The sequence below is a fragment of the Grus americana genome, chromosome Z (assembly GCF_028858705.1).
Source record: "Grus americana isolate bGruAme1 chromosome Z, bGruAme1.mat, whole genome shotgun sequence".
In the NCBI taxonomy this organism is placed as follows: domain Eukaryota; kingdom Metazoa; phylum Chordata; class Aves; order Gruiformes; family Gruidae; genus Grus; species Grus americana.
Window position 1 is genome coordinate 10,007,470 of NC_072891.1, and position 444,426 is coordinate 10,451,895.

The 444,426-nt window shown below is 46.3% G+C and overlaps 22 protein-coding genes, 1 long non-coding RNA gene and 1 other non-coding gene across 43 annotated transcripts; 16 read left to right on the plus strand and 8 right to left on the minus strand.

Annotated features, from left to right (window-relative positions):
* Window positions 1–20,790: 20,790 nt before the first annotated feature.
* NOL6 (nucleolar protein 6) lies at window positions 20,791–52,852 on the minus strand. 2 transcript variants are annotated; one of them, XM_054810683.1, is made up of 26 exons: window positions 52,818–52,852; window positions 52,500–52,700; window positions 51,371–51,487; window positions 50,936–51,115; window positions 50,128–50,296; window positions 49,211–49,345; window positions 48,903–49,066; window positions 48,330–48,450; window positions 47,929–47,987; window positions 47,680–47,781; window positions 47,029–47,144; window positions 46,010–46,187; window positions 45,484–45,606; window positions 45,181–45,329; window positions 44,332–44,407; window positions 41,248–41,388; window positions 40,833–40,950; window positions 40,458–40,612; window positions 40,062–40,225; window positions 39,454–39,606; window positions 38,364–38,461; window positions 35,618–35,742; window positions 35,368–35,457; window positions 31,729–31,926; window positions 22,389–22,490; window positions 20,791–21,173 (listed from the first exon to the last, which is right to left on the minus strand). In XM_054810683.1, exons 1-26 carry the CDS (start codon window positions 52,821–52,823, stop codon window positions 21,024–21,026), a joined length of 3,390 nt encoding a protein of 1,129 aa, XP_054666658.1. In that variant the 5' UTR covers window positions 52,824–52,852; the 3' UTR covers window positions 20,791–21,023. The 2 variants fall into 2 exon arrangements, with proteins under 2 accessions (XP_054666658.1, XP_054666657.1); XM_054810682.1 differs by lacking the exon at window positions 52,818–52,852 and having other exon boundaries at window positions 52,500–52,799.
* A 20,198-nt stretch (window positions 52,853–73,050) lies between these two features.
* Window positions 73,051–126,106, plus strand: UBE2R2 (ubiquitin conjugating enzyme E2 R2). The gene is made up of 5 exons (XM_054810111.1): window positions 73,051–73,302; window positions 113,719–113,805; window positions 117,885–117,982; window positions 121,903–122,037; window positions 123,444–126,106. The coding sequence occupies exons 1-5, from the start codon at window positions 73,126–73,128 to the stop codon at window positions 123,661–123,663; spliced, it is 717 nt and encodes a 238-aa protein (XP_054666086.1). The 5' UTR covers window positions 73,051–73,125; the 3' UTR covers window positions 123,664–126,106.
* Window positions 126,107–129,892: 3,786 nt separating this feature from the next.
* Window positions 129,893–257,860, minus strand: UBAP2 (ubiquitin associated protein 2). Of its 11 annotated transcripts, none has more exons than XM_054811184.1 (29): window positions 257,813–257,856; window positions 234,697–234,836; window positions 230,600–230,677; window positions 228,850–228,960; window positions 224,738–224,891; window positions 222,928–223,005; window positions 211,557–211,611; window positions 210,263–210,366; window positions 203,935–203,987; window positions 198,336–198,403; window positions 196,335–196,524; window positions 195,406–195,619; window positions 193,694–193,968; window positions 192,419–192,591; window positions 191,106–191,316; window positions 189,864–189,903; window positions 186,948–187,131; window positions 184,357–184,423; window positions 182,873–183,068; window positions 181,571–181,662; window positions 180,626–180,676; window positions 137,546–137,624; window positions 135,880–136,094; window positions 134,412–134,511; window positions 134,221–134,328; window positions 132,747–132,814; window positions 131,850–132,041; window positions 130,402–130,467; window positions 129,893–130,292 (listed from the first exon to the last, which is right to left on the minus strand). In XM_054811184.1, exons 2-29 carry the CDS (start codon window positions 234,793–234,795, stop codon window positions 130,197–130,199), a joined length of 3,417 nt encoding a protein of 1,138 aa, XP_054667159.1. In that variant the 5' UTR covers window positions 234,796–234,836; window positions 257,813–257,856; the 3' UTR covers window positions 129,893–130,196. The 11 variants fall into 11 exon arrangements, with proteins under 11 accessions (XP_054667159.1, XP_054667152.1, XP_054667151.1 ...); XM_054811177.1 differs by lacking the exon at window positions 257,813–257,856 and adding an exon at window positions 191,473–191,544 and having other exon boundaries at window positions 180,626–180,673; XM_054811176.1 differs by lacking the exon at window positions 257,813–257,856 and adding an exon at window positions 191,473–191,544.
* LOC129199071 (interferon-like) lies at window positions 140,812–141,627 on the plus strand. The gene has a single exon (XM_054808810.1). It carries the CDS (start codon window positions 140,812–140,814, stop codon window positions 141,625–141,627), a length of 816 nt encoding a protein of 271 aa, XP_054664785.1.
* On the plus strand, window positions 144,015–144,590 carry LOC129199961 (interferon-like). Its single transcript, XM_054811202.1, has one exon. It carries the CDS (start codon window positions 144,015–144,017, stop codon window positions 144,588–144,590), a length of 576 nt encoding a protein of 191 aa, XP_054667177.1.
* LOC129199969 (interferon-like) lies at window positions 147,130–147,705 on the plus strand. The gene has a single exon (XM_054811211.1). The coding sequence runs from the start codon at window positions 147,130–147,132 to the stop codon at window positions 147,703–147,705; it is 576 nt and encodes a 191-aa protein (XP_054667186.1).
* LOC129199970 (interferon-like) lies at window positions 150,241–150,816 on the plus strand. Its single transcript, XM_054811212.1, has one exon. It carries the CDS (start codon window positions 150,241–150,243, stop codon window positions 150,814–150,816), a length of 576 nt encoding a protein of 191 aa, XP_054667187.1.
* Window positions 153,352–153,927, plus strand: LOC129199962 (interferon-like). Its single transcript, XM_054811203.1, has one exon. The coding sequence runs from the start codon at window positions 153,352–153,354 to the stop codon at window positions 153,925–153,927; it is 576 nt and encodes a 191-aa protein (XP_054667178.1).
* Window positions 156,463–157,038, plus strand: LOC129199963 (interferon-like). Its single transcript, XM_054811204.1, has one exon. The coding sequence runs from the start codon at window positions 156,463–156,465 to the stop codon at window positions 157,036–157,038; it is 576 nt and encodes a 191-aa protein (XP_054667179.1).
* Window positions 159,575–160,150, plus strand: LOC129199964 (interferon-like). Its single transcript, XM_054811205.1, has one exon. It carries the CDS (start codon window positions 159,575–159,577, stop codon window positions 160,148–160,150), a length of 576 nt encoding a protein of 191 aa, XP_054667180.1.
* On the plus strand, window positions 165,805–166,380 carry LOC129199965 (interferon-like). Its single transcript, XM_054811206.1, has one exon. It carries the CDS (start codon window positions 165,805–165,807, stop codon window positions 166,378–166,380), a length of 576 nt encoding a protein of 191 aa, XP_054667181.1.
* On the plus strand, window positions 168,920–169,495 carry LOC129199967 (interferon-like). Its single transcript, XM_054811209.1, has one exon. The coding sequence runs from the start codon at window positions 168,920–168,922 to the stop codon at window positions 169,493–169,495; it is 576 nt and encodes a 191-aa protein (XP_054667184.1).
* On the plus strand, window positions 172,035–172,610 carry LOC129199966 (interferon-like). The gene has a single exon (XM_054811208.1). The coding sequence runs from the start codon at window positions 172,035–172,037 to the stop codon at window positions 172,608–172,610; it is 576 nt and encodes a 191-aa protein (XP_054667183.1).
* On the plus strand, window positions 175,150–175,725 carry LOC129199968 (interferon-like). The gene has a single exon (XM_054811210.1). The coding sequence runs from the start codon at window positions 175,150–175,152 to the stop codon at window positions 175,723–175,725; it is 576 nt and encodes a 191-aa protein (XP_054667185.1).
* Window positions 192,880–192,965, minus strand: LOC129199996 (small nucleolar RNA SNORD121A). The gene has a single exon (XR_008574788.1). It is a non-coding gene; the product is annotated as a small nucleolar RNA SNORD121A (small nucleolar RNA).
* Window positions 257,861–257,959: 99 nt separating the features above from the next.
* Window positions 257,960–297,885, plus strand: LOC129199974 (uncharacterized). Its single transcript, XR_008574780.1, has 3 exons — window positions 257,960–258,339; window positions 261,565–261,683; window positions 295,089–297,885. It is a non-coding gene; the product is annotated as an uncharacterized LOC129199974 (long non-coding RNA).
* Window positions 274,049–301,887, minus strand: DCAF12 (DDB1 and CUL4 associated factor 12). The gene is made up of 9 exons (XM_054811197.1): window positions 301,633–301,887; window positions 300,535–300,789; window positions 290,280–290,486; window positions 288,952–289,012; window positions 285,407–285,600; window positions 284,258–284,323; window positions 283,391–283,553; window positions 279,372–279,556; window positions 274,049–278,706 (listed from the first exon to the last, which is right to left on the minus strand). Exons 1-9 carry the CDS (start codon window positions 301,711–301,713, stop codon window positions 278,548–278,550), a joined length of 1,371 nt encoding a protein of 456 aa, XP_054667172.1. The 5' UTR covers window positions 301,714–301,887; the 3' UTR covers window positions 274,049–278,547.
* Window positions 301,888–303,388: 1,501 nt separating this feature from the next.
* Window positions 303,389–343,502, plus strand: UBAP1 (ubiquitin associated protein 1). Of its 6 annotated transcripts, none has more exons than XM_054811195.1 (9): window positions 303,389–303,554; window positions 308,944–309,067; window positions 325,917–325,957; window positions 331,519–331,643; window positions 333,967–334,884; window positions 338,735–338,770; window positions 339,221–339,418; window positions 340,889–340,990; window positions 342,278–343,502. In XM_054811195.1, the coding sequence occupies exons 3-9, from the start codon at window positions 325,924–325,926 to the stop codon at window positions 342,416–342,418; spliced, it is 1,554 nt and encodes a 517-aa protein (XP_054667170.1). In that variant the 5' UTR covers window positions 303,389–303,554; window positions 308,944–309,067; window positions 325,917–325,923; the 3' UTR covers window positions 342,419–343,502. The 6 variants fall into 6 exon arrangements, with proteins under 6 accessions (XP_054667170.1, XP_054667166.1, XP_054667167.1 ...); XM_054811194.1 differs by lacking the exons at window positions 303,389–303,554; window positions 308,944–309,067 and adding exons at window positions 304,428–304,500; window positions 305,737–305,862; XM_054811193.1 differs by lacking the exon at window positions 303,389–303,554 and adding an exon at window positions 305,688–305,862.
* A 2,358-nt stretch (window positions 343,503–345,860) lies between these two features.
* On the minus strand, window positions 345,861–373,083 carry KIF24 (kinesin family member 24). The gene is made up of 12 exons (XM_054811218.1): window positions 372,455–373,083; window positions 368,980–369,169; window positions 367,007–367,104; window positions 364,708–364,923; window positions 363,087–363,174; window positions 360,775–360,896; window positions 359,079–359,184; window positions 356,308–356,379; window positions 355,561–355,670; window positions 352,177–354,621; window positions 351,208–351,301; window positions 345,861–348,897 (listed from the first exon to the last, which is right to left on the minus strand). The coding sequence occupies exons 1-12, from the start codon at window positions 373,066–373,068 to the stop codon at window positions 348,757–348,759; spliced, it is 4,296 nt and encodes a 1,431-aa protein (XP_054667193.1). The 5' UTR covers window positions 373,069–373,083; the 3' UTR covers window positions 345,861–348,756.
* Window positions 373,084–380,565: 7,482 nt separating this feature from the next.
* NUDT2 (nudix hydrolase 2) lies at window positions 380,566–388,508 on the plus strand. 2 transcript variants are annotated; one of them, XM_054811217.1, is made up of 3 exons: window positions 380,566–380,673; window positions 382,129–382,286; window positions 387,749–388,508. In XM_054811217.1, the coding sequence occupies exons 2-3, from the start codon at window positions 382,154–382,156 to the stop codon at window positions 388,060–388,062; spliced, it is 447 nt and encodes a 148-aa protein (XP_054667192.1). In that variant the 5' UTR covers window positions 380,566–380,673; window positions 382,129–382,153; the 3' UTR covers window positions 388,063–388,508. The 2 variants fall into 2 exon arrangements, with proteins under 2 accessions (XP_054667192.1, XP_054667191.1); XM_054811216.1 differs by lacking the exon at window positions 380,566–380,673 and adding an exon at window positions 380,696–381,085.
* Window positions 388,509–389,378: 870 nt separating this feature from the next.
* On the minus strand, window positions 389,379–407,879 carry LOC129199959 (uncharacterized). 2 transcript variants are annotated; one of them, XM_054811198.1, is made up of 6 exons: window positions 407,528–407,879; window positions 396,477–396,941; window positions 393,731–393,871; window positions 393,245–393,313; window positions 392,601–392,691; window positions 389,379–392,241 (listed from the first exon to the last, which is right to left on the minus strand). In XM_054811198.1, the coding sequence occupies exons 1-6, from the start codon at window positions 407,580–407,582 to the stop codon at window positions 392,034–392,036; spliced, it is 1,029 nt and encodes a 342-aa protein (XP_054667173.1). In that variant the 5' UTR covers window positions 407,583–407,879; the 3' UTR covers window positions 389,379–392,033. The 2 variants fall into 2 exon arrangements, with proteins under 2 accessions (XP_054667173.1, XP_054667174.1); XM_054811199.1 differs by lacking the exon at window positions 393,245–393,313.
* Window positions 407,880–417,742: 9,863 nt separating this feature from the next.
* LOC129199955 (myogenesis-regulating glycosidase-like) lies at window positions 417,743–420,306 on the plus strand. The gene has a single exon (XM_054811187.1). It carries the CDS (start codon window positions 417,992–417,994, stop codon window positions 420,086–420,088), a length of 2,097 nt encoding a protein of 698 aa, XP_054667162.1. The 5' UTR covers window positions 417,743–417,991; the 3' UTR covers window positions 420,089–420,306.
* Window positions 420,307–424,690: 4,384 nt separating this feature from the next.
* Window positions 424,691–438,133, minus strand: LOC129199956 (myogenesis-regulating glycosidase-like). Of its 2 annotated transcripts, none has more exons than XM_054811188.1 (2): window positions 438,014–438,133; window positions 424,691–430,253 (listed from the first exon to the last, which is right to left on the minus strand). In XM_054811188.1, the coding sequence occupies exon 2, from the start codon at window positions 430,115–430,117 to the stop codon at window positions 428,081–428,083; it is 2,037 nt and encodes a 678-aa protein (XP_054667163.1). In that variant the 5' UTR covers window positions 430,118–430,253; window positions 438,014–438,133; the 3' UTR covers window positions 424,691–428,080. The 2 variants fall into 2 exon arrangements, with proteins under 2 accessions (XP_054667163.1, XP_054667164.1); XM_054811189.1 differs by lacking the exon at window positions 438,014–438,133 and adding an exon at window positions 435,353–436,231.
* An 892-nt stretch (window positions 438,134–439,025) lies between these two features.
* Window positions 439,026–443,235, minus strand: CZH9orf24 (chromosome Z C9orf24 homolog). The gene is made up of 7 exons (XM_054811201.1): window positions 443,000–443,235; window positions 441,687–441,825; window positions 441,062–441,174; window positions 440,869–440,944; window positions 440,562–440,775; window positions 440,345–440,434; window positions 439,026–439,122 (listed from the first exon to the last, which is right to left on the minus strand). The coding sequence occupies exons 1-7, from the start codon at window positions 443,135–443,137 to the stop codon at window positions 439,026–439,028; spliced, it is 867 nt and encodes a 288-aa protein (XP_054667176.1). The 5' UTR covers window positions 443,138–443,235.
* Window positions 443,236–444,426: the final 1,191 nt, after the last annotated feature.

The following is a 444,426-nucleotide window of genomic DNA, read 5'->3' on the forward strand; positions in this document are numbered from 1 at the left end:
TTTTCATCAGTGCTGTGAAGCTAATGTGAGGCAATGAGTTATTGCATGCCAGAGACATAATGACTGCCCCACTTCTACACCATGCCTTGACTTACCAAAGCCTTTTTAGACATGTCAGTCAAGGATGTGAAAGACAAGAAGCTTTTAAAACTGCAGATGAACTGCAGTGAATGTAACTGGAACAGAACCAAACTAGCAAAAAAAAAAAAAAAAAGGAAAAAAAGAAAGCCCCTCCCTTGCCCTGCAGTTACAGAGGACCTGAATCTACCCATGTGGAGTGCAAGTGTTTCACCTCACCTGGCTCATCCTCATTAAATACCCCGTCCTCAAACCACCTTCCAAGTCAATCAGCTCTTCCACTCTTTCTCATACTTCTTAGTGAGGTCCTCTGCAAGAAGCACTGCCTCTCTAAAAAAGCTACATGTACAGGAAGGCTTTGACCTGCTTTCAAACATCTCTCCCCCCTAGCAAATAGAGGTATTGCAGTGAATAACTGCAGCTTTTGCTTTCTTCAAGCCACAGCAAGTGTTTTTAGAGGAATCGGATCCTTGTCAAACAACAGCAGTAGCATCACAGCCAAGGGTTCTGCTTGCAGTTCCTGGAATTATCTTTTGTCTCGCTGCTACCAGGTAAAATTCAAACAGCGCCCATTAGGGGAGAATTGGATGACATTCAGGAGGGTTTGTTCATCAGCACTGTGAAAAGTTAGGATTAAATCAGATGCTGTAAGAAAAGGCTATCTGAGGCCACTGTTTTTACCTCCCAGAATCAACATGCCAGTCTTGTGACACAGAATCATTGAAAAATAGACTTAGGGAGGTCTGCCTAGCAATTCATCGATATCTGGGGCTGAATTGGTGGATTAGCGTTGCTCAATATACTTTTACTAATCCAGAAGAGGAAGTGAGCAGTTAGGTGACAACTGGTTCATTACTCACTCCCTTCTCAACTGTGTTTATGAATGTATTAAATAACAGTGACCATAAATTAGCACTAGTTCGTTACACAGTTGTAGAGAATTGGGATGCAAAGCGACCTTGAGAAAGCCAAGAAGGGGTCAGCCCTATCCTTGTGATTACGGAGAGATGTTTATCTAGCCTGTTCTTTGAGATTCCCTGCCAGGAATTTCAAGCCTGCCCAGATGACACGTTCCAGCACATAGTAATCCTACTATCCCTAAGATTTCACTCCCTCCACCTCCACTGCTATAACGCACTCTCCTAACAATCTGCCCCTCCAACTGAGAGAATAGCTTCTTCCTTCAACAGTATTTTTAATGCACTTGAAAATTGGCACTGGGACCCTTTGAGTCTTCTTTGCATAACAGCAATGGTTTGCTGTCTCTCACTTCAGCGTTGGACCCTAAATAAGCTCTCTTGCAAGTGCAGAGCTTTTTAGAGATATTATATCCATAGACAGCTCTAAAGTATATAGAAACTTGCTTTCCTTACTCACACCTTCCAGACCCTTTAAAAATAGACCAGAAGACAACAGACCATAGTTTGAAAAATCACTCTTCAATATTAAATAAGCCCAGTTTCATCAGTCCTTCTCCATGTGTCATGCTTTCTCACCCTCCAATCACTTCTGTTGCATTCCTCTGGACAATTTCCCACTGGTACGTATCTTTCCTGAAGGGCAGTGCCCAGAGTTGGTATTACTACCGTGTAGGCATGGTCTACACTAACAGATTGTTGGAATTATTTCATGTATCCTGCAAACAATATTGCTGTTTATATGTTCCAGGGATGTTTAACTTTTCCTTTCTTTTTTGGTACACCATGACGGTGTTGACTTACGGTCAGTTGATAATTATTACAACCACCTGCAAAGCCTTTTCTATACAGCTGCAGTCTACCCAACTGTTTGTCCACCTCTCCCCTGTTTGTACAGAGGACTGTTCCTGCACCCACACCGAAACCTGCGCCATCCTCCTCGAGTTGCATTCCTTCTCTCCGGTCAGAGCTAACGAAAATGGTGAGCAAATTGCTGACGGGGCTGGGCCTGGTGACTGTACAGTGGTCTCTAATGCTGACAGATGGAACTCCATAATGCCAACTGCAAGGAAGAAAACATTTGAATTTTTTCAAAATATTGCTTGGCTCAATCTCTCCTCAGAGAGACCCGACCACCACAGTAGACAACTCACTGACATCCCCTATTCCATCTGTGATGAGTGACATCATTTATTTTTTAATTAAACCTCTGCTTCTGAGTGGGAAATTCTCCCAACACCTTTTGATTCCTTGCTGGCAGTCTGGAAGATGCAGCCCAAACAGCACATGTCTCATAACGACCTGTGCAAATGAGCATGTGAATGTGATGCTGGCACTACACAACTCCAGTTATCTCTGAGGAACAAGGAAGTTTGGGCAGGGATTCCCAGAAGCGAAAGCAGAAGGGTGGATCAAGGGGAAGTCTTGGGAAATTTTCTAGCTTTATCTAAAGAATTAAGTCTGGAGACTTTTGACTGAATACCTTTACTCTGAAATGCCCCATGGGTCAGAGTTGTGTGGGATGTCTCATGTAGGGTGTCCTGTACCTACCACACTCACCAGTGAGACCAGGGCACTCCACCTCCTGCAGAGGTGGTTAGGACAAGCCAAGCAGATCCAGGAAGGATCTGGTAATGCCCATCTCATGAAATTTCCCTCTTTTATTTCTCTTCATGCTGAAGAATATTTTAATTGGCATCAAGCTTCTCGGGTAGTTCAGGTCACAGATGAAGATGGAGCAAAGATCCATCAAATTGTCTCTATATCTTCTTTGTTTTGTATCAGGATCTCCTAATCACTAGAATCTCCCTTACAAATTAGAACTGACCTGACTGAGGAGCAAGTGCTTTAGCACCCAAAGCCCTACAGCTTTCTCTGCTGTAGTTTTTCATGCAGGACGTTGTTCACACGTCTGACAATCCCATCAGTCTCCTAGCTCATACATAGCCAGGTGTCAGTTTCTCCTGCCATTGTGAAATACTTCAAATTTAAAGGAATACAAAAGAACATAAAACCCCAAGTTATCCCACATGCCCTGCTTCTCTTGTACAAAAGAGTATTGTGAGGGCCCTGGTGCTCAGTGAGATGGATGGGGCAGTCCCACCTCGCTGGGCTGTGCAAGCCATGCCATGCCATAACCATGCTTGTAGCACATCCCTAGCAATCCAAGCAAGAAGGACCCAACTTCTCCTTTAACAAGAGGGGAGGAAGGCTGAAGAGGGCTAATAGGAGTACCAAGGAGGCTCTGGGATGCTGCTGCACACCATTTGACCACCCCTTGGGACAACTTGTGTGCTGGCCATGCAAGGACCCAGTAGTGCTGCTCAGCCAGAGCCTGTTTCATGAGAGGACCTCATAGCTATTTTGCTTCCATTTGGCATCTGCATTGGCTGTTTCCAGCTCGTTAGCTGTTCCACCACAGCCTGGGTGTGGATGCTTCGACTCCTGGGGCACAGATGAGGCCCCGTTGATGGATTAACCACCTCAGTGGGCAACATGAACGGCAGGCATGATTTGTATGCTCAGGCTGCAGCTGCCAGAAGGAATTGGGTTTTAATCTCATGCCGCAGGGGTCATATCCTCAGCTTACAGCCTGAATCACACCCTCGCCTCACATTCCTGACCCACCTTCTAACACAATCCAGCCCCCTTGGTAAGGAAATGGTGAGTGCTAACTCCAAGCACATCACTGAGACATCACATGGGAAAGCTGTGCCTGAGACTCCCACTATAACGGGTGGCAGAAGTGGGCAGCTGAGCCCCCTTTAGACCAGACCCTCTAGGAGGACAAGCTCAAGCCCTGCCTTCTTTCTTTTTAAGGAGAATGGAGAGACCTTTTTGGAGACGGACGTGGACATGGACCAAGAGCCATCGAACCCACCACAGGTGCATGGATTTGCTTTCCCGGCCCTTTAACACTACATCCTCCTAGGTATCCAGCAGCCCAGAAACAGCAAACCCTCCTGTGCCCCTCCACTTAGCCTTCTCCTATATAACAGGAATCAGATCTGGTCCTTGATGAAGCAAATGACCTGCAAATAAATTACACAATAAACCTCTGATTACATAAAGTGCATTGCACAACACATTATATAAAACTCAGGTCACGGCCCAATCAGCCAGCACTCAGCTCCCTTACATCAAGAAAAATTAATCCGAGGAGCAGCAAGGAAGAGAAAGAAAGAGGAGTATACTCTCCTTCTCTTAAGGAGGCGAGTGGCACGCACGTAGCAAATGTGCCCACCAAGTGCACATCCGTCCCCAAGCCGGCCCAAGAGAAGCACCTCCCAGCCAAAACCTACCTTTTGGCTCCAAGCCCACCTGTAGGATCCCCCAGCTGAAGGGAGGGTTATGTGTCCTGCAAAAAATGGAACTATAATCACTACCAGCTCGCCATTTACCTCGTCTGGCTCGAATTGGGTTGCTCAGAGGCAGGGGCTGTCCATCCGCAGCTGGGGGGAGAAGAAATGAGCAACTTGTCTTGAATGCATTGCTCAAAAAGGCCTGGTTTTCTCTTCTGACACTTTCTGATTTCGAATCAGCAGGAAACAGCCACGGGGAACGATTGATTGCTGATAGTAATAGAGCAAGTTTCACACCAGGAGGTGGAAACCAAAACAAAATGGGAATGCTGTGCTTAGTCTGGTGCCAGAGATGCCCCCAAGATGGCAAAGGTCCCATTTCTGAGCCCAAATATTCAGATTTTTCCAGGAAAAGGATTTGGGATTCATAGATTTTAAAGCCAAAGAACGCCATTAAATTAGACCCAGCATCTCCAATCAATCCACCATAGGGATGGCAGGTGGGACCTGTTCCTTCTCTTGGAAAACCTTGCTCTTGCTACCTGTGGTTTTAGTACAACTCTTTCAATCAGCCTCAACAGGTCTTGGACAGGATTTTGAGCTTGCAAGCACTTCAGGGCAGGGATCTCAGTGAAATTAATTTGTTACTGCTGTTTTTTGTGATAATAGTGTACATTACAAAGGAAAAGCAATAAATCTATTGGGGAGATACACTGAAAATAAACAATGAGGTTTCAGCTGTGCTTTGAAGTACCATGGAAAGGCCCAGAGGCAAAGAAATGCTGGGAACTGCTTGGTCCATTGTGTCAGATCTGCAGAGAAGTTTCTTGTGCCAATGGGGAGACTGAAAGGTGTAAGCAGAGGAGAAATGCCTTCTCTGAGGGTCGGTTTTGCTGCTGGGCTTTTAAATGGAAGGTGGTATTCTGAAAAGCGAGATGGGGATGTAGAAAAGAGCAAGGGCAGTGCAGAGAAGTCCTCATGGGATATTTTTGAGCCTTAGAGGGATATGGCTTCTAGTAGCTCTTCCCAGGAGAAAGACCATAAGAAAATCCAAGAGGAGATGGCATTTTGTGCATTGGCACATTTCCCTTTGGTTACAGCAGCACCAACTGTCAACATGGGAACACAGAGGAGGGACAAATGGATGACAGCCAGATGAGGGGGTCTTATACCTCTCTGGCACATCCCAGCACAGCCAGCAGCAGATTTAGGGTTAAAAAAAACCCAAAACCCAGCTCTGCATCATAAAATCAAAAGGGAAATTGTGAGAGGTGGAAAGGGAGCCAAGCCTTGCCCAAATGGGGAGTTCCCACCATGTCTCCTGCAGAAATGAGTCAAGAAGTTACCACAGGCACGACAGGGCATGTGGGTGTGCATGGGCAGAGGAGGGAGACAGCTTTCCTCCTCAGGTGATGGGAATGAAGAGGATAACTCAGTAGACCTTTTTTACAGTCAAGGTCTCCATGGGAGAGGTCAAACAGGTCCTCAGGAGTGGAGGTACCACAGACAGACTGACGTGCCAAAGCCTGGCTGTGGCACCAGGAGAAATTCATACACTTGGAGCCTGCCTGAGCTCAGTGGCTGCTGCAATAGCAGCTGGGTTTGGGTTGGAGGGCAGAGGCAAGGGGGTTGCTCCTAGCTACTCCTCCCACCCATCCTCCTTTTCTTCCAAAAATGGTGTTATCTAGGGGTTATTCAGTACACAAAGACATTTCTGTGCCAAGGTTAGCTCGCTGAGTCACTAGATGGAAAGCAAACCCATACCACCCTGGAGATAATGTGTGTAATGCAAGAGCAAGAGTGCTCTTGCACAAGGTACTGGGTTCCTGACGATGACTGGTCCCACACCTGGCAGAAAGCTGCAGGCTTTTATACTCCAAATAAAATTCCCTGCGCAGACACGAGATGCCAACCCGTGGGACGCTTGGGTTGGCTTCACCTCCTGCTTGTCCGGTTGGGAAACTGGTTCTGCAGCGTGACCAGGGAAACCTGGCCCCAGCCGTGCCTGCACCAAATCCTCCCTTTATGTGAAACAGCATTAAAGAGGTGCTTCCACTCATGCTTTCCCAAAAAAGATTGATGTGCCACCCACACCTCTGTCTCACACAAACAGTGCGTTCAGGAGATCCCTGCTTATTACCAATGCAAACAGACTTTGCACTGCAACCTGTGCAAGAAGACGTAATCACAGGGTCGTGTTATTCCTATTAAGATCAGGCTTTGAAGCTCATAATAACACAAAGCTCCTATCAAAGTCAAACAAAAGACAACAGAATTTGTGATTCTGGTAATCCAGAGTCACATTTGATATGCAGGCTGATACCTCTCAGGGTGTTTTGTCACTGTGGGTAGCAGCACACGATTGCGCAGATGCATGGGGCGGGGTGAGAACCTCCAGCTGCAGAGCAGCCCGCCATGGGCCATGGCAGAGGTTATGCAGACCAGCACCTGCCTTCCTGCACCAGGGACTTCCTGGGTCAGGGAACCCATGTCCATGAACATACTTTGCAACAAAGAATAAGGCTCAGAGGAGAACACTGAAAACTCTCAGGGGTCAAACCATTCACCAGAGCCAAGCAATGGAAAATACTAATGATACGTACTTGGCCAAGCAACAACTATGTTGATACAACATAGGCAGTGCACCAGAAGGGTTCCTGGCAAGGCACTGGCCCATCAGTCCATCTTCCAAGGCTTTGTCGAGCCTCAGATCGAATGCAGAGGAGTCAATACTGACCTCCTTCACCCAGTTGTCTTCACCTGATGATCAGAGGAATCCATACTGAAGTCCCTTCTCTCCCTGAAGAAATCAGCCAAGACTGAAAAGATCAACGCCTGTGCTAACAGCTAGCCCAAGTGTCAGATGGCCATGGGTGAGATTTCCACATCTCTCTTTTGGAAAGCTTTCCCACTTTTCATGAAATAATCAAAAGATAAAGTGCAAGTCACTTGCATCAGAAAGGGGATGGCAGAGGGCCTTCAGTGGGAGAGCTGGTGAGAGCCCTTCACCTCAGTACTCTCTCAAGTCCACTTGAACGTTCATGAGAGACTTGGGTTCAGGTCTATGCAGGTTCTGAGAGCTGGACCTGACTCTCCTGCAACCACAGGATGGGACAGAGAGGTAAAAGGCTAAAAATAGGAAAGCAGCCAGGGAAGAAAAGGAAAGTAGCTGTAGGAGATGACAGACCAAGTCTACGCACCCTCCCCTGCCTGGAATTAAGGTGGGTGGAAATAATGGGTATTTGGCTTCAACACCTCCATTATCAGACCGGAGCATTTCAGGAATTTGGGGAATTCCCCTGCTGTGCACTGTATAAAGGCCAGGACAGTGAATACCGTGTTTCTGAGATGGGAAAGGCCACTGGGGTTAGAGGTGTCCCTGTCCCACAGCAGTCCCCTTCCCCAGGCGTCCCAGGGAAGCCTTGCACAGGCTCTCCATGCCTCAGTTGAAAATCACCACGATGGAGCTGCTGTGCCTCGGGCTGTGCGGGGAGGGTCACGAGGCAGAAGACCACAAGACGGAGGTGCAGCAACACTGGAGTCACCTACAGCCCAGTGCAGAAAAGATCTGGTTGCTGCTGCGGGGTCACTAAGGCACCCCTGGAGTCAGGGTGATTTACAGGGAGCTCTTAGAGAGCAGAGGCAGATGTGTGTCGCAAGTCCAAAATCACCCTCTGCATGGGACTACCTGCCCCCCTGAAGCCCCATAAAGGTGTCCACCCCTCCACAGGCTCTAGCAGAATAAAGAACATGCTTCTTCTTCCCTTTGTTCCTGGAGTCCAGTGCCCACAACTGAAAGTGATACATGTATATATATTGGGAAACAGGTAGCAGTGACATTCACAGTGATGGTTACCACTTGACTTCATTATACGGACATCATTGTTTACTTCTTGCCACAATAAAACATGTCCCAGCATTATTCTGTCATATTTATTAGTTACCACAAACGTTAAGGCATTTCTGGGGCTCTGATCTACATGCACAAGGTCAGGCACAGTGTTAAGCCATGACAGAAATGGCCCACGCCATGTGAAGGGAGGAAGTCCAAGGGATTTGCACCAGGCAAGAGATTGGCTGCCTGGTCCAACTCAGCCAACAGACCTCTGGACCTAGTGCCACTCCTGCTGCTCAGAAACTGGCAAACACTTTTGCCAAAAAGGTTCCGTACATGGTTTTGATTGGAGTAGAAGCAGCAGCGTTCACCACAGAGCCCAGGCAAGGAGCACTGCTGAGCCAACCTGGTGATGCCCTGCACATGGCATAAGACAGACAGGGAAGGCTTTCCCTGGACCACCACTTTTGCTGCTTTCCTGCTAGGGCAAGGGAGAAACATCAGCACAGCGCCGAGGGCAGGGGGAGGCAGATTGTCAGGCAGCTCAGCCAACAGGTCTCTTCCTTGTCACCTTTTTCAGCCTTTTACCTTTTTTAACCTATTGCTCATCTGCTGCCAGAGCTTTGGGGCACCACTAGCTGCCCAGCCACCTCCTTGTTTTCTCTCTACAGCCTCTTTGGTCAAGGCTAATGAAGTGTTACAAGGCAAGGGAAGCTGACAACTTCTTGGGGGCATCAGGCATGGGCAGCCACAAGCAGAGTAGATAGATCATGGATGCAACATGGGAGAACTCACCTCCCCTTCCTCAGGTCACCCAGGCACTCCTTGCACCTTCAACTGTTGCTGTGTACTCTCCTACCTCTGCATGTGGGGGCTGGCACTTTCTCACATCAAGATCAATGATAAAAGCATAGAATAAATAAATAAAGTAACTTGAGAAAGATCAGCTCATGAGGCCAAGTGCAAACACTACCTCGTCATCCAGGGAGCGTCTTGTAAGATGCAAACAGGGGCTGATAGAGATCCTCTTCTGAGGGCTGAACCTACTCATAACTGGCAGATTCCCTTGGCCAAAACCACCTCCTGCATATCTGGGTGTGAGTACTGCTATCTACCACTGCATCGTGCACAGCCCAGATCTCTCATGGGCTGTGGGCAATTCTCAAATTAGAGAGAATAGAAGCATCAACAGTGGTAGATCTGTTGTCATCATTAGTCCAGCATATCAGGGAGCATTTCAGGATGAAAGTAGGGGGAGGAACATGCATTTTTATCTAGTCACATTCTTGCATATGGAAGGGAAGAGCTAAACCCTGTGATGAGCTCTGCCTAGCAGAGCAAGCTCAACTGCAGGACCAGCCTGTGGATCTCATGCTACAGCCCACCAAAACATCACCTTGGGAACATGTCTTGGGCTTCACACCACTAAAGGGCTCAGTGCCTGGCAATGACAACTACAACGGTGGAAAAATAGCCTCACTAAGGAGTCAGGGCTCTCAAGGCACTGCAACTCTCTTCACAGCTAGTCTCACCTACTCTTTTTTTTTTTTTTTTTTTTTCCCCCTGGGTAAGTTGAGGCATAGGAAGCCACCTGAACTCCCTTGTAGGAAGTGCTGTGATGGGGAGGGTGCCCAACAAAGCAGGCTCACTTCCACTGTATGGGGCATTGCTGAAGGAAGGGACATCTTAGGATCACTCAAGGAGAGGTAATGAGGCAGGATGAAGAAACAACGTGGTCAGCAGGTCAGATTCCTTAGCCCAGGCCAGAACACACAGCTCTGTCCCATTCCTGGCATTATTACCGCTGACCCCTGTGGAGCAAACATTGACATCCAGAGATCTACAAAGCAGGTGGACCATAACCACCAGGGCTGACCACTGGCATCACCCAGGCCAAATAGCCAGCAATTCCCACCTCGAGCCTGTCCATCCTGCTTGGTGGAGGGGGTCTTGCTTTGAGAACCACAATGGATCTTGGTTGAAAGGCTGTGCCACCCAGTGTAGTGCTGGGCAGGGACACCTCATGTAAGCTCTGCTTGATGGAGGATGGTGGTAGGAAGCAGTTATGAAGTAGGACAGGCAGAGCAACCAGCTGACAGCAGAGTACAGCATCCAGTGTCCAGTCCTGCTTGTCCAACACATGCTGGGCTACCTCCTCTCAGCCCACACAGCCTCCCCTAACCCCAGCAGTGTCCCCAGTGTGCACGGGATGCTCAGGGCAGGGAAAGAGTGAAGGAGTGGCAGGATGGCATGACTGCTCAGCTTGCTTACAAGAGGCCTGGATGAATCAAACCTGCTGAGGGTGGAAAACGGGCTGACCTTAAAAGCGTAAAGCAAGTATTTATTGGCCAACACACGCACACAAAAGATAGCTAGGACTTCGTGAGCTCCTTGGTTCAGCATTAGTGTGCTCACCACCTCGAAAAGGTGACCAGAGAGCCTTTGCTGGCCAGAGACTGTCTGTTGGTCCTCACAGCTCCAAGGGATGGCCCCACCGTGGTGCCCAACACACTCCCTGACTCCTGCATTTTTTCCTTTAGAATTTTGCACCTTTCCCTGCTGCGGCCATCTCGACCATCCCACTTCTGTCTGCAGTCTTACCTTTCCCAGGGCGGCAACAGCCCCAGCACACAGCCAGGGCATGGCATGGTCAGAGCTGGGACTTCAGACTCAGCGAGCTGAGCTCTAGGAGCAGAGGATTACCCATAGATGGGGTTACAGGGAGATGGAGTGAGGGTGGAGAGTTTGCTTGAACTGTGCCAACTTGCAAAGCAAAAAAAAAAAAAGAAAAAAAAAGAAAAAAAGAAAAAATAAAAAGAAAAAAGAAAAAGAAAGAAAAAGAAAAGAAAAAAGAAAAAAAAAAGAAAAAAAAAAAAATTAAAAAGAGTCCCTTGAGCCAGAGAGCACATAAAGAGCCAGCGCAGCTCCACCGTGAGTCATGTCTGCTTTAAGACAGGGAAGTAAAGTTGATGTTTCCCACTCCCTGAACGCAGGGGACAGTTTGGCATTCCCACTTCATGCCGGGGGACCATGTCCCGTGCGGTGAGAGAAACACAGCCCTTGGGGACTGCACAAGCCAAAGGTCAGCCAGAGAGGAACAAACACCATGGCACAGCTGATACATGGTCCACAGCTGTGTCTCTTGTGTGACATTCAGCAACACCCTTTGAAGTCCCAGCTTAATGGGATCAGAATAAACCTCCCTGCAGAGCCAGGACCCAACCTGTGCACAGAGAGCACAGGCAGCATCTGACCATCTGCTGGAGACCACTCTTTGGACATGTTACTGCTGAAATCCCAGGTGGATTAAAGATGAATACGGGAACTTCTCACACCATTGCCACACTCCCACTGGAAAGACTAAACCCAAACCTGCCCTTAGAGCAGCCCAGGTCCTTTGTGCTGCTGCAGAGAGAGCAGTATGAGAAGCTTCCACCTGCTCTGTCCTTCCCAGCCTTTTTTCCCATGTCCCAGGAGGTGTGACAGGGTGCAGAAGCAGCATTCAGGATGACTGTTTGCGGGACCCACGGGACTCAGGACCCCAGCTAGGGTCTCTCTGATCCCACCCCAGGACTGGACAATGGTCACCCAGCTCCCCTAGAAGTTCGGTGGGAAGGTGCATGCTACCCTCCAGCCCTCCCAGCTGCTTCACCAGCCAAGCAGACATACGGGTTCAAGGCATGAGCTGGATGGGTACAGCTGGTGCAAGGGGTTCTCCTGTCAGGGCTTTGCAGACCTTTTTGGGTTAACGCAGGTTCAGGCTGTCCTAGCAGGCAGTGCAAGGGTAACCCAAAGCCCTAGGGTTTAACTGGAGATGGGTACGCTACAGCAGGCAGTGTGGAGGCAGCTTGGACAAAGCAGAAGGCAGTGCAAACTCTACACTCCTCTCGGTGCTACATCTATGCCCACCACCCCCACTCCCAGGTTAGGTATTTTTGTTGGCAATGCATATGGCCTGGATCCACATCTTCTTGATAACTCAGTGTGGGTGATCCCCAAACAGACCTCAGCTTCCCTGGCACCAACGTGTTGCAACACTTCTAATGCGCACACTGTGCTCCTCATCACAGCTACTCAAAACCCAGCAATTCAGGGACAAGTAAAACAGTTTTCTCCTCTCAGGAGTCCCAGATGACTGCTCTAATAGTGAACTCACCTTTGCTGTCTCTGGCAGCTCCCAATGGAGGCTGTTAAGGTTTTTTTCCAGGAGAGCAAGACCTTCCTGAGGGCTGCAGCGCATGTGCTGGCAGGGCCAAGATCTGCCCTGGCTCACACCGAGACCGGTTTGCCCCAAGGGTACTGGTTCAAGCTGTAAATCCCAGCCTGAGTGAGGCCTGCCAATTCACATGGCCCAGCCAAAATTCCTGAAGAAAACTTAATGCTAATAAATAAAGGTTTGCTGGAAGTGCTGACATGAGCCAGAAGGAGGTTACTGAGCTTTAAACAGAAACTTACCAACATTGTTGTGGTTTCAGATGAAACTCAGGACACGTGAACCCTTCGGACAAGTTTCGCCACTGGGTTTCAGTGTCACCCTCAGCAGCAGGAGCCAACCACCGCTGCGGGACATGGCTGAGGCAGCACTGGGGGATTGGGCTGATGGCTGGGAGCATGGCCGCCCCCCCGCCCCCCAAGGCTGGAGCAGTTGGGCTGGTTCAGGAGGTAGAAGGGAGCTGATCCACTGCATACCTGCGATAACAGGGTGCCCCGGCAGCCTGCAGGTCCCAGATTTTGGCTCGCTCTCGTAAGGTGGCAGGGAGGCAGCCTATCGCTCCCCAGCTTGCACTGGGGATGCAGCAGAGGCATACGGGGCTGGCACCTGGCTCGTAAGCTGCAAAACCCAGCTGGGATCTGACCTGCTGTGGTGTCTGCTGGCTCCTGGGCACCTCCATGTCAGCTGCCCTCTCTGTTCCTGCTGGCAGCTCTGCCACCAGGAGCTGCAAGCCCAAAGAAGCATCCGGCTGCTCCATCTCCCACCCTGCATACCCAAAACAATGAGGCTTGTGGATTCAGGGCTGCTCATTGCTGAGCGGTCTGTTTTCTCCATCTTCTCCTCCTCTCACATCACCAGGTAAATTTTCCCCCATGCACAACTGCAGCCAGGCCACCCCCTATTTCCAGGGGCCGCCTTTTGAGGAAATCCCCTTGCACAGGCAGGGCTCTTCTGCCCTCGTCGCAGGGGGGACAGCAGCTTCACAGTGTCCCATTTCCACAGAGCTGCCCCACAGCTGCACGCCGGCATGCAGAGGTGCAGGAAGGGCCTTGTAGAAGTGTGTTCTGGGCTGATACTTTATCTTGGATTGGTCCTGAGCACTGGCAATCCCACCCCCCTTGGAACTAAACCATCTTGGCAGCTTTGAACATTATTCTTCAGGCAGGCACATGGAAATATTTTCATGCTCAGGAACAAGCTATTTGTGAGATACTGTGCTGCTCTTCCCAGCCTGCAAAGCCCCGAGGCAGTGTCCGCTCCTCCTTAGAAGAGGGAACCACAGGAGCTGGAGCCATGTCCCCACTCCCAGCCCTACCGGGGACTTGCCCAGTGGCTTTGGCCCCATCATCTCCATAAGCCTCGCAGCAGGCAGCTGAGATGGGAAAATAAATGCAGCTGTGTCCCCGCACCACCAGACCGCGACTATAAGGCATTTTTATAGTGCTGTTCATATACAGGTAGCAAAGAGCACAGCCATGCAGGGAAACTGCCAGCTTTGCCCCCTGCCACCACTTTTCCCCAGCACAGCGGCAGCATCAGTGCTGCAATCCCACCTTGGGATGGACAGCACGTCACTGAAGCAAGCAGGGATGCCAAACACACTTTTGGATGCTTTTGTTGAGGGATGAGACAAGGTCCATGTTCATGGTGGAACATGGGAAGGGGCCCTGCAAGTCCATCTCACTGCAAGCCAGCATGAACAAGAGAGGGAGGTAGGCTGGAACTCTGCAGAGTCCAGACAAATCCTCCTGCCTCAGATGACAGGAACAGGCTCCCTTCATTTTGGGGGTCATTCATAGAATCATAGAATGGTTTGGGTTGGAAAGGACCTCAGAGATCATCCAGTTCCAACCTCCTGCCGTGCACAGGGACACCCTCCACTAGACCAGGTTGCCCAAAGCCCCATCCAACCTGGCCTTGAACACTTCCAGGGGTGGGGCATCCACAGCTTCTCTGGGAAACCTGTGCCAGTGCCTCACCACCCTCACAGTAAAGAATTTCTTTCTAACATCTAATCTAAATCGACCCTCCTTCAGCTTAAACCCATTCCCCCTTGTCCTGTCACTACTCCCTGATGAACAGTCCCTCTCCAAGGGCTTTTCTGCCACACCATGACCCCTATCTGTGATGTACCACCCCATCCCTGTCCCAGACCCTGCTTTCCCCACAATGTTCCCTCCTCAGCTGCCACTCACACCCTTTGTGTCTCATCCCACCTCCCTCCAACCATCAGTGCTTCAGGGCAGGGAAAGTATCTCATTGCCTCTTGGGCTGCGGCAAATTGCTGGCACTAAACAAATCGCAGTTCCTGATGAAAAACATCACTGTCACAAGGCAGGAGCTGTGAGTACTACTCACCCAGGGAATTGCTTTTGGGTGGGTCGAAAGGGGCTGGGGACAGGAGCTGCAGGGATGGAGACCAGGAGCCCCTGCTCATTACTATGGGCCAGTGACGATGTGGCACAGGCCACCAGTCCCCCAGCTACCTGTGCTGGGGAAAGGCATGTGGTTGTCCAACACCTCCCCATTCCCCAACAGGTACCTAGGTGCCCCCAAAAAAGTGAAGGAAAAGTTGCAGGCGTACCTATATAAACATAAGGTATAGGGCAAGCATAAGGCAGGACAATATATTGCCCTGCATCCATGCAAGGGAGGGACATGGCAGTCTATTTTGAAGGGCATAGGGGAAAGGAAAGATCTTGGGATGGGACTGCCAGGGGAGGAAGGGATGAGGTTCTGGTGCCTCCTCCCTGGGAGGTGGGTTACTTTTCCGCAGCCCCAGGTTGACGTGGGAGGAAGACTGGGATTTGGTTGCCCATTATTCCACCTGGCTGAGCTTTTAGCAAAGCTAATCCTGGCTGACAAGACCTAACAGCAAGAGCTGGCTCAGCCCTGCATTGTAGGACACCCCTTGCACCAGCTGGTCCTGCTCTGCGAGCCCTGATCCCACTGGATGGAGGAAAGCCGGCACCACCTGCCCCCTCCGCTCTGTCTTTGGTTTAGGGGGTCCTCACTCCAGGATGGGGTCTGCTGCTCCCTGGTGTGACTACAGAGCTGACTGCACACCAGCAATAAGACACCCTCATCCCTCACCCTGTAACACCACCAGGGTCTCCAAGCGCACAGAGGGATGTGGTTACCGTGTGGCAGCATGTCCAATCCATCTCACCCTGTGTTAACGCAAGGCAAGTCGCCTTCAGCAAAATCATGCTCAGCTACCATGTGACTTAGTGGGGAAGAGCCAGTGAGCTATAAACTCACAGCCCGGTGGAGCCACCGCTGTAGTTGTCCTCCTAAACACTGAAATCCTCGGTGTAGTAATATGCACAGAAACAATAGGCAATTTAGCCAAAAGGGAGAGACTCCAGCTAATAAATCAACACCCTCTTAGGATCCTGTCATGCCCTTTGCTGACATCTCCCTCAGCCTTTTCAGGCACATCCAGAAGCAACATGAACAGGAATGGTCTGTCTGGTACCTTCGACAGCACAGGAGCCACCAGCACAAGGCACGAACATTTCCATGCCATCTCACGGCCTATGCAAGCCCTCAGCACCTTTGTTAGTGAAAACAAACAAAGCCCTGAGGAACATATCCCTCTTCTCTCGCTCTCTGGTGGAAAGAGGCAGCGAGTTTGCTGAACCTGGTCATGATGCTCAGGCAGAAGGTGGAGCAATGGGGAGATGCATCCCCAGTTTGTTCCCCTGCAAGAGCCCACCATGGTACCACCAGCCATGCAGCACCTCCCCAACACGCTCATGGCTGATGCTTATTTTTCTCCCAGGGGCTGCTGAGCCTTTAGCACTTAGGTTTGGTGTAAAGACTTTGTGGCACTGGAGGCTGCATCTTTGCACCAGCTCATATGGTTTGAGCAACTTGTAATTTCGTCCTGCTCCCCCAGCACAGCCCTGGGGTGCCAGCAACCAGCATCGCTTCCCCCACTGCCAAACTGCCCTTTCTTTCCCAGCCCCTTTCCAGACAACATTTCTCCCATTTTTCAATTCCCCCACACAACCTTTTGATTTTCCCTTCCCTGTGGTGCACCCTGCACTTGCTAAGTGCCACCCTCATCCCTGGAGTAGCATGACTCTGCCTTCCCAGGGAGACCACGCACATCAAAAGCTGCTGCCCACCAGAGCCACTTTGCTACTGGTGCTTCCCGAAAGCTGCTGCCTTGGCCAGGAAAAATCACTCCACGTCCACAGCATTTTCCTGATAACAGAAACCCTGGCAAACAAGCTGCAGCCAAGCAGCACAGTCACTATGGGAACAGCAAACTAGGGGAGGATATTCCCTTTCTGTGCCAAAAAACAGGCAACCACTCCTTCCCCAGCCAGCCATGGAACTTTAGCCTAAGGGTTTTCAACAGTGACCAGTGATTGTGGGTGCCCGAGCAAAATGCCCCCTACACGCACCTTTATTTCCAGGAAATACATGTTTCTGGCATTTAGGGAGTCAGCCTGAAGCGAGACAGCCACGGAGACGCCAAACCAACTCAGAAGAGATCTCAGTGACCCTTATAAACAAGGACTAAATGGTTCAGTGGGCAGGAAAACCCCACAGCACTCAACCTGCTCTGATCATCCCGTCATCCCTGTTGTGTTTCATCAACTTGTTTCCCCAGTTTCATAAATCTTGTGATTGCTACTCAAAGCTACCAAGGGCACCTGGGGAGCAGGGGTCTGGTGGCAGGACACAGGCCCCATCCATCACCCCTTCTCCTAAGCCAGCACCAGTGACATCCCAACAACCCCTTTTTCAGAAAACATCCTCACAAAGCACAAGCTGACCCTTTTAGGAGAAACCTGCCCAAAGGGTGGCTCATGTAAAGACCCAGGAGGACACACTAGCTTTTGGGAAGGTCTGCTAGAAAGCAGATATCACTGAGCCCTGTCTGACTCCATCCACCTGCTAGACATATCGTCGCCCCAGCCCAGCCTTGCATTTGGAAACACCTCCCCATTTGTGCTCGACCCCATGCATGGGAGACTCACTGTAAAGAGCTTCAAAGGACTTTCAAAGGTAGCTTTGTAAAATCAACATGGTAGTAGTGGCAACGCATCAAAGCCCATTGCTATCACCTCAGCTCCATCACTTGCTTCTTTCCCTTGCCCTGCCTCTTGCGACACACCAAGGCATGAGCTCTCCAGGGCAGCTCAGTGTTTGTACAGCTCATGTTTATGGCTGGGACCACAGCTCAGCAAACACCTGCAAGCGAGTGCCCACTCACTGCTCTGGAAGTGGAAACCAGCATGGGTTGTCAAACAAGCGTGCTCTGAATAACCCAGGCCCTACCCTAGCTTTCACAATAGAAATTAGTCACGATGCACCAACAAGAGCAGTAAATCAGGCAACAGGAGATAACGTTTGCAATGGAGACTTCATTTGTCCTCTCTTATGTACCCATGACACCCCTTTCCTTTGGATTCTGCCCTTGCAGACCCTTTACAGGCACAGGGACCCTCTGCTCCTGAGGCAGAGGTGCTTTGCAGCTTGCTTTAGGTATCAACTGTTGCTCTAGCAGTCAGAGAGCACCAGTCCCTAAGAGCATCCCCAGGTTTTCCAGCTAAATTTAAAGGTGTTTTTTTCCACCCACGTTGGCCACAGGGGTCTGACTTCAGCAGATAATAAAACATGACTCAGAACATTTGCAATGTTTGACCATAAACAAGGGCTCCAGAATGGCTCAAAGGTGCCTTTAAATATTTGGCTACTGGGGGATTTGGGGCATTGAGGGGTTACTTTTCCTCTGAAAGAGGAGCCTGTGGATCAACCATGGCTTTGGCAACATGAGGAGCATTGTGGGCACAATTGAGATAACGTGTCACTTGGGTAACTTTTGCTGGCACAGATATATCCCCTCAAAGTGATGTAAGCTGGGGTAGCAGTGGTCAGTTTTGCCAGTCTAAGTGCATTTATTTCAAGGCCTTTGCTGAGATACCATTATCTGTCACCAAACCATTTACACCAGCGAACATCTGCAGCACAGGCCTGACCTGGACTCACATCTGGCTGCTGAGCACAGTGGCATTACCTTGTGAAACACGAGCAGGTTGGTACTTGTATGAGGGTTTGGTTATGAGTTCATTTATCATCACTTAACTTGGCATCGTTATTTTTGCAGAAGGCTAGCCTGGACACTTCCTGGCCCTTTGCTGCACGCTGCAAACAGCAATGTTTTACCCAAGGATGGAGGAGCCGAGAGGAAATCCAATGCACAGTAGACTGAAGCTACACAGTTTTACATCTTCTTAAAGGTGAAAAGGAGTAGCAATACAATACCTGACTGTAACAGAAGTAGACAAAGCAGAGGTGCTGCAGGGATGCCCATACAGTGTGTATCCTTCACATATCCCACAAGCTACCCTCCCGTGGGAGCTGGGCTGGGGAAGACAGGACAGGGGGACCACGGCACTGCTCAGCTGCAAAAGCAGAGACTCTCTCCATAAAATATTCCCAGGCAGGGAATATGCCAGTGAGGGGCTGCATCCCTTGACAGCCCCGGGGAAGAGGGGGCAGAACCTTCCAGTCTGCCTGGTGCAGTTAGTGGGGCTGGAGGAGCTCTGCTCCTCTGTGACCTAACATGGGCTTCAGCACACACCTCTGCCCTAGGGAAAAGCAGGGATGTATGCAGCGAGGAGAGCGCCCCAGCTCAAAACCATTTACATCGGCAACATACAGCAAGGGGAAAAGCAAGGGCAAGATGGGGTGTGGAGGGAACATGCAGAGCTCTAGCACAAGCCACTGGTGCAGCAACTCGAGTGTTGTCCAACAGCTGTGTTGGCAAATTTACAGGATCCCAATGTCAAACTGCACATTCGGAGCGAAGGCAGATAGGCACAAAAAGCAGGAACAATCTGACTACCAAGGAAAATTACAGCCATCACTGAAGTCAGATTGGACAATTCCAACATCTAGAGGGTGATAGAACACAGAGAAGTTTAAAAAGTTAATCCTTAATTAACTGTTTCTGAAACCTGTCAAAATCACCACCTGCATCTCATTTGCTACTGGACCTGTCAGCAGCTGCTTAGGCTGCAGGGGTCATGGTAGCAACAGAAAGTGCTGCTTTGTTCTCAGGTTTGATATCTCTTTTGCTCACTAAATGTTTTTTATATTTTCAGTTTAGGTGTACTTAAAAAACTCCTGCAAGCAAAGGATTTCACCTACAACCTCCCTCAGCTACCAGCATAGAAAAAGAGGGAAAAACGTTTCATGTGACTTTAATATAGCAGATATACCCACAGCCCAAAGCCAGGGATGCTGCCCACACGTATCTACCTGAGAGGAAATACGGTGCCTCCAAGCACTGGGTCGACAGATATTAGGTAGGCAGCTTCAGCCCAGTGCCACATCTCTGCCACAGCACACTTTTCAAATGTTTTCCCTGAAGCATTTGAAACCAAGTTGGGAATCTCCTCCACAAAGCCTCGGACCCACTTCCAACAGCTGGAGAGGCTCGTAGGTCTTGACACAACAGATTTAACATCCCATCCAAAATGCTCCTTACCAAGCAACAACCATCTACAATTATCAACTGCCTGAACATCCATTTGCTGTTCCAGGTTTGATCTGTTCGATCTTTCTGCAGTATCTGCTGTCACCAAGTCTCTTTTATTTACTGTGTATGTGATTCGTCTGTGCTTTGCTGCTGGAACACACGTCCTGCCTCCATCAGAAGAGGGGATGGGACTAGTGCATTTGCTCCCTCTTATTTCTCTCTCCTCATCAGAAGTCCCTATGATCAAGAGAAATATTACAGAATAGCTGAGGTTGGAAGGCACCTCCAGAGATCATATAGTCCAAGCCCCTGCTCAGAGTAGGGTCACCTACAGCAGGATGCCCAGGACGACGTACAGTTGGGTTTTGAGCGTCTCTGAGGATGGAGACTCTACCACCTCCCTGGGCAAACTGTGCCAGTGTTCCACCCTCATAAAAAAGTGTTTTAAGTAGAATTTCCTGCATTTCCATTTATGACTCTCATCCCATCATTGGGCACCACTGAGAGAAGTTTTCTCTACCCCCCCCAACAGGTATTTTTACACATTGGTAAGATCCCTCTGAGCCTTCTCTTCTCCAGGCTGAACAATCCCAGCTCTTGCAGTCTCTCCTCATACAGCAGAGGCTTCAACCCCTTTATTATCTTCATTGCCCTTCACTGAGCCTGCTCCAGTGTGTCCATGTCTCTCGCTTACTGGGAAGCCCAGCACTGGAAACAGCACACCAGATGCATCTCACCAAGGCTGAATAGAGAGAAATAACCTGGTCATTTTTGAATGGCTCAGTATTTCTTTGGTTTTGCTAAACACCAGAGTAACAGCAGCTAGTTTCCTTAACTAGGAAACTGCCTTCCCAATGCACACCTCAGCCAGAATTTTCAGGCCTTGACATTTTCACATGAACACAGCTTTGTTTCCTACAATGAACAGGAACACTTTCAAAAACTTTATCCCATCTTTATATTTTCTTCAAAATAAAAAGGCATTTGTATTCTTGAAAACAGTAACAGGTCCCACTACTTTTTTGAAAAACACATATAAAGATAAATAGAGTAAAACACACAGTTCTGGGATTTATAAAGCTGAAAGCTTTTCCTAGGATTGATTTATAAAAAGGAACGGTCCCAGAATGAACAAACCCTGCTTCTGAACAGGCCCCTTTGACAGGTCTCAGTGGCCTCAGATAGTCCATTTCTCTGTACGAGCTTCCACACTTTTGACTAGGCCTTCTCCCAAAACCTCGAAGTCCTCCAGAATTGCCTCCACATTGGGAACACAGACCAGCTCATTTTTCAGACTTGTCACCATCCTTCCTTTCATGCTGGAAACCTGCAAGACACACACAAATAATTACAAATGGGACCCCCTGCTCTGAGCTGCTTTGCAACCTCTGCAAGCTTGAAATAAGTAAATTGCTCTCCTGCCTTGTCACATCTGACCCCTGCCACACCACTACACCCAAGTTTTCTAAGCTTCACTTCTCAACACTATCAGTGCTTATTATTAGAGCTAACAAAGTGCAAGGGTGGCCCTTCCAGCCCCTGAAGCCACAGTCCGAAGACCGCAAGGGACGGAGAGAAGCAATAGCCAGGGGCATGGTGGAGATATGAAAAGAGCGCACAGGGGCATTGCAGAGCCTGTGTCAGCAGAGCAGACAGGGCATGCAAAAGCGACCATACTGTGACCCTGAGTAAGGGCTGCCTGGGCTCTGCTTTCCTCTTTGTTGGGTGTCAAGACGTCGAGTGTGAAGAGATCTTTGCCTCCATCGGAGGGAAAAAAAACCCCACGAAACCCTCTCATGTTTAATCAAGCCACACTCAGCTCAGATGCAAGCATCTCCTCCTCTCATTTCACCACTGTGAATAACTGGGTTTCACAATTGCAGCTAGGCTGAATGGCCAATGCCCTCTGGCCATGAAGAGAGGGGAGATAAATCACCCAGAGACTGTCAGCAGAAGAGCCTGAGCTGCCAACTCTGAGCCATGAGTCACCAGTTTCTTTGCATCTTTGCTTCATAGAAAGCAGCGTGAATCACTCCAGCATGCCTCACATCTAGCTTAACCACCCTCTAGAGTTTGCCAACCCACACAGAGTAGCTGGAAAGTATCTCCATACATCAAGAGGACTTTGGCACTATAAACCTAGGCTTGCCACCCTAGCTTCTTGCAGATCAGGTACTTCTGGGTAAGACCCCCAAAGCCACAAGAATGGGACAGCCTGCTGCACTCACCAAACATCTTTGGCAAATGAGGTATCACCCACCTCCCAGGAGGGAACCAAAGAAGAGCACCTGGGACAGAGCGCTTTGTTCTGACCCATGATTACAGTGCTGGGGCTTGTCCAGGGACACATGTTCCCTTCTCTGCTCTGCTGATGACTGGAGGCACTATGGCCACAGTCCTATCTTGGTTATGAGCTCCATTTCTCAAAGGGTTTTGGGGCTGTTGAGAGTTAGACAAAGCAATTACAATGCAGAAAAAAAGCCCTCCAAGCTTTCAGGGCATAAAGGTAACATGAAGCTTAAAGTAGAGTCAAGAAACTCACCTTAAAAGGCTGAGGCTGAAAGCTCAAAGGTTTCCATAAAACTGCAATCACTTCCCCACCATGCTTGTCGTAGAAGAACAAGGCAAGATCGCTGAAGGCATCCTGGGTAGAAAACAAACAGAGGTTGTGCCAGACATCCCAAAGCCAGAGAGCATCACTAATTCAGTCTCCTTACACAGGTTCACACAGTAGCTCCACACCAGCCAGGACCAAAACTGCAACTCTTCCAGTGGATTCCCAACAACGAAAGCAACCAGCAGCCCACGGAAAAGTCCTGGGTGCCTCCTGCTGCCTCTTTTCCTCCAGCCTTAAGGAAAACTTCCTCCAAGTTTTGCAAGCAGACTTCATTGCTGACTACATCTGGCTGTCCCAGAGAGCAGAGACATGATCCACCACCTCCCACAGGCCTATAAGAGCACCCAGAAATCAGCATGCAGTTTTAGGACACTGGACCCCTTAGGTGACCGCTCACTGAGTGTTCCTCACCATGGACCCCCATCAGCTGGATCAGGCACTACCAAGCTGCCCTACCCCAGTGTCCAACAGCCATGTCGACGATTCCACTGTGCATAAGATGGCAAGAGGCAGGTCCTGCCCAGCAGACAACCCTGCCACAATATGTTTCACCACATGGCAGCACAGACAAACCCCAGTCAAAGGCCTTTCGCTGGAGGCCAGCATCTCGAGCTCTGCAATCTGCCCAGCCAAGGTATCAAAGCTCCCTCTTCCCCCAGGACAAACCCCACGTGTGTGCTGTCAGCACACGGCGTCCCAAAAAGAAATATAACAGCAGAAATTTTAAGTAACACAAAGTCCTGTGAGGTACAAAGAGATGGAATGCTCAATGAAGGCACTGCAGGAATCTGCTCTCCTTACCTCTGTGTCTCCTCAGCTGTGTCAATGAGTAGCTCCTTTGGTGGAACTGTGCAGCAGAGCTCAAAAAGAGATCTTGCATAAAGAAATGACTGAAGTCCACAGTCTGGTTTCCCCTAAGCTAGATTCCCAGCACTGCGAGGAGGCGGGGGATGAGCATTGCAGCAGAAGTAAACAATGCTGTGTGCAAGCAACTTTTCAAACCCAAAAGTTTTGGGTTTGAGCCCTACAGCTCAGCACCCAACATGCTGGTACCTGGAGATATGCATCCCGAGCACAGCTGAGCAAGACAGCCAAGAAGCTGCTCCCTGACACTTGTTCATCTTGGTGGAGATTAACATCAGGCAACAGCAAATGTTTACCAGGCCAAGCAAACAGTTCGCAGCACTGTACAGGACAAGTTTCTGGCCTCACCAGCTTTGGAGCAACCTACTGCAATAAATACAGACACTCTGCTCCCTCTTCAGCCTTCTCCTCCATCCCCTTGTTTTCCCCAGCTGCAATTCTGCCACACTCTTACAAAGAGAGGTCTCTGCTGGCATCATCGTATCATGACATTTTCATGAGGATGTACTTAAAAAAAGATCAACATCAAAGGCAAGCTTAGAAAGGGTCTTATATGGACATACCAGGATTGCAGCAGGAGGAGAAAAAAGTGGATTGGGTTGGTAACACACCAGTGATCCCAAAGGGTGCGGTAGCATTTTAAAGGTAAAGACCTGATAAGCAGGGAAGGGTGGTGTTCTCTGCAACCTTCAGAGCCAGATTTATGAGTTGGGACTTGAAGTATCACAAACAGAGGGCAACACAATTAGACCATCAAGCTGGGAAGATCGTGAGACCTGCCAGCTCATCCCATTTCACGGGATCTTCACAGGGGCAAGGCTGGTCAAGGCATTATCTCGCCAAACTGGCTAGGAAAACCACTGTCTAAAAATACATTGAGAAAGAGGCAACCCACCCTGGCATTTGTCAGCCAAGAGGGACAGGTTATACTCAAAGCCCAGTCAACAGTGAAGACTCCTCCTTTCGCCAAAAGGCAAACAGCAGGAGGGAGGGAAAGCTCAATGAATGGCAAGAAAGCTCAGGGCATGCTGACCACCAATGTGCAGCTTTCCGAACCAAAGGGGAGCAGATCATGTGAGAACCTGAAAAAGCCCCGCTATTCTATAGGGAGAGGTCTTGAGTGCTATGCAATGCTCCCTATGAGAAAGGTAATTTTTACAGGCTTGCCTTGCTGAACAGGAGCCAGGAGGATTTGCAGGAAAGGAACCCTCCCAGGCTCAGCTCATTTCCCAATAAAACCACTGCTTGGCCTGATACCCAGCACCTTTCATCCAGACAACAGGGAGCACAAGGCAGATGTTAAAAGGATGGCATCCAGTTCAAAATCCCAGCAAAGGGCAAGCTTCTGCACTTGTGCAACTCCCAGAATCATCCACATATTGGTGCTTTGGGCCGGCTCCACCAAGCTGTGGAGATGAACATTCAATTCTTGGGAAACTGCAGCATTAAAAGGGTCTGCTCTATTAGTCACCACAGTTCTGTTTGTACAGAGGCTTGGGGAGTAAAAGCAAACAGAGTTCATCTCCCTTTCCACATCCCCTGCTTCATGCCTAGTGCCACTGGGCTTGCCTGAGCCTGCAAATTCCTTCCTCAAAGAAAAGTTTGAGAGAAAAGGCAGCGAGCCCATTTGAACTCCTATTCCCTTCTCAAGCTGCTGTATCTTTGGTTGTAATTCAGTTTTAAAGGCCCAAGGAAAGCTCTCCCTGCTCAGGAGGATCCCTGCCATCAGCAAAACCTTCAGGTGGTTCCCATCTTGCAGAGACACAGGGGACCTGCAAACTCAGGGCTGTGATTCAGAGAAGCCTCATTGTCCGGGGAAAGTGTACAAGGCACCTAGAAGATTAGCTCAAGCTCAGTAACGAGCCATCTGGGCGAATGGAGAAAGGTGGTGAGTAAAACAATACCCTCATCTAAAATGGGATTACTGGATTAAGCAGCTCAGGCTGAAGCATGGATTTTGCAATAGGGTAAGTGCTCATTGCTAGTTAAGCAACTACGCTGTTGTTGTTTAGGGGTATTTTTTTCACCTAGCCATTTATCCACCCATTTTTTCACTGCTCGTACCCAGAGACTGGACTCATTGCATCACAGCTGCCGGAAAAAGGGGAGCTTTTTAGGGAGGTCTTTGCACCCGAAATGCGCCTAACAGCTCTTCCTGGTGCGACAGCAGTTCAAATAGCAAATGCATCAAACAACATTTGCTCAGTGCTTAGAACATTTTAAGTGCTCTCAGCAAGGGATCTACCAGTATAAAACCCTATTAAAGTTACTTTCAACAAATGTCTACATATGCAGTTAAGACTTTAAGGTCCTTGTCATCCTAGTGGACCTGCCCTGATGCTCACAGGTTACATGACACAGAAAGAGCCTTCTCCCATGCCCAAACAGAGCAAGGCACACTGTTGAAAAACTAGGCTGGGGTTACTTCAGTGTCAGAGAGGTTTTAAAGAGACAAGAAACCTGGGTGTTAGGTTTGGGATTCAGCTGGTAAAAGGTATTTCAAACTATCCAAACTTTTCCACCTCTGAGTGCCTCATCAGAACCACATGTGCATCCTTGTCCCAGGGGTTTGGGGCAGCAGCAAAGTATGGCAAGGAAAAGAAACACCCATGTTCTCCTGGCTGCATTAGCAAACACACCTTGTCCACCATCTGAGACTAAAGTCTGCAGTCACTTCCTACAGGACCAATCCTACAGGACCTCCGGGAAGGCATTGCCAACACAGAAGAAATGCAGCCACAAGCACCCTGTCAGCTCACCAAAGCAGCACAAGGGGTTTATCCCTCACTAAGCACATGTGTGCCCATATGTGTACACACATGCACCTGCATCCACCCCAAACCCTGGGCATTACGCTAAGGATCACATAGTTGCTCTGCAGCTCTAAGAACAGGTAATTTCCTGCCACCTTTGCCCCTCCAAGGGCATAGATCCAGACAGGAAGGTGTCCTCCATGCTGCGAGAGCCCACAGAGCTTTTTCAGTTTGTCTCTGCCCCATCTGGAGTTGCCACAGGAGGAGTCAGCCCTGTCAGTCAAAACAGGAAGGGAACAGTCTGACCTGAAAAGATTTCACCACGTCCAGCTACATCCTGTAACCACAGTTTATATATTGTAGGGGACCAAGAATTTTTAGTATTACTAATTCCTTCCTAACATGCAGTAGCAAGATACAGATTCCTACACCATTGGAGGAAAAAAGGAAAAGGCTGTTAAGTCTTCCAGATAAGTCTTGTCTGAAGGTGCAAGAAATGCAAAACATTGCTTTAGAGGGAAGGATGTTTACAGTAAAGCAGGAAACATTTTCCTGCTCATCCACACAGAAAATATCTCCCACGTACAAGATGGGCAGCTCCTCTGCCACAAGCTCTTCCACAGGCATGTGCAGCCAGAGAAAGCTCAGATCAGGGAAACAGAGCACTTCACACCTAGTGACCTAGTGAGGCCAAAGACTCAGTAAGAAATTTAGGTCTTTTAACAACCATTACAGACACACAGATGGACATGGCACAGACAGCTTCATCTGATATATCCCACCACAAGAGAACAGCTCTGGACCCCAAGGAGGTGACCAGAGCTTATGGGCTTTGTGAGCTCCTGAATGCATGCAGATGGGCATGGCAGGCATATTCATAAGTCCTGTGTCCTCTGGATCATGTCTTGAGTCCAGAGGACAGCCAAGCCACCCTGAAGCAAAAGCTGCACTGACCAAGCCTTACCACGCCATGTCCCCAGCAAAAGGATGGGGGTTCTGCAGCTCAACAGCTGCCACAACACAGACCAGCAGTCGTGATGGAGATCCAGTGGGAGCCTCATTTGAGATACTTTATCTTAATGTGACCTTGCTAGAGAAACCCCACCAGGACCCAACCCAGTGTTTGTTCGCCAAGGTGCTCAGGACCATAAGCAGCGGGGACGCAGGTGATGGGCTGAGGCTCCAGGGGAGCCCTCTCTGCAGCATGTCTGGCACCTGGTTTCCCTCAAAAACATCTGTCTGCAAAGCCTTCTTATCTGGACAGACTCCCACAACAGGCCTTTTCTATCAGATCTGTGCTGGAATTGAATTTGCTGTCTGAATCCCATGACCAGCCCTTCATCTCTACCCAGAGCCTCCCAGGCACCAAAGCAACTCAATCAGACCAGCTCCTGCAGCACATCTCCTTGGAGCAGGAAAAATTAAAGCAATCAGGACTCAACACCTCCCCCCCTTTCATTTTCTCCTCTGATTAGGCTCCTTGGGGAAGGCACACAGCAATCCTTTGGCTCCAGAGCACTCCTGCCTTGCTAACCCCTTTGATTTGAGAAGAACAGGGACTTCTCAGGAACAAACAGGTTGGACAGGAGAAAAGTGGGTCTCCTGGTTACTGGGCCAAGGACACTGCGGAAAATGCTACTCCCTGTCCCTCTCAACTCAACCAAATATGCCTAGGCATTTAAATCCCTTTTTCACGTGGCAAGCTCAGACAAGGGCGGATGTTTCTTTTCTGCCCATAAAAAGAACAAAATCCCACAGCATCGCTGCATGGCAGATATTCCCCTTCGTTGCTATAAACTCACCATGGCTGCTCTATCAGCCTCAGCTACAACCCTGTTGCTCAATTCTGTGGTTTGTGCTATTAAGGGAGAGCAAATTACTCTGAGTCAAAGCCAGCCAGTTCTGTGTCCGAGTGCCTTCTCGCCAAAAGGTCTCACAAGCATTCACTGCTGTCACCACACTCTTTTCCAGCACCAACTTGTTGCTGTGTTTGGACCACCCCTGGGGCTCCCGGCCTGCAGGACAAGGAGGAGCTGAACATTGCTTAGAGCAGTGAAAGTCAGGGGAGGAGAAACACAAAGGTGCAGGACAGGCTACCAGCCAAAGCCAGGTCAAAGCACAAAGCCAATGCAAAGGTCTTGCCTTTAAGCAACAACATCAATACACTGAGACACAAAGCTGGATGACTTCTGATGGGGTAGTTTCTACTGACAGCTTGGCATCACCTGCTTGCTGGTGACCCTGCAGTGAAAAGTTGGCTTTTGAGGCCCTCCAACACAGGTGGATATGGCTGAGTTATCTGAGAGCACGTGCAGCATCACCTCTGTGATTTTTCCAGGAGAAGAAACACCTGTTTGCCCAGAAAGAGATATCCATCGGTGCCTTCAGGTCTGCCTGCTACTGATCTGGAAGCTACAAGAGCCGAGTGAACTGGTGCTGCAAGATACCTCCAACACAATGGCTGCAAGGGAACACAGCCATTCCTATGTCAGAGCCTTCAAGAGGAAAAAAAAACCCAGCCAGGGCTGCCGAGGCACATTTCAAGCTCCCTACCCCATAGCTGGCTCTTTGGAGAAACCTGTGACCAGTTCTTGTCCTGTTCCCTCCCAAGCACCCTTGGGCCAAAGAACAAGACACACTAAGCGAATGCAACACTGCTTCCAACGAGGCAACATGACCTTTGCTCATATCCATGTTTCTTCATTGTGATGTCAGTACACTGGATTTAGGACCAGCTGTAATTTATAATCCAGACAAACCATATTCTGAGTCTATTATTACCTGTATTAGAGAAAACAGGCAGTAAAAATTCAGACAGCTTGGATGTCACCATTGACTGGACCAATTAAGTCATAATTGCTTAAAGGATAATGAAAGCTGCTTTCAAGGGAAGCCTCTTCTGCATCATTCACTTCTGGAGCCATGTGCTGACACCAAGTTGACTAGAAGCACAAAAAAGTCCTATAAACTGCAACACACACCAGTGAATTTCCTGATTGAATGCCTTGATATATGGCAAGATTTGCTGAAAGCCTGTTAACAGCCTCTCCTCAAGGAGTCTGCTCTCCCCATAGGCCTGTCCAGCATTTCAGTTCCTCTTGAAGCAAGAGGTCAGCCTCCTGCCAGGTCTCCATGAAAGTCACTTAGCCCCAGCCCCTCCGGAGATGTGGAGACTCCAGCCCTGTGTATGCAGGCACCTCCAATGCCTTGGTAGCTGCTGAAAGGCTCCGTTCAGCTCTAACCCCTCCTTCCAGCATGGGGTGGAGAAGGATTTCAGGCTTAGGAAGCTCCCTTTCCTACCCAGATTTATGCCTACTCATCAAGGTTTCATGATGGCAGGTCAAATCCTCGTCATTTAGGGAACAAAAGCATGGGGCTGGTCTTGATATTCCTCCTCGGATCCAGATGCTGGGTAGAGAGAGTTAGAATTGTTCCAAATCACTGTGCTTCCTGCTTCCTCTTAAATGTCTTGTGCAGGGTGCTTCTCCCTCTCCTTCTTGCATATACTGGACCCCAAGAAATCCCCCACTGCTCTCTACAATACATCTGCAGGACCAGCTTCTCAACCACCTTCCTTCTCAAAGGCAGGAGAACACTGGGCACCTCCTCTCTCCTGTCCTCCACATGCTTCCAGCTAATCAAGCAGTGCTACCTGAAGGGAAACTGTGGGACAGTTTTGAGGTCTTCCTCAATTTAAGAAAGTCTTGCAGCCCTGTTTTCTCATTTGCTTGCCCCTGCCCCAGACTGTCCCAATCTGCTGTGGGTGACAGGAGGACCAAGCTTGCACCTTGCTAGGCCCGGCAGATCTACTGAAGTCAGAAGAGATTCCCATTGGCTGGGCAGAGATCAGCAGGCAATGCAGCTGGCAGGCAGCTTGGAAGGTAATGAGGCTGTGCCCAGGGTGAGGAAACCTTCAAAGAAACCCTTGCAAGTTTTCTATGGCCACCTCCTAAGCTACTCTGGTTAAGGTGAAAGGGGAGCTTGAACCTACAGGGCCTAGTATCTTCCAGCCTGAACTGGAGTTTTAATTCAGGCATCTCTGCAATTCTTTCAATTCTTTCTATGGATCTGGAAGCAAGATCCAGCCCCTTCTGCTGTCTGTCCTTCCATGTAGATGCCACCATGGCCGAACCTGACAGTGGCAGCAGAGAAACACTCAGCAGCTGTATGCAGGATTAGCTAGCTTGGGGGCCAGCAAACGTGAAATCCTACAGAGCCCACAAGAGGCTTGCTTGTAGCCCAGGAGAAGAGATGTAACCAAAAACTATTTTTCTTTTGCAGGCACACCTCCTTTCCCAACACAAGCTTGGAGAGAAGTTTATACCAAATCTTCAGGCAAGAGAAGCATATGGGAAGGCGGACAAAACCCTCCCAGCACGTTGGTCAGGAGAAGGGCAAGAGCAAAGCCCTCTGACCTGCCGTGCTACCCAGGAGGGCTGGCAGGGCCGGCCAGGAGCTGCCAGAACACAGCTAAAGCTCCCCTAGCTCCAGCTCTGCCTTTCAGCAAACTGCCACTAGCACAGCCCAGGCTGCCTCAGGGACCCAAGGAGCCAAAACACACTGCAACAAGGCAAATCCCAATCACGTATTAGGAAACAAATTTTAACAAATGGTGGCCAAACACTGGGACAGGGAGGTGGGAAATCTCCATCTCTGAAGATAGATGGCATTCAGCAGGACTGGGTCTGCACAGCCTACTCTAACATCAAAGCTGGCTCTGCCCTCAGCAGGGTAATGGGGCCAGAGACCTCCACAGCACCCTTTCTGCCAACGCCAGCCTAGAATTCCTGTGGCAGTTCTGACACTGCTTACAGTCCTTCAGTGGGTAAGGGATGATGGTACTTGAAAGTCAAGCCAGGTTTTGAAAAAAAAGGGCATCACAGCCCCTCCTCTCTGCACACTAACATTTGCTCAGCTACCGCACACGAAGCTGGGAAGGGCTAAAGAGGCAGAAGCTGCATGTCTGCTAAGTACTGGATATCCAGATCTGGTGTGGACAGAATCACCACTGCCACACAGCATCTTGCATATCTCCCTAGCTTGCTGAGGCTTTGGCATGGACACAGAGTGGAAAAGCATTGGGTTGATGACTTTGGACACTGATGTTCTTCATATATCCACATTACCAACTTCCGTAACCAGCCCCTGTGAAACCATCCTCTGACCAATACTTGGCCTCTATGGCTCATGCAGCCATTGGCCTAACAGCAGGAGCCCTGCCAGTACCGTGCCATAGATTCTGTACATTCCCCTAGAAAATATGGGTAGCTACTGTCCATCATGGACTCCAGTTGGTGCAAGAAGCCATGAAAAATCAATTATCTGCCTAGAGACAAACAGCTTAAAGATACTTTTGCACTGAAATATCAAATTCTTCAGCAAAAGCTCCAGGTGCTTTGTATCTGTGGTCATTCTCACATCATCAGCACTCTCATTTCCATGGAATGCGTGGTGCATTCACCAGATCTTCTGCTGAAGAAGCAATTTCAGATGCACACAAAGACTGACCATCCCATCCAAAATACACAAAGATGTCACCATGTCACCAACAAGGTCATGCAGTGGCAGGTAACTAAGGACCTGAATGCCAAAAGGCAGCTCCCCCTTAGGCACATAGCCCCTGTGCCTCCCCACTGGGTTGTGCTTACTCTCAGCTCCTGGAGGTAGCACTGTACAGGGTCATAATCCACCACAGGAAAGAGGATCTTCACTGCAGTGCTGTTCTTCACCACGCCCCGCGAAAATGACTTTAGTGGCCGGTCCACACTCTCCAGATGTCGAGGAATCTGATTTGGATTCAGGTGGATTAGGACATCGTAGAAGTCCAAAGGAGGGCGGAACACCATCTGCAGGAAGAAAACACCAGTGCTACTCAATATAGGACACAGGTGAGCAGGAGAGATGACAGAGGTTTCCAAAATCCTTGCTTGCATTTTATTCCATTGTCCTTAGAAAGCAGTAAACCGAAGCCAAAATTATTGTGAGATTAATGTCATAAGTTTGCCATCCACAGGAAAAACATGTCTGTGGTGGAGCCATGAGCAGCTCCGGCCCGTATTGGCCACCTCATTCTCTCTGAGCTGAGACATGTCCCCACTCCAGTATGGGCTCTGCTCACATCAGAAGGATGTGACCCTGACTCCTCTATACCCCATGCAAGTGCTGTGACAAGGACTTTGTCAAGAGCAAGGTGGTTCCCCCATGGCTATCTCCTGGTGGATAGGCCAAATGTTCTTTGGACCACCAAAGTGCACCAGGAAGGACAGACTGATTGCCAAAGCCCAACTGTCCAGCAAGCTCAACCCCTAGAGAAGGGAGCTGCTCTCTAGCCACATCAGACACCTAGCCAGAAGGGCTACACTCTCTACCCTACTGGTTTCCCAGGTTGGCAGAAAAGTCTAACCACTGTCTCCAGGACTCAAGGACAGTCCCTGCAGAAGAGCATTCCACAGGGCCAAGGTGGTCCTCTGCAGCCCTCACCACAGCAAGCCCACCAAAGTGCATGACAGTAGGGTGGGCAATTGAGAGAGGGACAGACAGTGATCTGAGATAGATAACCATGCCAAATGCGGCAGAATCCCAGAATGAAGAGGGAAGGCAAGAAGCTAACAAGAGCCAAATGACACCCAGGGGACACGAAGAGCTGTGTAATAACAACACAGCTGTGTTGTCCAACAGGCGTTGCCGCAGAGGGTAGCAGCATCTTCCATCAAGCAAACAGAGGGTGAGAGCAAGCCCCATTAATGGACAGGAGCAATCCCAGACACATAAATATTTGGATAAGCAGGATCTGGCACTGTGGATACAGCTGTATTAAAATGGAACAAACTAAAAACTATGCATATATTTTATAGAATCATAGAATTGTTTAGGTTGGAAAAGACTTTTAAGATCGTTGAGTCCAACTGTTAACCTAGCACTGCCAAGTCCACCACTAAACCATGTCCCTAAGCACCACATCTACATGTCTTTTAAATACCTCCAGGGATGGTAACTCAACCACTTCCGTGGGCAGCCTGTTCCAATGATTGATAACCCTTTTGGTGATGAAATTTTTCCCAAAACCCAATCTAAACCTCCCCTGGCACAACTTGAGGCCATTTCCTCTTGTCCTATCACTTCTTACTTGGGAGAAGAGACCAACACCCACCTGGCTACAACCTACTTTCAGGTAGATGTAGAGAGCGATCAGGTCTCCCCTCAGCCTCCTCTTCTCCAGGCTAAACAACCCCCGTTCCCTCAGCCGCTCCTCATCAGACTTGTGCTCCAGACCCTTCACCAGCTTTGCTGCCCTTCTCTGGACATGCTCCAGCCCCTCGATGTCTTTCTTGTAGTGAGGGGCCCAAAACTGAACACAGAACTTGAGGTGCAGCCTCACCAGTGCTGAGTACAGGGGGACGATCATTTCCCTGGTCCTGCTGGCCACACTATTTCTGATACAAGCCAGGATGCTGTTGGCCTTCTTGGCCACCTGGGCACCCTACCAGTTCATATTCAGCCGGCTGTTGACGAGCACCCTCAGGTCCTTTTCCACCAGGCAGCTTTCCAGCCACTCCTCCCCAAGTCTGTAGTGTTGCATGGGGTGGTTGTGACCCAAGTGCAGGACCCAGCCCTGAGCCTTGTTGAACCTCATACAGTTGGCCTTGGCCCACTGATCCAGCCTGTCCAGATCCCTCTGTACAGCCTTCCTACCCTGCAGCAGATCAATACTCCCGCACAACCTGGTGTTCAGCTTGTGGAATAAATGATGTGGGGACATGAACAGAGGCGTGGGACACTGCCCAACTTGGTGCTGGTGTGGGACACTGCTTGGAGCTGGTTTATAGCCTGGCTGAGGAGAGCACACATGAAGAACATCAGTGATCAGGACCGAGTTCCAGCTCTGGTCCATGCAGAGCTCCTTTCCCACCCAGCTGACCAAGTCCATGGTTTATCATATCCCCCTGGAAGCAAAGAAACAGAGCTCACAAACCCATGTCTGCATCTGCATGAGAGCAGGCACGTCCCCAAGCAACTGAAATGCAAAGACAAAAAAAAAACTTGAAGCACCCTCTTAAGATACATGTGAAGGGAAGACAACTCCCAAGTTGCACTGGAAAAGTTTTTCCCTCCTCCCAGCCCCATGCTTTGCTTACAAACAGATTAGCAGCCCTGGAAAGAGCATCCCATGTTTATCCCTAAGGAATGTCACAGGCTTGGGAGGACGCTGGTACAGACCATCTCCATACTCTAGGGATGAAAAAGGATCCCCCTGCAATGACCATGGGGAGGGGAAGGGGAAGGGGAAGGAGGACCAAACTGGCACAGTTGAGGGGTTGGGAAGGTGCTATGGACAGGCAACAGCTTGTTCTGGGAGTTAATGACCCCCAGCTCACACTCCACTTCTTGGATTTCAGTCCTGGGTCCACAACGTAACTCCAGCATAGTGGCATGTCTCACACATACAGCATCTCACCCCTTAACAGCCCTGTAACACACAGTGCTCCTGTCTCACCCCTGTAATGCTTCCAGCACAAAATGCACCAGAACTGAAAGCAATGGCAGTAAATCCTTTTTTTCATTGCCTAGGCAGGAAAAAAAACACTCTGTGGTGGGTTTTTCCCAAATGTGAATCTGTCATATCTAACCAACTTGGCTTTTCAAGTCCTCTCAGCTTCAATTGCCTAGGTCACAAATTGGTACACCAACAAAAACGTATCTGCCTTCAAAGGGCAAATAAACATGTCTACACCTCCTAGGTCCATTTGAGTAATGGATGTTTTAACTTAAGAAAAAAAAAAAAATCACTGAAGAAAGAGGATTAAACTATACATGGCCCTGCTCCTCCACTCAAATCAAAATAACATCTTCCTAAAGTGCCTGTTAACTTCATAGCAAAACCTCTCCCACCCTGGGCTTGGTTAGACTCAAGCACACAAGCCACGTTTGCACAGCTACACCAAAAGAGAGTCCTCCAGAGAAGCCATTTGCTCCAGGCACAGACACATGACCGATTTGGCACAGGAACATCACAGGTTTGCTCATGCCCCAAGAAAACCAGAGAATACAAAATAAATTTGCTCTAGTCAGTGATATTTCACACCAAGTTGCTATTCAGAGCTGGGTCCCCCAGAAGCAGGGTAACAGACTGGGGCACCAGCCTCCCAGCTCCCATCCTTGCTGCTCCTTATCCTGGGACAACTACACATGGCCACAGCCTGAATCCTACTCACACATCCCAGTGACCATCACTGAAGACCAGTATGCTTTGCCAGAAAACCCCTTCTGCTGGTGCCCCAAGGGGTTACCTTCACATCCTGGCTGTTGAGTGGGTCCATGAGCTGCTCCTCCAGGGCCCGGAGAGACTCTGAGGCCAGTACGAGAAGGCGATGCAGGATCTGGGGAGGGAAGAAAGTCAGAGGGTGAAACTCAGCAGTCCTGGATGTAGCAGGGACGCTGCTCATCCACGGGCCATTGGAGCTGGCTCCAGCACTGGGGAGCAGGGAACTGCCCCAAGTCAGCAGCCACCGTAGGGCAAGAACAGAAGGCCTGGCTCACCTGTGCGGAAGGTTGTCCTTGGGTCCACATGGAGCTCCACCGGTCTTTGGGGGTGGCAATGAACATGACGGGGAGGTGAGAGCGAGCAGCCAGAAATTTGTTCTTGATCTCTGTACAGTCGGCATCTGGAGAAGGCAGGCAGACAGGTGAGATGCACTGCGCCATCCACAGCCCTCCAGCCTCCTCAACCATGTGCTGCAGCCCAGAAAAGGCCAGTACAGTGGGCTTTTATACTCTCCCACCCTCTAATCCCACATCCACATGCAATCAAAGCTCAATCGCCATGGGCTTGCTCTGCTCACACACTTCCCTCAGCATCCAGCTCTGGGAAGTTCTGGAGACGGGATACAGGGCTAGATGGACCTTTGCTCTCAACCCACCCAGGCAGGTTCAGATGTGGCTCAAAACATGGCAGGCACTGGGACAGATAAGCTGGGAATTCACGTTATAAGCAAACAACACAGTTTGTACTCAAAGAGTTTTCTTTTTTTTTCTTCTTTTTCCTCTCAAGTGAGAGGGAAAAAAATAGCTCTTTGGCCAAAAACGTATCCCATTTTGTTCATTAAAAAAAGCTGCAAGGTAGAAAAACAGCAGTTTCCAACACCCAATTCTCTCAAAAAAAGAAAAGTTTGAGGGAGTGCTGAAACTCACAGAAACAGCTGCTCCCTCCAGCATTGTCTACACCACTCCCAAGCAGCTTTAACTTTTCTTATAAATCACCTTTAAAAGCTAGTGTAGCTATCTCCCCCAGCCCACCACCATGCAAAGCCAAGACAGTCCTGTGGTCTCCTCTGGCTCATGGGGAAAGATGGCATTTATCCAAAAGATGGTCAACAGACAAAACACAAGGAAGAAGCAGGACCACAGATGCACTTGGATATGACAACATGCTCCTTTGGAAACCAGACACCATTACAAGGAAATCTCCAACACTGAGGAGATAACAATGCCTGGAGGACTGCAGCCCTTTTCCCTTGCAGGTTTTGAAATCAGGGACTAGTAGATCATCAGCTATCAGGAGTGGTCAACATGCGTACACCAAGGGGAAATCACGCCTGACCAATCTGATAGCCTTCTATGATGGCATCACTGGCTGGCTGGATGAGGGAAGAGCAGTCGATGTTGTCTATCTCGACTTCAGCAAGACTTTTGACACTGTCTCCCGTAACATCCTCATAGGCAAGCTTAGGAAGTGTGGGTTATATGAGTGGACAATGAGGTGGGTAAAGAACTGGCTGAATGGCAGAACCCAGAGAGTTGTGATGAGCAGCGCAGAATCTAGTTGGAGGCCTGTAGCTACTGGTGTGCCCCAGGGGTCAGTACTGGGTCTGGTCTTATTCAATATATTCATCAATGGCCTGGATGAGGGGACAGAGTGTACCCTCAGCAAGTCGGCTGACTATACAAAACTGGGAGGAGTGGCCAACACACCGGAAGGCTGCGCTGCCATTCAGCAAGATCTGGACAGACTGGAGAGTTGGGCAGAGAGGAGCCATATGAAATTCAACAGGGGCAAGTGTAAGGTCCTGCACCTAGGGAGGAATAACCCCATGCACTAGTACAGGTTAGTGGTTGACCTGCTGGGAAGCAGCTCTGTAGAGAAGGATCTGGGAATCCAAGCTCTCCATGAGCCAGCAGTGAGCCCTCATGGCCAAGAAGAGCAATGGCATCCTGGGATGCATTAATAAGAGCGTGACCAGCAGGTCAAGGGAGGTTCTTCTCCCCCTCTACTCTGCCCTGGTGAGGCCACATCTGGAATATTGTGTCCAGTTCTGGGCTCCCCAGTTCAAGACAGATAGGGAACTACTGGAGAGACTCCAGCAGAGGGCTACAAAGATGATGAGGGGACTGGAGTATCTCTCGTATGAGGAAAGGCTGAGAGGGCTGGGGCTGTTTAGTCTGGAGAAAACAAAAGAGCTGATCTCATCAGTGCTTACAAGTATCTAAAGGATGGATGTCAAAGAGGATGGGGCCAGACTTTTCTCAGTGGTGCCCAGTGACAGGACAAGGGGCAACGGGCACAAAGTGGAACACAGGAAGTTCCATCTGAACATGAGAAAAAACTTCTTCACTTTGAGGGTAACAGAGCACTGGAACAGGCTGCCCAGAGAGGCTGTGGAGTTTCCTTCTCTGGAGAGATTCAAAACCCACCTGGATGTGATCTTGTGCAACCTGCTCTAGGTGATCCTGCTTTAGCAGGGGGTTGGACTAGATGATCTCCAGACCTTCCAACCCTTACCATTCTGGGATTCTGTGATGCTTGCGATCTGAGTGGTGCAGCAATGCTCTCAAAGCAGACACAGCACAGGAAGCTTTGACACTTCCCATTCAAAAGCCTGACTGCTCTCCCAGCACAAATGAAGGTTTGGCCCCAAGGAGCCAGGGCAAAGCCTCAAGCAAAAATGCCAGCTACAAAGGAGCAGAGGGCTTCAAAGACACCACTGCATCCAACACTGCCCAGGCTCATAACAGATTTCAGCAAGACCAGAAGCAGCAGAGCATCATCACCAAGATCCACCTCTTCAATGGCAGGCTGGAGGAAAAAAAAAAAAAATCCCATGCCACAACCAAACCCACCTCGAAGCCAAATTAAGCACGGTAGGACAGGACTAAGGGAGTGGAAAAATCTCCTTGCCCCAGCAGAAGCTGTAACACCTCCATGTATGCAAGACCCCTGGAGCCAGGACCTGACCAAGGAGGGCTCAAGACTCTCAGGCCACAGCTCTCCTGCATGCTCCCTGCTCACCTGTGAGGCCAGCATTCAGGTTGATGATCAGAGGGTTGTTTTTCCAGTCAAAGGTTGCCAGCAGGTCAAGAAAGCGCAGGAATCCCACCTGGGGAGAACTGCATGCAAGACAAAAGAGTTCAACACCAGCATTTGCTCCCTTGGCAGCAAGAGGGGCTATGGGGGTCACTTAACAATGCACACATGCAGTCCAAGAAGAGATGTCCATGGTGGGAGAGGAAAGTCCAGAGCAAGCATGAGGCACTTCCCCTTCTCTGAACCCCCAGTGAAAGTCTTTTCCCCCTTGCTCCTCCTTCCCCAAGTAAAAGAAACCAGCAAAAAGTGAAATATTGCCCCTGGTTGCCCCATCTCCCACCACTCCCCAAGACTCCTGGGGCTGGAGCAAGGGGGAGGTGGAGAAAGGGCTGCTCCCATCTCCAGTGCAGCTCTGAATGCCAGCCAAGCTCCCACTACGCCACTTCCCCTGTGCCACAACACATGCACAAAGCCAGACAGCTGGGATGATAGGGCTCCTGCTAGCAGAGGAAGACAGGAGACAGGAAAGCATTTCAGGCATCAGGCTGTTACTCCTTGCTACTTTGGGGAAGGAAACCAGACCCCTAGTGCAGGGCAGAGTAACCTTTTGGCTCCACATGGAGCAAAAACACTCCCTTTAACTTCATTTCACTCCCTCTGGGCCACATCTCATTCACCTACCGGGGACCAGCAAGCTATTGGCCCCACAGGGTTATTTACAAATACACTTCTCTGTTCAGATTTCAGCAACCCACCTCTCATCCTTCCCTTGGGAGTCCTCTCCAGGAGGAAGGGAGGCTGCAGCTGCCAGCACCACCGTAACATCCCTCTCGGGGAACCCACGAGGCACAGGACACTGGTAGCCACCACACAGCCCTCACCTCTACTTCTCCCAGCTGTCACCCCCAGGACGAGGGGCACTACCAGTTCTCAAGAATGGACAGGACACACACAGCTCACTGCTGTCCACTCTCCCAGAACCTCCTGCCCTAGAAGCATCCCATCCCTCCTCCATCCCAGGCAAAGAAAAAGGCACTAAATCCCCATCGGGCCAGCCTGGGCTCCTCATCCTCACCTGGGCGGTGTGAAGGGGGCTGGGTGGACAAAGAGAAACGCCACGAGGAGATCCACACACTCCTCAGAGATGTTGTTGCTCAGGAGCTGGGCACTGACCCAGCGCTTGGCCAGCCGGCAAGTGCTGCTGAAGACAGGGTGCTGCTGCTGGAGCCTGCAAGGAGGGAGACAAGCCGCTGCTCAACCAACACATCCCAGGACCCAAAATGCCCTTTTGGCATTTACCAGGAGAGAAGAGAGGGGCAAACATCTGCCAGGAACACGCGCACAGCATCACAAGCACTGGGCACTGTCTGTGGGCGTTAAGATTTTGGGGGAACAAAGGGGAAACACTGCCACATGCTCCTCTTGTAACCCTGCAGCTCTTCGGTACCGTCTCCCCATACCAGTAACCTCAGATGCAACAACAGGGACAACCAGTGCCGTCCTCATGCACATTCATCCCTCCATCCTCCCGCAGAGCTTCTGACGAGGTGGTCTGAAGGGCCACTTTCCACAGTGAGGTCCTCTCCTCACCATCACGCTACAACATCCAAGGGCACCTCCACACTGGCTTCCAGCCATGTCCCACATCCTGCCCCCGCCCCAGGCACCCCATGCCTCACCTACCCATGCAGGGAGCTGGTTAGGTAGGGAAGATGCAACGTCTCCAGCTCCAGCTGCCGAGACTCCTCTGTGTCCTGGTACTTCAGCATCCCTTCTGGGGTGACCACTTCCTTCAAGATCAGGGGCTCCCGGTGGTAGGCTACTTGGAGACGGAAAACATAGCCATCCTGAGATGGGAGCAGAAGGTGAAGTCAGGCTTGGTGGTAACACATGCTGGTGTGCTACACTGCACCTCAGGGACACAACCACAGCATCCTGGTATCAGTGCAGTATCACCATGCTCCTTCCTAAGCCGACCATCCAAATCCTGGTTTTGTCCAGTGAGATCACTGCCACAGCCCCCCACCTGCCTCCTTGGTAACACGTCAGGCCTGGAGGAGGTCCCGGTCACCCCCCTACCTTGTACACATCGGTGTGGGTGGCCGCAGGTCTGCAAACCAACTGGTGCTGCTGCTGCAGGAGCTCAGCCAGCTGGAGGTGGAAAGCCGCCTTGATGCGTTTGATGGCTTCTTTGTCCTGCGGCCACTGGCCACTGCCTTCCATGTGGCAGATGACTGGGGACAAAAGGGACAGCAGGAGGCCAGTGAGACTCACGCAGAAATGAGGTGTTGGATGGGGGTGGCTGGGACTAGAGGTTACAGCATGAGAGCAGGAGGAGCTGGGGCTCTGCTCCCACTTGTGGCACACCAATGCAGCAATAATGGAGCCAGCATTGCTGCCTGCCTCCGCTTCCCCACACCAAATCATCTCCCGCTCACATCTCTCCCCACTTACTCTTCAAAGGGGCTATGTAGGCTGGGCAGGGCTTCTCTTCTGAGGGAAGCAGCAAGCGCTTGGTCCTAATTCGGGTATGGAAGGAATAAATCGGCTTCATGGGAATGGGAGGGAAGACCTAGGAAAGAACAGCCACCTGGGAACTGAGAACAAGGAGCAGAAACCCTGCAGCACTGTCCACCCCCTCACCCCAAACCTCTCACCCCAACAAAGCCCCCGGGCACGTAGGGCTTAGCCAACTTGTGCACAGTCAGCCCAATGGATGGGACAGCAAAGAAGAGGCACTGCATCCTGAGGGCTCTCAGGAGCCACAAAAGCAGAGAATGACTAATTCTCTGTCCCCCCTCACCCCAGGGGATCCCCCTGCCCAGCTCCTTGCAGACTCCATGTGCACGCTGTGCCCAGGGACACTCACGTCCGTGTACCGCAGGGCTGGGTGGACACCCTGCACAGCCGTCACCGTCAGCGGCAGCCCCTTCAGGTTCCAAAGCTTGCGGCTCAGGTCATCGTAGGAGCAGACAATGTTGACCATGGCCTCCTCGCCTGTCCCAAATGCCTGCGGACACACAGGGAGTTTCTTCATTCACCTCTTCTGCTCCTGCATGGGCACCCACCTTGGCTCCCTCTTGGGCTGGCATCACAGCCAAGCTCCGAGGAGCCAGGACTGACACCCCTAGGAGCAGCTTCTGGCAAGAGCACCCAGCAAAACAGGGAGGTAAAAGAGAGAAGGAAGCCAAAGGCAAGACTGTCTGTGGCTCCCCAGCAGCCACAGGCATGTTCGAAAAATCACAGAATGGTTTGGGTTGGAAGAGATCTCAAAGATCATCTAGTTCCAATCCCCCTGCCATGCACAGGGACACTCTCCACTAGACCAGGTTGCCCAAAGACCCATCCAGCCTGGCCTTGAACACTTCCAGGGATGGGGCATCCACAGCCTCTCTCGGTACCCTCCTTCAGCTTAAACCCATTACCCCTTGTCCTCTCACTACACTCCCTCATAAACAGTCCCTCACCATCTTTCCTGTAGGCCCCTTCAGGTACTGGAAGGCTGCTATAAGGTCTCCCTGGTGCCTTCTCTTCTCCAGGCTGAACAACCCCAACTCTCTCAGCCTGTCCTCGTAGGAGAGGTGCTCCAGCCCTCTGATCAGCTTCGTGGCCTCCTCTGGACTCACTCCAACAGCTCCATGTCTCTCCTGTACTGGGGCCCCCAGAGCTGGACGCAGTACTCCAGGTGGGGTCTCACCAGAGCAGAGTAGAGGGGCAGGATCACCTCCCTCGACCTGCTGGTCAAGCTGCTTTTGATGCAGCCCAGAACATGGTTGGCTTTCTAGGCTGCAAACATGCATTGCTGGGTCACGTTGAGCTTTTCGTCGATCAACACCCCCAAGTCCTTCTCCTCAGGGCTTCTCTCAATCCATTCCCCACCCAGCCTATAGTCGTGCTTGGGATTGCACCGACCCATGTGCAGGACCTTGCACTTGGCCTTGTTGAACTTCATGTGGTTTGCATGGGCCCACCTCCCCAGCCTGTCAAGGTCCCTCTGGATGGCATCCCTTCCCTCCAGCGTGTTGACCGCACCACACAGCTTAGTGTCGTCAGCAAACTTGCTGAAGGTGCACTTGATCCCACTGTCCATGTCACTGACAAAGATGTTGAACAGTGCCGGTCCCAATACCGACCCCTGAGGAACACCACTCGTCACTGATCTCCACTTGGACATTGAGCCATTGGCCACAACTCTTTGAGTGTGACTGTCCAGCCAATTCCTTATCCACCAAGCAATCCATCCATCGAATCCATGTCTCTCCAATTTAGAGACAAGGATATCATGCAGGACAGTGTCAAATGTTAGAGATTGTGTTTCAAGTGGTAAGTGAAATTATTTCCTGTGCAAGACACTAAGGCAGCACCGAGAGTTGTACCACCATTGTTCTCTCTAGGAAAGGAGAAGCTAAAACTTGGGGATAAAGGGATCACATACTGGCAAGGTGAAAGCTCTGCTACTGCCTTCCTGACAATTATTGCAATGCCACCAGAGGCAGCAGTTAACAGAAAACTACTCCAACTACATCAAAGGCAGAACTGTGAAGCATGGCAAAAGCACAGAGAGAAAATATCCAGAGCATTGCAGGAGCCCTGTGGAGGGCTTATGAGAAGAACCGAAAGACAAATTGCTGCTGCCCTTGCTGCTTCCACCTCCCAGAAGCACAGCAGAGGAGCCTGAACAAGGAGGAGACATCACTGACTCCAAACCACTCAGCTCAGATGCGCCTGAATCAAGCCACATGCATCTGTCCAGCCCCAGCTTCACGGCAGAACAGCAGCACCCTCTGTGGGATGCAGCACAAATGACAAACCCCCGTCCTTCCTGCCTCCAGAGCTGGGTGCATCATCCATCTTCCCTTGGCCCTCAAGTCCCTTGACCACGACAGGCTCCCCGGGCTGCTTGCACAAAAACAGCTGGAGGAGCAGAGACAGACACCTGTACCCACCACCCTACACACAACAGTGAGTTTCTCCTTTGTTCCTCAAGGATTCCTAAATGCCCCTCAGGCTCTAGGAAAGTGCATCCCCTCTGAGTGTGGGGTTTTTAGCTCGAAACAGGCTAGCTTGCAGGGACACGCGCACACAGATTTTGCTACCTCACCACACAACAGGCTGTAAAAACTAGCATCTCATCCCAAATCTGACAGGTAGCTCTGCCCAGACCACAGCTGGTCCTGGAACAGAAGATTCTTTTGATCATATTTGCTCCCCTTTGCTCTTAAAAAGGGGAAAGGAAACAACTTCCTCCTCCATTCAACAGCCAGGTAAAAAGCTGTTTTTACCAAAGACCAGCAACGTGGTGCCAAAGTGCTCATGGCTCATCTCCAGGCTTTAATTACACAAGCTGGAAAGAAGAAGTAAGGAGGGGGAGATTCCCCAGCCTCCAAGACGCAATCTTTCCATCTCAAAGTGACATTTCTTTGTTTCAGCTGCACATTCAGCTGGAGCACTAAGCAGGGCTTGGTGGGCATGATCTAGCACTTTGCACCATGACAGGAAAGATCCTTCTCCTGGGCTTCCCAGTTGGACCTATGGGATGAAAGCACGGAAGTGTCTGGCCCATATCTTGAAGGACACAGGACCTGAAAGGTGCAGCCGGGGGAGCACAGTGGGACAGTGATATATCCTCAGATGACGTGGACATAGCGGACACAAGCAGAGAGAGAAGGCCAGTGGGATGCTTGCAGGGGAAAATGGGGTGTGGGGACTGCTAGCGCAAGAGGACTTGAGCAGCTATGCCTTGGCTGGCATGAAAGGCTTGGCAGATCCAAGGAGCACACCACACTGCCTATTAAAGTTACCTGCGGGCAGCAATATTCCTTACCCTCGCTGCCTTCTCTTGGTAACCACCCAGATGCCTCAGGGCCATAAAGCTAACGTGGCCTCCCTATAGCTCTCCCCATACCTCCCTTTCCTTGAGAAACCCACAGCCCCACTGGGAGAGCAGCCATACCTCCTGCCCAGTCCTGATAACAGACTCCAGCAGGGCTCCCATGTAGCAGATGGAGGATTCAGGAATGTCCGCATGGCTGTGTGGAAGAAGACAACAGAGCATTAGAGCTACGATGCACCAACCCATCCATCCTGACTCTGCCTGCTGCACCCACAGGTAAGGGTCAGTTCCAGGATGAGGAATCCCTCCATACAGGAAGGTCACGGTGAGAAGACCAATCTCTGCGCATTCCTCCTGTTCCCAAGTTATCCACCCAAAGTGGCCCAGCAACTTGTGCAGCTTCACAGGATTCAAAGCCAAAGCCACCAATGTGCAGCCTTTCCTTCGAAAATCCTTCCTCGAGTTGGGATAAAGAGGCCCAGGCAACCCCTTCATTCTGTGCAAGAGGGTTTGGGTTTTGGCAGAAGGTATAAACTGCTACAGAGAGGCCTTCCAATGCCGTAGGGAGACCGAACCTTGTGAACTACTACAGGGTCTCAGAGGATTTCATTAAACATCCTGCAAGATCCAAACAGCTTCTCTTCCATCTCTCCCAACAACGTGTCCCCCAACATCCCATCTGCATGTAAGGGCAGGACCAGGCTGCCTCCTTGCCCTTAACATTACCATTAGCAGAAGCTACAGCACCACATCTTTGCCCTCCCCACCTTCTCTTGCGAAGCAGCTCGCAGCATCAGGACCACGACTGAAATGACTTCCAGATTTCAAAGCCAAAACGACCCAGAATGTCCCCCAAAGCGCAAGGCTAATAACGGGATTACCAGGGACATGGCACAAACCAGGAGAGTGGCAGTGACCCCCACACAGCTGCAGGTCCCCCAGCCTCAGCTGCTGCTCAGTGTGACTTACAGCTTCAGCAGGTGTCTCACGATCTGCTCAGGGATGAGACGTTTCTGGCAGATGGTGTCAGCCTCCCACACCACTGCCTCACAGATGCTGCCATCCTGGAACCGCCGCAACTCTGACTTCTCCCCCCAAAAGGTCCGGAAGTCCAGGGCCTGTCGGGGGGAACATTGGCCAAGCCAGGCCAGGGACACAGGTCACAGCTGGGACCAGCAGAACCACTCCTGTGACTGTCAGCCAACCATCTGCAACCACAGCATGGCACTAGCTCTGCTCCATCCCACTCAGCACAAGCAGGGCTCCCCTCACCTCAGGGTGATCAGCCTGTGGTCCCTTCTCCAGCATACTGGCAGCAAACTCGGGGACAAACAGGAGCCCAAACATCAGGGACCCGACATCCTTGTGTTTTGGGGGCTCAGCATCAATCGACCACTGTAAGAAAACCGGGAACATGAAGCACAAGGAGAGATGAGGTTGCTGGAGCAGCAGCTGCTGGGATACTCGGCTGCTGGAAGAAGCTCCCGCTACGTGCTCGTAGGTGCCCAGATGAACACAGACAGGGAAAACCTCATTTAATAGGTCACCCCAACGAAAAAAAACCAGTTGTCTTCACCCTGCCCCATTACTGAGCCAGGAATTCTGCCCAGACCAAGCCTCCCAGCTGCACCCCTCACCCCAATGCAGGGCCTCAGGTCCTGTATCCCCCACAAAGGGGACAGGTCTGGATCTTTCTCCAATGAGCAAATATCGCCTCCCCATGCCCAGCAGTGCCAGGAGGGACACATAAGACCCCGCGTGCTGCAAAGGATGCACTGTCATTGACAAGCTGCATTACCTCAGGGATCTGGGGCAAGGAGTGAGCCACGAGCAGGGCTCTCCCGGCCAGCCCACGGGTCAGCAGTGAGACAACAAAGGGAAGGGCCGTGGCCACGTAGTTCCCACCCCAATCCATCAGCTCGTTCAGCAGCTGCATCTTCTTGCAGGCACCCTGCAGCTTGGAAACATGCTTCAGGCTACAGAAGAAGGAGAGAAGCTGGTCACTCACCTCTGCCACCAAATCCTTTCTGAGAGAGAGATGCTAGAGGATGGATCAGAGGGCTGGAGCACCTCTCCTCTGAGGACAGGCTGAGAGAGTTGGGATTGTTCAGCATGGAGAAGAGAAGGCACCAGGGAGACCTTATTGCGGCCTTCCAGTACCTGAAGGGGCCTACAGGAAAGCTGGAGAGGGACTGTTTATCAGGGAGTGTAGTGACAGGACAAGGAGGAATGGGTTTAAGCTGAAGGAGGGTCGATTTAGATTACATGTTAGAAAGAAATTCTTCACTATGAGAGTGGTGAGGTACTGGAACGGGTTGCCCAGAGAGGTTGTGGAGGCCCCATCCCTGGAAGTGTTCAAGGCCAGGTCGCATGGGTCTTTGGGCAACCTGGTCTAGTGGAGAGTGCCCCTATGCACGGCAGGGGGTTGGAACTAGATGATCTTTGAGGTCCCTTCCAACCCAAACCATTCTATGATTCTGATTCTATGGATGAAGCGGGGAGTAGATGGTCGTGGCCCAGGATGGGAGCTACAAGAAGCAGCACAGCACTTTGGCATCTCAGGATGCACCACAGGACATGCTGGTCCTTGGGACAGTCATCATTCCCAAAGGCCAAAGCATTGCTCTCCACCTGGGAGGCTATCTAGACAGTAAATGCAGAATAGCCAAATGCAAGAAGCACCAGTGTCTATCTCACAGCTAGCAGGGCTACCTCCCACCACACAGGTCCAAATCCGCCCCAGTCCAAAGCCAGAAGCAGCCCACTCCTCTCTGAACAGGATCCTCAGCACTACCCCACCAGTAGAGCAAGACTCACTGGAAGACATGGTCAAAGGTTCTGAGCATGGGCTTCGCAGTCATGAGCAGCACCTGAAAGCCATCCACCATCCGATCATCCAAAATTTCCATTGAGCGCTTGGCTTCAAACTGGATCTAAGCAAGGAGACAAGACAGAGCAAGAGCATGAATAGGAGGGGAGAAGGAAAGCAAATCCCTCCAGCAGTAGTCACCAATGCTTCACCATCAGCCACGGCCACCCCAGCTCCATTGCCAGCAGCAGACCCTGATTCCAGACAGCCTCTGACCTCAGCGTGAAGCCAAGTCACCAACAGCTGTCACTGCTGGCCAGACAATCCCTCCTTGATATCCCTGCCATCAAGGTGGCTTTTTTCCTGCTCCAAAACAGTTACTTCTGCCAAACACCTCCCTGGGTTCACCCAAAGGTGCCCCAGAAAGAAAACAACTTTCCTCCATCATTCGAGCAAGAGAGCTAAGGCAGCAGTACATCCAAGTCTTAAAATTCACCTCTAAGCTTCAGAGCTGGAGATGGACATTAAAAGCTTAAAAAGAAACAGTGAACCCCCTCCCCATTGCCAACGTGCTCCTCCAAGACATCTAACCACCCTCAGCCTGCTTCAGCTCACTCCTAAGACAGCATTTCAGGATGCCATCACAACCTGCTTGTTACCTGGTGGTATTTGCTGGCAGTCATGTCAGCGCAGAGGTTCACCAGCCCAGAGGGATCCACAAAGACCACTTCAAACGCCTGGTGGAAGTCATCCAGGACAGGCTGGAAGAGCAAACACAGTCCTTAGTGCCACAGTGCAGCACAGACACCAGGGCACCACCACCTCGTTGCCATCCAACGTCCCTAACAGGCACATCCCTGCCCCGGCAGCGCTGGCAGCATAGCCAGACACCCCGGAGGGTTGCTTACCAGGGAGGCATCCACATCCTTCGCCAGGCTGATCCCCATCACGCTCAGGTCCGTGCTGGCTGTGGGCAGACAGGAAGGAACAAGTCACACCACCATCCACATCTCCTCCACTGGTGACAGTGATACAGCTGTGTGCCAATACCACCATGGTCTCACAACATTAACAGTGCTAGAACGCAACGCTGGCCTCCACCTTGTGATGGGAGCTACCCACCTCTCTGCAAGCTGCTCCATCCAGCCCTGCTCTGCTGCCTCATGCCTCCTGTCCATCCCACCCTCAGGGTCTCAGCATCAGAGAGAGAAAAGCCACAATTCCCCCCTCCCCCACCATGTTCAGGCTTCATGCAGAGCCTCTGCTGACACCAGCCTTTCCCTGCCTAGAGAGGCCCTTGGAAACTCACCCAGGAACTGCAGGGTGCTCCTCAGCACCTGGTACCCACTCATCATCTTGACAATCTTGCGTTTCATCAGCAGGTAGGCAACCAGCATGGAGACCAAGAACCCATTGAAGCACCCCAAACCCTAGGAAAACACAGGGCTGAGTCAACAAGGGCTCAATGATGCACCATAAGCCCCGGTGCACACCCCACATGACTGCTTCTGGCCTCTGTCAGAACGAGCAGGGCAGCTCCCAAGCCTGCCAGAAAGACATTGAGGCAGAGCCCTGTACAATGAGCAGAGACATGGATCCCCATGCAGGAAGGCAATACCCTGAAGTTCTTTGGGAAATGGAATGAATTTCATTCCAGGGATCTCAAGGAAGCATGATTGTCCGGTACACACAGACTCGTTGCAACCCACAGGGTAGGATGGAGCTCCTTGAAACCTAATACAGCTCAAATGAGAGTCACAAGCCCACCATACCACACATGAGGACCAAACCACCACCCTTCCACCCCTAGGAAGGGAGAGCAGGCCAAAGGCAGGTTAGCCAAGCAAGCAGAGCCATCCCTGTCCTCTGGCACAAGACATACCTTGCTGAGCTGCCGCTGGTTCAGCCAAACTTTGAGAAGGGCCAGGCCATCCTTCATGCCCGGGAAGTCAGTGGCTGCGCTACACAAGAAGTGCAGGTGGGACAGCAGCACCATGTCACAGAGGATGGAGTTGTTGTAGTGCGGGGTTGGGGGCTCGGGGGCTCCTGTGTAGGGAGACAACAGGACGTTGGACCCAACCACAAACCTCCTGTTCACAGAAAAGGGCTGTAGCAAACCCACATCCGGGCACTGGGTGCAGTCTCTGGCTGAACCGAGCAGCCTTGTGTTCCCCCAGTGCCAGGCCCTACCTTCTTTGGGGGTGCTCTGCTCCGTGAACCAGGCTGTCCGGACATTGTTCTTGCTGGGATAGAAGCGGCTGGGTTTGAAGAGACCCGGGGCAGGACAGGCATGGAGTCGGACGGTGACCATCTTCTCATCCTTGCCTGTAAGCACCAGGGGGGAAAAGTGCAGGAGGAAGAGATTAACTGTTAGAGGTGATTAGTCAGAAATTAGCTTGAGAAAACAGGGTGTCCCCAGCTTGGGGAAAGGAAAAAGCTCCTTCCCAGCAAAGCTCAGCAACAGCGGAAATCATCTCAGAGCAGAGAGTGACCACATCCCAGAGCCAACAATAACCCAGAGGTAATGTTGCACATGTGCAAGTCTCATCTTCATCTCACCAGCCAGTCTGGTATCCCAGCACTCCCTTGCCTGCCCTGGTCTCACCATGCCACTGCCTGTCCCAGACCCAAATCTGCTATCACCTGGGGTCTGCAGAAACAAGGAGCACCCAGCAGCCCATGCATCCCATGTCATCTCAGAGAAAAGCCAGGCTCCCCAGCTGCCCGGGGAAGGCAAGAGGATGGCGGGGAGCAGGGCTGGGGAGAGCAGGGAAGAAGGACAGCACCAGACACAGTGTTTCGTAGGGTCTGCTTTACTCCCTGAAGTACCTACACGGTGGGAGAGCCAGCAAGACCAAGGCCAAGGAGCCCAACCAAGCTGCAGAGGGTGACTGGGAGGGGAAAAGACCTTGAGGACTAGGCTCTGTGTGGAGGGAGAGTACAACTGGGAGCATCGAAGCTCCAAAATTTATTACCAACTGTGATGACAGCCCCACGACTGACTTCTCTCCAAAGGGCTTGTTACATGGTATGAGACCACCACGCCACCGTCCACCTAATGCCAGTACCCACTCACACCCCCAACAAGAGCAAGGCTCAAGTGCCACCTTGAGGCCTCAGGAGCAGGATGGGCTTGAGATGGTTGCTGTTCATGTAGGCAAACTTCATGCTGCCAAAGAGCTTCTCCTTGGAGAAGTGCTGGGCGATGTGGGCCAGGTACAGAGCTCTCTTCCGGTGGTAGCGCTGATTCAGGTTATCTTTGTCTTGGAAGATTTCCTGGGAAGAGAGGGACAGGGCAATCCCACCTCACCTGCCTGCAGAGCCCAGTTCAGTCCAAGGCACTACACCGCCCACCATTCCACCCGGCCCCACAGGCAGCCCTCTCTGAGACACATGGCTACAGCCCCAAGGAGCTCCAAGTCTGTCAGCACTACCTTGCTGCTGGCTCACCAGGCTCTAGGATCACAGGAGACAGAGCAGAGCCACACAGCCAAACACAGCATCGCTTCATCTCAAACCCTGTTAGAGCAAGTCTGGGCAGCAAAAGGAGGGAGCTCTAGTAGGGTAACAGCCTGCAAATATCACCCTCCTCGTAACACCGACTTGGGAGCTGGGGCAGAAGTGCAATGGGGTACAAAGCGGGACAGCATCTATCTCCCCACCAATGTGGAAGAGGTTCAGCCCAGACAGAGAGAAGGAAGATCCTCATGAAGAGCTACAATCAAAGCAGCTGAAAGATCTAATTTGAGTTAGTGGTGAGACTGTACTCCCCAGCTCCTTGTCAGAGTCACCACATTGAACATCCAGATGCCACAACCTTACTCAGGAATGGAGAGGACAGGGCAGGGGCCATGGGGGACCGGAGAGGATGGGGCTCAGCCCAGGCAACCTGAGAGCGAGAATGGCCAGACTCACCCGCGGCATGGTCACCGCCACGTCCACATTGATCTCTGGCTTAATGCAGGTGCCCAGCAGGTAGCTGCCCACCACCTTCAGCTCAGCCGGGGGCAGGAAGCGGAACCTTCCCTTCACACTGAATGGCACCTGCAGGAACGGGACCTTCACGCCCTTGGTGAGCCAGGCCTGGTCAGTGAGCTGGGAACAGACAGGACACATGAAAAGCTCTAAGCATCACTAACAGAGACCAGGATGCCTCTCCCCACACAAGTGCAGGCACCCGCACCCAGGGTGTACAGATGGAGCATCCCCCTCTCCCCTCTAACATGAAATAAAGTAATATTCTTTCAGTCCCTAAGGGAGATGCTCCACAGGGACCTTTGCCTGCACAGCAACAGCAGAGCCTACTCCATACAGGGGCCCTGCCACCTCCTCCATCCCTGGGGGACATACTTCAGTTTCTGGGGTCTCTGGGATGGCACTCAGCAAGCTGTTAATTTCATGGAGGAAGGCATCAATCTTCTTCTTCTTTGCCTCCTTCAATGTCACCTCCTTCAGAAGTTCTTCGATCTGTAGGGGGAAAGGGGACCACAAAAAGTAGGTGCCACACTGGAATTGCTTCTGCCCTTTACCTGGTCCTCCAGCACCAACCACAAGCCTGGTGAAGAGGGCAGCAGGTGAGCTGGGGAACACACTTGAGCCTCTGTACAAACCCTGCCCAGAGCTGGGAGCCCAGTCAGCCCTTGGGCACAAGAATAATGCAGCTCCTGTGATCTCCTGTGAAATGCTGGATGGAAATCGACTCCATCCCACTGGCTTCTGTGTGAGGTCCAGCAACAAAAACCTGATTCACATAGGCATAGCTCTCAGAAAGGTTTTTTTGTACAACAGAATACCATCTGCAGGAAACAACTGTGCAGGTTCATACCATGAACCTGGCCCTACAGATTGTGCCACCAATACCAGCAGATCAAAGCTGCTCCTTATAAAAATTGCCAATGTTACAATCACCAGGAGCCATCTAGTCACCAGCCTGACCTCCTCCTAACACAGGCGGTCTGCTTTCCCAGGACATAAACCAACTCTCCCGTCTCATCCAGAAGCTGGTCAAAGACAGGCGCTGGGTGCACCTGGTGATGTTACTTCCTCACGCCGACAAGCAATAAATCACGGCAGGAAGGGATGCAATGCTTGTGCTTCCACCATACGGCAGGTATGTGCTGGGGGGGGGCGGGGGGGCGGCGGGGCGTGTTCAATTTTAGTGGTGTAAACGAAGCAAAGAGCCTGGTTCGAGATGGTGATAGGAATTACGGTGTAAACATCAGTAATACACTGGGTGCCTTGCAAAGGCTGTGACTTCTGTCCCTGCCCCGTGCCCAGCTCCTGCAGAGGATTTACTGGGTCAGGAGGGCACAGGGGCCTGCCAGCGGCCCGGGGTCTCTTCCCCAGGCAGTTCCTGGAAAGCTCCGGATCCGGCACCCCGCTGCTCCCCGGCCTCCCCCCTGCCCGCCCTAGCTTAGCCCCCCGAGGGGCAGAGCGCGGCCAACGGCGACCCCTCGGGCCGGCGGGCCTCCCGGCTGACCTGCAGGCGGAGCAGGCTGGAGTGGAAGAGGTCCTCTGTCTCCTTCAGCTGGCTGAGCTCCTCGCTGGTCGGCGGCTTGTAGAGCTCGGCCCGGCTCAGCTTCGCCGGCTGCAGGACTCCGGCCCCGGCCGGTGCGGCCCTCTTCGCGCTCCGTGCCGCGCCCCCGGCGGGAGGCTCCTGGCCCGCCGCGTCCGCCGAGCCCTGCGAACGGAAGACAGCACGGCTCGCCCCAGCGTCCCGCGGCCCCGCCACAGGGGCCATCGGGGCGCCGACACCTCGGGACGCCGATCCGATCCGATCCCCGCGCCCCCGCCTCACCGCCATGGCCGCCGCTGCACACGCGCGCGTGGCACTGTCACCACGTGCAGCGCCACTCACCCTGCAAGGTTGCAAGTGCAAGGCTTCTATTGGCCGTGCCAGCTGCGTCCCGCCTTCCCCCCCGCCCACGGAGCCGCCCACGGAGCCGAGCTCTCTTGGGCAAGCGGGCGTGTCTTTGCTTTACGGTAGGTCGTGCTGGGAACGGCGGGGTTTGCGGCGGTTGCGGGTACTTGACGGCAGCACGACGGCCGCCCTCACGGCTGTGGGTAGGGGGTCTCCCCAGGGCGGGGGTTGCTGCCTCTCGGGCCGTGGCGGGGCACGGCCCCGGGGAGCCCCGCTGAGGTGTCCCCTCCAGCCCTGACCACGCAGACCCCTGTGTGGGCTCCCCCGACCCCTTCGGGCTTCCCCCTCCCTTGACTGGAATGGTGCCCAGCGCTGCCCCTGCTGGCTGCCCAGGGCCAGACGGGCTGTAACGCAAATTCTCAACCTTTAACCCCAAAACTGCAGTTCTTGGGGCAAGCCAGTGCAGTTTCACGTCCAGGCTGTGCGTGGGTGGTGGCTTGCCCCACACCATGAACCCAGCCGGGGACCAGCATTACCCCGCTAGCTGTCGCCTGGCTGCTGTGCCTCCTGGGGACCCTGATGTAAGAAGTGCCGCGTTTTTCACATCATGTTCAAAAGGGACCTTAAAATAATTGGGGAGGGGGAGATGTAGTCTATTGGGGTTTAATAAATGTACCAGACTCCATTTTTCAGTCTGGTGTGACTTCATACTCTAGACACAGGGAAAATTTGGAGCTGTTTGGGTGTAGGGGTTACGTGGGTGACCAGGGCATCGTCTGGGCTGGAGCAGCTGACACCGGCTGTATATAAATAAGCTGCAGTGTGTACAATACGCATGATTCTGGCAAATGGCTGAACTGGGTCTAAAAAATCATCCTCTCTGTTTTCGAGCCTTGGGTGGTTCAGCAGTAGAGCTGTGTGTGCCTTCTGACCTAGGGATTTTCAAACAACCCTGAGTTACTTGACGTTTTCAAGACACAGTGAAGACAGACAACCGTTTCCTGCACCCAGAAAAGAGGTTTATTTACCAAATCAGCCAGGCTGCAGGCAGCACAGCTGGGTTGACACTGGGTAGGGTGAGCACAGAGCTGCCTGCGCGCTGCAGAGCCGGGCTCTGGTTCTTTGTGATTAATCAGGGTGGACATCCCCTACGTGACCTGCAGAGAGCACAAGGCAAAGCTGTGGCAGCCTGACCTGGCTTGGCCAGATCCCACAGGAGCTGGAACAGGCGCTGGGAGCAGGGCTGGGCCAGCAGCAGCCTATGAGTGGATTACCGGAACAAGCGAAAATGAGAGAAATATCTCCTTTCTACATGCCGTTACATATATATATGCCCTTACAGAGGCAACTCCAGACCTCAGGTCCAACTGGATTTGGGTTGTTAGGGTATTTCAAAGCCCACTCCATGTGTGTCACTGCATGGGAGGTCACAGATTTGGGGCTCAGATAATTTTAGTTCTGTTTCCAGCTCTTTGACTGGCTTCTGCATAACTGTAGACAGTTTAATTTGCTTCTCTGCACCCTGCCATGCACCACTGTGAAGCAGGGATGTTGTGACTGCAGTGGGACTGACCTTCTTTAGAAGGACTCTGCTCTGGGGTAGCAAACCCAGCCTGGAGTCTGCCATCTCCACACCAGGTCCAAATTCTTCTCCCTGAACCCCAGCCACCCTCAGTTCTGGTTTTTTTATGCACTGTGGTAACCCTATAGGCAGGATCTCTTCAAGAGAAATGTGTAGGCATACTAAGACGGAGGGTAGAAGATCACATATCTGTCCTGAAGGTAAACGTAGGAGTTCAGAGAACTCCCCAGTGAATTGGGCTGAGCTCTATCACCAACACAGGACCCAAAGCCAATCATGGGAAATACAAGCGGGTTTGGGGATAAACAAGCAGGTTTGGAGGGGAAAAAAACAAGCTGGGTGTTCAGACAATATTTGCAGCTAATTTTCTGTCTGCCCTGCAGGTCTTTGCTGCATCTGGCTTGCAACGGAGCGGGGCAGGCCCTCACTCTTACCTCGGCTAGAGAGAGCAGAGCAACGCCATGTCCCTTGATGACCACGGCTGCCCACCTTTCACCTGACAGAGCTCATTTCCACACGCTGCCGCTGCACAGCATCCCTGCCTGGGTAATCCCTGCGTGGGGCCAGGCATCAGTTCCATTCCCAAAACAGGCTGGCATCAGACCCCGTGCAGCCTGACCTGCTGCCTAGCTGGGCACAGTCACCAGCACCATTGCCAAGAACCCCCTCAAGCCTCACATCCCCAGTATTTAACAACTCCCATACAAGAAAACCTGCTGAAAGCCAGGTCTCAGCCTGGTGTCAACCAGGGGACCAGGACCCCTGCAGGGGGGCATTTGGCTCCTGCTTTCCAAGGAAAGCCTCCCCAGAGCCAAGCTGACCTGTTGTTGTATTTGAGGCCCACCTCCTGCACGCAGACGCTTGCGGTGGGGATGTGGGTGATGGCTGTAGGTATGAGAGGAGGTGTCTGGTCCCTGTTACCACTCATTGCAGCTCCTGCCCAGTTGCTGCATCACAGCCACTCTCAATCCCAGCCACCAGCAGCAACATCCCCAACCCTTTCTAGAGCATCCCAGGAAAGGATTTTTGCCAATTGCAAACTCCAAATCACTTCTTCCTCCATCTCAGTATCCTGGGTTCAGTCCTGCAGACTTACCCCTGCCCCTTGAGCTGGGGATATGAACCCTGTTCATTCATCTGCACCCATGCACATGCTTCCACACACTCCTTTGCATCCCAAGGTCACTTCCAAAATTGACTTCCAGTTAGCATAGATGTTTAACTCCCATCCGGTTTTGCAAGTAATTCCTGTGCACAGCCCCAGTGACTGCACTGAGTATGAATTACAACGTCAGCTCCTAACTTAGGAAGAATTTGTCCTCTGTGTTCCCAAAATAAACAGCTCCTTGGCCAGAGGAGCTCCCATTCCTCCCCTTTCCCTCCTGCCCCTGACAGGACTAGGGCCCCTGCATTCCAGTTCTGCTCCTCTCTCCCATTCCCAGTGCTCCATCCCCGCTGTGCCACGCTGCTTCCCAAGACATGATTCACTGCCTGACACCTCCGGGTGCTGTGGGCATACCTGTGGTGTCGGGCTCCCCTCTGATTTTAGGTGAAGGTAATTACAGCCCTGCGCAGGATTTTTAGGAAGGCTGGGAAAACCAGTTTGGTCATTCCTGGCCCCAAGGTCACATCGCCGCGCTGCTTGAGGGCAACGGGGGAGGAGGGACTCAGTTACGTGGGGAGAAAACGGCAGGTCCTGGGTGGGTTGCTGGGGTGCCCATTGTGCAAACCCCTCAGCATCCCCCCTTAGCCCCTGCTGTCCCCAGGACGGGGTGTAACACCCGGCTGGGGTGGCAGAAGGGGCTCAGGGTCTGGCCTTGAGGGGGGCTGGATAACGGTGCAGTGCCTGGAGCCTCCTCAGTCTCCTGCCACCCCACAGCACCCTGCGTCCCCCTGCTTATGGGCGAAAGCCCTCGCCCCATAGCCTCCAGGGCAGGGCAAGTGCACACATGCACACACACGTGTGATATGTGTGCGTACCTGCATATATGCACACACAAACACACGTACACACACAACTGCATGCACACATGTATACACCCCACCACACACAAACATCTCGACACGCATGCCCACACATGTTCACGCATAAACACACACACGTAGATACACACATACATATATATACAAACACATACATAACACACATGCACGCACACCCCCTACATACCCCTACACATACACATATTCATGTGTGCAAGCACACAAACATATATATGCACAGACACACATATGCAAACATACACACATACAAATACACACATACACACTCATGCATGCACATACACACGAACCTACATACACACACACCTGCAGACCCATGCAGTCATGCACACACAGCCACAGCAAGAAGCTGCCAGCTCTGCTGGAGCCAGGGGGGCCTGGGGGGGCAGAGGAAGGTTAGGGGGACCAGGGGGACCAGGGCAAGTTGGCCCCTGGACGTGCCACCCCAGGACAGCCAGGCAGCCTGGCCAGCCCTGCAGCGGGGAGCAGGACCAGTGCCACCTTTCCCAGAACAGGTTATTTAATAAAGTATTTCAGCACCTAGTGAGTCATTAATTACACCCCATCCTACAATGCTAATACTAATAATAAAAAAATATTTTACAGCATTCCACGCCCCATGCCTGCCCTTGCAGGCATCACACACCTCCCACCATCCCACCTTGCCCAAAGAGCCGCTGCTGGGCTCCCACTTCCAGTCATGCTTCTCCCCTGCCACCTGGAAACCCCTGAGGAATCCGAGGAATCCTTCCCCTGACCCCAGCCCAGGAATCTGGGGTTTCCCAGCCCGGATGAAGCCATTCCCAGGTGGTTTCTCACCGAGGGTGAGCATCCCCAAGCTCTGTGTACCAGCATCTTCTTGGTGTGTCATCCCAGAGCTCCTTCTTTCCTAAGAGGTGCAGATGGACAGCAAGCTGACATCAGCACACCCCTGGGGAAATCCAACATCAACACCAGCTATCCAGACACCGCCACCAAAATTCAACAGTGGCATCTTACAAATGGCAAAACTCCCCTAAATATCATGCATACTTCCTTTAAAACATCTACATCGCACTGAAGAAGCCACAAAGCAGCCCCTGACTACTGTCACGTAGACAGCCAAGCCACCCAAATACCTTATGCTGTGTCCTACAGAGTCAACTCCAAGCCCCAGAAGGTCCATGACCACCAAACCCAGAGCAAAACCCACAATCCATCCCTTCGCTCCACACAAATAGAAGTCACTTGTGGGTACACAGCCTGCCGCCCTGCACGGGACGAGCCAGCGTGACAGTCGGTACTCAAAATATCTCCTATGAGATAACAGCACTGGTGGGACCAACAGGCCGGGGGTGAGTTTTTTCCCCTCCCCATTGGGTTATTCCGATTTGCATCTGTTCCTCACTTGGTTCACCCTTGCTGGTGGAGCAGGGCTGTCCTTTCCCCTGGGGCGCAAGGAGGGCCAGAGGCAGTGTTGAACCACTGGTGGTGATCAGTGGTGTCCCAAAAAGGGGGAGCTGAAGAAGAAAAAGGGGGTTGCTGCTCCTCATCATCCCTTTACACTTGGCAAAATGAAAAGCATGGTGGTGACTTGCGGACATGGTTCCTATGGGATTTTTTCCAGGGGATCCAAATCCCTTTGACCTGATGAAGCTGTTTGCAAACAGGGTGCTAGATCCTAGCCTGGCAACCTCCTGCCCGCAGGCTTTGAACCCAGTGAGCTGGCGGAGGGGCCATCAGAAGCATGGGGAGGCATATAGCTGCTCTGCACTGCTTTTCCTGGGAGCATCTCTCAGAAACCTAAGCACCTCCAAACCTCAGCCCGGGTGCTGATGACCTCGACCACGTGGCTTGAACCGCTGTGCACGAGTGCACACCCGCATGCACACCTGCACGCACACACATCCTTGCTCCCTCTGCTCCCGCCCTGGGAATGCCACTGGCATCACGCGCAGCCGGCGGGAAGGGGCTGTGGTCAGACAGGGCTGCCGAGCAGGTTTAACCATCACGTTGACCCCAGCTTGTGCTGTGTCCGCCCTCCCGCCACACTGCCTCATCCCACCCCAGGGCCTTCCTGCAACCGTCACTGCTGCGGAAATGTTCCGGTCCCATGGCAGCAGTGGGGAGCTAAACCTCAAGCTAAAACCTTGGCACATCTCTGGGCTCAGCATCACTCATGGATGTCTCACACTTCCCTGCAGGCAAAGCCAGCTCCTGCCTGTGGCTCTCCCCACCAGATGTTTGCATCCATCCCTAACTGCCTTTGGCCACCCCACCACCACAGATGTTTTTTTTCTAAGCCCCCCAAAACCTGATCTCAGTGACAGTGCCTGAAGTGAGGCAGAAAGCCACAGTCTGGCCATGCAGGGACAGGGAACTTCTCTGCCTGGCCAATCCCTCCCAGCAGCTTTACCCAGATTTGATGGGGTTTCTTGCTTCTCCTGGGGAGAAGGGGTTCTGTCCCACCTCAGCAGAATCTGCATTTAATTGCAGGATTAAGTAGTTCCTCTCTTTGGTTTCTAAAGTACTTTCAAGTGCTTCAAATTCTCAAGTATTAACACATGATAGAGTCATTTGTTACTCCCAGACAAAAATAAGCTGGTACACAGGGTAGTGACACAAGAAAGCACTCCTGTAATGTTTGACTGTCCATCCCAAATATGGCCATATCACAGAAACATGTACCTAATGAGTAATCTTCACAATGGCCAAGAAATGAGGGGATCTCATCAGAACAAAGAAATAGTATAAAGTAGAAATTTGTAGCCATTGAAGCTTTAAACAAAATCCCAAGGGTTTCACCCTGGGCTTCAGGCAGGCACCCAGCATGTTTCTGGCAGCCACCAAAAGAAAAAAGGTCCCAGGAGAGCTGGAGCCCAGCTTCTGACTTGGACACCACCAGCTCCTTGCTGTGGGATGGGGTTAGAGGGATGCCAGAGTCCCTCCTGGCACTTGGGGACCACCCAGGCAACACAGCACCACATTGATTAAAATGAGCCTCAGTCATCACTCCTTGCTTGGATGGATGGTGGTTTGTTAAGTGTCACCTGGTTCATTAAGCCTCACCTGTCTGCATGGGGAGGGAGCAGCCAGTTTGCATCCCCCTGCCAGTAGCAGTAGCATCTCTGGGGCTCCACGAGGCTAAAGCTGAGGTTCACGGGATGGTACGACAGCCAGAGCCCTCCTCAGGGGATCATATGCTGGAAGCATGTGTTATACACTCCTCCTTATAAAAAAAAAAAAAAAAAAAAGCCTAAAAAGTCAAAAATTCAAAGAGGACTAAACCAATCCATACATATAGGTTGGGGGTGGAGAGGGAGAGTCTGATTTTGACTGTCCAAAGTCAGTGGCTCTGGCAGCTTTATCTCAAACTGTGGTGAGCTGAATTACACGAAGAGAACTAATGGGAAGTTGACACATTTTCTAACATGGTAGCAGTAGTTTGCCTCCTTTTAAATCACCAATTTGCTTTTTGCATAGATTGTTTTGTGCCCTTGTTTTTATGTTCCGGTCGCTTTTGTTTGCTTTCTGCAACAGGCAAGAGAGTGAATTTATCTGATTTCCTGGCTGTTGCTGTGGGATTTACACATAGCAACAAGGAGAAAAAAAACCTTTTATTTTTTTTTTCCCTGATAGTAACAAACAACCTGCAGCCTCCAAAAATCACATCGGAGGCACTGAGGGAGGGGAAAACCTCTGCCCCTTTCCTCTTGCAGTTGTGCCATGTTCTATCAGTGATGGTTGGTTTGCCTTGTCTGTCCCACCAAAGCAGCCCACGGCAATCTCCCTGCACTAGAACAGCACTCTGTTCCCCTCAATCCCCCAAAAAATTAAATCTCCAGGGCAGCTCCTGAGACTAGAGGAAGTGGAGAGAGCCAGGAACATGCAAATGTAGCTTTTATTTATTCATGCTTTAAACCTCCATGTGCCAAACTGCCTGGCGATGCAAGTGCCCTCCCTCCTGCCCTTTCAGCCAAACCCCAACCCATGTGGTGCTGGGCAAACATCAGCAGAGGTGGTGATGATGATGATGACTTGATTAATTGAAATCTTCAAGCACACCTGGCTCAGATTTAGCAGCTCTGGCCCCTTATTTTCTTAGCCCAGCCCTCCCATCCTAATGACTCTTGAAGACAGCTATGGTCCATCCTCATTCACCTAATGGGGAAACTGAGGCAAGGCAGTGGTAGGGTTTGCTGGGGTGCAGGAAAGCTGAGTCAGAGCTAACACGGGCATTTGGGAAACTCTCTCACAGTTCTCCATTTTGCTCTTGCTTCCCACAGAAACAGAGATTATGCAACTGTGTTGTCTGTCTCTCTGCCAGATCCCTCCTCATTCGTGGTTTTTAACCCACGCGGGCAGCTTCACCCCCAGGTGTAGGTGTTTCAGAGATGTTTTGTGGAATTAGGCAGCTCAGCTGGGAGGACAAGAAAGACCAAAGTCTTCCTCCACTGGGAGGAAGATAGCGGGGTGCACTGAATTGCATTACTAGCCATCTGAGACTCCACACAAGAGGGTGCTACGAGAAACCAGCTTCAAAGCTCTGCTGCTCCAGCAACATCTTGCAAAAGCCTTACCCTGTGGGTGTTGAGGCTGTTCTCCTGGGCCTCCTCCACAGGGATGAGTCCCAAGTGTGCAGCCTCACCCCACAGGATGCTCTGGGGCTGGAAGGACAGAGAGGAGCACCCTGGCTTTGGGCTGGGATGATTCTCTCTTCCCCAGCACCTACAGGCCCTGCAAGGCTGCTCTGTGAGCTGGAGGTGTCATCTGCTGAGGTCAGAGATGGTTTCCTCATGAGGGAAGACCCCTCTGAGGTCTACATGAGGGTCCTTCCACCAAAACAAGAACTGGGGACTGGCTTTGAGGAATCTGGACAAATCTGCTTTGCTGCCCTTTAGCCTGGTTTGGCCTCAGAAAGTAGGAGTTACCTGCCCTTGCTTAGACACCCAGGAGAGACATGCCTGGAGATGAGTCAGGGGAACACAGGGTGAGGCCAGCTGCCTCCTGAAGGCGCTGAAGGCTGCAGAGGGAGCTGAGGGCTTTGTGCTGTCTAACATCCATGTGGATTCAAAAACCCCAAATGCCCAGACCTGGGGTGACAGGCACGCTTGAAACTCCCAGCTGGATGCTCTCACTTGGATACCTGATCCTGCCCTGCTGTGGGTTACCAAGTCAGGAAACAGGCTGGTTATTGCACCCAAGTTTTATGCTGGAGAGGAACGACTCTGCTGTCATTTGGGGTTTCCTTTGCCTCCCCTGCGCCTGGTGCAGGAGGAAACACAAAGAGACAGATCCCCCAGGCAGCAGGTCTTGCAGCCTGGGTGAGGACAACAGCAGCACCCAGGGGAGAAAATTTGGGCATGGGACAATTTGAAGTCACCTAGGAGATGTTGGACACCTCACTTTGGGGCCTTTTCCTTTGATCTGTCTTTTAAACAATCAGGGGGGAGGGGGGCTGCACTCAAGACTCATGGTGCTTATTATAAGAGAGACAGAGACAAAAGGGAAATAATTTCAGGTGGTCATAACACTATAAAGTCTCTTATAAGAGGAACAGCTGTTCAGACTGGGACTCTTCTGTCCCCAGAAGACATCCACAGGAAAGGTTATGGTAGAGCCTGTAAAATTACAAGGTACAGAGTGTGTCTGGATAAAAAAGGACCACTCATCTTTCCCTCTACCATGAGGATGAGGACATTGAATAACCTAGCAGGCAGCAGGATCAAAACGAACCAAAGGAAATGATTCTGTACTAAAACAGGTCATTAGATCGGGCAGCTGTTTGCCACAGGATGTTGCAAATGCTTAAAATTTACTTGACTTCAAAAATAACTAAACAAATTCATGGGAGAAAAATCTACTGAAGGCTATTAAACACAAGGACACCTCTGACTCAGAGAGTCTGAGTCACACAAAAAAGTAGGAGGTCAAGGAAATATTCTGGGGAAGTATCACTTGTTCTTACACCCTTCTAAGGGTGCATTTCCATGAATGCACAGCTAGTTGGGCCATTGGGGGCCATTTCTATATGTAAGAATATAGAACCACCCAGCACTGAAGCATGGCATCAGTCATAAGTTTGTTACCCACCTGCATGAATCTGTCCCAAGATTTCGCTGCTGTGCCATGCAAAGCATCTCCTGGAGGCATGGGGTCCAGGGGGGACACGTGGCACCCAGCAGGTGGGGAAAGGAGATAGCGCCCAATGGGACCCGTGCAGGCAGGTTCCCGGAGATAGCGTTACGGCGGGGGAAATCACTTGGTGCAGCGCCTTGATAGAGCACCAGCTGCTGGCTCTCGAGCTGAGAAACCAAGCCTGAAAGCCATGAGATAAGGTGAGAGCAGAGGGAAACCAGCCCATGACCTGGCAGTGAGAATTTCCAAATCTTCTTTTTTGTTCCTGTGATGCAGGGAAACAGGATCAAAAAGGAAAATATTCAAAGCAATTAATATGCACTCGGAGCAGGCACAGCCCAGCCATGCTGCCCCAGACCCAGCTGCAGGGTCAGGCTCTGAAGTGGTGAGCAGGGCACAACTTGTACAATATCTTCATAGTTTTCATGACCAAGATGTCCTGAGAGTTGGATGATGAAAGCACCAGTAGGAGCTGAATTCAGAGTTGTTCCAGTGGATGGTAGCACCTTTCCATCTTTTGGGCTGCTCCCATGTCTGCATCTATAAAAGAGACAAGTTAATCGCCCCTAAAACAGCTGCCTAATCTTCAAGTCCTCCATTACCCGCATATTACTGTGCATCCACTGAATGGAAAGAATACCATCTTCGCACCAAGGGCTTTGGAAAGTGTTACCATCCCTCTGTGTGCAAAGTGTCTCCTGTGAAGCCAGTGTCAGTGCCAGCAGAGAGCCTCAAAGTCTTTGGTCTTGCTCTGCAGCCATCTCTAACATCAATAAAATGCTGCCGGCAACATCGCCAATCAGGTGCCCATGAAATACAGTCAGTAAGTGAGAAGCCTGTTGTTTTCTCCTGCTTTGCCAAGCTTTTAAAAGTACCTCCAAGAATGACAGCAGCCATGAGTGCCACAGGTTGTATATATTCCCATGTTCTGTGTTCTGAAAGCCCCGGATAAAATATGACTGAATGTTTTTTGTTATTTATTAATCACCAGAATATTAAGAGTAACAGCAAATCCTTTGACAGATTTGCAGATTTTTAGACAGCAAGTAGATGTGAAAGAAGCATATATGCATATGTATTTGAGATATATATTTGAAAGATGTGATGTTGATGAGTATAAACAAAAAGGAGGGTAGGGCAGCAGAATCAATGGGACAATATTTTCAGATATAGGAAAACAAAACCAGAAGAATGCCCTATGATCAAGTCAAGCTGAACTGGAGATTGCTCTGAAAGGAACAGCTTTATAGTGGTAGAGGACAAGCTAGGCACGGTGTTATTAAACCCACCCTTCTAATTTCTTTTGCTCATAAGTGATCAGGTAAATGAAAATATGTCTCACTCTAGGCAAAACCCCTGCATTTCTAAAGCTGAGCATGTGCTCTGCTGCCGAGGGAAAGATCTGAGTGCCCCCGGCAACGCTCACCAGTGCTGCACTTAAAGAAAAAAAAAAAACCAAAACAAAACCAAAACACCAAAGAGAGAGAAATATATTAAAAATGGATGCTGAGAGAACAACAGGGTTGAGATGGAGAAAAGCTTTTATCCAAGTTGTGCGGCCTTCATGGTATTTTGGCTTCTTGTTTGCAAAGGGAAGGATTTGCTCCTTGTAAGGTGCTTGCTGCTTCCTCCAGTTCCTATTTTGCAGCCCCTACTCCATACGTTTCCCTGTGGAGGGAGATGCTTTCGGGCCTCCAGTCCCTGGGGCTTCCCTGCTTTGCTCCAATCACACACATACACACACCAGAGGGGCAGCAGGAAGAGGGAAATAGCTAAAACTTGCCCTTTTTGGTCCTTTCTGACAGCTGGCAAGTACATTCAGGGGTTTTTTTGTTCCCCAGGGCAAGAGCAAGGAAGGGTCCCTTGATTATCTCAGAGATACGGAGCGCACAAACCAGACAGGACCGGGCTGCAGCCAGCTCACCCAGCTGAACACCTCCCCTGCAGCGCCAGTGAATGCATCAGCCTCTCCCACCCATTTCCCACCACATGCCAGAGACAAGAACAAGAGCATTTTAATTTAAAGCACTGGAAATAAGGCTCCGGATGCAAAGGCTTGGGTTGGCTCTTAAACTCCTTCCCTCCTACTCTTCCAGACCCTCCGGGACGTCCATGCAAAGACAAAACAAACCCATTTGAGATAAAATCCACAGCTGTTAGTTTGGGATCAAAAGCAGCATCAGAGCCTTCTCCACTTTTAAAACGGGGATGCTCCTGCAGAGGGGACTGGCCCACCCAGATGCAGGCGTGCAACCCAGTGCTGGCTCCCTTTGTGCTCTGCCAGCCCTTGTATCAACAGCCAAGGTTCAGAGAAGAGGAGTAACCCATCCTACAGGCCAGGCAGAGGATGCTGAGATGTGCTCAACAGCACAAGGACATGGCACGTCCCAAACCCACCATGCACTGAGAGCTTGAAGTTGGTGTGGCCAAGGGGTTTCCTGCAGGATGGAGAAGCATGTGGTTAATTAATGGAAATCTCCCAGCAGGTAAACAAGTCTGGAGGAGACTTACCTGGCCCTGCAGGCACCTGTAGATGGGGATTGAGATGGTGGCACAGCAAAGCACTGAGGCACAGCACCTACAGGGCACAGCCACCCTCTGCCCTGTCCAAAGCTCCCCCAGGGACCCTCTTGCAGGGCTGCGCCCTCCAGCCACGGTCACGAACACTGGAAATGGACGTATTGAGGTTGCCCCAAGGTCTGCAACAGGGTGCCAGTCAAGCAAGGAGAACCAACGAAGGGTGGCTGGAGGGAACATGCATGCAGGGGAGCTGCTGGGGCCGAGGGGCAGATGTTCAACCTCCAGCTATTGCCTCCTCAGCCCTCACCCTTGCAAGCTGGTGTTGAGGTGCCCATCCCTCCACCGGCCTCCCTTCTCCAGGAGGGTGCGTGAACATTGCTCTCCCACACGGGCAATGCTGGAGGGTTTCAGCCTTATGACATCAGACCAGTGGTTTTCTGGTTGTTTTTCCCCCAGACCCCTTAGAAGCTCTTCCCAAATTTCCACGGTATGGCAAGCCCCAGGATGGAGATGACTGCACTGCTCATTTGGGCCAGGCAGCAAGGCTTCTCCAGACTTGTTCCCCTGTCTGGGAAATTTGCATTATTTACCCTCCTGGTGATTCAGGCTCCTGCAGGAAAGTTCAGCCTCCTCCTCACCACTCTCAGGCACACAGAGCAGTTTGCACGGCCTGTGCAACGGCCTTCCTCCATATCCAGCCCAATGCTGCTGAACAAGGCTTTTGCACCCACCGCAGTGTGGTTTCCAGAGCTCATAGCCTACCCGTGCGTACAGAGGAGTGAGATGTTGCATCTGCCACTTGAGCCCTGCAAGCACTTTTGCAGAGGAGCATCTCATTTTTAAGAAGCTGAAGGTGGAGGCTGTAAGGGAACCTTTCCTGCCCCAACCCCTCTCTGGACCTTCTCGCCCAAGGGAGTCTCTCTGCTGTTCCACCCAAGCCTGTTACTTGTGCCTGGGGCTCAGTGCTTATGCTGCAGTTTGTCTTCCTTCCTCTGAATCTGTTCATGTTTGTTGTGGGAAGGGTCAGGAAAAGGCCAAATTCAACCTTGGCAAAACAAGGTCCAGCTGAACTCACTTGGCCATCCCTCTGATTCCTAATGGAAACTCTTCTTTGTGGTCAGTTTTCAAGGCCCTGGGCAGCACCTGAACTGAGCATCTTCTGCTAAGCCTAGATGGCCGTGCATTTTAATGGAGCTACTGGCAGAAGATGACTTCATCACTGCTGGAGATCAGCCCACAGAGGCCACTGGAGGTACAGCAGCGAGTGAGAGTGCTCATAAGCTCAGCTGATAGCAGCTGATAATGTGCTGGAAGTGAAAGGTCTCAGCCCAGCACTGATCATGGTGTTGATGTGCACCCAGTTCCTGAACCAGGAGTGATGTGAGACCTAGAAGAACTTCCTCTTCCCCCTTGCTCACCTTCTGCAAAATGCTGTCCCTTCTCACTGTGGCTTCTGCCCAAATACAAGGAGCTGGCCGCTCTGGAGGTAAAACCGGGGTCTAATGCACCCACTCAGGAGTTCACCAGGCAGCTGCTGTGTGGGTTCCAGCTCCTTCACTCTGCTGCCAGTGCCTGCCTAGCCCAGATGGCTCATCCCCAGCAATGGGGACAGCTGGGAATCCCTGCTTGGTGGTCACCCCCTCTCAAGGGAACGACAGTCCTGCAGAGCTGACGCTGCAGCAGAGGTGAAGGTGAAGCAATCGGGTTGTTGTGTTAGGCTGGTGCCTCTCCCAAAGTGCACTCAGGGTCCAATGTCAGCTTGTGCCAGTGATGGTGATGCTGACGGCCACGCCACCTCAGCCACACCATAATGCTCAAGACAGGGATGTCTTGTGCAGCAAGAATAACCTAAAATGCCAGTCCCCAACACAGAAACTAATGCTGGGACTTAACCATATGGATATTTCAGTTACCTCCCCATGAATAAAGCTTTATGTCCCCCAGATCACTGCTTTGGAGGGTGACAACGGTCATTTCATGCTTCAACAGAAATCATATTGGGAGCCTCTGAGGACTACAGCATGTACCACTGCTGCTGTGTGCAGCTGGAGGACTGTTCCCATAGCTGGCAGCTTGAACAGCTCAGACATTTCAGCGCACTGAGCCCGGAACAGGAGGTGTAAGATGACCTGAACAGTTGGTTACACAAACTCTTTGGAAATGCAAACCACTGTCTGACAGGCATAAGGTCACAGCCATCACCCTCCCCAAGCCCTGGAATCACAGCTGAAATAGCATTGTAATGCGCTTATAATTTATTCATCAGCTGAATGAGAGCAGCAGCAGGCATTTTGATGGCACCCTTTTATCAAACCCCTGTGATGGACTTCATCCATTTTAAAAGAGCAAACTAGAGTAGAAAGGAAAAAAAAAAAAAAAGACAACTTTATTCCATTCAAATTTAAGCAAGCAAGGAAAAGGACAAATCAAAATAAGGTTAAAAAGACCCACTAAAGATAATTTTTTTCTCTTCATTTTTCTTCTGCTTTGTTCTAAATCTTCCAAACTTTGCATTTCTCTGCTGGTGGCTACTTTGATGCAGGAGACTCCTGTTAACCCAGATGCTGCCAAATGATGCTCAAAAGCATATTTTCATCACTGTGATGAGTTCTGCCTGAGGATTGACTTGCCCCATTTTTAGATGAAAGAGAGCCAAAAGGTGCATTTCAGGCAGACCCTTATCCTCAAAGAGTCACAGTTTCTTCCCTTGAGTAATTGCAGCCCATACAGGTGCCAATTGTGAAGGCGAGGACTCTTGTATGCCCATTCCCTTTTTTGGGAGGTGAGTATCAGTCTGTGCAGTATTGTTGCATTGCTCACTTGAGCAGCAGAGCAGAGAACTGCACTCTGATTTCCCTCATTAAATGCTTGGGGAGTTTTTTGGGGGAAATCTTTCCTTGGAAATAGGCCATTAGTGCCTGGGCTGAGATCCATCACCCTGGTGCTTATCTGCCCTCCGGTCTGGAACCAAGGTATCTAGTGTAAATAAAAGAAGTAACCCCAGATTCCTCTGTTGCTGGCTCCTTCGGGGCTGAAAAACCAGTCTGCAAAGCTCCAAGTGGTCTTTCCCCTCAGCCCATGGGCACTGTGAGCTGCTGCGGTGGGAACTATGCGCTGACAACACCAGTATGGCCTTGGCTGGAGTTTTACATTGAGCCTGGGCAACAGCACTCCAGGAAGAAGATGGAGGAAATAATCCTGGCCCCTCTCTCTGTCTTCCACATCCCCGTAGTGCTCTGGACAAGAAGAAATAGGATGAGATTTGGGTGTTAGGGGGCACCTAACAGCTGTCTAACAGGGAGATGGGCTGAGCCCAGAGACACGTTGACCTAGGAGCAAGAGAATCTCCACTTTGGGCAGTTTGAAGGACAAATACTAAAGAAATGGTTGGGCAAATATGTCTGGGGCTGCTTAGGACAAGCTGATACTGCCTTGGGGCAGGAGGGTGGTGAGGTGGACCTCCAGCTGTCCTGCTTTGCATCAGTACAGCTCAAGGAATAGCTGTCAGTGGTTTGAGTTAGAGCGGCTCTGGGGGGGTAGCTGTAAGCAGTTTGTAGGGAAGCTGAGCAGAGCTCCTACCCTCTGCCTGATCTTCTCCATCAGGGGAGCATCCATCTGACATGCCAGGGGTGAGAGACAGTGTTAAAGCCCAGCCCAGAGTCCCCAGGATCCCTGCCAATGCCTCGCCAGAGCCAAGGAGCAGGGAGAGGCAACAGGAGGGGAGATGGTGTCATCTTTGTGCCCAGGCGAGTCCGGTTTCCTAGAGGAAGAAGCAGATGTCTTATCCTTTGAGACACTCAGGAAAGAATTGGATAAAGCACTGAAGAATATCTTGTGAGATGATCCTGCCAAGAACAGAGTAGCGTAGGTGGGACCTGCCCCATCTTCCCGCCTCTTGTCCCCTCTCTCTGCCAGCTCACGGGGCAGTAACCCTCTAATGTGACACTGAGACGGCGTTTGCATTTTCAAAGCTTCTGCTGTTGCTAAGCAGAGGAGTTAACTCTCAGTTTGTCATATCCTTCATGAATGCAGCTCACAGGAAGGAGGAAAGAGAAAAGGAAGAGAGATATTAAAAATAGATTATGAGAACAAAGCAGAAAGAACTTGAAGAGAAGTTTTCATCTCAGATTTACATAAGGTGCTGGTGGCATCTTGAGGTCCAGTTTACAGCAACAAGTTCCACTGCTGGGGGCTGGATTAATGGCATGTGTAGCCTTCTCCTCCTCTGGTGACACTTCACCCTCCTGGAGACATGTGTTCCTACACCAGACCCCAATTTGTTTTTCTCTGAGCCAAAAAAACCAAACTGATTCCTTCAGGTGGAAAAAAAAAAAAAAAGTAGAGATGAGGAGTGAACAATAAGGTTTATGGCAAGGCATGGCCCATGGAGAGCCCTGCTTTGCAGGCAGGCAGTGACTATCCACAGGAGAGCAGCTAAAGGAAGAGGAGGACAAGGCTTCATTGCGATATATTGGAGCTGATTAGTGGGGAGAAATGCCATATGATAAACCAAAAAGTTATGTCAGCCGCAGGGCAGCCTGGGCTAGGGGAAGGGGACACCAGGCAGAGCAGCTGATCCTCCCCAGAAGTGCAGGCAGAAATGCGGGCAGGAGCCTTGGAGGGTGCTGCCCAGGCTTCAGAGTGCTCTGTTGCTTCAATAGTTTCTATTTTCTCTGAGCAGTGGATGTTTTTGTAGGAGAGGAGGGAAAAAAAAGTTGGGGGGAAAAATACCAATATTCTCTCTAAAAGCAGGCCTGATGGAAAAATTTCAGCCTGCCCTATTGAATACTCCAGGGCTTTCTTTACTTTCTGCCTTGCATGATTACCTCTTTTGTTAACATTCGAGACAGGCAGCAGGCGGAGATAAGTCCTGAATAGCTCCAAACTTTGCTTCTCCCATCTCTCTCAGCATTAGGCTGGTTCAGACAAAGCCTGCGCTGGAGGCTGGCTGCAAGGAAAGGTGTTTTGATTACCATAGAAATAGGGGCAGCACAATCCGGAAAGGGCTCGGCTCCCGCCTGTTGAATCAACCCAACATCATCCTCCAAGCCTGAGCAAAGCTGTGTTTCACCAACGAGCTGGGATGTCACGTTAACAGAGCAGAGCTGGCAGGTCCTTGCTGTCTGGCATCGACGAGGAAGGTCACACCATGGCCCTCCAGGTTGGAGGCATTATTAGCCTTGTTAGCAATGAAAATGGGGCATGTGGAGGGGCAGCTGGAAGTGGGTGCTGGGGCTGGAGCATTTGGGAATGATAGTGGCCGTGACATTAAACCTGGGTGTTTGGGAGGTGGGGATGGAGGTGCCAATGGGGCTGACAGGGTTTGGGCAGCAGGGAGCAGTAGTGAAGCATGGGCAGCTGGGACTGGGCTCTTGGGACTGGGAAGGACTGGGATGAAGCCAAAGACTCTGCTGACCCCCGTCACAGGGCCAGGTGGGACGTGGCGGGCAGAGGTGAAGCGCTTTCCTTCTCACGGAGGAAGCACTGCTGAGAGCATCACATATGGAACACTCCCAGATGTCGCCCAGATGTTGAGGTACTGAGAAGTGTGGCTGAATCCAACAGCGATGGAAGTACCTGCCACCCAGGAAGCCTGGCACCAAAGTCAGAGCTTAGCTTCCGCCCACATGTCCTGCCAGTCAACTTGATCCCGTATTGATGAAACATTACATCCATCAACCCAAGATGTAAATAAGAAGAACACAGGTCTGAGCTGCCACCAGAAAACACACCCAGCACGGTACAGCCTGGCTGCTGAGGAGCTCCTCCAACAAACAGCGTTTTGGCCACACAAGTGTTTGTGATCCATCCCTCCAGCCCCCAGAATTAAGCAGCTTTCTGCAAATCTGAGCTCACTCCAGGGTGGTAAGGAGCAAGTGACAGCGGCTGACCTGTGCCTGCATGTGCAGGAACACATGCTTTTTTGCAGCATAGCTGGGCAAGCCGGGGACGGACAAGGGATGTTGCTCCAGATTACCCCCATGGCAGTGAACGAGACCTCATCCCAGCTCACAGGAAAACCCATGACAGTCTCCACAGGGACAGTTTCCAGGGTGAGGTAGGATTTTGCAAGGGCCTGTGCCCCTGACACGTCAAGCTGAAGTAGTTAGAATCATAGAATCATTTAGTTTGGAAAAGACCTTTAAGATCGCTGATTCCAACTGAGTACAGCCTGGAGGCAGTTGAAAGCCCTGGACCGGGTACCAGTGCGGGCTCTGGAGCACCTTTGGAGGAAGCAATGGGGAGAGCCCAAGAGGCAGGAGGAGGACAAACAGAGCAGTCGCAGGGATGAGCAGGATGCCGTGCTCAATGCTGGGCTGGCAGCAAATTTGTCCTGGAAACAGCTGGTGCTTGGGGAAAACCGTCTGCCTCTTGCTCTCCTCCCGGGGTGAGGGTCTGGAGAAGGAGCCATGGCTGCCAAGTGCCAGGTAGAGACCTCAAGGTTCATCTGCAGCACAGGCTGCTAAGTTGTTGGATGGAGTAACATCCGGCAGCAGTGAGTCCCACAGTTTAATGAAATCAGTATTCCCCGTTATCAGTTCCTACTTTCTGGACAGTCCCTATTGACTCTCCCCTTATTCTTGCTGTCTTTGATTGCTTTGTTCATTTAACTAACCTCTAAAGTAAACACTCCTCAATCCCTCACTATACAGCAGCGTCTCAGGGTCTTTTACCATTTCATCTCTGGACTCCATGTAATCCAATGCCACAGATTTGCATTAAGGCATTATATGATTGTCACTTTTATTCATCCCCAATTTTTATTTGACCGCAAGTCCACAGACAGCAGAGTTTTCCTTCAAATAACTCTGACATTTTGCGGGAGACATTACAATTACTTCAGAGCTCATCACAGCCTATTAGTTATTTAAATTATTCCTATTAGAACCACATTAATTCTTTAATTCAAGGAATACGCATCAGTTTTTCTCTGTCAGGGCTGTCACATCGTTATTATTTCTTCTCTCCTGGCTGAGATAAGAGGTCCACCTTGTACGTACACCCGTGCTGGGTATTGCTCAAGCAGCTGGGTGGTCCTGCGTGCGGGCTGACAGGCAGGTGTGTGTGTTCATGTTTCCAGAAGTGAAACACAGCTTTGCACCATCCAGGGTTGTGCTACGCTGTTTATCTGCCTCCTGGATAATTGCTCTGTTATTTCTATTTATTTTTATAACACATAATATTTATGTTCTTTGTTAAAAACTTGCTAAGGAACAGGCGCTTGCTCATGTTCACAGGTCAATGTGTACCTTGCCACCTCTGCAATTATTTTTCTCCCTTAACCACGTCGGGGAACGGGAGGAAGGCTTGCAACTGCTGTCGCACCTCGCACATCCACGGATCCACGTGAAAACAACACCCGTGAGAGAGGGGGTAACTGCTTGTTCCTCTCCTACTGTTGCTTGGGGGCCACTGCAGGATTTTTAGGGGACACTGGGTCACGCAAGGTCACTCCTCAAAAATCATCCTATGCACAAAACTGGCTCTTTTTGGCCGTGTCTGTCAGCCCATCAGCGTGGGCCGGCCGTGCCCACCCGTGACCCTGCGCAGCACCGCCCACTCCCACTCGCAGCCCAGCACATGTTTTCTCCCCCGTCCTGCGGGGCCCCCACGCCAGACGCCGTGGGGCCGGGGCTGGCCCGGCTGGAGGGGAGATGCGGGCCGGGCCCGCGGGGGCCGATAGAGCCCGGGGGTCGCTCACCCACACACCCCACGTACGGTGCGGCGGGGAGCGCTGCCCCTTTAAACGCGCCGGTAGGGGCGGGGCGCGAGGCGGGGCGTGGCTTACCGTGCGGCGGGGCGTGGCGCGGCGCTGCGCGCTGAGATCAGCGGCGAGCGGGCGCCGTCACAAAAGGAAGTGGCGGCGGCGGCGGCGGCGGCCGTCAGCGCGGGGAGGGGCGGGGGCCCGCGGGGCAGCGCGGCGGCAGCAGCAGGAGCGGCGGCGGCGGAGGGAGCGCGGGGGGGGTGGTGGTGGTGGTGGTGGTGGTGGCGGCGGCGGCGGGGGCCGCGCCGCGCCGCGCCATGGCCCAGCAGCAGATGAGCAGCTCGCAGAAGGCGCTGATGCTGGAGCTGAAGTCGCTGCAGGAGGAGCCGGTGGAGGGCTTCCGCATCACCCTGGTCGACGAGTCCGACCTCTACAACTGGGAGGTGGCGATCTTCGGGCCCCCCAACACCCTCTACGAGGGCGGGTACTTCAAGGTACGGCCTTCTCCCCCCCCTCCCCCCCCCCGCCTCCCGCACCGCCGACGGACCGGGCCTCTCGCTGCCGCGGTGGTCCTGGGGAGCCGCCGCCGGGGCCTGCACCCCCGACTCCGCCTGCCGGGCCTCTTTGTCGGGCTCGGAGGGGCCCTGAGGCGGGGGGAGGGAGGGGGGTGCGGTGGGCCCGCGGCCGCTGTCAGCCCCTCCGCATTCCCCCCGCCGCGGGAAGGGGTCGGGGCCTGCGAAGGAGGGAGGGCGGGGGGCCCGGCGCCCGTCGGTGGTGCCCCGCCAGCTGCCCTTCCCCTCCCGCTGCCTGCGGCGTGGGGACGGTGTGCGGGGCAGGCTGGGGCCTGTGGGACCTCCCCTCTCCCTCGGGATGTGCGCTGGGGAGGGGAGTCCGCGCCACAGCCGTCTCTGTCCTGTTATTTCCCTATTTTAACCCCAACGAAAGGCAGGTACCTCGTGGCAGGGTGCGAATTGTCCCCTTCCACCCCAAGTTGTCCACTTGGCTGTGGTCTGTGTATATTTATTTCAAAGTAAGGGGCTTCCCAACCATCCTTCGATAGCTTCACTCGTTGCGCAGGAGCATCCTGTGTAAGATGACTAATTCAGGGTAAAGGCTATATTTTCCTCAAACTTTATCGTCCTTCAGGACTGTTTTTCTTTTATTTTTTTCCCGGTTGTACTTTTCTTCCCCTCCAAACTTTTAGAGGGCAGCCTTCAAAGGGCTACGGCAACACTTAATTAGTGAAGGTAGATACATGCTTTCAATTCCTCTCTCAACCTTCCTGTTATTCCAACCCACCCCCCCCCCCAAAAAAAAAAAAAAGAAAAAACCACCAAAACAACTTTTGTGACTGTTATTTCCCCTCTTTAAATATAGCAAGAAAGAAACCTGGTACTGCTGTCCCAGAAAGGAACTGAAGGGAGCAGACTTAAATTCTCTAAACAACTGGAGGAGGAGGAATTGCGTGTTTTTCTTAAAAGAAGCAATTAAAATATCTTGGTGCCTACAGAAGATATGTTGCATTGGGCATACCCCTTTGCACTTGATGTCTACTTGGTCTCTGGCAAAATGTTCTCCCGTTTGGCTTGTTTCTCCAGGAGTTAACTGTTTCAGTAGTGGCTCCTGCGTCTCCTATTTTGTGCCCTTTGGCTTCTGTCAAACAGAAAAATTTTGGATGATCTCTTTGCTTGGCTACCATTCGTCTTTGGTACCTCTTGGCCTCTCTAGGTCAAGGTTTAAGAGCTTTGTTCCACAAAACAAAATAACCTGTAGCTTGGGGAATAATAGATTTGAGTCACGTTCAGTTTGGCCTCATTGTTTTGAAGGAAGGGAAGGCTTTGGCACACGGCTTGCCTTTTGTAATGAGTTGGCTGGCTTACTCATGTAGGTGTGATAGGTGTATTCTTAGACTCACCTCCATTATTACTTATTCAGGAAGTCACTCTAGTCTTGGGTTGGTAACTGGGTCATTTTTACATCCAAATGTTTGGTGACCTCTTCCTGCACCTACATTACTCATCTTTTTTTTTATTTCAAAGAAATCACAATGGGTCAAAATAGTTTAGTTTGGTTGGGGAGCTCTCTAGACTGTATGTTTGTAATTGTTCCTGGAAAGAAGCTGAAGCAGCCTGTGAAATAATCCAGGGATGTGTGTTAACAAGTGTAGATTTAGGCAAGGTTGCCAGTTGCCTTACCTCAGTATTATTAATGTGCTGTCTTTTCTGGTATTTGATGTCCTTGAACTGTTGTGCCTTTCTTCTAAATTCTTCTGACTGATTCTCTAATACTTATTTTGAGAGTGGGAGACAGCAGTCTCATGATGCCTTCACCGCTCCACAGCAGAGAGCTTCCCTTCAAGCAGCATGGCTGGAGTCTGTCTTATGTTGTTTCTGTCTCATCTTTCCTCCATGAGGAGCTGTGGATGGTGGTTTATTGTTTTGGTAGTGTTTGATCTTTGGTTATGCATCTTAACTTCTAAGCCACTGAAAAAGTGGTCCTAGACCCTCATTCTGTCCCTAGGGAGATGGAGTCCTGTTGTCCTGAGAAGTGATATTCTTAGCTTGCTTTGTATTGGGCTTCAGGCAAACCTTTAGATGTGTTAGACTAGGCTTACTGAATCATTTAAAGGTAAGATTAATACCCTAAACTTTATTTGATGGAGTGACTTCTATGATAGACTCACAGTATATGCAAGGTGAGCGCTAGTTCAGATCAGCATGCAATTTATTTTTCAGATTTCTTGGCTTGATGAAATATCTAGCTTCATCTTCTCTTGTATTTTTGGTTTCCTAAGATGAGGTAATAAGGATTAGAAGTGCACAATTACACTATAACTTTTTAAGCTTTGTGGTGATAAGAGTTTGGGAATTTTCTTCCACCTGAGGTGTGGTTTGAGGATGGGAACTGGAAGGAAAGTACAAAGGCTTCTAGTTAAGGTAAAGTATAAATATTTTGAGAAAAACCTGTGTTTAATGTGACCTTAATAAAGAAAGTGTTAGTGGTCATTGGTTGGGAATACAAAGGCTTGATTTGTGCTCTTGGAGCTGGTAACATCAGCTTTTGGCACTTTGTTTATTCTTGGAGAAATACGACCTTTCTCTCTGGGCTTTTGAACTAGCTGAATAAACTGAAATGAGGAAAGTGCACTCTGTGCACCTCCTTGACAGGAGCTGCTGCTGTTAAAAGCTGGTTCAACATTTCAGCAGGTTCTGGTTTCAGTTGCTAATCCTGTAACCCTAGCATTTGGTAAATTGAAGCAGAAAACAAATTCCCCTGAATGTTTGTTTAAATGGTAGGTTATCAATACCTTAGTGCTGGCTGTAATAAAGTCAGGGACTTATTAGAAATTCAAGCATGGCATCTAAGCGTATTTTGTCAACTAGTATAGCATGCTCAGATCTGCTGCAGTACTTCATAGTTTAAGATCTCCCAGCTAGATGGAAAAGGCTGCAGCCTTCAGAAGCAATCATTTTCTAAAGAGCAGCTTTTACCAGCGAGGGATAGGAGCAGTCCTGAACTGCAGCCTCCCCTTGTGCAATCACCTAAAGGTGCTCTTCTGCAGAAGAGGTGGTCACAAGTCCATGTGTTTCTGCATGGCTGTCCTCATCCCTGTCAGTCTTTGCCTTATCTACTGACTTTACATAGCTATTCAGTATGACTGGGAATAATGTTTTGGGCAACCCTTTGCTTAAGTTCCAGGTTACCACCCTTAAGGAAGGAGTTGAGCTATTCCATGCACTGGTTACCTCTCATTTGTTGCTGGTGAGGCAAAAGTAGCACAGTGATGTGAAGTCCTCCAAAGAGGTCCAGTGATAAGAGCAAATGTCTGTCCCCCAGCTGCAGTCAGCAAGAAATTGCCAGCTTGAGTACAGTTTCTGGCAGAATAAGTTGTGTTGGGCTGCAGGTATTTGATTGCAATAGGTGAACTTGATTTTTAGTTTCTGGCTGATTGAGAGTTTAACGGTGAGAGGTGGGTAGACCTTGTGTGTCTAAGATTTGTGTGTCTTGCTAACAGCTGATTCAGTTATTGAGGGTTTTTGTGTGATGGAAGACTTTTTTCAGAATGAAATGCTTCATGTCCAGGTCGTAGAAAGTGCCAGTTTCTTCTTTCTTAGGTCAGCTGGGAAGGACGTGGTGTGATAAGACAGGTCTTTAGGTCAGATGCCACTGGGCTATGTGGTAGTTCTGCATTGCTCTGGAAATGATGGGAATGTGTTTTTCTGTTTTTTGCAGTCAGTGCCTGAGCAAGAGAGAACCAGACTCTGCTGTAGTCTATGGAACTATGTGTCAGCAGTTCATCGATGCCACCTTTATGCCATAGGCATCTTCTCTTCAGCTGAGATGGTTCTTTGCTTTTTTACCTTTAGTTCTGACAGTTGATAGTTAAATGGGGACCACCACAACAAAGGTTATTAAGCTGTAATCTGGTGATGATAGGTGCTGGCTGGGATACATTTCAGTGGCTCAGGGTAGTGCATGGTGAAGCTTTCACCATCTCAGTTGATGGTTGATTGGTCTCTCTGCCTTGAAATCCAGTGTCTTGCTTTGATGTTTAGACCTTCAGAGCCTGGAGGCTCATAAACCTCCGCACAATGCTTTGATTAAGCAATGTTTTCAGGACACTTGCAGAACTATTAGAAGGTGCTTCCTGACGACTTGCAGCTCTGCATATTTGGTGCAATTGCACCTTAGTGTCACAGTTTTTAATTGTTTTAAAAAAAAAGAAAATTCTTCTCATTTTTGTAGTTGAGTGGTATTCTTGTGCTGGGAGCCAACCTTTCAGGGAAGGTGCAAGTGAGAAATTATACAAATAGAAACTTCATTATTAAACACATAGCGCTGCCCAGAAGCATGGTTTGACCATGTATGCTGTGTCAAGAAGCATGTTTAATGTAGAGCAAGAGTCAATATTAAAAGCTCCTTCAGAGGTCATTTTGACTGTGTAGGTGAAAATGAACACACCTAACATTAAAGGAAACAAAAATTAACTGCATTGTTAGAGTTGCTATTTGATAGTTAAGGCAATTTATTTCATAAGGTATTTTTGCTGCTTGAAGAACAAGTCTTGACACAGAAGTTGGAGGGGTAAAAACCCCCAAGCGTTCTGTTTAGTTTTCTCAAGTAATTTGGGGGCTAAATACTTGTCAAGGCATTATTTTCCTTGCTTTTTGTAACTCATGAACCATGTGGTGTTTAGAGTTCTGTATTGTTTGATCTCAGCTTCTTCTAAGTGATTTGTTTGGATTTCAAAACAATTTGCAATATGAGGGAATTTTTTTTTCAGAGCAGGAAAGTGATATGGAACTTAGAGATAATGCATGGCAAGCATGAGCACCATGTTTGAAAGTTTGGTATTGTAGGCTACTTCCCAGAAAGCTTAAACTTGGGCAAATAATTCTAAGTGCTTAAGCTTTTATGTAACTGGTAGAACATTTAACTCCACAAAAATATTCATAGAATCATAGAATGGTTTGGGTTGGAAGAGACCTCAAAGATCATCTAGTTCCAACCCCCCTACTGTGGGCAGGGACACCCTCCACTAGACCAGGTTGCCCAAAGCCTCATCCAACCTGGCCTTAAACACTTCTAGGATTTTTCTTCGTACCAAGGAAAAAACGTGTGGTACTCTCAGCACAAAAGTTGCCTTCTGCAGGCCTCTGCATTGCAAGGTGCTACAGAGCTTGTCTCTGTGTACTTAATCTATTTTTGTTGCCTTTAGGTATCATTGATGCTAATAAGCAGAGGTTTGATGCTGCAGGTGAATAGAGCCTGGAGTTGCTTGCTCTGGGTCCGAAGAGCTCCTGTTCGGAGCAGGCTGTCTCCAAAGTGAGAGTTGCTAAGCTGTCTGCAGGCAGGGAGGCAAGAAACTTCTGGTGTTGGTTCACTGATCGTAAGCACGGTGATCTTTCATTCTCTGGTCTGGGGAATACTCTGCTGTTGCATATAATATTTTGGATGGTTAAATCTGTGGGCCCCACAGAACCACCCAGCCAATTCACCCAGCATGTAGCCTGTTAGGGACAGCAGTCTGTCCTCAGGGGGTGATGGGCAAGGTAATGGTGGTAGCCAGCGCTCAGTCCCTTCCCTAGGGCTCCTCTCATCCAGGTAGGGTTATCGTATATGCCAAGAAGCACTGATAGTGATTTCCAGTTCTGATACTGCCTAAAGGTACAAGATCATGTGCAATTAGGTTCTGTATGGCAAGAGGAGAGCTGTAGCGCAGCCTACCTCTGCCATTAGAATAAAAATGGAAAGCTTTCTATTTGAAAAGATTGAGCACTGTTAGTTTGCATATTTTTCCATTCTTTGGCTCTGCTTCCATGAGTTTGTACAGAATGATCCTTGGATAAGGTAAAATACATTATGAATGTCTTTCTTGGATAACAATGCGAAGAACTGTGCCTCTTGAAGTTTCTTACCCGTCTGTTCAAGAGATAGTAACTAAAAGCATATAGATAGCTTTAGATCTGGTTCATATTATAGAAATTAGTGGAAGATTTTGACTCTATAGTGTTAGAAGGGTGTTCTTTTTAACTTTATTGTGTAAATCCTTAAGATCTCCAGTACTGCAGTGATGTTAAGCCAGAGTCTGAGTGTGGGACTGCATCTGTAGCTTCTCAAACGCTCAAACATGTTTTTACCTTGCTATTTCTGAAGTCACGCTTACACTGCCTACTATTTTACATAGTGATATACCCAATGCTGGGTACTTTCTTTTTAATAGCACTTTAGCTCTACTGCATGATGCTCATTTTGCATCTAGAGGGTAGGAAATGGCAGAAAAAAAAATGCTTGCAGAACTTTAATCTTTGACATGCATTTTGGCTGTGTAGTTTATGGCCATCATGTGTTCACAGTAATGAATAGTATGGACTAAACAGTGGAGATTTTCTGTTGAACTTACGTGTAACTGAGTTAGTGTGAAATGTAGCAGAGTTACAGAGGGACTGCAGTGTGGATGAACTAGAGGTTATGTGACTCATAATGTAGCAGGTCCTTTAATAATTTGGGCTACACATGATCAGATGTGTGCATATATGTATGCATGTGCACAAAATTAGCTTGCTATTTCCAGGGTGCTACTTCATTTTTAAAACCTTAGTGTTTTATCCAGCATTATGAGTTAGAGGAATTGCAGTTAATCTTACTAAGCTTTTGTGTTAATGACTTACCGAGAATGTCTCATCTCACCAGGCCAGTTTAATAGTGATGACTTTGGCATTGTGTACCCTCCACTGAAGCATCAGTAGCCAAGATGAGCCAAGTTGATTGATTGCCTGTCTCCACATTTTCTGAAATATTTAAAATACATAAATACTTGCCTAAAGTGGCCTACAAATAGGAGAAAAATTGTAAAGCTACTGAATTGGGGTACACATTGGATATTTTTGAATCTTAATTAACTTGAAGAAATGTGACTTTAAGAGTTCCTGGATGATTGTGGTTTTAATTGAGGCTATCACATGGAAAACAAGGGGAATGTAAAGGGGCTGTCTTAAGTGGGTAATGCTTTCAGATATCATAATATCTGTGATTAATAGAGAAGGCTGCCTCCAGGCAGGCTGTGTCTTACTTGTTAAGGTTTTAGTACTAAAAGCATGACATGTGTTCCCATTGGTCTGTTTTGTTGTCTTAAAATTATACAAGTAATTTAGAAATTCAGGTAAACGGCTTTTGCTTGGGAGGTAAAACTTAAGTTAATAGCAGTAGGGACATGTTTGCAATAGCTATGGGACTCTTCCCCAAGTTAAGATATGTATCCTAGTTAAAATATTTAAAACATTTGCTACAATGAACATTAAAACCTAACGTTTGGAGGGGTTAAGATCCAAAACCCTTTGCCAGAGTATTGGAACAGTGTAAAGACCAGTGTTTAGCCATTTGTGCCACTTGGGTTAATTCTTGTGTGATAGACACTTGTCCATAGTGCAAAAATTCTTGTTTTAAAATTAATCCTTAGACATCTCTGCAGCTAGGAGACTCCTGCTGTGAGACCTAGGCAAAGGCTGAAATAATATTTTCTTTTGCAGCACTGTCTGTGGCCTTCTCAAAACAAAAGCCATGCAGTGGAGCAGCTTTGACTTACAGTACGTTGTGTGAAGACACATTTGTTCTTGCATAAAGCCTGCTTGTATAAGACTCTAATTCATGTATGTAAAGTACACTGGTGTGCAAGTGTTTGCTTATCTTTGCTAGAATAACTATCTCTAAAAGCACTCACCTTTATTAAAAGAATGGGCTTCTTACAATGTAATGAAGAAAACTGAATTTCATCTTGGTGCTCCCGATTACTTCTCTTGCAGAATAGTAACTGTACCCACACTTAGTAGCTGAATGCCTTTCAGTGGTGCATTAAGCAGTATAACTCGAGAGGCTAATGTCTCTTCTGTACCTTTTAAGTGTCTTGTAGCTATTATCTAAATCCCTCTAATTTGTTGTTCATGTGGTAACAAAATGCCCATACCCGAATGTTTCAGATGAAAGTGCGTGGCACTTTTCAGTTAAGGAGGAAAGAAAAAGCCTTTTCTGTTTGTAATGATACTGCCACTACAGTGAGATCTCTGCCTAACTTTTTTTTTTGTGGCCATATTACTCAATGCTGAGCAAAAAAGGCATCGAGGTTCAACTCTTGTTGAAAACTTAATGTTCGAATTCAGTGGGTGATGGTAATGTTTCTTCTCTTGTATAATTCTGTAAGTGTCAAGTGGCTGTTTCTTGAGACAACCACAGTCATGTTTCAACAATTGTCTATAGAGGATCTGTTGTCACTTTTTTGAAAGGACTTCTAAATGAAACTAAGCATTGTATATTGCTGTGTGATCTCCATTGGAGCATATAAAAATGGAAGTTTTGAGACCAACATGTGCAATGATTTCCATTTCTCAGTGTCTGCCAGAAACCTGAAGGCTTATGTGCTTAAAAATTTGACTAATATGCTTTCTGTGAAATGTAACTGATTTTTTTTTTTTCCTTACTCGTAGCAGTCTTTAATTTGTGTGGAAGAAGCTTGGCTGACTTTGGCCTGAAATACAGTAATAGCAGCACTTCTGGGGGAAGATGGATAGGTAGGGTAGAGTTCACTGAGGCTGTGAACATTTGGGCTTTTACATTTTGGAATCGACTGGATTCGTTTTGAAAATTTGCTAATATTGACGTTTTTGACCGTTGGAGGCTCATGAGCAGGCTCATCATGAACTAAAGACCAGCCTCGGCAGGGTCATTGTCTTGTCACTCTGGAGTTCTGTTTCAAATGGCAATAAAAGCAGAGTTCATGGTCTTGAACCCATATCATCCATGGCTATTTTCCAGTTGGAAAGAGATCGTAGTTTTGGCCCCTGCTGAAGAGGGATAGGGAAGAATCTTGCTGGTAAGAGGACTTAGAAGGGATACTGATTTCACTGATTCAAAGTAGCTCGCTTAGTGTTTAACTTGGACAAATTATTGTTAATTTTGATCCAATTTGCAGGCTTATCGCATACCTACTAAATATTTAGTTGTTCACTTTGGTTCATGTCTCTAATGTAAGTGATATGCTCATGCTTGGGCTTATCAACCAGGGACTGTATTTTACCTGCGAGGGACAATTAAGTAACATACTAGCAGTCAAGAAAAGCTGTGAAAAGCCGTGCTGCTTAATGGTAATGTCCATGGAGACCACAGCTAGGCTGGTTGCTGAAGGTATGGGCTGCCTACCCAAGCCAGGGAGCTGCCTGCTGGGAGTTGTAGGCATGTTGTTAAGTGGTGGATCAGGTCAGGTTGGGGTGATGGTTGTAAGTAACCATCCTGAAGCATGGCATTGCCTCTTCCCAAGTCTCATGGGAGTGCAGTGAAATATCACTTGGGGATTTCGTCAGCAGTCTTCAGCACATGCACCATACTTGAGATCTTGCCAGCTGTCAAGGTAGATAATGCCACTGCTGGGTCAGCTCTCTGCAGTGGCAGAGACATGGAGGATGTCTCTGGTATGCTTGGCCACAAAAGACCTATCATTGTGATGCTACTAGGCCTCTTCATCTGTCTTTGGGTCTCTGGGAAACCAAGCCCATCTCAGGTGTCTCTCTTCCGTCATCTCCCTTCCTATACTGAACTGACTGTACTTTGGGGCACAACTGAGGGCTGACATAAGGTCACTGCGTGTGACCTGATTAGAGCTCCTGGTGTCTCAGCCTTGTTCTGTTTCATCACCTTCTCTGCAGCTATCAGCTTTGAGCTTGTGGATGACTTTCACCTATTTCCAAGAGAACAGTGAAGTATTTTTGACCTGCCTGCTCCTAACCAACACTTCTAAGATGGCTAGTTCCTGCTATTAAAACAAAAGTAAGCTTGCTGGTGATGTTAGGGAGAGTCTGTTACATTTCAGCAAATCTAGCAAAGCTCTGGATGGAGGTTAGTGGATAGAAAAAAAACTCTTCAAGTGTTGGAAGGCTGCATCAGTTCTATATCTATAACTCTTGTATGCACCAATTTATTTGATCTCCTAGCTGTTTTGTTCAGTATGCATTAGTTCATAGCTGGAGGTGTAAGTTCTGGAGTTTTTCTTTCCTTGTTAAGTATAGGGCAGTGACTTCTGTACGCCAGAAAGAATAAGTACAGTATATTTCCTGGAATAAACTCTGTATGAAGAGCGGTTTTTTGCGTTGTTGTAATCTAAACTCTGTTCTAAATCTTTTTATAAAAAACCCAAATATTATGAAGGTGGTGTGTTATGGCAGAAGAACATGATGATGACACTGGGAAGGAGAGTTCCTGTGCTCGGATGGGACTTGAATCTTGCTAGACTACTATGTGATTCATAACTTGATGCAACTGTACTAATGCTGAAAAACTGAGGGTGACAAAACTTAGGCTGAGCCTAAAGCCTACCATTAATGCTTGGTTGGTGTGTTGAATTTTGATCTTAATTTGCACATTAATAACTAGTTTGATGTCAACTTGAAATAAGAGGGTTATGGGAAATCAGCTTCTTCCTTCCGAGAAAGGTTTGTGTCTGTTCCTAGATGCTCAAATACTATCTTCTGCTAGGTAGCAGCCAACAAGCTTTCTTTGGTACATGTTTATTGAGCTTTGTTTGCTAAAGCTATTAAATATTGCTGTGTTACATTTTACTCTGAACATGAATTGCTACAATCTGATGTTAGACTGGGTGAAAGGGATGCACAATCCAGAATTCATCATCTGTTAGGCCCTTTGTGTGGGTGAAGCATGGCACTTGTCGAGAATAGTCTGTGGATGCTACACAAACAGGGTGAGAACCAATGCAATACATTGTTCTAGTTCTGTTGGTGACTGTAAGAGGTGCTCATCTGAAGGACATGGGGCTAGGATTGGAAGAGTCATGTAGAAGTGTGGGAGCTCTGAATAGTTTTGAATGTAAGGTCAGGCCAAAATGTTCTTTGACAACAGTAAGAGGCAGTATAATTTAGTGAATAGTATAGGGACTAAAAGTCTTCTATCTGTAATGGGTTTGTATTCATGATCTTGGATAAATTAACATTTTTATGTAAAATGAGTATATCTTATAATAGCATAGTTGACTAAATCTGTAGGTAGAAAATGTTTTGCTTTTTTAAATAGCACATGGGAAAGCTTTCTTCCAAAACAAAATGTTTACAAGTACAGTATTTAAATTTGTAATAGCTGAAGAAATTAAGTGAATAGTTTTCAGGCTGCTTAAGCACAAAAGCAAAAATATTTTTGGAGTAAGAGCTTCTGCTTATTCCTGGGTTTTTTTTAAAAATAAAAACCTGAGCAGTTTCCTGAAGTGCCCCAGCACAAATCCTGATGTACTGACAAGTCACACTCCTCTGCATAGACTTTGTCCATGAGGCAGCTGCAGCAATTCTCTAAGAGTAAAAAATAAAGCTGGGGTTGTGTAACTTAAGCTGGGGGAGGAGGGGGACATTCCTGGTGTTGAAGAGAAAGCCATCAAGTCAAGGCCTGGGTATGTAGGCTTGCTGGGGGAGATGTAAGCTATGCAGGCTTCACAAATAATTCTCAGAGTGTATTGGGGAGAACCTGGGTAAACTTCTTGTTGGAGGAGACAAAGCTATGCCTTGGCTGCCTTGTTTGAAATGTCAGAGGGATCTGCACTGACTTCAGAGCTACCCAGCTTTTTCACCTCCCACCTCTGGAATTTCTTTCTTGTACTGTCTTAATTGCTCCAGGTCCTTGTGCCCTTCTACTACAGTCACCCCAGGTCTTCTCTCCTGTACTTTGAAGATTAGGTTCAAAATAAAGCCTCTCAGCATAGTGAAACCGGCATGCAGGGTTTGATGTCAAGTGAGGAAGTGTGAAATGGCTTGCAGCTCCATAACACAGCGGGGAAAACAGCCTGGCGTGGTGCTTCATGCAGCCAGCACATTCACAAGGCAAGATTTGGTTCTACTAAGTTAAGACAAAGTTTAAAGTATATTACTGACATGCCTCTGAGTTCTGTTGTGCTTGTCACCCGAAGTGCAATTACCCAGGCTATGCCACAACACTGAGCTTAAAACATGTGGGCAGAAAGCCAAATTCTACACTTAGCAAGCACTTTAAATAGATAACTACAGCACAACTGACCTGCAGGTACCTTTCCTTTTATAAGGAAAGCTGGTGTTTCTAACAGCCAGAGGCTTGCTTGCTTTACTTATAAATGCATTGATAAATGTGGTTATGTAATCCTTAAAAGTAATATTTGGTCACACCTTAAAGTGATTGCCATGTAGAGTTTGAGTTTCAGTCAGAATATAAAGTCTTTTCCTGCTCTACTTCTATTAACTTTGTGTTAATAGGCACAGTGAAGGGAATACTCAGGACTTTCTCCAATGACACTGTCAACCATGGCAAACCACCAAGGTTCACAGTACTAAACTGTTGAGATAATTTTATAGTGTTTAAGTATGTCTGCATTGCAGCAATGACACATTCGACCTGTCTCAAGCACAGTAACGGTCTGGTAGCGACAGCTTGATATCTAATACCAGTTGTGAATTGACCCAGCTTATGAGTTGGTTTTGCAGCTCATGCTTAATCCCGTGTTGCCATGGTTAGACCGCTACCAGTATCCACGCTAACGGATGCAAAGCTAGTACAGGTGCAGCTGTAAATCTGTAAGTCATAGCAGTGAGGGCAATAAAGACATAAACTTGAGAAGCTGCTCTCATATGGCTTCAAATGCTGACGTACAAAGACACCTGTAGCTTTCTTGGTGATATAACGTAACCAAACCTGGATTAACTGTTTCTGCTGGTTTATCTCTTATTTCATAAGATGTAAATTCTGATCAAAACTCTTGTGGTTGAAGTTGTGATGCCTTCTTTTTTGAGTCTGACATAGATGGATTGGGGGAAGACAAGTGCTGTGCAGGGTCTTATTTTCCTACTCTTACTGTTCTGAAACTCCTAGAAACTGTATTATATCTTCTCAGGACTTTGCTGCTTGCAGAGCTCAGTTGAATTGGCCCCCAGGTTTCATGGCTGCTGTGGCAGGAGAGTCTGACAGCTTAAGCCTCACTTAGTGAAAACATGCCTATAGCTATGAGGATTATCCACTTACTAATTTCTTTGTGGAAGTTCTGTGTTTTAAGACACCTAGCTCTGTGTGTATTTCAGGGCCTAGCTGAGTTTAGTAAGTATTGCAAGAAATACTGAGTCACTCTGCTTCTCTTGGTAACAGAAAACAAAATAGAAGGAGACTTCATTGACTTATTGAAAGTGACAGCATAGGCATGCATAAACCTGATTTGGATGTATACCTCGGTGATCGCGTCTTCCCCTTCATTGCCTCAGTGCCTTGGAATTTAAACTACCAGACTTCCTCTAGCTTTACAGGTAATGTCACTTCTGAGGGTATAATTAAAACAAAGCTGTTCCTATGAAAGGAACTTGAGATTCTTAGGACAGAAAATCTTAAAGGTTCCTAAAAGTTGTTTTTTTTTAAAAAGCCAGATTTCAAAATGACTGTTCTGGCAGCTGATTTCCTAGAAGTCCTAGTGAATGTAAGGGAAGCCCAAGATAGATGAGCTGAAGTGCTGGTGTTGATGAAGCCGTTGTCTTGGCAACTGCAGTCACTTAAATATCTTTAGGAAAATAGCTAGCAAATGTTAAGATTGACAAATGGTGATGGGTTGACAGAAGAAGCAGGAGCAATGAGCATCTTGAGGTTTATACAGGGAATTGATTTGACTACAATAGGAAGTTGCCGTTTCAAGTGGTGGGATTCTTGAGTGATGCAACCCTGATGGTTCTTCTCTTGTAACAACAGTGCTTCTGGCTGCCCTCTTGCTGCATGAAGCAAAATCCTTGGGGAGAAATGCTGACCTCTCAGGGTATATTAATTCCCAAAATAGTGGCAGAATAATGTAGTGTGAATTCAGGTACTGGAGTGTTTCATTTTGCAACCCCAGTGTTCGATGGGAGTCATACAAATATTGCAGCAAAACCCAGTGCAAAACAAACCCTGCATGCAAGCAGATATACATATGAGACTTGTATTCCATGTCAGAGCTAAATTGTTGTGGTGGGTTGACCCTGGCTGGAGGCCAGGTGCCCGCCAGAGCTGCTCTCTCACTCCCCTCATTCACTAAACAGGGGAGAAAAGGCATAACGAAATGCTTGTAGGTCGAGATAAGGACAGGGAGAGATCACTCACTAATTGTTGTCACGAGCAAAACAGACCGAACTTAGAGAGGGAATTCATCTAATTTATTACTAGGCAAAACAGAGTAGAGGAATGAGAAAATAAAATCAACTCTAAAAACACTTCCCCCACCCCTCCCATCTTCCTGGGCTCAACTTCACTCCCGGCTTCAACCTTCCCCCCACTCAGCGGCACAAGGGGGACGGGGAATGGGGGTTACGGTCAGTTCATCTCACGGTGTTTCTGCCGCTTCTTCATCCTCAGGGGGAGGACTCCTCTCATCGTTCCCCTGCTCCAGCATGGAGTCCCTCTCACGGGGTGCAGACCTTCAGGAGCAAACTGCTCCAGCGTGGGGTCCCCCACGAGGTCACAAGTCCTGCCAGCAAACCTGCCCTGGCGTGGGTTCCCCTCTTCACGGGTCCACCGGTCCGGCCTGGAACTTGCTCCAGCGTGGGCTTCCCACGGGCCGCAGCCTCCTTCAGGTGCCTCCACCTGCTCCGGCGTGGGGTCCTCCACGGGCTGCAGGTGGAATCTCTACACCCCCTCATCCTTCCTCCATGGGCTGCAGGGGGACAGCCTGCTTCACCATGGTCTTCACCATGGGCTACAGGGGGATCTTTGCTCTGGTGTCTGGAGCTCCTCCTCCCCCTCCATCTGCACTGACCTTGGTGTCTGCAGAGTTTCTTAAATCTTCTCACTCCTCTCTGTGGCTGCAAAAGCTCTCTCTCTCTAAGTGTTTTTCTTCTTAAATATGTTATCACAGAGGTGCTGATTGGCTTGGCCTTGGCCAGTGGTGGGTCTGTCTTAGAGCCGGCTGGCATTGGCTCTATCAGACACGGGGGGAGCTTCTAGCAGCTTCTCACAGAAGCCACCCCTGTAGCCCCCCCCCGCTACCAAAACCTTGCCACGCAAACCCAACACAATTGTAGAAACTGCAACTGTATCAGGGATTGTTTTAGACCCTTGTGGTGCTTATTGTGTTGAGAAACTGAGACATCTTACCATGTGTGTTTTGCTAATCGTGATTGCACATGCTGATTTGTGGTTCTGTAGGTAAAACTAGTAAGTTTTTAGTCTTTTCCTTTCCTTATGGAGTACTTAATTCTCCCTCACATTGGCACAAAAAACAAACTCCAGAGAAAGCCTGACTGAATAAAATGAGCAGAGTTTGAGCCAATTGTTTCCTGCTGCCACAAGCATATTTGTAACTGCCAACTATGACAGGTATTTCTACAGGCACTGAATCTAAAGCAGAACACTAGATGCTCGGAAAAGTTAGAGACTAAGTGTCTGCTTTCTGCCTCTCATCTAATAGCTGGTTTCTGAGCTTGTCTTTGTGTAGTAACTTGTGAAAAGTCATGGTCAAAAGCTATGTTCAAATGGAAGTGGAAAAATCATAAGCTGCCACTTGCTGCAAAGGGCAATAAGTGATGAAAACTAGTGGTTCGATCAATGTCTTAGCACTTTTTCCTTTTTTTTCCCCTTAGGAAAAAGTCCTACAGATAGAGGAACAATCACTATACATATATGTTGTTATTATTTTTTTAGCTGCATGTTCAAAAGCTACCTGGTAATGGTCAGGATACTAGGCAGTTTTGACGTTTCTGTGATGTGGATCCAGTTTGGTGCTATGGTTATTATTTCATTCAAAGCTTTGATCATTTGACCAGCTATTTCTGCTTAGCCACATTTTTTAGAAGAGATTTTGCCTGTGCTAACTTTCTCTACTAGCATTGTAAGCCAGTGTTACAATTAATAGTTGATTTGAAGCCTTGCCAAATTAGAGGGAAGTTTTCCTTGGCAAGTGACATCAGCTTCTGCAGTACTGAAATGTTGAAGTAGAAAATTGCAGTCCCTGGTGTAATGCAGATACCGATGGTAGGGGTTTTTTATAAATTCGTGAGTAGCTTTTGCTGAAGGAGCAATGGCAAAAATACCTATTTAGGTTTTCCCACTTTCTGGCTTATAAGCTTTTAACCTGTCTCACATCTCCCTCTGACCCTTCAAGGTGTTCTTGCACTGAAAGAGCTAATCTCAGATACAGGACTTCAGACCTCTTAAGGCTTCTGAAACTTCATCTGACAGTGATCCACAGATTAAAGTTCACAAATCACCTCTGGAAGTAGTGGTACATTTTCCAAATATTTCCTATCATGGGCAAAGAATATTTCATTAAAAAAGTGAGAGAGTATGGGATGAAGCCTGGATCACCTGATGTAAACTCTGAATTCTGTACTTACAGGGGGCTGCTCTGCTGTTTGGATCTGCTACTCTTTATCTGTCTAGTTTCACTATTTTAACAGCTAAAAGTTCCAAAAAGGCCTGGTACAATCAAAACCACCCTCTTGTCAAAATGAAGCTTGATATAGGGAGCTCTATAAACTAGGCACATGTGTAGTCTGGGTTTTCAGAAGAGAGCATATGGTAGCTGACACTTCAGCTGGAGATGACTTGGTAATTATAGCTCCTTTGTCTGAATCCCTCTGCCATTTCATGGGGCTAATGGCAAATTAAGCTGTGGTCTGTAGATGCGAGGAAGGCAGGCTGCTAAAAATATTTGTTTTCTGGACATCTTTATTCTGTCAGACTTGCACTGAGCTACAAGCTTGGAGTCCAAGGTATGAGGTGAAAGCAGTTAAACTCTTCTAAAAGGAGTGAGTAGTCCTACCACTGTTGACAAACCTTCTTCTGAATGGAGAAGGATCTCAATTCTCTGGTTGATCTGTTTTAGGACAGGAGAAGGCAAGCCTGATGGAGACCTGTTTTTCTCTGGCTTCAGGTAGTAGTAGCTGGTTACTGAAATAAGCAGAGAATTGCTGAAGTGTTTTATTGTGATGATCTGGGTGTTTCATTTTGATCTGGCTTTGAGCATGATTCACATCAACTTCTGTGACTTAAATGTCTCAATTCTAATTTAATGTGTTGCAAGCATTTGTGATTATACATCAGTTAAAGTTTGTCCTGAGTTGTTTTTATTCCAAGATAAATGTAATACATACTTGAACAAGCTCATTAGAGAAGCCTGAACCTGAGCAAGTGAAATCTAGTTTGATTTTGGTTTTTGTAGACTGATCCTTGGTGCAATTTAGCTAACAGTTGCTAGAACAATGAGCATGACTTCTGCTGCTCTATGCTAAGCAAAACAATCAGAAAGAACAATTTATCTATGATATAGTGGCTGACTCATGCCACAAGGCTTGGTATTCCTTTAATCCTTTTTATAAACTGTTTTATCCTAGCTAATGTAATTGTGGATGTTCTTATTACCCATATAATACCTAATGCCTTTTGAATTCTGCTAAACTGTTGGCCTTAATGTTGCTTAGCAATAATTAGCAAAATACAGGTGGTTTTCACATTGTTTAACTCTTGATGAAACCTTTGAAATGTTGTTTGTGCTGACCTGTTATACTTTTATGTTGGTAATACTTCCACTTCTGAACAGTGAATGGGAACTCCTTCAGATGGATACTTGCATCAGCCTGATTGCCAGCCCTGAGCTTGGATCTTTTCTTAAGCTTGTCTTCAAAGCTTTTGTGCTGTCATGGCAGGGTTTTAAGAGTGCTTGATAGCATCTTTCCCAAAGTAGAGAGTATTTTGTAGGCAGCTTCACATTCACAAAGAAAACAAGCATGTCCCCCTCTTGATGCAAATTTCTGACTTGCATTGCTGGATCCCATTCTGCTACTTTCAGTTTAACCATGCTCTTACACATGGCTATGATAAGGGAGGAATGGTGGTTGGATGACTGATCTGGAGGTTGTTTAGCTTTACTAGTAGAGGCCTTCACTTCATGATTTTGATTCCTTGTTCTTTTCTCAGATGCATTTGTTCTAGGCAAGTTTGGTGGTTCAAGGTCAAAGTTCTACTTAAGAAATAATACAGGCTTCTTAAATAATCCCTGCTGTGCTTCTGTTGCAATATTTTTATCCCATACAATCTTGCCTTGTAACTCTATCACAGTTTTAGAGCAATCTGGTAAGTAGGGTAAAGAACTAAAATTGTGCAGAGGTGCCTAAGTATCGACAACTTCAGTACTGAAGAGTGGCATTAAGGGCCACCTGACTTAAGTGCCCAGCTCTGTAGTGGGACTTGGAGGGGTTATGCCATCTCTTTTCTGGGGACACCTGTGCCCTCCTCAGGGCTTTGGCTTGTGCAAGAAATTTATTATGAGGCTCTCAGCCAAAAGTATTGGTCAGCCTTGGCTTATTCCTTGAAGATGTGTTCAGTTCCCTCTTTATCTTGAAGAGACTAAGCCCCTATCTTCTGGGTTTTTTTTGGGGGTAGCAGAGTCATCAGCCTGTGAGTTTATACTGAGGAATCCTTCATTCTCCTTGTTGAAACTTTCATCTCCTGGGCTCTTCACTGCGTAGTGGGGTAGGGCCAAAAACCCAGCCAGTGGTGAGGGAATGTGCCTCTCTAGCCTAAGGTGCCCAGCTGGAAGGAGGGATTGCTCCTGTTTATCAGCTCACTTTCCAGTGTGAAATATTTATAATCCTGACAGCTTTTTTCCAAGCTCTGTGCTCTGAGTAGTCAGGCTCCCTTTGTCTTCTGGCTTGGGCTTTTGCATTCCGGTCTGGGCAGTGGCCTGATGCCAAGGGGAAAGCTGGAGAGAGCTGCGCTTAGTGCCCTTTAGGGTAGGGCATCCACCCAGAAGGTGGAGAATGCAAGTTACAGTGCCTTTGGGCCAAATGCCCCAGTACCAGCTGACTGAATAAGGTGTCCCAGTTTAGCTTTTTTGAGGAAAATAGGACAGTCATCTGAACCAAATGCATGGTAAAAGTGGTCATGTACAGGATTCAGGCTCCGAGTTGGCCTCATACACATACCTGCGTGTAACGTTAAGTTCAGTATTAAATTCCCAGAGTTCAGTGTTCAGAACACGTAGAGGCATGTCCTTTCTTGTCACTTTGGTTAGCTAGATCACCAAGCACTACGGAGACAGAACATTGGAGAATCCTGGGTTTAGACCTGGAGTTTCCCAGGGTGGGTCCTGAGTCAGCTCTGGCTCCTGAGATGCACTTTGCAAGTACCAGACTTGTCATCCTCATCCATGCCACACTTAGGATTTCACTTATGTTCTAGCAGTGTCCAGAAAATTACGGGATAAGCTACTTGTAAGTAGCTATTAATTAATTTCTTCTGGAGAGTGCAGGATCCTTTTTTCCTGTTTAAACTTCTGTCCTTATGTTTTTGGAGGGCACTTCTGTTACGTATGGGGTGAGGAGATAGCCTCAACCAGTTCCTGTTCTGTGCTCAGTGCCTGGTCATGTATTTATGTGAGGAAAAATATTTTAGTGTAACAGGAAGATGACTTTAAAATCCATCCTTATAAAGATGTTGTCATTGGCTGACTTTCTTTGTGTATTCTTAGGGTTTTTTCTGGTGAAATTTTTTCATTAGTTTGCTGTAGTCATCTCTTGGATGAAGCTGTGTTTTTAAAGACATCATTTCACATTGGAAACAACTTTTATGTCCTATGATAACATGTACAAGAATGTCAGATCAGTCAGTGTTTAATTTGCAAATTAAAAATCCTGCTGTTGTGGCTTTTTGTGTTAATCTACTGAACTGTAAGGATAATGAACTAGTGATGCAGACTTCTATGATCATTAATCTGATACTGCACTAACTGTTTTTAAAGCTAACTGTTCACAGTAAAAAAGCAAATGAGCTGTGTGTCACCTTAGATATAATTAGATATATACTGCCTTGTATGTTTATTTTGGAGATTAGAGCAGAAGTGTAAAAAACCCCCTATGATACAGGCTGCAATGCCCAGCGTAGAAGTGATTGTACACTGAATGCAAGCTCTGCAGCACATACAGCTTAGTGCATGGTATGGGTTACCCTGCTGTGGATTTGTTGAGAAAAATTATTTTTTTCCCTGCTGATAGGAGAATGACAGCATTTTAATCCTGATGGCTGCAGCCACTAAAATGGCCCTACATGAAATGTGTAATCTGGTGTCCACATAGTACTATGAAAGGTTGGACAACACTGCAGCAAACACAAAGGAGCTTGTGCTACGTATGGCATTGCTTGGATACTCCTGAGGTCACTTCCCAGTATCTAACTCCTCGTTTTTCCCTCTGAGGAAGACAAGGGCTGTTGAGCCTGAAATGCTGTCGCACTTGCTGTTAATACTGGCTGTAAACAGCCACTGTGTTCAGCCTTTGTATGTGCAGGCTTTCTATCTTGAAAAGATGACATGACTTTGCTGAGCAACACTAAACAATAGTTAATTATGTAGATGTCTTCCAGATAATTGTTTTGAAACACTTTGAGCCATATAATATACTGGATCTGCAGCAAAGCTGCCAGCATATTTGCTTCTAGCATGAGAGCCATCTTGCCAGCAGAAAGTACTTTTTCCTGCAAAGCCCAAATTGACTCACAAGTTTTCGGTTGGTTGTTTTTGCTGTTGCTTTTTTAAAAGCACCCAGAACTGACTTTGTAGCTAGTGGTCCAGTGTTAGTTTCAGCATCTGATTTTTCTCTTTCTGCTTTTGTACATTGATACTTTAAATTATGCCATGCCGTGAAGAGGCTGAGTGAAAATATTGTGGAGTAACTTGAGCAGCAAACAATCTGATACCCAAATGAGGCTAATCTTTGCATAACAAGGGTAAAGGAGCATATTATGAAACTTGTCTCCTTTTGCAGGAGGCAGTCAGTGCTGTTGACATTTTTAAGGTCAAGATATGTGTTACTGCTTGTGTAACGTCCAGTACAATGAGGGTGGGACTTGCTAGGTGCTCCCAAACCTGCAAAGTTAACTCATCCCACAGATGCAATAAGGGGTTGTGGCTACTAATGAGCTGCAAAAATGGTGGTCACTCTACAGCTTGTGGTATGCAAATATAAGTAAATTAGAGCTCTCTTAAAAGCCCAGCATACTCTGAAGGATGGCAACAGGTGACTTTTCTGCTGTAACTAGGCTGTGTAAGACCTGGCTTCTGGTGAGTGCTTGTTTCTTCTGCTCTCCCAAAAAGTTAAACATGGGATGTTAATAACATGCTCCATAGAGGTACATGCACTGCTGTAGCCCTAGTTTTAAAATCTGCATTGTAAATCAGGTGATCACTAAGTCTGATCAAAAATCACTGGTATAGCTATCTTTATCACTAAACAAGTAGGTCACTAATGTAACTTGCTTAGATTATTTTTCCCTGTTGCCATCTCCTTGCACTACAGCTGCCAAGACATTGCTTGGATATCAGGATGGAAAAGGAAGAAAAACCCTGGCTATGGTTTTTTTCTTCCCAGAGTAGAAAAGTACTGATAGAGTATGTGTATGCAGCTTTCAGATTATTAAGACTTAAACCCACAACTGACAGTATACAAAATCGTTCTGTTGTGAGTTTTCTGCTAGGAAAGTTAACAGGCACTTGTGCAGGATTTCAGTAGTAGCCAAAGGATCCTGGTTGGGATTTTTTCCTGCATATGCAATCCCACACTTACTGAAAGAGCCAAGTGTCTGCTTGGTCTGTGTCCTGCCTAATCTGTTAACACTTAAATCCAGAATTAAAGATCTAAGTGGTCACTTCCTCCAAAATAAACCATTTAAGTTAAAAATGAGGGACTTTCTAGCTAGTTTATTACCTGGCTGCACAAATGGTGATGGCAGCTACGGTGCCTGGAGGGGTGGGAGGAGGAACCTCTGCTGTGACTTGTGCTGGTCTGTTCTTTACTTCTTGGTTAGCGTTTACAGTGTTTGGATGCTAAGGTATTTCTTAAGCTATAATACTGAGGATTTATCAGACCCATAGTTGAGTGTAAGAAGTAGCAATCAATAGTTTATGCATTTTTAGTTTTAGGGGGGTTCAAATGCCAGTGATAATGCTGCCCACACTGTCATTCATCTGATTCTTAATAGTTTGTTTGACATAGTAATTCTTATTGCTTCTTGTGTCCTAATATGACAATATATTCACTGTGGTCCTCAGCTGAGGACAGCTCAGTGTCTAACTGGTTAGCTCTTCTTACAGTATCTGCTAGTCCTCACTTTTTTTGTAAAGGCTATAAATCTAAACAATCTCTCAGACCATTTTGGCATTGAGTTTCCAGTGGTTTGCCATTTCCCTTAGCAGTTAGTATGCTGCAGCTGTTTGCACAGGCATAACTGTACATGTGAGCATCGTAATAGCTGCTACTTCAAATGTCTGTAGTGGTGGAGAGAAGGCATGTTGGTAGCAAGCAAGCTTGATAGTGAGAAGATACGTGATGTTCTTCAAAGGTAGCTGGGGAAGGAGGGCACCCCCATTAATGGGAAAAATACAGACATGAGGTTTGTAAAGATATTTTGAGCTTAGCTCAACAGAAGTTTCAGATAGTGATGTGGAGGCTTTCTACCATCACTTCTCCTGGACAACTGTAACCACAAAGTTTACAAGGATGCTGCTTCCTCTTCGCAATACCTTCTTGAAATTGAAATCTCTCTCCTCAGCTGAAAAGTCCAAGCCACATCTTTAATCTCCTCTTAAAGACAGTTTCCACCTTTACTCACCATCTAGTACCCCTTGAGCTTCTGCAGTGCTTTAATGAGTTCACTATAACATTTTCTGTTACTTTAAAATGCCTCCTTGCTGTTGACAGGCTTTTCATGCTACAGCACAGTGAAGCTGACTGCATGGAAAATCAGCTTGAAAAAATCTCCAAATCTGGTTTTAGCACTAATACGAGGTTACTTCTAAACAGTTGATGCTTGAATCAAACTGTCACATTTTGATTTGTTGTCCTTCCCAATACTGATTTATGTACTACATGATTGCTTATGTCTGCTTAGTCCATTGTTTTGTCTCTGATACTGTGTGGTGGGTTTTTAATAAAAACTTAAGGCAGCTGAACTTGCATTGTATATTTTGATGGGCAGGAAGAGAGCAACAAAAGAAAGGCTTTAAATACAGTTTGGTCATCCCTCGTAAATGAATATAGGCATTTTTGTGAACAATTAGCAGAACATGCAGTTGAGATGCTGAAAGTAATGTGTAGAGTGGCAGCCTGTCCCCCAGAGATGAACACCGGAGACTCACTTGGGGTCTCTTATAAATCTTAATTTCCCCCACAGTCGTATTTTGTATTATTACTGTGTGGTAAGTACCACTTGAACTGTGTAGCACATTGAAAAATAATATTGGACTAGATACAGCTTTATGAAAGCATCCTCTGAGAAGAATCCAGGAGTTTGAATGCTGACTTCTGGAGTGTGGGTAGTTGGTTTGGTGTCTTCTCTGCATCTTTCCTGTGCAGCCAGATAAATGCCTCAAGGCAGACTGAAATGGCACACATAGTGAAATTTGGATTTTTAGACTATTCTAGGCTATGCAGACTATTCTAGAAGCTAATGATCTAATAGCTTAGTTGGAAGAGACCAGGGCTGCTAGGACATTGAAATTACAAAGTAAATACTACTAGGTAGAAAACCTTCCAGCCAATGCTTTTTGCTTACATTTGAGGAAGGGCTAAATGTGTTTAATGAAGTTATTGAAGTTTTCTAGAGTTAGATGACCAAGGAGTCACTGGGGTTGGTTCCAAGGAAGGGAACTGAGTGACCATCTGACCTAGGATACCCTGGTATCACCTGCTCCCCTACTTAATTAGGCTGCTCTCTGCAAGTGAGCTAGGTTTTATACTGATGTTTCTGCAAATTTAATATAGGCAGTGTCTGATGACCTAGCCAAAACATTTGAGATGGGAGTGCACTGACTCCTTGAACATACCACGTTTTTGCTTGTGCAGTTCATGCTCCAGATTCTATAGATGAGCTGCTGCTCTGCTTTATAAACACTACTTAGCAGTTGTAGAAATGCTGGTTATGAGAGCTGGATTGCAGACATTTTTGCTGTAGTACACAACTTGAACCAAACAGCTGCAGCTGGTTTCCTGGGATACCAAAGCAGAAGCCATGAATGGATTAGATGTTGTTCCCCTTTTGTTCTTGGACTCATTGACTAGGTTGTCAGTGTTGACTAATCAACTTACATTGCCGGCTTGTTTGGAGTATACAGTATTTGGAAAGGATTAGCAAAATAAATTACATCATATTGATTTTGTATGTGTTGAAGACTGGTGATGCAGTCAAAGGCAGGCATCTTCATCAATTGCTCTGGTTCCTATGATAGATGAACCTGCATCTACCTGTGTAGTGCTCAAATATCGTGTTAGGAAGGTTAAGGATTCCTGATAATGCTCTCTGTGTATTACTGTAAATGTTGTCTGTCTTAAAATGAGACACAGGAGAACTTCTCAAGTTCTTCTGATTTTTTTTATACCCAGATGAGTTGTGTGCTGTCTTACTTTAATACTGATGCTAAAATCTAGCAAGCTTTGACCTGAGCTCTTCAAATTTTGGGGAATATCAAAAGGTCCCTTGAAGAAAACGGATCTTTTTAGAGCTTCTCCTCTCACATAGTAAATACTGAACATTAACCTTCAGAACAAAACTTGCATACTTTCTGTAACAGGAATTTGTAGAAAATCTCTTGCCACTTGTGGTGGTAATTGGAGGGTGGAGGGGATGACTTTTCCAAGGTTCAAAGCATAGCATGCTAATTTGGAACCATACTGAATATCTTGAATTGCAAACTGTTTGAGAGACAGATCATTACCCTGCTGCTAAAACCTAGTTTGGGTGGAATGCATATATTTGTTGGTGATATTGATAATGGACTAAAGTTAATATACTTTAAAGTCCTTCAGCAGCAGTGTGGCTGAGAAAAAGACTGAGCATCAAGAAATCTTTAGCTGAAGGTACCATGCCCGGGAGAGGGAAATCTTTGTTGAGATGTGCTCTTTTTCTTCACTTCCTCTAATTCTAAATCTGACTTGAAACAAACCTATATAATTGATGTCATAGATACTATATGTGGATTCTGCTACTTATTGGGATAGTAATGGCTTTGATTTCTTCTCCTAAATTCACTTAGCAGTGGTGAATTGCTCTCCAGCAGGTTTCAGAAAGCACCAACTTCTGCTGACCTAATTGATGCCAAAGGTGATAATTAAGCTTTCTAAAAAGCTCTGAAGGCAGTCCTATTACAGTAGGTATTCATGACTGTACTAATGGGTGGGTGCAAAGTGGGTGTTAAAAGGGTTTCTCTTATCTTTGTGTGATTGCTTAGCTATTGCTATGCAGGGGAGGAAAGCTCCTCTGTTAATGCAAAACATCTTTGTGTTAATGAGATGTTCACATTAAAATATAAGCATTGCATCTGGGTGTGTTCAGGTGCAGTAAAGTGCTTTTAAAAAAGTGGTGGGAATGCAGTTTTATACTTCCAAGAAATTTGTCCACTTACAAGAGCAGTGTGAGGATTTTCTTTAAAATTAACAAGTTCAAGATGGTAGTGATTATGTGAATATTAAAATGAACACTAGTGATGTTAGTTGTCCATGAGTTTGGTGCGTAGGAAAAGATGCTGTGTTAGCATGTGCCATTTTGCTGAACCCCTTTGTCCTGTAACATCTGAGAGTTGTTGACTTTGAGGTGTTTGGCATTTAAAAAAGCAAGCTTGTTGGCCTTAAGCTTTGAGTAGCATGGTATAAACTTCTGCTTCCAGTGGGACAGTTAAAGGCTGAGTAGTTTTGGATATCTGCAGGATATTCTGTATTGCACCAACAGTATTGGATATAAATCAGTACAGTGCTGAGCAGGCAGGAGTAATTTTAGGGGTCTTAGATGTGCAGAGGTCTTTAGAGACAGTTGTGCTGCTTGGTGGAGCTGTTCACGTGCCTGATGCAGAAAATATGCGGTGGCATGGCCAAGGTTACTGGCTGTTGATCCTTCTTCGCAACAGGCATGTAAGTGTATCTTACACCGATAACCCCAAATTCCTGCCTTGGTGTGCTTTATAGGCATTGACGAGGCTGTTCCTAAGAGGTGCATAATCTTTGTTTCACAGCACGAGTTCAAGTTTGGAGGGATGTGGAGGCAAATTGTACTGGTCTGTAATAAGCCTTTTGGTACAGCAAGGGAGGCTCTTAGATCTGATACTCAACTTCCCAGATGGCCTTCAGTGCTGGTGAAAGTTACTGCTGTTGTAGTGTCTAATGGAGACCATTTTGTTCGGCTGAAAAAGCTTTTCCTCAGAGGCTATGAAAACTGGGACAAGGTGGGGTAGGAGGGACCAAGCAATGGTTCTAGTGGATAATGCTGAATGTCCAAGAATGGGAAGAAAGGGAACTCTGTGGGGTTTTTCTGGGAAAGTGCTTGGAATCAGTTCCTGCAGTTGTCCCCCATGCCACCACCCTTGTAGTGCAGGTAATCCCTCCACATGTTGCTTGAAACTCTGCAATATGACAGGGTGCATAACCTGAGATGTTTTTTTGTGAGCTGTTATGTTCCATTATTATCCCTTGTATGGCTAGATAATTTTAAAACTGAAAACATATGTATAGCATAAGGCTTTTCTTAGACTAAAATTTCCAGCATGTAGCTGCTCTGTAGAGAAACAACTGAGAAGTGTGGAGTAGAGCAACTAGAGAAGAATGATTGACTCTGGTTACCTTGCAGTGTTCTTTCAACCTGGCCAATGCTGTGATCTCCTCCTAAATCTGCCAAGACATACAGAGCTCTTAAATGTACATTGTTGCATGCTTGCTCCATGGTAGTATCTAGAGAACTCTGTTTTGTTTTGTTTTTTTCTTCAGGAAATGAATTAATGCAAGAATATAATTGTAACCAGGTAAAAGTATAACTTTGTATGCTGCATAGGGGGGAAAGAAATTGTATTTGACTTCCAGTCAATTTGTGGTATAATTATCATCCAGAGATCTAACACAGCATCATGGTTTATTATATTTATAATTTAAATAAGATATGATGATGATTAGCTTCTTATATTATTTATTAGGTTGAGAAGGCCTTGAGGACTATACTTTTTATTTAATTATATCTGGATCTTCTAAGGCAAGCCCCAGCAAGTGGCAATTACTGTGTACTGATCATGTGTAGATGGCTTGTTAGTTTGCAAACAGCTGTATAACTTTAGGTAGTATTTGAAAAAACTTCGGCATCAATTGTGTTAATAATTTGATTTTGGGGAAACTTTACTCTGCATATCAGATGAAGTCATAAGGAAGATAGACACCTACAGTTGTCAGACAAATCTTTCAGCTGCTAAAAACCAAATCTCTGAAGTACTTTGACAGCGTCTAGTCTGCAGAGTGTAGTTGCAAAGTGCTGAAACAACGTTAAGTTTTTCAGTGTCTGAACCTGTTAACTGCCACCAAAAGTTGGCTGTATTGTTCAGTACCTGATGTCAGATGAGACTTAAATCCACCAGTTCTTTAAGGGCTCTTACTGGAATCTAAATGGTGTATGCAAGTGGATGCAGGCAAATCACCAAATGGGTGTGTTCTTTCTTTAGCCTAGCACAAAAGAAAAGCAAAAAAAGTGTTACATAAGTATTAATACTTACCAAAAAGTGTAATGTTTCAGGGCTTCCTGAAAGAGTGAAACTAGCTTTCCAGTTTTTGTGCCACATCAGTGTGGCTGCAACAGGTTGCAGAATTGGAGAAACTGTGTAGTTAATGATACCTGCTCTCAGGCTTGCCAAACAGAGAGCAAGGAGAACTGTTTCCAGTTGATACTCTCAAAGTTCATGCTCTGGAAAGGTCCTTTCCCAGTCTTGGTACCTCTGGAAGATACTGCTTTAATGTCTGTTGCTCAAAGGAGTGTTTCTGCAGTGCAAATCTTAAACTGAATAAAGAATTCTGAAAGTTTCCTGGAACAGGGAGCAGTGTCCGTACCTGATTTTTGCACCAAGTTACATACTGACACAGGCCACTATTTAAATAAACTGTGTCTATGCACACAGAAGGTAAGGATGTTTGTGCTAAATGTTATCTGCATGCTGAAGTGGACAAGAAGCAAGCTGGCTTGCTCCCTTATTGAATCAAGTCAAGGTAAAACTTTTAAGTAGAACACTAATTAAATCATCCTAATTGATACCAAGTGTGTGTGTGTGTGGCTTTCACATGCTGATCACTGGTAACCTGAGTGGTTACTGCAGGAGTAATGCATCTGTAAGCTAGTGTGAATACCAGCAAGGCTGTTTAGCATGTACTCAAGCATCTGTTAATTTGTAATCACATCTACTTTATCACCACTAGAGGCTCCTCCAAGTCATGCTTTGGATATGTTTCTGTGTCAGGAAATAGCTCATGCTTTAAGTAGCATGCAGATGTCTGAATCTGTCAGTGTAACACCTCTTTACAAGCAAGGAATTCATTTTTAAATCAAAATAATCAGTCATCCTCTTGACGGTATGATTGAACTTGAATCATGAATTTGAAATAGTTACTGATCATTAACTACTGCTGAACTTTAAAGCAATGTTGACTAGAAGCTTGTAGTGTTGCTTGCTAGTAACTGGAAGAAACAAGCATGAAAATATTTGTAATGATGAGTGTGGGTAAATAACTTTCTTAACATCAACATATTTTATCCCAGCATGGGTAAGGCTATAATTACCAGCACAAATTATTTTAGAGTTCAGACACTTCCATGTATGTCTGGGGTAGGTTTCCCATGACAGGGCTGTACTTTTGTATTCTGAAAACACTGTCAACTTTTGCTGCAAACTGATTATTACTGCATTGTAATTTGATAGGGTGTAGGCATCTTACATCAGGTGCAGTATGTCTAAGGTACAGGCTCTGATCAAACAGCCTAACAACATTAAGACTAAGTTTTCAAGAATTAATCTTATAAGACAGGAAAGAATATCATCATGGGATCATGGCTAGCATTTTCTGTTCTCTGCCATTCCTGGGTTTTGGTACCCTCAGCTTATTCTGTAGACAAGCAAGTCCTGTGCTCAGGTCTTAAGTTTTTGCAGATGTGTGGGTATCACTTTTTTCTGAATGGAATAAGAGATAATCCAGTTCCCAAACAGACCATGTGGATGCTACAATTTTTGAGCGTGGCAGCATGTTGGAGCACTGTAGTGGAGCTATTGGAGTCATAGCATGCGTTTTTGTAGATGAAGCATCAGTGATCTCTGTAGTCATAGATACTTACATGTGATTATTCTATTATTTAGAAAGTGGAGGAGCTTTTAGATGAGTCTTGGTAGGAAAGCAGCATGACTTGTTTCTGTGGAGACTTCAAAATAAGGTGCTGTGTGGCTACTGGCATATACACATGATGACCAACTGGAAGGTTATTTGTTATCTGTTTCTCTAGCATTCAGCTAGTGTTCTTAAATTTCAAGACCTTAAAAAGGGTGAAGCTGAAAAAGTTCTTCAAAATTCACCAGAAGATAGATACCAGAAGGGTGTAAGTAGAAAGTGATGTCTCACAGCAGAGAACTTGCTCTGTCTTGAGGTATCACCTGTTTCTACAAATCTCCATAGCCATAGATGCAGTGCCTCTTGCAAGAGCTCTTACTGCCAGTCTGCTACTGCAGTTTGTCTTGTTGCTCAACTTAGACTGCCCTGTGTTTTTCCCCACTGTTGTGTTTGGAGGCTTTCATTCCTCCACACTCCAGTTGTCACTAAAAGCACTGTCAATCTACCACAGGTCTGGTCTTCTCTGATATGCCACTTATGGGTGGTGGCTTGTGTCTCACACAAATTTCTTCTAAAGGTAAGTTATATAGGCCACTTCAAATATTCTTGAATAATATCCATGACATGCTTAAATGCAGGAACAGAAATTGAATGAGGTTTAATTTCTCCTCAGTTCCTTTCTTGGTGCTGATAGGCAATACTGCACAGTTAGAGCTGCTTAAGAGTTGCTTTTAGTCACACAATTGTACAAGTTTCCTCTAACTTTCCTACAAGATCCAGCTTTATCTGTCCAAATGATCAGATTGCATGCCTGTATTCTCATGTTACATCTATGTCATTAAACTTCTGTCTTGACCTTGAAATTCTGACCAGTGGTAGTCTGATGTTGTTCTTCCCAATTGCTACTGTTACCCTGTATACCTTCAAACTTAATGTAAACGGTTACAAGTAATTAGATACAAGCTTGAACTTCAAGTATGTTCGTTCATGTACCAAGCTTAGCTCAATTGCACTGGTTCTGCTTTTAGCAGAAGTATAAAGGGTACCTTAAATATCTGTGCTGCACTGCAGATGAATCAACCTGCTTTGCACCCTTTTGCTGGGTCTTTCAAGAGATATTTCAGCAAACTGAGGATTCTGGCTTTATGTAGATGTCATATTAGTCATTGACATGGTAACTAGTTGGAACATAGGTAGAAATATCAATGCTGTGTATTAACAATCGTCAAGAACAAACATTTTGTAGATGATTCTTGTCTAGCCATGTGTAATTAGGTTTTTAAAGGAGCATGGCTGTTACAGCAGGGAGGTGACTTCCTGGTGATCTGCAGATGAGGACTGTATGTGAAGGGACATGTTCTTCAGTAGCTGTTTCCTTAGGGCTGTGTTGGTCTATATGGTTCCTAACATAAGGCAACTTGAGATGTGGTTCAAACAACAGTAGTGCTTTGGAGCCACTGAAGGCCAAAGCAGTTGAGTGTCTTGTCCTTGCGACTACAGCAGCAGTGCTGTCTGATCTGCTTTTTTAAAGCAGTTCTTCAGTGTAAGAAGTAGTCTTCTGCCTGGTGTACTGCAGCTGTTACACATATATTTGCAGGAGCTGGTACTGCGGCAGATTTGGGCTGGTGGCTGCTGCTTTTGCCCCCCAGCCCAGGCGAGAGTACTTTATAGTGTGAGAAATAGCAGCTTAATATTCTGCAGGCCTCAGTGGTCTACCTCTGTGTTTTGATTTTTGACCTAAGGTGGGTGTCTGTGTTTTGAAGTCGTTAAATGAATTAAACATTTCATTTGAAATGGGCTCCCTTTCCTTAGTAGTCCAAAGCTCAAATTCAGACTTTATCACTTCAATAATATTGTGGAATTGCGGGGGGTGTGTGTCTTGTTTTGAAAAACTATATATGAGATCTGAGCTATGATTCATCTTTCTTTAATTCTTATCCCTTGCAGTGCAGTTTACTGGCAATCAAGTCATTGCTACTCATGAGTAAAGCTACACTGATTGTAATGCTGTGAGCTCCAAATCATCTAAAGCACAAGGCAGGGGTGAAAAGAGGCAGAGAATGATAGAATGCTGAATGCCTCTTGAATTTGACTCTTCACTAGCAAAAACCACCTAAAACCTGTTACCGTAGAAACAATAACCTTAGAAGCAAGGATGGGTATGTAGCAGCTAATGCACTTATTTTAGCTTAAACTTGATCTGTTTGAAGCAACCTATGATAATAGAGCTGAAGGACACATCATTATGCAATAACGTGAAAATTCTTGAGTGTCTTAAATGTGGACTTCTCACTAGCAAATGCCTTCTGACAGGGTGCAGGTTCCTGCATGAACTGGAGGCTGCTGGGCAGGGAGGCAGCTTGCATAGGTGTTGGAACTCACTGGCTCATGCAGGATTAGATACTTGCACACTGGGGCTATGCATAATACAGCTGTATCTGTATAGGATTATAAATCTAGACTAATACAATGCTGATTGTCTCCACACTAGGAGAGGGTGCTGCTGTATTTAGCTCTTTGGTTGCAAGTAGTACAGCCTGGCAGACTTGCTTACTACTGCTGAGTAAGTGTTACCTGTGTTTTGCCTAGATTTACTGCCTGTGACCAGCTCCAAACAGGAGGGTTCATGATCAGTAGTTGCAGTGGCTTAAAAACCAAGTACTAGGGGTGCCTAAGTGCTTAGCTGGCTTCTGTGTGGGAGCCAGCGTAGATAAGATTTTTACTGCAGTTCCTAGGTGCTGCCGTTCAGTTTCTGGAAACCTATATCCCTTGTTTAAATAAAGGCTGGTATGCCAGCTTGAGAAGTCTTGTTAGAAGAACTGCTGCCTGCTGCGCTGAGAAAGGCAAAGTTGTGTAACACTGCAGCACAGTGCTATGGTTTACACTTACAATGCTATAAATATTCCTTTCCCCTTGCTGCTTATGAAAGAGGTGACTGCATCAAGACCTGCCCTGTGTTTTTAGCAGAACATGTGACTGCCTGTCCCTTGAGGAGAGCTTTCCTCTTGGATCTAGCCTGGCTTCCATATGAAGAGAATCAAGGCAACTAGTCATTCACTGACTCATGAATGGTTCTTGTTTAAAGAATTGTCTAAAAAGAGTTAAAACAGGCTGAAGGGTGGTTGTATATTGAGCTAGCTTGGATATCTTTTCACTCCACAGTTGCAAACAGTATGGCTTACTTCACAGAACAATAAAGCAGTCTGCTGTGTTTCAGTGAGTATGCAAACAAGGGAGTGAATAGATGAGTTCATGGAAACTGTCAAGCTTGGCACCAAATGCTGCGAATATGCTTTGGTCATGATCACTTGAATTTGAGCAAACTAAACTAGAAATGATCAGGATAAGTCTGAAGTCTCTCGTGCTCAGTCATTCCATAGACATGCCTGTATGTAAATCTGCTTCAAGAAAGTGAGTTACTTGCCCAGGAGATTGAAGTTCAAAACACGAGATTGAACAGGATGCTGAAGATGTTGCAGGCTAATGCAGCTCTTAATAAAAGAGACAATCTCTGGACCCTGAAGCCTGGGAAGTGGAGAGCGGTGCCTAGAGTGTCAGCCCCTACACAGGCTGGAGGGCTTCCACACATGCTGCCAGAGATGCCTGTAATGTAGCATGATACTTTGAATAAGTAGCTTCAAATATTCCTGCCACTGCTCAGCAAAACTCTGTCATTTTTGCAAATAGAGTTAGAAAATTGCTTCTTCTGAAGTAGTCACAAACTGTTTCTAGAACAGCTGCACTAGTGTTAGAGCTTTACCAGTTCAGGTGCCACTATCTTCAGCTGTACCTGTAGTAGGACTATTTCAAGTGCCAGCTTCTCCTCTAAAGCAGAGATCTAAGAGAAAATACATGATTAGGAGTAAACTTTAGGTCTAGTATCACCAAGTCTCTTTGGCTCCTTCAGCAAGTGTTAGACACTATAGGAAGACTTAAGTTTCACACATTTGGAGTTATTCTTTCTATTTTGTCCAAATGGGGAAGTCAGTGTGTTTGTACAGATATAAATAAGAAATGAGTCATGTGTTTCTGCCCGGAAGATAATCACACAGACTAGCCTCTCTGCATAACACACACCGAGCGAGCCTGACTTCATGCCATACAACACATGTACAGTCTGTGGGCAACCGGAAAGCATCAGACCCAAGAGAATAATCTCCACACAAGGGCTTCAGTAGTATAGAGGTCTCTTCACATCTGGCCTGTCACAATCTCCAATGTATTCATTCCTAGGTTTTTTTATTAAAATCAGTCCTGGAGTGAAGGTTGAGTTGGGGGCAGAATCTAGTAATATTTCAGCATGGGAATTCCTAGGAAAATACAGAAACCTCAGCATGATGTCAGCTTTCTCAAGTGAGAATCTGAAACTGATTTAGTGCTCAGCTCCTGTGGTCAAAGCTCAGCAAAGTTTTTGGGCTGGCAGCTTGCCATACAGAAGAGGACTGAGTAGTTCTGTTTGGTGTTAGGTCTTACACAGCTGCTGGTAGTTGCCTTTTCTGTGATGAGGTGGCAGACAAATGCAAAAATGGAGTGAAAATGGACAGGTTATAGAAGAAATACTTGGATGACTCAGGATGCCACTGTTTCCAATTCAGTGTCTCTTGCTGGATGCTAATCTCCTTCAGCTGTTGCAGTAATGTTTTCTGTAGCATTGTGTAAAGTCAAACGGAATGATAAAAGTAACGGAATTGAACCTGGCAGTTGTTAGCCTAATGTAGGTGAATGTGCCTGTAACCTGCTCCATTGTGTGAGCTCTGGGGGCACTGCCCAGTTTTGGGGGGGGAAAAAAGGTCAAAGCAACAGAGCTATGCCTTAGGGATTTATCCTAAGGAGTTCAGAAGTCTAGCCATGCTGAGAAATGCTCTTGCTTTGACATTATCAGCCTGGGATAGCGAGCTGAGGCAGGAAGAACCTCTCTGTCAAACCACGTGCACTGCAGGACTGACCTGTGCAGAGCTGGAGGTGGGCATCTGGCCCTGTGCTGGTGGGGCTGTGCTCGGTTTTGCAGCCAGGGAGGGCAACAGCTTCAGGAAGTGTGCAGGTGGCCTCTGGCCAAGGGAAACTTCTTATTTGGCTTCCAGCCTGTCCCCAGCTTTCTGTCCCTAGCAAGCTCTGCACATGAGAGCATTGACAGCTGCCCTGTCTGAAGCTGGATGCTCCCTTGCTCAAGAGCACTGACAATGAGTGTTTCTAGCTGGAGCCAAAATGGTTGTCGCCTGGTTCAGACTGAATGGCACAATTAGCTGGGCAATACCACAGACTGTCGCTGCTGTAAAACCCGCTGCAAGAAAGGAGTATCTACCTGCTGAGCTGCTTGAGATCCTAAACACAGCTAACTTGTGCAGGCTAACTCAGTCTTGAGATGAGTAGCACCTACCACGAGCAGTTATCAACATGAAGACTAGAACATCCAGACTAAACTTGTAGGTTATCAAAGGGAGACAATATTTAAAAAAAAATAATTTTGTTTCTTTTGAGTAACGCTAGAAGAAACTCATCTGGTTTCCAGGCACTGTTTGTTCTAATATCATTGTTCAGAGCAGCTTTATTTACTCGAATCCCTTGAGATATGGCCCAGGCAACAGCAATATGAAAGTAGAAGAACAGGAGCTAGGATGCAAACCAGCTTAACAGGGCTGTAATGAATCCTTCCCTTATCATCCAGCTCAGCCCTGGTTTCATGTCTACTGTTAGTCCTGATTTCAGATCTAAGGAGCAAAAAACTAGTATGTGGGTCAAAGCCCTTTCTTTAAAGATGTAATTGTAACTTGGACCATTTTATCTCAGGCTTTTTGCTTTGGCCAGGTTGGGTGACTTAACAGTTCCAGCTTTATGAACATGGCTACATGGACAGAGAAATATTTAATACCAATTTACTATTTGAAGAAGTTTTGGTAAAAGAAAACCTAGTTTATATCAGAGGAATCTTCCATTGTAATGACAGCCAGATAACTAAATTAGGAAGTGATATAATAGGTATGATTTAATATGAAACAAGAATGGGTTCCTGCCTGTCAAACCAGTCTCTGATTTTGTAAGTTAACCTCACTTCTTGACTCATCTTTGGCCTTCTGACTTGTGCTTCTATTTTCTTTCTTGTTTAGAAGCTTCATGTTCTTTCTATGAGATCTAGTTCACTCTTCACATTCAGGTCTCTGTGATCAAAATTACTTCTGAAACAGTGCAAGTAATACATAATATAAGGGGTTTGCTGCTCTTAGTGTTCATATGGCCATTGCAATTGTGAGGGAGTTTTCAGGACTTACACAAATTCACCTGGTCACTCATCTTCTAACTTGGGTCAGAGACATGGTCCTAGTTCTCTACAAGTACAATGAATGTCAATAAGCATTGATGTGGTGCTGCTGGGAAATAAGGCCAGAACTGGAACTAAATTACCAGGCTAGTGCCCAGCTCTGCCACAAGAAGTTACTTATGTCCTAAGTCATAATATCTTGAGCTAAAATAGCAGTGTTGGTCCTACGTTCATTTTTACCTTGTCAAATAGTTGACAATGCAATGTGGCTAGCTTTAATGTTACTTTACAGGTTCTGGAGTTGGATGATATCAAGATGATTTAAACATCATTGAGGTGAGAAACAGACTGCTAATACTTACTGCTGACCTCTACTGAATGTGTTTTCTGGTACATAGTATTTAATACTGCATGTGCTAATCCAGGCTTAATGTGGAAAAGGAGAATCCATTAGAGGAATTCTATAAATGCTTGATGCGCTAGAAGTGGTAAAGTGCATTTTGTGGGATTAGATATTAACATTTAACCCACTAGTGGTTCATAGTTTCTGTTCTTGCTGGCTTTGTTGTATGTTAAATGTGTGGTGTAGTTAGCAGCACACTGGCAGGAGGCATTTATTAGGTGTGCAGCTACAGGAAGTGATGATGTGCACAACAAGGAGCCTGGTTATGCCTGTTACAAAGGAAAATGTAGAGGCCTTGTGCTGTCTCCAAGTGCTGTAACTCTTACTGGGGCTGGGTGGATGACCTGTCGGAGGCCATGGTGGTATCTGCACATGGAGTCAGTATGAGCTTCTCTGTAGCAAATAATTAAAAAAACCCCACAAAATAGTTTTAAAACTCAAATGCTTCCTTTGTATCTGATCTTAAATACAGTTTGCAAAAGATGCTCAATTTCACTAATGCATTTTCACAGGGCTTGCATTATACTTATGTTTTAAAATAAAAATTATCTTTAACTAGCACTTCCTGAAACACCAAGTAGCTGTGGTTTCTGTTGGCCACTACAAAAGCTGCGGGTGTTCCTGATTTCCCCAAATCAGGTCAGTTGTAATGCTGGTGGATTTCCAGGAAATGTGTGCTCTTCCTCCTATGGTCTTTCTGCAGTGGGCAGATAGGATGGATTCATCATTCCTACCCTTGCTGCCTAAAAATCGAGGATTTAAGTTTTGTCAGCTTGAGAGAAGACATCAGTTTCAGACCATGGAAGTGTCATGTGCAGCTAGGCTGGGATAGATACTGAATTTGTAGACAACTGAAGCTAGGAGGGAGTCCTACCTGTGTCAGTCCTCGCCACTGAAAGGCAGATGATATTAATATGTAAGTATCTAGTTAAGTGCATGGCAAGATCTCCAGAAACAAAGTCACTCTAGTAACTATTCATTGTGACTGAATCAATACTTAATTTGGTGTTTGGTAGAAACATTAGGCTTGTATTTTCAGTCAAATAACATAGTATCTAGTAAGACTTTTTATTTTTCTGCCATACATAGATTTTGTTATGGCTTTGCTGTATCCAAACAGAAGAAAAATAAGAAACCTGAAGTGCAGTCACTAATGAGGATGGATGGGAATAAGGCAGTAAAGTAGAAAACAAAGTGACCATGCTGGTAACAATATTCTTAAAATATGTGTTGTGATGTAATTTAAAGATTGAAGTTCTTATGCATTAGCTGTTTATGCCTGTAAATGGCTGAATCATCTGTCAGACTAGTCTATTCAGTGTAATGTCAGAGGAGATTATTTTTTTTTCTAGGGACCACAAATATGACTAGTTATGAATTGGGGAAAGGGGGAATGTGGTGATGGCTGTGGTCTCCACATTCTTGGCTATTGAGTATGCTCAGTGCTATCAAAGAGCCAGGGGTGAGCTGGTGGCTAAAATCAGGACACAAATAAGATTATTTCTGTTCAGTTTAAGCTCAGCTAGAGGAGCCAAACACATGGTGAATGCAGTAATGGTTGGGTACTTGTCAGTGGGGGAGTGAGTTGCATCATCAGTCCTCCTAAATTAGTTTGTATGGTTGTAACTGAGCTAACAACAAGCTGCCCTGAAACTCTGCCTCTCTCTAGTACCTAGCAGTGCCTGGCTGAACGTACCAGAAATAAGCTCAGATAACTGATTTGCCTTACATCAATGAAATTGTAGGGGGGAAGCCTTTCTGTGAGCTACTGATTTATTTAAAAAATAAGTTTATTGTCTAATATGGTCTTTTTGTCTGTTAACATATTTAGAATTGGGCTTTTAGTGAAAAAAAATTTACCTTTAATTGTGGCTGTTAGTGCATCTTTGCAAGCAGTCTTGCAACTTGTCTTAGAAATTCTTGGCTTGTTTAACCCCCTTAGAAACTTGAATAGCATTCAGTGAGAGCAGAGTGGGTTTACATAATTTCTCATTACTTCAGTTGCAGAAGAGATGCAGAGTAATTCTCTGGGACCTGTTTGTAATGCGCTGGAAAAGCGTTTGGTTTCACTTTCCAAATTCTGAACGATGTCAGCATAGGGACCTGAAAGTGATGCTTTTTGTCTGGAAAAAATCCCTGCCAGTAATGTGGAGTTTCCTAGTTTGGTGGCTTTTGGCTTTGAAATCAGGTTTGTAGAGATGCCTCACTTGCTTTATGCTCCAGTACAGCCTTTCAATGTGCTAAACACAAGCTAGTTAGAAATGGCTTATGTAATGTGACTGACTTCTATAAACATGCAACTGGTTACAGGCAAGCTTGGGTCTTAGCTGCTTCTATGTGAGAAGAAAAGGTTTCTCATATTTCTCCCCAGTTGTGTTTTCTGGTGCCAGAGCTCAAGAGGCATCCTTCATGTGGCAAACCCCCAACTTTATTTAAATCCATGATTGCTGTTGCAGATTGATAGCCCTTTTCTATCAGAGTTGTGACTGCAAAACAGGATTTAGAAGCTTGAAATAGTCTTCCAGGATCTACAGCTTCTGCATGAGTCAGCATCACAGGGAGACCATAACTGGTGCTCGAGGCTCAGCCTGTGCAGTGGTCTTTTTGAAACAAAACCCTCAGGGTTAGACAATTTGAGAGTGGAGGGTTTTTACTGAGAGGAATGAAACCTGCTTCCTCAGCTCCTTGACCATGTATACGGGATGTAAACATGATAATGCTGGTATGCTATTGGTGGTATGATTTTTTTGTTGCCTAGAAACTATACTTGTGTAGAAGACATAGGTCCTGCCAAGAAATCTTGTAGCTAGCTCAACCCTGAGTTTTGTTGTCTCTTGCATTTTTAATCTCAGTCCTTGGGCTATTTTATATCTTAAATATCACGAAACTGCACGTAAGCATAGGAATGGGCTTTCTTGGGAAAACCCCAGTGGTCCAGAGGAGTCTGCAGCTACATGATGCAAGCACTTGAGCTGAAGTGAATCTACTCTGCCCTGGGTAAATCTCTGCTCCCAGTGCAAGGTGGCACATTGCAGAGCCAGGCATATCCTCACTGCAACAGCCGCTCTCTTCTGTGGTGGTGTGGTGACAAGAGGCATTCGCTTGCTCATCTTGGAGCAATGCCATTCGTGTAACTGGCAAACCATGGGCTGGGATTGTTTAAGAGTATCATAAATCTTTTGGTTCTGAGCATGCTGTGGCAAATGACTGCAGGGTGAGGACTCAGTGCTGCTGTAACATACCCACATACAGTCAATGTCATGAATGGGCATGCACAGAACGTAAAGCCCTGTGAGCTGCTGAATTTGTTTCATAAAGGTGAACAGAAAACCTTTTCTTGGCTACCTAGTACTCTGGCCCTATAAAACTTGGGTTGCATGGCAAAGGAATATGCTGATCTACAAGTAAAACTGTAGCCAGGTACTTTGTGGCTCAGTAATCCAAATTGTTTGGATGCCTGCTTGTGTTGCTAGGAATAAAATTTCCCATAGTTTGTCCTGTTGAGCAAGGCCCTGTGTCCAAGTGGCACGGATAGATACTTAAGTGGAAGGAGGGTGACCTGAGATTCTGCTCTCACCACATGCATCTTGCTTTTGGGATCTCTTCTTGTGTTCAGTTGCGCGTGAGCCTGGCTGTGGTGCAGGGGCCAGGAGATGCTTCTCTGGAGATACCGTGCTAGACTGGTGCTGGGACTTTTTGGCTGGTTGAGCAGTGCCAAGGGAAGGGTTTGTGCTCCACAGCAAGCAGTGTGTGAGTCCCGTTTTCAGAGCGGAGTGGTTTTGGTACTTAATCTGTCCAGATTGAGCTCTTTGCTACTGTCTTGTTTTTCTGACTGCTGTGAATGGCAGGACAGCACAGAGAAGTTAATATCAAGTGCTGGGATCTCTGCCGTCTTCCCACAACTGACTCAGCTCTGAGACTCTTGCCCCACAGCTGGCTGCTGACCTCAGAGGCACTGGAAGGTAATATTTGCTGTCATTGCCCATCAATATTTTCTTCATCAAGTTGCACTGATTTATTAAACAGACACAGATGGTATTCAGACTTGGGATGTCCTTGTGGTACTCAGAAATGTGTTAGAAACACAGGTAGATGGACTAGTCTAACTCTTGCACAAGAAAGGCAAAAAAACCCCCCAGTTTGGATCTCAGTAGACCAAGTATCTAACAAATTTTTTTCCACACAGAGTGGTTTAAAATATTTGCACTGGCAAATGTAAAAAGTCTATTCAGAAGCAGGCTAAAAAAGTTTGCCTAGGTGAACCCAGAAAGACAGCAGGAGTATCTTGAGTTTCACCTTTTCAAATCTGTTTTACGCTGTTTATCAACAGTTGTTGGATACTGCTTCTTGAATTAGGATGTGGTAGATGCCTTTTGGCTTGTTTTCTGAGCATTACCAGCCCAGGTCAATCCTGATGTTTCAATTTTTCTTCAGTTAGTGTTTTGCTTATAAGAAATAGTGTAGAGTTATACTGTGAGGCCATATGGGCATTGATACATAAAATGAACAATTTATTGGCCTTATGGAAATTGGTGTTTCCAGTTTTTCTGTGTAATGGTTGCTGGTTGATCTCTCTTTTTTTGGTTCTGTTTCATAGCTAAAATATTTTGCTCTTTTCCAGGCTCACATTAAATTTCCTATCGACTATCCATATTCACCACCTACCTTCAGATTCCTGACCAAAATGTGGCACCCCAACATTTATGAGGTAAGGTGTGTTTTAAGTAATTTTTTCTCAGGCATGTGTGAAGGCTTTCTACTTACTTAAACTTACGGAACTATTGAAGATACTAAATGTCGTAACTAAAGTGGTTAGTTGTTGGTGTTAAATGTCCACTTCATGGTTGAACAGTTAAATCTAAATGTTGTAGGAAATGCTGTTCTTGTAGGCAGGGATGGAGCCGTTCTCATACCTGCAAGTGTGGCAGGCAGCCCCGGTTGCAGCGCTGTGCGATAAGCATTGGAAACTTTAGGAGATTCTTAGGTCAAGGCTGGTGTGTGGGTTCTTGCCCTACTGTGATACTTAGCAACTAGTCGTTATTTGTCCACAGTTCACCTGCACTTTAATCTGAGTATATCCAGAGACAAATAACAGAAACAGTCTTCTGCAGCAGTCCTCCTACAAATGAAGGGGTTTAGACTTGGGGTGGTCTGACAGCAGAAGGAACAAGAGCTGGGCTGGAGTCTAGGTTCAGGAGTCATGCACAGCCTGGCCACCCTGGGACCAGAGTGAACAGACACCTCTGGGCTTAATGTCTGCTAGCCAGTTTGAAGTGACCCTTAGTTGAGTGCATGTATGGGTCACATTCAGAAGGTCATGCTGTGGGCTGTCAAGTCCATAACTGGATCATGGTACAACTAGCAGGTCCAGAAGGGGAATGATTTTGTATGGAAGCAATTGGTTCAAAATTACAAAAATTCAGAGAGCTGTATTTGAAAGCTGAAGGCCTGGTTTGGCTCAAAACTTGACTGTGGAGGCCAGTCAAATCCTTACTAAACTGTTGAGTATACTAGACAAGTGTCAGCCTGCTAGGACTGTTAGTTGAATAGTTTGAGGAGGTAAAGGCCTTTCAAAATGTTCCTGTTGGTGCAGCTCTGTCACCTTATCACAGGTCTTCCTATGGGAGGTTCTGCAGGCTTCCCTTAGGCCCACTTCAAAACTGGAATGTCACTTGTCTTCCTTGCTGTATACAAATGATGGCTTCAGTTGATGCCTTGGGCTTGGAAGGCCCTTTTCTATCAAGTTGTTGCTCCTAAATGTCCAGTCTGGAATGAGTGTGCTTTAGATGTCATGGTGAAAACCCGCAGTGATGGCTTAGTAATAAATGGCCAAAAGTCTCTCCAAAGTGCAAAACAGGATAGTAATCACCTTTAATTACTGGATGATCAGGAGGATTGCCCTAAGCCCAGGGACATCCTGAAAACAGTCATCTTGCAGTCTTCTGACTTGAGTTTTGGACTTGGCACTGAATCGTGCATGTAGCCAAGGATGGTGTTTGTCTTTAAGGCTCTATTTCAGTTACATGGGAGTTTGATCTATAAAGAAAGACAACTTTGAGACCTGCAGATTATTGCAGATTGATCTGTAGTGTGGATATTGATTCTGAATCAAGAAATTCTCATGTAGGAGGTGAGTTGGGAAATGGTTACCAAAATGGTATGTACAAAATGAGTCTTGGAAAGGACTTCTTCCAGTCCTGGTGGGAAAGATGAAAAATTGGCTCTAGAAACAACTGAATATAGGAGGAGAAACTAACCCAAAACTTCATGGGTGTATTTTGGGGTTACTCTTCAAATACTCCAGCTCTCAGCTTTGTACTTTTGTTGTAGCAATATTTCTTGGAGCTGAGGGAATCTGAAGCAGCTTGCAAGCTGTTTTGGAAACAACATTTAAGCAATGAAGATGAGGCACTGGGATGACTCCAAATGAAACTGAGAATAAATCAGTAAAGGGCTTGAGGTCTGAGGGTTTGTCAGGAGGAGGGAGAAAATCTTTTAGTGCAAGGAAGATGAAAGAAAGTAGTGGTTTACAGAGTCTGCTTGTGGGACCAGATGGAGAGGTTGGGGCTGATGTTCCAGTTCTGAGCAGTGAGCCTTGAGTAACTTTCCTCTTTTTCCCATCTCCAGTTTACTTGGGTCATCTAGTTGAATTTTGGTAACACTGCATTCACTTGTTTATTTTTGACATAACAGTTCTCAGTCCTAATAGAAGTATAGGCTGTTTCCCACTGGCAGATGAATAGCCTATCCTCCTTCTTTATATCTTTCGAAAATGTATGTAGGGAAAGGCGCTCTCATTGACTCTGTTCCCTAAAACCTCACGCTGATTTCATAAGGCCCCATGACACCTTTACCCTTCCAGACACTAATGCAGTGCTGCCCTGCTTGAATTCCTGAACATGTAACATTGATTGTTGCGAAAAGGAAACCTCACATCCTTGCTTCCCTCTTGTTTTCATATACCTGCTTGTCCATGTGCTGCTGACCTGATCGGTCAAGGAACTTTCCCCAAGTGCTGCAATGTTTTTCTCCTGCCCACCAACACTGCATTCTCCCAGGACATGGTTAAATGGGTAAACTCATGGAAATTATGAATAAAACCAAAATAGGCTGTGAACATAATCTAACATTAGTAAGGTTAACTTCACCTTAAAATGATATTAAAAAATATTTCTAGATTGCATAAGCCTGTTGGAGTCCTAAAAAGGAAACTTCCATGTTATGGCAAACTGTTCCAGCAACATAAGTGCATGCTTGGGTATTCAGTAGCTCCAGGTGCTACATTGCTGTGCGTAGTTGTGTTCTTGACAAAAACCTGCTTCAAAATGATGAGGGCTTGCTAGATTAGCATACCTGGCAGGGTTAGTGAGCCACTGAAATCTGGATACTGATTACAAGCTTCCAATGTTGAAGCAAGATCTCATTTGGCTATAAAGCAAATGTCACTGTTAATCAGGGTGAGTTGAAATGTTTGGGAGGCCCTTCAGGTGAGCTGTTGCTATCTGTAGCTGTGATCACTGGCTGGGGCTCAAAGCCATGGATGCTATTGCTGTGAGCAGCACTGCTTTCTGCTGACTCCTGTGTGTCGAGCAGTGTTGGAGGGTCCTCAGGATGTAATTGAGACCAGGTGTGTGGGGAGCTGCCAGCCTGCAGTCTCAAAGAGAACTGATCTGCAGCTTCTCTCTTGTTCCTGTCATCAACCTGTGCCTTGGGTCAGGGTGACAAGGGACAGCATGAGTGCTGCCTGTCAGCTGAAGCTGTGCTACCTGAAGATGCAGGGCTGCCTCTAGGAGCTTGTAGGAGCTCTAGGAACTCCCAGGAGCCAGCTGCAAGAGGCACCAAGCCAGCAGGGCCTGGAGAAGCCAATGTCTGCTGGCTGGTCTTGGGCCCCCTCTGTACCTTGACCCCATCCTGCAGTAAGGCCTTGGGACCCTATGAGTCCCTGGAGTCAACTTCAGTGGAGAATATCAGCCATAGTGAATACTGCTACAGCACTCCTACAAAGTAATCGTGTCAGACTGCTGTTGCTGATGGGGAATTGGCTTTACAGGCTTCTTGAGGTGTTTATAAATGGTAGGCATTATGGAGCTTTAAATCTATATTCAGGCTGTAATATTGGTGAGTAAAACACGATTGAGTATTATGTGGCTGTATGGCTTCCATATGCTGCCAAAATATTCTTCCTCTTGCATGCTGGAAGGTATTTTCAGTGAAACCTTCAGAGAGCATCTCCTGCTTTTTTCACCTGGTATTTCAAACAGCTGTGTCCTAGGGGAGCAGTGTAAGCCTGCCCCACACCATCTGTTCAACCTCCTTGTGTCCCAGGAGAAGCATGATTTTGATACCTGAGCTAGTAGAGAGTGCTAAACCCTTAAATTCAAAAATTTCTGTAGCTAATTCAGCTACCACTGGGACCAAAAAAAATTTTTAACCCTACTTTGGGCCTCCTGTGACTAAAGCTCATTTCTGTCACTGTGACAGTACTTGCTATGTGGAGACCAATTTACTTTTCTATGACTTTATTTTTGCTTGCTTTGCTACATTCTTTAAACCTCTTGACTTGAGATTGTTTTGTACCAATTTACAGACTAACCCTGTTTAGGAAGGGAAACTTCTGAGCATATGAATAAAATAGACTCAGGAGGAATTGAGAACTGTTTCCAGTTCTTGTGGTTTTTTGCCATATCAACAAAGTTTAAACTGCTCAGAACATTGCCAGAGCGTTGGAGTTGTCATCAGACCTCTGCCTCAAGGCAGGCTATTCTCAACTTTTTGTTTGTCTTGCAGAATGGAGATGTATGTATTTCAATTCTTCACCCACCTGTAGATGACCCACAAAGTGGAGAGCTGCCGTCTGAGAGGTGGAACCCTACCCAAAATGTCAGGTAACTGTGAATTTGATGTACAGTGGTGACCTCAAAGATCTCTCTTCTCTCTCCAGGACTAAGGCCTGTGTTGGGAGATATTTGGAAGGGCATTTAAGACTTTGGGGGCTTTAGGGCTTGAATCAAGCAGGAACCAGGCTTACCAAGCTGTCTGAAGACACTGGAGTGCTGTGTGTCCTGATACTGTGCTTACAATGTGGAGCCTTCTGTCCCGTTCACAGGGTTTCATGCTCTTAAAGCAAATTATCTCAAATGCTCTAGCCTTTCCCAGTCAATGTTATCCTACACTGAGGTTTTTCAAACTACTCCAAGATACCACTGGAAAAGAACACTTTTGAATATTCAGGCCCAGTAGGAGTGAAATTGTGCATAATCCTGCCTGCTGTATGCCTTCCAGTATTTGTCTCCTGTCTTGCAGTGTGGTATCTTGAGCAGGTAGCCAGGTAGTTTTCTTCCTGCCAAAAAACTGAAGGATCACAAAGTACTGAAGGCATTCAAGGCTAAGCTGTCCGTTTTCTTGAAACACCAGCTGAACATCATTCTCATTACAACACATTGCCAATAAAGAGCTGACTGGGTGACAAGCCTCAACTCATAGTTAGGAACCAGCTTTGGGGATTAATTACTTCTATTACATACACATTTTGAGTATTTCATTATATACAACCCTAAAGATTGACATGAAACTTTTCATGGTGCTAGTTCTCTGATTTCTGCTCTGCCTTTTTAGTACCTAGTCCTGGAACATGTTATGCTTAAGGGTGACATTTGGGAGAAAACATTCCTCAGCTGTATCAGCAAACAGAAATAAAACTTGTCCTTAACTCCTAGCCTGCTACCAGCATCACCTGTTGGGCTAAGTGCTGATAGAAATGTGTCTTGCTGGGGTCTCATCTGGCTTTGCAAGGCTCTAGAATGTCAGACAGGAGGCAGCAGGGCTGAAGGTGTGGGAGGGGAGTGTGCTGGTAATGAGCTGAATGTGTAATTTAGGGCTTCTCTTCAGCTGCTGAATTCTGTATTTTGAATTTAAGTATTGAGTATTTACTACAGATGACTGTTGGTGAAGTGTCTGAAGGGGAGAATGTCATTTTTCAACTTCAAGAGCACTTGTGCTTTCACCTCTAATGGAGTCAAGCATGCTCATTGTTTTTTTTAAACACAATCAGTATGGACTTTCTCATCACTCAGGGCTAGATGAGGTAGGTGTAAGAAAATATGGCAAACATCCAGCAAGATGTGAAGGAATGCAGCTGTGATCAATGTTGCAAAGAATACTGCTTTTCTTGTGTCCCAAGCCCCATAAAGCTAAGGAAGTGGCACGGTTTGCAGTTGAGGCTCTTTGATCATTTTAGTTGCCAGTCTCCATACGTTCCCTGTCTCCCCTCTGTCCTTTGAGGTGCACAGGCCAGAACTGAGCACAGTATTCAAGATGGTGGTACATCTGTATTTTGTGAGGACGGGTGATGCCTTGTCTCACTGTTGCTTTGTTTCCCAAGGATGGCCATTTTTGTTAGTTCTTTTGGCTGCCTAAGATCTGGACAGTTTCTGCAGCCAGCCCAATGCACTAACGTGCCTGTCAGTACAGCCTAAGCCAAAACTTTTTACTTTATACTGGAGAGAAAAAATGTGCTAGGAAAAATCAATACCTCTAAAGGTGACTCTGAGAGGCTACAATGTAGATAGCAGCTGGAACAACAAAAAAATACCCTTTTTCAGCAAGGTATATAACAGGATGTGCTGGTTGAGAGCCCTAGCTGGCCTACATAATGTCTGTTTTGGATAAAATTCATCTGTGTCTGAGCCTTGTGTTGATACATGGAGAGATAAAGGCACTTAACAGGTCCATTTCCTTAACCCTCTGCTGGCTGCTCTCCCCTGCTGGTAAAGGGATGTAAAGGGACTTGCTCTGCAGACAACAGTGCTGTAAACACTTAAAATGGCTCATTGTTCCCCAGAATGGGGTATGGATGTAAGAAATCAAAAGGCAGGCTTGAAATCCCCACTCTTCATGCAATCAACTTGCATGAAACAACATGCGAGAACAACTTTACTCAAGAGATAAACAAATCCCTGACAACATTGCAGAGGGTCAGTCTTTATCCAGTCCAGTACAGTTCATATCTGATGCTGAGCATGTTTTCAGTCCCCCATGGTTAAACTTTTTTGTGGCTTTGGTCCTATCAGATCCCTTCCTGTTGCTGTACCTTGTTCACCTTGTCTACTCACAGTAGCAGGGTTTGAGTCAGAGCAGACTGTCCAGCTCTTAGGGTATCAGCAGTGATGGAGCTGATGTAATGCATTGGTCAGGAATGAAGAGTGCAGAGAGCCTCACCTCTGTTAGACAGTGGCCTTAGTGTATTTAAGTAGCTTTGCAGTGACTTTAGAGTTTGGGGCACTGCAGTGGAAATAAGCTTCTCATCACTTTGTTGATGGAAGTGTGGTAGAGCAGATGCTAAATCCAGACATGAATTGCTGTCCTCAACCTTCCCTACACTTTGCTCTACAGTAAAGCCGCTGCCACGATGCTGGAGCTGACATGCTAGCTTTAGAGCCTGTTTGCTGGGAGTCAAAGGCTTTTGAATGAATTCTTGAGATGAAGTAGAAGATGGTCTCTCTTTTGCCCATCATTCTGGTCTGACAAGACATTTTTTTCCAGAGCTGCTGTTCTTCCTTTCCTACTGAATTATATAATTTGGAAAATAAATTGTGTAAGACTCTCCTGATAGCTGTGCTGAACAGTCTGACCAGACATGAGTGTTTAGTTTCAAAACCTTTCATGAAGCTTAGCATCCAAATAACCAAGCACTTCCTGGAATTGTATCCCAGATATACGATCTGGTAGATGTGCTCAGCATGTACTGCTCTGAATGTGCCCCTAAATCAATGTAAGTACAGCTGGAGCTGTACTCTCCTTTAATCAAGTTCTGCAAAGCAGTTGCTACATACTGCTGTATTTCAAGACTTATTCCTTGTCCCTTGTTCTTCCCTTCCATTTCAATCAAAAGCTATTGCCAGCAGGACCACCTCAGACATGTGAAGCTATTGCAGTGGTAGCTACAGCCAGGTGGCTGGGTGTGTACAGCTGCCTGATGTGACTCACTGTTGAGTTTTGTGCTGGTTGTGGCACTGTGTGAGGAGCAAAGGGTTGAATCTCTGAAGCGCAGAGTCTGGGCAAGGGAGGTGGTGTTTGCCACTGGTAAATGCCCACAGAGCAAGGCAGCTAGCTAGCTCTGTGCTGCTGCTAGAAATCCAGGGAGGCTGTCTGTCTGCTGGGGGTTGTGTGACTGGCTCATGCTGGCTTTGCTGAGTTCCAGCAGCTGGATCCTGCTGGGCCCTTGGCAACCTGCCTAGGTATCAAAAAATACCTGCATTGTCGTCTTCCCCTTGCTGTGCTTGAGCGCTGCTACAGCAGTCTTTGTGATGCATGAGCTGAGGAGAGGCAAGACCTGCCCACAGCTCTAGCCTCCAACACTGGGTGGGGCAGGGAAAGCAGTGCAGCCTTATCTGATGGGTGGTAGTGGTCCTTCTCCCTACACAGGACAAGCAAAGAGTCTGGCATTCTGCTGGGAGGCTGAATGCCAGCCGGAACAGGCTCATCAAGCAGGCTTCCAGTCCTGCACTGTCCACAGGTGGTGTGGACAAGCTGAATTCTGGTCTGATCCTAGCTTTGCCTGCTGCCCCGTCACACTTACGCACATACACGGGCATGATCTGTAGTCAGATGAGATCCTTGAGGTTTGTATTGTGATACCTTCTGAAGTTCATAAATACCTGCTCTTACTTCAGATATTATCCTTAATTATCCTTAGCTTAAGTTTTGACTTTAAACAAGTTTCTGATGCATCACCTAGAGAAGTTGTCGCCATCCAGAATCCATGAATGCATTAGCTCTGACTCTCTGCTGTTGTTACCTTTTTCAGGACTATCTTACTGAGTGTAATCTCTCTGCTTAATGAGCCCAACACGTTCTCTCCTGCCAACGTGGATGCATCAGTCATGTTCAGGAAATGGAGGGACAGTAAAGGAAAAGACAAGGAGTATGCTGAAATCATAAGGTAAGCTTTGCCATGTGTGATGCTGTGCTACCAGCCCCTGCTCTGAATCCTGTAAAACAGGCTGTTTGCAGAATTTGCTGAAACTAGCTTCTCACTGTGGCTGCTGCTTTGGAAATGAATCTTACTGTCTTATTCCAAGTCCACACTTCTGGTCCCTCTATTTTTTTCAGCACACAGAAGCAGTGGAAACTTTTGGAGCAGGAGGACTGGGCTGATCTGTCGTTGAATTGTTCTTTTTTCAGACTAATCTGGCATGATGCTCTGCAAAATCTATTGGCTGCTAGTAAATCCCAGTTGAAGTCCCCACTTGCTTTTGAGTGCTGCCTGTGTTGCTTGGGATGTAATTCACAGTGACTGCATCCTACTAATTCTGTGCTTAATACACTCATGAATCATAATCTTGTCCCTCCAGTTTGAAGGAATATCAACAGGATTTGGCAAGCATTTTCAAACCTGAGTTTGATTAGCTGGAAGCACTGTTCCATCTTGACTGTCCTTTGAGAAGTTCATGGTTCACCAGGTGCTATAGGGACATGATGTAAACTTGAGCCAGGGTTGCTGTAGAGCAGCGGATGGGCAGCCTGTACCACAGCAGGGACCACTTGTGCTTGCCTGGGGCAAGACCATGTCTGCATTGACTCTGCTAGCTGGGCGTGTGGGATATACCCCTGGTTGGAGCTACGCAGGGCAGTCAGTCTGTGCGAAGAGGCTCACTGGGAGGGTATCTTAGTCCCCTCCAGCGCCCTTGGCTTCAGTGGAGCTGGACATACTCCACAAACAGAGTGTGGCAGACTGATGAGCAGGTGGGTGGGCATGAAGACACAGGCTGCCATCTGTTCCTCTCCCTGCTGGGAGGTGGCATGGGCTAGCAGCAGTTCACAGAGTCTGTCCTGCGGTGGTGGGAAACACTTGTCTCCTGGCAGCCCCAGGCAGCGTTGGTGTTATGGCTGCATCTTGGGGTGCAGCCACATGCTCCAACTGCTCTTGTCTTCCAGTGGGAGCTCAGAGGTGCTGAATGCTTGTGGGAGTTGCAGTTTTGAGGACACTGGGGTAGAGTCATCAGTAGTGGAGTCATTAAGTCATCTTGGGACATCCCTGACCATCCCTTCTGTAGCAAATGTAATGAAATTTGCTCTGAGCTCTGGCAGGTCTCTAACGCAGACTTCTGTAGAATAACTGATTTCCTATGTTGCTGGGAGCATGTGTGCTGCAAAACCCCTTGGAGTGCTCCCAAGCCTGGGGCTGTGGGAACTTAATCTGTTTCTGGTGCTGCTCGTGGTGCTTCAGCCAAACATCAGCTGTCCCAACCCTGAGCTGCCAGGAGGGCTGGGCTGGGGCTGGCGGGGAGTGGAGCCATGCTGCTGCTGGCACATGGCCCTGCTTACATTGCTGTGTTCTCCCTGCAGGAAACAGGTTTTGGCTACCAAAGCTGAGGCAGAGAAGGATGGCGTGAAGGTCCCCACTACGCTGGCAGAGTATTGCATCAAAACTAAAGTGCCTTCCAATGACAACAGTTCAGATTTGCTTTATGACGACTTGTATGATGACGACATTGATGACGAAGATGAGGAGGAGGAGGATGCCGACTGTTACGATGATGATGACTCTGGCAATGAGGAGTCGTGACCTGCTCCCTCTATGCCCCTGTACTGCCCTGCCGACTCAGGCCAGAAGGGAGCAGCGGTAACCTAGCAGCAGTCCAGCAAAAAAGTGTGTGGGGGGGGGGATCAAAAAAAAAACTGTCTCCTGCTGTCTCCTGTTGTATGGATCTGTTTGCTCCTTTTTTATGGACCTCTTAGAGACCCTCCACAGAATGTCTGAATTCTTGCATTCTTAACCCTTTCATCACTGTATTATGATTTCTTTTTAAAAAAGAAACTCCCCTTTTCACTTCTCTACAAAACGCTCACAGCGAAACAGGTTTGCTCGCGTTTAGATTCTTGAATTAAATACAGTCTTGCATTGAGATGTTTAATGTATTTAAAGCTGGAACAAACCCATTGGAAGCTGGGTTTTCAGGAGCTCAAGTGCTGCATTTACTGGAAAGAAAAAAAATCCACACAAAGCAAATTGCCAAGGTTTAGCTGCTCCATTTACAATAATAGCGTGTGTACATTCGTTTAGCCTTGTGGTGGTGGCTTTTCCTTTATAAGGTGTGGGGTGGAGAGTGTAAAGCTACTGTGTGTTGAGCTTGATGGGATGTTACTGAAAGGTACAGTATTCCTTTTCAGCCTGCTCAAGTTAGGAAATAGCTGGCCCCTGGAGCCCCAGAGGGCACAGTCAGCTTTGTCTCTGAAAAAGGCTTGTGATATGAACCCTAAAATAAACACTTACACTTCACATCTGTACAACTGAGCCCTGGGTTGCTATTTATTTTTTATTTTCAGACTAAGTTGAGGTTGAAAAAGTTCAGTGTAGCCATGCTGCTGAGATCTGCTGCCAGCTGCCCTTCTCTGGAGGGAGGAGAACAGACATGCATCCTGCTGCCCAGCAGGCCAGCGTTCATCCTGAACTTGTTTTTGGCAGTGGGAGACACCGATAGCCTCCTGCCCCAGTGCTCACTAGCAGCCCTTGCTTCTGGCAGCCCATGTCCAGTGCTGGCCTGAGGCTTGTTTCTGTTGCTTATGTAGGTCATACATTGGTAAATGCAGCTCTGCGGGGTCGGCAGAAGTCATTGCTCCCTTTGGTGCCTGTCTGGGGTGGCCAGGCTGTCCCTGTGCCTGTAGTGGTGGCTGGGGCAGAGGGGATGCATGTGTGCTGGGCTCCCCCCTGCCTGGGGCATGGGTGAGTGGGTGCAGCCCCAAAGGAGAGGGGTACATGGTGCTTTCAGGCTGGAAGAGGCAGCCTGGGGCAAGGTTTGACAGGCTATTTAGCATCACACTTCAGCTGGTGCACTGAGCTCAGCCTCCTGCATGTTTTTGGGAGCTCTTGGCAGAGCTTAGGGCCCTCTCTTGTGGGCAGGGGGGGATCCTGCATGCTTGTCTCTGCAGCACCCTCTTCCTTGGTCCCTCAGCACCCTCACCCCATTGCAGTGTGCTCTTGTTCAGCTGTGGTGCAGTGGCCTGAATTCACCTTTTGCATAATCCCTTGATCAGCAGCCACCCTGCCCTCCTGTGCTGAGCCCTGGCACCTCCAGGAGCAGATGTGAGGCACTGGCCTGGCTTGGGTGAGACCCTCCATTCCCATAGGCACAGAGGCAGTTACCCTGATAAGAGCTGCAGGCTTGGGCATTCGCTTATGCCTCCCCTTTGTGCATCTCAGGGTTTTCAATGGTACATCATCAGCTGTGGTCCCTGGGAGGTGCTTTGGTGCGGTAAACTTTGTTCTGTGATCAGCTTGGGATCTGTGTCCAGAGGCAAGGAGCAGGATCAGAGTGAGCAAGCTCAAAGTGTACTGCCTGGAGGGAGAGGAGGGGAAGGCAGCCCTTGGGGAGGGGAGGGTGGCTGGTGGGGGTTCCATTTGGAGGGAGCAAGGCAGATATGTTTTCAAAATGTTGCTGGTTGGGATTTTCAGCAGCAAGGACAGTCCCTGCTCCTCTGCCCCAGGCTGTGCGGGTGGTGCAGCTCCCTGCAGAGCAAAGGCAGCCCAAGTGGCGATACATTGCCCCGGTGTTCCCCATGACGGTCAGCCCTCCTGCTTGCATGTTACCTCCCAAACTGTCCCACATGGACTGCTTCCACTTGTCCTTCCAGCAGACTGACTCAGCCCCTGGTGTTTTTTGGAGCCAGTGGTGGGGCTCCCCTGCATCTAGTGATGGTGTAGGGCAACCCTAGCTTCACTCTAGCCCTGTGAGGGGCAGCAGTGGTGCTGGCAAATGGGATGGGGACACCAGCCCCCAGCTTTTGGGGGGCTACTGGAGGGTGAAGGACTGGAGTATGGCAATGCTTGCTGTGCAGATGACTTGGTTTGAAATGAGGATACTGCATCTTTCAGGATTCCCCTTGTACTTTTGACCGTCTTCACTGTATACTCTCCAGTGACTTGTATTTTCAAGCTTGGTGTTGTAAGATGCATTATCATGACTCTTCTGTTACCCTTTTTTTAAAGACCAAAAAAAAAAAAAACCAAACCCACCTATTTTGACAGCACCTACATTAACCAGACTAATCTCTCTTCCCCACTGTCCTGTGCAGTGTCATTGCTTGTTGACTTGCTGGTTTCCTTTTTTGAGATACAAACTGAAGTATGAGGTTTGTTTTGGGGTGGTTTTTTTTTTTTTTTTTGAAACTATTTAAGAAATTGCAGGAAAAAATGTTTACCTGATCTATGTATTCTGGTTTTTTCTTAATCCTTTTCTCCTGTCTCAGTCAATATTAGCGTTTACATTTGCAACTGCAAACCCCTTCAAATGCAGTTTTCAACCATTCTGAAACCAGCAGGGTACACTAGATTTCTTAGTAGTTTTTCTTAGCTGAAATCCCAGATGTTTTCCTTTTTTTTCTTCAGTATAATTTACCAGAAAAAATTAACTGATGCATTTTTGTGTTGTCTTCCCCTTCAGTAGTTATATTTTGTCTTTTCTGCACATCTGTCTACTAATAAAAATGTGAAATGAAAATATTACTGTACTGTTACATCCCTGTTAATTGAGCTGGTTTATTTGCATGGATTACTTAAAGCTTTGAGTAACAGGTATTCACAAATTCAGTGTTGCTCCACTATCACTGCCTATAAATAAATATCTGTAAGGTTATGGGAAAATAAAGCTGCTGTTTGACAGCTGCCTGCCTGAACCCTAGCCTAAAGAATGAACTTGGAGAAGTACTTTGGCAAAAGGCTGGGGCTTTTGCTGTTACATTTACCCTTCCTAAGTCAAGAAGGGGGAGACCAAGGGGAAGATGATTCAAGGTCTTGTACATCTGCAGCCAGGCTGCAGGATGTGGTGCAAAGCTGCTGCAGGACTGGGGTGCTGCTGGTGGCTGGTTCCCTGGCTGGGCAGGAGCACAGCACTCCTGAAATGGTCAGACAAGGCAGCAGTGGAGCTTGCTTGCTGAGCCTGGGCCTTTGACCTCATGCAGAAGGCAACTGCCAACCCTTCAGGGTGCTTCCCTTGCCTGGCCCATTCCCTGCAAGCTCAAGAGTGAAACTTGTTTTTCTGCAGTGCCTCCCCTCTAGGCAAGCTAAAATTAGCAGGACAAGTGTATAGAAGTTGCACTTGCTACACTTGGCATTGTTTTCAGCACAGCAACTGTTGAGTCAAATGTTTTCATGGCCTGAGTGCTTCTGTTTCCCAGCCATGTGGAAGGAAGGTGATGGTATTTCAAAGCTTTAGTCCCAGAGCAGGCTCCATATGGGGGAATGGGATTGAGAAGGATGGTGCTGCCTGAGCTTTCTGACTTAGATCAGGCTTCCTGGTATTTCCTGTACAGCTCCTAAAGCATGTGGCTGACTAGCGCTACCAGTAGCATCCTCATCCAGCAGAAAGTGGTGACAAAGGCTCCAGCACAGCCTGCACTGGGTAAATCCAACTGCCACTTGTTCAGAGTGGTTTTTGTTAGTTCCCTGCCCACTCCCCCTGCCCCCGTCCATGTGCACCCTTGGCTCTACCATCAGCCTGGGGAACAGCAGCTTAGAGAGGAAATTGCTCTAGAACAGCTCTGCTTCAACTGACAGCCTAAGGAAACAGTAAAACATCCCATGTAGTCTTGCTTGGAGAAGAGGGGAGGCTGCATGTGGCTGCATGGTATTGCCTGCAGGACCCTGGAGCAGTTTGGAAGGTGCTGGAGTTGCTGTCACTGCTTGTGGTGGGGGAGAGGAGGGTGGTGGAAGGCAACACAGCCCATTGCTACCAGGCCTGCAAGTGCTGCCCTTCCATGCCCACAGCCACTGCTAAGGATGGAAGTTGTGCAGCTCGGGACAGCACCGAAGCACTGGCTGAGTATTCCCTTGCAGCTGCTGTGCAACAAACCCAAGGCTCAGGTGTTGCTGTGTGCTGGCACCAATTCTCATGTGTTGCCTTTTCCCACTTCCAACCAGACACTGACAGACAAGCAAGGACTCACCCCTGGGGGGGGGGGGCAAGCAGCTGTGGATGTCTATAAACAAAAAAAAAAAAAAACCAAACCAAACTGTCTGTGAAGATGGCTTTGGGGGGAGTTTGTTTTTCAAAGCATTAACTACTTGGGAGGCAGCAGCTCTGACCACAGGTAAATGAGGTGCCATTGCTGTAAGCCCTGCAGGCTCAAAGGCTGGTGCAGCCCCTGTACAGGCTGGCACTGAGTCCCCAGAAATATTTTTGCCTTCCTTGACATTCAGGCCCCAAAGCTGTGGCAGTGGGACAGCAGCTGCAAAGAACTTGCAGCAGCTGCTGAAGTTTGACCAGTATCAAAACCTGAGCCAGGGGTAAGGAAGGCCAGTGCAGTTCATGATGGCGCTAAGTGCCACGCTGACTTCTTCCAAGCCTACTGTGTCTCACAGGACCTGAGAGCTGGTGAAAGTATGACTTTTAAGAAAGAAAAGTGGTTCTCATGGTAGAAACATTTTTTTTTCCTTCTTCTTGTGGGTCTTGAAACAGAATTGGGAAGTGCAAAAAAAAAGCCCCTTACCTGCCGCACATATGGGCACCTATGGCTTCACATTTACTCACCTCCTCTGCTGCATGGGGTCTGGATGGTCAGGAGAATGAGCCTGGCGCAGGAGCCATCCCTCAGGAGCCCTCACCACTGCCCTTCCTTCAGGTGGAGGCGAAGCAAGGGAGGGCAGTGCTGCAGTGCTCCCTCCTTACCGATCACAGCTGCTCCGCAGGGACTCACAGCACAATACCAGAGGACACCAAAGGCCGAGACATGATCCTTACGGCAGGAGTCGGGGTGCTGCCCAGGATCCCATCCCCACTGCAGGTGTCTGTGAGTTCTCAGCACTGAGGTGTACTCGTCTTTCTTATAGCAGACCCACAGTAGACCCTGCAGATCCACCTCCCAGCTCAGCTTTTGTTGCAGGAGCAGGTGGAAAGGGACAGTCTGTAAAATCAAAACTGCTCCTGGAGCCTTTGAAAATGCAGACAAACACCAGTGATACGCTGAGATCTTTATTAGGTGGAGGAAGGGCTAAATAGAAATTAAACTTCTAAAACATTCACCGCAGTGGTGGAGGGCAAGACAGACCAAGAGTTGCCTCCAGGGTCTTTGTTTTAGAAAAAGTGGGGAGGGACAGGTAGAGTTTCCATCCAGTCACTCTGGCTTTCCTGGGCAGGGTGGCTCAGGGCAAAAAAGAGGTACAAGACACAGCTTATACTTTTATTTAAGAAACCGCTACATAGTTTTTGCCTCTAATGATGCAAAGGAGGTTCCAGGACACACTGAGCCATCCAAAGTCTCTTGCTAGGAAAAAAAAAACCACAAACAAAACAAAACAAAAAAAACCACCTAACCCCCCTAAAAACCCCATGAAGAAAAAAGAAAACCCTGTCTTTTTTTTATTATTTAAAAATTGAAAAATAAAAAGGTGAGGCTGCAGCTCAGGGCCACAGTGACCAAACTGTCCATGACAGTTTGTCTTCCACAGCAAGAGGGAGGGAAGGAGGAGAAAAAAGAAAGGGGAAGGCCCACAAAACATTTTTTTCTCTCCCCCCCCTTAGAATAACAGCTATAGTGGGGGCTGGGGGCAGAAATCAAAACAACAGGACACATTCTTGATTCTTTCTCTCTGGGGGAGTGGGGGCAGGCCACCTTATTTGCCTGAATTTAGAACTGCATTAAATAAATGGGCTCCAGCTCCAAAAAAAAAAAAATGGCGCAGTTTGTCTTTGACAGAGTTATAAAGCCCATAGAGCTTAAAAAACAAGGAAGGATGCCCTGGTGCAGATGGGAAATGAATAATTAGTTTTCCTACAAAGAAAATAAAACAGGCTGCAAGATGCAGAAAACCACATTTAGGCTCTATTACATTTACAAATACATACATAAATATATTACATACAACAGCAACTCAAAGAGGAAGCGGGCGAGTCACACAGAGGATGGCTGGCTGCAGTTCTCCCCGCACAAACATTTGGCTGAGTAGTTTCTTCTTCTCCTAATAATTCCAGGAATGGGCTTCAGCTTTTTTTCTTTTTCTCTTTTCTTTTGTTTGCTTGGTTTTTGCTTCTTTTTTTTTTTTGCCCTTTTTTTTTTTTTCTTCTCCTCTCCTTTCATTTTCTCCCCCCCTCCCCGGTTTTGGATTTAGTTTGTCCAGTATGGAGAAGTGCCATAGGCGGTTTTGGTAGCCTGAGATTTTTGCTGCATGGTGCTGGGTTGGTTGCGTTGGCCAGATCCACCCTAAAAATCAGAAAGGAAGGAGACACAGGAATCAGTGCTCCCAGGAAGATGAGCTCATCTGAACATCACCAGAAGAGCTGCCACCCCTGGGAACAGCCCTGACACCCACCAACACAGCGATGCTCCCCCCTGAACGGATCCATTTCTGCTCTGCAACATCTCCACGTCTTGTAATCTAGGATGAACAGCCACAGAGACACCAAGCAGGAGCGTGGGGACGCACCATCCCACTGCCCCCCACTCAACACATGTTCAAGCACAAGGAAGGAGAGGAGCAGGACTGGGGACAGCAAAGGAGCTCTCATGGTGAACAGAGGCAGTGCACCAGCCAAGGATGTCACACATTCAGAGAGAGATGTCATTTCCTATTTCTGGACTCTTAAAAGCAGAACACTCTCTTTTTTCAGGGAACATTTACAGTGAGGAAAGGAAAAGCATGGGCTGGTGAAACCAAGTCAGAAATCAGAACCAACATGCAACCTGCATGGGGGGATGCTCAATTTCCCCCCCAGAGTTACAGTACAAGAGCTCATGTCCTGCTCTCCTGCTGCAGCCAGGGGACAGCAGCGCCTGCCTCAGCTTCACACCTCACAGCCCATCTCTCCACACCCCACATCAGGATGGCCTCTTCACAGAATCACAGGCTGGTCGAGCCTGGCAGGGACCTCTCTGTTCAAGCAGGGCCGCCTAGAGCCAGATGCCCAAGACCATGTCCAGACAGCTTTTGAGTATCTCCAACGATGGAGACTCTACAACTTCCCCAGGCAACCTGTTCCAGTGCTTGGTCACCCTCACAGTAAAAAAAAATGTTTCCTGATGTTCACAGGGAACCTCCTATGTTCCAGTTTGTGCCCATAGCCTCTGCTCCTGTCACTGGGCACCACTGGAAAGAGCCTGGCTCCCTCCTCTTTACACCCTCTCTTCAGGTATTTACATACATTGATAAGATCCCCCTTGGGTCTTCTCCAGGCTGAACAGTCCAAACTCTCTCCCTTTCCTCACAGGACAGATGATCCAGTCCCCCTAATCATCCCTGTGGTCCTTCATTGAAGACTCTCCAGTATGTCCATGTCTCTCTCATACTGGGGAGCCCAGAACTGGACACAGCACTCCAGATGTGGTCTCACCAGTGCTGAGCAGAGAGGAAGGATCAGCTCCCTCAACCTGCTGGCAATGATCTCCTTAATGCAGCCCAGGAAGCTGTTGGCTGTCTTTGTGGCAAGGACACATTGCTGGCTCATGGTGAATTTGGTGTCCGCCAGGACCCCCAAGGCCTTTTCCACCAAGCTGCTTTGGCCCCCAGCAAATACTGGTGCATGGGCTTATTCCTCTCCAGGAGCAGGACTTTGCATTTCCCCTTGCTGAACTTCATGAGGTTCCCTCCCCAAGCTAGTAAACAGCACTGAGTCTGTCAGTCAGCAATCATTGTCAAGGCCCTTTCCTAACAAGAAAAGCAAAAGCCAGAAGGAAGCAAACCCCCCTCCAAGACCCTGTTGGGATGCGGGTGGGAGCAACGTGCCCCCAGGCACACTGTAGAGGCAGAAGGGGCCAACTCACCTGCCCATCTTGTTGAAGATGATGATGCAGCATCTGGGAATGAGGCTGCTGATGCGCAGGCAGGATATGGAGAAATGGGGCTGGAGCATAACCCGGGGCAGCACCAGGGTTCAGTGGCCCAGTCGATCCAAGAGCAGAGGGCAGGCTGAAAGGAGGCGGTGTGCCAGCATGGAATCCCTGCTTGTCAAACGTCTGCACGGGAGGCGAGGGGGACAGCATTAGAGACTGGTTTGAACAGCCCCACAGTGACCAGACAAGGACAACAGTTGCCCAAACACACATCCCCTCAACCTTTCACCAACCCCGTGGGCAAGCCAAGTCACAGCAAATACCTGTGAGCACTTCAGCAGATGAGTTTCAGCTCCTGTTCTCACTCATATTTCTGCACTAATGCCTCCAACATTTTATTTTATTTTAGTTTCCACAACTACTGTGTTCCTTTTTTCCCAGATCTCTTTTTACTCAGTGGGACATGGGATGGCAGCAGCTGCCTGAAATCAGCAGGACAGAGACCCTCATGTGTTACACTACTGACTGGTGTCTCCAGTGAAAAGCAAACTGCCTCTCGACTCACCTGCTTTGAGGGCTATTTTGACTAAAAATACTGATGCCATCACACTTCTTTTGTACCCAGGACACAGCATGCATGGGGAACATGCAGCAGCGTAGAGCGCTGTGTCCACACCAGCAGCTGCCGTCAGGAGGTGACATGGCAGAAGCGGTGGAACAGAGGGCGAGACTCCTCTCCAACAGCAAACAGAGCCAGCATCAGAAATGCCATGGCCTGCTGACCCTGCGACCAACCAGCCTGGGAACAGCCCCAGCCACTAGTGCTCTGCAGGGCCAGCCATCGGCCTGGCCTCGGGCCATAAGGGAGGAGGGTCCAGCCTTACTCACCTGAGTCTTGTTATAGACTGAGCCACTGATATCAGGCACACCTGTGTTACTTGAGGTCACAGAAACACCTGGAAAACAAAGAAAAAACCACCACTGACAATGAGAAAGTCAGCTACCACAGGCCCTGCTGCTGCTGGGCAGCCCAGTGGCATTCTCTGTGCTCTCAGACCCACGGCACCCCACAGAGAAACAGAAGAAAGGGCTCGATTCCTGGCTCCCGCTGCAAAGCAGGAAAACAGCCCACTGGGATAAATCACCCATGTCCACAACTCAGCAGTTACCATTTGGATTCAAATGCACTTCAACAGGGAGCAGCTGGCTGAACCTAACACACTCATTTAAGCTCACAAAAATCCAGCTTTCCCCTAGGATTAGAGATGCATTTGGCTCTACTGCAGCATTCAAGAGCTTTCCAGTAGTGAGCTGAGCAATGAGAGTCAGCATCTGCTACACATTTGACCCCTTGTCCTTTCACATGCTGCAGAAGGGCAAGGTCTGCAATGCTCCTCTGCCCCAAAAGAATCAGTATCACTGATTCACACTGGCTTCCACCTGGACTGGATGGTGCTACAACAGGCTCAGAAACACACCAGTGAGGCAACTCTCAAATCAGTCACTTATTCACAGTCTTATAAAGACTGGCTCTAATAATTTCATTTGGATCAGAATAAAGCCTGCGGTTCCTTTGGCCAGTGAATCAGAGAAGTGGACTCAGAGGATGTGTACTGCTCTAAGGTTGTACCCTTCCTAGGACATCGCTCTTTTTTGGATTGTTCCTCCACAGAGGAGAGCGTGATTGGCTCTTCGCTTAAGACAGTCCAGTTGGTGTTTCAAATGCACAGCAAATGCTTGGTATTTGCTTAAGCTCAGGGATGAACTAGTTAGTGCTAAGCAGTTCAGTATACATTTTTCAGGTCTAACCAGCATGTGCAGAATAAAGCTTTCATATAAGCTGTACAGCCTTTACAGTCACAAAGGAAACATTTCCAGGCATAAAACAATGCGATGAGTTACAGGATGTACAGCAGCTGAAACAACAAAGTGTGTTAACTGCCCTGCTATCTCCTAACACGCAGCTATCTCAGATGCCTACCAAGAAACTCAAAATCATCATTTGGCAGAGGACCATTTCAGCAGCAGCATCCAACTGCTTAGACTTCAAAACCAGCACTGCTGCAGAACCACTATTCTTCAGCATAGAAAACTTTGGCAAACAGCTCACCGTTTCTCTTCTGTATATTTGTGGACAAAGCTGCGCATCAGCCACACAAATCCTTATGCAAAGTTCAGCCATGAGGTTTAGAAGGAACATTTGGGCCATTAAAAAAGCATTTTGTATACGGGAGATGGAGAAACAGCTTGGATCATGATCCTCTTTAGAGCTGGCTGCTGTGTTGACTGCACAGCACTGGCAATACTGGGAGTTTGCCCTACTAAATGTCACTCAAGATCAACGTCCAGTCTTGTGTGTTACCTTTCCCAGGTCCAGTGCCAGCAGATTTGTTTTGTGCTTGAGATGACCCACTGTAGCCTCCTTTGCTGTAATCTCCAGCTGCCGTTCCCTGCGTTAAGTCATCATAGCCTGCCGGTGTGTACAAGACAAGGTGTTACAGTGTGCAAGCGGCTCTGCAGACACTCACATGAAAAGCGTGTTGGTAAGCATACCTGCTCCATAGCCGTGCTGCCCATAGCCACTCGCTTGCTGGAAAGGAGTCGAGGCGGTGTTGAGGCTGACTCCATGCTGTTTAGCAGATGCTGGAGGTACCTGGACAAAGGAAGGGAACAAAAGGTGCTGTTAACTGGGGAACAGCATGCAAAACACAAGCTCCCTCTGCCATCTAGTGGGGAAGGCACCTCCACCTCACATGGGAAATTGATCTGGAGTTGGGAGCACTGGGATGGCACTCATGCTTCCAGCAGTAACCTGCTGTAGTGGATTTGTGCAAGCCCCAAGTTTTCTGCTAGAGCTGCCCCTCTGATTGCAGTGCAACCCTGTCTCAGAACAGGCTGCATCTTTCTTTCATACACTGAATGTGAGCAGCAAATTCTTACCCACAAACCCAAGAAGGGGCAACCACAGTGCTCTCCCTCCAGAACAAAAACATCAATTCCTGCCTGAGGCTGTTATATAAAACACTGTCCTACGGGGCCCTAAAATAAACTCATCTACCCTTCTACCTCAGGCATCACCTCTTCCCAAAAAACCTGCTTCCTCCTGAGACTACCATCACTGCTCTCTGAATTAATGGGGTCTCCTCCATCCTTGAAAGGATTTCCTAGGCACTCTCAGCTCGCTGACTCAGCTTTGGGTGTCCCCTTGACTTTCCAGAGACAGGTAAGGACTTTCAGGAACACTGAGTCCATGAGCTGCAGCTGTCTGCTATTTACAGTAAGCTGTGCAAGAGTCCATAAGTTCTGGCCTTTTGAATTTCCTGTTTTGTTGGGAAGGGACTGTAGCTATTTTCTTATGCTTGCATGTTTTTTGGAGATCCCTTGCAGACTGAGAAAATGACTCTACTCTGTTCTCATGAGACCACACCTGAGTACTGAATCCAGGTCCCCAGCCCTCAGTACCAGGGAGACACAGGCCTGTTGGAGCGGGTCCAGAGCAGGGCCACAAACACCGTCAGAGGGGTGGAACACCTCTCCGACGAGGACCGGCTGAGAGACTTGGCCTTCTTCAGCCTGCACAAGAGAAGGCGCCGGGGACACCTTCTGGCGGCCTTTCCCTACTTACGGGGGGCTCGCAAGAAAGATGGGGACAGACTTTTTAGCAGGGCCTCTAGCGATAGGACAAAGGACAACAGTTTTAACCTGAAAGAGGGTAGGTTTAGATTGGACATAAGGACGAAATTTTTTACAGCGAGGGTGGTGAGGCACTGGCACAGGTTGCCCAGAGAAGCTGTGGATGCCCCATCCCTGGAAGTGTAGGCCAGGTTGGATGGGTCTTTGGGCAACCTGGTCTAGTTGAAGATGTCCATGGCCATGGTAGGGGGGGTTGGACTAGGTGATCTTTGGAGGTCCATTCCAATCCAGACCATTCTATGATTCCAAGATGTAGAAAGTTTGGGCTGGAGAGAGCAAAACCAGAGAGGCATGAAAGCAGGGTTACCATTTAGGCTGTCACACTTACAAACATGGTTGGCCCATACTGGAATGCACTGGGTACGCCAGGCACACCAGCGTAATAAGGTAACCCAGTGTAGCTGTACCCCGGGGGCAGGGTCGGGTTGAGGAAGGGCTGCTGAGTTGTATGGTGAGTCTGCGTCTGGCTCTGCTGTGGCTGGGCGAGCGTGGTAGCAGGAGCAGGGGAGGCAGAATCCCCACGGCCAAATTTTGTTACATCACCTGAGAAAGAAAGAACTGATCAGAAAAGCTATTGAAGCTGCTCCAAAAGTGGAGGACTCAAAGGATTCAAATCCTCTGAATACAAGTAGACTACAGAAGAGAGCGCATCCTACACTTGAAAGCCTGCAGTTGTTCATGGGAAGCACTCTCCTGGCCTCTATTCCTGACAGCCACAGGGACATTGCCCGTTCATGGCACGGAACTCCATGCCATGGCTAATCCATTGATAAAATGGAGATACCAATACTTACCTAACTCACATGGTCTAAGCAGATTCATCACTGCAATATAACATGCTGAAAGCAGAAGTATGGTAAATAGCCAAAGAGCAAATGGTTGTTGGGTTAAAGTGTGACTCTCCTGGAAGTTAAACTGATTAGCTAAGCCTCATGGGCTGAAAGCAAGTTAGGATTTACAGGCAGTGATGGGAATATTTTTGTCAATGTCTGTTTATTTCTCAAGCATGACTAGTTAGATGTCTGGTTCCTCACACCACCAAAGTTCTGGAGACAGTAGCTGAAGGCCAGGAAAGCAAGGCTTGCATCGTGGGCCACCTTATTGAAGAAGTAGGAAGGGAAATTTGGTTATTAACCCAAAAGCAGCCTCCCCAGAGAAGTGATTACGAAGCAGAAAACTCCCTAACGCTTGCATTTTCTGGCAGCCTACAAAGCAGCATGTTCATGTGTTTTTTAGGGAGGTAACATACATCAGTCACATCTACCTCATTCCCAACCAGTATTCCTTTTTGTTGGTTACCAAGAAGTATGACAACACTTAATACCATCATTACAGGAATTATAACACCTATGGCTACAGTTTTAAGCTGTTATCAGACAGTGGTGGATGAAAACCACTGACTGAAAATCCTGGATGGAATTAATGTCATCTTTGCATGCTGATAACTCAAGAGCAAGCACAGGAGTGAGGAAGGGCTTAGATCATGTGCTTTTGGGAATGAAGTCCATTAGATCTGGGGAGGGTGAGGGAGAGCCTGCTACATGCAGCTCCTGCTGGGAACACACACCTGCTAAAATGGCAGTAACAAAGTATGGGGAGCTGCTATGGGAGGGGGTTCTATTCCAGTGCCAAAAAAGGAAAGAAAGCCAGTTGAATTTCAAGAAGAATGATTAAGCTATGGGATATTTTTCAAGCACCTGTATGTGCTCAGGGAGGGCACTAGATGACACTACCATTTACATTCATAACAACTTTGCACTTATTCTCAAAAGCTATCCAACTTAGTCCCAGAAGTCATGTATGAATTACTGACCAAAACCAAGAACATCAGTGTCAGGGTTGAGAGGGAGATGCTCTCTTTTGTATGACTAGTTTGGACTAATGGATTTAACTGCTTACAGAAGAGGAGAACGACTGCTCTTTCAGCAATGGCAGGATAACCTGCATTTAGAAACCAACACATCTCACCATCCTTGTCTTTAAATAGCACTCACCTGAGTACGGGTTGTTAGCAAGGCTCCCATCTCTGCCTGTCAAGGTTGCAGGAGCAGGGAATGTAATTCCGTAGTAATCCTTGGAAAGAGACAACATCATTTATTAATAGTTGAAACTGTAACAGAGCTGGACAGCTCTTATGAACCTCGTATTATAAGCATAAGAAAATTTAAAAAGGAAGAACACTAAAGGAAGTCTAGACAGACCTTATCATTTGCAGCAGAGATGAAGATTTACTTGAATCCTCAACTTCAAAATAAACCTACTCTATAGATATTTTTAATATTATATACTAATACTTCATCTGCTAATGGTAAGTTAAAGGCAACAACTAAATGCTTTCCCCTCCCAACCCTCAGGTCTGAGCTGTCATCTTCCAGTGAGACAGCGCCTGGGAGAGCAACGGACCACTGGGGGCCAAAGATTTGGGGTCAGGCTAGGACCATAATCACAATGTGGATGTAGTCTAAAGGTTTTATCCTAGTACTATGCCCCGTTTTCTAAAAGCAGAAATGTCAGTTAGGAAAACAGCACAAACATTTTTAAAAAAAAAAAAAAAAAAAGAGAAAAAGAGTTACTACCTGATAATGGGAAAATTTTTTTAAACTATGTTACAGGAGACCTCAGATCAGTAGTCTCCAAAGTGGAGTGCGCAAAACAATCCAATGGGGTGCATGAAGAAAATGTTTTTGGAACTATTAATAATAAAAAAAGCGTTTGTTTAACCCTTATCTCATCCTTTTTAAATTTTTATTTTTGTGTATGTTTTACAACACACACATTAGTACAGTAATATATGTATATAATTTAGAAATAAAAATATATTGGGGGCGAGTGCTCACAAATTTTTTACTGTTGGGGTGTGTGATCAAATAAGGTGGAGACCACTGCCACAGGTCATTCTACTAGGTCCTCCACAGGAAGGTAAGGCAGTCCTCACCCTAGAAAGCTCACACTCTGAGATGACTGGACAAGCCAGGAAAACCAAAGCATCATTTTGTCTTCAGTTTGGGAGAATAAGAGAAAAGTTTGCCTTTCCCTCTCTGGGTGAGCTCCACATGTGGGGCTGGTACTCTTCTAAACATTTCTCCTTCTAATTGTCGTGGTTTACTCATCACCACCTCTGATCCATCAAGAGTTAATGCTTTAACCACTAACACATCCATTTCCACACATTCTCCAACACTGGAAAAACATTCTCCTTCCTCATATCCCTCTCTGCAAATTCCCCAGCACCTCAAATGCTTTCTGACAGCACTTTCCACCTTGTTGCATTTCTGTGCATCATCCCTCTGTTTCCTACACCCAATCCTCCATCACTGAACATGAAATAATACAACAAAGATTTAGTATTGCAGGTGCTTTCTGTAACTTGAAAAGGTGCCATATTTCATCATCCTTTCCTTTCCTTCCCAGGGAATTCCACCTTAACTCTGGCATGAATCACTTAACAAAACACAGCTAAATTCGCATTTAGAGTCCCAGCAGTATATTCAAAAGCAGTGCTCCTATCTCCTTCCAAAGAAAATGTCACAAAAAGCAGATTTGGAGAAGAGATCTGAACAGCATTCGGTGGACATGAACTGGAATTGACACACTAGCATTTTCCCCTATATAAACTGGCCATAACATAACCAAATCCACATGAGAACAGGGTCTAAGGATTGCAATTATTCCCACTGCCCCTCAGGTGGGGGAAAACTACATCAGCATTGCATATCCCTATCCCGCACACCTGTGCATATATATATTCAAAACAAAAAATCATTAGAAAATATGAGTGCAAGTCAGTTATTTTTGCACTTCAAGCCCACCCACAGGAAAACATCGGAAGAGATACTCTGCTCTTCAAACACCCTGGGTATTTCCTAACCTACAGAAAGCATGCAGGAGAAGGTGCCTGAAGTCAAAACTGAAATATCAGCAATAGACTCAAAAAGTGAGACAGAAAAGGACTGAAAAACGATAAGTGATCTGACGTAACAGATTTAAGTTCTGTCAAGCAGCTTGCTAGGTACCGCACACACCAGCTAAGGCATTTATAAGATCTCTGCTACACAGGCAGCCTGCAACAGACTAACAGAAAAGATAGCTTATCCCAATGTAATACACGCAAAAACTAAAAAAAAAAAAAAAGAAAAAAGAAAAAAAGAAAAAAATGAGAATTTACAGCATTAACATACACATGAAGAAGTTGAGTTAAATTAAAGAACACACACAGACACACCCCCCAGGAGAAACCCCTATTCTCTCTGTATCAGCAGCCACCGCAACCTCTCGCTGCTTGAAGCTTCCCAGGAAGCAGTGACGACATGCACTTGGGGCTCTGCCCACTTTCACTTTCTAGATGCAAGCGGACCGGCAAATCAAAGGCAAATATTCCCACCAGTTCCTGCCTCTCAAACACCTAATGTTGCCTAATTTCTACAACATTTAATGTTGCCCAGTATCTACAACAAATTGAAAACACAATAAAAACTCTAAAATCTAGAAATAACAATCATTGCATGAATCTATGACAAAAAATCCTTTGTGATATTTATACATTTATTTATAAATATCAACACATTGAGGACAAATAACTTCGGGGGGTGGTGGTGAGGTGACAGACAACCCCAAAAACACTCTGCAAGATATTTGCAGAGAGAGTAAAAGCTCTTCCACCTGCAAAGCTGCAGATGCTATTTAGAAAGGAAAAGACGACTGACAAACTAGAAGTATTTATCAATAAGAAATAAAGGAAAACATGCACTAACTCATTTATACAAATAATATCAGAGCATGAAATAAGAAAAATAGATGTTGGTAGGCAGAGAAGCTTGAAAATAAAACCCAAAGGAAAACAAGTCACAAAATAAATGAAAAGGAAACTCGGAAATGCATCCCCAGCACAGCTGCCCCAAAAGCTTCTGCCGCCACGCTTTCATATCCCCCCACTGAACCATAACAGCACAGGAGCTGGGCTCCCCCCACGTCATGACAGCAGCCCTGGGAAAGAACCAGCTCCCCTTTCCCTACGGCAGCGCCACTTTCTGCTCACACTTCGGCAAGTACAACAAAAGCCCACAGGAGAAAGTAAACAGAAAGCAAAACAGAAAATGGAAACAGAAAAATTCAGTCTGGACGATGATGATGAAAGGAAAGCCGCGGCACCGCATAAAGCCGGCCACCTAGCAGCACCCCAAGCACAGCGCCCACCCGCACCGCCACCAAGCCCGACCAGGCTCCCGCCCAGCACCACCCACGCAGCGCATACAGCCCCACCATGGCTGCGCACGCAACCCCACAGCCCTGCCCGCGGCACGGCGCCCCGGCGCTCCTGCTCCTCCTGACGGCTCTCGCCACCGCCCTCGCCTGCCACCACCTGCGGCCACGCCACGCCACCCTCACCTGGGACAGCCTCAACCTCCTCCAGGCCATGGCTCCCAGCCCGCCACAGCCCTGCCACCACCAGCAGCCGCCATCCTTCCCCGACACCCTCCTCCACGACAACCACACGAACCAAGGCGCCGCCACCGCCCTCCACATCCTCCAGCACCTCTTCGACACCCTCAGCAGCCACAGCACCCCCCGCCACTGGGACGCCCAGGCACGCCACCAACTCCTCAACAGCCTCCACCACCACATCCAGCAGCTCCAGCAATGCCTGCCAGCCAACGGGACGCGCTTCAAAAGGCAAGGGCCCCGCAACCGGCTGCTCAGCATCAACAAGTACTTCAGCCGCATCCATGACTTCCTCCGTGCCCACAACCACAGCGCCTGCGCCTGGGACCACGTCCGCCTTGAAGCTCGCGCCTGCTTCCAGTACATGGACACACTTATACGGCGGATAAAAAGCCAAGCCACTCCTGCCCTCTACCAAAGCCACCCGCATGCACCCCCACCACCGCTTCAGGACCGCCACCCAATCCCTCCCCACCTCTGTCCTCCAGCTCCTCCGATCGCCCAGGGACAGGAGCCCCTGGCAGAACGGCCCTGCACCCACAGCCCCCCTGCTGGAAAGGAAGGATTATGGAACTCGTGCTATTATTTAGACAAGGAGTGGATGTATTTATTCACCTATTTATTCGACAGAAAATAAAGGCCTCTGGGAAAAAGCTCAACAGCGCCTCTCGTCTCAGAAGCACGCCAACCAGCCTTTGGGGTGGGGGGAAGCGACCTCCACTCAACCCCTACTCGCTCCAAACAGGGGCTCCCATGGCCATCCCGCTCTCTCTCGGACGGGTCCTCCCCAAGGAGGCACTGTCCTCCACCGCTCTGGAAAACCTCTCCCACGGTTTAACCACCGTCCTCAGAAGCACCACGTCGGCCCTGTCTCCTCAGCATCTCCACTGCCAGGACCCCGCTTGCAGACCAACCGATGATCAGCAGCTCCCCAGCCCTCCCTACCAAGACCTGCCCTGTTGGAAGGCTCCACAGCACGCCACAAACACCTCAAGGGGTGCAACACCTCTCCGACGAGGACCCTGCAGACACTTGGCCTTCTTGACTGCACAAGAAAGGCGCCGGGGACACCTCTCTGGCAACCCTTTCCCTGCTTACGACAACTCCAAGAAAGATGGCAACAACCATTCAGCAAGGGCACTCTAGCGATAGGACAAGGGCTCAGGTTTAAACTCAAACAGGGGGGGATTCGCAACAGAGAGAAGGACACGTTTTACCATGAGAGCTGGCGAAGCCCGGCACAGGAAACACCCCCCACCACCCCAACCACAGTAGGTGCTCGATGCTACAGCCCCAAACACCACAACCCGGGTTGGGCTCTGACCAACCCCATAGAGTTGAGCATACATGCTCATTGCTGGCAGGGTGGACCAGGCAACCTTTAAAGGTCGCTCCCAACCCAAAAAACCGCTCGGTGCTTCTACGAAGGAGAGCACGCCAGAGATCGCTTGGATTGGGCCGAGGTCCGCTGCTCTTGACGCTTCGGGCGTTCGTCACGACAACTCTCCCGTTGCGCTGCTCGAAAACACCTTGCCGCACCACCTATTCTAGTCCAGGGCAACGCACGCAAGCTCCAGCCACGCACCTCCGACATCAGCCTACCTCCTGCAGCGACGGCACCTCGGTACGCCGAATCACCGCGCGCTCTGCCACCATCCCAAGCACAGCATCCACCGACACAGCCTTGCCTGGCAAGACCGTGGCTCCCAGCTTGCCACCGCCTTGCCGCCGCCGCCCCAGCAACCACCAGCGCACACGCGTTTCCCCTGCTCCAAAAGCTTACCGAGCACGTGGGCCAGCGCCTCTCAGGCAAGCAGAACGCCATTATTATTGTTACCATGGAAGTGATAAAACACCAGAACAGGGATCAGAGAGGTCCTAGGATGTCCATTTCTGGAGATATATCCAAAAGCATCACTAGACCAGGCCATCAGCCACCTCCTCTGACATGATCTAACCTCAGCACCAAATTGTAATTTATGCCTCCAAAGCAAAGTAGACCATTGAATAAGAATTTAAAACATAGAAAGAAAAGAGGCATGAACAATGATTTTTTTTAAAAAAAAGAAAGAGAAAGTGAGAACTTGCAGTAGTAAGAGGGCATAATAAAAGACACAGGCATTTCAACAGGCAAACACTGGAAATTGGGAAAATGGAGCTATTCACAGAAGACCGTTTCATCTGCAAAGCACAATGAGATACTGGAAATGAAAAATACCTCAACTGGCAAAAAAAGCAAAAATAATCCTATATAAAAATATTTCTGGCTGCGTCTCCTTCATTGTTCAATGAGAAGCAGATTACAAAAGACTTCTTGTCCCCAATAAAAATGAGGTTCAAACTAAGGAAAGGGAAGAAATGGAACTATGGCAAATTCATAAATACACATTAAGTACTCAAGTGCTTAGACCCAGAACCACCTCCTCAAAGGAGATTTAGAGAAATCCTAAGACTGCTGAGAAGTACATAATTTAAAAAATATAACAAATTTTAAAAATAAAATAAATAATATATTCGTATGAAAATGTTGACGAAATACATATCGAAAGTGAAAAACCCACAACCAATACTGAACTATTACATAAGGAAAAAAGATGCAGCCAGGAAGTGAAATTCAGCCGAAAAAAAAAACCCATGAGAGATGGCGGAAAAGGAAAGAAAAAACCACAAAAAATCCCATGTTACCAGCAACGCTGGAAGAGCACATTGGCATCCCCTACTCAACCATTACAGCCAACCCAACCCCAACACACCACCAGCAAAGCACCGCCACCGACCGCCATCCCTCCCTCCCCAAGCACGGCCGCCCCACCAACACACTTCCCCAAGAATACCACAGCCGCCAGCCAAAACTGAGAACGCAACCAGAAACTCGCTGCAATCGGAAAGCGAGGAAGGGAAAGCCGCGGCACCGCATAAAGCCGGCCACCTAGCAGCACCCCAAGCACAGCGCCCACCCGCACCGCCACCAAGCCCGACCAGGCTCCCGCCCAGCACCACCCACGCAGCGCACACAGCCCCACCATGGCTGCGCACGCAACCCCACAGCCCTGCCCGCGGCACGGCGCCCCGGCGCTCCTGCTCCTCCTGACGGCTCTCGCCACCGCCCTCGCCTGCCACCACCTGCGGCCACGCCACGCCACCCTCACCTGGGACAGCCTCAACCTCCTCCAGGCCATGGCTCCCAGCCCGCCACAGCCCTGCCACCACCAGCAGCCGCCATCCTTCCCCGACACCCTCCTCCACGACAACCACACGAACCAAGGCGCCGCCACCGCCCTCCACATCCTCCAGCACCTCTTCGACACCCTCAGCAGCCACAGCACCCCCCGCCACTGGGACGCCCAGGCACGCCACCTACTCCTCAACAACCTCCACCACCACATCCAGCAGCTCCAGCAATGCCTGCCAGCCAACGGGACGCGCTTCAAAAGGCAAGGGCCCCGCAACCGGCTGCTCAGCATCGACAAGTACTTCAGCCGCATCCACGACCTCCTCCACGCCCACAACCACAGCGCCTGCGCCTGGGACCACGTCCGCCTTGAAGCTCGCGCCTGCTTACAACACCTCCACCGCCTCACCCGCGACACGCGCAGTTAGCCCAACGGCCCCACGCACCCCCACCACCGCTTCTGGACCGCCACCCAATCCCTCCCCACCTCTGTCCTCCCGCCTCCTCCCCTCGCCCAGGGGCAGGAGCCCCTGACAGAACGGCCCTGCACCCTGAGCCTCCCCTGACTGCTCCCCTATTTATTATGGAACTCGGCCTATTTAATTTGACAATGGCGTCGATCTATTTATTCACCTATTTATTCGACAGAAAATAAAGGCCTCTGGCAAAAAGCTCAACAGCGCCTCTCGTCTCAGAAGCACGCCAACCAGCCTTTGGGGTGGGGGGAAGCGACCTCCACTCAACCCCTACTCGCTCCAAACAGGGGCTCGCCACGGCCCGTGCCCGCTCTTCTCTCGGGCGCCTCCTCCCCAAGGAGGCACTGTCCTCCACCGCTCTGGAAAACCTCTCCCAGGGTTTAACCACCGTCCTCAGAAGCACCTCGTCGGCCCTTGTCTCCTCAGCATCTTCCACCTCCCATCCCCGCTTCAGACCGACCGATGATCAGCAGCTCCCCAGCCCTCAGTACCAGGGAGACACGGGCCTGTTGGAGCGGGTCCAGAGCAGGGCCACAAACACCGTCAGAGGGGTGGAACACCTCTCCGACGAGGACCGGCTGAGAGACTTGGCCTTCTTCAGCCTGCACAAGAGAAGGCGCCGGGGACACCTTCTGGCGGCCTTTCCCTACTTACGGGGGGCTCGCAAGAAAGATGGGGACAGACTTTTTAGCAGGGCCTCTAGCGATAGGACAAGGGCTCAGGGGTTTAAACTAAAACGGGGGGAGATTCGCAACAGAGAGAAGGAAGACACGTTTTACCATGAGGCTGGCGAAGCGCCGGCACAGGTTGCCCACCCCCCCCCCCCCAACCACGAGGTGGTCGATGCCCCAGCCCCAGAAACATTCAAGGTCGGGTGGGACGGGGCTCTGAGCAACCCCATCGAGTTGAAGATATCCATGCTCATTGCTGGCAGGGTGGACCAGGCGACCTTTAAAGGTCGCTCCCAACCCAAAAACCGCTCGATGCTTCTACGAAGGAGAGGCACGCCAGAGATCGCTTGGATTGGGCCGAGGTCCGCTGCTCTTGACGCTTCGGGCGTTCGTCACGACAACTCTCCCGTTGCGCTGCTCGAAAACACCTTGCCGCACCACCTATTCTAGTCCAGGGCAACGCACGCAAGCTCCAGCCACGCACCTCCGACATCAGCCTACCTCCTGCAGCGACGGCACCTCGGTACGCCGAATCACCGCGCGCTCTGCCACCATCCCAAGCACAGCATCCACCGACACAGCCTTGCCTGGCAAGACCGTGGCTCCCAGCTTGCCACCGCCTTGCCGCCGCCGCCGCCACCACCACCACCAGCGCACACGCGTTTCCCCTGCTCCAAAAGCTTACCGAGCACGTGGGCCAGCGCCTCTCAGGCAAGCAGAACGCCATGCTTGCTCTGGCAAGGGGCCTGAAAACCTCAGCCACTGACACCTCCACCTCCTCCTCCCCCTGGCCTTCGACAACTCCATCAGCTGGCTCAGATCCACCTCCAGAGGACTCCTGGACACCCCTCCCTCTAGGGGCGCAGGGGCTCAGGCCGTCCCAAACGCTAGACCCTTCGCTTACGGGCCACGTTGTCTTCTGTGCTCTCCAGACACCTCGGCGGGCAAGGAGGCAGAGAAAACACAACGAGACCCCTGCTACGGGGGCACACGACTGGCACCGCAGCCAGGGACCCAACGCGGCGTTGCCGGCAACAGCCCCGGCAGCAGGAGGAGCAGAACTCTCCCCTCTTCCCTCCTCCTTTTCCTGAAGCCTTTCCTCCTGCCTTTCTTCCCCAACCTCACCGCCTCCAAACACCGGAGCCGGGGCAGCTCCACCCAGCAACACATCCAATGCTCACGTGCCCACACCCAGAGCCACCTCCTCGCAAGCCGCCGCCGCCACCCCCAGGCCCTCGCTCCAGGATAAGGGCTCCCCGGGCTCTGCCAAGTGACATCACAACCCTTCCCAGCACCAACAGAAAAGACCAGCTAAGATGAAAGCAAAGGCGAGCCACAAGCAAAAGGAAAACAGACCACAACCAACACCAGGGCACGACAGACGGAAAGAGACACTTGGCCAGGAAGGGAAACTTCAGCCCCACAACAGAGGCAGCAACAGGGAAACCCTGACACCCCTCCCCGGCACAGCTGCCCCCGAGGGCTCTGCCCCAGCCAGCGCTTTCGCATCCCCTACTCAACCACTACAGCCAACCCAACCCCAACACACCACCAGCAAAGCACCGCCACCGACCGCCATCCCTCCCTCCCCAAGCACGGCCGCCCCACCAACACACTTCCCCAAGAATACCACAGCCGCCAGCCAAAACTGAGAACGCAACCAGAAACTCGCTGCAATCGGAAAGCGAGGAAGGGAAAGCCGCGGCACCGCATAAAGCCGGCCACCTAGCAGCACCCCAAGCACAGCGCCCACCCGCACCGCCACCAAGCCCGACCAGGCTCCCGCCCAGCACCACCCACGCAGCGCACACAGCCCCACCATGGCTGCGCACGCAACCCCACAGCCCTGCCCGCGGCACGGCGCCCCGGCGCTCCTGCTCCTCCTGACGGCTCTCGCCACCGCCCTCGCCTGCCACCACCTGCGGCCACGCCACGCCACCCTCACCTGGGACAGCCTCAACCTCCTCCAGGCCATGGCTCCCAGCCTGCCACAGCCCTGCCACCACCAGCAGCCGCCATCCTTCCCCGACACCCTCCTCCACGACAACCACACGAACCAAGGCGCCGCCACCGCCCTCCACATCCTCCAGCACCTCTTCGACACCCTCAGCAGCCACAGCACCCCCCGCCACTGGGACGCCCAGGCACGCCACCTACTCCTCAACAACCTCCACCACCACATCCAGCAGCTCCAGCAATGCCTGCCAGCCAACGGGACGCGCTTCAAAAGGCAAGGGCCCCGCAACCGGCTGCTCAGCATCGACAAGTACTTCAGCCGCATCCACGACCTCCTCCACGCCCACAACCACAGCGCCTGCGCCTGGGACCACGTCCGCCTTGAAGCTCGCGCCTGCTTACAACACCTCCACCGCCTCACCCGCGACACGCGCAGTTAGCCCAACGGCCCCACGCACCCCCACCACCGCTTCTGGACCGCCACCCAATCCCTCCCCACCTCTGTCCTCCCGCCTCCTCCCCTCGCCCAGGGGCAGGAGCCCCTGACAGAACGGCCCTGCACCCTGAGCCTCCCCTGACTGCTCCCCTATTTATTATGGAACTCGGCCTATTTAATTTGACAATGGCGTCGATCTATTTATTCACCTATTTATTCGACAGAAAATAAAGGCCTCTGGCAAAAAGCTCAACAGCGCCTCTCGTCTCAGAAGCACGCCAACCAGCCTTTGGGGTGGGGGGAAGCGACCTCCACTCAACCCCTACTCGCTCCAAACAGGGGCTCGCCACGGCCCGTGCCCGCTCTTCTCTCGGGCGCCTCCTCCCCAAGGAGGCACTGTCCTCCACCGCTCTGGAAAACCTCTCCCAGGGTTTAACCACCGTCCTCAGAAGCACCTCGTCGGCCCTTGTCTCCTCAGCATCTTCCACCTCCCATCCCCGCTTCAGACCGACCGATGATCAGCAGCTCCCCAGCCCTCAGTACCAGGGAGACACGGGCCTGTTGGAGCGGGTCCAGAGCAGGGCCACAAACACCGTCAGAGGGGTGGAACACCTCTCCGACGAGGACCGGCTGAGAGACTTGGCCTTCTTCAGCCTGCACAAGAGAAGGCGCCGGGGACACCTTCTGGCGGCCTTTCCCTACTTACAGGGGGCTCGCAAGAAAGATGGGGACAGACTTTTTAGCAGGGCCTCTAGCGATAGGACAAGGGCTCAGGGGTTTAAACTAAAACGGGGGGAGATTCGCAACAGAGAGAAGGAAGACACGTTTTACCATGAGGCTGGCGAAGCGCCGGCACAGGTTGCCCACCCCCCACCCCCCAACCACGAGGTGGTCGATGCCCCAGCCCCAGAAACATTCAAGGTCGGGTGGGACGGGGCTCTGAGCAACCCCATCGAGTTGAAGATATCCATGCTCATTGCTGGCAGGGTGGACCAGGCGACCTTTAAAGGTCGCTCCCAACCCTAAAACCGCTCGATGCTTCTACGAAGGAGAGGCACGCCAGAGATCGCTTGGATTGGGCCGAGGTCCGCTGCTCTTGACGCTTCGGGCGTTCGTCACGACAACTCTCCCGTTGCGCTGCTCGAAAACACCTTGCCGCACCACCTATTCTAGTCCAGGGCAACGCACGCAAGCTCCAGCCACGCACCTCCGACATCAGCCTACCTCCTGCAGCGACGGCACCTCGGTACGCCGAATCACCGCGCGCTCTGCCACCATCCCAAGCACAGCATCCACCGACACAGCCTTGCCTGGCAAGACCGTGGCTCCCAGCTTGCCACCGCCTTGCCGCCGCCGCCACCACCACCACCAGCGCACACGCGTTTCCCCTGCTCCAAAAGCTTACCGAGCACGTGGGCCAGCACCTCTCAGGCAAGCAGAACGCCATGCTTGCTCTGGCAAGGGGCCTGAAAACCTCAGCCACTGACACCTCCACCTCCTCCTCCCCCTGGCCTTCGACAACTCCATCAGCTGGCTCAGATCCACCTCCAGAGGACTCCTGGACACCCCTCCCTCTAGGGGCGCAGGGGCTCAGGCCGTCCCAAACGCTAGACCCTTCGCTTACGGGCCACGTTGTCTTCTGTGCTCTCCAGACACCTCGGCGGGCAAGGAGGCAGAGAAAACACAACGAGACCCCTGCTACGGGGCACACGACTGGCACCGCAGCCAGGGACCCAACGCGGCGCTGCCGGCAACAGCCCCGGCAGCAGGAGGAGCAGAACTCTCCCCTCTTCCCTCCTCCTTTTCCTGAAGCCTTTCCTCCTGCCTTTCTTCCCCAACCTCACCGCCTCCAAACACCGGAGCCGGGGCAGCTCCACCCAGCAACACATCCAATGCTCACGTGCCCACACCCAGAGCCACCTCCTCGCAAGCCGCCGCCGCCACCCCCAGGCCCTCGCTCCAGGATAAGGGCTCCCCGGGCTCTGCCAAGTGACATCACAACCCTTCCCAGCACCAACAGAAAAGACCAGCTAAGATGAAAGCAAAGGCGAGCCACAAGCAAAAGGAAAACAGACCACAACCAACACCAGGGCACGACAGACGGAAAGAGACACTTGGCCAGGAAGGGAAACTTCAGCCCCACAACAGAGGCAGCAACAGGGAAACCCTGACACCCCTCCCCGGCACAGCTGCCCCCGAGGGCTCTGCCCCAGCCAGCGCTTTCGCATCCCCTACTCAACCACTACAGCCAACCCAACCCCAACACACCACCAGCAAAGCACCGCCACCGACCGCCATCCCTCCCTCCCCAAGCACGGCCGCCCCACCAACACACTTCCCCAAGAATACCACAGCCGCCAGCCAAAACTGAGAACGCAACCAGAAACTCGCTGCAATCGGAAAGCGAGGAAGGGAAAGCCGCGGCACCGCATAAAGCCGGCCACCTAGCAGCACCCCAAGCACAGCGCCCACCCGCACCGCCACCAAGCCCGACCAGGCTCCCGCCCAGCACCACCCACGCAGCGCACACAGCCCCACCATGGCTGCGCACGCAACCCCACAGCCCTGCCCGCGGCACGGCGCCCCGGCGCTCCTGCTCCTCCTGACGGCTCTCGCCACCGCCCTCGCCTGCCACCACCTGCGGCCACGCCACGCCACCCTCACCTGGGACAGCCTCAACCTCCTCCAGGCCATGGCTCCCAGCCTGCCACAGCCCTGCCACCACCAGCAGCCGCCATCCTTCCCCGACACCCTCCTCCACGACAACCACACGAACCAAGGCGCCGCCACCGCCCTCCACATCCTCCAGCACCTCTTCGACACCCTCAGCAGCCACAGCACCCCCCGCCACTGGGACGCCCAGGCACGCCACCTACTCCTCAACAACCTCCACCACCACATCCAGCAGCTCCAGCAATGCCTGCCAGCCAACGGGACGCGCTTCAAAAGGCAAGGGCCCCGCAACCGGCTGCTCAGCATCGACAAGTACTTCAGCCGCATCCACGACCTCCTCCACGCCCACAACCACAGCGCCTGCGCCTGGGACCACGTCCGCCTTGAAGCTCGCGCCTGCTTACAACACCTCCACCGCCTCACCCGCGACACGCGCAGTTAGCCCAACGGCCCCACGCACCCCCACCACCGCTTCTGGACCGCCACCCAATCCCTCCCCACCTCTGTCCTCCCGCCTCCTCCCCTCGCCCAGGGGCAGGAGCCCCTGACAGAACGGCCCTGCACCCTGAGCCTCCCCTGACTGCTCCCCTATTTATTATGGAACTCGGCCTATTTAATTTGACAATGGCGTCGATCTATTTATTCACCTATTTATTCGACAGAAAATAAAGGCCTCTGGCAAAAAGCTCAACAGCGCCTCTCGTCTCAGAAGCACGCCAACCAGCCTTTGGGGTGGGGGGAAGCGACCTCCACTCAACCCCTACTCGCTCCAAACAGGGGCTCGCCACGGCCCGTGCCCGCTCTTCTCTCGGGCGCCTCCTCCCCAAGGAGGCACTGTCCTCCACCGCTCTGGAAAACCTCTCCCAGGGTTTAACCACCGTCCTCAGAAGCACCTCGTCGGCCCTTGTCTCCTCAGCATCTTCCACCTCCCATCCCCGCTTCAGACCGACCGATGATCAGCAGCTCCCCAGCCCTCAGTACCAGGGAGACACGGGCCTGTTGGAGCGGGTCCAGAGCAGGGCCACAAACACCGTCAGAGGGGTGGAACACCTCTCCGACGAGGACCGGCTGAGAGACTTGGCCTTCTTCAGCCTGCACAAGAGAAGGCGCCGGGGACACCTTCTGGCGGCCTTTCCCTACTTACAGGGGGCTCGCAAGAAAGATGGGGACAGACTTTTTAGCAGGGCCTCTAGCGATAGGACAAGGGCTCAGGGGTTTAAACTAAAACGGGGGGAGATTCGCAACAGAGAGAAGGAAGACACGTTTTACCATGAGGCTGGCGAAGCGCCGGCACAGGTTGCCCACCCCCCACCCCCCAACCACGAGGTGGTCGATGCCCCAGCCCCAGAAACATTCAAGGTCGGGTGGGACGGGGCTCTGAGCAACCCCATCGAGTTGAAGATATCCATGCTCATTGCTGGCAGGGTGGACCAGGCGACCTTTAAAGGTCGCTCCCAACCCTAAAACCGCTCGATGCTTCTACGAAGGAGAGGCACGCCAGAGATCGCTTGGATTGGGCCGAGGTCCGCTGCTCTTGACGCTTCGGGCGTTCGTCACGACAACTCTCCCGTTGCGCTGCTCGAAAACACCTTGCCGCACCACCTATTCTAGTCCAGGGCAACGCACGCAAGCTCCAGCCACGCACCTCCGACATCAGCCTACCTCCTGCAGCGACGGCACCTCGGTACGCCGAATCACCGCGCGCTCTGCCACCATCCCAAGCACAGCATCCACCGACACAGCCTTGCCTGGCAAGACCGTGGCTCCCAGCTTGCCACCGCCTTGCCGCCGCCGCCACCACCACCACCAGCGCACACGCGTTTCCCCTGCTCCAAAAGCTTACCGAGCACGTGGGCCAGCACCTCTCAGGCAAGCAGAACGCCATGCTTGCTCTGGCAAGGGGCCTGAAAACCTCAGCCACTGACACCTCCACCTCCTCCTCCCCCTGGCCTTCGACAACTCCATCAGCTGGCTCAGATCCACCTCCAGAGGACTCCTGGACACCCCTCCCTCTAGGGGCGCAGGGGCTCAGGCCGTCCCAAACGCTAGACCCTTCGCTTACGGGCCACGTTGTCTTCTGTGCTCTCCAGACACCTCGGCGGGCAAGGAGGCAGAGAAAACACAACGAGACCCCTGCTACGGGGCACACGACTGGCACCGCAGCCAGGGACCCAACGCGGCGCTGCCGGCAACAGCCCCGGCAGCAGGAGGAGCAGAACTCTCCCCTCTTCCCTCCTCCTTTTCCTGAAGCCTTTCCTCCTGCCTTTCTTCCCCAACCTCACCGCCTCCAAACACCGGAGCCGGGGCAGCTCCACCCAGCAACACATCCAATGCTCACGTGCCCACACCCAGAGCCACCTCCTCGCAAGCCGCCGCCGCCACCCCCAGGCCCTCGCTCCAGGATAAGGGCTCCCCGGGCTCTGCCAAGTGACATCACAACCCTTCCCAGCACCAACAGAAAAGACCAGCTAAGATGAAAGCAAAGGCGAGCCACAAGCAAAAGGAAAACAGACCACAACCAACACCAGGGCACGACAGACGGAAAGAGACACTTGGCCAGGAAGGGAAACTTCAGCCCCACAACAGAGGCAGCAACAGGGAAACCCTGACACCCCTCCCCGGCACAGCTGCCCCCGAGGGCTCTGCCCCAGCCAGCGCTTTCGCATCCCCTACTCAACCACTACAGCCAACCCAACCCCAACACACCACCAGCAAAGCACCGCCACCGACCGCCATCCCTCCCTCCCCAAGCACGGCCGCCCCACCAACACACTTCCCCAAGAATACCACAGCCGCCAGCCAAAACTGAGAACGCAACCAGAAACTCGCTGCAATCGGAAAGCGAGGAAGGGAAAGCCGCGGCACCGCATAAAGCCGGCCACCTAGCAGCACCCCAAGCACAGCGCCCACCCGCACCGCCACCAAGCCCGACCAGGCTCCCGCCCAGCACCACCCACGCAGCGCACACAGCCCCACCATGGCTGCGCACGCAACCCCACAGCCCTGCCCGCGGCACGGCGCCCCGGCGCTCCTGCTCCTCCTGACGGCTCTCGCCACCGCCCTCGCCTGCCACCACCTGCGGCCACGCCACGCCACCCTCACCTGGGACAGCCTCAACCTCCTCCAGGCCATGGCTCCCAGCCCGCCACAGCCCTGCCACCACCAGCAGCCGCCATCCTTCCCCGACACCCTCCTCCACGACAACCACACGAACCAAGGCGCCGCCACCGCCCTCCACATCCTCCAGCACCTCTTCGACACCCTCAGCAGCCACAGCACCCCCCGCCACTGGGACGCCCAGGCACGCCACCTACTCCTCAACAACCTCCACCACCACATCCAGCAGCTCCAGCAATGCCTGCCAGCCAACGGGACGCGCTTCAAAAGGCAAGGGCCCCGCAACCGGCTGCTCAGCATCGACAAGTACTTCAGCCGCATCCACGACCTCCTCCACGCCCACAACCACAGCGCCTGCGCCTGGGACCACGTCCGCCTTGAAGCTCGCGCCTGCTTACAACACCTCCACCGCCTCACCCGCGACACGCGCAGTTAGCCCAACGGCCCCACGCACCCCCACCACCGCTTCTGGACCGCCACCCCATCCCTCCCCACCTCTGTCCTCCCGCCTCCTCCCCTCGCCCAGGGGCAGGAGCCCCTGACAGAACGGCCCTGCACCCTGAGCCTCCCCTGACTGCTCCCCTATTTATTACGGAACTCGGCCTATTTATTTTGACAATGGCGTCGATCTATTTATTCACCTATTTATTCGACAGAAAATAAAGGCCTCTGGCAAAAAGCTCAACAGCGCCTCTCGTCTCAGAAGCACGCCAACCAGCCTTTGGGGTGGGGGGAAGCGACCTCCACTCAACCCCTACTCGCTCCAAACAGGGGCTCGCCACGGCCCGTGCCCGCTCTTCTCTCGGGCGCCTCCTCCCCAAGGAGGCACTGTCCTCCACCGCTCTGGAAAACCTCTCCCAGGGTTTAACCACCGTCCTCAGAAGCACCTCGTCGGCCCTTGTCTCCTCAGCATCTTCCACCTCCCATCCCCGCTTCAGACCGACCGATGATCAGCAGCTCCCCAGCCCTCAGTACCAGGGAGACACGGGCCTGTTGGAGCGGGTCCAGAGCAGGGCCACAAACACCGTCAGAGGGGTGGAACACCTCTCCGACGAGGACCGGCTGAGAGACTTGGCCTTCTTCAGCCTGCACAAGAGAAGGCGCCGGGGACACCTTCTGGCGGCCTTTCCCTACTTACGGGGGGCTCGCAAGAAAGATGGGGACAGACTTTTTAGCAGGGCCTCTAGCGATAGGACAAGGGCTCAGGGGTTTAAACTAAAACGGGGGGAGATTCGCAACAGAGAGAAGGAAGACACGTTTTACCATGAGGCTGGCGAAGCGCCGGCACAGGTTGCCCACCCCCCACCCCCCAACCACGAGGTGGTCGATGCCCCAGCCCCAGAAACATTCAAGGTCGGGTGGGACGGGGCTCTGAGCAACCCCATCGAGTTGAAGATATCCATGCTCATTGCTGGCAGGGTGGACCAGGCGACCTTTAAAGGTCGCTCCCAACCCAAAAACCGCTCGATGCTTCTACGAAGGAGAGGCACGCCAGAGATCGCTTGGATTGGGCCGAGGTCCGCTGCTCTTGACGCTTCGGGCGTTCGTCACGACAACTCTCCCGTTGCGCTGCTCGAAAACACCTTGCCGCACCACCTATTCTAGTCCAGGGCAACGCACGCAAGCTCCAGCCACGCACCTCCGACATCAGCCTACCTCCTGCAGCGACGGCACCTCGGTACGCCGAATCACCGCGCGCTCTGCCACCATCCCAAGCACAGCATCCACCGACACAGCCTTGCCTGGCAAGACCGTGGCTCCCAGCTTGCCACCGCCTTGCCGCCGCCGCCACCACCACCACCAGCGCACACGCGTTTCCCCTGCTCCAAAAGCTTACCGAGCACGTGGGCCAGCACCTCTCAGGCAAGCAGAACGCCATGCTTGCTCTGGCAAGGGGCCTGAAAACCTCAGCCACTGACACCTCCACCTCCTCCTCCCCCTGGCCTTCGACAACTCCATCAGCTGGCTCAGATCCACCTCCAGAGGACTCCTGGACACCCCTCCCTCTAGGGGCGCAGGGGCTCAGGCCGTCCCAAACGCTAGACCCTTCGCTTACGGGCCACGTTGTCTTCTGTGCTCTCCAGACACCTCGGCGGGCAAGGAGGCAGAGAAAACACAACGAGACCCCTGCTACGGGGCACACGACTGGCACCGCAGCCAGGGACCCAACGCGGCGCTGCCGGCAACAGCCCCGGCAGCAGGAGGAGCAGAACTCTCCCCTCTTCCCTCCTCCTTTTCCTGAAGCCTTTCCTCCTGCCTTTCTTCCCCAACCTCACCGCCTCCAAACACCGGAGCCGGGGCAGCTCCACCCAGCAACACATCCAATGCTCACGTGCCCACACCCAGAGCCACCTCCTCGCAAGCCGCCGCCGCCACCCCCAGGCCCTCGCTCCAGGATAAGGGCTCCCCGGGCTCTGCCAAGTGACATCACAACCCTTCCCAGCACCAACAGAAAAGACCAGCTAAGATGAAAGCAAAGGCGAGCCACAAGCAAAAGGAAAACAGACCACAACCAACACCAGGGCACGACAGACGGAAAGAGACACTTGGCCAGGAAGGGAAACTTCAGCCCCACAACAGAGGCAGCAACAGGGAAACCCTGACACCCCTCCCCGGCACAGCTGCCCCCGAGGGCTCTGCCCCAGCCAGCGCTTTCGCATCCCCTACTCAACCACTACAGCCAACCCAACCCCAACACACCACCAGCAAAGCACCGCCACCGACCGCCATCCCTCCCTCCCCAAGCACGGCCGCCCCACCAACACACTTCCCCAAGAATACCACAGCCGCCAGCCAAAACTGAGAACGCAACCAGAAACTCGCTGCAATCGGAAAGCGAGGAAGGGAAAGCCGCGGCACCGCATAAAGCCGGCCACCTAGCAGCACCCCAAGCACAGCGCCCACCCGCACCGCCACCAAGCCCGACCAGGCTCCCGCCCAGCACCACCCACGCAGCGCACACAGCCCCACCATGGCTGCGCACGCAACCCCACAGCCCTGCCCGCGGCACGGCGCCCCGGCGCTCCTGCTCCTCCTGACGGCTCTCGCCACCGCCCTCGCCTGCCACCACCTGCGGCCACGCCACGCCACCCTCACCTGGGACAGCCTCAACCTCCTCCAGGCCATGGCTCCCAGCCCGCCACAGCCCTGCCACCACCAGCAGCCGCCATCCTTCCCCGACACCCTCCTCCACGACAACCACACGAACCAAGGCGCCGCCACCGCCCTCCACATCCTCCAGCACCTCTTCGACACCCTCAGCAGCCACAGCACCCCCCGCCACTGGGACGCCCAGGCACGCCACCTACTCCTCAACAACCTCCACCACCACATCCAGCAGCTCCAGCAATGCCTGCCAGCCAACGGGACGCGCTTCAAAAGGCAAGGGCCCCGCAACCGGCTGCTCAGCATCGACAAGTACTTCAGCCGCATCCACGACCTCCTCCACGCCCACAACCACAGCGCCTGCGCCTGGGACCACGTCCGCCTTGAAGCTCGCGCCTGCTTACAACACCTCCACCGCCTCACCCGCGACACGCGCAGTTAGCCCAACGGCCCCACGCACCCCCACCACCGCTTCTGGACCGCCACCCAATCCCTCCCCACCTCTGTCCTCCCGCCTCCTCCCCTCGCCCAGGGGCAGGAGCCCCTGACAGAACGGCCCTGCACCCTGAGCCTCCCCTGACTGCTCCCCTATTTATTATGGAACTCGGCCTATTTAATTTGACAATGGCGTCGATCTATTTATTCACCTATTTATTCGACAGAAAATAAAGGCCTCTGGCAAAAAGCTCAACAGCGCCTCTCGTCTCAGAAGCACGCCAACCAGCCTTTGGGGTGGGGGGAAGCGACCTCCACTCAACCCCTACTCGCTCCAAACAGGGGCTCGCCACGGCCCGTGCCCGCTCTTCTCTCGGGCGCCTCCTCCCCAAGGAGGCACTGTCCTCCACCGCTCTGGAAAACCTCTCCCAGGGTTTAACCACCGTCCTCAGAAGCACCTCGTCGGCCCTTGTCTCCTCAGCATCTTCCACCTCCCATCCCCGCTTCAGACCGACCGATGATCAGCAGCTCCCCAGCCCTCAGTACCAGGGAGACACGGGCCTGTTGGAGCGGGTCCAGAGCAGGGCCACAAACACCGTCAGAGGGGTGGAACACCTCTCCGACGAGGACCGGCTGAGAGACTTGGCCTTCTTCAGCCTGCACAAGAGAAGGCGCCGGGGACACCTTCTGGCGGCCTTTCCCTACTTACGGGGGGCTCGCAAGAAAGATGGGGACAGACTTTTTAGCAGGGCCTCTAGCGATAGGACAAGGGCTCAGGGGTTTAAACTAAAACGGGGGGAGATTCGCAACAGAGAGAAGGAAGACACGTTTTACCATGAGGCTGGCGAAGCGCCGGCACAGGTTGCCCACCCCCCACCCCCCAACCACGAGGTGGTCGATGCCCCAGCCCCAGAAACATTCAAGGTCGGGTGGGACGGGGCTCTGAGCAACCCCATCGAGTTGAAGATATCCATGCTCATTGCTGGCAGGGTGGACCAGGCGACCTTTAAAGGTCGCTCCCAACCCAAAAACCGCTCGATGCTTCTACGAAGGAGAGGCACGCCAGAGATCGCTTGGATTGGGCCGAGGTCCGCTGCTCTTGACGCTTCGGGCGTTCGTCACGACAACTCTCCCGTTGCGCTGCTCGAAAACACCTTGCCGCACCACCTATTCTAGTCCAGGGCAACGCACGCAAGCTCCAGCCACGCACCTCCGACATCAGCCTACCTCCTGCAGCGACGGCACCTCGGTACGCCGAATCACCGCGCACTCTGCCACCATCCCAAGCACAGCATCCACCGACACAGCCTTGCCTGGCAAGACCGTGGCTCCCAGCTTGCCACCGCCTTGCCGCCGCCGCCACCACCACCACCAGCGCACACGCGTTTCCCCTGCTCCAAAAGCTTACCGAGCACGTGGGCCAGCGCCTCTCAGGCAAGCAGAACGCCATGCTTGCTCTGGCAAGGGGCCTGAAAACCTCAGCCACTGACACCTCCACCTCCTCCTCCCCCTGGCCTTCGACAACTCCATCAGCTGGCTCAGATCCACCTCCAGAGGACTCCTGGACACCCCTCCCTCTAGGGGCGCAGGGGCTCAGGCCGTCCCAAACGCTAGACCCTTCGCTTACGGGCCACGTTGTCTTCTGTGCTCTCCAGACACCTCGGCGGGCAAGGAGGCAGAGAAAACACAACGAGACCCCTGCTACGGGGGCACACGACTGGCACCGCAGCCAGGGACCCAACGCGGCGCTGCCGGCAACAGCCCCGGCAGCAGGAGGAGCAGAACTCTCCCCTCTTCCCTCCTCCTTTTCCTGAAGCCTTTCCTCCTGCCTTTCTTCCCCAACCTCACCGCCTCCAAACACCGGAGCCGGGGCAGCTCCACCCAGCAACACATCCAATGCTCACGTGCCCACACCCAGAGCCACCTCCTCGCAAGCCGCCGCCGCCACCCCCAGGCCCTCGCTCCAGGATAAGGGCTCCCCGGGCTCTGCCAAGTGACATCACAACCCTTCCCAGCACCAACAGAAAAGACCAGCTAAGATGAAAGCAAAGGCGAGCCACAAGCAAAAGGAAAACAGACCACAACCAACACCAGGGCACGACAGACGGAAAGAGACACTTGGCCAGGAAGGGAAACTTCAGCCCCACAACAGAGGCAGCAACAGGGAAACCCTGACACCCCTCCCCGGCACAGCTGCCCCCGAGGGCTCTGCCCCAGCCAGCGCTTTCGCATCCCCTACTCAACCACTACAGCCAACCCAACCCCAACACACCACCAGCAAAGCACCGCCACCGACCGCCATCCCTCCCTCCCCAAGCACGGCCGCCCCACCAACACACTTCCCCAAGAATACCACAGCCGCCAGCCAAAACTGAGAACGCAACCAGAAACTCGCTGCAATCGGAAAGCGAGGAAGGGAAAGCCGCGGCACCGCATAAAGCCGGCCACCTAGCAGCACCCCAAGCACAGCGCCCACCCGCACCGCCACCAAGCCCGACCAGGCTCCCGCCCAGCACCACCCACGCAGCGCACACAGCCCCACCATGGCTGCGCACGCAACCCCACAGCCCTGCCCGCGGCACGGCGCCCCGGCGCTCCTGCTCCTCCTGACGGCTCTCGCCACCGCCCTCGCCTGCCACCACCTGCGGCCACGCCACGCCACCCTCACCTGGGACAGCCTCAACCTCCTCCAGGCCATGGCTCCCAGCCCGCCACAGCCCTGCCACCACCAGCAGCCGCCATCCTTCCCCGACACCCTCCTCCACGACAACCACACGAACCAAGGCGCCGCCACCGCCCTCCACATCCTCCAGCACCTCTTCGACACCCTCAGCAGCCACAGCACCCCCCGCCACTGGGACGCCCAGGCACGCCACCTACTCCTCAACAACCTCCACCACCACATCCAGCAGCTCCAGCAATGCCTGCCAGCCAACGGGACGCGCTTCAAAAGGCAAGGGCCCCGCAACCGGCTGCTCAGCATCGACAAGTACTTCAGCCGCATCCACGACCTCCTCCACGCCCACAACCACAGCGCCTGCGCCTGGGACCACGTCCGCCTTGAAGCTCGCGCCTGCTTACAACACCTCCACCGCCTCACCCGCGACACGCGCAGTTAGCCCAACGGCCCCACGCACCCCCACCACCGCTTCTGGACCGCCACCCAATCCCTCCCCACCTCTGTCCTCCCGCCTCCTCCCCTCGCCCAGGGGCAGGAGCCCCTGACAGAACGGCCCTGCACCCTGAGCCTCCCCTGACTGCTCCCCTATTTATTATGGAACTCGGCCTATTTATTTTGACAATGGCGTCGATCTATTTATTCACCTATTTATTCGACAGAAAATAAAGGCCTCTGGCAAAAAGCTCAACAGCGCCTCTCGTCTCAGAAGCACGCCAACCAGCCTTTGGGGTGGGGGGAAGCGACCTCCACTCAACCCCTACTCGCTCCAAACAGGGGCTCGCCACGGCCCGTGCCCGCTCTTCTCTCGGGCGCCTCCTCCCCAAGGAGGCACTGTCCTCCACCGCTCTGGAAAACCTCTCCCAGGGTTTAACCACCGTCCTCAGAAGCACCTCGTCGGCCCTTGTCTCCTCAGCATCTTCCACCTCCCATCCCCGCTTCAGACCGACCGATGATCAGCAGCTCCCCAGCCCTCAGTACCAGGGAGACACGGGCCTGTTGGAGCGGGTCCAGAGCAGGGCCACAAACACCGTCAGAGGGGTGGAACACCTCTCCGACGAGGACCGGCTGAGAGACTTGGCCTTCTTCAGCCTGCACAAGAGAAGGCGCCAGGGACACCTTCTGGCGGCCTTTCCCTACTTACGGGGGGCTCGCAAGAAAGATGGGGACAGACTTTTTAGCAGGGCCTCTAGCGATAGGACAAGGGCTCAGGGGTTTAAACTAAAACGGGGGGAGATTCGCAACAGAGAGAAGGAAGACACGTTTTACCATGAGGCTGGCGAAGCGCCGGCACAGGTTGCCCACCCCCCACCCCCCAACCACGAGGTGGTCGATGCCCCAGCCCCAGAAACATTCAAGGTCGGGTGGGACGGGGCTCTGAGCAACCCCATCGAGTTGAAGATATCCATGCTCATTGCTGGCAGGGTGGACCAGGCGACCTTTAAAGGTCGCTCCCAACCCAAAAACCGCTCGATGCTTCTACGAAGGAGAGGCACGCCAGAGATCGCTTGGATTGGGCCGAGGTCCGCTGCTCTTGACGCTTCGGGCGTTCGTCACGACAACTCTCCCGTTGCGCTGCTCGAAAACACCTTGCCGCACCACCTATTCTAGTCCAGGGCAACGCACGCAAGCTCCAGCCACGCACCTCCGACATCAGCCTACCTCCTGCAGCGACGGCACCTCGGTACGCCGAATCACCGCGCGCTCTGCCACCATCCCAAGCACAGCATCCACCAACACAGCCTTGCCTGGCAAGACCGTGGCTCCCAGCTTGCCACCGCCTTGCCGCCGCCGCCGCCACCACCACCACCAGCGCACACGCATTTCCCCTGCTCCAAAAGCTTACCGAGCACGTGGGCCAGCGCCTCTCAGGCAAGCAGAACGCCATGCTTGCTCTGGCAAGGGGCCTGAAAACCTCAGCCACTGACACCTCCACCTCCTCCTCCCCCTGGCCTTCGACAACTCCATCAGCTGGCTCAGATCCACCTCCAGAGGACTCCTGGACACCCCTCCCTCTAGGGGCGCAGGGGCTCAGGCCGTCCCAAACGCTAGACCCTTCGCTTACGGGCCACGTTGTCTTCTGTGCTCTCCAGACACCTCGGCGGGCAAGGAGGCAGAGAAAACACAACGAGACCCCTGCTACGGGGGCACACGACTGGCACCGCAGCCAGGGACCCAACGCGGCGCTGCCGGCAACAGCCCCGGCAGCAGGAGGAGCAGAACTCTCCCCTCTTCCCTCCTCCTTTTCCTGAAGCCTTTCCTCCTGCCTTTCTTCCCCAACCTCACCGCCTCCAAACACCGGAGCCGGGGCAGCTCCACCCAGCAACACATCCAATGCTCACGTGCCCACACCCAGAGCCACCTCCTCGCAAGCCGCCGCCGCCACCCCCAGGCCCTCGCTCCAGGATAAGGGCTCCCCGGGCTCTGCCAAGTGACATCACAACCCTTCCCAGCACCAACAGAAAAGACCAGCTAAGATGAAAGCAAAGGCGAGCCACAAGCAAAAGGAAAACAGACCACAACCAACACCAGGGCACGACAGACGGAAAGAGACACTTGGCCAGGAAGGGAAACTTCAGCCCCACAACAGAGGCAGCAACAGGGAAACCCTGACACCCCTCCCCGGCACAGCTGCCCCCGAGGGCTCTGCCCCAGCCAGCGCTTTCGCATCCCCTACTCAACCACTACAGCCAACCCAACCCCAACACACCACCAGCAAAGCACCGCCACCGACTGCCATCCCTCCCTCCCCAAGCACGGCCGCCCCACCAACACACTTCCCCAAGAATACCACAGCCGCCAGCCAAAACTGAGAACGCAACCAGAAACTCGCTGCAATCGGAAAGCGAGGAAGGGAAAGCCGCGGCACCGCATAAAGCCGGCCACCTAGCAGCACCCCAAGCACAGCGCCCACCCGCACCGCCACCAAGCCCGACCAGGCTCCCGCCCAGCACCACCCACGCAGCGCACACAGCCCCACCATGGCTGCGCACGCAACCCCACAGCCCTGCCCGCAGCACGGCGCCCCGGCGCTCCTGCTCCTCCTGACGGCTCTCGCCACCGCCCTCGCCTGCCACCACCTGCGGCCACGCCACGCCACCCTCACCTGGGACAGCCTCAACCTCCTCCAGGCCATGGCTCCCAGCCCGCCACAGCCCTGCCACCACCAGCAGCCGCCATCCTTCCCCGACACCCTCCTCCACGACAACCACACGAACCAAGGCGCCGCCACCGCCCTCCACATCCTCCAGCACCTCTTCGACACCCTCAGCAGCCACAGCACCCCCCGCCACTGGGACGCCCAGGCACGCCACCTACTCCTCAACAACCTCCACCACCACATCCAGCAGCTCCAGCAATGCCTGCCAGCCAACGGGACGTGCTTCAAAAGGCAAGGGCCCCGCAACCGGCTGCTCAGCATCGACAAGTACTTCAGCCGCATCCACGACCTCCTCCACGCCCACAACCACAGCGCCTGCGCCTGGGACCACGTCCGCCTTGAAGCTCGCGCCTGCTTACAACACCTCCACCGCCTCACCCACGACACGCGCAGTTAGCCCAACGGCCCCACGCACCCCCACCACCGCTTCTGGACCGCCACCCAATCCCTCCCCACCTCTGTCCTCCCGCCTCCTCCCCTCGCCCAGGGGCAGGAGCCCCTGACAGAACGGCCCTGCACCCTGAGCCTCCCCTGACTGCTCCCCTATTTATTATGGAACTCGGCCTATTTATTTTGACAATGGCGTCGATCTATTTATTCACCTATTTATTCGACAGAAAATAAAGGCCTCTGGCAAAAAGCTCAACAGCGCCTCTCGTCTCAGAAGCACGCCAACCAGCCTTTGGGGTGGGGGGAAGCGACCTCCACTCAACCCCTACTCGCTCCAAACAGGGGCTCGCCACGGCCCGTGCCCGCTCTTCTCTCGGGCGCCTCCTCCCCAAGGAGGCACTGTCCTCCACCGCTCTGGAAAACCTCTCCCAGGGTTTAACCACCGTCCTCAGAAGCACCTCGTCGGCCCTTGTCTCCTCAGCATCTTCCACCTCCCATCCCCGCTTCAGACCGACCGATGATCAGCAGCTCCCCAGCCCTCAGTACCAGGGAGACACGGGCCTGTTGGAGCGGGTCCAGAGCAGGGCCACAAACACCGTCAGAGGGGTGGAACACCTCTCCGACGAGGACCGGCTGAGAGACTTGGCCTTCTTCAGCCTGCACAAGAGAAGGCGCCGGGGACACCTTCTGGCGGCCTTTCCCTACTTACGGGGGGCTCGCAAGAAAGATGGGGACAGACTTTTTAGCAGGGCCTCTAGCGATAGGACAAGGGCTCAGGGGTTTAAACTAAAACGGGGGGAGATTCGCAACAGAGAGAAGGAAGACACGTTTTACCATGAGGCTGGCGAAGCGCCGGCACAGGTTGCCCACCCCCCACCCCCCAACCACGAGGTGGTCGATGCCCCAGCCCCAGAAACATTCAAGGTCGGGTGGGACGGGGCTCTGAGCAACCCCATCGAGTTGAAGATATCCATGCTCATTGCTGGCAGGGTGGACCAGGCGACCTTTAAAGGTCGCTCCCAACCCAAAAACCGCTCGATGCTTCTACGAAGGAGAGGCACGCCAGAGATCGCTTGGATTGGGCCGAGGTCCGCTGCTCTTGACGCTTCGGGCGTTCGTCACGACAACTCTCCCGTTGCGCTGCTCGAAAACACCTTGCCGCACCACCTATTCTAGTCCAGGGCAACGCACGCAAGCTCCAGCCACGCACCTCCGACATCAGCCTACCTCCTGCAGCGACGGCACCTCGGTACGCCGAATCACCGCGCGCTCTGCCACCATCCCAAGCACAGCATCCACCAACACAGCCTTGCCTGGCAAGACCGTGGCTCCCAGCTTGCCACCGCCTTGCCGCCGCCGCCGCCACCACCACCACCAGCGCACACGCGTTTCCCCTGCTCCAAAAGCTTACCGAGCACGTGGGCCAGCGCCTCTCAGGCAAGCAGAACGCCATGCTTGCTCTGGCAAGGGGCCTGAAAACCTCAGCCACTGACACCTCCACCTCCTCCTCCCCCTGGCCTTCGACAACTCCATCAGCTGGCTCAGATCCACCTCCAGAGGACTCCTGGACACCCCTCCCTCTAGGGGCGCAGGGGCTCAGGCCGTCCCAAACGCTAGACCCTTCGCTTACGGGCCACGTTGTCTTCTGTGCTCTCCAGACACCTCGGCGGGCAAGGAGGCAGAGAAAACACAACGAGACCCCTGCTACGGGGGCACACGACTGGCACCGCAGCCAGGGACCCAACGCGGCGCTGCCGGCAACAGCCCCGGCAGCAGGAGGAGCAGAACTCTCCCCTCTTCCCTCCTCCTTTTCCTGAAGCCTTTCCTCCTGCCTTTCTTCCCCAACCTCACCGCCTCCAAACACCAGAGCCGGGGCAGCTCCACCCAGCAACACATCCAATGCTCACGTGCCCACACCCAGAGCCACCTCCTCGCAAGCCGCCGCCGCCACCCCCAGGCCCTCGCTCCAGGATAAGGGCTCCCCGGGCTCTGCCAAGTGACATCACAACCCTTCCCAGCACCAACAGAAAAGACCAGCTAAGATGAAAGCAAAGGCGAGCCACAAGCAAAAGGAAAACAGACCACAACCAACACCAGGGCACGACAGACGGAAAGAGACACTTGGCCAGGAAGGGAAACTTCAGCCCCACAACAGAGGCAGCAACAGGGAAACCCTGACACCCCTCCCCGGCACAGCTGCCCCCGAGGGCTCTGCCCCAGCCAGCGCTTTCGCATCCCCTACTCAACCACTACAGCCAACCCAACCCCAACACACCACCAGCAAAGCACCGCCACCGACCGCCATCCCTCCCTCCCCAAGCACGGCCGCCCCACCAACACACTTCCCCAAGAATACCACAGCCGCCAGCCAAAACTGAGAACGCAACCAGAAACTCGCTGCAATCGGAAAGCGAGGAAGGGAAAGCCGCGGCACCGCATAAAGCCGGCCACCTAGCAGCACCCCAAGCACAGCGCCCACCCGCACCGCCACCAAGCCCGACCAGGCTCCCGCCCAGCACCACCCACGCAGCGCACACAGCCCCACCATGGCTGCGCACGCAACCCCACAGCCCTGCCCGCGGCACGGCGCCCCGGCGCTCCTGCTCCTCCTGACGGCTCTCGCCACCGCCCTCGCCTGCCACCACCTGCGGCCACGCCACGCCACCCTCACCTGGGACAGCCTCAACCTCCTCCAGGCCATGGCTCCCAGCCCGCCACAGCCCTGCCACCACCAGCAGCCGCCATCCTTCCCCGACACCCTCCTCCACGACAACCACACGAACCAAGGCGCCGCCACCGCCCTCCACATCCTCCAGCACCTCTTCGACACCCTCAGCAGCCACAGCACCCCCCGCCACTGGGACGCCCAGGCACGCCACCTACTCCTCAACAACCTCCACCACCACATCCAGCAGCTCCAGCAATGCCTGCCAGCCAACGGGACGCGCTTCAAAAGGCAAGGGCCCCGCAACCGGCTGCTCAGCATCGACAAGTACTTCAGCCGCATCCACGACCTCCTCCACGCCCACAACCACAGCGCCTGCGCCTGGGACCACGTCCGCCTTGAAGCTCGCGCCTGCTTACAACACCTCCACCGCCTCACCCGCGACACGCGCAGTTAGCCCAACGGCCCCACGCACCCCCACCACCGCTTCTGGACCGCCACCCCATCCCTCCCCACCTCTGTCCTCCCGCCTCCTCCCCTCGCCCAGGGGCAGGAGCCCCTGACAGAACGGCCCTGCACCCTGAGCCTCCCCTGACTGCTCCCCTATTTATTATGGAACTCGGCCTATTTATTTTGACAATGGCGTCGATCTATTTATTCACCTATTTATTCGACAGAAAATAAAGGCCTCTGGCAAAAAGCTCAACAGCGCCTCTCGTCTCAGAAGCACGCCAACCAGCCTTTGGGGTGGGGGGAAGCGACCTCCACTCAACCCCTACTCGCTCCAAACAGGGGCTCGCCACGGCCCGTGCCCGCTCTTCTCTCGGGCGCCTCCTCCCCAAGGAGGCACTGTCCTCCACCGCTCTGGAAAACCTCTCCCAGGGTTTAACCACCGTCCTCAGAAGCACCTCGTCGGCCCTTGTCTCCTCAGCATCTTCCACCTCCCATCCCCGCTTCAGACCGACCGATGATCAGCAGCTCCCCAGCCCTCAGTACCAGGGAGACACGGGCCTGTTGGAGCGGGTCCAGAGCAGGGCCACAAACACCGTCAGAGGGGTGGAACACCTCTCCGACGAGGACCGGCTGAGAGACTTGGCCTTCTTCAGCCTGCACAAGAGAAGGCGCCGGGGACACCTTCTGGCGGCCTTTCCCTACTTACGGGGGGCTCGCAAGAAAGATGGGGACAGACTTTTTAGCAGGGCCTCTAGCGATAGGACAAGGGCTCAGGGGTTTAAACTAAAACGGGGGGAGATTCGCAACAGAGAGAAGGAAGACACGTTTTACCATGAGGCTGGCGAAGCGCCGGCACAGGTTGCCCACCCCCCACCCCCCAACCACGAGGTGGTCGATGCCCCAGCCCCAGAAACATTCAAGGTCGGGTGGGACGGGGCTCTGAGCAACCCCATCGAGTTGAAGATATCCATGCTCATTGCTGGCAGGGTGGACCAGGCGACCTTTAAAGGTCGCTCCCAACCCAAAAACCGCTCGATGCTTCTACGAAGGAGAGGCACGCCAGAGATCGCTTGGATTGGGCCGAGGTCCGCTGCTCTTGACGCTTCGGGCGTTCGTCACGACAACTCTCCCGTTGCGCTGCTCGAAAACACCTTGCCGCACCACCTATTCTAGTCCAGGGCAACGCACGCAAGCTCCAGCCACGCACCTCCGACATCAGCCTACCTCCTGCAGCGACGGCACCTCGGTACGCCGAATCACCGCGCGCTCTGCCACCATCCCAAGCACAGCATCCACCAACACAGCCTTGCCTGGCAAGACCGTGGCTCCCAGCTTGCCACCGCCTTGCCGCCGCCGCCGCCACCACCACCACCAGCGCACACGCGTTTCCCCTGCTCCAAAAGCTTACCGAGCACGTGGGCCAGCGCCTCTCAGGCAAGCAGAACGCCATGCTTGCTCTGGCAAGGGGCCTGAAAACCTCAGCCACTGACACCTCCACCTCCTCCTCCCCCTGGCCTTCGACAACTCCATCAGCTGGCTCAGATCCACCTCCAGAGGACTCCTGGACACCCCTCCCTCTAGGGGCGCAGGGGCTCAGGCCGTCCCAAACGCTAGACCCTTCGCTTACGGGCCACGTTGTCTTCTGTGCTCTCCAGACACCTCGGCGGGCAAGGAGGCAGAGAAAACACAACGAGACCCCTGCTACGGGGGCACACGACTGGCACCGCAGCCAGGGACCCAACGCGGCGCTGCCGGCAACAGCCCCGGCAGCAGGAGGAGCAGAACTCTCCCCTCTTCCCTCCTCCTTTTCCTGAAGCCTTTCCTCCTGCCTTTCTTCCCCAACCTCACCGCCTCCAAACACCAGAGCCGGGGCAGCTCCACCCAGCAACACATCCAATGCTCACGTGCCCACACCCAGAGCCACCTCCTCGCAAGCCGCCGCCGCCACCCCCAGGCCCTCGCTCCAGGATAAGGGCTCCCCGGGCTCTGCCAAGTGACATCACAACCCTTCCCAGCACCAACAGAAAAGACCAGCTAAGATGAAAGCAAAGGCGAGCCACAAGCAAAAGGAAAACAGACCACAACCAACACCAGGGCACGACAGACGGAAAGAGACACTTGGCCAGGAAGGGAAACTTCAGCCCCACAACAGAGGCAGCAACAGGGAAACCCTGACACCCCTCCCCGGCACAGCTGCCCCCGAGGGCTCTGCCCCAGCCAGCGCTTTCGCATCCCCTACTCAACCACTACAGCCAACCCAACCCCAACACACCACCAGCAAAGCACCGCCACCGACCGCCATCCCTCCCTCCCCAAGCACGGCCGCCCCACCAACACACTTCCCCAAGAATACCACAGCCGCCAGCCAAAACTGAGAACGCAACCAGAAACTCGCTGCAATCGGAAAGCGAGGAAGGGAAAGCCGCGGCACCGCATAAAGCCGGCCACCTAGCAGCACCCCAAGCACAGCGCCCACCCGCACCGCCACCAAGCCCGACCAGGCTCCCGCCCAGCACCACCCACGCAGCGCACACAGCCCCACCATGGCTGCGCACGCAACCCCACAGCCCTGCCCGCGGCACGGCGCCCCGGCGCTCCTGCTCCTCCTGACGGCTCTCGCCACCGCCCTCGCCTGCCACCACCTGCGGCCACGCCACGCCACCCTCACCTGGGACAGCCTCAACCTCCTCCAGGCCATGGCTCCCAGCCCGCCACAGCCCTGCCACCACCAGCAGCCGCCATCCTTCCCCGACACCCTCCTCCACGACAACCACACGAACCAAGGCGCCGCCACCGCCCTCCACATCCTCCAGCACCTCTTCGACACCCTCAGCAGCCACAGCACCCCCCGCCACTGGGACGCCCAGGCACGCCACCTACTCCTCAACAACCTCCACCACCACATCCAGCAGCTCCAGCAATGCCTGCCAGCCAACGGGACGCGCTTCAAAAGGCAAGGGCCCCGCAACCGGCTGCTCAGCATCGACAAGTACTTCAGCCGCATCCACGACCTCCTCCACGCCCACAACCACAGCGCCTGTGCCTGGGACCACGTCCGCCTTGAAGCTCGCGCCTGCTTACAACACCTCCACCGCCTCACCCGCGACACGCGCAGTTAGCCCAACGGCCCCACGCACCCCCACCACCGCTTCTGGACCGCCACCCAATCCCTCCCCACCTCTGTCCTCCCGCCTCCTCCCCTCGCCCAGGGGCAGGAGCCCCTGACAGAACGGCCCTGCACCCTGAGCCTCCCCTGACTGCTCCCCTATTTATTATGGAACTCGGCCTATTTATTTTGACAATGGCGTCGATCTATTTATTCACCTATTTATTCGACAGAAAATAAAGGCCTCTGGCAAAAAGCTCAACAGCGCCTCTCGTCTCAGAAGCACGCCAACCAGCCTTTGGGGTGGGGGGAAGCGACCTCCACTCAACCCCTACTCGCTCCAAACAGGGGCTCGCCACGGCCCGTGCCCGCTCTTCTCTCGGGCGCCTCCTCCCCAAGGAGGCACTGTCCTCCACCGCTCTGGAAAACCTCTCCCAGGGTTTAACCACCGTCCTCAGAAGCACCTCGTCGGCCCTTGTCTCCTCAGCATCTTCCACCTCCCATCCCCGCTTCAGACCGACCGATGATCAGCAGCTCCCCAGCCCTCAGTACCAGGGAGACACGGGCCTGTTGGAGCGGGTCCAGAGCAGGGCCACAAACACCGTCAGAGGGGTGGAACACCTCTCCGACGAGGACCGGCTGAGAGACTTGGCCTTCTTCAGCCTGCACAAGAGAAGGCGCCGGGGACACCTTCTGGCGGCCTTTCCCTACTTACGGGGGGCTCGCAAGAAAGATGGGGACAGACTTTTTAGCAGGGCCTCTAGCGATAGGACAAGGGCTCAGGGGTTTAAACTAAAACGGGGGGAGATTCGCAACAGAGAGAAGGAAGACACGTTTTACCATGAGGCTGGCGAAGCGCCGGCACAGGTTGCCCACCCCCCACCCCCCAACCACGAGGTGGTCGATGCCCCAGCCCCAGAAACATTCAAGGTCGGGTGGGACGGGGCTCTGAGCAACCCCATCGAGTTGAAGATATCCATGCTCATTGCTGGCAGGGTGGACCAGGCGACCTTTAAAGGTCGCTCCCAACCCAAAAACCGCTCGATGCTTCTACGAAGGAGAGGCACGCCAGAGATCGCTTGGATTGGGCCGAGGTCCGCTGCTCTTGACGCTTCGGGCGTTCGTCACGACAACTCTCCCGTTGCGCTGCTCGAAAACACCTTGCCGCACCACCTATTCTAGTCCAGGGCAACGCACGCAAGCTCCAGCCACGCACCTCCGACATCAGCCTACCTCCTGCAGCGACGGCACCTCGGTACGCCGAATCACCGCGCGCTCTGCCACCATCCCAAGCACAGCATCCACCGACACAGCCTTGCCTGGCAAGACCGTGGCTCCCAGCTTGCCACCGCCTTGCCGCCGCCGCCGCCACCACCACCACCAGCGCACACGCGTTTCCCCTGCTCCAAAAGCTTACCGAGCACGTGGGCCAGCGCCTCTCAGGCAAGCAGAACGCCATGCTTGCTCTGGCAAGGGGCCTGAAAACCTCAGCCACTGACACCTCCACCTCCTCCTCCCCCTGGCCTTCGACAACTCCATCAGCTGGCTCAGATCCACCTCCAGAGGACTCCTGGACACCCCTCCCTCTAGGGGCGCAGGGGCTCAGGCCGTCCCAAACGCTAGACCCTTCGCTTACGGGCCACGTTGTCTTCTGTGCTCTCCAGACACCTCGGCGGGCAAGGAGGCAGAGAAAACACAACGAGACCCCTGCTACGGGGGCACACGACTGGCACCGCAGCCAGGGACCCAACGCGGCGCTGCCGGCAACAGCCCCGGCAGCAGGAGGAGCAGAACTCTCCCCTCTTCCCTCCTCCTTTTCCTGAAGCCTTTCCTCCTGCCTTTCTTCCCCAACCTCACCGCCTCCAAACACCGGAGCCGGGGCAGCTCCACCCAGCAACACATCCAATGCTCACGTGCCCACACCCAGAGCCACCTCCTCGCAAGCCGCCGCCGCCACCCCCAGGCCCTCGCTCCAGGATAAGGGCTCCCCGGGCTCTGCCAAGTGACATCACAACCCTTCCCAGCACCAACAGAAAAGACCAGCTAAGATGAAAGCAAAGGCGAGCCACAAGCAAAAGGAAAACAGACCACAACCAACACCAGGGCACGACAGACGGAAAGAGACACTTGGCCAGGAAGGGAAACTTCAGCCCCACAACAGAGGCAGCAACAGGGAAACCCTGACACCCCTCCCCGGCACAGCTGCCCCCGAGGGCTCTGCCCCAGCCAGCGCTTTCGCATCCCCTACTCAACCACTACAGCCAACCCAACCCCAACACACCACCAGCAAAGCACCGCCACCGACCGCCATCCCTCCCTCCCCAAGCACGGCCGCCCCACCAACACACTTCCCCAAGAATACCACAGCCGCCAGCCAAAACTGAGAACGCAACCAGAAACTCGCTGCAATCGGAAAGCGAGGAAGGGAAAGCCGCGGCACCGCATAAAGCCGGCCACCTAGCAGCACCCCAAGCACAGCGCCCACCCGCACCGCCACCAAGCCCGACCAGGCTCCCGCCCAGCACCACCCACGCAGCGCACACAGCCCCACCATGGCTGCGCACGCAACCCCACAGCCCTGCCCGCGGCACGGCGCCCCGGCGCTCCTGCTCCTCCTGACGGCTCTCGCCACCGCCCTCGCCTGCCACCACCTGCGGCCACGCCACGCCACCCTCACCTGGGACAGCCTCAACCTCCTCCAGGCCATGGCTCCCAGCCCGCCACAGCCCTGCCACCACCAGCAGCCGCCATCCTTCCCCGACACCCTCCTCCACGACAACCACACGAACCAAGGCGCCGCCACCGCCCTCCACATCCTCCAGCACCTCTTCGACACCCTCAGCAGCCACAGCACCCCCCGCCACTGGGACGCCCAGGCACGCCACCTACTCCTCAACAACCTCCACCACCACATCCAGCAGCTCCAGCAATGCCTGCCAGCCAACGGGACGCGCTTCAAAAGGCAAGGGCCCCGCAACCGGCTGCTCAGCATCGACAAGTACTTCAGCCGCATCCACGACCTCCTCCACGCCCACAACCACAGCGCCTGCGCCTGGGACCACGTCCGCCTTGAAGCTCGCGCCTGCTTACAACACCTCCACCGCCTCACCCGCGACACGCGCAGTTAGCCCAACGGCCCCACGCACCCCCACCACCGCTTCTGGACCGCCACCCCATCCCTCCCCACCTCTGTCCTCCCGCCTCCTCCCCTCGCCCAGGGGCAGGAGCCCCTGACAGAACGGCCCTGCACCCTGAGCCTCCCCTGACTGCTCCCCTATTTATTATGGAACTCGGCCTATTTATTTTGACAATGGCGTCGATCTATTTATTCACCTATTTATTCGACAGAAAATAAAGGCCTCTGGCAAAAAGCTCAACAGCGCCTCTCGTCTCAGAAGCACGCCAACCAGCCTTTGGGGTGGGGGGAAGCGACCTCCACTCAACCCCTACTCGCTCCAAACAGGGGCTCGCCACGGCCCGTGCCCGCTCTTCTCTCGGGCGCCTCCTCCCCAAGGAGGCACTGTCCTCCACCGCTCTGGAAAACCTCTCCCAGGGTTTAACCACCGTCCTCAGAAGCACCTCGTCGGCCCTTGTCTCCTCAGCATCTTCCACCTCCCATCCCCGCTTCAGACCGACCGATGATCAGCAGCTCCCCAGCCCTCAGTACCAGGGAGACACGGGCCTGTTGGAGCGGGTCCAGAGCAGGGCCACAAACACCGTCAGAGGGGTGGAACACCTCTCCGACGAGGACCGGCTGAGAGACTTGGCCTTCTTCAGCCTGCACAAGAGAAGGCGCCGGGGACACCTTCTGGCGGCCTTTCCCTACTTACGGGGGGCTCGCAAGAAAGATGGGGACAGACTTTTTAGCAGGGCCTCTAGCGATAGGACAAGGGCTCAGGGGTTTAAACTAAAACGGGGGGAGATTCGCAACAGAGAGAAGGAAGACACGTTTTACCATGAGGCTGGCGAAGCGCCGGCACAGGTTGCCCACCCCCCACCCCCCAACCACGAGGTGGTCGATGCCCCAGCCCCAGAAACATTCAAGGTCGGGTGGGACGGGGCTCTGAGCAACCCCATCGAGTTGAAGATATCCATGCTCATTGCTGGCAGGGTGGACCAGGCGACCTTTAAAGGTCGCTCCCAACCCAAAAACCGCTCGATGCTTCTACGAAGGAGAGGCACGCCAGAGATCGCTTGGATTGGGCCGAGGTCCGCTGCTCTTGACGCTTCGGGCGTTCGTCACGACAACTCTCCCGTTGCGCTGCTCGAAAACACCTTGCCGCACCACCTATTCTAGTCCAGGGCAACGCACGCAAGCTCCAGCCACGCACCTCCGACATCAGCCTACCTCCTGCAGCGACGGCACCTCGGTACGCCGAATCACCGCGCGCTCTGCCACCATCCCAAGCACAGCATCCACCAACACAGCCTTGCCTGGCAAGACCGTGGCTCCCAGCTTGCCACCGCCTTGCCGCCGCCGCCGCCACCACCACCACCAGCGCACACGCGTTTCCCCTGCTCCAAAAGCTTACCGAGCACGTGGGCCAGCGCCTCTCAGGCAAGCAGAACGCCATGCTTGCTCTGGCAAGGGGCCTGAAAACCTCAGCCACTGACACCTCCACCTCCTCCTCCCCCTGGCCTTCGACAACTCCATCAGCTGGCTCAGATCCACCTCCAGAGGACTCCTGGACACCCCTCCCTCTAGGGGCGCAGGGGCTCAGGCCGTCCCAAACGCTAGACCCTTCGCTTACGGGCCACGTTGTCTTCTGTGCTCTCCAGACACCTCGGCGGGCAAGGAGGCAGAGAAAACACAACGAGACCCCTGCTACGGGGGCACACGACTGGCACCGCAGCCAGGGACCCAACGCGGCGCTGCCGGCAACAGCCCCGGCAGCAGGAGGAGCAGAACTCTCCCCTCTTCCCTCCTCCTTTTCCTGAAGCCTTTCCTCCTGCCTTTCTTCCCCAACCTCACCGCCTCCAAACACCGGAGCCGGGGCAGCTCCACCCAGCAACACATCCAATGCTCACGTGCCCACACCCAGAGCCACCTCCTCGCAAGCCGCCGCCGCCACCCCCAGGCCCTCGCTCCAGGATAAGGGCTCCCCGGGCTCTGCCAAGTGACATCACAACCCTTCCCAGCACCAACAGAAAAGACCAGCTAAGATGAAAGCAAAGGCGAGCCACAAGCAAAAGGAAAACAGACCACAACCAACACCAGGGCACGACAGACGGAAAGAGACACTTGGCCAGGAAGGGAAACTTCAGCCCCACAACAGAGGCAGCAACAGGGAAACCCTGACACCCCTCCCCGGCACAGCTGCCCCCGAGGGCTCTGCCCCAGCCAGCGCTTTCGCATCCCCTACTCAACCACTACAGCCAACCCAACCCCAACACACCACCAGCAAAGCACCGCCACCGACCGCCATCCCTCCCTCCCCAAGCACGGCCGCCCCACCAACACACTTCCCCAAGAATACCACAGCCGCCAGCCAAAACTGAGAACGCAACCAGAAACTCGCTGCAATCGGAAAGCGAGGAAGGGAAAGCCGCGGCACCGCATAAAGCCGGCCACCTAGCAGCACCCCAAGCACAGCGCCCACCCGCACCGCCACCAAGCCCGACCAGGCTCCCGCCCAGCACCACCCACGCAGCGCACACAGCCCCACCATGGCTGCGCACGCAACCCCACAGCCCTGCCCGCGGCACGGCGCCCCGGCGCTCCTGCTCCTCCTGACGGCTCTCGCCACCGCCCTCGCCTGCCACCACCTGCGGCCACGCCATGCCACCCTCACCTGGGACAGCCTCAACCTCCTCCAGGCCATGGCTCCCAGCCCGCCACAGCCCTGCCACCACCAGCAGCCGCCATCCTTCCCCGACACCCTCCTCCACGACAACCACACGAACCAAGGCGCCGCCACCGCCCTCCACATCCTCCAGCACCTCTTCGACACCCTCAGCAGCCACAGCACCCCCCGCCACTGGGACGCCCAGGCACGCCACCTACTCCTCAACAACCTCCACCACCACATCCAGCAGCTCCAGCAATGCCTGCCAGCCAACGGGACGCGCTTCAAAAGGCAAGGGCCCCGCAACCGGCTGCTCAGCATCGACAAGTACTTCAGCCGCATCCACGACCTCCTCCACGCCCACAACCACAGCGCCTGCGCCTGGGACCACGTCCGCCTTGAAGCTCGCGCCTGCTTACAACACCTCCACCGCCTCACCCGCGACACGCGCAGTTAGCCCAACGGCCCCACGCACCCCCACCACCGCTTCTGGACCGCCACCCAATCCCTCCCCACCTCTGTCCTCCCGCCTCCTCCCCTCGCCCAGGGGCAGGAGCCCCTGACAGAACGGCCCTGCACCCTGAGCCTCCCCTGACTGCTCCCCTATTTATTATGGAACTCGGCCTATTTATTTTGACAATGGCGTCGATCTATTTATTCACCTATTTATTCGACAGAAAATAAAGGCCTCTGGCAAAAAGCTCAACAGCGCCTCTCGTCTCAGAAGCACGCCAACCAGCCTTTGGGGTGGGGGGAAGCGACCTCCACTCAACCCCTACTCGCTCCAAACAGGGGCTCGCCACGGCCCGTGCCCGCTCTTCTCTCGGGCGCCTCCTCCCCAAGGAGGCACTGTCCTCCACCGCTCTGGAAAACCTCTCCCAGGGTTTAACCACCGTCCTCAGAAGCACCTCGTCGGCCCTTGTCTCCTCAGCATCTTCCACCTCCCATCCCCGCTTCAGACCGACCGATGATCAGCAGCTCCCCAGCCCTCAGTACCAGGGAGACACGGGCCTGTTGGAGCGGGTCCAGAGCAGGGCCACAAACACCGTCAGAGGGGTGGAACACCTCTCCGACGAGGACCGGCTGAGAGACTTGGCCTTCTTCAGCCTGCACAAGAGAAGGCGCCGGGGACACCTTCTGGCGGCCTTTCCCTACTTACGGGGGGCTCGCAAGAAAGATGGGGACAGACTTTTTAGCAGGGCCTCTAGCGATAGGACAAGGGCTCAGGGGTTTAAACTAAAACGGGGGGAGATTCGCAACAGAGAGAAGGAAGACACGTTTTACCATGAGGCTGGCGAAGCGCCGGCACAGGTTGGCCCCCCCCCCCCCCCCAACCACGAGGTGGTCGATGCCCCAGCCCCAGAAACATTCAAGGTCGGGTGGGACGGGGCTCTGAGCAACCCCATCGAGTTGAAGATATCCATGCTCATTGCTGGCAGGGTGGACCAGGCGACCTTTAAAGGTCGCTCCCAACCCAAAAACCGCTCGATGCTTCTACGAAGGAGAGGCACGCCAGAGATCGCTTGGATTGGGCCGAGGTCCGCTGCTCTTGACGCTTCGGGCGTTCGTCACGACAACTCTCCCGTTGCGCTGCTCGAAAACACCTTGCCGCACCACCTATTCTACTCTAGGACAACACTCTACGTGGTATGAATCCTTACAATTTTCTCCTGTTCAGCCTTACTCTTGTACTTAAGGGACAGGTTAAGTAATTTTTTTCTCCGTGTGCTTTAATCTATTGATTTTAGAGCAGTTATTACCCATTGATTTATTTTGTCTCCACTTTTTTTACTCCCTGGAAATAACGTCAATAATTTTAAGTTCCTGGCTCTTCAGAACCAAACCTTCCCATGAAGAGGCATGCTCTTCTGTAGTCCCTGCATGGCCCTCTGATATCGCGATATTGAAAAAAGCACTTCTGCCCAGAGAGTAAGATAAAACTGAATCAACAGACAGGAAGTACAGTGTGACAGAATTTGTACAGCACTGCTCAAAAACATTTTGTCTGCTACCAACATAGTCATGTGTATTGGATTCGCATGGCAAGATTTTGGTAGCAGGGGGGCTACAGAGAAGCTGCTAGAATTTTTCCCTATGTCTGACAGAACTAATGCTTGTTGGCTTTAAGACTGATCTGCCACTGGTCAAGGCCGTGCCCATCACGAACAGTGGTAGCACCTCTGGGATAACATAGCTAAGAAGAGGAAAAAAAAAAAAACCAGCAGCATTCTGCAACCAGAGGGAGGAGTAAGAACGTGTGAGAGGAACAACTCTGCAGACACCCAGGTCAATGAAGGAGGATGGGAAGGAGGTGCTCCAGGCAACAGAGTAGAGATTCCCCTGTAGCCTGTGGTGAAGACCATGGAGGTGCAGGCTGTCCCCCTGCAGCCCAAGGAGGATGATGGTGGAGCAGATACCCACCGGCAGCCCAGCAAGGACCCCACACCGAAGCAAGTGGAGGCACCTGAAGGAGGCTGTGACCTCGTGGGAAGCCCATGCTGGAACTGTCTCCTGGCAGGACCTGTGGACTTGTGGAGAGAGCAGCCCAGGCTGGAGCTGTGCACATATTAGTTGCACAGACCTGAAATATTATAAATTATCTCTTTCTGTAGGTTAAGACAACCCAGTGCAACCTCATTCTTCTGTATTTCTTATCTCTTGGTCTTTATCTAGACCAAGAGTTAACAATCTCCATACAGCAGCAAGCACGAAGTGATTCTGAGGAGTGACTACAGCCCTGAGTACCGTAGTGACAATTATCATAAATAAATTTGAAAAATACAGTTTTCTATTACTTTACAGTGTGTGTTGGGTTTGCATGGCAAAGTTTTGGTAGCGGGGGGGCGGGGGGGTGCAGCTACAGGGGTGGCTTCGGTGAGAAGCTGCTAGAAGCTTCCCCTGTGTCTGACAGAGCCAATGTCAGCCAGCTCCAAGACGGACCCGCCGCTGGCCAAGGCCAAACCAATCAGCACCTCTGTGATAACATATTTAAGAAGGGAAAAAAAACAGAGAGCACTTTTGCAGCCATAGAGAGGAGTGAGAAGATGTGAGAAACTCTGCAGACACCAAGGTCAGTGCAGAAGGAGGGGCAGGAGGTGCTCCAGGTGCCGGAGCAGAGATCCCCCTGCAGCCCGTGGTGAAGACCATGGTGAAGCAGGCTGTCCCCCTGCAGCCCATGGAGGAGGGATGTGGGGGTGTAGAAATTCCACCTGCAGCCCATGGAGTACCCCATGCTGGAGCAGGTGGAGGCACCTGAAGGAGGCTGTGGCCCGTGGGAAGCCCACACTGGAGCAAGTTCCTGGCCGGACCGGTGGACCCGTGGAGAGGGGAGCCCACGCCAGGGCAGGTTGGCTGGCAGGACTTGTGACCCCATGGGGGACCCACGCTGGAGCAGCCTGTTCCTGAAGAACTGCATCCCGTGGAAGGGAGCCATGCTGGAGCAGTTCATGAAGAACTGAAGCCCACAGGAAGGACTCGGGAAAAGTTTGTGGAGGACTGTCTCCTGTGAGAGGGACTCCACGCTGGAGCAGGAGAAGAGTGTGAGGGGTCCTCCCCTGAGGAGGAAGAAGCAGCAGAGACAATGTGAAGTGACCACAACCCCCATCCCCCTGCACCTCTTCGGGGGAAGAGGTAGAGAAATTGGGAGTGAAGTTAAGCGTGGGAAGCAGGGCGGGGGGGGGCGGGGGGTGGGGAGGGAAGAGAGCTTTTTGTCTTTTCTGATTATCCTGGTCTTATTTGATTGGAAATAAATTCATTTCCCCAAGTCGAGTCTGTTTTGCCTGTGACAGTAATTGGTGAATGATCTCTCCCTGTTCTTATCTTGACCCACAAGCCTTTCGTTATATTTTTTCTCTCCCTTATCCAACTGAGGAAGGAGAATGACAGAGTGGCTTGGTGGGCACCTGGCATCCAGCCAGGGTCAACCCACCACATCATGTCTCTCTCCCAGAACTGCAAATAATTTGTCATTGTGCTGCTCTGAAAATAATCCCAATTCATTTCAGTTGACAATTCTTCCAAGAATCATGCCTTCATCAGTGTTCTGGGTTTTGGCTGGGATAGAGTTAATTTTCACAAGAAGCTGGGAGGGGACACAGCCAGGACACCTGACCCAAACTAGCCAAAGGGATATTCCATACCATATGATGTCATGCTCAGTATATAAGGGGGGAGCTGACCAAGGACTATGGGTCACTGCTCTGGGACAGGCTGGGCATCAGGTTCCAGGCGGTGAGCAAATTGCATTATGCATCACCTGCTTTGTATATTCCTTTGTTAGTACTGTTGTTGTTGTTTTCCTCTCCCTTTGCTGTCCTAGTAAACTGTCATTATCCCAACGTACAAGTTTTACCTTTTTCCTTCCCATTCTCCTCCCCATCACACCACAGGCAGTGGGGTGGGAAGGAGTGACCAAGCGGCTGTTAGCTGCTGGCTGGTGCTAAACCACGGCAACTGGGTAGTTAAAATCTTCATTAATACACTCAACTTTTTTTTTTTAATTCAGGACATGCAGCTGGACAGGGTTTTGTCTGGGACACCCCTATACTCACCTTTGACTACCTGACTCTGGCTGTCCCCAAACACCACATGGAAGACCTGGTACTGACTTGGACCTTTAACTATGGCATTTGTTCAGTGATATTTTTCCAGATCACTGCTTGTTGTTCCATTTCTGCCTCTAGGGATAGATTTCATCACTTAATCCTGTGACTTCTCTCAGTTACATACTACCAAACTTCCTCTCCAAGTTCCTTATCCTAGTTTTCTGAAAACAAAATTCTTTACCTCTCCACAATTTAGGCTGAGGCTCTTTGTGAATCTGTCTGGGAGCTCAGTTTCTCTCATGCCATTTACATTCCAGATCCAGGTAAGGAAGAAAACTTCATATACTCTCCCTCCTGCAGCTCACTTGCATTTGTTGCCATGATGCATACACAAAGATATCTACCTACAAGCACCTTCAAAACCTGTCTGATGCACCTACTGGCTGGCAAATTGTGTACTTGTTGTTTACCCCTATCTCTTGGTAAAAGAAAACATTCACACTCAAATTTCAACTAGATTTGACAAGATGTCACACTGTTGCTACAACAATTAAAAATTTCTCCACTCAAAAGCACAGAGCACACTTGCTTCTATGTATGGAATTTGCAGATGGACAAATGCATGATGCAACAGTTGTTCTATGTCAATTTACACCACCTAGAGAAACTGTTTGTGGATATTTAAAAAACCCCATAATATAGAGCATAAGGATAAGCTCTTAATCATCATCAAATGAACCAATTTGTGTTGCACGAATGATCGACACTGAAGCTAACTTGTTTAAAATTAAATAAACCAAGCCATTTACTTACCATTGGCAGCCTGGATTGAAGCATCTGGAGATCATCATAACCATAAATCTGCTTGAAAACAGATAAAAATACAACATCATTATAACACTTCTCTCTGATGCTGACCAATTTGGGTCTTTAAAGACAGTCTGACCCAGGCCGAGTCTATTTTAAAGGTGTACAGCTCTATGTCATATTGTGCTATAATGGTGCACTGTATCATTTTAAGGCTAGTACAGCTAAGCTTAAAATGGCTTGTCACTCTGATGTTGTTTCTTGGTGACAGCAGTCCTCTGAGGAGAGTTTGACTTCCCACCTTCAACACTGTTTTCACAAATGCATCATTCATCAACTTGTGAAAAATCTACAGGGCATTCAGATTTGGGAGTAAGAGCAACAGCTGCCTTTGCTGCAATCGTTACTTCTGAGAATACCAGGATTTAAGATTTAGTGACTAGACCACAAAGCAACCTATGGTATCCCCTTGCATTCAGTGTGATACAGAAAGATGATTAGAATAAAGTTGCTCATTCAAAAAACAGATAACCAAAAATATGTTGATCCTGGTCAGATATCAAAAAGCTACATGCAATCTTTCAAAGCATCATGGACAGGACACATGGCACATTTCAACCATTACTATAGTAAATCTATTCCAGTAACGCAAACCTGAATGAGCCTAATTTTACTCAAAGGGCCTAAAACCTGGTATCACTGAAAATCACAGCATCATGCATGTTTAGCTTCAACAGCAGCCAGATCAGGTCTGTACCAACAGTTCTGCAGTCTACTATCAACAATAAACCGTCACTGAATATATTTCACATATTCTTCAGCATTTGGAACAATGATTCCAGGTTCAACACGTGGCAACAGAAATGCCTTGGCATAGATAGCAGTAGCTCCGGAGGGTCCACTTGCACCAAGGGTTTAGCGATCAAGGACAGGAATAATTAAACTGCTTACTGGGTAGGCAGGTAGAAGTCCTCCAGGTCCCACAATATACTGGTTATGCAACAAGGGCGGCACACCTTGGGGCAGGTTTGGGGGAGTTTTGCCTGTAGAATCAAAATACAGACACTTTAACAAGCCTTTAGAAAAGAAAAGGCTTCAGCATTGAGACAAGATAGCTCACAAGCCCTGGCAAGAATTTTGTGCTGGTTGATGAAAATGCTCAAAATAGCCTGAAGAGTTTAACCATGCCTCAATAAAGGGAAAGCACAGGCTACTTAAGACTGAAAATTGTCCCATCAGAGCACAGTACGATTATGTCATTTACTTTGCCCAAGATAGTTACAAGAATTACAGAAACTTCTCTTTTCCTCAGTCCTCTCCTGAAGGCAAAGTTTAGGCATTGTTCTCAATCTAAGAGGAAATTCTCTCCTTTCATTTTCTGCTCTGTCAAACACATTCTCCCTTATCGCCAGCAACAGACTGGAAAGCACTAAATGTTGCCAGTGTACTTTTTGGAGCTGAGAATACCAAAGAGAAAACTGAAACAGCTTCAGTTGCCTCCATGAAGCAATTCTAGGAAGCAGAAGAGTAAAAAAAATGCACTTTGGCCAGCCATCAGACACTTCCTTTACAAGGTATGGGAATGAGAAGTAAGAAATCCTTCTCTAAGTTTGATCTTAATAGTTAAATCATTCACCTCCCTCCACAGGATTTCCTTTTAGCAGTTCAGGTCAATCACAGAAGCAAGAGAGAATTTAGCATTGCTTCCACTTCAGTGGAAGAAGCCTTCCCACCTTCTCCCTCTGTGGCCCCTTTTTCTGAAGTGCTATTTGCTGTGGAATGACCCAGACATCAGACACTTTACTTCCTTTCCGTAGATGTGGCAGTAGGGATGTGGCATATGATAATGAGGACACTGCAGTATATTTTGATACTGCTAAATGAATTCAAGTCACAGAGAAGACTGGAATTAAAACTAATGTGAACTCACAGTCAAGAGCTGATCACAACCTGGCATACAAACTGGGTGATCTCCTAGCTCAAAATTTCCAAAGTCAGAACTTCTCTGGTGCCTATTTATAAAGCTCTCTGAGGATGGAATGTGCTATATAAATGCCATGTAACATCCTAACAAATATTTCAAATACACAAATCCAGGCAATGTTATTTTATACACCAGCAGATAAAGCATGCTGAAAATAATAGTCAAGAGCGTGGATTTCTTAGCGTAGTTATGGCTGGTGAGATGCTCAACTGACAGCCCTGCTGACTGAAGTCCTCTGCCTATCCATAAGATCGGTTAATATTGCGAACCTGAAGACACTAAGGGAGCTGCCCGTGTGGTAGCAGCTGGTATAGACACACTGGTAACGCTCAGGCCAAGACTGTTTGTAGTGTTCATACTGCTTGCCATGCTGACAACCGAAGAGGTGGTGCTAGTGGCTGAGGTTGAAGCAGTTGAAAAGGCTGTTGAAGGCTGCAGCGAAGTTGTGTTCTCAACACTAGTGTGCTAGAAAGGAGACAAAAAGAATGAGGATAACAGAGCAAATAAACCATGGTGGAAAATGCTGGGGGGGGGGGGGGGGGGGGGGGGGCGGGACCACAACAAAACCAACAATTTTTTAAGTAACAGCAGTGCATGCAAAAGAAAAGGATACGCATTAACTACATACCAAGCAAGTAATTAGGTTGCATGCTTGTGGTTTTTAAATATTCAAAGAAAATTATTACATGAGAGTTAAATTCAAACTGCTATATCATCACGAAATTATACCACAATTCAAGTGTCACTCCATTGCATTATTTCTTGCCCTTTCCTTATATACTCCTTTAAGCTAGTACTTGTGATGTTAAATAAACTCCTGTGTTCTTCCAAAAGACAGTGTTTGTTTTCAAAATACAGGACACTTAACATCATTTCCTCAATGCACTTCTGGAATTGAAAAGATTAAGTGGTAAACTGAAACGCAGATCAGATGTATTAGCAGACCATGTGAGCATAAAGGAGTTCCTGGTTTGCATCTAGCACAACAGTGCCTTAGCTGTAAGCTGATCACACTTGCAAAACAGTGTTATCCACACACAGAAAACAAAACAACTCTGACAACAAAAAAGGACATTTGTGTAAGTGTGAATATTTAAGTTACATATTCAGTAGGGATGGAACATTACAAACCAAAATACAGGATAAAGAAAAGCAGTAGTCTATCTGCACACCCCAACTGGGATTGTACAAAAGTACCCCAACACAGTACAAGGCAGTGTCTCTCCGACTTTGGTTTGTGCAACCTCATCCAGAGCACTGTGTTCAATACCATTTGTCTTATCTCAAATGCGTTAAATACACAGGTGACAACAATGCCACATGGTAAACTCTAAAATCATCTGGCCTTTGTAATGACATGTATCATTCTATCATCTGCTTTTTGCCAGCTAACTTCTCCAGTGGAGACTGCTAACAGTTTCAGACAGCCACTTCTAAAGATTTTTGGTTTGTTTTTAATATATTTGTTACAAGAAATTATTTCTTTATTCCATTCTCCCTTGCTGGCACAAAAATTTCCTCTGTAGTTGTGTAACTGGCAAGTCTCTGTAATAGCTATTCCTGATCTAGTACAATTCACAAGTGGTAAAAGCTTTTTTTTTTACCACTAGAGGGCTGGTAGTCCTTCTTCCCCGAGATAAGGCTCTTGTTTCAGTTCTTAGGGTACTGAGACACAATGAACTTTAAGAGGGTCTTAATCATCAGATAAACTGACTATATGCCAAACATCTGTTGAAATGCAAATAGCACTTACTGCATGTGATGTGCTTGAAGACAACACTGAGGCAGGGGAGAGGCTGCTCTGATGACTGGAAAGGGAGCTAGAAACAAATTGCAAAAAATTAGTAAAATTAATTTTTCCTGGAACTATTTTAATATATATATATGTATGTATATATGCACACACAAACACAGTGTAGGTACTAGGATATTAAAGAATAAAAATTGTAGCTGCGTGTATACACGTATGTAATAGGATATCAGTTAAAATAGAAATTGTTTGTAAGGGTGTGTGTATGCGTATATATACGCAGACCTCCAGCCACGCATATATAAGTATATATATACACACCCCTACAGGCATTTTAACTAATATCCTACTATCTTTTAATGAAGAAAAAAAAAGCACAGAGACAACTATTACTAACATGAAACATCTAAACCACCATTTGTCTGTATTTATCAATGTACTATATTTTTAGAAAAACAATAGTTGCTTCAGGAATTATGTAGCAATGACTCCAAGACACAAGTCCAAAACCAGAAGGTTCCCACAACACACAGTTTGTTTCTCATTCCTTCCCTGAGCAACTGCTGCTGCCTGCCATGAGGCACAGGTATTAATTAGGTGAGACAGTGCTTTGGTTTTGACTCACTATGGTATTTCTCACATTTTAACCTGCATAACATTAGTTCAACCAATTAGAACTGCGGGCATAAGTCTGCCAAAAGCCCCAACACACCCTCAAAAGACAGGGCTCAAAAAACCCAGCAAATGAAGAACATCTGTGAAAGCCCAAAAATTACCCATACAACTACAGAATCTGGGAATTTAATCAAGGCCAGTTTGTACCACTGCACCCCAAAAAAAGCCATTTCCTCCTTGAAAAGACAAATCAGAACTATCACCTCCGTTTTACACATACCCTGTAAAATATGAAAATAAAGAATCTCTTGCTGAAAAACATCTGCAGATAACTTCAATTTAGGAAGCAATTCTGCTTTAGCACCACCTTTTTTCCCTAGCTGACTAGGCCTGTGAACTTCTGGCAATAACTGCAGTACCAACATTAATCTGTAATCCAAAGATCTTTAAATGTCTCCCTGAAAGGTGACAAATTGGTTCTTAAACATTTACACTGACAAAAGTTATACCTTACACTCAAGGTCAAGAACATAACTTACAGTACAGTGTAGAATAAACAGAATGAACACTGAACAAAGGCAAACAAAACAAAGCCAGAAAAAAATGTATGGTTTGGTGCTCAAAAAGCCCCTCCATGTGTGAAATCAGAAGCAAGAGAGATCCTAACCATAACAAGTATTTCAGTAATCTCTATGGAAATAGCCACAAGAAAAATACAGCAGTTTTCATAACAAAGCTGCAGGCTAAATTATATGCCCTAATTTAAGGGCAAAGACTTCTGGCAGCTCTTCGAGGTGTGGGACCAGAATAAATCTTTGCAGTTTCATAGATGAATTTTACCTTGATTATTTAAAAGGGTTCCCCATCTGCAGGAATTACAATGACACCACTTCAGGCAGCAAGGAAAGAAATAGTTCAGTCCAACATACAGTTTTATACCACTCCCTTGCTCACTCTCCCCAACTCTTCTAATAAGCTTTAATTCACCATCTGACCTATGATAGCAATGAAGACAAGAGCCACCAGCACAACCAAGTCAGACATGCTTGGAATTCAGGAATCATCTTTTCATGGTGCTTGGTATCTGCCCAACATCATCAATCCTCCAACTAGAATTTCTACCAACGTACACAGCTCTTCAACAAACAAATGTGGGGAAATGATGTTTCTAATGTGAATGGAGTAATTCTTGTTATTTGACACACTTAGCATTTTATTCAACAGAACATGCTAGTGTATTAAAAGAGAATCGACCATGTCCTAGCTGTCAAACAGCAAAAATCCTGATATCCCATCAAGTAAGTTTCTTACATTAACAAATACAGTGCAAAGGTGAGTATTAAAAATATAATTCAACCAGTATAGCCTCAGGATGTCACCTGCTTGAGGATGAAGCTCAAGTAACAAGCACTGAGAAAATCAGACCAATAGTGCAAATGCACTAAGCTGCGCCGAATGCACTTCCAGGAACACCACTCTGGTATTTCATAGTGTCTTAAGAAAATGTCTTAGAAAAAGAAAAAACACACGCTTTCCTTGTGGAACTATTTCTGGTCTTTTAATTTTAAGAAATACAAATATAGAGGAAACAACAATTTCTCAAAATTAGCCAGGAAGTAAACTGTTAAGGAATGATTTCAGACATGTGATGCTAAACAAACAGCAGGCACTGTGGACAAAGTAGGAAAAACAAACAGAGGAAATCAATTTAGCTGATTTAGCTGGCATAATTGAGCCCCTTGAATCACAAAGTTGTTTATACACCACGAAAACTTGAGGGCAGCAGCCGCTCTATTATTAAGAGGCAGCCCAGAGCTCATACTTTGCAAGCAGAAACATCCTGTTCTCTTCTGAGTCTTTCTCCTAATTGTAGTTAATGTCAGAAAACAGGACCCTGGTGTCCGACAGCCCCCATACACAATCACCCTCATGTTTGCCTTGTCCCAACCCCTTTTACTTTATCACAACTCCTACTGTACCTGCTTAACTGGGAAAGTGAGCTGCTGGCCAAATCACTGGACTGAGGCAGGCTGGGCAATGTTGCTGCATGCTGCGATGCTGAAGACAGAAGCGAAGCAGTGGTGGATACCACACTAGGCAGAGCACCAGCAGAAGGTAGTGAGGGAGAAGGCTCTGTCTTAGGCGTTGGAACTGATGAAGTAGCTGCAACAAGTTAAAAAGAGACATTCAAAGACAAATTCCAGCATACATGACATTCCAGCCTGGATTCAGGAACACAGTAGTATTCTCCCCTTGGTTTACAAAAACCTGACCGTTAAGAACAAGTAACAGTATTAAGCCATCTGGCTATTAAGGAAAATTCAAACAGCAACAGAATTGTTATATTTTCCCTTTAAGTTTTCAGCCTACAAAAGATTTATCATTTTCACTGCTATACTTGTAGTAACTACAGTCTTCTGCCTTTCATGTCCCACTATCTGCCCTTCACCTCCACCGTCTGGATTATTAACTTTTGCTTACAAATCAATCCTCATTTTAAAATTCCTTGCATTTGGTTCCACAAAAGTAATTTGTGCTTTTCCAGGCACTGTACAAATCTACTTTTACCTACAGCTCTGCTTCTTCATTCCAACCTACACAGCACCTTTGATGATTGAGACTTAAATTGCTGGAGTACAAGGGTCCATAGAAATTATGAGTTTGGAGTACTCAGTCAAATGTCTAATGCAGCAGAATAAAAGAAGCTACAATAAAAGGCCACAACTGAGCACAGCATTAAGCACTTTTAATGGTTAAAGAGTTGACAAGTATTGACTTACTTTATTTGACCTAGATAACAAAAAACCATTTAGGATTAATATACTTTTTAGGCTACACAGAGTAAAACTTGTTTACCACAGATGTGCCTTTCCAAATGATCGCTATACTGTAATAAGACACTAAACAGCTCTATTTCCCAATATAACTCCCAGCTGTTTCTACATTTCTCTTGTCCTGTGAAGATAATATAAAGAATTAGTGGCACTCACTCACAAATAAAACTCAGAAACAGAGTTGAGCCCTGCCTTCTACCGCGCCATGCTTCCACACCACACGAGAGACCACTAGCCAGTGGATCATCACTAACTTGCAATGCATGTGAAGACAGTCTTAGAATGGTCACCCAACAAAAGTCAGATACACACTTGGAAGTCATGCATCACAGTTTATTCACATTATTGGTTTGGTTTCCTCACTAAATGACCCAAGTCAGGTTGCTATTGGGTGCTATGCAAACAGAAATCAAGAGGTCTTGGCCTTGGCAATAAGCATGAGGGCAACTGACAACAGAGAAGGAAATTCAAGTGACAAACAGAAACATAGTTATAAAGGCAGTAACTATATCACTTGATACCTCCTGGCAAGATTCATATAAAATTAAGAAAATAACATTTACAACTCCTAATACATTTAGAGCAGGGTTCCCTTCTTGAAGCAAAAGTAGACGTCCTCAATACAAGGGACAGAATCACCACCTTCATTATGACCCCTTATAACATTGTCTGAACACGATGTGCAAGATAAATAAAACCAGGAGACAAGGAGGATGGTCAGAATTATAACACACCAGTCACGCTCTGAACTAATGGTTTAGGAAGCATGAGATCTGGATGTTAAAGGACAACAACAGCAAAGATGAGAGATGAACAGCTAAGAATATTATTAGCACAGACAAAAGGAAAAAGGAATTTTAAGAGTTTGGATGCAAGAAAAAGATACGTGGAAGATGATTCATTCCAGTTCATGTGCTTGGGAAACAGGAAAAAAAAAAACTCCAACTCAGAAGTGTTCTCAAAAGAGAATTGTCATAGGAAAACGGACTGATAAAGCTGTTATAGAATAATTACAGAAATATTAGGAATTCTCAGGTCTTGGTTTTCCATAGCAAAAAGACAAAATCCTGTGATGAATTTCATAAATTAATATTTCTGTACACAAGAGTAAAAAAAGTTTTCCACTGAAAATGTTGTCTTTATATACAACAATCTTTTCAGAGGTAACTCTTTGGGCATACACACTCCTCCTGCTTATTCAAATTGAACTTGGAACTAACAAAACGCTGTTTACAGGTCTGAATACTGAATTTCTTTCTACTTAGAAGTATAAAAAAAGCTGCCTCACTAATGACATACCTGAAGAGATGTTTAAGAGGAGGATAGACCTAAAATTGAAGTGTTGGAATTACAAGAGATGTTAATTCACGCTGCTGCCCTTGAAAACTTCCAGAGCAGCATAAAGGTCAGAAGAGAAAATACTACACTTTAATCAGTTTAACTCCAGGAAGAGAGCTATAGGGGTGCTACAGGTAAAACACCACATTAGAAACAGGCCAAGATGAAGATAACGGTAGCACCTGTATCAGAGCCAGTACTGTGGTGTTGTTACTCCACTGCAAGGCAGCACGCTACCCGGCAGAGGGAGCATGTTAGTCACTCTTATTCCCCATGGGCTTGTAACCAGGCACAAGTAGCACTACAGCCAGTGAGAGGTAACAGTCAAAGAAAGTGACTGTTTCGCTGAGGCTAAAAGCTACTCGCAGCTTCCTAACTGAGAATTGGAAGAATTGGTAAGAAATGTTATATTAAATTTTAATTTCATATTTTATTTTACATGAAATTATTTTTGGTAGAGTAATTAAAAAGTAAAAGCAGCAGCAAAGCAACTTCTCTAAGACTGCTTAGAGTTGTAGATTTAATAGGGCTGCTTTCATACTTCAGTTTTAGTCGAGAAGCAAGCAATATATCCTAAGTAAGTACAAGATAAACTCAAATGGGTCAGCCAAAAATTAGTCAGAGAGAACAACATAAAACCTTAAACCAGATGTCACTGCTACAGTTGTGCACACAGCAAGTAATAAGGAAACTCCTGTATACAACCAAGCTTTGTAAACTTACTGTCAAGAGTTGCCTGTGTTCTAACACTGCTGTGCCCATTCTGTAAACGAAGGAGAAATGAATGAATGAATAAATCACCTTAGAGGTATATTAAATTTTCAGACAGAATCACACATTGAACATGCTTCATGCAAAATTCTATATTCATTCTAAATTGAAAGACAAAAAAAGGCAGAAAATTAACTTTTTGCTGCCTTTAACAAAACCACATAATAGTTGTCTCAAGTGCCAGGTATCTTGAACATACAGAATCCCATACACTGCCCATACTACACCCATAAGGAGGAGACCTTCCCATGTACTCTATATAACATAAACTTCAGGTTCACACCGATATAAAAGAAAGAATTGCATTAACATATAGGAAATGGTTGTGCTTTTGATCTAATGCAACTCACAATTTTAACTATCCAAGTTACACAGAGACGCCAATTTTTTTCCATTGAAAGATAAGACTTGAGAAGCACCAGTTGTTTTTTGGATAACGCTGGAGTACAGAAGTGGATAGTCTACGCTTGATCCTCACCAGTACATACGAGCTAGTGCAGAAGACAAGTGTGACTGAGCCATTACATAACAAAGGCCAGAAGTAAATAAACTTACAAACTCTCACAAGTTCCTTAAACATTTAATAAATTAAATTCTCTTAAAACAAACCTACATTCCGTATACAAAGAGAGTAGGTGCTTTTGAATCTCCCAAGAGAGATCCTCTCTGTCCTAGATTAGGCCTCTCCCTATGCTTTTTAAAATAAAACATGAAATTAATTCCCACTGGTGTTTAAATCCAACAAAAGAGTAATGTTGGAGGGGCCACAAACAGTTTGGGATCCATTCTCTAGGTGCCATGTAAATTTAATAAATAAAATACTTTTGGATAAAAACTGTCAAGCTATGGCAAAATACCATGACTAATATTTACATACAGAGATGGTTCCTTTTTTAAAAGCTAAGCTTCAGGGAAGGAAACTCAAGTAGAACGTTAAGTGTTACTAAGAAAAAATGGTCAAACAGCAATTTAAGATGTCAAAGCCCATAAAATCAGAGGCTCTTATATGCCAAACACAGTATGGCCAAAAATGGCTACACAATAGGAAAACCAAAAATAAATAACAAGGTGGACTTGAGAATCAAAAATACCACTTGGCTTGGTTAAAAGTATTAACATAGCAGGGTAATACAAGTCTAACACAAATGAGAATGTTTCACCTTTTTCAAGGTCTTATTTCAGAAATTCACTCACCGTAACTACAACAGGGGTTGATTCAGATGGAGCTATGGAGCTTTGGTACGCTATCCTACTATGCACAGAAGTCTGGTCATAGGAGGAAGTTGTTGTTACTGGGCTAGTGCTCTGGGATGAGCAGGTCAGACTGGAAGAGGTGATGGCAGAGGTTGTGTAGGTGGACTCCGGTACTGTATTGGATATTGGCAAAGAGGTATTCAAAGGATCACTGGAAAAAGTAAAAGTTATTTATCATCTTGGTAAACGATGTCTCAAACACTTTCAAGAAAATATCAGCTCCTATACAGTTATCTAGAACTGCCTTAAACATGCAGTCAAATCTACATTATTTACGGTAGAAAATCTAATTATGAAAAAAACGTACATAATTTTGCTTTGTTCCCCAGTAATCACCGCTTTAAAACCACAGCTGCACCAAGCACCATTTACCTTCCTCCTGTGAGTCCAAAACAAAAGTTTACATGCAAGCACTTTTCAGTCATGTTATTTCCACCTTCTCAAAGGTTAAATTAATGATCATAATCTCCGCTTTTTAAACAATTAGTTCCATGAAGTCTGGTATATGATGAAAAACACACAGTCTCTTTTTACAATAGAATTCTAATATTACAGTAGCAGTCTAACAGAATAAACTATGCAAAGAGGAAAAAATACTTTAACACATGCAGGAGTGTTCTACTTTCTACACAGGTTAAATCACTTATTGAACTAGAAATGAATATGAAAGTTCATTTTCACTAGTATTTTTTAATTAACTTCAGGAAGCTTTTTACTGAAACCAATTTTTGAATGAATAAGGAAGAAAAAAAATGGGTTACTGGTACATTGCCATTTATCATTGCCTATTTTAGCATTTCATTAACAGCTTGTGCATACTGAAAGCCCGGCTTCTTTTCTCATCGTATAGGAGCATCAGATCCGTAATCTGGTGCCAATATACTGATGCACTTATATGGTACAAGGGTCATCTCTCCTGGATCAAAAGCAGAAAAATTTGGGTTGTGAGGAACAAACCCTCTAACAAATTTGAAGATCAGGACAATTGAATGTGAGAAAGCAATTCTATAAAGGGTAGCTTATTATTAGTTTATTTATATTCATGTCATCTCTAGCTTTGCATTGACCCATCCAGAAAGAGTTTGATTATTATTAGAAATTTCTCCTTTAAGAAGCCATCCACAGAGAACAGCCTTACAAATCCTCCTATTTCCCCCTCCCATTACATGGTAACCCGTGCCTTGATGTTTTTGGCACAAACTTGACCCTCTAAAAAAGACACGTAAGAATGGACAAGGGGAACTCACACATACTTCACAGATTTTGAGTACAAGCTATTGTTGGTCGCCTGGCTGGTATTCTCACTGCCTGAAGTTGATCCAAACTCTGGGAGTGCAGGCTCTGATCCAAACTCCAGAGCTCCAAACTGAACATTTAACCCTGTCACATCCGCCGATCCAGGCATCTCCACTGCTGAGGCAGGAATCTTAAAAAGAGCAATAAAACCTCATAATTCCTTTGCATGCACTGTCTGCATTAAAGATATCAGTAACCAACACCCTCTCCTCCCTTAACTATAGGCTTCCTCAATAACTGCCTCAGCCTTCACTGCTAACTAGATTTGCGACAATCCCCCCAGTTTACATCACAAATTAACTACATTATTGTAATCTGAAATTAATTCGTTGTTTCTGTGCCCGGATCTGGAGCTGATCAAAGTGTCATCCACATCCATCCTCCTTCAGCCAACATTCACCTCGTGGCCACTAAGTCAATCCAAACACTTCTCAGCAACAGTCATTTTCCACACAGAGCAATCACATGTGTGCTTGGAAAAGACAACATCACTGTATTGTGGACCTAAAAACTATCCAGCTTAAAATTTCCTGCTTACATAAACAAGAAATATACCATGGTCTTTGATCTCCTCCCTAGCAACTTACATATAGAATAGAATCACAGAATCATTTAGGTTGGAAAAGACCATTAAGATCATCAAGTCCAACCATTAACCTAGCACTGCCAGGTCCACCACTAAACCATGTCCCTAAGCACCACATCTACATGTCTCTCAAATACCTCCAGGGATGGTGACTCAATCACTTCCCTGGGCAGCCTGTTCCAATGATTAATAACCCTTTCAGCAAAGCATTTTTTCCTAATAGCCAATCTAAACCTCACCTGGCACAACTTGAGGCCATTTCCCCTTGCCCTGTCGCTTGTTCCTTGGGAGAAGAGACCAACCCCCACCTGGCTACAACCTCCTTTCAGGTAGTTGTAGAGAGCGAGAAGGTCTCCCCTCAGCCTCCTCTTCTCCAGGCTACACAACCCCAGTTCCCTCAGCCGCTCCTCATCAGACTTGTGCTCCAGACCCTTCACCACTTCGTGGCCATTCTCTGGACACGCTCCAGCACCCCAATGTCTGTCTTGTAGCGAGGGGCCCAAAACTGAACGCAGCACTCGAGGTCTGACCTCACCAATGCAGGGTACAGGGGGACGACCACTTCCCTGGTCCTGCTGGCCACACTACTTCCAATACAAGCTTTTGTATGTTTTTACAAAGGACAAGCCACCACTCAATTACCTACCTTGGATGCTGGAGTTATCCTCCGTTTTGGTGGTTTTATCTGTTTCTGCTGAGTCTGATGGGCAGTCACTGCCTGGTTACCCATAGATATAGTGGGGAGCTGTAATATTTTGCTAACAGCTGTAGAGGTGTCTACTGGTGATGGCTCTCGGAGTTTTACCTGGGAGGAGAAGGACTCCAGCCCAGGAGGAGGAACAGGAACTACATGCGTTTGCTGTTGCTGTCGCTGGGTCAGCTGGCTCAGAACTGGGGATGGTTCAGGCTGGGATTTAAAGTCTGGTCAGCATTGGGAAAAAGGAATTATCAAAATTAAAGCATTAAACTCTGCTCTTCATGCTTCTACACTTTATGAAAGAATCTGGGTGACCTGACATACTCGACGGCTATGATTTTATAGCGTGTGCAAGTCTCTTTCAGACATCACACTAGTTTCACATTGAACACAACCACTGCAATAATAAGGCCAACATTTTATATTCTCTACTTTAAACAAGCAGCTGTGGGCAACCATTATTTAGCTTTCTTCAAAAAGATGAAAATAAACCCATATATACAGTCATATCATATTATCACACATTGGGCCTCAAAAACTGTCATGGACTATTGTAATCAAACACTGCAAGTTTCAATGCAGTTAACTGTGCTGATAAAATGTGATTACTTCCAAGGGGTCTGGAGTAGTAATTTAGAGGTATTATGAATTAGGATTTCCTGCCCCTACAAAGAGGAAGATTTTCAACACAAATAGGAAGTCATCTACCATGTCAATCTGGCTGAAAGTCAAGAGGTGTTGGACACAGACTTTTTTTTTTTTGAAGTCTTCATCATTCATATTTTTCAGACGCTACAAGTCAGGCAGTGGCTTAGACCACTGGTCAACCACCGTAAGAGATCCACAGCATTTGCAAGGTGAAGATTTTTTAATTCAGTGGGTAAAGTGCATCAGAAAGCAACTTAAGATGCAGTAAACATTTTTTTCAGAATTGCTGCATGTAAAAGATTATAACTGCTACCAAACTGGCTGCTTATCTATCTGGAAACATATACACATACATACAAGATAGACTCTTCACAGTGAGAATACTGCTTGGAACTACACTGTAAAAAAACAAGTTTGTGTCATTTTCACTGTTTCTACTAATTTTACTCAATTAAATGAAAAATCCATACAATTATGAATAGACAAAACTGGTAACCAGCATCATTCTCAGCACACTAGGGAAAGAACACTGAGGTGTGATGCACATTATGAAGAAATTATATAGTACTCATTCAAAATTCATGTAATGGTTAGAAAAGAAAAATTTTTTGGGAAAAAAATATGGTACTACTTTATACTCAGCTAGAAGCACCACAGACACAATATGTTTTTTACAGAATTTGTTGAGAAACAAAGTCACATCAAAGTTCCACTTAAATATTCAAACACATTAAATCAAAGATGTCATTACATGAAGGCTCAACAACTTCTAAAGATGCAATGACATTTATGGATAGGCTTAAGCCTATCAAAACTTAAGTTTGTGATAGACTCATAATGTTTATTACCAGCGAGTAAGTGTAACTTACAATGTTGTAACTAATTGTATTATTTGGATTACATTTTTTAGAAAAAGTCTTTCATTAAGGCCACTTTAAACTGTCATTGGCATTAAGAAATCTTAAGGGCTAACAGAGAAAGAAAGAGAGAGAAAGCTATGTCAAAGCACTTACCAAACTGATTCAGGACTGACGACTGAGTAATGGGTGGTTTTAGATCCCAGGATGATGCGGTAGTTGTGGTAGTGGTGGTAGAGCTACTACTGTTTTGTTGAGAGGTAAACTGACCCAACCCTGGCGATTTCAACTGGTCCAAGATTTGGGATCCAGTAGAGTTTGCCAATTTAGAGGATCCCAGTTCTCCAAAGCCAGAACAGAGAACTGCAGACTACCAGAAGACAAAAAAGAAGAGGGGAAGGAGTGAACTATTTAATAAATAATTTGAACATAACCATAGGGTCAATGCCTACAGCTGCTATTTGGCATCAGCCTCTTCAGTCCTAGATTACTAGCAAATGACCAATAAAAAAAATTCAGCAGTTGCAGCATGTGGTCAGATCCTCTCTGATTATTACCAACAAAACTTTCACCATTGATTGCAACAATACTAATTTACTTGCATCTGTACATCTCAAAATAGTAAGTATTTACTGATAGTTGAACTGATTCTCAGAGAAGAAATGCAAGTGCTTAATTTCAAGCCATCACAATTGACTTGGAAATAGGCAGGCTTCCACAAAAAAAAACAGTCAGATATGTGGTTGGAAATAACACATCATAGTTTTCTGGCACAGAACTCTTCACTACAAACACATTATTTCATCCTAAATCACAGCATGCAGTAAATGCATCTGCTATCTACTAAAAATTTAATACAAGTACTTCATGTAAACCAAGAAACAACTACTTAGCAAAACCAGAATAAAAGAAATCTTTTTTTGTATGTGTGTAAACAGAAATTAAGAATTTGATTCCTTCAATATCTGCAACCTAAATTTTACAAATACTGAAACACTGCATGAAACGAGCAGTAATGGAAATGTTGTTTAACCTGAAATATATTTACTCATTAAGAATATTCAGAAAGCATAAGATAATTTTACCAGACTTTGAGGAGAATACGAATTTACAGCACTGGAGCTGCCAGTTCCTGATGCCATCTGGGTGCTGTGCTGAGAATTTGTGAAGACTAGGGCTTGGCCAAAGGTCTGCTGCTGAGGAGCCTCAAATGAGTTGCCTTCTGTCTCTTGGGAAGAAGTCACAGGCTTTTGAAGCAATGTTACCAAATCAATGCTGCAAGAAAAAGTAAAGTTTGGCTGCAATAAACAAGATGATCAGGCTGCCCTGAAATTGAAGAAAGCACTAACAATACTAAAGCTGCCGTACCAGCAACAGAATTGTTACCGATTTAACAGTCTTTTCCAATATTGTTTGTCTGCCATACAAAAAGAGATAGAGGTTTTTTTCCCAGAAAGTAATATTATGCTAGCTGTAACCTTCCACTACAGTTAGAATATAAATTATCTTTGCACTCTTTTCAAACATTATCAAATTTATAACATCTTGTATCACATAAATAACCTATATGATTAATATAACCAAGTAACCGGAGACAAGTCATAAAAGATACATTATGTTTAAGTGGATCCTGCCTGCAAGACCATTATATGTATTGATAATCCACATTCTCTGTATATCACACTATACCTCTGTACAGGGTGAACATGAGGACGGTAAAGTCACACATGCAGTGACGACATGGAAGTCACAAGAACAGTGGAAATAAAAACTAAGTTTCTCAGACAGTAAGCACATATCCAAAATTATCACACATACCTAAGCAGAATAAGAAACATGAACTTCCTTATATTAAGCATGGCTAACTAACCCTGACCACATGTTTAGCACAGGTTTATCCAAGGAAAAGCAAAGGATTCAGACAATAAAAGAAATCACTCCAAAAATTCTGACTTAAGTTTATCCTAAATATACTGCAGGCTTGGGCTGAAGAGCTGCTTCCAGCACTTTCATTAGCATAGATTTCTTAAGGCCTAAACCTTTCTTATGGCAAGTAAAAAACAAAAACAAAACCAAACAAAAAACCCACAAAACCAAAACCCACGAAAACCAAAGAAAAAGCCTCCCTCCCTGCAGGGGAAAAAAACCCAAAACAACCAAACAAAAAACATGCAACAAAAAAAGACACCAGAATTTGAGTTGATGAGCTAAAGTATTTTCTAACATAATTTGAGGGACATCCACTGGAAGAATGTTTGCATTACAACAATGAACATGTGAGCATATCACCTTTAAGAAGGAAAGGAATATAAACTGTAAACCAGCTGACACCATGCCTCCTCCAGATCACATCCATGCTATAAGGAAAATTTTGTGACAGTCCAGAGTACAGCAGTACAGCTGTATCAGGATGTTTGGGACCATTACACCATCTAGTTTTCAGATCACATGCTATCCAATTACCAAACTTTAACCCAGTCTCCTGGATCTTGAGGCTAATGCAGGCAACTGACTCCACAACATCATCAGCCAGGCATTTGGTGAAGACAGGCAAAAGGAGGCAGCAACTGTCATATTTTTGGTTCTCTATTTGAACTCTATATCATCAGTTAAGGCAAGTAATTGTGATGCTTACCAGGAAATTCACCTTCTTGCCAGTGCAAGCTTTTCTGTTAACACATTTGTCAAAGCACTATGTTCTGAACACTTTCTGCATCTACAGGGGCAGGCTTTCTATTTTCTGGACAGCAAAGTCAGAGCTTCCTTTTCAACAGCAGAAAACTTTTCTTCCCAGATACTTTTGTTACTGCCTGTAAGTAGTCCTTGTGCAGAAGATAGGGTCTTCTCAGTATTATGCTTGTGGATTTGTTAAGTTTGGCTCCACTTCTGTAGTCAATAATAGGTAACACAGGAATCCACAAAAACAACAATTTGCAAACAAGGCTTTTACAATTTTGAAATAAGCCTAACCAATCTCTGACCCAGGGCTGCCCTGGTTTTATTCAGCATTTTGTATGTGCAAGTAACATCGCTTCACCAAGCAGAAGGTTTTTAAGGCATAACAAAAATGTGGAAGAAGAGCTTACCTTTGTCCAGAAGTCGCATGATTCTCAGCTGGAACAGAGGAAGCAGTAAAAACTTTTGTTTCAGAAAGCTGAAAAAGAGGGGGGAGGTATTTTAGTCATACACTTACTCACACTTCAGTGCTACAACATCTGCAGAAATTACATCTTGGTCTTTCAAGATAAAAGTAAAGACAAACTATCATTACAGTTATGCTGCAGCTCTGCTTAAAAAGACAAAAACGCACAGTCAAACTTCAGCAAAGTCCTCTCCACAGAATCAAGTATCAATTTAATTGAAGTGTTAGGAAATTTGATCTACTGAACACACACAATGGTATACTAATATAACTACATCAGTTTGAGCAGTAGTTTAACTGAAAAATATACCATTAGAAAGTAACTTGACAACTGGTATATCATCAGTGTAAAGATATCTTGTGAAGACATAATTTAGGACTCCATGAGGAGCTCTGATAAATCTTGTTGCAGAAATCTAACATGCTGCACTGTTCCCACTCATTTCATATATTCCTGTGTTTTACATTTCAGCTCATACCACCAGCGGAGGCAGTTTGCACTCAGGTATGCACAGCAAACTAGCATTAGTGGTTCCTTCTTGGCATTTCTGCTGAGGTTGGCAGTAACATCTTAAACCAACTGTTCTGCGAGTATGAGTTTGGAAACAATAATAGAGGGAGAATCATCTAATTGCTTATACTGGTATAACCAGTCAGACCATCCATAACAGAAAACTGTACTGCTTTCACCATGCTGTTACAATAAAGATAGATACCTGCACAGGTAGCTGGGGAGGGGAAGCTGGTTGGTTGGGGTTTTGGGGGGAAAGGGAGTGATTTTGTGTTGGGGAGGGTGGGGTGGGTGTGTTTGCTGGGTTTTGGTTTTTTTTTTTTTTTAATAGCTTTTCTTTTTTAAAAAGCAGCAGTTAAACAGCTACAACTTCCTAGGGCTAATCCTTTTCTTTGACAGGAATACTTGCAAACCAGAATATGTCTTAAGCCAGTACAGGTTAGATTTCATGAGATAAAGATACACGCGTATAATGGTTGTGTTTTAAATTAAATTTGCACAAAATCACTGTTAACTGCTTTGGTGTAGCTTTGTATTTAGACTAAAGAATAACTGACCTATTCAAACACTCACAAAGAATCCCTTTAGAATGTGACATTTGAATACAGCTGTTCCAGGAAAATACGCATTTTTAATTGCACACATTGCTAGCAGCCCAGTTTAAAGGACATCATAGACATGAGCCAATTTCATCTGCCATCCCACAGGCAGCTCAACTGAAAGCACATACATACCTGACTACGGTCATCTGATTGGGATTCTCCTATTAAACATTGTTAATTTAAGCGGGACGCAGAAGGGCTGACTGGGAGCAATGACTTACCACTCAGAGGCAAAGTTCAGATGTTTCATTTACTCTCCTAATACCCACTTATGTGGGATGCAGTGTGTCATGAAAAAATGAATACCACCACAGTTCCTCCCTCCATTTCCCTCCCTTCCTACCAATACAACATATTTTAATCCCATCTTTCTGGAACACAACTCTGTCCTCTGCATAATGCTGCCAGCCCGCAACTCTATGTACTGACCTAAACGAAGAAAGAAGAATAAGCCAATTACAAAGGCTGTTTCTCTACTGTTCAGCCCTTTCCCCACTGTACATGTTATTTTAGAACAACATGTACTGTACTTTTATGAGACTCCTGCATTACATGGCACAAGGAGGTCAGCTAATGGCACGAGCAGCAGCCTATGGTTTGCAATCCCTTGGTTAAATATTCTTTACAATGTCAACAGTTTCTTATGCTCACATCACCAAGGATAAGGCCAGGATAACCCAGGATAACTGTGGCCAAAGCACTGATGAATCCTGAAAACTAAGCAAATCGAGGTGCCTGAGGATGTTTCTGACAATGCAAAAGCATACTTGACATACGAGAGAGGAAATGTTCTTTTCAAGTGAACCAGCATGCAAACCGAAAGTATTCAGCTACCAGCTCAGCTACAGTGAAGTTTACACCACACCTTGTGGCAAACTCACTGCTACAAGCTCCAATCAAGCACCTAATTCAAAAGTCTGCTGGGATTATGACATTTGTCAAAACACACACCTCGTGCAGCAGCAGCTGAAAAGTTTTATTACACAGATGTATTTGGTATTTCTTAGAAGTAATATTATTGGCTCCTAACAAAGTTATTTACGGTCACTGTATGCTACAAATCTTTCCCCGAGGCTTTGGCATTTTCCCAGAACTGAAAGAACGGTTGTGAACCCTTTGCAAGCAGCCTCTCAAGGGTATTTCCTCCATCTGCAGTGAAATGCCTGTGCTTTTCAGCTCCCGTTCCTATGATAAAAACCATTCTCTGATCACCGAACAGACAATATACTTAACAACTAGCTACCAGCTCCTATGGCCAGTTGATAGATGTGGAGAACAGGAAAATATACTTCAGCATCCTCATAAAAAACTCAACATCAGTAAATCAGAAATAACAAAATCATATTACTGTTTTGATATGCTGTACTGAAGTTAAAGAAAATAAAAGAAGTTCTCATGCTGCTTCCTGGTAAAGGAAACATTCCCACTAAAATACTTTTTTTTTTCTCTTTTTTTTTTTTTTTGTTTCAAATATAAACTACGAGTACCAATATCGCACAGAAAATGTTTGCCTTCATTCACTTTAAAGCAATTTGTATGTATTTTCTTTCTCCCCTTCTGGTAGTTTCTGTAGTTAAACTTTATTTTCTTTAGCCAGGAGAATATGATCACCATTTTAACAGGAAAATCCAAAGCCATCTATGGTACCTTAACATTCATCTGGTCATTCATGTTCATGCTCTGAATATCCCTTTAACAAAATACAACCTCCTGTTTTCACTGCAAGTAGTTTCCACTTATTTAAGAGCATGCTCACAACCTACTATACTTGCTCAATAGTTACTACTAAAGATAAATACCAGACAGGACTATTAGATCACAAAAATCTAATCCTCCTCAGGTCAAACCACGTTAAATTTCACTCACCTGCTGCTAACTTGTATCTAGGTAGAGAACACCACATTCAAACAAAAATATTCTTCACAAAAACACCTCCTCTTTATCTGCAGACAGCAAATACATCAGCTTCCTTGGTTGTTATTCATTAGTCATGTTGCTAGAATTGCTTATTACACATTTAAATGTGCAGCTCCATTTTCCAGCCACAGGTTTATATTATGCCCTTGTCTGCTAGACTAAAACCAGAGCACATTATATGCTAATAATATGCTTTTCAGATTCAGTAAAATAAAAATCTCACTCTCAAGGACCTCTTCTATCAGCAAATAATTTTCAGCTATTTCCCACAATTTTTGTTTTGTAAAAGCAATGAATAATTGGATGCAGTACTTTAGATTCAAGTTCAGGAGAGTCTGCATACAGAAGGATAAATCAAGAATGATTAAGAGACAGGGAAGAGTGTCTACAGGCAAAAAGACTTATTTTTGCAACTGCATCAGCCCTTTAGGAGATCATGCTGAGCTGTTCATCTATCATCCACTCTGATCCTGACAATTTTTCAGTTGCTGCTTTCCAGAAAACAGCCCCTTGTTCTGGAGGTGTGCCTTTATTCCTATAAAACAAATGGGCACTTGGCTATATTAGAGCATTTTTCATTTGAACAAGTTAAGTCTAGCAGAGGTCCAGATTTCTCTACATGAGTGGCTTACTTTTAATTGCCATTCCAATAATTTTTGGATTTCCCACACATTTTATTCAGCAATGATTTTATTTTTACTTCTAAATCACTGATAAAGATGCTAGATGGCATCTGGCCTGGGACTGGATTCCTTTATAGCCCTCCTAGAAATGCCCACATTAAGTTAGGGTCTTCCTGTAAAAGATTTATTTGCCAAAATTTGCAAGGCAGATTTTAATCCACTTAATGTGTTTTGTGATAGCATGTAATTGTTTTTAGAACAAAAGATGCAGAACAAATCTCTTACAAGGATATACTCTACCTTCACAGTTAACTCATCATTTACTTAAAGGCCAAGGTCAGGTTCATCTGAGGTGGACCTATCTTCCATAAAACTACACTGAATGGCACAAGCTGTATTCTTGCACTTCTATGGGTTTTTGGGGTTGGTGGGGTTTTTTTGTTTTGGGTTAGGGGTTTTTTTGGTTGTTTTTTTTTTTTTTTTAAATCAGATTAATCAATTTTTCCTTTACTTTTTCCCCAAGCATGTTTTGGGCTAATGTGTCTGCAGCTCAGCATTTCATTCACTTTTTCTGAACATCAGCACATGAACAACTTTCTCCTAGGTTACAGGGTTTTTTCCGGAACTCTGAAATTAATAAAAATTAACAACAGGCTAGAGATTTCATCTGCTGCTCTTCCAAGGTTCATGTGCAAATTATTCAGGTTTAATAATTAATCAAAAAAAATTATATCCCTAGTCAGCATTGCCCAACGCCCCTCCCACAATACTAATACTGTATTGTGAGGGATGAGAAACAAGGCCAAAAATTTTCACCATCCTTAGCCCTTACTCCACCTTTAGCATATACTGCAGAAATAAGAGGACAGGTTTAAAAAAATGCCAGGTTTTGATGTCTGTAACTGATACAGAAAACCTAGGAATTTTAGAGTTTCTTTTAATTTTCTCAAAAGACACAGCCGTCATATGGTAAAGATAGAGTTTTCACATCTATTCTAAGACACATTCACACATTTTTAGGGATAACACTGGCACACCACTCTACAAGAGAAGACAAAAGGGACAACTTCTGAGACAATCCCTTACTCTTCTGAAAATAAACTTGAAATAATGAATATTCCTAGAAAAGATGAAAGACTTCTTGAAAACTAAGTTTTCCTTTCCATATTTCTTGCTACCTCATTTGTTTTCTGAACTGCTTAGGCTTTAATACTATAACTGAAAAACTTCAAATCACAAATGTGATTTTCACACACAATGATCACAAATGCCATGCATTTTGCAGACATGAAGACACCTCTTGCCTGACAAAGAATGAGAACCAAAATTGTTGTAGTACTTTAGACAACACATCATGATGAAATAACAGGAATGAAGCAATTAAGTACTAACATTAGCATACTAGTAGCTCCTTTTTTAATATTATGAACATGAAGTGGACTAAGTGGAACAATTATGCAGATTTCAAACAAAAAGCACAAAGAGTCTACAGCTGATAAGCTTCAGGACTTAATTACATAAAAGTCTTGTGATAATATGGCTTTAAATCCCTACACAATAGTAGGGAGAAGTATGCAGTTAACACCCATCAGCATTGAGCCGTGGGGAACTGTAATTCACAAATACTTAATTTGGGATAAAACTTAATTTTCTTATCTATAGATTGTCCACTCAGCAAAATAAATTAATATTTCTTGATTAAATTTTATTTTAAAATAAGCTTATCTAAATATATATATATTTTAAACAGGAATTATGAGCAAGAAACACAGTAAGAAATACTGCATGCATACAGCAAAGCATTACTTCGAACATTCAGTTTTTGAAGACAACACAGGAACTCTGAAAAGGGTAAATAATCAATCAGTCAATCCAACAAGGTACACTTACATCTTCATTCCAGTCTTCTGCTGTCCATTCTTCTATTGAGTTTTTCCATGCTCCTATTGCAATTTGGGGAAGGAAAGAAGAGTTACAAGCTAAAAGCACAATGCCATATTTCAACGCCTCTGCTTTATAAGTAATCCTGTTTTCATTATTAGTGGAACACAAAGCGAGGAGATGGTGGTTGGAAACATGGGAAGAAAATTGGTCTGCAGATTTAAAATTTTGGGAGGGTATTTTTTTCCCCTTTAATTTCTGATTTCAAGAGTTTCTTAGCCACTATGGTACCAGAATGCATGTCTGCAACCAGTGATTAATCCCAAACATTGGAAGAACTTCCTCCTATGTCCCCAATGACAGTGAATTACTCAAGCCTCCCACAAGATCTCCCAGTTTCATACACAAATTCATACAGAGCCTGAAAAACACACAACCACAACACCTGCTACAACATCCATAACCCTACTTTCAAAATATTCAAATTCCAGACCCAAACTACGCATCTGGAGGCTCCTTTCCAACCTGCTAAATCTCTCCTCAGGGCAGAACAATCCCAATGCCTTCCCCAATAGTGCAATTTTATTTTAAAACATATATAATTCATATAATGGCAACAGAAGAGTCAATAAGCTTCCACTGTAGCTGCAAAACATTTCTTCCCCTAGCTTGTGGCAGAGTGTATTTGGTGAACACTGGAGCATAGTGCACAGTCCACAGCATGCAGCAATGGGAAAACTACAGGAAATGATCCTACAGATGCAAAAACTTGATCCTTTCCATAGGAAACAGCAGGCACAGACATACAAGAGCAATAAATGGACTGAAGGCCTTGTCCACCAGCATAAACATAGGGAAGGTTATCCCAGCAACAACTAGAGCTTTCATTTAAACTACATAACCATAGGTGAAGAAAACATCAGCAGTAAAGTTCCTGCTACTATCACCTTTGATCAAGTACAAAACCAAAAGAACTATGCTGCTTTAATCATCTCCTTTTACTTAACCAGGAACCTTCTGAGACACATTCATCCAGAAAGAAGCCCCCTGGAAAGGGCATCAAATCCAGCTCGTACTAATGCCATCACTAAATGAGTGCATTCTTTTGTACACCTTTACAGAGCAGCATCTTGGACAGAGGAGAGTCGAATGGCACTGATCCAGTGAGGCGAACAGGCCTACCATGAAGATATACACACAATGGGGAGAAGAGGGGGGGTCTACACCTTGGAATCCAAAATTATTTGGCAGGTCCTGAGCAAGGTAATATCTGCTCTGTGGAGCAATACAGAGTTGCCTGAAACATCTCGTGCTCACGTTTTACCAAACAGCCCCTAACCAGGAGGTTCTACATGCTGCAAAATATCAAGGCACTTGAAAAATAACTAATAATCATATCTGAGCACAGCAAAATTACTACAATGCCTCAAATTTCAAGACTAATCCACACATTTCCACAGGAATTTTGGAAAGAAAGAGGAGCCCAATGAGAAACAGTTGATTTTCTTTCCTTTCTCCTGGCTAACAGAGGATCCCTTCCTCTGATATTTCTTTTTTAAAGAAATACATTCTGATATTTGTCCTGCTTATATATATCTCCTATCAGTCAGAGAAAGGCCTGCCTCTGTAGAAGATAAACCTTGTGTTGGTGCCAGAACTCAAACAATGGAGCTTGGAGTCTGCTAAAACAAACACCAAAAGATCTCAGACAAATCAAGCCCAACTCTTGAGTATCCCTTGCTACTTTTGGGAGATGGAACCTGTTCAAATAATACTTGGGATGTTTTCCTGAAATTCAGTTTAAACATTTATCTGTTGCTCCTAGTTATGACTATGGTTCTGTGCATTTACTCTTTTTACATACTGAACCACATTTCACCTTTTTATTAGCTTACCCAAGCTGCTAAGTTGTTTATTGTCACTTATTAACACCCTGCCTTCCCAAATCAATCCTTCCAGCCTCAGTTATTTCACTGCTCTTCTTTGCATTAAATTCAGTTTGCTAACGCTTTTCTCCTATTGATGGGATTCTAAGCCTGATCTTGCCACAAGTGTATCGGTCTCCTTTTAGTCCACCATCCACCTTGGTATTATTGCAACTCTGTATCTTCTTTCTAACATTTACCCCCATGCCTTGCAATGCATCAAAGTTTCAGAGTTCTCTGTTTTCCACCAAAAATATGCTCTGTGTTTTCAAGGATGCTTGTCATGGCAACTTCAACCTAGATAGCTATCTGTAAGTGTTTCCTGTTTCCCTTTGTAACACATTTAGTTTTAGAAAGTTGTAAAGCCAATAAAAAGTATGCTATATATTTTTTGGTATTTTCCTCCAATTCCTCACTTCCTGTCACATTGATTTTTGTTTTCCCTTCTTTGAATAGACATAGATATTAGTCCTCAAATAATTTTATTTTGGTCTACTCCAAACTTACATACTAATCCTTTCCTTCTGGATTACATTCACGATCTAGAAGGCCTTGGTATTTTCCTTAAAATATTCTGCTGACTTTTACAGCAGTCCTAAAATAAATAAATAAAACCCCACTTCCTTCTAACTTCTAAGCTATAGTGTAACTGTCAAGTGGGAACAAAGTATAATTTATTTTTTCTTTGTTGTTGTTCTTCAGTTTGAGAGTCACTTAAGGCTGTTTACAACCAAGATAATACTGAATGACGTTTTTCTGTGAAAATTATGAAACACTATCAAAGTAGAGGTATCAGTAAATTACCATTTTTATAACCTACTTTGAGAAGTGACCACCTCCAACATGATTTATTTATAAGAACTGCTGTGATTTGTCGTTCAGGATCTCCCACTGCCTTGTACATTACAGAAAACGGTAAGAGACTGAACACTCAGCATGCCTGTAAGAAAATACCAACCATGCCGTTTAAATTTATTCCCTTTTGATAAGGACTGTTCATTGTTTCCTCCCACCCGTCCCTTCTCTTTGCCTTTCAGTTGTATATTACTTCTATAAAAATTAGGATGCAGGAAAACCAATGCTTAATTATTTGGAATACAGTTACACTTAAATGTTAGGAACTGTCAAAGATTTGCCCTTTACTCTTTTTATTTCAACCAGCAATGTTAATTTTTACCTCCACAGAACCAGCTAGCTTTTCTATAGGATTACACAATGGTGCACCTAGAAAAAACTTGCAGCCAGTCAGGCTACTGCGATTCCTCTGACATCTGCAACAACTCAGGACAAGACGTTCTAGAGTGCTTTCAGAGGGGGCAACTACATTTTGGAAACAAATAGTGCATTTATTTTTAACAAAAAATGTTGACGTTGATCCTTTCCCAGCACTGGCTTAAAGAGAGTTTCTATTTGCATGATGTCTTCAGAAGACATTTTGGTACACAAAACTGGTTTTGTTTCTCCGGGTAGTTACCCAGTTATCTCCTTTTTAATGTAACTGTAGACGAAAGACACTAATTTTCCAAGTCGCTAGTATGAGCTAATTTTGTTTTCTTTCTTTTTAGATGAAAGAAGATATGGAACTGGGTAATGAGGAATAGAGAGAGGGATTTCCATCCTGTCCTCCTTCTGTGCATGCTCTTATCTGCCATCCTTCACTAGCCCACTGCAAGCTTTATGGATTTCCACAGATATACATCACCCTCATTCACATTTTCAGTAACGCCACACTGGTAACTTATTTATTACTGGGACTGTTGATGTGTAACTAACGTAACAGCACTGTAAATTGAGGGGGGAAAAATATTTAAAAACTAATATTTGTAATTAACAAGCCAAATCAACAGGTCAACTTTGTACAACGTGCTTCCATCCCCACACTTTGTCTGCCACTCCTTCCACAGCCCCTGCTTCCTTCTTCCTTCCCAGCACTCTGTCTTCTGCTTTAAAACTACTACCCTCACTGCAGCCTCCTCTAATAACTCTCAAGATACTTTCCATCACAAGGTTGAAAGTGCTTCCCACTTGGGCAAAACAAAATGATTCCATCTTTTTAAAGAGATCATGGGGACTTATTTTTGACATCCCTACGGCTTGTCTAAAGAAGAAACACTGTAAAATTAAACACTCTTCCAATAGTCATATATAGAGAGACATTTTTGGTTTGTCAGTTATGGAGCCTTTTCCATTTGCACTGGAAGTAAATTAAGATTAGCAGCAAAAAGGTACTTTGCACTCAAAAAGAACATTCACACTTAACTAGTTTACTTTAAATCTCCACCAACCAAATTATTTTGCAGGAACTCCCCACACTGACATTCACTCATTCATACCCTTAAGAACCATTAATCTGATGAGGCCAGGGTAAATTCCCAAATTCCTTCTCTCACCTTCTTCTCCATACAATGCTCCCCAACTTTCCATATATGCCTTAAGTTGCATTCCTGAAGTTCAGTGCAATTCTCAATGACGTGCACAGTCTAACCTGCAAAAATGCACTTGGCATCCACAAAGAAGCTCCACATGTCAACTGGTATGCTTTGGCTTTCCAACAATATGTTTGCTCAGAAGTAAACCCTCATGTAGACAGACAGGTTCGTACTCTTATGGGGATCTGTTTAGCCACGCCTTACTAAGCTACTCTTATTCCTAGGCAGAACTCTTCCATTATGGAAGACGGAGGAGATGCCTCCAAGAAGGAACAATGGTTGCCATACGAGAGGCACATGAAGGCTACCCTGAGTTAGCAGGGAGGGTCACAAAAATGTTTGAGCTCACCTGGGAAGTGGAACACAAGTCAAAGTCATCCATAAGCCACAGCCTTACAGTTGCGTTCATTAACTAAATAGTGAATTTTCTACCTCTGGTACATTTTCCTCATGCCTTTCTTGCATGTCTTCTTTCTTTAGTAAGTTAGCCTTACTGCTACTGCAATAGCTGTGACAACATACCCTGCCTTTTGCTACCGTATAGCAAACATCAGTATTCCTAGGGGAATTTTCAATTAGGTGTCCTTCTAATTCATTATCTGATAAACTTCTTAGAAAAATTAACATAAGTGAAAGTAAAAGATGCATTTCTGTTAGCACCATAGCACCAAGTAATTTCAAAAGTAATTCCTTGGAAAGATGCCGTATTTGGCAAAAGAGCTCCCTTTCAACAACCATTAACATACTCAGTGCCACTCTCCCACACTAGACTAAAAGGCACTCAGAGTGACAAAACGGCTGCCTGATAAGCCCTCCTATACCCTGAGCCTGTTATTGTCTTCTCTGGTTAAGTACAAAATGGCTTGTATGAAGTTTAGAAACCTGCATCTCAAGAGGCTCGCAGCAGAGCTCAACAGAGCACACTCTGGTCTCCAGTATCAGTCTCTTCCTTCCACCCTTGACACAGGGTTTGATGAAAAATCATCTGAATAGGCTTCAGCAATGAAGACATCAGAAGAGTTACCCTTTGCTGAGGTTAAAAAAAAAAAAATATCTCCTATCACTCTATGATTTCCACATGTGGACAATAACATACATTAATTTCTCCATCCTGATACAGGGTTTCCCTTTGTCTTCATCTCCTGTCACGGAATATGGGAAGCAGCAAGGTATCCTGTTTTCCCAATCACAGACAAGCAAGTTGCATTCTTCATTTCTGAATCACCACGACACTGCTGTCAAGTGGTTCCTTTCCAAACTATGTCTGTCTCTCGCCTTTAGCCAGGAGTGCATACTTCACACTTGAAACTTCATACAGAAACAAACAGCTGCCTCTACCTTCAGACAGGCAGACCGCTCTTTTGGCTTCCATTCAAGCGTCTACTCGTGCTTCAGTTAATAAATCTTCTTTTCAAACGTGGTAGATCTTGGAACTCTCCTCCATCCCAGAGACTCACATCTTTACATTCCTGCATTGTACAGGTGTGGCTCCCAAAGCCATCCCAGTGACACTGAGTGGATTCATATTTGTAAACAGTTTTTCTTTTATTTTTCTCCTTGTACTTAGATATTCACACCCTACTGCCCAATGCCTGTGGACCAATCACTTTAAGTATGACTTACGCTCCTTAACGACATGAGGTGAGCTCTTAAGCAGTACTTAAGATATCTCAACAGTTCTTCACAAGGTTCTTCCAATAACTCTTCAAATCCCTTTGTCTCTCAAAGGATTGTCAGTAATAAAACAAAAAAAAAAAAAAATTGCAAACTGCCTTCCTTTCATTCCAACCAGATAGACACTCAGGCTACAGTATGTGCTCTGCACATTAGTAGCAGTTAAGCTATAGAAACGAACTAATAACTGTGTCATGTGAGATGCATTCACATTTTCAGAAGTTAACCGAACACTAACAGAATGGTTATTTTAACTGTAATTTGCTACAGGTCTTCATTTGAATCCTTCTACTTCTTGAAGCATCTTACCAGTTCCATCATCTGCATCATTCTGACCAGTCTCCCAAATCTCTGATTTTGTCCCAAAGCCATCAGTGGCAGAAGACTCCGTATAGTCTGCAGGGTTAAATGTCCTAGAGTTTTAAAAGTTAAGAAATGGAAGAGAACACATTGGTCATTCAATGAACACAAGTGTCATCATTTATAGCTGAAGTTGTATTAGATTTAACATCTCAATTTCCACATAATTTATCTTGATAGTTTGGTTTCAGAAGCTTTTCCTCTATGAACAGACACAGGTGAAAAAGGGAGAAGAGCGAAAAGAGAAAAGAGTGAGTAGACTGGGAAAAAAAAAATTACTGTAGAGAAATTGAAGCAAAACAATTCCTGAAAAAGCAGTTAACAGCCTACCAACTCCTCCCAGCCTTATACAGCATTAGTTTATCTGCACAATGATAAGCCTCTCTCAGCTGACAGTTTCTCAGCATGTGGCTGACTGATGAGAAACCAGTATCATATCCTTTCAGAGTACCAGACCTGTGCAGGACAGGAGTTGGAACATCAGTAAGATTACTTCAGAATGCGTTCCTGACCAATGCCAAAACACACAGATGCAGCTAAAAGGTGAAAAAGGATTACTGAAGAAGAACCTCTTTTCAGTTTATCAACTACAAGTACGAACAAGAAGGCTTGTTAGAGAAGTAGGAGCCTTCTGTTCATTGTGACATCACTGGTATTACATGAAGTGTCATTAAAGGCAAACACCAAGTGAAAGCAGTGGAGGCTACATTTCTCTGAAGCAAGTTATTCCAACAAAACTAAGAACAAACTTTAAAGCTGCTGAGTAACTTCTTTTGATTCTGTTTTAGGGTCCATGTATGTCCAAACAGCTAAAGCATGAAACTTCAAAAAGAGGAGAAAGTTTATAATCACTAGTCTTTCTGGTTTTATATAGAACTTGCACATTCTACATCACACTGAAACAGATCTATTTTTAAATTGACCTAGGACTATACACACCCACACAGAACTTTTAGGCTCCTAGGCACTATGTGGCTGCTACTGATAGGTACAAACGGGTTCTCCAGGTTTGAGATATTAACATTGAGTGAACATACATTAGGTTTCTATAGGTGTGTCTAGTTGGAAAAACTGGCTTAAGACAAAAATAATCCATTAATCATCTAACAGATTTGTGAATTTTTGTATCCATATTGGTTTATCAAGCATACAGCAATATTAATACATATACTGACAATATTGTTAATTAATATTGTCACTGAGTTTGATCCTTGCCAAAATCTGTGCTCTACATGTTTCTTACCCCATGCCTTGGGCTGAAAACCTCCCCGCTCCTCTCCCTCTGCCACGTCCAAACCCTAGGAGAGAAAACACCATTTAAAAGCAACAGCAGAGGAGCCGCCAATCACTACGCTGTCACATTAGAAAATACTACGGTTGAAGAAGAAAACTATTGTAGTTAAATATCATTTACTTTGCAAATTTCCTCACAGAAGAGTTTGTTTCCCTAACACACACAAGCCACAGTTCATCTAAGACTATGTGTTTCAGTAGGACTTGCAATTGCTATCCTTTCTGTATCTAGTGAAGTAGCTCCAAATGCCAAGAGGACTTACCTAAAGACCCAGCCCACATCAGATTGCTATTGCCAAATCATTAGGCATTGTTCACAATTTTGTCTCTAATTTGTCACTCTAGCCTAAGACGCTCTAGAATCCCAGCCTCCCTGTGTACCCTGATGTCTCAAACTCCCTGTCACTCCTTGTCTGTAAGGAGAAAGTTTAAAGTACTCCATTTGTTTCCTTCTCAGTCTCAGCCCACCTTGTCCACCCCTACCCTCCTGTGCTTTCACCAACCTGCAACCACACATTCCTTCTGCTTCCCCCTTAATCATAGTTACTGACATGAAAAATCACCCAATTCAAGTCACTCAAACAGTTTCCTGCTTGCCACCCACAAGAATATTCATTTCTGTTTTAACAACAGCAAATATTTGTTGCCTTCAATTTTGGTTACCAGCCTCAGTTTACAAGCTTCCTGACACAGTGAATAGCTGTATTTTTTGTATGTTGCTGTGTTGGGTTTGCGTGGCAAGGTTTTGGTAGCGGGGGGGGGCTACAGGGGTGGCTTCTGTGAGAAGCTGCTAGAAGCTGCCCCTGTGTCTGATAGAGCCAATACCAGCCGGCTCCAAGACAGGCCTGCCGCTGGCCAAGGCCAAGCCAATCAGCACCTCTGTGATAACATATTTAAGAAGAAGAAAAACACTTAGAGAGAGAGCTTTTGCAGCCACAGAGAGGAGTGAGAAGATGTAAGAAACTCTGCAGACACCAAGGTCAGTGCAGAAGGAGGGGCAGGAGGTGCTCCAGGCGCCAGAGCAGAGATCCCCCTGCAGCCCATGGTGAAGACCATGGTGAAGCAGGCTGTCCCCCTGCAGCCCATGGAGGAAGGATGAGGGGGTGTAGAAATTCCACCTGCAGCCCGTGGAGGACCCCACGCCGGAGCAGGTGGAGGCACCTGAAGGAGGCTGTGGCCCGTGGGAAGCCCATGTTGGAGCAAGTTCCTGGCCGGACCGGTGGACCCGTGAAGAGGGGAGCCCACGCCAGGGCAGGTTTGCTGGCAGGACTTGTGACCTCGTGGGGGACCCACGCTGGAGCAGTTTGCTCCTGAAGGTCTGCACCCCGTGAGAGGGACTCCATGCTGGAGCAGGGGAACGATGAGAGGAGTCCTCCCCCTGAGGATGAAGAAGCGGCAGAAACACCGTGAGATGAACTGACCGTAACCCCCATTCCCCGTCCCCCTGTGCCGCTGAGGGGGGGAAGGTTGAAGCTGGGAGTGAAGTCGAGCCCGGGAAGATGGGAGGGGTGGGGGGAGGTTGTTTTAAGAGTTGATTTTATTTTCTCATTCCTCTACTCTGTTTTGCCTAGTAATAAATTAGATGAATTCCCTCTCTAAGTTCGGTCTGTTTTGCTTGTGACAACAATTAGTGAGTGATCTCTCCCTGTCCTTATCTCGACCTACAAGCATTTTGTTATGCCTTTTCTCCCCTGTTTAGTGAATGAGGGGAGTGAGAGGGCGGCTCTGGTGGGCACCTGGCCTTCAGCCAGGGTCAACCCACCACAGTTGCATAGTGCCAAAAAGGCATGAAAATTTTTGTATTACTTAACTATCCATACAGCACATGTCTACGTAAACTGTTAGAAACTATTTCTTACATGCTTATTTCTACATAGATTTTTTTATCCCTTTTTTTAGGACCTCAATATCTGAGGTTTTTCCAGTGTGGTGTTTTTTTGGTTTTTTTTTTTTTTTGAGGAAGACTATAAATATTTTTTTGTAATACAAGAACAGGAGGAGGTCAAGAACTGCACACTGAGAACAAAGTTATGTTTATTTTAACAGCAAAATTATGTGGTAATTATAAGCCACCAAGCAAGTACAAGTTTACCAGAGCACAATAGTTATCATTCTATGTCACCAATGCACTGGTTGTCCAAACATCAGAATCACCCATGATAGGCTGTTTGAATTTGGATCAAAGTTACCCCTTATTTCCAGGGGACCACCTAAACTGAAAAAGAGCAGTAGCTCCAGGACATGGTAAAACCAGTTTAGGAAGTTCCTATTTTTACGAGTTTCCTTTCCCTCCCCTCATCACTCATTCTCCCCCTTACTCTAGTTCACTGTTCAAGTTTTAAAAGACATTTCTGGACCTCTAAAATGTCTACTACTTAAATTTTCAAGGACTTCGTAGAAGCATCAAAACAGCAGGATAGCTTTACCCACATTTTGATGAAAGAGTTTACCCATATACTATACAAGATGACAACTGCTAGCCAAGAGGAACTATGGAAACACACAGAGGAAGGATCCTCATCCAGCAACACAGAAGAGCAAGAACACAGAACTGAAGTCTGACACTAGGCCAGGCCTGCTATCTCTACATTTTCCCCTCTTTGCTCTCTTTTCACAATTGGTTGTGGAGAGGACAGACAGAGATTAAGAAAGAGCTAACAACAGCTGCAAACCAGTAATGGCCATCCCTCTTCACTGAGCCCACACATGGAGCTGTGCTCTTTGCTCTGCCATAGACAGTGTCCTAGACCCTGCTGTACCCAACCAATTGTAACTTGGCCTCTGAACCTCCTTGATCAGCCTACCTATTCTACTGCTCTTCTCTACTTTGCCACCAAAAATCCCCAATCTGGGAAGCTGATCCATGGGGTCGATCCAACAAGGTCACAGCTCTCAGATGCACAGAAGTCAGTGCACTCCAGACTATCTTTCTGCCCAGTAAGTAATTTAAGAGTAGAACCAGCTAAACAAGTTTACTTGGGGACATTGCAGGGGCCATGTAAGTAATAAATTCACTTCCTACAGCTATCAGTACAGCATTAAACACCATTTACTAATGATGCACAGAAGGGAGATCTACAGTTTTTTGACAAGCTCAGCTACAAGATCGATTGGGAGCTACAAATCACAGACACAGTCAAGCAGAAATATTTTTGAGTGAGGCAGACATTAGGTACAGAGAGATTAGATGGAATAGCTAGCATGAAAGTACAAATAGATTTTATAAGAGGAGATGAGGCTGGGGAGACTTACAAGTACAAAAGTCTGAAAGAATAACCTAAAACACAAGATGATGTTTTAGCAAGCAAGGCATATGTAAGATGCCATACCAGCACGGGCACAATAAACTACTGGCTAAAAACAGCAATAAGATCCTCTAACAATTTTAGAAATTGCTAGAAAAAAATCACGTTGTTCTTGAAGTTCCATACACAGTCTTAGACTACTAGCCAGCAAGGGGTTTTTTATGTCGGATCATTTTGAAAATTAATCCTGAACTTGAATTTCAAGTGGATTGCCTTAACTTCGTAAAACTGTGTCTATGCTTTCTGTTAAAACTGAAATTAAATTAAGCTTTATCAAAAAAATCCAACAAAAAGCATTCTAAGACAAAAGGGAAGTACCAAATCAGTGGGGTTACAAAAATCACTAAATTCAAAGCTAGAAAGGACACTTACAAAGAACTAATTCGAAATACGGGACAGTGAGTACTCACCATTGAAAGACCACTCTAACTTGCATGCGGAATCTCATACATTGTGGTCATTAATGTAAGATGCCAGTGTGAAGGACTCATATTCTCTTTGACACAACCAGATCACTAATAATATTCTTAAATTCTCATGTGAAGAAAGTTACTTCTCTCAGCTGCCAAAATTAAACATGGTCTTAAAACAATTAGAAGGCACCATCTTCTAACACAGAAGTTAGTCATGAAGCAACTTTGAATGCCCATTGAGTATCTGCAAACTTTTGATGCTTTTTAAGTGACTAAAAGGTCAGTGAGAAAATGGGGCTTCATGCTGCAATTCAAACCAGGGACCCAAATTCTGAGCATGCAATCCCACCAAGAACTTAAACCCATTTAAATCAGAACTACTGCAACAGAGGCCTTCCTCACCAATGATCACAAGCTCTGCTCTCTTTCCTGCACTGACAGTTTTCAACACAGAATCATAGAATGGTCTGGGTTGGAAGGGACCTTAAAGATCATCTAGTTCCAACTCCCCTGCTGTAGGCAGGGACACCCTCCACTAGACCACGTTGCCCAAAGCCTCATCCAACCTGGCCTTGAACACTTCCAGGGATGGGGCCTCCACAACCTCTCTGGGCAACCTGTTCCAGTGCCTCACCACCCTCACAGTAAAGAATTTCTTTCTAACATCTAATCTAAATCGACCCTCCTTCAGCTTAAACCCATTCCCCCTTGTCCTGTCACTGCACTCCCTGATAAACAGTCCCTGACCATCTTTCCTGTGAGTGAGTACAAAACCACTATCAGAAGACAAAATTATTAGTTCGCTTTTGGATCAGCAATCTGAACTAGTTCCCTCCTTGTTAAATGCCAGAAAACCAGTGTTGTGGTTTAATCTGGCAGGCGGCTAAACAGCACACAGCTGTTCACTCTCTCAAGCCCACCAGTGGGATGGAGGAGAGAATTGGGAAAAAAAGGTAACACTCATGGGTTGAGATTAAGTCAGTTTAATAGGACAGAAAAGGAAGGGAAAGTATTATAATAATATTTATTATTAATATACCAACAAGTGATGCACAGTGCAGTTTCCCACCACCTGCTGACCAATGCCCAGCCAGTGTTCCACAGACACACCCCTGCCCTGGGACCAACTCGCCCCAGGCATTTTTTTGTTCAGCATGGCATCATATGGTATGGCATATCCATTTGGCCAGTTGAGGTCAGCTGTCCCAGCTGTGTCCCCTCCCAACTTCTTGTGCACCCTCAGGCTCCTCGCTGGCAGGGCAGTATGAGAAGCTGAAAAATCCCTCATTTAGTGTAAGCACTGCTCAGCAACTATTAAAACATCAGTGTATTATCAACATTGTTGTCATCCTAAATCCAAAACACAGCACTATACCAGCTGCTATGAAGAAAATTAACTCTATCCCAGCCAAAAGGGCAACTACACCAAGATAAGCCACCAAAAAAACCCTGTTGTCCCCAGCTACCATGCTGCCTGCCCCCTTTTTTCTTTTTTGATTTGGTTAGTTTTCAACTTAGATCAATCCTCTGATATAGTTCAAATGCACCAGGAGACAGACAGGACTAATTTCTCCCACCAGTGATGCCAGTTTATGACTGAAACATAAAACAGTTTTAACACTACTCTGAAAAGATGTGTATATATGGTTTAGATCCCAACCGTCAATGTTGAGAAAAAAAGTGGGTTTCTTTTCTGTGGTCATTTACAATCAATATGTTTACCTACCCACAAAAAGGCAACAAGTGACTTGGCAGTAGCTCATTAAATGTTCTAGTGAGTCTAAAGGAATAGCTTTTCTTACAATCAATCAGCATGTTGAGCACAAAAGCCAATGACAGACACCATGCAAAGAACAAAATTACTGCCCTGCCTAATATAAACCCTCACAACATTTCTTCGCATTCCTTTATACTTGGAACTACAAACAACAGCCCAGAGCATCAAGTACTCATTTCTGTTCCAGGAAATCAGAAATAGGAAACTATGTTTAAAGTTGATTCTAATCAACACTGCTGCTACTATCCCTATCCAACATTTAAAACAATCAACTATTTAAAATATATTTTTGTTTCCTTTAACGTTGTTACTTTTCAGCTGTGTATAGCTGGAGGTTTTTTTCTGCTCTCCACCACATCTCCCTTTGTTGACTAAGTTCACATTAGCTATCACTTATTCAATTTCCATTTTTCTTTTCTGGAATGAATTCTTTAGAATTCAACACTTACACCCAGATAGGTGGTGAGATTTTCTGTTACCATTAAAACCCATTGGGAGTTAAAAACACTCATAATCACACAATCAAGTCTTCACTCTGGTACCATCCATGTATGGAAAGAATCGTTCACCTCATTCACAACATTTCTTCCCCCAAAACAAATGCACACAACATGGGAGCATGTCATTGTTTAGCCCCAGCCAGGATCTAAGCACCACACGGCCACTGGCTTACTTCTCTCCAACCCCTGGTGGGATGGGGAGGAGAACGGGAAGAAAAAGAAAACTCATGGGTTGGGATAACGATAGCTTACAAGGGCAGCAAAGAGAGAAGGAAACAACAACAAGAGTGCTAACAAAGGAATATACAAAGCAAGTGATGCATAACGCAATTTGCTCACTGCCCAGAACACGATGCCCAGCCTGTCCCTGAGCAGTGACCCATCCTCCCCAGTTAGCTCCCCCCTTATATACTGAGCGTGACATCATATGGTATGGAATATCCCTTTGGCTAGTTTGGGTCAGGTGTCCTGGCTGTGTCCTCTCCCAGCTTCTTGTGAAAATTATCCCAGCCGAAAACCAGGACAGAGCATGAGAAAGTGTGTAGTACTACAACTCGGACAGGCCTATCTCATTAACTTAATAGACTATTCTGTAGGAAATTCAGTTAGCTGAGTTTGCAAACCTAAATCGTTCCACTTCAGCACAGGTGCTTTATTTTAAAACTCAGGTTTTCACACTGACAGGTTTAAATTGGATGAAGACACTTCAAGGTTAAGAAAGAGGCCTAAGAACAGCTGAAAGGAAAAGGAAATGCAGACTGGAAGGGCAGGCAACACCCTAGATTTGTGCTTATCTCTGACTACACAGTAACTAAACAGCCCTGCATTTCCAGAGCACAGACCAGAGCCAGCCATCTTCCCAGCAGACATCGAGGCAACAGAGGCTTAAGCCTTATGAAGAGATAAGGAGGCTAAGTATAGAAAGTTTGTATTCTAGGTATTCCATACTACCAAAAACAAACACTGAAGTTATATTTAATAATTAAAATTGCTTTTCTCTTATTAGTCATAAAACTAGAAGATCAGTTTTATATACAGCATGTACTCTAGTAAACATCTTTAGATGCATGTGCAGAAAATCTTTCCACTCTGAAGTTATGTTTAAAAGAAAATAAATAACATGTTAAAGCTAAGTTCTGGTTAATCTAAAAAAAAAAAAAACCAACACAAAAACACAACTTTACATGACACACACAGCTTCTTAACCAATGCAGAACCAAACTACAGCAAAACTAAACAGACTTCAGACTGTGACCTCCAAAAGGTCTGCTCCACATTCAAGTTTTAGAAAAACCAACATCCTTAATAGCTCTGGCAAAGGAATTCCAAAATACATCCTGTGCCAACTATGCTAAGCTTTTAAAACAAGAAAATGTTTAGACATGCAATTCTGATTACAGAAGCTCAATTTTTTCAAGGATAGCATACTTACCTAAAAAACGTTTAAAAAAAAGAGATCAAGAATACAAGCTCGACTATAGTCAGATATTTACAAAAAGGGTAAGCTGCCTTGCTGTCTTATACAGCCAGCAGAAAAAACAAGAGTTTGAAAGCTCCTTGTCATGCTGTTTAAGTCCAAAATTAAAACTTAATGTTTTTCCCTTTCATTCTTATTGCTGTTTTGCTAGGAAAAAAATCCCTGTCAGCATCCACATTTATGGAGAATAAAGGAACAGAAGTAAAAGCAACAAATCCATTTTCACTTTGCAAACCAGCAGAATTGCTACACGTGAATCTGTAACAATTGCTATGCTGAATCAAGTTGAAAAGTTCATCTACCTATTCCATTATCAGCTATGGTCAATTAGCTATCTAGGTAAGAGCATGAGAACCGAAACCATAGTGCAGTTTCTCTGGACACTCTCCTGGTCTTCAACCATTTGTGGCTCAGACTTCCTCAGCCAAAGATAGTTTACATACATCAAAACCCTCAGTGGTTTTTCCTTTTCTTGCTGTGGTTCTTTTTTAGGATTGTCAAGTCTCCCTGAGTGTAAATTTTCAACATCCATAACATCTTATTGAATGGAATTCCTCGGGTTAACTACACGTGTGAACACACACCTCCGTAAGTCCATTTTGAACCTGTAACCTACTGATTTCTTTTAATACTCCCTCATTCACATACCTGCTTGGAGTGATCAGTTGATTTCCCCACAGAACCTTCTCTGCAAACATTTTACAGATCTCTACCATACACCCACTCAGCCCTCTCTTTTGCAGGTGGAGAAGTCCTAGTCTGCTTGTTCCTCATACCCCATAAATGCAGTCTTCCAAGTACCTTCAAAAGGCTTTCCTAGCTCCACTGCATCCTTTTCAACGTGAGGTGGAAGACAGTGGGAAAATGAGACCTGCACTTGAAACTGAAGATTTGAGAATAGTACAAAACATCAGCATTAAAAAAAAAAAAATTGAGCCTAAAGTATGTCAATTTGTAACACCGTAGCTGATTAAAACACAAATGAGGAAACATTTCTAAAGCTAACAATCCTAAAGACATAACCATCTTCCTCCCTAATTTCCTTCACAAGATTCTATTCCAGACAGTTACAAATCCTTGCAATACTGACACACAAATATAATCACTTTGATGCAATTACTACCCATCACCATTATACTATTTTTTACATCTAAATTAAATTCATTCAAGAAATTCAGTTCTGAGAAGACAGACAGATAGGAAGCCCACCTTAAAAAAAAAAAAAATTCCTTGACTCCTTCGCAAGCCAAACTTTACACCCTCAGTTTAGCAAGCAAAGATTAAGAGCAGAGCAATTCCAGCTGGGATGTGTCCTGAAGCACATCTTGTGATGCATTTTTCCTTTCTGTTAATAAGTCAAAAACGTCTATCTACTTCAAATCCCTGATCTCCTGCATACCAGCAACCAGAGGTGCTTGTACACTGTATACCTACTACCCCATAAAGTTGCAAGGAAGGTCACACAGTCTTTAACATAAGATCTACTGCACAACAAAGCTAGTGCCTATAGCACCAAGGCTTAAATATTATCAGGGTCTTTCCCCCCCTCAGTAAACAGTACATTATCATCCCAGTGTCAATCCCATTTCTGCTATTTTCAGTGCATATCATAGAATCATAGAATTGTTTGGGTTGGAAGGGTCCTTGAAAGACCATCTAGTTCCAACTCCCCACCATGGGCAGGGACACCCTCCACTAGACCAGGTTGCCTGAAGACCCATCCAGTCTGGCCTCAAACACTTCCAATGCCAGGGCATCCACATCTTCTCTGGGCAATCTGTTCCAGTGTCACACCAACCTCATAAAGAAGTTCTTCCTAGTATCTAATCTAAAGCTGCTCTCCTTCAGCTTAAGGCCATTACCCCTTGTCCTATCACTACATGTCCTTGATATCATTTCTTAAAATTATGTTGTTCTATGGTGAAGCAGCAATACGATGGCCCGGCAAACCTTCCCCTAGAAAGCAGCCAGTAAAATAACTCCAGCTTGAGAAGGTAGCTTAAAATAGCAAGACGGTGCGTTGCTCATATTAGCTGACCCCTAATTTTGTATCCAATGCCTAGATTCCTACACACACACACTCTGCATGAAACATTTCTAAAAAGGCATTCTGTCATGATTACCAACAATCTATTTACTTTCAGCTGAACTAGTTCATCCCACATTTGACTATTCCGTGTAACAGAAAAGAAAGACTACTGAATGAAATGAAGCTTTTTTTTATCATTCCTACTAATATCCAAAAGAAATAAGATCATGCATCCCTAAAACACTGAGAAGTGAATTACACAGTTTTATACAAGGCCTTGCATTATGAAATTAAATTAGGTATTTCCTGCCACAGAATACACACGCTTCTAATATAATGATCCTGGAGTAGTTCAACAGGTTTATCACAGACTGTTGAGAACACTTCATTAAAATACTTTGAATGTACAGGCTAAAATATTTGGTAGAGAGATACAGTAATACTATGTACACTAAACCAGTGAACAGAAATTGGTTGAATTTGTTCCTATTTCTTCAGATACATCAATTTGATCTGATGATTAAATTTGTTGGCTTGAAACATATGATATTCATCTAGAGAGCTACGGTGTTGACAACAAAAGCAGCATACTATTCGTAAGGTTACAAAGTAAAAAATAAACTGCATTTGAAATTAACCTCTAAGTTTCACCCACCAATTTTTAAAAAATCCTACATTTATATTTAAATATAAAGGATTATTTTATAAAACAAATACCGAAACACTTACATTCCATCTATTAATAGTGCTAAGATACCAAAAACTATAGCTGTGAACTATATAACACATCCTCCCCTGCCAAGCTACCTCTCTGCACACACCATTTGGTATATGCTGATTCACAGGCACAACCAAGTCATTCTCGCAACCCTATGGAAGCTATAAGCTTTTGCATCTACTACTTCAGGATACAGATTTGAAGACAATGAAGTTGGATGTGCCTGTCTTTGAATGCCTCATTAGTGGCTATTCCAAAGAGAAGAGTCCTCTGAAGGCCGAATTTTTCATGAGTCAGACATTACTTATTAAGTACATTAGCTCAGCTGTGCACTTTATCAGTTTAGTTCATTTAATACCCACTTCCCCACACAATCTGCACTGTACCAAGGTTACTCATTTTCATTTTTCCTTCTCCAAGAAAAAAAACAAGCCTCTTTCCACTCCATTTTCCACTATGAAAATCCAAACCAACTACACACCCCTTGATTCCACACCACATCCATTATCAACATCTTTTCTATCCCTTTTACAGGATAAGATCAGACCTGTACCTAAGACTCCACAGTATTCTTTTTCCACAGTTCTCCTCATCAACTCTTCCATGCCAAATTCCTTCTGTTACAATAAATCCTCTAAGGTAGTGTGTACTTTCTCTGATTGGCTACCGAAAACAGACAGCAAGCCTGACTGACAACTGAATCCACCCCACAGAAACAGCACAAGTACACATCAAATCCCTCCCCCAAATGTCCTACAGATGGAATCTTGTACTCTCCTGCTGCCAAGATACATCCTGAGGAGCCAGGAGGCTGGCATGAGTTGATCTGGGAAAACAGCTCTCCACAGCCAGAGCACACCAGCCTGCTACACAGGAAATTATCATAAAGGTGATTTGTGCCAATTCTTTTAAGTTGTTCTGAGACCAAGACACAGCAAGGGGTAAGAGGAGGGACGTATCTAAATTAAAGGTGGTTAAAGTGCTTATGGAATCAAGGATAACCAACAAATGCTTAAAAAGAAGTGTTTACAGAAATAAATGGAAGAGTTCCATTTCAGGACATGAAATCAGTGCCAGTCCCACACCAATGCCACCATCTCACCTCTCCCACGGCCACGTTTTCCACGGTCTGAAGGCCTGTCTCCTTGATTGTTGTCCACTCCATTCTCTTCAGCTCTAACTGTGGAGAGAGGACAGCTTAAGAGAAGCTTTAGAGACTCATACATGAAACAATATTGCCATCTGCTTAACCTGAACCTCAAATGAAAAGGCAAGATTTTAAAGTGGCCTGGTCAACACATCTCAGTCACCCCCTCTTCTTTGGGGGCCCAGCTACAAGCAAGTAATGTTTACTTTGCACTGGACAACTAGGAAGTATCTAATAAGAGGGAAATGTCCCTCAGCAGACACACTTCTGTTTTTTGAAAAAGCACTGTGTTTTGCAGCCTGCACTATTAAGTATGGCCTCATCTCTTTAATGAGGTGGGAAATAAAGCTGCCTCATGTTATACTTTCTTGATAATGCAATGGATGGCAATAGTGAAGGAATAACCAAGAACATCAGTTCTTCTCCTGTCTGTCCATACCACATCCCTGGACAACCAGGGAATCTAAGAAGAATTCTCATCTGTATTTCAATCAGACGAATGATGACTGGGTGAAGGCGAGGCATTAGAAAAGCACTGCCACTTAACTATTTTGTGGCAAACTCCTGAGGATGTACTCTGAATGATGGCTAGCTCCTTGAAGAAAAAATAAAAAATAAAAATGACTGGCCACTTAAAAACACTGCTGGTATTTTGTACTGCACAACTTCTCCTAACAGCAGCAACAAAAATCATTAATGCTTGGACATAAAGCTGGGAAGAGAATATCAAGATTTGGTAACCATCTGAAAAAATCTTTAATTCCAGTTTACAAAAAAAGACAAGCAGCATCTGGCTCTACAAAAAGAAAATTGCCCCTCACTTTCATGTTGATGGATCTGATTTCAATTTATGCTAAGTACAGCTGCAAGTTTTATTAATATTTTTTTCTATCTTGACATTATTCTACAAAGATACACAATGTCTTCATTGCCACAGTATTTGAATATATTCCAATAATTCATTACAAGAGTTGGCTAATATTATAGACATTTTTCCCGCCTTTAAGTGAAAAGCTAAACATATTTCTTTTCTTTCAACTTTCTCTCCTCATCCATGAGTGTTGTGTAAGGCCCTTACCGGCAATGTACACAGCTTTGATACTTCTGATAAAACTTAGAGAAAAAAGCAACATGTATCTAATGGTGATCTAATGCCATGCTACATAACTTGGAAACATCAGTTTGCTTTTATACAATGTATTATTGCAGCTGTATAAACTGTAGCAAATTTTTTAATGTTTCAACTCACAAGGAATTTTCTCTGTTGCAGAAACTCACCTTTGGTTGGCTTATGTGAGTAATATATGCTAGAGATTAATAATGATCCCAGTCTTTTCATTCCCCTTATGAGAAGATGAGAACATCTTCAGGTTCTCCCACTAATAAAAGGAGATGGAGTCTGGATAATTTTTTCATTAAAAGAAACAAAAAAGTGCATCAGCTGTGCAGTGACATACTTGCTCTCAAGCAGTCTTACAGACTCATTCTAAAACTTACATAAAGAACAGCAATTTGTACAAGATCAATTAATCAAAAAAGAACAGAAATTTAAATTAAATTGTGTGTCTCTGAACAAGCACAGACCATCCCAAAGCCAAGTGATTTAGACAATGAAGCATACCCATCGCACAAACAAGTTACCATCCCTTCAGCACTGAGCTATAGCTCGGATGGATTTTACTTCATTAAGCATTCACTATCAATTCAGCCAGCTTCAGCTGCAAGAAAAGTGTCTGAATCTTTAAAAATTAATCCCTATACGTACACTCTCGGCCACGGCTGCCTCCTCTTCCCCGTCTGTTGGAACTTCCCCGTCCGCGACTCACTTCTCTGTCCCCTCGTTTTTCTCTGTTCTCTTTGTTTTCTGAACATTCCTTTCCAAGGCTTTTCTTCTTTCCCCCTACAGTCTCCCAAGAAGTCTATTTGGGTAGAATAGAATTAGATACAAAAGTCAAAAAGGAAGAGACAGCTCTCAATACATACTTCCACCTCACACCCCTCCAGTTCATGGGGAAAAACCAGGTATTTGCATAACCTCATAACTTGCAAACTACACTTACACAAATGGCAATGCAGGCTGTATTTTTGGGAAGAGGTGAAAAAGAAAAAAGTTTTAGAAGTTGTATTTTTCTTATGGAACGTGAGAATCCCAAATATTTCTGGCTATAATGGACTTTTACTAGTTCAGGAAGCCTATATACGACCACAATACAGAAAACGTGCGAAGCAAGCAACAGTTTCCTTCTCAACTACCTCCATAAATCTAACAAGGGAGCACGCACAGAGCTATCTCCTTTCTCCCAAGGAAACAAAAAAATTGCTTATAAGCATCATTGAACAAAAGACTGATGACAAAAAGTATGTGGCCTAAGGGGACCAGAAAAAAAAAAGAAAAAAGAAAAAAACATTATCCAGACGTACTAAAATTCAAGCACAAGAGACAGATTGGCGGAACAACTTGGAAGAACTGGAGCCATAAGCCACACCATCCACTCTTAACAGCTACAGCTCATCACACACAGCAAAACCAGGAAAAACTATGGCAAAATACAGGAAAAACTATGTCTAAACAAGACAAAGGACCAAGGTCCAAATATCAGGCTTCAGCTTTAATATTAAACTCCATCTTTAAAATAAATTCAGGGATCATATTGGCTCCATAGGAGTTGAAAATAAAATTACTAAAACCCTCACTAAGAATAGCACAGCAACTGATACATTATGCAATTGCATAGTTAATCTACTGAGCCATAGTTGCAAAGCAAAAAAGAAAGGTATTATTACAAAGCATTAAGATGGCAGATATGTTTTTATATATATATATATATGTCCCCAGCTCCAGGAACTTATAGTCTAGGTAAGGTATTTAGGCAGGAAATTTGCATATGCAAATAAGGTGTCTTCAACTGTGAAGCACTACATAAAGCCTTGGCCTCCAACAGGCACTGGCATCAAACAAAAAAGGTTGGCTATCAGCACTTTTAGGTCCTGTTCTCTCTCTTCTCAATTCAGACAACAGCAACTCAGCAGCTCTTATGAGGTAGGCAAAGATGAGCTAGTCCAAGCTGCCTAGAATTAAGAAAACTTAACACAATTGAGAAAGCAGGTGATGAAGCATTTTACAAGTATAAACTCAATGTTTCAGTGTTTGCTTTGAGAGAATAGGTACTAGGAGAATGGTTAGTCTCTCATTTTTTGACATGGTATAGGTGAGAAAGAAGGCTGAAATCACTTTTCAATTTCATCTCCAGTTTAAAAGACCACATCATCATAAGCCAACTTAGGTGAGTGCAGACAGCATGGATCAGAAGTACAAAACAACGTGTTTAAGCAACACCATGTTATTTATGCAACAGAAAATTCTGTTTCCTCCAGTAATTAACATATGGCTTCACCTGCCATAGTCTGCATAATCACATTACACACTAAAACACTCCTAGAGTCACCTCATGGGAGAAAAAAATAACTGCACTGACAACTGAAGCACCAAACCTATATAGTTCAGAATGCACTACTATTTCACTGATGGGCATGGTGCCAAAAGATATTAGACCATTTTAAAAACTAGCCAAAACTGGATGATCCTCCAAAGCTTAAGAGGAAGCAGCCTCTCCTTATTAAGGTTTTACATGACTTGGGAAGGATCAGTAAAAGGACAACTATAAAAGCATTAGGACTAAGCTTTTTTATAACTTTGAGTAAAGCCTTCAGAAATTGGGCATGTCCTTTAAGATAGAGGATGGTGCTACCTGTGGGCATGGGAATCCATCACAGCCTATCAAAGCTGTTGGTTTTTTTTAAGGGAGCTAACTGATTACAACTTCAGCTGAGGATGCCTGAGGCAACACAAATTACAGTCGTGGGCCTGACCTTCGAAAATAATGTAACAGAAGCCTTCTTGCTGGCCTGATCTTAGACAGAAAGAAAAATAATCTGAAAGGTCCCCTTTGTTCTGTCTTCAGAGGTTTAGGAAATAAAATATGGTCAGGCATGAAATGGATCTTATACCTATAAGAAGTTAAATGAATAGAAGCCTTGGGCAAAGAAACATGCCCTTCTCTACTCTCATCAACAAGCCTCTGTCTATTCAAAGCTAGACTGTCACAACTGTTCCAAATGAAAAGTCTTCATAACGACTAAGTCACACAACATAAAGCCTTAAAGATCACATTAAAAACAAACAAAAAAACCCCCCACAAAACTGGCAGAATACCAAAGATATTATAAATAGACAATCCAACTATCACTCCTTGCTCTTCTAATTCCTCAAAGTGGATAGGCACATATTTTTCCACATGAGGTAAAAAAAAAAACCCACCAAACTTTTAGTGCAAAGCAGAGTGAAACTAGAAAAAGAGATGTGGGAATTTGCATTCAGAACTAGTAGTACCTCTGCTTCCAACTTTACATCAAATCCACAGCTAAACTGTCTGGAGTATAATGGCCTTAAAACAAACCCTTCAAGCTGGAGGGCCACAAACTTCCATAAAGAAGAACAAATTTCTTCACACCCTTCAATTAACACTCCTTCCTCCTTAGGATCATAGAATAGTTTGGGTTGGAAGGGACCTCAAAGATCATCTAGTTCCAACCCCCCCTGAACCCTTTAAGTTCTCTGCACTTGTTTCTGAGTTGCATTTTTTCTACAGATGGCAGTGGGTTCAGAGGGACTTGTCAAAAGAGCAGAACATATGGATACACTGCTTCTAACTGCTGAGTTCTGAAAGTTTCTTCCATGTCATGACTGCCTATAATAATTTGCTAAAGTAAGAAAGCATTTAATGTTCTCTATCAACCAGAAAACTATTTTCAACTAGAAAATAGCAAATACGAGAAGTACAATAGAACATAAAACCAGCACATTACCAATACAGATTTAATCAAGGTGAGAGACTCTCTTCTACTTCCAATTTGCCATGTCATTCAATATCGTATACTTAGCATGATTTAGATGACCTCAACTCTTATAAATCAAAAGGGGAAATGTCCCCTCAGTTAGAGCAGTATGTGTCCTAGATGTAGGGTAAGGTGAGTGGGGAGTGAGTTTCCTCATTAACAATGAGCCAGAGTATACATCCTGACAAATCACAGGAAATACTGTACATTCAGCATTAAGAAAGGATGTCCAGGTCTTTCTCCCAATTCAGATGAGATGGAATCTGGTTTACTGCCTCAGATAAACTCTAAGAACTCCCTCCAGGAAAGACATCAACCACAGCAAGATACATTTTCCTGATACCTCTTAGGATAAAAAATTGCTCCATGCAACATTACTTGTTGTTTCATACACATTGGTTAGTCTCCTTTTTCTGTTTTACAATGGAGTCATCTAAATAAGCCACACAGTGAAAGGAGCAACTACTGCCTGTATGCTCTTCTACCATTAGTACCGTTGTCAATGCAACTTTGAGACGGGCAAACCTCCTCCAACTTCAATACTGGCAACACACACCTACAGAAGTTGCACAACTTAAAATACCTATCTGCTTTTTAGGTTTATAGAAAAGGCCCTTTGTGGCAGCATCAGGTCTCAGGGTTGTGGAGGTGCCAGACAGTAACTACAAACAGTGCAGAAAAAACGAGGCCTCTGTCTGACAGAGCACTGAATTCTGCTGCAGAGTTAAAATTGCTGCGTATAAAGGAAAGCCAGAGGACTCTGCAAGAGACCAGCTCAACACCCTCAACATTTTCAAGGTTCAGCCTGCTCTAAGGTATGCATGCTGTAAAGACACTACCCCGGTCTCTCTTTCCTTCAAAAGAATTTGAATGGAGGAATGGAAATCGAAAGCTTCTGAAATATGACTTTCCCAATCACTTCTCAGAAGTAGAAAGATGCAGCAAACAGAAAGAGCTGTTAGATAGAAAGTAAAATCTTACCGTGTCTGAATTTCCTTCCAGGAGTATGTTGATTGCTCTGTTGATGTCCCCATTACAATCATGTAATGCCACTATGCACTCATCCTGGTTTTTCCCCGTCACTTCCATAAGCTGGCAGTAAAGTCAGACATGTTAAAGTATCTAAATTATCATCATAAGAAAATAAGAGTTAGTACCACCACAGATTCCAAACAAGTGCATAGCTACTGTGTCAGAGCTAACTAAAATCCTAAATAAAGGTATCCACATTTTACAGATCTACTTGGGATTCAGACAAGAGGCAGGATGAAACACACATTAAATGGTAATCAAGAAAACACTCTTTCACATCTTTTTTTGTTCCTTTATGCTTGCAGCAAATGCTGTCACCCCAGAGACAGCAGTATATGAGGGTAAAGATGTAGAAGACCAGGATAGCTCCAGTATCAGCCTCTCTCCCTCCCCATCAAACATCCCCCTCTTTATCCTACTGTGTGAGAACAGACATAAGGCAAGCCACGGCAGATCTATCTGGAGAAACATCCAGACTAACAAAAAGGTTATTTTTTAGCCAGATCAGCTCCGTCAATCCATTTCAGAATAAGGCCACACAAAAGGCATAAGCAATGGCTGCTTAAGGGGGCCTAGTACTGAATTATGCTCCATGGACTTGCAGTGCACATCCTGAGGAGTGCAGGATGGACATAATCAGAGTTTGTCATGAAACATCCAGCAACTTCACCCAAAGGAAAAAACTACATGAGCTAGAAATATATATGCACAACATAAAACATTGGAGATTTCCTATGTAGAACTTAATTCTTATCCTTCCCACCAGCAGAGCTACAGGCACTATTAATGAGGGTCCTTTGGCTCCAGGAAGTACAAGACTTCACTTCTCACACAGAAACAGAACAAGTTTATAACAAGAACAACAAAAAGCTTAATAATGCTTCAGAGAAGGTTTTACAAAGGGAAAAAAATCAATACATCTGCTCCTCTGCTGCATTAATGGATTCACACTAATTCTTCTCTCCTTCTGGAGGTACTCCTAGGCTCTTTGTGAGTTGTGATGATGCGTTCACTAGGACAAAATCATGAACACCCACAGCAGAATAGGAACCTGGATTCTCAGTACTGCTTGAATAAACAGTCTCAGCTGGAATTGGGTAATGGAAGTTTGAGCATCTACACCCAAAACTCAGCATGGCAGAGGAAATGGTGTGAGATATCATTTTCACAGTATAATTCTATCATTTTAATGCATACACAGATCTGGGAGGTCAGATTATTTATTGTCTTAAAATAACACTTCAATTCACCTTTAAGCTATGATTAGGTTTTTACTTTTCCTGAAAAACAGCCAAGGTATTAGAAAACTCGGTTTACACAGGTGACATTTTTCCCATGTGCATGTACATATGGACAAGCTGAACGCACTCTTTATTCTAACAATCATTAAAGCATCAGGACCATACTAGAGAGATACAGTCTGGAAGAGACATTAGCGTAGGTAAGTTTTGGCTTAGAGGCTTGCCTACAAAGGAAAATACACCAATGTAACTATACAGCCAGAGCTATATTACCACACAATTTCTTGTGTGGTAAACAGACTTTACAGTGCAATAAGAGCATCTTTTCCTAGGTAAACTTATGTCCTTCTGAAAAAGAGTTCATCTAAACTAGAAACAGATGCTCTAGCTCCAAAATGTAAGCCAGCTTTGGAGCACCTTATTGCAAGGCATAAAACTCTGTACCATAAGAAACATACTTGTTTCACTTTATCTTCAAAATCTGCGTCGTTCTTATCATAGATCATCTGAGCAAGGCGAATTTGTTCTGCTGTTGCCTGAAAAACAAACATCCAATAAAGTACACAGAAGGTAACAATATATTTTTTAAAAGTATTTCCTAGTGTCACTCGCATTTTTTTCCTCCAGATTCTCAAAAAGAACAAATACAGAGGTGCTATGGAGAAGGGATTAAGATCTCCTCTATGCCCATTTTATAGTTAAAAAGTTAGCTGGGACAGAAGCAATTTCAACATGTTCTAATGTGTTTGAACCACAGTTAACGGTCACCACATAGACAAGACAACCATATAATAAAATAGAATTTACCACAGAAGCTTACACTTTGATACTGTTACTTTTATTTAGTATCTACCCCTTCAGAGTTAGAGTTTTATCATAACAAGATGGCAACAGCATTTCTAAATTAACCACATCTCTGATGATTGCTGCTCACATCACCTTCCACAATTCTCCTAACAACCACCTGACTCTGTAGGTTTATGAGTACTTAAAAAGATACTGAGTCATGCCTCAACATTTTGCCTGTGAACAGCTGCACTTATTTTCTTTATAAGCAAATACTGGCCTTTGAAAATTGCTAAAGGATCTTGCTATTGATGAAATATTTGGTGCTTCTGTAACATTTCTGGACCACAAATCCATGCTGGCAACTTCTCCAAAAGCTGAAAGACTAAAATGGATGGATGCAGTAAAGTGCCATAAAATCCAAATAGGCTATGGCTGCTCCAGAGAGAAAGTAACTCAAGAACACTAATGTCTCATCATACAGGCCACTCTTCCTAGTGTGGCATTTGCAGTATATTTGAACTGTATTCTCATGAAAATACCAAAGATAACTCTGTGCTACTTGATCCTGGACCAAATTTGATTTCTGCTCAAATAGAAGAGGCTTCCGTCTCATGCTAGAGAAGGCTGATACTGAAGAGAGCCAGGACCCAAAATGTGACTTGATGTGCTGCAGAAGACTTCTTCACTGAGAAGGGGGACCACCTAATCCACTGAAATTCTTGACAGAAAGGATTTATCCTGGGCAGCTGGCTGAATCTCTCCTTTCGAAGTCTCACTTCACAGGATACCCACCTGAAATTCTGTGCCTCGCAAGTTCAGGCTTAATCAGCCTCAAACTGCTTTGCTTTTGGAGCAAATACCACTAATACAAGCTCTACAGGAGGTCGCCAAGTGTAAATGCTGAGAAGAGTCTAAAAATTACTCCACCATGCACCACCAGCTGCTTATTTTCTGAGACATTACTGCAGCTGTTCCAGCTCCTTGAGGGAAGCAACATCTGCTGTGCTCAGAGGCGATGTTCCAAGACAATTAGTGTTTGTAACGAAGTTAAGTACTCTGCGCTACTTCACATTTTCAAAGTGTCACGCTGACAGCTTCATACGTCACTCAGTAACAGAGGCAAGTCTGCTCTGGATTTCCCCACACCAGCCCTGGTGCAACCCTCCACAAAAGCCTCGTGGTCAATGTGGTGCTCTGTGCAAAGGAACTCACTCTTCATGCCTGCCAAGAGCTCAGCAGAGAGCAAAATCAAAAGGTCTGCTGGTTTTAGGAATTAAGTCTTGTTGATCTATCATCTCGCTTTGACTTCAGCCTCCTCCAGCCCACTGTAACTTTTAAGCTAATGAAGAGATTTCCTTTAAAGATATCCAGGGTACAAATATTCAGACAATGTAATTTCTGTAGAGACATGATGGCATATTTGACCAGAAACAGGAAGCCATTAACATTCTTTTTTTCCATAAACCAACTTTTTTTTTTTCAAGTCCACATTATAAAATTGGTATATTTTTGTCTTCTAACAATATCAAATGTGTGACAGTATCTTCAGTTTTCCTGTGTAAGCAGGGAGCTTAGAAACAAGTAGGTGCAATATCACTAATACTTATGCCAGTGGATTACAGCCAGATGGAATTGAAGATTCAGAAAAAGAATACAACAAAAACCCACAAGATGTGTTTACTACACAAACACCAAATCAGTGTCACAAAAAGTTTTGTTTTTTTTCCAGTGAGTGGTTCTTTATTTTTAAGGGACCATCGTTACAAGTAAGACTGTAGTATCCTATAAAAGAGTATAATTGATCTTAAGACACCTAAAACTTTACTCAACCTTACAAGATATATTATCTTTGCGGCATAACTGTGTGAAGGAAATTTTTAACTAACAACTCTGAACTACCAGAAAACAAGTGTGCAAAACACAAAGTTGTGTGACAGTAACAGGCCCAGATCTTATAATAAAATAGTATATTTACGATCCAGAAGCAAAAGAACTGCGATGTAATTTCTTAAATAACTTAAATGATGATTAATGTGATATTATGAAAATGAAATCTCCATTTGGGAAAACGACATTATTCTACATTCAGAAAAATAATTAAACAGTAAAATCCCCCACATTTCTGTTCATCTGTAATGCCTGACTAAGCGGGAAGGTCCACCTGATATCTAAACAATAAAAAAAATGGTGCATTAAAACATAATTGCTGTATATTAAATAACCATCTTTTCCACTGAATTGACCAAACCAGTATCTATTATGCATGAAATAGAATAAGCGCACAAAATGCAGAAAAAGGTTAGAAAAAGACTTAATGCTTAAAAATCAATGAATCCCATAGGTTGGAAAGGTCCTCCAGCGATACTCAGTGCAACCTCCCACTGAGAGCATGTCCTGTCAGAGGAACTGCTTGGGGCCAGACAGAGATCCTACAACCCCTCTAATCTACGACCGTGTTCGTGATAAACACTTTTTTCCCTTTTAACAGCTAGAATTTCCAGTGTTCCAACTTGTGCCATTCTCTGAGAAGAGTCTGGCTTCACCTTTTCTATACACTTTCATGAGGTATGTGAATAGAAGATAAAATCTTGCCTTGCCTTTTTAGGGCTGAACAAATCTATTTCCCTCAGTCACCACTCATTCATTCTGTGCTCCAGCCTCTCAACCATCTTCCCAGCTCTTCATCGGACTTGCTCCCACCTGCCAATGCCTGCCTTGTGCTCCCATCTGCCAATGCCTGCCTTGTGCCAGGGAACCCAAAACTAGGTAGAGTACTCCACTGCTGTCTTGTCAAAAAAGGGGAAGCCACCACTTCTGTCAACCTGCTCGCTATACTCCTGCAGCTGTACTTGTTATAAAACAAAAACAAATTAATCTATTGAAAGTCACTTTCTAAATCCACACATTAGCATGAATCACCACTATGCAAACTGTGGCAACGCAAGGAGATAAGGGCTTGAGCTCACATAATTAATACTGTACAAAGCAGAACAAAACAGGAGCCCCTCCACATTAAAGATCATTTTAGAAAACAATCAAAGACACAAGTTCCCAGGGGAGCACCTCTAGACTGATGCACTCTGCCTGCAGAAAACCGAGGCAATTCTTGAATTGAGTCCAATTTTGAGAAGTACCTGACAGGACAATAATGAGTTGCCAGGAGCAGAGACATTTTGCACTCTCTATAACCCAGAGAAGCACACAACTTAACTACTCTGCTGCTGAGAATCAAGGCAACGTGGTAAGAGCTCAATTTCAATCTCACAGATACTCTAAATAATTTTAGACTGCTAGTGAACAACTATCTTCATTTCACTTTTTGAGGACACTGCACAAGTTTAGGATTTTGTGACTTGCAGATATGCTGCATCATGCTGTAGAACACAGCATGCATCTGACAAAGCTTTCCCCACCCACCCAAATTTCTCTATTGACCAGAAATAATCTAGCATCAGGAGGCTGGCATATGGAAAAGCCAACATCTGAGGACACTGAGGTCACAGGACAGAAATCCTGACACAGGCATAGAATTCCTTACTGATGGGAAATGTTGCTGAAGAACACAAAGCTCTTTTAGAGACAATACAGGAACAACTTAATGCTGTGCTGGACTACTGAGTAATTAAAGTGAGATAACAAACACACTCTTCCAAAATAAACTATGATTTTTCCTCCCATCTTTTCTCAGTTTTACTGACTTAGGGAAGAAGTGCATAACATTACATGCTCACTTTCAACTCAAAGAAGATCATATAGTATCACATACCTGTACTACTTGTTTCTGTGGTTGTGTTGGCTGTGTGGTTGAAATTTGCATTTTGTCCCGAGTGCCCCGGGTACGTTCACTGCCCACCGAAGTCATCATATACAGTATATACAAAACAATGTATGTACAAAATAGAAAATCTGAAAAGGAAAAAAAAGAGCATGAGTTAAGGCAGGGTTCTGATTTAATACCCAGACAATACACAAATTCAGTAGCCTGAACACTTCTTGTCTTTACCATGAACTCTACACAGAGACTCCTGAGAAAGTAGCTTTTATAAACTATTATTGGATTTATTGCAGTCTTTACAGTAAAGGGGAAATGCAGTGGATAAGAAGCATTTTTGTCACCTGCTTGGGATCTGTCTACATCTGTACTTTCAGACAACACCTAAATCTCACATTTTTCCAGTAATTTAACATACTACCTGCTACTCTGCTGAAATTCCAGCTCCAGCTGTATCACTCCTTAAATTTCTGTAATACCTGCTGTTTTGTTTTGATGCCTGGAATTTAACCATTCTCATACCCACTCAGAACACTAACACAAAAATCATATTCACAAACTAGGCAGTTCCTCCATTCCCTATCATCAAACTGCTTTCCTGCACATATATGGAAGTTGTGGCCAACACTGACTCTACTTCTCTTATAAACAAGAGAAATGATGATACTTACCTTTAAATCTGGCCTCTGTGGCCAGTATTTTTGTTTTGTTCTCCCTTATACTTACAGAAATGATTTACAAAACTACCTATTGCCCTGCTTAAAATATACCTTTGTTGTATGGCAACAAAGAAACACACATCACTGCCATCCTGTTTGTGGCAGTTAGCTTTCATTCTCATTCATCCTCGAGCATTAAAATTACTTTGAAACAAGAAATTTATTATTTCCCCTGTTTGTTTGTACAGCATCTAACACAAGGCTTATTGATGAGTATGTTTTATAGTAGCTATGATAACTGGAAACAGATATCTCAACTGGTCAGAACAGTCACAGTCAACTGCCTGGTTTCTGTCCCCATGACACTGGGAAGTAAAACTGCAAATTTAGGGAACTAAAGACAACCTACAAGTGGTGCACCTGGGCAGACAGAGATGTGCAAACAAGCAGCATAGCGCTTTTACCACAACCCCAATGTATGAACATGCCTCAGCATACAACTTGTCAGGGCAGTAGCTTTGGTGCAAGCTTCCTAGCCCTGAGTTCAATGCACAATAATGCTCAGGTGAAAACTGAGCAAACTGCTGTGACTGCATGGATGAGGATGCGTTCAATACCCAACTGCTCACTAGCATTCACAAGTAATGGGTACTCAACAATTAAAGTTGCAATGAGATGCTTCAATTTCAAGATAGATTCATGATGGTCAGGAGCCTCATCTAGAATCAAAAAGATAATTAACTCCATTACCATCTAAATCTCTTCTTCACTTTAAAAATACATTTTTGTGGCCAAAATTGAATGCAGAAATTGGATTTCTTTATGCGCTAGTTAAAGTATTCAATAAAGTCTGAGGAGAAAGTGTATTTCCATGAACTCTTAGATATTTAACAAGAAAAGGCCTGCCCGTATCAGGAACTGGCTATAGTATGAGCTTAACTGGAATACTGTGTTTCTCCCACTTTATGAACATATTCACCAAAGCCAATCGGTCTCCTAAACCCTCAAGATTCTGTATCTTTGTTGTCTTCTATGCCCCAGAACACACAGGCCATCAGAGCACTGTACTTGACACCCTAAAAGCCAGATACAGTGAGAACAGAGATTATTCAAGGTTGTGACAACACGTTCTATGGAAAGCAAAATATTAAGTAGTTGTGGTGATGCTCTGAACAGCAAGTTCAACACTTATCACTGATTATCTAGTTGTAGCTGTCCTCTGATATTTTAAACACATTACGAACAGTCATCAGTTGAGTTTGCGGTAGAGATTACTTTTGCTGTGTTAAAATCTACTTTATAAGCCTTGCTGACTGGACTGCCAATGCCTGAAAACTTAGATTTATATAGACTAATAATGACCTTTGGGTTAGTTGGTTTTTGCTGTGGGTTTGGGGGGGTGGGGGGGGTGTTGTTTTTTTTTTTTTAAAGTATCGGTCATCTCATCACAATTTGAACCTAGCACAATGAGCAATGGGAAAAAAAAAAGCCCTGAACGGACAATATGACAGAGAACACTAACCTCTCTGAAAGTCAAGCTAGTAGTTTCAAATACGATTGTCTGGAATTAGCCCACTGTGATTTAACATATGTTAAGAAATTATAACTCCATTGGGTCTCGATTTGTTCATCATTTCTGAATTACCATCATGTTTACAGAGATTCTCATACCTAGAAATTCTGACATACATTTCAATGCTATTTTCTGTAATTTCACCAAAGCTACTCAAAGTATTGTGATCCATGTTTCAGACGTGACAGCAGTACACACACATTAAACCAAGAAGTTTTCCATTTGTTTGTAAAGCACATGCTGAACTGCAGCCTACACTTCTGACAGCCAGGCAACCTATGCTTCCTGAAGAGTACTGGTTCTTCTCCCTCTCTTAACATGTATTTTACAGTGCCTCTTTGTCACAGCTGCTTAAGCCATGTTTGTTTTTCAGGATGAAAGGATACTTAAATGAAAAAGGCAGGCACCCAAGCGTTTGAAACACTCCTGTGGGATGAAGCAGCACAGCCAATCAGCCTGCTGGAGGGAATAGAGCCAAACAACCTGAACAATATAACGGGATCTTTAAAGAAGATCCTCATCTCGCTGACCGTACAGCCCATGAGCAGCACAATTTGGAAACAGGTCTGAAGCACAAAACCAGTGAAGGCAAGAGCCTCTTCCTGGCAGCAGTATGGACTTGCACTTGCTTCTGACAAGTGTGAAAACACACCCTCAGTTTGACATTCCCCATTAAGCCAACACGGGCATGTTGTAAACCATTTCAGACACAATCCAGTCTTCTTAAAAACACAATTGGCAGCCTGATATAAAGAGAGATTTCAGAATAAAGCTTTTTATTTCCCCTTAGTTGGCACTTACTATCTACAAGCAGTGTCCAGACGCAGCAATCAGCCCAGCCCCAGCACGCACGAGGAGCAGCTGAAGGGCCCTGCTCCAACGCCAACGGTGCACTGACTAGGGAAATACCTCACCTCCCTGGGACAGGCATGCCTTCACTGTGCCGGGGTGAGGCTTCACACCCTACCACATCTACTCTTTAGAGTATCAAAGCCACAGGTAGAAGGGATGCAGATAGTCACTACCTTCAATTTACCATAGTGACTACAATTTTGAGCATTGGGTGGGACATTATTAATTAATAAGACAGGGCTGAACAAGAACACTTCCTTGCTCACAAAGCAGCTTCTTATTCTCTGCAATTCCTCATATCAAAGTCTGTTTGACAGGCTGTTGTCATAGCAATGAGTAGGATATCACAAACTGATGAACTTAATTTTAACTGCAGATCAAATGAGGAAAGCAGATTTGAGACTGGGAAGACAACTCTTAATTAAAATCTGTTTAATAAAGATCAAAAAAATATTCAGACAAGCAGATGTTTCGGTTTCCATGTCAGGGTCTATCTGGCTCAGTGCAAAAGTCCCTTATCAGCAGTTAATACTTGACCTTGCAGACATATTGCAACTCTAGTAAGCAGCCAAAACAGCTGTATTTTGAAGAAATAGATACACATTAAATGAAATAGACCCCCGGAGCATTAGCAAAAAAGGAGGAGAAAGCATTAAAAGAGACTGGACTTCCCAAAACTGTTATGTAAAGAAGGTGGTCATACTTTCTTTCATGACAATAGAAAAAAAGCATAAGATCGCTGTAAACCTTTTTTTCACTAATGTAATCTAGTACCTCCAGAGGAAGGTTGTCTTCTACTTTAAAAACAAACAAACAACCCACAATCAAAACAAAACTCTTGATCAGTAGTTAAGAACATTGTTCAAGTATGTTTAGCTTCTCAAGGACTACGGAATTCAAATTTCAGCATTTCCTCATAAAGCAAATAACTAGATTTAAAAATGGAAAGCAGAGGCATTTAAGAAGAAAATCATCCCAAACGTCAAGGTTTTGCTTGTTTTAGTGTTTCTGTCTGTACAGCAAGTCTAGCCCAAGGACCTACACAACAGGACATACAGTATCACATAACAAACCGTCACTAGGATGGTGATGGAATGGCAACAATTCTGGTTTCCAAAAGCACTATCTAAGTATTGGTATCTCAACACCCAACTTTCCTAAAGAGACCAAATCCCATCCCCTCCCAAAGTCTCTGTACCATAAGTCTTATTCAACACATTTAGCTGAGTTTTTGCTCTGGATTTTAGAAGGAAAACAGGAAAGCAAAAATCAAAGAGTAATTGAATGCATATCAACACAAAAAGCAGGTTCTTAAAGCTATCCTAATGCCTTCTTCGATCTTTTGTTCAATGTTTCTTTGGCAAGAAATCTAGTCCTTTTAGACTCAAAGGAGTCAAAAAAGCTAGAGATATACAGAATACAAACTGATTTAACAGGCCCCACAAGACACAACAAAATCTACGGCTGAACTTCCAGAGACAGAACATGCATTGCAATACCACCTGACTTTCAAGAATCCTTCTGAAGTTAAATATTCACTTCCATCAGCCAAACAAAACATTTGTGGCTTCAATTCTCTTCCTGAGGCAGTCTCAAGGAAGTTATTTTCTTGACTCTCTGGACAAAGAGCTGTGATAAAGAATGCTGTGCAGAAATCTCTCTGAATAGCTTAAAAGTGTGATTGCTTTTTTTATACTCTAATCACAAAGCTGCTCAGTCAAGGATTTCTCACAATGACAAGGCTGGGAAAACACTGCAGGACACTGCCTCATGATAGCAGGTCTACTGTGCATATACAATGAGTTTAGATTGCACTGCTACAGCAGTAGTGTGACATGAGCACGAGGAAAAAGTGCAAAGGAAAAAAATTATGTCTGCAAAGCATGGATGCAACATATTTCCCTCAAGTGCTGCTGTCTAAAGAATTACACCACCTTTATTACTGCTTGAAAGGGTAAAAGAGTTTGCAAGAGTCAGATGTTCCTCAGGAGTAGTGGTGATTACTCAGTGTCTGTACTGCCCCAAGCCAACACTGAACCTGAGCTTATGGATTCTGCAAGGATTCATGTCTCATCTTACAGTCCTCTACAGTAAATAGGAAGAATATTGATGGCGAGGAGTAGACCTGCATCACTGGCAGAACACAACGGGAGAAATTGTAGTATCTGTGTGCTCTCATGTTTTACCAAGAAAAGAGAATTGCTGGGAGTGGCCAGAGTACCAGCACAAACATATTAACTAACATACACACTTCCAGCTGTGTTAGCAAAGCATACTGAATAAACAAGTGAATACTCCTACTCACTTTTCTTAAAATGCACTCAGTTGTTGAAATTATTATTCTGCCAAGTCAATCTATAATTAGCTAACACACCCTAATCTACAGAAATCAATCATTTCTCATTGCAACACAAAAAAAAAGTTCATTTCAAGGATTGGTATTCCTAAGTAAATGTTATATAAAGGAAGACAAAGAAATATACAAACAGGTCTTACAAATAAAAGACAAGACAGCATTGTTTTTGAAGCAAAAGAAGTGCTCCTCTTCAAAAGAGTGGAGTTAGACAAAGGTCGGTCACATATTCAGATCCCTTCTCAAAAGCATAATGTGGAGGGAGGACTGAATAGTGCCTGGTTTCCACTAGTAGAGCAGGTTTCAATCATGAAAGTTAAATAATATCATTAACATTATTTAAAAAATTTTCAATCTCACAATATATATCTTTGCTATTATCCTAGTGTCTCTAACAGACATGTTTTACATTTCAGTATATACTGCTGATTATCCTACCTTTAATCAAAATCTGCCAACTACACCCAGTAAACATCCAGCAGGTTTGCCCTCATAATTTCTTTATAAATATTCAAACTTCAAAGGCAACAAGTGCCCTTATTCATAAAGAAATTTCTGAAGGAGGAAACTAAATTTCCCAAAATTTGACTTTCCCTGGTATTAAAAAAAAAAAAGTTAGACAATCACACTAAAATCAGAGAAGCCTAACTGACTTCCATCTAGGGCTTTATCTTTCACACAACCAAGGCAATCTTCAGACTGCTAAAAACCTGGCTAGCAAAGCCTACCCAGCTCTGCTGCTGTCAAAAGACAATGCTCCTGAGCAATTCTGGACAATCAAAAGGCAGTGAATGTCCTAGAAGATTCAGAGGACTTGACCTTATGTTTCAGGTATCAGTACCTACAAAGTCACTATTGTTATCTTTTGCTGCCTTTCTGCAAGAAGGCCATTTTAGATAGCAACCAGCTGGAATTCCACATGCAAAAAGAATATAAAGTCCTGTTCCCTGTCCGAGCTAATTACAAGCCCCGTGTTTGCAAAGACCTGTAAGATGCACTAGTTACCAGCACTTATCACTGACTGTAATGACACTTTAAGTAACAGAGACTCAGTTAGACTAACTGTGTAAAAAAAAAAAAAAAAAAAAAAAAAAAAGAGGCTGCACTGGTGCACATAGAAATATAATATAAAGAAAATGTGAATTCTCTTTGAGAAGCAGCAATCATGGGGGTTCTGTGAGAAAGGGGCAACAGCAAGTTAACTTTTGAAGTATGTTTCTCTGCTGAGGAATATTTTAAGAAAAGCTCTGGCCTGTCCTAATATTCTACAACCTGAAGGAAAAATTAAATACATGTTCCTGTCATCTCTGATGGAAGGACCTCAGTTCTTGCCCTCTGGCATAGAAAAAGCTTCTCTTATGTGAACCCTCTCTAAAAGCTACCAAAGTAAAAGAGATAATATATTCCCATCACTGACCACACCATATGCTGTCCTGAACAGTCAACTGACTCAGTATATCGGCTTAGGAAGCACACAGACACCACAGTGGCTCAGATATGGTTCCTGGTGCTTGCACAGCCATGCATACACTACTTCCCTTTGCTACAGGACAAAAGGAACACCTCCATTTCTGAGTCCTCTGCTCTCTTATTTTCTAGCCTAAGATGATAAAAGAAAATACTAGTCAAGTCAATACACAGTGTACACGCTGTTTATTCCATCACTGCTGCATTCAGTGGTGAAGAACCATTAGTATTACAAATCTCCTCTTCATACCTGTTCCCTAGGTTCATCCACCCCCAAAAATGGATCAACAAAGAAAAACAGAAAAGGTAAAGCCCTCTGTATTTTCCCTCCCAAGGTTTCCTGCATAGCATCCAGTGAAAGCACTCTACAGTGTCTACAGCTTCCAACAAAGCAGCAGCTAGCAGAACTACAGCCTAGTCACCCCCTGCAACAAGTAACTCAGATTGAATTATACACTGCATTAACTAGGAGGCTTGTAAAAAACATTAACTAGTACTTCACAGAAGGAAAGGTTTATTGCAGCTGAGGAAAAAACTGAACTAGCAGGTTTTTCAGGGTTGAAAATCATTACCCTCTGCAGCCAGAACTAACACAGCCTTCCTGAAGTCACACAGAAGTGGAGGAAGGCTGAGCAGAGTTTGGGACAAAAAAACATGACTAGAGTTTTAGTTCCCTTTTGAGACCTGATTGTACATTCATTCTAAGTTCAATCCATAGTGCAGGTAGAACCCAAACAGTTTATTCCATTAAAATCAAGTTTCAGCTCACATCTAATACCATGCAATTGTGAGCTGTCACCACAAATGGCAGTCCTGCTCCCCTATTCCTTAAGCACATAATATTGTTATTTCCCTTCAATCAGACTAATGATTGTGTGGCTGCAGAGGGAGTGGGTTCAGTGAGCTGACCAAAGAGTAAACTAAACCCTCTAAACCAAAACAGTGAGTCAGTTGAATAAGCTTATCCAGTGGAAAACTATGCGGCTATACAACTGCTGAATCTGACACAAGGGATAGGGATCAAGTTCACGAGGAAATGGGGAACTTCTATTTCAGCAGCCATGTACCATTATAACATAGGTAAAACGTGAGGTTCCACATTTTGTTTTCCTGGGATCCAGTACAGCAAGACTTGATCTGGTCAGGCCCTCTGCTCACAACAACAACAAAAAACCTCCACATTAAGAATGCATTGTAGGTATTTTAAAAAATAAAAAACTCCCAGGAATGGACTCTGCCAGCAGAGTGATCTTGAATATATCACTATCTTATGGCATATATATTCTTTCAATCATCAGTGGGGAAAACAGACTTTACTGAAGAACACTCCTTTATTGCCCAGCCTCTTGGGTACCTGTTAGCATTCAGTAACTCACAGTGAAGACTACACTTATAAAAATTTGGAGGCACTTCTATCCAAACAAGAAGAGGCTATAATCAACCAACTTGACGACAGACTGACTAACACAGCTTATGGTAATCTAGAATACAGTCCTTTCCCCCAGCCACAGAACTACCTGTCTACATTCAGCTTCAGGCATTAAACTAGAGACTCAAACTACCCTAAAGCAATTTAGCCACCAAAAGCAACCTTTAATGATTTTGTACACTAAATATTTGATGCTTTTGCTGGTCATCTTTGAATTTCACTTTCATATGATAAAACACTTAAACATCTAACCTTTCCTTATCAAAAGCCCCACCTTGAGAATGCTTGCTCCCTCTGCCAGCTCATTAAAACTCACAGCAGTCCCTCCAAGGGGGAAAGGAAGAAATCCACACAGACTTGTCCAGGAAGACAGGGCTGGGTGACTTAGAAGTTCTTCAGATGGCTCCCTCCACAAAAAAAAAAAAAAAAAAAAAAAATCACAAGGCAAAGCCTCTGCAGACTGTAATAATTTCAACAGCTTTCCAGTCTATCCGAGATGAACTTGGCAGCCAGCTAGAAGTCCGGGTTAGCTCAGGGCAGTCACACACATATATATACACATGTAGGTGAGGAAACAGCTGCTGAGTACAAACTAAACAAGTTACATATGTTCTCCTCAAAGAATACATGGAAGGACATATGATCTCGGGTCACACTCTGGTTAAGCTATCAACACTATAAGGAAAAAAAAAATATTTAAGTAGTCAAAGCATCTCAGGTAAGACTGAAATACACCACTAAAGCTGCACAGGACATAGGAAGTTTCTGTATTAACTGTGACCAACTTGTCTTAAAATCACTAGTCCCCTCACGTCTACTAACTATGTTAGCAAGACACTTCTGAAATAGTTTAAGCTTGGGCTACGTCAGCACATACAACGCAAGCTACAAGCATATATCAAGGGCACTTCAGCTTGTGGTTTGTCAATAGTACCAACTGTAAGACAGAATCGTTAAAAAAATCCAAACAAAAAAAACTGTTCAGTGGACCACCTCCCTATCAATCATTACCATTACATTCTACCGCTAGCTGTACCCACAAGATGAGTAATTAATGCAACAGCAAAGAAAAAAAAAAAGGTGTTAAATAACCAAGAAATTTTTTTTTAACTTATCAGGAAAGCTAATCCAGATTAAACCAGTACCAGAACAAAAAAACCTGCTGAATTGTAACAGGAGCAGAGAAAAAGACAAGTACTGCGAACTGCCAGCTTTGACTATCAAACTGTAGAAATGTGTATTTCAGCTATTCGCTCTGATGTAACGCCCCATACCTAAACAGCCCCTAAAATCAACTACTGTTTACACAAAAAAACCAAACCCACTAAGAAGATTCAAGTTGAAACCCAGGTATTCCAAATGACAGAAAGAAATAGCTAACACAAGCTGGGAGCCACACAGCCAGGACAATATCCAGAAGGGGGAATTACAGAAGGGGGGTTCTTGTAAACAAGGGGTCACACAGGAAGCAGCACTCGACGTCAGACATCTCACTGCCAGATCATGAACATGTTTGGCACTTGTGCTCTCCCTACCCCCTCCAGCTCCCTCCAGTGTCGCTGAACCGAGCTCTCCTGGAACAGCTTCCAAAGGAATTCTTTGAATAGAAACAGATACAAGCAACAGGACTAAAAATAGCCAAGCAATAGGAGAGACATTTGTTACATTCTCACACTGGCAGAAACACAGTAAACTGCATCAAAAGAAAGGGCACCTAGTTAATTCACACTACAACTGATAACAAGGAACAAAGTAGAAAGTGCCACCATAAAAAAAAAAAAAAAAGGTTTGGAGCACAGGATTAATTCAGACTTGCAACACTCATCAGATCACATTACAACACTCACAACAAAAAGCAATGGTTAAATTACAAGACACAAGTGATATAAAAGCAAATGCACTAAGTAATCAGTACGGCTGTATCTATAAAATGTGCTAAACCCCTTGTGATATCAGATTTTTGATTCTAGCTTCATAGTTTTGGTAGCAACACCAAAGAGCTCAAGTATCATCATTCCTGCACCTGTACAGAGCCTACCCCTTTAACTAGATACTGAGGGAAGAAAACCAGTACAGATCACTGCCTGTGATAGACACACATATTTAGGAAACCAAAGAAAACCAGGAGTCTTGCTGAAAAAGACTCTTAAATAAAGCAAGATATTCTAGAACATCTTCCTATAATTTTCCCCCAGATGATGATATTTCTCAGGGTTCATCTTAGGCAAGAGGAGAAATCCACCAAAATAAAAACCTAATTTTTTTGCAGTGACATATACAACTTAATATAAAGTTCCAGAAGGACGAAAAACAAACAATGGTTTCTAAGGTAGTATTAAAGGTTTCCTTCCTTCGCAATCTTAAGCTTTTACTGTGCATAAAATCTTGATGAAAACTCATGGCCATGTGGGTCAGTTTAGCTTTCCAAAGTGAAACATTGTGAGAAGCCAAGTCCTTTTTCAAATTTATCGTCAGGTGCTCTGAGACAAGCAGCAACAGAAACAGCACTGAGAACTGAAAGCCATAGGAGATCACTTATTTCTCTGTCAATTCTGGATTGTTCCTTCCATGGTCATAACTGCTGGTAGCATTTTGTCTAGCTTTAAACAAGGTGGGGTTTATTAGTTTCCTTTCATACTAATCCTCATCTTGACCTGCTACAGTCAGAAAACTTGGCTTTACCCCAAACTTTCACAGTACATTTTGAGCACTATTTTCCTCATGATCACAACTTCTCAACTTGGTGCCACATGTAAATTCAGTTACTCTTGTTCCATCATTCTAGCAGTTTATGTGAGATCAAGTCTATCTGAACTGCATCAGAGTAATACCAAACTATCCAAAGAGATGAATCTTTACAATCTTTACAACTTCAAACATACAATACAGTAGAAAGGAGGAGGTAAATAAAAAGCCCTCCACGCAGAATTCAAATCTAAAAGCAAGAATAAAGTCATCCAGGCTGTTCTTGTGTGTTTAATATTAAAAAAGCAAAATGAAATTAATCTCCAACTTCTTAGTTTCTTAACCTTTTTAAGTAAGATGTCAAAGAAACAAGCTGCTCACATATGATGTCAAATTGCACAAAGCTTTACTGCACTTAATTCAGTATTTATTTTCTCTCCAACGTAAGTGTGGGTCAGGGGAAACACCCATAGGCTTCTTCTAAGACCCACAGTCACTGTTTCAGCTCCACATCTTTACCCTTTTCTGCAAGTGTGGACTGACTTAAATGTTGTTCGGCTGTCACACATTTTCTGTCTCCAGTAGGAAGTTCTTACTCTCCTCCACCACTCTTTCCAAGCCAGATTAGCTTACAATAACATTGAGGAAAAGTGCAAAGGATAAGCATATATTCTTCAAAACTTCCTATTGATAGGCCATTAAGAAATGCCCTCTTCACAGAAGTTTATTCACTTATTTTCTTAAAACTTACATTCCCTTTTAAACATATTTTTGTATTCTGCTGGGATATTCATTACTATGCTGTACTAGCCTATCAGCCCCTGATTCCACAGAGCTAAGCCAGGTTTACATACTATACAAGGCAATATTAAAATGCCTAAGTAGAAAATCTGTTTTCTAAAACATCCCAAGAAGGTATTAATCACCTGTCTATTTTACCATCAACTAAAAAGACCAAGCACTCTGCTGCAAGATCAAGTTACTCACTTTTGAAAGAAAAGAGACTTGCACGCTTCACATCTTAAGTTTCTGAAACAGCTTATTTATATTAATTACAGCACCTCACCCTCAGTACACGTGAATTCTGAGACTGCACCTGGAATACAGGTTTTGCTAACTGAAGTGTACAACTTTAGCAACAGTATTAAAATATTACAGGTATCAGCTTTAGAGATCATACTGTATCTACAAAAACTTCACTGAATAAATGGTTTGGTAATGCCAATCTTTAAAGCCATTTCAGCAGAAGATGTATTGTAAACATAATTTTTCTCCACGCAAACCAAAAAGCTGTATCTACGCAGAACTCAAGCAAAGGATGAGCAAGGGGTAACCAAGATAAAATATTACAAGTTTTTAAAATTGCATTACAAACTTAAATAGCAGCTTTTTAACCACAACAATACTTTTCAGTCATTTACAGAACATTATGTAGAAATTTTAGCACAACAGGGGATTGTTAAGCATACTTACTGTAAAAGCCAAGATGACAGTGTAATAAATTGAGAAACTAACGGTAAGCAAACTTAAAATGCAGAACACTATGACGTTTTTAACGTATTCTCAATTTAACACGCAAAGACTGTTTCTCAAGTTCAATGAGTACACTGCCCAAAACATGGCCTTGGGAAAATTAGTAAGAAGAACCTGATTCACTAGAATAAGTTGAAAATAAAAATTGCGAAAGGAAAAAAGCACCTTGTCATTCTACATGCCTGTGTAGTAAGAGCAACAAGTCCAAGACACATACACAGTTAAAAGGGCAGCGTTCACCCAAAGCTGTAATCAGCAGAAAGTAAACTGCTAAAAAGCTGCTCACTGTCTCACCCTCAGCACGCTGAAACTTGCAGTTCTGCAGAAGTTTTGGTGGTTTTTTTGAAAGCATGCAAGCCTCATATAAGTAGATATTGCCCTTTTGGTCCCTCCATTTTCCCATGTCTAAAATTTGAAAAACAATACTTACCAACCCTGATGCTGTGCTCTAAAACTCTAACACACAAGATGTTAGCATGACCTTAGTTTTGATATCCCAAAAGAACCTTGCCACGAAGTCTGAGTTTCTGAGATTTGTTATTATGGAAGTTACTGTGAGATTACAGCTGCATCACAGGAATTTCTTTGCAGGATCAAATGCAAGAGACTGATAGAACAGGATGAAACAGCTCTCAAGACACCACATTTAAACACCGCTGAGTATACAGGCAACTGCTGAAAACAGCAACTTTAAAGAGTAGAATTTTTACTTCCACTTATTCATGAAAGTCCATTTGGAGAGTTACAAATACATGCAAGAAAAACATTTGTGCTGTTTTCAGAATTTTTTGTCAGAGGAAGAAGGAAGGGAAGGAAAAAGCATGTTTAAATAGATTATCTCATTCCCAAAGCCAGAGGCATAACTTCCCTTAAAACCATTCTAAGTTTTCAAATGTTATATACACAATGAATAAAACCCAGAAAATTCCCAGAATGCAAAGCACCAAGAGTAAGGCCTTCCACATCAGATATGATCAGTTAGACTTTAATGTGAATTCTAATATGCACGCATATTTGAGAAAAAAAAAAACCTTTGCTCAACTGAATTATCACAATTCCTATGAAATTTAAAAAGGAATAAAACAAAGAGACCTTACAGCTACTGTGATTCCACAAAACGCTGTCATTTTACTTCGGAAGCAACTAAAAATATATAAATATTTATCTGGAACTCACTTGTCAGTAGAGATTTTAACATGACTGAACTAAAAGTTTTTGTTTAAGAGTTAGAAGCACACTTATGTAAATCTGAGTTTCTTACACTGTAAACATTTCTTTGGCTGAACTCTTCCAGAACTTTAGTTAAATATCCAATTGCTGTAAAATACTTGAAAGCCTAAGTTCCAGAAACATGTGATAATGTTTTGGTTAACCTTGAGACTTGGAGCTGCCATATTTTTGATATATATACAATTTGGAAAATAGTGAAAGCATCTTCTTTAAGAACTTTGTTTTCTTTTTAACTGGTCTGAAGCTTAACAAAATCTTAATTTTATACAGTTTCTAGAAAAGTAATTTTTTTTTTTCTTCTTCTAATTAGTAATTTGTGTCATTTTAAAAATACATACAACTTCTGAAAAAGAAAGGTTGAGGCTAAACACTGTAGGTCAGTATTTCAACAAGCTTTAATACATCCCAGAAGCTGAACCGCTTGGAAGGTCAGTTCACAACAAGGCTTGGAAGAGGATACCACTTCTTCCGAGCTGGTCTTCAAGATTTCAAGAAAGCAGATATCCACACCTCTCTAGCCATAGATATCATACTAGTATAAAATATGAGTCATAATACCCAAACATACTTTTGGATAAACCAACCTGGTATAAAGCTCTACTTTCAGTCTCTTACATGTTGTCTTCAGCTTAATGCTTTTAAGCTTTAACTATAATACGTACAGTTTAGATATACAATTTAGCAAAGTTTAGCACAGTGTTTGAGCTATGCTTATGTGAGATTACTCTTACAGAGAAATTGAAAAGTCTGAGATTTTTCAGGAAATGTAAGAGGTGGTAACAGTCTCATTTTATTCAACAGAAGAACAATGTGAATCTCTGAACAGAGCTAACTTTCCCCTCCATTAGAGTGTCAGAAGAGACAGCGTATCCCTTTCCCCTTCAACATTTCTGCCTTTTAAAAAGAACAAAAAGATTATCTGTAAAAAAACCCCAACTTTCACAGTATCTCACAGCATGTCTGTTCATATATGAACTTCTGGGGAAAAGGGCAACTCATCAATGCTGCACTACACATACCCATAAATGCAGAACAAAAATGCATTTATAGGAATACCAGGAGAAATAAGATGCAAAACAAACTTACAATGTTCCAGTTTGCATTACTGAAGCCCCAGCTGCTACACACTAACAGAGCAATGCTGGTTGAAAAGACTGAAACATATTCACAGTGTCAAATAATTCACCAAGCAGATTTAACAGCCAACAGGGATGCAGAGAACAGAGACCCTTTCCTCCTCCCCAGGTATTCTACCAGGGCCTATCATTCCCAGTGTTATTTCATTGCTCCCTTTCAGTGCAGTTCATCAAAGCAGGAATTTTGTTTGTTTGTAAAGACACACCTAAGGATCCCCAGCATTAATGACTTGATTTCTGCTACTATGAGCTGGACTCTAGATAATTTGAACAAACAAATCGAAGTAGAAACCCATCATGTCAGTGATCAAGAATACCAAACTCTTCCCCAATTTTCCCCCAGCCCAAGCCTGTCCTGCAGCTACCCCCAAGCCACATCCTCCTCCTGCTCGTCCACAGGCAACTCGTTCTGCCCCATCCATACTGCATTAAGACCAGTCTGTGGAGTGAAGGAGAGAATGTACCACCAAAAGAACATGCTAACAGCTGTTCCTAACTTTTCTCCAATACCATGCAGCAACTGGAAGGGGACGAAGAGTCGTATGTCAGCTTTTCAATGTCTGTCAATGAAGGGGACCTACAACCATAAAACCAGTTCCTGGCCACCCACAACTCCTTAACAAAGTCCTGGTGAGGAAAACAACGCTGTCTCCAGTTGCTAAACTCTTTCATTTGTTCTCTCCTACATTCAACTCCAATCTCAAAGAGCTACTTGTTTTTTGCTAGGCGGAAAAGGTTTTAGTTACCACAGTCTGACTCAAGGTTCAAAACCTGCTTGTTCTGGCCTGTAAGGCAAGATGCGTCACTCAATACATTTTTCTGCTCAATTTTTGCTTAGATATTAAAATCAACTGTAAAGGGATGGTTCTGTGGTTTCTTGCCCTACATTTTAGCATATTTGATAGGTCATTTTATAGATAGGTCACTTCATAGTGAAACACTTCTGATACCTTCCGTTGATGGTATTTTAATGGATTTGTTTATTGACAATATAAAAGTTAAACATTTTCTCTTCCCTCTCTCCTATGACTGAAGTACTGAAAAGCACTCCCTAGCAATCAACAGAATCAGCAAGGGAGATAAGTCATATAAATATGTGAGGTTTCCTAGCAGAAACTAAATCTCACTGATGTTTCATTTCAGAGGATTGTACTAAAAGAGCCATCCCAGCACTTCTCAGATTCAATATCCCTAACTATGAAGTAATTTTAATGATCTTTGTTTTAACCTTTGTCTACAGTTGTGGGGGTCCTGGGAATTTGGGGGAAGAGGGCTGGATTTGCAAGAACAGGAAAAATAGGCTGATCCAGTTCACTTCTAATATACCAGGACCTGTGTAATTCTGTAGTTTTGGCTTTAATCTCATTAAAAAGTACTTTTAAAAATAATTTTGATGCACATAGCTTCATAAAATGAACTGCTCAATATGCTGAAGTACAATAAGAACTCATCCTAAACTGTCCTAAATGCTGGATGTACATTAAACCATCATTTACAATCCACACAGTTCCTAGAAAGAACATACACAGGACATGGGCAATTTTATCTCTAGCACACAATCAACTGTTTGACCCATTTCTTCCCTCACAGAACTGCTGAATTACAGTCTTTAGTTCAGCTAGTGCTGAGACAGCCAATTAGTCCTTATTTGCAAGCACAGAAATCATTTGGATTTGAAACACGCAACTTACTGCATTTTCACAGCATTTTCTCTAAACATATATCCCAAACACACCCACTTCACCTACCAAGAGTCATGAATTACTGTTACCACTACCCCTACTAAATTCAGTCCTTAATCCACCTCCTTCTTAAAGGCATGTGAGAATGTATGGCCTTGAGTTTGCCTGAAGGACTACGGATTTGACTACGTCAAGTAGTTTAACCTAGAGAAGAAAGCTCTTCTTTGGGGCTGGGGTAGGGTGCCTCATTAACGTAAATAAATACCTGAAGGGAAGGTGCACAGACAGAGCCAGGCTCTTTTAAGCAGTGCCCAGTGATAGCAAAAGAGGCCATGGGCACAAACTGAAACACAGGAGGCTGCGTCTGAACATCAGGGAATGCTTTTTTACTGTGAGGGCAACCGAGCACTGTCACATGCTGTGTAGTGAGGTGGTGGAGTCTCCATCCTTGGAGATATTCAAAAGATGTCCAGATATGGTCCTGGGCAACCTGCTGTAGCTGGCTCAGCTTGAGCAGGGGGAGACAAGATGACCTCTAGAGGTCCCTGCCAACCTCAGCCTGTCTGTGGTTAAGTACAGGAATAGGAAGGAAGTCCTATAACAGAAAAGCTGTTATCAAAAATACTCCACAAGCTTCATTAGGGACAACTCTTGAGCTTGAGCATTTCTGCTCAGTCACATAAAGAAAATCAAATGAATGTCTATCTTCAATTAAATCAGGTAGGGTAAAAGTCACTGGGACTTTAAATCCAGCAACATACACTACTAGATCAATAGTTAAAATGGTAAACAATGAAAACTGGAATACAGGTATAAAGTTGCAAGGACTTTTATACTTGCAGTCATAACAGAGAACTATTCAAGAAAGATAGTGTCTTTTGCTAAGATGCAAAAGAAAGGTTCCTGGACACGACTGCTAACTGGACATCAAGAAGCAGCAAAGAAACCGAAAAGGTTGAGGACATATATCAGAAGCCACAAGGTTTTCTCAATCACTGAGAAAAACAAACAAAAAACCCACACTTTTGCATACTCATTAACTTGCCTTCACCGAGCTCGTAACACTGTATCAATCTTTCTCTAAACTGTGTTTCAGACAGCTACCCCTTGGCACCTACTCCATGTTCAAAACACTCAGAAATTTATTCAGTGGCTAATAAAAGAAAGTGAAGCACGTCACATTTAGTCACCCAAAGTTAACATCAGTAACTTAGGTCCGTCTTATGACAGTCTCAAAATGGATCACAAGTTGGTGATCTGAAGAATTTGTGACTGACAACTGAAATAAAAGTGCAGGAGCAGAAGACATCTATCCCTTGGGGCACAACCCATCAAAAGCATGAACTAGAATTTCTCAAATACAATACTATTACATACAGCCTAACAGCAGAGCAGGGCTTGGCACCAGGATTCTCTTCAGATTCATGTTGCTGAAACTGCATCTAAGACAATATGAAAGTTTGAAAATCAAGGAAGAATGTAAATGCAGAAAGAAAAAAAAATCAGTAATAGCCTTCAAATACAGGGAAACATGGACTATGTGGTAACACAAGATGTCAGTCAAGTGTCTACCATAAAATAGCCATAATTCAATTGACATTTAAAACCAAGTAGAAAGAGGAAACAAAAGAGCCTTCAGAAGCCATATGCTTCATTCTATATTGTTATATCCACCATCCTCAAAACATTTAACAAAACAAACACAGTAAGAAAAAAAAAATTTGTTTTTGCTCAAAAGCAATCTCAATATGGTCTCTAAAGCATCATCCTACTTCCAGGAACAGTACTTTAGTCATAAGAAATACAACTGAAATGTTCTAGATGAAACCTACGCCACAAACAGTAAAACTGCAAAAAGACTTCCTCTCTTTACATCTAACCATTAAAAATATTTTGGAATATCATCATAGCTACTCAATTCAAATTTTACACCTTCAACTACAGGGCTGCCTAACAGACTAAGACAGACTTCCCCCCCTCCCGCTTTAAACCAGGTTAAAAAAAGTGCAATGTGATGATTCAAATCTGGAGGTTAAAAATTATTTGTGTTTTCTTCATTTAACTTTGGATTCAAATAATAAATGATTCCATAACACAAATTCTGTTGAACCTGCATCTTCTGCAGATCTGGACTAAACTCTGTTTCCTGTATGATAAAGCAAAAAAAACCCAAAACCATGAAGTTCACCATAGGAGTACTACTTCAGGGAAACTTGAAGCCTCAGGAAAGATCAAAGCTCTCTCAATATGGGAAACGTTTCATTGTTTTTAATGCAAAATGCCACACTCAGTCAGGTTAGGGACTCCTCCAAGCTCATCTGTTGGAACACTGATTTAACATGCTTGGGAGAGGAAAAAAGCTTGACAAAGTTTACCTTCTAAAGAAGCCACAATATCTTGCAGCTTTCACAAAGACAGCTGGACAAAAAAAAAGATCATTTCAAGAGAACTGAGAATAGGAACAACTCCATCCAAGAGAACTGTGCAAAGTTGTTCATATAACCTATCTTTCAAGTTTCACCCTCTAGAGAAAACATAAATAAAATATGCTCAGCAAAATAGTTACAATGTAGTAAAAGTAAGCTGAGCAAGCCATAAGACCTTAGGCATCACTATCACCTCTAATCTGTCCTTAGTCACTGCTTACTCTTTGCAGCATCAGAAGTAGTGGGGGGGAAAAGGACTGAAGGTACCACACCTGTGAAATGGACTGTAGGAGCCACAGGTGAGCAGGGAGTTCTGACAAACTGCCAGTTTAGATGGCCAAAATCAAAGAGCATGGATCATCATGTTAGAGCAAAAACAGAGAAACCCTTTCTACAATTTTTGCAAAATATGAACCTTAAGTAACTGCAAAGGAGCTACTTCACAACTTTTCATCATAGAATGGTTTGGGCTGGAAGAGACCTTAAAGATCACCTCATTCCAACCCCCCTGCCATGCTCGGGGAAACCCTCCACCAGTCCAGGTTGCCCAAAGCCCCATCCAGCCTGGCCTTGAACACTTTCAGGGACGGGGTATCCACAGCTTCTCTGGGCAACCTATTCCACTCACTTCAATGAACATAAGCTGTTTAGGGAAGGTATATGAAAAACAGTACAAGACCAAACTAGGTCTTCTCTGAAAAGCAAAGAAGATGCAATGGGCTACAAGTGCATCAGAAAAAAAAAACCTAAAACAAAATTCCTCAAAAAGCTCCAGCAGAACACCACCACCAAGTAGGTATTACTTCTGTTTCCTTTAGCACCTTCCAGTCAATACTTCTGAAGTATACAAATACAACACTTGAGTTTCTTTAATCTGTTATCTTATAAAGGGGACAACTCACTTGGCTTCTCTTTTACCAAGGTCATACGAGACTGTTGCAAACCTGTGCACAGAACACAAGTCTTCAGAGGCCTGCTCACGTGCTTTAACCAAATAAGAGAGAAAGATAACTAAAGATTAATAAAAGGTATAAAGTTGTACTCTTATTCTTCCATGAAGAACCTATTCCAAGTACCAGTACTAAAACATTACTGAAATTGCAAGTAAATATTACTATTAATAGTAATACTATCAACACTAATTATTAACACAGTATTAAGAGCCTACGATATGTACATTTCTCAAGCACTATCAATCAGCACGCTATTCTGCTATGATCAGTATCACCAGAGCAACACCAACAACAAATATAAAACATAACAAAAAATGGCATTCTATGAAGAAAGCATCACATAAAATAAAGTCCATGGAAGAAACAGAAAACATAGCAAAATCTGCTTCTGAGTTCTAAAAAGGTAGCTTAAAAATAGGAAGAACTAAAAAAAAATTTATTTTAAAATAATAACTTCTGGTAACAGACAAGATTTTTTTGGTGGGTTTTCCCTTAGCTTTCTTTGATTTTAGTGGCATGTCTGTAACTCCAAAGTCCCCTTGAATGGTCAAATTCTTTTGCAAGTCATGGCACCAGGAGCTTTTTTGAGGACTGGCCAAAACACCACCAGTGAAATGGCCTAAATTTCTGAATTTTCATGCCTTTGTTTTTATTACTATAAACACTTTTTTTAATCAATTCACTGATAAAAACTGCAACTAGAACAAAGCAGAATAGAGCTTGCCCAATTCCCACTCCTCCCTCCTTTAAGTTACCAAGATTGTTGAGGCTATAAACACAAAAGCTGCCTCATTTTCCAGACTATGCATCAAAATTGGTTTACACCAGTTAATCCAGTTTCTCCATGTAACACTCCAGGAGCCTCAAAACATCATTAACCCTGTGAAGTGATTTAGCCTTGCTTGTTTTCAAGTAATCTAATGTAAGGTTAAAAATAAATTCTTTAAGCAAGTTAGGTCAAACTACCACAGAGATTGGGCCCAGGTATAAACACTGAGTCAGTCAGGTAGGAATCCGAACCCAGATTCCACTAGAGAACATGATATAACCAAGGGAATTGCTAAAAGAGCCTGGTGAATATTAAAAAAGCAAAGCCTCAGAAGGCTGATTCGCTGCAGTTTGTTGTGAAGGGCTCCGTTTCAATGGCAAACGCTGCTCCTCCAGGCCTGCACATCCTCCCCCTCCCTTCAGGCACATCCAGCTCCAATTTCTCTCCTTGAACAAAACAGCTGCTCTCACGCCAGGACAGCCCCTCCATTTCACCAGCCACCACTGCCCCAGAGGCTACTGCCTTGGTCTGCTGCTGTATTCTAAGTGTTCAGCATTTACTCAAATTGAGATGTCTAGGGACTGATTGCTGCTTGGTAGCTAGAGATGAAACAGGCTGGCCCTTGTGAGCCTCCCTTACATAGCTCCACACCAAACCCGAAGTTTCTGTTCCACAAGACTGTCTGTTCCTTTGAACAGAATCAAGAGGGCTCTGCACATCCACGCTCCCTGATGTCAACACACCTATAAGACAGAAGCTTCAAACCAGGTTCACTCTGAGTGGCTCCTAGGTGGCATTCAACAGCACTGCAGACATTTCAGCAAATATTTTTAAATCTATTTCACATCACAGAGTTCAGATCCTTGCCATCAGACTTGAAGGTGCATCAGGTCCCTTTCTACAGCCAGTTTCTTGCAGAAGGGTTTCTACCAGTTCACTTTGCTGTTGTTGCTGAAGAAAATTACAGCAGGAAATACAGAAGAGCTTTCTTTTTTGTTTTTAAATGCAATAGAAGCCAGCCCAATAGCAAAGGTCTGCCCTGACTTCCAGTTCTCAGCAAGCACACACAATCAGGGATGAGGAAGGACTATGTAGAGGTTAACAGACAGAATGGTTCATTCGTTGCCATGTCCTCAAGTAACCTACTGTTGCTGCCGAGATGTTATTGTCAGTGAATTCTGTAGCTGTGACCATGACACGGCTGCCCGAACCCCCACCAGCAAGGGAGCACCCGAGAAGGAGATGGGGAAAGACAACATGGAAGTAAAGCCCTACACAAGGCACAAATCGATAGTTATTCACCCACTTGTTCCCCTCCCGTGCTGCCAGCCCTGCTTTAGCACAACTCAAGATTAGGAATGGGCCCAAAGGCACACCCCCCTCCACCAGCCCTGCATCTCCTCTGAAGGGTCCAGCTGCACCCCCTTTTCCTCACACCCTCCAGCCCACAGAGGTAAGAGAAGCACAAACCTGTCAGGAGAGACACCCCCGGCTGTAAGGAAATAAGAAACAAGGAGGATGGAGTACAGGACCTCCTCCCCGGAACGAAGACAGCAGAAAGCTAACCCACCTCTCCCGGCACCCGAGAGTAGAAAGCTATCCCACCTCTCCCGGCACCTACCGCGGGTCGGGCCGGCTCCCCCTCCCCACACGAGCCCGGGCAGGAGCAAGGCAGGAGCTTGCCCGCAACTGCGGCCTACTCAGCGGCCCCTACCCGCGCCCCTGGTGGGGGGCGGGGGGCGGCAATCTAGGGCAGGGCGAAGCTTCGCCTGGGCGGCCGCCAGGAAAAGTAGGGCAGAGCCGCCTCCCCTTACACGCCACCACCCCCCCAACCCCTCCGCGACTGGGAAGGGGCGGCAGGCCTGGAGAGACGGCCCTGGCAGACACCCGCCGCCGGACAAAAGCTACCACCAGGACCAGAAACCAGCCCTGGGACGGGCCCGTCGTCCCTTGCCCCGACGGCGGAGGACGACGGGCCCGTCCAGGGGCCTCAGGCCACTAAGGGAGCAACGGCCGCCCGCGGACCGTTGGGCGGGGGAGGGGCGCCGGGCCTCCCCCAGGCGCGCGGGCCCACCACTCCCGCCACGCGCGCGGAGTGGGCCGCACCCCGCACCCACCCACCCTGCGGGCGCGCACGACCCCGACCCCAGCCCCCCCCCGCGCAGTACCTGCCCAATGCGCTCACAAAGCAGCAGCGGCGCCCACCACCGTCACGTGACCGCCCGCACCTCACTGTCTCGCTCAGTCCCCCTCCTCCTCCTTCTTTTCCACGCGCGCGCGAGGCCGCTCCCCCCCGCCACGTGACGTGACGCCGAACGCTCGCATACCGTCCCCCCCTCCCGCATGCCTCGCCCCTCACACACCGCCAGCGCGCGCCCATCCACCGGCCCTTCCGCCTACCCCGGCAGCACGTGAACAGGGCGGGGGAAGCCGGCCTCTTCTCCTTCACGTGACCGGGGCTCCGCCCCCTACCCCCCATTCTCTCCCCCCCCCCCCCCCCCCCCCCCCACCGGGCGCGCGGCGGAAGGGAATGGTTGGTCTCGCTGACGGCTGTGCCCGGGGCAGGTGACGCGGGGAGCGTCTCCCTGAGGGGCCGTGGGGCCTCCTTGCCCCCGGGGTGCTTCAGCCGCGGGAGGCCCCGGGGGAAGGCCGCGGCTGTTCCTGGGGTCGCTCCGTGGAGGGTTGACGTGCCGCCGGCGCCCGACCGGGAAGGGCTTCTGCCGGGCAGGCGGCGCTGCCTCAGCGCTCTGTCAGGCCGCGGGAAGGCAGAGGCCCAGCGACCCCGGACGTAGCCTAGGCCCTGGCCGGGTGGGTTTAGAAGTAGTGTGAGCGGTCAGAGTCGTGGCTCAGTTCCTCTCTTGCTGGCTGAAAGAGTGGTTCGAACCAGGAGGTGGGTTTTTTTTTTTTTTTTTTTTAGGTTTTGCTTCTTATTTTAAGGTGGCTGTTACTTTCTGCCACATAGGGTTTTGGCAGAACCGATTAAGAATGGTTTATGTCACAGATTAAAGCCTGTTTAGATTGCCAGGTTACCATTTGCTGCCTCAGTCCCAGACAATGTTTAAGCTGAGCCAATGTAAGCTCTGAGCTTTCCAGAGGTCTCTTGTTGCTTCCGTAGTTACTATTCTGGGGGATTCATCCCAGACCTATTTGATATCCCAAACAATCTGAATGACTAAAGAATCAAAAGGCTCCTTCCCATTCTCCACAGTTGCTGAGACCAATGCCTGAGCGGTCAGGAAATTGGGACCAATTCTATGCCTACATTAATTTCTTTTAGGTGTCAAACACTTTTGACAGGCTGAACACAGGGAGGGCACCCCGTTGACATGGAGGAATCCCAAGACAAAGGATAGCTGCACTACAGGAGGAAAAGGGCAAGGAGACTATGCTAGGGACTAATGGAGAATGGCAAAGGAGTGACGCAGCAGAGGGATGTCAGCGCTTGGTGCAGCTTCTGGCAACCTAAACTGAATGGTGACAGGACAGATGGCTAGAAAGGAAGGTTGCTTGACTCTCCAAGAAGAGGAGTTTCAGGTTGTGAGCCAGAAAAAAAAAAACAACCAACTTTTTCCCTTTAGGCTTTTTCCTGCTGTACATTTTTCCCATTCTGTATAGCAGCTCTGGTTGCCCAAATGGAGCGGTTGTACCCTTCTGGCATCCCTTCCTTGTAAGACCTGGCATCTTAAGGCAGGGCTCACTTAGCCTGTGTGGAAATTGGTCCCTGCTCAGTGTTCTGCTGAGCAGTAAGGGTTGGTGAAGGTGATGGGGGCACCAAATAACAGACTGTTCAGCCGTTGGTACTTCCAGTGATACGTCCTATGTTTTTTGACCTTTCCTGTGGTCTTGTTTCTTTTATTGCTGTTTGCTCATCCTCTGTCCCTTGACCCTGTACTCTGTGTAAGTAGAGAGGGCATCAGATCTCATCTTACCCTAAGCAATATCTGAAATTAATCAGTGTTCATGCTTCTGCTTTCTCTGCTTAGGCAGACAGATTTAAGCGGCCTGTGTCCTGGACTGACCTTGATATTTATTACATAGATGGGCAGGAGCTACAACAGTTCCTACTGCTCAGGAGCAGCAAGACCTCCATATTCCCATCTTTTCCCAATAAGATAAGATGGTCCTTTAGAGCTAAATTGAAATTCAGATGAAACAGTGCACAGGTAGTGTTGATTTTCTTGAGGCAGCTGTTGATACTTTGTTTTATTACTGTTGAGGGGAGGGAATTAATTATAGCACTAAACAAAGTTTCACAAGCTTTGTGACAAATATGTCGGCAGCTCCATAATCTGTGCAGATTTAATCAGTATTATTAGCATTCTTTCATCAAGAGTTGGCAATCCTTTGCTAATCAACATGGATATTTGATGTGCATCATGAAACAACAAAGGCTGAGAGCTCTTGGGATGCTGTAGTCAGATGGTGTGGTGCCAGCTGGAGTGTGTCTCTGAATATCACACAGAATCCAGCCCAGGAGCATTTGGAATAGGAGAAAATTGAACAAGGATACAAGGACAAAAGCATTATAGGCTCCTCTCTGCTCTACATGGAGTAAATATAAATAAGAAAATGGCATATTTCACTGCTAAAGCTTCCAGAGGAGAGCTAAAGGAATAAACCGATGGAGAGGCTGAGGGACACAGGCTCTCAGTGCATGAGGCTTGGAGAGGAGACCCTGCACTAAACACAGCAAAGGTTTGACTGGGCCCAGCAGGCAAAGTCTACCTACTGCCTGAGCCAGGACTTTATCTGCTGTTACAAGTATTTGCGACCTTTTCAGTTTTCCAACTACTAAAGAATAATCCAATGCAGGTGCAGATCCCACCAGTCCATTTAAGCTTGCTTCAGGATTGCTTTTCTCAGTCACCTACTGCAGATTTCTTAAATAGCCTGCAGTCCACAGGCTGGAAACCACCATTCTGGCGGTCTGGCATTCTACTTGCCAGTCACATTTGGGAGTGGGGGGGAAGCCGTTTGCATTAAGAATATCACCCTGTTCCTGGTTCAGAAGTCTGCTCTACTTCAGTGTTACAGGCAAGAAATGAAAACCATCTATTCTTCACAGGCTTAGGCTGCAGTATATCTTCCCTCCTCTTGCTAACACTCTCTTCTACTTTGCAGACTAACAAACCTTGCCCTTCAGTCTCATTGTACAACTAATCCAACTGAGCTGAAGTTCAGAGCAGTTTTTCACTATTTAGTCTGAAGTTGGTGTTTTCTTTGTGCCTGGTTTTTTCCCCCAGTTACATCATTTGGTCTAATAAAAATACTGCTCTTCTCTGCAAACTGTTCTTACAGTCTTAACACATGACACCTGCATCCACAACACTACCTTTCTCCAAAACACACTCCAGTAGCCTCAGAGATACAACATAATCCAGTCATACTCAGACTAAGGGAGAGGCTCCGCACAAAGAAACCAAGCTTGACTTTCAGGTTTGAGTTGATTTTGCAGGGAATTAGGAATTCTCTCTAGTTATACTGGCACAATTGAAAATCTTGGATGCAAAGTGGGGTTATCTCAAGAGATATTACCCTTGGGCATACCAGGGATTGCTGCTGCATTTAGACTTGGGGTGAAACTTGTAAAGATGCGGTCTAGAAATGGGATCCAATGCATTAGATTGTGTTAATATGCATGCAGAAACAAGGCTTCAGCAACAATTGTACTTGAAAGTGTTGCCATTTCAGTTGTGGAAGGAAGCCCTTCTGGTATAGACGCCATTCATTGATTCACAGCATTGAAGGCAGAAAGGGTAATGATATCATTGTATCTAGCCTTCATACAGCCCAAGCCATTAAAATTCGAACATCCACAGACTGCAACAGTCCCTCATGTCTTGGCATCATCCTGGGAATTCATGTTGGACTGCTTGGTCATCCTTTAGAGTCAGTGTGTGCCTGGAAACAGACCCTGTTCTGTAGGTGCTCCCTGCTGCTCTTGGTCCAAGTTTTCTCATCTTGTAATTTGCCTGTATGAAAAAGGTGATGTATTTTCATGTGACCAGAATCTGAAATTGCTCTGTATAACCACCTAAACCCCATTATTATTTTTCATTCCTCCAACCTTTTTCACAAAACGCTTTATCTGCAGTGACTTTGTACTTATTTCCAGATTGCTGAGACAATTCAACACATCTGAGCCTGATACTGACTCTGCAGAATCTCGCTATAAACTCCTGTTTCGGGGAGGACGTTGGCAGTTGTTAATCTGTAGTGTGTGCTCTGCTGATGGTGAGTGATGAGTTTGTTCTGTCATACTCCCCAATTTAATTCTGTGACATGCTTACTGTTACCTTTATCAGCCAAACAATCTCTAAGAATTAAATAGGGTTTTGTTAAACACTTATTTTCTACACAACCTTGTTGCCTGGCATTAACTGTATATCTTGCCTTGAATTATCTATTAATCAAGTCCCTTATCAATTTTCCATTATTTTGCCTGTGACATCAATGAAAGTAGTCTGCAGGTATCTGGTCACCCCTCTGTGCCCTGCTCAAACAGTGGCATGCTTCCAGCCTCTTAAAATTTCCAAAGATTAAAATTATCTCCATGAAGCCAGAAGTTTCCCTGGCCAACTCTTGAAGAACTTGGGGGAGGGGAGTTGGACTGGGTCATCATTAAAGGTCTATTTCAACCCACAGGTTTCTTCTGACCCAAACCATTCTATGCTTCTATGAATTCCTGAATGTAGACACCTCAGGGATAGTGATAGAAAACCATTTCTGACTGTCAAATGTTACTTCACACTAGTCAATCCATAAGCTAACGACCAGCTATTTCTTCTGTCCCACTGTGACACTATGAGAGCATCCTGCTTCTTAGTGGAACAAGAAGCAGGTATTTTTGGAACACTTCTACTTTTATAAACATCTGTTAATGCTTTTAAAACTATCTGCAAGGGGGCCAATAGAATTGCTAGGAATTGTTCTTTGAAAGGTTGAAAGTTCTTGGAAGTAAAAAAATCCTTTTGCTAGTATAGCTTACACCAGCTTATACCAGAATAAGTGTAGAGGAATTTATCTGTTCCTTTTCTAATTTAAGCTACAGGCAACTGAGAATTTATCAACCAGAGACACCAGTTGTTTACATGCAGAGCTAGTTCATTCTGGGATGGCTGATTAGCTCAGATGCAGTGCCCCATAAATGCAAAGCTAATTCAGTTACTGGGCTGCATCGACCTCCTCATGCCCTGCTAGATACTTTTAAACATCCTTGCACTATGCTGCACAGTGCCTCTTGCAGTGCTTACAGAGCATCTGCCTTTATCAGCTGCATTTTTAACAGGCCTAGTGGAATCTCAACCCTTCCTTACTCCAAATAATGTAAACATTCCAGTAATTGATTGGTAATAAACTAATAGTGTTGTAAAGTGGAAGCTGGATGTTGCACCATTTGCTTTTTTCCCCCAAACTTCATCTTAGGATAAATTACAGGCGTTTGTATTCTCTGATATATTTTAGGACAATGTTTTGAATAGCATGTCCAAGGATATTTGCCAACTCTGGTTAAATGTCAGTCATCTGCTTTGAATTATAAAAGAACCGTTTGTAGATGTAGCAACTGGTAATGGCAGGAACAAATCAGTGAGCTTGAGAGACCTTGGGGAACTACAGGCTGGTCAGCCTCCCCTCAGGCCCTGTGAAGGTGATAGAGCAAACAGTACTGAAAGCCATTTCCAAACATATTGAGGTGATTGGGATTGGTGATTGAGGTCATTGGGAGCAGTCAGCACGGATTTACACTGAGGAAGTCATGTCTGACCAACCTGATCACCTTCTACAATGAAATGACTGCCTTGGTAGATGAGGGAGATAAAGGAGTAGCTGCTGCCTGAGCATTCGCACACCATTCATGGTGTTGTGCACACACACACTTATTCTTGGGTGTGCTTCTTCCTTCTTCAGGCTCAACCCTAGGTTTCCTGCAGCAGTCTCAGGTGTCAGATTTTATAAAATAATTAATTTAATTGAAAGTTGCAGCAGCAGGATCAGCCCGGGCTGGGTGCCTCCAAAGAGGGGGACCCAGAACAAAGAAATCCCAGGGCAATTACACCCTTGGGACCCATAAACTCACCCCCTCATGCACCCTTCACATGCTGTCCACATGTCCTTTAGTCCAATGGTGATTTTTGGTCTGGGGTCTTCTGACATCTAATTGGATTCTTCTTCTGCATTCAGGCAGGCAGGCTCTTATCTTGTTGACTTGCAGTTTCTGCAGTTTTCCCTGACGGCTGGAGCCTCCTTATCTTCTGGTTTACACTGCTTGTGCACCTGCCCTTGCTGGTGGAACATGGAGAACTGAAGAGTCTCAGACTTGGAAAACCACTGTCGAGACATTAGTGTGATATCAAAACACTTTCCTATACTAAAAGACTCAACACAGCACTGTACTAGCTGTTAGGAAAACTACTAGGAAAATTACTGAGAAAAATACCTCTATCACGGCCCAAAGACTTCAGCAAATCTAGCTACTCATGCTAAGTAAAGCTAAGCAAACAGCACAAATGACACTGTATTATTATCCTAAGTAATTTATTATAATTAAAACCTACTTAATTACATTAAGTAACTAATGTCCCTCAGCAGGGGATGTTGTTCACTTTGACTTTAGCAAGGCTTTCAACAGTGTTTCCTACAACAGCCTCATAGACAAATTGGTGAACTACAGACTAGGTATACAGACAGTGAGGCAGACTGAGAATTGGCTGAACTGCTGGGTTCAAGGGGTTGTGATCAGTGGCACAAAGTCCCACTGGAGGCCAGTCACTGGTGGTCTACCCTAGGTCCTGGGAACAGTGCTGTTGAATAACTTCATTAATGGCTTGAACAGTGGGACAGAGTGCAGCTTCATCAAGTTCACAGATGGTGCAAAACTGGGAGGAGTGGCTGATACAGCAGATGGTTGTGGTCCCATTCAGAGGGACCTCAACAGGCTGGAGATATGGGCCAACAGGAGTCTCATAGAATCATAAAATCGTTTAGGTTGGGAAAGACCTTTGAGATCATCAAGTCCAGCTGTTAACCCAGCACTGTGAAGTCTACCACTAAACCATGTCCCTAAGCACCACATCTATATGTCTTTTAAATACCTCCAGGGATGGTGACTCAACCACCTCCTTTTCCAGTGCTTGACCACCCTTTCAATGAAGAAACATAGTCACTTTTATTGCTCTCTGCAGAACATTCAAGCTCTGGATGTTTCCCTTCCTCTTAAGCAAAGAGTTGAGCAGGCCAGAGCGCAGGACTAAAAGCTTTCCCCAAAACCAAATGCACTCAAAGTACAATAGCAGCACCCTACTGTGTATGTACCAAGATAACAGGGACAATAATTTTAAGTCAAAGCCTATTTGTACAGATAAAAAGCTAAGGTTGGCACTCTGCGATTAACAGGAAAGAGATGCTCCTATAAATACACATGGCACGTCATAATGACTCCTAGAATTTCTTTCCAGGAAGGGAAAAAAGTCTGTATGATGTGGTTTTATTAGAGAGCAAGATCAGAAGTTGTTACAGCTTAATATCTCTACTGGCATCCTCAGTGGCCCAGCTGCTGCATGGTGTCCAGCAGCCCTCAGCAGCAGGAAGCAGGCTGCCACCACAGCAAGTGAAGAAATGGAGCATGCTTTTCCAGGTGTTTTTCTCAGTGCTGACCAACTGTTCCTCACCCTCTTGGCTCCAAGACTTCTTTTAGGGCTCATATATGTGGAGAAATTAGCCAGCATTGCTCCCTAGGTGAATATTTACGTAGCAGCTCTGTCAGGAGGAGTTTTACAGCAACGGTACCAGTCTGTGTCTCCCCAAAGGCAACCTTAAATCTAGTCACATCTTTTCCAGCTGTCTAGAGTCTGTGAAATTTTTATTTTAGATGAGTCTGTGTGCTTACCATTCAACATGCACCAGGCACTGCAGTGAGTCTGTGGAGAGAGGAAACCCCTGGAACAGGGAAACCTTTGACGACACAGGAAAAAAAACACAGGCAGTGATTACAGGGACTACAAATCTTTCTGCTGAGACTTCAGCATCCCTGGAACATGACCCACACTCTGTTTATGTCTTTGGCACAAACAGTCCAAGCAACTGTCTAACTGAACTTTTCACCACAGCTCTGCACTTAAAGCCTGTGGCTTCTCTCTTACCTCTCCCAGTTTGTGGTACACCTAAATGAAGAGGGAAAGGTAAGACTCTCCATGCAGAGCGGTACTTTGGAGCAGTAGCTCCCAAATGCCATGTTGACCTCGTGGTCCCTTGAGCCTTGCAGGGGGCTGAAGCCATCCTGACATTTGTTCTTCCAGATGAGGAGGCTTGCAGGGGGTGGGATGGATTGAGCGAGTTTGGAGACTCAACACAGAGGTTCTTGTTTTCTAATATACTGTGAACTTGCTCACTTTCAATCTTTGAAAAAATGGGCTCCCCTTGCCCAAAGAACAGTTCAAGCACTATGTCTCTGGTGTCTCTTAATTTATTAATCCATTTACTGGACTATCGTGGTTTTGGCTGGGATAGAGTTAATTTTCATTTTGGCAGCAGGTATACTGCTGTTTTGGATTTAGGATAAGAATAATGTTGATAACACACTGACGTTTTAGTTATTGCCAGGCAGTCAAGGACTTTTCAGCTTCTCATACTGCCCCACCAACGAGAAGGCTGGGGGTGCCCAAGAAGCTGGGAAGGGAGACAGCCAGGACCGCTAACCCAAACTGACTAAAGGGATATTCCATACCATATGATGTCATTTTCCATTTATAACTGGGGGAGTTGGCCAGGAGGCTGCGCATCTCAGGAACTAGCTGAGCATCAGCTTTGGCTGGTGAGCAATTGTGCTGTGTATCACTTGTTTTGTATGTTGTTGTTGTTATTGTTGTTGTTATTATTATTATCATCATCATCATCATCATCATCACCCTCCTTTTCTGTCCCATTAAACTATCTTTATCTCAATCCACAAGCTTTACCTTTTTCTTTTTGATTCTCTCTCCCATGCCGCTGTGGCTGTGTGGCTGTTTTAGCTGCCTGCCAGGTTAAACCATGACATGAACCTTGAAAGTACTTTGCACAGGGAGAGACTATTCTGATCCTCCATTCAGAAGCAGACAGGATGAGTACAGCTGTGCCCAGGAAGAACTAACAGAACCAGTATGAAACGTCCCACAGTGCTGTCCTGGTATGGCTTCCTTGTTCTGCATTAGCAGTGCCACCAGCTGGCAAGAGCTGAGATCCCAAGTCACAAAGATCAGAAACAAAATACACCCAAGAAGGGAAGTGATGACAGCCAAGCAAACCAGCAGCAGCTGGGCTGGGATTTGGAGGCAGGCAGCAGATTGAGTGTTGAAAGGGATCATGTGCACTGCCACTGTGTTTGTAGTGTACAGTGAAAGCACAGTTGATAGCAGTGTAGACCTGCTGGAGTCTCCAGGCCAAGGAGTGCAATGAATCTCATCTTGGTTCTGCAGCCAGAAGTGACAATGGCCACACGGGCACATGCCAAACACAGCCAGTGAGAAAGCACTGAGGGAACCTGGACTGTTCGGTGTAAGGAGTGAAGACTGTGGCCATGAAACAGTTAAAAATCTCTTCCCAAAAAAAGAGATGAGCTGCCCTACAGAAGGGAACAAACTGCTTCATCTGCACAGTGAATGGGAAAGCAAGAGGACCTGCAAGACGGTTGATGCACAAAATAGGTGAATGCTAGAATTAGCTGCTGGGGGAGGATTTGGACCCTTTATTGCTGAGATTTAAGCTGGACACACATCTAAGAGGAGCTTGTTTAGTGCTGACTGTCTTGGTACTTCCTGAGGTCCTTTTTGTGCTGAAATCTGCTGACAGGTCCCACACCATCTGAATGCTGCACTAAATGGAGTATCCGATGCAGCTGGGGAGTTAGTAACCTTCACTGCCAGAGCCCTTCCCAACCCATTATCTCCTGCATATCTCCAAGGCCAGGGACTTTTTTTTTTTTCCTCTGCATCTCTCAGCTCTCGGTTTTGGTATAAACCTCAGTAGGATGACAGTATAGTATTCATATGTCTTTTTAGACTCTCCTCTTTCGGCATCAAGAATCAGTAATGCCTACTACAGTACTACAGGGAGCAGAGATGGTGCAGCTGGAGACATGGTCTCTATAGCTTGCATGCAAAGCAGCAGTTTGTCCCTGACCATGGAAACTTAGCAGCTCAGGGTGAGGTCAAGTGTGAAGACGGGGATGCAGGAGCTGCTCTTAGGCACATGATTTTAACCTCCAACATACAGCTCAGATCTCTTAAGGACATTCCTCCTCTCCAAAAAATAACCTTCCCAGTTCTAGGCATGGAAGAGGAGGCAGGGAAATAGGACAGCTGGGCAGAAGTCTCATGCTCCTGTGCAATGAAAATATGTGGAAGATAGAGTGCTACAGATGCAGTTTTGGTATGTAAGGTCTTCCTGAAACCCTTAGTCCTATACCTGTCTACCTATAGGTATCTGTACCATCCAACACTTCTAAGAGGTATTTCCTTCTTAGAAAAATAAAGTGGTTGAAAGGAAACTCTTGGGTCAGAACAAATGAGGTACCAGAAGAGAACAGGAAGGAGATGCTTTGAAGAGTGCAACAGTCCCAACTCTGCCATTAGATACATTTCCTATGGAAGCAAGGAGTGTTACGGCAGCTCTACAAAGAACAGAATTGATGTTTAAGCTATAAAAACCAAGAATAAGCTGAGAACCTGCCCTTGGGATATCAATCCACTCACTGGTGAAGGAAAAATAACAGTTCACTTTATTTCCTTTGAATCAATCATGTCACCACAGAGGCTGGACTGTTATAGGGAGCAACCCAAGCCTGCTTGCTCTCAAACTGCCCTGAAATTAGTTGCAGTGTGATGATTATCAAACAAGGGAAACCATCAGCCAAGCCAACACACTATACAAATACATTTTATTTAGAGATACTCATAGTAAGATGCACAAATACTTTTTGTTCACCGATTTTCAGATCACACAACTTCAAGTAGTGGAAAAAACAAACTGCAGTTAATTACCATTATCTATATAACAGGGCAGTAGTAAAAGATCCATTTGTCAGACTACAGCATAGTTAACAATACTCAGGTGAGAATGTACAGATGTAGGGATTTAAAAAGTGCATGGCTCATTGCCACATACACTAACATGCTTTTTCAAAGAGCAACATCTTTCTGGCATGTGAACACAGTAACCCAGTTAATGCAAGATGGAAAATTAGGCTCTTAATTTGATCTGGAAATGTATTTATTAACAGTTTTCCTCCAAACAGCAAATTAAGAGTTATTTCAGACTGACACATGGAAAGCAATCTATAAAAATCACTGTTACATTGTCCATGTAGTCAAGCAACTCACAGATGACCTAAAATGATCAGTTCCAGCCTACACCTTCACAGCTCTTCTACCGCAGCCGTCTTCAGAAGAGTCCAGAGTACTTGATTGCATTTAGCAAGCTGGCAGAAGAGCTGTAATCTGAGATCCAAACTCTTGCACCCACACTGAGTTCTTCCACAAGAGAAATCTCTATCCTCAAATTTCAAGAACCCCATGTTCCACTTGCAAGCATGTCAACTGGATCACGTATTGCTGGGTTTACTTTTGAATTCCCATCTAAATTGAGGGAAAGGTAGGAAGTGGTGCTGATCTGAGAGAGTAGCTGCATTGTTTTAAAGTTGTATTTAAAAGACATGGAACCTGGACTTTTTCCTCAAGTGTCTCTCTCAAACCAGGGATGTTCAGCAGGTTCCACTGCTCAATGTAATCCCTGTTTTGCTTTTAAACAGGCATAGTGCTGTATGGTACTTAGGAAAGACCAGCAAGGACTGTTGTGTGGATGATTACACCTAAGAGCAAGAAACGTGTTACATCAGTCTTCAGTTAAACTTCTTCCATTGCAAACAGAAAGACAGAGACTGACTTTTGCATTATAGTTGAGAGGCACATTTTGCACTGATGAACAGAAAAACCCAGTTTACATTGCAACTTTCTGTGCATTAGAACACAGACAAACCTCCTGTTAAAGCAATTTTTAAAAAAGAAACAAAAAAACTTCAGTTACTGTTCTTCTATTTAAAATTCGTAAGCTGCTCCCTCACCTATTCTACCCAGAGATACCTTTCTACTTGTGTGTATGCAGCTGCTTTTTCTCCCTAAAACTTGTTTGTGTAAAAGATCTTTGTTTCTGTGCGCCTTGGAAACAGACAGATAATTCTGATGCCTTACAGGGTGGTCCCCTGTACCATGAATTCGGGAGAGTTGAGAAAGTCAGTAGGATTTCATACATATGCAGTGAATCCCAGAATAAACTACGAGAAAAATAAAAGCCACCAAATTGAAGTAGCCAGCAGTACAGGAATCAACTCCTTCATGAAGCAGGAATGAGTCTGGAGCTAAGCCCTTCAGACGGAAAGCGGGATACCAGTCCAGGGAGATATCCAGGGCTGAGACTAATGAATAGGCAGACCGTGAGCAAGGCCCCAATTCAGCAAGCTACCACCTAAGCCAATGTAGAAGTCTCAAGCTGTAGTATGGTGCCCCCAAGCTTTGCAGAACTGGTACCTGAACTAGTAAACTGTGAGAGTACAGGCAACTTGCTCAAGTCCCAAGGGGAAGAGGATGGCAAGACAGGAGTGAGGCCAGGTCACGAGGCTGAGAATGGAGACACAGCATTTTGAACAAGAGCAACAGAGCCCGTTAAAAGTTACTCATCCAGACCTTTTTGTAATGGTGCCACTATCACACCTGCACTGTGAGACTATCACACCTGCACTGTGAGAGAAACCCAGAGCAGCCAACTGAAGTTGTAAATCCCAGCTGGCCTGTTACAACCTGCATCGTCACCAGCATGTGGAAGGAGCAGCAGACAATGGCCTTTCACTCCATGATCCCAAAGGAAGCAGGTGGAGCTGACTGGTGGCAGCTGTGAAGCACACTAGTTGTAGGAAAACAGAGACAAGTGCATTGCTAATCCTGAGTGATGAGGGGAGAGTAACCACTGAGGAAGCTGGTTCTTCCCCATGCCTTCTTCACATTCATCTGAAGAGGGATGATCAGCAGTTTCGCAAGCTGTGAGAGCAACTGATCTGCAGTCACATAAGCACAAGGCATGATGGAGCAAACCCTCAAGGCTTCCATTGCTCAAATGCTCCATTACCAGCTCACCTCTGAGCATAGCCAGCCTTTGGCATTACTGCTGGCCAAAGCTCATTATAGTAACTTCTGCCTTTTGAGCACAGGGTTAGAGTTTAGCTCATAGCCCTACTATAGCACATTTTTCTTCATAATCCAACAAATATGCAAAAGACAAGTCTGTGGAGAAAGCCTTTAAATGGGATCAAGTCAGCAGAAAGTCAATGATGCACCCTCCTGGCTTTGCTCTCAATGAAATCATTAGTTATGACATCGAGCAGCAGCCAAAGATGCCGGTTCTCTGGTTGACTAACCCACCACTGACCAGTTCAACAAACACACCAGGTGCAGACGTGGGGCACCTGATCTGCTGACATCCACTGTACAATATGTATAAAAGAGAATTTCAGCTTCTGTAGACTGTGCCGGAGTGGAGTCTCCACTTCCGAGGCAGCCAGCCAGCCACTGAAGTTTATGGTAAAAGCAGAGTGATCTTTCTAGAGTGGGCTACAGGTTTTCTTTTTATTATGACATGATATTTTTCAGACAAGGCAAGCAGCTTTGAACTGATTGTTTACGATGAACTAGGAAGAACTGGGAGAAGAGGAAAGTGCTAAAGATTACAAAACAAAGTTAAACCCATCTGTTCTACTTTGAAAAGTGACTGTGATAAAAACAGGACATTACTGAATTTGAAGAAACTTTGAAGTCCTCAAGAACTAGAAACAGAACTCCAGATTAAGTCTGCACTGGGGTACAGAGAGAACAGGTAACAGTCAGCACAGGAAATACACATACATTAGAGCTCCCTGACCATATATTAATGTCAATGCACTGACTAATCATGCTGATTCTAAAAACGAAGGTAGCCTCATGGATTAACAGAATGCTGTACTGTACTTCAGTTAATTATGGATATGCATGCCCATTGAAGGCCACAGCAAGTGAAGATGTGTTACTGTTTCCATGCTCTTATGATCAAATTAACCTTACACCTGGGAAAGGACATCTTGTTATCAATCACACCATCCTCTGCCATCTGTGTAGGAGACAGAAACTCAGCCCAAATTGTAGATGTCAGTTTGAGTTTAAGAACAAAGGTATCCTTTGCCAATTCAGAAAACAAAGCCAGCCAAACATGTAATGTCTTTGCATTAAAAAAAAATTTTAAAAAATCTCTTTTCAGAGAGGAGAAACAATTTACATGGTAACTCTGAACAGGGCCCCATGTGCAGACAGTCTGGTTTCACATACTATCTGCAATTTTCCACTGTTCCATTTGCAAGCTGCATCAATAATTTTGAACAGTTTTACCTTACAGTTAAAAAGGTGCGCTGTAACATTTGAAGAGAGCTACTACTACTTCACTTGACAGCTTCTGTGATAGTTCAGGATCCAGTGCTGTTTCTGACACAGCTCATGACAGAAACGGCAAGCTGGTAAAGGCTGTGTTAAATGGGTGGCATTGTAAGAGTTGTTAACAAGCATCAAACCCTGGATCGGAAAAAAAAGCCATCGAGTACCAGGAAGTCCTGATTATTTTTTTTCCCCAAGGCGTTGTATCTTATTAAATATATTTGGAAAAAAACATTTTAAAAAGTTCACTGTAGGACATCCTGCCCTCAGGCAACAAGTTGTGATCACCACACATTTTAAAACACTTTGTGTAGTTTGCACATCATCTACATCATAGGCAATGGGGAAGATCCAGCATTTGTGTACACATTAACATACGAGCAAGCACTGATAGATGTCACAGGTAAGACTGATCCCAAGACAAACCAGTGCATTGATTTGTGTCTACACCACATCCTAAAACAAATGGAACAAGTCACAAGTAACAGTACAAACCTGTTGTAACTTCAACATGTACATCTTAGAAAAAGACAATGCATGTAGCCAGCTCAAAGACAGTGACAAGTTTGTCAGAACTTTACAAAGATCAAGGTACCAGAAGAGGAAGGCACATTAACCTCTGGTTGGTCCATTTCAGTATTATTTGGATGAGTCATAGTGATTTATATACCCTGAGACTGTGGGAGGTCTTGGAGAAAAAAAAAAAAAGGAGACCAGGTGAATGGGAAAATAAAAAGTACAAGTTTAATGAGATTTTAAGATTCAGCACCTGAATTTTTCTTTTTAATAAGGGAACCTAGAGAAGCAGTTCCTAAGAAAACATACTGACTCCTAGATTTTTGTTCTGAGGTCAAAGAATCAACATCTAGGACTATAGAGACATCGTGCTATGTTGTAAGGGTTTTTACACACCCTCTCAGTTTCAGTCTAATGACCAGAACTTGTATACAATCAAGTGGTTTACTTGGTGTTTTTTGGGTACAGCAATGGTCAGGCAGCCCATATCTGCTCAACTCTGCCAACTCTGGCACCCTGTTTTAGATCTCTGTGCACCTTCTTAGACCATACCACTCCCAGAAGGATACTAGAGAAAAGGCTGTTAGAAAATGGCACTCAACTTTTAATTGGGAAGATTCCTTTCCAATAAAGAAACCCAGCATCACAAGCAAAAAGATACTCCGATTTAACCCCATGGAAATTAACACGGAGAAACAAAAGTGACAGGGATATCCATTTGATCTCTCTGAAAATGTTTCTGATTCAGCCCTTTCACAAGTACCTCCTGAGCAATGAGTATGTACCCTCTCTATGTTTTTAAATTCCTCAGGAGATCTGAGAGCTCACCATTGTTGGGCTTTCACTTTCTCTCTTGTGCTCCCTTGCCCATCCTCCCCACACACCAAAATGCCCCCTTTGCAGAGGCAAGGGAGAGCACACACAGGAGACCCCTTCAGACAATGTGTGGCTGTATTCTCCTTTCCACTCTCCCTTGTCTGCAACATTTAAAGTCTCTGAAGCACGGACACTATAAGTTACTGAAGGCACTGCAACACTCAGAAATGCACATGAAGTTGAGGTCACACCACAGGCTCTGGCTGTGGGGTGGCCAGCAGTGCACATGGGGATTTTCATTTGGCTTTAGGCTAGAGAGCATGTGCCTGGCCAGCACAGGAGTCCAGGGATCAGCATGGTCTGGCCCAAGGGTCAGCTCTGTCTGCATCACACACAGCTCTGCAAGTATTCCTAGGAACAAGCTGTACCCGAGTTCAGTAATGTAGTCATAGCAGCAATTGCAACAGAAGCTAATTAAGAACCTCTCAGACACCTTGGAAAAGTGGGTTTATGGAAAATAATGGTATCAGACCACCACAAATAGATCTCAGAGCTCCCACCTGGCTGCTGAAAGATGCTGCTGCTTTGCCGAGATGCAGCAACTGACAGCTCATCTGTTTTTGGTTTCTTGCTAACAAACAAAACAGGTGACCTCCATGGAGGGTCTAAGCAAGCCTGCTTTATTTCCCATCTGCACCAGGTAAGGGACCTTAGTTCACAAGGTCAGTAAGTGCCTCTCAGCAGAGGGGCAGAAATTAAGACACCAAACCACCACTCGACATAGCTGAATCATAACTTTAATCTGTTAATTGTGCAGCAGCAAGCTATATACAAAGCAAGTACTCATGTGAAGGAAGAAGATGAAATTCTGGAGAAGAATAACTGATACCTAAGTGTCTTGATCCTTAAGATACAAAAAGCTGCCAAAGACTTGAAATGGAGGCAGCAAATAAATCCTCATAACAAAGTTCAGGACTCCCCCTCATTAAGGAAGTCACAAGAGTCACCCACAATGTCAATGTAACCTTTGGGGACAAAGTCCAGTAAGATCACTGGGCGCTCCTGCAATGAATCTTAAAAGTGGTTAAAAGTGGATCTATGTGGAAAATGAACAACTAAGACTAGGAACAAACACCTAATTAACTATTCTTTGGCAATTTACTGACCTTGGACTAACATCAGCAGCACTGATGAGGGAACCAAACAAATGGACTCACTTCTTTACTGCAATCCCAGAAAGCACCCAAGGAGAGCCCTAGCAATTTTCCCCTGGGTGACTTGACTGTACAAGGGAGAAAACTGGGGGAAATACCAGGGACAAGGTGTTTGGTGAAGAGGGTGAGCACCACCCTCAATGCTATGCTCAAGCCAACACTGCAAAGTAGCTCCTGCTTCCTTAGGAATGCCCATCACATAACACCCCATTGTTACTGAGAGGTTGCTACCCAGTACTTACAAGCAGGGTATTACCAAACCAAATTACAAATTAAGTCACTAGTTTGATTACATGTGATTATGAATACTGAAAATGTAAAATCCAAAGATACCCAAATTAACATGGTAGTCTACTGAAAAGAGCTGAGCGGCAAAATTAACTGCTTTCTATACCCACCAGCAGCACAAAAGATCCCACATGACTGAAGAGTCAATAGCAGGAAGAAAAGTCTGAAGGTCTGTCATGATAAAAGTTCTTTTCTCTCCTTCATGTGCCTAATGCAAGATAAACCAGAGCCTGTCCCCCTTGCAGGAATAGACTGTTACTGTGTAATCCCAAACATGTACAAAGGCACAACCGCCCATTTCTACAGTCTGAGCCAGCCTCGAAGGTCCACCAAGTTTAAAATAAAGCAAATTGAAGGTCTCCAGCGTGGCTTGAGAAAATGCCAGCAAGCTCATTTCTGCTCGACAGAGGTCACCTCTGCAAGTACAATATTGCTATAGTAAAGTCCGGGATGATTTGTGGTAGAGGAGGCAACCCCTAACAGATCACTCAGGAGGGCAGGAAAGGGCAAGGGAGGGAAATCGTTAAGAAACATTGGAAAAGACAGCCTGAAAACGTAAATGCCACTGGGTCTCAGCAGAGCACAGTGAGCCATTTGAGACAGTACTGACGTACACTCATCAGACTGAACTCCATCCATCACAGGGGTGTATCTGCCATTTGAACAACAGGGTGCACCCAACTCACCTCCACGTGGAGCCCGGAGATTCCCTGCTATACCGCCATTCCTGCACTTTGATGGGAAATCCCTGCTTTTCTCACTGTGATCTGGGACTTCGGTTCCAGTATCTCACCCAGTAGGGCAAGAAAATTAAATCAAGAAAACCTAGCTTTTTCTCCTATCACCTATCTTTGGACAGTTGGCATATCATCATCTTTCTTTGCCTCAATTTCTAACACTGACTGAACCAAAAGTGACATATGACCAGCTACAAAATATTCTGAAGCTTAACGTCTGTAAAACCACTGAAACAGGCTAGAAGTTAAGTTCTCTATGGTGCAATTTGTTTGCATGCTTGCAGCACTACTTCCAGTTTTTCTGAGGGCTTTTCGTACAGCAACAAGGATGGCTCCCTCCCCATGAGAAGTTATCTTTGCAAGAAAGCACCCTGAAAGCAGAATACACAGAAGCATGCGAGACTTGAAGAATTTTACATCATCTTCTGAGAATTGTCTAAAGCTTCCTATGCAAAAAAAAAAAAAAAAGGGAGAAAATGGACGCTCACACTCCAGGCTTTAGGATCACACACTGAGGTACTCAGGGGGATCACAGCCAGTGGAGAGGGGCACTTTCAAGGGGTGCCAAGGTGACCTCTTCAGTATCCTAGAGACTGCAGAAATATCAGCCTCTATGTTTGAAGGCTGAAGCTTGGTCCATACAAACACCCTTTTTGCCCCTTCACCCAGACCTGGGATATGCTTCAATTAATAGATCAACATCACGGCTGGGATTTCCAGACCAGGAGTTTTCCTTTGGCACTGGTGACACTAAGTACCTAACTTGTAACTTGTTTCAGCAGAATTGGAGGGCACTCAAGTAGACTAAAGTGTCTAGTTTCTTCTAAAAAAAAAAAAAAGCACAGCACCTCAAACCAAGCCCAAATAAAAAAAATCTAAGCAGAGCATGTTTCCTGTGACAGAGTGATCTTACACAGTAGCTGGAGGAGTAATCCTAGAAATACACATCCTGCCGTACTTCACTGAGATTTATTTTTCTCTGTATACTTCCATTTTTCAAAACTCCTAAAATAACCAAAGCAGCATGTTGCCAACACATAACAACACAGGCACCTTTACAACATCATTAAAAAACAATGAACAACTCTAAATTTGAGGGCTCCTTTGTTACCCCATGGTACATAATTTGCCCCTTTTCAGAGAAAAGCCTGAATAGCCACACCCACAACAGTGAACTGATTCAGTTTAAGCAACCAACCCGCAAGGGAATTAGAATAATGAAATGCTACAAGAACTGTTTGTGAAGCATCCGTGTCAGTGCTCAGTGTGAGTAAATTATACTTCTGCAACAGGTGAACACCTAGGGGAGCTCTTCTCTTGCCAGGATTTCCACTCAGATGGGAGGGAACTGCATTCCTTGCAGGATTTCCATCCAAGTCTCCAGTACCAACTGGAAACCAAGCCTGAGCCTCGCTGCTTGGCATTATTGATCAAGGTACTGAGTCCAAAGACGAGAGGGACTGAAAGGACACATGCAGACTGGCTCTAGGCAGTCTGGCAGGGACTAGAGCTACTCTGCAGTGGTGGCTTTGATCTCCAGCAGACACAGAAGAACAGAGCATGTCCCAGCCTTGCCTTCCTTCTCAGCTTCAGCCAACTGCCCATTTGGCACCAAAGCAGTGAGGTACAGGCATGCTCTGCTCCACCAGTGACAGAGGAAAGGCATTCATCCCAGCAGAGGACAGAGGCGTCAGTAACAAGCTGAGTTTGGTGCTTGTCAAAAGACTAAGAGCAGCACCCTGGAGTCCTGCATTTTAGCTGAGTATTAGGTAAGGCCATCACCCTGGAATACACACGCTTCATGAATGGACCTGAAGAGCATTGGACCTATGCTCCCCACCCAGTCCCACATGAAGTTTGAGGGAGTTTAAATGGAGAAGGCAGCAGGGTATTTGGGGAAAGACTGACCATCTCCTATAGCAAGCAGGATGACAGCAGATGCTAGCGCAATGTGAGCTAACAGCGAGTATTAAACAAGTCCAAGATGCACTCTTCAACCTTGGAGAAAAAAAGTTTATTTATTCCATTGGCTTATTAGAGGAGATGTCTAATCAGAACAGCTAAAATGGGAAAAGTTTCCACAACCTGTGACAAAAGGGTCCTGGGTTTTAGACAGTTTATGAAGAACCCATGAGCTACCACAGCAGCATACTCAGGAACCTGGGCTCATCTGGAAAATGGACAGATGTAGTTCATTCTGAATTACAAAGAACATTCACATCCCTACCCCCCCATTTCCTGTCAGCACCTCTGCAGGACTTCCATGTAATGTCACCCTGCAATGACCATGCTGCAGCCTATGCAAACTCCAGTTGTGCAAGCTAATACCTGGGACAGGCAGAGAAGAAACAGTAGATCAATTTTTGCTCCTGGCACAGCTGAAAACTACAATTCAAATAGAAATACACTTTTGATAACTCTTGTAGTTCTGCAGTTTGAACTTGATGGGCCATACCCCTGGGTAATCCATCCCTGGGCTCCAATGAGTACAGCTTAACATTTCCGTGTTCCTCTATGTATAAACAGCGTCATTAGACTTGTACTTTTAAAAAATAAGATCAACCCAGGCCAGGGCCAGGCTCTGCAGATAAAGTAGTAGCTTATCTCTTATAAATATTTTTTTAAAATTTTTTAATTACAAGTAGTCCTCACTCCAGGTAATGTAACTGACACAAAGTACCTGCACACACGCAGCCCCTAGACTTTCACAGAAAGCCCAGGAGCAACCACTCTATAAGAAAGGAATCCTACCTCACAGCAAAGTAGGGGAGGGGGCACATGGCCAAGACAGCCTAAACATGGGGAAGAGTCATTTAGAGTAAATACAATAAAAAGGGATTTCAAAAACCCTTCACATAAAGGATCAAGGAGGTTAAAGCAAAAAAACTGGTTCAAAAAGGTGTACAAAACTGTTGGAGGCCAACAGAAAACTGCCATAAAATAACCTGCATTTAAATGAGAAATCAATGGCATCACACAATTTTGTTCTTAAAAAAAGGAAAAGTGGAAATCTGTGTAAAGATCAGCATTTATAGAGTTATCATTAGCTCCAGAGACCAGCGTAATTCCCATGAAGTCCTGATGGAAGGGGGCCTCCTGCCACAAAGAGTTTCGTTCCAGACGAGTCGTAGCAGTGGGTGTAAACAGCATTTGGGAAGAAATTTATGTCAGAAAAATAATTCCTCCAGGTTTCATCATGATTCTGTTAAAGGAAAGTTTAGATTGTTATTGTTGCCGGACAAACCCAAAACCTTGTTGCACAAAAGCAGAAGGTAGCTTCCAGAGCCTAAAAAGGGATCTTTTCTGTTAATACTCCCTGAAGCTTTTTCTGAGGACATTCGGGCCAAACATTGGAGCGGGGAAGGTGAAGGACAGGGAAGATATCAAGTTTCATTAAAGTTACATCTTGATGATAAAAAAGATAATGGAGAGAAGTTAGACAAAGCCATTAACTGCTTTATGATAACATACAGGAAATTGAACTCAATTGTCTGCCATGGCATTACCTCAGGAAGCCAGTTTCTAAAATTGCACACAATTAAATTAAACCTCTCTTACTCTGAGTACCACAGAGTAGTACAGTTGTAAAGGAAAACAACGTATTTTGTGTTTGAGGTTCTAAAAACTAGAAGCTAGATTACATTCAAAAATAAAGATATAAAACCTTCAACACTCTTTCATAAATCTTTTGTAGAAAGGAATTCTGCAGCACTTCTTGCTTTTCATGATTACATTTATCGGTTACATCATCACTGTTTTGCTGGGACACATTTCATACAGTAGCTCCCATTACTGTAAAAAGAACTTGTTCTCAAGCCCTATGGCACTCCAGTGTAAGGTTCTCCTTACAAGCTACAAGCTACTCACCAGCCAGCCTTTCCCAGTAGTCAACTTCAAAATTTCACTTCCTCCTAATTTCTGCTTCTGTCCATGGCAGGCACGTGGGGGCTTTTCATCCAGGAACCTCTGGGCTCTGATATCATAAAACAATAAGGAACCTTGCCCTGTTCCCACTGTGATGATGTGCTCGTAGAAGCTCACCGATCGAATACCTGTCAAACAGAGAAGGGACATACCACGCAGTAAGGAAGATGGATGCTTTGGCTCTGCAGTGCCAGTATTTAATATTTTCTTTAAGAGGAACTACCTACTAGTATTCTCCGTAACACTTAAGTTTTCCCCACTGCTATGGAGCAGTGCAGATAAATCCCATTGATGCTATTGAAACAGCAGCTTCAATTACATATACTATTTCCCTTCTCCTCTGAGGCCATCAGCTACACTGATGGTGCATAGCAAGAAGCTTCATTCTCAGCAGGCCCCAGCTCCACCAGATAAGCAAGGATCATAAGCCATTTAGGATCAGGAGCAGCTTTGTTCTGTCTGCCACAAGCCTCGAAGTGAACACAACACAAACGAGTATGTGGCAGCAGACAGAGGAAAGAACGTCACACTGGTTTCCCCATGAGCTCACACCCTATCTAGCTACCTGCCAAGCTGTGATAAGCAACCATGCAAGAAAAGTTACTGTCCCAGCTGCCACCAAGTGCATTTTGCTGATCAACAGGCAAGCTGTAAGCAAGTACAACCATAATCACTAGTCACTTCGCTGCTAAGATAGATCGGGCTCTTAAATAATTTTCTCATACAAGCATGCCAGATTGTTTGTAGCTGGCACTTTTAGCACTTCACCCAGCAATGAAAACAGACTAGGAATCCTACTACCTAAGCAACATCATGTTATATCAGGACATAGGAAGCTACTGTAAGTTTCCAGTCCAAATAAAACATTCTAGCACGATTCAGTTATGCCATTAGATTGAGTAGGAGTACATTTTGTTTTCACAAAATCTAAATCTTAAGTCTCAGCTAAACAAAGATCCCTTGGAAAAAGTCTTGGAGAGATTCTAGGAATTTGTAATGTCCTGTCATTCACCTCTATTGACTGTGCAAAACCAACTCCTCTATGCCGATTAAACCCTGCCACAACATGACGCCAGGTTATAAGCTCTAGGGCTTTTTAAGCCCTCTTTAAAGTACCAACGTATTACAGCCTAAACAAGCACTCAGACAGGAGGCGAAGAGAGCGAAGCCAGCTACATCCACGTGCCAACTGCTGTCAACGTACCAAGTGGGACTGAATGTCACAAAACTTGTAACACACTGGATGGAATACACCCAGCAGGACACACGACAGCAGACATCTGAGAGGTGTGGATGCAGCCAGGGAGTTTCCCCTTTGCACAGAGTCCTAACTAGAAACATATCCTCATCCTACCACCTCCGCAACCTGATGTTACATCCACAGCCACCAGCACCTGTGACACATACTTAGGACAGGCAAGGCCACGTTGTTGTGCTCCAGATGTGAGGAAAAGCCTTGGCTGCAGGCTTAACAGGCAGGCAACCACTATGCAAGTCTCACACCTGCTGAATGAGATTTACCAGATTCATATGAGAGTCTCCACTTTAATGCAGAGAACTACAAATACATCTGAGTAAGCTGGAGATACCTTCCCCCTCCCCACTTCCATTACAAGGGCCTGGCTCTGGCAAATAGACACAGAAAGCTTTAAGCCCTCTGCAATCAGTAAGAACAGTCACTTGGATAAGAGAAAGGCACAATAGGGGACCTCCTCCTGTTTTTACTCCAAAAGTGCCCTTGACAAGCAACCCAGCAGAACACTCACTTAACAGAAACAGATGATGGAGTATGAAAGCAGATGGCATATACTTTTGTTAATAAAAAAAGATAAAATGCCAAACAACTGTGAATCTTTCTCTACTAAAACAAATTAACAAAAGGAATCAGTGATGTACCCACTACTTAGAGGATGTTTAGAAATGGCTTTCAAGAACAGCACTTCAAATTGTCTCCTAAGGGGTTGAAGTACCTCAGATTAATCATTCCCATCAAACTAAAAGCACAGCCTGTGCCTAGGACTGATCACAGTAAGCTCTCGTACATTGCCAGCACTCTATCACCTGTGGAGCTGAACTATTTGGATCAGCAAGTTGAGTCTTAGTCCTGAGAGGCAGGGAGGCTCTACATATCCCAGAAGCAAATGAAGACACAGTAGTGTGTCCTACACACAGAGTAGACACAGAGTCCCTGCTGCACAAGTTCTGTCCATGTTAACATTGCTGCCTTCAGGATATAAAGTCAAGGCCACACGACACTGCACTGCATGCCAGCCCAGCAGAAAGCAATTGCTCTTGCAGATTAAGAACTAGAGTCCTGGTCCTGTACAGCTCCTAATAAAAGCAACACTTACAAGATGCATTAAAAAGCATTAGCTACTGTCTCATGTAGAGCAGACAGTTACACTGGGTAAAAACCAGCCCCACTTCCAGCCTTAATAAGAGACAACTTTTCTCTGACCTGCTTTTTTTTAATATACTAATGATCTAAAGTTCATGTGGACATACCATGTTCAGCAGGTGCATTTGGAAGCTGAAAGCACATTCAGGTAATACTTCAAAGCACTTAAAAGTCAACACAGATTTTGGTCCGCAAATCAATGAACAGCCTACTTCCTAGAGGTGCTGCACCGCTCCAAGTCCCAGTGAGATCAATGGAAAGTCAAAACACTCGGTATGTTGGTATCACCACCATGCCAAAAAACCCCCGAGAACAACCAAAAAACCCCAAAGATTTGCCTGCCTACTATGCAGAACAGAAAACAGCATGGAACAAAGGCTTTCTCCAGACATGAACTGGACACGCCCCAGAGATAGTACCTACACATAGATCATCCCCCCAGCAGGGACGATCACATAGTCATGGCAGCAGCTTTCAGCCACCAGCCACCACTGGGCACCACACTTCGATGTCTTGGTATTCCTTCCCTATGATACTGAAGGGTGAGTGTTGGGACCTCCACAGAGCCCTCACAGACAGCAGGTCAGGACAAGGGCCATTGCTGGTAAGATGTTCAGGTGACAACACAAGCTGGTGAAGCACCTTTACTCATAGAAATTTCTACCGTATCTGAAAGAAGCAGCCCCTGACATTTATCTAGACAGCATTATCCAAACTCCAGTAACCACATAAATAAAACTTTCTTAATCCTTGCCTACATGCATTCTCTTCTGATAACTTGCTCAATGAAGAGATGATGCCTACAGCCAAGCTAAATAAGGACTGCAACTTATTAGTCTGGGATTAATATGGTTTAAAATGGGCATCACAGCACAGTGCCTTCTCATACTTGAAAATAAAGGGTATGGGAAGAAGCTTATAGGACTGTGCACCGTGTAAGCCCTCACACTTGGCCCTGGTATAAGGTTCAATTAGACATACTGCATCCACATCAGAAAAGGAAAACTGCTCTCAAATCTGCAATATTTTTTTTTAAAACAGTGAGCTTTTGTATATTTAAAGCAAACAAATACACATTGAAAATTAGGAGTCTCACTCATGGCTTTAAAATTACAAAAGCAGGCATTCAGTCACACCACAGACTTCCAATATGATAGCACAGAGCAGACAACATCCAGAGAAAAATGCAAGACAGACAGTATTAATAGCAGTACGGAGACTGGATTTGCTTTGAGATGAAGTAAAACAAAGAAAGACACAATAAAAAAATAAGTAGAAATAAAATGCACTCATTTAAAAGTTCAGTAATATTTGGATGGCATACAATTTAGTTGATCATAAAAGCACTAATGTTGTCTATCATTAGATTTCAGAGTAGCTTTTAAGTTTGGTTTGTTGGTTGCTCAAGGAATATGGTCATAAAAGCAAAACCTACATATATTATTAGTGATTTAGTCTATCACATGAAAACCCCTTCCTATTTAGTAAAAGCTTATCTTACTGCAGTCTTAATAGCTACTTCTGCAAGCAAACTATTTGAAGCATCCTTTCACAAGTTTCTTACCACTGCCTCGTTCTTTGGAACAGACGGATTTAACATTGTGAGAAGGCTGCCTGGGATCCAGAAAGGAGACGTGTGCCTGTGATCCTACTGCATAGACTGACCACTCCTGACCGTAAGCCAAACACACATTCTCCCTGCAGTATGGCAACTTTGTGGAAAGTAACTGGAAACAAAAGAAATAAAAATCAACCCATTATGAGAAGAGAGCAAGATGTTAATAGAACAATTCTGTAAGCTATGTTCAAGGAAGTTGCAGTGAAAAAACCAAGATGCAGATAGAAAATAAGGTCACTACGAAAATAGAACTTTAAAAGAAAAGCAACAACCTGATGCAGAGAAAAAACCTTGAAGATGGGATGCCTTATCTGAACCAAACTGAGATTTATAAAGGCTGAAGCCAAGTATTATGCAAAGAGCAATGAACATTTTGGCAAATTGTTTTAAGTCTTTCTAAGCTGCTGTTATTTCTTCAGCAGGTGTACACAGACATCAGCTCTCAGCTGAAAAAAGCTTACCTCATACACTAGCGCAGATATGTCTGGGTTTGATCTGCAATTACTTAAATAAGTGCAACCTCCTTTATGAATACGGCTACTCAAGTATCCATCATACTGTGTAGAACCTTTCACTTCAGCTGACCCAGACTGGCATAAAGTTAAGAGCACTTCCCACCCTCCAAAATAAGGGGAGTGCGGAGTTCCTCTCCCCAGGTTCTAATTTTTAGGACACTTCATTTTACATAAAGCTTCTAAGTGTTTTGCAGACACTGCTGCTCTTTCTTCAAGCATTTAAAGGAGATGAAGAATAGCAAACAGCCTTAACTGCTAAGCAATTTTTGAATTTTTACACTAACAAACAGAAAAGCACCTTTGATAGTGTGTGCTCTGCTTTCCAAAGATGAAAATACCCATCCAGGGACACAGCTCCCAGCTCCTATAAGAAAAACAGTAAGAGACTTAGTTTCTGCATTATAGACGTTCTTACAAACTCTCACACTCCACTAGGCAGGCTGCATACTCTGGATTGAACTCATCCATAATCCTGTACATGCTTATCAAGAAAAATTTTCATTTTATACTGATCTTCATAGAACACAATACAGCACAAAGGTATCAGGTAGAATAAGAATTAATAAAGCAGTAAATAACAAAAAATAACTTTCAAAAGTATAGATCTTAGACAATCAAATAATGAATTATTAGACAGTACAAGCTAGAGTTGACAATTCTCTTCAGCAGCTCCCACACTAATTCTGACCCTGAAACAAACATTTCTTTCCAGGTACCACTACTGAAAAAGCTATATGAAGTCTCCATCACAGAGGAGTAATTAACAGCTATTGTGAAAAATATAGCCAGCAAGATCACAGTGTTTCTCAGAGCACACCTGCCTTCGCTTCAGTCATTCTCTGTTCTTTGAGAGCAAAAAAAAAATAGTAGTGGAGGATGAATTGCTGCTCCCACTTGCCCCACTACTATTCATCTTTAGTGATAACAAGAGATCAGTGTGGGGGAGGTTAACATTTACTGTTTGTCAAATGTCAACAAAATAACACCAAAGCAAGCACTGGTGCCTGCCCCATGTGTCAGTCACCTCACTTGCTGAGCAATTCAGCCATGAGAACAGGAACTAATTGAATATTAGCTGGTCTTCATGAAAGGGGAAGGAAAGCAGCAAGAGCATTCCAGAGTGGGATTCAAGTTTTGATGTTTTATGTGCTTCTTGTAAACATTCCCTCCCTCCTTCTGAGGGTGCAAGTGTAAAATCAAACCCACAGGAAAACTGTTCCTTCTGAAAATGATGATTTTTTTTTTCTGCTGGACTTCTCTGTTCACTTGGGGTAGAAGCAGACACAGCAGGTAAAGATGACCATCTCACATGAGAAGGATGCAAAAGGATCAGGGGAAAAAATACTAGGTTGCTTCTCCAGTATTTCTGATTTAGATTACTTTTTTCTTTTTCTAATAAACATGGACAGTTTTAGGACTTCTCAACTGTCTTGCTTATCTTATTGACCTTGTTCTTATTGTTGAAAGCCAGTGCTCGGACTTTGCAGTTGTCAGGATTGGTGTTCTCCTTGGGGATATCCTTCAGAACGCTGTGTGTTATGTGGGCATAGACAGGAACTTGGGAGAGATTATGCCTGGCATCGCTTTTGGACAACACATCCTCCGTGACTTCCCAGAGACCCATCGAACCATCCCGGGAACCTGAATAAACAGTCCATAAATAAATAGTCCATTTCACATATACATAACTCCCCTTTTTAAAAAAGGAATAAACAATAGGGTCTGAAAGAAAGATAAGAGACTATTAATTTAATCTAACTGAACACACTGTTGATGCCTATATATTAACAAAACCATGATTTTACTGAGCTGTAAAGTTCATAACTTTGTGAACTCATTGTCAACTGATTAGTCTACATGGTTTCCAACAGCTATATCACTTCATCTGTTTTCAAATTCATTAGGATGCATCAAAAAACACAATCCTGTACAACAGTCACCATTAGAGATTCACATGTAGAATAAACTCAAAGGCGATTGAACAGCCTATGCATTCAACCTTTACCAAGCCCTAAGATTGACAGTCTGTTAAGCCAATATAAAAACCTCAAAGAAAACTCAGTTGGGTTTATACCAATTTGGGTTAATTTGATTTCTTCCAGTACGCTTATGGATATACACACACATTTCAAACTGCAATTTGTACCAATTTGTATCAAATCTACTATTTTCCTTAAGACCATGCAACCTTTTGTTTAAAGAACATAACACAGGAACTGAGGCTGAACAAGCAAGAACTCATTTTATTTTTCTACTGAATTTGAATATATTAATCCAAAATATGAACCTGTAAGAGCAATACTGAACAAAGAAAGCTGGATGTCTTTGGTTCGTAGATCAACACAGGCTTAATCCAAGGACATATCCATCCCTTCTGGTGTTTAGGCAACTCATGTCCATCTAAGCTCTGACAGATTTGACACGTACCTCAATTTCTTCCCTACACAATGTGGAAGAACTCATCACTCCTCTCACAAGGAACACATAAGAAATATTTCACATCTTGAAGATGCCAGAAAAAACTAAATATCTACATCAGACTACTAAATTTATAGTCTTTGGTACATCATACGGAATAAGCTGCAAAGACAGTTAAGCAAAACATCTTGTTGCAATAAGGGTGGTCCAGCACAGCATAGATGGCTTTGCCCCCTCACAAATGGGTTCAGTCATTTGCCTACTACAGCCAAAGACAAAAGGAGTTTCCTAATGGCACTTGCATAGCAGCAGACAGCACATGACACTACATCCTGCCAGGCAATTTACATGCTGATGGTTTTTAATGGCACCTAATCCTGTTTGTTATGGAGGCTGAACACTCAGCTGTAGAATTTCTAAACATCTTTACATACTTCAGAAGGATGCTGTCCCTTTTAATAGCCCTACCAGGAAAAAAAGTCAGTGTATGTTGTTCAACTGGTTAGCCATGAAGCCAAAGGCAGTGTCATTTGTTACCCTAGGCTCATGCTCTCCTAGGAATTATTCATCCCACCTGAAGCTTTTGCCATGGAAATCTTTTTGTCCAGCCACTACTACTGAGTGGACTGACAGATTCTCCATCACTATGGCTGCTTAGTCAAAAGTTTAATTTTATACTTATGGACTAGTGAAATACATTGCTGAAGGTTTTACAAGCAGAGCCTTGCCTTGTTCATGTTGAAGTTAACACAAGCAAGAGGAATAATGAAGTCCCTGGGTCCTCTTTGTACTTTCTCAACAGCATTGACGGCAATGAGAAAATACACTGCCAAATCTCAAACCTCAGGCTATGTGATAGGTGTGATCTGCCATGGGACCAAATGCCCTTTTTTCTTCCAATGGCATTTGACCTGCCCCAAGAAAGTCATAAAAAATTTGCATTTAGTTTCTTAATTCTGATAAAGGTATTTGCTTTATCCTCAGTGTTTGGAGTTCAAATATTTCTGCTCCACACTTACAGATACAGATGTAATTGAAATCTACAAGATTAAAAAAGTCAGAAGTTAGTTGTCTTTGTTTTCTCTTGATTGGAATCATCAGGGAAGTTCTGAAGAATTCAGTTTAGCAATCAGACTTGTTAATTGGTTTCAACGAATTTCCCCTGCTGTCTCAGGTCTGGAGACTAGAACCTACATCCTGCTGTAAGCATCATACATCAGAGGACATGGCAGTCCTCTACTCACACCTCCACTCTTGTGCACCCAGAAAACACCGAGAGCAACACATTCAGTCTCACATGGTGTGCCTCTATTCCATTTATGGAATTCCTCTGTTTTTATTAATGCAGATATCTGGGTTGGAGACTTGCAAGGATGAAGTTCTATATTAAATTCAAAATCAAATTCCAGGATTAGCTTTTGGGTTTTTGGAAAAAGAAATCTTACTTAACTAACAATTCAAATATTTGATTTTTATAGGCTACTTATGTTTTTCTGCCACTGATATTTTGATACCTCCTTGTACAGAATACTAGACCCTGTCAGCACATAAAGACAGTAAACTACTAAATGCAATACCATATTAGTATTGCTGCCTTTACCTAAGTAACACTTTATGAAGTTACACTGATGATGCAACTATTTACTAAAAAGTCAGTAACTGACCTTTTCTATTACACTCTTCAGTATTAACTGCAATAGTGTATATGTATATAAATATACACACACATGCTCTCAGAGGGCTGGTGCGTCTCTCCTATGAGGACAGGCTGAGGGAGTTGGGGTTGTTCAGCCTGGAGAAGAGAAGGCTCCAGGGAGACCTAATTGCGGCTTACCAGTACCTGAAGGGGGCCTACAGGAAAGCTGGTCAGGAACTGTTTATCAGGGAGTGTAGTGACAGAACAAGGGGGAATGGGTTTAAGCTGAAGGAGGGTCGATTTAGATTAGATGTTAGAAAGAAATTCTTTACTGTGAGAGTGGTAAGGCACTGGAACAGGTTGCCCAGAGAAGCTGTGGATGCCCCACCCCTGGAAGTGTTCAAGGCCAGGCTGGATGGAGCTTTGGGCAACGTGGTCTAGTGGAGGGTGTCCCTGCCCGCAGCAGGGGGGTTGGAACCAGATGATCTTTAAGGTCACTTCCAACCCAAACCATTCTATGATTCTATATACACACACAAAACAAACTGAGTTTTCATCAATTAGTCTTTCACAGGTTTTTCAGGAAACTGCTCTGCTGTATTCCAAAGTTATTAACTGATAACCAACACCCTTCTTGAAATTATTCTTCTGTGGAGTCCTTCCCTGTAATTCACTGTGTTCAGAGATCCTCTCACAGCAACATTGACCAGAAAGACAGTAATACTGTCTTTGATACTAGAAAAATCAAACCTAGACCAGGGCCCTACAAATAAAATGAAGCACTGTACTAAGACCAAGAAGGGTTTCAATAGATAAGGCAGGTCCAAGTGGTTTCAAATGCCCTGATTAAGGTGCTTCCCTAAGACCTACTAAGTGCTGTACATCTGAATCAAATTCTGGAAAGGCAAAAAAAAACAAAAAGAAAAGTTTGACGTTACCAGAAACAGCCATAGTATCACTGATCCACGCAATTGAAAATATCCAATCCTTATGTCCATCCTAAAAGGAAAAAGACAGATATTTTTCTATGCCATTATACTCTAGAGATAATTACTCTTCAGCTTGATTTTTAGTACAGACCTACATAAGGACAGACCTACATTAAAAACATACAGATAGATTCCAGTATCAAGCTGTAGCAGATCAAGTACCTAAGAGCAATTAAAACTTTTTTTTTCTTTTTCTTTTGAAGTATATAATTAAAAGAGAGCAATTAGGTGCTGGAAAAACAGGTCTCTGACCAAGAATGAACTGATCTCAATTTTAAGGACTTTGATTTTCCATTTCGAAAGCAGCATTATTTACTTCTGTAAAGTAGCTACATACTTTTATTTCCTCAAAAGACAATCCCTACTATAAAAAGTAACCAAAACCTTATGTTTACAATATATGATCTACAGATTAATTTTTCAAGACTATTACTTCAAGAATCTTTTCTTCAGCAGGTGAGAAACCTATGGGGAAAAAAAAGACCATAAGGCTCTAGTTCAGTCTGAAAAGCTGCAAAGTCACAGCAGCACGCAAATGAATACCAAATCATACAAATCTTCAGTCAAGTCTTTCTGCAGCTGGTTATCTGCTACTGCAGAAACTCTGACCTGACCTCTGCTGTTGTAGTTAACGCCTATGTAAGTCCTAAATCAAAGAGGAGAAATGAGAAAGAAGTGCTTACAGGACACTGCTATATTCATTTCAGCCTTTTTTTTTTTTTTTTTTTTAATACTGGCTATTTTCAAAAGGCCTCATGATGTTTCAGAAATATAAGCAGTACCAGAATCTATCAAACTGCCATAAACCACTGGGTTAGAACTAATCCTCAAATTCAAGTTCTGCCTCTGGAACAATACATAAACAAACTGCCCTGGAGAAGGGGAAAATTTGAACAACTTGTCTCATCTTTTCAATTTCTCAAAAGAGCTTTTTCACTAAAACTAGTTTCAGAGGTCATCACAACAATTAGACTTTAACATTTAGGATTTTGTTACATTTTCCGTGCTTAAAAGTAATCTGAAGTAGACCTGAATGAGGGTGAGGAAGAAGAAATTTGATTCAGAACCCTGAGAATTACCTCACATGTTTCTGTACTCACTCATATTTAAGACACCTTGCCAAAAAAGACAACTTAATTGGGAAAGTTTTCACGCTTTCAGAAATTCACTCTCCACTACAGGACTCCCAAATCTTAACCTTGCTCTGACCTTACGCACTTCAAAGTAGTAATTCTTGTAAGTGATGGAGTAAACTTTCCCCCAATACTACCACTTACATCTCCCACGCAGACAGGATCGAGTGTAGGCAGACGATAAACTGCAAGACTGTTGGGGTTGTCTCCACCTGTAGCTAGAAGGGTCCTCGAGGGGTTGAGCTCAATGGCATGAATACCACATCCCTGCTGGTTCACCATGCCAGGTTCACGATCTTTCAGAATAGGAATCTTGGTAATTTGACCAGTCTGGACATCAACTACAAATAGCTGGGGGGAAAAAAAAAAAAACAAACAGGAGATGTAAGTCATCATCAAACAGGTAAGAAAAACAAGATGGTCAAATATCCTCCTTATTTTGAATTGACATTCAAGTTGGAATCCACAAACGCTGCAAGTGTGGCTGAAAAAATGCATAAATTCCTTCTTAAAACAAGTAAACTAACTTAATTACAGTGGATTTTATTTCAATCATTCCATTTGGTTTTCACAGCAATAGAAGAGAGAGGAGAGAAGTTTGTCATGGGAGGTTTCCCATTTAACAAAACCCTTGAATCTAAAACTTCTCCCTGTTCAATACATGACAAAACAATATTTGTTTTCCAGTTTCCCTGTACAACAGTGAGAAAGAGACACACCTCAAATCAGCCAGTAAGCCCCAGGGGGCTTAGCATAAGTCTCCTGCCTCCCAGATAAGATACTTACAGTGAAGTTTTGGCTTTGACAAACCGACACTATAAATTTATATAAATGGAGTTTATTTTCTGCTGATACACCGAGAATAGTAACTTAATATAGTACTGCCAATGCAAACATCTAAAAAAAGATATCTAGCTATATACCTCATCCTGCAAAAAGACTGGAAGTTGGACGTCACTATCCCCTTGGCAGCAAACACAGTTATAAAGCCTTACAACTCCTCAAACAGACATCATTATACCCAGAGTTATGTCAGTTCAAACATATACGACCATAGGATTACAATCTAAACCAGAACAAAGGTTTACATCATCTGCCAAAGTGCACCTTTCATTTGGGAGGCTCTTGTGCTGGATCATTTCACAGATGTTGTTCAGAGCACAGCTGCACTAACACTGAAATACGTGTAGCAGAAGGGACAAAACCCTGTGAGGGAACATGAGTAAGAAGCAAGGAAATGGAGGATCTGAAGCTGATTTGGCACTAAGGAAAGTGATGTAGGATCACAGCCCAGGATTATATTTAAATTCCACACATCCCCTCCACCCCTCAAGCTTGTTCCTTCTATAACCACAGAATATTGTCTCAAAGCCTCTGGAAGTAAACTGAAGATGGAGAAGACAACAACAAAAGAGAAAACTCAATGCAATTTAAAAATACACACCTCAAGGAAATCTTTTCTGAAATCCTTTGTCAGACATTTCTAAAAGGAGAGAAGAGAAATCCAGAGGCTCCCAGAGAGACGTTATACATACAAGTTGGTTTTGGTGAACTCTCATAGAAAAAAACCAAGAAAATTTAGCAGCATATCTATTATTCTTGATGTAGTGAACTAGCAGGTTATTAATGTGAAATCAAAACCTAATAAAGTATGTTATGTTAAAGTCATTCTACAGAGAAAGGTGAAGTCCATTCATTGCTATTTGTGTGTTGTGTCTAGAATTATGCATCACCTTCAACCCGCAAATGATCTTCCTCTGTAGGCAGCAGTCTTGCACAAACAGACAACTATTCCTACCATGACTGAATTTTCACGTTTAGTTCTTTATTTTGCATGCAGGTGTAGGGTCAGCCAACAGCTGAAGTGCAGTTGAGTAGGAAGGAGGCACTCCTCCCTTCTCCCAAGCCTTAAAATGCAGTTCACTGCTTGAAACAGCAGGTAAAAACCTCACGCACAGCAGCCCCTCTGTCCTAACCATGTCCCTGAAAATTAACACCTGTACTGTAGGATCAGGACCAGTAATTCCCTCTCCTCTCATCCTCCCTTGTCCTTCCTCTATGAGTGCGTATCTTTTCCTCCTCAGTATTTACTTCCAGCAGAAACCCCCCATTCCCTCCCCTATCCTCCTTCAACTAGTGAAAAAAAAACCAAAACAACCCCAATCCCAAAATCAACAGTTAACTACCTAAGATTAAGGCTTGTAAGTGTCATCTGCAAGTCCTAAAGCTGGCACCAGAAGTGCTAATTAGGAAAACACATCCACACCTCAGGATGCCCACAGACTCAGGGAAATGGTGCTTCAGCTGAAGAGATTCACACTTCAAAGAGCATCCCAACAGGTGCAAGGACTGAAATTAAAAACCATTCACATTCTCCAGTCTGCCATCACTGTTATACATCCGTTATATATGATCCATTACATCACTGTCATACATACTAGGTTAATAAAGACTTACTCTAATGCAAAATTCCTTTAGCTAAACTCTGAACTCAGTGGGCTGACAATATAAAGAACTTGGGAACACACAATGCTGATGCATCAGACCTTCACATTTCTGCCCTAGATCTTCAACCTCAACATGATTTTCCTGTAACAAGTTTCCAAAGCAAGATACTCTCAGAAGCAGTAACAGGACATGCTTCTCACAGTGCTTTCACCTGCTCACACCCCACTCTATACCATCAGCAGTCCTTTAACTGTTTTGTCATTTCCTCACTTTTCTCTTTCAGTTCCACAGTATTACCATAACCAGAACAGCAACTGCTCTTAAGGCAAGAAACTTTGCAGAGTTATGGGACTGGCTTTGTAGTTTCAGCTGTTAAGTTTTAAGCAATAACTTCTCCCCTTGCTTGGTAAGGAACTTGGCACACTGTGCATACTTTAAAAACAACTACCACCTCCCTCGAATAAAATAAACAAGCGCTGTCTGAATATGCTAGGACTCTTGCATCACCTAGGGCATGTCAGGAAGCCAGAAGCTCACACTTGCAAGCTGCACTGCTGATTGCCAAGAAATCGTCCCTGTAAATCCAGCAAACAGAAGCCAAGAGAGGCCAAACAGTTGTTAGACACTTCTAAAGACAAAAAGGGAGAAATATTAAGAAACAAGTACCCAGCTAAGAATGCAGAAAATTTGAATCCATTTTAAGAGTTTTAAAGACCCTACAGTAAACAAAGTACAAAATATCTGACTGCTTTTAAACAAGCGCAGCCAAAACTGCAGCATACAATGACATAAATTAAAAGAAAAACCAGGAATTGGCCTACTTCTTCCAAGCAAACTGGTACCTTTGCTACATCTGCAAATAACTCCAAAGCAGCCTGGCCTCTACAAGGCTTGACAAAGTCCTGATAGCTGAACTATACATTTATTTTTTTTCTTTATCTCCTGCAGGAATAAGAACTTCTTTTCTAGCAACTCATTATGTAGAAACTAAAAACCAGCCACAAAAACTTTTCCTGGATGCAGTAAACCCCCATCAACCTCCAAACAGTGAACTGTGCATATTTGTCCCTTGATTTTAAAGCTTTGTACATAATTCAGTTCTTCCTGTTAGCAAAACATGTGCGTGTCAGACATTAGCACATCAAATTACTTGACATCTAGGATTTACCAAGCCAGGATCGCTTTGGCCATCTGTCAGAAGTTCAAGGACCACACATCATCTGTGAGAAACGGAGCAGACTCAGCTATCATGTTCTCTGCAAGTATCATAGAATACTAGGTTGGAAAGGACCTCAAGGATCATCTGGTCCAACCTTTCTTGGCAAAAGCTCTGTCTAGACAAAAGCACCGTTTAGACAAGATGGCCCAGTGCCCTGTCCAGCTGAATCTTAAAAGTGTCCAATGTTGGAGACTCCACCACTTCTCTGGGCAGGTTATTCCAATGGCTGATTTTCCTCCTTGTGTCCCGTCGGAATCTCCCCAGGAGTAACTTGCACCCACTACCCCTCTTTTCCATGTGACTCCTTTTAAAAAGGGACTCTCTATCTTCTATGTAGCCAGCCTTTAAGTACTGGAACATGGTGATAAGTCTCCCCTAAGCCTTGTTTTCTCAAGGCTGAACAAACTCTTTTCTCTCAGCCTTTCCTCACACGGCAGGCTTCCCAGTCCTTTGATCATCCTGGTGCCCCTCCTCTGGACCCTCTCCAGCCTGTCCACATCTTTTTTGTACAGTGGGCACTGAAACTGAACACAGTATTCCAGGTGTGGCCTGACAAGCAATGAGTAGAAAGGGATAACGACTTCTTTATCTCTGCTGGTGATGCCCTTGTTGATGCAACCCAGCACCCTGTTGGCTTTCTTTGCCACTGCAACACACTGTTCGCTCATACCGAGTTTGCTGTCCACCAGGACCCTCAGGTCCCTTTCCACAGAGCTTGTCCCCAGCCAGGTGAATCCCAGTCTGTGCTGCACTCCTGGATTATGTTTTCCCTGGTACAAGACCTTACAGCTGTCCTTGATGAACTTTATAAGGTTCTTGTTAGCCCATTCTTCCAGCCTGTCTAGGTCTTCCTGCAGGCTGGCTCTCCCTTCCAAAATATCTACTTCCCCACTCAGTTTGGTATCATCCATAAACTTCATCAGAGTACACTTGATCTCATCATCCAGATCACTTATGAAGATATTAAACACTGTTGGGCCCAGTATTGATCCCTGGGGGACCCCACTTGTGACAGGTTGCCAGTTCAAGAAAGAGCTATTTACCACCACCCTCATTCTAACAAGGAAACAGGCCGGATGACATGACAGAGAAAAATCCATTTTCCCTCTTTTTTCTTTTCTTTTTTTTGAAAAAGCAATCCAGATGTACAGCTTCTAACAGTGCTATCACTCAAGGCAGACAGGCATGGCTAGGCACTACAGTTGTCATAGCCATGAATCTTTACGATCTGGCCCTACTTTTCACATCCCATGAGATTGCTAGTTGTATGTTTATTTTTCTTTCAGTTTGCAGAAGTGGTGAGAAGTCATTTTGGCAAATGGATCCCATACAATTACTACGTGCTTGTTGCCTTTTCAAACTGCTTATGATCAAGTTAATCAAGAAATTTCTCCACTTCATTGACTAAGGAACTTCATTAATCAACTTGCCAAAAGTAAAACTGTTGCAGGGAGTCGAGTATCTGAGGACCAGAATCTGAACTACAAAATCCATCCTCCTCTTATACACAATACTGAGAAGAGAACATCTTGCCAGGCTCTTCTATCAAGTCTACCTCCATTTTTGGACCTATCTTTCAGAGACAATAGTTTAGGGGGAAAAAAAAACAAACAAACAAACAACAAAAACCAAACCAAAGTTACCAATTAAACATAAGTGCCCTTCCCATGCATCTTTAACTGAAAGCATTGACTTTATATAGCAAGATTAAAAACCAGACCTAAAACGCCCCTGCAAACGGAACAGCCAGAACTATCTTTTAGTTGATTGTACAAATCAATCAGAACAAAACCAAAGGGTACCACCTTGAGCTACAGCATGTTTTCATTACACAAGCAGGATGGACAGAGATTCACAATGCACAAAGAACACACATGAAAGACCGTTTATGCTTCACACAAGTGTTCACGATATGTTCTGTGCCCCAGCTCTTCACATACTACTCTCAGAAATCGTAAGGAACATTTCTGTCATTCATACTAACATTTGAAAGAAACCCAAGATAAACACATTGCCTTGCTAAAAATAGAGTCACTAAAGAGAATCAATCACGATGAAGCTTCACAATTGACTTAAGCCAATTTTTGAGAATCCACATGCTTCTACCTCACCCACTCAAAGTTTCACCACCCTTGTGACAGCATCTAGTGCTTAGGTAGCTGTGAGGTCAGCTGGATCATATCTCTACCTTCAGTGAAAAGTAACCCTACAAGAAAACTCACCTGAAAACAAAGCAGCAAGCTGATCCAGCTGACTTCCCAGCGCACATCAAAGCCAGCAAGAATGAGCAGGTAGGAAGATCCCATTCTGCAACAGCACCACTCCAGATCAGCTGAAGCTGGTCACAAAAATTTCAACCTCAGCCAAGCTGGAAAATGACATCATTGTTCTCCTTCAAATTTGTTTTTTGCTAACAGAACAACAAAAGCAAGACAATGCTTACAGTACCACTACACCAATACCACTGCTGGTCACACTGAGTAGCACTGTTTTGTTTTCCTAGTTCCCAGTCTTGCCTTTTATTCAGATTGTAAACACCTCTCTTTTCCATGTTCATAAAATGCTTGGCGTAAGGTTCTTCCATTCTATGGCAATACGGAATTACTACTACATGCCAAGCCCCAAGGAAACAATGGACTCTTTAAAGACTAAGCTATCAAACTGGTATGTCTCCTTTCCAGTGAAGATCAGAACATGCATTAATCTTACCACAAAACTTACTCACAGGTTGTGCACTACAGGCAATGCAAGTGGGCAATGACCTTACACATCACATCCTCCTTGAAAGCGTTCAAAGAGAAACTATCCAGAATATAAAGAAATCATCTGAGAAGTGAGCAGCAGTAAAAGCAGCCGGTCAGTTGACTGACTCTGAATTCACATTTCCAGAAAGAAGATGATGCAGTCAGGGACTCCACCTTGCTATGAAACTCTGAAGCACTACTAGCTAATGGGCACACACTTTGATGTCATTAAATTTGTTCACTACCAGAATCACATTCGTCAGTTTGTATTTGTGTCTTGCCCTCTGTGTTTAATTTCAGGCAGCTGGCAGATAGTTAACACATGTCGACAGATGGCAAAGGATGGAGAAGTGAGAAACTTCACCTGCTAAAGGGCATCTCTACCACCCACACTATACCTGGCATGGAAACTAATAGGCTCTGAAGACAGACATGGGTATCACATGCAGTTGACAGAAAACAAATACTCTTGAGACAAGAAGCAACACCTGGCTATTTACTCACAAGCCACTGGAAAAAAAAAGTGAATGGAAGTGCCAGTTACAGGCATCAGAGATTTATTTACACTGAGTTTCGGTCACTGCTCAGTGGACTTTGAGTAGAGTTACAAACTGCAAGAGCACGACTTCTCATTCCCTTCCTGGGATCAGAAATGAGAATTCATCTTGATTTTTCATTACATGCGCAAAGCCAGAAGATACATTAACTTGCAAAGCAAGTGGAAATCATTTTTCCCATACAGAGTCCATATTTGTGTACAGAAGAGTAACTGCATTGCATTCTCACCACTACAACCCCAGGACTACAAAACTAGGTTATAATTCTACGAAATGCACAGAACAGACACGGGATCCCCTGAACAAACTAAAAGTCTCTAAGAAGAAACAAGAGCCGATGATTTACACTAGTGCATCCAAGGCAAGATATGAATCCATCAAAGAAAGAAGAGGTATCAGCTAACATTCAGAAACCAACCCATCCATGCCTTGGAAAATTCACCTGAGAAAACAGAAGAGAGCATTTGGTAAGGAAGTTTTTAAACACAAATACACCTATCAGATCTGCCTGGAAAAAAAAAAAGCAAACAAAAATATTCGATTCCAGGCAATTATATTCTCAAGCAACTGGAAACTAATCAACTTCTTGTATTTAGGGAATGACTTACAGATCTTGGATTTTTTCATCCTTAACATCACTATTATCAAAAGAATTATGTCCTGAACACATACACATAACTAAAGGAACAGAAGAAGCTGCAAATTGATTACTTCTTTTTTAGAAGATGCTTCATTCCTTGTCATTTCCTGAAATAGTAAAAATAAATAAATAACTAAAACTATAGCAGTCTTGTGTTCAGTGTTTTCATGTGATATAAGCTTGTTTCCTACATAAGTCTCAAAGTTTCTCCAGGAAGCTTGAACTGAAGATGCTGATTACAGACGTTATCTTCCGAGATTTCAAGGTATCAGCCTTTCATAGTTTAGATATCATCATGACACACCTTAAAATATCTGCACCTCTCACAGGTTTGCCTCCTCATTCATTTGAATTTGAAAAACATTAACAAGCCCATTGCACATCTAGGAGATTCTTGCAAACACAAATCCTGCCTCAGAAAAGCCCAGGTGATTGTGTTTGAATTTTTAGACACCTGAATGCTTGTATAGGCCCCATAATCCTAAATCTATCAGAAAAAGCATACACCTTTAGGAAACCCAAATGTCTGATTTACAGTTGGCCAACTGTAAGCACCAGGATCCAGTGGAGAACAATAAAGTTATTTCATAGGCACTATCATACCCAGGGATATTTTTAAGGATAAAAAGTTACCCCAAATAATTAAACAAGTTATAATACTCATTAAAAATGAGCAATGGACAGAGAGCTCCATATTCTCTTCAGCTTTTATAGTGACTAGTACTATCAAGTGACTTAAACCAAACCTACTCTTCTATGACAAGAGTGTATTTTTATTTTGTTATTAAAAATAGTGAATCTTTCTGGCACAGCATAGCCAAGGGCAATTTATAAATTAAATGCCAAAAGCTCTCAATGCCACATACACACTTTGATTAAAATAACTGCTGTAGTTTATATTTTTCTGTTGCATTAACTGTAATTACATGCAACTCCAATGCAGCAAACCCAATTAAAGTCAACCAAGTTGTTTTAGATTTACTCCCAACTTAAATGCCACAACTTCAGCATATGAGAATCGACAAAGGAATTCTTCTTTATTAGGTTGCTTACTCAGGAGATGAGAGAGAAAAATCTCATAATTAGAGTGTAGAGTTTAATGCTCTTCTTGTTCAAATGTGAACACAAAGCAACCAAGCTAAAGGTCTTGCATTATTCATAATTCATATACAATTTTTCTCAGTGCTGAAGTGACTTCTTTTGTAATAGTTGTATTTTGCTTAATAAAGGACAAGGTCCAACTGTAACGTTATGTCTAGCTGTGGAAGCATACACTTTGTTGCAGCATACGCAGTAGGGACAATAATATCGGTGAATACCTCTTCGTTTCCGTGATTGTTTGGTCCCAAACAACTTTCTGCAGGGTTACCTTAACAATACACTTACCCATTTATCATCGTTGCAGCAGTGCCGGAACTACAGAAGTTACAGAACACAGCAAAATTGTTGCAGCTCTATAAAACACGCAGTCATCTTGCTAGAGTAAGCAAGATTTTTGAGAGCTTGTGTTTCAGTAGGAGTTGTCTCCTATAAGCTGTTCGACAAACAGCGCTGGCTGCTGACCAGCTGAGGCAATGAACACACATGGAGAAAGAAGGCAGAAAGATTCTATTTCAGGCTTATTCTGGTTAAAAGATTGTTTTGTTTACACAGCTAGGACATGCTTCTTAAGAGCTACTGCATGAAAGCCTCCTGCTGTGTAACTATAAATAATAACAGAACATCTGAAAAGAAAAAAATACCACTGTCCCTCGCAGATCAGACTGTTGAGCGCAGCTTTGGCACAAAAAAATTCTTGAGGCAAAGGAACAATCACACCAACTGATATACTTTGAGGTTTAAGAGCTGCTTGATCTGTACATTTCTTACAATGCTCAATTCATTTCTGTGGCACTAACCAACTTGCAAAGAACAAATTTAGGATTTTGCACTAATTCGATCAGAACTTCACATATGAAACTGCAACCTCAGCCAACGAAGTTGGGCTACTAACTCCAGCAGAGAGAGTATTACCTAGGAAGTATGTTCTTCCACATTTATTAATCACATAGGACATTATTTTAATATTCACTGTAGTATTTCAAATCTAAAGCATCACTTTAAGAGTCTGAAGAGCCTTCAATTTTTTATGAAGCATATAAAGGTACATAAACAAAAGAAGTTATTTGAACACTGAAAACAAATTCAGAGTGGAAAAAATCACGAAGTGAACAAGCAAAGGATAAGCTTGCAGATCGAAATTAATTTTTCAAGCCTGGAACATTTCTAGGTACTCTGACAAATATCTGGAGTTTAACCAGAGGTTTTAGTTTTGTAGCAACTTTTCAAAATAATCAGCACAGAACCGTACATAAAACCAAACCATGTAAGACTGAGCATGAAAATGAAAAAGTCTTACTAGCAACTTCTGCCAGGTATGACAGCTACCATTTAGCAAAGCTAGCCCGTTCATTAACTTCCCATCTGCAGGACAAGAAGAAAGATCCAGCCCCATTGTTGCTCTCCATGCCGCAAACAGATGTAAATCGCTCTGTGCAGATTAGACAGATGCTACACGGAGGTACAGGCTTTGCATTCAGGTTTGCAGCCATCTGCACAGTGCCATATTTTCAGATGAGAACATGTCATCATTAAGCATTACATTCATTCAAAATTAATTGTGTGCGATTTTGACTCTGCTCCTAATTACTTATTAATATTTTCCTTGGAGCCTACATGCTTTGATTATGCTAAGCACCGTAATTGGTAGAATAACTCACAGAGGAAAGAAGAACAGAGAGGTAGCACTTACTGTGTTGCATTTTGTCCCACACACCACTTGTCGGTGGTTCAGCCACTGGGAAGCAAACACTTTGTTAAGAGTTCCGAGGTTAAATTCTCTCTCCTTCAGGAGGCTGGGAAGCTGCTGGGCTGCATATCCGTGCAACAAGCGGTGATAGCTGGACTCATTCTGCATCCTGACTTCTCTACCTTTCAGGTAGTACACCAGAGACCTTTTCACCGGAGGGAGTCTTTTCCTTTTGTGAACAGAGTGATCCCAGCCATACTGTGCAAAAGAAGCATGGAAATTAGGTAAAGCACCTAGAACAAACTTAAGACACAACCCTTCTAAATTCAAAGACATTCCCAGCAAAATAGTAAAGTCTTTCAAACTATCCATGGAATACTGTACACGAAGATAACTCAGAAATGCTGACACAGCCTTCAGCAACATAAAATTCAATATTTGCTAAAGAAGTAACACTGCGATGTTAAAGCCAGTCCCCAACAGTTTGGCACCGTTGAGACGCCCGATACTTAAAGAAACAGAAGAAAACTGACAAGCACTTTATACAGAAGAGAGCAGCCCCGACAGCCCCCCGCCGTGCGCTCGGCAGGTTTGGGGATGACACCGCGGGGGTCGCCCGATACCGACCGCGTCGTTCATCGCCTTCCTCCGACCCAGCCAGGGGTGGCACCGCAGCATCGCTCTGCCCGGAGGCGGCGGGGACCCGGCGGTTACGGGCCGAACGGCTGAACCCAACGGGGCAGCGCCGGGCGAGAGCAGGAGCCCGGGAGAGCCACCGGGGCAGGGAGCCGGGGGGAAGCTGCCTACTCTATCGCACCGCCACCCCTCGTCACCGGGGCTAGGACTACTCCTCCCACCCCCCCCCCCCCCCCCGCCCGGACACCTTCTCCAGGCACCGGGACCCCCCCGCCCCGCTTCCCCGCCCTCATTCCCCGCCCCAACCGGGTACTGGGACACGGCAACCCCCGGTCAGGGTCACCCCTTCCTCCGGGCACCGGCACGTTCCTCCCCCACTGGGGACAAGGACTTCCCCTTCCCTTCCCTTCCCTTCCCCCCCGCCGCCGCCGCCGCCACACGCCCGCTCCCGCCTCCCCGGCCTACCTGCTCTCCCTGGAGCCCCCCGGGCCCCGCGGCGGCAGCCGCCGCCGCTTTCCGCTTCCTGCTAACTGTTTTCCGAGCCATAGTAGAAGGAGGAGGAAGAGGAGAAGAGGCCGAGAGCCCGGCCCGGGCCCCACATGGAGCAGGAGGGAGAGGCAGCCGCCGGGGGACGGGGCATATAAGTGCGGTGAGCCGGGCCCGGTCACTCTCTCCACCGCAGGCCCCGCCGACCGCGCTTCACGACATTTTCCCCGGATTTTTTTTTTTACGACAGTCGCGTCGCACCTTTGCGGCGGCTCCCCCGCACCGCCCGACAGCCTTGTTTCCTAGCAACCGTAGGAGGCAGGGCGGTTGCCAAGGCAGCGGGAGGGCGGGGCGGCGCCCCCTGGCGGCGGCGGCCGGTCGGCGGGGCGGGCTGGCGGCGGCCCCGGGCCCGTCAGTTTCAGCACCGGAGGGGCGCAGGCTGGCGCGGTTCCTTCTGCATTGGTCTTTAAACAACCGAAGCTTGCCGGGCGATGCCTGGAGGGAGACCCGTTTGACTAGCAGACAGCTTGGCTTTGGCACCCGGCTTCGGGTGACTACGAGGGTCCGGTGTATGTTATGTGTTTTACGGTGAGGTGCTTGGTCAAACGTGGGGGTGCTCTGTTCCACGAGGAAACTCCCTTATTGCAGGGCAATTAAAGGGTATATGGAATATTTGTATTTCATTATGCAGCTTTAAAAGCAACGTGGGTGGATGTCTGCTTTTCCTTATGTCCACATAGCTCATGTGCACTTTCTCCCTGGGCATATGAAAGCAAAAAATAGAGTAACTCAAACCCAGTGATCACCGTTTTGTAAGTGATATTTGCAGAGAAAAGAAAAAGGACAAGGAGAAAAGAGAGAAACGGGTAACATGCAGGTGGACTGCAAAAAAAGCCAGCTCCTGACCGCTTAAAAGCCTCTGGTGCCTCACATCATGTGAAATCAGTAAACATACTATTTTCCTGATAAGGCATTTTTTGGGTTTTTTTATGCCTTTTTTTGGGTGTGTTTTCATCTAATGCACACAAAGAGAAGCATGCTGTGAAAAGCCAAACTGAAAAAAAAAAAAACCCCAAACCAATTAGAAGAACCTCACAAGCTTTCCAGCTGCTCCTGAGGATAAAAAGGGATAATTCTAGTTTGGCTGTTTTCAGCCGTGATTTAAGCTCCACATTCTCACACACGCACAGCTGCCACCTGCATTTTGGACAAAAACCCTCCATTTTGGACCAAAGGCCTCTCAAAAGGCTGAAAATCGTCTGCCAAAGCTGCTTTTGGGGATAAGCGCCGTGCTCTGGTGCGTCCCGGCGGGAGTGCCCCCTCAGCTGCGCGGGGCAGCCCCCCGTGAGGGGACGAGGACAGGCATCGAGGCGGCCACTGCCGCTGAGGGAAGGGGCTGAGGCGTGTGGGGCGAAGTGCCCCCTCTGGGCCCGGCTCACCACGCTCATCCAGCCCCCTGGGGCACCTGTGGCTGTGCCGGTGGAACAGGGGCAGGAGGTGCTGGAGGCGTCTCCGGGGCAGGGCCGCACCCGGGACCGACCCGCGGCTGGAACAGCAACAGGGACAAGAGATAGGGACAGGCCGGCAGACACCACCCACCACCTCCGCCCCGCCCCTCGCGGAAAGAGGCGGGGCTCCCCTTGCCTTCTCCTCGCCCCTCTTCCGTTAGGGTGACGTCACCGCAAGCGCCTCCCGATTGGGCCGGCGGGGGCAGGTGACCTCGCGGCGTGACGCCAGCGCGTCGCCGGGGAGGCGAGGCGGAGGGCAGGTAGACAAGATGGCGTCGCCCGGCCGTGAGGCTGGAGGTGGCAACGCGGCGCGGGTTTCGTAGGGGCGGGCGGTGGGCAGCGACCGCGGGGACAGCCGGAGCCACCAGCTGGGGGCCGCCAGGCGCCGCGCAGGTAACGAGCGGGCCGGGAGCGGTCAGGGGCGGGGGTGGCGGTGCTGGTCCCTCTTGGAGCGGGGCCTGGGCAGGGGGGCACACCCGGTCGGGCCCTCCGCCCCGCCCCTGGGCCCAAACTTTGCCGCCTCTTTTCCTCATCCGGGGCGTGGGACCCTCCGCGCGCCCGTCGTGATTCAGCAGATGTGAAGGTTGCGGGGCCACTGCCCCCCCCGGGGGGGAGGGCTCGCAGGTTGGCCCCCCCCACACCCTCGGCCGTGGAGGGAAGGGAGCCTGTGGGCGCTGCCTCAGCGTGTGGCCTTGCTTCGCCCTCACGGCGTGTCGCTACTGCTTTTGTAGGTACCGTTTAACGGAGGTGAGAACCTGCATAGTCAGCTCAGAGGCATGGATTTCTGGCCCTCTGTCTTGGGCTGGACCCGGGGAGCAGGCGAGTAGGGTGACACTCCTTTCCTTACATTCTCCTGCTTTCTGGCAGTTTCAGGAACTGCCAGAGTCAAGGGAATACCTTCTGCTTAATAACCCTTGATGAGTTTGCCTTCTAAGAGCTGATGGCTGTTGAAATCTGACTAAATGGTTATCGTCCATGATATTTAGAAGGAAGTTCTTCCCCATGGTAGCTGAACCTTCTGTGAAGAACTGAAACGTATGCTTTTGTTTGGGGGGGGGTGCCTGTGTGTTTTTTGTCAAGCCTGCCTTTGGGTAATTTGTTAATTTCTGTCTCTTGTGTTGTGAAAACCATAGTACTCATCTTCCCTATGCCACTTATGACTTTAGATTTCCATTGTATTCACTCTTTACTTCATGGGTTGTAGCCCTCAGCATCTCTGTTTGTGCTTATTATCTATTTTTGCATCTTTTCCAGTTGGATTTCTGCTTTTGAATGGGGAAGAGGATCATATCTTTCCCTGCATTTGAGATGCAGGCATACCATGGATGTATACACTAGTGTAATACTTCAGTTTTGTAGTTTCTAACTTCCTGACAATGCCTTGTGTTCTGTTTAGCTCACTAGAAGTAAGACATTAAGACTGTATTGAAGCTATTTAGTATAATTCGAGAACTGCCTTCCTGAGTTTTGATAGCTAAAAATCTATCCTTTTAAAAGGAAAGTTAGGATTGCTTTGCTTTTTTTAATTAGTAAAAGAAATTACAATGGGTGAAAATGAGTAATCAACTTAAGAAGTGGTTTTATTCCCTACATCATTTAAAAATTCCAAACAAGCAAAAAAAAATATCTTATGACGTTTATACTGTCATAAGATAAGCAGGTGAACTCTGGCACTTAGCAGTACAGCTAATACAGCTGTCATCGTGGACTCAGTAAAAATGTATTCATGTTGAATTTAAGAACTTTGAGGTGGATGACAAATGAGTATTGCCAAATTAAGGAACAATTGGGTTGTGACCGGTGGTGTAACTACTGTGCTACTGATAGAAGGCATACTGCATCTCACAGCCTGTTATGGGGTTAAGAGGCTTTTGTGGAAGCTTGTTGTGGGGAATCTTACTCCAGCTGTGACCTAGGGATCTTTTTCTTAAGGAAAAAGAGGAAGAGGCGGTACTGTAATTAGCCAGACCTCTTCCTCACCTCCCTTCCCTTATCATTCTTGGACCATGGGACTTTCTGTTCCTGTGCAGGCATTCCTACACCTGCTGGCTTCCTAGGGCTGACCCTGCATACCTGGCAACTCTGCTCTGCAACGGCATTTTTCAGGGGAGAGGGAGAAACCTGTTTTGGCCTCCTCCTCTCCTTTTCTGCATACAGAAGTGTGGAGCACTGTACTAGCCACAGGGAAGGCAATGGGGCTGAGATGGTACACATGGTAGCAGCATAGCAGATTGGGACCCATCTATTAAGGCCATGTGCAGGGTAGTGTTAGGTTGCAGTATCATGGTAGTACTGCTACTTAATTACTTCAGTTTTCTGTACGTGCAGAGCTGTACTTCAAAAGTGGCAGTGATGATTTAGATCACCATTGCAATTGGGTGACTTAAACCTTTTAGGCAAAACCTTAATTCTAAGGATGAGAGAGAGAAAACATGTAGTCTTCAAACCTATTTTTTGTGAGCTTGTGGTTTTAGTCTCAGAAACAAAACTGAAAGCAATTGTGCTTTTCTTGTTTCACCGGCTGTATCTGGCCTGCAAGTTCGATAGTTCTTTTTTTTTTTTTTCCCCTTGTGAGTGCACTGTGGATCAAAGGAGTCAGGGAAGAAGTTGCTTCTAATAAGATCAGACACTCTGCATAAGTCAAGTGTAAGCTGAAACAAAGGTACCTGAAACTTCAAAGGGAAAACCAAGGAAATCTCAGGTATAAGATAAGTGAATGAATAAATGTTTGTTTCTCTTTAATGAATTGAACTTCAATATTCACAATATTTTAAGAGTATACTGATCATTATAGAGAATATACTGATGAGCTGGGAGACTTACTGTATAGTTTACGTTAATGGATAGAAAAATCTTAATGACGAAAAATCATCAAAAACATGTGGACTAACTCCATGTCTGTTGTTCACGTGGTGTTTTGCAGTGCCCAGTGCTTGTTGTCCTAGAGACAAAAACCTCTAACGGAATAGGAGTCAGGTTTCTGGACCAATCCAGCAGGCTACCTCATCTAACTCTGTTGCACTGGTGGCCAGAGCTATTTTGTCTGGTGCTGGTGGCAAAAGTGCTATAATGCCACAGAAGGCATCACCTTACTCACCCTCCTCCTCCTCTTTAATTGTATAAGCTTATGGTTTCCTGTTGCTTCCACAAACTTTAGGGATTGATAATTCAGGAAATTCAACGTTGTTGTTAATGTCTAGTCTCTATATCTTGAGTTTTTGACATCAGCCTGTTCCAGTATTTTACAGTTCTACTGGGTTGAATATTTTGATAAATTGATCTGTGAGAAATTTAGTTTTTCTTATTAGACAGAACTTCTATACAGCCTTCTCTGGCATTTTGTTTCTAACATAATCACTCCCAGTCTTTTCAGTCATAAATTCCAGAGCTTCAGTTGTCATTTTACAAGGATATCTACCTAAAGGCATTACTATCTATTTAAAATTGATCGGTGCAATTCAGACCAATGTCAGTGTAAAGAAGGTCTAGTGGAGCTGTAATTGAAAAGCTCTGGAAGATGTTTTAGAAAACTATTGTTTGAAGAAAAGGCAAAGAAGGGTTGTTTACACATTATAGATAGTTTTCTTGTTTGAAAAAAAGTAGGCCTTCTAGGGTGTACCAATGGTTGGTTTCTCTTCCCTGTATTGTGCCTGCTTGCTGTGATAACTGGGAAGGCAATGCTATTGATCTGACAGTGTGTACCACTCTACAATGGATCATTGGGAATGCAGTTGATCAATACAAGGCTGAGCTCACAGTTTTTCTGTGTTAACTACTTAGGTAGCTAATCCTATGTGGTATGCAAGTGCATTGCTTAATGCTTTGACCCTCTGACTTGGTTTGAATAAGCTCATGTTCTCTGTCCCTAATAACCTTTTGCAGTCAATGTAGTCTTGTATTGAGCTCTGCTAAGAGAAGTTGAGCACTGGGGTTTTTCCCTCTCTTAAATTATCAGATTTATTCCAAATCCTTGCTTGCATGAGGAAGGCATTTTCTTAAATATTAAGAAATACTATCTTTCCTGTGGTTGGGAAATTTTGAAAGAACAGCTTGTCTAGACTTGGTTATGTTGGGTTTGTTTATTTTTCTCTTTGAAAGGCTACAAGGTCTTGTCAGAATCCTTTAAGCTTCCAGTGTACTTGAAACACAGAAGTATATCAAAGGGGGAATAGAATATCATTGCTCTGACTTAGGTTTAAATCTTTTCTAGAAGGGAAAGTAGATTGGTTCAAAGTACCATGTTGCATTAGTATTATTACAGTTTCTAACTGACTGAGCTCAAATGGAAACTCTGACCTTGTATTTTCTGGGCTGCATTTTGTGTCAGAAACTCTTACACCAGAGTAACATTTTAAGAGGGGAAAGCAGGACATGAGTCCTATCCAAGAAACAGTTCTTCAGCCCGAAGATGGTCTGAATATGAATGTACTAAAGCTACTAACTTATTGGTAGGTAGTATCATGGAAATTAGTAATAGAGTTGCGAACACCAAGTTAGTCTGGTCTGTGTTCCTGGAGATCAGCATTCATCATAACTATCTACTAGATTATGTGAAGTATGTAAGCTCTTCCCTAATGTCCAATGGTGCAAGCACAAACATATACATCTCTAGGCTAGCAGTAGATGAAGCCGTGACTGGTGAGATTTATTTTGAGTTTGGGAGGTTGGATTTCTAAGAATATGTGTATTATCAGTTGTGCTACGTCAAGTGTTAGCGCTGTGCTTAATCTAGGCATAGAGATGTGCTTATGTGTTCAACTTGATTTCCCTCATTGATTCCAAACTGTAAAATAAAACTAGATAACTAGTTTATAAACACTCTGCAAAGTAATTGTTAAAGCATATGTGTTTTCTATTTTGATATAGAAAAGCCACACTGGGTTCCACCCTAATGACTAATACCATCATGTGGTGTTCTTGCACAGTAATGTATAATAATTTCAAATAGAAATATAGGAGTCACATGGGGTAGAAAAAGGACTTTATATGAATAAAATCACCATTAATCATCTGGAATAAAATTGTGTGTGGTGAGAAAGGATAGAAAAGTGTTATGCTGCATACCCTCTGAGAAAAGAATGTGTTCTTAATCTTTTAATTAAGTATTAGGTCACCACAAGCAGTTTGTTGCCAGTCTATTTGACTTCTTGGTAGAAAAAAGCTGAAAGATTGTTGGGTTTCATTTTGCCTGCTGTGTTTGGAACAGTATAAAAAGAAGGGGGTTTATTGTGCTTTTCAGAAAGTACCTTTAGGTTCTTTAATGGAAAGAGGGGGAATGAGTAAGTGAATGTATCCCCTCAAGCAGGTTTTAGTTGGAGTTTTGGAAACAAAAATGGATGGAAAAATATGGTACTATAAAATAACTCTGCACTCAAGGGGGGTAATGAACCACAAAGATTTTTGGTGGACAGATTTCTATATTACATGCTGTCCTGGTTTTCAGCTGAGATAGTTAACTTTCACAAGAAGCTGGGAGAGGACACAGCCAGGACACCTGACCCAAACTAGCCAAAGGGATATTCCATACCATATGATGTCACGCTCAGTATATAAGGGAGGGAGCTGACTGGGGAGGATGGGTCACTACTCAGGGATGGGCTAGGGATCGGGTTCTGGGCCATGAGCAAATTGCATTGTGTATCACCTGCTTTGTATATTCTTTTATTAGTAGTGTTGTTGTTATTTTCCTTTCCCTTTGCTGTCCTAGTAAGCTGTCGTTATCCCAACCCACGAGTTTTACCTTTCTCTTACCTTTTTCTTCCACTTCTCCCCAACCCACCAGGGGGGAAAGAGTGACTGAACAGCCGCGTGGTGCTGAGCTGCCAGCTGGGGCTGAACAGTCCTTTTTGGCACCCTGTCCCTGGGTGAGCTGTGAGACATGCAAGAAGATTTCAGCCGCCATCCAGGTGAGCACATTGTCACCTGGGTGCTCTGATGCTGGGATAACAAGGCCAGTAGCCTGGAATTAGAGGGTGGGGAAGCCAAGCAGCTGGGATCCCTGTCTAGGGAAGGGGGGCATTGAAAAGGCATTTGGAAAAAAGACACAAACCCTCAGCCTCTTCTGTCAGGCATGAGGGAAAGGTATTCCGTCAAGGAAGATGTATGGCGTCCAGGCAAGTGGACCACCGTGGAGAGAGGTATCCAGAACCCGAGGGAGTTAGCTGTGCAGGAGATTGATTATTGTGACTCAGACAACACGCAGTTACCCATAGATTCTGATGAAGTCTAATGCACGTGACCCACGTGGTAGGAGTTTGTATGGAGTGCACCATCATCGTACGTCAACCCATTGGCACTAATGGACTGAAGGGGTGAAGAGGGGCCAACGGTGGAGAAAGTGGCTGGCCAACTCCAGCAATACGAAGAAATTCTCTCTTCCCTCCTCGTCTTGGCTGTGGAGACAGTGTTCTGGAAAGTGTAGCAACTTGAAGAGGATATGTGCTATTCCCCACCTGTATGGACCAATATCTCGGCTATTAGGAGTAAGTGTTCCTCTTCTTAAGAGAGAGGATATAGTGGATAACACCATGACGCACCCTGTGGTTTTACCTGCATGACCATGGAGAGGACGTGAAGTGGGAGGGAAAACCTACCCAAATTCTAGCGGCACAAGTATGTGAGTTGCAAAGAAAAACAATCACAAAAGGGCATTTTTACAGGAAAATTGCCGATCCAGTTTCCACTGAGCAGTTCCCCAGACCAAGTGGAAGGCCTGATTGTACTTCTGATCCTCTTGAAGGGACTTTGAATCATTTTTACAAGAAATGAGTAACAAATACGATGAGCAAGATTAGAGGGGCCTTGCCTGCAGCCAGGTGGAGGAAGGGGATACCGAGGTTTACTGGACTGTGTGAATCCCATGGCCTGGGCTTGTTAGACACACTGGAGTATAAGGCTCTAGTGGACACCGGTGCACAATGTACCCTAATGCCATCAAACCATGAAGGGGCAGAACCCATCTGTATTCTGGAGTGACAGGGGGATCCCAACAGCTAACTGTACTGGAGGCCAAAGTGAGTCTAACTGGGAATGAGTGACACAAGCATCCTATTGTGACTGGTCCAGAGGCTCCGTGCATCCTGGGCATAGACTGCCTCTGGAGAGGGTATTTCAAGGACCCAAAAGGGTACTAGTGGGCTTTTGGCATAGCTGCCTTGGAGTCAGAGGAAAATGAACAGCTGTCTACCTTGCCCAGTCTCTCAGGGGACCCTTCTGTTGGGGAGCTGCTGAAGGTCAAAGAACAACAGGTGCTGATCGCTGCCACAACAGTGCACCGGGGCAATATCACACCAACCCAGACTCCCCAATTGCCATCCATAAGCCGATTTGTCAACTGCATAGCCGAGGAGCGATCAGCAGAACTCACTCACCCTATAACAGTCCCGTATGGCCAGTGCAAAAATCTAATGGAGAGTGGAGACTGACAGCAAACTATGGTGGCCAGTCACACCGCCCATGAGTGCTGCCGTGCCAGATGTTCTAGAACTTCAATACAAACTGGAGTCAAAGGCAGCCAAGTGGTACGTCACAATTGGTATTGCTAATGTGTTTTTCTCAATCCCTTTGGCAGCAGAGCACAGGCCACAGTTTGCTTTCACTTGGAGGGTCGTCCAGTACACCTGGAACTGACTGCCCCGGGGGTGGAAATACAGCCCCACCATTTGCCATGGGCTGAACCAGAGTGCGCTGGAACAGGGCGAAGCTCCAGAGTACCTGCAATACATTGACGATATCATCGTATGGGGCAACACAGCAGATGTTGTTTCTGAGAAAGGGAAGAAAGCAGTCCAATTCCTTCTGAAAGCCGTTTTTGCCATGAAACACAGTAAGGGCAAGGGACCTGCACAGGAGGTGCAGTTTTTAGGAATAAAATGGCAAGATGGATGTTGCCAGCTCCCAATAGATGTGATCAACAAAATAGCAACTATGTCTCCACCAACTAGCAAAAAGGAAACAGAAGCTTTCCTAAGCATTGTGGGGTTTTGGAGGATGCATATTCCAAATTACAGTCTGATTGTAAGCGGTTTATATTAGGTGACCCAGGAGAAGAATGATTTCAAATGGGGCCCTGAGCAATGACAAGCTTTTGAACCAATTAACCAGGAAATAGTTCATGCCGTAGCTCTTGGGCCAGTCCGGGCAGGACCAGATGTAACAACCGTGCTCTGCACCGCAGCCGGGGAGAATGGCCCTACCTGGAGTCTCTGGCAGAAAGCACCAGGGGAGACTTGGCGTCGACCCCTGGGTTTTTGGAGTCAGGGATACAGAGGATCCGAGGCCTGCTACATTCCAATTGAAGAAGAGATTTTGGCAGCATATGAAGGGGTTTGAGCTGCTTTGGAAGCAGTTGGTATTGAAGCACAGCACCTCCTGGCACCCCAACTGCCAGTTCTGGGCTGGATGTTCAGAGGGAGGGTCCCCTCTATACATCATAATGTTACTGATGCTATGTGAATAAGTGGGTCGTGCTGATCACTGAGGGGGTGGGGAGCAGGGAGAAGTGAGCAAGCGGCCACATGGTGGTCAGCTGCCAGCTGGGGCTAAACCACTACACATGCCTCTGAGATTTGTGAGCTCCTTAGAAACCTAGGTTTGTTACTAATCAAGCTGTAATTCTATCAGCAGTCATTGGCTGGTGGGGCTCTGTACTGGCAATTACTTTTGCAACTAAGCATGTATCTGAGGTATTGTCTTCCAGATACTATTCTGAGGAATGACTTAAAGGAAATCTTTGGGTAAGAAGATTCTTTATCAAGTTTTAATCAGCCAACTTCTTGTGTTACTGTTTTAATCCGAAGAACTGTCTGACTTGAGGTGGAAGGGGAGATGCGTTTCAGGACTCACACAGCTGATAAGGAGTTTCATGCTTGCACAAATGCAAAATGCAATTCCTTTAAGCCAGTGAACTGTCTGTGGAAGAATAATTGCTAGATTCTTATTAATGTCTTAGCAGCGGGCAGCTTTCAAAATATCTGCAGTTACAGGCTTCCTTCTTGTTTGTAGCAGGGAGTTTAATACATGATTTCTGTTGACTTACCTGGAAATCTGTTGGTAGCTGGTTAAAACCTCATAATGTATTCTGAGGTCACTGTGTGCCTGTGCTTAGTAATGGAATTTCTTTACAAAGAAAATGCAAGTAAAGATGGTAAAAAAGCTTGTTGGTTTTAACTAACGCTGTTGAATTTTTCTTGATTTGTATGCAAAGGGAAAGCTAGTGAATTCAAGTGTGCACATAAATGCAATACTGTTATGTTCTGTACTGTCTTCTACGTGAAGATCTTCAACTGGAAAAGCCTTTATAAATACAGCTTAAAGAATCCACAAGTGTATTGTGAGATGCAAGATAAATAAAGGTAGACAAAGATGAAGAAGTTGAATGTGGCATGAATGGCTAGGTGGTCTAAGCAGCTTTTGGAGCTGTAGATGGACTCTAGAAATATGCATTTGGTTGACAGAATGGCTGTCACATCTGTTTGTGTGACATGATAATACCATACTTGTCATACCTGAGCTTCCATATTGCATATGCAAGTAGTATGCAATGTCTCTTGGGGTGTTCTGTATCTGTTATGATATTGGACTGATGAAGAAGTTCTGCCTTCTCTCCCCTCTCTCATGGAGATGAACGCTTGAAATACACCAGTATATAGTGCAGGGATCTATACTCTGGATAAATTGATTCTGCTGAGCAATGTAAAGGTCTTCTCTCCCAACTTGAAGGGAAAGACAGTAGTTGTGTATCCATTTTACTACAGGACTTGTTCAAGGCATAGTTCTCCTGTAATTGCTGCAGGAATGTAAATATGGTGCTCCTGTTCTGTTGTTAGGCAGCACGGGATTTATTTGCTAAAGTAAGCTGGATTGAATCAGACATACGGGTTATAAAAGAGGCAGGCTGGGACTGGTTCTCAGGTTCTAGGATAAAATCTGATATCTCAGTTGTGGAATCGTCAACCCATAGTCCTTCCACTTTCCTTCTTAAAAAAAAAAAAATCTTGATGCTTTGTCACAGTAGTGGTGGTCCACTGAGATAGATCTCTGTCCTGTTAGCAGTCCTATATTGTTGCCAGTCTGTTAGACTTTTGGAGAGAAAAAGCTGTGGGTATAACTGTTGGATGGTCATGGAGCAATCTCATCCAGCAGCCTACTGCAGTCTAGCTATATAATAGCAGTAAGGATAGATTGCTTAAGCTGAGTCAGATCTGTCAAAATGTCCTTATGAAATGAAGCCAATGCATCTCTGAAGTCTGCTTTTGCACACAAAATGAGCTGTTTCTGTTTAGTTATTAATTACTTTGTGTTTCAGGAGTTGCATTCATTACTGTAGCTGCTAAAAAAATTTCTAATATGCAGGAAGAAAAGTTTATACCACTGAGCAAGACTGGAGATACAGTGTATAACAAAATAGCAGACTTAAATGAATTTGAAGTAGTAATTTAGTACTTTGGACTAAATCCAATTTTGTATTACCAGTTCAGAAGAACATCTTTAAGGCTTTTATAGTGAGATGAAATGTTGAAGAGGAATGATTTGATAAGGAAAATTGGGGGAGAAAAAGATATTGGTCCAAACTTGAGAGAATGCAGTGAGATTCTTGGGATAGCTGTGGATTTGGGATTAAGGAAATACAAGTTTTGTTGCTGGCTGAGCTGGATGACAGTTGGCAAACTGCTTCAGGTTTGTGCCTTGTTCCTCACGCCTGCAAAAGAGCAATAGTTTTACTGCTGGTTAAGTGCCTTGAAAATTATTTTGAAGTCTCATGCAAGAACTAGGTGGTGCTGAGGGTATAAGGGAATTTTGGCAAAACTGCTTTCTGCTCAGGGGAAAGATAATGAATTAAAAGTGTGTGTGCAAGGGTTTTCAATTCCTGGCCATATGAATATGCTGTAGCCTTCTAGATTTCATCTGAAAGCAGTGTCTTTCTGTGGCTGTGGTTTCTTTTCTATTCCACTTGACAATGAAACTCCAGGTCAGTATTCATACACTCCTATCATTGGGAGGCTTGTAATTGTGTGTGTGTCAGTTGCAGTACCTTGCAAGTTACTGGATTTTGTTCTGTACATTCATGATGGAAAGATCATTTGTGTTCGTAGTGAAGTGCAGGCTTCCAGTCTACCCTAGTCCTTAAGCTCATCTGCTTCAAACATTAACTACAAGTGTAGGATTGCAGTGCTGGGACGGCAGATTGAATTGTTGTCGTACACCAAGAGAAAGCAGACGTTTTTGTGTTTTGTTTTTTTTTTTAAGTGAGGAAATCTGAATCTTGAATTCATTTTAAAGGAAACAATTGGAATTAAGGTACGTGGGTGTTGAAGTTATTTTATGATGCTTAGGGATCTACTGAGTATCCTTCCTGAATGTAGCTGGTGACTGCTGCATAGCACGAAGGGTGGAATGACATGATACGGAAAGGCTTTCTGAAGCAGTATGTAAAGGTGAGTGTAGCAATTGGAGCATCCTTAAAAGTTGTGTCTCAGGGGCTGGGTAGTTGCTCTGCTTTCCTTCTCAGAGGGTGGGGACTGTCTGCATGTTTGTGTATTTTCACTCCTAGTAACCTCAGTGTGGCAGTTGCATATGTAGAATGAACCTTCTTTAACAGATGTACTGACTCTCTCTTAGGTTTTTTTCTGTGTTGCTTGTGGCTTCCATTCCCAAACTTTTCAATCCATTGTTGGATTATGGGCTGAATGGTGCTTCCATTTATGTAGTCCTAAGTGGAGTGGTCTTTGCTGTTTGAGAACTCCAAAATCAAGGAAGGAAGGATATTTCTGTTCAGGACTATGCTGCCTTCAGGTGGTTTAGGCCACTGAAGTTGTCTAATATACAACACAGCAAGCAGCTCTTGTGGTGATTATATTCTGGTTTTTTTAATATATCTGCTATAGCTGAGGGCAACCTCAGTTTGACTTCTCTGCATAAAGATAGATTTCTACTTTTCTACACTAGACAAGCTCGCTCAAGACAACTTAACTTCCTCTGTTCCCAATGAATTCAATTCCAGAAGCGTACTCGGTGTGGGTACCACCATTTTGTTGAGCCTATTCAGGTGTCTACTGCTGTTTTCATATATCAGTATTTTTTCTGATAGCTGGTAATGATACTTCTGTTCCTGTGTGTTTTTAAAGAGGAGAACTTAATCTTTGCTACCAGCTCTGGTTTTCTCTAAAGTTAACAAGCCTTTTCAGGAAATAATTAAGGTGGAAGTATTCCCTTTAAAACTGTTTCCTCCTCTTTATGTTCCACTATGCACCAGTTTCATGTTTTAATTAAACAAGTGGATCTGGCTCATTTAAAATGTGACTTCTGGTAGTGAAAATTAATTCAGTGTTGACTACTGATAGTATGTCCCATCCAGGTAATCTTTTTAATCAGTTGTTCAGTCCTATTTGGACAGGGTGGAAAAACATGAAAACAGGTTTAACTGGCACTGTATCTGGAGATTAAAAAAAATTGGTTCTTATTTAGGCATTATTGCAATGGGACCATAGTTTTATTAGCTTGGTTCACTTTTTTATAGTTCAGTTTGATTCCTTTCAGTTCCTTCTGTTAAGTTTGTCTGGGAAGGGGTGTGTCCCTGCTGAGATCTCAGCTTAGTGAAGGTATGAAAATAGCTGAAGTGAGTGTTCATCTTGAACTGTGATGAGGTTTTTGGGGTATTTTTTTTCCTTGTATGTACGTTTTGTCCTTCAATGCAGAAAAATCTGGGATCTTTTCAGACTTGTATTTCTGTATATCCTTTTTTTTTCTTGTGTCAGCCTTCATAGGAAGGGTTGGATGAAGACAGATATCTATTGGCTTAGGAGGAGTGAGTGACATGCAAATTAAGGACAAAATGAGCTAGCATCAAAAGCTGAAACTGTGCCGGTGATGTGTTGACAGTTGAAAGAAGATGCATAAAACCCAAAAAAGTGTCAAGTAAGTGTGTGAAGAATGTCACATCTGTAGCACCTAAGATGGAGTTCACATTTCTCACACTAGTGCTGTCAAGGGGAAGCCAAGCTTATGAGGTATGTTTTGAAAATCACCAAGGCTTGAGATGGAGTGAGTCTTATGTTGTCACTTCGCAGAAAAGCATTTTGGTGAGCACACTTTTCCAGGTATGCTGTGATCAGCTCTTAGGTGCTTCAGTAGTAGGCAGTTTTTAGAACTACTGCTTTCACGTATCTCGAAGTGTGTATTTGGTGAAAGAGTAACATATGGTGAACAGGGATGTTTCCTGGAAAACAGGCAACACTGAGAGATGAAACTAAAAGAGGGTAAATTCAGACTACATACAAGGAAGACATTTTTTACCGTGAGGATGGCGAAACCCTGGTTTCGCCACCAGAGAGGTGGTAGATGCCCCATCCCTGGAAAGTCTTGCCACTTGAGGCAACAACAACTCTCTCATTACACTGCTTGAAAACACCTTGCAGCACGGACAAGGTATGAATCCTTACATTTTCTTTTGTTCAGCCTTAAACTTGGACTTAATGGACAGGTTAAGAATGTGGCTCTTTTAGTTGAGAGAAATGAGGAACGTTAGTGGAAAACAAGGATGCCAGGTGGCTGGAAAAGTTCAGCAGTTTTAACGACATTATGGGAGACATCCTGTAAGGAATGGGAGAAGACTGGTGGTGGCCTTAGGTGTATTTAAACTGCTTGGGCTGAGGGTGCAATTGGGATTTGAAGAAGTGGCTCCCGTGCCAAGTTCAAGGTTTTAGCCTGCTTGCTGCAGGGCAGGCAGAGTTGTTTGTAGGTCGAATAGTTAATTTTCTGTCAGTACCACACGTAGTTTTACTGGGAAAATACTGAATGTGTGGTGAGAGTGGGTAGAGCATGTGACTCTCGTATAAGAGGAAAAATTGATGAATCTGTAGTAGTCTAACACTGGTCCCATTATTCTTGTACAGTGCAGTAGACGTGTTTTGGCTGAGTTAAATATATATTAAATGGCAAGTGAAGTTTGATCTGCTGGCAGATTTTATTTTTCCATTTTAAAACTTCTTTCCAACTTGATTTCTTACTAGGTGTTTTTCGTCTGTTTTGTTACAGTAATTCTGTAAGCATTTGTATTTCACCAAATTTCTACTCAAAAACATAGCTACTAATAGAATCATAGAATCATTTAGGTTGTAAAGACCTTTAAGATCATCAAGTCCAACCATTAACCTAGCACTGCCAAGTCCACCACTAAACCATGTCCCTAAGCACCACGTGTATGCATGTTTTAAATATCTCCAGGGATGGTGACTCAATCACTTCCCTGGGCAGCCTGTTCCAGTGCTTGACAACCCTTTCAGTGAAGAAGTTTTTCCTAACAGCCAATCTAAACCTTCCCTGGCACAACTTGAGGCCATTTCCTCTTGTCCTATCGCTTCTTACTTGGGAAGAGAACAGCCCCCACCTGGCTACAACCTCCTTTCAGGCAGTTGCAGAGAGTGAGAAAGTCTCCCCTCAGCCTCCTCTTCTCCAGGCTAAACAACCCCCATTCCCTCAGCCGCTCCTCATCAGACTTGTGCTCCAGACCCTTCACCACTTCGTCACCCTTCTCTGGACATGCTCCAGCACCTCAATGTCCTTCTTGTAGTGAGGGGCCCAAAACTGAACACAGAACTTGAGGTGCAGCCTCACCAGTGCAGGGTACAGGGGGACGATCACTTCCCTGGTCCTGCTGGCCACGCTATGTCTGACACAAGCCAGGATGCTGTTGGCCTTTTTGGCCACCTGGGCACCCTGCTGGCTCATGTTCATCCAGCTGTCGACCAGCACCCTCAGGTCCTTTTCCACCAGGCAGCTTTCCAGCTACTCTTCCCTGAGCCTGTAGCATTGCAAATAAATAGTACCATTTCTCTTCTGAGCTTTACCAGCGTAAAGGTGACAGTTGTATTGCTTTCTTTGGAATAGATTTTTTAAAGTAGAGTCATTTAATTGCTGTAGTGTGTTTAAATGCATTGAATTCCAATTAATTTTTATCAAAAGAATACAAATTGCTTTCTGCAGTAAAATAAAGTTCTTGTGTCACTATTGGGAGTAGATGCTGGTGTGGTCAACAGAGTTGTTTCTAGATATGTAAGATCAGCTACCCGTACACCTCTTTTGATCAAAGAGCATAAGAAGAAAGAGCTTGAAACTGCACAGATTCTTTTATTTTCGGATTACAAAGGGGATGTTCTGATTAATGGCAAAAGCTGCTTTACTCTGTTATGTTGGCAGCATTTTGGGAATGTTTGTCTAGCTCTCCTCATTCATAACTGGGACAAGTCTGAAGCATTAATAATATTCAAGTACTTCAGAGTCAGCTTGTTACGTATTGAAGTAGCACTGCAACAAATAGAGCAGCATTTTAATTAGCTTATGCTACTCTGGGTTCCAGACATACATTTTAAATGTGCAGGATATTCCATGGTTTTTTTCATACATCTTTCTCAAAAGAACAGAATAAGTGGGCTATTTTGTTGAAGCTAGCAGGTTTCTCTAACTAGCAGTGCCTCTCATTTGAGAAGGGTTGTATTGAAATATTAGCTTTCTTATAAAGTGCTAGGATTAACTAGAAAAGTTAATGCATATACCTGGCTCTGGCTAGTGCTAAGATTGCTGTTAAAGATTTTACTCATTTGTAGTAATATGAAGTTTTGTGCTAATTAAGCTGAAGTAGCTAAATTTGTTAATATTTACTAGATGCTTTCCATCTGACTATTTTAAGCTCTCAGAAGTGGTAGGTATTTGCTATCTAACTTTAGATACAGGAAAATAGTCGTTAAAAGCAGTTGCTCCTCAAATTTGGGACTTGTTTCATTACTGCACTGTGAGATTATTGTACCCCTCTTTGGTGGTATGAGTGCTGGATATCTTTGCTTTTTTCCTAGAATGTAGGAGTTGCACAGCTATGGATTATCATGCAAATATCTGTCTTCTGCTGTATCTCAAGGAGGTGAAGATGGTGCTTCTAGTTACCACCCTTTTCTTAGTGATGTTGTAGCTTCTAGATTAGTGAAGCTGATCTCAAGAAGCAAAAAAAGATGTAAACCCATATATTTTTTCCTCTGCTTTTCTGTTTAGATGATCTTTAAATAACTTAGGTAACAATCACTAGTAGGAACTACACTCTAAAATCTTTATCTGCTCTTGCAGTTGACAGAACCTGGGCTGTCCCTTTATTTGCTGAGTTTGGAAGTCAGGCTGGCCTTAGATGTTAGTTGCAGGTGGTTTTCTCTTGTGACAGGACTCTTTTTTGGAAAGAGTAAATTTTAAAAAGGTCACCCATTTGCTCCAACAGTTAAATGTGAATTTAGAGTAGGTGTGTCTTCTGTACTCTTGTTTCACATGTCAGTCTCTGGCCAAAGGAAAAGCTTGCACTCATCTGCCTTGACCACAAGGCTGTCTGTAAGTAATTTGGAGTTTTCTTATGCTCTTGCCTTGAAAATTGTAGTTCTAGAGCCTTATGTGATTTATAAGATTCAACTTCCTTGGAAACCTATATGGCTGGTAAGTGATTCAGTGATTGAAAAACTGGTGCATGAATGTACTGCATTTCCTCAGCCATTGTAGGGTTTTCCCTTATTTCTCAGTGAAATGTACAGCAAATTACCTTATGTCCCAAATACACAGTCAGGATTTTAAAGACCTGTCCCTTATCAGTTGAGAGCCGTAAATCTTTAACTGGCTGAATTAGTATGTCCATTTAACAAGTGCAGTGTCTTTAATGAACTAAGTGGGACATGGCGTGAGAATAGTTGCATAACTAGAGGTGTCTAATATTAATGCGGTGATTCCATATGGAATAACAGAGCAAGAGATGCTGTGCTTCTCTGAGACCCTGTGCAAGAGCTGTCTTCCTCTTTAGCTTCTGATTGATTGATGTGTACTGAAACAGAAGGTGTAATTGCCCACTATGTCATGTTAAGCAATAGCACAATTTGAAGAATCAATTTTTCCTGATGTTTGTTACTGCTAGGAAGATGCTATCCAACATCTGCTTGTAAAGCCCCGTAATGAATGTTATTGCCAAAAGAGTGGTGTTTTGCAACCGAATAATACGATCTGCACGCAGGCCTACTCTTCAGGGGCTCTTTGTTCCCTGTCCTTCCCACATTCTGGAAATGTTTTTAAAAGTGATGGTTTATTGGTTCCTCTCCCTCTGCTCCTCCATCATTGCACTGGAAATAACAAACTGAATTAGTTTGTTGTGGGCTGTTCTTCAAAATTTAGATGTCTTATCATAGTTGCTTGGATTGTTGATCCATGGGGTGTGTATGTAGCAGAAATATCTCATGCCTGCCTTCCTCCTCCCCTGTTGTCAGTCTAATCACTGCTCTGCATTTGATTAAATGTAGGGTGACCACTTGCACTTAAATCTTGTGAGATGAAGCCATGTCATTAGATTTATTTTAACCACTGGCCGTTGAAAAATGAATGGACACTCCATACCTGTATTTGCTTCAAGGAGGGACTGGTTTGTTCTTGTTGATCTTAAAATAGATCTAGAACCTTAACGTACCTTATCCCCTGGATTGCAGTAGCACTTAAGGAATTACTGTAGATCTGCTTTTTTTTTTTCTGTTAAAACTAGTGAAAGTGAAGCTTTTTCTTCTCCCCCCCCCTCCCCCCCCCGCAGGGCATATAGTTGCAACAGGTCAAATGTAGTTGTACAGCAACTTTATCCAAAGAGCTGTTATCAGTGGCTCAACATGATCGTGCTTTATGAAAGGGGAGTACCATGCAGCTGACTGTGCTCATTGTTTGTTGAACTGTTAGAGGTACAAAGCAGAAGCATTTGTGGCAAATTTTGAGGTGATGTCATCTATTTGGAGACTGCAGTAAATGAAAATAGTCTCTTTTGTACTGTAGTAAACTTCTGTGATCAGCTTTTTGCTGTCATTCTGTGTAAGAGATCTCAATTTCATAGCAATGACTGAACACTTACACAGGTGGGAAGCTTGGATAGGAGAATCTTAACTTTTGTTTTATCTTGGCAACAGGCACTGTCTACTTCTATTTTTGTTCTATGAGGCTATATACGGAATCCTGATGTTGGTTACAGGCTTTCACTTTTACTGAAGCAAGGAGTTATAGTGCAAACTTAAACCACTGTCTAAATCTGGAATACCTGTGACACATTAAAAATCAATCACTTGAATCAAACTGCTTTTCACTGTTTCTTAGTGTAAAATCAGTAGTAGTTCATGAACATGATATAGGGAGAAAAAATTATCTTTTTTTGAATTTTTTTTGTCTCTGTAGTTTTCAGAGTGAATGGATGCATCCTCAGTTCTCTGTACTTAGACTACACAGTGTGTATTAGCAGGGGAAATGGAAGTTGCAAGATCAGGTGTTTCTTCTCTGAAAATCATAGATGTGCTGATTTGATTATGGTTGATAACTTGAGGCATTTTGGTTTCCTCTGACCCATAATAAGTACATTTCTCATCAGAATTGTAGGTGGGAGTTACTTCAGAGAATTAATGTGGTCTGGAATCTAGACATGCTAAAATGAGGGATATAGCAACAAGAGACCAGTTCTTCTTGACAAATAGTTAAATTGGCTTGAGTTTTCACTGGGAAAGCTCTTTGAGGTACCATTAGTGGTAGGATGCTTCCAACTTGACCAGTCAGAGATCTTTCAGAAGAAAAGGAATGTAGGTACAAACTTCAGGGAAAATACCAATAGAAGGGACATGGAAACAATAGTTTAAAAACACCCCAACTTCCCAGCAGTTCCCTATGAATCACTCTTGGTAGTAATTGTTTTTTCCTCATCTGTTGATGAGACTGTCCCTTTGGTATTGCTTGACTGCACCAAGTCATGCTTCTCTGCGTTCTTGTTGTCTTGCAGCACAGACAAGTAGCCATTCGGGTTTAAGTGGTGACATTCCAGGTGGACTGTCTTGGTCATCTGTATGTTGTCCCTTCAAGCCTTTCCAGCTTGTCATCTATCTGTCTTTGTGCCACTTGTTTCTGTCATAAGTTTTGTCTTGTCACTTCTGTTTCTGCATATTTGTGGGGTTTTTAGTTGTTGTGCTTGCTTCCCTGTCTCCCCATCCCCTTCCGTCATCACTCTGAGGTCCTCTGCCCTCATCCTGGGCTTTGCTATACTGTGTTCCACTCTGGCTGGTTTTAAGAATGTTGTCCTGTTGCCCCAGTGTTACTAAGTGAAAAATGATCATACAGACAGGAAGGGAAGAGCTCACATCCAGTTGCTTCCGTGGCTGCTGACATTAAAGTTGCTTATAACTTCGATGCACTTCTAGCCCTGATCTTCTCTTCAGAGGGTTAGCCAGAGCCAAGCATGAGGGAATGGGGCTAAGGAGGTCTACATTTGTAGAAGAGAGCTTGTGGGTGGCTGTAAGAAAACCTCGTAGTACTATGCAAGTTACTTGTTTCCCTAGCTCAGGAAAGGTGTTGAAAAATTTTACATGCAGTAGAGTATGTTCTTTTTCAACTTAAAATGTGCAGTAAAGCATCAGACCAAAATTTGTGCCCCCGTGTGCTGTTCCCACCAATGCCCTTCAGCATCCTGTTCTGGAGTCTGGAGATCAAATGCAACAGTGATAGGGCTGCAGTTGTCCATTAACTGGTAAGGCTTTGGGAGCAAGTCTTTTAAATTTCTAAAAGAGCAGTCACAATGGTAAGCAAACCTTTAGTGCACGGTGTAACAGCTTTGACTAAGCAAATACAGTTCAGATAATGCCCAGAAGCATAATAGCAACATCATTAACCTTCCAGCTGGCTGCAAATATTTTTTTCCAGCCAGCAGGACGGAGCAACAGCAAGATGCTTGTAACAGAGGTCCCTGAATAGCCTATCAAATCTGATTAGTCACAAGACACTATTTTAATCAAACCCTCTTTGGAAAGGAGGTGGTGAAATGTGGCCGGCAGCCTGTTCTAGTGTTACTGTGTGCGGTGCTTAACAATTCTGTTTGCTGACAGTGCCTTCTGCAGTAATGGTGTCTTAGTGCACGCTTACAGAGCATCAGGAAGAGCTAGTGTGGTATAAGCTCAAATGCTACCTGAATCTAAAATGTGATTGTGTCTCTGGAAATGATCCATTTCATGATTAGCTTGCTATCGATGTGCTTTAGCTAGTTCTGTAGTTACAATAAGGTGTTGCATATGGCAGAGGAATAATTTTTCCCACTGCACCTTGAATTTAATGCAAGTGCCCGGTCTACACTAGGATTTTACTACAGGATTGCCAACAAAAGTAAGATACTTATTACTTATGTGGGATATTTTGACACTGAGGGCACGTCCAAGGCTTTATGCAGCTCCAGATTGATATACCACTGCAAAACTGTGCACGCTACTAGATGTGCACATCTTTGGTTCTGCGGGATTTGTACACATTGCTACTGATGTCCCTGGAACAAATTGATAGTGTCATGGTAACTTAGTGTTCAGTTACCCAAGATCAGTATGTGAGATGGTAAACTTACTATGTCCTTGCAACAGCCTGCTGGAGACACAATATAAACGATCATTCTAAAAATGATCTCTTTAAATTTTCTTTTCAATGTCCTTTATGGACATACAGCCTGGAGTAAGCTGCTTCTGGTAATTGAGGCAGGTGACATAAACTGTATTGCCTGTAGATAACGGATGCTGCATTGAAAAAACCTCGTCAGCTGAGTTGCCAAAGTGAGGAGGTTATTTCTTCTTATCAGAAGTTTTAAAATCCTTTAGAAAAGGAGCACTTACTTTTCAGTCTGAGGTAGTAAACTGAAGACAAACTCAGAGAAACTAAAGGAAGTGTCTAGAGGCCTTGTCCCTAGTTCAGCTCTGCTGTAATAGTAGTGGATGATGTGCAGCCATAGTACATGCTTGCAGGTGGTGCCTCAGAGTCTCTGGTGATGTACAGAGGGCTGGTGAGGTATGTGAAGGCAGTATGATTTCACATGTGGCCTGGCTTTTTCAATAATAACAAATTGAATTGATGTCTTAATTGGTACTCTCATACAGAGGAACTAGCAACATAGCTTGTCTGACAGTGTGATCCGGATCTGAAAGGTACAGCCTATTTCATGTGCTGTAGTCTGCAGTCTGGTCTCCTCCTCTGCAGTACTGGGACCACTGAAGTCCATTCAGCTGTAGTAGCTGGCATGCAACTGTACCGGGTGGTCTTGTGGCTTTGCCCTTGACAGGCTTCCTGAGATGGCAGGCTCAGCACTGTTTCACCTCCTTCTGTCTTTGAAGCCACAATGTTTTATTCACTTCTGAGACGCAATTGCCAGCTAGTGCCAGAACCAGTTCTCTGGCTTAGTGGAGTGGGTTTGGATGTAATACCAATGTTGAGAGAGATGGTGAGATGTACTGAGAAGAACCTGACAAAAGTCAAGCAGAATGACACATGGCTTTTATGTACGAGGTGTACCTGGAGCTACCCAGCATGACTCACTTCCTCATAGTCTAGTGTCTGCTTGCTGTGTTTCATGAAGTCTTACTGGACCCAGGTAATCTTCGTACAGCTTTGGTTTTAGCTGTGTATTGAATTCCCTTTAGCCACTAGGGTTGGTTCACCTATTGATTTTAACATGATGTTGAAAAGAACCTTTGCACAGGAAAAGGTACTTTCCAAAAGTACTTGAAACTGGCTCTTCCTGACCCCAGGCATGTCAGCAGGTGCCAGGAGGAATAGCTAAGCTGTCTGTGTAATCCTCACCTTATGACACCCTTCCTTTAAGGTAACATTTGCAGTTGGAATCTGTAATGGAAACAGTGAGGCTAAGAGTAAGAACTCAGTTGAGAAATGGTGAGTATGAATGTTAGATCTTCTGTAAGTTGTGCTTTGAGTGCTGCCTGCTGCTGAGGGAGGCTGTACCAGGTAACTTCATAGTTTTGAAGAATGGCTGTTGAGCATTTCATGCTATGAGCTGGAGGACTTCAGAAACAAAGGACAACTCTGATTCTTTGTCATGCATAATGTCAAAGGAGGGCTCACAAATTCAAGTACTCAAAGAAATCTGTTGTAGTGTCTTGAGAGAGATCTTGTAATGTACTTCTAGCAAAAGAACCATTTATGCTATTGAACACATCCTGCAGCAGGGTTTTAGCTGACAACTAATTAGACGGCTAATTCTATCTTAACTGTTTTCTCAAGGCAGGCCTGCTCTGTGTTAAAAGCTGGCTAGGCACTTCTCTGTTTAACATCCTGACCAAGTAGGATTTGCATCCAAATTTTAAAAGTTATTAGTAAAATTCTGTGGGCAATGGATGAGGACTATTGTTAGCATTGTTTTCTTGTGTGTATCAAAATATCTTCCTGATGGTACCACTTATTGTATACCTGTATTGTTATCTGTGCATTACCCAGTGTGTCTAGACAAGTGCCACTTAGGCTGACTGCGTGCCCAGTATGATAGCATCCCTTTTTAGAGCAGCAGGGATTAAACTGAAGAAGAGGATCAGTGTGGTATGCCCAGTAGGAAGGGCAGGGTGTGCTCCATGGGGCTGGGACAGAGCGGCCTCTGAGCACTGTGATCTTGAACTCTGCCTTCCTGATCAATGTGGCTCCTTTTTGACTGTTGGGGGTTTTTTTTAAATTTTTCTTTTTCTTTATTTTTCTATTTAGATTGTGAGACCCTGGGCTCAGTTGTTTGTCTGCTCAGTCAATTCTCAAGGCTACAAAATAAGTTAGCGTATCTGTCTTGGGAACAGGATAAATAGCAAGCATCTGCAACGTGTCTCATAATCTAGAGACAGGACTCTCTAGAACTGCATAGGCTTATGCTATGCTACATGTATAAAGTTATTAAAGCTGTTTTAAAATCTTTTTCAGGTTCTAAATGGCTTCTAAGAAGTTGGGATCCGACTCTCATGGTAAGTGAAATTTGGCATCCTTGTCTTTTCAACAGGATGAATCCTACTGTTGCTGCTGACTAACGTCCCAACCTAGACAGTCCATAGATACTAATCTGTTTAGCCTCTGAGTAGTAGTTGGTTTTTTTTATAGGATTGAAGTGCCTTGGCTTCCTTCTTGCACAGTTGCTTGCTGATGCTGTGCCTGTTCTCTGGTTAAACTGAAATTCAGCCTGTGACTGTTCCCTGTTCCTTCATGGCAGAATAATACCTTTCCCTTCCTCACTTTCCCCTTCAAAATCAAAGCTGAACTGCAGTTGTGAGACTGAACTGATGTTTGCTGAAGTGGACACTACATCTGCAGCTCCCTTCTATGGAAGTCACCTGAGAAGTTGGACTGAAAGTGAAACTTCTAATATATCATTGAACTATGCTTGCTTTTTGCTTAGCAGTGAATTTTTTTTCCTAAATTGAACTGATCTGGTTCAGCAGGCAAGTGAAGAAGAGTATCTTTTTCTACATTTGAGATGTGTAGTGTCATGCACATGATTGGTATCATAAAAATTATTTGCCTGTATATGTGCATATCTTTTAGAAAACATGTAATTTCAGAGAATGAATATTTCTGTAGAACTTTAAAGTTAAGTTTGTTGTATGTAATATATCTTTTTCAAATCAGTAATTGTTTAAGGCAATACTGAGAGGTTCATGTGAAATTTCTAACATGATTTTTCATGCTATGGAAACTTCTGCTTTTAGGAACTCAGCCTTGATCTTCCTGGATAATCTTTCAGATAAGAGGGTCCTGGAGAATTCATTTTCCCTTGAGCTTTTTATTCATTCATGCAAGTGTAAAGTGGAAGTACAGAATAAGAAAAGCCTCACTTAAATATATGGTTAAGGATTAATAAAAATGGCCTATCAAAATTTAATTTTTAGATTGTCTCCTTTGCTGTGGCCTAGTGTTCCTGCTGGAAGACAGTTAATTTCTTTTAGATAGCTGCCAGCTCTTCAGCAGTTGCTCTTTGTATCTGTAAGTGGTCTCTGTGAACACTCTGAACACCTTGTCTTTTGAGTCTGCTTTTATTTTTCTCTTCTCCTTCCTAAACCAGACTACCAAAGACACTGCTTGGAGCTAGAATTCAACGTGTCTTAAATATTTCTCAAAACAGTACAGTGTGGTGGAACATGCTTCTGGCTTCAAAATAAAAAAATCAAAACAAATGGTGCTGGAAGCTGGCTGGTTAACTTCTCTACCCTTTTGTGTACCCTTTGTTCCTAATGATACCAGTGACACTATTACAGTACTGTTTCTGAGTAGTGGAACAACTTCCTTGGCTTATTATGTCTTAAGAAAGCAGCAGGGCGATTGATTCAGACTTCTCCAGGCTTGTTAAGAATTAATCCCACCAAGTGAATTTTGACTTATGTAAAGCCCAACAGCTACTTTCAGCTCAATGTCTCTGGCGGGCTGATGAAATTGGTCAACATAGTCCATGTGTCTCTTGTACTTATTTTTGAGCTGCTTATTGGAGGTTAGAAGACTGTTGTTGAATCACAGAACGGTTGAGGTTCAAAGGGACTTCTGGAGACCATCATGTCCAAACCTCCTGCTCAAGCAGAACCACCTAGAGCAGGTTGCTTAGGACCATGTTCAGGTGGAGATGAATCATAGAATGGTTTGGGTTGGAAGGGACTTTAAAGATCATCTAGTTCCAACCCCCCTGCTGCAGGCAGGGACACCTTCCACTAGACCACATTCCCCAAAGCTCCATCCAGCCTGGCCTTGAACACTTCCAGGGATGGGGCATCCACAACCTCTCTGGGCAACCTGTTCCAGTACCTCACCACTCTCACAGTGAAGAATTTCTTTCTAACATCTAATCTAAATCCACCCTCCTTCAGCTTAAACCCATTCCCCCTTGTCCTGTCACTACATTCCCTGATAAACAGTCCCTCTCCATCTTTCCTGTAGGCCCCTTCAGGTACTGGTAAGCCGCAATTAGATCTCCCCAGAGCCTTCTTTTCTCCAGGCTGAACAACCCCAACTCTCTCAGCCTGTCCTCGTAGGAGAGGTGCTCCAGCCCTCTGATCAGCTTCGTGGCCTCCTCTGGACTCTCTCCAACAGCTCGATGTCCCTCCTGTACTGGGGCCCCCAGAGCTGGACGCAGTACTCCAGGTGGGGTCTCACCAGAGCAGAGTAGAGGGGCAGGATCACCTCCCTCGACCTGCTGGTCACACCTCTTTTGATGCAGCCCAGGACACAGTTGGCTTTCTGGGCTGCAAGCGCACACTGCTGGCTCATGTTGAGCTTCTCATCAACCAACACCCCCAAGTCCTTCTCCTCAGGGCTGCTTTCAATCCATTCCCCACCCAGCCTGTAGTTGTGCTTGGGATTGCGCCGACCCACGTGTAGGACCTTGCACCTGGCCTTGTTGAACTTCATGCGATTTGCACAGGCTCACCTCTCCAGCCTGTCAAGGTCCCTCTGGATGGCATGAAGACGAGACCATAATGTATGGATGGAGAGAAGGGAACCCTTTTCCTGTCTTGAAGGGTATTCTTACCATACACCTATAACTATGCCTAAGCATGTAACTTCAAATGCTGTCCTGTCATTTGAATAATTGGAAGTTCAAGCTTAAGTTCTAATAATTAGTGGCATCTAGAAATGCAGCTCATCTGTTGTGCAAAAAGCCTGGGTTATACCAAGTGCAGTACATTACTATTGCTGTTGTATTGTCACTGTCCCTATACAACTTGAAAGCTTTTAACTCCAGTTTCTGAAAACTATGTAAGTGATTTGTCTGACCACAAAACTAGGCTCCACCTGGTTTCAAAACTGTTTCCCATTCATAACCGGTAACTGGATTTATCTGCAATGTTTCCATTTGCTACCAAACTGGAGGTCACTTCTATGAGATGGCCAGTGATTTCTTACATTAAAGGGCAGGGAAATCTTACTCTCCTAGTATATCCTTGGGCTAGGAATATCATATAGTGCACAGTGTCAGAAGTCAGACTGACAGGTACAGTGGAACTTCTTCAATGTGCTTTTAACTGCTAAAAGGATGAAGTGGCTTACAGCCATATTAAATAACAGTTCAAACAAACCTTTAATTGCTTCACTTGAACATGTGAGTGTTGAAACAGTGGCTTGCGAAGTACTACGTATATGTAGGTTTTGCTTATTGCTTTAGAATTTGCTGTTTAAAACAATTTGCACCTTTACCCATCAGTGTGTTCAGGCAGAAGGTTCATCCGCTTACCAAAAAAAAAGGGTTCTTGACTTTCTGGATCATATTTTAACTTCACTAGACTAGTACTGTTCTGACTGGGCTGGAACACAGTGAATGTTGTGTGCATCAGCATTTTGCCTCAGAAAGACTTTTTTACTATCAAATGTCTTAAAACACTTGGTGTGTTTCTTAATCTGTGCTTGCAGGTTTTGTGGCAGAGTTATATTCAAGATAAGGTTATAGCAGTGGTCATTATTAAAAAATCAGTGTACTAGGAAGAAACTAGAAGGTTCCTTAGTCTAGCTTTTGAGGTAAAACTGGCAGCTGTCAACGCAGTCCATCTAGTCTAGGTGTGTTTAGGTTTCTTTTACTGCATCAAAACAGTGTGGTCATGTAAATACCACAATGTGTGCTTGTACCCTCTGTGGCTAGTATCTATTTCAGGCAAAGGCAGCAGCTGTGCAGGGGGAGGTGTCTACCACTTTCTATGTCAATAGGTCTAATAAGACAAATATTTGCACACTGAGGAGTTTGGGCTGTGAGATCGGTATAGAGAGGTAATCCTGCTTCGCTTGGATCATCCTGCTCAGAGCATGACTTGTGCCTGTGGGACTAAGAAGGGCATAGTAGCAGCAGACACGCCAGTTTCTGAACAGTCGGGAGATCTGGTTGTCTGACTTGGCCACGATTTACCACTCTCGGTGGAAAGGCTGCCACAGTTGCTATTTCTCCATAAGCAAATGCTCTGGGAAATCCAGGTTCTCAAATTGCCAGCTCAAATGCTATTTGGATGCCATGTTGCAAGTAGTGGTGTTGGTGGCCAGTGAGGTGCCATCTGGATGCTGTGCTGTCTAATGCTTAAATGTGTGCTTCTCAGTAAGGATCAGAGAAATTACTATTATATTCTGCCTGGAGCTTTTTTTTTGTCCTTGTGGTGCAGGTGGGATGTAGGTTATTCAGCCTGATGGTTTCAAAGCTGGAGGAAATACCATCTGAGTCCTAGCAGGACTCTTGGATCAGCCAATGCAGTGCATATTATGAGAGCTCAACTGATGACAGCACATAAACAATTAACTCCAAATTAACAGGATGTTCCTGCTTTTGAAAGCTGCTTGTCTGTTTGGAGCCTGTGGCTGCCTTGTTGTAGATGAGTCAACAGTGAAGGAGCACAAACAGTACTTCAGCTGTCATCTGAGTATGAGAACAGGTCAGATAAAAACGGCCAGCCACAGCTCACTGAGCAAGAGATTAGTCACAGATCCATCTTAGAAGTTGCCACTAATGTCCTTTTGGATGTGCAACATTCAGTGACGTTACAAATGAGCGCTAGAGGAGCACTTCAGATTGTTATATACAGCCAGAAACGCCTGTAATTTCAAAAGGTTAGACCAGTGATCCAAGAGACCACTTTCAGTTAATCGAGAAACTGATTAGAATTTATATTTTGGGTTTTCTAATATGTCTTCACAGCAGCTCAAGGAAGACAAACCTATAGTCTGGCTTCTTGGAGGTGTTTGAGCTCTAAGTGATTCTGCCTCATGAGTTTGCAGGATGTCTGAAGAGTTTTGTCCTAAAACACTTTAAATACCATGTGTAAGTGATAGATATAAAGGGCAGATGGAGGACCATGAAATAGGTCCGAGGCCTCTCATTGGAATGATTGCAAATCAGACAGCTGATCAAGTTAGACTGCCTTGTTTCAAAAATCAGAATTAGTACGCTAAATAGTCTTTAGGTATTTCACTGTGTTTTGGTTAAAGTCAAGCATCTAGACTTTCGGTCACTTTGTCCTTGTGATAACATTTGGACAGAAGTTACTTCCTACTTGTATGCCAAAGCCTGGATTTTAGTTTGTCTTAGCTGCTCTAAAGCAGGGTCATTTTAAAGCCTTTTTTGAATATGACAAAAAGTGATGGATCTTTTTGTAGAGACGTAACAAAATACAGTGTTCAGGAGAGCTTCACCTTCCAGTTGTGTAGGCATTGTCTTGTCACAAGGGAAGCTAAAATGTTGGGTATATTGACTTCAAAATCTGTTCAATTGTTGGATTGTGATGTTGTGGGGTTGTTTTGTTTGTTTGTTTGTTTGTTTTAAAATAGTTACGGGCCAGAACATTAAAAAAAAAAAAAAAGCCCAAAATCCAAACACGGAAAACAAAACTGTGGCAATGAAGTCCAAATAGATTCAATGTGTTTCTAATCAAGCAACTTCCTTTGCATTGAGCCACCTGGTGTATTTGGGGCAGCAGAGGTAAAATAGCTCCCAAATACAGAAATGTGAATGTTAACCTTATGAGTTTAATACATTCAATTTTTGTGATACAATTTCTGCTTTTGATCTTAGGGCCTTTCAGTTACCTTGATGATGTGCCATTTAAGATAGGAGACAAATTCAAAACCCCAGTGAAGGTTGGATTACCCATTGGTTTCTGCCTACCTGATTCTTCTCAGCTTGTCAGAGAAGCCCAGGTAAGTGATGTGTTTTGCCTTTCTGCTCTCTTCCCCCTTACCCCCAACGTGTGGTGCTGTAAATTGCAAGTACTCACAGTGTGCTCACATGTTCAAATGTTAGTCTTGTTGGTCCTGTAGTGTCATTTCGTATGCCAAGCAGTAGTTGCAGAAGATCTGTTAGAATGTATAGAAAGATAAAAATATGATAGGCTGTGCAAAAAGCTTCCACTTCTTATCACTTTAAAAAGCCTAATATAATTTATTTTAGTGTATCTACTTCAAAAAAGCATAGTGTTTTTGTGTTACAGGTCTAAATGTTACCCTGATTAAATTTTAGTAGCATTTTTAAAAGGAAAAATGGTAAGAACTGTTACACCCATGCTATGGCATACTTGTAGAATCTTGGTTGAGGGTAACAAGTGTTTCTATGAACATATTTTACGGTTTCTCACAATAGTGGGTTGTAGAAATAAATTTCCAGGTTTCAGGTGCAGATCTGAGTGGGAATTCTTTTCCAGCTGTAGGGCAAACAGTTACAGCTTGGTACAGATGGTTTCCAGGGCTTTGAGGATCACCCCTCTGTTACCATAAACTCTTGCTAGCATGAAATCAATTGATTTAGTATAACTGTTGAAAATCTAATCTTCAAAAGTAGGTTGTGATACAGGAAATCTAATTGAACTATATTTTCTCATTTGGATCCATGATTTTCCTTGGTCAATCCAAACTGATGATTGCTTTCACTTCAGCTGTGACAGATTGTGGTAGATGGTTCTGCTGGGTTTTTTTCTTTTTTTTTTTTTTTTCCTCTCCTGCAACTCATCCATCGGCGAGCTGAATATCTGAATTACCCTACATCATGGCTTTTCATTGTCCAGATACGCATATTTCCACCCAGTTAAGCGGGCGTGGGAGAACTAAAGGAGACTCTAATGTTCTATTGCTGGTTTGCAATGCCTTGCATAATGTGATGTGGCTGTGTAGATTATGCATCTCATAGTGCAATTTGACTTTTTTACAGCTGTAGTCAGAGCTACAGAGAAGCAAAAAATTGACCAAAGCCATATATTTTTATATAAATACCCTCACTTTTTTAATATAAAAAAGTATATGGCTTTGGTCAATTTTGGCCATCTAGCTGACCATATATGTATACGCACATACAAAACTACAATAGCTCTGCTCAGATAGCAATGTGAGTAGTGCCCAGCACTTCTGCCAGTGAGACATTTTTCAGAGTCACCTTGCTGATAAATTGTGTATCACACCTCTTGAAGTCTTGGAGCTAAGGGAAGGGAAAACTGTTATACAGTTGGGACAACAAGTCTCCAGGATCCCACTGGGGCTCACTGTAGGATGGAATGTGAAACACCACATAGTGACTCCCAGAAGAGCCTAGAAGAGGCCTAGTGAGCCTTTGGCTTGTTGCTCTTTAGAGCTAGGAGTTTGTATGACCCAGCATTCCCATGGCAAGAGCACTCCTGTTTGGTTATGTGCCATTATCCTGGCAAGGATAGCTTATGACTTCTTGTCCTGATGACACCCTGGACGTAGCTTGTAGGCTATGTTCTCTGAACACATCGTGGTCATTTAAAGAGCATTTGAGGGTGTTCATTCTTCGTAAAATATTAAAGGTTTAAGTAGGTTTAGTCTGTTCAGATATTTGTCCTCTCAACCAAGGCACTACAGTGGCCAGTAAACTGGTAGTGCGTAGCTTACAAATGCCTTCCTGTGTTAACCTGGCCCTGAAGGACCTGATGTTAAATGAGAAAAGCTTGTGGGATTCTGTCACGCCAGTACCCGCAGCAAAATCTGCTACTGCAGGTAGTTGTCATCATCGGTGTAGCCAGTATACCCCCTTTGGCTGGTGATGCAGAAATGCACTGCCATAGTCTTGAATGACTTGTGCAACTTGTGGACAGGGGGTAGTGCAGTGCTGCCAGATGTAGGTATGATTGTCCATCTAGTAACGCATTAGACTTTCCCTTACCACATCTGTTGTCAGAGGTGGGGGAGAGGGTAGGAGGGCTGTAAAACTGATCTGGGGATGATCAGTAGCTCTAAAGCCAAACTAAATGTAGGAGGGAGGCAAAATATTCTAATCCAGATTATAGCCAGCTTTTCCTGCTAGATGCAAAATGAACTACTTCTATTATCTTCTAGCTTTACCAGTCTGTAGGTTACAAGAGATGCTGGGAAAAAATTATGCCTGTCCATGGTAATTCATGTAGCTCTTACTCGATGTTGCTTATGTTGCTGTTAGAAGTAGTGGCTATGATCCTTATAATTTATCTTTTTTTTTTTTTTTCCCTCATCTCATTTCCCCTTCACCCCTGGTCAGTATGACTTCTCACTGGAAAAGAAAACAATTGAGTGGGCTGAAGATATCAAAAAAATTCAAGCTGCCCAGAGAGAAGCTGAACGTAAGGCAGAAGTGCTAGCGAACTCAAAAGCAGCTCCAGAGGACAGCAACAAAATGGGGTTCTCAGAGGGACCTTGCCCTGAGGTCATGCCTCCTCCTATTAACCCCATCCTCGCTAGCCTGCAGCACAATAATATTCTTACTCCCACGCCAGCCAACAGCAGTGCTGTGAAGCAAAAGGCTCTCAGTCCACCTCGTCCAAAAGCAGATTTCAACCCAGCTGATTTTGAATGTGAAGAAGACCCATTTGACAAACTGGAATTAAAAACTATAGATGATAAGGAGGAATTAAAAAATATTCTTGAAATTCATGTTGGTACTACTGGGCCAATTGTTGCCCAGCTGTTAGATAATACTTTGCCCAAAGGAGGGTCTGAGTCCATGTTGCAAGACGATGAAGTTCTGGCATCCATAGGAAGGGCCACGTTGGACTTCAAGCCCCTTCACAAACCCAATGGCTTTATCACTTTACCGCAGTTGGGAAACTGTGAAAAGATGTCCTTGTCTTCCAAAGTGTCCCTGTCCCCTATCACTTCAGTGAGCAATATCAAATCCCTGTCCTTTCCTAAACTTGACTCTGATGAGAGCGATCAAAAATCATCAAAGCTCACAAGCACTTTCCACAGCACTACCTGTCTCCGCAATGGCACTTTGCTCAGCACTTTGCAGACCTGTGCTCAGAGTAAAGCTAGTGAACTGAATGGACACCATATGGTTGGTCTTGCCACTCTAAATGAGGACAGTGGCATGGAGACATCAACATTATCCTCTTCATCCAGGCTGCCTTCCCTGGCTGTGTCGACAGAAGAAGAATCGTCTCAAAGCACAGTGACTACGGTAAACATGCAGTGGATTAGAATCGGGGTTGCTGGGGAGATGTGGAAGTGCAGAGGCAAATGTTGCTTATAAAGTGTCTTGTGGCTTTGGATTTAGTTTCATTTAATGGGAGTGATGTGTAGATCCTCTTCATTTATGCAACAAACTGATCAATCCAACAGGTCTTCATGCTGGCAGTTCTGAACCTCAGATTATTACTCTGCAGGTTTCCCCAAAATCTGATATTTTATGACTAATTCTGGTGATTTTTCTTGCAGTTTTTCATCTCTTGGTTTTCATAGTTGCACCCCTTTGAACTAAGTGTGTAAAATGTCTTCTTAGCACGGTCCTGCACTCTGTCTTATCCAACTGAGATATATCAGATTCTGAAGTGCTTTTAGGTTTTGAGTCAAATCTCTTCTAGATTTGTTCCTCAGCTTGCTTATTTGCTGGAAATAATGGGAAATGCAGGCTTTTCAAGGAATAGAAGCAATAATAGATTAAAAAACACAGATATGTCTTTCAGGAAAGAAAAAAGTGGTTGCAATTGACCTGCAGTGAAAGAAATGTCTTTTTTAAAAATTTTATTTTCTTCCTGAGACACTTCTAAAATCTAACCTGTAAAAGGTTGAAAATGATGATTGTCTGCAGTCTGGCATTTACCCTCTTCCTTGTGAAGGAGGGTGGAAGGATTGTTTTGCGGATACCAAAAGCAGTCTTGAAGATCATATCAGATCACTAATATTAGAGTTGGTTGCTGTACAGCTCTGAGACAGGAGTTTGATGCTTTGCTTCCTGAAACTTGTAGCAAATTCTAAAATTACTTTGGGGACACTTAACTTCACACCATCTGTTGTCTTTATCTCTTTGTGGATAAGAGCAGAGATTTGAGTAAGCTTGTGGGCTTTTTTTTTTTTACAAAGAACCTAAGGTCTGGACACCAATACTGATGAAACTTAGTGCAAGCTGTATAGTCAAATCCTCTAGCGGGCTCTAAAATAAGCTGGTTTCTTCTGTCCCATATAAGCAGTGCTTCAGCAGTTCTGTGGCCTTACTGGCATAGGTAGGTTTTTGTGTGACACTGTGTGCTCTGGACAAGTGACAATGCTTCTCTCCTGTTCTTTCACCTCATTTCAGGCTTAGGTAAAGGCACTATTAATTGCAAAATGCAGTATTCTGGCGACTGGTGTATTTGTCAGAGCACAGCAAAACAGCTGTTTATTGATCACTAGAACACATTTAATACAGTAAACTTTGGCAGAAGCTGCAATGCGCTGGACGACTGCTCACTGCTACAGATCACACATTTGAGAGGCGATTGTATGATCGTATGTAGCTCAGGTGAAACCTTGAAGTATGACATACGACACATCTCTAGGGATTAACAGGAAAGATCGCTTACAACTAGATAGATCGGCATTCAGATGGCCAAATTTTCACTCTAACTATTCAAATCTCGATGCTGGATCATTAGAGACAAAGAGGGAAGGTGTATTCTCAAGAATGCTGTAAGGGAAGATACCAACTGATAAACAAAAAAAAAAAGACTTACTAGGAGAAGTAATAAAGATCTTCATTTGAAACTATTTCTGCTTTGGAAGTAGCAACCAAGAAATAGGTATGCCAACAGAACTAGTACTTTCTGTTTAAATTCCAAGAGTTCAGATTATACTTGTTTCATGTTTCCACAATATGGTCCCAGTGGCTGGAAAATGACAGCTGAGCTGCAAGAAATTGAAATAAATGCAACAAAAGTATTGAAGTAAATGTAACAAAACCCCTCAGAGTATGAAAATGATAGAAGGAAGTCAGTCATCCCTGTGGCTGGGAGCAGAAGGGTCATGCATCCCTTTTCTGCAAGGTTTACACAAGAATAAGCCTGTCCTTTTCGGAAAGCCTCAGGACAATTGTATGTCCCAGTGTATTCCATAGAGATGTTCATAGATATTTCTTTTTTTCTCACAAGACTGGAAATTGTAACTTTGAATTTGGAGTTACCACCAGAGCTTATGCTTTACCAGTGATTTGGAACTTGGGTTTTTGCATAGAAATAAACTTGTGATTTCTCTGAGGCTGCCCTGATTCTGTCCCCAGTGGTCCCCTCTCCTCTCAGTTTTGGGTTTTTTTTTTTTTTTGAAGCTCACTGGTTTGCTTTTTGCAGCATTGGCAGAGGGAGAAATTACTTGTGAAGACAACAGGTTGGAACTAAGCAAAGCTGGTCAGAGACTTGATTAGTATAATGCATTTTATTCACAAAAATCTCTGGTTACCAGAGGATGGGGCACTCATGGTGGACCATTCAGAATATACCGCTGCAGTAGCGTGATGTGTGCAGGCACAGCTGCAGGCAGGGCTCCCGGCCTCTGCATGAAGTCCCTAAAAGTAGGCACAGTGTGCAAGCACGTACTGAAAGCACTGCTGTCTGCTTCCTGAAGGGCACTGAAATGCAAGTTTGAGATGTAAGGGAGGGTGGCTGCTGAGTGACCAGTCCTGGCTTTGTCCCCTGCAATTCCTTTAGGTGTTCCCTCCTCCACTGGAAGTCACTGACCCTAAGCACAGGTTGTCAAGCTCAAGTAGATTGAGGAGAAGTTGGTTTTCGCAGACTCCTGAATCTCTGGTGTCAGAAGCAGTTTTAGTTTTCCTGACTGCAGCACCAATAACAAAGCATCATCCTTCAATTTGATAACGAGCTGATTTCAGGGTTACTCCAGACCCCCATTTCAGTGTATCCCATATTCCACTGCTTTTTGCTCTACCAAAAGTGTCTGGAGAGTGTGTGTGCGAAGAGCTTTGAACCCCTCTACCACCATGAGAAGTTCTTGGGTAAACAGTCCATCAGACTGAACGTGATTTCTCAGGCTTTGTCTCCTAGAAGAGAAATTCTTACTCTGGAGATGAAAATAGTCTGAAATCCAGAACAAAACGTCCTTGGTGGTAGTTTGGGCTTTTTTTTTTTTCCCAAATAAATGAAATTTGTCAAAATCCTAATAGATTTTCTCAGAACTCAGAAAGATCACCTTTCCAAAAGAAGTGGGCAAGCTTTCAGGCAATCTGTGTTGGCATAATAAATATCAAAACCCCCAAAAATCTGAAGCTCTTGGTCCACAGTAATTTCTTGCAGTCTCTTCTATTTAAAATGCAGGAAGACTTTTAAATGGATGAATTGAAATGTGCAGATATTTGAGGGCAAAGTTCTGCCTTTGCACTGCCGTTATCTTGGGCATAGTGTGTTGATTCTGCCCTCTGGCAGCCTGGTTCTGCAGAAAGGCAGCAGGGAACGTTACCCAGCCTTGTTGGTGTACTGGGAATGGGACCAAGTGGTGGGCATTGGTAGGAAAATAAATCACATGCTCTTTTTAGCCAGTGTGCCACATTGCTCATATATGGCATATGAAGCACAGTGCTTTGAGAGTGGGAAAGGGGTATATGTTTCTCTTGCCCCTTCTCATGGTCAAAAAGTCAAGAGAAGTCTCTGGGCAATGACTTCAAAATACCACATTCAGGCCACATAGCACTGGGTCAAGAGCTGAACAGGAGCCAGTGTGTTACACTGAGCTGTATGACCATGTAGCTATTACAGTGACAGAATAAACAAGCTGACAATTATGAGGGGGTATACATCCTTCTTGGAGTACAATCTGTTTGTAGACTGCTGAGAGAAGAAACAATCCTTGTGATGGCTGTGCTGTAACTACACAGAACGGTGTAATGTCTGCATCTCACATGTGGATGCCTGATCAGACCACAGATCTCCCTAGTATGGCAGACTTATTCCCAGATCTCTCCCATAAAACCTGTCTCCCCCAGCTGTAGCAAATTCTGCTCACTGGTGCATAATATTTATAGTCATCTTATTTCTGTTGTCCATCAGGTACACCCAGACTACAAGGAAACAGAAATCCCTGTGGTAAGTTCCCAAATACCTGTATGCTTGTATTGGACTCTGTTTCTGAAAATCTCTAGAAGTAGTATTCCTTTGAGTACAGAATATCATGAGTAAACTTGGGGTGAAGGAAGCAATCTCCATGCTTCCCCTGAGGTACAGGGTTTGGTTGTATCATTAGGACCTTCACTGTTGCAATGGCTGGGTATTAAAAGGTTTTGGTCCCACCAGTAGGAGAAGGTATATTGTGAAGAATCTGGGTTGATTGTTGTTTTGCGGGTAAAAAGAGTATGGTGGGAGTCAGACTTAAGTGTACTGCTTGGTTTCATCCTAACAGTGAGTAACTTTCCAAGGGCAGTCTAGAAAACCTCTTGGATTAATTACATGGGGTATCCCGGTTCTGCACTAGCCAGAAACAGGATGTGGGGATGCAGAAGATGACTATCACCTCAGCTGCTGTTTTTTTCTGTTTAGGTAACACACCAAAATTTCCCAGTGTCTAAAGTGCCCAATAACACCAGCTGCACAAAGTGGTTTGGTGGCCCCACTCCTGAGCTACAGCAGGCCCTCTCTGCTAGCGAGAGGCAGTGCATAGAGACGGTTGTCAACATGGGGTACTCGCCTGAGAACGTCCTGAAAGCCATGAAGAAGAAAGGACAGAACATAGACCAGGTAAGAGCTTGTGCAACAGCAAATTAACCCTTGGTTGGATGCTGATTCTGCTGAGAAAGAACCTTGGGTGCGCAAAATGGATAGGGAGGAATACTTATATTCTGTCGGGGGTTGCAACCTGTAGCTGCTGTGATATTAACTGCTAGAGAAGTTGTCACCTGGCAGTAAAGGCTCCCAAAACTGAAGAAAAGTGCCTGCACCTGTTTCTGATGAGAGACTGCTTGAGTCAGCCACACCTGTGGGTGCTGGGTCAGAGCTGCACTGCGCTTGGGATGGGCCCTTAGCTCCACTCGTAGCTGGGAGGGGTACTGGGCCTTCTCAGGAGCCACAAAACCATCCAAAGGAAGTTGAGCGTGGCTCTATGCCTTGCTTAGTGCTGTGTGACAAAAAAACAGCCAACTTCCCTTGTTGTGAGCGCAAGGGGTCACAACACTGATATCTCCTCTTAGATCAGTCCCTGCAGGCTTACGACAGCCCTGAAAGGCTCTTGCAAGGCACCACTGACCGACTTTCTTCGGTGTGCTCTGGTTGTGGTGCTTCCTGCCTCGTGTTGCCTCAAACACTTGCTAAAACCAGGCCACGTAGCATGAGGCGCTGCAGGGTGAAGTGGGGCGCTGGGTCTTGGATCCGCTTCAAACAAACACTTTAAAGCAGGGAGAGCATGGCCAAACTTTCCATGCTGACCCCAGGCAGGCTGTGTGCCGTGCAGAGCATCGCCTGGTGGGATTGTGCCTGTCGCCTGGGGAGGAGGAGTGTCCCAGTGACTTCTGCTTCTGGAGCTGATCTGCTTCCCACTACCTACGCGTCGAGAGCGATTTAAGCTGTGCACTGGACTCAACTGTAGTATCAAACAGAAAAACGTCCCTTAGGAAGGCAGTTTTAAATCCTGTTGTATTTGCAGGCTGCGTTCTTTCACCTCCCTAGCATTACCAATCTGACCTTTCCCCATACTTCTCAAGGCTGAGGACAGATAAGAAATTTGGCAGCAGCTTCTCGGTGTCTGACCCAGGATTTGCAGTTCACCCACCAGTATGCTGAATTGATCTTAAAAGGCTGACTACTTTCAGATTGCATCAGCTCTTGCGGCTGTCTGAGAGGAAGCTAAACGCATCTTGACAGCTGGACCTACAGTTTCATTTTAAAAACTTGTAGTATAAAAAGCACAGTTCAACTTCTGCGTTCTGCTCAGTCATCAGGCACGGAAGGCTAAACATAGGGTTCTGAGACTGTTTTGACTAGAGTGGAAGATGCTGTATAGAGCTGGTGGGAGAGCACTGGAGGGCTTGTTTGTTCTCTGGACAAGTTTGTGCATAAAGACCATCTCAACTCTACTAGGACGGACTGTATCCCGGTGCCTGGTGAAGCCTGGGTTAGTCGTGCTCAGCCCCTCTGCAAGTACAGAGATGGTATTCAACCATGCGCTGCCAATGCCGCTCTGCAAACATAGTTTCTTTTCTTCATTCCCCACAGGTTCTGGATTACCTGTTTGCACATGGACAGCTTTGTGAGAAGGGCTTTGATCCGCTTCTTGTTGAAGCAGCTTTGGAAATGCACCAGTGTTCAGAGGAGAAGGTGAGGGCACAACGTGCTAAGGAACAGAGAGACTGCACTGTGATGGGGAATTCCAGCAGCAGTTCCTCTGGCTGATGTAATTTTGGTTTTCACGGTAATGCTGCCTTGTTTCTGACTGCCAAAGGATGTCCTTGTGGTGATGAAGCAAATATGTGTTAAATCATTAGGCTTTCAAACCCTGCCAGCCCACACCGGCTGTGAATTTTCTCCCTTGTACAAACACATCTGCCTGGCTGCTCAGCAAATTGGGTTATGGCCTGCTCTGGAAGAAGCTGAAAAATATGGCGTTTGGGGTCTGGTTCATTGTCTGGCTGTTTTACCAGCACCAAAGGTGCAGAGGCAGGAGCAGGTAGCCAGGGTAGAGGGCAGCAGGATCTTTTATAGTCTGTCAGCCTGTTGTGTCCCAAGTTGTTATATGAAATCTTTAGAGGTGCAACCCAACTCCCTCAGGCATATATATGGCTTCCTGCCTTTCTTGGCCTTAATGATGAGCTTGCAAATAGAGGAACAACAGTGTGAAGATGGGAGAAGTGTCTGAGTTCAGAAAACACGTTTGCTAGTAGCTTAACCCCGAAATTGCAAATGGCAAATCTCCTGAGTGCCCATTTAAACCTGATTGCTTGTTTTGGGGGTTTTTGGTTGGTTGGTTTTTTTTCCTTTCCCATGGAGTAGAGTGGAGGCCCTGTAAATGGCAGAGGGTTTATAAAAGTCAATCAGCTGATTCACTACTTGTCACTTTATTTTTTTTTCAAAACTAAGGGAGGATTTGTGGTGGTTGTTGGTAGTATCGTACACCATGTGTCCAAGAAGGTTTGTGCTAATCCCCCTAGATCTGAAGAGCCAATGATGGCAAGGGCTACTATACTGTTCCCAAAGTCGAAGTAACTTTAAAAAATTCAGATGCAGCAGGAGCTGCTGGGTGGGGGAGCAGGGTGACGTTAATCAACATTTTTAGTAGCCCAAACTGGGCCAGGCCAATAAATTTCTTACTGGGAGACACACACGCCCACAGGCTGGGCTTTAGTGCCCTTGCTGAAGAGGATTTTGGAAATGCAGACTGCAGACACAGGGGACTGAAGGTGAGGCTCGGTGGGCTGCTGCACCCAGAGCTCTGCTGACTCTGGTGTGACTGGACGTTCTCCAAAGGGAGCTGGAATGGGCTGTACTTGGGGAGGAAGAATCCGCCCCGTGGGGTGTTCAATTGCTGAAGACTGGCTCTGCGCGAAACCTCCACCAAGCACTGATCCTCTTTTCTCTTGCAAATAATGGACTTCCTGTGTTTTTCAGATCACAGAACTTCTCCAACTAATGAGTCAATTTAAAGAAATGGGCTTTGAACTAAAAGACATTAAGGAGGTCTTATTATTACATAACAACGACCAACACAACGCTTTGGAAGACCTAATGGCCCGTGCAGGAGCCAGCTGAAAACACATTCCTGGATTCTCGGCGTGCAACAGAGCAGGACCAGCCCCGCCACCTTCACATCCAGTGTGACTTGCTCTCAGCAGGAAGGAGTCTGGCTTTTTGCATACATGGGAGGGTGACTCAGCAAACCTGCCCACATGCATCATTCCAGTGTTTCTCTTTCCACTGAGAGCCAACTTTCTTTCTTAAATTAAATTTTTAAAGTGTCCTTTCCTAAGTTTTCTTTTTCCAGCTTGGCCACGGAGAGCTTAGACTGCCCAACCTCTACTGGAATTGTACATAGGTAGAGATGGGAGTGGTTTCCCCCCCTCACTGTTGCACTGGAGTTGGACAGAAGAATATTAAGTTGGTTCTGAAACTAGGATGCTTTGGTTCTTTGAAGCTGCTTTCATGGTGTCTGCTTGTACTGAATTACTTGACTGTGTCACAGTCCAGATTAACTGGTTAAATTTGACCTTTAGTGCAATGGAGTTTTTTATTTTTTGGTTGAAAGTTAGTCTGTAACTTAGTAAAACACTGGTTCAGAAACTGTCGCTATGCATAAAGAGAAGCTGTTCCTTTTCTGGTTTTTGGTGGTTTTTTTTTTTTACCCATGCATCCAACACTTCTGCCAGACATGAGTGTCCAAAGCTGAGTGGTGTCTAAGTTCTCTTGAAGCAGGTAAGCTGTGAACTCTACCTGGACCTGCAGCTTGTGTTGGTTCTTGAACCTGAAGGCAGAGAGCTGGGGCTCGGTATTCTTAATCCCTCAGGCTTGTAGGATATTTAAGACAATGCCCTGCTAGGAAATCAATTATCTTTTTCTTTTAAATAATACTCAGTGTGATGCAGGAGGTTTCTTTCAAGCACTTTCTTTAAAACAAATATACTCACTGCATTAGTTCCATTTCTCACACTGCTATGGAATTACATAATAACATCTAGTACTAGAAATCAGGTTTTGGGTTGTTTTTGATAGTTCAAAGTATTATGTTGTACATTGTTCAAGTTCTAAATGCATAAAATATCAGCCGTCTTGGGGAATCTTTAATTTGCTAAATATTTTGATTCTGCAGAAGAACAACTAATAAAACCCTCATATATAACTCCCAGTGTCATGGTTCTGATCTCTCATGCTCTTTAGCTTCAGCAGATGAAGAATGTGCTGGATCCTGCCCGCCCAGGTGCTGCCTGCTCCTGTAGGCACGTATGAACGCTGCATTAGGCAGAACAGCCAGAGGTCTCCGGGCAGGCGGCTGCCATGGTGGAACATGCTGCTTTTTTCTGTTGCTCGTTTCTGGTTTGTTGCAAAAAACAAGCCTAGGGATCCAAACTCATGTTAGAGCATGGAGCTGGGAGCATTGGATTTCAGGACTGGGAAAAGGCTTGGCTCGTTGCTTCAGTTTAGGTTTTTCAGCAGGAGGTTTTAGCTCATCAGGACCCCAAAGGAGATGGCATTTCTTTCTATTATGTTGCTAGCTTTATATGACCAAAACATCTAACTTGGGTCCAGTGTTAACTCTTGGAATTCTTTGTGAGGTGCTCAACAATGTTAGTTGAAACAAAATGATGCTGAGGAGAGATGTAGCTGGCAAATATTTAGGAGATGTGGGGATGGATGATGAGTAGGACCAGGACAGATTGCCTTGCATTGTATCCCATAGCACTGAGCTTCACCAGCTTCTGGTGGTGGAGCTGAAGTTAAAACCTGTCTAAGATGGACATTCAGCAGGCTGGTGGGTCCTTGTGGGTGCAGGTAAAGCAGTTGCCCAGCTTTCCTTCCCAGGTGAGAAATGTGACAGTTTGAAACAAGGAAATGGGGTTCCTGATTAGTCAGAAAAGCTGGGAAACAAAACTCAGACTGCTTTACCGTCACTGCTGACACGCTGACACTGTGACACTGTGTTGCTTGTTTTGGTTTTCTCAGAATTAATATCCAAGCAAATCCCTGTCTGGTACTAGGCAGTCCTGAAGGGGCAAGAAGTCTTGCCAGTGAAGAAACAACTATTTAGACAAAACCTCTGAATAAAATAACCTCTTTTGTTGTCTTAATGTGTGTTTTTTCACAGTCCCTGCACAGGGCTGGCTCTTGACACCACTACACTAACCACTCTGCTTATGGAGACTGTTGTAGAGGTGAGAGCAGGGAGGTGGAGATGGGAAGTCATACCTGTGAAGCTGATCTCCTTCCAAAGAGACATACCCATCTCTGACTTCCCTGGTGATGTTGCTCTTGCTTTGGCAGTGAGGTTTCTGGATTTACATCACTGGGTGGCTGAAGGCTGGAAGTGTGTTTCTGTAGTGGCTGTTCACAGAAGGAAAGACCACAGAGTGAGGGGAGAGGCACTTCTGAAGACACATCTAAGAAGTGACATGAGGTGATGAGACTTGAAAGTTGTTTTGGGCACCATGTGTCACTAGTGACTCTGGTACTGTCATTCTCTGTGGTCAAGTTTTGAACAAAGCTTAGCCTGCGCATGGGGAGGTCCTGCTGATGGCTCGTGTGAGGCTGGGCTCTGCCCTGCTGCTAGCTGGTGAGATGATGATGGTCGCCCCAGTCACACCTGAGACCTTAGGGCTTTTCTGTCAGTTGTTAGGTCAGATTGATTTATGTACCTGGCACTTGTCACTGTTTTAACTTCATCAGAGGTTGTTCTGCCTTCTTGTGCTAGCTGCTGCCAGATACCGAGGTCTGGGTGCCTTGATGGAGAGGCAGATCCAAAATCAGTGGTTGTGCTTTGAGCTAGAGACCCCCTGAGCTGCCTCCTGAGGGTTCCTGGGCAGCAGCAGCTGGGTAAGGATGCTGACGAGCCATCAGTCACCCACACAGGAGCAGCTGAGGCCTCCTACTCTGCCTGCAGATGGCTGTAGACCTGGTGGGGTGAGAGGTGCTGCTGTGGTCGCTGCCTTGTTTTGAGGGTGACTTCTTACAGGGGTCCTACAGTCTGTCAGGCAGCGGGAGCTGCAGCCACCCCTGTGCCATGGGGCTGCAATGTGCCCCGAGGCTTCCTTTGGCTGGCCTCCTGCCCCTTGCAGCAGCTTGGCTCTGCCAGAGCGCCCTTGGGCAGTGCAGGTCACGGAGCCCAGAGCCTGTGTCAGCAGCTTTTCTGCACGGCGTGTGGCTGGGCAGCTCTCCATGCTCGGGAGACCACTGGCTTCTGCGGCGATGCAGCAAAACCTGGTGCAAGGGTCAGTCTGCTGCCACTGTGGGCTATTCGGGTCAGCCACACGTGGCTGGAGGCCAGCTTCTGAAGCACCAGCTATGTCAACAGGCTGGGTGCGAAGGGGATCTCGCGCTGAATCCCAGCCCCAGATAATCTTTTGCAATCAAACAAACAGGTGTTTAGATCACATTTACTTTACAACAAATTTTACCAGAGTTCTGTAGTAAATTTATTTTAAATAATGTCAATTATTCAAATGAAATATCAAGCATCTGCCATGAGCATTAATAGTCTGTTTTGCACCTGAATACAAAAATGAACCCATTTTAGTTCTGTATTTATTTGATTGTATGTGGCTCTCTTGATTGCTTAGGCTGCTGTAATGACAGTTTTGCATACATTCCTCAAGATAAAATGAAAACCATTCATATTGGGTGTCAGTGCAGTATCAAACAGCAGGAAGAGGATGACACTTCTAAAATGCTCGTTTAGCACACTTTCACACAAGAATTAAAGCAGCATCTAGGTAATAACCTTAAAAGTGGAGAGAAAAACATTACTATTTTTGACAACAGCTTTGGTAGTTTCCATTGCATGCTAGGAGCCCAGGTTTAGTATCTCCTTGGCATGCAGCACTTCAAGCAGGTCTGTAGTCCTGTTATTGCCAAGGACGGGTGGATTTTCACAGCCAGGGCTGCTTTATTTTATTTTAGCCAAGTCTCGCATTCAGTAGGGAAAACAAAATTCTGAGAACAGACTGGTAATAAAATCGTGCATTTAACAAGGTATAGTCTTGTGGATTGGCTGGATGGCTCCAGTTTAAAAAAAAATATTATCAGAGCTTGTTGTTTTATTTGTTGTTTCTCAGTGTTCCTGGCCATTCCTCCAGGGAGCACATAGTTCCTGCTCTGGGAACTTGCACTGGGGCTCAGATCTGCCAGGACTGGAGAGGAATCACAGGTGGCTCAAATTTGGTAGCTGACTTAACTCCCATCTCCTCTACTCATGGAAATTTTTGGTCACTCATCTGTCCGGTTACAACTACCTCTGAAATTACCAAGGTTAGGACATTGCACTATTGGTTGTGTGAGTGGTTCTTCCTTGTGTCTTGCTTTAAAAAGGGCCAGTTGGGGTGAGAGACCAAAAATGCTTGTGAAATACAGCGCTGAGCTGCTCTTAAAAACCCCTGAAAGTACAATCACCATACTCATCTCCCAAATGCCACCAGTATGTGAAGGGAAAGTTTTCCTCCATAGCACTGCGTTACTGGCTAGGGATCTCATTTTCCTTGGCTCCGAAGTTGCAAAACTCCTCAGCAACTCCCTTGTTTTCTGTATGCTCACTGAGAAGGTGCTGGGGAAACTACTGTAAGTGCTCACATCCATTTATGGTTTCAGAAGGTGCAAGGACAACCCAACTGCCTCGTGTTCTCCATCCCTTACGCACAGGAAAGCTCTCCCTGGCCCCAGGAGGTGGAGGGAGGATTGCTAAGAATTGCTTGTCTTAAAGGGGAGCTTGGTTTAATGCCTGCTCTTCCCTCCATGGTTTTAACAAGACACTGGGTGTCCCACTGCTTTATAGCTGTTTGGTGGCTGTCAAGCAATGCGGCTCTGCGCTGTGCAGAAATACCAAAATGCTGCTGACACGAAGAGCCTTGCTCCTGGAAGCCTCATTTCTCTAGGCAAGGAAGGCTTCTGAAAAGGGGGCTGGGACACCTGGGTTCAGGTGTGCCTTGCTGCTGGCCTGTAACCTGGATGCAGGAACCATCTTGAGCACCATAAACTCTGTCCCTGGAGGGACTCTGCTCCATACAGTAATCAGTCTCAATTGCAAGATGGAGACTAACCAGTGCTAAAAAACCCCAACAGTCAGGGGACTGATGCAGGACTTTCTTCTGTCATGAGTCTGCCCCTTGCACCTCTGTTCCTCAGGACTATGCTATATGACATTCCTGGGATGTTTGCACCAACTATGCAACCTAGATAACTGCGTGTCACTGCGATTACTGTATTGATCAAACCTGGGCTCCTGGGGGGTAGCTGTAGAAGCAGGTAGCAAAATTCACAGCTGGTCAGACAGCAGTGTTCCCTTACCCTTGGCATTTCAGGCTACTGAGCAGGCTTTGATGGAGCTACTACAGGCATTACTGAGGAGACACTGAGATGGCTGAATGTGCTGTAACAGCCCTAGTTTTGGAGTGGGAGCACTCGCACAGCATGTTGTCAGCTGAGTCTGTTTCAAAAAGTCATTTATGGTTTCAGCAAGCGGACTCCTTTTGTGGTTCAGATGTGATACATGCAGCAGCAGAGCTTTTGCAGGGCTCCAGCTGATACTTCTGTAGTTCTTGATTCAAATACCAGCCTCACATAACAGCACTTTTAGCAGCTTCTGAAATCCCACTGCCTCTAACCAGCCCCTCTTTTGATGTGAAAAATCAATTCTGTCAACCTGGACAATGACAACTCCACAGCTGTGCCACAGTGCAGAGATCAGACATTGTTTGTAGTGGGTAAGCTGTTGGCCTCTCGCTGTTGGCAGCAGTATGAAACCCACATGCTTAGTAATACACTAGATAAACCTTTGGTACAAAGTCCCAGCTAAACCACTCATTGCCCATGGCACCTCTTTCAGGAGCTCTAGAGTGTTAGTCCCAAGCAAAGAACAAATACAACAATAGCTTCCTTCTTCTGAAAGTCACAGCACTTCTTGCCCTGTCTTGACTTCCGTCTAGTTATGTTAGTGTGCTTGACAAACAGTGGCTCCTCTCTCTTACTTGGCTTCTGTTTGCAAATACTTTTCTGGATAGCTTTTGACCTTTTCTGTTCAGACCTGTGTCTGACTTCAAAGTCTTTTTTTTCTTCCCCCATCATTTTCTTGGCAACACAGAAATGCCTTTAACATGCGAGAAGCTGCTATGAATACTGTGGACAGGATTGCCTGCTGCAATAGTTAAAGGCTGCTGAATTGTTATTCTTAAGAACGTGGCTTACTGGTATTAAGGAAAATACAAAAGCTTGTGGTGCCAAGTTGTCAGCTCATTTACTCTGAATTCTCTCCATCCTTATCTAAAACACACACTAATCACAAACTGCAAACCAAAAACTATCCCCTACCCACCCACACTCTGCAGCACCAGGTGTGGCAAAACACTGGCTGTTTCTGTAGCTGTTCTTGTGCATGTGCAAGCAAAGAAGGTCTAAACTGGTGGAGGTGTTTGCAGGGACAGGTCAGTGCCAGGAGAGGCTAAATAGAGTTGAAGCTGGGCTCGCATTGTTTGGATACACTTCGATTTCAGTACCAAGACTTCATCCAGTTTGGTCACAAAATTCTGAAAATCCTGGTGAGGAAAGCAAAAGGAAAGTTTAGGGAACAACAGTAGCACCAGGTTGGAGAAAATCAGCATATTTTATGCACTGCAGCAGTAAATAAAAGCATGGTTTCCATTCTGCAGTATAGTAGATTAAATCAGTGTTTCCTTATTAAAGTCCTGATCCTTACAAAGTTCAATGCCTCTAAATGCTGAGGATAACTTACTCTGGTAGTTTTATCTGTTGGTGAAATTACAGTTAATACAATGGTTTGAAAATAAAAATGTATAAAGCACCTGGTGTCACCCTCCTACACCAGTTAGCTTTTCAAAGGTTTAGTATAGGGACTGGTCATCTAAAGTGCAGTTTTACAATGTACTAAACTCAGTTCCTGACACCTGTCCTATTGGATTGAGCAATCAATCATGACAATATATGGTGAGCTGGGCCACCCATTGATCAGACATAATAGCCCATTCTTGGGAAACAGAGGGATTATTTCACATCAGGTCACAGGGCCAGTCCAACTCCTGCATGGCTACAGGTCTGCTAGATCCGACATGGGAAATATCAGCAGTGTGTATAGCCTCGGCCAAGGGGAACTCTACCTTCCATACCAACCTGCCACATGGATAAAAAAAATTATATGAAACTGTGATCAAAACTGAAATGGAGGCAGTTATTTCTAAGTAGGCCTTGTATTAATAAAGGAGCACTCAGACTCAGTCTGCTCTCCAGCTGAGAGCAGAGTTTGGTGCCTCTTTTCACAGGTCAGCATCTAAGAAGCTGGGAGGTGTCAGCATCCTCAGGGCAAGGAACTTCAACTGCTACCGCATGAGAATCAATCATTCAAAAGCTTATTTGGCAGGACTCTAGCTATCATCTTGTGCACTGTATCTTTGTCTTGCAGGGACATCAGAACTGTAACAAAGACCAGCCCAGCTGCTGTGGCACATTTTTCTTAAGCACTTCAAGTAGTGCTTCGTTCAGTATGTGGCAAGTCTTGGCAGGAGTCTCTCCTGCAGCCAAAGTTTCATGGTTGGAGAAGTTGCAACCATCTGAAAGTGGAAGAAGATACGGGAATGCCAATCCGAGTTCATTGCCCCAAGAAAGGTCATGCTGTGAAATAACACTACAGGATATATATAAGTTGTTCACACACTGCTGGGAGGCCTGGCAAGCTTGTTGTAATTCTGCTAGCCAGAAAATGATTGCTTGCTGCAAGGGGCAAAGAAATGCAAGGGCAGAGGGGGGGTTGGCTGGTGTCCAATCACCAACGGACTTAGGAAGAACAATCTCAAAAGATTTAAAAAAATTTAAAAATAAAAGATTGCTTTGTATCACTGCATTCTCTGCCACAAAACTAATACAGTTTATGGCTCCTGTGCTGCTTTGCAAACTTCTGTATGTTGTCTGGTAAGACATCACATGCAGCTGGAAATCACAGCAAATAAGCCACATGCGGCTCCATTCTGAAATCCCTGAGGCAAGAGTCCCTGTAGCTGTACTTCAGATCTGAACTGTGATAGGAAATGAAATGATTTGATAATATAATGCAGTAATGGAGCTTGGCTTTATTGATGATGGAACTAGGAAGGCAGGAAGTTCTCCCTGGGAAATATTAATAACCTGGGTGAGATGTCACATCTCACCTCACACAGCTGTGACATGCATCTATCTGAATGCAGGAGAAACAGAGAACTGGGATTGTCTGGCTAGCAGCGGGGCCATGCAGGTGCCAGTCTTTAGGTCCAGCCTACACTACTGTTATCCGAGACAAGGATAAGTCTTGAAACACTTGAGTGACAAAAGTCAAGAGCCTGTGAGGGTAAGTCACAGTGGTTAGAGCACTGGAGCGAGTGGGGCCAGGCGTTGACACATCTGCATTGTGACAGGCAAGGGACTCACAGAAGGAAGAGGCAATGCGGCGCTACACCAACTGCAACCTCGCAGTGTCATGCTTTTAGGGATGTGCTGTTTGCTGTTGTATTGACTTACTTGTTCCAGCCTCTAAGGAGAAAAATGTCACATGGAAAGACGCCCTGTTTGGTACACTCTGGTACCCATGATGCAAGATAAGAGAAAGCTGTTTTATCAGAGACAAGATGTTCAGAGTTGGCCCGTCAGTATCCTTCTCCCCCAAGGACATGGCATTGTGGAGACTGGCAAAGACACAACAGGTACTGAAAATAACCAGCCTGTCCTAGGACTTGGGGAGGCAGCAGAGAATGAGAGGAAGAACTGACAAGGAATGTCACATCACTAATTCAAGTTAATAATCTCTAAGATTAATTTATGCAAGTTCAATGGGCACTCAAATCATCATCTGAAACACTCACCGTTGCTGACATCCGATTTATCAGGCACTCTTCCTTGAAGCACAAGGATGCCATTTCATCCAGCTGCTGCTGATGGGCCCGAATTACAGCCTGTCTGATTAACATAAAATATACCAATGGTTACATAGCCTGCTGCACTACCTATAATTACTGTTGCCCTCAATAAACCTTTAAGAAGGAGGAAGCCTTGCTGTCCTGTGGTCCCTGGCATTCAGAAAGTGCACACTAGTGCTCCTTGAAGTGCAGTGGTTTGGGGTTAAAGACAACCTTGATGACTGAGGGTTGCTCAGAGGAGGAGTGACCACAGCCTCTTGTTAGCAGAGGCAGAACACAGCCACATAGTGCTTTTTACCATAGGGAAATCTAGGAGCAAAAAAAATGGCTTACAACGATGAGGTTGTAAGTTAATTTGGTGAAAAACAGGCAGTGCTGCTGCTGATTCCTCTGAGCAAGTTTCGCTGACCAACAACATATTTTCAGTCACATGAATGCAGTTCAGTCCTCAGGAGCTGACAGCGGCAGCCCATAGTACTTTGAAGCTTTACATCTGCATCTTCAGTGACTGCCCAGCTGCTCTCGCTGTTTTTCTTTCCATATAGATGGAACAGGTATCACCTGCTTCTTGATGGGAGGTTTTAATATATGTTAGGTACTGCACAACTTATAGGAAGCCAATTAGTTACCGAGAACTGCAGTTTGTATTATGATGTTCATTCCTCTAGCATTATCCTAGGAAGCTGTAACAGAATAATTGGCTTCCTGTGAGATTTCAGAATATCACTAAATAACAGGCAATCATATATTTATAAGATAATTACTATAAATTACCATTAATCTTATTATTTCATAGATTGATTTCCCATCAGTTTTTAAAGTACATATAAGTATGATATACAAATAAAGCCAAATGTATCATGTGTCTAGAATTTCTAAGCTTCATGACAAACTTCAGTAATGAGCAAGACTTACTGTGCCTTTTCTAGGGTTTCCCTCTGCCAGTTTCCCATCTCTGATGTAGCACTTGGAGAGCTGCTGTTGGACACACTGGATGGGCTCTTTGCATTTGCTAATGGCTTATTATCTTTGGTTGCAGATCCTGAATCCGCAGCAAAAGTCTCTTGTGTAAAAATACTCTGCATGAACTTGTTTTTTAGCAACACTATTTCCTCATTGCTGAACGATGACTTAGCTGGGTCTTCAGAATGACTGAAATTCTCATTCCTCAGTCCTGATTTGGGCTGCAACAGCAGGGTGCTTTCCTGAGAGGGTGACTGGATTGTGTAATCCATATTTCCCACACTGAGAAAGCATGGTCCACTTGAAAAATAGCTCTTTTCAGGTTTATCAGTATTTATTTCCTGAGCCACGGGCTCAACACTGGGTCCTTGATTTGAGTTAGATTTTCCTGAATTACCAGTACTGTCTTTCACATCAGCATCGCATTGTCTGCCACTTGAATATTCTTTGCACGTTAAGTTACTGAGAAACAAACCACCCTCTCTCTCTCCCCTGGAGCCCCTGGATTCAACTGCGGGTGTTTCTGTCAGGTCACATCCAACAAATAAACTATGAATGATGCCTTGCTTTGATGAACCTGAGCCCAGAAGGCAGCAGCAGGGCTTCACATCACAGCAGGCAGGTGAACGCCACTTGTCCCCTGTTTGTGGGGAACGCAGCAGGGCGCAGTGTTTTCCACCACGACGCATTTGCTCCCCCAGTTCCAGCATGCTGTCTGTCAGAGCTCTGCTTCTTGTACACTGCCAGCCCTCTTCCTCAAACATTTTCTGGGAGCCACCTATGTTCCTGTCCGACATCTGCTTCACATTGGGGAACTTCTCTTGGTTAGAAGACACTTTCTCTGTATCAGTTGTTTCCTTATAGTCAAGAAGGGATACTGTGAGAGGGGCCATAAGCTCAGAAGTGAATTCTGAGGAACAACCAGAAGATCCACAATGGTTAACTCCATTTTTTCGAGCTTTCCATTTTATATCTCCTGCAAGAGCAGCCTGTCTATCCAAAGTGGATTCTTCCTTCTTTTCATGCTGCATGTCATTCTCTTTGCACTCTGGAGTTCCTGATTCCAATATAGGAGAAACATGTGAGTTTGAAGCATCCTTTTCTGGAGTTAAGGTGGCTTCACTGGAGTAGATGAGATGTCTGTGTTTGGATTTGTACTGTTTGTGATCAGCTAGGAAATCTTTGTCATTTTTCCAATTACAAGCAGGATCTTCCTGCAGGCAATAAGGTTTTTCTGCAGTATTGCTTGGAGAGGACTCACCTGTTAAGTCATAGCTCCAGTCTGATGGAGTTTTGCTGTAACCTGCATTTTTAATGGATTCCTCTGTCTTTGGGCTGCCCTCACTACAATCCCAGCTGTCATCTAGTTCATGCTCTTGCATAGGTATTGCATATTTAAAAAATAAATCCTGTCGCTTTGGGTGGTTTTGCTCTTCCTCAGTTCCTTGTTCTCTTTGATGAAGGAAAAATGAATGTTGACTGCATTTGTTGGTGTTTCTTCTTTTCACACTCTTTTGACTACAGACAGGTGAGAAAGAATCTTCACTGAAATCGCTGTCATCCAGATCTTCCAGCTGCATCCCCTCTTTGCTCTGTACTTCTGTGGGAGTAAGGCTCATCTCCTGCTTCACTTGAATCTCCTGGGCCTTGTATTGTGTTAAAAACCTCTCAAGAGGTTGATAGTTCAGTTTTTGCTGTAGAATAGGTGGCTGCTGAAACTGCTGGTGATAAAGACGTAAATGCTCTTCCCTTTCCTTCTGAAATGGAGGCAGATTTGTCCAGGTTTCAACACATGGTTTAGCAAAGGCATTTCCCCATTCCTGTCTGTCATCAGAAGGCAGATTTCCATCTCCAAAGGAAAAATCATCTCTAGAAACAAGCTGTTTCTGAACAGGTTGCACTGTTTGGACTTTCAGGCACTGGACAGGTGGTCTGTCTTGCATATACTTGTCTCTCTGGCCACTCTCTTTTGTTTCTGCCATGGTAGCATTTTTGATGATGAAATCCTTTGCAGTGGGGTTCTTTTCAGAGTGGTGGTACAGATCGTCAGTTTTCTTCTTCAGGGGATGTGCCAGCCGTAGGACTCCCTTAACTGGGCTAGCATGGTGGAACCATGGTGAGCTGGGATTTCCTTTGTAGGTATGATGTCCTTTGTTGATTCCCCTGGGGGTAGAGGTAAAAGGGACGCTTGGTGGCTGGGGTGCTGCAGGACATGCCTTTGTTTTTGTAGCATTTGAGGGATGCTGGAGGCCCAGCTTCACTTTCTTTGGAGAGCTCTTTTCCCCAGGTGGCAAAGAGGAAGAGTTTTGGACACGTTTTGGAGATACATTTCCAGCTGTCCAACGCCTGTTTGTGACAGGGGTAGAACATTTAATTCCTTTCTTCAGCTCTTTGACCCTGTAAGTGAGGATGGCTTTAGAAGATGTCATGTTTTCAGATAAACAACAGTGTCTTCAGAACAAACTAATGCTTTCACATATTAAGGCTAAACACTGAATTCAATGTCATGATTTCTGTTTTAATTGTCAGTGATCCACATGGGCATCAAAAACTCTCTGCCAAAATGCCTGAACTTCTGGAGAGGTCTACAGCAGTATTTTGAAGTGCTTCCTTGGACAGTGCATAACAAGTCAAATGACAAGATGGGCTCTGTTTCAGTTTAAGGGGGTTTCATTTTCACACTTTATAATGCAGCATGGCACAGTGCCAGCTCCAGACAAGCTAGTGCTCTCCACAGCACATCATAGAGTCCCACAAGATACAAACTAGGGCTTTTGGAGTAGTTGCAGTGGCGCTAATTAGCTCAGATGATATGTGCACAGGGCTACAGTGTTCATGGATCAGACTTATCGGAGCAACTGTGAAGAACCACTTAACTGTTATCACCCTATCCCCTCAAACTGTTTTTTTTCTACTCCTCTTCCCCTTAAGCATCTCTTGTCCCCTTACCTCCAGCATTGCACAGCCTGGAATTTACACCTCCTGTGCAGGAGGGAGGGTGAAGGACTTGCACATATGGTAGGCAGAACTAGAATACAAAACTAAACCAAAGCTTTTGATTGCTGAGGTTAGTAATCCTGCAGTTACAGGGAGCACAGTGATACTTTCATCACTAAAAGCTGTGAAAGCTTCAAAAAGGATTTACAAGACCCAGAGAATTTTAAGACCAAATGTAAGAGTTGGAACAGGTAAGGATTTTATTTGCAATGTGAAAATTGCATTTCTTGCTTAAATCAACATTTCCAATGCAACCAAAATAAAATGTAACCACAAACATCATACACTACCTTTTTCTTTGTGTTTTTCTCCTTGACAAGATTGAGCTTCATCACCTACCTGTCAGCATATCGTAAAGTGTTCAGGGTATGCTCTGTAGCTACATGGCTAGGTGACACATTGGCTATCATACACGTCTTGGAATTGCCAATGAAAGAATCCTTTAGCACCTAGGGTTGGAAGAAAAAACTAGAAGATTCTTAGCAATTCATGTACATTGCATTTCCTGTAAATTAGCAATGTGTTCAGAGGCCATTTAACATGAGTCAGGTGATGCACAGTTACTGTATCTTTTTTTTTTTTAAGGTAGTCATCCCAATTTGTCTTGTAATTCTTTGTTTACAATTTAAAATGAGTAAGAGCATTAATCAGGGCTCTGAACAAGCCCTTGTACCAGGTGCCACAAGGGTGCCTATATGTTTTGAGGAATAAAGCATATGTTACAATTGGAGTGAAGAAATGTTGATGAAAGCTCCCATGACTGTTACTGCACAGAAGATGCAAGACTGGTTGCAGACTGGGTAGAGATGGATGGTAATTCTGAATGAGTCTGGACGATAGTGTTTGGGGTTTTTGTTTGTTTTTAGGTTTTGGTTTATTTGGTTTTTACCAAGCTAGTCTCCAGGATTGATGTGGGAAACTGGCAATTGGCCTTAATTCTGTGATTACCTTAAAAATTAATGTTTGCAAAAGCTATGCATTTGTCTTTTCTTCAAGAGTTTAACAGCAGTCATTGAATTATGCCCTTTTTAAACTTTTTGTTTATTTATTTTTTCCTGATCAGGGAAACCATTCTGCTCATATTACCTGAGTTAATTTGCTTTGCCGAAAAGGAGTATGTGCATGTTCCTGATCCAATGCCCGAATGCATTCCTTTAGCTACCAAAAGAAAAAAAGAAAAAAAAAAACACAAAACAGAGCAGGGGAAACATATCAGTCACACACTGGCATGGAACTGAATTGCACCAAACCTAACCTGTGAATGTACTATTTCCCTCATGCACCTTTGTCTCCTAGTATATGATGTCCCTTGCAAGGGGAGTTTGCTACTGCCACAGCCACCAACAGCCAGCTTCAGCTAATTTGGTTAACAGCAGCAGTTAAGCTGCACTGAAAGAGAGCAAAGCTGCAGCACAGAGCACAGCTAGCCCTGCCTGATGGCTCTGTGGGCTATACAAAACCCAAGAAGCTGGGTTAACACACACGTTTAGCACACACAGAGCTCCACACCACTGTGGACCTGCTGCTACCTGCACCACCGGTAACTAGTTTGAAGCCAGATTGGGTGTACCCTAGACTATGCTGCAGCTTGCAGGGCAGGTGTACCCTAAGATCAGAGCTTTTTGAGCCCCATATCTTACAAATTCATTTCCTCTTTTAGAAGTTCTTCCCCTTCCAAAAATACCAGAAAACTTTGGACAACAGTAGTGCAAATTTCTTCTGCCGCTCTGGCAATGTTTTCATACCTTAGTCAGAGATAGCACGAGCTAGTAAGTGCATATTCCTCCCCATACCAACTATAATCTGCACTCTAGATGTCCTATCTATGCATGGGTACACTGGGCTGCTCTAGAAGGCAGGTGATCTCAAGCCATTTCCTCTTCACATCAGTGCAACACTCCAAACCCAACCAGAGAGAAGAGCATGGACCAGCACCAAACAATTAACTGTGAGAGGAGCTGGGCTCAAGCCCACGCGCAGAAGGAAATATAGATACAGCCTCTCTGTCTAAATGAACATGTCACTGTGACCTTTGACAGGCTAATAAGAATGATATACAAACCACTGAGAATGAAAAGAACAGACTACGCAGGGAGTGGAGATACAGCTACAGAGCTCCCATTGAAACTAACAGAACATGAACAGCTAGCTACACCCATGCCTTTCACAGAACACATTAGAACTTGCTATTGTTAATAGCCGTCAGCAGAGGTAGCCTGTAGTCTTGAAGAAACATCCCTTGATTTATTACAAGCTTTGGAAAAAGATGTCATGTTCAAACTCAAAGATGTGCACTTTTTTGCCATGTTTCCGCTGGAATAAGCATGATAGCACTACACTCCATATCAAGCCTGAATGCACTCTAAATTGGCAGAAATGGGCTGTATAGCCATGATACAAGTAATTTAGAGCAAATACTGAAGGAAAAATAAGCAGATTACTGTATTTTCAAGGTGAAACTAGCATGAAGCAGCCTTTCTACACTTAAAGCCTTACTACATTCTACATACACCCACTTAAAATGACACTTTTCTCACTTTTAGTGCGTTTTATTAAAAATCAGACATCTAACAAGTAAGAGATCAAGCTATCCTAATTTTTATTCTGCTTCTCATAATTCAGTATCTGAATACCTTCTACTTGAAATCAACATGTATATTCAAACCAGTAGCAAACTTCAAACTTCATGTGTTTTAAGGCCTGCAGAGAGCGTTACGATCATTGAGGGCAGAGCTAGGTTTTACAGGCTGCGGGTCATGTACACTTACCCAAAGATGCCTTTTATAGTTAATTCAGTCACTACTTGTAGACTGCCTAGGTATTTACTCAGCTTCACACAATATCAAAAATACATACTCTCTGATTTTAAAGTTCCTTTTAAAAGAGTTTCATGAGCTTACATTAAGCCTCATTTCTCAGGAATCCTTTCTATTCAGGTCCTGAATCCCCATGCCACTCAGTTATTCACCAGCAAGTACAGCAAAAAAGCATGAAGTATGGAAACACATTCACTATACAGGCTGTCTCCCAGTATGAATGCTAATATTCTGCAGCAGGAAAGTCTCTGTGCAAAATAACATTCTACATTCTCAAACCAGAGCAAGCACAGCACACTAAGAGGTACAGTTGTGTGCACTGACTTCAGTACTGTTGACTCATACTCACTGATGGCATTATCACCTTCAGTCTCACTAAGAGAAGCCTTCAGTCATCAGTGAGCTTTGTTCATTTGAATTAAAGGAGGTGCAAAGCCTTCTGCACAATTTATACTTAGAAGCACTTCTGCTTTATCTTAGACGGCATTTCTCTGCACCTTATCCCTCTTTACGTAACTATGTACAGTTATAAAAGACAGTTAGCATTAAGAGTGCATTTTTTCCTGTTCTTTCCTCCCCACACATGAATTGGTAGTTTCTATGTTCTTGAGTATTTAAGTCCTTTACTCCTGATTTGAAGGAGAAGTCTGAATTCAAGTGGTGAAAATAACCAGCAGGAACAGATGTGCTTTTATGAAACAAATATGGCAATCCCAAGCCAATATTGTCTTGAATGAAAAGGGACAAAACTTTCTAAATAAAATATGGGACATTTGTTATGCTATACCTAACATTCTCCATGCTGTGTTTGTGTGACTGGCTGTAAGAATGGATTAAAAAGACTATTTTCATCACAAAATCTTTTCCCTCTTAAATTGTCTTTCATGCATGAGACAAATTAAATTGGACACACTTCGTACTTTGGTTATTTTTTTCCCCTCCACGGAACACATACATATGTTATTCTGTGGTTCATTTGTATCCTACAACACATGCTTGTAATTAAATACAAAACCTTCCCCAGACATGCTAGTAGCTTACTGCTAAAAGACTTTGGTTTATTTCTGCTCCTTCCATTTTTGTTTGCCGATCCGAGTCTCTGGCATCGGCTGCCCTTTCGCTGCCAGCCAAGTCAATGAATGATATCCTAGGGAAAAAAAAGTTGCATTTATCTTAGGGGCTTTTTTTTTTTTTTTTTTACTTTTTTCTTTTTATTTTTTCTTTTTAAACCAGAGGGCTGCAACACATGACATCAGAAGAATCACTTTTGAACAAAGAGAAATACCCACAGGAAATATCTGAGGCACCAAAGTAAGCTTAGCAGCAGACACAGTGTCAGAGCATCCTGGCACTACCACAATCATAATAGAAACTGTAATTGCATGTGATGAGAGTGCTCCTCAGTTTAATGGATAAGCTTTTTAGAGTACAACACAATCTTTCCAGATAGCATTGTGTTTGTACCTTCCCAAGAGCACAGTTAAAGAAATTGTACATTTCTTGATTCTCCTTCCAGGTAAAACAGGCAATTGCCTGGTCAAATGGGAACACAGGGCAGTATGAACAGAAATTTCTAGTGTAGTAAGTAGTACATTGAGTTTTCAGTGTTCCTTGTCCCTTCCTTCCACAAAACTCCATTACTCCCTCTCATATTCCCTAGCTCTGGGTGTCAGCTGCTGTACTGATGGTTGCATCTTTGTCTTTGCCCTCTTCATTTTCTGGGACAATCCTGACTTCTCTAATAGACATATCCGGGGAGCCTTTCCCCACTCAAGCTCCACTTCATTTTCAGTTTAAAAAAAAAAAAAAAGGCACACCAACCTAACTACATACATTTCTATTTCTAAGCCTGCCTGTGCTGTCTTTTCCTCTCTCCCCTATTTGTGGCTCTTCCATTTTGCCTTGTATGTTAAATAAGATCCTGGGAAGCAAGACTGCATGGTAGTTACTGGAAGGGTGTGTCAGCATGGATTTTGGACACTCAGTAGTAATATAGATACCTAGAACTCTTTCCTCAAGTCTATTTCTTTGGGTTGTTTAGTCTGAAGAAAAGATGACTGAGAAGAGGCACATTACAGTCTTCAAATATTTAAAAAGGCTGCTACAAGAGGAAGTAAACTGCTCTTTTTGTCTGCTGCAGATAGCATCAGTCACGCTCTCAAATTATCAGAGAGGTTTAGGTGAGGTACTATGATTCCTCTGACCAAAGGCAAACATCTCTAATGGCATCATCTCCACCTGAACTAGTCATCCCAGGCTCCCTTTGTAGTCAGTTACAGGACAGAGGTGCTTTGAGGGGCAAATCCATCTGACCTGCTTTAGGTCACTCTGCAGAATGACGTGAATTGGATCCCAGAAATGACTATTTCTTTCTACTGACTTGAAAGGTGACAAGCTCACATGTGGATATGCCCATTGCAGACATCTACCTTTAGCCAGATTAAGACCAGACAGGAAAAGCTTTCTATCACTGAAGTGATGAATTTGATTGCCAAACTCCTTCACTGGAAATTTTTACAAACAAGTTTGACAAAGCTGTCACAGATGTAGCTCTCTCCCTAGGACTCTTCCTAGGAAAAGAGAAAAGACTGTCAAACTTCTGAAAGTCCCTTTGAACCCTATCTTCTGATTTAACTCACAGCTGCCCACTAACTCAACACCTCCTCTTTCTTTGCCTCCTGGGTGTCCCTGGACTTAACTTCCTCATCATCCCTGAGCACTCCCACTTTAGTCTTACCTTCCAAATGTCCTGTTGGCTGTGTCTTTAATTTGGATTTGGATGATAGCATGAGATCGAGAGGAATCTGAGTTGACTCCAGTAGCTCCTGTGCTACGTTCTTTACCCCCCTTCAAAATCACCTGCAAAATAAGGGGGACAAAATCCAAGCAAATTGTAAATAAAAACACAATCTCTTAGAAAGAGATATTGTCCTCCTAAGATGAGAAAACATTAGGAGGAATGGTTCATTACAGCCTTAAAATTTGGTGCAAGGCAGATGTTAAGTTAGACTGGATCCCTTCCAACTTTTCTTCCAGATGTTTGTCTATGGACTTGCTTGCAGTGGCACCACAGAGCTTAGAGAGCGTACTGCCAGTAAGAAGTTGTTGTAATAGATGAGTACTGTTATCTAGAAAGTTACACACAAAATACGAAGTGCCAAAACCTTTCTTCATTTCCATAACTAAAAGAAACTATGCCAGAGTAAGGATCAAAGTTAAAACATCAATTATACTCAATACAACAATAAAATAAGAAAACAAGGAAGAGAGGCAAGGCAGAAGGACAAAGGCTCTTTCAAGATACAAATCTGGATAATTCTCTTTTGAAAACTTTTAAGGACTGCAGAAAGTCTAGCAGCATTCATAAAACAGTGATTAATTTTGTTTCTGGTTGTAAGAACAAATTAAAATATCTAGCAAAATCAATATGTTCTCAGTTGACAGATGTGCATTATTCATGTCCTTCAGTGGCCAGTCCTCAACCAGCAACCTAACCAACTGCTGCAGCTCCTGAGCATTATATTAGTGCTAAATGCAGATAATTTCTGAACCAAAACCAACATCAATGAATAGTGAATAACTACAGATGTATTCAAGACTCTTCCCATATATCTGTTGCAGACTATTCAGAAGCTCTGAGTCAAGCCAGTGACATTTCTATGTTCAGAAGGGCCTGTGGACAATATAAAATTATTTTTTTGCCCAGATACCTGTAAGAACAAAGTCACTTAATAGCTCTTCTGTGTGTGGAATGTGATTAGACAGAGGAATGTGTTAATCAACTGTATAGCAAATTTACACTCTGATTTGCAAAAGCATCATGAGCATGACCCAAAGCTTGGAGTTAATGGGAAGATGAAGAACAAAATTCAATGGAATATAAGAGGGCAACACCATGCCAATTTTAATGACTCAATTACACTATCAGGCACTTGTAATTTACACTTCCTTACTGAGAAAGGAATTAAACTGTGCAAAGTCAGGCTAAATAGAAAGCAGATTTAACTGGTTTGCTTGCTGCAGGACAATGCAGAAGATTTGCTAGTGCCCTTTGAAGGCTCAGCCAGGCAGAGAAGGAAAACTGAAGCCTTGCTTGTGCTGAATGTCAGCTATTGTTTAAAGATTCTAATTTTAGTTGGCTGTTATCACCCATCACTATCTAAGCAGTGTCTTAATCCTAATTCAGATCAATATCTCAATCTTTTTTCTAATTTCTAATTCTATTAATTTTCAAATTTATATCTTTTGTCCCACATCCACATACCTTGAATATAGAAAATTTAAGTTCATAGAAGCCAAAGAAACCACACTGAGAGAAAATACTTATCCAGCTTTCAGGATCCCCTGCTGGAACACTATTTAATTTCTGGAATAGTGATAGCAGTCTATTTCTTGGCAAAGATCTTTCCACAAGGAGTGGCAGCCAAAGCGACAGCTGTAAATCAACAGCTTGTATGTTGCTAGCATAAGTCACAGTGACCCACGAAGCTTACTGAATAAAAGCATTTTTAATAGTACTCCTCAATGCTCTGCTGGGCTTGCCAATTTCAGAACCTTAAACAGGAACATATGCATGTACTATATAACAAACAACAATCTCTGTAAATGACGTACCAATGAGCAAAGCAGGCTGTAGAAGACAAAAAATAATCATAGAATCATAGAATGGTTTGGGTTGGAAGGGACCTCAAAGATTATCTAGTTCCAAACCCCCTGCCATGGGACACCCTCCACTAGCCCAGGTTGCCCAAGCCCCATCCAGCCTGGCCTTGAGCACTTCCAGGAGGGGCCATCCACAGCTTCTCTGGGCAACCTGTGCCAATGCCTCACCACCCTCAGAGTGAAGAATTTCTTTCTAACTTCTAATATACATCTACCCTCTTTTAGCTTAAACCCATTCCCCCTTGTGCTGTCACTACACTCCCTGATAAACAGTCCCTCTCCAGCTTTCCTGTAGGCCCCTTCAGGTACTGGAAGGCTGCAACTGGGTCTCCCCAGAGCTTTCTCTTCTCTAGGCTGAACAATTCCAATCGTAAACATAGAGGTTACCTCCAACAGTAGATCTACAGAGTCCACCTGAACCTCCCGCAGTCCAACTATTTGAACAACATGCTTGCTATCTTCTCTTGCAAAGAGTCTGAAAATGAAACAGTACAGAAAGGAGATTTCTGACATCACAAACAGCAGCAATGAAAACACATGTCAGTGCTATGACACTGTGAAAAAGCAATCAAGGCTACTGACTGGGGAGAGGCGCTACTGTCATTCATTTATTTTCAGAGCTGAAGAGGTATTTCATTTATAACATGTACCACTGACATTTCACTGCTAAAGAGACATTACCAATGCATTTCTGCTAGTTCAGGAATACATTAAAGCAGGGAAGTAGATTATCATGTTTACATCTTAGAGTTCCTATCTCTCTTTAAACTGCGTCTCAGGCTTCTCTAGGAAATTCAGACTAAGTTATGCTGTACTCAAGTTGCTAAGATTTTTGCACAGGATTTATAGCAGGTCCCACAGCCATAGAGTCAGATTTCAGAGCATCTCTGTTGTGAATCACACAGCAGCATTACAGTATACAGGAAGAATATAGACATGATGCACACAGGAGGAAGTTTAATCTTTTCCTTCAATGACATGTAAGATAGCTAATAGTCATGCATAGTAAATCGCCTCCTTACATAGCAGACTGCACTACCTGCTCCTCAAAGACTGTTCTGGAGAAAGGGAACACACAGGTACAGATATAGGTGCTTCCTTTGTGAACAGATGCTCACTTCCTCAGGCAGAAAGCCTCCCTCTTGAGCCCTCTAGTGTGCTCTCAGAATAGTGCTCTCAAGACTGCTAAAGGCCTGCAGCTGACAGATAATGTTTCTTCAAGATCACTCTGAAAAGATTTCACTGCTGAGATCTTAACTGACCGTTATTTTATTTAGAGATTTCAGACCACAGGGATTATTTTACACCAAATATGTATTAAGTTGTCCCAATTTCCATTTGGGATGGAGCTCCTGTAGGAGTACACATCCATCCAAATGAGTCTGGGGCTGAGGTGCTACTGCTGAGGTGATGGCGGCATCACCTGCAGAGGCTCACTCGGGTTGAGTCACAGGGCTGCAGGGTAAAGGCCCTCAGGAGGAAGGTGAGCACACTCTGCAGTGTCACGCAACAACAAGTGGGAGGTCAAGGGGATCTTCAAAGAGTAGCTACTAGAGTAGCAAGAGCCAAACACCCACTGGCACAGCAGAAGAGACAGCCAGACCTTATGTTTAAGCAGGGAAAGACAGGGACTCCACAATGGTTGGCATAAGAGCTTCTGGCCACAAGAAGGTTCTTTCTTTCTCTACCTATGCATGGTAAGCTATTATATTATTATACTGTAAGCAAAACAGCATAAACTCATATCTCAACCATAGGTCCTTATTCTTACTTATTTCCCTTTCCAAAATAGCAAAAAACAGGAGCCCCTATCAATGCCACAGTACTTAGTGTCAGATTCTGCCTTCCTCTCTAAGTAGCTCCTAGGAACAACCCTAATTAAATACATAACATTTACTGTAAATGGTAATGTTAAATCTAATTGCATGAAACAGTAACAGATTTAGAAACAGTAACCAACTGATTCATAACCATAGGTTTATAGTGAAACGTATTTTTAATTAAATACCTCTTCCTTCCATTTAGCAGGTCATAAAGCTGTCCACAGTAGATCTCATAAAAACTGATCAAAACAAGGAGATCTTTCCTTGACTGTGATGCTTCCAGGTGTCTAAAGATGTCCTTGGCAGCCAAGGCGTAGAGTCCTGGGTTCCGATGAGTACCTATCATAGTGTAAGTCTTGCCAGCACCAGTCTGCCCATATGCAAAGCAGGTTGCATTGCCTCTGTGAAGATAACTTAGATTTTTAGTGTCATGTGATTTATTCATATCTATTAAAAAAGATTCTGCAACGCCAATATCTGTCTATAGTGGCCTCTTAGGAATGAGGTTTAGTTTACTATCCTATTTGGAAAACTGCAAAACACTTAACAGTGATTCCCAAGTATGTCCTATGGAGATCTGGCATGTCACAGAGTGCTGGCTCTCTTCCTTTCTTCCAGATGCCAAAAATGCATTTAAGGAAATTAAGAATTCATTATTATTCTTCCAGCTGTTTAGATGCTGCAGAAGTATTGCAGGATTGAATGGCAGTCCTACTAATTATCAATCACAGAGAAAAATGACTGTGACATGAGATGCAAAACAGCCACAAGTCAGGTTCTGTATTAACATTTTGTACTTGATGAAAATTACCACCCCAGCACCATACTGAGCGAGGCTACTTTGCCTCGGGCTGCAGTCCCACACACACTTAAGTCAGTCTAAGGAGTTGTTGTTGCCTAGGGGAAGGTCTTGCTCTTCTTTTCCTCTGCTCCCAACTGTGTGACGTATCCCACTGAGCCACCTCGGCTGGTGCTAGCTCTGATGTCTGACTTCACTGCACGGAAACAAGAGAAATCTTTCCACTTTTTTTGCAAGCTAATTTTCTGATGTTTCTGAGAAACTGAAAGTACCTCACAGAGGATCACAAAATATGCCCAAACTGGCTTCACTTAACCTATGGTAATGTGTCTAGTGGGGGTAGGACAGAGCATCATTTCAGTAGCAGAGAACTGTTTGGTTCACTCACTCCAGATAGTGAAACCACAGTCTTGGTTTATTCCAGATTGCTCCAGCTTTGTTGTCATATCACCTTAAGATTATAATGGCAATGCACACTAAATGCCAAGGAGGTCTCAGGATATGGCTCCACTGCCCTTCAAGTCTGTCTATGTCAGGGTTACTGCATGCCTACTTCTCCTTCCCCATCCTTGCTCTTATACAAGCACTGAACCCACAAGTATGTGAACAGATTCAGGGAACTGAATCAGCCAAAAAAGAAATGCTACAGAACAAATTACTTATTCCCTCCCCTACCGTAAAAAAACCACTTTTTAGCTGGCTCAGTACCCTGGCAGAAAAATGGATAAAAATATAGGGCTGCAGTAAGCACAGTGAACAATTTCTTGCCAGCTTAGATTGCAGAGTTAGCTCACCATGGTGTCAGATTAGACCGATGCCAGTGAAGGGAATGCAGCAGGAGGGACAGAAGTTAGGGAAAGTGGAGAAAAAACAGTGGCATCTCTTCTGGTGGCATTACTGGATTAGCTGTAGTGTGAATTGTGCCTTTAGTGATTATTACACGCAAGCTACAAGCCCTATTCTCCTTATTCACTTTCCTCTTCTCAAAAGCATGATACTCTGTCTCTGCTGATGATACCTGAAGATTTTCAGCAAAATGCTGCATTTTGTTATTTTTCAGTATGGATATGTAATCCTTTCCTTCAAAGTCTCAAAAATATAATAATATTCAAGCTTGTTACTTTTCATGAAAACAAGATCACTCATGTCAAGCCACCATCAATTTTGCATTAATGAGGAAGCATGTAATTATCATTAAAGCTCTAAGCAAATAAAAATCAATAACATAAAAATAAATCAAAAGGTTATTAATAATTTCTATTGCCCTATGAACTGTACAAATACATGCAAAAATATCTCACAGCAGTCTCATGAAAGAAGTAATATTATTCCTCTACAGATGAGTGTGCTATACAACACAGAAGCCTTTGTTAGAGTGAAGATTAGACTTCAGAAATCCTCGCACACATTTTTTCTTTCTAGTCTGGACTTAGTGTCTCTTTGTTGCACCTGAGGTCCAATTTTTACTGTCTCTGTGATTTCTCACCAAGTGTGAAGATAGTTTTCCCTGATTTATTTTGTCAAAACTGCACTCAAAGATATTCTAAAAGGGGGAAAGTATGTGGTAAAGGTGAAATGAATGTATTTTTCAAAAGATGAAGAGTGTAAAGGAAAAATTAAAGCACTATATGAAATGATAAAACAACAATGCAAAAAAATGAGAAATGTAAGCACTGATGCCCTACCCGTTAAAAATATGCTGAATGAGAGGATGAGCTGTCTTCATATACACATCCTGATTGGTACATGACTCCCCAAAGACTTCATCAAAATAAAAAACATGCTGAAAAATAAATATGATCTTTACATGAAAATGAATATGTTTCACTTCCCCTTCACCCCGATTCAAAGGTAAAGTTAAATAACAGAAGTCTTTCCAGTGACTTCATATGGCTTTGGATCAGGTACAAAGTGATCTAGCACATTTACCATGCAGCATTACATATGCAAGAACACATTATTACAACTAATCAAGAGACTGAGGGTAGGGGAAAAAAAAAAAGGAAGCAAAGATGCGTTAATTTCCCATCATTCTGAAGCAGAACATACCACAGCATTCTGACAAGAAAAAAATAACCCAACACTAATTAAAGAAAAACTATTCTTGAAATGAATCAACATACGGATTACAGTAACTCTATAACAGTAATGAGAGTCAACTCTTGACCCTCTCAAAATTAGTCCTCAGTTGTGATTAATTGTCTCTGTTCTGCAGACTTAAAAACTTTTTGTGCCAGAGAAAACCGAAGCTATTCCTAAGCAAAGCTGGATTGTATTATCTCAGAAGGGGGCAAGAAAACCCCGCACTTCCCACACTCCAGATCTGACCCAAAGCAGCAGGGTCTCTGGAAACACTGCAACAGACTTCATTATGGCTCCTTTTAGGTTAAGAATAGTGTTTGTAAGGACAGTCACAAACATCACATTTTCAAAAACAGCCTCCATGGATTGGTGTCTAACATTGCACTCTAATAAATTCACTGCAGTGTAAATGAAGGTGGTACATCTCTAGGACTGAGTATCATTTCAACAGCACACAAACCACACTAGTGCTCAGGCAGATTAAACCAGGGAGTCTCAGCAGCTACACTCAGCTCAGAGAGCAGATGTGCTCTGTATTGGGCCTGCAGTTTGGGTCCCCCAGCCATGGAGCTGGAGCATGTCCCACCATCTCCCATTTGCTCTGTATCCCTTGCTATCCTTTCTATAGGAACCAGAGATGGAGGCAGGGTGAGTAGCCAGACCAGGAAGCAGAGAAGTTCTCCTGGGTCATATAGAATAGACATGGCCTTTGCCACTTTTGTTTGGACTATATTGATTGATAGGAAGATTTGTTTGTCTGTATTGACATAACAAAATTAATTAGCAATTATTTCAGCACTGAGTTACTAAAGTGATAAGCATCATATAAATGCCAAATATAAGGAGTCAGATGGAGGGAGTGGGGTGCAGTTGCTGCATATGTCACACCGTAAAAGGTGGTACATGAACTGAGCCTGAGAAAGCTGCAAACTGAATCTTTACTGGATACTCTGAACAGTTGTTCCTAGGATCCAACTGTAAAAATAACACCCAGTAGAGTGAGAATGGCTTGTTGCTCTCTAGAAATCAGCTCTGTTCCTGGTGCTGTCAGTCAAAAATGAGAATTTGAACTATGACAGCACAAGGTATTTGAGATTAAGAAACAAAGACCAACAGGGAACTTAATTTTCAAAAGCATTTGAGAACAAAGGAAGGGAGGTGATGATGGTCTATGTGATTCATTGAAACAGACCTACAGTGCCAAAATAGTGAAAAGGGAACTCCACACTGAAGTGCCCTGGAAAGCTATCAGGACACTCTGCAGCAGGCAATTCTTCTGCAGCAATGGCATGTAGCAGACAGTTTTATTTTGCCACATGCAAAGAAAGCTGCAAGAGACATGCTTTTGAAGCTTCAAATTCTGGGCTCGGGTTTTCTGCCACAGGCTGGCTTAAGGCAGAAGCAATTCAAATATAGTAATGCTGAGCTTGTAGAAGAGCCCGCCACCTATTTCAGTGCAAGAAATGCAGACAGCCCTTTTGTGTTTCCCCTCATGGAAATTCCAAACACAATTTGCTTTATCCCATCCATGCAAGTGACTGGCCCATAAACACAACATTCAAGTGGAGCATGTTACCTGTAAAATATATTGGGTGAGATCAACTGCCTCCTTTTTCTCATGAAGAAGTAGGGTTTCTTTATCTTTCACTGTGATGATATTAACCTCCCCACGTCGCTCCTCTCTCAGGCCCAGAGGACGTTTTCGGACACACACTCTGATTTTTTCACTCTCTGTCCATGGCGTCTCTTTCTCAGAAGTATTGGATCTACAACAATAGTATAGGTTTACATTTTAAAACCAGGTTACTACAGAATTTAAAATATACATGAATTTGTTAGCTTTACCAGATAAATATTTCTGTCTCTAATGGCTTATCAAAAAAACCCCACCAACCCAAAACACATCTTATTGTTACACAGTGAAGTTTCTGCTGTTTTTTCTGAAATAGACTGATGACTTTTGTGCACTTTTGTTAAAAGAATAGTTGTGTTTATGCAGCTACATGCCTGAACTTTTTGCTGAACTGGCATATTTTCAGTTGTCCACAAACTATTGATTGAAGCTGGCATAATATGAAAGTTAACAATGAAATTTAATCTTGCTGAAATTATTTGCAGTCATGATTAGTGACTTAATAAAGTATGGATAACAGTACAGATCATGAAAAGGGGAGGGTATAATATTTAGTTGCTTTTCCTCTTATACTTGCTTTCATTCTTCCTATTATAGGCTGTCAAACAGGTTACAAGTAAATGATTCAAACTGGGAAACAAGAGAGTATCACCATGTTCCTATTCAGCTCAAAGAAAATTTGAAATACTGATCTCATCATTGTCTCCCCTTTGGTCTTTTTTCATAAAAAATTATGTGGTTTCAGACCATAGGCAAAGTTGTGTTCTTGTATTTTGGTAAGTCTACTCTAATTCCCTTCCAGATACCTCAAAAACATGAGGACATTTCATGTTTCATTGATTAACCTGCTGTGTAAAGCATTTAGTGATGCAGCATACAGAATATGCTTGAATTAAACCAAAATGTGTTCATTCTGTCTTTCCCTTTTTCAAGCTGTCTTCAGCTAAATGAGTAATGATTTCCAGCCTGGATTTGAATGTCAATTTAAAAAAAAAAAAAAAATTAATTAAGCCCCAGTTTGCCCAAAAGTAGTGTTTCTGCCATGCTGTCCAGATGCCCTTCCAGAATCTCTCAATGTAGCAAGTGAAAACTAACATACACTAGTTGTCTAATAAATTAAAACCAAACCCACAAGTCAGTCAATATCTCATTACAACTACAAGCTTGTAGCATCATTGCTGTTGTGCTGCATTTTTCCCCAGAAGCATATGACATGCAGATATAAATCTCAATATATAGTCTTCGAAGACTACACAAGTAATCTTTACTTGTAACAGGAGTCCCTTTAATTTTAGTACAGCTTTCCCATGTAGGCCAGGATCAGACCCTGCGTTTAGATGGAAAATTCTTTACCCTGAAAAAAAAGGCAATGATACTTGAAATAAGATGCTTCGTAAGCTAGTGTGAGCATATGGATATCACTAGGCACCAAATGTTGTCCAACAAATGATCAGAGGCTCTGAAGTTTAATTGTCATGTCACCAGAGGCAGACCTACAGAAAGAGCCTGTTGTGCTCGAAGAGCTTGAAGGAGGAAGGACTGATTGCAAGATTTGGAGAAAGGAAAAACTGAAGACTTGGAGACTCTGTTTATGAGAGAAAAAGCATTAATTCTTTCTAGTCCAGAGGCACACTTCGTTGAATATATTTTGTATGAGAACAGAATCCATTTTAATTCTACATGCTGAACCTGAAGTTCAGATTTTCTATTAATCTTTCTTAAACAGAAACTGTATTTTATAACAAAATATATTTTTTATTACTAGAAAAACAAAAATCTTGACACAGATCATTAGAAACCTCATTAGACAATAGGTAACAAGAATCACTATGCACTGTCTACTACTGTCAAAATCAAGCCATTTGTTTTAGGCAAGTGCAAAACATATTTAAACATAGTAAAAAAGCTCTTTATCTTTCTGCCATCTCAAATCATGCCACTGTTTTCCCTTGTTTCTCATAGATGAGATTAGTCTTCGCAGTTGTCAAATCACAAGGTGACATTGGAATGGATGGATTCAGGGAAGGAGTTAGGCACTTGCAAAACAGGATTCACAAACCTAAGTGTCAGCAGACTGGACCAAGCCTGGAATGCACAACACATACTCTGCAGTGAAAACAGGAAAAAGAGAAGCTCAGGCATGTCAGGAAGAAGATGCAGAAAGCCCACATGATGAACCATAATGCTAGGCACAGAAGAATGTGCTTAGAAAAAAAAAGAAAAGAACAAGGAAAGAAACTGAGAACAATAGAGAACATGGCTCTATCACAGGATTAAAAGTCTTGAACTCTTCTAGCTGAGCCATTAGGTTATATTTTATCATTTTTTACTTGCCAGGCTATGGATCCTGCCCTTTCAGTGGCACCTTGGCTCAACTTCTAGAAGAGACAGAGAATGCACTAAGACGTCAATGTATGTAGGAGAATAATGCAGTTCTCTGGAAGGTGGGAATTATTTTTTTCCATCAAAGGGGAGTTATAAACCTCTGTCTTGCATTTCACAGTTTAAGTGCTCTATGTCACCTTAGCACTTTTCCACCATGGCAACAGCATCTATCCCTCCAGGCTACATGCACACTCAATGGGAATTGTAACTGACACCCCAACTCCATGGATCCTCCTACACACCAAATCTTTCCCTCCAGCCTCACCAGGCCAAGCGCCAATCTCAAACAGCTACCTCTCTTCACCACATTTTAAAACACAGCTGCCACAACTGCATTGCAATGAGCTAGATGCTGGTAGTATGTTTGCAGGGGGTACATGCTCTGCTACTGAATCAGGAAAAAAAGTATTTTGTGCTTTAAAAATGTTGCCAGGGTAAATTTACTAGTGGTTCAAGATAACCATGGTCCCTCTGCTACCAAGCACTGGGTAAAATATTAATGTTACAGGTAATGTACTGGGGAGCAGCTGCAAGGCATCCTCCTCAGCACCACATCTATATCCCATCACAATTATATTAATTCTCTTTCTTTTTAAAGGTCCAGTTTATAAACAAATATAGCCATCACAGCATGTAACTATTTTACTGGGAAAAAAATGACAAACGTATCAACTGACAATGCCATATTTTGAAAAAATAATGTTTTGGGAGGTAATCTCATGGAAAGAAAAAAAGAAAGAAAGATTGACCAAAACACCAAGAAAACAAAGCCTTATATCCTGAAAGACAATAAAGACCATTCTTAGACAACCCTGATGAGAAGCAGCTGGTGAAATTCAGCTGATTCCTTCTACGAGACTTAGAAAGTCACAAATGTTTATTAATATCTCTCTTCTCTATAAAATTATGCATTGGTCTTTAGGGGTAGAATTGCTTATTTGGAGGTGATGAAGACATATCCTCCTCCACAATGAAGAAATAGTTAAATATGACTAACTTGAGATATAGCAAAATAAAGGCAAATGATTATTACCTGATACAGGAATGAGGTAGTCCGTAATTATACCCTGAAATATGAGTTATTCTTTGTATGATAGGAGCTTCAGAATCCCCCAGCAGAGGAGCAATTTCATCAGAAACTGTTGGACAGCTCAGGTCCTTTTTTGTGCATATTCCAGGCGTACTTAAGTCTCTTCTAGTTAACCTGCTCAGGTCTGAATCATGTGGTTGAATGCGTCCCAACATTTCCCCTACACTGTTCTTCTCTTCATTGGCACCGAAATCAGATGAACCATATGATTCAGATTCAGAATCTTTAACTGTTCCATCATTTTCTTCAAAGAAGGACTCAAAACGCAGCTGTCTACAGGGACCTGATCTGGTCACCCGAGGCTTAATGAAAAGGCCACTTGGTTGAAAATCTTGCTTGCTTAAGTCTGCAGTGTCTTCTTCTTGCATAATTTTGATTATTCTAATGAGCTGAAAGAGTCTTTTGCGGTCATTCATGTCATGGACCCCCAGTTTGGTATAATCTTTCATGGAAACTCTGGCAAGCTCATCAATCTTCTGAAGACCACAGGCAGCAAAATGGGGATAGTATTTTTCAAGTTCTGCCTCACAAAGGCATTCATAAAGGCATGATGCCATCTTCAAGCATGTAAAGTCTACAAGAAATCAAACAAAATAAAAATTACAAAAATACGAAGCACCACATCTGACAAAGTTATTAATGAAGAAACTACACATTTCCTGATGCCATTACCTGCAGTTAGGCTAGAAGCTTGTTTAACTCCAAGTTTACAATACACTAGACTGCCAAACACTACAAAATATAGTAATAACAACAGAAAAGTAAATATGAAACAAATATTTTATCTATTAAACTATATTTTAAAATTATAGACAATACACAATAATGTGTAAGAAATGCACAATGCAGTGTTACTTACTGCTGCAGAGTTCGTACACGCCTGATGTCTACTTGATGAATGCCGCAGCTACTGAAACCCTGTCCTCAAGCTACAGAATGTAAAATGCCTAATTTTAGACACTCAATTTAATATCAGGACATGTGGTGTACTGTGGGTTGGCTATCCCTAGTTAACTAACCAAAGGAGAAGAAATTGCGTTTGTCCTCACCTCAAGCTGGATAATTAAGACCATTCATCTTATAGACAAACTACAGCAAAGTTGTAGTTTTGTTGTGTAACTGTCTCATGTATGTCATGAATCTTGTGAGCGTTTCTAAGTGTTCTTGACAGAATAACTAAAACATTCTGCAAAATCTGTAACACAGAATTTCTCTAAATCTATATATGCAATTGGAACGCCATACTTGCATTCCTGGGAAACCCAAAAAAGCAACATGCATCACTGAAAGGTATGACAAAAAAACCTCAACTCCTTCACTCATGTCCCCCTAGCAATGGATTGTGCAGCTGTCTATATCCACATGGATTAATATCTGCAGATATTTTTACTTGTTCCATAAAATGGAAAAATGATAGCACTTCAAGTATCTGTTGCACACTGCCTTCTTATATCTTTGTCCAGTCTAGGACCTTACCAAATACTGTTTGTACTCATGTTTGGAGGTTACAATAACATTCAACAAAACCAAGTTATTTAAGACTAAGTTTTCCCCCCTGTAATTCAAGGTAAGTTCTTTGGCAGGATTTTCAAGCATGTGTACAGTAACATTAGATAAGAAAATAAGGTCACCAAATATCACCCCCAAATCTGATTCTATTAAAATTAATTAACACATTATGTTGGAATAATAATAACAACAAAACAATAACACTTCTATTAAAATGCTGATTGTATAAGATATTACCGAGGCCAAGAGGTACAATAGAGGACATCTAAAATGTCATAGAAGCTAGAGTCTAAGCTGTAGATAGTAGTGAGCCATAATAAAATTATAAGATTCAGCAGTAACAAACTTCAAGACAAAAACATTGGTCTGTACGTTGACTTATTTATTGTGTATGTAATGCAATTCTGAATCTTGAGGTAAAGTCAGAGCCTGTAATGAGATTATTAGATCCTGAGAAAGAGAAATCAAAATTGACAGTGAGGATAGCAAACCCAAAGATCAGAGAGGCTAACTATGACACATGTGCAAGGCTTTTTACAAGCATCCACAATTGCCAACTTCTCTAATAAATAGAATTCCACAGGAGCTTCGAACTTCATTTAAAGAAGGGTTATGTTTTTGAAAAAAATGCCTATCTTACATAAGGTAATTTAAAATATAAAACCAGTACTGGTCCTGTGTAACTGTCTGTATGCACCACCATGGGAAACTTCTTTTGTTTGATGAAAGGAGCAGCTAGAACATGAAGCTGAAACACCATTCTCAAAGTATACTGAAAATTTGTTAAAGATTAAAACAATCCAGCAGATTTCTTTCATCTATTCTCATTCTGTATCCTACATTACACTTACATCTGTATACATGCTTAAGTTTAATACAGAGTGGCCAAAGACTAGTGCACTAGTTATTCAGTGATAACCCCTGTTTGAATGATAATGAGCACAGGAGAAAGAAGAGAGAATAAAAAGGAGATCAGTGTCCATATGGAGACCAGTGACGAGTGGTGTTCCTCAGGGGTCGGTACTGGGACCGGCACTATTTAACATCTTTGTCGGCAACATGGACAGTGGGATCGAGTGCACCCTCAGCAAGTTTGCCGATGATGCCAAATGGTGCGGTTTGGTTGAAATTCTGGAGAGAAGGGATGCCATCCAGAGGGACCTTGACAGGCTTGAGAGGTGGGCCCCATGTGAACTGCATGCAGTTCAACAAGGCCAAGTGCTAGGTCCTGCACACGGGTCGGCGCAATCCCAAGCACAGCGACTGACTGGGCAGAGAATTGATTGAGAGCAGCCCTGAGGAGGAGGACTTGGGGGTGTTGACGGACCTGAAGCTCAACATGACCCTGCAATGTCCAGACAGATTCCCATTACCTGGGGTAACAAGGGATTAGGATTCTCAAAATAAAGAAAATCCAAGTAACATAGGTACTGCCAAAGATACAAGACATGTAAGCAGCTCTGCACAGCTTACTGGCTACAGCTCTGTGCCATGGGAAAGCAACTAAATGGCTTCTTAACAAGAGCCGGCCCAGGAAGTAATATAACTGCTTCTGCTTCCCCAGATATAATAAATCTTACTGGATCTAGGTGGTTTCAGGAGATAACTCCAGTGTCTCTCCATCCATAGAACAGTGATTTTACAACCTAGGAAAACCAAATATTGACTAATAAAGGAGTAACAAACTAATTAACCATGGAAAAAAAATTAAGCAATCGTCATGGTGATGGGTTCCAGCATTTCTGATTACTTTAAAATTCAAGAGTAGACAATTTTCTAAAAGATGTGGTCTGGTTCATGCACAAGAGAATTCAGGGAAAATTGCGGTTGTCAGTGAAACCCTTCTGGCCTTATAATTGGCAATGCTCTAAAAGAAAGGAGCACCTTTCTTCTCATTAAAAGAATACCTTAATTTGTCCAGCACTGTAGAGTTCTTTGTGTCTGAAGACACTGTTTCTAAAATAGATACATAATTCTCAAATTAGATTGGCTTTGTAAAGAAATAAGAGGAGTATTGGTAGGTTTTCAAGAATCCTAAACTGTTAATGATAATGCCATCTTCTGGCAAAAAAGGAGAAGGCTTTACTTTTTTACAATAAATAACAGCCAGCATTTCCTCAGTTATTGTCAGGATCTGATTTTGTTTGTTCACCTTAGAGAACATTGTGTCCTGGGGTAGAAAAATATAACATTCTTCAGTGTGGTAGTTTCATATCAAAGCCCAGGTCTTTTTTCCTGCAAAGCTATGGGTAGCTTCACCAAAAAGAGTGAAGCTGAGACAAAAGCCGAAGACCTCTTAAAATAGTAGAATAGAACATAATTTTGAGAAAGAAGTGAATCAGTATTGAGGTATAATTCTCCATGAGCACTCAGTTATAAGGCCACATAGTCTCAGGCCTAAGAACAACTTTTCACTCAATCCCTATTACAACATCGCTCGTAATTCTTCACTGTTTAGTGGTTGCCCTTCTCACTGTAGCTGGCAGAAAGACTCAGCTTCACTTTGAAATTTTCACCTTCTCCTCACACAAGGGACCTGCTTTGCCACTGACAAGATGCTGAAGCTCATCAGTGAAACAATGAAGACAATGAAGTCCAGAGCATCTTTACTTACTAAAACACAAGCTAGCAGCGAGGGAGAAACAGTTAATGGTGATATACCTTACTGCTGGAACATGTGGGATGTCTCAACAAGGGACCAGTCAGCCTATCATCTTTATGTATGTTGAGGGAAATTAGTTGTTTAATATAAATAAGTAGGTTTTAATTAGAATAAATTACTTAGGATTATAATACAGTGTCATTTGTGCTGTTTGCTTAGCTTTACTTAGCATGAGTACCTAGATTTGCTGAAGCCTTTAGGCTGCGATAGAGGTATTTTTCTCAGTAATTTTCCTAGTAGTTTTCCTAACAGCTAGTACAGTGCTGCGATTAGTCTTTTAGTATGGGAAAGTATTTTGATACCACACTAATGTCTTGGTATTGTTTTTTTCCAAATGTGGGACTCTTCAGTTCTCCATGTTCCACCAGCGAGTGCAGGTGCACAAGGAGTGTAAACCAGAAGACAAGGATGCTCCAGCCATCAGGGAAAACTGTGGAAACTGCAAGTCAACAAGATAAGAGCCTGCCTGTCTGGACACAGAAGAAGAGTCCAATTAGATGTTAGACCAAAAATCACCATTGGACTAAAGGACACGTGGACAGTACGTGAAGGGCGCATGAGGGGCGAGTGTACAGGACCCAAGGGTGTAATTGCTCTGGGATTTCTTTGTTCTGGGTCCCCCTCTTTGGAGGCACCCAGCCCGGGCTGATCCTGCTGCTGCTGCACCTTTCAATTAAATTATTTTATAAAATCTGACACCTGAGACTCTGCTGCAGGAAACCTAGCGTTGAGCCTGAAGAAGGAGGAAGCACACCCAAGAATAAGTGTGTGTGTACGTGCAACACCATGAATGGTGTGAGAGTGCTCAGGCAGCAGCTACTCTTTTAACAATGTGGCAAACCTGAGTTCTCTACAACTTATTTTTATGCAAAGTTTTATGAAGATCTTAAAAGGCTGCCAGTTGCTGGTAGTAGATAAGTACGTATTGTAAAAAAGGATTAGAATTTTATATAAAGGGACCAACTCAAAGCACAGAATAAGATCACAGCTTGTCATCAGTAAATTCCTGCTCTGTTTCTGCAATAGAGGTTTCTTAAAGTTCATAAAGCTGGGGAAAAAAGAAAAGACAGGCATAAATAGCAGAAAAGAGTGGTTACATTTTACGTATTCTGAAGGAAATTAACTTACCACAAAATTATGCTCTAGGAGTTGATCCTCCATTTTAATATGCTTTTAATTATTAATTAGCTCTTACACAGATCTTTTCATACTCAGTGCAGTTTTCAAAGTAGAAAAAAGGCTGGCCTTCAAAGATACCTACTCAGCAAGTGTCAGACACTGTGCATAAAATAAATCATGTAAAATCCCTACATAGACTATATTAAGAATAAAGCAGCCTTAGACCACTATATCTTGATCCTTATTAACCTCCAATATGTTAAAGATCTCAGTGCACTGTTCACTTGAATAACACTCACATGCCCTATTATCCCACTCTAGCTCACCCATATTTACCTGATAATTTTAGCTGACTTCCACCAACGCTCCTGAGTGTCACCACTGAGACACGACCCAAGTAGCACTATATCCATATTTTAAACTAGGGAAATTAAGTCATGGCAAAGGAAAGAAACCCTATGGAGCACTCCTACAAATGCAAATTAATGCAACTATACATTTAATCCTGCAAGTTTTCTAAGATAATAATTCTAAATCATAAACTCTGGTCTGATCATTATATAATTTTATTAGGAACAATTTTCAAGGGCATGTGATAAAAGTAGTAATTGATAATGAGTGTACAAAACCTAAACAGCACCTTGTTTTCCTGCCTATCACTTTATTAAGTAAATCATTTTGCTTTACAAATACCTTATAAAAACAAAATTTAAGAACTTAAAAAATTTGTAAACGCATGTAGCAGGTAGGTATGTTGCCTTTCCTGACCACAACTATAGAAGTGTATTGTACTCCTTACTTGTAACCACGTTACCTCAAACAAGTCTTCAGCACAGGCTCCATCTGTGTCAAAGTGTTTGCTGATTTTTGGAGTGTAGAAGACAACCAGAATGAAGCTGATCTGGCAATCATACAATAGAGAAAAGGGAGACTTATTAACTCACATCACCAGTCATCCATCTTTATTTCTTATTCATTTGAATATTAAGCCCTTTTCTAACTGTGATCCAAAGCCAAATCTGATTTAGCCCTCCAGAAGTGAATAGCTAATTTGCTTTTCCAGAGGACCACACAAAACGCTTTAATTATTCTGACCCTATTCCTTGCAAACTAGGGTATTCCTACGAATACAGTGCAGTTGCACTTTCATAAATACAAGCTCCATAATAAGAGATCATCTGTACTGTAACATGAGTCATAATTTTGGTTTCATGCAGTAGGTAGGGATCTATGAAACAGTGTTTGACGTTGCAGCAGATCCCTTTGTAAGATCATAGGATTACACTGTGCAGTTCCCTGTGCACGTACACAACATGGCAATAAACATTCTGTTGCTCATTGGAACAAGTGGCGTAGCAGCCTGTTTTGAAGATACAAGGAACAAAGCCAAATACTAGCCATAGATAACTACTTATAGTTTCAGTATAGTAAAAGTAATTGGAGAGGGGGGATACTTTTAATGTTAAATGACAACTATTTTACAGCTGGACCACGATGCAGGTCTTCTCCCTGCAGCAACACTCCTAATTTCTTTGCTACTGACATACCTAATACAGAGTTGGTTATTAAAACTACAATTCATTTCCTTCCTCTCTGAAACAGACTTAAAAACAACAAGTAAAAGTTGGGTTTTTTTGGTTTCCAACAGAGTATGTTTCAATTGGCAAGAGACTGCTATTTTTTATAATCATCCCTTCACACTAAGTATAGTCTGGTGACCTCAGCAGAAGAGACTCCCATCCTACAGCTGATCCCTGACAACTGCTTAAACCAACAGCTGCATGGAAATGGGAAGTGTCTAATATTCAGCTACAAGCTAAGAAAAATAATCTACGAGTTATATTGGGATGCTGATTATTTGAAAATTTTGCCCGAGCTTCTCCTACCAGTAAGATTTACCAAATGACTTTCAATATTTATTTTATAACTGTATCAAAACAAACCGCCATGCATCTGGAATTACACTGTATGACTGAGGGGGAACATGGTCACTGAATTTAGCCCCATAGGGATTTATAGCTTCCCTCACTGAATTTAGTCCCAGACTGAGGAACTTTATAGCCTCACTCCCTGGAAGAAGGGGCATAGGGCTGAGGCGGGGCCTTGCACCCAGCCAGCTGCCGGGCCCTTCCGCAGCGACCGCCTCCCCACTGCCCCCCACCACGTGCGGGCTCTCCTCTCATCCTTCCCTGCGCTGTTCCGCCCCGTTTCTTTTCTCTCTTTCCCACACACATCAAAATGCCGGGCGGGGCCCGATGGAAGGGGCGGCCCAGCATACCTTAGTGCAGCCAGCTCGGGTACCGCGGTGGGACGGGGCTGAGGGAAGCCGCGGCACTGCCCAGGGAGGGTGACGGCCCCCGGGACAACTCCCCCCCTCCCTCGGCGCGGCCATCCCCTTCACCTCACGGCAGGCACACGCACACACAACCCCCTGCCAGCCGCCGCGCCCTCCCCGCCCGCGGCCCCCGCGGCCACTCACCGGCCGCAGCGCCGCTCGGCAACAGCGACTAGGCCATGTCTCCATAGCAACAACGCTTTTCCCGCTTCAAAAGCTCGCGCGCAGCCTCGCACCCGCAGTTAGCGAATAGAACAAGGGAGAGGCGCGGGTGGGGCGTGTCCCTGCGGGGATAAACCAATCCGAAGTCTCCGTGGCCGGAGGGGGCGCAGCCAAGAGAAAAGCGGGAGAGGGCGGAACGGAACGGAACGGAACGGAACGGAACGGAACGGAACGGAACGGAACGGAACGGAACGGAACGGAACGGAACGGAACGAGAGCGGGGGAGCTATCGCCCGAACTTGTGCCGCTGTGATTGGCTGAAGCTGCCTTCAGTCGTGCGCCGCGCCCCGCCTACTCTCCAGCACTGAAGCGAAGGTGAGGGCGGGGGCGGCTGCGGTGGGGTGATTTGAGCTTGAGTCTCGGTGGCCGCTTCCCCCACTGTCCCGGCGTGCTTCGGGCTGCCCCGCTGCCATGGCAACGGCCGGAGGGGCTCTGCGTCCCCCGGGCCGCCAGGCCTGGTCCCCCGGCCTCAGCCCGGTACTGGGGAGGCTCTGCCCGCTGGGAGCGGCCCTGGGGGCACGGAGGGCTATCCTCTGCGGTAGGAGGGAAGGGGAGCGGGGCCCCGGGGTCCCTGGCAGCGGGGGGCTGGGGGCCGCTGGCCTAACGGCCCTGGGAGAGGTTTGTCCTTCCAGGCTCTCTGGGCCTCCGAGCGCGGCGTTTCCAGGCGCGCACGGGAGGTGGTGCTGGTCTCCGGCCGTGGCGGCCTCTTGGCTCCAAATCGGCCGAGGTTGGTGCCTGCGCTGCCCGGGCGTTTAGTGCCTGGCAGTAGGGGTCATCTTTGGCGTGGCTGGTCAGAAACTCATTGAGGCGGTTAAAGAGGGGTTAACCAACGTAGCTGCACACCATCGTGGGGCTTGGTTGGTGGTGAAGGGCTCTGTGCTGTGGTTTGCCAGTTTGGAAACTGGAGGTGTCACGATGACTCCCTGGGTATCCCGGGGAAAAACAGTGTTATATAAATTTATTACTTAGTGAAATGTGCAGCTCTGTCAAAATGCAAAGCTCTGCCTGGAACTGGGAATTGCTGTATTCTTTAACGTGGATTTCTCATCTCCATTGCTTTCTCTTTTTTTTTTTTTTTTTTTTGTATAGGACCTGTTGTCCTGGCTGCATAGCTTATTGGTTACAATATTTATCACTTAAGAGCTATGTTCCTTTCTGTTTACATCAAATTAGTGCTTAATATGTATGCCAAGAAGCTTTTAATTTTGTATAATAGCCTCATGTCTAGCCCAGACAGCAGAGAGCCTGTCCTTTGGCATTTATTTTTTAGCTCTGCCACTGGCATCTTGAGGAGTTCTCTGCTGCAGGGGATCCGTCTTGAGCAATTATTTCTGTATGCCACTTACAGAAGCAATTCTAGTAATGTTAGGGTATTATCTTTGCACTGAGCCTTTGGATTTTTGCAGTGGAAAAGCTTCAGAATGTTAATCACTAGCTTTCCCTTTTCTTTTTTTTTCTCCCTACAATGTGGTTTGTAATATATCAATAGCAAAAAAAATGTCATGCAGGTCATATTTCATGCTTCTTTATAAAAGCTTTAAAAAAAAAAAGTTATTGAGGTTACTGTTTCCTTGTTTTAAAAGGAAAGAACTGATTTTTTGTTTTCAATTCAAAGATAGTTAATAAGATGCAGTTTAATTGTGTAGCAGCTACAAATGGATGGATGACTTATAGCTCAAACAGACTACTTGTCTTTAGCCAGGAAACATACCTCAGAGTGGGCTAAATGTTGTATGTTGTTCCTGCTTGATCCTCTGTGCTCTTCCACAGCTCTCCGTGCAGCTAACAGAGGGGCATGGCTGTGAGAGCTTGTGGCTTGATCATCTACAGGAGGCTGCAGGCAGTACCATCTTCTAAGGTCACTGACAGTATTGAATACCTCCTCCTTCAGACATCCTATGGGACCCATCACTGGACCCCACCCAAAGGTGATGTTTGTTGTGCTAACGCACTTCAATGTTTGTGTTGGGAGCGAGTGAGATTACAGACTGAACTTTGAATGCTGCTAAGGTCAGCTTTGGGGAGCAGTTAATCAGTTGACAGTAGCTGCTGGTTATGCTGTTTGCGCAGCAGAGTGGGGAGTTTTGTGGCTGAAATATTTTGCAAGTTGCGGCTGTATAAACAATTGGGCACGACTGATTGGAGTTGGGGGCAGGTCACCCAGTCTTGCTCCTCAGATGTCTGATGTTTCTGGCAGACGTTCAGCAGCCAACTGAAATTAGGTAGGTAGACAAATGATTACCTTCTTGCTCAGGCCTGATGCTCTGCCAGATACCGCTGTTGCCAGTGCATGGTGGTTTGACCCACGTATAATCAGAAGGGTCACAGTTTGCAGCAAAACATTAGAAGGCAGACTGAAATGGGTGATGATTTGCTTTAAAATGCCTTTCTTGGAAGACGCAGGAGTTTCTTTAAGTTCAGGGGGTCATTGATGAAGAGTATATACCTAATGCAGCAGAGATGAGGGACAGCTACGAGAAATAACCTTATCAGCCATCTTCACCTAAGTCCTCCTCACTCCTCAGTGAGGTCCCAAAGGAGAAGGCAAGCCTAGTGCCCTAAGGCATAAAGCAATGCCTTTTGTGTAAAGACACATGGCAGAGCCAGTGTTTGGTAGTATATAGTCGTAGTCCTGGTACTGGGAAAAGCACAGTGCAGAAATACTTCAGGTTCCTTGTAGATCATCTTATATGCTGGTTTTTTTACCCTCTGAGATTTCTTCCTGCTAGTTTTTACTTCTTGTTTTGTAAAATGCAATGCTCTTACAGTATAGTGCAGGAGCAGTTTGTAAACAGGAATTTACAAATTGGAAAAAAATAATCTTGTAAGAGTATCAACTACGCTCTCCTATTAAGGGAAAGAGCAAAACTTTCCAAACCTCCCCCTTTGTCCACTTCACCAAAAGCCTAAGGGAGTAGAATTTGTAGCCTACGAAAAACTAAAAAACATATGCTGGGACATGATTAGTTTTTGTGAGAGGAGAGAGCTGTGTGGAAAGCTTCACTGGGAACACCATAATTCTGGATAAGTGATTGAAATGACTCGTAGGCGTACATCTTGCACTCAGAATCATAGAATCACAGAATAGTTTGGGTTGGGAGCGACCTTTAAACGTCACTTGGTCCACCCCGCCAGCAATGAGCATGGATATCTTCAACTCGATGGGGTTGCTCAGAGCCCCATCCCACCCGACCTTGAATGTTTCTGGGGCTGGGGCATCGACCACCTCGTGGTTGGGGGGTGGGGGGTGGGCAACCTGTGCCGGCGCTTCGCCAGCCTCATGGTAAAACGTGTCTTCCTTCTCTCTGTTGCGAATCTCCCCCCATTTTAGTTTAAACCCCTGAGCCCTTGTCCTATCGCTAGAGGCCCTGCTAAAAAGTCTGTCCCCATCTTTCTTGCGAGCCCCCCGTAAGTAGGGAAAGGCCTCCAGAAGGTGTCCCCGGCGCCTTCTCTTGTGCAGGCTGAAGAAGGCCAGGTCTCTCAGCCGGTCCTCGTCGGAGAGGTGTTCCACCCCTCTGACTGTGTTTGTGGCCCTGCTCTGGACCTGCTCCAACAGGCCCGTGTCTCCCTGGTACTGAGGGCTGAGGAGCTGCACGCAGTACTCCAGGTGGGATTTCACCAGAGCAGAGTGGAGGGGCAGAATCACCTCCCTTGACATATTTAAGGTTTTCTAGATTATAAGCCTCACAGAATCATAGAATGAATCATAGAATGGTTTGGGTTGGAAGGGACCTGAAAGATCATCTAGTTGCAACCCCCCTGCTGCAGGCAGGGACACCCTCCACTAGACCACGTTGCCCAAAGCCCCATCCAACCTGGTGTTAAACGCTTCCAGGGATGGGGCATCCACAACCTCTCTGGGCAACCTGTTCCAGTGCCTCACCACTCTCACAGTAAAGAATTTCTTTCTAACAGCTAATCTAAATCGACCCTCCTTCAGCTTAAACCCATTACTCCTCGTCCTGTCACTACACTCCCTGATAAACAGTCCCTCACCAGCTTTCCTGTAGGCCCCTTCACGTACTGGTAAGCCGTGATTAGGTATCCCCAGAGCCTGCTCTTCTCTAGGCTGAACAACCCCAACTCTCTCAGCCTGTCCTCACAGGAGAGGTGCTCCAGCCCTCTGATCAGCTTTGTGGCCCTCCTCTGGACTCTCTCCAACAGCTCCATGTCTCTCCTGTACTGGGGCCCCCAGAGCTGGACGCAGTACTCCAGGTGGGGTCTCACAAGAGCAGAGTAGAGGAGCAGGATCACCTCCCTCGACCTGCTGGTCACGCCTCTTTTGATACAGCCCAGGATATGGTTGGCTTTCTGGGCTGCAAGCGCACACTGCTGGCTCATGTTGAGCTTCTCATCAATCAACACCCCCAAGTCCTTCTCCTCGGGGCTGCTTTCAATCAATTCCTCGCCCAGCCTGTAGTTGTGCTTGGGATTGTGCTGACCCATGTGCAGGACCTTGCACTTGGCCTTGTTGAACTTCATGCAATTTGCACAGGCCCACCTCTCCAGCCTGTCAAGGTCCCTCTGGATGGCATCCCTTCCCTCCAGCGTGTCGACCACACCACACAGCTTGGTGTCATCGGCAAACTTGCTGAGGGTGCACTCTATCCCACTGTCCATGTCACCGACAAAGATGTTAAACAGTGCCGGTCCCAGTACCGACCTCTGAGGAACACCACTCGTCACCATTCTCCACTTGGACATTGAGCCATTGACCACAACTCCTTGAGTGCGACCATCCAGCCAATTCCTTATCCACCGAGTGGTCCATCCATCGAATCCATGTCTCTCCAATTTAGAGACAAGGATGTCGTGCGGGACGGTGTCAAATGCCTTGCACAAGTCCAGGTAGATGACGTCAGCTGCCCTTCTCTTATCCACTGACGCTGTAACCCCATCATAGAAGGCCACCAAGTTTGTCAGGCACTATTTGCCCTTAGTGAAGCTGTGTTGGCTGTCACCAATCACCTCCTTGTTTTCCATGTGCCTGAGCATAGTCTCCAGGAGGGTCTGCTCCATAATCTTGCCAGGCACAGAGGTGAGACTGACTGGCCTGTAGTTCTCTGGGTCTTCCTTTTTTCCCTTCTTAAAAATGGGGGTTATGTTTCCCCTCTTCCAGTCGGTGGGAACTTTGCCAGACTGCCAGGACTTCTCAAAGATGATGGCGAGTGGCCTGGCCACTTCATCTGCCAGTTCCCTCAAGACCCGTGGATGCATCTCATCAGGTCCTGTGGACTTGTGCACCTTCAGGTTCCTTAGATATTCTCGAACCTGATCTTCTCCTGCAGTGGGCGGTTCTGCATTCTCCCAGTCCCTGCCTTCTGTGACCTGGGCAGTGTGGCTCAAGGATTTGCCAGTGAAGACTGAGGCAAAAACTTTGTTGAGTACCTCAGCCTTCTCCATAAAAAGATACAATCTGATGGCAGCCTTTAATAGTAGCTTGGTACAGATTTGGGGGCAAAAAATGAAGGAGAGCTATTACATTATGTATATTCTACAATATGAGTGGTCTTCAAAGGCAGCCTCAGGTTATGTGATGCAGTAACGTATCTTGTATATGATGCAGCTGTAGATTTAATGTGGCAGGAACCAGAATGAGAAGTTGTAATGATTTCTCCAAGAGCATGCAAGAGGCAATTTACAGCTGTAGCTGTACATTGATATTTTAAAAGCACCTACAACTGTTTATGGGATTAAACTGGACTTGCTTGAATCCCCCCACATGAGCTTCATCAGCCCCATCTCTACTCCTAGAACTGTGACCTTGCACTAGCTGAGGCTGACGGGAAGGGGATGAGGGGTTCATTTTCTTCCTGAGCATATTGGAATTGCGCTGGAGGATCTGGAAGCTGTGGTGTGAGGTGCTGCCAGCAGACCTTTCCCTCCCAGTAGGCAGGCTGTTGCACAAAGCTGGAAACTTAACTGAGCTTAGACTTCAGGTTATCAACAGCATGGTGAGGTGATTGCCTTTTGCTAAGCTGGAGAGCAGCTTTATTGCTACCTCAACTCACTGCACATTTGGTGACTACCAATCATGATTATCATAAAAAATAGTGGTTACTTACTGTTCATGGATATTCTGTGGGCATTTGCACTGGCTACTGTAAAAGTAATCCAGTGTGCAAGGCCAAGTGCATTCTGTTTCTCATCTATTAGTAAAAGTCCCAGCTATGGAAACACTTTGTCAGAAAGAAGGAGATGTCTTGACTTGCAGTGCTTGAGGAAAATATTTTTACTTAAAGCCTCAGCGTATTTGATCTCAGAAGATCCGAGACGTCAAATGCAATATCAGATGCTGTTTTCTGCACAGTTGCTGTTTGAAATAGAAGTGTATTTTAAATTCGAGATGATGTCACATTGTAAGAAGTCATTAAGCTTCTGATACACAGACAAAGAAGTGAGTGAGACCTCTTAGGAAAGCAAAATGAGCTTCCCATGTACCCCAGTTTTAGTACTGAAGGTCAGCTCTGGGTACCTGGGCCCTGAGGAAAAATTCATCTCTATGATGAAATTACGGCTATTTGCAGCCAGCTGCATAGAAAACAGTGACACCAGGGGCAAAATAAAACTTAACTTTTTTTTCCTCTTGAAGGTTCCCAATTCCTCCTATGTTGCTTTTTTGAGATACTGCTTGGCTTGTTCTATTTATGTTCTGGTCTGGAGCTTTCATGAGAAAACCAAATCTGACATTTCTCAACAAAAGTACAAACAGCTGGGGATGTGTTATATTTATCCGTTGTTTGTAATGGCACCTCTCATTCTGAGCAACATAAAATAAATTATGTGTCCTAGAAGACCTATGGAGCTGGTGAAAGGACTGGCTTTTAGGCTTGCTGTGTTTCAGAGGATAATATGAGAGAGAAATAAAAATACCCCTAACTGCCTAACTGAAACCCACCTTTTGAATGGCATTCGTTGGTGCCTGGTCCTGTTGTTTCTGGGCTGTTGGAATGACTAAGAGTTTTGCAGAACTGAGCCTTAAGCTTCTGTGAGAGGGGAGGGTCGAGAGAGGACTACGAGTTGTGCAGATGAGCCGTCTCCCCTCTAACTGGCTAAAGGAAAAGCATTCCTGAGGCCCTTAATCCTTGGTATGATCTAGGGTGGAACATTATGCGTGCGGAGTGCTTCAGAAGAGGAGAGGGAAGAAAAGACGTCTAGTGCTGACAGGCCACTGGGAGTTTCAGAAGCTGTAGGATAAGCAATGATCCTAAAAGCCACAAGAGAAAGACAAATCAAGATACAAGAGTTGCAAAAGCAGTCTCTGTTCTCCATTTTCCATTGTATCAGCTACAACGTACTCTCATCTGTCTCCCAATGTTTCCTTTTGTCAACCGAATAAACAAAATCTGCGTTTTCTTCTCAGACACTTACTTTTTCACTTTCTTGACAGGCCACGTGGATCCAGGAGAGGATGACCTGCAGACAGCCTTCCGGGAAACACAGGAAGAGGCTGGTCTTCAGGCCAGTCAGCTCACCCTCATAGAAGGGTACAAGAAAGAACTGCACTATCCTGTCCGTGGCAAACCTAAGACCGTCATTTACTGGCTGGCAGAAATGAAGGACTGTAACACAGAAATCAAGCTCTCGGAAGAGCACCAAGCTTTCCAATGGCTGAAGCTGGAGGATGCTTGCAAATTTGCAGAATATGAAGACATGCAAGCGACACTGAAAGAAGTGCATCAATTTCTCTGCTCCAAAGAATAAATGTTTTTGTGAAGGATAAGGGGAATTTTTAAAGCATGGTCCAATTCAACCATGAGCCAGAGATGTCTGAATTGAAACCCAGATCTAACAAAGACTTCCTATGTCCCTGTTTCCTATTTTTTTCTTCCCTTGAAGTGCTGAACAACCACAGATCTCTTGGAAAAATCAAACAGTTGATATTTCTTGACTTGCTGATGTAGAACTAGCGTAAGAAAATGAGCATATGGAGATTTTTAATAACAAAATGTTTACTGCAGAAGTTGCACCTTGCATTTCAAATAGGGAAGCAGTAGTTCTGTTCCCTACTCCTCCACTGATATGCTGTGATAACTTGTCAAATCATTTCAGGTCTTGTTTGTTTGTATCATGAATTTATGTACATCACTAATGTACTGTTATGAAAACATTTTCCATCCAAAGAGTCTTAGTAAACAGTTGACATACAGTATTTAAATGGTAAACTTGGAGTTCTTCTGCCTCTTTCTTTTCCTTTTTGCTCTTCAACAGACCCATTGGCCATACATTATTCACGGGGTTGGGAGAGGGAAATCTTTCTGCCTTATACAGCATTTTCTGCACAGAATATCTAAGCTAATGTGCAATCTCCTGTCCGTTTGACAGCATCTGTGGTTCTGTGGCTGCAGCCTGCACCCATTTGTGGGCAGCAGGGCCATGTGTGGTGCCAGTGCTGGGCTGTAGGTACTTATGCTGGATGATCACAGAAGCTTGTGGTGGTACAGATGTGCTTGCCTGCATCAGCTTTCCTGCAGACCTCTCTTTTGTCATTGACATTGGGAGCTGAGGTTCTTAGCATTCTGTGTTATTATGCATGTTCAGTTAGTGATGGTTCATAATCTTTTGGATGTTTTGGTCCATAAATACCAAAAAAAGCATGATGGAATTACTAAAATTTTTAGGTGAGCAATGAGGTTTTCTGAATCCCGGGGAACTTTGTGGGAGAACAAGCATCCCTTCTGCCCTATGTCTCCTTTAGCCTTTGCTGCTTAGAGACTTGGACCTTGCAAGGCAAGTAAGTGTATGAGAAAGTGGGCTCTACTTCCACTTTGTCTTCCTCCTTGCTGCAGGAGTGAAATGAGGGTCATCAGCACCACATCAGCCCTGAAGAAGACCTGTGATACCAGAGATGCATCATAACTGGGCTGAGACACACGGGCGCAGTTTGGTATCGTGTTACTCTCTAGTTATGCAGCACTCTTCCTTCAGTGCAGCCTATTGTAATAACGTTAGTGCATCTGTGACTGGGGTGTCTTGCTCATCACTGTTATCTTCTGGAGTGATTTATAAAAGCTCCCTTATAGCTCTTTTTTTTTTTTTTTTAATATGTATATATGTACACATGCATACACACACAGAAAAGCATGTGCTGTAAGGGAGCTTTATATATATATACACACACACCTATAAACAATTTCAGTGCGCCTCCACTTTACAGTCAGGTTTTATTTTGATTATTAATGCTGTTTACAAGCATTGCATTCAGGTGATGGCAGACAGTGAACAGCACACGGGTTGGGTGATTGCTCTGAGTGTTTCTCAGCTAGCTTTCGAAGCAGAGGATGGAAAGTGTCTCCCGCTGTCACCCGGTCCAGCCCCAAGGCAGAATCAGCTATTTTGGAGTCTTTCCTGATGGACGTTTGGCTAACATGCTTTTTAAGACCTCTTGTGATGAAGATCTTGTGATCTTCAGCTCTTCTGTCCATACCTTGGAGAATTTGGTCTATAGTATCTAATGTACTTAGACCAGTGAGAAATAACTAAAAGGTAACAACCAGTAAAAGAGAGGGGGAGAAAACAGTTAAAAAGCCTGTGCTGCTTCACAGTCTTAATTTTTCATTATTGTTTGAGCTACCATTTAATCAGTTCTATGTAAACAATGGTGTTACTGCCTTCATGTTTATGAGCAAGATTAGCATATTAAGTATGAATTATAGAGAGTCATTAACTAACAAGTCATCTGTTCAGCCCATTCAGCAGTAATGAACACAAGCACTTGCTGCTTTGGAAAGCAAAACATTAGCTGAACAAGTATTTGCATTTTACTGGCACTGCATACGTCGTGTTACCAAAGTGTGTCTAGGTTTTGGAGGGCAACAAGTGCCGTGCACTGTAAAGTGATGTGCTCCTCGGACAAAATTTCAAAGGCAAGCATCTTAACTGTGGTAGAAAAAGGTACAAGGGATGTAACTGATAATTGGTGAGGCACTGCATGTGCATTTCAAGTGATTTGTGTACAGAATGTATTCCTACAAATTTTGTGTGTAAAATAATGCTTATGCATTTGGAAACTTGACCCAAGTCTTTGGATTTGTTTTAAAAATGGAAACGTTGGAAAGTCAGAATTTAATTCTGTCTGCGTTGTTTGTGTTCACTGCTTACTGGTGAAGAAAGACTTCTTCCTCTGCCCATGTCTAATGGTAAAATATTTTCCCAAGGAGCATGTGGGAAACCCTCCAGTAAATAATTATGGAATAATCTGTCTGGGGAAGACATTTATTTCCAACCTCTATGATTTTTATGCCCTGAACCAATAATGTTTGTATTTTCTTTCTTGAGACCAGCTAAGTTCTTGGTCATTATAACATCTCACGGCAGTTAACTTTTTACTAGGGTGTGGATCTATGTTTAAAAAGAAAAAAATTACAAAATATGTATTAAAAAAAATCAGAGACTTTAAATTCCCTAGAGACCTTACTTCTGCCTTAGGTTAAATAAAATCAAACTCTAGAGAATTCCGAGCTCCTCTGAAGTAGCACAACAACTTAAGTAAAGTGAAAAGTGTTGTTTGCGTAAGAGACAGGTTAGGATATGGTTTCCCTTGCTCTACTGAACAAATATACTGATGCAGCTCATACTTGTAATTTCTTGGTGTTAGTATTTCTTTCTCCAAATAATTCATGATTTATAGCCATGATTATGATTTACATCATCACAAGATCAGAGAGAAGGAAAGCAAAAATTCATGAACATTAGGAAAGCACCAAGCCATTGCAAGTTTCACTGAGAAAAGATGAGGATTGAGTGTGATGGGTCACAGGTAATTATGCTCAAACAGGAAGTGTAAAGGCTGAAAACAATGTCTTACTCCTTTCTATATTAAAGACTGTATTACTGCTCTAGATGGGAGCAGTGTATCTGTTCATTGACTATTCCATATGACTATAGGAAATTAGAAACTGAAACTGGTATAATAAAATGGCTGAATAATGTAAAATCCCTGACAAGCATCACCGATGTTACTTGTCATTCTACATAAAGAAAGAGCATGTGTGCTGTAATAAGGTCTAATACATCCTAAATTTGGAAACATTTTAAGAGATGCAAGTTCTCTCAGCAGGACTCTTGTAGTGATGCAGAGAGGACAATGGAGTGCTACCTTTTAAGTTAGAAAAATTACTTGCTGTTACTGAATTGATAACTTAGTGGGGAGAGTATTTTGGCAGATATCTGGAAGAGACTAATCTTTGAAGGCAGTGCTTATTAGTTATGTTCTCACATTGACAAAATAACTGACTGCCTTCTGTGTCTGTTGGCAGCTACTTTTATCTTAAAAAGGATTTAAGGATCATCAGGACTTGTGTTTTTCACCTTATGCTTTGTCTCCAAGGATTTGCTTTCTCATATGCTCAGTAACTCTGCAATTTCAAGGCAATGGACAGTTGCAGCTGGCAAGAGTCTTAGCTTCATTTAGCTAAATTTGGGGTTTGTTATGGGTTAAATCAGCTCTGGAAGAGCTAAGCAGCATGTGCCTATACATATCAAACAATCTGCTCTGCTTGCTTCAACTTCATGCTGTGCAAGGAGATTGTTCCCAAGTGTTAAAAAAACCAAATCAAACAGCGCTTACAACTCCCTGTCAGAAGAGCAAGGCTAGGGAGGAGATCGGCTATGGTGGCACTCTTCCTGGTGGGAAGAGTGACACAGGATGGAACAACAGCTCCATTATTTTGGAGCTAGTCCATTTGATAATTGGCATTATCAAACAGAGGAGTGACAGTCCCGTCTTTCCACTCAATGAGGATCTCTCCATGCCTCAAGGAAGGTGAGCGAGATGGTGGAAGGTACGGCTGGGGACCTCTTCGTAAGGGAGATGGCTCCCGTAAGTCAGCTCTGCTGCTGTTGGCTGGAGAGCTCTTCAGAGCAGAGAGTATTTTCTTCTTCCTAGGAGGAGAGAGAAGAGGGTACATAACTGCATCTGCTTATCTTTGGGTTGCTTTTCCATGTGACCTGGATTGGCAACTGTAGTGCCCAAATTCCCTAAAACTTCAGGGATGGTGCAAGGTGTGTAAGGGAGAAGGAGCCAACATTAGTGGCTGCATTTGGGTGGGATAGTGAGTGGGAGGGAGAAACAGGGTGGAAGAGAGGAGAAACCACCAAGAGTGACATCATGGGTGAGCAGACCCAGCTGCTCAGAGCCAGACACTTCAAGTGTGGGACTGGGAAGGGTGCCAAGACCAAGACTTTTGTTCTGAAATGCTGGACAGGGAAGTGGCAAACCAATGAACCTGAGTCTGGCTTACTTGTTGTAATGAACATTGAGTGTCAGTATTATTAATCCCAGTATGAATGCCAAGGGGCTGAGGACCAGCATGGCCGTCTTCCAGTTGGTGCCTGAAAGGACATCATAGAAAACAATCATGTGTTTGCTGTACCTATCCCGGTTCTTATGCAACAGCCATGATTGCCACAAAAACCACCTGTAATGTCCCTGTAGACTAGTAGATAACAGGAAAAGTACTTTGTGCATAATATGAACACCTTACAGCTGCTTTGTGCTGCATGGCATCTCTCTATTGAAAATGGCCACAAAAAGGTTTTCTTTCTTTCTAGGAAAACAATAACTAGTCATGCTTCTCTGCTCTGCAACTCTCTGATACAAAATAAGACGGGCAGGGGGAAAGCACTAGTGCTGGGTATCTATTTCTCCTGGTGAGCTGGGACAAAGCATTTGCATGTTTTTACTCACTTTTGTACTGCAGGCCCGGGGGGATTTGTTTGATTTTTAAAAGGAGGTTTTTTTGACAGGTAATTTGGTGCCCTCGTTCTCTACTGAGCCTCAGCAGGACCCAGAGGAATGTAACTCTATATTGATGGGAAGGTCAGGGGCGCTGATGAGCCTTCATCCACCTGGTCTCTTTCTCCTCTGGCTGATCCCTGGACCTACCTGCAAGCCTGGCCCCAGCATTTTTCCCTCGATTTCCGTGGTGCTTTTTAGAGTGATTGTGGGACACATCTGGGGGAAGAAGCAGAGACTCAGATTAGCAACTTTCACTGTTGGACCAGAGGAAGCTCCAGCTTCCTCCTGGGGCTGCACTATAACCACAAATCCCTTTTGTATGGAGCTGGAAGGGAAAAGGGAACTTTCTTGTTCCTCAGCATTTCCCAGCCACAGATGTTTTTTGCTTCTAGAACATCTGATGACTGTGCCTCCAAGTTAAGACTATGGCCTTATCACTGAACTGCTTGCCAAGGCAAACATCTCAACATGTTGTGTTAGAGTAAAGCCTTGAACCACTCGGTACACATGGAAGTTCTTCAGAAGTACTCAGGTACGTACCACCACTGAAAATACTTGAATAATCTCTAGATGCCACCCATGCTTTCCTTCCTGCTCTTCTCATATATGCATTCAGAAATGAAAAGTGCTCACCCTCATTTGCTGGGAGGTATGCCTGTTTGGTCTTCGCTGGCGACACAGTGCTATTCAATTTGTTAGCCAGAGGTGGGTCAGTCAAGCTCACAGAAGATTCTCTGTCCACGACAGCAATCTTTGATGAATCAATGGTTTTAGCTTGGAAGGAAATAAAGCCAAAATGTGTGTGATTACTGTTTACTTTTTGTACAGAAACCTGGATACACTCAGTGCCCGGCAAGGGAAGGGAACCCAGCCCTACCACATCAGTCCTCTACCCTGCAAGGCAAACGGGTCGTGGTACAATAGCAATCACCTCCTCCTGTGTATCAGGGGTCTTCAAGTCTCACAGATTTCAAAGATGAAATGAACCTCTCGATTGAATCCACAGCCAGAGCAGAGCTTGTTTTCTAGTGGTAAGCAAGGTTGGTCTGGAAAGTATGAGTGCAATGCCAGCTGTTAAAGGATGAGGTGTGAGGAAGAGGCAAGCAGAACTGTAGCTAAGCATCACAGGTATTACCAACACAGCAGATGAAGAAATAATGGTTAATAGTCCATATCTCTTGCAAGGCTCAGTGGTATCTTTTGCTTTGCCAGTCTTATTGCAGAAGTGGGGTATGTAGGATAGCCACTACTGCTAGAGGGGAGGTTGTGGGAAACCTTGTAGCAGCAATAGTCACCCCTCTCCTGCACAGATGAATGTGACAAGGTCAAGAAACTCCTGTCTGCAAGGTTCCTTGCTGCTTATCCCAACCTTCTCTCTTGCTGTGGCATGAGCATCTACAGGTACACGGGTGTAATTTATTGAGCAAATAACCAGCCAAAGTAAAAGTTGTCTGTTGATGGCCAACTGAAACTTTGATAAGAAAGGCCTAAACAAACACATCATACTTTGATGTCATTACTGAGCAGTCAGGGTTTCCCTTCAGTAGACTCTGAACCATGGGGTTGATAGGAAAATTATCAGTATGCACAAGACGCACTAACTGGCACAACCTGATTCAAAGCCTGCTCTGTGTTTATCCTTGCAGCCTTATTTGGGGAGCCTGGCTCTGACGCAGCCCTGGGCTGCCAGGAACATTGCCTTGGGGAATGCAGACGCCCTTTTCACATGCCTTTTTCCCATATCCTAAATGTTCCACGCATTTCCTAGCCTATATTTAACTATCTTATTATGGTATCTGATTTGTATTAGCTGTATTTACCTTCATGTTAAACAAACATTAACACTTGTGACAACTGGTCTGTGATAATTATATGTTAACCTTCTAGCTAGCTAATTAAAAACCTCAGTAAAAAGGCCATCTTATCTGCACATGACAGCCAAAAAAAAAGCTATTGTATCTCTTTTTATTTCAAATTAGATATAGCCTCTTTGTGTCAATAGGTTATACTCATAATCCATTTGCTTATACCAGCCAGATTCATCACACTTTCTATTTACTCATTTCTGCAAAGCTGAAAATCTCAGCGGGGCCATCAAGCCTTGAGGTAAGGAATAGCCTTATGTAAGGGAAGTAATTTCCCCTGAGGAAAGTAGGGAACCTTATCACCTACAGAGTGGACAAACACAGAAAAGTCATTACAAACGCCAGCTCTTTTCTGGTCCCTGGAGCGGAAGAACGGAGAGAAGGAGAGGATGGGGGTAGGAATTGAATGTGATTTTCAGGTCTCAGTTCTGCACAGAACTGCACGAGAAAAGCCCTGAAACCCATGCCTTCCTTTGCATAAGAGAGCAAATGAAAGAGGGAAACAGACTGGACCACGAATTATCAGTGGTTGCCAGTGGGGTTCACTGGCCATCTGACAAATGATGACAGTCACATCTTGGTGCAATGACCATGCCTGAGGCCTGTAAGCCTTGTGTCCAACATGTAAAACTGTGAAAGGACCAGGGTTTCTGCTCTTTTTGTGTCCAGTCTAGGCAGAGGGTAGTGAACACTCATGAAAGCAGAGATTAGATTATTTTCAGCAGAAGCCAAGACCATGAAAATGATAATATAAAACAGATTTTTTATAATATTTGATGTCATGTTTTAGGTTTTCTTAATGCAAGGGGAGGGCAGCACTTTAACTACCTCCCACTACTTGCTGTGCTCATTAGTCTCTTTATGGTTACATCAGGTACCAGGAGTGAGGTTCACTTTTAAGGATCATGAGAGCATGGGATGAAGGTTATAACTGTGGTTTCATTAGTGATAGGAGCACTGTTAGGGTCTGGCAGGAGATAACTGTAACGTGTTGCTTAGAAACTGAAGCAACAATTTCTCATTTCAAATATAGTGGCTCCTCAATAATTCATACAAGTTTAAAAGAGGTTTTCAGCTGCAACCAGTTTTCTTGTTACCAAAAAATGACATCACAAAGTACCAAAAGCCCCTTCAAAGTCTTAAGTGCCTGACTTTATGGGACTTCCTTGGTTGTTTTGGACTTAGGAGGCTCAAGCAATTCCTATATTCTTGGCTCTGGGCACCGATTCAGATGTACTTTCCAAAATATTTGCCTTTTGTCTGTCATCAGAAATGCATCTGGGGTTTAAAGACCTGATCCTGTAAGGTGTTATGTGCTTTCTGGAAAACACTGAACAGCAACTACTGGAAACTGGTGGTACCAAGTAGTTGGGCTGACTTGGAGCCATTTGATATCTCTCCAGATGGGCCCAAAGTGACCCCAAGTTAGAATGATGGATGCAAGCCTGGTGTTAGGTGGCTTGGATGACACCTGAGGTTAGCTGTTATCCGATGCTAAATCTACCTCATCTTACTTTCATAGCTCCACACTCGTGTGTCTACAGCATGTTGTGTTGGTTTGCTGGGCCTCAGAGCTGCTGTCCGGGTAGCAGCACAGATTGTTTCATCTGCTAAAGTTTTCCACTTGCTGAATTTGTCCTTCTCCCTTGTGAAAAAGACCTTGTGGCCTCCTTCCTTGGTGCTGAGGTGGAAGCCCTGCACAGAGAGGCGTCCCTTCTTGCTGCAGGACCATGCTTGGCGTTCCCAGTCCCCGCAGGGCTCCAGCTTGACCAGGACATACTCCTGCCACTTGTGAGCTGACAAGCACTGCTTTGTTTGAAGGCTGACGATGGTCCTGGTGGTGGGGTCCCAGCTCCACTGCTGCTGCTGGGAGTGCACCTTGCAGTCAGTCAGGCTGATGCGGCTGGTCTCATGGTGGGAGACACGAATGCACTTTTCCACCTGGGTGTTCCTTATGAGGAAGCCTTGTCCTTCTGCTACTGTGGTACAATCAGAGCACGGTTTAGTACTGTGAATGTTTGACGCGAAAGTGTCTTCTGAGCACTGGACATTGCAAATGACCTGGGGAAGGGAAGAGGTAACCCGCCAATCCTTTCCTGGATGGGCATGCCCAGCTAGATAAAAAGTTCCCCCAGCTTCCTAATTCCCCAGAATGAGATTCCTTTAAAATGCAGGGTGTGCAAATAGCCAGGAGCAATACTAGAGAAAAATAACAATGACATAAGTCACCCATTTAACTAATGGGGAAAACCCATCCTTGAAAACTTGTACTGTTATGAAATACCTGCCTATATATATTTAGTTCAATATTTCAACTGCTTTAAATAGGTAGGCATCCTTCCCTCCCTCCAAAATAATTGGATGGTTTGGGGGGTTTTTTTGCCCCTATCTGGATCAAATCTTTCTTATAAAAAAATCAGTTGAAGCCCCTGGATTCTTCCCCAGGTGCTATTCATCTAATGGCTACCTGGGGCTAAATGGCCACCTTGGGCTACTGTTTCCATTAAGTGGCTTCTGGTGATATTACAGAAATGCTGGGATAAAACCATATCCCGTCAGAAGTTTGGAGGTACTTGGCTGACACAGCTTATGTAAGTATTGAAATACACCTGGATTTAGCACACTTGACATTGGTCTGTGCTCCCCAGGCATAAAGGTACCGTTTTTAAGGACCTCTTTGTAAGAGAGAGATGTTACAGCTGCCCCACAGTAGACACACAATTTGAAGTAATTTCATGGAATCATAGAATGGTTTGGGTTGGAAGGGACCTGAAAGATCATCTAGTTGCAACCCCCCTGCCATGGGACACCCTCCACTAGACCACATTCCCCAAAGCTCCATCCAGCCTGGCCTTAAACACTTCCAGGGATGGGGCATCCACAACCTCTCTGGGCAACCTGTTCCAGTACCTCACCACCCTCACAGTGAAGAATTTCTTTCTAACATCTAGTCTAAATCAAACCTCCTTCAGCTTAAACCCATTCCCCCTTGTCCTGTCACTACACTCCCTGATAAACAGTCCCTCTCCAGCTTTCCTGTAGGCCCCTTCAGGTACTGGAAGGCCGCAATTAGGTCTCCCCAGAGCCTTCTCTTCTCCAGGCTGAACAACCCCAACTCTCTCAGCCTGTCCTCGTAGGAGAGGTGCTCCAGCCCTCTGATCAGCTTCGTGGCCTCCTCTGGACTCTCTCCAACAGCTCCATGTCCTTCTTGTACTGGGGCCCCCAGAGCTGGACTCAGTGCTCCAGGTGGGGTCTCACAAGAGCAGAGTAGAGGGACAGGATCACCTCCCTCGACCTGCTGGTCACGCTGCTTTTGATGCAGCCCAGTACAATTTCTGTAACTGCTTTTAATAGCAATGGGTCCCAGCATCTCTGATGACTTAGGATGGATATCATCCTGTTAGCTGGACAATTGCCCCTGTTTTCAGTACAAAATCATCAGGTGTGGCCTGTGAAGATCCTGAGCAAAATGTTAATTGCTAAAGCATCTGTCACTGACACAGGTGTACCTTCTGCTGTGTACTTTATGCCTAAGACAGAGGGATAGATATAAAATTTTCCAGTTTCTGCACATTCTAAGAAATCTTTTAATTTTAATTAAAATTAACACATGGTAACTCCCAGCTTTTGCTGTGACTTTTTTCTTCTCTTTTCCCCAGGAGTCAGAGTTATAAAAGCCCAATCAGCATACAGTATTGAGCATAAAGAATAAGAGGTGACTGAGAGGTGATGTTAGACAAGAACACTGATGTTTATCTAAACAACTATTTCTGCAGAGTTTCCCCTCTCAAAACAAAGAACAATACTTTTCCCTGGCAGCAAGTATTTGGCTCAGTACCTGAAAAAAATAATGACAGTGTAAACAGAAGACAGTACACAATACCAAGAGTATGAACAATAGCTTAAAAGAGCTATTATGTTTTCTCTCAGGAAATTCTAGGGGTCTGCTAGATTAATAGTGCCTGTTGGTTGTTAAATCAGAAACATCTCAAGGCTTTGTGCTCAGCCTGAATGCATGGGGAGAGGCAGCCAGAAACCACCATACAATTCCTGCACTGGCTCTGAGACGAGGATGGATGTGTCTGTGCTGGGATATTCAGTTTCATGGACCTGTAAGAGCCACCGATACAGGCAATTCCTGCCAAGCCCATGTGCCTAAATGGAAATTAAATTTCTGGGGGATCTGTTGACAGCTTGTAAGTCCTGTCCTCTTTACCCTTTATTGAGGGCTGAACAGAGGGAAGATCTTTAATGCACCTTGGGCTTTAGTTTCTGCCAGCTTCCAAAGGCAGGAGAAATGTCTCATATATAATCTCCCACAAGCTTTAGAAAATCCAAAGGGATTAATACAATCCCCCTACTATGTTTTTTCTAGGACCTGGATTCCAGGATTCTCAACTCTTTGCTTCATCTTAACTAGGAGAAACCCATTTCTGAAGTAATGATCTGAGAGCCACATAAAAACAGAACAGGGGAACATGAGAACTGTGCTGGGTCAGATAAAATATCTGTGATGCCCAGTATCCTGTCTCCAGCACTGGGCTGGAGCCTATTCGTATTTGCTAATAGGGGAAGAGGGTAAAGAGCTCACTCAAGACAGCAAGGACACCAGTGCCTCCTTCCTAAATGTATCAGCTAGTTAAGACAGCATTGCTGGATATTTATGATTTTTTTTTCCCCATGTACACTACATTGTGTGTACTTTGAAGTTCAAAAACCATTTTATTGCTCAATCGGTATCATGAGCTCCTTCTTCAGCTCCATGTGGTCAACTTCAGATTTGATTATTCTCAATAATTTTGTGCCATCAGCAAACTTTATTACTTCCATTTTTCACCCCTTTTCCAAAGATCACTGTGTCAAACAGCACTGATGTTTTGTTGGCACCTGCTGATATCTTCATTCTGCTGTGATCACTGTTAACTTATTCCACCTCTTTCTTCCAACCTATGGGTGAAATGACTCTCTGACTCCATGAGAACGGAGTTTCTTAAGCGCCTTGGTGGAAGTATCTTACCAAAAGCCTTTTGCAAACACAAGCACAAGGTCTAGATCAGCTTACTACATTTATGTGCTCATTGATGCCATGGATGTTGGGCATTCCCACTACAAAAGCTGTATTGACTTTTCGCATATTTGTCCATCTGCAAATTCTGCTCTTTGTTTCTACTGACTTGCCTGATGCTGAAATCAAATCTAGTGACCTATGTTTCCCCATGATGAACACTCTTAAGGTGGACATAATTGCTGTAACACAGTACTTCGGTGCTGAAGCTGCTTTAAGTAATGTTGATAATTTTGTTTGACAACACTCTTCAAGCTGCAGAGTGGCTGCCATGTGAGGACCTCCCTGACCATGCCTGAAGTGAACACCAGCACCAATAATCCATTCAGCCTTTCACTCCTGCCCTGCCTTGGTTGTCCTTCTTACATTTACATCAGTTAGTCGTTGGCCTTCTTACCCTCACCGTATTCCTACTTCAGATATATTTGAAAATTTCTATTAGTTTTATATGCTCGCTCTCTATATAGGTTGCTTCTCTAAATCTTTTTCTCATATGTTTTATTATGGGTTTTGTTATTAAACATACTGTGATCTCCTTTTTTTTTTTTTTTTTTTTTTTTCCTTTTCCTTGCTTGGCAATGAGTGTCCATTTGAATGTTTCAATTTTAAAAAAAATTTGAAGTGCATTGCTGTTTAACTCAGCCAGCAGACTGGTGTTTTGTTCCCTCTGTACAGTACCTGGTGGTATACGTTCCCCTCTAAAGAATCACTGTTACCTGCACATTAGCAGCAATCATTGCATGCCCCTATGTTATCTATCAACCTTTTTCACTTTTGATCTGCCCCTTTCTACCAGACTTTTTGGGGTTTTTTGCAGGTCTCAGTTTTCAGAGACTCACCCCACTGAAGGTCCAAGGAAGCCCGCCTGCCACAGGAATACATGTGAGCTGAGGAACCTCAACACTGCAATTGGAGTGCTTTCCTTTGAGATTTGTGTAGCTCCTCAGTAGAGTATGACACCAAGTTATTAATAGATTTTTATCTTCACACCATACCTCAGGTCCAAAAATATAACCACTGTTTTACAGCTTGGGAATAGAGGTCTAGCTAAACTTTGCTTGGTTCAGTATTATGCAGGAGAATGGCAGTGAAGGTGGGGCCATAATCCTTCTCTGAACTGTAGTCCGAGTGTCTTCCCTACAGATGATGACATTGAGCTCTCTGTAAGGCTGCCTATTAACATTGGGATTTTCTTTGAGGTGTTTTGTGTGATCCTCGCCAACCCAGATGTGAGCCTGTGTCTGTCGTACAGGTTCACCATTCACTACCCATGTGTTATTGCTTTCCTGAGGTTGAGATGTTGCTATCTAAGTGAGCAACTTACAGTTAGATACAGGTAACTGGCAACAATCATTGCACATGCCCCACACAGTCATAAGGGGTAGACTGGCAAATAAAGCTGGAGTATATTTACTTTGAGATACACGTCAGGCACCAAGAATTCTTACTCAGGAGGCAAAATGACTTTTTTTTCCCAACATTGTCATCAGCCCTAACATTTTGGGAATGTTAACCAGGAGCAAGCAGAACATCCAGTGTAGTCTCTGGGGATAGGGCTCTGCGTCTCTGGAAAATGCCACCCTCATCCAGAGAGCCTGAGTAGATGCCTGCTTTGAGCTGCTCATGCTTGAACATTTTGGCCTCTTCATATTTTTAGGAACAAAATAAACAGTTTCTAGCAAAGGCGCTTGATGCCAGCTCATTTGTCCTATGATACTGCCACTCTGTCTGGTTACAAGAAAGAAAAGCAAGCATGGCCACCCTTGGGAAATGCTGTTCCTTGTAGGATTAGGAGCAAAAACCATGCAATGTTCCTAATTAAGGTAATGCCACCAGGAAAGCCTTGGCTACCAGTAATCCCAGTCTGGCTGGGAAAGTTTCTACCATTTCTAAGCAGTGCCTGTGATGGCTTGATCAAAGCCATTTGCAAATCATTTGGGGATGGGTTGTTCTCTCTAAAGGCTCTGCGGAGGGAAGTCAGAGCTGAGCAAGCACAGGTTCCCAAAACACTCCAGGTCACCTCAGAACCTCAGCATTGGCTTTGGCCTCTTTTGCCTTCCCTGGTGGGGTTCTTAACTTTTGGAAAAATCCTGTAATTGTCTCAATTTCTCTTGCCACGTGGGTGTTTTCTGTGGGGAGAAGATGACCACTAAGATACAGTCAGGAATTTACCTTTTCCTGTCTCTACCTGTCCTCAAAGGCATACATCCACCTGCAGCAGCCACAGCACCTCTCATAAGGACTGCTTTGTGGGAACATCCCATGACCCAGGAGAGCTCCCAAACGTGGCTTTTCTTGGGTACCACCATATGACAGCAGCTCATATCGAGTCACCCAGGCCATGCCAACAGCCGCTTGGAGAAATGTCTCCAAGCTGTTTCTGCTGTTTCCACCCAAACTGAGCACAGCACTAGGGGTACACGTACCATAGAGGAGAAACCTTGGAGCCAGCAGTGCCATAGCCTAAGTTATGGTGAGACAAGCCAGAGAGTTTCCTGCTTAGGTAATCTGCCTCCACTGTTTACTGCTACAGGTGATCATATCTTCTCTACTAGTGGACACTGACCCACATTGTTCTCATATACATTACATATGTTCGCCTCCTTGCATAACTCCCCCTGAATATCAGCTGTCCCAAGATTTAGGGTCCCCTTGTCTTGTTGGACTATTGCAGCAGTTCAAGGGGCATCAGTGGGATGAGGATTTGGAAGACTCCCATCCTCTCTAGTTGCCCTAGCTCTAAAAGCAGCCATGAGGGACTCCAGCTCCTCCTACCAGAAATGGCCCCAGCCCAAAAGAAGAAAAAATAACCAGAGAGTTTGTGGAAAGACATTTTTAACAGCTTAGCACTGTGGTGATGCAGACAACACCTCTCTCTACCCTGGTATTGATTATTGGACTCTCTCTCTTCAGGCAAGCACAGCATCTAACCTCTCATGCCTTCCTGCCCTCACTGCTGGGCCTCATGCTGGTAATGCAGAACTACCACATTTTCTATCCGTATGCCTTACTCGCATTAAAATTCAGGACTAAATGTAGAGTGGGGCTTTTGTAGCACATCTACAAAACCAGGCAGTCTAGAAAGATGTTGGATGAAGACAGAAGGGACTTTCATCTGACTAACCACAGCAGCAGGAGCAATTCACTGTGATGGCCTGAAGTTATCATAACCTGCCATGAGCGAAAACTCAGCCAAATGTCTCTTCTGAGCAGGAGGGGAAGCTGTTTCTGAGCTACCCTGAGCCCAGCAGGCTGTTTCTACCTCTTGCAGAGGGTCAGGACTAGATAGAAATGAGAAGATGCAGTAGCAGAAGAGGGAAGCTCCCGGTTAAGGCAGGAGGGTTCCCCATGCAGATAGAGCTCAGTGCAAGACATGGCCCTGTAAGATCACTTGTAGGAACATTACATTGAATCTAATTGAAGCAAGCAGCTTGAGATGCTGTCAGGTATGGACAAACAAGGCCTTGAATAAATAAGCAGGAGCAGGCTTGAATGCAACTCAGCAATAACTCCTTCTCATGAAAAGATCTCCCTCCATCCAAGGGAGCAAGCCTCTCTCTGCTGCCAGTGCAGGAGACCAGCCTAGGATCATGGGATGAGGAAATTAAAACCAGTCGGAAGGCACTTGCTGTCATAAGAGGGTGGTGACCCAGATGTGTTTGGTCAAAGGCAGGAAATCCAGATGTGCACAGGGGAGAAGTGAGATTAGCACTCTGTTGTCTATTTTGCCTGACTTCATGCCAAAGACCAGCATGGCAGAAGGTGAGATTAGGGTTTGGTTTTTTTTGCAAAACAGGCTGTTTGCCTGGAACAAACATTAGCTTTATTTTGCCCCAGTCCTCCCTCAGCCTACAACTATGATTACTTGGATGTAAAGTTTAGAGACACAAATATCCATGACAGGTCAGTGGATGTGGCCAATCTACCTATGGAAAGGATAATGCTAGATGGAGCCTTGGTGAGCAAACAGGTGCCTGCCCATCAGGCCCAGCAGAACAGGCAGAACTGGAACTGGGTGAGCAGCTACCTGGCAACTGCGAGCTCTGCGTTTATGGGAGCACAATTTCCATCACTTCGAGCAGCAGATCAGCTCTTATCAAGCTGTGTCATTTTTATAGAGAAGTCAACAAAGCCTACTGGTAACTGCCAGTAATTAGCTGGCAAATGGCTTGTTGGTGCAAGCACCTGATTGCAAATACTTCTTGGTCTACACTCATTATTTTCCAGTAACACATCTCTCCAAGAGTAGCTCCCAACTGTTGCTTCTGGCAACCACACTGGGCTGTGTTTTTTCCCAACCATTGCCACTTCCTTAAGAATATCTTGCTTTTGGTTGACCAACAGGGCTTCATAGCTTTCCACATTACTGCAAGGTCCCCTTTTGACCAAGACCTCCAAGGGAGCCGAGCAGCCATAGGAAAAGAAGGAAGGTTTCGGCATGGAAAAACACATGGATAAATCATGGGAAGCAGAGGAGCTTGGTGAAGTCAACATGAAGCTGATGTATGCTGGGAAAACCAGTCCCTGGGGCAATATGATGGAGGTCTATAAAATCCAGAGAGATCTGCAGAGGATGGGCAGGGGCTGACTGGCCAAGGACTGATCCCAGATGGGACAAGGAGTGCCAAAAAAAGACTCAAAGTGTGCAGGAGGTGGCTGTGCACCCAGCAGCCATGCATCCTTGCTGCCAGAGAGAGTCTGCATAAGTCAAGGGAGGAGATCCGATAGCTACTGAAGAGTTGAACACACCAGGGTCAGGAAATCCCCTGAGCAGAAAACAGTTGGAGGCTGGAAAAGTATATGGGGGAGGAGAAGTATCAGATAAGCTTGGCCTTTCTGCTTCTTCAGTGCAAGATGATTAGGGCTGCCTTAGGAGAGTGGGGCATGAGGGGCCAGCACTGCACATGGGCCTGGGGCAGAGAAGAGCAGCCCCCAGGATCTGGGATTGGGACAGGATACCAAGTAGAGCCACCACCAGCCTCACACTCAGTGCATGAGAATTGAGAGTCAGTGTTAAATGCAGTGTTATTTCAGCATTTTTCTTACTGCTTGTATGTGTGCAGATCCTGCTAGTGCTCAACTTCCCACCATCCATCGGACCTCACTGGGTTACCATTAGGCTTGACCCTTAAAAAACCACTTCATCTCTCTCCCTGCTTGCAGGGACTTTCCAGAGAAACCACTGTCAGAAACAATTTTGGCAATTACAGGATTTCCAGTAGGAAACAGAACCCTCTAAGTCCTGTCGAGAGCAAGCACCTCTGTCCTGCTGGCAGCCTTAAAACTCGGCAGCCCCAGGCAGGACAGGATGGGGAGAGGCTGCTGCAGGTGGGAGATCAGCCCTAAGCAAGAACATGTTTGCTCTCTACTTGTTGAGCTTGCTTTGGGCTTTGCCACGTATTGGGAAGATAAATTCCTTGCTTGCAAAAGAGTTGTCATGTTATTAGTGGTCTGGCTGAAATGCAGTGGCTGATTATGTAGCCGCACCAAAAGCATTTCACTGGAAAGGAAAAGAAATGTCATGTGGAAACGTCCTGTGATCCTCCTTAATTTACTAATAAAACATAGCCACGGGGCTCCTGTCGTGTGGCAGTAGTAAAGAACTGCTTCTTCTAACACCAGACAAGATCTGTATTACAGCAAGAGCAAGAGAAAAACCCTGCAGGCTATTCTGCTCTTCTGGCATCCCACCATGGTGTCACTTCCAGGTCCTAACCAGATCTTCTGTAACTTTTAAAAGATGCACAAGTATTCTCACCCCTCACTAGTACAGTGACATACCCTCAGCCTGGGGCTTTAAAAAAAAAGAGAGATTCAATTCACTAAATTTACTTTAATTGGCAAGATTTGGGGTGCAAAAAACAGCAATAGATGGAGCAAAAGTCAAATCTGTAGGAGCACAAACCTCTCCTTTGCCTTGGCTGCGGAGCTAACCGGGGGTCAGTTGCTCAAAGCAGCCCAGGGAACTCGCACTTAGAGGTTGCGGAGCAGGGAATGGCAAATAAAAGGGCTGGAAGGCATATCTTGTGAAGAGTGCCTAAGAACTCTGGGCTTGTCTAATTTGGAGAAAAGGAGGCTGAGGGGCAACCTCGTTGCTCTCTACAGGTTCCTGAGGAGGGGAAATGGAGAGGGAGGTGCTGGGCTCTTCTCCCTGGGACTCAGTGGTAGGACGTGTGGGAACAGTTCAAAGCTGCATCAGGGGAGGTTCAGACTGGACATTAGGAAACATTTCTTTACTGAGAGCATGGTCAAACACTGGCGCAGGCTCCATAGAGAGGTGGTCGATGCCCCAAGCCTGTCCGTGTTTCAGAGGCATTTGGACAATGCCCTTAACAACATGCTTTAACTTTTGGTCAGCCCTGAATTAGTCAGGCAGCTGGACTAGATGATTGTTGTAGGTCCCAACTGAAATAATACTCTATCCTATTCTAGGCATTATGGTCAGAGCTGACAGTCTGAGTTTTGTCTTTAAGGAACAAACATTGCAGCTGTGCAGCCCAAATAGTTGTAGTCCTTGTAGGTGTAGGGAGCTTGAAAAGCTCTGAGCAGGTAACCTGCAAAACTGCAGGACTGCCCTCCTTGCAGCTTCAGGGACTGAATGAACCTTGAAGCCCTTCAGGGATTTATTTCAATGAATCTCTTTCAACCTGGCATCTCAGGCATAACAAGAAGTGAATTACTTATTAGCTCAGGGTCTTCACCCATTTTTAAAGAAAAGAGGTGCTTCCCACTGCCCATGATGGGATGGGAAAGACCACGGGTAGCACCGCTCCCAGGTAGCTGTTCCTGGGTAGCACCACTCCAGCTCTGCAGGATGATGCTCGGCAGGACTTCTGCTTTCCTCATCTACCCATGCATGTCAAAAACAAGGCTGCTTGGATTCAAAATCCCACTGTATACAGGCAGGATACAGGATTTGAGTGATCTTAGCAAGCAGCTGAATGTTAACATGAGCCACTACCAAGTTTGCTCTGTGGTGATGAACGGTGCAGGCTCTGCAGCTCCCCAGCACGTCCCACTCCCACCCAACTGCCACAGAAGCAGGACTAACACAATGAGGTCCTGCTCCCCTTCACCACTCTCTCCCATGCTGCCAGCACGCTCTGAGCCCACTCACCTCTGCTGGGAAGGAGCAGCTGGAGCAGGGAGCAAACACAGTGCTCGGGAGGTGTCTTAGTGCCTGTCTCACTTCCAGAGCAGGTTTATTCATCCACTCCTCTTAGCCGTCTAAAAGCACTTTATAAAAGTGGCTGGCATGATACCATGCTGTCCCTGGCCAAGCCATCCCAGCACCTTGCCAGCCTGTTCCTCACTCTTCTGTACCCCTGTGTTTAATCCCATTTTAAATGCTGCCCTGAAATGTAGTCACAGGCACTTGTTTTACAGCTGGTAGGTTCAGAGCTCTGCAGCCCAAGCAATACTTCAGCAAGAAAGCAGGTTAAAAGCTGGGGGGCAGTTCACTTCCCACTTTCCAGCTACCCCGAAGGAGGAGAAACTTACCCTCAAGCCAAGGAAGGAGGCAAATACAGCCCAGGCTCAGCCTGAAAAGCTCCATGGTCTGCCAGCACAGCAGCGGGGAAGGAGCCCCCAAAGCCTCTTGCCTGTGAGGAGTGCCAGGCAGCTTGCTTTTCCCCCTTCCTCTGTCATTCACAGCAGAAAAACCTGCTCGGAAGAGAAAAACTCTTTTGTCTTAGCGCTGGAGACTTGGCAGCCTGCTTATCAGCAAAGGATCAGCTCGGAGACGCGGTCTCGGTCAGTGGTTATCCCTTAGGAGAAATCATATGATGAGCCAGGGTGGCGGGGGGGGACACAGGGCTGAGATGCTTGCAGCCGCCAAGCTCGGCTCCTTAGAAGCCACGGTTGCTCCCAGCAATGAGCCGAATGCTAAGCAGGCTGGCGCGCTGCCTTCACCAGGGCTGGGAGCGGAGGAGGATGCAGGGCTGGCCTGGCAAGAAAAGGCAAAGTTCAGTAGCAGTGCCCGGAGGGGCGTGGGATGCGTCTGCTGAAACCCTGCGCTCGGCTGTCCGTCACAGGGTCGTTTTCTTGTTAGGGAGAAATATCTCCACCGAGATGAGTTTAAGCACCGTTATAGGTCACAGTGGAGATAAAAGCTCACAAACCTGTTGCGAGGTTCCTGGAGATGGAGGGTGATGCAGGGGGGGAGCCAAGCTCCTGGCTGGGGAGCAGGGTCCTGCTGCGGGTCTGCCCTGATGCTCGCCCTGAGGGTCACTCGGGTTGAGTTTGTTTTTTTATGCATCAGTGTGGGCTCTGCACAGAGGGAAAACTACACATCTCTCCCCAAGGGACAGCAGCAAAGGCTGTTGGGTGAAACAGCAGCAGGGGAAGCCAGAGGTACAATTTAACTAGTGAGATGCTCCCATTCAGCCACATCCTCTCTGCAATTGTCTGTCCCACCTGCTTGCTGGGGTCGTTCTCACTCAGATATATCATTAGCCCTTTTGCATAAAAACACTTAAAAATGATGGCTTCACATTTACTTTTGAGGTCAAGTCCTGGATGGCACCAATGTCACATCTCCCATGTATGCCCATGAGACCAGGAGTCACTTTGAGAGCTGGGAGCTGCTTTGTTTAATGGCCAAGCTGTCAAATTAAAACAGTGCAGTGTCAGCATCCATGTATGGGCACGGGCTTGGGTCAGAGCCTTGTGAAGGTGCAGTTTCCTCTGTGCCCAGCCTGGGCTGATGGCTCCCAGCTTTCCGCCTCTCAGAAGGTGGATCTGGCTTCGAACCAGACTGGCTTCTTCCCAAGGGGATGCAGATATGGCAAGGGTTATCCTACGGCCAAAGGGAAGGCTGAGGCAAGTTCTTGCCCTGGTGAGGTTGTTCCTGCCTGGCCACAGTGCTGTGTTCAAGAAAAATACCACACAACTGGTTTCTTTGGGATTACTGGTTTCTTTTGCCCATGTGAATGTGTCAAGTTGCACTAAATACCAGGCATTTTTATATTTCAAAAAGCACAGGTGTTAAACTCTCCTTCGCATGACTGGGGTTGAAAATGCAAATGCTCTCCACTGTGTTTGCTAAGTGAATGTGTCTCTCCCACAGGAAGAGGGAAGAGCTTGGGGCAGAGATGTCTCCCCGTTGGATGGAGAACATTACAGCAAGTATCCTGGTGGAAAGGTTCCTGTGCTCCTTTACCATGGATCCTGCTATTGGTCTGACCCTGGGAGCTGATACATCTCCTGTGTTTCTCCTTCTGGCCCTTCCAACCATTTCACGCAAGGGAAACTGAGGCATGGATGTCTCCCAATTCACTATATCTTATTTGCTTTTTAACACTCAGAAAGCCTTTCCCTGTATGTGCCAGAAAGTTGTCCTTCTCCTGCCAGGAAGGGGGATGTCAAGGATCTTTGCTGCCATTTTAGCATGGGCAAGACCATGCAGGGTCAAGCTACAGGTCTACTCCCAGGTCTGAATCCAGCAGGGACCCACAGGGATGCTGAGAGAAAACTAGGAAAATATTAACTGTGTCCCCTACTCTTTTCTTGCCATTTTCAGCTCAAGATTTCCCAATCCCAGTGTGTTTACCAGCTCTCCTGCCTCTGCATGATGGGCAGCTCAGCCCCTGTCACCTCTGTGGTGAGAACGATCATGTCCTCATTCCAACCACTTCCCTTCTTGTTGCTGATTTTTAATCTTGCCAGGACCTTCCCTCTTATTCTCAGTATCCTCTGTTCCTGTTGCGGCCTTTTAAACTCTCTGCAAAGCCTTTAGGAAATTCAGGTGTTTTCTTTTCCAGGGTGCGATTCCAGATTTTTGAAGGGTACCTTCTTACTTCAAATAATGTCTCCCACCTACTGTTAAGCCACATTCATTTCCTAACCCTAAGGAAAGGAAGGAAAGGAAGGAAAAGTCTCCAGCTTTTCTTCTAGAGGGCATGTGCTGGTGCTTCTCTTGCATCTTGGCTCAGCTGTGCCCTGGGTCTGGTGCCATCACCTCTGGCTGGCATCAAGGGTGACGAGGGATGTCACAGCACAGAATCTGGCTGCCGTCCTTGCTGCCCACCACCCTGCCCTGGGGCACTGGACCATAGGTCTGTTCCATCCGGAGATCTGCTCCATCCAGAGATGCAACTTAACACTGTATCCAAAGGCAAATCCTTTTTTTCTGGCTTTGGCAACCCCTTAATGAGATACAGGATGTTCAGGCTGCCACTGAACCTCCAACTAGCACTGTATTGAGGAGAGCCCAACCCAGAAAACATTTTTAATCCCTTGAGAACAGTGGTCACTCTAAAAGTGACATGTCAGCCCAGATCAAAATAAATCAGTTGAACATTAGCCACTGAGATTTTTAAGGTTTCAGGGCATCACTTTGGCTTTATTTCTTATACATGCAAGAATGTATTTGCATATAAAATTGCTCTCTAGTCTTAGAGCTCATTCTTCCATGATGCATTGGCTTGTTTACAGCATGGTGTAGCCTCATGCATAGGGATGTTTTATTCAAATTGTTTGCATGGCTTTTCCCAGGCTGTCCCTAGGAGAGGGCAAGCTACTTTCCAGCTGTAGCTGTGGAGCAGGATAGTCCCATAATTGCTGGCTCTTGGTCACGTAATTTCCACATCCAGTTAGTCCTTGCTGACCTGAGTCCCGCGGAGCACCCTTATTCTTGGCTCCATCATCAGTTTGATGGGTGCATTGCTTTTTATTCGTCATTTTGCAGCTCACAGTGAATTTAATCAGAGTGAAGTGATGAGCAAGTGAAACTTCACCTTCTGATAGGGGCATGGTGTTACCCATCACATCTTCAAATGCAGGGATGATTCACCAGTCACCCAAGTGCAACCCTGTCTGGTGTGGGACTGGCGCTGCTTTCTGGCACACAGCAGTCAGATATTTTGCCAGTAGCCAAATATTTTGCTAGCTTAAAACCCAAGGGATACTCAGAAACAGCACAGCCATCTGTTAGGCTTTCACCCCAGCCTTGGAGCCAGCAAGACTCTTTACTGAGCTTAAAATCTGAGCTCAATTCTGTACCCTGTGTCATCCCAGGACAGGGATGGCAAAACTCTCACCAGGTCCCTGGGGTGAGGAGAGCTAGGGCTGTGCGGGGGGCTCTCCAGTTGTTCAGTATTTTAGGGATGACATCTTCCTCTCTCCCTGGGTAACCTCCTTCGGGCAGAGGTGCAAATGATCATTAGCTTTTTTTTTCAGCTGTGTGGCCTTTTGCAGGTTTTGCTGTCTGGGTGCCTGGTTCAAAGTGCTTGTGAAAGGATCAGCTTCAGCCATGCTGGGTAATTTCTGAAAAATGCAGGAAAGTCTCTCTTGCTTATGACCAGGCTGAGTTTTGGTGGTAAAACTCCTATCACATCCCTCTGGCTGCTGGCTGGCACTAATCACGATTCGTTCCTCCATCCACATCCGCTTTGAAGATGGACTTTCATTGCCCTGGTTGAAGCTGGATAAGTGTCAAGGCAAGGTGAGGGGTCCAGCCATCGTGGGGTTGTCTGTGCAGTGAAACCTTTGATCACAGAGACGCACTTGGCATCAAATGTATAGGAAAAAAACCACAGTAAAGATCCTATATCTGCACGAAGGGATGCATAAGGGAAAAGAGATTTTTACATATCAAAACTCTCCTGTGGCCAGGAAGTGGAGCTATTCTGGGATAAAGCAGCACTTCCAGAGATGCCTGGGTGAGATGTGGTCCTTGCAGCCCTGCTCCCAAGTAAGCAGCAGGCTGAGACTGTGGGGAGCCCAGACCAGATGCCCTCAGTCTCCCCAAGAGCCTCTTCTCCCACTGTTGGGTGCATCAGTGCTGCAAGAAGTCCCACAGGGGCAGGTATGGGATAAATTGCCCAGGACCCCTCATCCTGGCAGGCAGTTGGCTTAACCCATGCAGAACCTGAAGCATCCTTCAAGGACCTACCTGGAGCACTTGATGCTCGTGGTAGGTTTCTGGCTCATTCTCACAGGAAAATAGCAACTGAGAGTGGCTCCTCTCCAAGGTGAGAGCCTTCAAGCGTTGAGCCTCCTTATGTTGCTGCTATTGCAGGCAGCTCCCAAGGGCTCCCTCTCCAAGCAGAGCCTCCAACTGAGCCTGGGTCTAAATGGAAGAAAGCCCAGCTCAGACCCAGGTCCCTTCCTGTTTTATTCCTTCACCTAGCATGAGCCCAGCTCACTGACTTCATTTAGAGCAGCTTGAGATGAGAGCACCGTTTCCCCCCCCCGCCTTTTCCTGTATTTCCACTGTCCCTCAGACTGCTCACATGATTGCAGCTGCGGCACCCAACGACCTTTTTCCCCTTTGCCTGTGCTTTGCTTATTGCTCTGTGCTTTCTTTGCTTATTCATCAGGTGAAGGCACCTCAAAAACTCCCTGGAGCTCCTCACAAGTGCTGATCCTGATGCAACAGGGTCTGACAGGCTCAGTGCTGCCCAGGGGATGCCTGATGACCGGTCACCTCTCAGCCCTAGGACAAACCTGGAAGCACTCCCTGGGTTTCAGCCTGGGCCACTGGCTCAGCAGGTGGAGCTCCTTCCCAAGGATGTGGGCAGAGAGGCTCTCAGCATGCAGCTGGATGCTGTGGCCACCACTTGCAGCTTGGAGCAGCACAGGGCCACGGTCTGGAGGTTCAGGAGTCAGAGAGAGCCCTGACATGGGGAAAAAGTTAATTTTGAAGGTTTTTTTCTGCTGGCTTGGGAAGGAGGGGTTTGTTCATATAAGAAGACGGGAGTGGGACTTTCTACTGCCTGCTTTTATAGCAATTAGGACTGAAAGACCTGTGTAGTGAACTCTGCTTTATTCCCAGTAGTGAGGGACTGAGATCCTCTGGATAGGGAAAAAGCCCTGGTAATATTTCCACTCTACACCTGAGCTGGATTTGCATGGCTCCAGGGGGTTTATAGCACTGTCAGGCTTTCATGGAGTTACCAATGTTGCAGCAGCATTTTGTACAGGCACAAGTCAGCAGAATCTGTGCAGCCACCTTCTTGCTGAGATGAGCTAAAAACCCTCCAGGCATCAGAAGCCATGGGGAGCAGTGCAGAGACCCCCATATCAGCATGGCTGCCAGAAATAAACCTGCTCAGAGCAGTCTGGTGGGTGTGAGCTGGTGCAGGTCTCTCCGTGCCACTGGTGCATCCCTTCAGGATTCAGCCACAAACCTCCCAGCAGGTCAGATTCTGCTGCTGATATGGGGTTAATATGAACCAAACTGCCGTTTCAGCCCAAGGACCCAGGTGAGATCCCCACGGGCCAACAGTCAAGGCAATGAGTCCAGCCATCACTGTTGCCCGCGCTGGAGCTATCAGGAATTGCTCAAAGCTCAGAGCTGGGGTGAGAGGTTCACACAATGCTGTGGCTAATATCCTCTCTGCTTTGGGGCACAAGTGAGCTTTGATTTTTTTCTAGCTCTCAGGAGGAGCAGGATCATGCACTGCTGAATGGGAGGGACTCCAACCACATCCAGGGATGTTCCTACTTGCACCACATGGACAGTACAGCGTCCTTGGCAATGTCACCTCACCCTCTGCATCCATCACCCAGACACTTCCCCTTTGTGTTAAGCCTTGTTGGCTTTGTAGCTAATCTGTGGCAGCTCATGAGATAACCTTGGCTCTCCCTCACTCCCCCTCCTTGGCTGCAACGATAGCAGATACCTCTTTTCTCACGTCATCTATACATACAGAAAAAATGGTGAGCAAACCTCCCCTGGGCCCCTTTTAGCAATAAATCCCCATATGATGCCTGCGTGTGCCAGGCTGCTATGGGATATGAGGGCTGATGGGAACTGCTTTCTTCTTTGGGTGTGTTTTCTGTTAAAAAGGTCCCATTTGAAACAGTTTAAAAGGGCTCGGTAAATGATTAATCATTTCTTGCAGAGTTTGACAGGGCAATAGTTTGTTTATGACCATGACTTATAGCTACCTATGGCGCTTTCTGCTAGAACATGTCATATGCTTTCCCTACGAGCACCTGATAGTGACTCCTAAGTGTTTGATATCCTGTTATAAAAGGAATCTTAATATAGAAAACTATCCCTTTAAAGACAGAATTGTTTCCTGATGGGTTGTTTGATGAGTGATGTTCTCCCTGCACCAGCAGGCAGGTAAACACATTGGAAATGCAAAAGTCTGAGGATTCAGGTGTCATGTAGCTGGGACCTGGACTGAGGCCTGGCAAACTTGTGCCACATGTGCCAAGAGATCAGGAGGGTTGCTGGGGATAGATGTGGTCTGGAGGAGGCTCTGAGGGTAGGTGTACAAAGGGGTTTAGACGTGTAACTGCCCTTCGAGCTGGCTAACACACGTTTCATCACTTGAAATCCTTGCTTAACTCCCATTTAAGAGGGTCTAAAGTCCTGGCTCATTTTCTGCATGTCACGGTGCTGGGTATGTCAATGTTTAATCTATGCATGCAAAGGGCTGCTTAGAGGAGGAGGTGAGGAATCACAGCTCCTTTTGGAGGAAGGCCTGGGGAGACTGATGGGGCCAGACCTATACCAGATCGGCATCTGGTAAAACAGCCCAAATACAATACAACAATGCCTGCATCCCTGGGGCATCTGGCTTTTGGGCTGCTCTGGGAGCATTCAGCCCATCCTTGCTTGGAAGTAGTTCCACTTCACCTGGGTTAATTAAGCATTCACTGGAGCTGAGAGGTTTTGCAAGGACAAGTTAAATATTCACGTGGAGGAGACACTGCGATGCCATCACCCCACTGACAGAGCAAGGAAAAGGCTGGATCTGGGCTCTGTGTGACCAGTGTGCACCCCTTGGCAGCACTCCTTCTCATCACCCCCGGGGCAGTGTTCAGGCTGCTGGCTTGGCCAGTGGATGTTTAATGCTTTCATGAGACATAAGCCTTGAAGGACAGGAGTTTGCAGCTTCAGAGGCTCCCTTAGATCCTGGTGGGATCTATCCTGGGAATCCTGATTTCATCCTGCTCTGCCTCTACATGTGCCAGCAACTGCTCTTCCCACCGACCACCTACATCTCCCAGGTGGTACCTCTCCTCCGTGAAGCGCAGCAGGCCTGGGGTACCAAAACAGCATCCTGCCACATCATAGGAGGGACGAAAACCCAAAAGGCCCTGGGGACAGGACAGCTTGGCCCAGGAGCACTGACTCTCTTGTACACTATCTTTCTGCCACTGGTCTTCTGCCCGTGGGGAAACAGAGGGATTTAAAGCAATCCCAAGCACAACCACAGGCTGGGCAGAGAATGGATTAAGAGCAGCCTTGAAGAGAAGGACTTGGGGGTGTTGGTGGACAAGAAGGTCAACATGACCCTGCAATGTGCGCTTGCAGCCCAGAAAGCCAACCATATCCTGGGCTGCATCAAAAGCAGTGCGACCAGCAGGTCGAGGGAGGTGATCCTGCCCCTCTACTCTGCTCTTGTGAGACCCCACCTGGAGTACTGCGTCCAGCTCTGGGGGCCCCAGTACAGGAGAGACATGGAGCTGTTGGAGAGAGTCCAGAGGAGTCCACGAAGCTGATCAGAGGGCTGGAGCACCTCTCCTGTGAGGACAGGCTGAGAGAGTTGGGGTTGTTCAGCCTGGAGAAAAGAAGGCTCTGGGGGAGACCTAATTGTGGCTTTCCAGTACCTGAAGGGGCCTACAGGAAAGCTGGAGAGGGACTGTTTATCAGGGAGTGTAGTGACAGGACAAGGGGGAATGGGTTTAAGCTGAAGGAGGGTCGATTTAGATTAGATGTTAGAAAGAAATTCTTCACTGTGAGAGTGGTGAGGCACTGGAACAGGTCGCCCAGAGAGGTTGTGGAGGCCCCATCCCTGGAAGTGTTTAAGACCAGGCTGGATGAGGCTTTGGGGAATGTGGTCTAGTGGAGGGTGTCCCTGCCTGCAGCAGGGGCTTGGAACTAGGTGATCTTTAAGGTCCCTTCCAACCCAAACCATTCTATGATTCTATGATTCTATGAAAGCAATTGTCTGGGAGAGAAATCATTGCATTGAAAGCTGGGAAACTTCCCACACATCCTTTATTCTTGTAGGGATTCTGGAGTCCTGATGTTCCTCTGTGTTTTCGTTTTTTTTTAATATGTTGTTGTGTAATATATATATATAAAACAAAAGAAGCAGCAGAAGTCCTGAAAAACTTATTTCCCTCTCCCTTTCCCTTGTTTTTTCACCCTGGAAAGTGTTGGGGCTCATCTTAAAGGAGAATCCTGTCTCCAGGCTGACTGGGAAGGCAAAAAGAGGAAGAAAGAAGAGGATGAAAGCACTGAGGGCGGCAACCAAGGAATGACCCAGAACATCAAAACATCTTCAAAGCAAAGAGGTTGTTTTGCAAAAACATCAGGGTTTTGCTGGAAACCACCCAAGCTGGAGCTGCAAAGCTGTGTCAGGAGCCAGGCCAGCACCCAGAAGCCTGCCAGGTCTGAGCACTTTGGGGCTGGCAGAGTGCCCCAAGTACATGTGTAACACAACCTGGTCCCCAAAACCATCCCTGTCCCAGATAGCCATCTCTTTGGGACAGCAGCAACCTTCCTTCTCTCACCCCCTACCCCAGACAGGACTCCCTCAGGAAGGCTTTTATCCACTTGGGCTCTCTTTCACAGCAAAGCCTTGTTTGCCTTGAGAGCACATTACAGAAACTAACTGAGCGGCTCATTCGGGTGGTTGGGAGGCTGCTGCAATCGATCCCAAATGTGGTGACCTCTGGTATTTTTAATGGCTCCCTGGGCAGCTTATCATCTTTGTATACTTAGATCCTGATGTCATGGTGGTGCGAGTAAATACACCCAGCATGTATTGCCGGGCATGGCTCAGATGAGCAAGTTGATTCTTTCTCCTCCCCTCCATACAGGCTGCTCCTGCAAATTTTCATCCTGTCAGATCACACAGACCCTGGGATGGAGCCCAGTTGCACAGAGTGTGTTGCCTTGAGCCATCTGCCTTAGTTTCCCCCACCTCTCATTTTTGTTGGCAGTGGATGCTCTTTCAGATGCTGCAAGCTGCACTGCACTGGCTGCCTTGGTGATGTTTGCTGCAGCTGGGATGTGTGTTGTCTTGTGCATTTCTCACAAAAACAAGGTTTTAATGTAGTTCTGGTTTTGCAACAACTTCAGCTCAACAGTCCCATTCCCAAAGTCTGTGCCTAAATATCTTCCACCCTCACTGCACTTCAGCATCTCGCCTAGCATAAGCCTGCGAGTTGCAGAAACTGAATTAGGATAAAAAAATGGATGTGGATGCAGGGAAACATGCTCTTTTCTCCCCTGCCCAGGCAAGGGATGATGTCTCCTGGACAGGTAGTAGGGCAGGCAGCTGAAGGGTCTGCCCAGCCGTCCTGGAGCAGCACAGTGCTGGCTACAAAGTGTGGCATCCCTTTGTCCCTGCATCCCCGTGTGGCTCAGGGAAGGAGCAAAGTGCAGGGAGATAAAACATTGCTCACCAGCTGCATACCTAGGGGGTGGTGGGGAATGGCAGGCAGGGGCTGAACACTTCAGAGCAGCATTTCTTTGCCTGCATTTGATACAGAGAAGTTGTAGACAGGTGGTAAAATCCAGCAGGGTGTATAATTAATGTAAAAACAGATCAGCTTGTGATGTCCAGCTTGTACGTTCAGGTACCAGCCCCTTTCCCTGGCCCCATTCTACTCCCGGCTCTGGCCTGACTTTCATCCCCTTGCCCTTGCTCTGCAGGACACAGCGAAGCTGCAGCCAATGAACGGTCACAGGAATCCTGGCGCAGCCCTGCTCCAAAAAACTTCAGCGCAGCTGCCAGTGAACAGGCTGCCACCACACAAAGCAAAGCAAGCCAGAGCTGCAGGGCCAGGGAGGCTGCCGGGCTGCAAACGGGAGGAGAGGAGCAATGACTGTTATTAGGATTTAATTTTTTGTGTATGTTTTTAACCCTCTGTTTCATTAAATAACACTGCAGGCTTTGGAAAGAAGACTCTGACCACCTTCACGTAGCATCTTGGAATTTATGTCCACTGATTAGAAAAAAATTCAGCAGCAAATTTTCTAATCAAGGAGTCATGGACAGTCTGATTACCCACCGTGTGGGAAAACATGGAAATGCTAAAAAGAGGGATTCCAAAGAAACATGTTTGCCCGAGAACTTCACACCAGTGAAGCAGAAGCCCTCCAAGGAGCTGAGGCCCATGCTCGGAGCCATCTTGCTGGGCCTCATCCTCTTCATCGCCGCCGTGGTGGCCTGGTGCTACTACACGGTGTCCCTGCGGAAAGCTGAGCAGCTCAAGACGGAGCTGATGGACCTGCGGGCAGACGGCTTTGTCATCAGAAACCAGCACGGGGAGGTGGTCTTCCGTCTGGCCTTCCGCTCGGGCACCCTCGACCTGGAGTCATGCTCCAAGGAGGGCGAGATTTTGAGCTGCACACGGTCGGGTGGGGGGCCGCTCAACTTCTTCATCCAGACGGTGAAGCCCAAGGACACGGTGATGTGCTACCGTGTGCGCTGGGAGGAGCTGGCGGCCGGCCCGGCAGTGGAGCACACCATGTTCTGGGAGGACGCCCACTGGTACGGGGGCTCGGAGATGAGCACCCAGCACTGGCCCATCCGCCTGGCTGGCTACCAGGAGCCTGTACCCTACGTGACGAGTGACGTCTACTCCTTCCGTGACAGCTTTGGCGGCATCCTTGAGCGCTACTGGCTCTCCTCCAAGGCGGCGGCCATCAAGATCAACGACTCCGTGCCCTTCCACCTGGGCTTCAATGCCACCGAGCGCACCCTCTTCTTCCAGGCTCGCTACAAGGACTCACCCTACAAGCCCCCACCGGGGCAGCAGCCCTTCCCTGAGCTCAGCTACCGGGTCTGTGTGGGCTCCGACGTCACCTCCATCCACAAGTACATGGTGCGCAGGTACTTCAACAAGCCCTCCAAGATCCCTGCTGAGAATGCCTTCCGATACCCCATCTGGTCCACCTGGGCTCTTTACAAGAACAATATCGACCAGGATAAAGTTCTGCATTTTGCAAGAAACATTAAGAAGTACCATTTTAACTGCAGCCACATTGAAATCGATGACATGTACACACAAGCCTATGGGGACTTTGACTTTGACCCTGTCAAGTTTCCCAACGTGACAGAGATGTTTGCAAAACTGAGGGAGGATGGGTTTAAGGTCACCTTATGGATTCATCCCTTCATACACAGAGATTCTTCCAATTTTGGGGTGGGAATTGAGCGTCAGCTGTTCATCAAGGAGCCGTCGGGGCGGCTGCCAGCCATGGTGGAGTGGTGGAATGGCATCGGGGCCATCCTGGACTTCACCAACCCGGCAGCCCGGGACTGGTTCCAGAGCCACCTGCGCCAGCTCCGACACAAGTACGGCATCTCCTCCTTCAAGTTTGACGCGGGTGAGACCAGCTACCTGCCCAAGCAGTTCAGCACCTTCCGCCCACTCTCAGACCCCAGCATCTGGTCACGGCGCTACACGGAGATGGCCATCCCCTTCTACGAGCTGGCTGAGGTGCGAGTGGGCTACCAGTCACAGAACATCTCCTGCTTCTTCCGCATCATTGACCGCGACTCCGTCTGGGGCTACGAGCTCGGCCTCAAGTCCCTTATCCCCACTGTGCTCACTATCAGCATGCTGGGGTACCCATTTATACTGCCGGATATGATTGGAGGAAACTTCCTCCCCAACAAGACAGATGGTGCGGTGGAGATCCCCGACCGAGAACTGTACGTGCGGTGGCTGGAGCTGTCGGCCTTCATGCCCTCCATGCAGTTCTCCATTCCGCCCTGGCTCTATGACAAGGAGGTGGTGGAGATTGCGCAGAAATTCACAGAGCTCCATGAGTCGCTGGTGGCCCCGCTGCTGCTAGAGCTGGCCGGGGAGGTCACGGACACGGGTGACCCCATCATCCGTCCTATCTGGTGGATCTCGCCCCGTGATGAAGCCACTCACAAGATTGACTCCCAGTTCCTCATTGGTGATACCCTCATGGTGGCCCCCGTCCTGGAGATGGGCAAGCAGGAGCGCGACGTCTACCTGCCAGCGGGCAAGTGGCGCAGCTACAAGGGAGAGTTGTTTGAGAAGACCCCAGTGCTGCTCACAGACTATCCCGTTGACCTGGATGAAGTCGCTTATTTTCTCTGGGTTTTGTAACAGGCTCCTCCATTAGCTATGCAATAGTCTCAGGGATTAATGAAGCAATTACTATTGACCTGGGAATTTTAGTAGTTTTTAAAGTAGAAATACTTCAGTATGAAATCTGAAGAAAACACTGTGACCTCCATTTTGTGTGGCAAGTGCTGTAGAATAACTTATTAAAATTTATTGGATGGCTGTCTGTTATTAAGTATGACAAATACAACTTACAGAAACACAGTGTCTGCTTGTAATCTTTCCCCAGCAAGAAATGCCATGCATGCTTCTGGTTTTTAAAGGAAATTGCATGGACTCCTTTGTTACCCAGTTTCAGAGCTGATCCTTTGACATAGGTATAATTTCATTTACTTAGTGAAGGAGGCAGCTGTAGTAGAGTACTTTTTTTATAGAAAGCAGTCTGTGATTATCCTGAAGAGGAAGGCACACAATTTTCAGCCTGCACATCAGATGGGTGCTGATGCAGGAGCAAGGGGAGTTTGCATTTCCACAGCCTGAGCTATCTGAACAAGCAGAAAGAAGCTATAGCACTTGCTAATGCTGTGGCAACCATTTCTCCCCTTTTACTAGATGAACTTATTGAGAACTATGTTCGTGGTGTGAATTTAGTCAAGCCTGTAAACATGTGGTGGTATCTCATGGCAGTCGAGATTAAAACCTAACACCAAGTCATGCATGGGTTAGGACTGAATAGGTTCCATATGTCTTTTGGGACCACATTTAGAGCCAAAGGGTGCAATCTGTCAGGTCCCAGGAGAGGACTTGGCCATCTTCCTCCTGAGAAAACTCAGGCAATTAACAAACCAGCCCAAGTGCCTTCCTGCCTCACTTTTCCCATGGAAAATGTTCTCCACTGCCACCAGCTGTGTTGATGGAGATCCCTGTCCATGAGCCAGCATCCTTCACCATGGAGGTGACGACTTCTGGGTGAAGGTGTCTCAACAACACCTGCAGGCTTGGGGTAGGCAGGCTGGCTGTGAAATACTCTCCTTTCTTGGTCCAATCTTCCCTGTTTTTGAGCAAAGAGAAGTTTCAAGGTGACATGATTGAGCAGTTTAAGAGAGTCCTGGTATCTCTGGACTGCAATACTCCTTCCCGAAGTGAGAGATTGATTGCTTCGCTGATCCCAGTGCACTGCTAGTAGGCACCTGGGAGGTAAAGCTGTGCATGGCCCCAAAGCAGGAGAAAGCTCCTTCCTTTAGGGGTTTTCCCCAGAGCTGGTCCATATAAAAAAGTAAACAGAGGCTGGAGAACATCACATTGACTCCAGATCTTGTTTGGTGCTCAGGTGAAGCAGTCCCAAAACCAGCTCACACCCCCGTCGCCCATCAGTGGGTTCGTTATGCCACAAGCACCTTGCATGGTCACATTGGTACAAGAGCAGTGCCAAGTGGGATGAGCCAGAACATCTAGATGTTCCTGAAAGCAGCTTGAGACACAGTAATGCTATTGCTGGTGTGGTGATGGCGAGGGAAGGGAGGGACACCCCCCCCTTTAACCTAAGTACGTGAAAGAGAAAACAATGCTCAGTCTGGCAGTGGTGTTCAGAATTAACAGACCATCTCTGGATCCTCACCATGGGCTTCCTCCCACTCCAGATAGTGGTTTCCACTGAGGTATCTCCCCCAAGGATAAGAAAGTGTTTCTGAATGCTTTCTCTATCAGCTGCTGCTCTGAAGCCCCCCAGGGGTCCCCGACAGATGGGCTTGGGGCAACAAGAGGGTCTCCAGCAAAATTCCTCTGGCTGCTGTTGCAGCAAGAAAAAAAGCTTTCTGAAAAGCTGGTGCCAACTGCACTGGGGAGAGATGGGAGAGCCAGGCTCCAGCCCCTTCATACCACACCTCTGCCCCTAGAATCAGAGTGCTCTGTATGCACACGCGTGGCTCTGCCACCCGCCTGTATCACAGGCTGGGGGAAAAAAAGTATCACTGAGACTTTCTGCAAATTCTGGGGATGATATGAGCTGCCTGGCCCCATTTGGCTGCACAAATCTCTCCCCCAAATCCCCATCCCTTTCCCATCTTTCCCCCAGTGCCTTTCCCAGCTGCCCAGCTGAGCTGCAGGGAGCCACAGGAGACCGGTGCTGGAGGCATCCTGCAAGCAGGTGGCACCATGGCCGCCTCTCCGCACCCTACTGCTGTGCCAGGGCTGTGTGCTGCCAGAGCGACATCTTGTTTGCCTTGCTAAGCTTCAGTCTTGGTTAGTTTTTTTCACTCCCAGTGCCAAGGAAGAGCTGTTTGCTGGAGGTGCTGGTGACATGGGACTCTTCCCCCCAGCATGTTGCTCACCCCAGGCTGCCTGTTTTGTGGAGGGAGAGTTTATTGCCCTTGATCTTTGATGACTGCTGAGCTAGAAACCACCCAGCCCTACTGACAAGAAATAGTAACAATAAAATAAATAAAACCCCCTGCATTTCTCCACTTGGCCTCTGGGATTTTGCATCAGCCCAGACCATCTTTATGGCTCTCCTGGTGTGAGGGATCTGCAGACTGGCAGCTCCCATCTGGCTTGGGACGAGCTGCAATTAAGGAGGTTGTTTTTTTCCTGCGTCTGCCAGCCTGGCTACGTGCTCGCAAGGACTCTGCTGCTGTCAGCTTGTCCTTTCACCATGGTCCTCTCCGGCCTTGGGCTCTGCCTGTCTGCCTGGTTTTTTCTTACTTTTAATAAAAGCTGTGATTTCAGGCAGGGATGGACACTCTCCCAGCCAGGATCTCACGGGTCAATTGCCACTGTTCTGCTGTCACCCATAGGCACCTCCTTGAGATCTGTTCTGAAATGAATTGGGCTTTTGCTGTAGCCCCACTGGGGTTTGGACTTTGCCACTAACACTCCTCCATTTGCTGTACACAGCCATGGACATGTTTTCAAGCACTGCCACTTAGCTGGGACGCAGCACAGAGCAGACCCCACTCACTGTCCCCATGTCCCCAGCGAGCCTCACACACCCTCCCTGCACACAGCACCAGCTTTTGGGAGGAGGCAAACCAAACCCAAACCCACCAGTTCCAGGGAGGACTCCTGCATTATTGAGGATTTGCTGCAAGGCTGCAAGTGCTGCAAGCCGCATACCTGTCCCCAGGTCTCCAGTCAGCATCAACTTCACCCTGCCATGTAAGCATCAGTCAAGTGTATGGGTGCCACCGGCACCCAAAGGAGAAGGCAAAGGAAAAGCATTGGGAAAATGTCTTTTATTGCAAAAGGAGCAAATTGAAGTCCCTCTCATTCATTGTGACCAGCAGGTCGAGGGAGGTGATCCTGCTCCTCTACTCCACTCTTGTGAGACCCCACCTGGAGTACTGTGTCCAGCTCTGGGGGCCCCAGCACAAGAAGGACATGGAGCTGTTGGAGAGAGTCCAGAGGAGGCCACGAAGCTGATCAGAGGGCTGGAGCACCTCTCCTGTGAGGACAGGCTGAGAGAGTTGGGGTTGTTCAGCCTGGAGAAGAGAAGGCTCTGGGGAGACCTAATTGCGGCTTTCCAGTACCTGAAGGGGCCTACAGGAAAGATGGTGAGGGACTGTTTATCAGGGAGTGTAGTGACAGGACAAGGGGGAATGGGTTTAAGCTGAAGGAGGGTCAATTTAGATTAGATGTTAGAAAGAAATTCTTCACTGTGAGGGTGGTGAGGTACTGGAACAGGTCGCCCAGAGAGGTTGTAGAGGCCCCATCCCTGGAAGTGTTTCAGACCAGGTTGGATGAGGCTTTGGGGAACGTGGTCTAGTGGAGGGTGTCCCTGCCCGCAGCAGGGGCTTGGAACTAGGTGATCTTTAAGGTCCCTTCCAACCCAAACCGTTCTGCGATTCTATGATTCCTCAAGCCAAGCTGCTTGTGTTGGCCAGTGCTAGTGACGCCTGGGTGGCACAAGGCAGGCTGTGGTTTGTACAGGAACAATGGAAAGGGCAGGAAAAACATCGTGTGGGGCAAAGGGGGTGGTGTGGGGCAAGGGAGGCTCCTAAATGACTTTCACATGCTCCATTTCTGGCACTCCCATAGCCACAAACATCTACTTCGTCCCCATCCTGGCTGTCAGCACCATCTGGAAAGGGGGACCCCAGGGTGGTTGGGACAGCCAGGGCCCAGATGGACCTTCTCAAGTGATGAGGAAGGCCAAGAGAAGGCTCCTCTTCTTCACTGCCTGCAACCAGTCCCAAAGCACATGTCTTCTGAGAGCAGCGTGGACCAGCCAACCCCCCAGAGTTGGTGTCAATGGGCCCTTTTCAGGTAGATGTCAGCAGAAATAGGGGTGTGATTGTCTGGTCCCCACTCCTGGAGGCAGTCACAACATGGGGGTTGACCTGGACATGGTCTTCTCCAGGCCAGCCCTAAGGCACAGCTATTCCCTTTGCTGTTGGAACCCAAGGGAGGGCGATCCATGATCTAGTGGGTCATCTCCATATGGCCGTCTCCTCCTACCACTGCAAACACAAAAGTAGGGTGGCTGCCAGCTCCTCTCTTTAAAACATACGTCAAAGCTGCAGGCTGCAAGCTTTAAATAAACCAACAATCTCAAGTCTGATTTCAGAGAAGTCTAGGGTGAAAAAAGCCCCAAATCTTCCTGAACCACCAGCCCCATATACTTGGTACAGATGGACATAATTAAACTTCTTTTTGTTTTCCAAAATTTTATATCAATCAAGGCAATTCATGTTACAGTTCTGTCTTCATAACAATTAAGAATTAGAAAAGTGGTTAAAAACAAACCCACCAGCATTACAGTCCAACGTAGGACGGCATGTGCAAACACAAGCATCAGAAAACCCGATATACGACAGTGCAAGCTTCAAAATTCAATCACACGGGCATCACATCGACCTGCTGCTCAGCCATGGTCTGTTCTGGCCTGGGGTGGAAAAGGCTGAATCCAACTCCCAAACCTGTTTCAGGGCTTTTCCTTGGCTGAGTCAAACTAAACCCTGCTTTGGCCAGTGACCCATGGTATAAATCAGATAAATCTCCCTAGTAGTGTTCCCAAGGTGTCTGAGCACATAGTGCTTGTGGTCTGCGAGGTCCTAGAGGTCCTCAAGTCCTGCAGCACTGCAGCATAGTGTTAGAAATAGTGTTTTTTGGTAAAAAATTGGACAGAAAGGGCACCAAGAAGCCTGTGAGACAGCCTGAGGCAGCACTGCTAAGCCTGTCCCCAGCATGCAGGGAAGGCTTGGTGCCATGGACCCACGGAAAGCCACCCATACGGACCTGCTCTTCAGCATCATCCCTTATGTCCTCCCAACAGCTTCACCTTTCTCCTAGCTGGAGCACTGAATAGCCACAGCCACTTATGCCCTAACTACCACATTTAGAAAAATAAGGGTACTCTATAATCTTACCCATTTATTCATAAATAAAAAGAAAATTAAAACTTTGATGATAAAATCCTTTCTTCTGAGGAGAGGAGAAGGACAATTGTGTGTCTGATGGAGAATTTCCTCCATGACCTTCCTGACAGTGCCCAAAACCACTGTGAGGAGATTGAAGGCACTCATCCAGCTGCTCCCATCATTTTAATAATGAGATACTAACATGAATGCTGCATTTCTCTTCATGTAGCCTCACCCCTTACTAGTGAGGGATGTGGTGAGTGGCACAGCAGACACAGGGGAGGAGAAGACATGCAACATCTCCTGGTCATGCTGGGATCCTTTCCATGAAGTCCTGTGCCGAGGATCCCACTTCTTCACTGGCAGCTGAGCCATGCAGCAACATCTCTTCCAACCAATGTCTCCCATGACAAGGAAGGACAAGTATTTCACAGGCAAAGGTTGAAAGGGAAGAGCTGGAGCCCTTTAAAGCATGGCCTTTATGCATTTCTGGGGCTGGAGAAACCCCCTCTGCACCCTGTCATCCTTGCAGGCTGTGGTCAGATTAATCTCCACCCTCCAGTCCAAGGGCCAAGTCCTGCCAGTGCCCTGATGACTGATGCTGGGGCTCCAGGATTAACTCCTTGCCAGAGGGTGTCTGTAACTTGTAACATAACCACTGTTTGCACTGGTGGCAGGGAACAAACTTGAGTCCTTCACAATTAAAAACCACAAGAAACCGGCTTTGGGACATGCTTGTGCTCCAGCTGGGCAGGGTCCTACAGGGCTCCCCTGCATCTTGTTTTGAGGCTGAAACACCAAATTATGCAGGGCAGATTCACATCTTAAGGGATGCTCCACAGAGTCCATCAAACTGGATTTCCTTACTTCCTTCCTAACTATAAATGCACTTCAGATTTTGCCCCCAAAAACTAGATTTCTACTCCTGGACTCCATCACAACCCCAGGTTTAGTGCATCTCCTTTTCTGCCTCCTACAAAGCCCAGTGGCAGGACAACCCTACCCAAAACACAGCACCATCTCCCCAGGTGGCAGACTCATGCCAGACCCACGCATAGCCCAGACACAATCCCATGAGACACCCAGCAGATGCTGAGCTCTCCTGGGCTGGCCGTAGACTGGGCAGGGTGCCCCAAACCTTCCCAGCCAACACAGTTCAGTTCTGCAGAGGCTCATTAAAAATTCAGGGCCTGAAACACGCTCCCAGCGAGGGCACAGCCAGGAGTGTCCTGCCCTGGGGAGAAGGGCTGCCAGACTTCATTCCTGTTTGCTCTGTCTCAGAGCAGAGATTGCCCATGGCTCTCTGTAAATGCATCTTCCCAGACAAAACCAAATGGGAAAGCTGGGAAAGAGGCATCTCTGCAGCTCTCTCTTGGCTGCCAGGGACTTGGGGTGCAGGACCATGTCACCCCATGTCCCCTCCAGAAGCCTCTGACAGCAACTCCACCTCCAGCACCACAAATGCTGCCTGACAAAGGCCCCTAATTCTCCCAGGGAGAGAAGAGGGTTGCTTCAGAAAAACCTTCAAGAAATCATCACGTCTAACTGCAACCTGAGACAGAGATGGGTATTAGCTTAATTTCATGGTAGATGAGAACATTTCTGCGGGTGCAGCGAGAACACCCGCTGGCACAGACCCATCAGTGCAAAAGCCGGTGTTTTCCACCCACCGGCAAGCCGGCTAGCAGCAAACGTCACCGTCAATCCAAGACACGTGCCGCTCGCGGGAACCTTCTGTTCCCGGGGAAGCACTGCACGTACTTTTTGAGAACTGCTTTGCTCGAGGCAGTCCTTCTGCCAGCAGCAAACCTGAAAGGTCATCTGTCCTTGAAAACCAAAAGGGATGGTATGAGCAGGATAATCATGTAATGAAGAGGGGCCATAAATGCTTTAAAAAGACTAATGGGGCATGCTGCTATGGACAGCACTGCTCTAGGAAAGGCAATGTTGACACCCAAGGCAAAACAAACAGGCAAGTGCCTTGCAGTGGGTGTTAAATGGGTGAGGAGGTGGGATGCAGATGCCCCAGCAAGCGATATGCAGCCCATACAGTTAAAATATCTGGACATTACTTGAGTAAACTGGCCTGCCTGGTACCCGGGAAAGCAGGAGCATGGGGCACCTCTTAGTCCAGTGCCACACTAGAACAAAGGGGGGAAAAACATATATGGATATATATGTATCTCTAGTTTGTTGTCTGCTCTTAAAAAAGTCCTTTTAAATATATTTACCATCTTATAAAACTTAAGGCAGGCTGTGCTGTAGCAACCCTCCCACATCACACACCCCCATGCCCAGTGCTGGGTGCTCCCACGAGACCAGAAATGCTCCCACGAGACCAGAAATTCTCCCACTGGCACTAACCAACGTCCACTTCTTGAAATCCTTGGGCACTGAAAAGCTATTGGGTTTACTATGTGTCTGCAGACAGAGTGATAACTTCTTCCTCAACTATACAGACAAAATTCTGCCTACCATAACCCAACTGGAGTCTCTCACCTGCCCCAAATTAAAAAAAGAGATCACAGCCCCCAGTTAAAAAAAATTACCCCAAGTACAGTGATGTCTATTTAATTCCCTTCCTCAACCCCAGTCTCAAACGAAATGTGCAATTAGAATTACTATTTGTTACATAGTCCTAAGTAAGGCATGGTTATCCCAAAGCTGATGGAGGAGCCTGTTATGAAACCCAGAGAAAATAGGCGACTTCATCCAGGTCAACGGGATAGTCTGTGAGCAGCACTGGGGTCTTCTCAAACAACTCTCCCTTGTAGCTGCGCCACTTGCCCGCTGGCAGGTAGACATCGCGCTCCTGCTTGCCCATCTCCAGGACGGGGGCCACCATGAGGGTATCACCAATGAGGAACTGGGAGTCAATCTTGTGAGTGGCTTCATCACGGGGCGAGATCCACCAGATAGGACGGATGATGGGGTCACCCGTGTCCGTGACCTCCCCGGCCAGCTCTAGCAGCAGCGGGGCCACCAGCGACTCATGGAGCTCCGTGAATTTCTGCGCAATCTCCACCACCTCCTTGTCATAGAGCCAGGGCGGAATGGAGAACTGCATGGAGGGCATGAAGGCCGACAGCTCCAGCCACCGCACGTACAGTTCTCGGTCGGGGATCTCCACCGCACCATCTGTCTTGTTGGGGAAAAAATTCCCCCCGATCATGTCAGCAGATATGAAAGGGTACCCCAGCATGCTGATAGTGAGCACAGTGGGGATAAGGGACTTGAGGCCGAGCTCGTAGCCCCAGACGGAGTCGCGGTCAATGATGCGGAAGAAGCAGGAGATGTTCTGTGACTGGTAGCCCACTCGCACCTCAGCCAGCTCGTAGAAGGGGATGGCCATCTCCGTGTAGCGCCGTGACCAGATGCTGGGGTCTGAGAGTGGGCGGAAGGTGCTGAACTGCTTGGGCAGGTAGCTGGTCTCACCCGCGTCAAACTTGAAGGAGGAGATGCCGTACTTGTGTCGGAGCTGGCGCAGGTGGCTCTGGAACCAGTCCCGGGCTGCCGGGTTGGTGAAGTCCAGGATGGCCCCGATGCCATTCCACCACTCCACCATGGCTGGCAGCCGCCCCGACGGCTCCTTGATGAACAGCTGACGCTCAATTCCCACCCCAAAATTGGAGGAATTGTAGTTTATGAAAGGGTGAGTCCACAAGGTGACCTTAAACCCATCCTCCCTCAGTTTTGCAAACATCTCTGTCACGTTGGGAAACTTGACAGGGTCAAAGTCAAAGTCCCCATAGGCTTGTGTGTACATGTCATCGATTTCAATGTGGCTGCAGTTAAAATGGTATTTCTTGATTTTTTCAGCAAATCTCAAGAGTTTATCCTGGTCGATATTGTTCTTGTAGAGAGCCCAGGTGGACCAGATGGGGTATCGGAAGGCATTCTCAGCAGGGATCTTGGAGGGCTTGTTGAAGTACCTGCGCACCATGTACTTGTGGATGGAGGTGACGTCGGAGCCCACACAGACCCGGTAGCTGAGCTCAGGGAAGGGCTGCTGCCCCGGTGGGGGCTTGTAGGGCGAGTCCTTGTAGCGAGCCTGGAAGAAGAGGGTGCGCTCGGTGGCATTGAAGCCCAGGTGGAAGGGCACGGAGTCGTTAATCTTGATGGCCGCCGCCTTGGAGGAGAGCCAGTAGCGCTCAAGGATGCCGCCAAAGCTGTCACGGAAGGAGTAGACGTCACTCGTCACGTAGGGTACAGGCTCCTGGTAGCCAGCCAGGCGGATGGGCCAGTGCTGGGTGCTCATCTCCGAGCCCCCGTACCAGTGGGCGTCCTCCCAGAACATGGTGTGCTCCACTGCCGGGCCGGCCGCCAGCTCCTCCCAGCGCACACGGTAGCACATCACCGTGTCCTTGGGCTTCACCGTCTGGATGAAGAAGTTGAGCGGCCCCCCACCCGACCGTGTGCAGCTCAAAATCTCGCCCTCCTTGGAGCATGACTCCAGGTCGAGGGTGCCCGAGCGGAAGGCCAGACGGAAGACCACCTCCCCGTGCTGGTTTCTGATGACAAAGCCGTCTGCCCGCAGGTCCATCAGCTCCGTCTTGAGCCGCTCAGCTTTCCGCAGGGACACTGTGTAGTAGCACCAGGCCACCACAGCAGCGATGAAGAGGATGAGGCCCAGCAAGATGGCCCCGAGCATGGGCCTCAGCTCCTTGGAGGGCTTCTGCTTCACTGGCGTGAAGTTCTCAGGCAGGAAGGTGTACATGGCACTCCGTTTCCTTTAGAACTTTTTGCAGGGATTGGTAAGGAAGATCTCTTTGCATCAAGTTTCGGGCTCTCAGGAGAAGAGAATGGACTGTTAGGAGAGCTCCTACCTCCGCTGAGTCCCAGAGCACCTGTCTCTGAAAAAGAAGGGGATATAAATAGTCTCAGAAGAACCTCTGAATCAAGGGATGGCTTGTCATCCATTTGCCGTCTCAATTTCAGCAGCTCCCCATAGCCCCCCACTGCCGGGCTGTGCCATGCCAGGTGCTGTATGCTGAGGACCAGACACCATCTCCAATTACCCTGGGCAGACAACATGCATAGAGAACAACCCCAGAGCAATAAGGAACAAATCATTGCCATAATTTTTTTTTTTTTTGGGGGGGTAAGAGTTTCAGTGAGGCACGAGCGGAGACTGAGAGGGGATAGGAAGAGGCTGAGCAGGAGCTAGATCAGCGCACTGACAGCATCTTTAAGGGACAGGGCTAAAAGCCATAAAAGACACCACGTAATGAATTCCAGGCGGCCACTCCTAATTTTAATCAAACTGCCTCCCTGACAGCTTTAACTCAGCTCATCCGCAGCCCCGTCCCCTCCCCATCCCCAGCATGCCCTCTCTGCTCCAGCCAGGTGATGCTTTGCAGCAAAGGTGGGTAAATCCCTGCTTCTCTGCAGCTCCTGGATGGCCAAATAGGGCTGGGGTACCGGTGGCTCATGGCTGGTTTTGGGGGGAGCATGTAGAGGGTGTGTTGTGCAGCAAAGCATGGCTGCAGGAGGTACCATGCCAGCAGCCCCAAGCAGGAGGAGAGCGGCTTGCTCCTGCCATGCATGCAGATCCCTACAATGGCTCTGGGTAGGAGAAAAGCTAATTTTGTTGGGAGCAAGCAGTGCAGGACCTCCAAAGGGCTCTTTCTCCCTCCAGCATGGCTCTGGGCTGTGTCTCAGCTCCAGCCTGCTCCCCTCTGCGTGGCCCCAGGGAAGCGGGCTGTGCCAAGAGCCTAATGGCTTTTCCTTGGCCGCGGGCTGGCTGGGCTCAGCCAAGCACAGCGCTGGGGATCCAGAGGGAAAAAGTAAAGTAAGGACACGGGACAGTGAGAAACAAACCTGGCCGCAGAAGGAGCAGAGGAAGGAGAGGAGCTGCAGAGCCGCAGACCAGCTGGTGGGTACCTGCCTAGCGCCAGCAAACACTGGCACACCTCCTCCCCAAGCCCTGGGGCTGTAAGCCTGCCGGCTCTGGGGAAAACTGGAGGAAAAAACCCCTCTTTTGGGGCACAAATGAAGCTGGTTGCAGCTACTCCCTCTAAAGGGGTTGGTTTCTTTTTTTTTAAAAAAAAGGAAGAAAAAGATTGAACATGAAATACCAAACCCTCTCCCTGCCACATGCATGACAAGCTGGAGCACATTTTCCTCTGTACCTCGAACAGACCTTTTTCCCCAAAAAAGGACAAGTAAAGCAGAAAGAGATCCTGAGCATTACCTAAACCCTGCTGCTCTACTACAGGGATGCCCAGGTGTAAACCTGGAGCGGCATCTGTGCACAGGCTCAACAAAGCATACAGCATTTTATATTTATCTTGAAGCATGTATTGGGCCAGATCTTGCAGCTGGGAGAACTTTTTTGTTGCTGGATGGGTCATTTTAACCTTTCCCTGGTGGCCGGTAACTTTCTAGGCTGCCAGTTGCTTTAAATGGGATTACAGAGGCATTAGGAAGCGATTAGCCTGAAGAGGCGATAGGTTTAGCTAAACGACTTGTCCCACGGCCAAATCCCACAGAGCACTCACTCGCTGCCGGGGGAGCTCTGGCATGGGATGAGGGCAGCTCCAACCATCCCAACTGTGTCAGCCAGGGCTGGATCCTGCCCCCCAGGAGGGGAATGGGGCCCTCACCCACCAACACGTGTGATGCAAGGGCAGCTGAGCCCAGCAAAAATTGGGTGGTAAAGGCAGGGAGGAGACGGTGGGAGGATGCCGTGTTTGAGCCAGCAGTGAGCCCTCATGGCCAAGAAGAGCAATGGCATCCCGGGGTGCATTAAGAAGACCATGGCCAGCAGGTCCAGGGAGGTCCTCCTGCCCCTCTACTCTGCCCTGGTGAGGCCACATCTGGAATATTGTGTCCAGTTCTGGGCTCCCCAGTTCAAGACAGATAGGGAACTACTGGAGAGAGTCCAGCAGAGGGGTACAGAGGTGATGAGGGGACTGGAGCATCTCTCGTATGAGGGAAGACTGAGAGAGCTGGGGCTGTCTCGTCTGGAGAAGACTGAGAGGGGATCTCATCAACACTTATAAATATCTAAAGGGTGGGTGTCAAGAGGATGGGGCCAGACTCTTCTCAGTGGTGCCCAGTGACAGGACAAAGGGCAATGGGCACAAACTGGAACACAGGACGTTCCATCTGAACGTGAGGAAAAACTTCTTCACTCTGAGGGTGACAGAGCACTGGGACAGGCTGCCCAGAGAGCTTGTGGAGTCTCCTTCTCTGGACAGATGCAAAACCCGCCTGGACACAATCCTGTGCAGCCTGCTCTAGGTGATCCTGCTTTAGCAGGGGGTTGGACTAGATGATCTCCAGAGCTCCTTTCCAACCCCTACCAATCTGTGAATCTGTGTTTGGAAAACCTTCATACCCTCTATCAACCTCTCCTTGGCTTTAGGGTGAAACAGAAGCAGTGCAGGATTGTACCAGGGATGGAGGGAAGGAATGTTTGCAGAAGGGTCTCAGCCAAAACCAGCACAGTGAGCGAAGCCACAAGTGGTAGGATGCTTTTGGAAATACAGATGGGTATGCTGAGTCCAAATGAGCTCGCCTCCTCTCAGGACTGGGAATTTTTGGGATGCCGGAGAGGGAGATGCAAATACCTGTCACTACCAGAGGCACACTTGTGTCTCATGTGTGCCTTATCTGGGTACTGCAAAGCTCAAGGAGGGGGGGAAATAAAATGCAGCCTCCACTGAGCAGGACTTGCAAATTATAACGGAAAAGAACTTTTTGAAGTTTTCATGTTTTCTGGAAAAAAGAGAGGAAATAAATTGGGTCTTCTTTCCCAGTTCTCATTTAGGGTTTTAAGCCCAAGAAATGGCCAATACTGCTGCTGCAGGGACAGACACCTCCTCACTCCATGTAAAACTGACAGCAGCTCCCAGGGCTTTAGGGAGTTTCTGGATTTTCATCTCCCTTTCAGGAGGCAAGTTTATTATTTATGAACTACTTTGAAGCTGCTCTATTTTTAGGCTGTTTCTTTCCTTTCCCCCCATGGGCTGGAAGTCATGACATACATGAAGGAGCCGTCACTGCCGCTGCCAGTAGAGAAATAATGTGGCTTTTAAGAAGGGTTTTGCAGCCTTTTGTGGCCATTGGACACTGATCTGGCTCAGAAGGATGTGCAAGCCAGGTGTCTGAGCTAGTGAATTTAATCCTGCTCTGGTCACTCTGGATGGGTCAGGATCAAACCCCTGTGGCTGCCCTGGGCTGATGGACACCACCCACTCAGGTACCACTCCAACAAAGACGCTGAGAAGGGTGTTTGCAGGCATTGACCAGAGCACCAATGGGCCAGGGTTTCTAAAAACAGGAAGTCTCCAAAAAACAGGATCTTGCTCTGTGCCCGTCTGGCCCCTCTAGTTTTTTGCCTTTTTAACAAAATGTACGTTCTCCAGTTGGTGATTTGGCTCCGTCCCAGACGAAAGCTAAGTCTCACCAGCTCCCCGGAGACGCTTGCCACCTCACACTCGCAAGCTGCAGCCCGCAGAGGTGCCTGCTCAGGCAAAGCCTGTTTCAACATTTTTTTTGGAATGCAAAGTTGTTATTTTGCTCCAAGATGACATTGTGGTGACCTTTAACTCCTCAAAAAAAAACAACAACAAAAAAAAAAAAACCCCAAACGGGAAGGGAGAGTGTCAAAGACAAACAGCACGTTCGCAGCTTGCTGCGCTGGAGCTTCCCAGCTGACCCAAAACAAAGCTTTTTCTTCCTGTTCTGTGGAAGCTGCAAGTTGTCTTGCCTCAACTCAAGATGAAAGCAAAACATCTGAGCAGGACACACTTTATGGAGTAAAAATAAAAATCCATCTTTTGACTGCTTCTATTTTTACCAACACCGCTGCTAACCACGGGGCTGTGAGACCCACAGCACCACTAACCCCAGTAATTTGGCAATTAGGACAGTTGTCTAAAGAGGGTCAATAACGTTTAACTGGTTCCTATCGCCCCAGCGGGGTCAGGTCTGAACCATGCTGGGGGACAAGCTCATGCCAGGGACACGCACCCATTTCCCACACCAGGATGCTGGGAAACCCTCCCCTCCAGTGCAAGGTGCTGCTGCCTCCTCCCCAAACATCTTGGCAGGAATCAAGCTAAGGAAACACAGCAGATTTCACCAGGAGGCATCTCCAATCCCATAAAAGAGCAGTGAATTAGGATGGCAAGTTAAGGGGGAAATTACTTGTCTGCAAAACAGCTGTGGGGGGCAAAAAAAGACTCCATGTGCCCATTCTGCAATCCCCCATGGGGGACCAGTCCTGCCAAAGGGACTTTGCAAACCTGAGAAGGGAGATGAGCAAACCTCTCCCAGGGGTTTAATCTGCTTTGGAGAGGTGTAAGCAGCACTGGAGATCTCTGGAGGGCTTTTTGGAGTCATAAAGGGTGAAATCACTGGTCCAGCTGCTTGCAATGATGGGAGCAGGTTGGGCAGGGAAGCACCTAGCAGTAGCGTCAGCTGCTCCCTGCACACCCTGCCCGCCCGCGCCCCCCCCCCCCCCCCCCAGATCAGAGGCACTGATACCTCCCCCAGACCTGCAGAGCCTCCCACAAGGGTCCCCCCCGAATACCACACCAGATCACACTGGGGCCCTGGGTTTATCCCCACGGTGCACAAGCCACGCCAGGGTGAATGTGGGGGGCACAGACCCCCAGCCCCTGAGCCAGGGCAGCGACTCTGCCTCAGCAGGACAGGGACAGCAGGGAGGACACGGTGCCTCCTTCCCAGGGCACCCCTGCCTTCACCGTCCCCACTGCGGTTGCAGCAGGGACTGACATGCTGCCTGGCCTCAGGGGCTCGGGGAAAGGCTGCGGTGGGGCAGCTCTGTGCACCTCCTGCAAAGGGACAGATGCTTCCTGTTGGGGCTGCTGCCTCTGTGGCAATACACGGCAGCAAATTCCCAGTAGCACACGGCTGTCAGATAAGGACAGCCCCAGCCAAGAGGGGCTCATCCCGTCAGGGGCACGGTGCCGGTACTTACCCATCCAGTACCTCCCGGGGATCCCTGCCTGCTGCCTGGCTCTGCCACAGATGGCTTTTTAAGCACATAAAATATAAGTGCTGCTATGTCTCCATGTCCCCAGCAGCTTCGTCCTCTCTTTATCGTGCGGTGGTGTTTTGGGGCTACGAGCTGGCTGCGCCCTGAGCAGCATGTGTCCGCGGGCAGGAGGAGGGGACCCAGTATGTCACCGGCGTGTTTTCTCAGGCACTGTGACGGATGCGTGAGCAGCCAACCCTCCGGCTGGGGTGTGCTGAGGCAGAGGCACTCAGCTAAGAGGCAGCTGCCGCAGGCATCGCAGCAGCGCAAAGGGTGCTCCCGGAGTCGCGGGATTTGGGCTGGCATCTCGCCTCCCTGTCAGATGAGTGGGAAGGGCCGGTGAAGGCTCGTCCCCTCCTGTGTTCTCAGGCTCTCCAGAATCAGAAAGCAAAATAAAAACCAACCCAGGGTTTGGGGTTTTTTTCTTTCCCAAGTCTGGTGATTTTAAGCAGAGTCATGATTCAGTAGAGTAATGAGGCTGCCTTGAGGGAAAAGAAATAAGGAGCCCTGCTGCTGCTGGCTGGTTTGTAAGCCAGGATTAAACAGCACCAGGAACCTAGAGGATAAACCCCAAATCCAAGGAGGCCACATGAATAGAGCTCATCTGCAAAGTGCAGACGCGCTGCCAGTACCTTGCTCCATCTGCAAGACGTGACAGGAGATCCGAAGCTGCAGCATTAGCTGTGCCCAGCCTTTAATACTTTCACCTATATTGTAGGAATCATCACTTTACAGCCCAGTTACGCCCCTTAAAGCTGCCAGTGTCAGCTGATGCTCCAAACCCATTTAGACATCTTGTCCAATGCCTGACAATGAATACAAAAAAAGCCACTGGGAGTCAATTCTGGCATCAAATGACTTAATATTTAACACCCCTGACAATTCCCCCTTTACAACGTTGTCTTTCTTTGTTCTTCACTCTGCGCTAATTAGCATGATGAAGTTTTGATGCGCTGGGTTTTCACTTTAACCCTGCACACTGCTTACGGTGCTGCGGGCTCATGACTAAACCATGACCGAGAGCTCTTGCTTTTCTCTGCCTGGAGGCACATCACGGCACCTGAATTTGTCTGAGCTGCAAAGATTTGTGGAGCCTTTAAAACAAAGTGAGCTCTCCTGGTACACTCAGTATCAAAGTGCATTGCACGTGTTGAAGAGAAAGCTCTGGTGCCTTCCCTTTGAGGACATCTCTGTGACATCTGGAGATGTCCTATAGCCCCTGGAGGAGCAGGAGGCGGTCTGGCCCTGAGGCCATCGTCCATGGGGTAACACAGAGCCCAGCAGCCAGCTCCTTAGCACCTGTGGGGCCAGCAGCTCTTGGAGAGGCATCCACTAAAACCACCCTGCTCATGCCTGATGGTGGTGAAAGCAAAACACCAAATACAAGGAGTTCCATGTGGTAGCAGGCCAGGATGATAGAAATCTCTGCCCAAAAAAGAAACAACAGCAATAACTGCAATAGTTTCATCGTTCCCACCGAAGGAGCCAGCAGCAGCATGGACATTGCCCAGCAGGGCTGGTCCTGTGGGCAGGTCTATGAAACCCTGGTGCGAGGCATCAGTCCGCTATTAGTTTATTTCATTTGCCATATGTGTCATGTAAGACACACAGCTATAAAGATTTTGGTGTCTTTGCCACCGTCCTTTGGTTCCCCAGCCCAATTCCTGCTGGTACAAGATGTGCTTCATCTACCACCTTATCACTCCAATAGCCTCTCTCCCCAGTGCTCTCTCGGGCGTTAATCTCACTCCTGCTCATTTTCATCCTCCAAGACAAACCATCCCACTGCAGGACTCGGTGCCCCATTTTGCCCCTCTAGATCCTTTCTTAGAAGAGCCCATTCAGTGCTTTGGGAGCACTCAGCATTTCGGATGCTGAGGCAGGCTGAAACCTGAGCCCACCCCAACATCCAAGCACTACAACGCGATATGGAGAAGAAATGGAAACCTAAGCACATCCCTCTTGCATGGCCCCTGCAATTTTCCAGACATTGAATCACCATGAAACTCCAGGTGCTGGCAGGTCCAGAGAGTGGTGGATGGCTTATGGAGCTGGGTTGGCGACTCAGGACCATGAATTTCCATCTGTACCCAATAGCCAATGATGCTGGACAACCCTGGGCCAAAAGCAATCATCCATCCCTTGCTCCCTGGCAGCTCTTCCATGTGCAGATCCAGTCATGCAGACACAGCCCCCTGACCTCACCTCCCACCAGGCTGTGTGAGTGTCTGCTGCGCTGGGCACTTGCCCTTTGGGCATCACAAGTATCCCAAGAGGGAGAGGAAAAAGAGAAAGAAGGATTTGTGCTTTCTAAAACAGCTTTGGCTGCTGGTCGCCGCTGCTGACGCTTGCTGATGGAGGGGCTGTCACAGTAACCACTCCAAATCCAACCCAGCACATGCACTGCATAAACCAACTGCTTAAGTTTTCACAGCCAAACTTCTGTCTAGCAGCAAAAGTTGAAGCTGCACCTTGCCAGCAGAGCCGAGGACGTGTCTCCGGGCTCTGTCATCCCCCCCACGCCGGCGACCGCACACCCCAAACCTGCCCCGGGGGCTGCTGCATCCTTCCCCGGAGGGCAGCCCCGGGAGCCGGCAAACTTACCGGCGGCACCGGGCCATAGCTGAGCTCTACGGGACGCCGGGGACGGGGCGGAGAGGGGACCCCGGGCTGAGCGCACTGGGAGCGGGGCTGAGCGCAGCCTGCCGCCAGCAGCGGTTCCGGGGCTGGGCGCTCCCCGCTGCCCCGCCCCGGCCCGGCCCCCCCAGCCCGCCCCGCCGCGGCGCTCCCCGCTGGGAGATGTAGTTCGGCCCCAGCCCGCCCCCGCCGCGGCCGCCCCGGGGGTTGGAGCCGCTGAGGCTCACCGGGGGATGTTGTAGCCGCTGGGGCTGTGCCGGGGGGCACTTGGGTTTTGGCACTGGTGGGGCTGTACTGGGGTGCTCCGGGTGATCCAGCTGCTGGCAGACGGGGTTTACATCGGGGTTTCCCTGCCCCATGCGGAGTTCGGGTGCTGCTTGGGTTGGGCACGGCGCGGCAGCGGTGCTGCCCCACGGGGACGTGGAGCCCCAGGTGGCTCTGTGCTGGAGGATCCCTCCCCACAGCAACCACAGCAACCACAGCACCGTGGGTTTATGATCTGCAGTGTGTGTGGCAGGCGCCGGGTGGTGTTCCCCACTGATGCTTTGTTCCCACTCCTTAGTCAGAAAAGGGTATTTCATGCCTTCATTAATTATGTACTGCTTTCAAGTCCCCCTCCTTATTTAGCCCGTGTGCGTGCTTGGCATCCCAGATGGATGGCAGGTCTTCCTGGGTAACTTGGCAAAAGCAAGCATGTCCTCAGCAGCCCAGCATGAAGTTGACAAACACGGGTATCAACGACTGCTTCTATTTCTGGCTGTATTACTATGCTCTGAGAGCTTTTCCTTGCATGCTTTCTTGGTCTCCAGCTTGTGGGTGGTGACAGGGTACCAGCCCCTGACGGCTGTTAAAAGTGCCCAGCAGTAACGGAAGTTTCTCCCCCCTTCCCAGGGACTTCCCCAGCCTGTAGGAAAGGGTCTGAGGGGAACAGTTGCCCAAGCTAGTTTTAATGAAAGCCCGTTTTTGCTTTTCACCAGTGCTAAGGTGCAGAGTAAGCCTCTGAGACAAACTCAGGGTGGACGATGTAGCTGCCTCTGTGGACTCCTCCTGTCTTCCGGAAGTGGCTTGTGTCCCACCTAGAAGAGCAGATAAAGTTATCAGCCATGGAAGGACAAAATTTCGGTGAGGAAGAAGAGCAGAAAACCTGCTTCTGGCTGCCAGCATTGCTTAGGAGCGAGCAGCGGACATGCAGCTGTCCCCATCCACTTTGCTGTGTGTCTTTGGGTGCTGAGGCCAAAGTGAAGCCCAGGCAGAAGAGCTGAAGCTCCCTGTCATTGCCATCTCAGTGAGCTGCTTCCAGCGGGTCTCCCACCCTCTCTTGCACTGTGATCTTCCTAAAGCCTTAATTCCCAGTGTCATGCCAGTCCAGGAAAATCTCCCTGTTTCCCAGTGGAAAAGACCTTGAGAAACATCTCGCCAGGTTTCAGGCATAGGAACATCTATGGGGAACCCAGCACTCCCTGTTTGTTGTTGTTGATGTTTGGTTTTGGTTTCTGGGCTCAGGAATTTAAAGCCAATTGCACATTTTCTGCAAAGCCTGACGCCTAATTTTGGCCTATGGAGGAGGGTGGGTGGTTTGATGCAGTAGCAGAGTGATGACTAAGCTGGTAAGCTGGTTGAACAGCCTCCCCTCTCCCCCCGCTGCTTCCCCAGGGCTGAAAAAAGCTGCCTCGGCAATGGAGACATACTAAAGGTAAACATGTGGGGATTAAACAGTGCTGCGGACCTGCAGCGGGTGAAGGACATGGCCGATTACCATATAACAAACAGCATGACCAGGGAATGGATTCTTGGATAAGAAGAGCAAACAATGACAACTGAAAATACAAGAGCAGCACAAGAAAGACTGATGTGCCCCCAAAATCTGGGAGATGCTAAGACGCCAGCAAGATTTCAGGTGGCATACAGTCCAGAGGACCACTGGATGAGACCAAGCATAGGAACACCTGTCCTGAGAGTAAAATTGGCAACTGCTTCTCCATAGATAGCAACAACATGCTGCACAGCCCAGCACCACAATGGTGTCCTGCCCTCCCTGGTCACGTCCACTTAGCCTGCAAGATGGATGTGCAGCGGCTGCATCACTGCCTGCATGGGCACTGTGACGGGACCCACTATCCCACAGGGTCTGCAGTCTGCACCATCATCCCCAGAATAACCCTCTGAGCAATTTTGTTTGAAACCCTAATGAAAAGAGAGCTAGTGGCTGGCTGGCTGGCATTAGAAAAAAATAATAGGCTTTTCCCCCCAGGGCAACCGGCTTGGAGGGCTCCCCCCCCACTCTGAATCTGTGTGCACCTAGGGCTCCTGCACAGGGAGGGTGGCTGGGGGCCATGTGCAGATGTACAGAACACTGCTCTGGGGCTGTAACTGCAGCACGGGATACTCCTGCAAAAGACAGAGGAGGCAGGGTGAGCAGTGGCACCGAGGGCAAGGGGGGTCATATCCATTCCATTCCAACCCATCCCAACCCAAAGCAACCCATCCCATCCCCACCAACCAAAGCCATCCCAACCTTACAGCCCTCTCTCGTAGTGCATAGAGATGCCTTCTGGTGGCAGAGGCCCCATCAACATAGTAGTCCATCCCTCGCAGGCAGTAGTGGCGCCCAGAGCAGGGGCTGTAGTAGCCCTGGAAGGGCCCCCTCCCTGTCATGGTGTACAGAGGCTGCAGAGATGGTGGGGAGTGGCATGACAGCCTGTGCAACATGTTGGCTACCATATCCCTCTCTGCAAAGTGGAGGGATTGCGAGAGTAAGGATGGCTGCTGGCATGGCACAGGCACAGCTACAGGGAGCACAGGGACAGGGTGAGGGCAGTTACCAAATTGATTGAGGCAGGTGGGCTTTGGGATGTATGGTCCGGGTATGCTGTGCAGGAAGGTCTCCGTCCTTGTTTCCTGCAAGGATTGATGGCAGCCCTTGCAGGATTGCCACACTTTCGTTGCAGAACCTGAGGTGCTGGCAGAACCTGAGATGGCTCCAGTTTGGGGGAGGGCTGGGGGGCTGGACTCTACCTTGTGCAGGAGCGGGAGGTAAGACGAGTGCCTATTCCAGGCTATGCTGTTGTAGGGACTTGTTCTCCAGGAGATGTATTTGTTCTCGTTGACAAAAACTGGGTTGTACTTCTCTGCAATGCAAAAGCAATAGGCAGGGGTGTCCTGTAGTGCTGGGGATGCAGGGGGACAGCTGAAGGGACTCGACTGTTCCCCCTCTCCTCAAAATGCAATGTCACAGAACCAGGGGACACATCAGAGGTGCTGCTCCTGAGGTCCTTGTTAAGGGATCTCTGATGGAAGTGATACCCACCAGTTTCAGCTCATTGGTCACTTGTGGTCTCTGGGGGTTATGGGGTGGCAGAAAGGTGTTTCTCAGGCACCAGGGGGTATTTAGGGACCACCGAGGGAGGGAACCCTGGGAACCTGCAGACATCCCTGGGACAGCCTCAGTGTGGGGATCAGGCAGGGAAGCTGCAGCAAAGCCACAAGCGCAGATGCTGTGGGAGGGTCCCTTTGGCATGGGGTGGGCACAGAGGGTGCAAAAAGGGGGATGAACAGAGCTGCTGCTGGCACCCTCAGCCCTCCGACCCCATGGGGACATGTCCTGTGTGACACAGGGGGACAGCTGGGACCTCGGCAGTACCTTTGGACCTGGACAGCCAGTACTTCTCGGGCCAGTAGGCAGTGATGGTGTTCCTGTAGCACTCCTGCACTGATGTCTTAATCAGCTGCTCGGGCTGACCTTGGCTTGTCGGATTTTGCACTGGAGGCATCATTAATCCCTACAGACAGCGGAGAGCGGGGAGAGACATCCAGGCCACGTTGCAGCACCTGTCTTTGCAGGTGTTGGGGCACATGGTGAAGCTGATTACTGGGCAGGGTCTAATGCTGGAGACACAGCTGGAGATCTGAGCACCAAGTCTCCCTTCGCATGGGGGTCATAGTAGCACTGTGTTTCCCCCCTAAAGCTTCTCACTCGCCCAAAACCAGGGGACAGAGGGTGGCTGGGTGTCACTGGCTCCTCTCCTCCTGCATCCGGGGTGTCAATAGGCATCTGGGCACCTTCCAGAGAGGGAGATGTGGTAGGTGCACTGGGACGGCCAGGTATGGGGCCAGGAGAGGTTGAGAAGGGAGTTATGGGAGCAAACCAATATCCTACAGCTTGCAAAGCCCAAGAGGGCTGGAGTCTTGTGAGGCAGATGGGTGCCCTGGCTGTACCAGCCCTTTCTGTCCCTGCAGAGCAGCGACACACCTCTCCATGCCCTCTGCTGGCTCCCTCGTTATAATGCACATGGCTGCAAGAGATGAGCCAGTTTGCAGTGTGCATTTCATCGGAGCCTGTGCACTTGTCAGCCCGTGTGTGGAAGGTTGCAAGTTCCACAGATACTCCCTGCAGTGAGGCCATGGCTCAAGGATCCCTCCTTCTCCAGGATTAGGGCTGGGAAGGGTTTTTTGGTGCTAAGAACTCACCCCAGCCCTTTCCATGGTCCCCCCTGGCATGGAAGGCCCCCCCGCAGCTGCACCTGCGGGTTGTGTGTTGAAGCAGCTCTCAGAGCTACCTGATCTGCCCTCCCCCCCCCTTTGCCACCATGTCACATATCAGCCCTGGGCTGTGCCCTGGCACTGCCTCAGTTTCCCCTTCCTCAGCAGATCCTATCCCCTGAGCACTCTGAAACCTGATGGACAGGGCTGATGTGTGAGCTCTTGTGCTGGTGACCGCCAGCCCTGAGAGCCCAAACCCACTATGGGGTGCAGCTCCAGGGGACAAGAGGCCAGTGAGCACAGCCTGTGGGATGTCAACTGCTTTCCTAACCAGGGAGCACGACCCTCCCCATTACACACATGTAGCGAGGCATCCCCTGAGTCCCCATGCCACCCACCTGCCCAACACCGACCATCCGCAGCTGGCTGGGTAGGGGTAGAAACCCTGAAGTTTCCTCCTCCTGCAGCATTTACCTGGGTCACAAACTTGTTTTCTTTCCAGAGCTGCTGTAGATCCTGCTCATGGTAGGTCTTTTTGATAGAGCATGGCGGGCGGTAGGAGTCGGTGTAAGTGCTGACAGGGGTCTTGTGTTTATTGGAGAAGAGAAACATGGTGCAGCAGCCCACTGGCACAGAAGCGTTTGGAGTCCCAGAGGATCCCGGGGATGCCCCACTGGATGAACAGCACTGCGTGGGGCTGGGGGCTTGCAGCCCACGCAGCAAACTGAACGGGGCTTGTGCCACTGCTCTGCCAGCCCCAGGGTGGTGCTTATGTTATCAGTGATGTCATAGTGTGGGGGCAGGGGGATTTAATGGCTTTCTGTCAGTCCCATAGCTCTCTGGTTCTAGCCTAGGGCATAGCAATTGCTGCCGGTATCCCTCCATAGGCTGCACCCTCCTGGCTTTGTCCTGGCTCCGGGCTTCCTCACCTCCTGCAGGCAATTACCGTAACAATGGTAGGAAACAGTTTCATCTGGTTCTAGTAAAGACGATTTTATTTTGGGAGGTACAGGAGTGGTGCTTGTCGCTTTTCCAGCTCCTCTCTCCCATATTTCCTTGGAAATCCTGCAGCAACCCAGCTGCATGCACACAGCTCATCTGTGCAGACAATGCCAGGGGCACAGCACCAGGCACCGCTGTCCCACCCTGCTGGGGTAATCAGGGCAATTACTGCCTGCTCTGTCTCCTCTTTTTAATTAAAAAGCTGGATTTAGGTGATCTTGTGTGGCTTGTTTGCTCTTCTGTCCTGAGTGATGGGCTCTGCAGTCAGAGTGAGCGAACCTCATCCATCTTGGTGCAGAGAGGCAGCTGGGTTATACCAGGGAGGGACTTGCATGAACTGGGTTTGTTTTTCCCTGAGCTGGGGAGTGGAGCAGAAATCCCTGACCCTGCAAAAACCCCACTATGGCCTGGCTTGTCACATAGTGCCAACTCAGAGCCCTGCTCTGCTCCTGGCTCCAGCTCCTCTGCTGCCAGTTTCTGGGGATGGCTGGTGAAGGAAAAACCCATGTCCATCTTGGCAGGGTGGATGCTAGCCCATCCCCCTGAAAGGCTGCCGAGTACTGCGCTCTGCTGCGAGAGATGGTGGGGCTGGGCAGCCTGGGGCACCCAAATGCCTCCATTAATATGCTGTTAGAGATGAAATGAAGGAAACAAGCTGCCATTGATTTTCACACCCTGCTGGTCTCTGTTGAGCCAGGCTTAGGCTCTCCAGCAGCCCTGTCCCCTCCTGGGAACCAGTGGGAGGCTGCAAGGGAAGGGTGGACATGAGGGTGTCAGCAATGCCTAGCCCCCATCCCTTCACACCCAGTGGCCTCAGAGCACCCCACGGTGCAGATATTGGGAGCCCCGCACTGCACAGAGGTGGAGTCCAAGCCTCTCAGTTCAAGGGGACTCATCCT

Coding starts and splice junctions, on each gene's coding strand:
- UBAP1 (XM_054811195.1), top strand. CDS start 325,924: ATGGCTTCTAAGAAGTTGGGATCCGACTCTCATG. Junction 331,644..333,966: donor AGCTTGTCAGAGAAGCCCAG/GTAAGTGATGTG, acceptor ACCCCTGGTCAG/TATGACTTCTCACTGGAAAA. Junction 338,771..339,220: donor AGGAAACAGAAATCCCTGTG/GTAAGTTCCCAA, acceptor TTTTCTGTTTAG/GTAACACACCAAAATTTCCC.
- NUDT2 (XM_054811217.1), top strand. CDS start 382,154: ATGGCTGTGAGAGCTTGTGGCTTGATCATCTACAGGAGGCTGCAGGCA. Junction 382,287..387,748: donor TCACTGGACCCCACCCAAAG/GTGATGTTTGTT, acceptor CTTTCTTGACAG/GCCACGTGGATCCAGGAGAG.
- LOC129199970 (XM_054811212.1), top strand. CDS start 150,241: ATGGCTGCGCACGCAACCCCACAGCCCTGCCCGCGGCACGGCGCCCCG.
- LOC129199959 (XM_054811198.1), bottom strand. CDS start 407,582: ATGGAGCTTTTCAGGCTGAGCCTGGGCTGTATTTGCCTCCTTCCTTGG. Junction 393,872..396,476: donor ACGAGTGTGGAGCTATGAAA/GTAAGATGAGGT, acceptor TTTCCTTCCAAG/CTAAAACCATTGATTCATCA. Junction 393,314..393,730: donor ATACCTCCCAGCAAATGAGG/GTGAGCACTTTT, acceptor TTCTTCCCCCAG/ATGTGTCCCACAATCACTCT.
- LOC129199964 (XM_054811205.1), top strand. CDS start 159,575: ATGGCTGCGCACGCAACCCCACAGCCCTGCCCGCGGCACGGCGCCCCG.
- LOC129199967 (XM_054811209.1), top strand. CDS start 168,920: ATGGCTGCGCACGCAACCCCACAGCCCTGCCCGCGGCACGGCGCCCCG.
- DCAF12 (XM_054811197.1), bottom strand. CDS start 301,713: ATGGCTCGGAAAACAGTTAGCAGGAAGCGGAAAGCGGCGGCGGCTGCC. Junction 284,324..285,406: donor CTTTCAACAATAAGAACAAG/GTCAATAAGATA, acceptor TTTTTCTTATAG/GAGCTGGGAGCTGTGTCCCT. Junction 278,707..279,371: donor CTACTGGGAAAGGCTGGCTG/GTGAGTAGCTTG, acceptor TTCCTTTAACAG/AATCATGATGAAACCTGGAG.
- LOC129199969 (XM_054811211.1), top strand. CDS start 147,130: ATGGCTGCGCACGCAACCCCACAGCCCTGCCCGCGGCACGGCGCCCCG.
- UBE2R2 (XM_054810111.1), top strand. CDS start 73,126: ATGGCCCAGCAGCAGATGAGCAGCTCGCAGAAGGCGCTGATGCTGGAG. Junction 73,303..113,718: donor ACGAGGGCGGGTACTTCAAG/GTACGGCCTTCT, acceptor GCTCTTTTCCAG/GCTCACATTAAATTTCCTAT. Junction 113,806..117,884: donor GGCACCCCAACATTTATGAG/GTAAGGTGTGTT, acceptor TTTGTCTTGCAG/AATGGAGATGTATGTATTTC.
- LOC129199966 (XM_054811208.1), top strand. CDS start 172,035: ATGGCTGCGCACGCAACCCCACAGCCCTGCCCGCGGCACGGCGCCCCG.
- LOC129199968 (XM_054811210.1), top strand. CDS start 175,150: ATGGCTGCGCACGCAACCCCACAGCCCTGCCCGCGGCACGGCGCCCCG.
- LOC129199961 (XM_054811202.1), top strand. CDS start 144,015: ATGGCTGCGCACGCAACCCCACAGCCCTGCCCGCGGCACGGCGCCCCG.
- LOC129199071 (XM_054808810.1), top strand. CDS start 140,812: ATGGCTGCGCACGCAACCCCACAGCCCTGCCCGCGGCACGGCGCCCCG.
- LOC129199955 (XM_054811187.1), top strand. CDS start 417,992: ATGGACAGTCTGATTACCCACCGTGTGGGAAAACATGGAAATGCTAAA.
- CZH9orf24 (XM_054811201.1), bottom strand. CDS start 443,137: ATGTTTCTCTTCTCCAATAAACACAAGACCCCTGTCAGCACTTACACC. Junction 441,826..442,999: donor AAAACAAGTTTGTGACCCAG/GTAAATGCTGCA, acceptor CGCTGTCTGTAG/GGATTAATGATGCCTCCAGT. Junction 441,175..441,686: donor CTGGCTGTCCAGGTCCAAAG/GTACTGCCGAGG, acceptor TTTGCATTGCAG/AGAAGTACAACCCAGTTTTT.
- KIF24 (XM_054811218.1), bottom strand. CDS start 373,068: ATGGCATCATGCCTTTATGAATGCCTTTGTGAGGCAGAACTTGAAAAA. Junction 364,924..367,006: donor ATTCAGCATATTTTTAACGG/GTAGGGCATCAG, acceptor TTATCTTCACAG/AGGCAATGCAACCTGCTTTG. Junction 354,622..355,560: donor ACTTTACGATATGCTGACAG/GTAGGTGATGAA, acceptor CCTCACTTACAG/GGTCAAAGAGCTGAAGAAAG.
- LOC129199965 (XM_054811206.1), top strand. CDS start 165,805: ATGGCTGCGCACGCAACCCCACAGCCCTGCCCGCGGCACGGCGCCCCG.
- UBAP2 (XM_054811176.1), bottom strand. CDS start 234,795: ATGATGACTTCGGTGGGCAGTGAACGTACCCGGGGCACTCGGGACAAA. Junction 230,678..234,696: donor CACAGAAACAAGTAGTACAG/GTATGTGATACT, acceptor TTTGTTTTTCAG/GCAACAGCAGAACAAATTCG. Junction 189,904..191,105: donor CAACCCCTGTTGTAGTTACG/GTGAGTGAATTT, acceptor CTTCGTTTACAG/AATGGGCACAGCAGTGTTAG.
- LOC129199963 (XM_054811204.1), top strand. CDS start 156,463: ATGGCTGCGCACGCAACCCCACAGCCCTGCCCGCGGCACGGCGCCCCG.
- LOC129199962 (XM_054811203.1), top strand. CDS start 153,352: ATGGCTGCGCACGCAACCCCACAGCCCTGCCCGCGGCACGGCGCCCCG.
- LOC129199956 (XM_054811188.1), bottom strand. CDS start 430,117: ATGTACACCTTCCTGCCTGAGAACTTCACGCCAGTGAAGCAGAAGCCC.
- NOL6 (XM_054810682.1), bottom strand. CDS start 52,760: ATGGCCCCTGTGGCGGGGCCGCGGGACGCTGGGGCGAGCCGTGCTGTC. Junction 40,951..41,247: donor CAGCCCTGCGGTACACGGAC/GTGAGTGTCCCT, acceptor GTTCTTTCCTAG/GTCTTCCCTCCCATTCCCAT. Junction 40,226..40,457: donor CCCACACCGATGTGTACAAG/GTAGGGGGGTGA, acceptor CTCCCATCTCAG/GATGGCTATGTTTTCCGTCT.